Source organism: Sarcophilus harrisii, chromosome 4, assembly GCF_902635505.1.
Source record: "Sarcophilus harrisii chromosome 4, mSarHar1.11, whole genome shotgun sequence".
NCBI lineage: Eukaryota > Metazoa > Chordata > Mammalia > Dasyuromorphia > Dasyuridae > Sarcophilus > Sarcophilus harrisii.
In genome coordinates, this window is record NC_045429.1 from 61,122,789 (window position 1) to 61,699,504 (window position 576,716).

Below are 576,716 nucleotides of genomic sequence, written 5' to 3' on the forward strand. Positions count from 1 at the left end.
AGAGAAATACAAATTAAGACAACTCTGAGATACCACTACACACCTGTCAGATTGACTAAGATGACAGGAAAAAACAATGATGAATATTGGAAGGGATGTGGGAAAACTGGGACACTGATACATTGTTGGTGGAATTGTGAACAAATCCAACCATTCTGGAGAGCAATCTGGAATTATGCCCCAAAAGTTATCAAACTGTGCATACCCTTTGATCCAGCAGTGCTACTACTGGGCATATAGCCCAAAGAGATACTAAAGAAGGGAAAGGGACCTGTATATGCCAAAATGTTTGTAGAAGCCCTGTTTGTAGTGGCTAGCAACTGGAAAATGAATGGATGCCCATCAATTGGAGAATGGTTGGCTATATGTGGTATATGAATGTTATGGAATATTATTGTTCTGTAAGAAATGACCAGCAGGATGAATACAGAGAGGCTTAGAGAGAATTACATGAACTGATGCTAAGTGAAATGAGCAGAACCAAGAGATCATTATATACATCAACAACGATACTGTATGAAGATGTAATCTGATGGAAGTGGATTTCTTTGACAAAGAGACCTAACTCAGTTTCAATTGATCAATGATGGACAGAAGCAGCTACACCCAAAGAAAGAACACAGGGAAATGAATGTAAACTATTTGCATTTTTGTTTTTCTTCCCGGGTTATTTCTACCTTCTGAATCAAATTCTCCCTGTGCAACAAAAGAACTGTTCGGTTATGCACACATATATTATATCTAGGATATACCGTGACCTATTTAACATGTATAGAACTGCTTACCATCTAGGGGAGGGGGAGAAGGGAGGGAGGGGAAAAATAGAACAGAAGTGAGTGCAAGGGATAATGTTGTAAAAAATTACCCTGGCATGGGTATCTGGGCATCTGGGAATAAAAAGTTATTAATAAAAAAAAAAAAAAACAAAGAGAGAGAGAGAGAAAAGAAAAGAAAAAAAAAAGAAAAAGAAAACTCCTAGGAACATCATAGCCAAATTTCAAAGCTCACAGACCAAGGAGAAAAGAAACAATTCAAATAAAGTGGAGCTACAGTCAGGATTATATAACATTTGGCAGCTTTCACATTAAAGAACCAGAGGGTTTGAAATATGGTATACTGGAAGGGAGTTAAAATTACAACCAAGAAACACCTCATCCAGCAAAATTGAATATAATCTCTAAGAGGGTATATATATTATATATAGAGTTATATTTATAAGAGCTCTTCTTTTTGTGGTAGCTCAGAATTGGAAATCAAAGATATATTCATCAATTGGAGAATGACTAAGCAAGCTATGACATAGAATTTTAATGGAATATTATTGTGTTATAAAAAATGCCAAGCAGGATAATTTCCCAAAAAACTGAAAAAACTGACATAAACTGGTGCATAGTGAAGTGAACAGAATGAGAGGAATATTGATCACAGTAACAGCAATATTGTTCGAAGAAGAAAAATAATTTAGTTATTCTCAGATTACAATGATCCAAAATAATCCCAAAAGATTAGTGATGAAACATACGATCTGCCTCCACAGTAGGAACTGATATTGATTGAATACAGAATGAAACATGATATTTTTCATATTTTTTCTTTCTTTTATTTTAATCTTTTTGTACAAAATTACTAATATGAAAATGTTTTATATAACTGCATGTGTATAACTTTTATCTCATTGCTTGCTTCAGAGTTAGCCTATCCAAGTTCAATCAGATCTCATCCCTGACACCTGTCTGTTTGACATTGTCCACTTAATCTTTCTGAAACTATCCCAGTTTCTTTATCTATAAAACCAGGGTTTTTGATTTCATGATATTTATGTTCTATGTTCTAGAGGTTTCTGAGTTTCTAAGTTTCTTTTTTTTTTTTTTTTTTTTCAGCCTCCTTCCTTTTCTCTTCTGGGTACTCCACCTTATCAATGTCCTTTTTATAATGAAGTACAGGAGTGAAAAACAAAATAAAACATCTAAATGTGATTTGACTATAATAAAGCTGAGTAGAAAAAATATTCCCTAATTCTACATATTACTTTTCTTTTAATGAAACTAAATGAAAAGAAGGAAAAAGTAAAAAAAGGAAAGGAGAAGGAATTAATAAACTGACAGTTTAATGTTACATTGGTAGAAAAAAAATTCAAGGGAATCCAATAGTGAGTTGGGTTGATTTTCAATCTAAAATGGAAAGATATATTCAAGACTCTCACAGGAGAAGTCATGGAAAAACTGTGAACTTCACTGATGGAAAGAATACCTATGTCAATAAAATAACTATCATCAAAGTAGCAGAATAAGAAAAATAGTTAGTATTAATAGAGCACTATATAAAATTTATAAGGACTTTGATTTTTTTACTATTTGAACTTGGAAATAACACTGTGAAAGAAACAGGACACAAATTAAAACCTCTATTTTATAGAAAAGTAAAATAAGCCTCAGAAAGGTAAACAATATTCCAAATCTCACAACTAGTAAATATTAAAGCTTGGGGTCAAAGGAAAAGATAGAGCAATTCCTGGATCTGATCTTTTAGATATTCTAAAGATTAGCTTTCCCCTCCCCCTTTTTTATTCCATTTCTTTCCCTTCTTTCTTTTCCTTTTTTCTTCCATTTTTCCTCTATTGTGTTTCTTCTTTCCTTCCTATACTTTTTCTTCTTTCCTTCCTCCCTTTCCTTTCTTCCATGTATGGCAAGATGTAGAATTTAGAGTAATTCAAAAAGATATTGGACCAATATCTTTATTTTGAACACTAGGAAACTGGGGTCCAGTGAGATTAAATTACTTTTCCCTTTTTTTTTTTTTTTAAATAGCAACAAGAAAACTTTATTTAAAGGATTTAGGCAAACAGTAGCTCCTAAAGTTTGATGAAAAGTTAGGGACATTTTGCTTTCTTCTATACTTTCCTTTTTTTTTTTATTTAATAGCCTTTTATTTACAGGATATATACATGGGTAACTTTACAGTATTAACAATTGCCAAACCTCTTGTTCCAATTTTTCACCTCTTACTCCCCCCCACCCCCCCTAGATGGCAGGATGACCAGTAGATGTTAAATATATTAAAATATAACTTAGATACACAATAAGTATACATGACCAAAACATTATTTTGCTGTACAAAAGAATCAGACTCTGAATTATTGTACAATTAGCTTGTGAAGGAAATCAAAATGCATGTTGCATAAATATAGGGATTGGGAATTCAATGTAATGGTTTTAGTCATCTCCCAGAGTTCTTTTTCTGGGCATAGCTAGTTCAGTTCATTACTGCTCCATTAGAAATGATTTGGTTGATCTCGTTGCTGAGGATGGCCTGATCCATCAGAAGTGGTCATCATCTAGTATTGTTGTTGAAGTATATAATGATCTCCTGGTCCTCTGCATTTCACTCAGCATTAGTTCGTGTAAGTCTCTCCAGGCCTTTCTGAAATCATCCTGTTGGTCATTTCTTACAGAACAGTAATATTCCATAATTTTCATATACCACAATTTATTCAGCCATTCTCCAACTGATGGACATCCATTCAGTTTCCAGTTTCTAGCCACTACAAAAAGGGCTGCCACAAACATTCGTGCACATACAGGTCCCTTTCCTTCTTTATAATCTCTTTGGGATATAATCCCAGTAGTAACACTGCTGGATCAAAGGGTATGCACAGTTTGATAACTTTTGAGCATAGTTCCAAACTACTTTTCAAAATGGTTGGATTCGTTCCAACTCCACCAACAATGCATCAATGTCCCAGTTTTCCGCATCCCTCCAACAATCATCATTATTTTTCCTGTCATCTTAGCCAATCTGACAGGTGTGTAGTGGTATCTTAGAGTTGTCTTAATTTGCATTTCTCTGATTAATAATGACTTGGAGCATCTTTTCATATGACTAGAAATAGTTTCAATTTCTTCATCTGAGAATTGTCTGTTCATATCCTTTGACCATTTATCAATTGGTGAATGGCTTGATTTTTTATAAATTAGAGTTAATTTCTATATATTTTGGAAATGAGGCCTTTATCAGAACCTTTGACTGTAAAAATATTTTCCCAGTTTATTGCTTCCCTTCTAATCTTGTCTGCATTAGTTTTGTTTGTGCAAAAACTTTTCAGTTTGGTATAATCGAAATTTTCTATTTTGTGATCAGTAATGATCTCTAGTTCTGCTTTGGTCATAAAGACCTTCCCCTTCCACAGGTCTGAGAGGTAAACTATCCTATGTTCCTCTAATTTATTAATAATTTCATTCTTTATGCCTAGGTCATGAATCCATTTTGACCTTATCTTGGTGTCGGCGTTAAGTATGGATCAATGCCTAGTTTCTGCCATATTAGTTTCCAATTTTCCCAGCAATTTTTATCAAACAGTAAGTTCTTATCCCAAAAGCTGGGATCTTTGGGTTTGTCAAAGACTAGGTTGCTATATTTGTTGACTGTTTTATCCTTGAACCTAATCTATTCCACTGATCAACTAATCTATTCCTTAGATAATACTAAATAGTTTTGGTAACTGCTGCTCTATAATATAATTTTAGATCTGGTACAGCTAAGCCACCATCATTTGATTTTTTTTTCATTAATTCCTTGAAATTCTTGACCTTTGTTTTTCCATATGAACTTTGTTGTTATTTTTCTAGGTCATTAAAATAGTTTTTGGGAGTCTGATTGGTATAGCGCTAAATAAATAGATTAGTTTAGGTAATATTGTCATCTTTATTATATTTGCTCGCCCTGTCCAAGAGCATTTAATATTTTTTCAATTGGTTAGATCAGACTTAATTTGTGTGAAAAGTGGTCTGTAATTTTGCTCATAAAGTTTCTGATTTTCCCTTGGCAGATAGATTCCTAAATATTTTATATTATCAGTAGTTACTTTAAATGGAATTTCTTTGTAACTCTGACTGTTGGATTTTGTTAGTGATATATAAGAATGCTGATGACTTATGTGGGTTTATTTTATAACCAGCAACTTTGCTAAAGTTGTGGATTATTTCTAATAATTTTTTAGCAGAATCTCTGGGGTTCTCTAAGTATACCATCATGTCATCGGCAAAGAGTGATAATTTGGCTTCCTCATTGCCTATTCTTATTCCTTTAATCTCTTTCTCAGCTCTTATTGCTATAGCTAGCGATTCTAATACAATATTAAATAGTAACGGTGATAGTGGGCAACCTTGTTTCACTCCAGATCTTATTGGGAATGGTTGCAGTTTGTCTCCATTACATATGATGCTTACTGATGGTTTTAAATAGATGCTGCTGATTATTTTAAGGAAAAGTCCATTTATTCCTATACTCTCAAGTGTTTTTAATAGGAATGGATGTTGGATTTTATCAAATGCTTTTTCTGCATCTATTGAGATGATCATATGGTTTCAGGTATAGATATATGATCTTAGTAAAACTGTTATTTTATGGAGAAACTTTATAAAGAAAATTTTATGAGAAACTGGTTGTTTTGAGTGCATTACAGAGAGCTTTTTACCTGTAATGGCTGAAGAGTGGACAAAGGATTTCAGGGAAGTCAAAGGATAGGGAAATGAGGAAGGAATAGAATTTGGAACTCAAAATTTTAAGTAAAAATGTTTTAAAAGTTATTTATTTAATAACTTAAAGAAATTCCCTTTCCTCATAGTAATTATTCATATCTTTCTATATATTGAATTCTTTAATCTCCTAGAATTAAATAAATATTAAAGTTACTGAATATGCAATTTTCTAAATCAAAGGCAGAAATAATAATTTACAATATTTTAACTGTACAAAAGATCACAGGTAGAGTATCCTCAACCCTTTTCTATGAAAGCCGATAACTTCACTTTCGCAAACACAATTTCGACATTCAGTGCATTTAGGATATCAGTTAAAGTCTTTTTAAAATGTTCTTCATATTTCACCTTAAAAATAAGAGTTAAATTCAGTCTTCTAGGAAATAACTTTTAGGACAAATAAAAGTAGTGAGAAATTGCAGTTTATTGAGAGGGGAAGAGACATTTTTTGACCTTTACATTAGAAAAATCATTCTGACAGCTGTATGGAAAATAAATTGAGGATTGGAGAAATTAGAGAAAGGAAGTCCAATTAGGAATTTATTAAACTTGTCTAGATAGAAGGTGATTTGGGCCTAAAAAAGAGCAGTGGCAAAGTGAATAGAGAAAGGGAAAGATACAAAATATAAAGAAATAAAAAATTTTGCAAATGAATGGTTAGATGAGGTAAGAAAGTAAGGAGCCAAAGAAGACTTCAATCTTACAAATCTGTATGAATGAAAGATGTAGAATTAAGGAACTTGGAGGAAGATAAGTTTTCTTTTAAACATTTTTAGTTAGTGATACCTACAAACACAATTCAAAATATCTTTTGTAAAAAGCAGTTGGAAATGCATGATTAGAGAGAAGGAAAAAGTCTAGAACTGATTATATATAATTAGGTCTTCTTCATAGAGATAACTGAACCCATAGGAATTCATGGGGTAACCAAATGTGAGAGTGTAGAAAGAAGAAAAAAGGAAAACAGACAGATCCTTTGAACATTAAAGTCAGTAGTCATGATATCAAGGCATCAAAGGAGTGTTCAGGCATATAGAAAAAAATTCACAAGGATACAAGGTTATGGGGGAAAAAACAGAGAGAATATCAAGTGAAATGAGTGGTCAATAGAAATAAATACTACAACAACATAAAGAAGAACAAAGAATGAGACATCACAGAAATTGACAATTAAGTGCAACTTTGGTAACTTTGGAAAAAGCGGTTTCAGCTGAGTGATGAAATCAACAGCCAGGAAGCAAAAAAACTAAGAATCCAGTGGGAGATGATAAAATGAAGGCAATGAAAATGACCAGCTTTTTCTAGCCATTTAGCTATGAAAGGGAAGAAAAAGATAAAACAAGAGTTTGACAGGATTGTAGGTTCAAGTGGAGGTTGTTTAATTATAGGGAACTCAGTGTGTTTGTAAACAACAGGAAAGGAACTAGTCAATTGGGAGAAATGGAAGAGTGAGGATAATTATTAGAGTGACATGAGCTCAAAAAAAAGTTTATTTATATATACATATATAAACTTTGGCAATGGTAATGTCTCCCATCATAGAATGTGAAGGAAGGAAGGAAGGAAAGGAGGGAAGATATATGAAGGACTTTTAAGGAGGATGATGACAGTGTGGTCAGACCTGCGGTTTAGAGATAACATCACAATGATCGCTTTGTGGAGATGGAAGGAAACATCAAACTAGAGCTGTTATTGAGACAGCAGTCTTTGGGCCCCTTCCTAGATATTTAAGGATCTGAAATTCTCTCCATCTGGTGTCTTACTCTTCCTGTTAAAATGTTAGTTCCTTGCAAACAGATAGTTTCATTCATTGCATTTGTTTCTCTACCACAGAGCACAGGATCTGGAACAAAGTAGGCAATTAATAAATTCTGGTTCATCAATTGAATAACTGATTTGTAAGGAAAGAAGGAAGGTCTTCAGTAGACAATGTGGTACAATAGAAAGAACTCTTATTCTGGAGACAGAGGACTTATGCTTATTACCTCTGTGACCTTAGGCAAATTTTGAATATTCCCGGACTTCAGTTTCCTCATATGCAATAAAGACAGGATTATATTAGACAGTTTCAAAGGTCTCTTCCAATTCTAGAGCTAGGAGTATCTTACAGCTGTGCAGGTGGAAAGATACGTATTCTCTAGTTGTGCAGCAGGTCCATTGAAATAGCCATATTTTTAGTGTCCTGAGCATCATTTCTATTACATTCAGGAACTCCCTTAATTGGAGGCTTTGGAAGTAGAAGTCAATATGTAATTCTGGGCACAATCTAGGCAAATGGTAGCAGCAGTGCTGAAGGTAGAATTTCCTGTAAGGAAATTAGAGGACTGGAGTGGGAAAGGGCAATAGGGCTTAATTTTCCTTGATACCTATTTGGAAAGTTCACTCACACATGAAAAAGGTCAAGAAAATCATCATCATCCAAATTTGGAAGCCAGAGATAAATAAGCAACTGATTAGGAGTAGGAGGAAGAAGAGAAAAAAATGTCTATGGGAAGGCTCTGGCAGGGCCGCATAATTTGGCCTACTGACTTGTGCTTTGGGATCCATTCAGGAATTTCCCTGCTGCTGCAATCTCTGGTAAAAACCCTGTCCCTTCCATAACCCATGTTAAGGTAACAAAAAGTACATTTCAACTAAACTCATGCTCTTGAGGGAAAGGTGAAGGTATAAGAAAGCAAAAGCATTCTATGCCTATGGCAGTAACCTACTTCAGCAACAGAATTTATCTAAAGAACTTAAGAACATAGACTAGAGGAGCAAGGTTGATACCTTGCATTGTAGGACTATTCCACACCTGAAGGAAAGAGACTGCTCCCTATATTGGGAGCAAGTTCTTTTCCCCAACCAGTCATTAGAGAAAATAACTGAGACCTCTGAAAAGTGAATTCCTCAATGTGTACCACTTTGAAGTCCAGCCCTTCAGGCCCCATGAGAAGGGAAAGAATCAAAAAGTGATCAATAGGGAAATTTAAAGGGGAAAAAATATCAAAGAAATAAGGAAGAAAAAAAGTCCATTAATACCATGTACACAAATGGATAAATCAAAAGGAAGATATTAAAATAAGAGTGAATACAGTCTTTAGGGCATCTAACATACCACCGACCTCTAGCAGAATCACTGGAGATTTTGTGTGGAACTAAAATATAGAATGAAAGAATACAAAAAAGAGGAGACAAAAGATAGAACTTGGAGAGAAATGTGTGATGTACCCCAATCAATGATTATTGATGAAAGGAAAATAATTTTTTTACTTTAATAGGAAGAAGAAGATAATTGGTAAAGGAACGAAACAGAAATTTTAAAAATGGGGAAAACTTCAAGTCATTGGTGAGATTGTGTATGAGGGATAGGGACCTAAAAATATGTATAATCTACAGGGATTTAATGCTCAGAAGACTACTATCTCTGAAAGAGTTATAGTTCCATGGATAGTTTCTTACCTCAGGAGAAGAATATAAGCTCCTGGGGGCAAACAATAATTAGAAGCATGGGAGAACATGAGACTAGAGAGATGTCATAACAAATGGAAAAGACAATGATATGGAATGATTGTGATAAAGGAGTTAGAAATAGAATGCTTAAGTTAAGACAATTCTGAGGTACCACTACACAACTCTCAGATTGAGTAAGATGATAGAAAAAAAATAATGATAAATGTTGGAGGGAATGTGGGAAAACTGGGACACTAATACATTGTTGGTGGAGTTGTGAACTGATCCAACCATTTTGGAGAGCAATCTGAAATTATGCCCAAAAAAATATCAAACTGTTCATATCCTTTGATACAGTAGTGTCTGTATTGGACCTGTATCCCAAAGAGATCATAAAAAAGGGAAAAGTACCACATGTGCAAAAATGTTTGTAACAGCTCTTTTGTGGTGGCAAGGAACTGGAAACTGAGTGGATGCCCATCATCAGTTGGAGAATGGCTGAATAAGTTATGATATATGAATGTTCTGGAATATTATTGCTCTATAAGAAATGATCAGCAGAAGGATTTCAGAAAGACCTGGAGAGACTTATATGAACTGATATTAAGTGAAGTGAGCAGAATCAGGAGAACATTGTACACAGCAACAAAAAGACTATGATTATCAACTCTGATGGATGTGGCTGTTTTCAACAGTGAGATGATTCAGGTCAGTTCCGATAGCATTGTGATGGAGAGAACCATCTGCATCCAGAAACTGGACTATGGGGATTGAATGGGATCATAACATAACATTTTCACCATTTTTGTTGTTGTTTCCTTGCTTTTTTTTCTTTCTCTTTTTTTTCCTTTTTGCTTTGATTTTTCTTGTGCAGCATGATAATTGTGGATATATGTTTAGAAGAATTGCACATGTCTAACCTATCTTGAATCACTTGCTGTCTAACAGAGCAAACTGAAGGGAAGAGGAAGAAAAATTTGGAACTCAAGGTTTTGTGAAGGTGAATGAAAATAAAAAACCTCTGTCTGTCTCCTTTAGTAATTTACACTTCTAAAAATGAGACACAGCAAAAAAAAAAAAAAATGGGGGATGAGGAAGGATAGAAGATCTATAAAGCAATAACATAGATATTGTTTAGAAAAAGAAATTCAAAATAGGAAGTTTAGCAGTTTTAATTCCATGGGAAACAAGAACCTAGAGAAGAAACAAATAAGTACAAAGACCATGAATCCAAGAATAAAAGTTTAAAACAGAGAGAAAGGGAAGAGAATCAACAAAGAGAAATGGGGTAAAAGAATCATTTTGGTTAGGAGGAGGGGGAGCACAAAAGATGAAAAAATAAACCAAATTAAAAACACTAATTGAAAAATAAGTTATGGGGAAGAGAAGTCAGATTTTAAGTAACTCTCTCCTTTTTCTCTGTTTTAAAGTTTTATTATTACATTCTTTGGGAGGAAGATAACCAGAAAAAGGGAAGGGTCCAGAAGGTTCCTGTTCAAATCTAAGACCATCATCCCTGATTACATTTTTTGATGTCCTTATGGGTCTCAGCCTCCCGTTTCTTAGATTTCAATTTTCTAACTTAAATTTCTTTTCTCCAATTCAATTTTTCATAACTCTTTGGAAACTAAATCATCATCTAATTCTCACACTACTTACATGAAAGAAAAAAAGGGGGAATAATTACATATTGGATAAAAAGGAAGAAAGAAAAAAGAAATCATATATTAAACTAAAACTTCAAAAATAAAGAAAAAGATGACATAATGTAAGAAGGAGATTTGATGCTAGAAACAAAACCTCAGGAATAGAGTTAATTTAAAGTAGATTCTTTTTGTTGTTCCTGAGCCAATTGGGATTCAGTGACTTTTCCAGGGTCACCCAGGTAGTAAGTGTTAAGTGTTTAAGGGCAGATTTTAACTCAGGTCCAGTCAGATTTTAGGGCCAGTGCTCTATCTATTGTGCCATTTAGCTGCCCCTATTTAAATAGATTCATCAAAAGTAATTTAATAAACAAAGTGTTATCTTTTAAAAAGGACCAAAAAAAGCAGAACAAAGCAATATTAGAAATAAATGAAGGAAAATATAAACCTAGCTCTAATAACTCTAAATGTGAATTAGATTAAACAATCCAGCAAAATGAAAGAGGAACAGATTGGGTAAGAAAATAAAATCCCATAATCTGTTGCTAAAAGGAAATAAACCTAAAAAGCTCTAAAAAGTGAAACTTTACATTAAATAAAAATGAGAGACTTTACCAAACAAATTTTTCAGGTTCAGACATTTATTCCAATTAATTATTGAAAGACAAATCTACAGAATTAAAGAGTTCTTGTCTGTCTTTTGCCTTTCTTTGTAGCTATAACATTTACACAATGCCTGGAATTTTGTATTATGTTTTGACTACTAGTGAATAAAGAGTTGCTTTGACAAAGTGATAAGAATTCTACAACTTTTTGCATCGTTTTTAGTTTTGTGAAATAGAGTTTCTCCTATCAGCCTTGGCAAGGAAAAATTCCAAAATTAATCAATAGTTGAAAAAGAATTATGAGAAGCAATTTAATCAATGACACAATTTTTAAAGAACTTTGCAATGAAAAACAAGCTAAGTCATCACATTCACATTCTTTCATTCTAAATACAAAAACTATAAATTAACTATACCTGGTTATTTTCTTGTATGTTAAAATTTTGTTTTCATATTGTTATTAAAAATTGTAAAAAAAAAAAAAAAAGAATCTGTCTACTATCAGTTATGCTGATTTGTTCCTCTTTCTTTTTTGGCTAAAAAATTTACTATTTGTTTATGGGATAGTTCTCTAGAAAGGGGGGAAGGACAATGGAGAAAAACTACAATGATATTTTTTAAAAGAATATATAACAATAAAAATTGGAGTTTTCTATATGGATTAGATGTATCCTGGTATAAGATTCATTACCATTTCTTAAAACCAATGACATGACAGGACAAGGTACCTCAAGGTACAAACAGAGTAAGCATGATGGGTGAGGGGTACATTCAGTCATGAAAAAGAATGTCGTGAACAAATCACAGAGGACTGCTGCTATGTTATTGCTGATAGTAGCACTTGAAACCAGGCATTCTGAGACCAGGAGCAATCATGTAATTTTTGAAGGTCCACATGGTGGTGCTAAAGAGTTACATTATTTTTCCCAAGAAAAAAAATTAACAAAACAAACTAATTCATGGTGTTTGGACACCACCAAAAGGACATTAAGAGAAAAAAAAAAAAAAAAAAGCATGCTTATTATTCTAGGACATTAGGCCAATTCCAATAAAATAAAATTTAAAAGATAAATGTTAATTTTACCCTTAGTTTCAACATACAAATTTTTCAAATACAAAGTGGTATGGCCAAATAGCAGAAAATGATTAGCAGATTTTAATTTGAATAAAGAGGGCCTAAGTGTCAAGAAAACTTGGATCCAAGTCTTCACTCTGCAATATACTAGTAAATTATATAATCCCTCAGGTTCAGGTTTAAAAGGTCAATACGAGTAAACAGTAGGATTAGATAATCAAGTTTTATAGCAGTATTGAACTACATTAATAAATCAGTTATAATAAAAACAACTAGATTTATATACACTTTAAAGTTTACAAACATTTTGCAATTTTATCTCATTTGATACTTGTGACACCCTGGGAGGTAGCTATTTTTATGTTCTCTAAATGAGTTAAAATGAATAAAGACCTCTCATAAAGATGTGGCTTTGACCTATACCCTCAGTTTATGCTGTAATTGTAACCTGAGATTTTGCAATAACAGGTTGTGCTACAACTAAAAGCTTCAGGTATTCAATTTTCTTAGATAAACTCACATTCCTTTCCTGTCCACCTCCCCCACCATCACCTTTTCATTAGCATTTAAGTACCCGATAGGTAAAGAATGTGTTATTGACTAGTATTCTTTGTCTCAAGAATAGGTTTTCTCCTCAGAATGGATGTCTGGACTCCTAACCAATGGGAAGAAAAATCAGAAAAAGAGTGGGGGGGGGGGGGCCTTCTGAGTTAGGATCGACACAATCTTGTATTTTGCATTTTGTACTTTGCACTCCTTTACTGACAACACCTTGTCTATTGGGAGTTGCCCTTTCTTGCCAGATCAAAATAAATCTTTTTTGCTTTTCTATTTTGAAAGTCTCTAATTTTAATTTGGATAGGGGTCATAGCTGTCTCACACATCTCCATTTTATAGGCAGAATTTAAGTGGCTTAGGTTCACAGAGCTCCTTGAGTATCTAAGGCTACATTTGAACTCCATTTTTCAGATTCTATGGCCCTATCTAGATAGTGTTCTATCTACTGTGCTATCTACATAAAGTGTCCAAAATAAAGGAGATTATGATAGTGAGACTCTGGCACATTCCAGTCCCCTCAGCCTCTCCATGATGCATGTTATCTCTTTGGAAGATATTGAGATGACTTCCAGCAGAATCTTGATAATGTGCCTTGAAGAGACCATGGAACTTAGATAGACATTCTAAAACTGCTTCCCAGGAGCTAGCCATGGAATGAATGCTGTGTTCTTTGATTGACTTTACTTTTAGTTTAAATTTTTCATGGAGTCACCGGGCTGAAAACTGTCACATCCTTAATATAAATAATATGGCTATATTAGCTTGATTTTTACTTGAGTAAGAAGAGGATGATAAAGACTGATGAAAGTGTTGGACTTTACCACCAACAGGACAAGTGATCAATACCTGATCCAGCATGGTTATCAAGATAGGCCTTAATAGGGTCCTATGGTCTATATGAGTGATATTTAAAATACTTATCCTCCAATCAACAACCAGATCAGTTATGATCAATGGCATGCTGGAGCCAGCTCAAACTGACTCTTAAAAGGCAACTATTAAATTTTCAGTGCCTTATAAATTGGTAAATACTACAAATGAAAGCTTTATTTATTGTTTTATTGATAAAGAAACTGTTAATATTGCATATTAAACTTGAGAGTGTTGTGCAAATTTTTTGGAGAGACAATTGTTAAACATTTACCACAATTCTCTAGCTATGACTCACACTGTTCACTCTAATATTGAATAAATTATTTTCCCAGGTTGGTGGTCTTAGAAGGATCTTTGGTCCTGGTGATCAATATGAAAGAAGCAAAGATGATAAGATAAAAGTAAATGATCTACCCATTGACCCTTCCTGGTAGAATACTGGGTCAGTCTTATAGAGCTAATGACTAGGAGCATAAAGGTCCTCATTATCATGTCAGATGAGAATCAAGTAAAGAAAATAGAAGTGTTTATTCTTGAAAAGAAAAAAAAAAAAAGTTGAGAAAAATATCTGGCTTCAGGAATTTGAAATTATCATAAAGAAGCAGGATTAAGGAAGCCTATATAGTTGTCCAGTCATTTTTCAGTCATGTCCTACTCTTTGTAACCCCATTTGGGTTTTTCTTGGCAAAGATACTAGAGTGGTTTGCCATTTCCTTCTCTAGATCATTACACAAATGAGAAAACTGAGGCAAACAATGTTAAGTACCTTGTCCAAGGTCATATAACTCGTATCTGAGGCCAGATATGAATTCACGAAGACAAGTATTACTGACTCCAGACTCAGTGCTCTATCCACTGGACTATAAACTTCCCCATAAGCATATCATCACCATATCTCATGTTGTATTAAAAAAACCATAATCATCAAAACTAATACTAAATGACAAAAATAAAGTTGCAGTGTACTAAAAACAGACTAGATAAGCAAGAACCAAGAATTGAAAGCAACAGCCTGATTAGCCTAAAAACATAAAATACCCAGGAAAGGATTCATTATTTCAGAACTATTCAGAAAACTAGATATTTTATTTAGATCAACCTTTTATACCACATTTTACAATAAGTTCCAAGTAGATAAATAACATTTTTAAAAAGAAAGAACAAAAGGAGATGTTGTTCATACTTTTGACTAAGTGAGATAATTCTTAAGCAAATGAAGGATAAAGATAAATATAAAATGCAAAACACAATCTCAGTATTCCTTATATATCTCTCATATACCTCAAGGTCAAAGACAAGAAGGAAGGTCTAAATATATGACAAATTGTTCCTAGCAGCACTTGTTTTGTAGTACTGAAGAACTAGAAAAAAATCTGAGTGTATATTCACTAGGAAAAGATAAGTAAATGGTGATATGTGAATATAATAAACTATTTTACAGTAAGAAATAATAAACACAAATGATTTATAGAAACATGAGATGATGATCCTGTGACATATGAACTAAAATTGGGAGAATTAAGAACTTAACTTGAAATTTTCCAGCATATAAAACATTGGTCTGATACTTCTCAAAGTAGAAATTAGTTGTTGGCATGAAATGATGGGAATCTTGGAATTAGAGGTATAAGGCTGGAGGTCAACAGAGAGGTTAACAATGGATAAATAGATTTGAGAATCATCAGCATAGAGATGATAATTAGATGCATGAAATCTAATGAGATCTAGAAGTGAAGTTATATAGAAGAAGAGAAGACCCAGAATAGAACAGTGTGAAACATTCAGTTTATGGGTGTGGCCTTGGATGAAGATCCAGCAAGGGATTCTAAGAAGGAACTGTCAGGTCTGAACCGAACTATGAGAGAAGAGTGTCTCAAAAGAGAAAGAAGAAATTATCAAAGCAAAGAGAGTTTTAAAGACTGCATAGAGGTCCAGAAGGATGAGGATTAAGAAAAAATCATTGGATTTGCCAATTAAGAAATCATTGACTAGGTTGGAGAAAGCAATTTTGGTTGAATGATGGGGTTGGAAGCCAGATTATAGAGAGGTAAGAACAGAAAAAATGGAGAGGTGGAGGCATCTATTGTGTGTGGCTTTCTCAAAGACTTTAACCATAAAAGATAGAGAAGATATAGTATGATAGTGGGGATGGAAGGATCAAGTGAGGTTTTTTTTAGGATGACATTGACATACCCATGTTTGTAAGCAGTGGAGAAGCAATCAGTACACAGAGAAAGATTAAAGATTAAGTGAGAGAATGGGGATGATAGAAGGAATAATCTGCCAAAGAAGAAAAGATAAAATGGGATCACTTGTGCAGAGGTTTACCTTGGCAAGAATTAGGGGCACTTTTTTTGTAGTGTTAGGGCTACCTCTGCAACACATGAGGAATTTTGCATAGAAAAAAATTTCCCTAATAGGTTCCTGTAGCATAAAGGACATTCCAAATTTGAGGTCCAAAGTTGTTCCTTTTTAGGACAAGCATGTTATCCTAAAAAAAGAAGTTAACATCAGAAAAGCCTCAAAGAGTTCTGAAGCCCCCTAAATGAATTGAGCACTTGCACTGATTATCCAGAGTTTCTAGGACATTCAAAAAACCTTATCCTATAAAAATCCATAAGAATCTCAGACAGCAAAGTATCTAGGATAATGCCATAATAAGCTATATCAGCTCAAGAAAAATAAGTAAAAATAAATTATTATGAATGAGCACCCACTATGTGTTCTAGGTGAGTTTCTAAGTACATTGTTTTAAACATAAAGCCTTCACACTGTTCCTATTTACTTCCATACTTATAAAGGACATAATAATATGACATTAATTTTTAAATACTCAGTCAAATAATATTATTTCAAAGCAATGATATGACATATAAAGGAAACATACCAGAAATCGATTAATCGTTTTCTAAAACAAAACAAACACATTAGGTCCATGCAAAGTGCTTATGGTAAGCCAACTATGTCCTCAACAGATCCCCAAGTTGACTACCTCCTCTTGGACTAGTTATCCCATAACTCACATTAATGGAGTGATTCCCCCAGAAGATGAGTTCCCAAATTTCAAAATATCCTATAGGTCTATGCTTCTAAAACTAGAATCATGAGACCTTACCAAGACAGTCAACCACTCAAGCAATTACCTCAAACCAAAAGCACTTAATGAAATAGTATAGAATGAACAATAGTAGTAAAGCATTTCTGCCTTCCCTGCTCTATATATCTGGAACACATTCTCCCACAAATACACACAGTATCTGCGGGGAAAATGGACAATTACAATGAGAACACTAGTAGAGAGGTACAAACTTAAATAATACCTGTAACCCAGAAACCCAGATTTCCACTGCTTAAATTCTTATGTTGTTCTCATGCTGCTTAATGTTGGGTCTGACATCTTTCATGGACAGATGGCTTCACAGAGTTTCCCAAGATCTACTCTTCTCCAGGTCAATTCAACTCCAAAGCTAAACTCTCTGTCTGTGCTTCCTCTCAGTTGTATACAGTGCCTTCTGCTAGGCAAATTGCTCCCCTGAAAGACGCCATCATTTAAAAAAAAAAAGGACAGGAAAAGAAAAATTCTCTCTTTCTTCTTCTTCACCCCAGGACAGATGCAAGAGGAATTTCTCTCTCTCTCCAAAGTAGGTTCTTCCACAAGTAACTCTTTTTGACTGCCAAAGACAACTGGTCATTTCAACCAAAATGAAGAGGCTTACCCAGACAAGAAACAGAAAGCTACTGTGAAAGACTTACCAAAATTAAGTTTCCACAGAACAATTAAGTTTCAGACTCTCAGAAACCTTGAACAAACAAGAAATTGGGGAGTTAAGAAAGCACAGGTGGACTCAGCCAATCAAAAAGTCTTACAATTTTCAGAAAACCAAAAACTCAAAATAATGACCAATCTAGCACAGCCTGGTTGGGTCAATAACCAAATTCCACTAAATCACTATTGCACCTGCTTAATAGGGTAACTGAATATGAAACAACACACCCTATAGGAGGAGTTTTCCGCCATTTTTCAAACGTGGCATGTATGATAAGAGAGGAAGGACATGCTTATACCTATTTAGGAGGAAACATACAGTGCATGTATCAGAAGATTGTGACCCAGAAGGGAACAGACCGATCTGGTCCTTAAAGGTAGGGGACCGTGCCAAGCTAACAAATATAAAGTTCCTCTAGCTCCTATACTCAGTTCTCCCTCTTTCCAAAAAGGATTGGAGCCCACTTTGGCCAAAAACACTGAGATGATTCCTTTAGATTCTTCTTTAATAAATTTTCCTTGAGATCTGAATTTCAATGTCAAGCATGTTTCTAACTACTATATTTCTACTACGATATTTGCTAAAGTGTTTGGGGGAAAATAATATTTCTTGGAATATAGTTTCCCAAACAGAATTTACTCTGACCAAAGCAGAGACATTGTAAATAAGCTAGTTTAGGATATATTGGAGCAGCTAGGTAACTCAGTGGTTAGAGTACCAGGCCTGAAGGCAAGAACTCATCTTCATGAGTTCAATCCAGCCTCAGACACATACAAACTCTGTGATTCTGGTAAGTCATTTAACTCTGCCTCAGTTTCCTCATATGTAAAATGATCTGGAGAAAAAATGGATATTTATAACACCATTCATGGGCCATACAAAGTTATCAACTTAAAGAATTCAAGCAATGGGAGGTAGTGTTGCCTGCAGTTGCTTTGGCAAGGGCAGACAAATGATTTCTCTGTCCTTATAGGGCAGGACATTTCCTACCATTTATGTAAAGAGTACAAGTCATTGATTAGAGTCATTTGTACCTCTAAAGGATATGAGAATTTAGATAATTTGTTTGCATATTAAAGAGCCAAGAAAGTGATTGAGAAGCCAATAGAAATAATAAACTTTTGTTCTGGGCATAGATTAACTGAACCTGTTTCCTACTCATTCATTTATATAAAAGATGAGAGACTTTGAGCTTAAAAACTTTTTTTAAAGTTTTTTTTATTCTTAATCACTTCTTATATTAGCAATAGGTACACACTTTTAAATCATTATTTTACTCTAAGTAAACTGGATGTATGTATATATATACAGACTATATATATATAATCTACTTATTTCAAAAATGCATGATTTTCCTTTTTATTTTATCATATGCAATTGTAAAATAGACCTTGCAAGTACTTCTAATGTGAACCCTAAATTAACTTAATCTCATGAATTGTTAAAAAAAAAAAAAAAAAAAAAGGAATCCATGTTTGCTCCTTTGTCAAGTTTGCCAGACTGTTCTGTTTGCATAGAATAATGTGAAGCTAAAATCAATTGTTAATCCATCTATTCTGTCTCCAACCTTTAAGATAAACTTGATAGGAACTTAGTTTTTCCAGATAATCTCAACATTTCAATACATATCCTTGTCACTTCCTAAATCCAGCCCTTATTTCTTCATTGTCCCTCTGAGCTACCAGATTTATTCCTAGTTCCTCCCCTTACTCCCTAGATCCTGCCCTTCCATCTTCCATCTCCCCTGATCTATAAAAAGTTGTATCCCCCAAAGGTAAATTGCTCAAATCATCTATGACTCTGCTTTGTCTTGTTCTGGTTGGTTTAATCAGGGGTCCTCAAACTTTTTAAATAGGGGGCCAGTTCAGTGTCCCTCAGACTGTTAGAGGGCGGGACTATAGTAAAAACAAAAACTTTGTTTTGGGGGCCTTTAAAGAAACTTCATAACCCTGGGTGAGGGGGATAATCGTCCTCAGCTGCCGCATCTGGCCTGCGGGTCGTAGTTTGAGGACCCCTGGAACTTTTAACCCATGTGCTACTCATGTAATAAATAGCAAAATCTGTTACAGATTTTGGTGATGGATGCCTGTGACATAAATTCTTTGTATCAATTGAACTATTATGCTTTCCCAAATCTATTTCATATTTCTACTCCATATTGACAATTCTGGTACCTTTATATCACTTACTCCTTAAAATGGTTTTGTTCCTCCTTCTATAGAATGAAATTGTGATACAACAAACATTTCTGACTACTATTTGTCATTTTGATGACTATAGCAAATTATTTTTTGTAAGTTTAGTGCATCATTTGCTATTTAATTTTACTACCTTGTTCAAATAATTTTACATAGGATTATTTATGCAAAAGGAACTGTGAACACCAGAATTATTGGGTGATTATTCCTGGATACTATTTATCATTTTAATGAATAAAGCATAAAATTTATTTTGCATGTTCAATGCATCATTTGCTATTTAGTTGAATATTTTAATCTTTTTTCCAATAAACTTTATACAGAATTATTTATATTATTGAATGTGTGGTAAGAATCACTGCTCTCCCCCCTTCAATTAATCAATCAGGGACTTGTCTTAGGACAGGAAAAAAGGAATTTATTGCTTTTCTCATGAGAAAGGACACACCTAATGTTGACCAAAATGACATCAGCAAGCAAGTGTAAAGATGAGCAAGTTTTATAGGCCCTAAAATGGAGTCCCTACCTCACATGGAGTGCAGCCCTCACATGGGCGGCAATAAGAGAAAAGAAAAGGGAACAAAGATATACTATTCAAAACGAAAAAGGAGGAGGGGAGATCCAGAAAGGGAGCAGATCTGATCAAATAAGATCTTGTGGCACCTTACCCTCACACAAGGGGAGGTATGGTGCAAAAATGTGAATGTACTGAGAGAGCTACAACAGTAAAAAGCTAGGGGCAAAGAACAAAAGATTCTTTTCAAATCTCAGGTCAGCACCTATCACAAAACACAATCCTTGCCCTTAAGGAGCTTACATTCTTACATTCTTTTGGGGAAAATAACCTCCACTCTGACCACCCACCAATGTCCCTGTGGGTTTCAACCCTCCAGTTCAAGTCCCATTTTTCCAATTCAACCTTCATGACCATGGAAACCAAACAAGCACCCATCCATTTCTCACACTGAACAATATTGGACAAATATTCATAGCCTGGTCATCTACAGAGATGAACATTTGGGATACAGAATGATGATTCATATAAGTTAGAATCAGATCTCTTTCTGGTTTTTGTTTTTTTTTTTTTGTTGGTTGGTTGGTTGGTTTTTTGGCTGAGGCAATTGGGGTTCAGTGACTTGCCAGGATCACACAGTTAGGAAGTGTTAAGTGTCTGAGACCAGATTTGAACTCAGGTCCTCCTGAGTTCATTGTAATTCAGTTATTTGTATATGTGTCATTCCTCCTTCTTAAGACTAATAGGGTATGTGTTGTTTCTGTCTTTAAATTCACAGAACATAGTGCAGTGTATTGCATAAAGTTTAATAAGCTTTTGTCGAATTGAATTGATAAACACTGCATAGTAAATGCATTTGCTGAATCATTTTCTAATTTTGGAATGCCAGACCCTCAGCAACTTCTTTGTAATGAAAACGTGTAAGGTTTGGTGCTCTATCCACCACGCCACCTTGCTACCCCAGAATGAAAGCTCTCATCCAGAGAATTCAGTCCTTTTTCAGGGAGAATTGTCAAAAAAAAAAAAAAAATCTCATTGCATGTGTCTATAATTTTACAAAATAAACTTTACTGTGTAATCTCTTACCTAGTAGTTAATAGACCTCAGAGCTGAGATTTTGAATAAGCAGAACAGGGGAAGTTTCTGCCAACAATACCCAGCCAAGGACTATAACTGAGTAAAAAGTTGGAAGTAGGGCAGATTATAGTGCAGTCCAGCAAAGAACAAGCCCAAGAAGATGATCAGGGTAACCTACCTGGAAGAAACACCATTCTTTAAAAGAAGCAAATCCAAGAACATCATGAAAAGTAGAAAAAGTCCTATGTAGATGTGTGTTGTCCTACCCATATGTGTTGCCAAAGAGAATCCCATTCCACTAACATAGTATGTATAAGTGCCTACTCTTCCCACTGACATTGTGCATAATAATGTAATAGCATGTCCCAGATTTATGGGAGAGATTTGATGGTTCCTATACTTACTTTACCATTTTGGTAAATGTTTTGCTCAAAGATAATTATATCAAACGGCTATTAAACATAAATGTGTTGCTGGGGATCCCTGAGCCATAGTTTTAGAGGTATATTGAACTCCCAATAGTTTCAGCTTTAGAGATGATGGAATATAACTTTTAGGGGAGACAGCAATAATTTTAAGGTCCTCTGACCTTAGGATGCTTCTGTTTTAACAATCTGTCAGTGATTCTAAATCTTCTGGTTTTGGAATCTGTGATCCTGAGGCCCTTTGATCTAAGAATGCTATTTTTCTGTCAATGATTATAAAAGCCTTCTGACCTAGGAAAATAATAATAATTTAAATTTGGGGAAGATATATTAGTTATCCTGAGACTCTCTAACCTTAGGATACTATTGTTCTAATAATCTTATCTATCAATCATTCTAAAGTCTACATTCCTCAATTCTATATCTAGGCCATAAAATTAGCATATCAATAACATGAAGAACTACATAGATGCATCTCCTTGCTCCTGGTTCTTTGCTAAATTCTTCTGGACTTTCGCCCACTTCAATTGGTGTTACAATTACAATACACTTTACCCCTTGACTTGGATATGAGTTCAAGCCTGCAAATTCTTTCGAGACAGGTCCCTTCAGCTGCAGGAAATCCTAGAAAGTTATATTACAAAAGTTGCTTTAAAATCCTTACAAGTTTTCATTACAAAGAAGTTGCTGAGGGTCAGGCATTCCAAAATTGGAAAATGACTCAACAAATGCATTTACTGTGCTGTGTTTATCAATTCAATTCAACAAAAGCTTATTAAACTCTATGCAATACACTCCGCTATGTTCTGTGAATTTAAAGACAGAAAGAACACAAACCCTATTAGTCTTAAGAAGAGGGAATGACACATATACAAATAACTGAATTACATGAACCACTTGATATATGCAAAGAAAAGTGTTATGAAAAAGGTGGAACATTATGATAAAAGAATGAAAAGTATGAGATAAGAAAACAAGCCAGCAGAAATATAGACATGAAACCTAAATAAGCCAACTCATCACAAAAGCATTCATGAATGAAACCGGAAGGAGAACAAGAAACAGAATTGAAAATGAAGAGAATCGTTTGTATATCTATGACGAATTATTTTCATTACTGATAGCTTAAGCACACAGTCTAAAAATGTACTTCCATCTGCAGGGAACAAAGAACAATATGTTCCAGCCTTGCAAAGAAATTCAAACATTATGAGCCTTTTGTAACATGATTATAAACATAATTTGTAACCCATGTCTTCTGTATCTTCCTACTCAAATTTATTAATTTATTATAAAGTTTAGGGACTACATCTGTGACTTCTTCAATACAGAAAGAGAGAGAGAGATAATGGATAATTTGGTGGATGGATGGATGGATGGATGGATGGATAGTGATGGTTAGATAGATTAGGAAAACTGGAGGAATAACCAATTTAGTAAAAAGAAAAGCAGAAAAGTGGCTGTAATTGGAGTCCTTAATGCTTGGTACTTAGGAGAACCAAAGAGAAAGACATTGACTTGAGAAGGTTTTTGTAGAATTTAAGTGAGCCTTTGTTGAAATGAGCCTTACCTGTAGAATTCCCACAGATACTCCCTGCAGCAAGCAAGGAGGAGCACAGATAGGATTATCTTGTAAAAGAGGACCTAGGTAGGTCTTTATTACTATAGGCCTTTGTTGACCCCCACAGTTACTACATCAAATCAGAAGGTCAAGGTATGCTGTCAACCCCCAAGGTTATTTCTCTCCCATAAAAGAATTTACCTGTACCTCAGTCCCCCACTAACTCCTTTTAGGATGCTAAATCCTTTTAGGGTTAGCCTGCCAGTTAATGGATAATCCCAGATAAATCACTTTTGTATATCTATTAAGTATCACAATAGCTAACTCCTTTTAGGGTTATCCCTCTTTCTAAGCATCATAATGGCTAGTTCATTAGGAACTGTCCCATTTTACCCCTGGGTATGGCATCTTCCCCTTTGTTCATGATGAGTTCCACAAAGGAACTTAGTCCATATCTTTCCCTTGTTAAGGGCTAACACTTCCGCAGAACTTAAGCCCCACCAATCAATGACTAGTAAAAAAAAGTTTGCCTCTTGATTTGGAGGTGATCTAAGCCTACAAATTCTTTTGAGATACCTTGTAACGCTGATTCATGACCCCAATATGCTTTGGGGCTCCAAACCCCTTCTCCCCAATTTTTGGTGGACTGTACAGGAAGAAAGTGAAACCCCAATATATTTGGGGGTACGCATTTCTGTGACCTATCAGCTGGAAGGATAATTCAAATAGGATACTATTGCAAAGAGTCTGGGGGAGAAAAGGAGAAAGACTCTCAACTGACCCAATACTATCATCTCAGGTAGACAGATGAGATAGATAAATAAATAGATAAAATTAGATAGATATAAGTTTAAGATATTGATAAGATTGATAGACAGACAGACAATTAAGCTTTTACTATGTGCCAGGCACTATGCTAAGTTCTAGGGATACAAAATCAAGAAAACAAAATAGTTCTTCTCAAGGAGCTTAAATTAAATGAAAGCTGGGATACAGGAGAAGAAAGAGAAATTTTCTCTACCAATACAGGTTAGCATCTTTTCTGCAATTTAAATACTAAATTATCTTAGTACCTGAAGCACTAAGAGACGTGTCCAGAGCACTAACAGGTTGTCACTTGCCAGTATTTGTCAAGGGGCAGATTCATATCTATTTCTTCACCTTGCCCAACAGTTACAATAAGTCCTAATAAAGCACTCTCACTTGATCTTCACAATTCTGTGACTTATTAAAGTAATTATCCCCATTGTATAATAGAAGAAACTGAGAGTTAGACAAATTAGAGTTAAGTAGGATTCATTGAGGGTCACAGCTAGTACTCCATCACAGCTCTGCCAACTACAAATCTTATTTTTAAAAATATATGAGTTCAGCACTTTTTCAAAATGGCTCACTAGGTTTTCTTTAAGACAAAAGTTTTTGGCTAGACTGAATTAGGGGAAAATATAATAAAATAATATTTGAACAGATGAACAGTTTGTTCCCTACAAAGTTCCATCACTTGTTAGCTAAAGCAAAGCATAACCTGCCCAGGAGTTAGAAAAGATGATCTGCACCATCTCTTAAGATTTCTGGTTCACTCTGGCCCTTCTTAAAATGAAGTTTATAATCTCTTTGGGATATAATCCCAGTAGTAACACTGCTGGATCAAAGGGTATGCACAGTTTGATAACTTTTTGAGCATAGTTCCAAACTACTCTCCAAAATGGTTGGATTCGTTCACAACTCCACCAACAATGCATCAATGTCCCAGTTTTCCCGCATCCCCTCCAACAATCATCATTATTTTTTCCTGCCATCTTAGCCAATCTGACAGGTGTGTAGTGGTATCTTAGAGTTGTCTTAATTTGCATTTCTCTGATTAATAATGACTTGGAGCATCTTTTCATATGACTAGAAATAGTTTCAATTTCTTCATCTGAGAATTGTCTGTTCATATCCTTTGACCATTTTTCAATTGGAGAATGGCTTGATTTTTTATAAATTAGAGTTAATTCTCTATATATTTTGGAAATGAGGCCTTTATCAAAACCTTTGACTATAAAAATATTTTCCCAGTTTATTGCTTCCCTTCTAATCTTGTCTGCATTAGTTTTGTTTGTGGCAGCCCTTCTTGTAGTGGCTAAAAACTGGAAACTGAATAGATGTCCATCAGTTGGAGAATGGCTGAATAAATTGTGGTATATGAATATTATGGAATATTACTGTTCTGTAAGAAATAAAAAGGATAATTTCCAGAAAGGCCTGGAGACTTACAAAACTGATGCTGAGTGAAATGAAGCAGGACCAGGGAGATCATTATATACTTCAACAAAATACTATATAATAATTCTGATGGACCAGGCCATCCTCAGCAACGAGAATCAACCAAATCATTTAATGGGCAGAATGAACAACCAGTTAATTGAAAAAAAGAACTTGGAGATGACTAAAAAACCATTACATTGAATTCCCAATCCCATATTTATGCACACCTGCATTTTTGATTTCCTTCACAAGCTAATTGTACAATATTTCAGAGTCTGATTCTTTTTGTACAGCAAAATAAATTTTTTGGTCATGTATCCCATTGGGTATCAATTTATATTTTAATATATTTAAATCTACTGGTCATCCTTCCATCTAGGGAGGGGTGGGGGTAAGAAGGTGAAAAATTGGAACAAGAGGTTTGGCAATTGTTAATGCTGTAAAGTTACCCATGCATATATCCTGTAAATAAAAGGCTATTAAATAAAAAAAAAATTAAGCTTATAAAAGAAAAGCACAAAATTCTTGTATTCTGGGCTCTTCACTGGTTCCTGCCCTTTTCAGGCTTCTAGCCAAAAAAGAGAACAAACATTATATCTAATTCTGTCCTCACTTTTCATTATGTAACTGCCCCTGGGAAAAACTGGAGGGGTAAGTTAAAGCAAAAGTAGATAAATTGTTGAAAAGATACTTTATATTGCAATCTCAGCTGCCACACCAGAAGGAAAAAACCCCAATTGACCTAGTTTTATGTTGTTAGGATAAGCCGGGATGACAAGTCATGAAGAGCCAAGAAAACTGATATAAGATTTTTGCAGTGGCCAACCTTCTCATTGTAACACCTGAAAAAACTGAGTCTGAAGCCTTACAGCATCACCTAACTAATTAAAAGCAGAAGTTAGGCATAACCTTAGTTTCCTAAACCACAGGCCAGGGTTCTTCCAACTACACATACTGGGGATGGAGAGTAGTGGGGGGGAGTAGAGATCTTGCTAAGGTGGGGAGAAAGCAAACTATAGAACTTTTGGATGTTAAGTTATGGACCTGTCTGGTAGAAGAAAGGAAGAAAGGGCAACAACAGTAGGGTGCAATACAAAGAGCTCTAGACTTCTAATCAGAAGACCTGGATTCAAGCACTGCCTCTATAACACTTGCTTGCTGACTATAAGCAACTTGCTTAAATATTTCCTAATTACATATAAAAAAATTAACATTCATTTTGTTAAATTTTGAGCTCCAAATTCTCTCTCCTCTTCCTGCCCCACCCCCTCCTTGAAAAGGCAATTTGTTATCAATTATATATCTAAAGCCAGGTAAAACATATCCAATTAGACATACAACATTGCTTAATCTCTTTTGAGTCCCTGCTTCAACACTCAGTTAAAATGGGGAGATAATAAAACAAATAAATACATAAAATGGAGATGATCTCTATTTCACAAGGTGACAATTTGAGAATAACTATTTTGTATAGGTTCATCTTTGTTTATATATATAGTTTCATCTTGTTTGTATATATTGTTTCATCTTGTTTGTTGCTGTTGGTCCTTTATTTTAAAAGAGGATCAATGATATGACCAGTAATGTCTTGACTTCTATATGAATTGGGTTTTTATGTGAAGCAAAGTTGCACAAATTCATCATTCTCTCTTCCAGAATTGTCCAAATCCAGTGGAAAGAGAGAAATCAGGATAACTAGCTATGTCCCAGGAAGCAGTTGGATGACCTTGATGTCTCTGAAGTCTGACCAAGCTCTAAGGCTTCATAGGATCTGCTTCAGCAAACTGTGCATACCCTTTGATCCAGCAGTGTTACTACTGGGATTATATCCCAAAGAGATTATAAAGAAGGGAAAGGGACCTGTATGTGCACAGGATTTGTAGTGTAAAACTGGAAATGTGGATGTCCATAGTTGGAAAGCTGGAATAAATTGTGGTATGGAAGTATTATGGAATATTCATTTCTGTAAAAGCCAACAGGATGATTTCAGAAAGGCTGGAGATTCACGAACGATGCCGAGTGAAATGGAGGACCAGGAGACATTATACTTCAACAACAATATATGATGATCAGTTTGATGGACCATCTCCTCCAGATCAACCAAATCATTTCAAAGGTGCATAATAACCGAACCAGCTATGCCAGAAAAGAACTTGGGAGATGACTAAAACCATTAATTGATTAATCCTAATTATCACCCGCATTTTGATTTTTCACAGCTAATTTACTTTTCAGAGTCGATTCTTTTGACAGCAAATACATTTTGTCATGTATACTTATTGGTATCTAATTTATTTAATATATTTAACATCTACTGGTCATCCTGCCATCTGGGGAGATGAGAGGGGAAGGAAAAATTGGAACAAGAGGTTTGGCAATTGTTAACCTGAAAGTACCATGCATATAAACCTGTAAATAAAAGGCTATTAAAAAAAAAAAAAAAAAAAAAGAGATTAAGAGACACATCTGGCACACCCTGAACATACTCTTGAACTCAATAAAAATGAATTATTATTATTGATCCAAAAAAAAAAAAGGATCTGCTTCAGCCACCTTTATGGCCTTTGGAACAAATTATTCTAGTCTGCTCATTCCACCAAGGAAAGTCTTCACATGCTTAGATCTACTGGGTACCCTCGACCTGGTATATAGCCCACCTGCCCAGACAATGGCTGCTGTACATACTTGGAGTCACAGGTGAGAATTAGGTGAAGGAAAACACCAAATGTGAATGAACAGCCCTGAAAAAGGCTCACATGAGACCCTCACACCAGAGATACTAGTGCTCCTGGAACACCCTATATAAAATATACTCCTATATAAAAGATTCAGTTGGGTTGGTTTTTTTCTGTCCCATCCTCACCCAGCCATATTTTTTTCTTTTTTGGACAGATCTGTGATTTCATTTTTGAAAACTGAAACTCCTTCTACCAGGACAGATGACTATTTGCCCCTAAATGTAATAGAGAATTGCCTGGAGCACATAGTCATCGAGCTCTTTGCTCAGGTTCATACAGTCAGTCTGCAGCAGAGGCAGAATTTGAATTTAGAACAGACTGACTCTGAGGCAGGCTATCTCCTGTGCCATAGTTTGCTATGGATCTAACAATGGGCTTTTTTTTTTTTTTAAATTTAATAGCCTTTTATTTACAGGTTATATGCATGGATAACTTTACAGTGTTAACAATTGCCAAACCTCTTGTTCCAATTTTTCACCTCTTACCCCCCACCTCCTCCCCTAGGTGGCAGGATGACCAGTAGATGTTAAATACATTAAAATATAAATTAGATACACAATAAGTATACATGACCAAAACATTATTTTGCTGTACAAAAAGAATCAGACTCTGAAATATTGTACAATTAGCTTGTGAAGGAAATCAAAAATGCAGGTGTGCATAAATATAGGGATTGGGAATTCAATGTAATGGTTTTAGTCATCTCCCAGAGTTCTTTCTCTGAGCTGTAGCTGGTTCAGTTCATTACTGCTCCATTGAAATGATTTGGTTGATTCTCGTTGCTGAGGATGGCCTGGTCCATCAGAACTGGTCATCATATAGTATTGTTGTTGAAGTATAATGATCTCCTGGTCCTGCTCATTTCCCAGCATCAGTCTCGTAAGTCTCTCCGGCCTTTCTGAAATCATCCTGTTGGTCATTCTTACAGAACAGTAATATTCCATAATATTCATATACCACAATTTATTCAGCCATCTCCAATTGATGGACATCCATTCAGTTTCCAGTTTCTAGCCACTACAAAGAGGACTGCACAAACATTCTTGACATAAAGAGTCCCTTTCCTTCTTTATAATCTCTTTGGGATATAAGCCCAGTAGTAACACTGCTGGATCAAAGGTATGCACAGTTTGATAACTTTTGAGCATAGTTCCAAACTACTCTCCAAAATGGTTGGATTGTTCACAACTCCACCAACAATGCATCAATATCCCAGTTTTCCGCATCCCTCCAACAATCATCATTATTTTTTCCTGTCATCTTAGCCAATCTGACAGGTGTGTAGTGGTATCTTAGAGTTGTCTTAATTTGCATTTCTCTGATTAATAATGACTTGGAGCATCTTTTCAGATGACTAGAAATAGTTTCAATTTCTTCATCTGAGAATTGTCTGTTCATATCCTTTGACCATTTTTCAATTGGAGAATTTTTATAAATTAGAGTTAATTCTCTATATATTTTGGAAATGAGGCCTTTATCAGAACCTTTTGGAAAAATATTAAATGCTCTTGGATAGGGCGAGCAAATATAATAAAGATGACAATATTACCTAAACTAATCTATTTATTTAGCGCTATACCAATCAGACTCCCAAAAACTATTTTAATGACCTAGAAAAAATAACAACAAAATTCATATGGAAAAACAAAAGGTCAAGAATTTCAAGGGAATTAATGAAAAAAAAATCAAATGAAGGTGGCTTAGCTGTACCAGATCTAAAACTATATTATAGAGCAGCAGTTACCAAAACCATTTGGTATTGCTAAGGAATAGATTAGTTGATCAGTGGAATAGGTTAGGTTCAAGGGATAAAACAGTCAACAAATATAGCAACTTAGTCTTTGACAAACCCAAAGACCCCAGCTTTTGGGATAAGAACTTACTGTTTGATAAAAATTGCTGGGAAAATTGGAAACTAATATGGCAGAAACTAGGCATTGATCCACACTTAACACCATACACCAAGATAAGGTCAAAATGGGTTCATGACCTAGGCATAAAGAATAAAATTATTAATAAATTAGAGGAACACAGGATAGTTTACCTCTCAGACCTGTGGAAGGGGAAGGTCTTTATGACCAAAGCAGAACTAGAGATCATTACTGATCACAAAATAGAAAATTTCGATTATACCAAACTGAAAAGTTTTTGTACAAACAAAACTAATGCAGACAAGATTAGAAGGGAAGCAATAAACTGGGAAAATATTTTAACAATGGGCTTTGATTATGTTTTCTGCTAGTAGAGATGATGAATTCTTAGCCAGTGATCAATGGCAAAAGTCTAAGAGACTTCTACAATGTATTAACAGCCTCATCTGGGTTATTGGAGTATATTCAGGGAACTCCTGCAAAAAAGCTATGAGTATAGGGGAATTGTACATGTTTAGCATATATTGGATAACTTGCTAATTGAGGGAAGGGATGGGGGAAGAGAGGGAAAAAATTAAAACACAGGGTTTTGTAGGGGTGAAAGTCAAAAATTATCCATATACATATTTTGAAAATAAAAAGTTATAATGCGAAACACTACTAGGCAGTTTTTCCATGTGAAGGTCCTGGGAAAGGGGATAGAGATAAGCCAGGAGACTTAGCCCTTGCCAACACCTCCTTACAAAACAAGCAAAAGGAAGCACGTGGTCACTACAAGATCACCACAAGAAAGATTAGTAAAATAATGAAAAGCGAATAAAGAGATAGACAGAGACAGAGAGACAGAGACAGAGAGGTGAAAGGAGGGGGAGAGACAGAGAGACAGAGACAGAAACAAGAGTCAGAGATAGAGACAGAGCTACATTCCCCACATACACACCTCCTACTTGCAAAATATCCAGAAAAAGTAAGAGGCTCTTTATTTGCTTCAAAAGAATGTGGTCAGAGCAGGGGATGTTGCAAACTTGGCAAACTGAAAGATGCCACTTGCCAGGTTTCTGGGGAATGCAACATCTACTAGACAGGCATAGAAGAAGTGTTATGAAACCAATGTATTCTTTGCAAATGATTTGTTCTGCTCATGTAGAAAATAACAATATTCTGGATTTGTTTGGTGTAAATAATTTTCTTTACTTTGTATACTAAGAAAAGCCTCAATTTACAGAAGGAGTGTCACATGAAACTGGGAACATTTCCCCACAGGAGTAATCTGTGTATGCTAGTTAGGTTCTCAGTTCTACCAACAAAATCCTATTTAACCCTATAGTGAACTTCCAGGACTCCCCAGTTCCACATGCAAAGTAGGTGCTTGCTAAGTGTTTGCTGATGAATGAATGATTGAATGAATGAATGAAAATTGGATTCCAATATTTTACTACCTCTGTGACCTAGGACATTTAACTTTCCTGGATGTCAGTTTCCTAATTTGTAAAATGATGAGCTTGGACTACAACCCTACAATTTTTCTTCTACTTTCTATTTCACCCAAAAAGAAGCTTAATATCATAATGTATAGAGTGCCAGGCCTGAAGGGAGGAAGACCTGAGTTCAAATTTGACCTCAGATATTTACTAGCTATATGAATCTGGGTCAGTCACTTAATTTCTGTTTGCTTCAGTTTCCCCACGTTCTACCTCACAGGGTTGTTGTGAGAATTAAATGAGATAATAATTGTAAAAAGCATTTATACCACAGTGTCTGGCATATGATAAGCACTATATAAATTTGAGTTATTATTAGTTATGTCACTCTAGGTAAATCACTCAACCTCTGCTTGCCTCAGTTTCCTCAACTATGAAATGACAATAGTAATGTAGCCTACTTTCCATGGTCATGATGATCAAATGAGATACTTCTATAGCACAGTGTCTGGCACAAAGTAGGCACTAAATAAAAGTTTGTTTCCTTCACCTGCCCCCTTTCCATAAAACAACTATTCAACTGTAAAGTTTTCTAAAGATTTTTATTGGGAGAGTGAATTCCTTTAATCTCTCCCCATTTTGGCCATTTAGAAGATGCAAGCACTACTTTGATTTCAGAGAAAAGGAGGAAATGTCAGATAGATTCCTGACTACAGACCGAAGACAAATACTCACAAAGGGAAATGCTATCCCTAACCAGATAAAAAACTGATGGGCTCAGGATTTAGGTCGAAGCTTTTTTTCATTTACTTTATTTTTATTGGTGTTTTTTATCTGTTTCTTTTTTCACAATTATGATTAATATGGAAATATGTTTTACATGATAGCACATACATAAAGTAGATCAAACTGCCTACCTTCTTTAGAGGAGGAAAGAAAGAAGATGGAGGGAGGGGGGAAACGTTGGAATTCAAAATCTTGTAAAAATGAATGCTAAAAATTTTCTTGTCATGTGTCTGGGGTAAAAAAAATCAAATAGTATTACATTAAAAATTATTTGGGGGAACTCAAAATGCTTCATAGTCATCTCCATCATTCCTAGTAATTACTGGAGTCAGGCAACTGTCTGATTGTAGACAATCTTTTAATTACATATGGTTGGGTTTAAACAGAATAATAATTTCCCAAACAATGTAATAAATCATTTTTCTACAGATACATAGGTTAATATAGGTGTGTATTACTCAACACACAAACTAGATTTATATTTATATATATATATGTATATTATGTATGTGTGTATATATATATATATATATATATATATATATATGGAGAGAGAGAGAGAGAGAGAGCGCAAAGTTTCATATCATAGACTAGAAATACAAATCATAGATTTAGGACAAAGTCTCCCATATTGGGGCTATATACAAAGTACACATTCTGCTAATGGGCACTATCTGACTCCATGTGTAAATTCTTCACCCATTACTCTGGAAGTATCAAATATTAGCCTGGTCACAGACCAGATTGTTCTAGTACTCCATAACTTTATTATCTTCACACTCACCAGCACACTGTCCTAATCCAAGAATTTCCCTTTGAGCCTCTACAAATGTAGTAGGAGTCATAAAAGGGGGAAACTCTGCATTCAGCCCCTCCAAATTCTAATCACCAGCCAAGAGACCTTCACCATCACCCAAATGATTTCCTGTTTGTGTTTCCACATCTATCCTCAATCTTCCAAGATCCCAAATCACAGATCAATATTAAAGAAAAGGGAAGCTAAGAAGAGTGAGGTATGTGCCCTTATATTTGGAGTAAGAATATTTTAACGGTTTCCAAAAAAAAGATCTTAAAATCCTTATATTAAAATCTTTTTAAAAATCCAAGAAAGATGGGAAACTCTCAAATATGAAATTCCAAAGACACAAAAAGAAACATCACATCTTCTGATGAACAAGGAAAGGGGGAAAGTTGTCTAGAGGAACTTGTTGATAATATCATATTTTAAAAAGATACATATGGAAATAAAGACATGTATTGGAGGATAAACATAAATGCCAATAGTGTCAGAACAACTAAAGATAAAAATAAGTAGGGCCTGGCAAAAAAGTATAAAGGCAACCAAAAGGGATTTTTTTTAAAAAAAAAAAAAATCACTTGAAGGAAAAATAAGAAGCTGGAAGGAACTTCTGAAAACATCTAGTCACAGAATCTAGAATTTGTATATGAGAAGGGACCTCATCAGACATCTAGCCTATATCACACAAAAAAAGAATCCCAACTCTAATACCCTCATAAAGTAATTGTCATTTCTCTGCCTGAAAACTCAAAGAGGGGGAAACCCACCATTTATTGAAGCTCATTCCACTTTTAGATACATGTAATTGTTAGGAAATTTTTCCTGCTATCTAAGTAATGCTATCTTCTTTGTAGTTTCCATCCATTGGTCCTACTCTGAAATCAAACAGAATAAGCCTGATCCCCCTTTAACATACTTTCAAATACTTGAAGACAATTATCACATAATTTATCTGGAGGTACATAGGGAATAAGTGGCAGAGTCAGAATTTGAACTTAGTTGTCTGACCTTAAATTCAACCTATTTTCCACAGGACAATTAATCTGTAATCAAAGATCAATGAGCTTGACTTTTGTTCCTGACACAATTATAGAAATGTATAATCAAAAGGATGGTAAGAGAACATTTAAATAAAGAAAATGGTGATCATAAGAAACCACAACAGCTTAATGTCCCTTTTTAAAGGATTATTAGATATATAGGTAAAAGAAATATTAGAGTTACAGTTTGCCTAGATTTTATGAAAACATTTGACATTTTCTCATGCTATCCTTGTGAGAAAGGTAGAGAGATATGTATTAAACAGTATGGAATGGGTGGATTCAGGACTGGTTAAGAGATTCATTGTTGACTTGTAAACAGATCTCAAGTAGAAGACACCAGGGGTATGGTTGCCTCTATGCTATATGCTATATAACATTTTGATTAAGGGTTTTGATGCCTTTTACATCACAGTTACCATAGTTAGAAATGACACAAAGATGAGAAGGTTGAAATGGTCAGGATCCCAAAAAATCTCAATGCTTACCAAATTTAACAGAATGGTATTTTACCCCCTCACTTGGTGATAGGGAAGATTAAAAGATAAAAGAAGACAATGATTATCAAATCAATTATTTTAAAAAGCTTTAAAAAATGTGAATTAGATACTGGTCCAACAAGAAGTCCTGGAAGAACTCAAAAAAGATTTTAAAAATCAAATAAGGGGAGTAGAAGGGAAAATGGGAAAAGAAATGAAAGAAAGAAAATTATGAGAAATCATTTGTTAACATCCAATTCTTTATGATCTAATTTGGGGTTTTCTTGGTAAAAAAATAAAATAAAATAAAATAACAGAGTGGTTTGCCCTTTCCTTCTTCACTTTATTTTACAATTGAAAAAACTGGAATAAACAAGGTTAAGTGACTTACCCAGAGTCATATAGCTAAAAAGTGTCTGAGGCCAGATTTGAACTCGGGAAGATGAGTCTTCCCAACTGCAGACCTAACACTTCATTCACTGACTGAGAATGAAAAATATTGATAAAAGAGGTGCACACACACAAAGAAAGAAAGAAAGAGAGAGAGAGAGAGAGAGAGAGAGAGAAAGAAAATAATAGCTTAAAAAGCAAAATTGGCCAAATTTTTTTTAAAAAAGCAAAAAAATCCACTGAAGAGAACTCCTTAAAAGGTAGAATTGTCCAAATGGGAAAGAATGTATGAAAATAATTCCTTAAAAATTAAAACTGGTGTAGAAGGTCACCTTGGTAGCCCATTGCTCCAAGAGAAGAGGCAGCCATCAGCATGTCCTGCTTCTGGCCCATCCTGTCTTAACAGTTGAGTCATGTTTCTGCAGGGAGATGGATGGTGGCCTTGTCTTCTGGCAACATGATCTATTTTATATAGTTGTTCAGTCAACAAAGGAAATTAAGGTTGCAGAAGTAGTATTCCACATTCCCTGATTGAGAGGGAAAAAAAGATCCTCTAAGAAATAATACCGATGATTCAGTGTCGTGATTGAAAGATGAACAGTTTTATGGACTAAAAGGATCTAAAATTTGTTTATAAAAGACATGCTATTGTTGGTAGAATTGTGACCTGATCCAGCCATTCTGGAGAACAATTAGGAACTATGCCCAAAGGGCTATAAAAGTGTGCATAGTCTTTCACCCAGCAATGTCACTTCTGGGTCTGTTTCTCAAAGAGATCATAAAAGAAAAAAAAAAAAAAAGGACCCACATATGAAAAAATGTCTCTTTGTCATGGCAAGGAATTGGAAAATGAGTGGATGCCCATCAAATGGAGAATGGCTGAATAAGTTATGGTATATGGATACAATGGAATACTGTTGTTCTATAAGAAATTTTGTACAGGCTGATTTCAGAAAAGCCTGGAGAGACTTATGCAAACTAATTCTGAGTGAAGTGCAGAGTCAGGAACACACTGTACACAGTAATAATAAGATTATGTGATGATCACATATGACAGACTTCACTGTTCTCAGCAATACACTGACCCAACACCATATCTTAGAAAAAGAAATTCAACAAATCACAAATGAGCTCCCTAAGAAAAATTCCCCAGGATCAGAGACTGAATGTGGATCAAAGTATATTATTTTCACCCTTTTTTGTTTGCTTTTCCTTTCTTATGGTTTATCCTTCTTGTTCTGATGTTTTCTTTCACAAAATGACTAATATGGAAATGTATTTAAAATTATTGTACATGTATTATCTATTTGGTTCACTTGCTATCTTGGGGAGAGGGAAGGTAAGAGCAAGAGAAAGAAAAAAATTATGAAATTCAAAATCTTATAAAAATTAGTGTTGAAAACTATCTTGACGTAATTGGAAACACAAAATACTATTAAATTTTAAAAATAAAAATAAGAAGTCTGCTAGCTTATATTTTTGCTGTGCAATAGAAAGTTAGGAAAATGAACTTTTGATAATAGAGATTGCATGTCAATATGTGGAATTACTGGACAAGCATTTTGGACAAGTCTGTGAGCTGGATATTACATTTAATTTCAAGAAGACATATTTTATCCTCGATGAATTTATAATAGATTGAGAAATCCAGGAACTCTCAAATAATAAGGCTATAGAAGGCTCTAATGTATTAAAGGAGACAATGGAAGAATACATGAGCAAACATGCATTTCAAATGAAAAACCTACTTAACAATCCAATGATAATCTGCAATAATTCAGTTGGTTTAGGTTATTTGCTGATGTGCCAAAACCTGATTCCAAAAATAACTTAAATGAATTGTGTATGAAACTTCTTGAGTACTTTAGAAGACTATATTTAGCAAAGAGTTAAAACTTGTAACAATTGAATATCTATATTTTCCTCTGCACATGGGTTCTCTTGACTGTGGAACTTAACTATTATTCACTAGACTGCATATTTTGTTTGATTTTACCAGTAAAGCAACAATTTTAAAATATTTTTCAGAAAGGAGTTGTGCTATATTTTTGCTAGCATTCTCAACATATTGGCAACTATTTTATATAAAAAAAAATTGTGAATGTACTGCCTATCTTGAACTAAAATAATACTTTTTTCTAATTAAAAAAAATTATAGTTGTCCAACTAGAAGCTAATGACTTCATGAGATTTCAGAAAACAATAAAACAAAATTCAAAAAATGAAAACAAATAGAAGAAAATGTAAAATATCTCATTGGAAAAATAATTGACTTGAAAAATAGATTCAGGAAAGATGATTTTAAAATTATTGGACTACTTGAAAGCCATAATCAGAAAAAAAAAAAAAGAATCTACCCATCTTCTTTCATGAATTTATGAGGGAAAACTGCCCTGATATTCTAGAACCAGAGGGTCAATCAAAAATTGAAAAAAATCTATCAGTCACTTCCTGAAAGAGAACCCAAAATGAAGACTCCTCAGGAATAATATTTTAGTCAAATTTCAAAACTCCTAGGTCAAAGAGAAAATATTGCAAGCAATCAGAACAAAACAATTCAAATATCATAGAGCCTCTGGCAGGACCACACAAGATTTAGCAGCTTTCACTTCAAAAGAAAGGAGGGTTTGAAAAATGATATTCTGGATGGCAAAGAAACAAGGATTACAACCAAGATAATCTACTTAGTAAAATTAAGTATAATCCCTGGGGGGGGGGGGGGGGGAAATGGATATCCATTGAAACTGAGGACTTTCAAACATTCCTGAGAAAAATTTACTTTCAAATGAAAGACTCAAGAGAAGCATAAAACATTAAATATGAAAGAGAAATCATGAAGGATACAATGAGGTTAAACTGTTTACATTCCCATGTGGAAGATGATACTTGTAACTACTAAGAAATTTGTCATTATTAGGGCAATTAGATGGAGTATATATAGACATAGGACATAGGTGAAAGTTGAATTTGAAGGGATAACTTCAAAAAAATAAAATTAAGAAGTAAGAAAGAGGGATCCATTGGAAGAAGAGGGAAGAGAAAGGAATAAGAGGGGAAAATATCACAGAAAAAGGAACAAAAGCAAAAACAATGCAATAAAATTTGCATAATACAATGAAAATTACTTTCAGTTAAGGGTTATAGAAACAAATTAAAAATTAATTGGAAACTAAATAATCTTATTCTAAAGAATGAATGAATCACAGAATAAATGATGGAAACAGTCAACAATTTCATTAAAGAGAATGACAACAATGAGTTAAGAAACCAAAATTTATAGGATGCAGCAACAGCAGTACTTAGAGGAAATTTTATATCTCTAAAGGCTTGTATCAATAAAATAAAGGACAGGTTAATGAATTGGGCATGCAAATTTCAAAAGTAGAAAAAAATTTAAATCACCACTTAAACACCAAAGTAGAAATCATTAAAATCAAAAATTAAAAGTAAGAAAAACATCGCTCTAATAAATAAAATTCTGAGCTGATTTTGTTTTTAAAAATGATAAACCATTGGATAATTTGATTTTTTTAAGAGGAAGAAAACCAAATTTCCAGTATAAAAACTGAAAAAGATAAATTTGCCACCAATGAAAAAGAAATTAAAACTATTATTAGGAGCAATTTTATCCAATCAAATGCCAATAGATCTGACAATCTAAGTGAAATGGATGAATATTTACAACACTATGTATTGCCCAGATTAACAGAAGAAGAAATAGAGTTCTTACCCATATCTTAGAAAAAGAAATTGAACAAACCACAAATGAGCTCCCTAAGAAAAATTCCCCAGGATCAGAGATTTTTACAAGTGAACTATGCCATACATTTAAAGAACAATGAATTCCAATATTATATAAAGTAACTGGAAAATTAGACAAAAAAGGATTCTACCAAATTCCTTTTATGGTACAAATATGGTGTTGATACCTAAACCAAGGAGAAGAACAACAACAACAAAAAGAGAACTGCAGAGCAAAAATATTGATATAAAATTTTTTTAACAAAATACTAACAAGGAGATTACAGCAATATATCACAAAGATCATGCACTATGACTGGAGGGTAGGGTTGTACCAAGAATGCAAGGTTGATTGAATATTAGGAGAAATATCAGTATTATTGAGGATACCAATTAAAAAAAAAACAAAAATAATATGATTATCTCAAAAGGCTTTTGACAAATTACAACTCTCATTCTTTTAAGAATACTAGAAATCATGGGAACAAATGGAATTTTCCTTAAAACAGTAAGTTATCTGTCTAAAATCATCATCTAGCACTCCCTTTACCAGGGATAAGTTAGAAGTCTTCCTAGTAAGATAAGGGGTTAAACAAGGATACCCATTATATTATAATCACTTTTATTCAATATTGTACTAGAAAGACTAGCTCTATATAAGAGGAAAAAATGAAAGAAGGATTTAAAATAGGCAATGAGGAAACAAGCATACCACTCTTTGCAGATGATGTAATAGTATATTTAGAGAATTCTACATCATCAACTAAAAATCTAGTTAAAATAATTAACTTCAGCAAAATTACAGGACATAAAATAAACTCGCATAATTCATCAATATTTCTATAGAATATTACCAACAAAGTCCAGTAGAAAGAGAGAAGTTCCATTTAAAATAACAGGAGACAATATAAAATATTTGGGAGTCTACCTGTCAAGACAAACTCAGAAACTATGAACACATTTACAAAACACTTTTCACACAAATAAAATCATATTTAAACCCTTGGAGATGTACTAATTGCTCAATAACAAACCAAGTCAATATAATAAAAATAACAATTCTACCTAAACTAATTTATTTATTCAATGCAATTGCAAACTCAAAAAATTATTTCATGGAACTAGAAAAAAGAAAAAAACAAAATTTATCTGAAAGAACAACAGGAAAATCACAACTATCCACAGATATATGAAAAAATGCTTGAAATCCCTATTGGTTAGAGAAATACAAATTAAAACAATTCTGAGGTACCACTTCACACTTATCAGATTGGCTAATATGACAGAGAAAAGGAAAATGAAGGGGAGTGGGGAAAATTGGAACACTAATTCACTGTTGATGAAGTTATGGATTGATCCAACCATTTTGGAGAGCAATGTGAACTGTTCCCAAAGGATTATAAAACATTACATACTCTTTGACCCAGAAAATCCACTCCTAGCTCTGTGTCCCAAAGAGATCAAAAGAAAAAACCTCTATGTACAAAAATATTTTCATCAGCTTTTAGTAGTAACAAAGAATTTGAAATTGAGGGATGTCTATCAATTAAGGAAGAGCTTGACAAGATGATTTATAATTGTGATGGAATACTTTTGTGCTATAAGGAAGGATAATTTCATAAAAAACCTGGGAGACATATGTACTATTGCAAAGTGACCTGAACCAGAATAACATTGCACACAGTAAAAGCAATATCTTACAATTATTAAGTATGAATGATAGCTATTTTAATGCAGCACAATGAATGATCTAAGACACTTCTGAAGAACTCCAGAGGAAAAATGCTATTCAGCTCTAGAGTAATAACAAATGAACTCTAAATGCAGATTGAAGTATGCTTTATTTATTTTTCTTAGATTTTTTTCTTATCAGTGTTTTCTTTTACAACATGACTAATATGGAAATGCGTTTTGCATGACTTCACATATATAATCTACAATCAAATTACTAAATTCTCCAGGTGGGGTAGAGAAAGAAGACAGGGAAAGAATTTTGAACTCATTTTTTTAATAAATGAGAAAAATAAGTTTTTAAAAATTAACAAAAAAAGCTACTTACTGAGAGATTTTTTTATAGCAACATTACTTATAATAGGGGAAAAAAACAAACCAATTTCATGCACAATGGCTAAATAAATTTGGGCACAGTAAAGAAATGGAATATAATAGAATGTAATTGACTATAATGCTAATGAGACTGACACATATAAAGGATATACAAAAATCTGTAAAGACTTTTCTAAACAAATGCAAAATAAAGAAAGCAGAACCAAAAGAACAGAGTATCTTGACAATATAAAAGTAAGAATAGATAAGGCATGAATTCATAAAGAAAAATTGCTGATGGAGACATAAAGAGAGTGATTAAAGAACTGTCACTTCACTGATACATTGTTGATGGAATTATGAATACATCTAGTCATTCTGGAGAGCAATTTGGAACTATGCTCAGAAAGTTATCAAACTGTGCATACCCTTTGATCCACATTGTTACTGTTGGGCTTATATCCCAAAGAGATACTAAAGAAGGGAAAGGGACCTGTATGTGCAAGAATGTTTGTGGCAACCCTGTTTGTAGTGGCTAGAAAATGGAAATTGAGTGGATGCCCATCAGTTGGAGAATGGTTGAATAAATTGTGGTATATGAATGTTATGAACTATTATTGTTCAGTAAGAAATGACCAGCAGGAAGATTTCAGAAAGGCCTGGAGAGAATTACATGAACTGATGCTAAGTGAAATGAGCAGAACTAGGAGATCATTATATACTTCAACAACAGTACTATATGATGACCAATTCTGATGGACAGGGCTCTCTTCAACAGTGAGATGAATCAAATCAGTTTCATTTGTTCAATAATGAATGGAAGCAGCTATACCCACCAAAAGAACTCAGGGAAATGAGTGTGAACCACCTCATAGCGTTTCCAATCCCTCTAGTTTTGTCTGCTTGTATTTTTTATATCCTTCACAGGTTAATTGTACATTATTTCAAAGTCCAAATCTTCTTGTGCAGCAAAATAACTGTATGGATATGTATACATATATTATATTTAACATATACTTTAACATATTTAACATGTATTGGTCTACCTGCCATCTAGGGGAGGGGGGAGGAGGAAGGAGGTGAAAAATTGGAACAAAAGGTTTTGCAAGAATCAATGCTGAAAAATTACCCATGCGTATATCTTGTAAATAAAAAGCTATAATAAAAATAAATAAATAAATAAATAATTTTTTAAAAAGAATTGTTACTTGTATACATTCTAATCTAATTATTTAATCATAACTATTTCCAGCAAAGTTTAATTGTTCATTTGATTATCAATATTAAGCTTAGAAGCTTAGTTTCAGAATTTTTTCCTTGTTCTCATACATGATACAAGCTGATGTAAATCTCTACCTTTTCAATAACAACACTGAGTTAAGAAAAAGTAGTAAACATCACTTTGGACAAAATACTGAATTTGGTGCCCAACGATTCAAATCTTAGCCTTGGTACTTGATATCTGGTCTTAGGGAAATCACTTCACCTCTCCTGATCTCCATTTCCTTGTCTGAAAAATAAGGGTATTGTATTATGAACTCTCAGATCCTTTCCAGCTCTGAATGTATAAGATTTTTATTTGGTGTGTGGTACAACATGACTCTCAAATCCTTTTATTTTACACTGTGTTCTGCTTTTATCTTTGTGTTTATTGTATCTAGGTACTTTATTTTTTTTTGTTTGCCCATTAAATATGAGAAGCAACATGATTTGATTAAAAAAAAAAACTATTTGAACTTATATGCAGGAACACCTGGATTCCAGTCCCAAGTCTTACATCTAACTCTTGGGGTGATCAAGACACTTAATTTCTCTGAGCCTTAACTAGCTCTCACTAAAGCAATGCATAGTATATACGTTAAAATCTGCCTTGACAGAAACAACTTCCATGTTAACAAAATCATACATCATTGACATATTGACACAATAAATAGCATCTTTACTCAAGTGTTTCTCCAGTAATGCCTCATTATGTTGTAGAATTGACTCTGGGTCCTTAAAGGCTGTGTCAAGGGAATGTAAGATCTAGCACCAAGGTCTACCAAGCCACACAGGTTTGAAACACACTCTAGAGGTAGACTGTTAATCGAGGACCAATGTAAGTATAAGTTAAGTGCCAGAAGTTGGACATTGAATGATTCTCAACCAGGGAGAGCCTTAGAATTTGCTTTTGGGGGGAAATATCCAGAGTCAAAAAATTGTGGATCCTTGAAGTGTTGAATGAAAGTATTGAATTTGTATTATATTGCCTATACTGCCAGTTTTCCCTTTCTCAACTTGTAATAAACTTTTCTATATGTCGAGCTTCAGGAGTGTCATAATATTGCCTCTGAAAGAATTCAGGCTCCGACAGCCTCCAAATCAAGCAAAGGCATTTAATTAGGTTACACTCTCAGCAGGCCCTCCATAAGGGAAAAGCACCCCAACAGAGTGAGGCTAGGATTTCTTAGAGAAGAGAAAGTAAGAAACAGGAGAAATGGGGAAGACTGGCAAATTAGACAATCTCAAATAAGATATTTCACATATAGGCACTATATGGTAAAAATCCCTTTCCCATCTGTGATTGGACATATCTCAATAAAGATCTTGCATTCTTAGGTATTGTTTGGGGAAAAGAGTCCTTTTGTATCTGCAATCAGATATCTGTTGCCAGATATCCTGCTGCAGATAGCTATCTGCTTGTGATTGCTTAGCCCACTGGGGCCCACTGGATACTAGTATTATATGTTTATCATTCACAGTAAAAAGCTTCTGTTTATTTCATCATAATATCTGAAAAACAAAACAGTACAGAAAATATCATTTCCAAGATGATAATACCTAGGAATAAGATCTAACAATCAAAGAAGAAATAAGGTTTTGAGTCAGTAGTGTACTTGGGGCAAAAAGCTGGGGATGGGAGGGAGAACACCCTTTGTCATTTTTCCCCACAGTGGCTAACTTTAAATATACGATCCTATTAAGACCAAAGGCCCTCTCTCTGGAGAAAGGTCATCTCTTCCTCTCAAAGCAATTGCACTTTCTCTATATGTCTGTCTTCTGTGCCACTATTCTATAATATACACTTGTACACACATACATACATACATGCTTACATGTGAAATAATTGAATTTGTCCCAGATGAAGATTTGTCCCATAAATCTGCACATAATAATGAGTGAGGGGGGAGCGTTACAAGTTAAAAACTACTAAAGCATCTCAATAATTTCCTTAGAATACAAAGTCTTCATTCACCAAACAGCTTTCTTTTCATTATTAGGCTTTATCAGAGTCCCTGAAAAAATACCTTGAAAGCAGGTAGCTTCTCACTGATAGGCATTCTCACCTATGCCTATCGGAACAGAAAACTACCCCTAAGGAAGGAATGTTTTGAATTTTTCTGGTCTGTTAAAACTGACTTTTCTTTGATTTCTTTAGCTACTCTGGAGGATGAAATTATTTGACTGGCAAACACACATGCACACACACATATACACACACACACACTTTCGTGTGATAACAGTATTCTTGACAGCAGACCAAGAGAAATTTAGTCAAGTAAAATCTTAGCAAGCTAACAAGGATGAAATGTATAAGCCAAACATACTACTGTTTCTCTATTTTTGTCAGTTCCAAAAGTTTCTCTTCCCCTCCACTTATCTGAATGCTGTCCATCTTTCTACACACTAATTTTTAAGTCCCACTTCTTAAAACCTGCTTTGACCATCTTGGTCCAAGCCATCCTTTTCTCCTGTGAATCTCTGAAGCACTTAATGTCTGAACCACTCATGTGAGTACTAAACTTATACTACTTTGTATTCTGGGTTGGTATTTATATACATATACAAATATATGTGTTTTGTTCTGAGTGTTTTTTTAAGGTAGAGGGAATACAAAGTTGTTTTGTACCTGATAACTTTTGTACTTTGAGTTTCTTTTCTAGAAGATTAGCCTAGATTGATTTCTAGATTAATCCTCTTTGGGGAAGATTTTAAGCAAGAGCCTCACCTCAAGTTTTGTTTTAGAGATTTATCCCAGGGGTTGGAAGTCAAGAAAAACCTGTCATGTCTCTCTGGTTCAGGCTGATCTCAGAATGAATCTGGATTCCATGTATGTCTAGAGAAAAAAAAAAAAAACCTTTTTTTAAATTATTTTTATTTTTTACTTATAAATGTACATTTATTTTTACAGATTTCCATATGAGTCATGTTGAAAGAGAATAATCAGAACAAAGGGAGAAAACCATGAGAAAAAAAAATACAAGAAAAAAGGTGAAAATAGCATGCTTCAAACTGCATTCAGTATCCAAATTTCTCTCTCTAGATGTGGATGGCATTTTCCATCCAAAGTTTATTGGAATTGCCGTGGATCACTGAATTGCTGAGAAGAGCCAAGTCTGTCATAATTGAAGATCACAACAGAAATACACCTTTTTGAGAGGGAGATTCCCTGGGCCATGGATTCCTTTGTTTCTACAACATCTCTGAATCATAGAATAATTTGAACATTCAAAGGGACCTCATTTAGTTGAAGCCATATAAGAAAGAAATCCTCAACAGAGCATGTCAGGAAATTGGCTGTCCAATTTCTACTAGAAGACCTCTAAGGAGGAAAAAAAATTAAGCAATGTAAATTAAAGGTCCTAGTCAAGAGGAAAATTTTGACCTCATAAGTAGCACTCGACCTGGTATGAAACCCATGATTGAACTGTGCCTCTTTGTATACTTTATTCATGTATACTTTATTTTTATGTTTTATTCAAAATAAATAAGTTAAGCAAAAGTAGATTATGGGAAATTATGATTTAAAATGATATAGCCATGAGGAAATCCAAGAACCTAAATGGGAAAGTATAACAGAAAGTATTTATATAAAGATCAAAGGATGAAGAAACCAAAGTGACTTTTTTTTTTCATTGATGTAGTCTATTGTCCACCTTGACATAAATAGGAAACAAATGAGGACTTTTAAAAACAAATCACTAGCCCAGCACAGAGGTATTGATAGGATTCTGATTGTTGTTCCTAGCCCATAGCTCACAGAAATCCTCAATCACTAGCTGATAAGTACAGGTACAGATCTGTACAGCCAATAATTCTATCATTCATCAAATCTGGACAAACCATAGAAATCGGCCAATAAGAAAGTAGCATCAACAGGATGTAGACTAGGACATTAAACCACAAACTTTAATTCATCTTTCCCCTGACATGTGACCTGGGCACTATCCTCCTTTGGTGTAGGTAAAGTTATTACAAAGTCAGGCTAATTATATCATTGCCACACATAATATTAATATTAAACATTCACAGTGGACTTTTCTACATGCAGTTCTATCAAGTCTTTGGGACCTCCCCATGTTAGCAAACTGCTCCAGTAACCTCAAAATCTACATATCTTGTGATATAACAACCTACTGTGAGTGCATGATACTCAATTAATATTAATAAATGTCTTGATTTGGAGATGGCCTAGTCCTGAACTCTTTCAACGACATCACAAATTATCCGCTTGAACCCCAACAGTAGTGATAGGATGACTCCAATTATCTAAACTACATGTGTTTCAATTTTCTCTGTCTTTGTGTGTGTGTGTGTGTGTCTTTGATTCTGTCTCTTTCTCTGTCTCCTTTTTCCCACTCCTTTTCTCTTTGTTCTCTCTCTCTCTCTCTCTCTCTCTCTCTCTCTCTCTCTCTCTCTCTCTCTCTCTCTCCACCACGCTACCTAGCTGCCCTGGAGTCACAGAGCCTGGATTCAAATTCCAACTCAGTCGCTTACACCCAGGCAAATCACTCCTGCTACTTTATCATTCTTCATCTGGCTGCACTCTTCTGGAGTTCATCAATGCTCTCTAGAATCTCATCCTATTACAAAAGCACATCAGCTCTAAAACTCATACCTCACTATGCCCTGTCCCTCAGATCTCTCTCTCCCTCTGTTTGATGAAGGTGAAGGGGAGGCAATAAGGAACTCCTCCCAGCTCATCCATTTAAAAATAAGAAGAGTGCCCAGAACAATCAACTCTTTTTTTGCATCTGGTAAACTAAGAAGTTACATACTCTATATGAAGTAGTTTTTCTTGCCTCCTTTCTCTGATATCCCACCTACTTTTATCTAACTCCATCTTCTTCTCTTTGAGGAAGAATTATTATTATTATTTTCATAATTATCAAGATGACATATGTAATGATATACTAATAATTTAGATATTTCAGGGCTTCATTTTTTGACTTGGAAATCAGAGTCTTACAATGCAGTTTGAAATGATCAATCAATTCCTGACAGCACTCTCCTGTGTATGTTAAGTGAAATGAATCAAATGAATCAAAAATTGTAGAACCTGTTCCCAACCCAGAACTCTGATCTTGTGTCCCCACCAAGTAACAATCCCTGTGACTTGAAATAATCACTTACGAATTATTCGTAAGAACTGGAGAACATCCATGAGCTTGTCATGAGAAATAAAAGTCTTCTAAATTTATAAATAAATAAGAGAGTTAGGAAATAGAATGGGGTAGTATAGAAGGGTATGGAGATTAACTGAAATGGGATAAAGTATATAGATGAATGGGAATGGGGAAAAGATGGGTAGAGTGAGGGAAGAGGATAAGGGAGGGATCCTTGGAGAGGGGGTGAATTAAGGAATAGGACAGCAAGGTAGCAGTTAAAGTAAAGTAGAAGAGTCAGGAGGGATAGAAAATAAGAGACATACATAAACATAAAATAATGATCAGAAGTAGAATTTATTATATCAAAAAAGCAGGGGTAATCATTATGATCTCAGGTAAAGTTAAAGCTAAATATATTTAATCAAAAGAGGAAAACAGGGAAACAAGAATTATATAGAAGGAAAGAATATAGGATAGCAATCTTATTTAAATAGTCTTTATCTTTTCTAATTCATAGGGAGTTATGGAGCTGATTATAAATATTAGAATCCTTAAGACCAGGCACTATCCCCAGCACTTTGCCAAATGAAAAAAATTCATTCTTTTTTTTTTAATTTTCTGAACATGTTTCCTCAACTGAAAAAAGACAAAATTATATTAAGTAATCTTGAAGGTGTCTTCCACTTCTAAATCTATGGCCCTGTGATTACCCTGCATTATCTGCTCACTCTTCACCTTCACAAATGGGAACAGTTGAGTGTTGTCTGATGCAGGCTCCACAAGCCCCTTATTGTTATTCTTTTCCAAAGGATATTAAGAGAGACAAAGGGTACATTAGAAAGAGCATTGAATTAAGAATCCAATAATTCCATTAAGGAGACCCTTATTCTAGCCAGATTCTGCCACCTCTGTGATGTTGGATAGTTACTTTATTTCCCTAGGTTTTTAGATCAAAAAGTTTTCCCAGTCTTAAAATTAATAATAAAATAGCTAACATTTACAAAGCACCTACTATGTGCCAAAGTAGCAGGCTGAGTTCTTTACAATTATTATTATTTATATTATATTATAATTCAATTATGATCTCATTTGATGCTCACTATGACCCTGAAAGGTAGATACTATTATCATCTCCTTTTTACAGATGAAAAAACTGAGATAAAGAGGAGTTATAGGATTTGCTCAAGCTCACACTGAGGCCAAACTTGAACTCAGGCCTTCCTGATTCTAAACTCAACACTATCCACTGTACCACCTAATTGCCCCTAAGAATGTTCAGTCATGTCTGAGTCTTCATGATCCCATTTGGGGTTTTCTTGTCAAAGACAGTGGAGTAGTTCACCATTTCCTTTTCCAGCTCATTTTACAGTTAAGGAAACTGAGACAAACAGGATTAAAAGACTTGCTCAGTATCACACAACTGGTAAGTGGCTGAGACCACATTTGAACTCTGAACCTTCCCAACTACAGGTCCAGTACTCTAGGGTGCCATGAAACTGCTCCTAGGAGTAGGTGATCTCTAAGGTTTCTTCAGCGATAGAATTCAATGAATGTTTTAGAAACGCCTATACGTGTATATTTCTAAATATACACCAGAAATCTAGTGTGAGAAAGTGTCCATTTAAGTGTCCAGGTTAGATTAGAAGCATCACCTGCTAACAACTACTACAAAATACCTAGAGTATTTTCACAAATAGGCTCAGAAGCCTTGCCAACACAGTTTTTTCCCCAGGTGATAATTCATATCATGTGTTGAAGTCTTGGCTCATTCTTCTACTTCTCTTGAGACACACCTGGCAAACATTCCAACTCTCAAAGGCCTAGGGCACTTTAGCATTTGTCAGTGAAAGCTTCCTATAAAACATGAAAAGCATACCCCAGGGAAGGACAAGGTACAGCCTTTTCAACACAAAAAATTAACTGTGTCTCTAGAGATGTTAAGGATGTATGCATCTCAAAATCAATATCTTTAAAACAGAACTGTTATATTTCTCCTTCAAACCTTTTTCTCTTACTAATTCCTCTATTACCACCAACTTTCCAGGTTCATACCCTTAGTGTCATCCTCTCACTCCACATAACCGAATTCCTTGCTAAATATTGTTTCTATCTTTATAGTTTTTTATAGAGTTCCACTTCTACACACTCTCACAGATACCAATCCAAATACAAGTCTTCATGATCTCTCACTTGGATTATATATAATACTCTTCTAATCTTCCTTTGTCTTCAAATTTTGACTCATTCTAACACATCCAAACCAATACTGTAATTTGATGGCAAACAGATGATCTAAACCTAAAAGCCAAAGTGACTTTCCAAAAGTGGAAGTCTAACCATGCCACAAATACACACACACACACACACACACACACACACACACACACCACTCAATCAACTTCAATGGCTCCAATTGGGTCCAGAATCAAATACAAATTCTTCTGTTTGGCATTTAAAATCCTTCATAACCTGGTCTCTCCCCAAGTTTTCAGACTTCTTACATTTTAAAACACTTTATTACTACCCATTTACTTTCTGTTCTCTGAATTCTTATAGGTCTAAAATTGTCTGATAGAATATGCAGTTAAGCATTTATCTGATAGTTGTTTCATTTAGTTAGTCTCATTTATTACCAAAAAATGTACTCTCCTTAAGATTTGGGAACTATGACTGATGCATCTTTTTGTAATCCCAAATGTTCATAATTTGTAATAATAAATGTTCTCTAGCTTAAGAATGGATATGTTCCAAAAATGTAAGTCCGTTTTTGAAACTTAGAATTTTTTATGAGTATTGTTAGATAGTGTATAGTGGTTAGCTTTCCAAGCCAGTCTATAAAATCCTATTTTATCCCTCATCATGATAAGAAGCAGTGGATAGAATGGATAAAGAACCAGTTTTTGAGTCACATCTGTATCTAAATTCTTCCTTTGGCAAATCCAAGCTGTGTAACCCTAAAAAAAGTTATTTAAACTCTCAGTGTCCAGAGTAAATTTTCTAGCTTGCAGAATGATTGCTGATCATCACTAATAGAAAAACTGTCTTACCTGTAGAATTCCTTATACAAAAAAGAAATCATCAGTCATATTTATCTGATGTTTTAATATTCAGAAAGCACCTTCCCAGTTATAGTAACTAAAGAAAATAAATAGTGCCTAATATGTCTAAGATCCTAGATGCAAATTTCCCTTCATTTCTTTCTCATGCACAACCTATAGGTTTGAATGGTTCCAGTATGGCCTCTCACTATTCTCCTAAAGAACTGGGATGACACTCAGGAGCAGATTTAGGGAGATAACTGGAGCCAAATTTCTGATTAAAATGATGATACAAGTTCAGTGTTTTTCCAAAAAACTCCCCAGCATAGATCCAAATGGCAATCAGATGGTGCCCAATGATCAAAAAGACCAAAGAGATAATATCTCAGTAAGTACAACCAGTCCAGGACAACACAGTTAGACATCCAGAAACCTAAGGTACTAGGGATAGATGCACTTTGTGACGTGGAAGCTCTCATGAGCTCTGATAGATAAGATCTTAAGTGAGCAGGATTTCTTCCCTGGCCTGTTGGGATAGCAATAAGGTCACTACACAGGGAGACAGTCAGCATTGCATGCATGCTTCAGGACTCTCCAAGAGGCCCAAAGTTTCCTTGCTGGAGCCACAGGTGAAGATACAAGGCCAGATCCAGGATCATACCTAGACTGCCCTCCAGGGCCTCTCCAGAAAGTGTGAAACCAGTTAGAACTCTGACATCCAGTTGGGGCTTACCAAGGCCAGAGCTAGCAAAGGAACCAGTTCCCAGTTTGGGATTGTGCAGATCAGCTCAAAGTCTGCACTTGTGTTGAGACCTTAGGAAGCAGAATCAGAAGCCAGGATTGCTTCTGAGACCATTGCCTATTTCCAGATATTCTGTCTAGAACTATTATGGCAACAGTCAGTACCCAGACTATAAAAGAGAGAAATGAAACAAGGTCTATTCTTCATATCTAAGAGTATTGAGGAGAAAGACACCTCAATACAGTCCCCCTTGGTCAGTATAAGTTTGGCAAAAGAATTTACACACTCAGTCTTCAAGTTAAGGGGCAAAGATTTATTATGCTGTGTGAGAGGGGGCTAAAGTTCTAAGAGAATCTAGCAAAGAGACAAAATCAAGAAGATAAAAATTTGGGAAAGAAACAAAAATTAGGTTGATGTGCTATTTTTATGGTTTAAAAGGACAATTGAGGAGCTGTAGGGGTGGAGTAGTTCCCATCATTGAGTTCTATAGCTTACTGACCGGTAAAATCAGCATTGAGTTACACCTTTCCAAGGCCAGGTAATTTTAAGCTTTCTGAGACCTTGCCACTTTTCCACACCTCTTTATCCTCGCCTCAAGCAATCCAAACCCACATTCTTTTGGGGCAAAGAGACAGAGATCATTTTCTGGAGCTGTTTCAGGTTGAAAAGAGGTGTAGAACTGGCCTGCCCAGTTGAGTTCAGATTGAGAAGGTTAGAGACTTGCTGGTGGCAGCAGCATCCAGGGGCTGTTGAGTTTTAGGATCAGATACCTAGTGGTATTCAGGTTAGGAAATTCATGTCTGGAGTCTGGAAGATACAAAACTCACTAGTAGAAGGGAAGAAAACAATTATTTTAGAGAAAGTGGAGGATAATACCAGCAACAAAAAGAAAACAGATGAAGCAGATCTAATTGTTTGACCAGTGAAAATAGGTTTCACAAACCACCCAGAAGGAGAAAGGGTGTGTCTCCTTTCTTTAACAAAGGGAGAGTATGGGAGTTGGGAAGTTGGGCAAGGACAGACGGCCCTTGGCCTGAAGTAAATTCCCCTTTTGGTGTCCTTTACAAAACATAACAGAAACTTATCTAGGTCCATGGACAGCTTGCAGTAATTGTAGGATTTTCCCTGCATACTTAATGGGAGAATGTTTGGCTGTCAAAAATCCCTTTTTGATGTGGGAAAGATTCCAATCTTTGATTCCCAACCCCCCTAGCTAATGTAAATTACCCTTTGACTCACAAATCCTGGTCCCTTTGAATTCCAATAGAAGATCTGGACCTGTCCCAGCCCCACCCTGATCTGAGCCAACTTTGGGGCTACACCCCAAAACCCTTCGAGCTAAGTCTCCGACTTAAAAGGACCACACTGGGAACCCCTCTTTGCAGAGATTCCAAACATGGTTGCCATGTGAGGACCCTCTGTCCACTGGACCCTCTGTCCAGTGCCCTCCTTATCTCTACCTTCACCTATCTCCTACTTCTAAACTCAGTAATAAACCTCTTTTATTAATCTAGCTCTCTGGGCCAATAAATGCTTCTAGACCTCATTTACCCCCGTATCCTTGCTCCGAATACAAGGGGTTGCAGGGGAACTCTGTTTGACTCCCTGTACTCCAAACCTGCCACTAGACCTTAACTAAACCCTAATTTCATTTAGGTACCCCAAATGTAGACCTCAACATGTGGTCTACACCTCAACATTTGGTTCCTGACCTCAACACTTTCTTGTCATATAGCCCCATGAGCAAACATTGCAAAACATGAACGGCATATTTGGAGTCAGTATGGATGTTCACTCTCATTCCTTTCCCCAATTCTAAAGCTCTAGTGAGGGCAATGAGTTTGACCCTCTGAGCAGAGATCCCAGCAGAGAATGGCTTAATCTCCAAGGTACCATTGAGACTCACCTGCCTCCCTTTCCCTGTTTTCAAGAAAATTGGACCCATCAGTATGCCATTCATCATCTGGTTTACCAAGAGAAATGTTCCTCAAATCAGGTTGATTGAAATAGACAATCTAAAGTATCCTCACAATTGTGAATAATGTCCCCAAATGAATGCTGTCAGAGAGCAGGGCCAGTTAAGGAGAAATGTGTCAGGGCCTTGAATAGAATCATAAAAGGGCTTGGCAATAATCTCAAAGTTAGGTATCCAGAGTCTACAAGTCCAGCCATGCCCAAGAAAGTATGCAGCTGTTTCTTTGAGAGGTTCAGGGAGTAACAAGATCACCTGCTTCCTCTCCTCTGTAAGTGAACCCAGAGGTGAAAGTTAATTAATGGCCCAAATGCTTAGGAGAATGACAGGCTAGGTGGGCCTAATTTTATGGCCTCAGGAGCTTAGAAAGTCAAGGATTTTGATAGGAGCATCCAGAGAAGCCTCCTGGGTTTGGGCTACAGATCATGATATGGATGGCACTGCTATTAAACAGCTCCAGATCTCTTAAATCTTTAACCAATGCCTGTCCAAATATGTGGGGGCTGTCTTGGAAGCTCCAGGATAAAACTGTCCATGTTAATTGGTGGAGATTCATTTCCCCCAGTTTTGCCCATTCAAAGGCAAAAAGAAATTATGACTCTTTGTGGAGTGGTACACAAAAGAAAACATCTTTAAGATCTAAAGTACAAAATCATTGTATGTTCCCTGGGATCTGAGTCAGGATAGTATAGGGATTAGGCATAATGGGGTATATGAAAATAACTGTCTCATTAACAGCTCTGAGATCCTGTTTCATACAGAACTTTCCATTTGATTTCTTAATGGGAATGTTGGGAGTATTATAGAGATAATGACAATTCCTTCTGACAAGGAATTAAAACTTGTGCTTAAGAAATTTTTCAATCAGGGGTTGCAATCCCTCTCTGGCCTCTGGCTTTATTGGGTACTGGTACCTATGAGGAACAGAGGTATACTAAAACTGGGATTGCATGAATAGCCTGTCCAGGGATTCCTTCCAGACAGAGGAATCTACTTCTTCCCAGATTCCAGATGGGAGGGCTTTGAGAGAAGTGCAAAAAGTGCCTCCAGAGATCTGAAAAGAGAAAATTAGATCCTCAATTTCACCATTGTCATACCCCAACAAACGGGAAGGACAGGAGGAAATGATAAGAAAAGCGTATTTGAATAACAGGTCCCCAAAGTAACAAAGCAGAGGGAAGGTCCAAAACAAGTTTTCTTCAATTCCCATCACTCTGTAGGGGAGGGATGGGTAGAGCCAAAGTGCCAGGACAGGACAAAATAGGAAGCTGCCATGACAAAAAGAAATTTAGTGGCCAGAAGAGGTGAAATCTATTCCCTTTCAGCCTATGGATCCCTTACCTCCAGGCACAGTAAGCTTGATCATTTCAAGTCCTAAGAGTGCTTATAAAACAGTGTTTATTCATGCACTGACTTGGAAAACTAAGAAATATGTAGCTAATATCCCAGTCACTAATACAGACTGTGTATGTGATGTGTGTATGTGACTTATCAACCTGTATCAGGTTTACTGATACACACTCCTAATAGGCAATCTGGTGATATTTACCTAGATTTTGACTCCGACTGCAGCAGTTACAGCTGACTAACCTATGCTCACTATCTATGTAAATGGCATACCACTGGAAGGGTTGGTAGACATAGGTGCAGATTGTACAGTCATTAGAGGTGCCAGCTGACCCAGTTACTAGCCAAAAATTAAGACAGACACCTACATGTCTGGGGTTAGGAGAATCAATAGCAGCTGAAGCTAGTGGTACCTCTTTGAGATGGATATTTGAAGGTGAAACAGGAGTTTTTACTCCTTTTGTAGTAATACCCATTAATCTGTGAGGAAAAGACATTTTACAGCAGTTAGTATTACAATTGAGTACTTCGGCTTTTTAGGCAGGACTGTTGTTGAAGGCCTGCCTGCACTCTCACCTATTCCCATTCAATGAAAAACTGATACACCAGTGTGAGTAGAACAGTGGCCCTTAACAAGTGAAAAAATTCAGGCCTTATTAGATATAGTAGAAGAGCAACTTGATCAAGGACACTTACAACCTTCTCTAAGTCTTTGGAATTCCCCTGTATTTGTTGCAAAAAAAGAAATCTGGAAAATGGAGGATGTGGACTAACTTAAGAAAAGTAAATGAACAGGTAGAAATTATGGGAACTTTTCAGCCTGGGCTTCCATCTCCTATTCAGTTGCCTAGGGAATGGCTTCTTTGGGTTATAGACTTTAAGGATTGTTTCTATTCTATCCCTCAGGATAAGGAGGATATGAAAAGATTTGCCTTTTCAGTGCCCAGCGTTAACTTAGCTGAGCCTTATAAAAGATATGAATGGACAGTTTTGCCACAGGGAATGAAAAACAGCCCTACTATGTGTGTCAAATGTATGTTGTTGCTGCTCTTACTACAGTAAGAAAAGCATTTCCAAAAGTTATGTTGTTACATTATGTGGATAATATCTTGGGATGTGTACCTGAGGAGCAAATATTAGAAGCATGTCTACAAAAGATCATAGAAACACAAAGGAACTACAAATTACACATAGCTCCAGAAAAAAATTCAAAGACATGCTCCTTTTCAATATTTAGGATATGAAGTATATCCTAAGGTGCTTATAGTATCAAAACTTTCTTTAAGAATAGAAAAGTTGAACACCTTAAATGACTTTCAGAAATTGATAGTAGATATCCACTGGATGCATCCAGTGTTAGGCTTAACTATCTATCAATTACAACCATTATATGACATTTTAAGGGGAGACAGTGCTTTAAACTCACTATGCCAGCTTACAAAAGAATCTCAAGAGACTTTGAGAGAAGTTGAACTGGCTTTATCCAATGTGATTGAAAGAGTTACTCAAAAACTCTTGGAAATATCAGTTTTTGCTACAAAAAAGGCACCCACGGCAGTCCTTTATCAAGGAGACGATATGATAGAGTGAGTGAACCTCCTGGGACAACCAGAACAAAGCCTTACACAGTGCTTGTGGCTAGAATCTTATTAAAGTTCATTAAGAGAGTAGTACAATTATCTGGGATAAGACCCAATAAGATGATCAATGCACATATTAATGTATGCTGTGAAACCATCCCAGAGTGGCAAATTTTATTAGCCATGGCTCCAAATTTTACACACGGATCTCCGTTAAAGATAACCTGACTATTACATAATTGGCAATGAATTCTTGAAGAAAAGGTTTCTAAGGTTCCTAACATTGTGCTGTATACTCTCTTGACAACTATAAAGAGAGTAGTCAGAACTCCTTTTCAGTCCACTCAGCAGAATGAATTGTATGCAAATCATTTTAGCTCTTACTTATTATCCAGGAGATATAAATATAATATCTGATTCAACCTGTTCAATAGGTGTGGTACAAAGAATTGCCACAGCCCAAATAAAATTTGTAGTTTCTAATATATATCAGCTTTTCAAGGAACTTCAAGAGCAAGTGAGAAAGCATCCAGGTAAGATTTATATCTTGCATGTCCATTCTCATAGTAGACTTCTAGGTCCTATTTTTGATGGTAATTCAAAGGCAGATAGCCTTCTAACTATTGGCCAATCCTCCTTTATTTCAGGCAGCCCAAGAATCTCATTCTAAATATCATCAGGCTGCTCAAGGTTTATGTTTACAATTTGGATTAACAAGAGAGGAATCTAGGAGCATAGTAAAAGCCTGTACAGCTTGCCTTCCTTTCCACGCTCCTATGCTCCCTCCAGGGAAGAATCCTCATGGTTTGAGACCCAACGAAATTTGACAAATGAATGTGACCCATTATAAATCTATTGGTCATCTGTCTTTTTTCCATGTTGTAGTAGACACCTTTTCAGGATTTACTTTTGCAATACCAGCAGCAAAAGAGACAGCCCGAGTGGTTATTGAATTCCTTATACAACCATTTGCAATTATGGGTGTGCCACAAGCAATAAAAACAGATAATGGATGTGCATATACTTCTAAATATTGCACACTTTTGTGCACAGTATAAGATTTTACACACCACTGGCATACCCTTTAATCCTCAAGGACAGGCAATAGTAGAGAGGAGAAACAGAGACATTAAGAAGCTCCTCCAAAAAAGAAAAAGGTGGGGGGGAGCCACAGGTAACCCTAGAGAACTTTTAAATTTAGCTCTTTATGCTATTAAATTTTTGATTTTTGACAAAGATGCACTGGCTCCAGCAGCCAGGTTTTATAACCCACCGGAAGGGCAGTGTCCAGTGTGAGCAGCTCCACTATCTTTAGATAATTACCAGGTGATGTGGAGAGATCCAGAAAGTGCTGAATGGAAGGGACCAGATAGGTTACATTATGTGGATAATATCTTGGGGTATATACCTGAGGAGCAAATATTAGAAGCATGTCTACAAAAGATCATAGAAACACAAAGGAACTACAAATTACACATAGCTCCAGAAAAAAATTCAAAGACATGCTCCTTTTCAATATTTAGGATATGAAGTATATCCTAAGGTGCTTACAGTATCAAAACTGTATTTTGGGGGAGAGGGTTAGCTTGATGGAAGAGGCATCAGATGCATGCCCACGAGCCATATTCACCTTGTCCATCAGAGAGAGATGGAGCAGACCCTTGAAATGAAGGAGAAGACCCAAGAAACATCAGATGGTTTCATGTCTGACTACAAGTGCCACTGAAAAAGCATGGCTGTTAACCCAATGTATATTGCAATTGACTCAGGAACATTAAAAAAATTGTCAATGAGACTGCTGAAGGACTTTAAAACCAGCAGAAATCACTGGATTCCCTGAAACATAATGAGACTATTGCAGGACTTCAAAATCTGCAGGAATCATTGGATTCCCTGGCACATGACGAGATCATTGCAGGACTTCAAAACTTGTAGGAATAATTGGATTCCCTGACATGTGAAGAAATGGACAATAGATTGGTTTTGGACTATCTCTTGGCTGCCTAAGATGATGTATGTGTGATTGTTATTTATATACCCTCCTTCTAGGACTTATGTATAATTCCTCATGTTGATTTATATTGTTTGTTACATCACTACTAGCCTGTGTTATATTACTATGTCCTTGTGTGATACCTCCCATGCTAATAGATTTTTGTATACAAACAAAACCAAAGAGAACATTATCATGTGCCCAGAAAAACATCAAGGAGGATTCAAAATATATAACAAATACCAATTCAATAAAGTATATATATATATTAGTAGAAGAAATTATATTCATGAGTGCCCATCTTTACTTCTTTGTAAATTGTTCTTTTGTTCTCTACTATGCACTTTATTTACTTTATTCTTTTCTCCCCTTTCATCCCCCCAACACCATGAAGCAGGCTATAAAGTATATTTTATATACAAATATGTAGATATATACATACATATACATAAACATACACACACATAGACATCCATATATCTCTCTTTCATCCCCCCACCCCCAAACAGACTACAGTTAAGAAAAGATATATTTATGTATACATATGTAGATATATATACAAACATGCACATACTCACACAAACATACCCCACATACACATGTTTTCCTATCCCCCATGACTCATTAAATTCTGCTCCGTATCTTGGCTTACCATTATATAACTTCCCTCCACCCAGGCATCTCTCCTTTGTCTTTTTCCCCTCACCCTTTGCTTCCCCAGGCACCCATCCCCTCCCTTACTTCTTTATAGATTTTGGAGGGTATGATACCATTCATGGTATATTTGTAGTATTGCCTATTCTCAAAGATAGGGTTTTTCAGAACTAGGAACCCTCCTAGATCCTCTACTGCTTCTATGTCTATTCTTCCTCTGAAACCCATTTGTATAACATAATTACTATTTTTATCTTTACTTTGCCAATATTTTGAGCTTCCCCTAATGTTGATGTAAATATGACATAAAGTATACAACAATTTGTCCATGTTTAAACAGTTTGTCCATGTTGAGTTAAAAAAAAAAAAAAAAGCTTCTATCCCAAACAGTAATGTGAAATGATTCCCTGCCTAGAGAAAATTTATAGAACTCAAAAAAAATTCAAAAATCAAATGAAAGACACTGAGGAAAAACTAAAGAAAAATATTAAAACCATACAAGAAAAACAAGAAGACTATAAAAAAAAAAGTTAATCAATTAGAAAAGGAGGTATAAAATCTCAAAGATGAAAATAACTCTGAAAATTAGAATTGGGCAAGGGAAGCTTTTTTTTTTTAAACTACTAAAGTGTCTTCTTCTGAAGATGAACCCTGGTCTTCTCTCTTCCCATATGTTTCAATGGTTCTTTTTTCTTTATCAGTTCATTTTTTTAAAAGAGGTATTAACATAAGCACCTCTAATCGTGGGGTGGGGGGAAGGGAGGGATACCTCAATTTTCCTTTCAGCTCTCCACTCTGACCAGGAATTCCAAATCAAGAGCTCTCCCCTCCCACAAGTGCCCACAGCCAGCAATGATCCTGCCCTTCTGCTTCTGCATTCACACAATACTAGTTCCTTCTCACTCAGGGCCATGTCTCAACAGCATAGAGGGACCTGGTGGTCCCAATCAGCTTAGGTTCACTCAGTCTTCCCAGACTCAAACCCCTGAGGAGCTAGCCTAGAGTATTTGCATTTCAGACAAGTTAATCCCCAGCCCCAGGTATTTCTTCAGATCGTCTCAGATTGTATCTGGGGGACCCCTATTCTACCCCAAATCTTCTTGGTTTTTCATCAGTCTACGTTTGCCCTGAGTGCAAATTTTTTTTATTTGTGAGGGAAATCCAGGGAGCTTGAAATTTACTAAACTACTACATCATATTTCCAGAATCCTCTCCCCTTCTTTTTTTAAATATAAATTTTTATTTAGAATTAAAGCAAATACTTCAGTATTACAAACACAATATTAAACTTCAAGAAGTATACTGCTAATTTGGAGTAAGCATTTATTTGCACAATCACACCATCCACACAAATCCAGAAAAGATGATAAAATCTGAAATTTTCAGCATCCCACCACTACAGCAATTAGTCACAATGTTTTGTACAAAACACACCATTAAGTGCATAGTAATTGATGTTGACAAAATTTCCACAGACATCTCTACAGACAACAGAAAAGCTCTAAAGATGCAAAACCCTGCAATATAGTCTTCTTCCAAAGAGTCTCTTGTAGGCCATGAAACAAGCATCCGATCTGTTGGGGACAAAAGGATACTCTGATCTCACAGTCTCAAAGCCCAAAAAGCTGAAAGTACAGAGCAATGAAGCTCTATGATCTCTTTTTTTGTGGAAACAGATAAAAGAAATGATCAACATGAAGCTCTTCTTCTGCAAACTCAAGAACTGCAAAACTATCTTTGCATATATTATTAAAAACAATTCATCTCTATGCACTTGAAAGTCTCACTTTTCCTTTGCCCAGAAGCTAAAAATCCCTTTTAAGGATCTACAAATTCAAGAAGATCCAAGAAGCCCAACCCTACTAAATTCAGCTTAGCTTATTCCTTATATTTGAAAATCACTGCAAAGTTTGACTTTAAGTTTTTCTAATTTAAATATTTTCTCTAAAATATCTAATCAATTGCTATCCTATTAATTCTATCTCTACTAAATTTCTTACTGCTATTCTCTCCTTTCTACTTACATGACCACAACCCTTGCTTCAATTATTTTAAAAATCTCTAAATTCTCTGTGCCTTAAGTCTCTACTCTTCAACCCATTCTCTAGATGATTGACAAAGTGATTTTTCTAAAGCACAATCCCATAGTCAATAAACTCCAGTGCCTTCCTCCAAATTATCTTGTATTTATTTGCATAGATTCCGTGTGTGTGTCTGTGTGTGTGTCTGTGTGTGTGCTCATCTTTAAAATAAAACAAATTCCTTAAGACTGCTTCATTTTTGTCTTTCTAACCCTAGTGCCTAGGATAATGCTGGCACTTACCAGGAACTTAATAAATGCACATGCATTGATTAGGTTACAAAGTAGGTTAAAGAGATTTCATTTAAGACTTCTCAGATTCCCTGAAAATTGAGACCAAACAAAAAATTTTATTATATTATGCATATATAGGTATCACATACAAATATGTTAACATTTATGCATATATTATACATACATATTTATATATGATATATGTAAATACATTATATATAATTTATATTTCAAGAAATCATAAAAGAAAACTTCATGTGTCTCATATTCAAAGGGCAAAGTAAAAATTGAAAGAATTTATTTGTCATCTTCTGAAAAAAAACCCAAACTGAAACAACCAGGATGATCATAACCAAAATCCAGCACTTCTAGGTCAAAGAAAAAAATGTCATGGCCAGAAAGTTCAAGTTCAAGAAACCATAAATTCTATAAAGAAGAGGGAATCTTGGAATAAGATATCCCAAAGAGGTAAGAGAAAAAGGCTAACAGCTAAGAATAATTTACAAAATAATACAATAATTTACAAAAACAATGTAATCCAACAAAGAAATGGAGACTTGGCTTTCAAAAAGGCAGAATCTTTGAAATGCAAACACAGCTGACAATCGTTTGTCTTTTGAAGAGGGCCAATAACATGCCTCATAGGAGATATTTTGACTTGCCCCTGAAGTGTGAATTTAAGGCAGAGTTATACAAAGTCATCAGCCTCATTCTCTTCCTAAACTGTCAAAGTCCAGTGGCAAGCAAAAGTCAGGGCAAATGGCAATGGCCCAGGATGCCATGGATGACCTTGTTTTCTTTGATATCTGGCCAGGCTCTAAGTTCCACAGAGCTTGCTTCAGCCACCTTCATGACCACTGAAACAAATTACTCTCATTCATCCTTTCTGCCAAAGAAAATCATCATATACTTAGGCTAACCATCCCTCTTACTCAGAGGTCTCAAGCCTATTGTTTACGTCTACCCTGCTTTAAGCTTGTCTGCTGAGAGGTTTCACCAGGATATTGCTAGTGCATATGCTACAGCTTTTTGGAAAAGATCTTGGAAGCCTTAACACCAAAGGTACACGGTTGACAATAAAAACCTAGTAAAGTAAACGTATATAGATAGGCAATTGGAAATCACTATGTAGTCATAGTGATATTCTAATACAAAAAGAAGGGACAGTATCCCTTCAGAATTACACCATCATAATATACCAAGTGCCACAGAGAAAATAAAGAAAATCAAATATGGGCCCTCAGGGTAGATTTGTTTTGCTCTATTCTGTTGCATTTAAGAGATGGGATTTAATAAAGAAAAAAATCAATCATAAATGAAATGATGGAATAGAAACTTAGTATTTCTCATAATTAAGGTATTGCAGAATGTTGAAGTCCAGCTCCAGTAGGGATAAAGAGTGTGAAAACAGAGGACCAGGTTAAAGAATTCCTTATGAAATCTTTGAATTTATTGGTCAGAGAGACAAATATACATACATACATATATATGATTCCAATGCTTATAGAGCCAATACATAGTACACTCTTTGATATCCCAATCTACTGAGATGCAAATGGTTAAGCCTGGATTTTGGCCACTTCAATAGAAATATCAATAGTTGAGATACACATCAGAGAAAAATTATCATACCAATGTCTTCAAATACATTTCTCCCAAATGCCTTTGGTCTCCATTGTGGACTGCTTTTCCTGTTTTAGGTTCAAAGATGTGTCTTTGATCTATTATATAGCCAAGTTTGCATTTTGCTTTAGTCACAAGGATTTTTATCAATGTATTAAACAAATCTCTCTGCTATTGTTTATTGGAAAGGGAATTGGTAAGCCAAGTTACTGTAAGTTTCAAAACCTGAAATGGACTCTTACTTCCTGGCCCTCTACAACTCCCTCTTCTTGTTTAAAAGATGAAGTCTATGGACTTCAGTTCTCATATTTGAGAATGATTGCAGGACAAACTTGAAAGCACAAGGAGCTAAGCCAATGAGTAACAAAATAAAACATGCAAGAGGAACAAAATGCAAAAGCATAGAAGTCAGATTATTTACAGGATTTATCTTTTTTAATCACTCAGACATTTGGTTAGCTATACTGTCAGGATCAATTCCATGAATACTACTTTTTTCCATGTGTTCTCCTAAGACAGTTAACTGAGATATATCCCAAGTGAGTTGGACTCATATATAGCTCCATATATTCTGTTCCTAATTTGAAGCCATGTCACATTGGCAGTTTAATTGTCCCATCTATAGGGAGTTATGCATACATGAGTATATCTATAATATTCCCTAACCATATTAATGATTGTTCCATTAACTTTAGTTCTTGTTTTAACTCATTATCTATATTAATTTGTTTTTTAAAAGCTTGTGATATGTTTTGCTAATTTACCTGCAAAGTGAGCAGTCTGAACAAGTTCTGTTAGAGCTGTAACTGAAACAACAAGTGTTGTAATAAATTTTTTTTCCCCTGAAGCAATTGGGATTAAGTGACTTGCCCAGGGTCACACAGCTAGGAAGTATTAAGTGTCAGAGGTCAAATTTGAACTCAGGTCCTCCTGACTTCAGGGCTAATGCTCTATTTACTGTTCTACCTAGCTGCCCCAAGTGTTGTAATAATTGATATAGCTGCTAGTATTCCAATAGTGAGTAATGCAACAAATCTCTTTTTCCTATTGCTAATGTTTTCTAACCTTTTTTTTTATGTTATCCCAAGTTTGTTCCACTGCTGACCTTTACTTAATGGTACCATCATATAGGATGGATGTTTAATAACAACAACTATAGGTAGTGAATCAGCAGTAAGACATTGAGTTATAATACAATTATAACATTTTACAATAAACCCTCCTAGCATATTTCTGATTTAAATTCAGTGCCATTTTTTAAGATGGTATTTGTTGTTAGAAACATCTGTGGATATTCTAAACATGACTGTACAGCATGTTTCTGAATGATCTGAAACTCCACAGAATCCCAAATCTGAGATGTAAAAATATCTCCCATAGCTGCCATGATTCTTCATAAGTTTTCATAAGCTATCCCTTTCCTGGATGAAATGATCCACAAATCTTCCTATAAAAGCTTCTGTATCAGATCCTGACCAGGAAAACAGGTTATCAGAAGCCTTTTGTATGGTCATAAAGGATTTGTTCCAGGAAGGAAAAATTGTCCTTTGACATAAATTTCGATTAATTTTAGGACATGATAAACAAATAGATTTAGAAGTGTTCTCATCATTATCTAAGTAATTAATATACAATTTAAAAATATACCACCTCATATCATGTTTCTATAACTTTTTTTGTTTTAATATACCAGCTTTTAACAGAGAAAAAGGAGGTTATCATTACTTTCCACAAAATCATTCTGCTTTGATCTCACTATTCTATAAAAATATATAGGTTTCCTGCCTGTAACTGCCTGTGTAATATTAATAACAGTCTTTGGTTCTTGCACATAAAACTTCTGCATTCCTCCCAAGAGTCTTGAATTTGTCGTTGATACAGGTATTAGTTTATCTGCCCATGTGACTACTCAAAGTTTTGGAGGATATGCTACATAAGTCCAATGCCCGTATTCTTTTTGTCCACCAGACACTTGAATAGTCAACAAGGTGAACAAAGTAAGTAAGGCTTTTCTTCCTTTAGTTTTCCTGGGCCTTGGTCGATGATTCCATTTTCTCTTCTCTCCTTCTACCAGCTGTTGCATTTGACGTGTCAATAAATTCATAGGATCATACAAATCTCTCTGGTATCCAGATAGATTTTTCGGCATCCAGCTGGAAAAACATAAGCATAGCCTCATCCCCAAGTTAATGATTTATCTGGCCCATTCTTTTCCCAGTTTTGGCGTGCTTCCACCTTATTATTTCCACATTATTGCTCTTTTTGCCATGTCATGTTTTTGTTTTAAAATTTAAAATTGTTTTTCTGCTGGTGTAATACCATACATATCAGGTGTTAAGAAATTTAGAGTATATAATGCTATGGTTCGTCATCTATTAATGCTCCTTTCCCCGTTTTGTTTTTCTAAAAAAGTCTTTAGATCTCTATGCTTTTGTTCCACAATGGCCTAGCCAGTAGGATTGTAAGGTATTCTAGTTATATGCTGAATATGGAAGGAGAGACAAAATTTTTTTAAAACAATGCTAGTATAAGCAGGCCCATTATCTGTCTTTATTACATGTGGAACTCCCAAAATAGTAAATGATCAATAATCATAACTGTGGATTCCTCTGTGTGGCAGGTGTGAAAGAAGAGAAAGTATCTATAATGACATGAATATATTTAAGTCTCCCAAAAGAAGGATAATGGGTTATATCCACTTGCCATAAATCAAGAGGGGCCAACCTCTGGGATTTTTGGCAACAGGTTTTAGAGAAGGTAAATAAGGAATACAACGAGTGCAAGATCTAACTATTTATCTTGCTTGTTCTTTAGTGATATTGAATTGATGAAGTAGCATTTGTGCAGATTAATGAAATCCTGAATGAGAGTTTTTGGCCTCAAAAAGAGACATACTTAGTAAGGAGGGTTGTGTTAGAAAATTAGTAACAACATTCCCTGCTATTATATCTCTTAAAAGTTCAGTATATGAGGACATATGCATACAGAAAAAAGGTGCTTTCCTATTTCTTCTGACATATTGCAATTGCTCAAACAACTGATAAATTATTAAATTACTGGAAAACCTAATTTGGACTGTTTCTATATTATTTACTACATTAAACAGCATATTTGGCATCAGAAAAAATATTAAGGAGTTCTTGAACAATATGTAATGCAATAATAATTGCATATAACTCATTTTGCTGTGTTGATTCAAATGGAGTGTGGATATTATGTTTAGAATTGAGTGGTATATATAAAGAAGCTAATTTTTTATTAGTAGCATCTGTAAATACCATAACCACATCAGTGATTGGATTAATTCTAGTCAGTCATGGAAATATCCATTGATACTTAGTCATGATTTGTAAAATCAGTAGCTGAAAAATATTATTAATTGGATCTTGTTACATAGTTAATAGAACTTGATGATCATTATCAACCTGATCTTTAGGGTATGTCTGATGAATTATATGTGGGAGGTCTCCAGTTAATTGCAAAAGTCTGATTTAAGCTTTTTAAATCAATACTGCTACCATCCTGGGGGTAAGTAAAAAGCTTTTTGAGCCTGATTAGCTAAATATACCCATTCTAAAATATCTGTGTCTGTGTCTGATGTATTGCTGTGAAAGAAATATTGGGACTAGCCATCATTGATATCTATATTTTCACTTATAAATTTATTCTGTCCAAGTAACAAGAATTTATTGCTCTTTTTATTGCTTGCAACTGAGCCTCAGCCTCTTTTGTAAGGTTTCTTTTTGAATTTGCATTAGGATCTCCTCGTAAAATTTCAAATAATTTTATCAATTCATGGTTTCCTAGCTTATCCAATTAATATCTCCTAGTAGTTTTTGATAATCATTTAGAGTAACTAATTTATCCCTTCTAATTTCTATTTTTTGTGGCCTGATTAACATGTTTTCAATTATCTGCCCTAAATATGAATATGGTAGGGCTAATTGCACTTTCTTTGGGCTATCTTTAGTCCATATTTTTCTAAAGCATCAATACCTGTGCAATATCCTGATCATAATGGGCACATAAAAGATCATCCATATAATGTACACTATATGCTTCTTTATATTTAGCTCTGATAGGAGCTATAATTTCTGCCACATATTGTTGACACATGGTGGGACTATACTTCATGCCCTGTAGAAGGACTTTCCATTGAAATCTTAAGTAAGGTTCCTTCAGATTCATGGATGGTAATAAAAATGCAAAATAAGGACAGTCTTCAGCTCTTAAAGGAATAGAATAAAAACAATCTTTGATATCATTGATCCATATTTGCCATTCACAAGAAGGAATACTGGGTAAGGGAAGATGTGGTTGTAAGCTGACCATAGATTCCATTCAATTATTAGTATGCCTTAAATCAGTTAACATTCTCCACTTTCCTGATTTCTTTTTTAGGACAAATATGGGCAAATTCCATGGGCTATTTGATTTTTTCTATATAACCAGCTTGTTATTGCTCTTTAATAATTTTCCAAAAGGCCTCTAATTTTTCATTTGTTAGGAGCCACTGATCAACCCATATGGGTGGCCCTTCTTTCCATTTAATTTTAAACATCTGTACTTTCTGATCGGTGACTCCTATAAAAAATTTTGTGACTACATTCATTGCTTTTAACAAATCTCTCCACCAAAAATTAATAGTCTGAAGAACATAAGGTTTGAACTATCCTTCTTTATTCTCTTTTCTCCATAATAACCATTTAACCCTATGTTCTGGTATTTGTACATCACCTATGCCTTGTAAAGGTGTGTGTACCTGTATCTTAGGCCATGTCTGTGGCCAGAACCATTGTAATATCACTGATTTATCAGCTCCTGTGTCCACTAACCTTTCAAATATTTTCCTTTCCATTTTCAGTTTTAAAATTGGGCTAGAGTCAATTATAGGTTGCACCCAGAATGCCTCCTTTCCTGTGCTCCCAAAACCTTCACCACCCTGAATGTTTTTTATACTCTTTTCCTACTTTTTTTGTAAGGTATTATTTGCTATCCTCTCTCCCTTTTTTTATTGAAATATCCTGGTGAGGAGCAACATAGCAAAGAATACATATTTCCCCTAGAGACTCAGCATCCACTACTCCAGGCACAACCACAAGCCCTAGCAAAGATTGTAAACTATGTCCCACAATGAGCCCTAGTGTACCAAATGGAAGTGGACTTGCAATGCCCATAGGGAGAGACCATATTCCCATGTCATCAGTAATTTGGTGTGAAACTGAAGAAGATAAGCCCTTCCAGGGATTGTATGCGTTAAATCCTGCACTGTCAATAAGTCTGCTTTAAGGGGTTGTTCAAGGGTAGCATTTGAGTGAAAGTGTGGCTCCCATTGTTTGACAGGACCCAAGCTGGCCCCAGGAGCAGTTTCCCAAGAAGAAGCAACTTCCCTATTGTACTGTGAGTGGCACTCATGCCCAGTGTTTTCCTTTTTTGCATTTTGGACATAAAGTCAAAGGTTTATCTGCTAACTTGCAATGAGGTGTAACCTTTTGAACAGTGCAGTTTTTCTTTATGTGATCCAATTGTCCACAATTATAATATCTGTGAGAATTTGAAGATTTTTGAGATGGTGATTTTTCCTGATTTAATGCAGCAGCCATGACTGTTGCTTGAAAAGTCAAAGTTCCTACATTCTGGCATCTTTGAATCATTTCTACTAAAGTCATTTTAGGCTTTCCCCCAGCTAAACTTTTTTTGCAATCATCATTAGCATTTTCAAAAGCAAGTTGTCTCAATAAAATTTGAGTTGCTTTGCCATCATTAACAGAAAGCTGAATAGCCATTGTTAAGCCATTGTTTATAAAATTAGCAAAAGTCTCATTTGATCCCTGCATAATTTTTTATAAGATGTACCCCCCCATCAATTTTTCCCAGCATATTAACCATGCTGCTCTAGTTGCTTTCATTACCTGTTCATAAGCTACAAGTTCATAATTTATTTGATCCCATAATTGATTGAATGTTCCTGTTCCAGTAATCATTTCAAAAGTAATTCTGACTCTGTACAGTCATTGATCTTCACCTGCTTTTGAAACTCCTCAAAAAATTCTGTTTTCCATATAAAATAGTCTTCTCTTTCTAGAATGGTTTTTGCTAGTGAACACCAGTCTAGAGGTATCAGAGTAGTTTGGGAGACTGAGCTATGGACATATGGGCTATTGGAACCATAGTTAGATGCAGCCCGACGTAATTCCTTTAATAGCTTTAAATCTAGAGATAGATATTCTCTTATATTTAGAGTCAGATTATTTGGATCAAGAGCCTCAATAATGGAAGGCTAATTGCATTTCAATAGGGATATCTTCTTTTTCTTTAGAAGGCTCTATTAATAGCTTCCTCAACTAGCTAGGAGTTCAGAAAAATTTGGCTTCTCGTGAGGTCTGTGTGAGAGAGATCCAAACAACAGCCAGGGGGAGGGGAGAAGTGTTAAGGGACAGGTCAATTCTCTGAGAGGCTCCACAGCTGTAGATCATAACATCTGAAGGAGTTGCAGGGCAGCCTTTGCTGACACAGGTGTTGCAGACTGGTAATTAGGAGAGAGAGAGAGAGAGAGAGAGAGAGAGAGAGAGAGAGAGAGAGAGAGAGAGAGAGAGAGAGAGAGAGAGAGAGAGAGAGAGAGAGAGAGAGAGAGAGAGAGAGAGAGAGAGAGAGAGAGAGAGAGAGAGAGAGAGAGAGAGAGAGAGAGGATACAACCCAACAACCTCTCAGTCAGAGAACAGCAACTGCCTCTCAGTCTCCCAGTCTCCTTGTATCATCCTCTCACAAGAGGAGAAAGAGGAGATCCATTCTGGGTTGGATCTCCAGCAGACGCTGTCAGGTGGCTCCCATGTATTCCAACAGCTTTCCCGTGTATTCCAACAGAGGAGGTGCTAATTTTTCCTATTTTTTAGTATTTGTACATTCTATAGTTTTTTATTTCTTCTTCCTCCAGAGTATTGGTGGAAGAGTCTAAGGATATTTTTATGTAAGAGAACTGTCTCTGACAATTAAAGACATATTTTCAAAATATTCCAAATAGAAAATACAGATATTGGAAGAGCTCCCAGTCCCTTTTCTTTTAGATAATCTCCTATTTTTTTTCCCTAATATATCCCATTTTTCCAAATCAATAATTCCCTCTTGAGAAAACCAAGGACAGCATGTTCTACAGACTCCAAAAATTGTCACTAACCTATGTTGATTAACAATCCTTTTTAACTAATTTTCTAAATATTTTCAGATAGTATTCTCTGTCCCTGTTACCTAATTGATTTTGCCCCATTCTGATTCAATATGTGTACTGAATCAGCTGGACAAGAGTCAATCTTATACATTTTAATCTTATATATATATATATATGATATCTGATAACTTATATTCTATATTTATCTGATATTTGATATCCTTCCCTCGTGTCAGCCTAGTGATAAACTATTTCTAGTGATAAAGTACTTTTTGATGATTACCTTTTCCCCTACTTTATCCTTACTTTTTATTATCTATATCCCCTCTTACCTGAATATATGCGCACTTCTAAGAGGGTACCTTTTCTTGGAAGCTCCATTCACCTGTCCATCTGCTGTTTCAGCCACCACTTGTTGAAGTCCAGATCCAGTAATGATAAAAGGTGTGAAAACAGAGGTCCAGGATAAAGAATTCCGTATGAAATTTTTGAATTTATTAATCAGAGAGACAAATATACACACACATTATATATATATACATAATACATACATTATGTATATATATATATATACATACATAAGATTCTAATGCTTATAGAATCAATACATAGTACACTCTTTGATATCCTAACCTACTGAGATGCAAATGATTGGCCCACATTTGGCCACTTCAACAGAATTGTCAATAGTTGAGATACACATCAGAGCAAAATTATTATACCAATGTCTTCAAATACATTTCTCCCAAATGCCTTTGGTCTCCACTGTGGACTGCTTTTCCTGTTCTAAATTCAAAGGTGTGTCTTTAATCTATCATTTAGTCAAGTTTGCATTTTGCTTCAGTCACAAGGATCTTTATCAATGTATTAAACAAGACTGTCTTTGCTATTGTTTATTGTAAGGGGAATTGGCAAATCAAGTTACTATAAGTTTCAAAACCTGAAATGGACTCTTAGTTCCTGGCTCTCCATAGCAAAATAATATAAAAACATAGAAGAAATATGAAGGGAGTGAGCTTGTGCTGAGCTTAGTTGTTATCTGAAATTGGTAAAGAAGAGTTTGACATGTGCACACACAAAGAGTTTGGCCAGGAACACACATTAAATTCAACAGGGAAATAGATCAGGAAAAGGAATGAAACAAATGAAAAACCTAAAAGACAAAGCTCTGATTAATAATCAATTTGTTAGACTAGCAAATAATTAATATATCTGTTAGTAGTCTCTCTCATAAGTAAGAATCAACATGGAAGTAGTTGAATGTTTAAATATCTTTGTAAAAAGGGGTGTTTCTGAGGATGAAAATTCTGTTGAGGATATTTCTTGATAAAATCCAGCTGCTTCTTGCTATCTGTCCAAAAGGATCCATTTCCACAAACATTACTTAAGTAGTTGAACAGTAAACCAGATAGATTAATTATTCTCTACCCTTAAATCAGAAATAAGTATCTCAGTTGGGTGGGATCTTGCCCAAGATTTAGAAGAATGAACCATGGTCTTCCCTGTCCTTCACAAGGACTAGATTTTGAATGAGAAGGAAAAAAGATATAAATAACTGACCTACTAATAATTTGGTTATTAGTAATCAAAAAGAGGTTTTTGGATCTCATATATAAAATTGGTTATTAATATAATAACAAAATTATCATTTTTCTTAGGAGTTTAAGAAAGAGATTGGTATTAAAAAGGGCATAGTCATAAGCAAAATAATCTTTAACTTCAAAATACAAAGGGTAGGAAAATATGTATGGAAATGAATAGCTCCTTGGAAGAGTGGTTAATTTTCTTCCTTTCATTTTCACTATGTCCACTAATGAGCTTTTGGGGAACAAAGATTGTCTTTTTTTCTTTAAATGTCCAGAATTTAATAATGACTAACATATAATGGATATTTAATAAAGATTTGCTATTGGTGGCAGGTTATTTTCAGTGTGTCCAACTCTTCATGACCCCATTTAGGGTTTTTTTTGGCAAAGAACTGTAGATATTTGCCTTTTCCTTCTCCAGCTCATTTTATAGATGAGTAAACTGAAGCAAACAGGACTAAGCGACTTGTTCTGGAGCATACAATTAATTAGTGTCTAAGGCCAGATTTGAACTTAGATTTGAGTCCAAATACTTATTGACTGACCAAACTATATCACCACAGTAAACTGAGTAATTGAGATGTCTGAATGGGTTACAACCACAGAAAGAAAATTCCAGATGCAAAGTGGGAGCTCTAGAGATTTCATTGTTTAATATTTTGAACAATATTCCATTCTTTTCTCCTAACTAAACTCCCAACCTGGCAGCTGTTCAGTGGTAAACACCAGAAATCACACCATCTACAGTAGGTCAGCAGCATAGGCAGTTGTGAATTGTAGGTTTAGACAAGAGAGAGCACAAGCTGTATTTTTGGAATATTAGCATTATTACAGTCCTCCATGCTCACATGAGTCACAATAATTCTTCCCTCTAGGCTGGCACTTATTCAGTTGTGTTCAGTTTTTACTGGAGAAGCAACAGACTTGGAAACAGGAAATTTGGGTTCAAATCCCATTTCTGGCTGATTTCAGAAAAGCCTGTAAAGAGCAGAACCAAATGAACATTGTTCACATTAATAAGATTATCTGAAGATCAACTGTGATGGACTTGGCCCTTTTCAACAATGAGGTCATTTAAAGCAATTCCAATAGACTTGGGATGAAAGTGTCAATCATATCCAGAGAGAAAAGTAGGGTGACTGAATATGGAGCAAAGCATAGTATTTTCAACTTTTTGTTTGCTTGTTTGCTGTTTCCTTTTGGTCTGATTTTTCTTGCACAACATGATAAATATGGAAATGTTTAAAAGAATCGCACATATTTAACCTATATCAGATTGCTTGCTCTCTTGGAGAAGGGGACGGTAAGGGCAGGAGAGAGAAAACTTTAGAACAGTTTTACAGAAATGAATGTTAAAAACTATTCTTACATGTACTTGGAAAAATAAAGTACTATTGAAAACAACAACAAATCCGATCTCGGACAAGCCACTGAGCAAGCCATTTAAACTCTCTGAGTCTCAGTTTCTTCATCTGTAGAATGAAAATGAGACTGTTTTTACTATCTTCCTTACTAGGTGTTTATGAGGAAGCTTTATAAACCTTAAAGGGCTATGAAAATGGATATTAGTTATAGTTTAATCAGAATAGATTGTAAAAGCCTTAAGTCATACCGTAAAATATAAAGTATACTGGGTTTGGATTCAAAAGAGTTGAATTCAAACCCCTCCAGGGGTCCTCAAACTTTTTAAATAGGGGGCCAGTTCACTATCCCTCAGACTGTTGGAGGGCCCGACTATAGTAAAAACAAAAACTTTGTTTTGTGGGCCTTTAATTAAAGAAACTTCATAGCCCTGGGTGAGGGTGATAATCGTCCTCAGATGACGCATCTGGCCGGTGGGCTGTAGTTTGAGGACCTCTGCATCATGATCCATGTGAGCCTAGTAATCTCTTAGATGCTCTGGGCTCTTATTTGTAAAATGGGAAGCTTTGACTAGCTGACTCTTAGTCCATTTTCCATCATAAAGTCTGTGATCCTATGATCCTATGAATAGTAATGTTTTGTCTCAATATTCTAGTCTCAGGCTGGTTTTATTTCAACAAACAGCCAGTGTTTCTACCCTTGTTAACCAGCCCCTTAGGAACTATAATTTTACCCTGTATTTCAGTTTCTCAAAAACCTACGGGCTTCTTGTCCATGTGACCTTAATTCTGGGTGTTGAGAATTCCCATAATAATCAAGAAAAACATGGAGGTCATGAGTCTCCTTCCAGTTTACTCTATGGCCCTTAAGCCTCTTTCCAAGTAACCATTTTGTACCTTCTGCTAAAAGATACCCCCCCTCCAAAAAAGAGAAAAGGCCTCACATACTATAAGATTTGTGTGGGATGGCTGCTAGACCCCCTTCCCCAAATTAACTAATCAGAGACATCTTCATATACAAAGAGAAAATTTTTATTTAGTCACTTCAGGCAAAGTCCCAAGCCAGGGAGGAATCTCAGCTCCCAACATGTGCTTGATGCAGCAAGCTGGAAACAGTAAAGCTGGTTAAATAGCAAAAGACTTTTCATTGGATGGACTAAAAAGGAAGTAATCATTATTGACCAATGGTCATCAATGTTGTCTACTTTCTGTGGGTCAAGTTACTTCCTGAACTTACATCTAGATTTTGACTTTTCTTGCCCTAGAGATCTCTAGGCCTTGAGATCATGTGACTTCCTGCAACCTGAACATAAGACCAAACCTTCTGGGCCTGCAGACCTCTGGGAATAGGGATCACGTTTCTTAGACCTAAGGTCTGACCTACTCCATCTCATAGACTCTTTGAGAAAACTTCATGTGACCTCATTCAGTTTGAAATAAAAGTTAACTTTATTTCTTCAACATTTTTGCTTAAAATTTTTCTTTGACAGTTCCTCCCTCTCTGACTCTTCAGTGGAAGAGGCCACATTTTAAACTTTTCATCAGCTGGCATATTAATGAAAAATAAGCAGCGAAGTAACCAGTAGGAATGGAGTGATAGAAACCTAATATTCTTACTGAGGCAAAAGATACCCCAACAATGTTACGGTCCTCATGTCGGTGCCACAGGTATGGCAGAAGAATTCATAAGCTCAAGTTTGTCCCCAAGTTCAAGGACAAAGATTTATTTTGCTGCTAAATGTTTTCCCAGTTTATTGCTTCCCTTCTAATCTTGCCTGCATTAGTTTTATTTGTACAAAAACTTTTCAATTTGATATAATCAAAATATTCTATTTTGTAATCAGTAGTGATCTTTAGTTCTTTTTTGGTCATTAATTCCTTCCTCTTTCACAGGTCTGAGAAGTAAACTATCCTAAGCTCTTCCAATTTATTTATAATCTCATTCTTTATGCCTAGATCATGTAAGGTGTTAAGTGTGGGTCAATGGCTAGTTTCTGCCATACTCATTTCCCATTTTCCCAGCAGTTTTTGTCAAATAGCGAGTTCTTATCCCAAAAACTGACATAAGGTCCACAAGTAATTTAGCACAGAACCAGAGCAAGAAGATAATTTTATTGAAAAAAGAAAGATCAGGCGCTTTAAGTCACTGATATGCTAATTTTACAGCTGAGAGGAGGAGTTGCACCCCACGATAGAATTCCACGGCTTAGATTGTCTCAGCCTTGCACCCAGATTGCTATCTGACAGGCAGCATTATTCACGGCACTCCCAAGGCGGGGCAGCTTGAGGCTTCCTGCTACATCCTCCCCGGGAGCTACACCACGCACAGAAGTCTGCAATGACTGCCCGCCTTCCTTACGTCGGCAAATGGAAACCGAGCAAAGGAGCAACCTTTCATCCTATTGGATCTGGAATCGGAATCCTGAGTGATTTCCCGCCCTCCCCCGCCCCCACAGGATGGCAAAGTCCCAGGGATTGCAGCGCTTTTCAGTCTAACGAATGAGGCAAGCGCGAAGCGGCGCCTCACAGCCGCCTCCCGAGAAGTACAACATGACGCGGGTCTCGCCGACCTGAGGCAGGCCCGCCCTAAATGTGCAGCCTGGGGAGCGGGTCCTGGCCTTTCCCTTTCTGAAGCCTCTTCCGCCGTCCTTCTCAACGGGACTAGAGCTTTGCGGGGCCTCTGGCGCGGGCGGGGGCGCGGGGGCCAGCGCCGCAGAGAGCCTCGGATGCAAGGCAAAGGCGGACGGCCTAGCTTCGGGACCGAGTTAGCCGCCGCTAGGGAGACAACAATTATTCAGCAAAAAACAAGAATAACAAAAGTCTCAGCAGAATCGGGTCATTCACCAAACTGCCAGTTTCCGGCAGAATAAGAGTAAAAGGAGGATGAGGTGGGGGTAGGGCAGAGGCTTCAAAGCCAATTCCACCGCGGGGAGCGGGAGACTAATGCCCCGCCCCGCCCCGTCCCGCCCCTTCTTCCTGACTGGCTCCGGCAACGCCGTAGGCCCCGCCTACCCCCGCCCAGTCTCCCCGGCTCCGGCCCTTCTCCATCACTCTTTCCTGCCTTCGGCCCCGCCCCTCAGTCACGCCCCGCCCCCTTACCCGCCGCTTTTGCCGCGCGGTGTCAGCTCGAAAAGGCCCGGCCCCTTCTTTACGTCACGCCCCGCCCCGCCCCAGGCCCCGCCCTCGTTAGTTCCCCTTTTTCTGCAGCCCCGAGAGCGGCGGCCGGGCACGACGAGCGCCCACGTTGGCAGCGGCTCCTCCTTCTCCTCTCCTCCGGCCTCCTCCCGCTCCTCGCCGCCATGCCCGGAGGTCTGCTGCTCGGGGACGAGGTCCCCAACTTCGAGGCGGACACCACGGTCGGACGCATCCGTTTCCACGATTTTCTCGGAAACTCGTGAGTAAAGCTTTGCCCGGCGCGGTGGAGGGCACCCCCGGGGCCTGCTGCTCTGAGCTCACGGCATCGCGGGGACCCGGGAGTTACCCACGAGGACGGAGGGGTCATGGCCCGCTGCTGCGCTGATCCGCCCCCCTCACCTCCTGCCCGTGCTGTAGCCCCCCTAACCCTCAGTGTCCTCAACCACCTGCCTCCCTACCTCCTGCCCCAGCCCCGCTAACGCAGACCCCGCCTTATCTCCTCTCCCTGCTCCCCTCAGTGTCCCCCTCACCTCCTGCCCGTGCTGTAGCCCCCCTAACCCTCAATGTCCTTACCTCCTGCCCCAGCCCCTAACCGCAGACCCCGCCTTATCTCCTCTCCCTGCTCCCCTCAGTGTCCCCTCACCTCCTGCCCGTGCTGGCCCCCTAACCCTCAATGTCCTTACCTCCTGCCCCAGCCCCGCTAACGCAGACCCGCCTTATCTCCTCTCCTGCTCCCTCAGTGTCCCCCTCACCCTCCTGCCCGTGCTGAGCCCCCTAACCTCAATGTCCCTTACCTCCTGCCCCAGCCCCGCTAACCGCAGACCCCCTTATCTCCTCCCTGCTCCCCTCAGTGTCCCCCTCACCTCCTGCCCGTGCTGTAGCCCCCCTAACCCTCAATGTCCTTACCTCCTGCCCCAGCCCCGCTAACGCAGACCCCGCCTTATCTCCTCTCCCTGCTCCCCTCACTATCCCCTTAACTCCTGCCTTAACCTACCCCCCAGCTCTCTTGGCCCACCCCCTTTCCTTAGCACCATTACCTGCGCTCACCTATCTCCTACCCCCACCCATACTTACTTCCCTCCTGCTCCTTGGAGTTTGTTCCCTGCCTCAGCTTCCCATTCCCCCCCCTCCCCCCGCCCTTCTCTTAACTCAGTCCCACCTCTCCTACCGAGTTGTCTCCCATTCCTCTCCTCTCTCCTTAAAATCCCCGTCCCCTGTCTCTCTCTCCCCCCACCCCCGTCCCCTGCCCCTCCCCCGCCCACCCCCAGCTTCTGCCAGACCTGTGCATTCCTGGGTACCTGACGTTTGGGGGTAAATGGGGACTTATCCTCTCCTCCCGCCCACTTCTCCAAGACGCCTGAGGCCTTTTTGGCCGAGGAAGGGCATTGTTTTTTAAATACTTAAATTAGTGTATAGAAATTCCGGTGATGGTCGAGGGGGATGGGCTCCCTGACTTGCATTTTGAGTTCTGCTCCCCGCTCTCTGGAATTTGCTCTCTGTGGGGCGGTGAGCATTGCTGCCAGCCTTCCGGTATGTGATCCAATTCTGGGGTCATGTTATTGACCCTCCTGCTTAGTTTTCTTTCTTGAGTCTTTTCTCATCCAAATTAGGAAGGTTAGTACAAGGTGAAATCACCGCAGTCTAGTTTGTTGTTGCAAAATCTGGACACAATGTAAGTTTAAAAATCTTTAACTGACAAGAAGGCTGCGTAGGCCCTCTTTATCTAGATCTCCTCCATATCTGTCCCCTTGCACTGATTATAAAAAAATGCCTTTGTCCAGGATGTGGTTTGTTAGCAACTTCGAAACAGTTAAAGAATATATTTAGATTGTATCCTTTACCCTTAACTAAACACAAGAAGATGCTGTTCTTGCCTTGGTTACTTTCTAAGACTCTTCCATTTTTTTCCCTCAAGGGTAGGTGAGTTGTGTGGTCCTTAAAGCTTCTTGTCTAGAGCATCTAACTTAATCAACTTACATTTTCATAGAGGTAGCCAGTTGGTGCCATGGATACAGTTCTGTACTTGGAATCTAGAAGATCGGAATTTTCCTTTGGTATGCTCCCTCCATCTTGCATTCTAATTTAAGTAAGACCTGGTTCTCTCCTGATGGCACAGCCTCTCAGGCCACCCTTTCCAGCACCAGGTGTACTTTGCAACTAAAAAGGAAAAAGTTGGCTACTACTTGCTCCATATTTCAGCTTCCAGTTTCTTCCTCTATTACCATCACTCGATACTTTCTCTTTTTTTTTTTTTTTTTTTTTTGAGGTTCATTTAATCCTTATCTATCATCAAATCAGCTTCCAGGTTCTTCCTCTATTACCATCACTCAATACTTTTTTTTTTTTTTTGAGGTTCACTTAATCCTTATCTATCATCAAATCAAGAGTGTAGTAGTTCTTTATGGTCCAAGGATTTCCAGGATGCTTTTTTTCCTCAATGAACAGTCTTACTCCTCAACTTTTGCCATCTTCTATGGGAACTTCAACATATATATTATTTAGTTAAATAGCCTAACCTGCCAAGTCCTCTATTTCAAAACTTATTAAACTATGTGTGGGTCGCAACCCCACATGGAGTCACAAAATTAAGGTTTATTTTCAGTAAACTTTGATTTGCATGCCTATTTTATAGAACTATATGGCTAGGGTCATGTAAAAATTTGTCAGGTGAAAAGAAGTTGCAAGTGGATATATGTTCTACCGACTCAATTCTCCACCCCAGCACTAGTCACATCTTTGATCGTGCCTTCAACCTCAAATATTTCATATCTAGGAACATGATATATGAAATTGCATTATCTGTTACTCTTAGCTTTTCTCTGCATTGCAACTTCATACCTCCATCTTAACGATTACTTCTAAACATTCTCTGTTCAGTTCTTTTTCAAACCATCTGTACCCTAGCTACTTCACTTCCCTTCTTCTTTGACCCCTTGAGTCAATTCAACTGTGTACTCCTCTTAGTCCTTTATCCTTCTTATGTTTAATGATCTTGCCTTATCAAGTCTCAGCCTTGAAATGCCTTGAAATATACCCACCTTTGCAGGAGCAAAGATCATTTGAAAAAAAATATTGTAACGATGCTAAGTGGGTCTATTACATTTTGGGTACATGATCAAAACTGGGTTCTTACTATAACAAGATAAAAAAAATATCTTTTTTATACCTCTTACACTCATCCACAAACTATCTAAGCATAGAACCTTATCCAAGCTTTTACATCCTTTCTCAGACTTCCCACAGCTCATCCTCCCTAGAACTTTTCACAGAGCTTGGTCTTCTCCCCAAATTCTGTAGTGCTTTCTCTACTTAGTGGTATCTATCTCATCTGAAGAGCCCTTTGCTTTCTTTCACATGGACAAGTAATCCTGTTCCATCCCATCTTTCCCAGCAAATTACCCTCTACTCTCCACCTAAATAACCTTCAATCTTGACCCAAGTCTTGGCTGTTTCCCCACTACTACAAATATCCCCATATCTCTCCCACCCTTAGGAAATCCTCATTTCATTCAGTCATCCCCATTAATATCTCTCCTTTTTATGGCTTAACTTCTTGAGAAGCCATATATATTAGATGCATTTTCTTAAATTTTTCATTCTGGGTTCCAACCTCATTCAGTAAAAATACAGATTTACTGATGGTTATTTTAAATTGCCAGATCTAATGTCCTTTTAATCGTTTTGACCTTGTCAGTTACCCTCTTCTCCTTGGTATCCTTTTTTTCTTCTAGATTTTTGTGATTTATTTTCTACTGGTTCTCCTATCTGACTGTTCTCAGCCTCCTTTCCAGAAGCCTGGGGTATCCTCTAAGGGCCCCTGTTCTACATTATTTGACTTGATGATTTCAGTTTCCATGATTTCAATCTCTTTTATATAATTTATATTTATACATATTTATTATTGTCTAGCCCTAACCTTTTTGCTAACCTCCATCTCCAACTCATACACATTTTAAATTCAACATATCCAAGATTGAGCTCATTGTTTTCTCCCAAAACCCTTCTTTCTTGCTAACTTTGCCGTCAATTGTCCAGGATACCACCATCCTCCCCGCCATTCTAGACAATTGTGTGAACCTGCTGGTTTTTGTCTTTGTCCATTCTAATCACTTCCTCTGCTTAGCCTTCAAATTCTAAAAATACAAATCTATCATTTTTACACACATACACATTTTAACATGCCCCAGGATATTGATTCAGGATCAGCTATAAAACCCTCTGCTTGACTTTTAAATTCTTCTATAACCTGGGCTCTTCCATCTTTACAGTCCTACACCTTACCTCCCTCTACCCCCTCCAATCAGCTTACTCTGCAGTCCAGTGACAACCTGCTATTCCTCGAACAATATCCTTACCTCCCAACTCTAGGAGTTTTTGCTAAGTGCCCCTGTCCCTTGGTGGACCTCTGACCTCACTTTACCTTGGCTCCCTTCAAGTCTAGGCTAAAGCCTGGCATTGTACAAAAAGCGATTTCTACTCCTTAATCGTGGTGTCTTCCTTCTGCTACCATTCCCCATTTTATCCTGTAAATATCTTGTTTCTTTGTGGTTGTTGGCAGGTTTTCTCCCCCATTCAATTATGAGCTTGAGAGCTGGCATTGTTTTTTTGCTTTTTTATCCCCAACACATAGCACAATACTTGGCACATAGTGAGCACTTAATAGATGGTATTTGACTGAATCCAAATCCTGCCTCAGATACTTAGCTGTCTGATCCTGGCAGGATACTTTTGGTCCCATTTTCTTAATTGAAGATAACACCACCTACTTCATTCACAAGGTTGTGAAGATCAGAATGAGTTAAAATGTAAAGTACTATGTATGAGGGAAATTCTCTTTGAAGAGGCAGTGTAGCAGGTGGGATGGGACACCCAGCAGACCCTTTCCTCTGAGGAGGATCCTTTAACAGTTTATGTGATTAAGCAAGCCATTTCTTTTTTCCTCTTCATTCTTTTTAAAAATTTTTGAGTTCCTAAGTTTTCCCCAACTGAGAAGGCAGGCTTTCTTATGATGCCTGTTATCCATGTGAAGTCATGCAAAAATATATTTATTTTGTAGGTCAGTCACTTACTGTGGATCTTTTTTGCGCATCTGTAAAATGAGATGTTTGAATCAAATGACTTCTAGTACCTATCCCAGCTCTTAAGTCTAAGATGCTTGAGAAAGATTTCCTTCCACCACTTCATGAGTATTGTAGAGCCTACCTGCCGGTCAGGAAGTTGCTTGAACCTTAGTGTGGCCTGGAAATCTAAACCATTCCAAACCCAAGGGCTATCGTCCCACTTTGTAGAAGTGCCCCTTGTTCCAACATCCTCTTCCCATTCTCTTTAGCCACCACCATAGATTAACTCTTCTACACTTGTTGCCTGGTATGTGGGAATAGCCTTGTAATTTGTCTCCTGGCTTCCAGTCTAAACTTCTCCAGCTGCAAAATCTTTGTAGGGCCTAAATTCTCTGCCCCGTCCACTCTGCTGCTAAAAGGCTTCAGTGTTTGAAAATTCAGGAAAGGCTTTCCATGGGAGATGGCATCTGAGCTTTAAAGGATGATTAAGGTTTCTACAGACCCCAGTCAGGAGGGAGTACAGTCCAGGCATGGAGAGTTAGTGCCTTCTTTTCAGATTCCACGAATTGATCTCTTGTTTATTCCACCCATCCCCTCTCTATGTGCCTTACATTTAATGCTTTAATTGGATTTTAATTAGTCTGGTGCACACCTGAATGAATTCTTTTAGTCCAGTCTTTACAGGTGATGCTATATTGACCTTAATGATTAACTTCAATTGGTATTAATTTTATAGTGAAGCATAAATGTGGGCTGCCAGGGGATACTTATCAAGGTAATTAATACATATCATGGAAACAATGTGGCATGGTCCAAAAAGCACTGGACATGGAATTGGAAAGTCTAGATTGGAATTGTGACTATTTATTCCTTTTATGAACTTTAGATAAGTCTTCTCCTTTCTGGGCATCAGCTACAAAAGGAGGGAGTTATTAAATAAAATGATCCCAATTAAAATCCTTCCCAGCTATAATACTGTGAAATCACCTACCTGTGTCCATGTGTTTGAGGACACAGGGGAGTCTGTGGATGTAGGCAAATAAATAGCAGGATGATTTGGAAAACTCCCAAGACAGGCCGAGAACATTTATCCTTGCTCTGCTGTCCTCCCTTTATTTATTTGCCACACACCAGAGCTACTGATTGGGTTGAATCCAAGGAAGACTACAGTAAAAGGGGAGAAGGGAATGAATTTTGGTCCCACAAATGTCTTGTCTAAACTTTGCTAGACTTCTCTGGCTAATAGGTACCTTAATGAAGACAGGAAAACAGGTCACCCTATCCTCTGCTCACTATACAACACTTCATGAATGAATAAAAAGAAAAAAAACATTTGAAGTACTTGTTATGTGGGAAGCACTATAGGAGGCCACTGACCAGCCTTTTCTCCCCTTGATAACCAGGACTCCTTGCAAGAATTCTTGGTAACTAGGTATAGGATTAAGCACTAAAGTCCTGCATTTGAAATTAGGAAAAGCTAACTTTGAGTCATACCTTGTTCAGTCTTGTTCAGTCTCAATTTTCCTATCTGAAAATAGAGGTAATAGCCACATTATAGGATTATTGTAAAGATCAAATGAGACAATATGTAAGTTCAGTGAATAGAATGTTGGGCTTGGACTCTGGAAGATTTCCTGAGTTCAAAATATAGTATTGTCTGTCTGGGGCCAATCACTTAACACTCTTTTTGTCCCAGTTTCCTCATCTGAAAAGTGAGCTGGAGAAAGAAATATTTTTAAAAATAAAAAACAAAAACTCCAGTATCTCTGCCAAGAAAACCCTCAATGGGGTTACAAAGAAATAGATCTGATTGAAATGACTCGGCAGCGAAACAAAAGATGTGATAATATATATAAATTGATGTTGTAAAGAATTTTGCAAACTTAAAGCACACAATTTGTATGTATGTATTATTATTGTCTTCCGGGAAGCCTGTAGTGTTAGAACTAGGAACTGGTATGTTTTAAATGTAGATAAAATATTGCTGTACACAGGAGAAAAGTGATTATGGTTGAAATAATTTAATTCCCCTACTATAAGCTCTCATGCTTCAGCCTTTCACTTCTCCTCACTACAGTCTTTGTAAGCTTTAATCTTCCTTTAAAAGTCAGATGCCACCTCCCATGGAAAAGCTTTCCTAAATTTTCCTACAAGTTACTGCTTTCTCCCTCTTAATTCTATGTATTGATCTCTTGTTTGGTTTATTAATCTCGCTAGGTACCTTGCATTCAATACTTGGATTTTAATTAGCCTGGCACACCACTCTGATTCCTGTATTCTTGAATTCTTTCAGTCCAGTCTCTACAGATAAGATGTTCTTGATCTTAATGATTAACTTGGGTCAACATTCATTTTATAGTGAGCATAAATATGGGCTACCAGGGGATACTTATCAGAATAATACATATCATGGAGACAATGTAATGTCTACAGATCAGTGGGACCCTATGTCCCACTATCTGGATTGACAGATATTTCAAGACAGCTGATTAGGAATTTTTATTAATTGCATTAATGTTACCTAACCAAGTGCTAGTATATGGAGCCTTGATAATTGCCAGAGAGAGACTAATGGTAGGAGTTTCAGGCTCTATAGCTAATGAACTGGATACCTTATATGGGTATGTCTTGGGTCACATGTAGTTAGACATGCTACCCTACTTCTGAACACATCAGGTGTACAATCTTTGGCATTAAGGGGTGGAGGAGTTCCTTAAAGCTTACTGGATATTGGACTTTTGTGCTCAATCCCTTGGGTAAAATGCAAAGTAGATTTGATTTAAATAAATCACTAGTTAATATGTTGAATGAAAACCCGAGAGAGAGTTTGGGTGTAATTAGTAATTTATTAGGCTAGCTAATGATCAATATATTGTTGGTTAGTGATTTTTCTGAGACAAAACATGGAGAATCTGAATGTTTTAAATACCTTTGTAAAAGAGGATTCCCTGACAGGAAAAATCAACCTTGATTAGTATGCAATTAAAATGAGAGGGTGAGCTTAAAAGTCTTCAGTTCCTGATTATTCATAAGACTCAGCTACCTTCAGCAATAAGGAAATAAAAAAAAATCTGCATTTTATTTAATTATTAGTTATTAATATAATAGGAAAAATAATTTCTCTCACTAAGAAGACACCAATATTCTACAGGGTGTATTCTTGTTCTGTTGTTTGTCCCCATAACATTGGGGAGGCGATGCCATGACATGTAAGAGAATTGGATTTAAGTGAGGGAGAGCTATGCAAGGTCACCTGCCTCACTTTCCCCTCCGGAGCCAAACGGGCTCAATGGCCAGAGAGAACAGGATAACTGGAGATGGTCCTGTGGTGTAATTTTAGTATTTCACTGACTTGGAAATAAATAGTATTAAAACAAGAATTTTTTGTGGATTTTATTTTCAGCTGTACTTAAAAATAATTTTGTTTTATCAAGAGTCAGTTGTAATGATTTCCAAATGAAAAGTTCTATAGTTATTTGGAAAACACTCTCCTTTTATATCCAAATTAACTTTTTTGTTTCGAGTGTTGATTAAAATCTATTTCATGCATATTTTTGTTGTTTTAAATTTTACATGTTTTTTTTAATAAAATGCAAAATCTATGTAAAGTTAGGTTTCTTCAACATAGCTAATATTGCTCCTGTTGAATGCTTATGCAATATCATATACTCCAGTACCAGAGTTTTTAAAAAGAATTTAAATGACTACTTTAGCTAGAAAAGGTAGGAAACTTAAAATAATTAACAGTTATAAAATAAGCTCATGTTCCTGCTTCTTTGATTCCCAACTAATTTTCAAGTAGCGTAAATTAGTATAAACATTCTTGTGATATTCATAATAATATCTACCACATGAACAGAAGCCACTGCTATTCAAAAGAAAAACCTTTGGGAGCTCCATGACATTGGGCCTTATGATTGGGTGAAGAGACTGTTTATCCCTAAAAAATAGTTGTAGGAGCAGTGTGTATCATTCCAAATATATTGCTCCACATAATGCAGCATTTCCTCTATTTGAAAGGGCTTTTCCTCTCTTCTTACAATAGAATGCTGGGACACTGACTGGCCAGAATGTCTACATGGCTTCCCCTCCTTATCTCTGCCTCTGGATTTTTTCCCAGCTTCCTTCTTCTTCTACAAGCAGCCTTTCTTTTGCCCAACATTATCTGTAATAACAATGTAAACTGAATAAGCTATACTGTATATACTATAAAAAGTGGAAACACTAACTATTGGCATACTGTTTTTCCATTGGACTGAGAATTCCTGAAGAACCGGACTGCCTTTTACCTTTCTTTTTGTATACTCAGTGTCTGATGCAGGAACACATAGGCTCTCACTAAATTCCTATTGACTGACTGAAACTGCTGCTCCCCTTCTCTAATCCTTGGGGTTGATAGTAGAGAGGCTAGCATGGAATGTTTTCACGGGGTTACTGTGGAAAGTAATTTGAGCTTGTTTATTTTCTTCCCTTCTTTGTTATATCCAGTGATTTTAAAGTTACCCTTCTGCAGATGGTTTGTGTTTGCTTAAAACTTTTTTTTGGGTAAAAATACAGTCGAATTGGGTGTAATTCTGTTTGTAGAATTTTTTTTTTTTTTTACTTTATCCTATCATCCAAAGCATTTTTGTGGGAAATGTGATTCAGCATATCTTAACTTATTTTCTGTAATGCTGATTATTACTTGTGGTGATAGAGACAGTAGTTTTTCTGTTGCTGGTCTGGAATGGAAAGACTTTTTTTCCTTGTTCTTCCTTTAAAAAAAAAGTTCAGTTGCTTATTTGAAAAGAAGGAAGAAATGCTGGGGTTAATGGAGAAAATAGCTTCATTGTAAACTAGGTTAGAATGTCTTGGGGGAGGGGGAAAGGAGCCTGTCCACTAGGGTGGGTGGAAAAGAGCCAGTGACTGGGTGAAATTGTGTAACAGTTTACAAACAGTTCCTTAATGTGATTCAGCAAAATATTCTCCATTCTATCACCCAGTTTTAACAGCAGCCATTCTTCCTTCAATTCAGGGCAGGTTTAACTGAATTTAACTGAGCTTAGCAGGAGGCCTTACCTCTGAAGACTCCCAAGTTCTCTGGGACCTACTCCGAGTTTCTTTGTCCTTAGAAGGCGCCCAATCCTGGTCCTAACGGAGCACTTTTCCCCTTGTTCTCTTAATGAGTTGCTATGTTGAAAATGATTTTTTCTTTGCATTAAAAAAAAATTATCCTGATAATACCTTTTCTCCTTGATAACTTGGCAGTATTTGGATATGATCACTCTCTTAAGTTCTTCTTTCTTGGTTCTCCTTTTGTGTCTGGCTGCTGCTTTTTCCTTTGCTGGTTCCTCATTCAGGTCCTTTCTACCGTCTGCATTCCAGCTTGCACTGTATTCTCTCCCAGTAATTTCATCATCTCCTATAGGTTCAGTGATAACAACATCCTGCCTCTTCAACTCTAGTCCAACACCAACTGCTTATTGGACTTTTCCAAAGGCATGCCTCTTAGGAGTTTGAATAGGTTAAAAAAAAAAAATACTCCCTACATCTTCCCTTATCTTGCCTATTTCAGAAGGGTACCACCATCTTCCCAGTCACCTCTGTATAATCTCAAGAGTTATAGCAATATCTATTAGAACTAGAAGGGATTGTATAGGCCAGAAGTCCAAATCCCTAGTTTTACAGGTAAGAAAACCAAGACCCAGAGAAGTCCAGTGGCTTAAATCACAGTAGATCACTAGGAATAGGAAGAAATTGAAACCAGGCTAGCTTGAGTCCAGCTCCTGTGTTTCATAACTCCTTGTTCCATCTGCTGCCAAGGCTTTCTCAATTCTTTGTGGTGTATCTATCACTTCCATTTCTTTCTCTGAACTTGGGGCTGACAACCTACCTAGTTCACATCCTTCTTATTTAATTTCTGTTTACAAAGTAGTTTCCTTGACTCTAGTTTTTCCCTCTCTACCATCATCAATAAATCTAAGAGAGATAGTCCTAGCTGTATGACCCTGGGCAAGTCACTTAACCCTAAAAAAAAAAATCCCAAAAACTAAATGACTACAGTTCTTTTCTTTTTCTTAATATGATTTTATTTTTCCAAATACATGAAAAGATAGTTCTATATTTTTCCCTCTCTGCCCTCCTCCCCAAGACAGCAAGCAATCCAATATAGGTTAAATCTGTGTAATTCTTCCAAACATATTTCCATATTTGTCACGTTGCAAAAAAAAAAATCAGAATACAAATCTTTTCTTTAAATATTTTTACAAAGAGCTAAAAAGGAAATAAATTTATTAAAGTAATTGTAAAAGTCTTTTTTAAACAAATTCACAAACCCCTGCTGTATAATAAAATACCAACTCCACTGTTGAACATTTTAAGCTTTTGGCAGCCCTCACATCTGACAGTATCAAAGGCCTTGATCAGCTCTACAAAGGTTGTTTACAGACCTCTATTCTGCTCCTGGCATTTTTCCTGGAGTTGATGAGGAGTAAACACCATATCGACTATTCTTCAGCTCCTTCTGAAGTCACATTGGTTCTCAAGTAGATGACCTTTTTCCAGCTTATTAGGGTCAAGTCTACTAAGAAGGACTCTGGCAAGAATCTTGACAGCATTGACTAAAGAGAGAAGACCCCCTGTGATTGTCTCAGGACAATCTATTCCCTTCATCTTTATAAAGATGGACAATGGAGGCATCCTTAACCTCCTCTTGCCATATAATGTGGAAAATTTCAGTCACCTTTTGTATGAGCAATGGACTCCCTTATAAATCTCAGCTGGAATAGAATCAGTATCCAGTATAGGGACTGATTGATTTGAACTTGACGTCAATATCTTCAGCATTGATTGATGATGGTCTGTTGAGAACATCATGAAAGTTGTTCAGTCTGTCTCTCCAGGACCATGTTCTTAATCAGTGTGACAGCATCAACACTGAGTAGTTGAGATGAACACTGAGGTCCTTTCTAGAACTAAACTGCCCAGCATTCCAACTCTATTGCAGAGAGCAGAACTCTGTTAGGCTGGGCACATTGTTCAAATGACAAAAAGACCATTTTATGAGGGACTTTAATACTGTCAGTCATGAAGGCTTATGGAAAGTTATGTTAAAATTTGGTTCGAGATGTTCATCAACATAGTATGTCTATTTCATGATACCATGTTTGTCCGGGTTCTGGACAATGGACAGTGCTCTCTTGCTTTCTCAGTCACCAGTGGAGTGATAAACATGGAATCAAGGCCAGCTATCATAAAATGGTAAATTTCTCAGCCAAAACTAAAGTGGAGGGTGTGTTGGTACATTTTTTTTTTTGTTTGCAGATGATTGTGCATTCAATGCAGCCTTTGAAACTGAGTTGATTCTATATCACATGTAAAATCACATCACATCAAAATGAGTATTTTGGCCTAACAATTAACACCAAGAAAACTCTTTAAGTCTTCCCATCAGTCAATACCTCACCATCCATATATGGAACCATAAGTTATAGCAAATGGTGAAGTTTTGAATGCTGTGGATAAGTTCATTTACCTTGGCAGTACAGTATGCTTTCCAGTACATTGGTAAGAAGATTGACACATGCATTGTTGGGGAGGTTTCAAAGGAAAGTGTAGAAGAGAAAAAGTTATTAGGCTGACCAAACTGAAGGTCTGTAGAACTGTTGTGTTGACTTCATTGTAGAATGCCTGTGAATCCTGGACAGAGTACCTGCACCATGACAGAAAACTGAATCTTTCCTTTTGAATTGCCTCCTTTGTACCTTCAACTTTATATATAGTTTGCATTTAAATAGTTATTTACATATCATTTCCCCCATTAATACATGAATGTTTTAAGGACTGAGACTATTTTTGTTTTGTTTTGTTTTTTATACCAGCTTGGCTAGTGTTAAGTGCTTTTGAGAGGATTGTTGACTGACTCTGTGTATAGAAAATAAATAGGGTGCTTGAGAGTGGCTGGAAAAGAGGGTCTTTTACCCATCTGAGGGGATAAGGAAAGGCTTCTTGTATACTAAGAGGTGGCATAGAAACTGGCATTGGAAGGAAACAAAACTCTTAAAAGAGAGGTGGAAGTGAATTGGGAGTGTGGACCAGGCATATTCAAAAGTCCAGAGATGGGAGAATGTGGAATGAGGGCATTAAGAAGTTTATTTTATCTAGACTGTAGAATGTGTAAACAAGAGTAATATATAATGTTGGAAAGGTGGTTTGGTGGCAGGTTGGGAGAGGCTGTAAAAGCTAAACAAGGAGCTTATATTTGAACAAACACTAGAGAGAAGAGGGGAATAACAGTCAGACCTGCATTGAAATCATTTTGGCTACTGTGTGGACAAGTGTAACCAAGAGAATTGATTAAACTTATTATAGTAGGTAGTAAGAAGGCCAGAATGAGGAAGGTGGCCAAGTGAATAGAGACAAGGGGGAATGAATGTGAAAATACTGTGGAGGTAGAAATTACAGGGTTGGCAGCTGGCTGGTTATGTGGAATGAAGGAGAGGAAAGTTAGGAAGCTGTAAAAGGAGAGGAAGCATAATAGTACCTACCGAATTGGAGGTGTTTGGAAGCAGGATGAGTTGGGGTTAAAGTTTTAAACATAGTTTAATTTGCCTTTGGAACATATACATCAGGAGATGTGTAACTGTTACCCGAGAGAGGCACCAGATCTGTGATTCTTCTACATAAATAGATGGTAATTCAAACTATAGGAATTGGTAAAATCATTGCGTAAGAATGTAGAGGGGAAAAGGCTCTGGGCAGAACCTGGGGATAAACTGTTGTGGATGACTGGAAGGGGGAACCAGCAAAGTGGTGGGGATAAAGGAAAGATATGTAGAGTTGGGCTATAAGCCTTAGACATCTACTACTTGGGGCCTCCTTCCTGTTTTATCTTTCAAGATTATATAACTTTTTTTTCCATGTGTGCAATAGAACATTGTCACTAAGTAGGGCGTTAAGAATTGGGTCTTAAGAGTTTGCTTTTTAATTGGGTTTGTTTACTGCATTCCCAGGGAGGGAGAATAGCTAAACAAATATTGATGTTCTCCTTAATCTGAACAGCACTACTCAGGCAGTTAACCTAGCTATTGAAACCCTAAGCATTAATGAAAACAGATTTTTTTTTTTCTCTTTGTGTAATCCCTATCTGGTGAGAAAGAAAAGCAAGAAAATCCAAACTGAAACTACTGGTTTTCATGTCTCATGTCAAGAGGTAGTATTGCTATTGGGTTTTTGAATAAGATAAAGTGTGAGATTTATATAAGAAGCATTAAAAATTTGACGTTTCAGATGGACCATAATGCCAAAGTATCAGCATTGCTTTGTATATGAACAAACTTGTAGAAAACATCTGGTCTGTTTGTGACCAGCCATGTAGGAATTTGAATTAAGGCACATTGGGACATCTGACTTGTATCTGAATATCACCTTCTTCTGTGACAGTTTATGGTCTAAAAAGGTAAAAAACTATGAAAAGGAAGGATTGGAGCTGCATGCTCATATTTGGCAATGACTCTCTATGCTAACTTAGCATCTTGCTCAGAAAGCAGCTAGCTAAGATTACTCTGAAGGGAGAAACTTTCTTAAGCAAAGATCCTTGTACACATAATTCAGTCTTATTACTATAATTGTTATAAAGGACCCATTAAGGTTACCTAATCTTAGGATCTAGAGATAGACAGGACACTTTTAGAAATCATCTAATGATTCAGCTCCTGTGAAGCCAGTAAGTAGTTGCGATATCATTGTTGTTTCTTAGTTGTGTCCAATTCTGTGACCCCTTGTGGGATTTCCTTGGCAAAAATATTGGCATGATTTGCCATTTCCTTCTCCAGCTCATTTTACAGATGGCAAACCTGAGGCAAAAGGGTGAAGGGATTTGCCCAGGGTCACACAGCTAGAACGTATCTGAGGCTGGATAAGTTTTCCTGCCTTCAGGCCAAACATTATCCTCTGCTCAGTTGAATCTTCATTTTTTTGATGAGGAAATAGAGATTTAGGAAGTTTTAAATGATTTGTGTGTCAGAAGCAGGATTTGGACTCTTTTTCCTGTTGCATAACTGCTGCCTCCTGGATTTCCCCTCTTGGTCAAGATAAGTAGAAAAGCTTAAGCTTAATGTAATGGAAGAAAAGCTCTATGCCAAAATAGTGAAACTAGATGTTTCTTGATGAGCATCCAAATAGCATTAATCTCATACTTTGGATTAGGAAGTAAACATGTAAATCTTTGAAACCTGGACTTTTCATCCCATCTTGGATTCAGTTTCCTCAGATACTGTGTTTGTTTATTCCAGTTGGGGCATTCTCTTCTCCCACCCTCGAGATTTTACTCCGGTGTGCACAACAGAGCTGGGCCGTGCTGTAAAGCTTGCCCCAGAATTTGCCAAGAGAGATGTTAAGATGATCGCTCTTTCTATTGACTCTGTCCAAGACCATCTAGCCTGGAGTAAGGTACAGTACCATGAGTTTGGGCTTAAATATCACATTGATTGTATGTGTCTTATGGTTTCCTAATTTCAAAACTGATAAACCCATAAGGAAACCTCAAAGATTCTCATCTTTTGTACTATCTTTACAAGGTTTATAAGTGATAACCAGAGATAAATGAAGTAAGACTTCAGAGAATTTTAATACCTACTTAAGAGAATTTTAAAAGCAAATTGAACATTGATATGACATTTAAAATGTGATACTTATTTATTACAGTAGGCTTAAAGAGGAATTTGCTTAGAAATACTTTAGTCTCAAGTATATTCAATAAAGGTAAACTGAGGTACATACTCTGAACAAAATCAGTTGATTCATATTGACTTGTATAACTGTACACAGTAAGGCCAGTGAGACATGGGAGACTCTTTATTGACACATGAGACAAGGGGGTTCTTGGTAATTCTAGAACATTACAATTGGCTCTATTAAGAAAAGTAAGCTGGCATTTAGTTGAGGCTAATCACATCCCTCTCTGACAAGTAAGGAATTGATTGTTTTCGTGGGGAGCCATCTGTCTCTAAGAGCCTCTGAAGTATGTTGAGAGTGTGGTGGGATGGGGAAGAGGAATGATGGTCAGACTTTTAAGAAAGTCAACTTGACAGCTGAGTGAAGAGCCAAGATTTGTTATGGGTCCCTAAGGTAAGATGTGCTTTCTTTGCAACCACTGGTCAAATTGGTACCATTCTCAACTGAAATGACACAATAAGTAGCTTGCCCATCCATAGTTACAGTTTCTGAAGCCAGTGTATGGCCCACTTTTCCTGACTTAAAGCACAGAAATGGTTTTTTCTATGCTGTAGTATCTTGTGCAAAGTAAATAGGATTAGTGTGTAAGTAAGGTATAAAGTACTATGAGAATTCAGGAGAAGGGAAGGATCAGGGAATGATTTAAGGACTCCAGAGTCTCAAAGTCGAGATAAGGCCTGAAAACATTTCCATTCTAGAAAATAGGTCAGTTCACACTAAACGCTGAGTAGTAGGGCTGTGAATTGGGCCAACAATTCTGGAAAGCCATCTGTAAGCACCCATTATGTCCTAAGCACTGAGGATTACAAAGACAAAAGGAAGTCTCATGAACCCTCATGGTTCCAGCATAATTTTAAAGAAGATAGGAAGGCACTAACATCTTGGGGAATTAGTTATGCTTTTAAAAAAAGGCGAGGACTAACCTGTCCCTGCCCTTTGACCCACCACTAGATATATTCCCCAAGGTCAAAGATAAGGGAGATCCATAGAAAACAAGATATCCTTAGTACATTTTGTGGGGGCAGTCAGCAGGCACTTAGTAAGTTCCTACTATGTGCCATCAAAGGACTGGAAAATAAGTAGGTGATGAAACAGTGGATTTTATAAATGTAGTTTTACCATACCATACTATATCATAAGAAATGAAAAATATGAAGAGTTAAAATAAAAACCACAAAAAGACTTCTACGAACTAGTACAACATAAAGTAAACAGAACCAGAAGAATCATACATGTGCTAATCAGGGAATTGTAGGTGAGGTCCTACGTGCCATCAGAAGCAGTTTGTGCATCCATCAGTTTTTGATTTAACGTAATTCCTTGTCACAAAAGAAGGCTTATAGTTAGGAGTAAATGGTCTTTCTGGGAAAAATTTGGAAATGAAAGTGACGAGCAAAGTAGCAACAAACCAGAAAGAAAGATTAAGGTAGAAATTGGACCTGCTTAACTGGTGACCAGGGTTAGAGTTGTTCCTGTACCCACCCTTTAGGAGTCTTGATTCTTAATTCAAGGAAAAAAGTCGTTTTAACTTGTTAAAAAGGGTTTAACTCTTTAGATAATCCAAAGGACATGGCTGATTTACATTCTTGTTTTTCCTCCTTCAGGATATCAATGCTTACAACGGAGATGAACCCAAAGAGACCCTGCCTTTCCCCATCATTGACGATCACAAACGGGACCTCGCCATCATGCTGGGCATGTTAGACCCAGATGAACGGGATTCGCAGGGCATGCCTGTGACAGCTCGTGCGGTGAGCTTCCTGTCCCACCCTCGTGTTCACAAGCATTCCTCTATGGGGCTGTCTTCTTGCCTTCTTTCACTTTGATTTCAGGGTAATAGTATTTTTAGTAGCATCAAATAAAAACTTCAGAGGTTAGTTAGCTATCTTCTCTTTCAGCTTTTGTATTCCTATTAATCTGAATACTTGGGTGTCAGTGGGGAGGGCCTGTAGTAGGAATTCTCACTCAACAAACTTTTAATCCAGGAGTACAAAGACAAAAATGAAAAAGTTCCTTCCCTTGAGGAGCTAGTATTCCTGTGGAATAAAACATGTAAATTGGTCAGTCAATGTGTATTTATTAAGAGTGAGTAGATAAAGAAAAAGGCAACTGGTGTCGCAATAAATATAATGCCCAAGTCAGGAAGGATCCAAGTTTGAATCCCAGTCCCCTTTTCTGAATCTATCAAATGAGAGATGAGACTCAGTGGCTTCCAAAGTTCCTTTGAGCTCTAAATCTGTTTCTATCTATACATGATTTTCGGGAAAGTATGCTGCCACACAGTAAGAGAACTTATCTACAGCATTTAAAATTTCATTATTTGCTGTTAACTGATGATTCCATATGTGGATGGTGTGGTGCTAGATGTTGGAGCACCTGTGTTTTCTTGATGTTAATTGTTTGGATAAAATTATCACAAGCAGCAGAGAATCAATTCACACTTTGTTGCATCTCAGCTTCAGAGGGTGCATTGAGTGCACAATCATCTGCAAACAAAAACTCATGCTCCAACACTCCTTCCCCTTTAGTTCTGGCTTGTAACCTTTTCAAGCTGAAAAGGGAAGGAAATACCTAACCAACTAGGGAGAATCAGGAAGGATATTCCATCTACTCAAAATGAGATGACTTGTGGTCAGGGCAGGTCTATGCAGTTATATACTTTTTTTGCTGAGGCAGTTGGGGTTAAGTGACTTGCCCAGGGTCACACAGCTAGGAAGTGTTAAATGTCTGAGGTTGCATTTGAACTCCAGTCTTTCTGACTTCAGGGTTGGTGCTCTATCCACTGCACCACCTAACTGCCCCTATACACCTATATAATAATATATAAATTATATATCCTAAATAAAAGAAGTATACTTTACACTTTTCTGTGTTTTGCAGGTATTTTTTTTTGGCCCTGATAAGAAGTTAAAGCTGTCCATCCTCTACCCAGCAACTACTGGAAGGAACTTTGACGAGATTCTCCGGGTGATCGATTCCCTTCAATTGACAGCATACAAGAAGGTTGCTACTCCTGTGGACTGGAAAGTAAGGCTTATGAACTCTCCCTCAGTACCTGCCTATCCAAATGGAATAAGACCTAATGTAAATCAAAATGCCTGAAAGAGGAGAATCTAATGTGTAGTAGTAAATAGAGAGCAGGCTTTGGAGTCGATAAGACTGTGTTCAAGGCCCTCCTCTGACCCATATTAACTCTTATCCCCTGGACAAACCCTTTGAAAAGTCCAGTGGGCTTGAAAATCAGTTGATGGGAAATTTCTGCCTGGGAGTTCCCTACTCAGAAAAGAGGCAGGGAGAGAGAGGGAGATATCTATAGATAGTTATGTATGGCCATTTTATCTATGTTTTTTTATATTAATATAAATAGATACATCCCTTAATTCCTGATTCCAGACTCTTTATATCCAGGGTCAGTCTTTTCCAGAAACACATTTCTCATTGCTAAACATTCCCACCATGAACTTGGATATTTCAGAAACTTGATGAACACTGTATTTCCTAAGATTTTTTAAAAAGATAGGTAATTGACTATGATTATGTCTTTTACATAAGAAAAAAGTATGTATTTATACAAATACTGTTAAGCTGGGAAGGACCTCAAACACCACGTAGTCCAGCTACATCCCTTTACTGTTAAAGGAAATGGGACATACACACCCAAGAGACCAGGCAATTTATCCAAGATCCTGGGGGTCTAATCACCAGAGGCAGGATTGGGAACCTACTTAGCCTTGATCTGTGTAGTGAGTCCAAAAATTGGAAGATCTGATTCTTAATTTTTTCTATGTGTTCTTGGAAAATTTATTTTTACGATCTCAAATATGTTAAATTTTATTCTATGTGCTTTAGATTCTGTTCAGATAGGGGCACCATCCTTATAACAAAAGTTTCCCTTTGAAGAAAATCATAATTTACATCAACAAAGTAAGGATGATGAGACAAAACAGTTTTTCCTTTGACCCATTTTAAAGTGCTTAGGGAATGTTGGAGAGGTATTAAAGGCTCAATAGATCCTTATATACTGCCTCCGTGTGTGGTGTGCTGTGCTTCAGACTAGGGATACAAGAGCATGTAGTAATGCTTTGATTTTACATAAGGAGCTTACATTTTCTGTAGTCTTTCACTACAAAATTTAATAAATTACTGACGAATTTGACAGGGATCACCTAGGCATCACAGTATTAAAACTTATTTTTTTCCAGAATGGAGAAAGTGTCATGGTTATTCCAACTATTTCTGAAGATGAGGCTAAGGACCTGTTTCCAAAGGGTGTCTTCACCAAAGAGCTTCCTTCAGGCAAGAAGTACCTACGGTATACCCCTCAGCCATAGGTTACCTCCAGCAACCGGATGCTGGGGCTGGCTGGGGCTCCCTTGAAGATCTCCACCAGAAGGAATGCCAGCCTGCCAATCATGTCTTCCTACAGCAATTGATTTAAACATCTTGGGGTGATGAGAGTCAAGAGTCTTGGCACTGCTCTACTAATGGCTTGTTAAATGAAAATGGCACTAGTCACCCGTGATTCCTCCCCTTGTGCCTTTACCAGCATTTCATTTGGGTCATTGAACTCCTGTGGGGTTCTGCTGGCTATCTCTGGGACAGCACTGTTTGGGACTTAAATCCTTGTGAAATCTGTTGCAATCTCTGTCATCAGCCAACCAGTATTGTTGGCATTTGAGAAAGGGCTACTTGGAAGCATCCCCAGAGTAGCACTTCTTTAACTGGCCTAATAGACAAATCATTTCTTTTTCTAATTATTCACTTAAGGGAGGAGACAATTTAGAACATCTAGTTTTGAGCTTCACGAAACTCCCTAATTTTATGACCAACAACTTTAATAATAATAAAGGTGTTTCAAATTAGTGGGGTTTTTTTCCCCTCAGATGTTGAGTGTTCCAACTACAGTTAGGAAAAATGTGGAGATTTTAACTTTCCAGCAGATTATAGGGAATTAGATTACAACCTTAAAATATTTTATTAGATTAGGCAAAAGAAAGAGCTTTCTAATTATGTTTACAGGATGTAGTTGAGACTACAGAGAAGCTGTATGATGCCTGCTAGTGATGTGTAGAATGGTGAAGGGCCATAATTATCGGTGCCTTTTTAAACAAGTCATGTATCTGGACATGGAAAACTGCTCTTGAATGTTCATAATAAGATAAAAGCATGCATACTAGAGTGAAAGGAAGGGATGGAGATACTATTTCTTTTACTTCAAAATGTTTCTGCCGTGGAATAGTTTTCTGTTTAATGAATTTTGCCTTTAGGGGAGCCACAAATAAAAGCTTTTTGAAACTAGGTCATGTAAGTCTCTTCATTTGAACATGTATGTCACTTTTAGCATCTGATGTTAATCTTCACCTGGAATAGTTCCATTTATTACTGATACTGTATAAACTCAAATTTCTGGGGGGAAAAAGCTTTGTTGCCAATATTCTATGTGCATTTAAGTATTTAGATCAGTGATCAAAAATGATCATCTTCAGGGGCAGCTAGGTAGTGCAGCAGATAGAACACCAGCCCCGAAGTCAGGAGGACCTGAGTCCAAATCTGGCCTCAGACACTTACCCTTCCTAGCTGTGTGACCCTGGGCAAGTCACTTAACCCCTCAGCCACCCAAAAAAAAAAAATTGATCATTTTCAGTTCTGTGTCCTCTTGGATTTTAACAATGTGCAGGCTCTGAATCAAAAACAGACAGACAGTTAAGCAACCTCTAGTTGGGGATATTTGGGGTTAGAAAAAGTATGGTACAGCACGATTAATGCTTTGTTATAATTTTACTTGTTCTCTGCAACACACTTATGATGACACAAGTCAGCTATTTGCTATTGCCTTTGTAAAACCAAGGGGACTTGCCCCATGTCAGGACTTGACTGGGTCTTAGGACCACCCTACTGAATTTTAAATCATTTCTTAAATTGTAATCAGCCTTTTTTCTGACACTTCGGAAAAAAGTTTTAGAAAATTTGATAGATTTGGGCACATGAAAAACCCCTTTAATTGGCTATGTACGGGAATGGAAAATAACATTTCTTTAAAAATGAATTTAATAAAATTCATGTTAGTGGCATCATTTTTAAGTTTCATAAAAATCTTTGGATTTAAAAAAATACAAATTGGAATTCATTTTAAAGAGTAAAGATGCTGGTTCTCTCCAGTCCCACCCATATAAAAGTTAGTGCAAAATAAGAAATAAGAATAAAAATATATACAAGTATATCAGTCTTTTTTATTTAAAAAGAATATTAAAATGGAGTATATAGTTTGTTTTTGAAAAGCAAGGAAAAGTAAAAGGATAAAGTGATTGGTGGTTGCCTTCGAAGCATGAGAAAGCCCTGTTAGAGACATTATGTCTGAAGCTTACAACCAGGGAGAAACTTAATTCTTCATGATTTTCATACCTTGACAGCGCCTTTCAGGAAGCAGAGTATTCCTTTGAATAGAGCTATTTTGTGATAACATGAACTGTAAGTTCATGAATACGTCACCCAAGATTAGAAACCTAGAGAGCAAAGTTAAACCTGGAGATGATAAATGCACATGGGATGAACATAGCACACCAGAGTCCAGTTCCCCCATCACCAGGTTGGTAAACCTTAGGAGTCATCAGTAATTTTCTCCTCAGTTTTTGGACCTTAAAAGTAAATAAAGGTACTGGTTGCCATGTTTATATCTTATCTTCTTAGAAGGAACATTGATTCTTCAGTGTTCTTGGACCATTAGCCACTTACATAAATATGCTAAAATGGAAAAATCACTTGCTGCATTTGAGGTAGAAGACCTGTGTTCAAATCTAGTTAAGGTATTTCCTAGTTGTGTGACTTTGCACCTCAGTCTCAAATCGGGCATTTATAAAGCACCTTTACAAGGTATAAAACAAAAAAGCAAGCCAGTCCTTGCTTTCAAGGAGTTTTCCATATAATATGGGAGGTAACATGCAAGCAAAACATATGTCTCCTATAAGAAGCAACACATTTGCCTTATGATCGCATAGGTCCTTCCCAAGTCTAAATCTAGGATTTTATGCTCACTATTCTAGCTGAAAGTGATGTTTAAAAACAGCCACATAAGAATGATGTATTCCTTTTGCAATGTGTAGTAGTGATTTTTTTTTTTTTAAGCGCCATTTAGATTCATATGGGATTGTTGGAGTGCTATGGGTATATGTGACAGCTATTAATATCCCATTCGGAAGACAAGTGTTCAAGACGTGTGCAAATTCCAAGCTTGAACAAATTACTAGAACACAGAATGCACAAAGGATGGTCCTGAGGATTAGTTAGGAAAGCTCTGCACCCAAATGATGATAACTGGTAACTAGGTTGTGAATTTTGGCTACAACATTTTGTAATGTGGAGGAGTTCCAATCTTAAAAAGAAAATAGGGATCAGGAAAATATGAGTCAGGAGAAAATACATGAGGATCCATTTGCATGTACAGGCTATTTAGCTACATTCTTTTATTAATCTGTGTGTGTGTGTGTGTGTGTGTGATATGGACATACATAATCAGTCATGTATATACTTAGAATAAGTCAGGGACACAATGGCATAATCTAATTTGGGGAATAGTTAATGAGTGATCCTGTGAGAGATTATTTCCATGTGTCAGGTGACTTTATGGACCTGTCCCTATGATTCTTTGGACCATAAATGCATTCATTCCCAATTCAGTAAGGCTCAGGGTTTCGGGAAATCCTGATCCACGTAACCACATGGAAACGGTGACTTGTTTGTGGAAGTGTTCAGCATGTGTTCTGTATAACTCACCTTAACCATGTCATCCAAGTGTCCTCCTAAGCATGCAACTAGAAGCGCTGGAATATTGCCTAAACACTGGCAGCCACCAGCACAACTCATTCCTTGCCAGTGGCCACTTTCAACAGGTTTCTTTTAAAACTGGTTTGCATTTCCCTCAGAATTTGTCTAGGGTTCACTTTCAGAATTTAAAAGCAGAGACTGGACTAGAATTGCCTTCAATCAATTATAAATCGATTGCCTAAAATATCCCCCAGAAATAAGCCCCATTTACAAAAAAACAAAAACAAAAACCGAGCACCACTTCATGTTCCAAATGTTGGAACCCTCCAGAGTGAAAACTTTTAAAATGATTTTCACACAGAAGGACCATGAAGAGGTTCCTGGAACAGAAGGCAAAGAACTTGAAGAAGCCATGATGAAAGTTGCCCTTGGACATGTGAGATTGTATGAAGAAGATGGGCTGGTCTCATGGGGAGCTGTGCAGGAGGAAGATCTTTTGAGTGCATCCCTTGGGGTGGGTTTATGGGAGGATATGGATAAGCACCGCAGACAGTGGACAGGAAAGGGTGAGAGGGCTGTCTGGGTGAGTTGCAGGCTGCAGGCTTCAGATTCTCCCAACTTTGCCATAGGGAGTCGGCTGCCTTCTCATTTTGGAGACCCTCCACAGTATCAAGGCTGTCTCCTGATAGAAGATTGAGCTCCATGTCAGGCCTCTTCTCCCACTGGTGACCCCCTTCCTGGACTGGGAAGAAGAGCCAGACTGCTCATTTTTTATTCCCTTCTGGTTCTCTAGAAATTTCTCCACCATGCCCTTGGATACTTCCTCCCCCACCCTTACCCCTTCTCAACACTACTTAATTTTTCTGTGCTATCTTCCTCCATTAAAATGTAAGCTCTTTGTGAACAGGAACCTTTCTCTTTTTAGCTTTTATTTATGTCCCAAGTGCCTGGAACAGTGTGTTTAATAAATGATTATTGTTTGTCTGCCTATTAGGACCTCCAAGGCAGTGCTGAGTATTGTGTCCAACGGTCAATTTTGTCATTGATAAATAATCCTGACTCGTCTGTGGGACCTTCTCATTTTCCTGATGGCTTTCACCATGTTTCAGCTTTGAAATGTTTCCTCTTACAAGCATCATAGAGCCATGAAATGCAAATAATAAATAAGCAATCTAAACAAGTCTGTTTTTAAATTGGTTTTACTCAAGAAATTTTTTAAAGTTCCTGTTAAAAATATTAAAAAAAAAAAGAAAACCTGAATATGCAAACAATTTATCTCCTTAAAATTGCATTTAGAAGCTAATGCAATGTTAGAAAAAATTCCATTCTTCTACTTTTACTAAATTAAGAAAAAAACAAACAAGGAACTAATGCTAGAAAATGAAGATATTGACAACAGTGAGTCCAGCATTCAATGTCTTAGCCCCTTCTCATTACTAAATAATATTATTAACTAAATTTGATTATGACATTCTGCCACAGCTGTTATCTTTCTAGTAGGTACACCTCATTTGATAACACTCAAGTTTCATTTAATATAAATGCTGACTGGATTGCTAGAATTCGTTACCTTATAGAATTCTATTTATAGTTCATATTTGGTGCTGGATCTTTAAAGCACAACTCCTGAAGCAGTTCATGTTGCCTCCATCTTGACCAAACAGATACAACAGTGTTTGATTTCAGGCAAATTCTACGAAAACATCTTGAGAAACTTTTGAGCCTTTGAATGTGGTCCATGGTCTTTAGCCAGCCGCAATAAGCGATTATAAAGAAGGTTTCTTTGAAAAAGACTTCAAGCCCAGCTGCACAAAAGTGAAGAGAAAAATATATTCGTTTATGAATTTGCATCCAAGAAAAGTACAGGACTTAGAGGCAGGAAGACCCAAATTCAAATTCTGACTCAGATTGTTACTAGCAGGGTGTTGTTTAGCAATTCACTAACCTCTCTGATTTCTGCTCTGCAAAATGGGGATAATAATAACACAATATCAGAAGATTGTCATAAGGATAAAATGGAATGATATATGTAAAGTGCTTTGCAAATTTTAATGTGACATATGAATGCAAACTATTATTATTTGGAACTTCCCAAAAATGATCACAAAGGAAATAGGGGAAGGGGGAGAATAAAGGGCCATTTATAAGAGGCGGTACATGTGTTCCAGCACAGTAATTGTCATGAATTAGATTGACGTAGTCTTTAATTCTAAATTTCAAAGAACAATGCAAGGGGAGACATTTTAGGTGAATGATATTCCCATTTCTGTCACAGATTTTCATTTGACTTTATATTGTTTTCAACAATAGGGAATTTGAATTCATAAGAACAACAAAGTTGGAGGATTCTGGAAAGATGGCAAAGTAGGTCAGTAAATTTCAAGCTCTCCAGATTTCCCCACAAATAGAACAAATTTTCAGCTCAGGGCAAGAAATCAAGAAGACTTGGGACAAAAGGGGGTCCTCCTGAACAACCCCAGGAGATCCCGAGAAAGTCCCCAGGCCGTGTATTAGCCCATGTGAAGTGCAAACACTTCTCGACTAGCTCTGCAGAATATCCAGTGGGGAACCTTGGGGGTGAGCTGGATGTGGCCAGAGCCTCAACAGGAACCACAGAGACTTTTACCTCTAGACTGCATGAGGACTGGGGGGTCTGAGTCTGGGAAAACTGAAGGAATCTTGGCTGATTGGGAACACCAGGCTCAGCTGTACTGCTGAGTCCTGGCCCTGGGAAAAAAAAAGGCACACCACCAGGTGAGTTCAGAGGCAGTGGGGGCAAGGATGCTGCTGGCTGCAGGCACTTGCAGGAGGGGAGGGGGTTTGTTTGAGGTTCCAAGTCAAAGGGGAGAGCTGAAGTGAAGCCAGAGTCACTATTCCCCACACACATGATTAGAGGAGCTTATCCTAACACTTATCGTTTTTTTAAAAATAAAGTTACAACCAAGAAGAAAGACCCCAACCATAGAAACTTGCTATGGAAACAGGGAAGACCCCAGTTCATCTTCAGAGAAGGACACTGAAGTAAATAAAGTTTCTTCTACCCCAAAGGTAATATTAAATGGCTCTCTGCCCAGAGAGAATTTATAGAACTCAAAAAAAAATTTTAAGCAAATGAGAGAGACTGAGGAAAAAATAAAATAAAAATAAAAACCATCCAAGAAAAATAAAATTATGGGGAGAAAAAAGTTAACCAATTAGAAAAACAGCAGATTTAGACAACAAATCAAAAAGAGAAAATATAAGAATAATTGGATTGGCTGAAAGCTATGACCAAAAAAAAAAAAAAAAAACAAAAAACTTTGACACAATAATGCAAGAAATAATTCAAGAAAATTGTTCTTGGAGTGAAAGAACAGGAGGGGAAAGTGGGAAAAAAATCCACTGATCACCACCTAAAAGAGATCCTTTGTGAGGAATATTATTGCCAAATTTCAAACCCCTTAGACAAAGAGAAAATTCTGTAAGAAACAAGGAAAAAACCACCCAAATATGCTGGAGCTACAATAAGAGTTGTTCAGAATTTATCAACTGCCGCAATAAAAGACTGCAGGTCCTGAAATCATATATATTGGCAATCAAAAGAACTAAATCTGCAACCAAAAATATCACATCCCGTAAAATTATCCATAATATTGAATGAAAAAAATGGACATTCGATGAACTTGGAATTTTTCAAGACTTTCTTTCAACCAAACCCAATCTCAATAGGAAATTTAACATATAAGAACCAATATCAAAAATTAATTTCAAGGTATTTTACATAGACAGATTGTTTATGGTTTTTTACATGGAAATATATGCTATATATTTAAGATTAACATCAGCAATTTGATTGGGGCAGAGTTGAGTAGACTCTTAAAAAAAAAAAAACTCACCAAAAAAAAATAAAATAGTATTTGTTATACAAATGAGATTCAGAGGAAGAATAGACAAAGAGACATTAGAAGGGGAAGGAGAGCTCATAGTTTTGAAAATTTACTCACATTGGGAATGGGTTCAATAGACAACACTATATATACCAAGAAGGGAATAGCACCTTCCAAAATCTATAAAGAAATAAGGGCGGAGAAATGGACGGAAGCAAAGGGGGAGAGAAGATAAAGGATAAGGGATAGATCTATAAGATTCAATCAAGAGAAAATCTATATCAACCATACCAATGTTGTTTTAGATGCATGTTTACATATGGGTAAATGATATATATGTGTGTGTGTCTGAGTATATATAGATACATATTCATGTTGTGCTATGTATGTATATATAGAGAGAGATTTGTATATGTGAATAGGTCTGTGAGTGGGTATGAATGTATATGTATATGTGTGTGTGTTATACACATGTTATATGTATATAACATCTGTGCTTAATTATAGCCTGCTTAAAGGAGGTGCAGAGAGATGAAAGGAGAAAAAAAGAACAAAGTAAAAAAAAGTACACAGAAGAGAACAAGAGTAACCTACAAAGCAGAAAAGAAAAATTGGACATTCATGAAAAAATTTCTTCTACTATTATATGTCCTTTCTTGATCTGGTAATTTATTGTTATATATTTTGAATTTTCCCTGATGTTCTGCTGGGTACTTGACAATGTTCTGGTTTGTTCTGTTTTATTTTTCTCTTTTTCTTTTTTTTTTCTTTCTTTTTTTAATATTAAAAAAATGAAAAAATATATTAAAAATAGTTTTAAAAAAAGAACAACAAAAGTTGCCAAGAAGAGAGATGAGGTATACTCCAAATGTAATCCTTCTACACAGAACCATACTTTTTCTTTTTGTTTTTGCTGAGACAATTGGGAGTAAGTGACTTGCCCAAGGTCACACAAGTGGAAGTGTTAAGTGTCTGGGGTCAGATTTGAACTCAGGTTCTCCTGACTTCAGGGCTGGTGCTCTAACTACTGTGCCACCAAGCTGTCCCCAGAACCATACTTTTAGAATTCAAATATTTCTAAAATTTATACCAAGGATGAAGTAAAATTGCATTTCTTTTAAAATATTCCATAATTCACATTTTAAGATTGGTTTGATTTCTCTCTCCTCTCAATATCTCCAAATAGTTTAGATTTGATTTTGTAGTAATTTTCATAATGAACTGAAAAGAAATAAATGAAAACATTTGAACTCACCATTGTACTTTTTTTTAACAAAGGGCTCTGACTCGCCAAATTTCTGGTGACATTTGCTGCAGGAAAAAAAGACCAGCATAAACTAGACTTGTCAAAATGTGTAGATATAAATTGAAATAAACATTTCTTAATAAAATATTACACAGTAGTAGGTCAATGGGCATTTTTAGGCATGTTCTACATTCCCTTGGGACAACGCTATAACTGCTTCCTAAAACTCTGTTCCAAGGTGCTGAAATTTTGAAGGAGCTGAGTGACATATTTATAATAAAATACTTCAGCAGCATAGAACTAATTGTGCTAAGAATCTGATTAGTTAAAAAATATATCAGACAATATTCACTTTCTCCCTACTCTAGCCCCAATGGCTACAACCTAAATAAGTTCCAACTATTTACCACCTGGCTCCATCCCAGAATGGCTAAATCCTCTCTTTCCTTTTCCCCCAAGCCAGAATTATCTTTAAAAGTAGATCTGATGGTGGTGTTTTCTTTTTTCTTTCTTTCTTTTTTAAAATGTATTTTCTTTTTCCAATTAAAGATTTTGAATCACAATTTTTTTTCTCCCTCCTCCTACCTTTCACCTCTCCCCCTCTCCAAGGCAATAAGCAATCTGATATGGGTTATACATACACAATAATTTTAAACATATTTTTATATTTGTCATGTTGTAAAAGAAAAATCAAAACAAAGGGGAGAAAACATAAAAAAGAAAAAGCAAAGACAAAAAAAAAAAGGTGAAAATCATATGCTTTGATCTGCATTCACTTTCCATAGTTGTCCCTCTGGATGCAGATGGCATTTTCCTTAATGGTGTTTTTTCATGCCCTCATTTGGATTTTGTGACGTTTCACCCCAGAGATGAAACATTCTTATTAAACACTATAATGTCCATATGTGTGTCTAGAAGAATGCACAAATCTGAGATGAGTTCCAAACATCCACAGTAAGACCACCAAAGAGTTCTGGTAATTCTGAGCTGATGTGAACATCTTAACTTTATAATTTTATTGATGACTTTGAGATGATTTGGATATTTCCATAAATTGACATGAAGGTAGAAGAGATAAGAGTCTGTTCCCCAAGTCAGTTAAGTGGTGCAGTAGCACTTAGATTGCTGGGTCTGGAACCAGGCTGACTCATATTCCTGAGTTCAAATCCAGCCTCAGACACTTACTGTGTGATCCTGGGTAAGTATTTTACCCTTTTTGCCTCAGTTCCCTCATCTATAGAATCAATTGGAGAAAGAAGTGGCAAAACATTCTAATATCTTTGCCAAGAAAACCCAAACGAGGTCACAGAATTGGCCATGACTAAAATGACTGAACAATTGTCCTCCCCCCCCAAATTCTATGAAAAGGAGAATTCTAACTACTGCACCCCTCTTCTGCCCCCTCTTTTATTTTCATTGGGCCCATGCTGCTGAGTGCTCCCAACTGTCCTCTGTGCCTCATTACAGTGTGACGATAACCCCATTTCTCACCACTATTGTGGACTTTTCTGGCAAACATTCAAATAGATTTATCTGCTGTCATTTCATCATTTCATAAATTAATTATTAATTCATATAATTTTCACAGATCAGGCTTGACCAGACTTAATTCTGATACACACCAGCCCTTCCTTTTATCACAGAAACAGAAGTACTAGAAATGGAATTTTGGCTTCATGGGATTATAAGAGTTGAAAGTCTTCACACAGGTGGTATTCAGAATATATCCAAGATGGTGGAAGTGGAGAATTCCCTAAAACATGAATTCTTCCTTATTATTTACTAATATTACTTGGAAAATCTGGTCACAAGGGCCAAGAGAGCAACGCCACTCGAATACAGGTATCCCAAGCAGGAAGGGCCTGCTACAGATGTTGCTGTTTTCTAGATCTTTGCTACAAGTTCATTTTACTTGACCCATTTCTGTAGCAGACCACCCATTTCTCCTGGGTACTCTATCATACTTGGGGTTTCATGAAGTGGCTCTTTCCTGATTCTCCTCCAAATTGTCTAACCACTCCTCTGTCTCCTACATTCTGTCATCCTTCACATCATATCCCTTAACTGTGGGGAACTCCAAGGTTGGTTTTATGTTTTTTCTCTTTGTCTTTCTTTTTCTATCTGTCTCTCTCTCCATCTCTGTCTCCCCCTCCCCCTTTCACTTAGTGAACATATCAGTTCCCAAGAGTCTAAATATCATCTCTTTGCAAATGACTCCCAGATCAATATGCACAGTTCTGGTCTCTCTCCTGAGTTCCAATCTTGAATCACAAAGGAACTGAATATTTTAAACTGAATGTCCCATAGACTCTCAAAAATGTTCAAAATCAAACTGATTATCTTTTCCCCAAAACCTAGTCTTGTTACTAACTTCCCTCTCTCTGTCAAAACAATACTATCTCTCTGATTGTCCAGGTTTCCCATCTTGGTATTATTGTTCTAGTACTTAGACTTGTACCTGGTACATAGGAAGAACTTAATAAATGCTTACTGAACTGAATCCTTGATTCCTCACTCTCACTTGTTCCACATAACCAATCAGCTACCAAGACTTCTTTCTATCTCCAAAATGTCTCTCTTATCCATCTTGTATCTCTTACCTGCTCAAAGAGGCACCTTCATGGTTCAGAACTTTTATCACCTATTGCTTAGATCATTGAATTAACTTCTGAATTAGTTTCTAAATTCCAATCTGTCCTCTACACTATCACCAAAGTGATCTTTTGGAAGCTCAAACCTGACTTAGACTATTGATCTACTCAATAAACTCTAGTGGTTCTTTTAGTATTAAATATAAGCTCTCATTTGTCAATTAAGAACTCCACAAACTTGTTCCAACCATCCTTTTCAGTTTTATTTCATATGAGCTAAAATTAATGAATGATCCTTCTTCTTATTCCTTAAACATGATCCTCTATTTCCTATCTTTCTTTGCTTTTTTGCTTGCTGCCTTCCATGCCTGAAAGAAATTCCCTCTTTACCTAGCTTTCCTTCAAGACTCAGTTCTAACCCATCTTCTGCATCCTAGTATCCCCAAATGACCTTTATCTATTTGAAATGCATACACTGACTCCTCCACTAGAATGGAAGATCCTTGAGGGCAAATATCCCCTCATTTGTCTTTGTATTTCCAGACCCTAGAAAGACTTAATGAAATTCACCAAATTAATTTCTGTCGAAATATTGTTTTTGTAGGACCAGGCATTGAAAGGCTAAATTACCCAAGTTCAGAAAAGGTGGAACAGAAAGAGATCAGTGGGAACTTATTGATCGTTGCTTCAATGGCATAGTTTTATTCAGGAGAAATTGAATTGATTGCTAACCTTGCCAAAGGACAATTATGAAAGTTCCAGAAGTCAAGGATTAGAAAATTGGGAGAAAGAAAAAGGGATTTGTGTCACCAAAGCAAAACAAATCCAAGCTCAGAAGTATGCTTAGGATAGGGAAGGATAGGGCCCAGGATGTTAGAATAAGGATAATGCAAGTTAAATAATTACTGAAGCTATATCTGAAGTTGTAACCATATTTGGAAGGCCTTAAATTGACATCCCTTTTTTGTTAAGGGACGTTTATTTGTCCAGTTTCTGATATCAGCACTTTTCTCTCCATCATAACTCCTTAATCATGACATCCCAGAAGCCCCCATTTCTACCTTTATCCTACTACTAATAATCTCTGTTCCACTCTTTCCATGGCTCAAAATGTCAGGGCATTTAAGACTGTAAGATCCCCCAACTTGTTTCTATCATAGGTCTGTCAAAGTCACTCTCCTCACTCTTAGAATTGACCCACCCAAATGAGGGACAAAGAATGAATTACTTAAAAGTACCAGAGGAAGAAAGGGATTATGAAATCGTTCAAGCTTCACGGTGGTTGCAAAATGAGTAGCCTGCATGTATCCTTGCAAACAGGCCAAATGGGACTATGGTGTATTTAACATGAGGTAGAAAGCTTTAATGTGAAGCTATTCCTCCAACTAGGAGGATAAGCACCAGAGACCAAAAGGCAAATAGGCTTTTTCATCTTAAGACCAGCTTGATAATTATGATCCTCAAACCAGATTTGATAAATACAAAATTCTAAAATTCTCTTTTCTTTCCTTAGAATTAAAAGCAAATTATGTATGTGTATGTGTATGTATATATATATATATATATATATATATATATATATAATTATATGTATATTAAGGTAATTATCTCCTTACTGGGTTTCCTGGAATCAAAGCACTCCTTCTCTAAACATTCATTTTGCAAAGAATCATCTTCTTTTCGTACAATCAGCAATTTGTTTATATCGGATGTACCTTGAATCTGAAAGATGAGTTAAAATTAATCACAATACTAGTCAGCCATCTCTATATAATCTTTATTTCAGTAATATTATTGATGAGACCCTGAGTAACTAGGTGTGATTGGCAAAGGAAGACTGAGTATGGATGGAAGCAGATGGGGATCAATTTAGCCCGATAGTCCCACCCTCTGTGGAGGTAGGTGGTGGATAGCCCCACCTTGTGGTGCCCACTCAGAAATCCAAGTTTCCTCTATAAATCTGCCCATGACTCACAGTTTTGCTGAACTCTTTTGGGTTACACCCATCATGACACTCTGATTTCCCCCATACCACATGGTGTCTCTCCTCTCATCCCCCACTTTGCCTCTATTTTTTCTCCTTCTTAGAGCTAACTAACTCTTTTAGGGTGCTAAAATTCTTTTTTGGGATTTAGCCTGCCAATTAAGGACATAATCCTGATTAAGAGTTCCACTAAGAAATTCATCTTTTCCATCTTTAATTTCCTTTCCTTGCTAACTATATGCGTCCCCAACTCTATTTCATAGTTACCATTCTTGGTGTCTATTTTGTATCTCTTCATTTTGTCTGTACCTCTTCTCCTAAATAAACTTATCTTTTGCCAAAGAGAATGGCCATTATGAATTCTTCACAAAATTGTTCCTTAAAGTTTGGTGCCTACAATCTTATCATTTGGAACTAGGAATTACTCTCCTGAATCACATCAGTATTACAAGTTTTATTCCAAAAACTCTAGAGGCCATTTTTATAAATTAACTTGATTTTTCTCCATTTACTTTTTAACCAGGTTGCCAAAAGGCTAATCAATTTTATTAATAATTACAAAGAAATCATTTTTAGTTATATTTATCAGTTCTTTAGTCTTTTTGGGAAAGGAATAATCTGTACCTTTTCCAATTTCAAAAATTTCATCTTTTGCAATTATTTGGGATTTGTTGACTTTCTCATTTTGAATTTTGAATTCACCATTTTTTTCTGCTTTGAAGTATGTTTTTAGGAATATAATTTTCATCTGAAGATTGTTTTAGTTATATCTCAGAAATTTTGTATGTGATTTTTGATTTCCTTCACAGGCTAATTGTACACTATTTCAAAGTCTGATTCTTTTTGTACAGCAAAATAACTGTTTGGACATGTATACATATATTGTATTTAACATATACTTCAACATATTTAACATGTATTGGTCAATCTGCCATCTGGGGCAGGGGGTGGGGGAAAGGAGGGGAAAAGTTGGAACAAAAGGTTTTGCAATTGTCAATGCTGAAAAATTACCCATGCATATATCTTGTAAATGAAAAGCTATAATAAAAAAAATTTTTTAAATATAAATTTAAAAAAAGAAATTTTGCATGTGGTCTTATCAATTATTTTTCTTTACATAGCTATGATTTCTGTGTTTTGATCTTTGCCCCACTCATTTTTCAGGATGTCACCATTAAGTCTGCATTTAACATGGTATCTTTTGCTTGTACTCCCTAAATTAGTTAATATTTTTTTAGTATGATATGATCTTTAAAGGATTTGCTTAGTATTTGTTTTTTTTTTCCTAGTTTTTGTTTGTTTATTTGCTTTTTGGTGACGCTATCAAAATTAAGTCATTTGTCACACAACTAGTGTCAAGAAAGTAAGGTCACATTTGAAAGATTCTCCTGATGCCAGAGTTGGTGCCTTATTCATTGTGCCACCTAGTTGCCCTTATTTTTCTTTTGCGGTTGTTGTTGTTTTTAAATTTCTCTGTGTCTTAGCATGTGGTATTTTTTAAATTGGGATCAAGGAAGGCTAAGAAATCTGTTTCCATTTTAATGGCATTATGAGTCTTTTCAACTCTAAATTCTCTAACAATTTGTTTAGTTGTATTTTTTCCCCTTTGGTTTAACCAAATACGATACTAATTTATACTTTAAAACAAACCCTAAAAAAAATCTAGACAACCTTTATTAATATGGCAAAAAAAAAAAAAAATGTTAGCATTGTGATTGAGGAAGGGACATTAGAAGCTTTTCCAGTAAATACTGGATATCTCCTTTTCTCCTTTTATTTGATATAGTTCTAGAAATGTTAAGAGGGAAAAAATGAAGAATGAATATAGACAAAGAGAAGGCAAAACTATCCTTATTTGTTGATGATATGATAGAATATTTAGAAAAACCTGGAAAATTTGGAAATAAACTCATTGAGAAAATAATTGGCATCAAGAAAATAACATGATACAAAATAAATATGCAAAAATCAATACCATTTCTATATTGCAATAACAAAAACCAATGAAGAAATATTAAAAAAAAGATTTTTAAACAACAAAATGCATAACAATGTGGGAAACAATTCACCAGGATCTGTATAAATACAATTACAAAATACTCCTTATACTTCTAGTTGTATACCAACAAAATGAAGGATAAGATATCTTCTCCAAATCTCAGGAACTCTCAAAAACTAAGGATTGTGGACAGGAGGTAAAGTTACTACAGCTTTCTCCATAGGAAAAGATACCAAGAATTCTAATGAGATAGCATATCCCTTTTCTAGTTCAAGTCCCTTTTCACACTGATGTTGTTTGGGGGGGGAGGGGTTGGAAGGGCTCCATTTGGTAGAGAAGCTCAAGCCAGATAGTCTTTCTTCCCCTCCTAGATCTGTCTCTGACTTCTGGACTTTAAAACCAGACATCCACAACTATAACATCCTGCAATTTACCCCCAGGATTAGCTTGAATTATCCAGTCATTTCTTCATCTTCTTAGACTAGAATAGATGCAAACTTTGATCGACTGTACCTCCCTACAATGCATTGGACTTGGAATCAGGAAGACTCTTTTTTATGAATTCAGATCCAACTCTGACTATTTGTGTGACCCCGAGCAAGTAACTTAACCCTTCTTGTCTCAGTTTCCTCCTCTGTAAAACGAGCTGGGAAAGGAAATAGCAAATTACTCCTGTATCTCTACCAAGAAAACTCCAAACGGGTTCATGGACAGAGACTGAACAAATTATCAAATTATCACATATCAAATTCTTCCCAGAAACTAGACTCATTTTATTCCGCTTTGCATCTACCGCCCTTCTTTCAACTCCACAACAAAATGCCCTTCCTAAGACAAACTCATCACTTTAAACTCTCCACCTGGCTTCTAACTCATGATTGACTGCACCTTCCTCCACCTTCTCTCTCTGATTGGAGGGTAGAGGGCAAATATTCAAAATCCTCCCAATGTCTTCCTTTATATAGAAGGCAGAAAGTGGACGGGGTTCTCTCCACTATGCAGCCCTATCTGGTTTCACCTTCTGGGACAAATGCCTCCACACCAGATATCTCTGGTGCTCCGTTCTGTCCTCTGTCTCAGTTTTCATGGCCCCTTATATGTGTTGTCTTCCTCCTTTAGACTGTAAACTCAATGAAATCAGGGGTGATTTTATTCTTGTTAATTCTATCTCCAGTGCTTAGCACAGTACCTGCCGCAACTCATAAACACTTAATAAATGTTTATCAGATTAGATTGGTTTACAATATTATTCTATGAGGCCATCCCACTTCTCCCACTGCTTATTTCCTTTTGGAGTCTTCATTTTGTAAAGGGGGCAGACCAACCAGCCTTCATTCTTCTCCCAGCTCTGCTTTTGATTTGAATTCTTACTCCCCTTCAACCAGCTCCATGCTTTTCAGCTCACTTTTCTGTGTTACCTTTTGGGATAATCCTTTGGGACTATCTTTGTGCTTATATTTGTGTCCCCAACATTTAACACAGTGCTTAACATATAGTAAGAACTTAATAATGCTTTTTTTCCTTCCATCTAACTGAGTCCAAATATCTCCAAATGAACATTTCAAAGCAAAGGAAACTATAGTATAGGATCTTGTCAGTTCTTAAGAGAAAAAAAAAAAAAACACAGTAGGCAGGTTCAAGAGAAAAAGAAGAATTGTGAAAGAATTTATGATCTACCCAACAGAATAGGCAGAACAAAAAAAAAAAAATTGAATCCACAGTGCTCTCCAAAGATAAAGTTGATTAGCAATACAAATATAGACAAGTAAAGAAAAATCTGAGGTAAAAAAAAAAAAAGCAAAATATGCTTTGAAAAAAATAACTTTTTAAAAAATGGAGAAATCTTTAATGTTTAGGATTGGGATAGGCCAAAATGATAAAAGAGACAGATATTAGAGTTCAGCGTTAGGTACTTTAACAATCCAACTAACAAGGAGATATTCTGTAGAGCTAGACAAAATAAAAATGAAATTCATTTGGATAAAAGAAGTAGAATCTCAAGAGAAACAATAAAATGAAGGAATGAATAATCCTTTCTGACCTCAATTTATACTATAAACTAGAAGTCATCAAAACTATTTGATAGTGATTTTAAAAGACAAAATAGAAAAATAACTTGGTTGTAATGTATATCATACAATCAATTCTGAAGTGAAGACAGACTTTGAGAGTGTCCTTGTATTGCCTTTTCTGACCACCTTGTGAGGACTTGTCCTGTATGAATTCTCCTCCATAAAATAATCTATTTGGCAAGCATACATTTGGCCAGCCCAAAGGACTTGTGCTCTTTGCAGTAGAGTTGGAATGCTTGGCAGTTTAGTTCGAGAAAGGGCCTCAGTGTCTGATATCTTATCCTGACAGGTGATTTTCAGAATCTTCCTAAGACAATTCAAATGGTAGTGATTAGTGATTCCATGTGATTAGTGATTCCATGGCATAGAAAAGTTTTAGCAGGAACAAATCAATCAATTAGGATAAATAGAGAAAGTCAATTGGTTAAAAAATTATTTTTTGCATCAAATATCTCTGATAACCTCCTAATATCCATGTATGGGAATAGCATAAATATATTGACACCAAGAGCCATTCCCCAACAACGGTAAATGATTACCAGACAGGAATAATTTTTCTCAAAAGATAGCAACAATTCTCAAAAGAATGACACACTACTAATAATAATATGAAAAATTTCTTTAAATGACTACTAAGAAAAATATTAAAAACAACATTAGCTTTCTACCTCATACTCAGAAAATTGGCAAAAATAATGAAAGGTAGAAATGATCCATGCTGGAAAGGTCATGGAAGGTAAGCACACTGACAGATTATTGTTGGAGTTGAATTGGTCCAACCACTTTAAAAAGCAAAGGAGAATTATGCTAAGGGACTAAAATGTCCATACCCTTTGACCTATGGATCCCCTTTCTAGATATATAGAAAGATAGAAAGGTCCCATACACACCAAAATATCTGTAAAGGTACCTTTTTGTCATAGAAAAGAAATGGAAAAAAAGAATATGCTCAACAATTGAAGAATAAATAAAAAATAATTTTGGTACATGACTCCTAAGGGAATATTATTGCTCTCCAAAAAACTATGATTTTAAGAAATACAAAGCAGTATAAGAATACAAATGAAATAAGTGAAATGAGAGGAAACAGAAAAAAAAAAAATATATATATATATATATACAATGCCTTCAATAATGTATATGGAAAGAACAAAAAAAGAAATTAAATTTTATAATTATAATAAACAGGAAACTGAATCACTACCATTTGAATTGTCTTAGGAAGATTCTGAAAATCACCTGTCAGGATAAGATATCAGGCACTGAGGCCCTTTCTCGAACTAAACTGCCAAACATTCCAACTCTACTGCAAAGAGCACCAGTCCTTTGGGCTGGCCAAATGTACGCTTGCCAAATAGATTATTTATGGAGGAGAACTCATACAGGACAAGTCCTCACAAGGTGGTCAGAAAAGGCAATACAAGGACACTCTCAAAGTCTGTCTTCACTTCAGAATTGATTGTATGATATACATTACAACTGGCACAAGACCACCCAGCAAGGCATGCCCCCATCAGAGAAAGTGTTGTGATCTATGAGCAAAGCAGGAGTGAATTAACTCAGAAAAACTGCAAGATGCCCAAAGTTAGAGAATCCACCCCAGATGTTCAGAGGGACTATTTGTGTCTGACCTGTGGCAGAGCATTCCAAGCTCGTGTTGATCTGATCAATCAATCAGATATAATAACTTGACTCTTGACATAGTGAAGTCATTTTGGTCCTCTTTGAGAACAAAGAACAATAACCATAAAAACTAAGCTTGGCTCTGAGGAAGGGATGTGAATCTGTATCTGCCTCCTTTCCTTTGTATGCTGAGGGACTATCAGTGAAACTCACTGTTTATAAGCTCAAACTTGGTTGATAATTTTAGTTAGTTTTTCTAAACTGCTTTTTTCTTTATTTGTATTCTTCTATGTGGGGGAGAGAAGAGACACATATTTCAAAATGAGGAGGATATAAAAACAAAAGATACCATCCATTCCAAGATAAAGAGTTTTGTAGAGCAAACAAATGGTACCCTAATCAAGCTGATCACCATTTTCCCAGTCATTGACTTGGCCCTCCCCTCTTCCCACCGGTAAATACAGGTTTTAAATGTTTAAAATTATGATTATGATTTTATCATCAATGCCTAAGTCCATTTTAGTCATATAATTTTTTGTATTATTATTATATGACTATATGTAGCTCAATCAAAAATATGTTTTCCTTAATAACTAAGAATCAACAACAGCACAAAATCATTTGTGCTACATTTGTAAAGGGTTTCTCACTAAGAAATTCCCTTTACTGATGAAATCACAGGTCTAGTCCTGACGTAGTGGCTATAGGATCTATGCTTTTGAGGTGAAGCTATACTATTTTTTTAGTTCTGTAGATAGAACAATATCCTGACAAGATTTGTGGGAAAGATGCAAAGAATAATAAAGTACAAATTTAAAATGCCAGGAATTATTCTTCTTACCTGAAAACATGTTGGAGGTATTAAGCTGGGGGCAAAATATGGTTCCTCCGTAGCAACATTATTCACACTTCCAAATACAATGAGAACATATTGCATAGTATTATCGTAAATAGACAGTTCACTATAGATTGATAAATTTTCCATGTACACATTATTTTCTTCTAAATACTTCTGATATGTTAATTCCTAAAAATAAATTATATAAATAAGTGATCTGCCTTCTGGCTTCCCTTATACCTAGATCACTCTCCCTAATCACCTTTACCTCCTGACTTCCCTGGATCCCTGCCTCCAAGTTTGTAGCTTCTGCAAGAAGCCTTTGCCTATACTTGTGCCTCTACTCTGAAATTATCCCCAATTTAACCTGTATGTTAATTTGTTGGTAGACAGCTAGTTGCATTTTATCCCCCATTAGATTGTAAACTCCTTAAGAACAGGGAATGTTTCTTGTCCTTTTTGGTACACACAACACCTAGTACACATAGTAGTTGCTGTTTAATAACTGTTTATTGAGTTGACTTAAATAATAGAACTATCACACAATTTCATTGAGAGGAAATCATGCCTCAGTAATCTATGGGAATCTTTAAAAAAAAAATCATATGGACAATGGAGAACCAATGAACAATTAATAATATTTAGGCTTTCCAAAAGTCTTTAAAAAGATTACAATCCACATGTTGTTTTAAAAAGTCTCCCATTAGTTTAGGTAGAACTGGTTTTATTGGCTTAGTTCCCAGTATCATAGAATCAGAAATAAAAAAGACAAGGACCAAAAAATGTCATTTTCCACAGAACTGAGGGGCACATCATCATAGAATCATCTGAATGTGACCTTAAGAGGTGACCTAACATCATATCCTCACCTAGTATAGGAAACTCCTACACAAAATCATTCATAAAAAGTCATCCAGCTTTGGCTGTAAGATCCCCAGCAATAAGCTCATTAGCTCAACGGGAGAACCATTCCAATCTTGAACAACATTCATTAGAAGGTTCCTCCTAATGAACTGAAGGAAGTCCAGTCTTAAGTGCTCTAGCTTGATAAAATTTCCATATAAACATTATGATGTTCCAAAATCTTATGAGATGTTAATTTCTAAAAATAAATGACAAAGTTCCCACTGATCTTAATGCTATTGTGTAGGTTGGTACAAAAAACTCACTCTTAGTCCTTTCTTTGTGCTCCATGAGCAGAAAGTTGTATTACTACTCTATAGTAACCATTACTACTCTATAAATGGCAAGCTCTCTGAACAGAATTGGGCTGAAGAAGGAAACATTCACAATAAAAAGGTATAAAGTTTAGGAGTGCAGTTCCTCTCGAAATCCTTTTCCTTTGGGACTCAGGCCCCACATCCACAGTAAAGCCATCCCGTTCTTTCTGATGGTTATTGTCCTCTCCCTCCTAAATGTGACACACTGCATACTCATTTGTACATGCATAGTATTTTCTTTTAGAATGTAAGCTCTCTTAGAGGGGGAACTGTCTATTTTTTGTCTTTTTGTCTTCAACTAGAACACTACTTCATTGAGTACTAGACACCTCCCTTTCAGAAAAGAGACACTATTAAATGTCTGGGCTGTTCTAGTCTTCTGAGGGGAAAGGGAGTTATCAACATTCCTTCAGATTCCAGAACCTATCCTCTCACTTGAATGCTTAAGACTCTGGAAGACAGATTCTTATGGAAAATAAAAATCGACCTTAATTTCTTCCTCAATGACTAATAAACTTCCCCCTATTCATATTTTCCTCATCCCAGTGCTCTTAACCCCTGAGTCTCTCCATTCAAACATCCCTTGCCCCTAATCCCTCACAGCCAGATATATCCCTTCTTCCCATTCCCTTAAACCCATCTCCCCAGTGTCCCACCCTAAAAGTGTCTTCCCCTTTCACTGCGCTTTCTCAAATGCTTGCTTGCTCTGTGGGCAATACTTTCGTTTTCCTTTTGAATTTTATTTCTTTCCTACTTCTTCCATCTTCTGGTCTATGTTTGAGACTTGACTCTCATTTAATGTCACAGCTTCTCTGGTCTCCTTTTCCTGCACTGGCCACACTTTCACTCATTCCCTAATTCACACAGAAGTGGGGAAATTGGAATATGCCTCGTTCCCCAGTGCCATCAGGTTTCCCCAATACCACCTCTATTTAGTAATCTCAATTTCTTAGAGGTTCTTTCAATCTATATCTACCACTCACTCAACTAACTGTTAACTATTGTCTCCTCAGCTTCAGAACACTCCCCTTCTTTCCTCAATGCGTTAAGTTCCAGATTCACAGGTTTTTCTTCCCAACTTCTGCTTTTATACTAGAAGACTTCAACATGCACATTAATACTCCCTCAAATACTCTAGGGGCAACTGGGAAGTGTGGTGGATAGAGCACTGCTCCTGGAATCAGAAAAACCAGAATGAAACTGACCTCATTTACTAGCTATGTGAATCTGGACAAATCACTTAACCCATCCCTGCAAAAAACTGAAGAAGGAAATGGCAAGTCACTCCAGTATCTTTGCAAAGAAAACTCCATGGACATCTATGGAGTTTTGGAATTGCATGCAACTGAACGATTTTTTTTAACATGACACAAATACTAACATCATAGTTCCTTGATTTGCTCATTTCACGTTACTGATACTTCTACCTTACCATAGACATACACTAATTTGTCTTATCCTTGATCTTGCCATCACTGTGTCCATGTTCACAAATTCTGAAATTCCCATTATCTGGTTACATTCTATTGTCATTCTATATTTCTCTTTCCCTTGAAACTTGAAACCCTGTTCTTCAATCATGCGATGATCTATAATCCCTCAAGTATTTCCCAGACTATCACCCTATACTTACACTTTCCTCCCTTATCCATCTTGACCCCTTTCTGAACCAATTCATCCCTATATTGCCTTCTTCTCTCGAGTTCCTTGTGCCTTTATCCAATTCCCAATCTTGTCTTATCAACCCATACCCCATCCACTGCCTTTGCTCTTACACGTTTGCTGCTGAAGCTAGAGAAACTAATGAAACCATGATTACTGGATCCACTACAAATTTTTGTGATGTAATTTCAATGCAGCAAGGAAATGTTTTACACTTCAATAATTGACCTAATATCCCACTCATCTCAATAGCTTTTCCAAACCTTTTCCTTCCCTCAAACGCCTCATAATTCCCTCACCTCTCACCTTCCTCAGCTGAGAACTTCGCCTCATATTTCACTGAAAAAAACTGGGGCCATTCACCGAGTTACACTTTTTTGTTCCTCCTCATCTCACATCACTTGGGTTGGTTTCACTATCTCTTCTTCCATTCTTTTCTTGTGTGAAGAATTGGCCCTTCTTGCAAAAGAAGGGATTCCCTCTATTTGCACAAGTGATACCCATTTCATCCCATTTTCTTCAGCAAGTTGTTCCTTCTATCAACCCAATTCTCTTATTTACTGTCAACATTTTCTTGTCTACTAGAAGCTTCTTACTTCCTACAGATATGCTTACATCTCTCTTACATCTCAAAAAAACCCTCACTTGATCCAATCATTCCTCTTAGCTGTTGTCCAGTTTTTCTTGCCTTTCCTCTGTCTCCACTTAATTCTCTAATCATGTATCCAACTTCCTCGTTTAACTGAAACTACTCTCTACAAAGTTACTAATAATCTCTTATCAAATCTAATGGCTTTTTTCAGTTCTCATTCTTTTTGCCTTGTCTGTAACCTTTGATGTTGATCATCATCTTCTCCATACTATCTTCCTTTAGGTTTATCTGACACTACTCTCTCCTGTTTCTCCTCTGACCCCTAGCAGCTCCTTCTTTTGCTGGATCTTGATCCAGGCTTTGCCTGCTAACCATGGATGAACCACACAGTTCTCTCCTAGGCCCTCTTCTTCCGTTACACTATTTTTCTTAGTGATTTCACCAGCTACAATAGATTCAATCACCACTATGCTGATGATTCTCAAATGTAGCCCTAACCTTTCCACTGACCTCAGATCTGAAATCTTCAACTGTCTATTGGGTGACTTGACCTGGATTCATCTCTTGTACCCCTGAATTTTCAGTGGCTAGCCTCCTGGAATCCTATCCCTCCTCCTCTCTGCATTTTGGCTTCCTTGGTTTCTTTTCAAGTGCCAGCTAAAATCCCACCTCAATTCTAATGCCTTCCCTCCATTGATAAATTCCAATTTGTCCTGCATATAGCTGGTTTATATATATATATATATATATATATATATATATATATATATATATATATATATTTGTTTCCATGTTATTACCCCCCCATTAAACTGTCAACTTTTTGAGAACAAGCACTGTATTTTTTTTCTTTGTGTCCCCAATGGTTAGCACAGTAGCTGGTACAAAGTAGACACAACAAATATTTATTGATTGACTGAATAAGTTCCAATGAGCTGAGATTCAGCTGAATGTTCATTAAATTATTCCTATTAGCACTGTCCTTGCCTCTTGCGGTTTATTAAGTTAATATCTGTGGAATCTACCTTGATAGCATTATGATGAGTTAGTGACACTATATGCAGAGGTTTAAAAAGAAATATGCCTGAATCTCTAGTTCCTTCTATTTCAAAACCTACAAATTATATATTTTGTAAGTATCCTTTTGTTCTGTGAAATAACAGCCTAGATCTCATAGGTGAGATAGCATTATAAATGAGATTGAGAACTGGCCTTGAAGTCATAAGAATTAGATTCAGCGAACCACCAGGCAGTTCTTAAGATTCTGTTACATAAGAGATATTGATCTGAATTAGTAAAAGGAGTTTGATGGGAGTCCCATACATCACTAAAAATCAAACTAATAATTACATTATAAATCATATTATATATTATTTATTTATTGATATACTACATTTTCTATATAAATGAAATTATTTTTAAGAATCATAATAATTGAATCGCGTCTTACCTCACCCATTATGCCTGCTTTTATATATTGGTTTGCTATGTTGAGTGCAACGTTCAGCCACATTTTTTCTTCTAAGAATGACCAGAATACATCAAGACTTTCATATAAGTCTTCTAGGCTGATAAAACAGGCCTGAAAAAAAAACACAATAATAACAACATGGGAATGAACAATAATAATAAGATCATAAGAAAATCAGAACTCTATTCATGCCAAGAAATTGGCTATTTTTGTGTAGTATGATGAGGACATTTGTAAGGGTATGAATGTGAGGGAGGGGAGAGGGATATTCAATTCAGTAAACCACATCGCTCTATCCCAAATATCAAGATGGTAATCCTTGGTATAGTCATCAAGTGAGAATACAACTCAATTTCTCTAAGTATGAACAAGATGTGAACATCTCCTTGAATCAGTCAAAAATATTTTAATCAGGAGCAAGAAGAAGTCTTTTCTGACTGGATGAGGAACTTGGTCATGACCATAAGAGGAATACCAAGAAAGCCAATTTAGTTGGACCATATAAAGTGTTAAAAGACTTATGTGTAGTGTCAAACCCAGGTTGCAAGAAGTTTTAAAATGTCCAATAGGCTTATATTTAACCCAAAACTGAATAGGAATTTATTTAGTAAAAGAATGAAGTGATGAGGACTATGGCTTAGGAAAATTCCTTTGGTTGCTATGTATAAAATGAATCAGAGAGACTAGAGACCAGGTAGAGAGATCAATAGTCTAATTAAGGAGTGATGAGAGCTTGGATTATAGTGATAGCTGTGTAAATTGAGAGAATGAAATAGACATGAGACGTAGCCATAGAAATTACCACATTCGACAGCTGATTAGATATAAAGTAACCAAGGCTGATGTCAAGATTGCAAACAATATTGGGGTTTGAGGGATGAGATATCAACAAGAAATCTAGTTCAAAATTTCCGGTAGGCAGTTGCAAATATGGGGAACCTAGGATAGAGCTTATCTATTTTGTTATGCTCTATTTAATTTTTGCAAAAAATACTTTATATTTTTATATTAACATATTTATTTAAGACTTGATTCTAGGGTAAGCTCAAGTCAGTATACCATGACTTCTGAATGCAAAGAAAACATAAAAAGACAGAGAAGCCCAAGAGAAAAAGGAAATACTGAGGTGTTCACTAAAGGAATCAGATTTAAGCTCTTAATCAGCTCTGAAGATTCAGCAAAATCAGTACCCCAGCTTTCTTGTTATAGACTATTGTGTGAAGTCCACAGAGTCCTACTGTGACACATTATCATGGTATGGAGGATACCTGAGATTGTCATAGGTTAGGTCAGTGAAAAGAAAGCTTTATCATTATTGCTTCAGATTTGATTTCTAAGAATCTAAGTGGTTGGCTCTAAGAATGGAGTGGTTGGCTCATCAAAAAGATGAGACATTTGATAGACATTTCATAATGAATGCATTTGGCAAAAAAATACTTCTGTCATTGAAAGGACAGGGGTGAGAGGCAGAGAAATGTAGAGACACAGATTGATACAGAAACAGGGGGGAGGAGGGAATCAGGTAGAAGAAGCTAAGAACCAAAGGTCTCAGACTATCCAAAAATATTAATTTAAATGTTGATATTCTACATGTAAGATCCTAATCTAAATATCAAAGAGGGAAATCTAGGCATGATGACTGCCTACTAAATAGAGGTGTCTAAAAAGGCTATGGTTGCCTTGGATAGTAACAGGATTTGCCCTCTCTGGAGGTCTTCCAGCAGATCTGGGATCATGACTGGGGGTTACTTTAAAATGGGAATGCCTTAAGTTTCTTCTTGCTTTAAAATCCTGAGATTCCATTATTCTCTGATCTTTTGGGTGGTTTTCACAATAAAATATCAGAATTCTCAGAGGAAAATAATCAAACCATGGACTCTGGTTTACATGAAAGAAAACTTTAATGAGGGACAGACATATTGGTAAATGTTTAACAACTCCCTACGCTGCCCCCAAATATGCTGGACACAATTTAAAGTTTAATCTAAATTATTGTTTTTTCTATTACTTTCTTAAGACTAGACAATCAACAAAACAATAAATCAAGCCATGATTTGTAATGTTTACTGATTTCAAAGGTCCAGATTTTCACACTGAAAATGTTTCATTTGCTCTCCTTAGCTCAGGGTGACCCCAGCATGTAACATACAGTGAAAAAAGTAGTGATATCTGACCTGCAAAGTGGTTTCACAGGTGGCTGTATAACCCATTTCTCTTTTAAGCAGACAACTCAACTCTCCTATTATATCTCCACTCGTGATGTATTCAGTATATGTTTTGGATAAATTTGCTTTTTCTCTCAGCTTAGGATGAATTCCAAAGTGAAGAAGTGAGCCATTTAGCTGCAGAGAGAAACACACACATACACACACACAAATTTACACACACAGAATTAAAATAGAAATCAGAATTCATGCTGCCAAGAATAATAAAAATTTAGGTTTTTTTAGAGCCTCATGATTATAAGCATTTTATATACATTGTCTCATTTGATGCTTACAACTACCCTGTGATATGGGTACAGAAATTATCATTTTCATTTTATAGGTGAAGGAACTAAGGCTCAAAGAAAGAAAAATAATTTGTCTATAGTCATACATCGAGTCAGTGGAAGAGTTGAGATTCAACTCCAGACTTGTCTCTGAATATAGTACCCTTTTCATTATCTCATGTTCTATATCTCAGGAAATGAGTCCCCTCAAAATCTTTTATTACTCTACTCTAAAGGAAATGTGTTTTATGCTGTCTGACCAACTTGGAGAATGAGGGTTTTCAGGGAAATCACTGTCTTGTTTAGATTTTAAACTCAAAAATCCAGAAATCATTTTACCTTTCAGTTTTTCTATTAAGCTACTAAAGTAGAAACTTTAGTATCTTAGTGTTGATTTTTAGTCAACTTTCCCTTTGGGGTGATTGCCCATGATATTCTACCTTTTTTTCCTTTATACTCTTTGAAATCTCTTTAAGATACATGCCACACTATGCCCAGCCTTCTTTTCCTTCTCTATCATAAGCTATAACATAAAGAAATGTCAATTCCACAAAAGGGATCCCAAAGTTTCTTCCCCAAAAGTTAGTTCCTCTTTGTTGTTGAGAATCAGGTCCAGAATGGCAATTTCCTGAATTAATTTTTTTCATTTTGTCAATCAACTGATCATTCAATCAATAAATGTTGTTGTTCAGTTATTTTAAGTTGTGTCCAACTCTTCAAGACCCGATGGATCATAGCATGGCACCTAATCACTATCTCTCAAAGTCTGTCCAAGTTCATGTTCATTGTTTCCATGAGACTATCAATCTGATCCTCTACTGTTCTCTTCTCCTCTTATCTTCAATCTTTCCCAACATCAACATACTTTCCAATGAGTCCCCCATCTTCTCATTATGTGGCCAAAGTAGTCAAGCTTCAGCTTCAGTATTTGATCTTCCATTTAATAGCATGAATTAATTCCTTTAAGTCTTGGTTGATTGGATTTCCTTACTGTGTAAGAGATTCTGAAAAGTCTTTTCCAGATGCACAATTTGAAAATGTCAGTTTCTGTAGCACTCAGTTTTCTTCTTACAACCATGCATTACCACTGAAAAAAACTATAGCTTTGACTCCACAAACCTTTGTCAGCAAAGTGACATCTCTGCTTTTAGGTATGCTGATTAGATTTGCCACAGCTTTCCTTCCAATGACCAAGCATCTTTTAATTTCATTATTGCAACTGCAGTTATCTTTGAATCCAAGAATATCAAATCTGACATTGGTCCATTTCTTCCCCTCTGTTTGTCAGAAAATAATAAGACCCATTGCCAAGTTTTCTTATGTTAAGCTTTGAGTAAGTTTTTACACTCTTTTCTTTCACCTAATCAAGAAGATTCTTAATTCTTCTGCATCAAAATGATATCTGCATATCTGAGATTATTGATATTTCTTCTGGCAACCTCAATTCCAGTTTTTTATTCATCCCCACTGGCATTTCATGTCATACACTCTGCATGTAAATTAAATAAATAAGGTGACAACATACAGCTTTGTCATATTGAATTTTTTAAAAATATCTTTTAAACAAAAATTAACAAGGTAAGGAAACTAAGAATAAATACTGCAAAGTAGCACAGTCCTATAAGAATATGAAGAAATCTAAAATCAAGAATGAATTCCATTAAGGAAAGCAAAAAAGGAAGACAAGATGATAAGTAAGGGATAGAATCTTTGGAGAAAAAAGGAAGATGGTATAGAAAATGAACAGATAGAGTAGAACTACTTAACTCTTCTTTTGCTTCTAGGTTTTTGTTTTCAGTTTTGGTCTTGATTTTCCTGCCAAGAACAATATAAACTTCAACCTGAGAACATGTCTTAGCTTGTTAACTCATAATTAGATTTCTAATGTTGAAAAGCATGAACAAACCTTTATTTCAAAAGCAATAATTAAAAATTTAATGCATAAGTAAAAAATGCATAATAAAACTTATGCAATGTGATAATAAAAGTAGAAACATGTACCACATCTATATGGCAATAATAATAGTAGGCATTTATATAGCTGTAAGATTTTCAATTCACTTTATATTTCATTTGATCATCACAATAATTTTGTGGCATAAGCGCTATTATTATTTTTATTTAAAGAAGTTGAAGTGGAGAGAGATTAAATGATTTGTTCACAGTGACCCCCAAACATACCTGAGGCAGAAATGAAACTCAGAGTCTTCCTGATTCCAAGCTTAAATATTTTCTCTATTGGGCCATCCACTATCCTTATTAAGTGATGATGCTTTTCATGTGACATTGAAAAGCTATCAATGCAAGGAAAAACTAAATAGAGCAAAGACAAACTAGCAGAATAACAAGGATACCAACCATGTACGATGAAGAGGCCACAGATCTTTCAAAAGATTTTGAAAAGCTTGCATGGTTCTAAAAGGACAGACACCTCTCCCGACATTAGAAGGTCAACAACCTCTGGCATGGGAATCTGTAGGTTGGTCTTCATAGAAAAGTCTCCTGTAACTGCCTGGCTCCAGAGTGCTTCAGATCAGTTGAGTTTCAAGGTCTATTATTACAGTTAATATATCTCTACCTAGACAATTCACTGGTCAACTGAAATATGTCTGCCATCCATGCTTGAAACACATTTTCCCCTACCCTCTGTCACTAGAGCCTTCATTTTCTTCAAAACTCGAATTAAGCATCACCTTTTTTTAAATGAAGCCTTCCTGATCCCTGCAGTTTTTAGTGCTATCTCCCACCAATTATATTTATTTTATTTATACTTACTCCATATGGACACATCCCCAGATAAAATATAAGCTCCTTGAAAATAGAAAGTGATTCCTTTCTGTCTTTGTATTCCATAGTGCCTGCTGCATAGTAGGCCTTCAATACATATTTGTTGACTAATTATAATATATATCCTAGGCATAAATGATTACAGTCATTTGAAAGAGAAGTTTTATAAGAAATTTCAAAGTTCTTGGGGACCTTTTTTCCTTATGACTTTACATTTTTATAATTTAGAGTAAGCTGTTTCTTATGTAAAGAATTACATAGATTGTGACCTGACAAAATAGCTTCTTTACCTATTATAAGCGTAAGTTCTTATCCTTTCTGAAGACCATAACAGCAACCAACTAGTCTTTTCAAATGGAAAGATTCACCATTTGTTTAAAATAGGTTTGTGCCATGAATGTGGAATCCTTAGCAGAACAATACCAGCCATCAGTTAGCTGAGGAAATATCCGATGACAATCTCTGGATGAAGTTGGGAAGGAATAAGGGGTACAGAGAGAGCATGATGCCAGGGTATGATTGTAATGTTTGAATATTACAAGATCCTAGCATTTGCACAATATTTGGGGTAATCAATAGAGTAACACAGTCCATTTGGTTTATCTGTTCAATATTTGATAGAACAAAAACAAATAATAGGAAATTGAAATTCAAGACATATGAGAAGATGGGAAATGAATACTTAGTTACCCTCAATGAGGTTAAGCTATTAGGTCTAAATTGAAATTCTCAGGGTACTAAATGTATTTATAAATATTATTGCAGAACCATTATTATAAATCTTTGACAAATCATGAAGGATACTCTAGGGTGTGCAAAGTGGGAAGAGGATAAGTGATGTCTTGGTCCTCAATGAAGGTGATAAACCCTATTCTTCAAACTATAAGATGGTGAGCTTAATTTCAATTTCTAGCAAAATACTATGAATGATTTTTAAGTACTTAAAAAAGTGGTGATCAGCATGAATTAACAAGGAATCATTAGAAAGAAATCATGCTAAATTAACCTCATTTTCTTTTTTAAAATACCACTTCTAATCTTACCAAATTGAATTGAAGAAAGGGAAGACTGAAGGCTGTGTTGGATTTGAGAAATTTTTTATCACTTTCAAGGATTTCAAGATGCTTCCTGACCAAAATAAAGACTCCAAACACATATTTTTTAAGAGCAACATTTTCGCAGGTATATCAATGACTATAAATCATGAAACAACACTCTTTCTGGAAACCTAAAATTATGGGTGACTCAAAGGGCAATGGAAAGATTCACGGTAGCCCAATAAAACTGTAGCATATTGTTGGTGTTGTTTAAATGCAAGAGGCACCTCCCAACAACATTTTTATATTTATAGGTTTTATATTAATATTTTTATTTTTTATCATATTTTTACTTTTTAAGTTTGACACATTTTTAATGTGAAATTGATTACTGATTACTGATTAAGTTTTCACTCATCATTGAACCTAATATCTTTGGATGAGATTTGAATTTAATTGTATAAGTCTGAGTAGTAGAATTTGGAAGAGTTTAGGTACCCAAATCTTAATGGCTACAATCTTGAGGGAAGGAGGATGAGTAGTGGATCAATGAACTTGAGCAAAAGATGTTTCTCCCAACATTAGGTCTTGCTGGTACTGAATGGTATCTATTAAGGAACACAGTCTTACTCAATAGTGTATAGTTCCTGCTGCTATTGATTCTGGAGACCCCTCTTGTCATTTGATATAATGGGTAGCCTACCCTTCACCTTTCTTATAGATCAATCACAGTCTTAGGTTAGACATAAATGTTTAGTCATATAAAAAAAGAGGTTTTTTGAAACCTTTTAAATTTCCAAAATTTTTTCTTATTTTAAATTACATTTCTATAATTGATTTTAATATGGCTCTTACACTTGACATTCCTGAAATAATCAAGTAAATTCCTTGCGGCATATCACCCTCTTTACATATGACCTCTCCATAGTCAAAACATGCAAGTTGGGCTTTTTCCTAAAAGAAAAAAGAATAATTATCACAAATAATCTGACAACTCCATTTTCTAATTTAAATAATAAAGAGAAATATGGATCAGAGTACAAAGAGATTGAGATAGCAAGAGACAGAGAAAGAGAAAAAGGGAGAGAAGGAAGGAGGGAGGGAGAGAGAAAGAGAAAAAGAAAGGAGGGAAAGAGAAAGATGAATTACTTGAAACTAACAATAATATTACTATAGTTTTATTTTGTGATAGCAATGGTCAATGATGTGTATTTCTGCTCCATTAGGCTGACTCAAAACATCCGATCTTCACTCAGATGAAACTAGATTGAGCTGGTTTCTCCACTTTTAGTCAATGCAAGAAATGTAGATTAAGTTGCACCAATGGCTTGAGAATGCATTTGATTTAACTCCCCTTGAAAATCAATGAGATTTAATCACAGGATTTTGGAATTAGAACACAAAGGACCTCAGAGGTCATGAAGTCCAACTCCCTAATTTTACAGATGAAGATAGAGATGTTGAGTGACTTGTCCATAACTTGAGAGTCTGAGGAAGGATGTGAAGTGTCCTGACTCCAAGTCTACATTACCTTCCATTTCACTGCATCATATTGCCTTTCCAGGTTAGAAATGTTGTTTATAAAATAGGCTATTCAGAAAAGATTCTAAGGGCTGTGATGGAGTCAGCCCAAGATGGCTCTTGAGAGCTGATTGTTAACTTTCAACAAGAACATTTACACCTTGGAAATCAGCAAATGCTATAAATCAGAGCTTGATTTATTGTTTTGTTGATTGTCTAGACCATTAATATCAAATTCAAATGAAAGTGGATCCCCTTGAAACTCATATTGAGTCAGAAAATCACAAATTAAATCATCTATGTTATATTAGATTTTTAATTTTTTAAACATTTCCCAATTCTAGTTATGAAATATTATTGTTCTATAAAAAACAATCAGCAAAATGATTTCAGAGAAGTCTGAACTTATATGAACTAATGCTGACTGAAAAGAACAGAACCAGATCATTACTGTACATGGCAACAACAAGATTATATGATGATCAATTCTGTTGGACATGACTCTTTTCAACAATGAGATGATTCAGGGCAGTTCCAATGATCTTGTCATGAAGAGAGGCATCTACACCAGAAAGAGGACTGGGGGAATTGAATCTGGAGCCAACATAGCCTTTCACTCTTTTTGTTGTTGTTTGCTTGCATTTTGTTTTCTTTCTCATTTTTTTCTTTTTGATCTGATTTTTCTTGTTCAGCAAGATAATTGTATAACTATGTATACATATATTGGACTTAACATGTATTTTTTACCATGTTTAATATATATTGGCTTGCTTGCCATCTAGGGCAAGAGTGCGGGGGAGGGGAGAAAAATTGGAACACAAGGTTTTGCAAGAGTCAATGTTGAAAAAATTATCCATACATATGTTTTGAAAATAAAAAGCTCTAATAAAAAAACCAAACATTTCCCAATTCTATTTCCATCTGGTTCAGTCTAGACTCAAGTGATAGAGAAAATGTTAATAAAAGTAATTAAACTTAAAGAGTTCCATGTGTTCCTTCCTCTCCCCATCCCAGCTAGTTGGTAAACATTTACCCACATGCCCTTAAGGATGATCAATATCAAATGTGATGTGTGGTTTCATGATGAAGAATTAAATAATATGTGCCAATAAGATGACAGGAAAAAATAATGATTGTTGGAGGGGATGTGGGAAAACTGGGACACTGATACATTGTTGGTGGAGCTGTGAACGAATCCAACCATTCTGGAGAGCAATGTGGAATTATGCCCAAAAAGTTATCAAACTATGCATACCCTTTGATCCAGCAGTGTTTCTACTGGGCTTATACCCCAAGGAAATACTAAAGAAGGGAAAGGAACCTGTATGTGCCAAAATGTTTGTGGCAGCCCCGTTTGTAGTAGCTAGAAGCTGGAAACTGAGTGGATGCTCATAAACTGGAGAATGGTTGGGTAAATTGTGGTATATGAATGTTATGGAATATTATTGTTCTGTAAGAAATGACCAGCAAGATGAATACAGAGAAGCTTGGAGAGACTTACATGAACTGATGCTAAGTGAAATGAGCAGAACCAAGAGATCATTATATACGTCAACAACGATACTGAATGAAGATGTAATCTGATGGAAGTGGATTTCTTTGATAAAGAGACCTAAATCAGTTTCAACTGATCAATGATGGACAGCAGCAGCTACACCCAAAGAAAAAAACACTGGGAAATGAATGTAAACTGTTTGCATTTTTGTTTTTCTTCCCGGGTTATTTCTACCTTCTGAATCCAATTCTCCCTGTGTAACAAGAAAACTGTTTGGATCTGCACACATACATTGTATCTAGGATATAGTAGGACATATTCAATATATATAGGACTGCTTGCCATCTAGGGGAGGGGGTGGAGGGTGGGAGGGAAAAATCGGAACAGAAGTGAGTGCAAGGGATAATGTTGTAAAAAAAAAATTTCCCTGGCATGGATTCTGTCAATAAAAAGTTACTATAATAAAAAAAAAAGAAAGAAAAAAAATAATATGTGCCAAAATTTTCAGAACTGAATGCCAAAAAACATAAGACTGAAGCTAAAGGAGGGATTATTATATGTTGCATTTGTTAAAGATGTAAAAAGACATGGGATTTATTGTATGTTAACATATTTCCTTATTTTATTTCCTCCTAAATTAGTTTGTAGGCAGCTAGGAGGCACAGTGAATAGAGTGCCAGGCCTGAAATCAGTAAAACTCATCTTCCTGAATTCCAATCCACCCTCAGATACTTAGTAATTGTGTTACCCTGAGCAAGTCACTTAACCCTGTTTGCCTGAGCTTCTTCATTTGTAAAATGAGCTAGAGAAGGAAATGGCAAACAACTCCAGTTTCTCTGTCAAGAAAATCCCAAATGGGAGCACAAAGAGTCGAATGTGACTGAAGCAACTGAACAAATTCATTTACTTTGTATACAATATGGACATATGCACTGTCTCTTGTAGAGGGTCACAGTCAGTGGGGAAACTCTGGGTAAGGTATAAGACCCTTCAGCCCAGAGGGAAACTGTTAACAATGTCTGGTTCAACTATTCATCTCCCCTAAGGATTCTCGGCCTTTTGAGAAGACAAGGGCTGGTGACAACCTGCGATGAGATTGAAGCAGAGTGATACCAGGTGGAAAAGTGTTATCAGATGGCAAACTACATACAATAACAAATTGTGTATGTGTTCCTACGTGCTCAGAGTTGTTTTTGTTACCTTAGAAAAAAGGGAAAGCCCTTGAAATAAAAGGACTCCATTTTTCTACACTCCTCAGGAGTCCTTCCTCATCACTTCTCCACTAGGAAGGTATATTTAATCATCCCGCTGTGGGGGCTCTAGAAAGCAACAGTATGTTTTGTCACCCCAACTTGGGGGCTCTAGAAAGCAGGACACAACAGTCTCTCTCTCTCTCTCTTTCTCCCTCTCTCTCTCTTTCTCTCTCTGTATATATATATAATGTATATTTTATTGATTGATATTAGATAACTTGCCTGTATACTCTAACAATTTTCAAAAAAGGCAGAAGAATATAAAAGACTGGATAGAGAAAACCTTTGGCATGTTTACTTAAAGATGAAAATATAATTGAAATGTTGAAAATAATTTGTTCCGGAATAAAGATTTTAAGAGTTGAGTTTTTCCCTCCTTTTCATCAGCTATAACACTTTTGCCATCTTTTTAGTTCTCATCGCAAATTCTTCTTTAAAGTGCTCATTTCATGTATACCCTTTGACCCAGAAGTGCCACTACTGGGTTTGTATCCCAAGGAAATCATAAAGGAGGGGAAAGAACCCACATGTATAAAAATGTTTGTAACAGCTCTTTTTGTGATTGCAAAGAATTGAAAATGAGTAGATGCCCATCAATTAGGGAATGGCTGAACAAATTGTGATATATGAAGATAATGGAATATTATTGTTCTTTAAAAAAAATGAACAAACTGATTTTAGAAAGGCTTGGAAAGCTTTACATGAACAGATGCTGAAAAAACAAGTATAACCAGGAATGTATTGTCCACAACAGCAAGAATGTGAATTGATCAACTATGAAAGAATTGCTTTTTCTCAGTGGTTCAATGATCCAAAGTAATCCCAATAGATTTTGAATAGAAAATGCCATCTGCATCCAGAAAAAGAACTATGGAGATTAAATGTAAAGCAGTACATGCTGTGTTTACTTCTTTTTTTCTGTTTTTTTTTTCCTCCTATGGTTTTTCCCTTTTGTTCTGATTTTTCTCTCCCAACATGATTCATAAAGCAATGTATATATATATATATATATATATATATATATATATATATATACATATATTTAAATTTTAATAGCTTTTTATTTACAAGTTATATGCATGGGCAATTTTACAGCATTGACAATTGCCAAAGCTTTTGTTCCAATTTTTCCCCTCCTTCCCCCCACTCTCTTCCCTAGATGGCAGGATGACCAATACATGTTAAATATATTAGAGGATAAATTAAATACAAAATAAGTATACATGTCCAAACCATTATTTTTCTATACAAAAAAAATCAGGCTCCGAGATATTGTATAGTTAGCCTGTGAAGGAAATAAAAAATGCAGGCGGGCAAAAATATAAGGTTTGGGAATTCAATGTAATGTTTCTTACTCCTCTGCCAGAGTTTTTTTGCCGGGTGTAGCTGGTTCAGTTCATTACTGCACCATTAGAACTGATTTAGTTCATCTTATTGCTGAAGATGGCCAGGTCTATCAGAATTTATCATCATATAATATTGTTGTTGAAGTATATAATGATCTCTTGGCCCTGCTCATTTCACTCAGCATCAGTTCATGTAAGTCTCTCCAGGCCTTTCTGAAATCATCCTGTTGGTCGTTTCTTACAGAACAATAATATTCCATAATATTCATATACCACAATTTATTCAGCCATTCTCCAATTGATGGGCATCCACTCAGTTTCCAGTTTCTGGCCACTACAAAGAGGGCTGCCACAAAATTCTTACACATACAGGTACTTTTCCCTTTTTTAAGATCTCTTTGGGATTTAAGCCCAGTAGTAACACTGCTGGATCAAAGGGTATGCACAGTTTGATAACTTTTTAAACATAGCTCCAAATTGCTCTCCAAAATGGCTGGTTGTATTCACAATTCCACCAACAATGTATTATTGTCTCTGTTTTCCCACATGCCCTCCAACATTCTGCATTATCTTTTTCTGTCATTCTAGCCAGTCTGACAGGTATGTAGTAGTATCTCAGAGTTGTCTTAATTTGCATTTATCTGCTTAATAATGACTTGGAGCATCTTTTCATATGGCTAGAAATAGTTTCAATTTCTTCATCTGAGAATTGTCTGTTCATATCCTTTGATCATTTATCAATTGGAAAATGGCTTGACTTTTTATAAATTAGAGTCATTTCTCTACATATTTTGGATATGAGGCCTTTATCAGAATCTTTGACTGCAAAAATGTTTTCCCAGTTTTTTGCTTCCCTTCTAATTTTGTCTGCATTAGTTTTGTTTGTACAAAAACTTTTCAATTTGATATAATCAAAATTTTCTATTTTGTGATCAATAATAATCTCTATTCTTATTTGGTCACAAATTCCTTCCTCTTCCACAGGTCTGAGAGGTAAACTATCCTGCGTTCCTCTAATTTATTTGTAATCTCATTTTTTATGCCTAGGTCATGAACCCATTTTGACTTTACCTTGGTATATGGTATTAAGTATGCATCAATGCCTAGTTTCTGCCATACTAGTTTCCAATTTTCCCAGCAATTTTTGTCAAACAGTGAGTTCTTATCCCAAAAGCTGGGGTCTTTGGGTTTGTCAAACACTAGAGTATTAAGGTTATTGACTGTTTTGTCCTTTGAATCTAACCTATTCCACTGATCAACTAATCTGTTTCTTAGCCAATACCAAATGGTTTTGGTGACCATTGTTTTATAATATAATTTTAGATGTGGTACAGCCAGGCCACTTTCATTTAATTTTTTTTCATTAATTCCCTTGAAATTCATCACCTTTTGTTTTTCCATATGAACTTTGTTGCTATTTTTTCTAGGTCATTAAAATAGTTTTTTGGGAGTCTGATTGGAATAGTGCTAAACAAATAGATTAGTTTAGGTAGTATTGCCATCTTTATTATATTTACTCTCCCTATCCAAGAGCATTTAATATTTTTCCAATTGGTTAGATCAGACTTTATTTGTGTAGAAAGTGTTTTGTAATTTTGCTCATAAAGTTTCTGATTTTCTCTTGGCAGATAGATTCCTAAGTATTTTATATTATCAGTAGTTACTTTAAATGGAATTTCACTTTGTAACTCTGACTCTTGGATTTTGTTAGTGATAAATAAGAATGCTGATTACTTATGTGGGTTTATTTTGTATCCTGCAACTTTGCTAAAGGTGTGGATTATTTTTAATAACTTTTAAGTAGAATCTCTGGGGTTTTCTAAGTATACCATCATATCACCAGCAAAGAGTGGTTTTCTCATTGCTTACTCTAATTCCTTTAATCTCAACTCTTATTGCCAAAGCTAGCATTTCTAATACAATATTGAATAGTAACGATGATAGTGGGCAACCTTGTTTCACTCCTGATCTTATTGGGAATGGTTGTAGTTAGTCCCTATTACATATGATGCTTCTTGATGGTTTTATATAGATGCTACTGATTATTTTAAGGAAAAGTCCATTTATTCCTGTACTCTCAAGTGTTTTTTAATAGGAATGGATGTTGGATTTTATCAAATGCTTTTTCTGCATCTATTGAGATGATCATATGGTTTTTGTTAATTTGGTTATTAATATGGCCAATTATACTGCTTGTTTTCCTAATATTGAACCAGCTTTGCATTCCTGGTATAAATCCTACTTGATCATGCATGGTGTATTATTCTGGGGATGATTTTCTATAGTCTTTTTGCTAATAGCTTATTTAAGATTTTAGCATCAATATTCATTAGGAAGATTGGTCTATAATTTTCTTTCTCTATTTTCAGCCTACCTGGTTTAGGTATCACATCTGTGTCATAAAAGGAATTTGGTAGGACTCCTTCATTTCCTATTTTATCAAATAGTTTATATAGCATTGGGGCTAATTGTTCTTTAAATGTTTGGTAGAATTCACATGTAAATCCATCTGGTCCTGGGGATTTTTTCTTAGGGAGTTGATTAATAGCTTATTCTATTTCTTTTTCTGAAATGGGATTATTCAAGCAATTTACTTCCTCCTCTGTTAATCTGGGAGCCCTATATTTTTGGAGGTAGTCATTCATTTCACTTAGGTTATCAAATTTATTGGCATAAAGTTGGGCAAAGTAACTCCTTATTATCTCTCTAATTTCCTCTTCATTGATGGAAAGTTCTCCCTTTTCATTTTTAAGACTACTAATTTGATATTTCTCTCTCCTTTTTCTAATCAGATTTACCAAAGGCTTATCTATTTTATTGGTTTTTTCATAAAATCAACTCAGTTTTATTTATTAGTTCAATAGTTTTTTACTTTCAATATTATTAATTTCTCCTTTTAATTTTGGAATTTCAAATTTAGTATTTGATTGGGGATTTTTAATTTGATCTTTTTCTAGCTTTTTTAGTTGCAGGCCCAATTCATTGATCTTCTTTTTCTCTATTTTATTCAAGTATACAATATATAAAATTATATATAAATATAAAATTTCCTCTTATTATCGCTGTGGCTGCATCCCACAAATTTTGTTATGATGTCTCATTGTTTTCATTATCTTGAGTGAAATTATTGTGTCTATAATTTGCTGTTTCACCCAATCATTCTTTAAGATGAGATTATTTAGTTTCCAATTACTTTTTGATCTATTTACCCCTAACTTTTTGTTGAATGTAGTTTTTATTGCATCGTAATCTGAAAAGAAAGCATTTACTATTTCTGCCTTCCTGCATTTAATTTTGAGGTCTTTATGTCTTAATATGTAGTCAATTTTTGTATTGGGTCATGAACTGATGAGAAAAAAGTACATTCCTTTCTGTCTTCATTCAGTTTTCTCCAAAGATCTATCATACCTAATTTTTCTAATATTCTATTTACCTCTTTAATTTCTTTCTTATTTGTTTTGTGTTTTAATTTGTCTAATTCTGAGAGTGCAAGGTTGAGATCTCCCACTAGTACAGTTTTGCTGTCTAGTTCTTCTTGCAACTCTCTTAACTTCTCCTTTAGGAAGTTAGATGCTATACCACTTGGTGCATATATGTTTAGTATTGATATTACTTCATTGTCTATGCTACCCTTTAGCAAGATATAGTTTTCTTCCTTATCTCTTTTAATTAGATCAATTTTTGCTTTTGCTTGATCTGAGATAAGGATGGCTACCCCTGCTTTTTTTTTTTTTTTACTTCACTTGAAGCATAATAGATTCTGCTCTAGCCTTTTACCTTTACTCTGTACGTATCTCCCTGCTTTAAATGTGTTTCCTGTAAACAACATATTGTAGGGTTCTGACTTTTGATCCAGTCTGCTATCTACCTCTGCTTTATGGGAGAGTTCATCCCATTCACATTTACGGTTAAAATGACTAATTCTATATTTCCTGCCATCTTCTTATCCCCAGATTATGCTTTTCTTTTACTTGCCCCCCCAGCCTTCTTTCCCAGTTTTAAACTTATATGCCCCACTTGTATCACACTACTTACCCTCTTTAGGATCCCTCTCTCCCCTCTTTGAATCACTTCCCCTTTATTGTACCTTCCCTTATTACTCTTTTCCTTTTCCCCTTTCCTCTCCCCCTTTTAAATGAGGTGAGAGAAGATTTTCTGTAAAACAAGTATGTCAATTATTTTCTCTTTGAGCCAACTCTGATGAGAGTAAGATTCACACAATGTTCCTCCCCCTCTTTGAATTCCCTCAGATATGATAAGTTTCCTTTGCCTCTTCGTGGGATGTGGTTTCCCTCTTTTTATCTCCCCTTTCTCCCTTTTCTGACATTATCCCTTTTCCATAACTACTTCTCTTTTTTATGTTATATCAGTAAAATCAAATTATACATATAGTCTTTTTGTATATCCACAACAGAAATACAATTCTCAAGAGTTCCTTTTACCTTTTCTGTTTCTCTTGAGTTCTATGGTTGGAGATCAAATTTTTTGTTTAGTTCTGGTTTTTTCCTTAGAAACAAATGGAATTCATCTGTTTCATTAAATGTCCATCTTCTTCCCTGGAAGAAAATGCTCAGCTTAGCTGGGTAGTTTATTCTTGGCTGCATTCCAAGTTCTTTTGTCTTTTGGAATATCAGATTCCAGGCCCTTAGATCCTTTAATGTGGAGGCAGCCAGATCTTGGGTGATCCTTATTATGGCACCTCGATATTTTAATTGTTTTTTTCTGACTGCTTGTAATATTTTTTCCTTAATCTGATAGTTCTGGAATTTGGCCACAATATTCCTTGGACTTTTTATTTTAGGGTCTTTTTCAGAAGGTGTTCGATGAATTCTTTCAATGCCTATTTTATCTTCTGATTCTATTACCTCTAGACAATTCTCTTTGATGATTTCCTGTAGAATAGTATCCTAGGCTCTTTTTTTCATCATAATTTTTACAAAGTCCAATAATCCTCAGATTTTCTCTCCTAGATCTATTTTCCAGGTCTGTCATTTTTCCAAGTAGATATTTCATGTTTTTTTCCAATTTATCATTTTTTTTGGTTTTGCTTGACTGATTCTTGCTGTCTCAATGAATCATTGGTTTCTATTTGTTCAGTTCTGATTTTTAATGAGTTATTTTATTCATTAGCTTTTTTACTTCTTTTTTTTTGGTATATGTCCAGTTGAGTTTTTAAATAAGTTGTTTTGCTTTATGGAATTTTTTTCCATTTCACTAATTTTTTTTTAGTGAATTATTTTTTTTCCAATTCACAAATCCTACTTTCTTGTGAATTCTTTGTCTTTTCCAATTCATAAATCCTACTTTCTAGTGAATTCTTTATCTTTTCCAATTCACAATTCTTCCTTTCCTGAATTTTTTTACTTTTTCCAATTCACAAAAATTCTGTTTCCCTGTATTTCCTGGAAATTTTTTACCTTTTCCAATTCATATTTCAGCAAGTTGTTACTTTCTTGCAAAGCTTCTCTTTCCTTTCCCCATTTTTCTTCTAACTCTCTTTGAGACTTTTAATGGTCTCTTCTAGGAGAGTGTTATGTAAAAGGGGACAGGTAACATTCCCCTTTAGGGTACTGTCTGGAGACTATTTGCTATTAGTCTCCTCAGGGTTGCAAACCTGCTCTTTTTCTGTATAGAAGCTATCAATCCTCCTTTTGATTTTTTTTACTCATTTTTAAAAGCCTTTAGGGTCTGCCTTCAGGACAAGGGAGTTACCAGCTTCCTCTGCAAAGCAGGGAAATATGTAAGGCAGTGAGGTATGGGAGTGCTCTGGGCAAGAGTCCCACCCCCTCAACCAGAAGTGATTGAGCAGGGCTGAGCTAAGGAAGTGCCCAGTGGAGAACCCCACTGTGTGGTTTAGCAATTACCCTAAGGCTAGAGACTAAGCAGTGAAAGTGTCAATACCCCAGGCCAAAGCCCACCTCGAGGTTGTGGGTATTAGCAGCTGGCCAGCAAATAGCCCTGCTCAAACGGGAAGTATCTCTGCCCCAAAGCATATCGAGCTGCAAAAGTTCTATTGCCGCAGGCCAAGCCCCACACTGTGCAGATTAGAGGCGGCCCCAGCTGTGCCCCCCTGCCATGCAGGTTCGCAATGCCCCAAGGAAAAGCCCCATACTGTGGGTTGGGGCTGCAAGGTTGTGCTGTGATCTGTGCTGTCACTTCCGGTTGGTTTTGGGTGGGTAAAGCCAGATCCTATTAGGATCTGGTGATTTTTTTTTAGAGTGGCTTTGAATTCTCTGTTGATCTACTGTTTTGTAAACAGGGCAGAGAAATCAGTCTATGCCAGTGTCATCTCTGTAATTTTTCTAAACACAGAGACCACTCCCGCCCAGTCTGCACAATATGCTTGCCTCTAGTTCTCTCCCTGCTTGTGCTGATCTTCTCCCCGGCCCCTCAGGACAAACCTTTTCTGATGAAATTCCAAATTATCTTCAGCTGGTGAGTTGTTGTACTTCAAGTCTTCGTGGGTTTTGCCAGTTAATTGCTATTTTTGAGGCTGAATTAAATGTTGGTCGTGAGGGTATCAGAGAGCCTAGAAAGTCACGTGTGCCTTCTCCACCATCTTGGCTCCACCCCCAAAAGCAATGTATATTAAAAATAAATTAAAAAAAACAAAAAAGGGAAAAAAGAGGCTCATTTCAATCTTCTCTTGTCCCCAAAATAGCCATCCCTGAGAAGATTTATATAATATAAACAATTATTAACCAGGAAAATGGTGATCCTGGGTATCTTGGGGAAAACATGCTTCATTTCATAGGTGGAAAGGTCCCAAACTCAATTATTATGGTGATTAGAGGACAAAGCATCAAAGACTCAATTAATTCTAGGGTTCAATTAATTCTTTTCCAATCACTTCATTTGAAAAAGGCATACTGAAGATAAGCAAACTCCAGTTTGTAGGATGGAGATAATAGAATAAAAGCTAGGACCCCAAACCTGCAAAAAGAAATCTGAAGAGACTGAAGAGATGATAAATGTACTATATGTGTTTCTAAGCAGACAAGGTCACTACTGTATTCTTGGCATGGAGAAAAGTAGACCATTTCAATAAGCAATCCCTAGAAAGGACAGTTATTTAAGGAGCATCTTCATGAAATCTGTTAATAAAATACAAGTTTTACATGCTGAGAGAATCAGAAGGGGTTGCAGAAGGGTTACACACTTTCTTGTCTGGTCCTTGATCCAGGTATGCACCCCAAAGATTTCTGTATTTCAACATACATATTCCCTGTTTCATGTACTAGAAAACCTTGGGATATAGAATGCAGGGTTTTGAACAGACAAAGTGGTACAAAGGAATAAGACTTTAGTATGGGAACAGAACTTGGGTGCAGATATTTTTGTCCAGGAAGAAGAAATAATAGCACAGATGTGGGTCACATACGATAAGGATTATGATAGATATAAATCCATCAGCTTTAGTTTCTGAATGAAATCCTCTAAATCTGTTTGGAGCTGGTTTGCTACCAAGTTTAGCTGAAATATAAGACCAGTAGACTTGCCCAAAGTCACAGTTGGTAAACTGCATGGTAGGATTACCATTTAAGTCTTTTGAATGAATGCTAGGTTCAATGCTCCCTCCAGGTCTCATCTGACCCAACCAGTAACACAGAAAACAGATAAGCATGATTCTGGGGAAACAATTATTCTGAATAGCATCAACTCTGCCAATCTGATTAGAGAATAGAAATTGATTATCAGAAATTCTGAACCCCTAAGTAAAACAAGAATCTTTACCTTAAAGAATTCAATGAGAACATCTTTATTCTCCAGCCAAACAATATTGTGGAGAAACTTCTCAGGAGTAGGGGGAGGGATTGTCATTGGAAAGTTGTTCAGTGATTTTATTTTGGCAAGAAATAGCTAAATACAAATAAAACAATAGTTAGTCAGACAGCTGACATTTATCTTTACATACTTTCTTTAAAAAAATCTATTGTGCAGTTAGTTATATTCTCCTTTGCTTTTAACTCATTGAGTCGTTTGTTTTTATTTCAATGATCAATTGCTTATCCATCTATCTCCTCCTTCTTACTCTGACTTCGTTAGTTATTTTCGTGGACTTGGACCTTTTCCCTCCAAATGAAAACACTTTTCTTTACTACGTATTTACAATTGTACTTACTATATCTTTACCAGTCAGTTACTATACACTTTGCTCTTTTTATGCTCAAATAATTCATTTGGCATCTTCCTGCTGAATATTAAAGACTCAAACTTATAGGTAAAATAGAATTCATATTGTAGCTTAAAGAAGGTAAATGGATACTATCAGCATTCTATTCTCTGTTACCTATTTCCAATTTGCAGTGCCTCTATTTGGTCCAGAGTTCTTAAAGCTCTGTTACTGTCATTATTTCACTAATCAATTATTATCCTGCATTTATTAAATGTTTACTCTCTTCTAGACACCATACTGAATGCTGGGGATACAAAGAAAACAAAAATAGCCCCTGCCCTCAAGGATCTTTTACTCTAGTGGACAGAGAGAACATGTAAATAATTCAGTGGATAGAGGGTGCTATCAGGGGGCAAGCTACTAGCAATTAAGAAGGAATAGAAGGGGAAAAGCTCTAACTGGCAAGCAATGGAGCTATCCATTCCTCTCTCACCTCATTCACACTTCCCCCCAAACCAGCTGACATCCATCACCACCAAAACAAAAAAATAAAGTAAAACTTGAGCCCTTAGGGAAACAGATTGGTGGAAACAGAGGTTAAGAGTACTCACTCGCTTTAACAGGAATCATTTCATTACCTTGTTCATCTTGCTTCCTTCAGTTTTATCAATTATGCCCCTCGACCAAAGGAATCTGAGATTTTTCAGTGCCTTACCCAGCACATTTCTGATGGCTTGTTTGGTTTTTAAGGCAATGACAACTTCACGGCACTCATGTTCTAATAGGCCTAAAGTAAATAATTATAAGTAACAGTAGCTTATGTTTAAATAAAGTAGATTATACTTTAAAAGTATGGGATACTTTATATCCATTATCTCTTTTGGTCTTCACAACAAAATTGTCAAGTAGACACAGTAAGAATTACTAATCCCCAATTTATCAAGCAAGAAACTGAAGTTGGTGATGGACATGTAATTTGCCCAATATTCAAGGTCTTCTGATACTAACCTCTGTTTTTTCCATTCCATCCCGGTGAGTTTGTGGCATTCACAAAGAGCTGTGAGGGACCAACAGTGGGAGGAAGCATACACAACCTCCCTAAGCCCTCTCCCAAAAAGCTAACAATTTAGATAAGTAGGCAGTTACTCTGGGGAGATCTGGTTTAAGGGAAATTACTATATTGCCCCAAATATGTAGAAATACTCACTGATAATAGACATTTATATAGTACTTTGAAGATTTACAAAGTATAGAACCAGTGGTAGTTCCAGAGGAATCATGATGACACTTTTTGCCTCAGTTTCCTCATCTGCAAAATGAGCCAGAGAAGGAAATAGCAAAGTACTCCATTATCTTTGCCAGGAAAACCCCACTGGGGTCATGAAGAGTCAGACAGGACTGAAATGCCTGAACCACAACATGAGGAGACATGCTATCCACATCCAGATAGAGAGATTAGATCGACTCAAATGATGGATTAAAAATTGAAGCATATTTTCATTTTTTTTGATATGGCTAATGCAGGAATCACAGTGTTCTTTCTTCTATTCTTTTTTTCTAACCATACCCAATTTCTTCAGATCTAAATCTGAAATCAAATCCAGTATCCTTTTTTCCCTTCTCTTTGCTATTCCATCCCTAGGAACGTGCATTTGCTCAGTGATATTTCTCAATAGTGGACACGCCACCAGTATAGGATCTGGATCACAACACACTTGTCAGTTTTCTAGTTCTTATTTCTTAGTTTTCCAGATTGTCTGGTTTTCATTTTTTGTTTTGCCCAATAACAAATATGTACCATACCAGTTTGGATCCAAAGGGTTGCACCATCCTCTGGTTATTGAGGTGGGGAGGAGTCATTAAGCCAGATTTAGCACTGTAGAATTGAATTTACAAGTCCAAGTGTCTCAGAGGTAGCTTACTGCCAGAAGTGCAATTCAGTTAAACTATTATAGGGCAATGATAATTGGTGATGAGATCAGCATTTTCCCTGATGAAAATTCTATCTCCTCTTCCCAGTGGGAAGGCTTTACCCAAAAGAAGAGAGAGCTACTCCTTGGAGTCCAATTAGCTCCGGGTTCCCTGGTGTAGCTTCCTGGTCATAGAAAGTCCCAGCCACATAGTTTAAGCCTCTTGGACTTGTCCTAGAGTCCTATGACTCTATGCCACCTATGAGAGTCAGCATACCCTTCACTATTTCTTCCCCTGATCAGAAGTATTTCCATATGAATTCAAGGAAAACCAAGTCCAGAAAAGGTAAGTGTGATCATATCCCTGTTGCATACCCTTGCTATTTTAGAAAAAAAAATAAAGCTTTTTTTCTTAAACCTTTCAGTGACTGATGGGTCCCTCATTTTATCTCAACATGGAAACTGATCTAAGAGAGTGCTGATATTAGAACCACACTTCTAACAACAATAATAAAATAAGATAAATTTTCTATGGTGTGATCAAAAAAGAGACAAAATAGAAGAATTGCCCATGTTTAACATATATTGGATTATTTGCTGTCTGGGGAGGGAGTGAAGGGAAGGGAGAGAGAAAAAAAATTTGGAACACAAGGTTTTGCAAGGGTGAATGTTGTAAAACTATGCATTTGTTTTGAAAATAGGAGGTTTAAAAAAAAGAAAGTGACAAAAATGATAAAGATTGTGGCAATTCCAATTCAGACAGAATTCTTTCTTTCTATACCATGTGTCATCTCTTTATCTTGTCACAATCGCAATCCCAAATCCTCAATAACTCCTTTCTGTATTAATTGGCTTAATTGACAATGGACACTTGTCTCTTTCTGTCTCTGTCTCTCCCTCTGTCTCTGACTCTCTCTGTCTTGCTCTCTCCTTCTCTATTTTCTTTAACCCATCCTGCACAGATACCAATTTGATCTTCCTTTTGCACACTCCTGATTGTCATAACATTAAGAAAGATCTTCAATAACTTTTTATTGCCTCCAGAAAAAATTGGAGTTCATCAGTTTGATATTCAAGTCCTCCACAATATAGCCCCAATATTTACAACCTCATATTCCGAGTAGTAAGCATTCAATAAACACCTTTTAGTGATAAAGATAATGAAGAATTTCCCCAAAATAAGCTTTTCTAATTTAAATCCAATGTTCCCTTTCCACAAGGTAAATGAAGTTAGTATAAAATTGAGCCTGATTCTCCCAGAACTCTGATAAAGTCTTCTTATTCTCAATAGAAATATATTATTTTTTCATAACACATTTTAAAAATAAACTTCACTGATATTTATAACATATATTTTTTAAAATTTAAATATGATTTGATTTCCTCACTAAAGACCATCCTAAAAGAGTGAAGTTATAGTTTTATTTGGTTAATACTCTAGATGTTTGTCTCCAACAAAAATTCCTAACATTTGTGAATCTTCAAAAAATAAACTTCACTGGTTTTTAAAACATACATATTTTAAAATTTTAAATATGAATTGATTTCCTCACTAAAGACTATCCTAAAAGAGTGAAGTTATAGTTTTAGTTGGTTAATACTCTAGATGTTTGTCTCCAACAAAAATTCCTAACATTTGTGAATCTTCGAAGAATATAACAAAGGATATACTAATTAAAAACGCTTTTCATTTTACCCAATTCGATCATCCAGTGTTACCTAAGAAATCAATAAAGAACAAAATACTCTTCATTTATCTGCAACTCAATCCACCTTTTCCTCAGTTTTCCTGGGTTTCCAAAGATGGCTAAGATATGAAGCTGATGTTTAAAACTATGCCTCTAAATTTTCTTTTATAGAAGCCTTAGCCCCATCTGGTGGCAAAATGAGGTAACTGTGGGCTTTTTTTTGGGGGGGGGAGGATGTTTTGTTGGTCATTTTAGTCATTTTTGGTCATGCCCCACTCTTTGTGACCCCATTTGGGGTTTTTTTTTTGGCAAAGAGTAGTTTGTTATTTCCTTTTGTTCATTTTATAGGTTAAGAAAATGAGGCAAACAGGATTAAGTCACACAGCCAAGTGTCTGAGGCTCAGGAAAAAGTCTTTTTGACAGGGTAATAGAAAAGAGTGGAGAAGAGGGGCTAATCTATCTACAATATCACATAGTAGCCCGCAAATGGTTTTTACATTTAACCAAAAATTAGGAGCACCATTTCACCAATTTCGTTTTCCAACAGGGTTTCCAGAAATGTATCATGGCAAAAAGAAAAAAAAAAAAAACCTACACTAGTCTTTCTAGGAGCTTTAAACTCTAATAATTGACAGCATGAAATTTTTCCATGAAATATAAACTATAAATCATGACATCTTCCAGGTTGAAGAGACCTTAAAAGTTCATAGATCCTCCCCTCAGCTTCCATACAACAATATAAACTAATGTAAGGCTTAAATCTGGGGGGGAAGGGGCAAGGGACATTCAGAGTATCTCAAACCAATGGTTTCATATGTTTTTCTTTAGAGGTAAGAGAGAAATCATAGTTATTGGATTTAAAGCTGGAAGTTTTTGTTTTGTTTTGTTTTGTTTTGTTAAGATTATCTCCTTTTGTTTTTTGTTTTAACAAAAAAGCAAAGTAAGGACCAGTACAAAGTTATACAGGTAACAATCAACAGAGACAAAATAGATTTCCATGACCTGTGATCACAAATTCAGTGTCTTTCCTACTACAAAACAGATGAAAAATACATACTTCTTTGAAAGCACAAAAATTTTCAAAAATTATTTAGATTTACAATTAAATATCATGAAATCACTGATTATTAGTAGAGAAAATGGTCTTAGAAATTATTCAATCCAACTCCTTCATTTTGCAGATGAAGAAACTTAGGTCCAAAGCAGTTAAGTAATTTCCCTTTCGGTCCCTAGGAGTTAACTAATGAGTCTGAAAGAACAAAATGGGAATTTAGTATAGCTAATTAAAATGTCCCTTGGTTCTCCTTACCAAGCTCTTTGACAGCATCATTCATATTCATGTCCAAAATTTCATAAAGTTTCTGCAAGGAATTAAAGATATCATTAAATTTCTCTTATACAAAATAAAAAATATTTCAGGGTTTTTTTTTAAACCATTTGCCCAAAATAGGTAAGGTAAAGAAGTATTAATCATATTTATAACTTTTTGGAAATAGAAGGTTTAATTCTCCTCCCTATATCATGAAACTGATATTTCTCAAAAATCTCTCTGACTCAGTCAATAGCCTGAATATTCAATAGACACCATATTTCTCAACTTTACTATAAGTTTTCTGATACATCCATAAGCTCTTACAAACCATCCAGGCCTTCTCATTCTGTATAATTTTTTCCATGTCTTTCCAAAAATATTGAACACATTTACCCAATATGCTAAAGGCATATTAAACAATTTGCTATTTGTTTGTATGTTGTTGCTTTTTTCTTTTCCATGGATAGCAGAGTAGCATTTAGGCTGTTTATTTACTATCCTTCTCTTTTGGTTCCATGACTGGTCCCATCTCCTTCTCTAGTTTTAAACGTCTCTGATGATACTTTTTATTTTTCTTCCTTAAGATAAGATTGTCAATGCATTGCTGTCTACCTTAACATTGTCTTTTTGGTCATTTGCATTTATTAGTTTTTTTGATTCTCAGTCATGTAGTATTACCAAAGGGATATTGATATTGACAGACTTCTGCAACAGGAAATCATTTGGGAATCAATGAAAGAACTACACAATTTCTCACATATAAACCAGGTTTCTTCTCTTCAACTATGAGCCCAAACTATGAGTCCTATCTAGAACTATGATGCCTCAACATTAAACCTTTTAATATAGCAAAACTACTGATGTTCACTTGGCCCACACAGCTTCATGTCTATCGATCTTCTGTAACTCTTGTCCAAGTAATGCCCAAAATTTTATAAATTATTTGTATTCTCCTCACCTGAAATATGGATTCTCTAGTGGAAATCTGTTTAATTAAGAGTTTTGTATCCTCTTGACTTTGGATATATCCCTTTGTAATACAATACATCAAGCTAAGATGTTTTTTGATCTGTTCCTCAGTTAAATAAATCAGCAATGGTAGCATCATCTAAAATAGCATGTCAAAGAAATCTCAGATGTAAGATTACATATTAAGAATCAGTGAGTTACCTGGGAAACTTTGCTTGGGAAGATTTTCAAATGCAGTTCTGACAAATTGTTGTTCTTACAATGAATGTTTTCTCATTCCTGCATAGCTGGCATAAACTTTGTTCTGGCACCAAGGCAGCAAGTGATCCCATAGTGCACAGAGTACTGAACCTGGAGTCAGGAAAACCTGAGTTTAAAGCCAGCCTCAGATGCTTACTAGCTAAGTAAGCCTAGAGAAGTCACTTAACCTCCACGTGCCTCAGTTTCTTCATCTGTAAAATGAGAATGATGACAATAATCACACCTACCTCCCAAGGCATAAAATAATATAATATTTATAAAGTACTTTGCAAACCTTAACGTACTCTATAAGTACTATTATTATTGTTCTAAAAGGAATTAGGGAAGATAATGGTCATTGACATTTATAAAAGTGCCATAACATCAAGTTTCTATGGCAATTTGGAGAAGGGAAAAGTCATTTCTTTTAAGGGGAAGGATTAGAAAGAGAGGAGATTGCATTTGAGTTAGAAGAAGGTAGTCCTATGACTAAATACAGAAAGAAGTTGGGAGCCAAGGGGTTTCGGCAAGTTTTCATTGGAGAACAGTAGGTGTGGTTTTGCTAATGATGAACCAATTGCTTGTTTGAGGAATGCTAGAGGAAATAATAGAAAGTCAAAACAGGGAGAGGATCCAAAGTCCAAGGTACCAATGGGACTACAATCTGTTAAAAAAAAAAAAAAAAAAGCCAGTTTCTAAGCCTCAAACCACCAAAATCAGAAATCTTATTAGATTCAGTGGATAGAGCATTGGGTCAGAAAATCCAGCAGAACTAAGCAGGATAAAGGATTGTTAAAGAGAAAGTTAGGAATTTGAAATAGGACTGATAACCAAAAATTAGAAGGCAGGTGGCAAATATCTGTTGAATAACTAGGATAGTGTGAATGTCTTTTGAACTGCTAGTTCAGGGCTCTGTCACCTCCTCTACATCCCACTCCCAATTCCTACATGGTTTTAAAATTTTCACATACACTTAAAAAAGTAGCTTCAGAGCTTGATATGTGAGAAATAGACCAGGGTAGTTGTGGGAGAAGGGGTAGGAAGAGGAGACTAAATAGAGAGAGAAGTAGGGAACAAAGAAGAAAGGTATTCTGGGGAGAAGAAACACAGATAGAAAGCTCAATGACTAGAACAGAATTGTTCTAATTTGACTAGAGCAGAATGAATGAAGGGGAGAAGTAGATTAGGCTGGAAAGGTAAACTGAGTTAAGATTGCTTTGAATGTGAATTAAGGAAGCTTGAGCTAGACTTGAGTTAGATTAACAGAATAAACTAGATAAACAAGAAATAGAAGCAAATAAACACAGTAGTCCAGTTTTGGGGGTGGGGGCAGATTGTATGGTCTATAAAAATAGCTTTTTATTTTTCAAAATACATGCAAAGATAATTTTCAACATTCAGTTTTCATTTTAGTCAAAGCATCCCAATTTGACAAGAATTTCTGGAGACAATAGAAAGCAGTTTCATAAAAATTAAGTTTGAAATCCTGAGTAAAGGGAACAGAACTAGAACATTGTACACAGTAAAAGCAAGATTGTGTGATGATCATCTATGATAGATTTAGTTCTTCTCAGCAATGCAGTGGTCCAAGACAATTTTAATTCTAATAGACTTGGGATGGAAAATGCCATCCGTATCCAGAGACTGAATGTGGATCAAAGCATATTATTTTCACCTTTTGTTTATTTGTTTTTTCTTTCTCATAGTTTTTCCTTTTTATTATGAATTTCTTTCACAACACGACTGTTTGGAAATATGTTAAAAAAAACAAATGTATAATCTATATCAGATTGCTAGCTGTCTTGGGAAAGGGGAGGTAAGGGAAGGAATGACAAAAAATGGAACTCAATATCTTACAAAAATGAATGCTGAAAACTATGTTTACATGTAATTGGAAAAATAAAATATTATTAAGTTAAAAAAATTTAAGTCTGAACAATAGTGAAATTGTTTAGAGAAAACACTTCACTACCTACCAAAGCCAGATAAACAGATAGGCAGACCCAGTACTAAAAAACAAATCAACAAATATTGTTGACCTGCAGAGAGTAAAAGAGCTGTTATCAGAGAACCTAGGTTCAAAATTCTGCTCTACTGCTTGCCATCATGAGCTTGGGCAAGTTAATGAATACACAGTTTTACTTTCTTCCTCTGTTCAATAAATGAGAGTTGGAGTTGAACAGTGAATCATTTAGAAGTAGAAGGGACTTCTAAGAATCTCTGGGCCAATCATCTATCTCATTTCATAGATCTGAAGTTGAGGTCCTCAATGCCTTTTAATTCTAATACCTTCCCTCTGATAATTATTTCCTTTTTTTTCTATATATAGTTTGTACATATTTTTACACATTGTCTCCCCCATTAGATTGTAAACTCCTTGAGGACAGGGACTGTCTTTTGTCTCTTTTTGTATCCCCAAGAACTTGACAATTGGTAGAGGGAGCTCCCAGAGCAGGAACCTCTATCAATACACTTTTTCTGAAACTTAAGAGTCTTATGAAAGTTTCCTAGGGTGCTGGAAATGACTTGCTTAGTGTCACTCATCCAGTATATGTCAGGGGCAGGTTCCTTTATTTTATATTTCCCTCTGCTTTTTATGGTCCTATGATCCCAAAAGATTTAACCTATAATACAAGTAAGCATATTTGGGGCAGGGGGATGGGGGTGGGGGGGTGAAGAGAATACCCAAAGTAGATAACAATAACAGCCAGCCTATATAGAATCCTAAGGTTTGTGAAGTACTTTACAAATTATCCTCACAACAACCTGGGGGAAGATAAGTGCTCTTATTATTTCCATTTTACAAATGAGGAAATTGAGGTAGACAGCAATAAAATGACATTTACTTACCCAAGCTCATACAGTTTGTGTCTGAGACCAAACAAAGGATACTGGAAAGCTAGACTGCTCAATAACTTCTACAACACACATTCTAGCCCTTGGAGATGTATTAGGGTAAAGTAGCTCTTTTTCCCCCTCAAATATAGATATCCCCTAGAGGGTGCTGTCTATCAGTCATTGATGTTTAAGTGTAAATTATCTTAAACAGGTAATTTTAACTTATCCTTTAAGCACTCAGCCATGTTTTAGCACTGAGAAACGGAATTTTAATTAAAAGCGTGGAGGAGGAAGAGGATGTAATATTAAAGCATGGAGTAATTTTGAGGAGAAATAGATTTGAATGAATTGCTATAATAGGAGACTTTGTACACCAGAGGATAAAATGAGAGCATTAAGCCCTAAATGGGGTGGAGCAAGGCTCACTGCCTTTGGCATTATTCCAGATTATGATTACTCATTCTTGCCTCAAGGATATGTAACAAGAAAGATATTTTAAGACAGTGATAATTTTCTGTGCCTCTTGAAACACAATCAAGGGGATAATTTGTCAGGATTTCCCTAACTGATTTTGGATGTGTCCTTATCCTATATTTTAGCTGACAAGTGAAATGAGGGCATTTAGGCTGATTTTTTTAAATTATATAACCTCAAGTGTAGACTCTAACCCCTATGCTCATTTCTGGTCACTCTATTTGGCAGTAAGCTAAGATCTTCCTTAATGATTTCTGGGAGACACCACATTGTATCATAACACTATAAGGAAATGGAGAGCACTTAAATACAGAATTCTTACCTTAAAAATACGAAAAAATCTTATTATTCTTAAATATCCTAATATTACTGAACACTGAATAAGGACTATATCTCTTGGCTTCTGTCTGATTAAGTGTATGAAAATGATATCGATGAGTCCAAAAATGATAATGTAAAATTCCAGATGGTTCCAACTGTGATGAAAATATTTATTTTTCATAATTATTATCTATTAAGGAATCAAAGCAAAAAAAAAAAGGAAATTTATTATTTGGAGTACTTTACAATGATGTGGAAAAAAATTAAATGATCACAGAATACAAGGCAATCCTCAGCAAAAATCCAAAATTCCTTTGATGCCCTTTGTTTGAAATTCTGAATACAATGTTTCCATCGAAACAATAGTAATTACAATGATACTGAGCTGACCCAAAGGGACCTATTTTACCCAGATGTAATTAAGCAAAATAGAAAAACAATACAATTGAATGAGAAATCATCATATCTTGAATATAGTGAAAGTCTTGTAAAATCATAGGACTTTAATACTAGAAAGACCTCAGTGGCCAAGATTGACCATCCCTCTCATTTAGAGATGAAAAGATAGCCTAAGAAATAAAATAATTTGGCTTCATTCAAAGACAGCAAGTTGTCAAGAGTCAGATCTTCTAACTTAAAATTTACTGTTCTACCACACCTTGGTGACTCAAGAAGAAAACTTCACAATCTTCAATGTACTTAAATCCTAAATTTCTTAATCTGAAATCAGCAGATATAATTGAATGAATATGAGAAGGTTAATGGAGGTTAGTGGAGATGTGAAAGAGAACTTTTCAGCACTTATAAGTTTTTCTTCTTTCTTTAGATGCAATGAGTATTGCTAACATAATTTCCATGGTTTGTTTGTTTTTTTCTTAGCCTTGATTAATGTAAGTTTATATCTCAAAAACAATTAAAAAACAACAACAACAACAACAATTGAGGCAGGCACTTTAAGGGCTTTTACTCAGGGTCACATAGCTACTCTGTGTTTGAAGTCAGATTTTAACTCAGATATTCCTGACTTCACAGCACTAACTAGCTGCCTGGCTTCAGTGGAATACAATTAAATATTATCTCATTCATATAGTTTCTATTTTTGTATATTACTCTAGCTCTCAATCGCTCTTTCTCACAAGACATAGCTCCAAAGTATAAACATATTATTGTCTTTACTTCTCTTAGTCCAGACCTGGATTTCACCGATTCTTCACCTTTACAAATTAAAGTATTTGTATTTTACTCCTATTTAGTCAGATGACAGTGTCTCATTCCTTCCTTATTATATTCTTACTCAGGTAACTGGAATTTATCCATTTGTTGTGAATAGAAAACTCCAAACATGATAATAGCTAATAGTAGCTAGTATTTATATAATATTTTTTAAAGTTTTCAAAGTTCTATTATATATACAATCTGTGTCTGTGTATCTCTCTCTCCTCTCTTTGTCTCTCTATCTCTGTGAATGTGTCTGTCTCTCTTTTATTCACTCTGTGTGTGTGTCTTTGTGTGTCTGTCTCTTTCTAACTCTGTCTCTTTCTCTTACTATCACCCCCCCATCTCTCTCTGTCTCTCTCTGCTCTCTTTCTCTATCTCTATCTCTGTCTCTCTGTGTATCTCTGTTTCTGTCTCTGTCTCTGTCTCTCTCACTCTCTCCATCTCTCTCTGTCTCTGTCTTTCTGCCTCTGTCTCTGTCTCCCTGTCTTTCTCTGTCTCTGTCTCTCTCGATGTTTCTACATATGTCTGTATATGTGTACGTGTGTGTCTGCATGTGTGTAATCTTACTTGAGCCTCATAACAACTATAGGAGGTAGATGCTATTTTTATTCCTATTTTTACCAATACAGAATTTAAATAACTTGCCCAGGATGACACAACTAGAAAGTTCCTGAAATGGGGATTTGCTCTGGGAGTTTTCTGATTCCAGGTCAACTTGATGAGGGGAGCCTGAAACTGAAGAGAGGATCCCAAAACTCTGTCTGAAAACTCCTTCAAGGAGAAAGTCTCCTTGAATCCTGGCCTTGTAATGTTCTCTGGGAGCAGGTGTCTTGGGGGGCTTCTTTGAGCAGCCTTCATTTCACTTCAGTAATTACTACAAGTGCAGCCAGGGATTAAAGTCCAAATCCTTTATTGTCTCTTTCAAAGTCTCCTTCACTTGGGGCTAGGCTAGTTTTCTGGGGGCCTTCCGGAGTCTTGGTTTCAGTGGAGAAGTGAAGGAGGAGAGCCTGCCACCAACGTGGTATGAGATGGGATGAATCTGTCTGAGTCCAAGGGCTTGTGCTCCAGCCTCCAGCCTCCAGCCTCCAGCCTTCTGTCCGTTTGTTTCTGAATCTCCCTGACTTAGGTTTCTAGTTTATATGCTCCACACTGAGTATACACCAATCATTATATCACTAGGAAACCATTATTTGTTGTAGGATTAAATCAATGCTAAACTAGATTTAACCATTATCTTCTCAATTCCACTTAGTACCTTGTTTCAAGTTTTGGCCCATCACATCTCCTTGTAGGATTAAATCAATCATAGTGAACCAATTAGATAACCATTGTCTCTATCAATTCCACTGACTTATTAACACCTTGTAAGAATCCTTTGTTTCAAGTTCAGAGTTCTGGCCCATAACATGCCTCTGTAAAAAATCCTGAGAATCAGCCATCATTAATAACACTCACTACTGATTAAGCTTCCCATTAAATTAAAGATCAGCCTAGAGACAATCATTCATTTCTAAGATTCTCTATTTTAATTCCAGCTCAAGCTGCACCAGCCCCCATCAAGAGCAAATCCCAGCTTTAGCCAAGGCCTCAATTATAAAATGAGCCAACCTGGGGCTCAGTGCTTGCAGAGGACTTAACATGCCATGCAAGGAATCTCTCTCCCTGACATAGCAGCAAGCCTCTGCCTCTTTCAGCGTTACCCTCTCTTTATCTTTCTCACCTATTTCCCTAACAAGACTTTATACCTCTTTGTTGGGATTTCTCTGCTAGAAACTTTAAATCTCTGCCAGGACTCCTCCACTAGAAACGTTACTTCTCTGCCAGGACCCTGCCACCAAGGAATTCAGTTTTTCTATTCATGCATAGCCAAGGTTGACTTCCCAGTACCAATAATAAACTTCTTTTACCAGTCTAGCTTTTCAGGTTCGTAAATTCCTTTGCAAAGGACCTCTGCACTTCTAGAAGGGAGTTCCCCACAACTCCCTGCCTTGTGCCGTATCCTAGGGGAATCCAGGGGAGCCAAACCGCTTCATTTGGTTCCCTGAACTCCAAACCTGTCACTAACTTTATCATTTAGTTCCCTGACCACCGGGAACCCTAAACCTCATCAAACTCATGGCATTATCTTCCTGGTATCAGGTTCTCTTTGAAAATAAAGGACAAACAACAACAATCCCTATCATTTTATGCAATTTAGGTGGCATAGTGGGTAAGAACACTGGGCTCAGAGTCAGAAAAACTTCAGTTCATGTCCCAATTCATACATTTATTAGCTGTGTGACTCTGGTCAAATTACTTAATGTTTCTCAGCCTCGGTTTCTTCATCTATATTATGGGGATATTAATAACGGCTACATCATAGGATTTTTATGAGGATCAAATAAGAAAACAAATGTTAAGTGCTTCACTTAAATTTCAAGTGATATTATATTCTAGCTTTGATTATTTAGCCTATGCAGATCTTTTTAGATTCTGATTATCTGAGATCTGATTAGAATTCCTTTCAGATTGGTAATGCTGAAACCTAAGATGTAATTAACAGTTGGGAACAGTGAAAAACAATAAAAGAAGGAAGTATAATATATGGCCAAGTCCCCTGTCAAAGAAAAAAAAGAGGTGCTCTGAGAAAGACATTAGATTAGGCCATAATTTCTAAAAGCAAATTCTGTGAAACCATACGATATTAACAAAAGAAATTCAAGAGAATGTTTATGCTAGTGGCATTTCTCTTTCTAAAATATGAAGTATGAAATTTTATATATATATATATATATATATATATATATATATATATATGTGATATATGTGTGTGTGTGTCTATACATACATACCCACACATATAAACCAGGGAAACGTGGCATTTGAGGGATATGAAAATAGGCTGTTCCTAACCAGGAAGAATTATTTATCTATTTTGTTGCAAAAATCCTACAGTCCTTTGACCTCATCCCATATCTGAAAGTAGCATTTATAGATTTTCTCATCATGCCTCAGAAGTCTAAAACTGTTCCATGGCCTAATTAGTTAGGAAAAAATTGGGGGTTAAAATGGTTCTCCCTGCTGAGAAAATTTTCTAGAATAATAATGCTTTAGTATCCCAACTACTTAGGGAAGAATTCATTTGCCCCCAAAGAATCTGGCATTTGTTAATAATGGCTCCAAAGAATATAATATAACTCTTGAGAATTTCCCTTTATCTATGTGAAACCCAAATGAATACCTAGTAAATTCATAGGATTGATTCACTTTGTTGAATCTATCTTTAAGCAGAAGGGCTGATTGCACAAATAATCATTTCTGATCATCTGAGAAAATGTTCACATCACTTTTCAAGTATACACACACACACACACACACACACACACACACACACACACATACAGAGTTTGTTTCTCCAATGGAATCTAGTTTGAGATGAACTTATATAATCCCCTATTGGTTCCAAATCTATAATCAGTCATTTTCAAACAAGAAACAATAAAATGAAGCCCTGTATGATAGGACTGGATGATACTGATTTAATTGTAATCCATTATTTTATCTGCATTTATGATGTTTATCTTAGCTTAATGATAGGATCTCAGAGTTGAAAGAGACCTCAGAGACTAACTAATCCAATAGATACCTATAAAGGAATCTTTTCTACAAAATTCTCAATATTTATTCTTCTAGTCTTCTCTTGGAGATCTATAGTGAGTTCTTTCTTGATCTTCAAAGAAGAACAAATGATATAAAACAATCTAGAATCATCCCAAGTTTTATAGTAAATGGCATCTAACATCAAGTTAACTCAACTTTGAAGAGATTTTTAAGAAATCTGAATTTTTCTATACATGGAAAACATTAATATTATATACTATACCTTTAGTGTTGCTTCTATTATGCTCAATAAAATATAATAGTAGTTCACTATTATTAATCCAATCACATAGAAATCTCTTAGAGCTGGCCATAGATGTATTGTCATGGGATAGATGTATAATAATGTGACAATATATCCTGTATATTGAAACTCGTCTGAAAATACAATATCATATATAAAACACCTAAATTTAGACTTCCTGTAAAAGAATTAATATTAAATAGAATGTTAGTCATTCAAATCCATTATTAACTAATGCTTTAAAACAACTAAATTCAACATGTGTGTATTTTTAAAATTCTTCATCAATATAATAGTTAAAAGTTTAAAATGGAAAATAAAAAATTTGTGATCATTGCACTGTAGAAACATAGATAGAGAAAAAAGACTTTTAGAATTACAGAATAAGGCTGATGTTGGAAGGGACCCTAAAGATATCTTTTCCAATCCCTTCTCAAAGCATGAAATCTTCTTAGATACTCGAACAAATGATCAACCAGTCTTTGCCAGATTTCTAGTGGCATAGAACACACTACCCAATAAGACAATCTATTCTAATTTTGAACAACTTTAATTATTATATCGTTCTTCCGTGAAGTGAACCGGAATCTGCCTTCTTGTAATTTTTACTTAGTTAATAATAATATTATTTTTATAATATTGCTTTAAGGTTTGCAAAGTACTTCATACATTTGTATATGAGGTATATACATTATATATATGTGTGTATTTATAATGTACATATATTACTTCATTTGAATCTCACTCCAACCCTGTGAAATAGATTTCAATATTATCCTCATTTTTTGATGAGGAAACTGAGAAAAAGACAGATTAAGTGACTTGCCCAATGTCACACAGCAAGAATATTTCTGAGGTAAGATTCAAAGTTATGTTTTCCTGATTGCATCCATTGAAGTCCAGTATCCCCTGAAACTTAACTGCTTCTTAGTGCTGCCCTCTGGGGCAAAACAGAATATATATAATCCTTCTTCTATATAAGCAACTTCTTGTTGCCCTAAGTCAGAGATAAGGAATTTTTATTATATTTTTTTATTATAGCTTTTTATTTACAAAACAGCTGCATGGGTAATTTATCAACACTGACCCTTGCAAAACCTTCTGTTCCAAATTATCTCCTTCTTCCGCCCACCCCCTCCCCTAGATGTCAGGTATTCCAATACATGTTAAAATATATTTTAAATCCAATATATGCATACATATCCATACAGTTATCTTGCTGCCCAAGAAAAATCTAAAAAGAAAAAAAAAACACCTGAGAAGAAAAATAAAAATGCAAGCAAATAACAATAAAAAAGTGAAAATATTATGTTGTGGTCCACACTCAGTTCCCACAGTCCTCTCCCTGACTGTAGGTGGCTCTCTTCATTACTGAACAATTGAAATTGGTCTGAATCAATTCATTGTTGAAGAGGGCCATGACCATCAGAATTGATCCTCATATAGTCTTGTTGTTGAAGTGTACAATGATCTCCTGGTTCTGCTCATTTCACTTAGCATCAGTTCATGTAAGTATCTCCAAGCCTCTCTGAAATCATCCTGCTGGTCATTTCTTACAGAACAATAATATTCCATAACATTCATATACCACAATTTACCCAACCATTGTCCAATTGATGGGCATCCATTCATTTTCCACTTTCTGGCCACTACAAAAAGGGCTGCCACAAACATTTTTGCACATGGGGGTCCCTTTCCTTCCTTTAAGATCTCTTTGGGGTATAAGCCCAGTAATAACACTGCTGGTTCAAAGGGTATGCACAATTTAATGTGCATACCACAATTTGATAACTTTTGAGCATGAACTTTTATTATACTGAGGATATTTTCTAAAGAAAAATAAAAGCTAGGAGTCATATAAATATATGCATGACAGTTTGTTCTCAATTAGGCCCCTCCTTGCCTCCTCTCTAACTCCTCCCTAACTCCTTAGACCCCACTCCTACTTCCCTCCCCTCTCCCCTTTGACTTTAAAAATCCACTTCACTCAAAACACATAGTTTAATCATATTTGATTTAGCTGTGTCCCTTTCACATCAATGAAAGGCATGCTTAGTGATTGTGATAAATGTCTCATCAGTTCTTCACATTCTGAACTGCTCTCCAACACCCTTGATATCTGGGAATTTCATTTACCTGATACTTCTTCAGATATATGTATGTATATCTTTATCCATATTTATTATATATGTGTAAATAATTATATTGTTGTGCTACAGTTTCCTTTTATTGTCCTGCCTCAGTTTCCCTAAATTGTTCTGCCTCAATCCCCCTGGTTGCAACCCCACTTCCTAACCATTAGGACTGAGGAAATTAGGGCTGGGAGCCCTGACCATTAGCATTCTATAGTCAGATAAGTTACTAAGAGAAATGCTTACATGTCTTTAAGTTCCAGACTTTCATTCTCTAGTGACTACCCCTTCACTCCCAATTTATCAGAATTTATGGTCCTACCACCAATCTGTCAGAACCAAATTGTTGGTTCCTGCGTGGAAATTCCACACTCATCAGTGTTCCTACTCCACCCCTTGCCTTTGACTCCCCTGATCACTTAAAGCCATATATAAATCATCGGAATCTCACATTCAATGCTGGATTCTTTGAGATGAAAGTCCAATTAAGCCCTGGAGACAGAATGGATTCTGCTCTGCCTCCAGACTATCTCTCCTTCTCAGAAACCCAAATAAAATATTTTCTAAAGAAACTCTCTAATCTCTAATCCCTCAGTTTCTCTCGCATTACAATATGTAAATACATACACACACATATATATATAAATACAGACATATGTATTTATATGTGGGTATGTGCATTGTATAATACAAAGGATGTTCCAAAAGTCTTAGTGTTTAAAGTCTTAACTTTAACTTTAGCTGCACTAAAATGAGCAGGACCAGGAGATCATTATATACTTCAACAACAATACTATATGATGACCAGTTCTGATGGACCTGGCCATCCTCAGCAACGAGATCAACCAAATCATTTCCAAAGGAGCAGTAATGAACTGAACCAGCTACACCCAGAGAAAGAACTCTGGGAGATGACTAAAAACCGCTACATTTAATTCCCAATCCCTATATTTATGCCCACCTGCATTTTTTATTTCCTTCACAAGCTAATTGTACAATATGTCAGAGTCTGATTCTTTTTGTACAGCAAAATAACGGTTTGGTCATGTATACTTATTGTGTATCTAATTTATATTTTAATATATTTAACATCTACTGGTCATCCTGCCATCTGGGGGAGGGAGTGGGGGGTAAGAGGTGAAAAATTGGAGCAAGAGGTTTGGCAGTTGTTAATGCTGTAAAGTTACCCATGCATATAACCTGTAAATAAAAGGCTATTAAATTAAAAAAAAAAAACTTTAGCTGCACTAAGACTTTTGGGATGCCTTTTTTTTAATAGAAAACATTGCCTCTCATGACTCTTAATTGAAAAAAAAAGAATATAAAATTCTTTTCAGACAATTCTTTTTTGAAGGGAGAAATCTAGAGACAACTTCAACATTTATTTAATAAAAAATCCTGAACTGTAAAGATATGGCTCATTTCCTAGGATTATTTTGCTCTGACAATATATACCCCTTTAAACTTTTTTTAAAGGAAAATATTACCAAACTTCATGAACATTATTTTAATTCCTATTTTTAAATTTCTATCAAAGATATCCTTAAAACCCTTTTGTTTTCCTGTTTATAAATGCAAAAACATTCCTAATATTCTGTTATAGAAATATGTTTCACATTTTCTTTATTGAGTTGTAAATTTGCAGAATCTTAATTGTAAAGGTCAACAAACTATGTTGCATTTTCACGACCATAAACACCTTTTAAAATACTTGCCAATTCAATAAGCTTCTTGAGGGCAGGAATTATGTCTTGTGTAAACTTTATATCTCCCAACTTAGAACAGTTTTATGCCTACAGTAAGGTGCTCAATAAATGTTTAATTTTTATTATTATAATACTTGTTCTCTGAGTAAAATAAATTAATATGAAAAACTGGTGAGTCCATGGAGCTGGATCCCTATTCCAGATCATTGCGAAAGGGCACCTTTAGCAGCTCAGTGTGATGAAGTTCTATATAACATTTGGGAATCAAAGCTCAAAATAGCCAGATATGAATTTCATCTTTTTTCCCTTTTTCTACCTGCTTTCTGATGGTAATATTATTGATGACCAATGAAATGATCAAGGCTAAAAGATTTGAGGATAAGCCAAACCAAGATGGGAAGATGAGCAAGGGGCCTGTTTCCTCTCTCTCTCTCTCTCCCTCTCCCTCTCCCTCTCTCTCTCTCTCTCTCTCTCTCTCTCTCTCTCTCTCTATATATATATATATATATATATATATATATGTATATATTTATATTATCTCCCCATGAATAAACATTGGTCCAAAGGAAGATGATTTATTGGTTCAGATTTATCAGTTATTATCTACAATCTGTAAAGTAAGTTCTAATGGGGATACCATGATAAAGGGATATACAAAGTCAAACATAATCTGCCTTCAAGGAGCTTAGCTTAAAGATGGTCTGTATATAAATAAGTATAATATAAAATTTGATAGAGTATGAGTTTTTTCTAAACATCTAGAAAAGTTCACATATATCAAATATCTTCTCTGAAAAAAGCACAAAGTACTTACCCAGATGGGAGAAAATGTATCTTGTCTTTATTAAATGTCAAAAAAACTAACAATTTTTTAAGGTTCATAAGCCAGCTTCTAGTCTTTACGTAAGATGAGACATCATAAATACTCATGAATCTAACAGAAAAAAATAAGTATGTTATGATAAATAGTATGTATTTGAGTAAAGTAGGTTCTGATGGGGGTACCCATCAGGTAAAGATAAAAGGGGAGGAGTTATAACAGGAGGTTGAGCCCCAGGACTAAAAGGGTCTAACAAAAGCATAATAGAGACCTTCAGATGTCATTGTCATCAAAGATAGCAGATGCTTCTCTCTAGGCTATCTAAGGAATATCAATAACTGTAAGCTCTTATGGACATCATAAAAGAGAAAAAGAATGCAAAGCTCACAAACTAGAAATTCCAGAAGAGTCTTGGAGTGGAATCCAATTAAGCCATCTGGGGTTTTCTTTGGCCTTGGAGCTCTGGGGCATCACCTTTTGAATAGTAATTATTTCCTATAGGAAGGGGGGGGGGATTCTATGCACTAAAACTTTGTGAATCTACTCTCGAAAGCAAAGTTGGCATCTAACAGAGTATGTGATTGTAAGGAGAAGAAACAGAGTGATGTGAAAGTTGGCTGATCATAGATTTACTCCTCCAAACTAAGAATTTGCATTTAGCAAAAATGGGGTCCCAAGACAAAAATGACTGCCAGAAGACTTAATGTCAACAGAGTACAGCAGTTCTCTGAGTAAGAGCAGTTGTTGCTTATTTGGAAGGAAAGTTGAGGCAACACAAGTTTAGTAAGAGTGAAGCAGAAACGAAGTGGGAAGCTTTCAGAAATTTAGTGTAAACAGCATTTCATTTGTTCATCTAGGTCAGAACACTCACAAACATAAAGAATAATTTGATGAAAATGATGGTGAAATTCCAAAGTTACTCTTTGAAAAATGAAAACTCCACAAGGTTTACCAGCAGGGCAGTTTGTCCATCTCTAAGAAGAAAGCATTTAACTTCATTAAAAGTAAAATACAAATGAAGCTTGAAAAGATGCAGGATTATTATTGGCTCAGTAAGAATGCAGAAGAAATTCAGTTTTATGCTGATAGTAACAATCCAAAGTGTAAAGGGCTGAAACTCTTGAGTTGATGCACTGAGGTTGGACAACCGAGCACTTAGGGCTAACTACCTTTTGGACAATACTCTATAAGCATATGCTGGGGAAATGGCCCTTCCCACTATCCTGTGCTGGCTCAATGATTGGTGTATACAGAGGATTATAAGAGGGACAGGGGGTGGAGTAAAACTAGCCAGAGTCACTTCTGGGTGGGAGACAAAGAGGAGAGGTGTGGAGAGTCCTGTGTCCATTCCCTTTACTTCTATCCTTAAAGACAAAGAAGAAAGACCAAGGACTTTTGCTTATCCTGACTCTGGCTGATTCTAAGGAATCCAGGAGGCTAACTCAATCTTCACCCTAAAGCATTTTTATAATGCCCTGAAGGCTATTTGCGGACCAAAGATCTATGATGCATCTCAATTGGTGCTCATGGAGCCACATTGATTAGTGAGAAGCACATGATCCTAGAACTGGGCTGAACACTTCCATTGTGTTTTCAACAGACCATTATCAATCAATACTGAAGCTATTGACTGTTTACTGTTGAAGCCGATTCTTCTCTGGACATATTTCCAACTGAAAAAGAAGTTTTAAATGCCATCAAGACTCCTCTCCTGTGACAAAGCACCTGGTGCTGATTCTGTTTCCACTGTAAATGCTGACATTTACAAGGTGGGGATCTATTATTCATACAAAAACTTAATGAAATTTTCCTAGTTCTATATGTCAAGAGAAAGTCATCCCTGAGGATTTCAAGGATTCCTCCACTGTCCATCTCTATAGGGTAAATAGATTGTCTTGTGACAGTTACAAGGAGGTCTCTCTCTTAGTCACTGCTGACAAGATTCTTGCCAAAGTCCTCCTTAATAAGCTAATCCTTCACTGGAGGAGTGTCATCTACCTTAGAGCCAATGTGGCTTCAGAAGGAGTCAAAGAATCATCTATATGTTTACTGCCCAGGAGCAATTCCAGGAGAAATAAATACCAAAAGCAAAACAGAGATCTGTACACAATGTTTGCAGGCCTGACCAAGGCCTTTGATATTGTTGGTCCTGGAAGTTTATGTAAAAGTATGTTAAAATTTGAGTGCCCAAAGAAGTTTATCACAATTGTATGTCAGTTTCATGACAGCAAGCTTGCACGGACTCTCAATAATGGAGGATACTCTCCCAGTTTCCCAGTCATAATAGAGTGAAGCAATGATGTGTATTTGCTCCCAAGCTTTTTAGCATGATGTTTTCAGCCAGGTTGTCAAACATCTTTAGTGAAGATGAACATGGCATCAAGGTCAGGTGCTGATAAAATTTTCAACTTGTTCTGTTTCTGATCCAGATTGGTTTCTCCCTCTGCTGTATGTAGCGGAAGGCCTTCCTTTGTTAATTAGATTCATTCCTTTCATCTCCAGCATGATTTCCCCAAAATACAGTCAAGCATGAACTCTAGACAAAAACCTTCTCACAACTGTTGCATCCACCTTCATTCCAGTAAGTCTGAGGTTGAAATGCATTTGTAAAAGTTCTCTCCACAATGAATCCTCTGGTAGAAAGTAAGAGAAAATCTCTAACAACTTTCCCATACTGAGGCCATAGGGAACAATGCCTCAGAATGATTTCTGAAATCCATGTAAATGATTTGATTTACCTTATTCAATACACAAAGTATGTTCCTTACTAAAACCCAAGTCAATAATGTATTATTATATTCCATTTTATGGAGACATACAATTGATTAAGGATTAAAACATTACATATATGGAACACTTACTTTCCTTGGACAGTCCCAAAACTTTTGGATGCTCCAATTAATACACGGGCTGCAGATTCCGAGAGGCTTCCTTCTTTATACTGTGTTTCAAAACTACTCTAAACATCAATTTAAATAACACTAATTATTAACAAAACAAAGAGCATGAATTTTATATGCTTGCAGTCTTAACCTAATAAAAGAATGTTATGAGGTACTAAACCAAGAGGTATCCCTCATCATCTAAATAAAATGTAAGCCTTTTGTGATCAGAGATGGTTTTATTTTTATTTTTGTGTCTCTGGAATGTATCATAATGCCTAGCACATAACCGGCATACTATGAGCTAAACACATGGTTTTTTAATTGACTGAGAAATAAATCAAGGAACTAGAAATGTTGCATAGTTTTGTGAATCAGAGATGAATACTATATAAGGGAATAATCCAGGCATAAATAGGACAGCCCTTGCAGCTAAATCCCGGATTATGCTAAGCAAGTTTTTTTTTTCTTACTTATTATTTAATTTCTCTCTACCCTTCCTCCCTCCTCTTTCTCCCCCTCCCTCTCCTTCCCTCCTTTTCTCTCCCCTCTCTCCTTTTCTCTCCCCTCTCTCCCTTCTCCCCCCTCTCTCCCTACTCTCTCCTCCCTTCCTCCCTCCCTCCTTTCCTTCTTTCCTTCCTTCCTTCTTTCCCTCCCTCCCTTCCTCCCCTCCTCCCTCTCTTCCTTCCCTCCCTCTCTTCCTTTCTTCCTTCCTTCCTTCCTTCCTTCCTTCCTTCCTTCCTTACTTCCTTCCTTCCTTCCTTCCTTCCTTCTTCCTTTCTCCCTTCCTCTCTTCCTCCCTCCTTCCTTCCCTCCCTCCCTTTCTTCCTTCCTTCCTCCCTCCCTCCCTCTCTCTACACTCACTCTCTGTCTGTCTCTGTCTGTCTCTGTCTCTGTCTCTCTCTCTCTCTCTTCCCCTTTCACCCATCCCAATAGCTTCTAGGAGATATTGTTGCCCAAAAGATAGTTAGGGATATGATTGTCCCATTAGTTTAATTTAATACTTAGGATTTATTCTTTATGATTAATATGCAGATTTTAAATAAATAGATGGTCAGACAGAGAGATAAAAAAAGATTGATTAGCACCATTTCCAAAGTTCAATTTATCTCCATTCTTGATCTCAATCTAAACTCAAGGTTGTCCTCATCTTAGACCCCTGCCTCGCTAGTAGTAAAAGTTGCACACTCACCTGTTACTGATTAAATCCAGCTGTCCTCTTGGGTGAAGTCTGACTTCCTTACCTCTCAATCTACTTTTTAGGTCTAGCCTAGACTCCCTCTTTGCATTTCACTGTGGCTGTAATGTTGACATCTTGAGAATTCCTCATTCTTACTCCTATGTTCAGAGTAGATAAACTTTCTCTCTATTACAAATAGCTAGCTATCTACAATCCTAATCATACTTTTACAATCCCATCATACTTTTACAATTAAAAATACCTAAAGAATATGATGATAAAAATATTTCAATAAGACTTTCAATAAAGGCGAAACAAGACTGAGAGACTTGAGTTAGTATTACCCACTCCAGTCTAAGAATGAACCCTAATAATATTTTAAAATAACCTTGCTAGAGTCGGTGTTATTGTTATTACTTTAGGATTCTACAACTTCATTATTTCCCTTATCTTAAAAAATAAAAAGAACTAACCCAACAGAAATTACTAGACATCAACAGGAAGCCCTGAAAACCACAAAACCAAATTAGCAGGCACCAGGTTGGAGTTACTGTGAAGTAAAGTAAGGCATCAATATGTAAGCACAATAAAAACTGTCACCAGGATAATGGAGGAATTTATGCTCACTGCTTATGGCTTTGTGCAAAGCCACAATGAAGATATTCTAATAAATGTAAACAACAGAAATAGGACATCTAGGACAATGAGGAACATCTGGAGAGGACATGTCAGGAAGAAGGCCTATAAGGATCAAAAGAATGAGAAAAGAAAAGGATGTGCTTTACTAATAATGAAGAAGTTTCTGGGGAAATTTTTAGCTTTCTTTTTCATTACAAGTTAAAGTCTCATCACTTCTCTCTGGAGCTATTTAGGCCAATAAAATACTGAAATAAATTCAAGTTCTTTCTATAACACTCTCCATCCTGTTGTCATGACAAAGAGAAGGTTGAGGAACAAAAGTAACATCTACTTGCAGTAAATAAAAAATCCTCTCATCCTTTTAGTAGTCATGGTAGCCAGAGAAGAATTGTCTCCTTTTTGACTCTTTCAAGTCCTTAGAAGATGCAGGAAAAAAATCAATGTGAGATGATAACTCTAAGGCACATGCTTCTATTGGTCATGCTGCCATGGCATCTTGGGGAAAATACCCTCAAGATAACAAGTCAGACCTGTTTGACAAGCCCCTGGACCACAATCCCTGTAGCAAAAATGAGGATAGAAGAAAGAATCTAGAATATATTTTTATTTGTCTTGCAAAATTCAGTTAAGTCTGAATGTAATCAAGAAGCTCAGGGTGTTGAGACAGAGGTTTAGTGTTGAAGGTGCTAGTGCAGGTAGGGAGAAGCAGCAGCACTATATGGTAAAATGACCTGGATGCACTAGCTATCAGATGACTAGATGGAAAGTGGCATATTATTACTAAATTAGTGATGGATGAAAAATGCTTGTTACCTAGACCAGGATGTGGAATTGAATGGACATTCCATTTAATTAGTATCCTTTGTATTAGTACAGATATGTTAGACAGTCACTAGAAATGAACAAAGAACTAGACTCACACTTGAACAAAAGAGAAAAGATGGTCATAATAACAATGGTCAGGATTTATACAGTGCTTAAAATTTTTCAAAGATATAAATCTTATCTCATTGGTCCATAAAATATTCTGTGAGGTAGGTAATAAAGTACTATTATTACCCCTGCTTTACAGATAAAAAGACTGAGGCATACTGAGGTTAACTGACTTGCCCAAGGAGTAAAGTCTTCCTGTGCTGTATCACTATAGCACTTAGCTGACCTTTGAGAGTGAATTCCACTAGAAAACTGGTCACTTTTAACAATCCCAAACTACTCCATAAAATAATAAATTCATCACTTAAAACAAACACTGACTGTAAAAAATAATATTCATGTCATACAAATAAGAGGAAGAATAACACAGAGGCATTGTGGGGGGTGGGGCTTCTCTTAGTTCTGAGAACCTACTCACATCAGAAATGGGTTAAATAGGCAACACTACATATATATACCACGAAGGGTATAACACCCTTCAAAATCAATAAAGAAAGGAGGAGGGATAGGCGGATGGGGAAGCAAAGAGTAAGGGAAGAAGACAAGGTGTAATGCTGGAGAAATTGAGGCAAGATAGAGATTAGAGAGTTTTTAATATTTTGTTTGAGAGGGAGAAATTGTCTGGGGCCAAAACAGGATCCATGTTGACTCCAGCGGACTGAATAGGACTTGAGTCTCAAAGCATTAAGTAATGAGGAAAGAATTCCAGGGCTCCAGTGATCAGAAGAGACAAAGGTAGAGGGGTGAGGATATAGCACCGGTGAACAGACCATAAATTTGGTTCTGACAGGTTGGGGGTGAAGACCATAAATTCTTGATAATTTAGGAGGACATAAGAACCAGGATGTCTGAAATAGCTCTTCCCCTTATCTGATATTAAACATTTATAGTTTATGACCCTAGAATAGCCAGCCTTGGTTATATCAGTCCTAACGGTCAGGAAGGGGAGGAAGTTGCAACCAGGCAGATTGAGGCAGAACAATTCAGGGAAACTGAGGCAGAACAATCAAGGAAACTGAGGTAGAGAAATTTAGGAAACTGTGGCATAGCAAAGGGAGGCATCTTTGGGTGGGAGCAAGGCAAGTTAAAGAGCAGAATTGAAGCAGAGTCAGCAGGAATAGGAAAGATTGTGTGTATGTTACTATCACTATGTCTATTAAAAAAAACTGGCCTTATCAATAACCAAACTAACGAAAAATAGATGACTATCTCAATAGATGCAGAAAAAACATTTGCTACTATTCAACACTCATTCCTGTTTTAAAAAAAAGACAAGAAAAGAAAACCACTAGAGACTATAGGGAGAAATGGATTTTTCCTTAAAATGATCAGTATTATCTCTTTAAAACCATCAGTAAGCATCATATCTAATGGGGACAAACGGAACCATTCCCCATAAAAATCAGGAGTAAAACAAGGTTGCCCACTATCACCTTTACTATTCAGTCCTGTATTAGAAATGATAGCTTTGTGTGTGTGTGTGTGTATATAATACGTGTGTGTGTGTATATCTACACAGTATGCATAAATATATCTTTTCTTAATTATAGCTTGCTTGAAGATAGTGGAGGAAATGAAACAGGGAAAAAGAGAATAAAGTAAATAAAGTATGCAGCAGAGAACCAAAGAACAATTTACAAGGAAGTTAAGAAAAAATCGACATTCATGAATATAATTTCTTCTACTTGATCTGGCAATTTGTTGTTTTATATTTTGAATCCTTCGTGACATTCTACTGGGCACATGACAATGTTCTCTTTTGTTTTGCTTTATTTTGTTTTGTATTCCTTTTCTTTTTTTCTAATAAATTTTTTTAAAATCACCTGGTTTAGGAAAAAAATAAAACTAGGTAAAAAATTTTTTTAAACTAACCAATTTGATCTGGTTCATTTTTATAATGGAATCAAGGTGTGATTTTATTCTGGGACAATATGATGATTCTCCATGTAGAAGAGCATTGAAATCTATGAATTATAAAATAGAAATGATTAACAAAATCCAACAGAAAAAGAATGGTTAATTTCATTTATTATAATTATAGTATAAAGTACTTGGATGGAAGAAGTGAAGAAGAATTAAGAAGTTTCATGACAAGGGTGAAAGAGGGAAAGTATAAAAGCTAGTTTGAAGTTTAACATAAGAAAAACTGAGATGTTGGTAACTGGTTCCATTACTTTCTGACTAATAGAAGGAAAAGCAATGGAGCCAATATCAGATTTTACATTTTGGGGGTCAAGGATCATTGCAGATGGTGACTATATCCATCAAACTAAAAGATGCTTACTCCTAGAAAGAAAGCTATGGCAAATCTGGACAGCATGCTAAAAAAATACAGACATTTCATAGATCCATATAACCAGAGCTGATTTTTCCTGTAGCAAAGGCAGACTGCAAAAGTTGAACTATAAGGAAAACTGAGTGCCACAGAATTGATGCTTGCAAATTATGGTAGTGAAGAAGACTTTTCAGAGTCCTTTGGACAACAAAGAGGTCAAATCAGTCAATACTTAAAGAAATTAATCCAAGCTATTCATTGGAAAGTCAGCTATTGAAATTGAAAATTAAATGCTTTGGCCACATAAAGAGAGGTTAAACTACCAAAGGTTGACTTTATAAAAGTAGAAAAAATGATAAAAAAAAATCAAAAACATCAAGGAAATAAATGGAGGGAAAAGTGGGAAAGAATGAGGCTTAGCATTACACTACAAAACTATAATTGTCAAAACAATTTGGTGCTAAGGAAGAAATAGAGAAGTTGGTTTACTGGAATACGTTAAGTATACAACAGACAGCAGCAAATGAGCACCATAACTTTGTATTTGATAAACTTAAAGATCCCAGATATTGGGATAAGAACGTTTTATTCAAGAAAACCTATTGGAACAACTGGAAAATAGTCTGGTAGAAACTAGGTATAAACAAGTATCTCACACCATATATCAAAAAAACTCCAAACAAGAAGATGACACACAAAAAAGACATCCTAAGTAAATTAATGAAGCATATAAGAAATTACCTGTCAGATCTATGACTAGGGAAAGAATTCATGACCAAATAACAAGATAGAGAGGTTTATATAAGGTAAAATGAACAATATTGATTACATGAAATTTTTAAAAAAGTTTTACAGAATTAAAACAATGCAACTAAAATTTTTAGAAAACAAGCAGGAAAAGGGAGGGGAAATCTTTTTTTAAGCAAATTTCTCTGATAAAGCTCTCATTTCCAAGATATATAGGGAACAGAGTCAAATTTGTCAGAATAAGAACCATTTGATAATTGATCAGACAATATGATAATTGATCAGATGATATAAGGCAGTTAAGTGGCACAGTGGATTGAGTGCTGGAACTAGAGTCAAAAGGCTACATCTTCCCAAGCTCAAATCTAGCCTCAGACACTAGCTGTGTGATCGTGGGCAAAACTCTGTTTTCCTTAATTCCTCATCTGTAAAATGAGCTAAAGGAGAAAATGACTAATCACTCCACTCTTTCTGTCAAGAGATTCCAAATGGGGTCACAAAGTGTCAGACATGATCTAACAGCAATAATCTCAACAGCAGCAGCAGCAGCAACAACAACAAAAGATATGAAGGAAAGGATATGAAAAAAGGAAATAGCCAAACCAGGCCAGCTTCTTTTACAAGAAAATCCCAAATGGGACCATGAAAAGTCAAATATGACTTAAATTATTGAACAAAAATAACAAAAGATATGAATTCATAGTTTTCAGAGAAAGAAATCAAGCTGTAAATAACTACATGAAAAAAACTTTTTAAAAAACCGTCAGCTTGGCTAAATTGGCAAAAAGGGAAAGTGACAAATACTGGATTGGCTGTGAAAAAATAGGTACTTTACTTAATGAGCTATCAGTGAAGCTGTTAATTGATGCAGCCATTCTGGAAAACAATTTGGAACTAAACCCAAAATGGTAATAAATTCTGCATACCCTTTGACCTTTGATAACATATCTAAGTCTATACCTCAAATATATCAAAGCTATGAGGAAAAGATCCATGTATACAAAAATATTTATAGCAGCATTTTTGTGGTGGCAGTGCATTGGTAACTGATGGGATGCCCATTAACTAAGGAATGGCTGAGCAATTATGATATGTGAATTTAATGTAATACTATTATGCTTTAAGAAATGATGAAGGGAATGGTTTCAGAAAAACCTGAAAAGACTTGTATGAATTGATGCAAAATGGAGAAGACAATTTCTATAATTACAAAATTAAAAAGGCAATCATCTTTGAAAGGCTTAGGCATAATAACCAGCCCAATTCCAAAAAGAATCTAATTGAAATATGCTATCTATCTCAAGACAGAGACCTGATGGACTTAACAGTAGTTAATTCTTTTCTTTTTTCTTTCTTTCAGTATGGTTTATATGATTTGCATAACTATACATGTTTGTATTTAGCTTTGTTTGTCTTACCTTCTCAATGGATGGGGAAAGACAAGAGAAGAGCAAGAAAATTTAAAACTGAAAATAAAATAAAATTGAACTTTAAAATATACTTAGAATTTTTAATAAGCCTTACAATCTATAGCTATTATAGGCTTAAAATTAATTCTGAAAGCAAAACCAAATATTTGGTGTTCAAAGACATCTTGAATCACTTGAAAATACTAAGTAACAAAAAACTTTTAAAGAAAGAAAATCACATCAATCTGGTTATTATGGGCAATCCTTACCATCTGTATTATAGTTACATGCAATCTGGCCTCTTCCATTAAAACTTCATCTGTTGGAGGTAGGTCAAGATTTTCTAAAGGAAAATCACCTAACATCTAAGTTTAAAAACAAACATACTTCGATGTAAAGACAAAAGATACCCATAAAGACATGTATGCACAAATCTAAAATATGCTATTTAAAAATTATGAGAAAATTGGCAAATCATTGTGCTCAACAAAAAGCAAAAGATACAAAGTGTTGAAATTGAACATTCACTTCAAATGCAAAGTATTACCCAGAACAGGAAATCTTCTTTTCAGTGATTGTAATGAAGAAGATACTCTCCAAGGAGGCATGTGGAAAATCAGAGACTCCCCAGATATTTCTACAAATGACTATCTTTTCTTTCCTCTCCACAGAAAACTGTAATTGTCTCTTGGAACCTCAATGAAACTAATACATTATAACCATAACAACTAAAATTTACATAGAATTTTAAGTTTTGCTTACTTTGTTATATACATTATATTGTGAAATAGTTGTATATTATTAACCCCATATTAAAAATGAAGAAGCTAGTAAGAATGTGAGGCAAAATTTAAATACAGATTTTCATGATTCCAGGTCTAGCACACACCATTTTTTCTTGGACATTAAATACTACCATTCACCAAATTTGGACTTTTCCCTAAAACACTCTCTTGCCACTGAAGATTTGGCCTATTGATACTTCGTCAGGCAAGCCTCTTTCCTCAAAGACCAATTTCACTAAATCCATTTTGCTCAAATAGCAAAATTACTCATTAAATTTTTCAGTGTGCCGCCATCAGAACTAACTCATTACTCCATAGTAAACAGGGAAGGTCAGACTAAGGAAAAGAAAAGAGAAGCATTATTTCTGAAAAATAACATGACTCACAACAGTAGGGCATTCAATTTTGGTTTTGTCTTCTACTGTGGACCAAATAATATTTGTCAAAATGTTTTCTGTTTTAGATAATATAATTGCATTATCCAACACCTCTTGTATATGTAGAATAGCATTTTGCATTGACATTTGTCTTGGGAGAGAAATAGCACAAAGATCTGTAAAAAGAAGAAAAATATCTCTAAAGCAGTATCCATAGTGCCAAGGAAAAGTGAAAGGTTATACAATTTAGTTGTGGATATTGAAGAACACACAAACACATACACACAAAATCTTAGTGGTCAAATTGTGAATGAAGACATATACATATATACACAAAATCTTTGAACTCACAGGAATCTCAGAGGCTAACTAATCCAATTTTTTAATTTTACAGAGATTGCTCAAAATAACAAGGCAAGTTAGACAATCAGGACTGGAATGTCTACCTGTGTCCAAACTTCCTGCCTAAGTATATATATATAGAGAGAGAGAGAGAGAGAAAGAGAGAGAGAGAGAGAGAGAGAGAGAGAGAGAGAGAGAGAGAGAGTCAAGTCCATCTAACTTACATTTAAACACACACACACACACACACACACACACACATATATATATATATATATATATACATGTGCAGATGTATATTGTATATATGTATTCCTTAACTGTCAATACCCTTATTCTAAATTCCTTTCGCTTTACTTTAAATAATACATCCATCTTTATAATTTCAATCATCTCCTCTTTTAAGTAGAAAGTCTTCTCAAGTACATAGGATCATGGATCTAGAACACACCTCAGAGTCCACCTAATCCCATAATCTTTTCATTTTATAATTGAGGATGGTAGATTAAGAAACTTGTTTAAAGTAATGTCTCAAAGTTTTTCTTAAACTTACTCAAGTTTCAGTTGCAAATCTCTTACTTCTACCTCTTGAAATTAACTCATATTTAACACTGACTAAAAGCAAATTCATCATCTTCCCTCCTTCCCACATCCCTCCCTCTCACAAAAAGCGGCCTTCCATCCCAGACTTCCCTATTCCTGTCAGTGCTCCCACCAACCTTTTTGGTACCCAAGTCCTTAAAGCCATTTTTTTATTCTTTTCTCTCCTTCACTCTCAATATCCAGTGAGTTTCTAAAATATGTTATTTCTCCCTTCACAATATCTCTTTAATACAGAGCTATCTCTGGAGCAAGGTAAAAATAAAAATAAAAAAATTTGCCCCAATTCCCAAACTTAGAGAGACCGTGTGCCATTGTTACAAGTAGTAGTTTGTACTGGATTTATCACTCAGCTCTAGGGAATGAACTCCTGAGCTGCTAGGGAGTACTTGCTCTGGTCCCTGATCGAAATTAGGCTCCTCTCTACTAGATCTGGAACTTCTTGTCAGAGCAGTAGCACAGTCTTGTTTTATTCATTCACTAGTGCCCACAGTAATATCCTGTCTCAAGTATCTGCACACCTCTCTGTTGTCTCCTTATGCTGACTTGAGCTAGAAAAATTACTTACAGTGATTTTTTTTCCTCAAATTTCCCCAACCAAGCCTTAGTCTGGTGCATTAAACTATGAGAGCAAGAGCTTAAAAAAGATGTTTCATGTATCGTAAAAGAACAGTAAACATGGAAGACTATTACTTTAAATCTTTGACTGTACACTTAAATTTAAAAAGTGCTAGCAGTGCAATTGCATTGGAATACCAACATCCAAAAGGAAACAGGAGCAAGACTTATCCCCACAGACAAACTGTAATACTTGGGGGGGAGGGAAGGGAGAAGGGAAATCCTCCCAGGTAAGGCTACAATTGAGTAATGAAGCTCAATTATGGACTGGGAAAATTATTGTGTATGGGGGAAGGGTTTTTTTTTTTTATAATTACTGTAGGGGAAAAAATATAAGAATAGATCTTGTAGAATCACTTTGTTTATAATTACAATGATCTGCATAGACTTATCAGCCTGGGAAAAAGTTTATTAAGGTTGTGAAATTCCTAAACAATGAATTGATTTACTAGGATAATGGGATTTCTTCACGCACTCTTTAAAAAAGAGGGGATAATTTACAAATTTGTTTATAATCTAGCAGTGACTTATGTGATGATTTGTAGTTAATATATTCACTGTTCAGTGGAATTCCGAAATGCAACTGCTGAATTTTACACCAGAATGACTTTAAATTTGTGGAAAAGGAAAAAAAAGAACAAGAGAAAGATATTAAATGAAATCATTTTGTGTTTGTTTGAAGTCTGGCAAATTTTTATTGGCAAATGCAATAACATGAGAGTAATGATAATTGTATCTAGTTCTCACTATGATTGGCAAAAGTTACTATTTAAGGTAAAATCTCATGAGTTTATAAATGATATTGTTCTGAGTTTTGAATTTAGGTGTGATTGTTTTTTCCTGAAGTCACCAATCCAATTGGAATAAGGTGGAAGAAAATTGTAAAAGCTAATTTTCCTGTTGGTTATGTTATTTTCCTGATTGTGCTTCTTTTGATGTTGTGGATTGTGTCTCTAGTGTAGCTAAATAATGTGTTCTTTTGCTTTCACTGTGATAATGGAATCACTGATCTAACTCTCATGGATCTTTGGCAGAAGATACTATCAGAAAGAATATATGAGCAAGTCACAAGGAGTGGAGTACACAGTGGGAGCAAGAGTCTAAATTGTGACTTTGGGTATCATGGTTATCATAAACAGCAAAACAGCTTCATTCTATAGAGAAACTTTCTTTTTTTTTTTTTTTAAAGTTAATTTTCAACATTTATTTTTGTAAGATCTTGAGTTCCAAATTTTTCTTTTTTTTTTTTTTTAATTTTTTTTTATTTAATAGCCTTTTATTTACAGGATATATACATAGGTAACTTTACAGCATTAACAATTGCCAAACCTCTTGTTCCAATTTTTCACCTCTTACCCCCCCCACCCCCTCCCCTAAATGTCAGGATGACCAGTAGATGTTAAAATATATTAAAATATAACTTAGATACACAATAAGTATACATGACCAAAACATTATTTTGCTGTACAAAAAGAATCAGACTCTGAATTATTGTACAATTAGCTTGTGAAGGAAATCAAAAATGCAGGTGTGCATAACTATAGGGATTGGGAATTCAATGTAATGGTTTTTAGTCATCTTATGGAGAAACTTTCATGTGACCCTAGACCATTTCTTAGCTCTATGCCTTCTTTGATCTGTTTCTATATAGTAAGCCTGGTCCAGGATTGGTAGAGATCTACTACTGCTCCACCATTGCCCAGGACCAACTTTGAAAGTTCCCCCAATAAAACTTATTTATTATCATGCTGGTGTGGACTGCCCCTCTCAAGAGATAGAACGGTACCTTTGGATAGTATACCACCTGACACTCTCCCAATTAGAACACAAGTTCCTTAAGAACAGAAACTATTTTATTTCAACTGTATATATTACAATGCTTAGAATAGTACTAATCTGTGCTTGACATAGTAAGTGTTTGATGAATATTTGTTGAATAACAGTATTATCATTGATAAACATTGGGAAATTGTAAGCATTTATTTTCTCCATCTCCTTTCCTACCCTTTCTGATTCTGCAAAAGTAACCTTATCAATAATGTTTTTGTAATAAGTAATTATGATGACAGATTTGTGTGCGTGAAAATTTTTTTTTCATATTTACTGTTAAAAGTCTGTATTTTTGCAAATACTTATAGTCAGCTATATAAAATTAATGGAATATTTTGTCTTTATACCATGGATTTCCTCTGCAAGTATAAGTTTGCAAATTTAAACAGATATTAACAGAGCTCTTACAGGAAAATTATTTTCCCACACTGTTGAGTGGATAGGTCCCTTTTCCTCCTTCAATATTCTCTTACTCCCAGATTTTTCTGGCTCCTACTCCCTTATACCAGAGCAACAGCCCACTAGTCAGGTAATTTAGAGTTTATGGACTCCTCCTTTAATCTCACATATGATTAATTCTATGATTTATTCCAACAATCACCCTACATAATAGAATATTATTATTATTATTATTTGAATAATGATAATTAAACAAAGATGTATTATACTAAAGTGATTTATTAATGGCATTACTTTTTCCAAGATAATTGTTGTAAAAGTACTATACTTTACCTAATGTCATCGATGTATGAATCATCATGTATGAATTTATTATCATACTCAGTATAGATACAGCTAGTACAAAGATTGGATACTAAAAAATAAACAAATAAGAAAAAGTCATTAACATTTTTCCAAGGTTTATAATTATTCAATCATAGAACAATTAGGCTCTGATCCTATTTGGATTTTTTTTTTAAATTCTCTTCCAGTCAATAATATGTTTTTTTTCCCCCTCTGAGTAGAAATAATGTGACAGAATAGATAAAGAACCAGTTATGAAGGTCTGGGTTCAAATCCTATCTCTGATAACTATTATCTGAATGATCCTGGGCAAGTCTTTTAGAATGCAGCTGAGATTCCAACAGCTAGCTTGCTTTCTCCCATAGTACCTTGTATTCAACCACTTTAAAATATATATTTATGTCATGTATGTTAACTTTATATTTATTCTGTTATCTATATTTCATATATGCTTATTTCCCATATTGGCATATAAACTCATTACAGGTAGGGATCATTTCATATCCTGTAATTGTATTCCCAACAACCTAGCTAATATAGAATGCGGCTTTCAGTAGATGCCTAATAAATACTTGCTGATAGACCTATTGATTAAAGTCATTTAACATCTCATGCTTTATATAACTCTCTAAGACTATAAATTACAGAGTATTAAACTATACCAAGAGAGGAAGATTCTTCACCTGGGAGTTCCACTCTACCAATGAAATTCCAGGATCCATTCCTATCCTTTCCCTCTTTGAATATAATAGTTGAGATACATAAGTTATTTACTACCTCACAGATATAACATTTTCTCTGTAAAGGTGATGATGAAGAAACTCTCCTTAGTTACTATTTCCTATAAAGATCCTCAAAGAGCACTGCAGGCTGGAGGCAGTCAAACTGTCAGGGTGAGGCAGGTGCCCCCAGCTTGCCTTGCAAGGTCCCCACGTAGCTGCCAGCAGTACAAATCCCCAAGGGGAGAAGAGAGGTGGTTCCTGAGCAATAATTGCTATTGCTCTAGTCACACAGGTTTTAGAAGCAAGTCGTGGTAGAAGCATAATGATTCTCACTATGACATTATACTACACCAAATGAGGCTGAGCCTGCTTTTTATTCCAGGACTGAGGCATATTAGTATGCCAGTTCCAGTGGGAACCTCCAAAAGAGTGCAGGAGTGTCAGCATGGAATAATCATCCTTGGGTATATTCTCCCAAATTGAGGTTGTGCAAAGGAGCAGAAAGAGTTCTTGACTTGGAATGAGGGTGATTTAGCAAATTTTAGGTGCTCAATAAATTCTTATTAACTGACTTATTGAAGATGATAAAAGTTTCCCAAATCCAGCACAGGCAAATGAAGTTGTCAGTCAATCAACAATTTCATGGACCAACATCTCTACTCAGGATATATAGTGCCATACTTAGATAGCTAATGAATTTATTTTGTTGCCCTGCCTTTTTCTTCCTCTTCTTTGTTATAAAGATTGACTATTTGAGAAGAAAGAAAAGAAGAATATGTCTAGAAATAAAAATGATGTAAAAATAAAAGAGATCAATAAAAATTATTCCCTCCTGCTACAATTCCTTATTATTCTATTCCTTAATTCATTTTCTTTTTGTTTTGTTTTGGGGTTTTTTGGTCATATTATGTTTACTTCTAGTTATTTTTTTTAAATGTAATCAATGGTTATTTTTTATGCAAAGTCAATGTGAATGTAAGCTAAAGGACAGGTCCTTTCATATTATCAACTTTTCCAAGTTTCTTTGTAGTTACTTTTTTCTTAATGGAGAAAAATTAATAGATTGAATAATCTTGTTAATCAAAATTATTCACAGAGCACTTTATAAATATTATCTCACAACAACCTTTGGGAGGTAAGTGCTATTATCCCCATTTTATAAATGAAGAAACTGAATCAGAGGTCGAGATTTGCCTGGGATCATCTAGCTAGTGTCTGAGGTGATATTCTAACTAAATCTTTCTGACTCCAGGCCCTGAGAGATGTATCTACTATAATATCTAGCTACTTCAATTCAAAAAAAAAAAAATTAAGTACACTGAATAGTATATCACATAAACAGCTAATGCAAAAATAATAGGGGGAAGGGAAAAGAAAAGTAAAGCTTTTGATTAATTACCATTTGTGGTAATGGTACTTTTTCTTCATGCAAATTAGGGATATCTGGAGACAGGATTAAATTGAAAGATCCCTTAATGCTGGACCAGAGCATAACAATTCCCCACTTCCAACTGAATTCACAACAAGAATGTAGTAGCATAGGGCTTACTAGCAGAATAGTTATTATCCTGTACAAAGAAAAACATTGAAAATTAAGATTAAGATCAGAGAATCTTAGGGTTAGAAAGGACCTAATAGATCACCTATTTCAACCTCCTACCCCATATGGGAATCCCTTAATAAGAAACCATCATGTATTCTGGCTGTAAATTCAGGAACTATTACTCCCCAAACCCCTTTTTAAAAATTTAAAATATTTTGGTTTTTTCTCTAATTATACATAAAAACAGTTTTTAGTATTTTTTAACTTTTAAGTTCTGAATTCTATTATTCTCTCTGTCTCCTCTCCCTCCCTGAGAGAGTAAATAATATGATAGCGATTACACATGAGCAGTCATTTTACGAATTTCCATAATAGCTATTTTGTGCAAGAATACCAAGAAAGAGAAAGAAGAAAAGACAGAGAGAGAGAGAGAGAAAGAAAGAGAGGGAGGGAGAGAGAAAGAAAAAAGAAAGAAAGAAAGAAGAAAGAAAGAAAGAAAGAAAGAAAGAAAGAAAGAAAGAAAGAAAGAAAGAAAGAAAGAAAGAAAGAAGGAAGGAAGGAAGGAAGGAAGGAAGGAAGGAAGGAAGGAAGAAGGAAGGAAGGAAGGAAAGAAGGAAGGAAGGAAGAAAGAAAAGAAAGGAGGAAAGAGAGAAGGAGGGGGAGGGAGGGAGGGAGGGGGGAAAGGAGAAAGAGGAAACAAAAGGAAAGGAAAAGAAAAATAGTATGTTTCTGTCTGTATTCAAGTAATATCAGTTCTTTTTCTGAAGATGGATGTATTTATCATCATTATTCCTTTGGGAATCTCTTAGATCATTATAGTGCTGCAAATGGCTAAATCATTCATAGTTCTTTATCTTGCAATATTGCTATTTCTGTGTATAGTGTTCTCCTGGCTCTGCTCACCTCATTTTGTATCATTTGTCTTTCCAGTTTTTTTGTGAAATCATCTTGTCATTTCTTATAGCATAATAATATTCCCTTATAATCACATTCCACAACTTGTTTAGCCATTTCCCAATTGATAGACATCGCTTCAATTTCCAATTCTCAGCCACCACAAAAAGAACTGTTATCAATATTTTTGTACAAATAGATTCTCCCCCCCCCCTTTTTTTTAAATCTCTTTGGGATAGAGACCTAAGTAGTGGTATTGCTGAATCCAAAGGTATGCACAGTTTTAAAGCTCTTTGAACAGTTTCAAATTGCTCTCCAGAATGGTTGGACCAGTTCACAACTCCTACAATTCATTTTCCCACACTCCCTCCAATATTTATCATTTTCTCTTTTTTTTTGTCATATTAGCCAATCTTGTGGATAAACAGCAGTACCTCAGAATTGTTTTAATTTGCTTTTCTCTAATCAATAGTGGTTTAGAGTATTTTTAATCATAGCTTTGATTTCATCTGAAAACTGCATATCTGACAATTCCCAGTTAAAAGAATGACTCATATTCTTATAAATTTGATTCAGTTTTCCATATATTTGAGAATTGAGACATGTATGAGAGATATTTGAGTAAAAAAATTCCTAGTTTTCTGATTTCCTTTTTAGTTTTGTTGGTTTTGTTTGTGCAAAAACACTTTAATTTTATGTAATCAGAATTCTCCAGTTTATATTTCTTAACATTCTATATCTTGTTTGATTCTAAATTCTTTCTGTGTCCATATATCTGATAAACTATTCCATGCTCTCCCAATTTGCTTATGTTATCACCCTTTATGTCTAAAGCATGTACCCCTTTTAACTTTGTCTTGCCATATGTTGTGAGATGGTGGTCTATACTTAGTTTGTGCCGTACAACTTTCCAATTCCCTACACTCTTTGTTGAATGCATTTTCGTTTCAAAAGCTTGGATCTTTGGGTTTATCAAACACTAAATTACTATGGTCATTTGTTAAAATATATTATATACCTAATCTATTCCATTGATCCACCACTCTCCTTTTTTAGCCTATAACAGATTGTTTTGATAATTACCACTTTATAATACAATTTGAGATCTGGTACATCTGTGCCACCTTCCTTCACATTTTTGCTTTCCCTTTTAAAGAGAAAGTGATAGATTCATCTACTAATTGTGTATATTTGTATGTGTGTGTGTATATGGAATATGTGTCTATTTTGGGGTACATGCTACAATGAAATATAGGGAAAAAAGTAGTGAGTAAACATAAGATGTAGCAAAATTCACAAATAATAATTACAACTTTGAATGTGAATGGGTGTGAAATACCAATGACAAACCAGCTCAACTGACTTTCACAGAAACCATGAAAACAAGAAAAGATAGAAAACCAACATATATGGTCAAGACAAGTATCTATGCTCTCCATATTTAAGCCCTAAAGCCACAAAATTACTAATGAAACATAAAGCAGATAAACCAATCACTGCATGAAAGAGCAATGTTTTGTTCACTGGTAGAAACTATGTATTCTCTATAGAACAGCTTCACCCCCTTGCTATTCTAAATAATGAAACGTGTCCAACACACCCATTCCTAATTCTTCTCGGTCTTTGCAGGTCTGCTGACTGACATTTAGGAGGGCTTAAGGGGGATTCAAGCCAGGTCAAGGTGACCTTGAATCCTTCAGCTAAGCAGGTGTTGCTAGGCAGATGTTGCCTGGAGAGCCACAAATGGGATGTTTATAGTAGCTCTCTTTGTGTTAGCAAAGAACTAAATTACAAGTATCCCCATCAGTTGGGGAATGGCTATACAAGTTGTGTGTATGGTTGTAACAGAATATTGCTGTGCTATAAGAAACGATGAGTTCAGGGATCTTAGAAAGGCAAAGAAAGATTTAGATAAAATGAGCAAAGTGAGCAGAACCAAGAGAACATTATAAACAATAAAACAGTGTTGTTGTAAGAAAGACCTAGCAACTAAGTCATTTTGACTATTATGAATATACAAATTAAAAATAAAGGACACATGAAAAAGAATGCTATCTGTATTCAAAGAATTAATTGATAGAAGTATGTATAGAATAATTTTACATACATGTATATGTGTGTATCTAATGATAGCCATCTCTGGAAGGGAAGGGAGAAGAAAAAAAAGGAAAAAAGATATTTACAGGATAATTTTATTATATGTTTAAAAGGAATAGACAGTTGTATATAATAGATTTGCAGATTCATGTGCAATTATCTTTTTTATTATTATACATGGTATGGAAATGTTTAATGTATTCCATGAATATAAAATAAAGTGATTTTTTAAAAAAAGAAATATATCTTAACAAGTTTCAACAGAATTAATGCTTACCTTGTAACATTCACTGTTATAAATAATAGTATGGTGAAAATGAAGCTGTGAAAATCCAATTGCCTAATATCTTCACATCCAATCACAATGCCAATAAAAGTAAATATGAAAGATTGGCATGAAAATGACAGCATGACTAAGAACCTAAGTTGGAAGGAAGTAATATTTTCACATATTCATCTTAACGATTCATTTCACTTTTCTCATAGGCTTAGGAATCTGACTTTCTCAACCCACCACAAGCAAAAGTTGTTGCATCAAGTTTTGTTTGAAAGAACAACAACAAAATTTGGTTGCAACTCATTGTCCAGTCCCATGATTCTCCTAACTTTCATCACCCCATACCAAAAACTTTTATTCCCCAACTCACTTCTATCTTTCAGAATAATAATATCATTTAAACATAAAAACAAAGGGCCCAGTTTGTATTTGGTTAAAGGAATACCAGTGACCCTCCATTACAATCAAGCCCACATCAGAGACAGCATAAGTTACTTATTTTAAAGTTTAAATGACTATGTTTAACATATGTTGAATTACTTGCTATCTAGGGGAAGGGGGAGGGGGAGGGGAAATTTGGAACACAAGATTTTGCAAGGGTCAATGTTGAAAAATTATCCATGCATGTTTTAAAAATAAAAAAGTTTAAATAAATGCCTATAATTAGAATCCAAGTTACCAAAATATATAAAACATAGAATAAAGCATAGCAAAAAAAAACATAAAATAGTAATAATCTTACTTAGAAATTGTGACATCAATCCCTGGCCTAAAGCTTAAGGAATCTAAAAGGATCCCGAGAACAATGACAGCAACAATGCCTGAAAGTCCCAGATATTCACCTGGAGAGAAAGAAAGAAAAATGAATGAAATTAAATGCATGAAAATCTATGTACTCTATTTTGTTATCCAACATATAATCAAAAATGGTTTTTCAGGACCTGGGTTCAAATTGTAGCTCTCTGGATAAGTCCTTTAACTGCTCTAAACCCCAATTGCCTCCTCCCTCTAGCAGAATTTACACTACCTATTTCCTAGGGATGTGGTATGAATCCAGTGATATCAAGTATATAAATCACACATCTATTGCCACTACAGTTAGCTTGATAAATTGGCTATACCGACTTAAATTAAATTCAGACATGAGGAATAAATAAATTCTGTATGCAGTAACAACTACTAAGGTCTTCTTTCCCAATCTCCTAATTTCAATGACATTTTGCAAGGGTCTCAAAATCCCATAAGACAGAATTCACAGAAACACCACTTTCTATATTAGGGGTGTGCTGGAACCAGCTTGAACCTGCTCTAGAGTTGATTGTTCAATTTTTAGAGTGTGCATTTTATACTTTAAAAATTAAATTTAAAACTGCATAAGGGAGAAAGGGACAAGAAAGAGGAAGTTTTTCCAGATACTGCTTTTGAACTTTAGTGAGCTTATTGGTGATTCGGTCAATAAGTATTTAAATGTGTGCTATATTCTTGGAATAGCGTTAAGTGGTTGGGATTCAAAGAAAGGCAAAAGCATGGTCCCTGCCTTTAAGGTATTTAATGGAGACAACAGGCAAATAAGTATGTACTTACAGTAGGAAGTATGTGGAAGGTAATTTCTGAGACAAGGCACTGGCAGTGAATGGCTGAGGTAAAATGGGGCATTAGCATCAGAGAAGTGGGAATGATTAGGAAAGACCTCTTGTAGAAAGTGGAATTTAAAATGAGTCTTAAGAGAAGCTAGAAGGTGGTTACCAAAATCATTTGGTATTGGCTAAGAAATAGACTACTTGATCAGTGGAATAGGTTAGGTTCAAAGGACAAAACAGTCAATAACCCTAATACTCTAGTGTTTGACAAACCCAAAGACCCCAGCTTTTGGCATAAGAACTCACTGTCTGACAAGAATTGCTGGGAAAATTGGAAACTAGTATGGCAGAAACTAGGCATGGACCCACACTTTACACCGTACACCAAGATAAGGTCAAAATGAGTTCATACACATAAAGAATGAGATTACAAATAAATTAGAGGAACACAAGATAGTTTATGTCTCAGACCTGTGGAAGAGGAAGGAATGTATGACCAAAGAAGAACTAGAGATCATTACTGATCACAAAATAGAAAATTTTGATTATATCAAATTGAAAAGTTTTTGTACAAACAAAACAAATGCAGACAAGATTAGAAGGGAAGCAATAAATTGGGAAAACATTTTTACAGTCAAAGGTTCTGATAAAGGCCTCATTTTCAAAATATATAGAGAATTGACTCTATACCAAATCAAGCCATTCTCCAGTTGATAAATGGTCAAAGGATATGAACAGACAATTCTCAGACAAAGAAATTGAAACTATTTCTAGCCATATGAAAAGATGCTCCAAGTCATTATTAATCAGAGAAATGCAAATTAAGACAACTCTGAGATACCACTACACACCTGTCAGACTGGCTAGAATAACAGGGAAAGATAATGCAGAATGTTGGAGGGGATGGGGGAAAACAGGGGCACTAATACATTGTTGGTGGAATTGTGAATACATCCAGCCATTCTGGAGAGTGATTTGGAACTAAGCTCAAAAAGTTATCAAACTGTGCATACCCTTTGATCCAGCAGTGTTACTACTGGGCTTATCCCAAAGAGATCATAAAGAAGGGAAAGGGACCTGTATTGCACAAATGTCTGTGGCAGCTCTGTTTATAGTGGCCAGAAACTGGAAACTGAGTGGATGCCCATCAACTGGAGAATGGCTGAATAAATTGTGGTACATGGATATTATGGAATATTATTGTTCTGTAAGAAATGACCAACAGGATGATTTCAGAAAGACCTGGAGAGACTTACACGAACTGATGCTGAGTGAGATGATCAGGACCAGGAGATCATTATATACTTCAACAACAATACTATATGATGATCAATTCTGATGGACATGGCCCTCTTCAACAATGAGATGAACCAAATCAGTTCCAATAGAGCAGTAATGAACTGAACCATCTATACTCAGAGAAAGAACTCTAGGAGACCAGTACATAGAATTCCCAATCCCTCTATTTTTGTCCACCTGCATTTCTGATTTCCTTCATAGGCTAATAGTACATTATTTCAAAGATCGATTCTTTTTGTACAGCAAAATAACGGTTTGGACATGTATACTTGTATTTAATTTATACTTTAACATATTTAACATGTATTGGTCAATCTGCCATCTGGGGGAGGGGATTGGGGGAAGGAGGGGAAAAATTGGAACAAAAGGTTTGGCAATTGTCAATACTGAAAAATTACCCATGCATATAACTTGTAAATAAAAAGCTATAATAATAAAAAAAAAATTTTTTAAAAAGAAGCTTGGACGTAGACGTGAAGATTCACTTTAAATCCCACTTTCTACAAGAGGTCTTTCAGAAAATTCAGAAGAGATATATTCAGTCAATGGGTCAATAAGCACGTTTGCCAGCAAACAACAAGTCAGGGAAAAAAGGCTGAGTGTGAGGAATGAGTGGGCTGGTACAATTCCTGGAAAGAAGGATAAAAAGATGGTAATCATTGGAAGGAGTCAGGTGGTGGAGGGCTTTAAATGCCAAACTGAAGGTTTTCTATTTGATCCTCAAGTAAGCACTTTGCAAAAAAAAAAAAAAGGGGGGGGGTGGCTTGGGGAAGTGATACATATGTGAACTTTAGGCAAAACTGTTTAGGCAAGTGAGATGAGGATGGACTGGAGTGGGAAGAGATTTGAGGCAGAGTGACCCTTTCAGAAGGCAATTGCAATTATCCAGATGGGAGGTCAAGAAAATCTATTACAAAAGTGGTGGCTGTTGAGGTGAAGGAGACAAATTAGGAAGGCAGAAACACTTCCTTCTGTCCAATATAGGTATTAATAGAGTAACCAAGCTGTTTCCCATCTTCCCCACCATTTGGATGCTTTCCTTTTCCTGAGGATCTTTCTCATCCTAGTATTGAAATTCCTATACACCCTCAGTGCCAGGACGATCAGTCCCCACGAGGATCTTGGCTCCTCATCACTCTGTCTAGCCCCTTCCAGGCTTGGACTTTGTGCCTATCCTCGACCCCAAAATCCCACCTCCCTGATACCAACGTAAAGATCAAGGAAAATTAATATTATTTAATAATCGATGTTTCTATGGGATCCATTCTGCAGGGAATGACTCTTGTATTCTTGTTTTTATCCTTCACTAAAGTTTGCAGTGACTTATAGGGAAATCAGGACAATAAAAACATAGTTGAGTCAAGATTGCTGGAGGGAGCTGTCTATCATGGAGCAACTTGCATTCCTTGAGGGTCAAAGACAATTGAAACACCGAGGATCAATACATTTACCAATCAGGGTTGGCTTATATTTGCTAGGGGAGGTCCCAAAGAAGTATTATCAGGTCAATCAGAAGGAAATCCACACCTGGATTTTAAGGGCCTGTGATCCCCAAGAAATTGAGGTCTTTAATCTCGCTTACCAAAGACCCAGGTCTGTTTGGACTACTGTCTCTTGGAATTTCAGTCTCAACAAATTTAAACAAAACTTCTTACTTACTTCATTTAATTTATCTTTGAGTTTCTGGAGGTGGAAAGGAATTCTAAAGCTAAGGTTTAGTTGGAGAGGGTGGGTGTTCATTCTTTAGATAAGTCTTTAGGTGACTTCTGTGATCACTTCCAATGCTGGGATTCTTTGATAACTTATAGGGATGGGGAATCAGAGAAGTGATAGGAAAAGTTAAAGAGAAGGAGATGAAAGGGAAATATGTTAAGTAGCTGGGGTAGCAAAAGGATGATATGAGGAGTTAAACAAAGTGTATGATGGCAGAAGTATCATAAGAAAAAAAGTAAAGAAAAATATAACAGAACTAGAAAATTATAGGAGAAAAAAGAATAAATAATTCATTTCTATGTATAACACATGTCTTTTTTTCCCCTTTTCTTACCAGCATAGAAAGTCAAGTAAACCATTGAGAAGCAAAGAATGACATTAGTTACTGTATCACCAAATATATCTGTCAGCATGTATTGGGAGATTTTGGCACTCAAGTATCCCAATATAATACTTCCCAAAATGTCTATACACATAATTCCTACTGTGTATAACTCTGTTTAAAAAAGAAAGAAAGAAAATCATGGTTGAAATGTAATTTTTCCATATTTCATAAGAGGTATCTATGACATCACCATATTTTTGACTCTCTGTATGCTACTGTTTGACCATATTTGAAAAGGACTGGATTGAGTTAGGGGACTTGGATCTAATCCTGTCTCAGTCATTAATTAACTGTAAGTGATTTAATCTTTTGGAAGTCTTGGTTTTCTTAACTGAGAAGCTAGGAGAGAGGTAACCTTACAGAATAGCACACTGGATTTAGATGTAGGAAGATCTGGATTCAAACACTTGCTCAGATACTTACTGTGTTACCTTGATGAAAGTCACATTATCTCTTTGAGAATCAGTTTCCTCACTGGCAAAATCAGGTAGATGGACTAAGGTGCCTTTTGGTTCTAAAGTCTATGATTCATGACTAAATGAACTCAGTGGTCCCTTCTGTATCTGAAATACTAAAAATCTGTAAGTTTCTGTTTCCCCACAGGTATGCTCCTTTTCAGTAATCAAAGGGACAGAGAGATCAAGACAGACATTTTGTCAGAGGTGTCATTCCCCATCATCAAATCATAGAGAAAGGACCTGAAAAAAGGAACTGTTCAATTAAATATCTGTTGAGTGCTCATCATTTAATTCAAATATTTCTGAGTATGTGGATAATCTAATATGGTCCTCTTCCTATCTCTCTCAATGAATCATTGGACAATTTTCACAGCTGACTTTTTTCCATGCAAAATATATTTTCATATTAGACATGTTGCAAAAAAAAAGAAAAAGAAAAAAACAAAACCAAAAAATTAACAACAAAAGTATGCTTTCATCGGTGCCTCTCTGGAGGTAGTTACCATTTTTCATCATAAGTCCTTTGGAAGTGAATTGGATGACTTTTTTTGCAGCTGATTATCTTACAGTATTACCATTTCTATGCATAGTGTTCTGTTTCTGCTCCTGCATATGTTCACTTTGTATCAGTTCATTTAAGTTTTCTCAAGTTTTTCTATACTCATCCTATTCATCATTTCGTATAGCACAATAGTATTCCATCACAATTATTTACAATTTGTTCAGCCATTCATTAATTGATGGGCATCCCCTCAATTTCCAATTCATTGCTACCACAAAAATTTACTATAAATATTTTGTACATATAAGATCTTTTACTTTATCTCTTGGGGTATAGACCCAGTAGTGGTATTGCTGTGTCAAAGGGTATGCATAGTTTTAAAGCCCTTTAAATATAGTTCCAAATTGTCTTCTAGAACATTGAGTCGGTCCACAATTCCACCAACAATGTATTAAAATGCCAGTGTTTCAATATTCCTTCCAGCATTTATCATTTTTCTTTTCTGTTTTATTAGCCACTCTGGTACATGTGAAGTACCTCAGAGTTACATTAATTTGCAATTCTCTAATCAATAGTGATTAGAAATAAGATAAAACAAAATACAATCTTCATGTGACTATTAATAGCTTTTACTTTTTCTTATAAAAACCTCATGTTTATATCCTTTGATCATTTATTAGTTGGGCAATGGTTCTTATTTTTATAAATTTGTCTCTTTTCTCTATATAGTTGAGAAATGAGTTTTTTTTGTCAGAGAAACTTGCTGTAAAATCTTTTCCTACTTTCTTTCTAATTTTGTCTCCATTCTTTTTTATTGTGCAAACCCTTTTTAATTTCAGGTGATCAAAATTTTCTGTTTTACTTCCTTTGATTCTATCTCTTGGTCATAAACTCTTTCCCAGTCCATGAATATGTTATGATTGAAAAGGCACAGAGTTCTAAGCATCTTCAATTTATTGATAAAAAGTTTCATTAGCTCCTAAGTAAGCAAAAAGATCCCAAACAAGGGCAGACACAAGGAGCAATATCCTAAAGTGAAAAGGCAGCGTCATAGATAGTGAAAAAAATATGATTGATTACATAGTATGAAGCATCACAAGGCATGAGAAACAATGTGATTAGTTGGAAATTAGAAATGAAGAGCTAATAGCCCTTTCTTCATCTTGTTGCTATAGAAAACTCATTTGATGGTTTCTATCTGCATGGCTAGTTAGTGTCACAGCAATAGCAGACCAGGCTTTCTTCAAAGACAGCCAGTGTTGCAAAGATAACTGACCAGACTCCCTCGCATCTACCTGTATCCTTCAAGAAGAAAAGATTTCCTTGATACAAAAATTGAACAGGGATTATCAGGAAAACTGAACTTCCAAACTTAAATAAATTATTTATTTGAGAGGGGAAAGTTAAATTTTTGAACTTGACTCAGACAAAGAAATGTGATTTAGATGTCATATAAAACAGAAAATTGCAAAAATGGTGACTTATCAATTCTATTTTCTCATGTGTGACAGGCAATTTTCCCTGTGCTTCTCTGATTTACATATGACATCACCTATATCTAGATCATTTATTCATTTTGACTTTATTGCGTGAGATGTTGGTCTATGCCTATTTTCTGTTAAACTCCTTAACAGTTTTCCAAGAAATTTTGTCAAATAGTGAGCTCTTGCCCCCCACTGCTTGGATCTTTGGATTTATCAAACGCTTGATTATTATGGTCATTTACTACTTTGTCTTGGGTACCTAATCTATTTCACTGATCCATTACTCTTTGTTAGCGAATTGTTTTCATGATTAAGGCTTTGTAATATATATTTTTTAATCTTTTGCTCCTCCAAATGAATTTTCTTACATCTATTCTAGCTTTATAAAATAATTACTAGGTAATTTGATTGGTATTGCACTGAATAAGTAGATTAATTTAAATAGAATTATCATTTTTATTATATCATCTCACAGTCAACTTTAAAAATGCAATGTAGATACATTATAGAAAAGAATTATAATGCCATAAAGCAAATCTCTACCCCAGATATCTCCCCTAGCTACAAAACTTGATAAGTTGCCCAATAAACCAGATCACTCCAGAGTAAGACTGATAAAATTGGTCTGTGTGAATCTTTCCCTTTACTTCTCTTATCTCGTCTTATTCTCTTATCATACCTAGAGACTAATGTAGACTTACCTCCAGGACCCCTTGGGCATTGGTTCCAGCAATCTAGCAAGTCCCACTTCTTAGGTCCCAATTGGCACCTTTCCAGGTCTTGATCAGACCCTTTGATTTGCCTTCATCTAAAAATCAATCACTCTGACCTCAATTTTAAAACTGTCTACCCTAATCAATGACAAATTAGATACATTTGAGTATATTAGTACTATCTAGATCCCTTCTCTTGTATCCTAGATATGTACTGATCCAGCCTGATCCAGCTTCTAATTCCATCAAAAAATGACTCTTGGATAACCATTCTTGACCTCCCCTTTTGTACTTCTGGATTTCAACATTCATGAAGAAAAGGGTATGCTCACAAGATCCTACAATGAATGTGGGAGGTACAGAGGAAGTCACCTACCCTTTTTGCACCCAGAAAAATACACAGATAACCTTTTGGATCTAAGGGTAGTACAGTATATAGACATGAAATTATGAAGAATAAAATTCAAATAATGCTTCAGACACTTATTACTTATGTAAATCTGAGCAAGACAATTATCCATTATCACTCTCAGTTTCAACAGATGAAGGAGTTAAGACTAGATAGCTTTCACAATGCCTTCCAACTCTAATTCTGCATTTTAACCTAGTATGTCATTTTTTATTTGCCAAAAATCAAGCATAGAAAAGTCAATGACATTAAAGCACCGTGAATTGCATTTAATTCTAGAATATCCTGGATTATACCAGGTGAACACAATCAGAAACAAAAATCCCTACCTTTAAGAGGTAAATTCCATTTTCCAAAATTTCTAAAAGACCCTAAAATTACAATACTGAAACCACAGCTGATCAATGATTCTCCTCTAATAATATCAATTAATATTTTGGAAACACCTGAAAAAAAAAGAAATCATGAGAAAGTGTATTATTTACAAGTAAATGTGGCAAAAAACAAAAGTGGTAATGTGCAAATGAACAGATAGTCAAATAGGAAAATATGTTAGGGAAAGAAAGAAAAAATAAAATAGGAGTTAGAATTTTAAACACACTAAAATCAACAAAATGATTGTTGCAAAGGGTTTTAAAAAATCATCTCATTTGAGCCTCAATTCAATTGAAAAAGCATTTATAAAATTCCTTCAGTGAAATCAAATATCAGGGATAAAAAGACCAAAAAAAAATCCCTTCCTTCAAGAAGCTTATATTCTCTCTCACAACAAGGAGGAAGGAGCCAGCATTAACTAATTACTATAAATATGGGCATTTAATGGAATAATGTCCACTAAATATGACTCCAGTCCCAGCTATAGAGCCCACATACTCAATTGTAAGGGTTTATCTCTATCAAAAATAGCTCAACTATGTAGAGATAATTAGGAGCTAACTGGATATCATTCTAAAAGTGAGGGCAAATTAATATAATTTTTTTAATGTTATTGACTTTTTAGTATATTAATAATATATATTGATAGTGTGTATAATGAATTAATATGAATAAATATCACTTGTGATATAGTGACTAGAAAATTGGTCTCAAGACCTGGGTTTGAGACCACACACATACACACACACACACACACACACACACACACAATGTTTGCACACACACATACTCACACCCTCACACACATATATACACACACTGGCTATGTGAGCCTAAGCAAGTTAACCGCTTGGTGCTTCAGGCAATTCTCTAAAATGATAAATCGCATCTCACTACCACTGTTGGATAGTTTCCTTACTAAGAAATTCCCTAATCAATGAATTTAAAGGTTCAATCTCTATCCCTAATAAAAAATTCAACTTGAAAGGGTAGGATTTGCAATTCTTGTTCAGTTGTGTCCAGCTCTTCATGACCCCATTTGGGGTTTTCTTGGCAGAGGTACTATAGTGGTTTGCCATTTCCCTTCTTCAGCTCATGTTACAGACGAGAAAATTGAGGCAAATAGGGTTAAATACTTGTCCAGGGTGACACAGCAGGGTCATAAAGCCAATAAGGCATAATTTTTAAACAGTCCTCTTGGCTTAAGATCCCACACTGTACCCACTGCATCACCTACTTGCCCATAGGCTTCCCTAGCTTCCTGTACTCTTCTTGTTGTTCATCCTTCATTTTCAAAAAGGACCAATGACATCAGGAAAGTGATGCCTTAACTTTCAAGTAAATTGCACTTAAGTGAGGCAGGACTACAAAAAATCATCAGCCTCATTATAGAGCCATCAGAGTCCAGTGGCAAGACAGGTCAGGACAACTGGTGACGGTCCTATATACAGTAGGAGACTTTTAAGCTTAGGTGTTTTCCAGGTCTCTATCTGAGGCAATGCCCATTCAGTACTTAAAGCTTAGATAAGAACTGAGGCAAAAGATCACTTAGTTTGCCTTCATAATGAATCAATATGGGAGGAAAAGAGAGTCAAAGTTTTTGACCAGAACAGAAACAATTGCTATTTACACTCCTACACTCAGCTCAAATCCCACCTTTAGTAGACTTTTCCCAATATATCTACCCCTCTATCATCCAGGGCCTTTCCTCTGAAATTATCTCCCACTTAATTGTATATAGTATTTGCATGTATAATTTTTCACATGTTGTCTCCCTCCCCTATAAGAATTTGAACTCTTTGAGAGCAAGGGACTCTTTTTAACTTTCTTCCTATCCATAGCAATGTTTAACACACAATGCTTGTTGACTGACACTTTACAAAATGATCATAATAATGTAAATGAAAAATATGGTATGAACAAGGAAGCTAAATTCAGAATAGACTCAGTAAAAAAAAAAAACCAACAATGAAGAATCCAGTGAACAAATATACTTTCTGGCCAAAAAAAAAAAGATTACTAGAACAAAAAAATTATAATCATTATCAAATATAGTAACTATTTCTAGACTTGGAGACAGGATATCTTGGATTCACATCAGAAACTTACTAGTTTGTGTACAGCTAAACCAGTCCCTTAACCTGTCTCAGCCTACAAAAATAGGGTTAATAAAAGCACCTACTTCCCAAGACTGTTGTAAGAATCAAAGAAAATTGTGTTGGTAAAGTGCTTTGCAAGCTTCAAAGCATTGCATAAATCCTAGCTATTATTTTTAATTTTCTTTCTTTGTCAGAGGGGAGATTCATTTTGAAAAGGGGTTGACTGATGTAGAGGCAAAAGGAATTAGTAAAACACATCTTTAAAGATTATCCTATATATACTTGTCTACTTGTGTGTTGTGTTCTTCCATCTCTTTCCCCCAAGAAGATTATAAATTTAAGGCAGGGATCATTTTTGCCTTTGTCTTTGTATCTCCAGCATCTAGCATACGGTAGATATTTAATAACCACTTGTTAGAGAACAACAGGACTGATCATACATAAGGGACAAAGGAAATAAAAGAGCTCATAAAACACCAAAAATCTCTTGCATAATCTTCTTAGAAACTAGTATAAATATTCTCAGTTAGCACAGGAAGTGGGTATTTGACAGTTTTGATCTTAAAACAAAATAATCCTAATCTTATCTAATTGAAGAAAACCTCTATTAAAAAATTGGATTAAATACCTATGGAGATAAAATTTATATGCATGAAAATATAAAAATAAACTCTTTTCCTTTGTAGGCAGCTGCATGTCGAAAATGGAACTGCTAGGTGGTGTCATATTGTACATAGTACTGGGTTTAGAATCAACAAGACTCATCTTCTTGAATTCAAATTTGACCTCTGAGCTTTCCTACACAATTTCCTCATCTGTAAAATGAGCTGGAGAAAGAAATGGAAAACATTCCAGTATCTTTGCCCAAAAAACCTCCAAAATAGGGTCATGAAGAATCAGAAATTATTGACTGACAATAAAGGTGATACAATGGATAAAGCCATCAGTCGTGGATTCAGAAAGTTCAAATTCAACCTTGGATATTAGTTGTATGACTTTGGATGAGTCGTTTTTCCTGTTTACTTATTTGTCAAATTAGGAAAATCATAGCACTTATCTCTCAGAGTGATTTTTAGGCTCAAATGAGATAATAATTGTAAGGTGTTTAACAGCACCTGGCACATATAAATGCTAGTTATTATAAAATATAAAATGCTGATTATTTTCTGGTAATTCAGAAGATTTTCAAGTGACTTGCTCAAGAAATTGGAGTAATAATTTTTTAATATAGCTTACCCGTATTTTTCAAGGGATTCACGGACTGAAGAGGATCTGCGATGCCAAGAGTAATACTAAAGAGTAGGGAAGATTGAATATCCCATTTGTACTGATTGAATTTTATAACAATGTATCCAATTAAAAAGAAAGCTACAACAATGCTTATAGCTCCAGTTATTAAGATCTGTAAAATCAAGTTATAATATATAATTAAACTTATTTTTTTAATAGTCAAACCTTAATTGTTCATTTATATAATCACAGACGCTGTAGATATTTTTCAAAATTGCACTCTTGTCCAATTGTTTGCCTCTAGACAGAAAACACATATTTTTAAAATGAAATTATAACTTATTTCTAAGACTTCAAGAGATTTTTAAAAATTACAACCTTGGTAGTATAGTTTAACCATCTCCAATATCAATGTCAAAAATTGCCAAAATGGCAAATGTCATTGTCAATGTCAAAAAAGATCTTAAAATGACATCTAAATTCCAAATGCTACAGGCTAAAAATTAATTTCCTCTTATGTTCCATGCTAATGACTGAAAAAAATCCTTACTCTAGCCAGTTGTTCTTGTTGTTATTCAGTCGTTTCAGTCATATCCAACTCTTTATAATCCCATTTGGGGTTTTCTTGGCAAAGGTACTGGAATAGTTTGCCATTTTCTTCTCCAGTACATTTTACAATAGAAAACTGAAGCAAATTAGTTTAAATGACTTGCTCAGGTCACATAGCTAGTAAATGTCTTGAACTCAGGAAGATAAGTCTTCCTGACTCTAGGTCTGGCTGCCCCTCTCTTTACCCTTCATTAATTGCAAAATGAACAGATTTTTCAATGGATAGAAGGCATATTAACAATGATAGAATTTCATGGAACTCCTCCAAAACACTGGAGCTGATGAATAGTATTTAGCTTTATATATCAAATTCTAGCATCAAAGTTAAAGTTAAAAATATTTGCTATGGAGCTATATTTATATAACAGTCAAATAAATGTGGGTTTGCCAATCAAGGTACAATCAATGAAGCTCACTGGGTAGAAATATGTAGGCAATGTTAAGCTGAGAAACTAGTGCATTTGCTTTCATTTTTTACTGCTATAGATCATTTGCCACATGTTATACGATTCAATGTTTTATCTCTATTTTTCAGCATAAAAAATCAGCTTCTCTGCCACCATACTGAGTCACCACTGTTTCTCTTGTGGAGTAACTAATGTAGCATGTAGAGAAGGCCAAGTGGTTGAAGGAAGAAGGTCAAGTGCATGGTCAAAGGCTGAAAGGAGACCATTAAGAAACAGACAAATAATCTACTGCCAATCACCCTTCACTTTTGGCACCATTCTTGGTTATGTCCTTCTGAAAGGAGACAAAGAACTTGAAATCTTGACCTTAGTCAAAGTCCTATATTCATCCCGCCAATTGTGGTTTGTTTGTTTTTGTTGTTTAATTCTAAAAACTCTTTTCCCTGAGTGCCCCTACTTAATTTTTATTCCTACATTTCTGTTTTCAGCACAGAAGTATATAATCATTTAGAAAGGTCCAAATATTCCCAGAAAATGACAGCTGAGCCATTTACTGATGGAATCCAACTTTTTAAAAATCCAGTTTTGTGTCCTTTGTTTTCCTCTGAGAATCTACTGTTTTCACAACTTTACAAATCTTCTGAATGTTGTCCCAAAGCAATATAGTGGACTCCTCCCAGTTTGCTTCCATCCTCTCCTACTCCCCTCCTCCTCTCTAAAAAAAAAAAACACATTTTCTCAGCCTCCACTTAGCCCATTTCAGACCAATGTGACCTCATCCTCTTCAAAATTCCTCTCCACTTTCACTTGAAAGCATTGCCCTGAAATATCTTTTATATTAAGTTCGGCATTGTTATTTAACTCTTTATCTGTCTATATTTGTATCTCATGAACTAAATTGTAAACTCATCAGCAGAAATCTTGTTTATCATTTCTTTATACCTTTTACAATGCTGAATACTTATTTAAACATATTAAATATTAATTGATCAATCCAGACAGTAGATGAAAATTATCTTGCCTTCAGGATTTCCTACTTTCATGATTCACTATAGAATAATTTTCCCATAGATCCTTTCAAAATGTTATTAATTGAGTCTTGTTGTATCTATATAGCACCTAGATAATCTGTAGAAGTATAAGGTATATTGCATTGAAATGAGACAAATCATTTCCTTGATTTTCTGAAGTTAAATGAGACTGAACAAAGATTAATGAAGCAAATTGCAAGCTCAGTCTTCATAGATTTTTAATATCATTGATTTCACATGAAAGAATTCTAACCACAAAATACAATTTTCAAAGAGAAAAGTATACAGGGAAATATATGAGATCATTACTGGAGTTAATATTAATCCAAATAATAAAATATTTCATTAAATTGAAATATCTTCCTCTAGAGGTCTTGGTTTGTTTTTTTGTTTTACTGAATCTGTGATTCCATTGGTGAACAGAACTTCTGGTCCTAAAGCTTCTTCTACCAATGAAGATGAGCTCAACAATATAATCTTAGGGAATGGCTGAGGCACTGAGAGCTTCAGTGATCTGCCCAGGCCAGTAATGTGACAAAGGAAGAAACTGAAGTCAGGGCTTCCTGACTCTAAGGCTAGCTCTATATCATCCTTCTCTCTACTCCAAAGGCAACCAGTCTAATTAGAAAAACATGAATAGACAAATGGCTTCCTCCAAAAAAAAGTTCAATAAAGTTATTCAGAAAGTAACGGCTTTTTGTTGTTGTTTTAAAGACAATTGAAGTTAAGTGACTTGTCTAGGATTACACAGCTAATATGTGTTGGAAGCCAGATTTAAACTCTGATTCTCCCAAAACCAGAACCAATTTATCCTCAGTGCCACTTAATTATTCCTAGTTGATTATTTATTTAAGTAAAATTTCTTCCCTTTCTTTTCCCATATTTGTATTACTTGGTTACTCATTAGCACCTTCATAAGAGAAGGGGATAGAAATGGGAAAAGGAATGAGAACCAAATCAGTCCATCTGACTATGCATAAATAGTTATAACCACAGTGTGCTCACATCAAAGAAGGTGCTGTACTTTATAAGTGAAGCAGAATTGCAGTAGTTCAAAAGAAATGTGAGATTTGTTCATATAAACCATTTGTGCCCGACCAATGGTAGAACATTCTAAGTTCAACATTGGTCCAATTAGGAATACATTCTACTTTGACTCCCAACACAGTGATATCATTTTGGTCCTCTTCAAGAGCAAAAGACAACAACCAATCAAGTAGTTAATGGAGAGAAAGTAGATTGAAATAAATGTTGTTTGTAGACCATATATCACTAAGTTTCTTATATCATCCATGTCCTCCATTAACACATATAATCAAGGGGTAACAAGTTTATTTTGAAAATAGTTCTTACCTGCCAAAACATGTGCTTGAGTATATAAAAATCCATTTCTAAAGCAGCCATAAAGATCATTATCGGTATGAAAGTATTTAAGAATATATAATTATTTGTTGTTATGAGAGGGTGTATAAGTAGTTGCATCTGATGAAACAAAAAATGAAAGAAAAAATTCACATATTGCTAGTTGGGAGCGTTAAAATACTACTTTATACACTTTAGCCAATAGAGATTTTAGAGCGTTTTTCCCAACAACTGGGTGGAGTCAAGGTAGTAAGGACTCCTCCAATTGCACAAATACAATTAAATTATGACTTAGTAGATCAGACCCAGGGGTTGCTTGAGGCGCTCCAAATTTAAGAGACTTGCTAAGATTCATACAAGTAGAAAGGTTTAGAGAGAGATTGGAGTTCAGCAATCTATCCATTATCCCAAGTTGCCTCTAATTAGTAAATGACATCACAAAGCAAAAATCACGATAGCTAATGTGTATATAGCAATTTAAGCCAAGGATTTTACAAACATTATCTCATTTTACTCTCCCACCAACCCTAGAAGTTAAGTGCTATGATAATCCTGATTTTACAGGTGACAAATCTGAGATGGATAGAGGTTAAGTGGCTTGTCCAAGGTCATACAGCTAATAAGTGTTCAAAACCTAATTTGAACTCATGAAAATTTTGAAAGATGAAAAAAACTAGTGAATAGGTTCAGATTGTATCTGCAGCAGGCATCTTGATCAATTGCAAAATTAAATGGAAAATTGGGCAATTAATTTGTGAATTCAGGACCACGGCTCTAACCAGTCTAGCTGATTCATAATGGCTAGTTTTATTTTTCCAAAGTAGTTGAAGAATGATCTTCATTTGCCATTTAGTTCTAATCTTGTCATTAGCTAGTTCTATGCTGCTTTTAGTAAAAGATAACTATAATCAAAACCTCTTTCTGAAACTTACCTATTGAATATTGATCTATTGAATCTATCGAATAGTTACTATTGCCAATTGACAATCACAACTTCATGAAATTTATGTGAAAACTAGGATTATCACAAGAGAAATGAACATGCATATGGAATTCAAATAGTTACAATCCATATACAATCCATCAGTTTGTGATGCAAACATCACAGGTTGGTATTGGGGAGAGGCTTTATCCTCCTGCATTCTCTGGTGCAATGTTTTTGGAAAATATGACAACTCAAAAAGACTAGTTCAGGGAAACCCATAACATTTCTTAATACTACTTATCAAAGCTTCCTGTGCCTAAGTATTCTTACTCAAAAAAATGAGGATGATAATGTTTGCATTACCTATCTCAAAGAATTGTAGCAAAGAAAGCACTTTGCAAATCATCTTGTATAGGGGTTCTTAATCTTAGGTAAAAGGTCTCCCAAGAGGTGTAACATATTCTTTTATGCATAATGTTTGCTATATATCATAATATTAGGTAACTGAGCTACCATTAGTTGTAATAATTATTATTATGGGACATACTCAATAATATTAGCTTCACATAAGATATATTATAAATGGACTTTAGGCAACACTTGAAAAAATTGTTTCTCTTTTTAAAATGTAAGTTAAAATAAAATAACCAAAACCCAAAAGATCTCCAAAAGCAGTCTTTCAGAATTTGCACAGAAATGTACTGCCTTAAAAATAACTGGCTCATTTTAGTGTAGGCCAACTATCATTATCAGAAAATTTAGTTTCAAATTCTCTTATTCTATTACTTTATTAATATATTTGTCTTTTGTTTATTGTGTTCACATCTAAAGAATTGTAGCCATCTTACCCCTTGTCTGAAGAGAGAAGGAAGAGCAGGATAACTCATACATTCTTAAAGAGCTTAGATATGTCTTGGGATAGAATTTAGCCCCTTCTTCTATTAGCTGAGAGAGGAAGTTCAGTTATGGTGTAATGATTTTTACCCCTTGAGAATATGAGAATATAAGGAGGTCAAAAGAGAGACTCCTTTTTCCTCTTCACTCAAAGAACATAATGATGAAGATGATGTTAGTTTATAATGATATAGTACTCACAAGGGCTCTGCATATTATTTCATTTTCATCTATCCTTATAGTGTATATAAAAACACCTTTTCACAAGAATGTTTACTTGACAGTTTCCACTTAATATACATCTGGGTCACATATAACAACAACGTTGAAAATAGAAAGTTGATAACTTATCCATTTGCACATAGAGAAAAATTAAATCCCTTATTCCAACACTTACTATGTCTGGGATATATTAGGACTCTAATAAATGCTTACTGATTGACTGCTTCAATCAAATCATAAAATATTTCTTAAGCACAATCATTAGATTATAAACTCCTTGAGAAAGGAGAATTTTTGCCTTTTTTGTATTCCCAGAGAGGACATGGACTTGAACCTCACAGGATGGGTGGGGATGAATGGATTCTGTGGTGGGAACATCTGTCCCAGTGAGATCATAGAATGTTTTGGATTCCTGGAGTATTCTTTCATGGGTGCTATGTGGCTGTGAATCATAATACAACAATTTCCATAGGATTAATTTGCAGGTTACTAGGAAGGCGATGGAGAGATATATATTGGAAGTAAATAAGCTGCCACATTTTAGACACACAAACACACACACACAAAAACAAAAAAAGAATCAATGAAGGTTTTAGAACAACACAGAATACACACACACACACACACCCCAAAACACAGACAAGATAGTCTAAAATATTGTCCAATATTCATTCTGTGTGTCAACTTTCTCCCCAGTATGGATTATTTTATGTATATCACATTTATAAGTTTTATTATTCAATATGAATTCTCTCAGTAGAATGAGCTACTCAAAGTCTTTCCTACTTTAATGACTTTTCTGTGAGTCCTATGATGTCACTTAATATATGATCTGCACCTGAAGCCTTTCCCATGCTCATTCCACTCAAAATATTTCTCTTCAGGAAGAATGAGTTTATGAATTTGAAGGAGAACAATCATGGCGAAAGCTTTCCCATCCTCATTATATATATAAGATTTCTTTCTAGTATGAATTTCCTGATGTTTAAGATAGTCATTCTTTTGAAGGCTTTCTCACACTCATGACATTCAAAGGGTTTCTCACCTTTATGAATATATTACATGAAATTATATATTTCAAAGAATTCCTTCTGTCTGAAGACTCTCCTACATTCTCATTACATGTATAAGATTTTCAGGATTCATTTTCCAGTATCACCTAAAGGATGATCTCTGCCTGAAGACATTCATTAAATTTGTGAGGTTTCTCTCCAGTATGAATTCTTTGATGTTCACATAGGTGTTACTCATTGCTAAAGGATTGCCCACATTCATTACATTTATCAAGAGGATGTCTCTCCAATATGAATGTTTGTTGTACAACAAGATATGTGATGATATCAAAAGCTTTTCCTTATTTATATTTAAAGTGTATATTCCTTGAGCACATGGTCTATAGTAATGAATGGTAAGTAAAGGGCTTCTTAGAATTATTATATTTACAAACTTTATTTCCCAAGGTGATTGGATTATATTTAATTAGATCCAAAGATTACTAAGTAATAAGTTTTTCCAAATATAGCATATTTATAGAAACAGTTGTTTGTAGAAATTCCCTGCTGTAGAATGAATATAGATCTCAGACAAATGTTTCTTCCAATGTTTAATCTATTAATAATTATTCTGTGAATAACTGTCAATTTTCTGTGTTGTCTTCCTTTTCTGTTTCTTTGACTTGAGACAACAACCCCAACCTTCTCCTAATTCAGAATCCTAGGGACAATCCTTTGTGATTCTCTCCTTAGGAAATATTTTCCTAGAGATAACCAGCTTTGGCCCCTAATCCTTGGTTTCACAATTGGTCTGAAAAAAAAATAGAATTTTGTTACTTGTTTCCTGAGGCCTGATGCTTTTCTTGTTTCCAAATGGTTTGGAAATGGGAAAGCCTGTAGGCACAAAGTTCTCATACTGATCCTTCTGAGGAGGTTCCAACAATCACTGTTCCTTGAAGGTTCAGTATTTCTCTGATCTGGCTGTCAGGAGCTCAAAAGTCATTCTCTCCTCTTTCTCCTCCTCGATTCTCAGCCCCTTGGATCCTCAGATACCTTATTCACACTCACCCAACACACACCTACACTCATCCACACCCACTTATCCCCTCTAATGCTGACACAAAGACCCAATTTGGCAAGAATGGCAGCCCGACTCCAACTGGCACAGAAGTTCAACAATAAGAGGGAGCAGCCACCAGTCTTTTAAAAGCAAACATCAATCCTAGGTCACTCCATCACAGTCCTGGAATGGGGAAGAGTTGGTAAGAAAAGTGATTCCTGGAACTATATGCTAATGATAGAGTAGGGATTGGATCGAGGACCTAGGAGGAGGGATTTGAATTCAGGTTCTCTTAATTCCAAATTCAACACTCCAACCATTATCCCAGCTAGCTATTTTTATTGATCTTATACTTTTGACCAAAGCAACAAGATTGTTGCTGGCCAGAAGATCTTCTCATAGGGGCGTCTGGGAGTTACAAGACTAAGCACGCAAGAAAGCTGCTAAACCTAAGTTCCCCTTGAAGGAATTTTGGGGAAATTATTTTCCAGGCATGTAGAAAATAAAGTAACAGTCAACCAGAAAGTCTTTTCAACAGGATTTCTAGGAGCAATAGGCCAAATGAAAAAGGATTTTGTCAAGGAAGTTCAAAGCAGAATAAAGCTGTTTAGGAATAATATTGCATGCCAACAAAAGGATTGAATAATTGAGGAATAGAATGGTTGGTTACTGTTCTTTATTCTCAAAGATGACCAAATATAATAACATCACTATGTTCAGAATCGAGTTGCAGTGTGTCCAACTGTGGCTGAGCAGTGGAATATGAACTCGGAATGTTCTGCCACAGGTCAGAGACAAATAGTCCTTATGGACATTTGGGGTGGATTCTTTAAAAGTGAACATGTTTTAAGGAATAACATGGTCTAACAGACTCCAGGAAAACCATCTGGGGAGCTGCATGAAGGATAGGACATATGGGCGGTGCATATGATGTTTTGCACTTCTCTCATAGGATATGAATCTGTTTTTATGGACTAAGTGGCCCTGATTTCCATTGGATGGCATATTATATAGTGTAAAAGAAGGGGAACCAGATGACAATAAGTCCCTCACATTTAAAGTTTGGCAGTCAGAAAATGTAAAAAAAAAAAAAAAGGAGGGGGGGTGCAGAACAAAAAACAAGAGGAGCTTTTTTTAAGTGATAAGTCTGCATATATTTACAAACAAAGGAAAATGAACCAGTGTAGGAAGAGAAGAGATAAATGATATATAGTAGAGAAGCCAAGGAACCCAAAACAGAAGCAAATTGCCTAAATACCAGGCCCTAATCCTCTCTAGTCCATATTTTCCCCTTATTTACAAAATGTTTTCCCACTTTTAAAAATGTTTTAAATATGAGATACAAATTTTCTTTTTTTTAAGTGAAAATACTATGTTGTGATCCACACTCAGTCCCCCCAGTCTCTCTCTGGGTGCAGATGGTTGTCTCATCACAAGACCACTGGAACTGGCCTGAATCACCTCATTGTTGAAAAGAGCCATGTCCATCAGAATTGATCATCATATAGTCTTGTTGTTACCATGTATAATGATCTCCTGGTTCTGCCACTTAGCATCAGTTCATGTAGGTCTCTCCAGGCCTCTCTAAAATCATCCTGCTGGTCGTTTCTTACAGAACAATTATATTCACCACCTATTCATATACCATAACTTATTCAGCCATTCTCCAACTGATGGGCATCTATTCAGTTTCCAGAGTCTTGTCACTACAAAAAGGGCTGCCACAAACATTTTTGCACTTGTGGGTCCTTTTCCTTCCTTTAAGATCTCTTTGGGAGAGAAGCCCAGAAGAAACACTGTGGGGTCAAAGGGTATGCACAGTTTAATAGCCCTTTCAGCATGGTTCTAAATTGCTCTCCAGAATGGTTGGATTAGTTCAGAACTCCACTAACAAAGTATTAGTGTCCCAGTTTTCCCACATATCCTCCAATATTCACCACCATCTTTTTCTGTAATTTTAACCAACATAAATTTTAGCCTGACATAAACACTGTATCATATATTCAAGACAGAAAAAAACCTGTTTTTGTTGAAAAAGAACCTGGTTTTGCTTTTTTTAAAAAGCCATTTTAATTTATAAAAAATATCATTTGGGTTTAGTTTATCCCTTTTAACTTATTTTCACCTCATTCTCTAACTTATTATAATCTCTGATACCTGTTTAAATTCACGGCCCAGGAGTCCTATGCCAAGTCCCAAAAGAGAAAGAATTGTCAGGATAGCTGGTTCATAATTCTTTAATATAACCCTCAACATTCCTAAAGAAAACAAATAAAATATATACATTACAAAGAAGCAACCTAATTCAAAATAGTTAACCAAAATTATATTGTCTCTCACTGGTTCTCTCATTTGAAATCTCATTACTGCTATCAATAACACATGTTACTGGTCTAAATCTTAAAAGGGCAGACTCTCAAGACCAACAAAAACAAGCTACTTCATACTCAAAAAAATGGATATTATGCATTTCTATGTGTATGGATCTGATTGCAAAAAAAAAGTAAATGGGAATCTATGCTTCTTTTCTGTGATTATGTCTCATTCCAAATATTGATTTCTTCTCTATATTTATGTAGACTTTGTTGATATTCTTTTCTTTACCCACTGTTTTTCAGTCCTTTTTCAGTTATGTCCAACTTTTTGTGATCCCAATGGAGGTTTTATTGGCAAAGACACTGGAGTGATTTGCCATTTTCTGCTCCAACTCATTTTACAAATGAGGAAACTGAGGCAAAAAGGATTAAGTGATTTGCCCAGCATTATATAGCTAGTAAGAGACTGAGGTCAGATTTAAACTTAGGTGTTCTTGACTTCAGGCCTAGTACTGTGTCTAGTTCACCACCTAGCTTGCCTCCATTCTATCTTCAGTTAATACTTAACTGAGTCATAGTTACATATATGCTATGGTTCTACTTAAATCAAGCAAAATCTCAAGCAAAGGAACTTTTAAAAAAAACACAAGAGGAAAAAAAAGGTGGGCTGAGAAATTTTTGTCCGTAATAAAGTTAGTAGAGGTAGACTTTGGATGTTTACATGTATCTTCTTAATTAAAAAGCTCAGACTAAACTGCATTTGTAGAATTCATTCTTATAAGAATGCAAATGGCATAATTTTATTAATTTCTGTCTCAGTTCACAATCTTAAGAATACATGAAACCCCTATTACTTATAGAGAGTGCCATGAAGAAACAGCATGACTGTAGAAATGATTGAATTTGGCAATGGATGACCTGGGTTCAAATGTTAGCTGTGCTATTTAATCTGTGATCCTGAGCAAATCATTTCCCTTCTCAAGGGCTCATTTCCTCTCCTGTAAAATGATGAGATTGGACTAGATAATCTTTGTATTTCTTTCTGATTCTCAAACCTCCATAGTCATCATCATAATGGTATGTCTACTTTTGTTTCTGTCCAGTACACATGGGGAATTAAAACAAGTCAAAAAAGATTTATTGATTACCAGCAAAGTTCAAGCCAAAGGATTTTTTGTCTGTTGCCTTTTCCCTACAGGAGTATGGAAATTGTGGCCTCAGTAGAATATTATGGGGATGAGAGAGACAATATTCAGGGAACAATGAAAACTCTCTCTGAAACAAGTACCAAATGTGAGAAAGAACTCATTTGGACTCTTATACCCTTTCAATCAGTATTAATCAGTTTGATACTTTATATAAAGCATATGGGGATAGATAGATTCTCACAGTGGGCTTTTAACTTTAATGTTGTATTCCCTACTTATTTACCAAGTTATGAGTCCCATTTGCACAACCATGAAAATGCTGACAAAGATATATCTATCCCGGGTTGCTCAAACTTCATGTTCAAACCCAGCATGGGTGGGATCCCTTGATGTTTTGCAAAGTCCCCTAATTTGTTTTTGTACCTTCAGACCATTCTCCCTTGTCCATCATAATCAGATGACCATTTTATGACCCTCTTATGACTATTTAATCAGTGAAGAGGACATCTAATTTTATTGAACCTCTACTATGCACAAGGTAAGAGGTAGTATAGTGATTAACGCCTACATGCCTTATAGATATACTGTGATTTAATTGCTTTGGGTACAGAGGGAAAGATTTGGGGTCTTGAAAAGGGAGTGAGTTAAAGAACGAAGTGACCTACCTGACACAAAAATGATGCAAAATATCAGCAGCATAAAATGTGGATAGTATGAGGACTCTCTATCTGGTCTCCCACAGAGTAAATCGGGACTCGGAAAACTCTTGAAGGATTTATTCATTTCTCTCCCGATTTTTCCAGTCCCAATTCGAAATCTGATACAACCAGTCACTGTAACTCTACTCCCTGCATATAGCAGAAAAATGAAAATTAGAATTTCCAGGGCCTGACTCAAGTTTTCCTTCTCATACTCACACCATCTGAACTCTTCTTACAAATCACACATGTATGGAGATGAATACCCTTCTTCTATCTTCTATTTCATTTCCACCTTCAAGAACTCTTGAAAAACACCCAAATTAATGTTTGAACGAAGCGGGACTTCCTTTGGCATCTTTAATTACCCTCTCCTTCTTATGAATATACAAATTCCTCAAGAGTTAAATCTTTCCTGTCCCTCCCTCATTCCCAACCTTTTCTTCTCTTCCTTATTTCCTTCCCTTTTCCTTCTAAGTGGCTCTTGAGGAACAGTCAAGAAGGTGGAAGGAGTCATGATCAGGATTGAAAAAATGGGGAGAATTAAAGGTAAGGAAAAAAATCACTTTATTTTTCTTGATATCAAGCTATGATCTAAAAAGACCAATAACATCCTAAAGTATTGTCAAAAAAAAAAAAAAAACCAACAACAACAACAACTTTTAAAAGGCATTGGATTGAGTAGCCAAGGTTTTCTAATTGTTTAGTCACAAGCCACAGAAGCTACAAGACAAAACAGACCCTAGCATTTGACATTAACAACATTTAGTCATGTCAGCTCTTCTTCAAGTGACACTTAAGATTCCAACCATCCTCAGTCCCTCATTTCTTCCCACCTTCACTCACCAGAATTTTCTTCTATCCCTGCCCCTCACTACCTTTCTCTGATTGATCTACCAAGATCACCAATATTTCCTTCTGATTCCAAAGTAACTCGGGTTTGAAACAAAGTGAAGACCGGTCAACAGCACAAGAAGAGAGGCTCAGCTCCACAAGGTCAGTTAACCACAGCCTGGTGGCCAACTGACCAGCGTGGAGGTGGTCATCCCCTTGCCTCTCATTGGTTGCTCACCTACCACTCTCCACTCTCATTGGCTCCATGTGCTGTCCCTAACACCAGTCCATAAGAACTTTGGGAGTCAAACTCCAGAGAAGTCTACATTTGTATTCATTTCTCTTGTCGAGCACGCTTGACCCATCTCAAACCTGAATTCACAAATCGTAGTTTCTTAGATATGAAACTGGGGGGATTGTCGAGATCTTTCAGTCTGGTCCTGCCATTTTAAAATGAGATAAAGAGATGAATTAATTTCCTCAAATTTACAGAGCTAATAAGTTGCCATGTCAGGATTCAAACCTATATCCTCAGTCTCTAAACCCAGTCCTTTGGGTTTACAATAAGTATAACTGAAGATAATTATAAACCTCTGTAAATCTGGTTACTGTTCTCCTTCTTCAGTCCTTTCCCCAAACATCCTTCCAGTCTATAGAAGCTCATTTTCACCCTAAAATACCTCCAATTATGGTCATCTTCTAATCTACTTTCATCTCTTTCCCATTGTTATGGATGGATGGATGATGTGTAACTGATACACAATGTATATACCTGTTTATGTTCACATAAAAATTTTTGTCTTGTATATAGATACATGCATGAAGATATGTGTGTGTGTGTATATATATATATATATATATATATATATATATATATGTATATATATACATGTATATATAAAATGTATTGGGTATGCATACATGGGCATATATATACAGATACATATTGTACATACAAATAAAAATGTGTCTACATATGTGTATGGATGCACATCTTGAATACATCTGTGTACACATCTTGGAAAATGAATATATACACATCCAATATGCACATCAAAGACATGTATATATGTTTGTTGTATATGTGTATATATATAATATATATATATAATGTATTGGGTATGCATATGTGAGCGTACATGTATACATACAGCTATACATATACATATAGGTATAGATATTATATTGTACATACAAGTATAAATGTATGTACATATGTGTATATATGCACATCTTGGATATATTTGTGTATATATCCTGGATAATGAATATCCAATATGCATGTTGAAGACATGTATATGTATACATATATGTATGTATTTGTTGTATGTATATATATATATATATATATATATATATATATATATATATGTTCAGCCCCTAAGTAATAGTGATTTCAGCTCACTAAGATTCATGTGAGATAATATAATCAATTGAATCGATTTACCATTTAAATTATAATGGAATTTAATGCTAAGTCCTTCACTTTTTTCCACTGTCACTCTGACTTTATTAATGCAGATAAATTTTTTATTTGTATTGCACGATTACATTGATATGTATCAATTAAGAAAAGTTAGAGGGAGAAATAATTGGAAGGATAATATTTGATAAAAAAAACTAATTTCTAAGAATTAATTTTGTTAATATCATTAAAGGGAAGAGTATGCTTCCAAAATGTGAGCAATGAATGAAAAATACATGCATACACACACACAGAGCCACAGAAGCTATGAAATGAGAGATTATCATTCATTAAGAGCCAGAGAAAAAAGAGAATACTACTGATAATTGTTGATTGTATGTTCAAGGGTTCTGGAGTAGCTCTGTTAATCTGGTGAATTATTGTCTTCAGTTAATTTTTTTTTAATCTCCTTTTCCATTTGGCCAATTGTACTTTTAAAGCTGTTGTTTTGTTTGGTAGACTTTTTTCCATTTCACCAATTATATTTTTAAGGAGTTTTCTTTAATATATTCCATTTAGCCAAATTTATTTTTTTAGGAGTTGTTTTCTTCAGTCAATTTCTGTGCTTCCTTTTAAGGCTGTTGACTTTTTTCCCAAAAATTTCATGATTCTCCTATGTAGCACTCATTTCTTTCCCCCATTTTTCTTTTATTTCTCTTTTAAGAGCCTTTCTAAACTTGAGACCAGTTCATATCTCCCTTTGGGGGTTCACCTCTAGGCATTTTGCCATTGCTACTGTTCTCTTCGAGGTCTGTGTCCTGATTTTCCCTGTCTCCATAGTAACTTTCTATGGTCAGAATTCTTTTGGTTTTTGCTCATTTTGAAAGCTGAGGTTTACTTCTAGAGCTTGTCCCCAAGCTCCTTTTGCAGGGGTACAGGGGCTTCTCACTAACTACACTGGGGCAACCAAATGAAACATATTGTTATATGGTCAACATCTCTTGACCTTTTCCACAGGGATAACTTGACTTCTTGCTGAAATTAACTTTGTGAAAAAATAAAATTAATCAAATATGGCTACTTAATAAAAATACGCTAGGTCACAATGTTCATCTCCTCCCTAAGTACTCAAAATGCTCATGTAATAATGTATCCTAAAATTAGAATAGAAATTGTTATCAAGATCACCAGACTAAGTTTAGAGAATCCATATTCTTCCCCTTTTTAAAAATCAGGACATTCACCAAACTCAGTTCTTGTGGCACTTCTTCCATTAGCCATGATTTCTCAAATGACTACAAATAGTCAGTAAATATTTGCTGAAATATTTATTCAAGCTTTTAGCACTCAGAGATGCCGTTCATAAAGGCCAAGTGAGAAACTCATTGAATGTTACTAGATATTTTTCTACCATCTAGTTATTTAACTAGGGTTCCAATTTCTTGTTTAACATAAGTTTGTGTTTACCTGTCTGAAAATAAATGTCCTTGGTAGGAAGAAAACAAGCATTTTTAAGGCACTTTACTATGTGCCAGACACCATACTAAGTGCTTTGCAATATTATTTCATTTGATCCTCACAAAAACCCTGGGAGGTAGGTACTATTGTGATCCCCAAACTGAAACAAGGAAACAACAATCATTTCCCTCTCCATCTCCTGATCTTTTCAAAGTTTACTTGCCCCACCTCTTTCATTTAAATTTCATAAGCAAGGATTAACTGTCCTCTAATTTCTCAATATCCTTCCTAAAATGTATCATCCAAAATGATCACTCCAAATAATCAGATCCAGAAAGCATGCACCATGATGGTCACCTCATGTAGCCTAAATTCAATTAGCTTTCTGGTTGCCAGGTAATCTTGTTTACTCTTAAACCCTCAGACCTTTTAAAGAAGTGCTGTTGCCTATTCATCATTGCCCCCAAATTATTCAATCATTTCAGTATTGTCTGACTCTCCGTGACCTCATTTGGGTTTTTCTTGGCAAAGATACTAGAGTGGATAGCCATTTTCTTCTCTGGTTCATTTTACAGATGAGGAAATCAGGTTGAAGAGATTTGTCCAGGTCATGAAACTAGTAAGTATCTAAAGCAGGATTTGAACTCAAGTCTTCCTGATTTCTCATCCTGCATTCTATTCACAATGCCATCTAATTGCTTTATTTAGTTCATATACTACTGAGTACTTTATTCTGTAAAGTTTATAGTACTTTACAATAATACTGTAAGTTGTACAGTTTTACATCTTAATTTTTGTTACTACTATAGAGGATACTCATATTTGAGAAAGGGGGGATTATTTTGTATCCTATTTCTTTTTTTACTTTCTTATTTTTTTCTTAATTTAAAAAAATTTTCTTATTGATCTTTTGAACTATTTGGAGTTTGATATTTCTTCCATAATTTCTAGTGGGTCCCACCAAATTTTTCATTTTTTTTTTATTTCAAAGATCTTTTGTTGTTCTTTTAAAATTCTGAACCTTAAAAATACTTCTAAAACATAAGCATTCCCATATACAAAATAGGACATAAAGAGGATTTTACAAGAAAAAACTATGAATCTCTATTCTGCATAACCATATAACCAAAAAAACCATATAATACAATCAATCCTCAGCTTTTCTGGGGTAATATTCCTCCCAAATACAAAAGTAAAAAAACACAAATGTTGAAACATTGAGTTTATGGGAAATATGGAGTTAGGTTCCCTCAAACGCCAAAAACTGGAATCTTTTACAGTTGCAGACATTCTGGCATGAAACTTAACTAATAACCTCAAAGCTAGTATAAATCATTTACATTTTAAGTCTAATCTGGGAAGTCAATGATGCAGTTTAATGAGAAAATAAATGTTATTAGATAAACTTCATGCCAGAATGGGGGTATAATTGCAACTCAAAACTTGAGTTTTAAATGCAAACAATGAAAATATGCAATAAATATTACATTACATTAACAGATTGTAATGTGTTCAGCCATCTCAATCGAAGGACACTCCTTTAATTTATAATTCTTTCCTTTTTTCCCCTATTAATCTAATCTTCAAGATCCATCCTATCCTCCCTCTTAACCATTCTTCATTCTATCCCTTCCTATTTCCCTCTTGAATTTGATTCATTTCTACATCAAATTGTGTATGAGCAACAACTATTTTTTAATCTGCTTTTGATAAGAGATGTGTTTAATGTCTCCTTTCTCCCATTTTCTCCATTGTTACATATTCTTCTTATACTCCCCTTATAAGAAATAGTAAAATAAGAAATAGAAATTTCTTTCTCCTTTCTACACTAGAATATTCCATTTAATATCCTCTTCTTTGCTTTCTGAAGATCCTCAGAACAGAGTCAACCTACCTCCAGTCACAGTTGGAATCAAACCAGTTTAAGATAAAATGATTTTTCTGAATGGACACTTTTTTTCTCCTCATCAGAATGTTAGCACTTCATGCTAATGTAATATCTCTGTAGTTGCTCAGATAAATTTACCTTTCTAAGTTTCTCTTGACTCTTGTATTTATTTTCAAAGTACATTATCATTTGATCTTTTCAACAGAAAACTTCAAAACGCTCTACTCAATAAGTAATCCATTTTCCCCTGTAGGATTAAACTCACTTTTTAAAATCCATGTTCTTTGCAGGATGTTATTCTTCATTGTAAGCCTTGTCTTCTATCTTTTGGAATACTGCATTCCAAGATCTCTCATTTTTAACAAAAGTTCCTAGGTCTTATGTGATTTGGATTGTTTGACTCTTTCTATGCCCACTTTTATTAGTACTTTCTGTAGAAGCAGATAGTCTTTCTTCATATGTTCTTTATTTTTAATTTATGTATTTATAATAATCAAAATGACATAGTTATTCAAAACCATTCTAAAAACAATCTCTGCTGGCACTGGCTTTTCTGGTGGACCCCTTTTTCTATTGCTCAGCTTGTGACTCAACATTTTGCAGTTCTGGAAAGGATGAAGTTACTATAATTTTTCATTGTATTTCTTGTACATTATTTGGTGGGGTGCTATATTTAGAGGCATGCTCTTCATGCATAGATTCAAGTAGCTATCATAGATGAAAGTCTTGAGGAATTTCAGGTTAGTTTCAAATATAGCATGATTTGGGTTGGGGGGAGGTGTTTTGTAATTTTTTCTGATTTTCTTATTCATTTCTTCTTTCTTCACAAGTATTCTTTCTATTTTTTCTATTTGGCAGCTTGGCTCCTTCCCAACTTTTTCTCAGACATTTTGCCAACTGTCCCATAGTTTCTCATTAGATATTATATTAAAGGAAAATACTATTTAGTCCCTCCCCCAGTCGGCTGTTCTTCAACATTTTCTCTCCATCCTTCCCACTAGAGCTAGGTGATTTCAAAGTTTACCTTGCACTGGCAGGGGATGACAACATCTGATTTAGGACCCTTCTCTTGCTACAAGATTATCTCTGCACTACTAGATTTCTCCCCACACACAAAGTTGTTTCTTTTACTTATTGGAGTAGTTAAGAATAATGCCCTGCCTTTCAATAAGAAATAGGTATGTGGCAGGGCAGGGGGATCTCATACTGCACTATGAGAAAAAAATTATAGAAGCCACCAAAGTCTAATCTTCAAATGGAGTTCTAAGTGGTCAGAGTTAAGGGAGCAGGTTCTTCCTTCATTGCTTCACTATTGTTTCAGTGGGCAGTACATTGTAAAGTATGGGCTAGCTCCCTGGAGGACCTCAAAATCAGCCAGAGCCAGGATAAATCAAAGTCCTTGGGGGAGAAGAGAGGAATGCAAGCTGCTACACAGCTTGCCAAAGATGTATCCTGGATTCTGGAGTCCAGAGTCTCCAGCCTCTTTCCTCCTCATTCTGCTGCCAAATGACTCTGACTTCTCTCCCTCCATCCTTCAATCCTTGCCTATGATTATCTTACTACCAAACATTTAACAACCACCAATGGTAAGGAGAGCATCATCCAAATATATGCTAATAGAGCCATTGTCTCACATGGAATAGGTAGCCTTAAGTGATCTCTTGTCTGATTCAGAGTTTCAGCCCTCTACATCTCCTGCTTTCTTTTGTTTTAGAACATAGGTGGTCATGCCCTCCCTGACTTCTCAGTGAAGTGAGAACCTCAAAAAGGAGACGATCACGCCCCCCCCCCGACTTCTCAGGAAGAGAGATGAAAAACACCAAAGGGAAGTGAGGAGTCAAGCCTGATATTGTTAGCGGATTTCTGGGCTGAAGGGTCTTACTAGAAACAGGTATGCACAAACCCATCAACATGGGCATTATTACAGAAGCACATAGCAATAATGTACAGGCTAGCATGATGACTCTCCCCACAGCCAGTGCAGGCTCAATGTGGTGTAACAAACATGAATTATACATGCAAATAGTGATATAACAAACAATATAAATCAACAGGGTGTTGTAAAAGATTTCCAGAAGTCCTAGAAGGAGGGTATGTAAACAACAGTCACACATACGTCTCCTTCAGCAACCAAGAGATAGTCCAAAACCAATCTGTTGTCCATTATTTCATGTGTCAGGGAATCCAATCATCCCTGAAAGTTTTTTAAATCCTGCAACAGTCTTATTATATGTCAGGGAATGCAATGATTCCTGAGGGTTTTCAAGTCCAACAACAGTCTCATCATCTGCCAGGGAATCCAATGATTTCTGCAGATTTTGAAGTCCTGCAACAATCTTTTCATGTCTCAGGGATTCAATGATTCCTGAGGGTTGAAGTTCTGCATGTCTCATTAACAATTTTTGATGTCCATGAGTCAATCGCCATAATTGCCACACTCTTTCAGTGGTGGGCACAGTCAGTGATGGAACCTGATGTTTCTTTGTCTTCTCCTTTGTTTCAAGAGTCTGCTTTGTCTCTCTCCAATGGACAAGGCGAATACAACTCGTTGGCTTCCACCTGATTCCTTCTCCATCTGTAGAGATACAAGCAAACCCTCTCCCCTAAGCATTTAACCTATCTGGTCCCTTCCATTCACCACTTTCTGAGTCTCTCCACATCACCTGGTGATTATCTAAAGAGAGTGGAGCTACTCACAGTGGACACTGCCTTTTTGGTGGGTTATAAAAACCTGTCTGCTGAAGCCAGTGCTTTATCAAAAATCAAGATGTTAATTGTATAAAGAGCTAAATTTAGAAGTTTTCTAGGGTTACCTGTGGCTCCCCCTTTTTTTTGTTTTTGGAGGAGTGTCTTGATGTCTCTATTTCTCCTCTACTATTGCCTATCCTTGAGGATTAAAAAGTATGCCAGTGATGTGTAAAATCTTATACTGTGCACAAAAGTGTGCAAAATGTTTAGAAGTATATGCAGGTCCATTATCTGTTTTTATTGCTTGTGGCACACCCATAATTGCAAATGCTTGTATAAGGAATTCAGTGACCACTCGGGCTGTCTCTTTTGTTGCTGGTACTGCAAAAGTGAATCCTGAAAAGGTGTCTACCACAACATGGATAAAAGACAGACGACCAAAAGATTTATAATGGGTCACATCCATTTGCCAGATTTTATTGGGTCTCAAACCATGAAGATTCTTCCCTGGAGAGAGCGTAGGAGCATGGAAAGGAAGGCAAGCTGTATAGACTTTTACTATGCTCCTAGCTTCCTCTCTTGTTATTCCAAATTGTAAATGTAAAGCTCAAGCAGCCTGATGGTATTTAGAATGATTCTTAGGCTGCCTGAAATAAAGGAGTATTGGCCAACATGATTAGAAGGCTATCTGTCTTTGAATTACCATCAAAAATAGGACCTGGAAGTCCACTGTGAGAGTGGACGTGCAAGATATAAATCTTACCTGGATGTTTTCTCACTTGCTCTTGCCAATTGTACAGTATGGGCTAGCTTCCTGCAGGGCTTCAGAGTCAGCCAGAGTCCCTGGCTCTCCCTCCACCAGGAAGGTGAAATTGATGGGGAAGGTTGAAGAGCCTGCTCTGGTGTAAGTGGAGTTGAAGCCGGGGCTGTGAGAGTGAGAATCATCATGCAACTTAACTCCCCATGCCTTTCGGCAATATTTTCATTAACCTCTTTCTTCTCTTCCTCTTTCTCCTCACACTTCCTTATCTGACTGTTCTTAGAGCTTTTCTTTTCTTCTAGAACTTCGAGATTCTTTAAGGCCAATTGTATTATGTTATATATATATAATGTTTCCTTAGACATTGAATCAGGACCTTTATCATTGTAATATTCACATAGTTGATCTCCTAGTTATCTTCCTCTATTTCTTCTTCCTTGAAGAACCAAGGGGACATGCATCCTAATGTTTCCAAGAGTCCACCAATCTGCTCCCAAGTTATAAGCAAACTTTGCCTCTTTATTAGTCTAAGTATACTTTCTATAGAGCTCCCTCGGGGTGGGAGTGGACATGGGAGTGGGGGAGAAAATATCTGCCCCATTTCAGCTAGAAAAGGAAAGTTACTTGTTTAGTCCTTAACAAAATTAATTCCCTGTTTGTCTATTTCAATACTCACCCTATTTCCTGGTCACAGGGACTTCTTCACTGAAATTAGGGTCCTTGGTCCACACTGGGTGCCAAATGTAAAGTATGGGCTAGCTCCTTGGAGGGCCTCAGGGTCAGCCAGTCAGGATAAATCAAAATCCTTGGTCTTTAGGGAGAGAAGTGAAGAAGGCAGGCAAGCTGTCACATGGCTTGCCAAAGATGCATCCTGGATTCTGGAGTCCAGAGTCTCCAGCCTCTCTCCTTCTCATCCTGCCACCAAGTGACTCTGACTTCTCTCCTTGCCTACAATTATCTTACTACCAAACATTCAGCAAGCACCAATGGTGAGGAGAGCCATCATCCAAATATATGCTAAAAGAGCCATTGTTTCACATCAAATAGGTAGCCTTAAGTACTCTCTTGTCTGATTCAGAGTTTCAGCCCTCTACAGTAGATTGTATGGAGATATTTCCCATCTTCTTAGACAAGCTTAATTAGTATGTATCAAACATATTCTCACTTCTCTATACTGGGTTTCAGCTCCCTAATAGTCATTTCTGTTGTGTTTATTACAGAGAAAATAGAGAAAAATTCTTGTTTCTGATTTCTAACTAAAAGATATCAGAAGAAGAAAAAAGAAGAGGAAGAGGAGGAGGAAAAGTCTTTTCCTGTTCTTAGCATTCTTTATAATTGCTTCCTATGTTAACCTTGTTTATTACCCATACTTTATATTTGTATAAAGAAAGTAGGAGTTTTATTTCAATTCTTGAATTTTTTGTCTCCTATGAATTAGTGATCACACTTAGAAAAGAAATCGTGCTATAGAAGAGAAATGGCTAGCTAGCCTTGTAGCTTCGTTCAAATATATAGTATATCCATGAGCAAGTTATTTACCAAGCTATATACTCACTACCCTCTTTATACCCCAGCTAATTCTTTTAAGAGTTTTTAAACTTTCAGTTTTATTGATGTTTTTGTTTTATATTACATGAGTTTACAGATTAATCCCACTTTATGAGGTCTTGTTAAAAGTTAAATAAAACTACTAATATAATGACCTCATTTAAAAATTCATGCAACATTTCACTTCTGTAGTAACTTCCAATCTATTTTTAAAAATTTAACAAAAATGAAATTTCTCATCTTCCCATACTCCACACCATTTTAAAAAAGTTTATTGCAACAAATATGCATGCTGAAGTAAAAACAAATTCCTTTAAAGGATGTACATACAAAAGAAGTCTTATTCTGCATCCCGAAGCCATCAGTTCTCTGAATGGATAGTATTTTCATCATTAGTCTTCTGCAGTCATTAATGGGCACTGAATTGATGGTAGTTATTATAGCTTTCAAAGTTTTTTTTTAATGTAATCATTGTACAAATTGGTCTTCTAAGTTTACTCATTTCATTCATAATCAGATTATAAAAGTCCTGAAATTTTTTTTACAATATTTTAGGACATTCAGCCTATCATATGAAGTTTTCCATCATTTGTTCTAAGGTGCAAATTTTCCTTATTCTTTCTTCCCTAACTTTTTCATTTTATATCTCTTATTTCATTTCTTTCTGATACTTCAATTCTTGTGATTGGAATATTTTTTTTCTCCAAGACTTATAAGGTTGCTACCCTCTCAGGGTTTTTTCCTAAATGCCTCTCTGAACACCACAGTGTTTGGAGTTTTTCTTAGCTTGTTAAGCATGGTTTGGCATGTGCTTGAGTCATATTTCACACATGGTATAGTCAGGAGCTGTCTGGTTCTGAATACAATGGGTTACACTAAAGCCCTTCTCAGAGGCTGTTGTGCTGGGCTCTGTCCAGGGGCTCCCTTTAGTCACATGGTTCTGGGACATCTCCCTGATGCTGGTTCCTCCTGAGATTCTCCCCCCTTGCTGCAGGGTTCAGGGACTGCTCCCAAGTTGGGCTGTATTCCGCTAAAGCCTTTCTCCTGAAACTTGGCTCAAGCAACTCTTGTGGAACAACAGGAGGCTGGTGGTCTACTGTCCTCTCAGCATTAATAGACCTAGCTCTATTATGTCAGGAGAGTTGATTATCACTAGCAAGTCCTGCAAGGCTACTTTCCTTGAGCTGGGCTCAAGCAGTCAACTATGGACCTTGGGAAAAACTTCCCCGAGAGAGTGCTGGAACTTCCCAGAAATCTGAACCTGGGAGTTGACCTTTTGATATGACCTAATTTCTCAATTCTGGGATCTCTATAGGACTGAGGATCTCTCTGAGGATTCCTGAGTTGGGTGAGGTAGTATAGAAGGGATTTTATCTCTAAACCACAACTGGGAGTTTGCAGGGCATGTAGAACCTTCTCTGTCCTAGCAAACAACCATCTTCCCACAAATCCAAACTAACTCTCCTACTAATGTCTAGGCTACATATTAAATTAAGCCCTCTTTAACTCTCCCAAAGTTTCATATGGTCTCTGAAATCAAAAACTGTTCCATTTCTTTCTCTGGATTCCCAGAACCAAGCATAGTGCCTGGCACATGGTAAGCACTTAACAAATGCCTGTTAATTGATCATTCCTAGCTCTAAAATTTCCTCAATCCACCCCTAAAGTTTTGGGTATTTTGTGTTGTATAAATAAAATATTTGAGTGATTTCTAAACTTTACACCTAATGTAATGTAGACATAGTCATAAAGATTCCATACTGCTGGTTCCCTTCCTCTACAACCACATGATGGTTGTATCCATTACCAGAAAAAAATTAGTAATGGCAAAATGGTGATGCATGTATTGGCAGTCCCTCACATCCACCTCCAAGCTGTGGTTTACTGAACACATTAGGAACCACTAATGGATAGACTGCCAGATAATGTATATATAATATATATACAGATTTGATATACAATGTACCAAAGAATGTACTGAACTCATATCTTTGTTGGCATCCACTGTAAAACTAAGCATGGTGTAAGTGTCATCAGCAAATCATGCAAAAACATGGTTAGTTTAGGAAATGGCACTGGCAGTTTACATTGGTAGATCAGTAATCAATTATTTAAAAATGGGCTCTGATGATGATAATCCACTGACATTACTAATCAACCAATACTATTCTTCAAGACTTTGTATATATAGGAGTTGTCTTTATAGACCCTGGTGTTGTCCTTAGGTAAAAATGTTCTGTGGTTCCTTTATTATATTATAATATTATATATTATCCCCCCCAGGGAATTGAAGATAAGTGACTTGCCCAGGTCACACAGCTAGAAAGTGTTACATATCTGAAGCCAGATTTGAGCTCAGGTCCTCCTGACTCCAGGCCAGTGCTCTATCCGCTGCTCCATCTGTACTGCCTCTGTGGTTTCCTTATTCTTGCCTGGAATGGATAGTTGAAGTGAAAAATTTTTGTTTTTCCATTACTTTATTTCTAGGAACAAAACACAATCTGCCTTGTCTGTCTGGCATCATGGATTCAAACAACTGGGCAAGCAGACTAAAAATGACCAAAAATCTCAGATTTAACTGCCTGCTATATGTTTAACACTTCCAACCAAACCTGCCCCCTCTTTGAGGCCATGGTTACTCTAATGGCCTTGGAAACATTTCAATGCACCTACCTATTCCACTTACAACAGTTCTGATATAGGAGAATCAAAAATTTGACATTAATTCATTTATTTAATATAGATATTAACACAAGAAGTCTGTGCTACGCACATTACCAAGGTATAATAAAAGTTAAATTTTTATTTTGTATTTTAGAAATAACATTATCTTCTTTTTTAAGTTAATTTTTTTTATTTTTCAAAATACATGCAAAGATAATTTTCGACATTTACCCTTGCAAATCGTTGTGTTCCAAAATTTTCTCCCTCCTTCCCCATCTCCCCCCCTCCTCTAGACAACAAGTAATCCAATATAGGTTGGATCCAATAGGTTCTATTTTTCTAAACATATTTCCACATTTGTCATGCTGTGCAAGAAAAATCAGATCAAAGGGGAGAAAATAAGAAAATAACAAGAAAACAAAACAACAAAAAAAGTGGAAAATATTATGATGTGATGCATATTTGGTCTCACTGGATGTGGAGGAGTCTTTCCATCACAAGTCTATTGGAATTTCCTCATTGTTGAAAAGTCAAGTCCATCACAACTCATCATCACATAATCTTGTTATTGCTGAATAACACTATTTTCTTAATTTCTATTAGTACTTAAAGGCTTTTCTCTTGAAATGTTAAAAGAAAATGTTTCTTTAAAAAATGTTCATATGAATATAGACATATCTTAAAGGAGCATTTTCATGAGAAAGTAGAATTATTTGGCACTTTTCACTGGATCAGGAAGCAGATTTAACAAAATTTAATTCATTTTCAATGTTAAATTAGCTGTCAGTTCAAAAAATAATATCTAAAGAAAAAGTTTAAGTTACATATCCTAACCATAGTCAGATATTATTTGACTACAAAGATTGTAACTATATATGTATCATTTTTTTAAAGTTCCCTTTTTTATCTTAAACTTTGAGATCACATTTACATTTTGTTGCTCTTATGTATTTGGACTCTAACCACCAACTTTATGGATCTAAGTACAATTTTGAGAAGATTTAACAAAATCTCTCTGGCCCATTACCTCATTACTCCTGTTAATGAGAATCAGATCTAGAATAGAATTTTTCTTTGTTGGTTTCTACAATTTTAAATTATTAATCATTAAAGAAAATTTAAAAAATTATTAGTTACTGTGTTTCGAGGAGAGAGAGCTCAACCTGATATCTAAATAATTAAAGTCCTCCTCACTATTTTATCATACTTTTGTGTTAGGCTCATGACCTCTTTCCTAAACTCCTCATCTAATTTACTCTATCTAGAGTATACTTCACTAACAAAATCTCTTACTACAACTAAAAATGTGTACCTTTACCTTATTGTCAAGTTCTATCAAATTTCTCATTTTCAAATTCAGGATCTGGCCTTTTTCACAAGTCCAAACTCCTCAAAAACACTTTTGAATTTTATTTTTCCTTATTCATCCTTGTCTCCTTACCTAATTTTCTTGTTGCCTTATGTCATAGGAAACAGAAGTAGAATCTAGACTTAGAAATTATCTATTTATCCTCAATTTTCCCCAAATTTCTCCTACCAAAATTTAGTTTCCAGACTTTACAAGTTCAAATTGTCCTAAATCACCTTCATAATATCCTTATCCTCACCTTTTATTTCTCTGCCACTCTTCCAATTGATTCTTCAGGTAGTTGTTAGAAAATTTCTTTCCTGTATTCTATCAATGAATGTATAAATTACCTGTTTCTCACTCTGGATCAAGTCATGGTGAAATTGAGTGAGCTTGAGGTTAGCTCACAATTAAGTATCCACTTTTTAAAATAATAATATTTTATTTGTTTCTCAATATATGTAAAAAAAACAATTTTTACACTCTTTTTTAAATAAAAGTTTTTTAGTACAAAATTCTATTCCTCCCTCCTTTCCCTACCCCACCCTTCCTGAGATGACATTTTGTGGGGGAAGGAAGATAGGAAGGAAGGAAGGAAGGAAGGAAGGAAGGAAGGAAGGAAGGAAGGAAGGAAGGAAGGAAGGAAGGAAGGAAGGAGGGAGGGAGGAAGGAAGGAAGGGAAAGGAGGAGGGAGGGAAGGAGGAAGGAAGAGAGGAAGGTTGGAAGGAAGGAAGGAAGGAAGGAAGGAAGGAAGGAAGGAAGGAAGGAAGAAGGAAAAGAGGGAAGAAGGGAGGGAAGGAAGGAGGGAAGAAAGGAGGGAGAGAGGAAGGTTGAAAGGAAGGAAGGAAAAGAAAGAGGGAGGGAGGGAGGGAGGGAGGGAGGGAGAAAGGAAGACAGTATGCTTCTATTTGTATTTATACATCATCAGTTCTTTTCTGGAGATGGATAACATTTTTCATCACCAGTCCTTTGGACCTGTCTTGGATCATTGTAATGCTGATAACAGCTAAGTCTTCACAATTTTCATTGTCCGGTATTGCTCTTACTGTGTGCAATGTTCTCCTTATCCTCTCACTTCACTTGGCATCAGTTCCTGTAAGTCTTTCCAGGTTTTTCTGAGAATCTTCTGCTTGTTATTTCTTATAGCAAAATAAATATTTCATTACAATCATATTCCACAGCTTGTTCAACCATTTCCCAATTGATAGGCATCCCCCCTCAATTTCCAATTCTTAGCCACTACAAAAAGAGCTGTGTTTGTACAAATGTTTTTGTATAAATGTTTTTGTACAAATGGGTCTTTCCCCAGCCCCCCCCCTTTTTAAATCTCTTTGGGATACAGATCTAGTAGTGGTATTGCTGAATCAAAGGATATGCAGTTTGATAGCCCTTTTGGGCAAAGTTCCAAATTGTTCTCCAGAATGGCTGGATCAGTTCACAACTCCATCAACAATGCATTAGTATCCATTCCAACTTTTCCACATCCCCTCTAACAATTATCATTTTTCTTTTAGTCATATTAGCCAATTTGATAAGTGTGAAATGGTATTTCAAGAGTTGTTTTAATTTGCATTTCTCTAGTCAAAAATGATTTAGAGCATTTTTTCCATGACTATAAATGGTTTTAATTTCTTTATTTAAAAACTATTTGTTCATATCCTTTGACCATTTATCAGTTGGAAAATGACTTGTATTCTTATAAATTAGATTCAGTTCTATATATATTTGAGGAGGCCTCTTTTGGAGATATTGTCATAATTTCTCCCAGTTTTCTGCTTTTCTTCTAATTTTGTTTATACAAAAACAGTAATTTTAAATAATCAAAATTATTCACTTAATATTTCTTAATATTCTATTTCTTATTTGGTCCTAAATTCTTTCCTTATCCATAAATCTTAAAAATAAATTATTCCATGCTCTTATGGTATCACCCTTTGTGTTTAAATCACGTACTCATTTTGACCTCGCTTGATATATGTTGTGAGATGTTTTCTATATCTATTTTCTCGCAAACTGTCCCTAGTTTTCCCAGCAGTTTTTAGCAAATAGTGAGTTTCTGCTCAAAAATTTGGATCTTTGGGTTTACCCAACACTAAATTACTGTGATCACTGACTACAATGTACTGTGTACCTAATCTATTCATTTAATTCCTATCTTCCTCAGAACATGGATGGTCTTGCTTTCCACTCTTATCACTTCCACCAACTCAGTCTTTTGAGATTTGAAGAAGCATACCTAACTGGCTTTATATTTCCTTCCTCCCAAACAATCTCCTATTTTCCTCCAGCCCCTTTAGGTCAGGCTGTGTAAATGAACCTGAGTTGCTTCTTCAAAGATCTCCAAAAGTGGATAGGAGCCCAAAAAACTATTTTTTAAAAAAAATATATATCAAATTAGAATCCTAGCACTTTAGAATTAATAGGACATTATAGATCATTTAATACTGTGTCTTCCCTTTACTTTTGAAAACACAAAGGCTCAAAAAAGGCTAAATGACTTGTCCAAAATTATATAGCAAGTTAGTTCAAGTTCCTAGATTGGAATACAGTTTTTCTGACTCCTTCCCAATGATAATTCTACCTTAATACATTATATAATATATACATATATATGTTACATGATTGTATTATGTGTGTGTACGTATGTATATATGCATATAAAACATTCTCAACTGACTGACTTATTCTAATATTTTCTAGGTCATTGAGTTGTGTAAATGGCAAAAAAAAAAAAAAATTAGCATTTGACATCCAATAAGAAATTATGCCAGTGGGATGACATTAAAAGCAAGCATCTAAAAGCTTAAGTAAGCTGATACCATTTATAATAGAAAATCACAACTAATCTTAAACTAATGGATCAACTAATAATGATAAGATCAGGGAACATTTATGACAACAAATGGTAGAAAAAAATATTGAAAAACTAGGACTTCTTAAAAATATTTTCCCTTTAATTTTTATCCTTTCTGGCATTTTCCCACTGGACAGCTCCACTATTCAATACTCACGTGCAGAGGCCATTTTCAAAAGAACAGGATTCACTACATTTTCCAGTTGCTGCTTTTGTTCCATAACTTCTTCTATAGTTGCATCTGGATGCAGCTCAATCCACTCTGTTTTGATCCGGCAGACATTGGTAAGCAAGATCTAAAGAGGGAATGGGCACTTTTAATTCCACTTGCCAAAAGATCTACAACTACAATCCCAGGAAACCTGCAAATAGTGTTGTCAGGGGTGGTAGTGACCTATGCCAACTTAAGTGACCATGATAACAACAGTTAACATTTATATAGTGCTTTAAGGTTTGCAAAATTCTTTGATTCCCCACAACAATCCTGTGATATAAGTCCTATTATTCCATTTGATAGATGAGGAAAATGGTTTATAGGAAGGAGAAAATTGTAGAAATGAGAAGTTGAGTGACATGCCCATGGTCATTTATATAAGGATAGAGGATGGAATTTGTGTCCAGGTCTCTCCCTGGGATATAGATGTATTTGCATAGGTGGGAAAGTCTAGATTAAGATTAGTTCTATAAAGAGCACAGTAGAAAAACTAAACCATATCTAAAAAGCAATATTTTCTTTTTTAAAAAACTTTTTTGCTGAGGCAATTGGGGTTGTGACTTGCTCAGGGTTGCACAGCTAGGAAGTATTAAGTATCTGAGGCTGGATTTGAACTCAGGTCCTCCTGACTTCAGGGCCAGCACTCTATCCACTGTGCCATCCAGCTGCTCCTAAAAAGCAATATTTTGAGGATTCCACCAAAAGACTTTCAGGACCTGAATTATTCCTTTGATATTTATTGCTATCCAAATTTGAACACACGTTCTCCTGGACTCTATATATCTGTGGAAGAGGAAAATGTATCATAAGCTTTTGGAGGGATGTTTTATGCAAACTTTTCTTACTACTTCATCTCATTAAATACTCTTTCCCAAAAGTCTGTTTGACAAATAGATAATCAGAACAGCCAAGCAGTGGGAGCTTGCCACCTATAAAGGAGTGGGAAAAAGGCATTCTTCAGTGCCTTAGGGGTACTCTTTGCCGTCCCTGGACATGTTAAAATTCAAGTCAACAAATATTATAAAAACAACTCATTTCCAGTTTGCAGGAATCAGAAAAGGAAGAGATCAGATATATATACCAGAGCTTTCTATAATAAAATTACATGTGAGCAGATGCACTATTCTGTGTCAACACAGGAGGAGAAATTTTAAAGGCACATATAGATAAATTCACTTTTATTTCAAAAATGCCCTTTTCTGTTCCACAATTCTCAATACTTGGAGGTTGGGAGGAAAAGGAAGTTGTGACTTTAAGAAGTGATTTTATTATGAGAGTTTGATGTTTGAGATGAAGAGAGATAAGGATACACAACAAATTATTGTTGCTTGCTAATTGGGGGGGAGAGAACAGTACAGAACATAATTTTACCTTAGTTTCCTATCTTCCCCTTGTATAATGCAAATGATTCAAAATGTGTCATGAGAAAGCTTGGTCTAATATATAGAAAAGTCAAATAAAGTGTTACTTTTATTTATTGTAAAGAATCTGCTGGAACCAGACCTACAAAACAATCTTTTATCTATATATGACAAGCTATGAAGAAACCTCATTATATATTGTAATCATTTCTAGACTTTTTCACTTGCTCAGGCTTAATACATGCCATTTGAAGAGGGAGATAGCAGTCTGTTTCAGGGTAGAAGGTTCCCTTAGTATAAAATCCCTAAGGGAAGACTCAAAGTGTTATGCAGAGAAATTCATGAGTTAAAGAACTAAATATAAACACTTTCTTGGCAATCAAAAAAATGTGCCTCGCAAATATTAAAAGCTGTTGTTCCATAAAGGATCCTTTTAGTTAATTCTTGATACTCTGACACATTTCCAAGTCATGCAATAATTATCTATTTTGACAGTGAGCCTCTACCTCCTCAGAGGTTGGCATATAATAATAAGAGTAATAGCAGTTGAGGTTCAGAACCCATCTGCAAAATGCAAAGATGGAGATAAGGGTGGTGGTGAGGTCAAAAACACAGTGCGTTTGAATTTAGGAGGCCTTAATCAAAATTCCTGCTCCCTTACTTAATAATTATTCTATTAAACGTTTAAAATTAATCAATAAAACAAAAATAATTAATTAAAGGACAAGGCCTGGTACATAGGATGTGCTTAATAAATGTTTATTTTTTGAATGATTATGTGAACTAACTACTATTAAGTCTATTAGTTTTCCTCTTCTTTTAAATGGGCATAATGATAAACAATTTGTACTACCTATCCCACAAAACAAATCCCATGGATTAAATGAGATAAAAAATGATATCAATCTATCAGTGTAAAGGATATTTAGAAAAAGACATAACAATCCGCTTTGCTGCTCTACCCATGGGACCCTTCTAGCTGACTTTTGACTGAAATTTTCCAATTACATTGTCTCCCCATTAGAATGTGAACTTCTTGAAAGCAGGGTTTGTCTTAGTGCTTAATTTGTACCCCACCATGCTTAGCACAAAACTTTGCTTAATAAATGCTTTATTCATTCATTTGTTCATTCATAAAATAATTCATAAAAACCATAATAGTCCATATATATATATATATATATATATATATATATATATATATAGTTATCATAAAGATGTAGGAACATAAGAGTTCTCAGAATAAAAGCCAAGCAAAATACCTTGTCCTCCTTACTCATCTTTCCTGGTGCCTTCTCTGGATCTACAATGATTGTCTGTATCTTTGTAATGGACCTTTTCAGAGACAGGCGAGCAACTGAAAAAATACAAATTAAAATTAGGAGAAAAATATCCTGTCAAAGATCTACCCAACTTATTTTGGGCAGAGTACCTGCAGGTAAGGGTATGATAAGCTATGAAAAAAGAAAAGAAAAAAAGAAAGGAAAATAAAAGAAGAAGGAAAAAAGGAAGGAAGGAAGGAAGGAAGGAAGGAAGGAAGGAAGGAAGGAAGCAAGCAAGCAAGGAAGCAAGGAAGGAAGGAAGAAAGGAAGGAAGGAAGGAAGGAAAGAAGCAAGCAAGGAAGGAAGGAAACATACTTTGGTCTATATTCAGATGCCTTCTTTCTCTGGAGGTGGACCTCAACCTTTTCTTAAAGACCTCCAATGAAGGAGAACTCACTAATTCTTGAGAAAACTCATTTCACTTTTGGATAGCACCAATTATTAGGAAAGTTTTCCTGACATTGTGCTTAATTTTGCCTCTTTGCAACTTTTACCCACTGTTCCTAATTCTGTTCTTGGGCTAATTTGAGCAAGTCTAGTCCTTCTTCCATATAGCAGCCCTCTTAGATATTTTGAAAACTTCCCCCGATTCTTCTCTAAACTATACATATTCAGTTTCTTCAACCAATCATAATCTGCCATTGGCTCAAGGCCTTGCAACATCCTGGTTACTCTTCTTGGGACAATCTCAGGATTATCAAATGTCCAACCTAAACTGTAGTGTACAGAATGAACACTACAGATGAGTCCTGGAGGACAGAATACAGTGGTATTATCATCTTTCTGTTCCTAAAAGTTATGGCCCTATGAATGAAACCCAGAATCACAATGGGTTGTTTTTTGTTTTTGTTTTTGTTTTTGTTTTGCTTACTACATCATATTATATTACTGCTCATATTGGTTTTGCAATCCACTGAAATTTTGGATCTTTTTCAGAATAATTACTGTCTAATTATGACTCTAGGTTCATATATATATATACATATATATATGAAATAATTTTTTATTTACAAAACATATATATGGGTAGTTTTTAAACATTGACCCTTGCAAAACCTTCTGTTCCAACTTTTCCCCTCCTTTCCCCCACCCCCTCCCCTAGATGGCAGATAGTCCAATACATGTTAAATATGTTAAAGTATATGTTAAATACAATATCTATATACATATTTATACAGTTATCTTGCTGCTCAAGAAAGAACAGATCTAGAAAGAAGGTAAAAAACCTGAGAAGGAAAACAAAGATGAAAGCAAACAATAACAGAAAGAGTAGAAATGCTATATTGTGGTCCACACTCATTTCCCATAGTTCTCTCTCTGGCTGTAGCTGATTCCCTTCATTACTGAACAATTGGAACTGGTTTGGATCATCTCATTGTTGAAGAGAGCCACGTCCAACAGAATTCTGCTTATTTCACTCAGCATCAGTTCATTTAAGTCTCTCCAGACCTCTCTGAAATCATCTTGCTGGTCATTTCTTACAGAATAATAATAATCCATAACCTTCATATACCACAATTTATTCAGCCATTCTCCAATTGATGGGCATCCATCCAATTTTCTTGGAGCATATATTTATGAAGTTCTTGGGTTTTTGAGGGGTTTTTTATATATATCCAAGGGCAACACTTTACATTTATCCCTAGTGGAATATATTTTATTAAGATTCAGACCAATCAAGGTCCTTTGAAATGACTTGTCAAGATCCCTTGAAATATTATGTTATTCATCATGCTAACACTGTATCACCCCTCCCAACTTTGTGTCAGTGACAAAGTTCTGAACATACATGTCTGCCTTTACCCAGATAATTAATTGATAAAATATGTTGACTAGCACAGGACCAAACACAATTCCTTTAGGTCATACACCTAAGAGAGTTTAAAGGGATGTCTCTCTACATGTGTATGAGATAATGGATAAAAAACCATATTCTCCTCCAATCAGCTTTAAAATAATGTCCCCAATTCTGAAGTAGCAGAACCAACAAAACATTGAGGCAAAATTACAGCTAAGATAGACTTAATCAAAAGAGAAAAACGGGGAAATATGTCAGCCATATTAATATTATTTTAGACTATTTAAAGTAACTAGACAGTATAAGGTTGGAATATCACTGCTTTAGGAAATGACAAGTTGGTGGATTTAGAAAAATATGCAAAGGTTTGGACATATGAAGGATGATGTTAGTTACCTTCAGAGAAATAGAGGGCAAGCAAGCATAATATAGTTTTACATAGATGTATATGAATGTATGTGATTATGGATACCAGATATGTGTGTGTGTATATATATATATGTACATATATATATATATACATATATATATATGTGAGGGCATGAGTACGTATGTGTATATGTGTATGTTTTTATATAATATATATGTACATATGCACACACATATATCTGAACTTAACTGAAGCCTTTGGGAGAGTGGGGGGGTGAGGAAAGGGGAAAAAAAGAAAAAAGTAAAAATGCATAACAGAAAAAAAACCTACAAAGAAGCAAAGATGGACAGCTCTAAATACAATGTGTTAATATGCTATTTTTCTTTTTCTATTTTGTATTTGTTTTAAATGTTAAAAAAAAAGAAAAGAAAAAAGGTAATCTATATGTGGATACAGTTTCTATAAGGCTTGGTATAAAGCTAAATAGAAAGATGAATTCCATAAATAGGGAAAGAGATGTAACTAGATTGTCTGGAGAACTGAGAGAAAGAGTGGGGAGGTGAAATAATATTACCTGAAAAAGGATGCCACAAGCTGTTTAAAAAAGCAATGATATAAAAAGAAGGCAAGAGGGATAATTCTGAAATCACACTCATCTCGGCTATATGAGGAAGAGTAATTTCTCAAAAGATGTTATAGTAAAAATAGAATCCTGACATTTATCTTTGATGTGGGCAGAAGGGGGTATAATTAAGATTGGATTATTACTAAGATAAATTTTATCTCTTTTCTATGGACAGGAAAAGAGCAGCCATGATTGAGAGCAGGGAATAAAATGTGCTGTTAAAAGCAAAACAAGCATTATACTACTCTGTACTAATAAAAATTTAAAAACCTAATGGAGAAAAATTTATTTCAAATGCAATATTAGGAAAACGATTAGCATACTAAATCATATTCATAATCAGAATGTGAAAAGGCTTTTGCTGGTTATATGTGTCTAATAAAGACAGCAGAATGTGACCCAGGAGGGTGGACAATAATTTTGCCAACTTTATTTAGCTTTGTTCTTGCCTTATCTTCATTTAAACAGTTTTATTGTGAGATTATTGAGTAATAGTCAGAGTGAGACATAGGCTTTATACTTTTTTGAGAGACAATCTCTAAAATTGTGGAGGAATATAGATTGGTAATAGAAATTGGTTAGACTTCAAAGAATAATGGAATAGGAGATTTAGATGTGGAAGGAAGTGTATTTACAATTTAGGAAATTGAAGCATAGAGCAGATAAGAGATTTCTCCCAGTCACACATCTAATATCTACAATGGGATTCAAATCCAGACCTTTCTGACTCCAAGACCCATAACTTCTGTCCTACACCTGCTATCTCTAAAAGAGACATTCTAACTTTAAGTCAAATAGAAGACTCGGGCAAGGATTAGGGCCCTTTTAATAAAGAGTTCAGTATACAGTATAAATGTATTTGGGCTCTTTAGTTGTTCCATATCCCAAAATAGTCTGGATTCTGGAAACTGAGAAATCACTCTCTTTATGAAGAAAAAGAACATGGGTTTTCTTTCCTAGTCTTTTAAGGTCTAAGTTAAAAAAGTGATGTTAGAAAACACTCTTCCTCAGTGGAAAGTAAGGATAAAATGATATAAATCAGTGCTACAACAGCAGGCCTATGATATCAAACACATAAGCTGCCTTCTATATATGCATCCTAAGTATATGGGCCCCCACAGGGGTACTCTGGGTGCCTATGTGCCCAACTATTCCATACATGTGTATTCCTCACACATGATCATGTTTTCATTGATGGTTTATGTATCCAAAAGGATGAAAAAGTTCATTAGCAAAAGGGATAAGCATTTATATAGCACCTATTAAGTGCCAAACACTATGGCAAGCACTTTACAAATATGATATCATTTGATTTTCATAACAACTCTGTGAGGGTTGTGCTATGATTATCCCCATTTTTCAGTTCAGGAAACTCAGGCAAACAAAGGTTAGTTTACTTGCCCAAGGTCACACAGCTAGTAAGTGTTTAAGAATGAATTTGCATTCAGATCTTTCTGACTGTTGACCAGCACTCTATCCAATGAGCCATCTTGTTGCATTAGCCATGAATCTGAATAGCTGAAGAGTCACAGAATACCTTGATCCTGGTGCTGCTTTATTAGGGAGACCATGTGAAAGTAGGAGCACTTCCAGAAAAATCTTTCATTAAAATACAGCATTCACTTATACTGAACACTAAAAAGCATAGGAATTTAAGTATAGAAATGAAATATTTTTTCCTTAATATATTCAGAAGAATTTCTACAAAACAAGTGGTAGCATCCATTTATACTGAACACTAAAAAGCATAGGTGAGAAGACTGAGTTAGCACCCTGGATACCTTAGAATCATTGGGAGTCAGGATAAGAAAAGTTCTTAGTATTTATTCTTGGTCTTTAGAGGTAGGATTGAATTGGATGGAAGCAGAATCTCTGCAACCTCCTTCTCCCTCACCGCCAAAGTGAACCTGGCTCATCTTACTCCACCCCTTAGTCCCTCCTACAATTCTCTGTATACACCTATTATCGAGCCAGCACAGAACAGTGGGAAGGGCCATTTTCCAAATATATGCTTATAGAGTATTGTCCAATCAGTAATTAGCCTTAAGTGCTCGGTTGTCCGGACCTCAGTGCATGAACTCAGGAGTTTCAGCCTTCTAAAATATAGGAACTTTTTAAAGTATAGAAATGAAAATAATCTTTCCTTAATACATTCAGAAGAATTTCTACAAAAACAAATGATAGCATTATCAGTGATGGAGAAATATTGAAAACATTCCCAATGGACCTGAAGTAAAACAAGAATGATCACTCTATCCATTGCTTATTAATATGATACTAGAAATGTTAGCTCTGACAATAAATAGGATGAGAGAAAGAAACTATTGAATAAGGACTGGTAAAAAAAAAAAAGTGAGGGGATCCAAAGTATCTCTATTTCTGGATGATATTATGGTTTATTTAGAAAATCCTGAAGAGACAACAAAAATTATTCATACTATTTATATTGCTAAGAAAAAAACAGGAAGAAAAGATAAATAATGTTTAAAATAACAATAATATATATTAAATAACTGGACGTTAAACCAAAAATATAATATATAAGGGGAAAAAATTAAAACTATTCAATTAGAATAGCTATTGACAAATATATAGCAATTTAATGAAAAATAGTCTTAGCTTAGCACTTTATCCTAAATTATATTTAACATACATAAAATATAATCAATTCAATATGGATAAGTAAAATAAATAGAAAAAACTGTATCATTAAGAAGTTTGGAGAATAGAAAGTTCTAACTCACAATCATGACTAATGGGTAAATTCATTGGCTTGTGATATGAAGAGTATTTTTTAAAAAATAAAATAGGGAACTTTATATTAAAAAAATCTTTTGAAAAAATAAAATAAATGCAGTTATACTAAAGAGGAAAAAAAAGAGAGACCACGAAAAAACTTTACACAAAATATGTCAGATTTTTCTGTGTCTGACATTCAAAATCTATAGAAAATTAACAAAAATCTAAAAGATTAAAACTATTTCCCCAAAGGTTTTGAAAGGATAATACTAGACCACAAAGACAAGAAATTAAAATTATCAGCAATCATTTTTAAAGCATCAGAAATGAATCATAATCAGGGAAATGTAAATTAAAATATCAATGGTATCATTTCACACACATAAAAATGTCAAAGCTAGTACAGGTGTGGGAAAAAAACAAACATTAATTTGCTATTGGTAAAAGTGTGAATTTCTACAATTTTTTGGAAAATAATTTGAAATTTTGTAAGGAAAGTTTAAAAATTACTCAGAATCATTGTTCCAACAATCTCATTATTGGGTTTATACTCAGAGGAAGTTATTGATATCAGTAAAAGCCCAATCTGTACCAAAATATTCATAGCAGCACTATTGTAATAGCAAAAAAGGTGAAAATAAACAGCATACCCAACAATTGGGAACTGGTTGAGAAAAAATTGTGTACGTGAGTAGAATATGGGATTATAGTAGAATATTAATGTGCTAGAAGGAGTGAAGAATTTTTAAAATGGGAAAACCTGAAATGACCTGTACTTTCCTTTTAACAAACAGCAATCTACTGAAATGTAAAAGTACAAGTACTATTGGTCACTATCACCCTATTAGGAAGTTTATACTTGAAAAGAATATATATATATATATATATATATGTGTGTGTGTGTGTGTGTGTGTGTATGTATGTATATATATATCAAGATTTTGCATATAGTTATTATTGTTCAGTCATTTCAGTAGTATCTATGACCCCATTTGACGTTTTCTTAACAAAGATACTGGAGTAGTTTGCCAGGATCCCTTTTTGTGTCATTTTACAGATGAAGAAATTGAGGCAAATAAATTTAGATTACTTGCTCACAGTCACATAGCTAGTAAGTGTCTGAGGTCAGGTCTTCCTGACTCCAAGTCTAGTACTCTACCCACTGGACCACCTGACTGCTTTTTAAAACAAAATATATCAACTTCAAAAACCATAAAAATTTATTTTCCATCCCTTTGTTCTTTCAAAAGCAGCCTCATGTGGGAGAATTAATTTTGCCCCAATTCTTCTTCCTTCTGCCTGTTTCCAATGTCTCTATATTTACTTATTATAATCTCTATACTATACTTACTACCCACCTTTATTACCTATAAGGTAAATACTTACTTATACCACCTATCTTTATTACTTAAATATTTGGCATAGATTTATAAGTTCATAAATTGTGGGAAATGTGCCCTAATTTCTTTGAATAAAAGATATAAAAATCAAAAAAATAAGATCAAATAAATACACACACACATAGTAAAAGAATCCACAGCACTGGGAAGTTATGTTACATCTTCTAGTTCTAACACTGCCAACTTCTGAAGTTCTTTATGACTTCATAGAACTATCCTTGAATCAATCCATTTGATGATGTCACACTGACCTCTAAGTTACTGCTTCCCTGGCTCAGAAAATTATAGCTCTTATCTGAAATCCTGTGGCTGAAATATCATGCTGTTTAAAATGGACCTGAACTATTTCACTATGAATTTTAAAGACTTTTTTCTGCTCAATCTTTAACATGGCTTCTGGCACAAACAAGGTCAACTCACCATAGATTTTTTTTCCCAGCTGGAAAAGAAACATGTTCATTCAAGGCCTGTCTCTGGTCATTCCTCTCTGGTCTGTCTGCTTTATCAAAGAGAGCTTCTGTATCTGTGCTAGAACTACCTGGGCAAAGGTTGGATGGGAGATTTTTCCAGGGGAAGTGGACTTGATGCAGCTTACGCCTCCACCTTCCCACTTACCCTATGGTCTGGACCAGCTGGGCTACAACTTTTGGAGTTGTACCCAGCTCTCTTATATTTTAGTGGAAACTCTCTTTGTAATCCTGACTGCTTTATCTGGACATTATCTTTGGACCCAATGGAAGAAACACACAAGGAAGGTGAAGTAGTGATGGAAATTTGTAATGAAAATATTATATAATGTATGTATACATATCCACAAACATCTCAAGTACACAAATGAATGTAGCGTGTTGTTCTAAAAATAAGTTATCCTGACTATAAGTCAACCTCATGTTGGGGAAATTCCTCAACATTATTTAGGGGAAGTAACTCTTAAGTTGATTGTTAATAATTTGTGGAGAGAGCCCCTGGACAAATCATCTGATTTTACATGTGCTATTCCAGGATTCTCTTGTAGTGTGACTGGAGATTTTTCAACAAAGGGTGACATTTTACAAACACTGACACATACACACATACATACATACACACACAGATACCTCATTAAAATGGGCAATAGAGAATTTTGTCTCTTAGGACTGTAAAACTCAGATAAAATATTTCTTGCATCTGTCAATGGATTATTTGCAAAATATTATTGTCATTCATCTACCTCAAAAGAATAATACTGATTAAGTATTCTGTGCTTTTTCAACCAAAAAAAAAGTTCACATAAGAACTACAGTACAATTTTATAACAACTCACATTGATTACATAATACTTTGTTTTTACAAACAACAACCCAATGAACTCAAAAGTAAAAATATATATTTCTGCATTATACAGAGGAGGTAGCTAAGGCTCAGAGAATTTGAATTACTGATTATAGAACAATGTAGTAAGAATTCAAGTTTCCTAACTGCCAGTCCACAGCCATTTCCACTTTAGAAATGGGTTCTGAACTTTTTTTTGTGCATCGTAGACCCCTTTTGGCAATCTGGTAAAGCCTCAGAATAAAGCTTTAAATGCATAAAATTTGAAATTAAATATTTAGGATGAATATAAAAGAAATTAAAACATAGAACTATGTTAAAATATAGTTCTAAAAATATATGTAACAAATATCACATGGATTCCATGTTAAGAACTTCTGCTCAGAGATAAGATAGAATGGCTTAATAGATAGACAAGTGGCCCAGAGCCCAGTCTCTCATACATACTGGAGTATGATCAAGATGCAAGTCACTTCATTTCACTGTCTTCTGGCAAGTCTCTAATATTGTAGATTGCAAAGTTCTTAATGATCAAGGATTGAAATCACTAGTCTTAACTTTAATCCACCAAAAAAAGATATTGAACAAGATGATAAATTGAAACTTGAATTGATTCTCACTAACTTAAAAAACTTCTTTCTCTAAGAAAATAAAAATTCAAGCTGTCACCTAATGTCAATGTTAGCATATTTAGTTTTCTTTGGGGGGGATGAACTTGTGATTTCACTGGTATAAGGCAGAAATGTCAAACAGCAGGCCTATACTCTCAAGTGCAGCCTGAGCCAGATTAAAATATAATTAGAAAACATTTTTAAATTAATAAAAATAAAATAGAACATAAATAATTGTGTTTTTCTAAATCAATATGTGGCTACAGGCAGTCTTATTTATGGTTTAGTGGACCCTTATTTCTATTTGAATTTAATATGACTAGTATAAGGAATTCCCAATGAAGAAATCCTTATCAATGTTGGTCACACTGATGGAATGCATTTTGAGGTCTTCATGAGTGTCCTGATGCACTGAGAGATCACATTGTCAGGCTTTAGGATTCTGAAGCTATTTCATATACCCTTCTAGAAGTGTATAAATATGCCTAAAATATAAAATACTTAATTTATAAATTATCTAAATTAATGTGGCTGGCAGGAATAATGCCAATTTTTTTTTTAGCCAGAATACACACACACACATATACACACAGCCAAAGGTTCTTATTTTGCAAAACCTATTAACTCAAAAAATTGATTCTTCCTTTTCTTCCACCTTCATTCAATGACTTTTTCCTCCTAACTTACCCTCTCTCCCTCTATACTATCTCACCAACCTCATTATTCCAGCTCTCTGAGCCTTGGGGAGACACCAAACTTGAAAATGGAATGACAGAAGTACATGGAAAGGAATTCAAAAAATTTTACCACTGCATTAGGACATGCTTATCTTGTCTAAACTTCTCATTTTACTTTGAGGAAACTAAGACAATGATGAATTCTCTAAAGTCACATAGATGATATATGCTATATCCAGGTCCAAAAGCACTAGGGATAGAAAAAGTGGTTGACTTACAACACCTAGGGCTTGTAATTGCAGTGGAAGGATCGCCTTTTGAACATTACTTTGTTAAATGTACATGATTTTAATGCCAAAAATTCCACTGAAAATATTTACTTTTGAATAAGTCAAGTTCAATGGATTGCAGTAAAGTCTCAAAAACTGCAGTAAACATTATGGCAACAGAATTTTTAAACACAGTGGCAGGGAAGACTCAGTTTCCAAACTTTGTCTTCCAAATGTCTCATCCATTTCCTTATGTCCAATGCCCTTTCCTTTCCATTATACCATGTTGTGTGTCTATATTTTTTTAAATGCAGAATGTCTCAATCTTTCACCAAATTGTGGATTATTTCAATAATCCAAAAAGGGTCTGAAGGGTGGAGGAAAATTTCTCATCTACTTATATCCAGATTCTTCCCTTGCTAGATTAGTCCTCCTTCACTTTCATTTCTTCAAATTCTGTAGGTTTTTTCAGGCTAATCTGGCCAACATGCTTCAAGGCTCTATGCCTTAATAAACTCTGTTTGTTGATCTTTGTCATTTTCTCTGCTTCAATTCTGAGTTATAATGAGGGAAATTATTTCCCCACTGTGGGTGGGAGAACATGTTTGCTAACACAATGCAATTCTTTAATTCTGTGATTGGCAGCAACTGGAACTTTGATACTGGAAGCAGAAATTTAGATGGCACTGAGAATATGTATCTTCCTCTTCATCTTTCCTTCTCCCTAGGTGATACTAGGCAAGACTTGACTTAAGGAAAAACCTGGGGTCAGATCCCACATCTGGCACTATTTCCATGGCTACCTGCTAATAACCTCAGTTTCATTTAGGAAAAAAATGAAGTTAAACTATGAAATCCCCTTACAGCTCTATATCCTATAATCATAGACAAGCACCACTAATTATTTCACTAGTATAATAGCAGTCATAATAGCTAACATATATGGTACTTTAAGGTTTGCAAAGTTCTTGACAAATATCTCATTTTATTCTCACAATAACCCTGGGAGGTAAGTGTTTTTATTGACAGATAAAGAAACTGGAACAGATACAGGTAAGGTGACTCATTTCTCAACTCACTGTTTCCTGATTTCAGGCCTAGCGCACTACTCAGTTCCTGTTTAAGTTCTCATTGATTTTTCCAATTTATTAGGCACTTACTACATTCAACATATTGTACTGTGTACATAATTAACACATGGTCTTTTGATTTTATCAATTTTTAGTCTTTCAAGAAGTCACAGATACATAAATATTAAATACTTGTAAAAGTCATAATATAGACTATGATATAAAATAATAAGTGCAATACAAGGATAGAAAGATTATTTCTGACTGGTACAATCAACAAAGGCTTCAAGAGGTTGAATTTAAACTGAGCCTTAAAAAATAGATACCATTTCATAGCATAGAGATAGAGACTAAATTATAATCATGAGCCAAGGCATGGACATAGAAAAACTTTGGATGCTTATAAGAGATAGCAAGTTATCCAGTTTACAGGGTTTCAGTACCTGTGAAGTCAGTTGAGCTCTAGAATAATAGCCTTCAAGAGATGACCATAAGAGTGGCCAAGCTCAGAAGAAGGAATTGAATGAGTAATCCTGGTTAATGAGTTGAATGAGCAATTTCCTGGTAAGTTGAAGTAGTTGGGAGCATAGCTCCCTACTACTGATTAGGAAATTGATAATTATCTTTTGAAGATGGCAATCAAGTTGATCTCCTTTGGGATAAAAGGGGACTGGAGAATACAAATAGAAACATGCTTTCACTTCTATATCTCCTTCTGAATGAAATTGGCTAGAAAACTGAAAATCATGAGGGAAGATATTAAGTTTGAGTTTATATATTCACAAACAGGTTAGTGTTCAGAAAGAAAAATGTTTTATGCTATTGGTTGTTTCTTCCTTTTAGCCAGAAGATAATTTTTCCATAAATGGTGATCAACAAAATCAGTCCATTTATGACATTGACCAAATCATCTGCAGGCTGATGTCAACCACATCAATGCTAACAAGATATGTAAAGCAAGTATCCCACCATTCCCCCAAAAAATTGAAACACAGGAGAAAATTAAGGAAAAAAATTAAGGATGGAGACACACTCGACTGGAACTTCCAAATGTGTTCACACATTAATTCAAATTTCTCTGGTATAGACCTTTTAGAAGATAACTATTGAAAGAGAAGACTCTTTTTTTGGATGAAAATTTTTGTGGCCTTTGTCATTTTCTTGCCACATTTGTGAGATCTACATTCATGAACTCTGCATAGAGAAGTCATTTCTACTCAGCCAAAAATAAGTGTTATATGAAGTATTTTACTAACATGGACAAAAAAAAATCTAATACTATCATTGCTATGAATTTCTGCTCTTCTTTAAATGATGAATTATTAGGAATTAAATAAATAATTTCTATAGAACAGCATCTTAGCTTGGTGTTCTAGTAAAGCTCTAAATTATTAATTGCGGACTTTTTTTTAAGCTTTCCTAAGCAAGTTTCATGACCAAGTGTTGTCACAGGAAAAGCACTGGCGCATAAAGCGAATTGCAAACCCCCTACACTGGCTTCTCTACCTGCCAGCTCCACAGCAGTTCATATTATTCACTCAAACACAGCCAGGTTAAAAAAAACAGATCGATTTGCTAATTGGTATATCTTGTACATACACCCAGATCCAGCTCAACAATCAGTTAAAAGGACCATATAGTAAGAAAACGGGAAACAGTCCCTGAATACTTCCATATGCTCCGAAGTTGGTAGGTTGGGGGCAGCAGGGAGGGAGGGGGGAATGAGTAGGTAAAGCATGCTGTACATACTCCTATGTTCTAGGGTCTTACTGGTCTGTTCCCTATTACACTTAAAAGGACATTGCCCTTGTTGCTGGGTGTTATGCTCTGGTCCTGTGGATATGATCATGTGTGCTAGCTCAAAGTTTTAAAAAATGGGAGACTGTCAAATATGACTTAACTGATTCAGGGAGAGTCAGTAACTCAATAAGTTGCAAAAGGGGAGAACAAAAGCCCCTCTTCTCCCAACTTCCTTCCCATTCTCTTTTATCAAAGTATCTCTTCTCTTTTCTCTTCTCCCTCCCTCTTTTCTCTCCTTTTCTGTATCTCTCTCTCTCTCTCTCTCTCTCTCTCTCTCTCTCTCTCTCTCTCTCTCTCTCTCTCTCTCTCCTATGCCAGTTCTCTCCCTTGTACTTCAGTAAGAGGAGGAAGAAATAGCCAGTGCTATTTTTCTGATGCTGTCATGAGAATTAATATACAAGATATATTAATATCCCATTATAATAGGATACATGTAGTATTGATCAACTCAAAATTTTCAGGAGGCTCTTATGAGTGAAAAGAAAATAATTTGCCATTATCACTCATAAAGATTTTATTCACAAAAGGAAATAAAGTGGATTTGATAGTCAAATTGAAATTCTAATCATAAATAAGTTATATTAAATTTTTTTTAAACTTGCATCTCTTTACTGTTTCTATTCTACCACCAAGATCTGTCATAAGGAGCAAATGAAATCATATACATAAAGCACTTAGTACAATGCCTGGCACATGGTAGGCCTTTGATAAATGCTTTTTCCTCTAAATTCCCCCTTCCTTTCTAGTCAAATTATATATAGGTTGTTATTCAGTCACATCCAAGCCACGCTTGATCCTTTTATCCTCCACTAATCTCCTAAAGTCTGTCCAAGCTCATGTTTGTTGTTTCCATGACATACCTATCTTTTTCATCCTCTGCCATGCCCTTTGCCTTTTGCCTTCAATATTTCCTTATATCAGGATGTACTCATTATGTGGCCAAAGTATTTAAACTTCAACTTCAGTATTTGTCCTTCCAATGAATAATATGAATTAATTTTTCATTGGTTTGATCTCCTTACTGTCCAAGAGATTTTCAAAAATCTTGTCCAGCACAATTCAAAAGCTTTAATTCTGCTGTACCAGGTTTTTCTCAAAGTCCAAACTATAACTTCTGACTATCTAGATCTTAGTCAGCAAGGTGATGGCTCTATTTAATATTTTTCTTCCAAGGAGCAAGTATCTTTTAATTTCATCATTTTCTGCAGTGATGTTTGAGCCCAAGAATATAAAATCTAATTATGGTTCTATTTCTTCTTCCTCTAATTGCCACGAAGTGATGGAACCAGTTGTCAGGATCTTGAGTTTTTTGTTGTTAAAGATTTTGTTAATCTTCAAGCCAGCTGTCATACTCTTCTCCTTCACTCATCAAGAAGCTTCTCAATTCTTTATTTTCTACCTTCAGAATGGTATCATCTCCATATCTGAGATTGTTGATATTTCACCCAGAAGCCTTCATTTTGGCTTTTGATTCATCCATCCTGGCATATCACATTATGTACTTTACATATAAGTTAAATATGGTGGCAATATGCAGTATTATCATACTTTTTTCCCAATCTTAAACCAGTTATTCCATGTTCAGTTCTGTTGCTTCTTGGTCCATATACAAGTTCCTCAGGAGACTAGATTATGTGGTATTCCCATATCTTTGTTTGCCATATTGTGTTGCAATCCACACAAAGACTTTTTTGTAGTCAGTGAAGAAGTAGATGTTTTTCTGGAACTCCCTTTGCTTTCTCCATAATTCAGTAATTGCTAGCCATTTGGTCTCTAAATATTCCATCTCTTTGAAAACCAGCCCGTTTTTTGTGTTAATTTTCAGTTCACATATTGCTGAAGCCTAGCTTCCAGCAGAAAAACAAAATCTTGGTGTGTAAAATGAATGTAATTTTTGGTAATTTGAACATTCTTTGGCATTTCCTTTCTTTAGAACTGAAATATAAAAAGAAATTTAGCCATCATGCACAGATTTTCTTTTCCTTTTTCCTATCATTTACAAAGGAAGTTTAATAAAAGTAAGTCAGTTGCTAGAGCAAGGAGATCAAGAGTTAAGAAACTAAATCAGCAAATATACCAACTATTTACAAACTATAGTTTGTTATAATAGTATTTATAGATCTTTTGATTATACTCTCATTTAAATTCTGTTTTCCTTCTTCTCTTTGTATTATGGGACAATACTAGTTTATCTTCTCTACAATATTTCACAAACAAGTTTATTTTCTAAACAAATATTTCTTTTGATATTCATAGATCTCTAGCTGGCAAGCAATAAAATATTTATTGAATGAAGTTATTTGGGAGCTTTTTAGATCTCCTTGTTATGAAAATTGACTTATATAAATGAAGTTTCCAAATAAAGTTGTCATAATTAGTTTTGGCATTTTTCCTCCATTTCCCAATTTAGATTGTCAATAATTTCTTTTAAAATGTCAGATGCAGTTGTTTTAACTGCATGCTACATCTTTTTCTCAGTTTTACTGTTATTATGATTTAGCTACATATAGATACCTAATTCAAGAATGACTAACACATAAATTTCAAACAGTTTTCTATCTGCTAAAATGGAAGGAAATATACATTTAATGATCATAACTGTGACTGGAAACAGGATGACTTCACCCACCAAATGAAAGACAATAGTGGAAAAAATAAGAAAGAAGAATTCAACAACAGGTTTTTTATTAACAACATTTTAGAAACAAAGTTCACTTCAGCAAAACTAAAGAAAAAAAAAAGCAAGAGTAGTCATGATGATCAGAAAAAAGGCAACAGCAAAAAATTGGCTTAATTAAAATATAAATGGGGAAATTTTGTTACTTTTAAAGGCACTGTTGTGCTGGTTTCCTTTTATTGTTCTGTCTCAATTTCCCTAAATTATCCTGCTTCAGTTTCCCTAAATTGTCTTGCCTCAGTTTCTCCAAATTGTTCTGCCTCAATCTCCCTGGTTGCAACCCCCTTCCTGATCACTAGGACTGTGATAATTAGGGCTGGGAGTCCTGACCATTAGCATTCCATAAGAGCCATAAAAATACAGCTGGATCATTTCAGATCTGGGAAATATCTTCCTGTCTCTAATTTGACTACCCCCTTCACTCCCAATGTATCAGAATCATGATCCTCACCCCCCAAACCTGTCAGAATCAGATTTATGGTCCATTCCTGGAAATTCCCACTCACCAGTGCTCACTGTCCCCTCTCCCTTCTACCTTTGTGTCCCCTGATCACTAGAGCCCTATAAAAATCCTTGGAATCTCACATTCAATGCTGAATGCTTTAAGACTTCAGCCCCAGACAATCTCTCACTCTCAGAAATTCAAATAAAATATTAAAAACTCTCTAATCTTTATCTTACTTCAGTTTCTCTGACATTACATTTCTATAGAAAATTAATATAAAAACATAATATGTAACTAATGGCATAGCATCTACATATTGAAAGAAATAGAAAATAAATCTAAAATTGCTAAGGATCCCAACTATCCTTCACAGACCAACATTAAAAAAAAAAAACACATAAGCAGCTAAGAACCTGAAAAGAATTTTAGAAAAATTAGTTGTATGAAATGTCCAATGATTATTGAATATAAAATAGAAAAATAGAAAGGCATATATATATATATATATATATATATATATATATATATATATGTTTCTCAGTATTGTATGGCACTTCTACAAAAAAAAAAAAGACAGAAAAGCAGAAGTATTAAGCTAATCCTTAACTGGTCAGAATGCAGTGAATATTCAATAAAGAGTTTTGGAGTCTGAGGTAAGAATTAAACATTAACTGGAGGCTAAAAACTTAGTCCTTAAGAATTAGTGGGTTAAAAAAATAAATTATGGAAACAAAAGATAATTTTACCAAAAAAAAATGATAATGAGACAATAACCTTAGGTGAAATTCTCTAAAACAGGCATTCTTAGCCTGGAGTCTGAAGAACCTTTTAAAATATTTTTTATAAGTATTTCAAAATAATTGACTTCTTTTGCAATTGTATGTATTTTATAATATGCATTTTAAAATATTATTCCTAGAAGAGTTACATAGATTTCACCAAACTTACAAAGGGATAATAATACATAAAATGATTAAGAAGCTTTGCGTTCCTTAACAGCAAAAATAATGAAAGAAAACAGATAAGAATAAATTATAAATAAGAATGTGAATTTAAAAAAATAGAAAACTAATAAACTTTAAAACCCCTAATAAACATCAAAATAGAAACTCTAAAAAAACAAAGGACAGATTAACAAAATAAAATAGAAGCCTTTAGATTAAAAATAATAAAATAAACATTAGCTAATTTAATTTTAAAATCAAGACAAAAACATAATTACCAATATCAAAAATGATAAAGAATTCACACAAGTGAAGTAGAAATAAATTATCCAAAACTATTTTGACCAACTACATATCAATATAGCCAATAACTTAAATTATTGACATTTATTCAATTTTAAGATTAGCATAACAAACAGTAAGGTATAAATAGCTTAATTCCAGAAAAAAAGAAACTATAAATGAACCCTAAAAGAGAAAACCCAAACAAACCTGGAAGCAGATAGATTTACAAGTGAATTCTATAAAACATTTAATGAAAACATAATATATAACATGTTTGTGAAAATAGCAAAAAGAAGAATCCTGCTATATCTTTTTATGATATAAATATGGTCTTAATACTTCAACTAAGGAAACAAAATAGAAAAAGAAAACTATACACTAGTATCCCTAGAGAATATCATACCAATAGTTGACTGACTCAGTTTTGCAGTAGTTATTACTGGTTGTTAAGGCTTTCTCTTTTGTCTTTTAAAATCCTGAATTCTAACATCTCTTAATTTTTAGCAGTAGCTGTCAGGTCTTATATGGTCCTGGCTACTGCATTTTCTTACTTGAACTACTTCTTTCAGAATGTCTATAGCATTTTTTCTTTTGACATGGGAGCACTGGAGTATGCCTATTGCATTCCTGGAATTCTGCTTTTTTGGAAAATTTTTTAGAATGTGATCAATTCTTTTTCTTTTTAATTTGTATTCTGTTTCAACATATCTGTCCAGTTTTCTCAATTATTTCTTAAATGTAATTTCAAAGGTTTTCTTTATCATGGTTTCCAGAGAATCAAATGATTTTTAAATGATGTCTCCTTGACCATTTTTTCCCAAGTCAGTTTATTTGGTATCAGCTATCTTCTATTTTCTTCTATTTTTTCTAATCTTTTCATTTTTTTATAAGATGCATTGTTGTGTCATAGGTTTCTTGATGTTTGGTCTATTCTAATTTTTAAGGATTCCATTTCTTGGGTAAGGTTCACTTTCTCTTCTAAGATATGTAAACTTCTGATTTTTTTTCCTCGAGTTTTTGTTTTACTTTCTGATTCTTGTTTCATTTCTTCTTGATATTCTCTGTTATCCTTGTGAAAAATCCATCTATTTCTTCAAATCACTGCTTGAAGTTGTTACAGAGTTACTCATTCCTTTTTTTAAAATATATTTTTTATTTATTATTTCCCAGTTGTATGTAAAAAATTTTTTTTTCAATTTTGAGTTTCAAGTTCTCTTCCCTCCTCATGCCTCTCTTCCCACCACTTGAGAAAGCAAGCAATATATCTATTATACATACGTATTCCTTCTTTGGATCATTAGATCTATAATAATTTTTATGTTTATTCTCTTTGATTTAATCATTTCTCCAGCTTTAGTTTTTGAATAAGGCTTTATGCCAGGGATCAACTTCCATCTTTTATACAACCTAATTTCCCCTGGATCTTTAAGGTTCAAAGTGTTGGATTTTTAGAGGTATCTCAGGACTTAAGTGTTAGGAATTTCAGAGCACTGAGGTGAGTGTGGAGGTGGGGGTGGGGAAGTAGTCCTGAACTAATCGGTAACATGATGGTCACAGACACTGCTCTCCAGCATTTCCAAGGTCCCACATTAAGACCTATTTTGATATAGGTGCAATTCTTCTAAACATATTTTCATTTGCTTCATGCTATGCAAGAAAAATGAGATCAAAAGGGGAAAAAACTAAGTAAACAACAGAAAAAAGGTGAAAATACTATGCTTTGATCTACATTTAGTCTCCATAGTTCTCTCTCTAGATGCAGATGGTTCTTTCCATCACAAGTGTATTGGAATTGCCTTGAATCATCTCATTGTTGAAAAAAGCCACGTCCATCACAGTTGATAATCATATAATCTTGTTACTATTTATAGCATTCCCTTGGTTCTGCTCACTTCACTCAGCATCCGGTCATATAAATCTTCCAAGGCTTTTCTGAAATCAACTTGCTCACCATTTCTTACAGAATAATAATATTCCACTATATTCATATATCATAACTTATTCAGCCATTCTAACTGGACATCCTCTCAATTTCCAGATGAACTCAATGTTCTCACCAGATTAGAAAAACTCTTGTTTCCTGAATGTGCATGGACGTTCTTGTCTTAGAAACTCGCTCATGCTGCTCTCTCTATCCACATGACCTTTCTGACCATTCCTATCTGTCAAGGGCCAGTTCAACTACTTACCCTACCCTGTGATGACCACACTAACACCTAGGATACCTTAAAATCAGCCAGAGTCAGGATAAGCAAAAGTCCTTATTCTTTATTCTTGGTCTTTAGGGGTAGAAGTGAAAGGGATGGAAGTAGGATCTCTGTAACCACCTTCTTCCTCGTCCACTGCAAAAAGTGACTCTGGCTAGTCTTACTCCACCCCCTAGTCCCTCCTACAATCAATGAGCCAGCACGGGATAGTGGGAAGGGCCATTTTCCAAGCATGTGCCTATAGAGTATTGTCCAATTGGTAGTTAGCCTCAAGTGCTCAGCTGTCCTAATCTCAGTGCATCGAGTCAAGAGTTTCAGCCCTCTACACTACCCCATGATGATTTCCATGATCTCCCCAACTAGCACTAACTTCTCCCTCCTCTATGCTTTCAATATTTTGTATTGCACTACAATTATCCAAGTACATATCTTACTTAACTCGTAAAATATACTGTTAGTTCCTGAAGGTAAAGATCAGGTTCTTCTTAGCAAAGATCTTTAAAAAAATATATATCCTCCATAATATGGTTTTTATATACATAGTGGGTAAAAAGTGAATGTCCACGAAGGGGAATTAGATAAATAACTCTCAAATAATTGACTCTACAGAAAATTGGAAAGAATACCAAACTAGCACCATGAATTTTTTTAAGCCTATATTTAGCTTGGTACTTGGCCATAATTCACATGCAAATAACAGAGGCATATTTTTTCCTGAATCCCTTTAGCTCTTACTTTGTAAAGCTTTTTGAGATGATGAAAGCAAGGTATGAGTTTTCAAAAATACTTTAACAAAAGTAATTGAAAATTTAAAATTATTCCTGTAGTATTCCTTCAGGGAGCCTACCTTCTCTGATGCTACTCCCCACTTATACTAGAAGGTTGGGTTTTTTGAGGGATGATTACTCCAAATTCAAGGTACTTTGTGAATCTATCTTCCTAAAACAACAGCTCATGGGGTCCCCACTAGTGCATTTACCTTTTTAAAATAATGATAAATTTTTACTTTTCAAAATACATGCAAAGATAGTTTTCAATATTCACCCTTGCAAAATCTTGTGCTCCAAATTTTTCTCCCTTCTTCCCCTCTTCCCTTCTCCTCTAGACAGTAATTCATAGGTTAAACATGTGCAATTCTTCCAAACATATTTCCATATTTGTCATGCTGCACCAGAAAAATCAGATCAAAAGGGGAAAAAACATGAAAAAGAAAAAAAATCAAGCAAATAGCAACAACAACAAAAAAATGAAAATGCTATACTATGATCCATATTCAGTTTCCAGAGTCTTCTCTCTGGATGTGGTTGGCTCTTTCTACTTCAAGTCCACTGGAATTACCTTGAATCATGTAATAGTTTTTGAGGGTTTTTTATTTTTGGTTTTTGCTAAGCATTTGGGGTTAGGTGACTTGCCCAGGGTCACACAACTAGGAAATGTTAAGTGTCTGAGGCCAAATTTGAACTCAGGTCCTCCTGACTTCAGAGCTGGTATTCTATCCACTACACCAACAAGCTGCCCCAAATCATCTCATTGTTAAAAAAAAAAAAAGAGCCAAATCCATTACAGTTGATCATCACTTAATATTTTTGATGCTGTGTACAATGTTTCCTTAGTTCTTCTCACCTCACTCAACATCAGTTCATATACGTCTCTCCAGGCTTTTTAGAAATCAGTCTGCTCATCATTTCTTATTCCATTACTGTCATATATCATAAGTTATTCTGCCATTCCCCAGCTGATGGGCATCCACTCAATTTCCAGTAAGGAGTTTACATTCTTTTTTTTTTTCTTTCTCATTTTTTTTCCTTTTTTTGATCTGATTTTTCTTGTTCAGTTATCTTTAACAGTCAGGGAACACAATTAAGACAAAACAAACGCATTCACTAGGGATGGTATTATAAGAAAAGTAGCAGATGACAGAATTCATGCCCTGAAAGTAAGGACATTGTAAGTATATTTAATGTGAATGTAAAAAGAAAAATACAATATAGACAATTTTAAAAGTTTACAAATAGCTTTTCCTACATTATCTCATTTGATTTTTGAAACAACCCCTTAACATAAACAAGAATGGTTATCCTCAGGTGGTTTACCAGGATAACATATTTTGTGTTAAGAGTTGGATTCTGAACCCATATTGCTCCTGAATCCAAATTCTGAACCTTTCCTCTACAGTATAGTGCCTACCTCACAACGTACTGTCCATCTGATTGACTTAACGACATAACCTTTGAATGAATGAGTTTCCAAAAAAAAGAAAAATGTTTATAACTCAGGTCATGGATACCTGCAAAGTCCAGATAACCAACACACTCTGTCTGAGAGTACCGAATAGCCACATCTCTGGCTGTTTCATTATGAAAGTTTACCACATCAATATCGACTTCCAGCTCCACCAGTGCTTTCAAAGTTTCCAATCGGCCCCAGGCTGCAGCACAGTGTAAAAGTGTATAACCTGGCAAAAATAGTGAACAAAGAAAATCAGATCAAATACATTTGGATATTTCAGAATACTTTTTATGGTGGAAGAGATTAGTCTCTAAAATGTAGTGGGCTGGATCCTTTGGAGAGATACTTAGAGCTGGAAGGGACCACAAACACCTAAAACATAAAAATGAAGAAACTCAAATTCAGAAATTTTATGAATGCAGAGAGTAAGTGACAGAGCTAGGATTTTAGCACCCAAAATAAGCTTCATAAAATAATCCCATATCAAGGAACATGAAATAAATAGACTCTTAATCTAATTTTTAAGGACAAGCTCAAGGGAAGATGGGACTGTAGTAGAGAAATGGAAATTCTGAGACAAGAGTCACTGCTGGGGAGTTACAAGATGGGAGAAGAAAGAAAAGCAAGACTGTGGCAACTGGGAAAGAACTAAGTCGAGAAGAAATTTTTGTCAGTGCCCTCCAAATTTCAGTTTCCTGTAGGAAAATTCTATTCAATTTACCCTAGCTATAGCTCTGAGCTACAAACTCAAGAATTATCATAAAATTCTATGTCCAAACACTATTGCTATAGTCATGGAAATTAATACTTTTCCAAAGAAATTAGACAAGAAAGTATTTAAAATGCAAGGAGTTTGTTATATTCCCCCCCTTAGTTTTGTTTTTAAAAAATCAGAGAAAAAATGATTTGAGTAAATATTTCATGGTTATAATTAAAAAATGACAAAATATTACTGTGACTAGACAGTACTATAAACACTGAATTGGGAGGGGAAAAAACATACTCCAGTAAAAAGGTTCTGTTTCAGAACAAAATATTTCTTAAAATGCTTACAAGTCCACCAGAAGATGAGGATATGATAGGTAAAAAAGGCTTTTCTGGGGCAATGAATGAATAAGGAACATTTTTAGAAAATTTTGCTTAAAGGCTCTGAAATAAAGCCACCACCTCTATTCTGTTCATGAGAAAACCGATGTCTAAGTGGGCTATGCTAATTGCCTAGGCAAAATTTGAATCCAGATCCTTTGACTCCAGTGACAGTGTTCTTTCCATCAAACCAAGCTATCTCTAAAGATTCAATACACAATTATGGAATTATTTTGTGACTTTGGACAAATCATTCTGTCTACTTGTTTTCCTATTTGAAAAGCTGTCTAAACACCCTCTACTTCCACAAGAATTCAGGATTCATGCTCTAAAAACAACAATGGCAGTAGCGATTGTGACTATCTACTCTACAAAAAGGTGTTTGAGAATCAACTGCATAATACCTCATTAAAAAAAAAAGTCATTATTTAGGTAAAATGAGCAGGATCAGAAGATCATATACTTCAACAACAATACTATATGATGATCAGTTCTGATGGATGTGGCCATTTTCAGTAATGAGATGAACTAAATCAGTTCCAATGGAGCAATAATGAACTGAACCAGCTACACCCAGCGAAAGAACTCTGGGAGATGACTATGAACCATTACATAGAATTCCCAATCCCTCTATTTTTGTCCGCCTGCATTTTTTGTTTCCTTCACAGGCTAATAGTACATACACTATTTCAAATTCCAATTCTTTTTGTACAGCAAAATAACTGTTAGGACACATATGCTTTAACATACCTAACATGTATTGGTCAACCTGCCGTCGGGGGGAGAGGATGGAGGGAAGGAGGGGAAAAATTGAAACAAAAGGTTTGGCAATTGTCAATACTGAAAAATGACCTATGCATATAACTTGTAAATAAAAAGCTATAATAAAAAAATTTTTTAATGTCATTATTTAGGTTTTTAGTATTAAAAATAACAAGTAGACTCACTTCTGAATCCCAAAAACATTTACCAGGGGCACTGAGAAGGCTCAAAGTAAATCAAAAAATATACCACCCATTAGATGTCAGAAAACTATTAGCAAGACAAGGATAGAAGAGAGAGTGCAAATGGACATTGTAATGTATAATAACCCTAAAATAGTAGGTTGAAGCGAGATTATGAAAGTCTTTAAATGTCAGATGAAGGAGCTTTTTGTTTACCCTTTTTAACCCTGGCAGTAATAGAAAGCCACTGGAAGCAAGACAGCAATATGATCATACCAATACTTCAGGAAAATCATTTTGGCAGCTCTTGGGGGAAAAAAATGGATTGGTGTTAGGATAGAGTTGAAACAAGGAAAGGATAAAGTCTGAGAGGAAGAGGGACAGCTTGAGGGGAAAGACAGAGTTTGATTTTTAATATGCTGGATTTAAGATTCCTGTGGGACAGCCGATTCAAAATATTCAATAGGCAGTCTGCGGTGTGCGATTAGAATTCAATGGTTTAGATAAATAAATTTGAGAGTATCTCTTTGCACAGAAAAGACGGTTTCACTCATGACTGCCATGGCTTTATTTTAGGACAGGGGTTCTTAACCTGAGGTCTATAAATTTATTTTTAAAACTTTGGTAATTATATTACAGCATAATAGGTTTTCTTTATGATCCCACATATTTTATTTTATGCATTTAAAAAAATACACTGAGCAGTAGTCCCTTGCTTTCACCAAGACTGCCAAATAGATATGACAAAAAAAGCTAAAAACCCATGTTCTGAGGAGATAAAAGACTTCTTCGGAAAGCTCTGATCTGGGCTCTCAGAGCATTAGAACACTGCCTTCTCTGGCCAGAGGGAAGAAAAAATTGAAAGAAATCATCTCTCTATGGGAGAGGGAATTTCCCTGCCTTCACACAACACAGCGGTCACTTAAGTTGCCTTACTCCTAGCAACACTTTTTTTCTATGTACAAATGAAAAGAAAATATAAAAGCAGCTGTCAAATTCAATCAATTTTAAATTAAAGATATTAAAGTGCTTTGTTAGTTGGTCGCTTTCATTCCTAAGAAATAACACCAAAGAAAAAGAACAGTATACCTCTACTTGTTTTCGCATTCAGGTTCACTCCGTATTTTGCCAATGCTTTAATCACTTCGCTTTGCCCAGCCATGCATGCTGTATACAACAAGTTCCTACCAAGAACATCTTCTTTCATGAGTAGCTTCATGGCATCCAAGTGAAGGGGCTCTTTTGGGTCTTCAAAAATCTTCTGCAGACGAGGTACATTTCCTGTAACAATGTGTCGGAGAAGAGGATTTAAGCCAGGAATTTCCTCAGCCTCTTCTTGTTCTAAGATTTCTTGTTCTGAGACTTCTAGTTCTTTGACAATTTCTGGCTCTGGCTTTGTATCCTTTGCCTTGTGTGACACCTGAGAAGAAAAAAAGAATGATGTTTAAAAAAAAAAAAAAAGCACATATTTTGGGCCTAGCTCCATGCTAAGTAACTTACAAAGTAAAGGGAAGATTTTCTCTTCCTAAAACAAATTAGGCTTTAAAAAGGTTTGTTGAACTGATGGGCTTAGCTCTTTTCAACGAGGAGATGATTCAGGCCAATTCTAATAGACTTGTGTTGGAGAGAGCCATCTGTCAGAGAGAGAACTATGGCGCTGAGTGTGGGATCACAACATGGTATTTTTCACTTTTTTGTTGTTGTTTGCTTGCTTTTTTGTTTTCTTTCTCATTCTATTTTCTTTTTGATCTGATTTTTCTTGTGCAAATATGGAAATATGTTTAGAAGAATTGCACATTTAACCTTTATTGGATTACTTGCTGCCTAGGGGAGGGGTTAGGGAAAAAGGAGAGAGAAAAACTTGGAACACAAGGTTTTGCAAGGGTGAAAGTTGAAAACTATCTTTACATGTATTTTTATTGTTGAGTCAATTGGGGTTAAATGACCTGACCAGGGTCACACAGTCAGGAAATGTTAAGTGTCTGAGACTAGAATTGAACGTCAGGGCTGGTGCTCAATCCATTGCACCACCTAACTGCCTCTCTTTATATGTATTTTGAAAATAAAAAGCTATTTTTAAAAAAATGTTTGTTGAATTGAACAGAGTTATTGTTGTTTATTCTTCAAAGAGGACCAATGACATGAAGGTGAGGTCTTGACTTAATCATGAACTGGATTAAGTGAGGCAGAACTGCACAATATCCTTAGTCTTCTTTCCTCCAGAGTTATCAAAGTCCAGTGGCAAGATGAAAGTCAAAAGTTGCAATGACCCAGAATGTAGTGTAGTGGGTGACGCTGGTCTTTCTAAATAAAAGTCTTTTCCCAAGACTCAAAAAGATGGTCTAATTTACCATCAGTAAAAAAAAAAAAAAAAAAAAAAAAAAATCAATCTGAAAAATAAATGAATGAATGAAAGAATGGAATGAATTGATTGATAAAGACATCAATCTGGGAGGGAAAGATCCTTAAAATTTCTGGCCAGAACAAAAAGCAATTGCTATATGTACTCATTCTAAGTCATCAGAACTTAAATAATGAGCCACTAAGGCGTGGGCTGGGGTTATTTTTGGCTATTCAGTGAAACCCAGAGTGGTTTGGATTTAAAGGGTAGTCAGGTAGCTCCATTTGAAAGACAATGAATTGGTTCAGAGAATCCCTGGACTCTTTTAAAAATCATTTTTTTAAAAGTCTGTTTTTTTCAAAGCTATATTTCAAGAAGTAATCAATTAAAATTGCACAAGACAAAAAGCAAATTGTCTCAGCTTTGAGAAAGACATCTAGCCCCTAATTCCTAAATATAAACAACCAAAAATTATATTCCTCTGTATAGAATACCCACATGTATGACTATGGTGCCCCAAGTAAAGAGAGAGGGACCCCATATGGTAAGGGGACACAATTATAAGTGGCTTTAAGGGAGGCAAACATACATCTCTAACTCCATCTCCCCCTACCCTTCTCCAAGACTTTCATTCCTTCCAGGTGCTTTTAAAAGAGTTGGTTTTGGGGGTTCTGTAAGCCCTTGGTTTTTCCAAGGTAGCATAATCCAAGGAAAGGTGTGACCACTACTCTCCCAGCTTTGAGGGATCACAAACCCTATCTCTACTCCTAACCCAAAATTGTCACCAGGGTACTCCATCCATGAAATGTGGATAATAAGAGCAGCCACCTTCCAGGGTGAACTAATTCAGTTGACTTCGATGTAGAAAGAACTTTATATGATCTCCTAGGATTCAAGCACTGGAATCGAATCACAGGGTCTGAATTCAAATCTTGCCTTCCCCTATTACCATCTGTGTACCATCTATATGTCCTTAGAAAAGTTCAAATCTAGCCTCAGACATTTACTCCACAACTCATCTAACCTCTCTTTGCCTTAGTTTGCTCATCTGTAAAGTAGGAATACCAATAGCACTTAGCTCCAAGGTTATTGTGAGAATGAAATGAGATAATGCTTTTTAAATTCCTACCTCATATTGAGGTACTGACCCATATTGAGAGAAATTATTTTTTCTCTTGTATTAATATGTTATATATAAACCTATAATTATATTGTACATATATAATTATATCATAATTTATATGTAAATAATATATATTATGCATATTACATATGTATTATAATAATAGAATTATTATATTGAGACCAAGGTTTTTCCCCTTTTCTACTTTCTTATCTGGAAATCAATCAGTGTGGAAAATCTCTTTCAAGTATGTATCACTTTCCTCCCTAGCCATTGCCTTACATAACTGCAAAATCTACTTCTCCATATTTTAAAATTCTGAAATCAATAAACAAAAAAAGCAATATTGCCATTGCTATTAGAAAGGATGTGCAGTTCAATCCCTTCAATTAGTTTACCTCTCGACTTCACCTACTTATTTGTATCTTGTTTCTCCCATTAGAATCAGTTCCTTGCAATGAGTGCATTTTTGCCTTTCTTAGCAAACACTAAATAGTGAGTGATCTATAACTCTTGAATATCCCTGTAATTTTCCAAATCTAAGTATCATTGCTCCCCCTCCCCCTAATATGTTCTGTCTTCTACTAGAATTTAGGATCCTTAAAGATAAGGACTTCTATTTGTTCAGCTCTAGCCCTTAGCACATACTTGACTGGCAGACAGTTTAACAAATATTTATTTAATAAGTATTCATTAATTCAAGTACTTGCTCAAAGGAGCCTAAAAGTCGTGGAGCAAATTTTAAGCTTTAATAGCTTAAAACTGCACCAAGAGTTTTTGAACATCATGTATAGTATAGTATTGCTTTCTCTGATTTCTGTACCACACCAAGATTATTTCCAGAAAAAACTTCAAGAAGGGAATATGACTAGAGCTGGTCCTTAAAAGACACATAGGATTAGGTTCCTCAAAAAAGTAGCAAGTAATAAAATCCATGTCCTTAGATATTTATACATAAATATACAACATATGGTCAAGAAGGGAGATAAACTAGAAAACCTTTACATACATACATAGACACACACACACACATACACACACCATCTTGATAAACTAGACTATTGGCTAAAATTACTAAAATGAAACTTAATAGAGTTAATGTAAAGAAATCTTAAATTGAAATTTTAAGTCAGTTTTTAAAAATAGCTAACATTTATATAGTACTTACTATGTACTTTATTGTAGTTACTGTCCTAAGTGCTTTATAATTATTATCTCATTTGATCCTTACAACAGTCCTGGGAGATAAAAGATATAATTATCTCCATTTTACAGATGAGGACATTGGGGCAGAGGTTGAATGGCTGGCTCAGTGTCATACAGATAAAAGCATCTTAGGCCACATTTGAATTCAAGTCGCACTGACTCCAGGCCTACTATTCTACCTACCACAGCATGATTAGATGATTTTTAGTCCCCCCAAAAAAATCATTGGGCTTTTAGTGGTCTTCAATATAAGTCAACAATGTGACATGGCAATTAAAACAATTAGTGTAATCTTGGGCTGTGGTCAAAGGATTATAGAATACAGAACAAAAGAAGAAATCTTGCTTTGTACTCTGACCTGGTCACAGCATATTTAGAACATTTTGCTTAATTCTGATTATCACATTTTAGGAAAGAGCCTGATAAACTGGAAAACATCCTGAAGATATTGGCAAGGAAGGTGGAAGATAATCACTTAATTAAAGCAGAGCTCTAAATCAACACTAAATTAAAAGAAAGGAAAAATATTAAAAAACATTACATATAATTATAACAACTCTAACCTGACCCATAACAAGCTGTTAGCTTGATAATTGGAATTGGATAAAAGTGACAATACTAAATGTGCTAATTATCATTTCCTAAAGGAGTTTAACTAATATAAAATGTTCCTCACAATAACATTAAAGAATCCAGAAATCGTCAGCCAACAGTTTATCTCCTTGCCAAGCAAAGATATTTGCTAAACATTACCAAGCATTATCACCTTGCAAAATAATAAAAGGCAACAAAAGGGGAAAACAATGCTAGCCCAATTAACCCAGATCATCCCCAAAACATATATAGAGAAGAAAAAAACTGCAAAGAGGACAACATATAGAAACAAGTAGATCTGCCATATTCCTATAGCAACTTATTCTCATTGATAACAATAAAACCAGTCATTAGAACTCTAAAAATTCAATATGTAATTGCTAAATGAATAAGTGAAATGGCATGTAAGAAGAAAAATTTTGGAAAAGCTGCTAGACAAGACCAAAGACAGAAGAACACAGAGAATTTTAAAAGATAAACAAGGACAGATTTTTAAGACATCGTGAGAGTGAGATTCTAAAATAATGGGAGGAAATCACAGATAGTAGTACTGTTACCAAAAAAAGGTAACTGAAAAGCTATTAACACCTACCAACTTATATGCCTACTTTTTTATCTTTATAAAATCTGAGAATAGTACACACCTGTATTGAAGTTATCCTTGCTTATAATGTAAAAGGTGGAATTTCCTACATGATATTCTACAGCTGAGCAAAGTATGTTTTCACAGCAAAGTATGTTAACTGCCAGAAAGACACAAAGGATGAAAGATCTTACTGTGTTAGTTTCTTAATTACAAAACTAATAAAAATTAACTCAGGGGACAGCTAGTTGGCCCAATGGATAGAGCACTAGCCCTGAAGTCAAGAGGACCTGAGTTCAAATTTGACCTCAGATATTTAATGCTTCCTAGCTGTGTCCTGTGTCCTCAGCAAAAAATAAATAATGGAAATTAACTCAGTAGAGTAAAATGCAGCCTTAAAGGTTCTACCTCAATCAGGTGTCTCCTTTCCATATAAATGGAATTTGGGAATGGAAATTACATAAGATTCCTTGATAGATGTTACCAAAGAGATAACTTTACCTGATGATTCATTAATTATCAATATGATTAAAGCACAAAACAGGGAGACCAATTTTTTCGACGAATGTCATGGAGAATGTGCTGCATAGAGTTCAAATGGAAGAAATATATTTCCAGTCTTGAGAAATATCTGCCCTTTCTCATTTAAATAATTAAGGAAAATAAAGTTTCAGTCCTCCATAGGCTATATATGGTAAGGACTGAAGCTTGTAAAGAAAAAGGGGCAAAATAGTAGCAAGCACATTCTCTTCAATTTATAGGCATATTAACATTGCCAAGAGCATCAAGTGACTTGTCCAGACTCATAGAGTCAGCATTTGTCTATTTATAAAGAATAAATAGAACATAAATGCGTCAGAGAGGGAGAGTGTTTGGCAGTTGAGTGGGAGAAGGAAAAGCTTCCAGCAGAAAGATGTGTCTGAGCTACATTTTAAAGAAATATAATCACATAAGGAAACTAAGATGAAACCATAGTATATTGCAGATATTAGAGAGAGTGCAAAGTCACCAAGGTGGGAGTGTGTTGTGGGAAGAACAGAGAGAAAGTCAGTGCAGCTGGAAGAGGAGTAATATATAAAGAAGCTATGAGATAAATGTGGAAGTAAGTATAGAATAACTATACATGCTTAACCTATAGTGAATTACTTGCTCTCTAGGGGAGGAAGTGGGGGAAAGGAGGAAGAAAAATTTGGAACACAGGGTTTTGCAAGGGTTAATGTTAAAAATTTAAATAGTTATTATTTTTTAAAAGTATATATAGAATATATATATGAAGGGGGGCGGCTATTGGAAAGATAGGTCAGGGTCAAGAGATTTGTAGTTTTGCTGAGTTGTTTCAAAAGTGTCAGTCTCTTTGTGATCCCATTTGGGTTTTGTTTTTTTGTTTTTTTGTTTTTTTTTTAGTAAAGATAGAAGAGTAGTTTGCCATTTCCTTCTCCAGCTCATTTTACAGATGAGGAAACTGAGGTAAACAAGATTAAGTGACTTGTCCCAGGTCACAGAGCTAGTCAGTGTCTGAGGCCAGGGATGTGAACTCCAATTCCATACCCAACACTCTCTGCATTATAGAGCCAGCTCACTGTCCTCAGGCTGACTGGTAAAGGGCTTGAAAAGACAAATGAAGGGTGTTTGGTCTAGAGACAACATGGTGCATGGGGAATTTATTGAGTCATATGTTTAGATCTGCATTTATGGAAAATCACTGTGACAGATATAGGATAGATTATGGTGAGGAAAGATGAGGCAGAGATACAATTTAGAAGACACTCTCAGTAGTCTAAATCTGAGATAATGAGATGCTGCTGGCTTTCTGAACCAAGAGAACAGATGTGATATGAAGGCTGTCATGGAGAGAGGGAAAAGTGCAAGGTCTGGCAATCACTTAGAAATGTAGTGAGACTACACACCTGTCAGATTGGCTAAGATGACAGGAAAAGATAATAATGAATGTTGGAGGGGATGTGGGAAAACAGGGACACTGATACATTGTTAGTGGAGTTGTGAATAGATCCAACCATTGTGGAGAACAATTTGGAACTATGCTCAAAAAGTTATCAATATCTGTGCATACCCTTTGACCCAGCAGTGTTACTACTGGGCTTAGACCCCAAAGAGATCTTAAAGAAGGGAAAGGGACCTGTATGTGCCAAAATATTTGTGGCAGCCCTGTTTGTAGTGGCTAGAAACTGGAAAATGAATGGATGCCCATAAACTGGAGAATGGTTGGGTAAATTGTGGTATATGAATGTTATGGAATATTATTGTTCTCTAAGAAATGAACAGCAGGATGAATACAGATAGGTTTGGAGAGACTTACATGAACTGATGCTAAGTGAAATGAGCAGAACCAGGAGATCATTATTCACTTCAGCAACGATACTGTATGAGGATGTGTTCTGATGGAAGTGGATTTCCTCAAGAAAGAGAAGATCTAACTCAGTTTCAATTGATCAGTGATGGACAAAATCAGCTACACCCAGAGAAAGAACACTGGGAAATGAGTGTGGACTACTTGCATTTTTGTTTTACTTCCCAGGTTATTTTTATCTTTCTAAATCCAATTTTTCTTGTACAACAAGAGAACTGTATGAATGTGTACATATATATTGTATTTAAGATATACTTTTAACATGTTTATGTATGAGACTGCCTGCCATCTCGGGGAGGGGGTGGAGGGAGGGAAGGGAAAAGTTGGAACAGAAGTGATTGCAAGGGACAGTGTTGAAAAATTACCCATGCATATGTTCTGTCAATAAAAAGTTATAATAAAAATTTTTTTTAAAAAGAAATGTAGAGTGAGAAAAATGAAGAATAAAAAATAAGGTTATAAATTTGGGATGCTAGAAGAATGCTGGCAGTCTAAACAGAAATAGGGAAATTATTTCAATAGAGCTGAGAATTTGGGAAGAAAGATGATGAGTTATGGTTTGGACATGGTGAATTTGAGATGTTTCAGGGACTTTCAGTTCAAAATGACCAAAAGTGATAGAGGACTAGGTTGTGTGATATAAATTGTGGTTCTCTATTGGGATCTGTATGTATTATGCATAGAGAAAATAATTAAGGCCATGGGATCTGATGACTACAGAGCTTTGATGTACATTTAAAGTTAGAGGATGGTTATGGATGAGCAAGCAAAAAGGACTGAGGAGGACTGGTCAGACTAGTGAAAGGGGAACCAAAGCAAAGGCAGAATAAAAGATAATTAATGGACAATCCAAATGCTGCACAAATGTCCATGAAATCTGTCACATCAGCATGACAGTGGAAAAAAGTGCCTGGTTTGGTGTTGAGAAGAAAGGTTAATGTCTTGAGTCTGTTACTTTCTATTACTTATATGATCTTAGTCAAACTAAGGCCAAACCTATCTAGGCCTAGAGTCAATTGACTATAGATTTCCCTTTTATGATCCTATGAAGGTTTGCAGCCCTACCCCCAGCTCATTAGATAGCTCTTCTATCTAATTAAATAAGATTTATGGGAGAATATTGTCAGATGGGTTGAGCTATAGATGGGTTGTGACATGAAAAGATATTAGGAATATCCATGTTGTTGAAATTAAGAGCCCATTAATTTATAAAAAAAAAAAAAACAGTTATTTGCAAGGAACCTAGGGAAAAAATTATCAAAAACAAGAACATTTCCCTAGCATTGTTTAGAAGGATGCCCTGATCAGTCAAAATGAATATCTGTGTCTGCCTTGAAGAGAGAGATGAACAGTCAGGAATACAGCTTAAAGATGATATCTAGATTAGTCAAGTTCCTTTCATAGTTTTTCATAGTTTGTCTCTGTCTCTCTGTCTCTCTGATTCTGTCTGTCTCTCTCTCTCCCTTTTTTATTTTTTATCACTCAGTTATATAACAATCACCAACAACTCAGGGTAAAAGACCTACCTGAAGATACTATGTAGTGACAAGATAGTAATGGGTTATAAATGTGAGGAAAATTGTGATTTTTAATAAGTCTCATGTTCTAGTCTCACTCAGCTCTTGTCACTAATTAATTGTGACCATGAATAAACCATTTAACTTTTCTCTTAGTCCTGCCCACTTTTGTGGGTTGTAGGCAATTTACTAATATATATATATGATATTTTGGAACATATATTTTATAAATGTCAGGGATATGATTGTCATTATTATTCTAATGCTAATCTTTTTCAACGGGGTTCAGATAGAAATGGTCCTGGGACTAAATTCTACTATTAGTTCTTTTATATTTACTGTTGTATAGACTATTACACATATAAATTGGATTGGGACCGCCACCTTATCTACTACACTGGAGACGTCTTCAATCCAAAAGTAGTGGCAGACAGCAAAAGGGGGATTTGTTATTGTTATTGTTGTAGTTATGATGCTGATGATTACTGCCTCCAAAAGAGAAGTCTTCTACCATCTGTCACCCCAGAGAGCTTCAGGGAAATCCCTGAGAATGCTTCCCAAGACTTCATCCATTCTTTTGCATACCTACGCGCTCTCCGCAGAAAGCAACCGGACGCAGGAGGTATTGTCTGCCAAGATCACAAACACCGGAGGAAGAGAGGGGCACTGAGAAGTGGATTCTGGGAGCCTTTCCTGAGACAGAAGCCATCACCCTGTGTCATTGCGGGAAGGGCAGGGAAAGGAAAAATCCTGGGATGTCCCTGATTGTAACACACGCACACCAATCAAGTGCAAGGAAGAGAATCAGAATGGCTGCCCTTTACAGAGACTGGCGTTAGGGACACCTGGGAACTGGCCAATGTTCTGTCTTGCAGCTCCCCCCCCCCCCGCCTCCATCACCCCCCTCACCCTCACTCCACCCCCCACCATCTTGCCTCTCCATTGTCCCAGCCAAACTGGACGCAGCCCCAAAGCAGGTTTACTTGCCCCACCCCTCTTCTCTTACTGAGCTCGGGCTGTAGGCTTCCTCCGTTACCATGGTGATTGATGCCTCGGCCTCCGCAGGGCCGCTGTGGATACAGAGCATAACTGGTAGGAAAGGGGGAGGCGGAGGCATCTTGCAACCCATCCCTTGCATCCCCTGCAGCCCGAGCAACGCCGGCACACGGCGGCCGCAGCCAGGCTCCCTCCCTCCCGCTTGTCCTCAGACCCGATATTAGCCCGCACTTCCCAGAAGGCCAGGATCTTAACGTAAAACACAAAGCAGTGTTGGGTTCCAGCCTTTCCCAGGTTGTGCTTTTACTTTTTTTAAGTGAAAGCATTTCTGATGATTTGTAAAAACCCGAACTAAACTTGATCCTTTTGCTCTATGAAAATTCTGCCTTGCTGTACCACGTCACCACCGAGAAGCCATTTATTAAAGCTCATCTTGTCCAGGACTTGGGCACTCTGTGAAACAAATTCTAAGATACGATGCCTGACTTTGAGAGATTTAAAATCCCAAGGTGGACAACGTAAATGAAAATACTGAGAAGCCTGTAAGAGTCAATGAAGTGCCAAACTCACAAATAAATAAATCTTTCTAATTTATTCAGAGCTAGGATTTTGCTGTACATGACGGTGGAATAAAATGATGCCTTCACTACCATTCCATCAAGATAAGGCTTTTAGGAAGTAGAATTTTAGAATCCTGAATTTAGAGATGAAAGGAACCCCAGATAATCAAGTTTTCAATTTTGCAAATGAAGATGTCTCAAATTGAAGGAAATAAGATACCCTAAATCAACTAGTATCTAATGGAACTGAGATTAAAAATCTAGATCTTCTGACTTCAGACTCTTTTCCTGTACTGTTCTCTTTCAACCTCAGAAGAAAGGGAGAGGGGAGAATTTGGCAAAGCTATTCCAGGAAGGAGGAGCTATTCCAAAAAATAGTAAGAGAGTAGCAAGAATAAGGATTAGAATCAAAAGGAAGAAAAACAGTATATCCAACAGGTTTATCAGTTAACAACTGAGAAGTTATCAGTTAATTCCCAAACGCTTTTGTTTATATATGAATGACATGAAATATAATATATGTATAATTAATTATATGTTAATTTTTCTATAATATATAATATTAATATAATACAAAAACATTAAATATATTATTATATATTATTTGTGTATGTATGTGTTTACATACTAGAAACTGCAGCAAAGATGAGAGACTAAGGGCTAGTCATTTCCAAATGCAACCTTGTGCCTGATTAGTGGCAATTTGTCCTGTCTACTATATGACAGGCATTGTGAAAAGTGCTGGAGATACCAAGAAAGGGAAAAGAGCATCCCTATTTTCAAGGGACCCTGGCTGATAGGGGAGAAAACATGCAAACAACTATGAGCCAACAAGATGTAGACAGGACAAACATACAGAGTTACATTCTGAAGTACATTCTCCAGAAGAAAATGTAAATGGGAAATATTTGATGAAATAAATAATAAAATAATACATAGAAATTATTTTAAAAGAACCCTTAAGGATAGAAGCCCCCAGTACATCCCTATCTCAACTATTCAAATGTTTATGAGTCTGAGTTGCCCATTACCTAGGAAAAAAACACCCCTTTCCTTCCCATCCACCCCAGCCTTATCCCTCCTAAGACTCCATCCTCTTCTGCTCTTGCCCTTCCTTGTGCTTTCTGGAAATTCCTTCCCTTTGTCTTTACATCTCTTCCCACCAAATGAGAATAACTCATCTCTAATACCCTCATTAGGAGTAGGTGCACCTTCTCTCATGTCCCCTCAACAGAGTACACCAGGAGGAGAACACATATCCCTTACTCCTCTACCACTAATTTCCATTCTCCCTTTGCAGCCATAATTCAGCAACCCTCTTTGAGGTTCCTTCCAATTTTCTATATCATCCTCTACAGCTTCTGGTTGCCAGCTTCCTTTCTTAAGGAGTTGGATAGCTGGCCAACCATCTTCCTCTCTGCCCCAATTCCTTCCCTCATAATTGAGGGCTTTGCCGATGTTCCCTCATAATTGAGGACTTCTGCTTATGTGTTGATGTTCCCTCCAATGTCCTGGGCCCCCAATTTATCATCCTTCTCAAGATTTATGATCCAGAACCTTACTCCCCCTCAGGCAAGCAGAGGACAGGCATTATCTTGATCTTATCCATAATCCTTTGACCTTCATGATCCCAAACTCTGAAATTCTCTCTCATCACCACTTCCTACCTTTCCATCTCTCCCTCTGTTTTACTCATACCTAAGCTCCATCCTAACTGTGCTCTCCAATATCTCCACCCTCCCTTTTCTTCCTGTCTATTATTCTATTCTCACCTCATTTTTAAAATAGTCTTTACTCTGTGGTCCTTGAATCCTTTGCCTCTTCACCTCATGACTAATCATGCCTTTCCAAACCCTGATTAATCCCTGGACAATCTTTTCTGAGGTAGCTAAAGGTACAGTGGATAAAGCACTGAGCCTAGAATCAGAAAGACAAATTCAAATCCAGCCTCATACACTTACTGGCTAACTCTAAATGAGTCAGCCTTAGTTTCCTTATCTTTAAGAAAAAAAGGATAAAATAGTACCTATCCTCCAGGATTGTTGTAAGAATAGAATAAGATATTTGTAAGCCCACTATGCAAATCTTAAAGTATTATATAAATGCTAGGTATTATTATGATTCTCTACTCCAACTTTCATGTTGCCAAATGCTGCTGGTGCAAAGCAACTGCATTAAATTCACTACAACTGTGTCAAATCCATTACCAGTCTGTCACCTGATCTTAGCAAAGTTTTCACTGCTACAGACAGCTCCTTTATTCCTTTCAAAGTGACTTTCTATTATACAACTACACCTCCCCAGTGATTGTCCCAAAACTTCAAGCCTCTTGAAATGTCCCATCCTAGTCTCTTTCAGCAGAGAACCCTGCCTCATGTTTCCCTAAGAATAGGCCATCCAAAGTGAGCTCCCTCTTTTCTGATATTTGACATCATTTCCCATTCTCTCCTTTTTTGCTCCAGCCTTTGAGGGACAGGTTGTTGTTATCCTTTCTGAGACCAATTCTTCTACTTCTATCCTTAATTCTATTTCTTCCAATCCCCTGCTATCTCTCTAATGTTCAGGCTCTCTTTACATTCTGGTCCCTTTCCTGATGCTTAAAAAATGCCTAGATCTCTTCCACCATTAGAAGGTAACTTCTTACTTTTCTATCTTTTATCTCTCTTCCCTTTCATAGTCAATTTTCTGGAATAAAGATGTCAACAGTCACTGTATTCACTTGTTTACCTCTTGTGCACTTCTCAATCCCTTTGTAAAAATATGATTTCTGACTCTACCACCCAAATGAAGTTGCCCTTTCTGAGGCTGCCAAGGATTTTTAAAATGCTAAATCTTATGTCCTTTTTTTCAGCCTTTATCCTCTCTCAACAATTCAACATTGGGCATTTTTGACCACTTCTTACCATCTTATTGCTTTCCTTCTTCCACTTTCAGGACACCGTTGGCCCTCCTTCTGCATCTTAATTCAGGCCACATCTTCTGCACATATCCCAAGGTTCTTTTTTGGTCTCTCATCTCCTTGTTCAATTTCCCTGGGTGATCTCAAAAGAGATCACCTTCCGGATATCTCCATCTGAATGCTCTATGGCAGGGGTCCTCAAACTTTTTAAATAGGAGGCCAGTTCACTGTCCTTCAGACTGTTGGAGGGCCGGACTATAGTAAAAACAAAAACTTTGAACAAATTCCTATGCACAGTGCATATATCTTATTTTGAAGTGAAGAAACAAAACGGGAACAAATACAATATTTAAAATGAGGTAAAGTTAATCAACAAACTTCCCAGTATTTCAATGGGAACTATGGGCCTACTTTTGGCTAATGAGATGGTCAATGTCTGGTTCCATATTTGTCACTGTTAGTCGTAACAAGTGATGCAAGTGTGCATCCGTTAGTCTTGATCTGGTTGGAGATTTCAAATGTTTCATTCTAGAAAAAGTCTGTTCACAGACATAAGTGCTGCCAAAGGTGGATGCCATTTTGAGTGCATGGTTCCTGAGATGAGGATATGTCTCAGAGGGGAGAGATGCATAGAAATTATGAAGGCTGTTTGACTTGAATGCGTCTTTCAGAGAGCCACAATTCTGCAGTTCTGCCAGTTCCATTTGGTAAATCGTATCCACATTTTCAATGTCAATAGAAAATGGGTTACGGAAAAGCTGTATGTCCTGTTCATGGAGATGAAGCTCTTTAAATCTAAATTGGAACTCCTTTTGCAATTTTTCCAGTGAATCCACACATGTTTTGTTTGGGAATGCAATCAGTGGTTTTTTCCACTAACAGATTTTGAGTTGTGGGGAGATGGCAGAGGTTTTCCTCCTTCACTTGTTTGATGAGGAGGTATAATTTTACTTCAAATGCTTTGACATGTGATTGCATATCACAGCTAAGCTTCCTCTTTCCTTGAAGTTGCATATTGAAATTGTTGAGTAGCTCTGTTACATCTGTCAGAAAGGCAAGGTGCCATTTCCATTCTGCATCATTGAGCTCTGGTACTTCTTTGTTTTTTGAAAGCAGAAAAGTTGTAATCTGTGGAAGTAAGTCAGAGAAACGTTTCAAAACTCTCCCTCAACTCAGCCAATGGAATTCTGTGTGATATAGAACATCTTCATACTCAACATTTAGCTCAGACAGAAATTCCTGAAATTGTCTGTGATTTAGTGCATCAGCTCTAATGAAGTTAACACAAGATACCACAGTTTTCATAACAGAGTCCCACTTCAGTGATTTACTACACAGTGCTTGTTGGTGGCTGAGGCAGTATATGGCTATTGGATGAGAATGGTTATGTTTGTCCATCTCTTGGTTAATGCGAGCAATTACTCTTTTCTTAGACCCCACCTTGCTAGGAGCACCATCAGTTGTCACACTGGCTAGTTTAGCCCAGTCCAACTCCAAACCATTCATAGTTTGGTAAACCTTTTCATAGATATCCTCTCCTGTAGTTGTTCCTTTGATGCTTTGCAGTGCAGCAAGCTCTTCACTATGATTTCAAAACAATCATTCATCCCACAAATAAAAATTAGAAGTTGTGCAGAATCATGAACATCATTGCTTTCGTTGAGTGCCAAGGAAAAATATGAATTTTTTTTATGGAGTTTTGCAAATGCTGATGCAGATTGTCTCCCATTTCTTCAATCCTCCGTGTAATTGTAGGTCCTGAAAAACTCATTGTACTAAATAAATCGGCCTTCTCTGGACACATCTCTTTGGCAACAGAAAGAAGGCATTCTTTAACAAATTTTCCCTCCACAAATGGTCTGCAGCTCACCTCACCTCAGTATCGCCTCACACTCTGTCTCCGCCAACTCAGCCCAGTGCCAGAAGTGTGTGTTGCTAACGCAAGTTTAGGTTGAATGTCACTTCCGGTCTGATTTCACCATAACCCGGCGGGCCGCATAAATGTCCTCAGTGGGCTGCATCTGGCCCACGGGCCGTAGTTTGAGGACCCCTGCTCTATGGGAATGTCACACTTAATACATCTAAAACATAATTCATTATCTTCTCCCTCCATGCAAACTCATCCCTCCTCTAATCTTCCCCAATTTTTGTATGAGCCATCAACTTCATATCCTCATAATCCTGCTCAATTCTTCTCTCACTTTTTAATTTCCACATCCAATCTATTGTTAAATCTTGACAGTTCAGCATCTTTACTAAATTCTTCTCCTCTTTTCCAATCATACAATGGTATCATCTGGACTATTATCTAGACAACAGTCTAGAGCATTGTAATAATCTCCAAAACAATCTCCCTGTTTCCAGGCTCTCCCATCTCCAATATATCTTCTACTGCTATCAAAAGGATTATTTTAAAACCATAAGTCTGACCATGTCACTTCTAGATTTAAGAAATTCCAATACTTTTTGGTGGAGTTGTGAACTGCTCCAACCATTCTGGAGAGCAATTTGAAACTATGCCCAAAGGGCTACCCTTTGATCCAGCAGGGTCTTTATTACATCTATATCCCAAAGAGATCTTAAAGAAGGGAAAAGGATCCAAATGTGCAAAAATGTTTGCGGCAGCCCTCTTTGTAGTGGCCAGAAACTGCAATTGAGTGGATGTCCATCAGTTGGGGAATGGCTGAATAAGTTGTGGTATATGAATATTATGGAATATTATTGTTCTGTAAGAAACAATCTGATTTCAGAGAGGCTTGAAGAGATTTAGATGAAATGATGCTAAGTGAAGTGAGGAGACCCAAGAGAACATTGTACATAACAACAACAAGGTTAAGCGATGAGCAACTGTGATGGGTTAGGCTCTTTTCAACAATGAAGTGATTCAGGACAATTCCGATAGACTTTTGAGGGAGAGAGCCAGCCACATTCAGAGAGAGGACTATGGGGGACTGAATGTGAATCAAAACAGTATTTTCACCATTTTTGCTTGTTTTTTCTTTCTCATTTCTTTTTCACTTTTGATGTGATTTTTCTAGCGCAGCTTGATAAATATGGAAATATGTTTGCAAGAATTGCACATGGTTCACCTAGATTGCTTGCTGTCTTGGAGAAGGAGCAGGGGGGGAGAGAGAAAAAAATTTGGAACACGAGGTTTTGCAAAGGTGAATGTTGAAAACGATCTTTACATGTATTTGGAAAAATAAAATACTATTTAAAAAATCCTTTATTACCTCACTAAGGGTACTAGGAACTGTGATTCATACTTCTCATTTTGGCACCTAAAGTCTTTCCTAATCAGTCTCAGATTCAAGTACACATGCAAAGGGGAGGACAGGGAAGATAGCATTATACACAGTTGCTTGCACTGTCTCTGCCTTTAGATTGTAAGCTCCTGGAGGGCAGGGGATGTCTTGGACCTTTCCTTGTATCCTCAGGGCTTAGCTTAATAAACGCCTCTCCGAACGAGCGCCCTCTGCAGGTAGCCCTGCAGTGTACTCTCTCAGGGAGCAGATTGAGAAGCCTCTTACTTTTCCCCGCCCCCACTACGCCTCCCGGAACCCTACTCCGCAGCACCAGTTTCCTGCCAACCTTCTGTTAGCACCGGACTACTTCCGGCCGCTGGACAGAGACGAGCAGGAAGTGGTTCTGAGGGGCTTGGAGCTAGCTGCTGAGGAGGCGGTGACGGCTGCGGCAGGGCGGGTGTGTGGCTGGGTGAGTGCGGGAGCCCGCGGGAGGGAGCTGGAGTCCGGGGAGGGAACCCGTCCGTGGGCAGCGCCCGGAGGGTGGGTCTGGCGCTGGGTTGTGGGCGGGCGGGGGCACCCTCGCCCTCCTGCTGTCACTGCTCTGCGCCCGTCCCCTCCCCCTCCCGGGCGGTCTGCGGGGTCTCCTCCTCGGGGGCCGGGGCGCTGACAGGCCGCGGGGGGGGAGGGGGGGGGGAGGGGCAGACCTCGCACCTGCCGGCTCAGGGTTGACCTTGGGCAAGTCACTTCTCCTTCCTTTGAGCACAAAATTAAAGCTTTGGCTTCGGGAGAACCTCCCGGCGCTAGATCGAGGAGCCCGAGGTCTGTTCGGGCGCTGGGGGCCCGCGGGGGTCCGAGAACTGGCTTCCAGCCCCGCTTCTGCTGCCCGTGTGACCTTGGGCCAGTCCCCTCACCCTCCCCCGCCAAGCGAGGGGTACGGGCTCGAAGGCCTCGGGGGACCCTTTACCCCGGCCCAACCCACCTTCCGGACTTTCTCCTCCATGGTCCCCCCGCTCTCCCGCTCCTCGGGGCCAGTTGCTCTTCCCACCGAGGAGGACGTTACGCTTCCTCCCTTCCCGTCTTGGCGCGAGCCGGGTGCGGGTGGAACGCACCCCACCTCCTTCCGCCTCCCCCCCCCTCCCCCCCAGCTTGCCTTGGCTGGAAGCTCGTCTCCCGCCCACCCGCTCCTCTTTCCAGAAATTTATCCAGCATCTGTTTTGTGTCTGTGTATCGTGCAGGTGTCCCAATAGGTCCCCGAGACGCGTTCGTACATGAGCGCGGGGGGGGTTCCTGACCCTTACGCGCGCAGAGTGGGCTAAGGACCCCAGGGGACGCAGTGCCAGGGCTGCAGTCAGCGAGCCCCGAGTTCCAATGTGACAAACGGGGCGAGTTTGTCTCGGTCCTCTCGGCTGTCTGAGGAGAGTAGTAACTCCTCCTAGGGCTGTTGTGAGAATCCAAGGAGACCATAGTTGTAAAGCTCTTAGTCCGGTGTTATAGATGTTAGCTACTATCAAGTCTTTTTGGATGCACAGATAGCACGGATTTTAGTTGAGAGAAAGACAGCTGAGCATAATGGATAGAGAACAGGCGTCATAAATCTGGGCTCAGATAACACCTCAGATTTTGATTAAGTCACTTAACCCTGAATTCAGGGTTCTGGGCAACTCTTTAAGTCGAAAAGTTAAGGGAGAGCACTAGCCTGGATTGGTAGAGGAGGTTCTTCACTATACTATGTAACCCAAAAAATTCGCAGATCCGGGCCCCATCCTTATTCTTTTTGGAATAACATGTTGTATAACCCCATAGAATATTATGTTTCCCAAGGCCAGAGACAAATTAATTCATTTTTGGTTTTGTATCCTTATCAACTAGCATGTAGTGCTAGTTCTTAATAAATGCTTTTTCATATATTCATTGTTGAAAGCTGATATATAAGAAAAAGTTTTTAAAATGTCATGTTTTGCTTGTCCATCAGACAGGGATTTGGATTTCAAGAGCAGAAAGAAGTGTGTGTGTGTGTGTGTGTGCGGGTGTGTGTTAAGTGTAAGAGAAAGAGAAGAGAAAAATATTTAAAGTCAAATTTTTCTTTGGATTCTATTCACAATAATGAATATTAAGAGCCTTCAAATAAGCAGGACCTTTTCTGTATAACCTCTCCTTGTAAGACTTAAGTTCCAGGCAGTGCCACATCCTCTATAGATGCTTAGAAAAATTAAGTGATAGGGATGTTAAAGATCACCTTATTTCCATTTAAGATAATGAAATAATATTGTCCATGTTTCCCAGGATTCTAGTTGGTATTAAAATCAGTTATTTCTAGCCTACAGAAATTTGAGTATTAAATTTTTGAATGATAGAATACTGCCATTTTTAAAATTCATATTCCACAAACGTAGAAAAAGAATGAATTTATTCTTTAGAATTGATGTAAGTATAAATAAGACAACTTTAGTGCTTTTTTTGTTTTTTTTTTAGATTCAGCTTTAAAATTTGGAGAGAAGATTCTCTTCATGGTGCATGGACGGAAAGCCAATGCGCAGGTAGGCATTTAAGAAGACATATTTTGATGGTTAAATTCCAGCAACTGATGATCTAAGATTTTCTAGATGATTTAGACAATCAAAATATTCTTAAACAGGATTAATTTATGCAAAAAATGAATTTGCTTTTTCGAAGATGAACTAATAAGATTATTATAAATTAATACTAGAAAGTCAGATGTTTGTAGAATAAAGTCATAATAATATATTTTTTGGTCCATATCTGTGATGTTGTCTGCATAGGAAACTCTTGATGTGGAAACTACTACCATTACAGATTACCAAATTGTTTTTAACTTATGGTCTGAGAATATTGTTTGATAGTAGTAACACATAGCTATTTTTAATTCTTATATAGTCCTGAACTGTATTTTGAATGTAACATTTAACTACTTATTTTAATTTTGCATAGCAATTATTTCTTTTTGTATACAAGTTGTGTTGGAACATTTTTATGGTATATAATCAATAAACATATTACATTGTTGTATAGGGTTAGAAAAGACTTAAATTCCCAAAAGAAAGGGTGATTTTTTTTTGTTGTTTCCTAGGTGATGACTATCATTCATTCTTTGTTATGGAATGTACTTCTAGCCTGATTCTGGTTTTGTTAGTTCCTAATTTTTTTGGAATGTTATGATGCTAATAAGTTAAACAAGTTATTAAGAAGATCTGCAATACAGCTCAAAGTATTCTAGGTCTAAGAAAAATATTATAACTTGAAAAATAAAATATTCTGAAGAAAAAAATTGAAAGCTTGAAACCTTTTAGAATCTAGTACAATTTTCTCCCTTTACCGAATTATCTCCTCAAATGATATTGGAATCCTTATTGAAACTAAGTCAACAGTAGTAAATGATCATAGTAATGTAGTGTTTACTCAACCCCCAAATCCCAGCTTTTGGGACAAGAGCTCTGACAAAAAACTGATGAGAAAACTGGAAAACAGTATGACAGAAAATGTGCCTTTGTACCAATATCTTACATCAAGATCAAAATGGGTATGCGATTTAAACATACAGGATGATATCATAAGCAATTTTTACAGGCAGTATCTCTGACAAAAGCTTTGTTTCTCAAATATATAGAGAGCTGAGTCAGTTTTGTAAAAATACAGGTCATTCTCCAATTATTGAATGGTCAAAGGATATGAATAGGTAGTTTTTAGGTGAAAAAATCTGTAATATTCTCTCCAAAATATAATGTTCTCTGTTGAGGTTTTCTTGGGGTCTCTGGAGGCAACCTTTATTTCAGTTCAGTAATCATCACAAATGCAGCCAGGGATTAAAGACCAAATTCTTTATTGTCTCCTTCAAAGTCTTGTCTCCTTTCCTGGGGCCCAGTTAACTTTATTTGAGGCCTATCTCTCTCCTTGGTTCCGAGAGCTTGAGCTCCTGCCTCCTTTTCTGGCTTCTGAATCTCCCCGAATTCCAAGGGTTTGTGCTTCAGCTTCCAGCCACAACAAAAGTGAAAGATGGAATGAATCTGTCTTAACCTCCAAGAGCTTCTAGTGCACTTGTCCTTTCTGGCCCTGAGAGCTTCTAGCTTATATGCCCTACACTGAGTATACACCAATCATTATATTACTAGGAAATCATTATTTGTTGTAGGATTAAATCAGTGCTAAACTAGATTTAATCATTATCTCCTCAATTCCGCTTAATACCTTGTTTCAAGTTCTGGTGCATAACAGAAATCAAAGCTATATATAGTTATGGGAAAATGCTCTAAATCACTATTAATTAGAGAAATGCAAATTAAAACAGCTCTGAGGTATCACCTCACATCTATCAAATTGGCTAAAAATGTTGGCAAGAATGTGGGAAAATTGAGACACTAATGCACTGTTGGTAGAGTTATGAACTGATTCTGGAGAGCAATTTGGAACTATGCCCAAAGGGCTGTAAAATTATGCATATCTGCAATGCCACTTCTAGGTCTGTATTCCAAAAAAGATTGAATAAAGCGGGTAAGGGGAGAGAAAAGACCTATTTGAACAAAAAATATTTATAGCAGCTCTTTTTTAATGGCAAAAAAAAATTGGAAATTGAAAGGATGCCCATCAATTGGGGAATGCCTGGACAAGTTGTGATATATGATTATAATAGATTATTACTATAATGGCTGGGCTAGCTTTCTGGAGGGCCTTGGGACAAGCTTTGGTCTCACCAGAATAATCGCCACGAGAATAGTCAGGAATAAAGTCCAAAGTCTTTATTGTCTCCTTCATTCTCCCAGTCTGAACTAGTCCGTGATTTATCACCCAGGAGAAGTAGTAGCATCACGTTTACTAATACATACTCCTAACAGGCAATCTGGTGATATTTTCCCAAATTTTGACTCCCAACAACAGAATCCAGGAATATTCTGGACTGCAGCTATTACAGCTGACCACCCTCTACATATTACTGTTATAAGAAATGACATGCAGGCTCATTTGACAAAAAACAGGAAAGACTTATATAAACTGATGGAAAGAGAGGTGAGCAGAACAGGAGAACATTATACACAGTTACAGCAATAATGTATGATAACCAATTGTGAATGACTAAGCTGTTCTCAGCAATACAAAGAAACAAAACAATTCCAAGGGACTTGTGATAGGAAATGCTATCTACCTCCTGAGAAAGAACTGTTGGAATCAATCTAGAGCAAAGCATACTATGCACTTTCTGTATTTTTTCCCCCTTTGGATCTGTCTTCTTTTATTATTATAAGTATGGCTAATATGGGTAAAAAGAAAAAAACTGAATCAATACACTGGTTATTTTTCATAGAGAAGAAACCTAAATAAAACATCTTAATTTCTAAATTATCTTCTTTCTTCATATTTTATATAACTATGTTGTTGATCTTTGTTAACTTCAAATCATAAATCATATAATTCTTTCAAGCCATTTTAAGAGAAGAAACATTTTGTAGTTTGGTTATGATTTATGCCTAGTTCCAGGAAAGAGAACCAGAAAGCACAAGTTGTTTTCATTTGTAGTATTAATTTATTGGGTAATCCAAGATTGCTTCACCTCTGCCTCAGTTTATCCCCACTAGTTAGGCTCACTAGGGTGTTAGAATTTAATGAATCCTTTTGAAATATATTGATGAAAAGATGCTATAGATGTGACAAACGCCGTTACCTTATTTTTATCTTGTCCTATAATAGAAATGATGTTTGTGACATCAGAGTACATGGAGAAATAAACAACACAATTATAAAATGCTTCATCACGTCAGCTTTTAACTTTGCTTCATCACTTCAGCTTTTAACTTGATTGCTACTCATCCTTTGCTGCCAGAAATTCTCTCTTATGTAACTCATAAAATAAAGGTTTATTTCACATAGAAGGAGATATGAATTGTCAAGTTCCTTAATCATTTCTGAATGAAATATGTCCTCATTAACCTCTCATTCCAACTTCCTCATTAATTTTTTTGCTATATTGAATATCAAAGTCATAGGCCAATTAGCCACAATAATGAAGGTATTTTAGGGTAAGTAACAATTATTAGCTCTTTCCTTGTTACTACTACTTAGCCAGAGACACTCTTGTATGCTGCTCTCCATTTTGACCATTAATTTGTAGCTTAATGTTATATATAAAAGATAGTGGTCTTTCTCTATACTTAGAATTAGGTTCCTGGTTAACTAAATTATAAACAAAGTTTTTACTGCTCCAATTGAAATTTCAACAGAAGGATATTGTGGGAAAAGTATAAGGTTGGAGTTATATTCCTGAATTCAAACATTAGTTTTATTACTTACTGTTTGTGTGATCTTACACAAGTCTATTTCTTGAGGCCTCAATTTCTTCATCTATAAAATGAGGGAGTTACATTATATAAGGTCTCCTCCAAGTCTAAAAACAATTCTTGATCCTTTGATGGATTGATTGAACATTAGATTATCCTCTGTTCTGTAATCCTTTGTCCTTTTTTTTTAATCTTGCCTTGTCAAACTCTACCCTTAAATTATTCCCACCACCTACTTCCTTCCTACTCACATGCTGCTGGGTCAGAACTGGAAAAAATTATAAAGCTGCTGACTGGATTCACTACAAATTTATGCTGACTAATCTCAACTGAACCTTCACCGCAGTAATACAGTTCTACTATTCCTTAACTGATTCTCTATCCCATTAATTCCAATAGCTGTTCTATACCTTTTCTTCTCTCTTCAAACTTCCCTTGCCACCCATTCTCCCTACTTTCTTGCCTATTCACCCCCCCCAAAAAAAAAAATAGAAGCCATTTGCCAAGATAAGGTTATTAGCTGAGAGAGCTCCCTTTTTCCCTTCCTCCTTATGCCATCTCTCTGACATCCCATTCTGTTGTTTCCTCCTCCTAATCTGATGATTTGGTAGGCTTTCTGCTTACCAGGTTTGATCCCATATTCTCTTCTCCAGCCATCATCCACATTCTTTTTAATCTTTGATCTCTCCCAATCTATTGGTTGCTTCCCTTTTTATAAACATATCCAAGTCTTCCCCTTAACTATCTTTATTCTTACTTCTGACTTCATCATTTAGTTTAAACTGCTATCTCTAAAGTTACTAACAATCTTCTCACTGTTCAATCGAATGGCCTTTTTACAATCCTCATCCTTTTTGACCTCTCTGCTGCATTTGACACTGTTGACAAGACTCTCTGTCCTTGCTTTTTGTGGAACTTAATTCTCTTGATTCCCTCCTGTTTATCTGCTTGTTCCTTCTCATTCACATACCTTATTTGTCACATGCCTAAATGGAGTGTCCCCCAAGACACTATCCTCAGTCTTCTTCTTTTTCTTCTCTGTCGGCTCTCTCTTAATATTATTAACTCCTCCAGGTTCAGTGATCGCTTCCATACAGATGACTCTCAAATCTGTATGTCCAGCTGTAGTCTCTCTCCTTAATTCTGTCAGCTTCCCATTGGATATTTAAGACTAAAGGTACCATTGTTCTACTGGTTACTAAGTTCACAGTCTTAGAGCCATCCTCTACTGACTCTTAATCACGCCTAATCCACATGTCCAATCAGTTGCTCATCTCCACAGCACTATATATATATATATATATATATATATTTATTTATTTATGAAGCCTTATATATTCATTGATAATTTTGTTATTTTGAAGTTTGAGAAACATGGGAAAATTAGCCTTTTATGAATTCCCTGTGCAGAATCAACTGTAAGTAAAAGAAACCAAATTAATTGTATAGAATTTAATTTTCACCCAGTTTGATTTTTTAAAATCTGTTTTAGTGACTGAACTCAAAGTAAGGACTTAATGCCTAGCTTTGAGTTTGATAACTGTGATATAGTGAAAGGGTAGAGTGCTATATTTGGAATAAAAGGACTTGGCTTCAAATCCTATGTGACTAGGAGCAAAATCTTTTAAACTCTCTAAGCCTCAGTTTCCTCTCTTGTAAAATAAGGTATTGTTAAGTCTCTTCCAGTTCTGAATCTATTTTCTTGCATTCTACAATGCCTAACTATAATTCATTTCACACACAGCAATTTTGAATATAAATTATAGTTCTGATTCTATATACAGTTTCTCTTAATTTGCTTTGCAAGATTTTCAAGTCCATTTTCCCTTTGTTACTTAATTTACAATTCTCTGTGTTTCAGTAAATGTTTGTCTGCATTTGATCCTTTATGGTTGCATTTTGAATCATTATTTTCCTTTTGCTTCTGTGTCCCCTTTAGTTTTAAAATCTGTCAATTTTTTAAAGCCAGCAACTAAAAGCCTATAGCTCTACAATGTTTTAGGAAACTAAAATTGAGTACCAGGAGAACTGTGCTTTCCTGCTGTAGGTTATTTGATATAAAGGAGGGGACTTTTTAAATTTAATGTACTCACTTTAAGCCACTGTTTTTCCTTTAAAGCCAAACATAAAAATAACCCTAAATTCTTTACATTGCTAGTATGGTGAGTCAGTACTTAAGGCTAATTTAAGTATATAATTTCAGCATGCTGGGGTTTTTTTCTCGGAAACAGAAAAAAAAAAAATGTTGCCATCTTTATAGTGCAAAAATTGTGCAGAGTATATTTGACCTACTAATGGGATTATATATTAGTGCTGCTATTATTCTAGGTTCTACTAGTTCAGAAATATTTCTAATGATGGTAGTGACCTTTCCGTGTCTATAAAGTACTTCATTTTTCATTAGTTAGTCTTCACTTTCATGAAAGTAGTGTTCCTAGAAAATGACAAAAAATTAAAAATTGCAAATATTGATATAATGAAGCTATGGGAAATAGAGGATTATATTTCTGCAGCCATCAAAAGATACAGTTATCCCTTATACATTGTGACTTTCCTCATCACAGTTTCAGTATATTATAGCTTGACATAAGAAATTAAATGGGAATTTAATTTTTCAATTAAAGTTTTTCTGAAGGCCAGCAGACTACACAGAAATGATTTAGAAACTCAGAAATACATAACATATATGTATAGTATTTTTACTTAATATTGACTTACATACAGTCTATGACCAAATCCTTAACCCAAATTTTAAAATAAGGTACTGTAAATACCTCATAAAAGAAAAAGAAAAAATTTAGATTTTTTTCTGTGGTATGAAGGGAAGGTCAAAAAAATGTACATAGATGGAACAGAAGGTTTTGCAAGGGGGTCAGTGCTGAAAAATTACCCATGCATATATCTTGTAAATAAAAAACTATAATAAAAAATTAAAAAATAAAACAAATATGGCAAAAAATGTACACAGATTTTAAGGGCACCATACCCCTAATCTCAGTGATGTAGAAGGAAGAATTTTATAATCTTTTGCTAGAGGTTGCTGAAAATATACTTTTCTGTACATAGTTCTTTATAACAAATATTAATACTGATAATATGCAATTTTCCTAAAACAGTAACTATGATTTAGCTCATAAAATGCAGGAGGGAGGAGTAGCAATGTCAGAAAAACCCCAAGGTTAAAAAAGGGAAAGGGGAAATCTGCCATCTCCAATCTCCTTACCAGCTCTTTTATGAGTCTGAGGCCCCTCCAAACTCAAAATTCTCCCAGGGATCACTTGACTTGGCCTGGCCCAGTAGCTTGGCCAACCAGGGGAGGCAGATATTTTTTTCCATTTTTTCAGTTCCCTTATCCTCACTTGAGAGATTACTGTAGCACTTTCTGGAGTGGATTCACAAACACTTTTGTGAAAAATTTTTTCCTTTTTACAAGTATCAGGCCTCTCTTTTTTTTTTTTTAACTACTGCACATAGTTGGGAATGTACATGGTTGCCATCTCAAAATTGAAAATGAGATTATTAATGAAATCAATATTTTAAGTCTCCAAAGTTGTGTACAAATGTTGTACATTATAATACTGTTGTCAAACCCTTGACATTTGTATGGTTAATACTTTTGAGTTGCCTAGTTTGCCAAAGATTAATTACACATATGTTTCAGAAAGTACAAAAAAAAAATATAAAGGAATCAAGAATCAGAGCAAGGAAAATAGCTCCCTGCTACTGCACATGAGTTACAAAGATGCAAGCACACGGGATTTTAATAAAATCACAAAATGTTAGAGCTAGAATATACCTTAGAGATTATCTAGTCCAGTCCCCTCATTTTCAGGATGAGGAAACAGGGATCCAGGAAGATAAATAATTTGCCCTAAGTCACAAACTACTTGGAGTGAAGACTAATGTACATGTCTCTTGCATCCCAAGTTCATTGTTAATTTTATAATACTATCCTGTTTAGCCAAGTCTAAAATCTACTCCAGATAATGAGATGTTGTTGGAAAGTTGGATTATTTTAAATGATTAAAAAGTGTTTTTCATTAATTATCACATTTACAATTTTACTTACACTATTGGTCTGTATTTTATAATGAATTAGTAAACTTCAGTTTATCACAAAATCTGAAACTTTGGGATCAGAAATTTAACACACACTAAGTATCTATGTTTGAGGCATTGAGTTATGAGTTTGTATTTTATTATAGTAAAAGTTTCCCAAAACAGATGTTTTCCTTAAATTTCACAAACCAAATGTTTTCTTGTATTTTACAAAAACTCTGCTTTTATTTTGCTGGTAAATTTTTACTTTAATTCCTTTTTAACTAATTTAAATTAATTTGCCAATTTTTACCAATTTCAGATAGAAAATGTACTCTACCCAATCGATACTTCCTTATTAGGAAGGACTTCTTCCTTCCTAGGACTTCCTAGGACTTCCTTAACACTGTAGAATATAAAACTGAACCAGGAAAATGATAGAATCTAAATTTTTAGGGAGATTATTGTGATTGCAAAGTGCAGGATGGACTGAAGACAGAATTGATTGAAGAAGGCTGACAAAAGAATCTCAGAATTGGAAGAGAAATCAGAGGCTCATCTGATTCATCCAAATCTGAAGTAGACAATACATTACATCATTTCTGACAAGTGATCATGTAGGGGTGCTTGAAGACCTTCAACCAGTACCTCTTCAAATAGTCCTTTTCCCTTTTGGATGATACAGTAGTTAGGAAGTTTTATCTAATATTGTATAAATATGCTTTTTTTTTTTTGCAATGTCTATTCATTGGTCCTTATCCTATCCCCTCTGGGACCAATTAATAATAATAATAGTAAAAAATATTGGTGTTTTTATAGGTTTAAGGTTTGTAAATCATTTAATCAGTATCTCATTTTATCCTCACTTTATATCTCACCCTGGAAGTTAGATGCTGTTATTAACTCCATTTTATATAAAGTTATGGATGAAGAAATTGAAACAGATTAAGTGACTTTACCAGGGTCACAATGAGTAAGTAGCTGAGGTCAGATTTGAACTCAGGTCTTTCTGACCATAGGCCCAGCTATCACACCATTTAACTGCCAGTAATAATACTAGTTCATATTTACATAGTGCTTTAGTATCTATAAAGTGCTTTTCTCATAAAAGTGCTAAATGAGAAAGACAGAACAGGTATTATTATCTCCATTTGACCATCAGGGTTTTGTTTTGTTTTTTCTAAACATATTTCCACATTTAATGTGCTGTACAAGAAAAATCAGATCAAAAGAGGGAAAAAGAGAAAGAAAAAAAAAAGCAAACATACAGCAACAAAAAATGTGAAAAAAGTATATGTATCTGTGTATCGGTAAATAGATAGAGAGAGAGATAGATATGGGGACATTCAGTCCCCATGGGCCTCTCTGGATACAGATGGCTCTCTTCATGAAAAGTCTATTAGAATTGCCCTGAATCACTTCATTGTTGAAAAGAGTCAAGTCCATCACAATTGATCATCACATAATCTTGTTCTTGTTGTATACAATGTTCTTCTGGTTCTACTCACTTCACATAGCCTGTAAGTCTCTGTAGGCTTCTCTGAAATCATTCTGCTGATCATTTCTTATAGAACATTAATATTCTATGACATTCATATATCATAACTTATTAAACCATTCCCCAGCTGATGAGCATGCAGTTTCCAGTTCCCTGCCACTATAAAAAGGGCTGTTACAAATATTTTTGCACATGTGGGTCCTTTTCCCTGTTTTATGATCTCTTTGGGGTATAGGCCCAGGAGAGAAACTGCTGGATCAAAGAGTAGCCCTTTGGGCATAGTTCCAAATTGCTATCCAGAATGGTTAGATCAGTTCACAACTTTACCAACAATGTGTAAATATCCTAGTTTCCCCACATTTCCCTCCAATATTTTACCATTACCTTTTCCTGTCATCTTAGTCAGTCTAAGAGTTGTGAAGTGATATAGAAAGACTGGATGTAAAATTTTCTCAGTTTTCTGCTTCCCTTCTAATCTTGGCTGCAATGGTTTTGTTTGTACAAAACCTTTTTAACTTAGTATAATCAAAATTACCCATTTTGCATTTTGTAATGTATTCTAGTTCTTTGGCCATAAATTCCTTCCTTCTGCACATTTCTGACAGATAGACTATCCCTTGTTCTCCTAATTTGCTTATAATATCACCCTGACCATCAGTTTTCATGGAGAAACTGATTCCCAGAAAAGTTGAATAAATTGTTTATGATAATAAGGCCAATAGCAGTTTATTGACAAGTCCAGCATTCTCCATGCTGCGTTAAAAAGCAAACAAATGATAATAATCATCCTAGTATTTATATAGTACTTCAGGGTTTACAAGGTAATTTTCATTAACTCATTTGATTGTTAGACTTGCCTATTAAGCAAAACAAGTGTGATTCCCTTTCCACATGTTAAGGTTTCACATACTTGAACATAGATATTATATTCTCTGTAAGTTTTCTCTTCTATATTCTCAGTTCCTTCAAATAATCCAGATATTGCATAAATGCAAAAGTTGTCACTGTCATGGTTGCCTTTTTCTCAATGTTTTCCAACATAACTGATTCCTAAAATGTAACTCTCAAAACTGAACATAATACTCTAGTTATTTCTCACCAGGGCATAATATAGCAAAATTTTCATCTCATTCCCAAAAGCTATTCTTCTCAAGATAGCCTAAGATTATTTTTGCTCTTTTTGACTGCTATGCCATACTATTGAGTTTTATTATTAATGTCATTGGAGTTCCTCAAATCTTACAAAATAGTTTATCTTTAACATGTTATTTTTCTCTTGGATAAGCTGTTTCCTTAGTTCTGTTAACTTGACACTCTGCACTAATTCATAAAAGTCTTTCCTAGCTTCCTCTAAAACTGTGTCATCATTTCTTATAGTCCAGTGACATTCTATTACATTCATACACGACAATTTGTTTAGATATTCCCTAATAAATGAGTACACCTTGGTTTCTGGTTGTGATTGAGAAACTGATTGGCATTTTCTAGAACAAATGTGAATGAATACATTCATTCATTGAAATATGCTATATTTGATAGTAAGAAAACATTTTGAGACTGCACATAGCAGTATTTGTGGAGCTATCAAGGAATATCATGATTACAGATGTCAGACACCAGCATGGCAGAATCAACTTTAGAGAACAATTGAAGACTTTAGAGAATTACTTTAATATGTGCAGTTGAAAATTTTGACACATCCTTGCTCAATTAAAGGTAACAACAACAACCAAAAAACATGTAAAACAGAATCCAGAAAATAAAAGTATATCAGAAATTCTAGATTTTCTTAATCACCAAGGAGAACAGTACTTTTTCTGCAACTTTTAGTCTTAGAAAAATTGCTTAGAGGACTGAGAGGTGCTCTGTTTCACTGTAACAAGCAAACAAAAAAAAAAAATGTATAATGATCACAAGATCTTTAAGGCAGCCAAGGGGGAAAAAACAATCTAAGAAACACTTTTGGAGTTAATAATAAAAGTTGATAACAAGTACATATCATTGAAGTTGTTAAATGTAATTAGAAATAGTTTACCCCTGGACAAAACCTATAAAAACAATTAAGTGCCAAAAGTAAAATCAAAAGTTCCTCCATGTACTTCATGAATTCAGCCTATAACACATTGACAGGAAATATCATGTCATAATTTCAAGCATCTGCTCTTTGCTAAGTAAAGTAAGTAAACTGTACTAAACATCAAGGATGCAAACAAAGGCAAGCGGAAGTAAATTTTTCTATTAGATTGGCTGTGGAAAATGAGAGAACTATGTGGGATGATAACCTGAGGAGGGATGTGGGAATTAAATGAACCACTCTAACTCCATCTAGTGACTAAGTTCTGGATCTAACTCGGCTCCCTTTCTATTCAATTATGGGTCTAGGCCAATTTCTGTCTTGGGAATAAACTATTCCTTTATGTGAACTGGGAGAAATCTTTATTGCATTATTTGAACCTAGCCCTATGTGTAGTTAGAAAGCTAGACCACTTCTACATGTTGGTTAAAGATCCTTAACTAAGCATCTACCTAGGTATGCTAACCAGAATCAGTCAGATCCAAAGATTTTTTCACACTTAACCATCTCAAGCAACTTATATGTCTTATCTAAAAACTGGCTGCATATTGGTCAATCAATGGCTGATTGAATACAGACACTTGGGAAGAGTGGGACACCTCATTTTCTGATTTCAGGGAATTTCATCTGCTCACTCTTCCCCTCCCAATTTAAGAAGTTCATAATCTTTCTTCCAATTAGAAATTAGGTTACTTACTCTTGTATCCTGGTTTTCTTTTAATAGATAAGAATCTGTTGTTATCTTTTGTTCCCCCACACCACCCCATCTTCAGGGTCAAGTGCTAAACTGATGTCCTGGTTCCAATTTATATGCAGTAGCTTAATAAATTATACCCAGAAATGTAATGGCTAAAAAATAACAAAAGTGTTAAAGGATAATTTTGCTCACCCACATAAAATAAGCAAATGATTTTTTAATCACATTGCTATCAGGGCTGCAGTTACGCTTCCTTTACAACTTAAAAGTAAAGAAAAACAATTTCAACACATTCCAAGTTAAATTTTAATTTACATCTAATTTACAAATGTAAAAGATTTAGTGCCATTTCTGGGTATTAGCAAATATTATTCTTGCCAGGTCACTAGAATGCTATGTAGTAAACTCCACTGTTTAGCTTTAAATATAAAAGTATATGTGTTCAAAATGATTAAAAAAGATCCAGTGTGGACATTTGTAACATTAAAATCACTTTAAGGTAGAAATTACACCTCCACTATGTGCCCTAGTTTTTTATTGATCTATTTAAATTGACCAATAATATATCTGTTGCTGTACATAATTCTGCTGGACTTGGAGCCAAGATACCCCTGGGTTCAAATATTGGTTCAAATTCTTAATTATCTTGTAACCATGACAGGTTAGTCAACCTCTCTAAGAATCAGTTTTTTTATTTATAAAATAAAGATAATACATTAGTGATGGTGGATATAAGATCATTTGAGCCTTATGATATCCTTTTGAAACAGGTGAAATAAAAAAAAATCCCCATTTTGCAGATCATGAAATTGAGTCTCAAAGAGCTTACATAACTTAACCTTGGTCACATAGTTTAAGTAACATGTTCAAATTAGAATTGCTAATTCTAAGTCCAATCCTCCACCATGCATTATTCCTTTTCCTACCTGTTTCATAGATCACTTCTAAGACTTTTTTGTTTTAGATTTTATCTAGTACATGCATTTATTATATCCTCTCCCATAAACAGTAAAAATAAAACCCTCATATAAAATAAACATACTTAAGCCAAAGATTCTTATATTGGCCCTGTTCAAAAATGTCTCATTTTACATTTCAAGAATATGCAACTTTGTGAACTGGAAGTACTATATAATTTTCAATTATTATCATTATTGTTGTCTTTTATTATCTCAAAGTGCCAGTGTAGCACTTGGACTGCCCTTCAGTTACTTTTTCTTCAGGATTAACCCATTTCTCCTCCCAGCCATACATAAAATCACAAGTCATAAATTTTGAGCTAACAGGACCTTAAGTGTTGTCCAGGAAAGGTCATCTCCTCATTTCACATTGGAAAAACACAAAGGCAAAAAGTTACCTTAGGTCATACACTTAGTAACTGCTTTACCACACAACTGAAATTTGAATCAGATCCTCTTACTTGTAAATTCAAAGTTCACTTTGTGGCACCATACTGCCTTCTATGGCCTTAATAATGACCTTTATGCTACTTCTTGTACACACACATTATTGGTGAATGCTTCCTGAAAGCCATTATGCATCTTTCTGTTTTCCTGTGGACCATTTGTAATTTTAATTCTTCTTAGATTATGGTCTTCCCATGACTTGAAGTCACATATCGTCATTGGGAAAGCATGGGCTTTTATTTTACATCACAAATTCAAAACACCAACTAGTTTACTAAATGCTATCCAATTATTCCATGCCCAACTTATTGTCTGTTTATAAAATATAAATGTTCTGTATAGCTACTGACTGACTCAATGGACTGCTTGTCCAACTATATGTCAAAATCCACTTTTTTTCCTACCATGTGGGTGATTAATTTAATCTTTACTAATTTTTATGGATTTCCCTAACTGTTTTGCAGTGTTCAGGGACTTGATGCAATGAATGTAATACCATATGCAAAACACATTTAGATATAGGAATCCTTTCTTATTTGAACATGTCTCTGAGACATAGTTTGAGGAAAGCTTTAAAAACTGCTTTTGTTCTACTGAGTCAAATGTTTTTCAGTAATCATCAATGTTAGTCAGAAGGAATAGATATTCTTATGCCTCTCAAGCTTTTTGATAAAAATATTCTGCCATAGAAAAATAATTTTTTTTTTCAATTTAAGCATTCTTTAAGCACTATGACTGAGTCCTTGGCATTAGAAAGCATCAGAGAGGGCATCAGGCTTTAAAAATATCTTATCTGAGCTTACAGTCTTTCTTTTGGGCGTTTTTAGATAGTCTAGAAAAAGAATAACTATGGTGATACAGTAGTTCTGGTATCAGAAGACCTACCTGTGTGGCCTTGGATAAATAATTTAACCTTCCTGGGCCTCAGTTTCCTCATCTATAAAATGAGGCTTGGACTAGATGGACTCTGAGGTCCTTTTAGCACTGTATCTACAATCTTGTGATTCTGAAGTTAAAATGTGTCATATGAAGATACTTCAGTTCTAGAAAGCCATATAAATCCTAAAGCAATTAAGAGTATTTTATCAGTCTGTGATAGCTGTTGAACACAACTCCTTAAAAGCATTCATCTACCTTCATTCTAATTCTATTCCTGCTAAGCAACTTTCAGATTATTTTATAATCTGAGGGAATTTACTACTACCCTCCTCTTTACCCCATCAAAGAATTTTTATCAGTTATCTCAAGGTAATATCATTGAGGATAAGTACATGTTCTATAGAGAAATATCTTTAAGACTAAACAAAAGCTTCATCTTTTAGCCTTACTGGTTGCCCAAGCTTTTTTAGGATATACCCCTTCTATTTTCTTGCCGGACATTTTTCCTATTATAAACTAGTAAATTAACATTTTGATTTGTAAGTTAATCTCTTGATTTTGTTACACAGGAATCAATGTTTATTCTTCAGATATTTTTGCACCTCATTTTTATATTGAAGAAATGTTTTCTTTTTATTATGCCATATCTCACTTGAATAGTTTTTCTTTCTAATCTGGTCATATTTTATTAGGTATATTCTGCAGATCTTAAACTATGCCCTAGAGAAATTTCAAATATCTGAATAATCTATTAAGTTTTTAGAAAAACATTGAATATTAGTGTTTTAGATGAGGTAGATCATAAAGTCCATAGGCCAGCAGTCTATAGAGAAAAATAATCATTTACCACATTTCTTTTACAAAGTGATATGAATAGACTGCAATTGGTGTGATATATCTTCCTCCTATCCCAAACCCTGGAACTTAATGGTTTGGCCTGTCTCGTCAATCAAAATATTTTGATAAAATTGTTACTACAATATCTTATTTCTTATTTTAAGGCATTGGATAGCAAAAATTTTTGCTCTGTTCAAAACTAATAGTTGTGAATACTAAGCAGGGTTCCCCAGGTTTCTCAGAATATTTTTAGACGTGAGAATTCTCAGAAAAGATGCTTCTCTGAATATATTTCTGACCAGTCCTTTTTGTTCCAGCACAACACTACTTCAGAGTTATCAGGCAATAGATGAATCAGTAATATATTTATTCTTATGTCTTTTCCCACCTTATTCCTTTAGGTGTACCAGCACTCGACCAGGAGAGACTGGAATGGATGTAACAAGCCGCTGTACCCTTGGAGACCCCAACAAGCTTCCAGAAGGGGTTCCCCAGCCTGCTCGCATGCCCTATATCTCCGACAAGCATCCTCGGCAAACCTTAGAAGTAATCAACCTTTTACGGAAGCACCGAGAACTGTGTGATGTGGTCCTAGTTGTGGGTGCTAAGAAGATTTATGCCCATCGAGTCATTTTGTCAGCCTGTAGTCCCTATTTTCGAGCCATGTTTACAGGAGAACTAGCAGAAAGCCGTCAGACTGAGGTAGTGATCAGAGATATTGATGAAAGGGCCATGGAGCTGCTGATTGACTTTGCATACACCTCCCAGATCACAGTGGAAGAGGGCAATGTTCAGACCCTTCTACCAGCTGCTTGCCTCCTTCAGCTGGCAGAAATCCAGGAAGCCTGCTGTGAATTCTTAAAGAGACAGCTAGACCCATCCAACTGCCTAGGCATTAGAGCTTTTGCAGACACTCATTCATGCCGTGAGCTTTTGAGGATTGCAGACAAGTTCACCCAACATAACTTTCAAGAGGTAAGTTATTTCATAAAAGCTAGAAGTATCTATCATGTGGGATTATGTTTACAAACTATCAAGGGCCATCAATGGCCTATTCACAATGTCAATTATTATTTCTACTGCTACCCTTTAGTCTTTATAGGCTTACCAGTGTTATTTGGAGAAAACTATTCATATATTTGCAAAGATCTTGTTTCTGATAATTTAGCAAGTGGGATTCAATAAATTATATGAATAGTTTAGATTTTGAGAGGCGGCATAATGTAGTAGAGATCTTATCTTTTAGTCAGGAAAACTACTTGCTTTTTACCACATAGTAGCTCTGTGACCCTAGCTAATCACAAGACTTAGAGCTCCAAACAACTTACTAAAACTAAATTTTTATAATAAATAAATTGTAGCGCAGCTGCCAGTTTTCCTTAGTAAAGAAAATTTTCTTCCTAAAAATTCACAGTACCAATGAAATCATAAATCGGGTGGGGGGAATCTTTATTTTAGGTCTCATGTTTGTTAATATGTAACATCATATATCCCTAGACAGAGCAGAAGTACTTTAATTTTTCAAGACTGTTCATTTCAATGAAGGCACTTTTGTGGAGGTAATACCCTTGTCTAGGATCTAGTATTCAACTTAGCAGGTTCTGAAACTTTATTAGTTCACCCATATGTGATCAGGCAGTGGAGGAATACTCATGTCCAGTTCCACAGGAAATTGTCTTATCAGCTAGTCAGTATAATTATTAACAAAGCAAGGTTACCTGACCAGAGAACTGATAGTGATTATTTTCATAGACTGATACACTCAGTATACAGAGGAGGAAACAGACTCAGAGTTTACTTACCCAGATACAGTGCTTTTTCTCTTCTGTGACACTATCCCTCAGATACTTCCTCTGTGGTAACTTTCCTAAGGAGACTGATTAATAAATTACAAAGTTATGTAGTCAATCAGTAAGCATAAGTGCTTTTGTACCAAGCATCATTCTGCTAATTACTAAAAAAAGGGGGGAAAAAAAGGCAAAAGACAGTAAACATAGTGAACAAAGAAAGAACCAGAGAAAGGAAGGAAATTGGATATTCCAAAAGAATATTCATAGCAAATTAATGTAGGCTAGTGTTTTATTTTTCTTCTCTCTGGAGATATTTCTGCCTAGGTTACCAGTACAGTTTTTAAAGACAAAACATTGTCTTCCTAGGTCATTGCTGGAAAAACAGAACAATCCTAACAATCCATCTTTGTTTAACAAATAGTTATAAATTGTATCTTGTGAAGTTATAGTTTCTAAGATTATAACTTATGTAACAATATTTTTCATGATCAATTAGTGTCTTCTAGATAAGAAGTAGTAACCATCTTGATCACATAATATCAATCAAGAATTAGAAGGGACCATCAATTAAAAGTTGTTACCTAGTAGACATCTAAAACTGATCTCCAAAAGAGAATCTATTATTTTTCCCCTCAAACTCTTCCCAGGTCTAACTTTTCTCTTTCTGTTCATGACATCAACCTCCTTCTAGGCACCAAGATTTATATACTTATAAATCATCCTTGAATCGTCCTTAGTTCCCATGTACTGCCAAGTTTTATTCATGAAACCTCCATAAAATCTTTTGGGTTCCTCCCTTTTTCCTCTGCCCTAGCTCAGGCCCTCACCACCTGACATAGACTGTTTTAGTAACTTTTTGATTGGTTTCTCTGCTCAAGCTACATCCCTCTCGACTTTCCTCTACAGAACTACACTACTACTAGAACAGAGAATTGATCATGTCTTCTTTCACTTAGACTCATTTGTCTCACATAGTTGGCCATTTCTCCTAAAATAAAGCACAAAAACCTCTGTTGATTTTAGAGCTCTCTACATCTGGCTTTCATGTACTTTTCCAATCACATTTCATGTTATTCCTCTTCTCATACCCTCCATCAAATCAGGCAGGCCTGCTTGCTATGCCCCATATATGACATTGCAACTCTTCCCTTTGTATGCCTTTGTACAAGTGAGCTGTGCTGTCAGGAATGTCCTCCCTATATACCTTCACTTCATAAAATCCCTAACTTCTCTCAGTTCACTGTTCAAGTGTTGCTTTCTTACTCAAGGCCTTTCCTGATTCCCCTATTATCATCACTTTCTCCTTCTCAAAATTATTTTATTATATACATTTTATTTATACTGTATACATGTTGTATTTTCTACTCTCAATAGACTCTTCGTTTTTCAAGGGCAAGGACTATTAATTTTTTATTTCTGTGTTTCCAAAGCCTGTTACAGCCTTTTATTACCTAGATGATGTTTATATTTGCTGAATTGGTGAGCATTGACTTATTGCATGACTTATCCAGCATGACCCTAATTTTTATTTAAGGTCGAGATTTTTCAAATTTGCCCTCCAATTCAGGAGATAACCAATTTGGAGACCAAAAGCCCCTTTTCTGTTGATTGTGGTTTTGTTTTTAAATAGTTTTCTGTTGATGTTTTCTGTTTCTTACAGAATCATAGTATCCTATGTATCCTTCCCCCACTCTTTCCTCCCTGAGAACCATCCCCTATGACAAAGTGGGGGAAGAGGAGGAATTCAACACAATTGATTGATTTAACTCCTATGCACCTTCTACATCCATGAAAGTTGGGGCTATATTCTCGTATGTCTTCATTCAAATCCCATTTGATTTTTCTAATTTTGTTACATATACTTTTGATTTTTTGATGTGTTATTCTTTTCATTTACATTGTTGTAGTTACTGTATATATTGTGGTTCTGCTTACTTCATTCTGCATCAGTTCATATTAATATTTTCATGCTTCTAAATATTCATCACGCATTTCTTACAACACCATAGCATATCATTACATTCATGTGCCATAATTTGTTTAGCCATTTCCCATTCAACAAGCATCTACAATCATAAAAAGTGTTGCTCTAAATATTTTGTACTGTTTGGTGGTTTTTTTTTTCTTATCAGAAAATTCTTTGGGGTTTAAACCCAATAATAAAGTCCCTAATTCAAAGGCTATGGATATTTTAGTCTCTTTATTTACATAATTCAAAATTGCTTTCCAAAATGGTCATACCATTTTACAACTTCTCCCAAAATGTATTCATGTACCTATTTTCCTACAATTCCACCCCATACTTACCCCCAGTATTAACTGTTGCCATTTTTTGTCATAGAGTGTAAGAGTTTTTTAATTTTTTGTTTCTCTTATTAATGATTTGGGGGATTTTTCATGTGACTGTGAATACTTGACAATTCTTTTTAGAACTGTTCATATTTTTTGAACATTGATCAAATGAAGATGAGCTATTTGTGTGTGTCTGTGTGCATATATGTGTTTAGAAATTTGATGCAAGGATTTTTTCCTCATTTGATCACTTCCCTTATCCTATATATGTTAATGTTGTTTGTGAGAAGCTTTTCAGTTTCAAGTAATCAAAGTTATCTATTTTATTTTTTTATAATTTCTTTTTTATTTGAATAAGAATACTATGTATTCTATAGTTGCAAGAAATATGATCTATTTCTCTTTTTAATTTTTTTATGATATTAAGATAATATATTCATTTAGAGTGTATTATAGAGTGTGGTATAAGGTGTTGATCTAAGCCTAATATTTATCAGACTGCTTTCTCATTTTTCCAGTAGTTTTTTATTAAATAGGGAGCTTTTTCTCAGGTAACATGTTTTCCATTTTATGAAACATTGAATTATTGATTTGTATTGTTTCTGAATCTCCCTTATATAGTCCCATTCCATTGAAATATTTTTAAAGCAGTACTAGATGTTTTTGACGATTGCTGGGTTACAATATAATCTGAGGTCTGGAAATGCTATTCTCCTTTCCTCCTTACTTCTTTTCATTGTTTATCTTGATATTCTAGAACTTTTATTTTTCCAAAAGAATTTTGTTATTATTTACTAAATGTAAAGTATCCTCTTGGTAATTTAATGGGTGTGGCATTAAGATTGCAAATTAATTTTGGTAGTATTATCATTTTATTACATTGGCATGGCATAGGCATGAATATTGAATATTCTTGCAAGTATTTGTTTTTAATTTTTTAAGGAATACTTTATAATTGAATCTATACAAGTCTTTTGTATGCTTTTGGAAGTTGATTCCAAGATAGTTCATGAATTTTGTAGTTATCAGGACTGTGATTTCTCTATTATTGCTTCTTTTATTTTGTAATTAATTTAGAGAAATCATTTTTGAGCATTTATTTTGTAGCCTGCAGCTTTGCTGGGGTTCTTAATCATCTCAACTGGAATCTTTGCTTATTCCCTGGAGTTTTCCTTGTTAGCCATCATATCATCAGCCAACAGGGATAATTCTCTCTATTCTTTAACTATTTTATTTGCATTTCTAGAACTATGAAATAATAGTGAGAATAGTCATCTTTGCTTTACTCTTGGATTTATTGGAAAGGGTTCTATTGTATCCCCATTGCATATGTTGCTTGATTTGGGTTGTAGATAGATAATATTTTTGGAAAAGATCTTTCTATGCCTATATTCTGTAGTGTTTATAGCATAAAAAAGTATTGTGCTTTGTCAAAGGCATTTTCTGCATTTGTTGAGAGTATTGTGTGGTGTTGGAATCTTTACAAACTGTTAAGTCATTAGAGTTGATAGAGACAATAATTATCTAATTTAGCATGGTTCAGTATGATTAATCTGATCCTATGAGGAGATGTTATGGACCAGAACTTGAAACAAGGTACTAAGTAAAACTGATAGACAATAATGCTTGTGTTCACACCTTTAGAGAGTTCTTATAAGCAAGAAGTATTTAAGTACTCATTGGATTTCATACATTTGGGATATTTCAGGATTTAGTATGAGATATCTGAATTCACATCTCCCTTGAAGCTCTTAGGGCCAGAGAGCACTCTGGGAGAAACCCATAATCCCATTCTCTCAGAGGAGTTAACCTTTGGGAGATCATATACATAGAGGAAGCTCTTAGAGCTTCAAGGAAGTTACTTCTGAACATTGACTGAGGTTGGAGAGGAGCACTTTGGGGGGAACCACAAGCCCTCTCTTCGAAGAGAGATTCATTATATCTTCCACCTTGGTGCTGGCTGGAGGCTGAAGAAAGCAGAGGCAGAAGCAAAGGACAAAGTTCCAAGAGCTCTTAGAACCAAGCAGAAAGATAGGCCTCTAAGAAAAACTAACCGGGCTATATTGGAAGAAGCAATAAAAGACTGTACTTTTAATCCCTGGCTGCATTTGGGGTGATTATTACAGTAAGGCTGCCTCCAGAAAACCTCCCCAAGAAACCTGCTTTCTCCCAGAGAACTATCTTATTATTTAAAAAAAAAAAAAAAAAAAAAAAAAAAAAAGAACACCACAGTGTGGGTTTAGATGTTTTGGTTTTTAATATGATTAGTTTTACTGATTGTTTTCCTAAAGTTTAACCATCTTTCTGTCTCTAGTATAAATCCTATTTAATTATAATGAATGATTTCTTGGATGAATCACTATAATCTGATAGGATTTTGTTTAAAAAATTTAAGTCAATATTCAGCATAGATAATGGCATATAATTTTCTTTCCATGTTTCATCTTTCCCTGACTTAGGTATTAGGACTACTTTTATCTTATAAAAGGATTTTGGTATAGTTCTTTCCCAGTTTTTGAGAATAAATTGTGAATTATGGGTGCAAATTGTTCTTTAAAAGTTTAATAGAATTCTCCTCTGAATCCATCAGAACCAGTGATTTTTCCTTTGGAATTTCCTTTATAGCTAGAGCTATTTCCTTTCCTAAGATCAAGTTATTTGAGCTCGCTATTGGGTCTTCTGATAGTTTGGGTATTTTACATTTTTGAAGGTATTATCAATTGTCTTTTCAAAAAGCAAGCTTTTAATATCATTCCTGTCGAATTTTTTGTTTCAGATTTGTCGATTCCCCCTCAAATTTTCAGTATTTCCTCTTTTGTGTTTATTTTAGGTTTATTTGTTGATTCATTAATTTTTTAAATGCATGTTCATATTCATCTTCTCATTTTCTATTTTTTTTTTTTTTTAATATATGGTTTTTTCCCTAAGGACTGCTTTAGCTGTATCCCATAAATTTTGGTATATTATTTCATCACTGTCTTGTCTTTTTTAACATAACAGGTTATCAATTATTTCTATGATTTGTTCTGTGACCTTTTTGTTATTTAAGGCTTCATTATTAGGTCTTTATCTAGTCCTGTATCTTTTGTTTTTGAGTTCTAAAGCAATTTCAACTTTTACTGCTTTATGAGTTGTAAAGAATGTATTGACTATTTCTGCTTTTTTATATTTATTTGCAATAATCTCTTTTCATTATCCATTTTCTCTTCCTTTTTACTCTATAGACTCTCATTCTCTGATTCATTACCTCAGCATTAGGATTTCTTTCTATTCTTCATTCAAGCATATCTTCCAAAGTATCCATTCTAGGTTTTGCCCTTTAAGCTTTTGCTGTCACTTCCTTGTAGGATTTACCCCACTGGTCTCACTCTCAGAACAATGCTCAGAACAATCAAACAGATGTTTAAGAGTTCATTGTCTTATGGCATAGGATCTCCTTCTCTCTTCTACTGATCTATATCCTCTCTTGTCAACATTTTAGATATCTTCCTGGATCCATGTTTCTACTCCTAGGTGCCGGTTACCCTCCGAGGGTCTACCTTCTTCACCCTCCATTCTATCCCACCCCAGCCACAGAACAGGTACTTTTAAGACACCAAATCTCCCAGTCCTCATTCAGTGTAAGGGCATTTCATTTCACCTTTAGGAGTATGCATTTGATGAGGTTAGTGGCAATGCAGAGTCAAGGTGTAGGTATCCCCTTCTGGTTGGTGCAGATCCTTCATGAACCCAAAAAGTTTGAATGGCAAAAGGGAAGTTTTATTGGCACTGCAGAAGTCAACTTTACTAGGAGACTGACTTCCTCAGTGGCAGAAAGATAACAAAAGGTTTTTCACTGAGAAGAGGGTCTCTTCACAGTGGGCAGGAAGCCTGACAGACAGCTATGCCAAGGAGAGATTCCTTGACAAGACATAGTCTTTCTTTGGACATTCTGCAAAGAAATTAGTTTAAAATTGCCCTTTTCTGAGGCTCAGGTTTCAAATTGAAAAGAAATCCAAAGAACCCAGGCCTAGATGCTTATCAGTATGAGACCCAGATCTCCAATTGAATGGAAATCACTTTGAAGGCTTCCTTAATGAAGATCCAGCTACCAATTAGGGAGGAGGGGTGATTTAGAAAAGGCCCAGTCAAATAACACCACTTAACTTATCTGGGAGATATGCTTAGGAGGGCCTAAGACTTGAATCTCCCTTCTTTTCAAATCAAAGGGTTCACAATTTCAGAGTGTTAATTTTACAGATCAAAAGGGGATACAGTTTTTTACAGAGTTCACCCACATCACATTCATAAATGGAACCTTCTTCCACCTCCAGAGTAAGAGTTCTTTACTTTCTCCTTTTCATCCTTTTCTCCCAATTTCACTTCCCTATAGGCTCTTCTTTTTCTGACACCAGAGAGATCTCCTTCTTACTACAAGCCCTTGATTTGACCCTAGCACCTCACTCTTCTCTATCCCTCTGCTCCCCTCCCTCCCCTTTCATGTACCTTCCCATGTTGTAATGCAGTCTCTTAAAAGAACCATTCACTTAGAGGCAGATGTCTACAGGTTCTGTCCATAATGCCACTTCTCTGCCTTTTCATCAGATTTCTGTTTTTACCTCTGTCTCCTTGGACATTTAGAAAGAAATATGTTACTGTTCTTGAAGAAGGGACCCCAAAACTCTAAAACTCCTTGAAAGAGAAAAATTGCCTTCAACTCTGCCTCAGTAAGGGACCCCGCCCGAGGGACAAACAGTTTCATTCTGTTATCTAGGTGGGATAGGTTCAATCCTGAAAGTCATTGAATTCCTTTCAAATTCCAGCCCAAGTTGAAACCCAGCTTGTAGAACTTCACCCACTAGCCCTCTTCAGCTTGTAGCCAAAGCTCCTATTATAAAAGAACCAATCTAAAATCCTCTTTTTGCAGAGGTTCCAAACATGCCATGCTATGCCATGCTAGGCTATGCCATGCTATGCCAAGGAGCCTCTGCCCACTGGATAATATTCTTTTCCAGTGCCACCCTCTCTTTATCCTCACCTATTTCCCTAACCAGACTTTATGCCTCTCTGTCAGGATTTCTAACGTTCTTAATTCCTATAATAAACCTCTTTTATCAATCTAGGTTTTCGGGTTTGTAAATTCCTTTACAGATAATCTCTGCACCACCAGAAGGGAGTTCTCCAAAACTCCCTACCCTCCCTTGCACCAAATCCCAAAGGGGTGCAAGGGAGCCAAACCTCTCCATTTGGTTCCCTGAACCCCACTAGACCTTATCATTTAACTCTCTGACAACCAGAAACCCTAATCTCATTTTGGTTCCCTAAATCTAGACCTTTTCATTTGGTTCCCTACTAAAGGGAACCCCAAAACCTAAATCTCATCATTCTCTCTGTTGTCAAGTCTATTGATATTTCTGTCTTTGTTTTTGTTTATTCACTACTACATTTTTGTTGTTTGAGATGTTCAAGAGACAAAAAAATTCCTTCAATTACGGCTTTTTGGTTTTTCTAAAAGCATTTCAATCTTTATTTTTGAATGTCCTTTGTCCTTTATGATTAGATTGATAGGTTTCCCTGGACTGTATCCTGAACTCCTTTTCCTGATAGCTTGCAGAAGTTGTTTCTGAATTGAATTGTTAAATTTAACCACTATATAATTTGGAATTTGCAGCCTTGGGTTTTTTTTTTTTTTTTCTGGAAGTGATATGTGAATGCTTTTGATTAGAATTTTATTTTCAGTGTTCAGAAGTTGTGAGTATTTCTCCTTTATTATTTCCTTCATTATGTTGTTAAGGATTTTTGGTTCTATCATGTTCTGGGAGATTTATAATCTTTAGGTTTTCTCCATGTATCTACAAAGTTCTTGTGTTTTGCTTGTATAGTGGGCATATTTTTTTTAATATTCTCATTGTTTTTTACTTCTCTTTTATTAAGTTGTCTTTTACTTCTGTGTATTTGGATTTGCAATCTATTATTCTCTTTTGTATTTCTTTGGTGAGGCTTGCCATTGAAAATTCAAGTTTTTCTAGTCTGCTTATTTTTACTGTGCAAAACATAAATTCTACTCTAACAATTCTCATTTCTCTTTTAGACTACTCAGCTACAGCAGGTTATGGTTTTTTCCAGTATTCATAAATGCCTGAACTCATTTTTCTTTTATTATAATTACTTTTCCTATTGATTTATGTTTATGTTTATGTTCAAAGTCTTTGAGAATTCTTCATCCTGTAATCTTTGGTACTTTTGTTTTCTTCTCCCTTTATTTTCCCTATCATTCACTTGTGAATGCTTTTTTTAAAAATATGGTTTCCTTAGTGTCTTGATCTCCAAACATCTCACTTAGCCTCCTCCCACTCTGGACAATTTGCAGTTCACCAGTCTAGATTTCTACCATAGATAAATAAGTCTTTATTTATGTGCTTTCCCCTCAGGTTTAATGGAAGTACCACGTGGCTCTTCCTGTCCTGTCTTAGTGACCTGTCCCACTCTCTTTGTTCCAATTCTCTCGCTCAGTCCTGGCAGGTCAGAGTCTGCTTTTCCCAGAACCAGCAGTGCAGAACAACTCTCAGTTCAGAACTTTACAGCATTCATGATTCCAGGTAGTAGATCTGGGAGGCATTTACTTCTGAAGGGCTGCATTCAAGATGACTATCAAGGCCTGACAAAACTTCCACAGCCCAGAGCCAGAGTCTCTACAGCACTGAAAAGAGGGAGAGAGGATAAGTGTAGAGGTAGGTTCTGATGTAAGCCTCAGTTATGCCTTTGAATCTGCTATGGAGCCCTACTTTTTCATAAGGTGAGAGGTAGCACATAATTTCTGTTTGAAGGAAATTTGAGAGGTTTTGATGGATCGGACAAAATGTCATCTTGTTCACATAACTCAAGTCCCCTCTATTGATCACTGATTATATGTCCCATTAGTTTTAAATGAGTCCAGTAGACTAAGACAGAAATGAACTCAAGTGCATCAAACTATAGCTGCTCTAGAAAATGATTATCAAGAAAAAATCGTTTTTTTAACAAACATATGAAAAAAATATATTTAATTGTATATTAATTCCTTCAAAATAATACATTTACATAATACCTGAAAGATTATACATCCATCCCAGTAGTACTGCTATTCATCAAAAGACTTTTGAAATTACCTGCAAAAAATGACTTGACAATCAAACCTAAATTTTGATTGACAAGGATTATGTCACTTGCCTACACCACTTGGTTCTTTTTATAACTTCTGTTTCTTTCCAGAAATCATAAACTTTGAGTAAGTTGCATATCCTTTCTGAGCCTCAGTATCTTCTTCAGCAAAATAAAAATTTGACTTTAGTTCTCTTCTAGCTCTAATCTATGATCTTTTGAATTATGAATTTGTCATCTAATTTCTTCTTAAAGACAACCAATAATGGGAAATGCATTTCCTCTTGAAATAAACCATTCCACTATTATACAGCTTTGTTAGAAAATTATTCCTTACATTGGGTCAAAATCTGCTTCTAGAAGCCATCATTCTGTCTTGCTAGTCAGCAGTGTGTATATTCAGGTTCTATTACCTAAGTCCAAGCAAAACTAGGCAAATTTTTCTTCCATGTTACAGACTTGAAATTACTTAAAGGCAGCTCAGTATTCTGTAAATAAACATCTGCAGTTTCTTCATTGAATGGCATAATTTCCCACCCTCTCATCAATATGGCAGTGATCATCTGGACTTGCTGCAGTTTATCAGTGTCCTTCCTAAAATATAGAACCTTAAACTATGTGCACTTCTCCAAATGAGGCCTAACCAGGACTATAACCCCCCCCCCCCCTTGTATTGAACACTATATTATAATAGTTTATGATTCTATTAGTTCATTTTTACCAGAATGAAGTAGAGTTCATTTTGAGCTTAGAAGTTTCCTAAAGACCACAGACTTTTTGTTTTTTGCATAGATTATTATCTAGATTTATCTTCCCAATCTGTACTTAGAAAATAGTTTTATTTTTTAACCAAAGAATTGGTCTGTAAATTTCATGTTTAGATTGGGCCCATCATCCTAACCTCTTTAGATTTAAAATTTTTATATTTAATTATTCATTCATTCGTTTGTGATTTCATTCATTAATGAAGAAGTTCTTGTACCATAGCAATAGTTCGCATTTATATACTACTTACATGACAGGAACCATACTAAATCAGCAGCTATTATACATCTTAGAGTTTTAGAGAATTTCATGGGTCACCCAAGTTGTGATTTGCCTAAGGTCCTACTGTATCATAGATGAGACTTGAACCTCGATCTTCTCTTCCTGATTCTAAAGTCAGCTCTATCCACTACAGTGCTTCTTAAACTTTTTCCATTTATGACCCCTTTTTGCCCATCAAATTTTTATGTGACCCTAAGTATATAGGTGTATACAATTATGATTATTGGTAAATCTTCAAAGATTTACTAATCATAATTTCATGAAACCCTCATATGGGGTCACAAACCACAGTTTAAGTTGGGCACTATACTATCCTGCCTTTCTTAATACTGGCTACTAACATGTTATCTGTGCTCCCTAGTTTCTTATTATCTATAAATTTTTGATTAGCATGTTATATCTATGCATTCAATCAAATCATTAATTAAAGACTGCTAGAACCAAGATGTGTCTTGACATAATCCTCTAATAACTTCCTTTAGAGTTGACATTAATCCAGTGGTGACTACTCTTTTGGTTAACTCATTCAGTCTGGAACTCAGTCTAACTCTAATAGATCTCTCCATCTTTTTCACAAGTGAATAAGAGAGATTTTTTTTCTCTTAGATGCTTCATTCAGGTAAAGATATTCTATATACTTCAATAATACTGTCAGAAAGGGAAATTGTTAATCTAATATAGCTCATTCTATATTCTCATTCTACAGTATACTACCTCTTAATGATCACTGTTTCCCTCTTTTAAATGTTTTCAAAGAATTCTTTTTATAACTCTACTTTTTTTTTTTTCAAATATTGAGTAAATATTTTTTCTTTATTGTCTACTTTTGAAATGAAAATAACTAGCCAACAGTTGAGTAAGTACATATGCTGGTTTTTATATATACTAAAAGCAGACCTGGTTCCCTTAACTCATTTTGAATACAAAGCTCTTTTACTTTTTCTGCTCTTACTTTGGATTCCAACCTTCTGTTCACAGGATTCTCTTCAATCCTTCTCAAATTGATTATCTCCTTGGCAGAGAAAATTAATGCAAAATAAGAAATGAGTAATTCTGCTTATTATTGTCATCTGTTATCCTATTGTTTACATTAGCAACTGTCTCCAGTCTCTTTAATTTTCTTCTTGTTCTCAATCTTCTTAAATTTAATTTTTTAAAAATAATGTTCAAAATCCCCTTGTTTACTGGTTTCTTTTCTAAGGCTTTCACACATGCCTAGGGCTTCCTCATCCTTTAAAAACTATCCCACCAGGTCCTACTATCCCTTCAAGGTATCATGCTAACACTTTCTTCCCTTTCTCAACCAGATTCTTAGAAAAAGTTCTCTACAGCTGATGTTTGTACTTCCCTTTTATCTTTTTCTAAACCTTTTGTTGTTTAGCTTCCATTATCATCATTCAGCTAAAAATGTTCTCAAAATTGCCAGTGATCTTTTAATTGATAAATGGGGTGGTCTTTTCTTAGCCCTCACCCTTCTTGACCTTTTCTGCTATATTTGAATTTTCTGATCACCCTTTCTTCCTGTGTATTGCAGATTAAGTCTCAGAGACTTCAAAACCATGCTATGGAGAAAAATTTGAAGAAACTGGGCTTTTCTTTTCTTTTTCTTTTTCTTTTTCTTTTTTTTTTTTTTTTTTTTTTTTTTTTTTTTTTTTTTTTTTTTTTTTTTTTTTTTTTTTTTTTTTTGACTAAAGAAGAGAAGACTTAGAGTATAATAATGATAGTCTTCAGGTATTTAAAGGATTGGCAGTGAAAGGACTAGACTTAGTGTAGTCTTGGAAGGAAACATTCCAACCAAAGAATCAAAATTAGAGGAATTTTAGCTGATTTGGCTGCATTAGACTCAGAACTTAATCATTTGAGTTGTTCAAATGAGATAATATACTTTTGCATTTGGCTAATTTAAAATGTGGTAGCTACATTCTTATTAAATAAAAAGTTTCTAATATTTGGAGGCATTCAAATAGTGGGACATGGTGAGGATTTTCAAGTATCACAGAAGTAAATCACTTAACTTTTCAATGTTCTATTCTACTCTTTAAGATTAGAGGGATTTTTACATTTTTAGAGGGAGTTTTCTCACCCAGAAATGCCCTTCATTGAAATCAAAGTTCTGATCTCTAGCCCTTCTTTGTTTAAGACATGTTAATTAAGATTCCATAATTCTAATTTTGGCCTTTCTTATATATCACTGTCTGATGTTGATTCAAACTAGAACAAGTTAATAATTTTTACACTAAAATGCTGATCTCATCACAGTAATCTCTGACTGCAAATGTTTTCATTTTATCTTTGCCAACTTTTAAAAAGGTGATGGAAAGTGAGGAGTTTATGCTGCTTCCAGCCAACCAACTCATTGATATTATATCCAGTGATGAACTAAATGTTCGAAGTGAAGAACAGGTTTTCAATGCTGTGATGGCCTGGGTTAAATACAGTATTCAAGAAAGACGGCCCCAACTTCCACAGGTAATAATAGAAATGTTCATGTAAGGATCTCCTTTACATTAGAGGAAGAAATTTAATTTTAAATCTGAACCATGAAAGAGTTTTGGTTTTTGCTTTTTGTTTTGGCAAAGCAGTTGAGTCTGAGTGACCTGCCCAGGGTCACACAGCTAATAAATGTTAAGTTTTGAGTCTGGATTTGAACTCAGGTCCTTCTGACTTTAGGTTCAGTGCTTTATTTAACATGAAAAAAAATCTTAGTTAATAATAGCACTGACTGGGCCAAAGAATATTTAAAATGATTTATGCTTCTCTTAAGTATTTCAGCCTATTACTTACTTGAAAATCTCTATTCTGTTTGGTGATAGTTACAGATTTGGAAGATTATGTAAGTTATGACCTATGAAGTCTGAAATTGTTATATAAGGATAAATATAAATTTCATAGTTTTTTTCCCCCAACAACTCGTAAATCCTGATATTCTTTAGAATTAGAGGGTGGGAAAGGAGGAAGAGAAAATAAAGGGCTAGTATGGAACCTGGGTAGCTTCAGGTTGAAAACATTTGAAAACCACTTTTATTAATTTGTATAGTCTCTAGTGAGTTAACCAAATTTTATCCAAGGCTGTAAATTTTGTTTAGGTTCATATAAGTTCAAGAGAATTGTATATGCTGTATCTCAAAATAACATAAAATACTTGAAACAAAGAAGTAGAATTGATTATATTACATTTGCATCACTTTGTTAGCTATTTGAAAAAAATTGTTTTAGTATATTTCTGGGTTTCAGCAGTATGACTAGTCACTTCTCAGATTATAACCCCTTTAGATTTTCTCAACTTTTGTGATTCTTATCCATGCCTTTATAAATCTTTACCTTAGAGATGTTATCTCCTTTTCTTTTTCTATTTCTTCATTTCCAATTAGATCACAGTATAATTGAAAGCAAAATTGAAGAACATAGTTATCCTGAGTCATGCAGTCAAATTGTAGACTGGTACCTTTAGTAATATTTATCTTATAGGTGCTGCAGCATGTTCGTCTACCTTTGCTTAGTCCCAAGTTCCTGGTGGGTACAGTAGGCTCTGACCCCCTCATTAAAAGTGATGAAGAATGCAGGTAAGAATATTCATTGCCGGGAAGAAACTGAGCAATAAAACATTGATATTTTCTTCTCTTGTATTTATTTCTATTTCTTCCTGTATATTATATTTCTTGATGCTAAAACCAGGTCATTGTTTATAGGTTTTTTTCTTCTAGGATATCATCAAGAAGAGAAGGTTTAGAAAGGGAGGACTGGACTTAGATTACTCTATTCTTTTAGTTTTTGTATTATGACACTTACTGATATAAAAGTAGCAATGAAGTCAAAAGGTATATTTTTAACAATTTTAATAATAAATGCTTATTGAGCAAATTGAAGATTTTAAGGCAATTTTGGATTTGGAGAGACAATTCTTTGCTAAAATCTGATAAATATAATTTTCTTAGGATGAAGTAAGCAGCTTTTGCACTAGTGAGCAATTTTTGTTCATTTAAACATTTATGAAGCTATGTAGTTGATGCTGTACTTGAATTGAGTCTAGTCTTCAGATATTCACTCCCAGTCATCATTTGCATCAACAATCTTATAACCATAAGAAATTCTGAACATCAAGGAAACCATTGATAGTAGAGGTTCTGTCCCAGAGAAAATTCATATCCATTAGAGATCTCAGATTTCAAGCTGCCAGAAAGAGACTTACATCTATTAGAGATCCAAAGCATTAAAGTTCCAAAATTATTGGAGAGTCAATGCTTACTTATAAGGACTCAAGGATAGGAAACTGATTACTTGTTCCACAGCTAGAATGTCGTCTATATAATCCTTCTCTCTTGTTATCTTAGAATATTGTTTTGGAATTAGAGATGCCCTAAAGGAGTCAAAGTTCCATCATAAAATCTGAATCTAGTGGGGTAGCTAGATACACCAACCCAGAAGTCAGGAGGACCTGAATTCAAATCCAGCCTCAGCCAGTTAATACTCAGTAGCTGTGTGAACCCTGGGCAAGTCACTTAACCCCATTTACCTCACAAAAAGAATAAAAGAAAGCCTGAGCCTCATGCAATAATACATACTAGAAGGTCTAGTAAAAGAATCAGAGATGGGAGAGGTAGTGGGAGGGGGTGGGGAGGGGGGGCTAAGTGTTTATTCTATATACTGGGTATTTTCTGTGTCTCCATAATCTTAGAATGAGGGTATGATGATGACTCTGAGAGTATCATCAATCCAGTCTCAAGGAGCCAATACCAATTATTCATTGACTCTTAGATAGAACTCCCTGCCATATCTAACTTCTACCTTTATGCCCAGCTGCTGGGTATTTAGAATGACCAATTATGAAAGTTGGAGCCATTTCCTCCACGCTCACTAATCTGTGATTACAGGATCCTGGAGAGCAGAAGCTACAGCTATAATCTTTTCCCATACTCCAGCAAGCACACTTTCTGTTTCTGTCCCCCTTTTGCCTATGATTCTGTCATTGTCATTAACACAAAAATCCTTTCCACCAGACATGTATTCTTATACTCTTATCCCTCAGCTTTCTTCTTGTACAATTCATATCCTATTCCATTATGCCTTGTAAAATTCTTGTTCTTAAGGGAAGTTAACAAATTCTCCATCTTTATTTCCTTTTCCTCACACATTTTTCCATTTTCTATTGATTATGGAAATCTGAATCCCTATCCTGTATTGACTATTCTTTCTCTCAGAACTCCTGACATACTAGAAAAGAAACTATTGACACTTCAGATCATTGATTTGCCACCTTTTGAAGTTCTCATCCGCTTCTCTGAGATTCAGTACAAATATATCATGTCTTCAGATCATTCTCCCTCCTTTGTCAAGGAGTTCTGAATTTGATTCACAATCTTCCACTCAACCCCAACCCCTATCTTTAGCCCCTGAAAACTTAAATATATAAATTAATATCCTCTTGAACACAATGACTTCCCAATTCAAGTTAATTTAGCATGATAAAAAGAGCTGTATATGAAAGCTGAAAACCTAGGTTCAAATTCTGACTTCTAGAAAAAAGCCATCTTCATTATCTCCCAACCATTTGTATCATTTCAGACTTTATTACTCAATTGAAATTCTGTTCTCTAAGATTACCAATGTTCTCTTACATATTAAATGTGATTTTTACATATATTTTCATAAACATAATATAAATATATATCTTATATATTTATATTATATAACATTTGCTTATTTTTTGCTTCACTTCTCTTTTTGATCTTTGACACTATTAGTTACCCCCTTCCTCAGGATTTATTTTGCTTCCATGATGTTGCTCTCTCCTACTTCCTACATGTTTGACTCTTCCTCCGTCTTTTCATTTTTTTTGTTTTCATTTTTTTTTTTTTTTTTTTGAGACTTGTCTTGCTTCCTTCTTTTCTTCCTTTCTCTCTCCCTCCTCCCCTCCCTTCAACACTCTCACTACCCAACAACTCTTCTTCCCTGCATGGAAATCCCTCTTTGTGACAACTAATTATAGTCAGGCAAAAGAAATTAACTTATTGTCTGTCAGAAAATGTGTCTCATTCTTCACCTCTAGTTCATCTCCTTTCTCTGCCAAGAAGTAGAAAATCAGCTCTTCTTAAGTCATGATTAATCACCATAGCTGCTGCTTCATCTATTTCCTACTGTGTAAGCCTGTGTTTTTCACTTTCTTGATGTCTTATTCTCATGCATTCTACCATCCTCTCTACACAAGACTCCTTCTATATATCAGCTATCATTTTTCCTAAAGCCCAACTCTACATTACCAGTTACTGCTTAGATAACTCCAGCTGCCTGACCCACAGGCATTTTCAACTCATTGTGTCCAAAACAGAATTAATTTCTTTATATATATATATATATATATATATATATATATATATATATATATATATGCACGTGTGTGTGTGTGTGTAAACAAATGTAGAAAAATAGAAGCCAATTGACTTCATGAAGCAAAAAGAAATACTAAAAGTCAAAGGACATAAACTATTATAGCAAAAACAAATCAAAGAGAAAAGGTTTCTTTAAGAATAATTGGAGAACTTGAACTTGACAAAGAACTGAGATATATTTCAAGAAATCTTAATAAAAACTGCCCAGATCTCTTAAAAACAAAGAGCAAAGTGGATATGGAATCTACAATCACCATCTGAAAGAAAGAGTTCAAAATGAAAACACCCAGAAACATAGCCAAAATCCAAAACTTCCAGATCAAATTAAAAATACTGTAACCAGGTAAAGAGAAAAAAATTCAAGTACTAAAACCACAATTGGAGTCATACATGTTTTATTTAGCAGCTACCATTATGAAGAAACAGAGAGCTTGAAATATGATATTCCAGAAAGCAAAGGATATAGGCTTGCTGGCAAATATAAAATTACTGGAGCACGGGCCATAATGGGACAGGAATTTCAAGCATTCCTGATGAAGACCAGAAAAATTCTGAAGGTCAAAAATAGGAAGTGAGCAATCATAAATAACTAAACAAGGACCCAACTTTCTGAAGATGACATCCCCTACTATTATTAATAGTAATAGAGGGAATCTACTTAGAGAAAAGACCTAAGAGTGCTTCTATTATGTCTTGATAATCTTAAAAGAATTATGAAAAGAGAAGCAAAGAGGAATATGCTACGGTAAAGGAAGATTGGGAAAAATTATTTCACATAAATTGAGCTGCACAAATAGAAATCTGCACGAAAAAGGAAGACCTGACCATGTAAACCTCATTCTCATCTAAAGTGGTCAGAGGAGGGAAGAATACATATACAACATACATACCACTCAAAAAGAAAATATGGGAGAAGGGGAAATTGGGAGGAATTTTGTTCTAACCAAAACAACCTCTATCTAAAAAAATACAGACATTTATAGTTCTTTTTGAGGTATCAAAAAATGGGAATTTGAGTGATTGTCAATCACTTGTTTTTGTATATATTTATTACATTAATATATACTTTTTTTTTTTTTTTTGCTTGACTATACATGCAATAGGGCTTTTTTCTTTTGTTTTCAGTTTGTGGGGAGAAGGGGAGGGAAAGCAGATTTTTGTTGATTGAAAAAAGTAAGGTGTAATTTTTAAGAAACATGATGTTCTCATACCTAACAAGGCTAATATAACAGAAAAGGAAAATTGGAAGGAGTGTGGAAAAATTGGGACACTAATGCATTGTTGGTGAAGTTTTGAGCTGGTGCAACCATTCTGGAGAGTAATTTAGAACTATGCCAAAGGGCTATAGCACTATGAGTCCCCATTGACCCAGCAAAACCATTACTAAGTCTGTGTCTTAAAGAGATTATAGGAAAAGTAAAAGTACCTATATGCACAAAAATATTTATAGCAGCTCTTTTTGTGGTGGCAAAGAATTGGAAATTGAGGGGATGCCCATCAATTGGGGAATAGCTAAACAAATTGTGATGGGATACTATTGTGCTATAAGAAATGACAAGTGGGACACTCATACATTGTTAGTGGAGTTGTGAACTGATCTAACCATTCTGGAGAAAAATTTGGAACTATGCCCAAAGGACAATAAAATTGTGCATATCCTTTGATCCAGCAGTGTCTATTTTGGATCTGTATCCTAAAGAGATCATAAAAAAAGGAAAAAGACCCATATGTGTAAAAATGTTTTTAGCAGCCCTTTTTGTGGTGGCAAGGAATTGGAAACTGAGTGGATGCCCATCAGTTGGAGGATGGCTGGATAAGTTATGGTATGTGAAGGTTATGGAATATTATTGTTCTGTAAGAAATGATGAACAGACCGATTTCAGAAAAACCTGAAAAGACTTACATGAACTGATCCTAAGTGAAATAAGCAGAACTAAGAGAACATTATACACAGCAACAACAAAATTATTGATGATCAACTGTGATGACTTGGCTCTTTTCAACAATCATGTGATTCAAGGCAATTCCAATAGACTTCTGATGGAGAGAGCCATCTGCATCCAGAGAGAGAACAATGGAAACTGAATGTAGATCAAAGCATAGTATTTTCACCTTTTTTGTTGTTTGTTTGCTTGTGGTTTTTTTTCCCATTCTCATGTTTTTTGGATTTTTTTTTTTTCCTTTTTGATCTGATTTTTTTTTTTTTTTTTTTTTTTTGCTCAGCATGATGAATATAGAAATGCATTTAGAAGAATTGCATGTGTTTAATCTATATTGAATTGCTTGCTGTCTTGGGGAGGAGAGATTGAAGGAGGGAGGGAGAAAAATTTGGAACACAATGTTTTACAAAGAGAAATGCTGAAAAATATGCATGTATTTGGAAAAATTAAAAAGCCATTATAAAAAAAAATAAGAAATCACAAGCAGGATGGTTTCAGAAAAATTTGGCAAGTTACATTAACTGATGCAAAGTAAAGTGAGCAGAACCAGGAGGACATTTTACACAATAATAACTCTCATGTTATATGAAGATAAACTGGGTAATTTAGCTTTTCTGAGCAATCCAGTGATTCAAGACTATTTACCAGGACTTATGATGAAATATACTCTTTAACTCCAGAGAAAAAACTAATGGAGCCTGAATGTAAATCAAAACACACTTTTTAAAACTTTGTTTTTGTTTGTTTTCTTTTGCAGCATGACTATATGTGGAAATATATTTTGCATGACTTCACCTGTATAATCTATATCAAATTTCTTGCCTTCTCAAGGAGGGCAGAAAAGGAAGGGAGAGAATTTAGAACTCAATTTCTTTAATGGATGTTACAAAAAAAAATTTTTTTACATATAATTGAGAAAAAGAAAAACCAAGAAAAGTAACAGTACTTCACAATTTAGCTCCCACTAGCCTGTCCACACTTAATTTATATCACTCTCCTTGGTGTGCACTTATTTCCCAATTAGTTTAGCCTATGCTAGCAGTTTCCCAAACCTGACATTTCTCATATTATTTTTATGCAATCCTATCTATCTCCTTCCCACTCTCCATTACTAGAGCTCACTTTGATCTCTTACATTCCTTAGCTTCCTTCAAGATGCAGCTCAGATGCTGTGTCCTATAAGAAGCCTTTCCTAACTACCTCTCCCTGTTCCCAAGGTGTAAGCACTCTTTCTGCCCTTAAATTAACTTGAGTTTTAGAAAAATAGCAGGAAATTTGGGAACCTTTGCATCAAGGTCTGATTTTGAAGATACATATACAGATTGTGTGTGTGTTTAGAACTGCTTTACATTTACAAGAAAATCTAATTCTCAGTTGATAAATGATCAAAGGATATGAACCAGTAGTTTTCAGAGGAAAAAATCCAAATTAAATAGCCATACATAAATTTCTCTAGATCACAAATAGAGAAATTCACATTCAAATAACTCTGGGGTAGTACCTCACACACATCAGTTTTGGGTCTTAGTTTCAAAGAACTGAAAACAGTATTAATAGAGGGAAGAAGCATTATCAAGTATGGAGACCTTGTGTTGTGTTTAAAAAAAAAAAAAGTTTAATCCTGCCATCTAGAGGAGGGGGTGAGAGGAAGGAGGGGAAGAATTGGAACAAAAGGTTTGGCAATTGTCAATGCTGTAAAATTACCCATGCATATAACTTGTAAATAAAAAGCTATTAAAATAATTTTTTAAGTTTAAAATATTTTAATAAATAAAATGATAGTGCTGGGGGTGGGGAAAAGGGAAAATAAATAAGAAACAAAAATTGGAAAGGGAATTAAGCTTGGCACAAGAGGTACAAAATCTTGCCCAACTAGCAAACTCCCTGAATATTAGAATGTACCACCAAATAGAAGCTGATGACAATGAGGAAACAAGAAATACTGGAATAAAGTCAAAAGGTTGGGGGAGGGGGGGTGCGGAATAGAAGAAAATACAAAGTTATATCAAAAACAACTGACCTGAAAAATATATCAAGGAGAACAAAATTTAAGAATCATCAGACTATCTGAATGTCATGACCAAAAAAAAAGCCAACCAAATTTAAACATCCTATTTCAAGAAATCTTAAAACTATCCAGATAACCTAAAACTGAAAGTCACCCCGTTGAGGGGAAAAACATGAAAATTCCCAGGTACATCATAGCCAAAATCCAGAACTTCTAGGTCAAAGAATACTTCAAGCAGCCAAAAAGAAAGATTTCAAATGCCAAAGAACCATAATCAGGATCTCACAGCATTTAATAGCCACCAGTACTATGGAGGAGCAAGGAGTTTGGGATGGGATATTCCAGAAGAACAAAAGATATGGATTTGTAGCCCAAGAATAATTTATCAAGCAAAGCTTAAGTGTAATAGTACCGGGAGGGGGAGGGGGGCGGTAGGGGGGAAAGGAATGGATCTTTAATGAAATAGAGGAATTCCAAGCATTGCAGACACACATAGTTGAATACAGAAATACATTTCATTCTTCAAGAAAATATAAGAAAGAAAAGGGAGAAGAGGGTAGGAACAATTAGAAGGTAGCTTAAGAAAATGAGTTAATCTTAGAACAGAGGATTTGCAAAAAATATTTATAGCTCTTTCATGTGGCAAAGAATGGGAATTTGAAGGGGTATCTATAAATTAGGAAGTAGATGAATGTTATATTATGTGATGGATTACTATTGTACTGAATTCTTATTAGCTTAACAACCAACCAAGATTCCAAAAGACCAGTGAAATGTGCATCTGATAGAAATGAAGGAATCAGAATGCAAATGAATCAGATTTCTTTTGCCTAAGGCCAATGTGAAAATATCTTTCAATTGACTACATATTTGCAATGGGTTTTGTTTTTCTTGTGATCTCATTATTGGTCAAGAAGTGGTTAGGATGAGAAGGGAGATCTTGACTGATTAAAACAAAGTATATTTTTAAAAAAGAATAATCATATAGACGTGGCAAGTAGTGTTGCACACAGCACAAGCATGTTTAGTTTCTTGTTGAGGCATTTTTTGTCCCAAACTAAACCTTTTGTAACTTATTTTGATATGTGTCTTTGTTGCTTTTCATCAAATGTCATTCCTAAACATATTAAAGATTGATAGTGTTACTCATTCCTCTTAAATAAAGTTAACTTTTTTCTCCAGAGATCTGGTGGATGAAGCTAAAAATTACCTTTTATTGCCACAAGAACGACCACTGATGCAAGGACCAAGGACACGTCCACGAAAGCCTATTAGGTGTGGAGAGGTACTATTTGCAGGTTTGTGTTCAGTCTTCTTGGCTGTGTGATCAGCTTTGAAATATTAGTTGTATGTGTATTTGCATGTCTGCCTATGATACCCATTTTTATAAAAAGTATGATTTCAAAGTAATGTTAGACAAAAAGACAAAAAAACTAGGTATTCAAGCAAGGGCAAGATCTTGGATGGGATTTTCATCTTAATAAGCTGGGCTTCATCTTGGAATGTCAGAAATGTAGGGTTGATCACATTTTGTGTAATGAATTGACACTATCCAAATTCAAAAGAAACTATTCATGAACTAGAATACCTTTTATATCCATAGAAGGCATTTGTGGGAGCTTTACCTAGCCTTATAAATAGTATTGATTTTTCACCTGATGGGTAAGTTTACTTAAGAAAACAAAAACCAAAAGGTTGTTGGGTGAGTAGAATTGAATCAAGAGATATGAATATTCTTAAGGGATGTTTTTATTAAGTTGAGTAATTTAATGAGTTGCCTTTCTCTGTTATAGGGATATTTCTGCCTCAACAAAGAAATTAGAGCACTTTCTATTTTAGATGCAAAATAAACACCAATACATACTTATTTGTTAGCTATTTTTTCTCAAATACATGCCATCTCTTCTGTTATGATACATGTATTGCACAGCATATATCTCAACAAGATTTTCCTTTACATTATCTCTACTGACAAGAAGCCATTTTGCCTCTGCTTCAGGACCTCTGGGGAATTTCCTACTCTTAAAGAAATCCATTAATTATGAGGAAACTTTTCTTAATCTTGAAACAGTCTATCCCTACAACTTCTGTATTTGTGGCACATTGGAAGGAAGACTAGTTGGGAGTTGAAAGATCTGAGTTTGAATCTCAGCTCTGCCATTTTATACTGTGAGCAATCACTTACTTTCTCTAGGCTTCAATTCCTTCATCTATAAAATGAGAAAGTTGTGTTAAGTAATTTCTAAGTTACCTTCTAGCTGTGAATCTCTTATGTATTCTTTCATTCCTCTTCAAAGTACAATAATCTATCATCTTTATTTTTTCCATCACCTGTAGGCATTCTACTACCATGTTGAAAAACTGACAAATGAATTGTGCATATGCACAAGTCAGGCCATACACTTCCTTGCTCAATAACAAATGGCTCCCATATCTATCACTAGGAAAAATATAAACTTTTTTACTCATCCATAGCATTCTGTCTCCTTGACTTCACATTGGCTATCTTCCATCCACTTCCTCCTCTCCTGCACCTTAATAAAATCCTTTACTTTCTTCAAGGTGTAACTGAAGTACTACCTTCTCTATGATGTCTGTCTTTATCCTTCCAGACTGCTATGCCATTGCTTCCTAATTACTTTATATTTAGCTACCTTACATTAACTTACTATTTAAACTCCCTTTGGATTCTGCATATAAATATATGCATGTACATATTACATATGTGTATTATTACATGTATATTAAGTATATTACATGTACATATTGTCTTAATACAATACAATGTAAACCTTTGAGCAGGGATAATTTTTTCCCCCTTTTTGTCTGAATACTAAGTCCTAAGATAGTGCCCTGCCAATAGGAGGCATTTAATGCCTCCAAATGTTTGTTGGTTGATTGATAAAGAAGTGGATGTATTAAGGATAGACTATTTTTTTATAAAAATTAAGCAGTAAAAAGTAGAATTTCTACATAGTAACAGAGTCAAGGAAAAAGTTCTTGCTTTTTAACATGAAACCTTTAAATATATTTGTAAATTGAGGGGAAAGGGTCAAAAGACAAAAATACTAACGATATGGATAATCAAAGGAATAAGATAACTGAAGAGCTGCGACAGATGGGAAGCTCTGGCTTCAGAATTAGTCCATAAAGGAAAAAGGCCTCATTCCCTTGAGATTAAAAGGAACCAAATGAAAATGAATGAGGATATAGGTTAATATTATACTCAAATGGACCCATGGCATATTATCCACCAAGGCAGGTCATAATCAGTATGACTCTTGTCTATGGAAATTGCCATAGAAACCCCAACCAACATCCTAGGGCCCCTCTCCTCATTTTCTTTAATATTATGAGAATACCATTGGAGAAAAGGAACTAGCCATTAGTTAGTCTCCCTCTTGACACATTATCATCCCATTGTTCTTTCTTATTCGTTTCTTTGATGTCTATCACCCTGCTTCTCTGAAACTCCTGGTTTATGTGTTAATCTATTCATTCCCACCTTTCCTAAAGAAAGAACAGAGTAACCCATGTCTCTTAACCACATAGCAACAATTGACATTTACATCACTTGCAAAACACTTGATTACATTATCTCATCTTATTCACATAGTAACAATATGAGGTACTCAGTATTATTAGCATTTTATAGATGAGAAATTAAATACTTTATTTAAATTCTTCCAGTTTTGCTAAGAATTTGAGACAAAAATTTTAGTTGGGTCTTACTAATTCCAAATCCAGTGTTTTAAATACTGGATCATGCTCCAGCACAAAGCATAACAAAATATGATTAAAAATATATTATAAAGATTGTGCATTTAATAAATGCTTGTTAAATTGATTAATTAAACAAAACCTCACTTCCATAATTTTTCTAATTCTGTCCAGATGATCTCCTATGATTATACTTTTTTTTTGGGGGGGGGGGATTGGGAGGGAAATGGGAAGCAAGGCAGGCAGGGTTAAGTAGCTTGCCCTACTACGTATCAAATGTCTGTGGCCAGGTTTGAACTCAGTTCCTCCTGACTCCAGGACTAGCACTCTATCCACTTTGCCACCTATCTGCCCCATAGGCTTATCTCCTATAAACCAAAGACTCTCTCTCTCTCTCTCTCTTTTTTTTTTTTTTTTGGCTACACTTCAAGACCCCCTAGCAGCATCACCTTCATTCCATTTTCTGATTCACACCACTCTCATCCCATCTCTAGCATTTTGTCCCCATTACTCTTCTTTCTCCAATCTTCAGTTAGAGATTATCTCTGGTCTAGTGATGATTACATCATTAACTAAAAACAAATTTCTCTATCATAAAAACCCTCAAAAAGCCTTTCCATCCCCACTACATATCCAGCCCTAGTCTCTCCTGAGTTTTCCAGTCTTTTTTAATGTACTGTGTTTTGGTCATTTTTGAATTGAATGTTCCATGAACATATAACATGCCCAAAACAATAGTCATTCCCCTTCAAATCCACCTTTTTAAAATTCCTGGATTCCTTCATACCTAAATCCAAATAACCCTTTCTACCTAATGCATACCTTTTCAGCTTTCCCCCTTTCACTGCTAGTGCCGCTCTCACAAAACTATCTTATTTTCATTTTGTATTTCCTTATCTGCGTCTATATTATTTCTCCTATTATAGAATGTAAGCAGTCTGAGAGGGCTGATTTGACTCACTTTTTTATCTTCATTGCCCAGAACAGTATCTGACACAGAAAAAGATGAAGCATCTTAGCTTGGTATAAAAAGCTCAGATTTAGATCCAGAACCTGAGTGTGAATCCCAGTTCTTTCCCTTACTGGTTCAATGTTCCCGAGCCAAGTTCCTTTTCTTCTCTGGGTCTCTAAGGAAACTTCCTGTCCTAAAGTCCATTATCATTTAATTTGGGGAATTGTATAGTCCAAAGCTACATTTGAAGTAATTTTTTCATAAAATAGCATCATACATTTTTGAAACTCTCCTACCACCTTATCTGATATATTTTCCCATAATTTCATTCCATATAAACTTAAATTATGAGCACCAAGGACAATGACTTTGGATGTACTTTGCTATGCTGAGTATGCTATATCATCACCTACTACTTTGGATATCACAGTACTTATAACATCACTACATAGCATTGGAAGTGCTCAACATTTTCTGTTTTGTTTTCTTTGGCCATAGGAAAGCAATCTCTTTTTTTAAAACTTTCTATTTCTAAATTAGTATTTAGAAATATAGTTCTTATGCAACAGTATTAATTTGATTCTGAACCATTTCTTCCTATTGAAATCAGTTTTTAATAGTTATCTTAATATTTACCAAATTTATCTTTTGAAGCTTTGACTGGTGAGCAAAAAGAATTCCACTATTGCTACTAATCATGATGTTAGTAACTAAATTAGTTTAAGATTTTGGATGGCTTCCTTTTTTCTAGGAACTTCCTACATAATTCTCAAAATAGCATTTCAAACATTAATATTTATCATCCTACCCAAAAATTTTCTTTGTCTGTTTAGTGTATGTGATTTCCTGATTTAGTTTTTGAAAATAAAATAATGATATTAACAATACTTTATTTTCATGCTTTATATTTACAAAATATTTTACCTACCCTATCTCAATTTATTGCCAACCTCTTGCCAGTTGATTAGCCCAAGGTCACATAGCTTATATTCTTCTGGTGACAATAACTTATATTCATATAAGAAAGTACAAAATAATTTCAAAAAAGGCTTTATGTAGGGAGGTAGCATCTTAACTGATGTTTGAAAGAAACATGAATTTATTTATTTATTTATTTGCTGAGGCAATTGGGGTAGAGACTTGCCCAGGGTCACACAGCTAGGAAGTGTTAAGTGTCTGAGGTCAAATTTGAACTCAGGTCCTCCTGACTTCCAGGATGGTGCTCTATCTACTGTGCCACCTACCTGTCCTTAGAAAATGTGAAATTCTTAAGAGTGAAAGTGAGGAAGGAGAACACATTAGACATGATGGACAGAGATGAGATGACATGTTGAGAGGAGACAAGATATTGAATACAAGAAAGATTAAAAAGCTAAAACAAAAAAATCCGATATATTTATTAACCCATTTATAGAAATGAAGAAAAAACAAGTTTTTGGTCTCTACTCCTGTTTCTACATCAATCTCTTTTTAAATATGTAAAATACTTGGGAGTGAGAAAGTCCAATAAGATAAGCTTTGTTTAATTTGATATTTCTTAAATAGTGAAAAATCTTTTTTAAAAGATAATTCTTATTTAAACTTAGCATGGGGCCAAGATTTAAAGACTTCTTTGTTATTAAGATATGTTCTGTGTTTTTGATCCACCTTTTCTTTTGTTTCTCTCAGTGGGTGGCTGGTGTAGTGGGGACGCCATCTCTAGTGTGGAGCGATATGATCCACAGACCAATGAGTGGAGAATGGTAGCATCAATGAGCAAACGCCGCTGTGGAGTGGGAGTCAGTGTTCTTGATGACCTTTTGTATGCAGTAGGAGGCCATGATGGATCCTCTTATCTGAACAGTGTTGAAAGGTAAGTGGAAGCAATTTCCCCCTCTATTAATAATAATAATAATAATAATAATAACTAACATTTATATAGCACTTACTCTGTGCCAGGCCTTGTGCAAAGCATTTTTCATTTATTTCATTTAAGCCCCATTGCAACCCTGAGAGGTCTATTTTATGGTTGAGGAAACTGAGACCAGAAGTGAAGTCATTTGCCCAGGATCATACAGCTCATAAATGTCTCAGGCCAGATGTGAACTCCAGTGTTCCTGATTCTATGCCTAGTACTTTATTCACTGCACCATTGTGCTGATAATATCACATATTTCATCTGAAGGCTTTTCGTCTTTACATGAATTTAGGTAAAAGATGTAACAGTATTACTCAAGCATTATTCCTGTCATTTTAAAATCACTAAGTTTTTGTGAACAACCATTAATTGGATCTCTAAAATCGTGAATTCTGAAATTCCCCTTTGTGACCACAACTTTCTGTATACATGCTGTCACAGTCCCTCATTTTTCTTAAACCTATTGTTTGCTCTCATTGCATCTTCTAGACCTTTATCTCTTTATCTTATTCATCAAGTTCTATTAACTCTTTTCTGGTTTCACTTGCCCTGATGTCTCATTTCAACAATGCTTTTGTTAATCATTTTTGAATCTTTTGCCTCTTCACTTTATACCAGTTGCCAACCCTCAGTCCATCTGAATTATCATTGCCACTTCAACTAACACTATTAAGTCTTTACAGAGTATACAGGACACTTATGTGCTAGGCACCAGAGATGGAGAAGTAAAAAATGAAATAGTGCCTTCCCTCCCTCTCTTTAGTCCCTACAATGAATATGTTACAATTTTCTACTCTACTCAAACCCCAAATCATGCTAATAGTATTTATTAGATATAGAAAATGTCAAAGCCATCTCATTTAATTCTTTGCCCTTTCTATTCTTCTTCCATCCTATCTCAAAGTAGTAAACCATTCTACTTAACAAAGACAACTCTTTCACTTTTTCTCATGATCAATTTAATATTCTTCTTTTTTATTTATTTATTTATTTAATAGCCTTTTATTTACAGGTTATATCTATGGGTAACTTTACAGCATTAACAATTGCCAAATCTCTTGTTCCAATTTTTCACCTCTTACCCCCCCACCCTCTCCCCCAGATGGCAGGATGACCAGTGGATGTTAAATATTTAATATTCTTCTTTTGCACATTCTTTCTTACCATCTTTTCTTTTACTTCCCTTTCTTTTTTATTTCCTTTCCCTCCACCTACAAACAAGCATTTGTTCTCAAAAAGTACTTCACTATGCAAAATCACAATAAAAACTGAAGGACTTATTGGAAAAATGAAATTGGAGTACTACACTCAAAAATTTTGTCAGTGCTTCACAGAAAAGATAGAAATTCAATAAAAATAGTAGCATGGTTACATACATTTTAAATGCTTAAGAAATAAATAAATACTAGTAGCATCCACAGCTTCAGGCTCCTGTTTGGCCTGTTCCCTGGTTTCCACAGGATGCAGGCTGATAGAAGTCTTGCACAAGTTAGGTAGACCACAACTACAGACCACTGAAAGGAGGAGGAGGTTTAAACCAGCCCTTCTAATCCTTCTGCATCAGAAGATACACAATAAATATGGATAGCACTTTACCTTGACAAAGCCCTGAAATTGTGGAAGTGAGTACCAGAAAAATGGTTAGTGGTTTTTATCTTACTGTGAAGTGGCATAGTTTCCTCTGGAAAAAATGAAGAAGAAATTGTATAGAAGCAAACTTGAAATTCACATTGTGCCCAAAAATGTTCCCTAATATATCAGTCTCATCGCAGCAAATTTGCATTTTAAGATTTGACTTTGAGAACTGACTCTATACAATATTTAAATGCATCCATTATTTCAGGGAAGAGCTTGGGGAATATTGAAAAGATTCTCCAGTATCCCAAAGGCAGTTCAGCCTGTTCTGTTCCTATTCAGTGCTAAGCCCGATTCATTTGTATTATACAGGATCTCTATTAGTGGTAGACAAGCTGTATAGATTCTACCACAACATTTTATGGTCTGAACAATAGGCTTTTTTCATCCAGTTGGTTTTCCTAATATGGCTAATTAGGAAAACACTTTAGGGTATAAATACTCTTTTTTTAGGAAGCTATGTGATACCATGTCTGGATGCTGTCAACATGTCATCTACAAAAGCAGAGGACCCCTAGATGATACAGACATGAGTACTGAAGTCAGAAGGACCTGAGTTCAAATCTAGCTTCAGACACTTAACACTTACTGGCTATATGACCCTGGATAAGTTATTTAATCCCTATTGCTTTATTATTTATGAAGAATCTCTTTGATTATAATTCTATACCAAATATATTCCATCTGTCTTTCTTGGTGGCTTTTCCTCTTTTTTCATCTTCTTATTGTAGATATTACTTAAAAGTTCTAGTCTCAATCTTATCCATTCAACTTTTTGTGAATAAGTTGCATATCTTATATCTATAATTCCTACTTCTGTCAAATGTCATACTCACATTTGCAGCTATTTTCTAAAGATTTCTATTTATATCTAAATTCATTGTATCTAAAATTAAACTAATTACTTTCCCCTAAAATCTACTCCTTTTCTTGCCTTTCTTGCTTCTGTTAACTACATCACCACTTTGCTAGTTCGTCATGCTTAAAACCTCAGAATAATTTTTGACTTTTTTTTCTCCCTTAAGGCCTTTCCGAATGATAACTAGTATTTGTGTAACATTTTCAGACTTGCATTATCTCATTTTTATTAATTTATTTGATCCTCACAACAACCCTGTGAGGTAAGTGCTTTTATTATCTCCATTTTACAAATGTGGAAACTGAGGCTAATAAAATAAATAATTTCCCCATGATCACATAATTAGTAAGTGAGCAAGAGAGAATTTGAACCCAGGTGTTACTGACTCAAAGTCTAACAGCCTATGCCCTACACCACTCAGTCCTCTCCTACATTATAACGTAGAATAATCCAGTATACCTAGTGAGATAAAAGCATCTGCCAAACTTAAAATACTATATAAATGTTATCTGTTATTACTCATATTTAGAAATGTAGACTCTGAATTGTTCTAAGTTTCCTGAAATAATTAATAAAACTGGATTTCCCAGTGAACATTGTTTTAGACATAAGCCGTAAGACATAAGATAGGGAAAAATACATGACATATGTATCCCCTTTGACAAAAATGTATAAATTAATCTGAGATTTCCTGTATATGCAGGGTAAACTAAACTCAACTATTGATTTATTCTTGACAGATATGACCCAAAAACAAATCAGTGGAGCAGTGATGTGGCTCCTACCAGCACCTGCAGGACTAGCGTTGGAGTAGCAGTTCTTGGAGGGTATCTGTATGCTGTGGGTGGACAAGATGGCGTCTCTTGTCTCAATATTGTTGAGAGGTGATTTTTTTTTTTTTAATTAATCCTTTATTAAATGCTTACTGTGTGCCAGGCTTGGGCCTTTTAATACAAAGAAAAAGCAAAATTGTCTCTACTCACATTATAAAATAAAATAAGTTTCTGAGTGGAAAAAACTATAGAAATCTTTTAAAAGAAGCTAATAGGTATTGATTTGGAATTCTAAAACTCTACTATTATTTAATCCAATTCTAGTAGAGCCTATTAACTGTCCATTATTTATCCTTCATTCTTGCCATCTGATAAGCCCATCTTTCTTTTCATTCACACATTTCTCTTCTGGCGTTGTTTGTGCCACTTCTTTGTCATTCTTGTTTTTAATATGTTATCCCCTGCTGATACCCATCATTTGCCCCTTCCATTTTATTTAGAAAAATTCTTAATTTCATTTGTTCAGAGACTATAGTATTCCATGATTCACAATCATATAACAATAGCAAAAGAATGGTGGGGTTTTAAAAATGGATCTTTATTTCAGAGAGAAACTTGGGGATCATTAAAAGAATTCTGTTAAACATCATTCTCTTCCCCCAGTTAACCAGTCTTGTCATTCACTCTGCACTCTTCCTGTGTGTGTGTGTATGTGTATGTGTAGTATTTCTATGTTAGCTAGCACTTACTTATATATTCTCTTTTTAAGAGATCTTTATATGGATATTTTTTTAATATATTTATGTATGGTATGTCTTTTCTTCAGGATCTGAGGCTAAATCTGCTATTCCCATTTGTAACTCACTCTCCTGCCTTATAAACAATTGTGTTTTGTATTCGTGTCTCTGTGTGTGTCCATTCATTTCAGTCATATTTGATTCTTCATGACCCCATTTGGGGTTTTCTTGGCAAAAATACTTGGCAAATAGTTTACCATTTTCTTCTCCAGATTATTTTACAGAGAAGAAAATAGAGGTAAACAGGGTGAAGTGACTTGCCCAGGGTCACATAGCTAGTAAGTATCTGGGGTCACATTTAAACTCAACTCTCCAGGCCTCATGTTATATCTACAGTACCATTTAGCTGCCTTAGAATCTGAATTTTCAACATTTTCTACTTATATTTCATTCTGACTGTGACATAAATCCACAGGATTTTTCCACTACAGTTAATTAAAATGTTGACAGTTTCACTGTATTTGTCAATAAGCAAAATTATATCTTCAAGGATCTTTGGTGTAATATAGGTCCTGCAAAAAAAGTTGCCTCCTAAGTAGAACATGTACCCAGGCTTTATATTTTCTTACTACAGATATGACCCAAAGGAGAATAAGTGGACTCGAGTAGCTTCCATGAGCACCAGGAGGCTCGGAGTGGCAGTGGCTGTGTTAGGAGGATTTTTATATGCTGTAGGTGGTTCCGATGGGACATCTCCACTCAATACAGGTTAGTCCTTTCTAAGATTTTGACTGCCTCCCAAAAACATGAAAAAGGTCTCAATATGTCAAACCACTAATTATGTTAACAGTAGCCAACAGCACTTACTGTGTGCCAGGTACTGTGTTAAGTACTTTACACTTGCCTCATTTCATCCTCCCAACAATTCCAAGGAGGCAAGTGCTATTATTATTCCCATCTTACACATCTGAGACAAACAGATGTTAAATGACTTAATCTTCCTGTCTCCAGGCCCACTATACCACCTGACTGTCTCAGGCAGAGCTGTACAAAAAAATTACTGTAACTCTCTCCTCTTATTCTAAAATAAAAAAGAGTAAAGGTTATCATTTAGACACTGAATAAGGTCTAGATAGATTGGCGTAGTCTAACCTTTGCCTTTTCCCTAAATTGTTCTACAGTTTTTAGCCTTCTAAGATATACCAAAATTGTTCCTTCTTTTCTTTCCAAGCTATTAAGACAACTATGGAAAACAAGAATAGGACAGTTTTTCTAACATGGTCACATTTCCAAAGAAATGCCTTGTATTAATCTGTTCTTCATATCACTGTTCAAGTAAACATATTCCCCACTGTTAATGGGAATAGTGATTTTTAAATCATTACCAGTTCTAGACAAAGTGAACATTTTGCCTGAGCCTATTATTATTTTCTGTCTTTCTTAGTATGGAGAGTAAAACTGATAGTAAGTGATTGGCTATATTTAAAATTGTGACATGGAAGGAAGCTAATATCCAGGCTGCCTATTAAGAATTTGCCTTATTTAAAACTATGAGGCATTGAAGTCACAGTGACCCAGGCTTACAAAGTTCCACTAACAATATTTAATGAAACTATGGAAATGCTTTGAGAATCCCTTAATGATTTTATTTCCCCTGCAGTGGAGCGCTACAACCCCCAGGAAAATCGCTGGCACACAATAGCCCCTATGGGGACCCGTCGGAAACACCTTGGCTGTGCAGTGTATCAGGACATGATCTATGCTGTAGGAGGCAGAGATGACACCACCGAGCTCAGCAGTGCTGAGAGATACAACCCTAGAACCAACCAGTGGTCTCCAGTGGTGGCCATGACATCCCGCCGAAGTGGAGTAAGTACCAGAGTTCAAAGAGACCTGAATGGCTTCTTTTTATTGAGAGCTTGTTAAAGGGAATTATTAGGGAAACATTCATTTTGTTGGGAAAATGGGGTCTTTAAAGTACATTGTAGTAGAATGAAAGCTATGGACTGCTGTTAATTATTTAATTTACTGCAGATTTTGTCTAAGTCTACCTCTTGTGGACAGAGAATAGTTTTTTTCAATGTGTCAGTTCTTAAAATGAAACTTTTGTGTACTTTTGTTACCAGTTAAAACTTCTATTATTGAGTCATATCACAGTTAAAAAATTGAGTTTATTTTTTAATATTTTGTGTCTTTTCCCACTCTGTAACAATCTTCAATTACTTCTTTCTCCCACCCCAATTCTGTCTGTAACCATTATAGCAAAATATATCTCTATAACTAAGTCAACAAAAGGTAAATACAAGACACCACCCATCTCCCGGAGTCAATTTTATTCCATTCTATTATCAGGACATAGGTACAGATTAGGTTGGCTTGGGAGATTTACTGAGCAAGACATAGCCTGGACAGAGGTGACTTCTAGTGTATTTTCAGTACATTTTTTAGTATCATACTTCAAAGAGGATGGGAAGGGACTAAGTATTTGTTATATTCCTACTATGTGCTAAACACTATACTTAGGACTTTATGAATATTATCTCATTGAATCCTCCTAACAACCTTCTGAGGTCAGTGCTATATTAGCCTCATTTTACAGTTGAGAAAACTGAAGAAGACAGCAGTAAAGTAATTTACCCAGAGTCACAGAACTAAGTAACTGAGATCATATTGGACCTCCAGGTCCAGCATAGCATCCACTGCACTTCTGATGTGGTAGAATAGTATGTATAAAAAATGCATCTGAAATAGCTGTGCAAATCCAGATATTATGAAGGCAGAAATTAGTGTCTTCCCACTACCATAAATGCTCCTAGTTAATCAAAAAGTATTTATTAAGTACCTACTATGTCCCGTGCCTTGATTAGAGCTCATATTCTTCTGGGACACACTATATATTTGGGTGAGTAGGTGTGCTTCTATGCACAGATCATATTCAAAACAAATACAAAATAGTTTGAGGAAGAGGGGCACTACTTGTGTGTGAGGGTGAAGATCAGGAAAGACTTCACATAGAAGGTCGAGCTCGAGCTGAATCTTGAAGGAACAAAGTATTCTAAGAGATGTAGGTGAAGAGGAAGTGAATTCTAAGTATGAGAAACGGTAATACAAAGCCAAAGAGGTGGGAGAGAGGGGTATCCTGTGAGGGATAGCAAGATGGCCAATTTAGTTAAACCATAAACTGTGGAAAAGGAAGTAATATATAATAAAGGTATTACAGATTTGGACCAGATTATGAGGGAATTTAAATGCCAGATAGAGGATCCTATAAGCAAGAGAGAGCCACTAAATTTGACTGAGAAGAGAAGTGCCATGGTCAGACCTGCCCTTTAGAAAAATCACATTGATAGATATATGGAGGATGAGTTGGATAGGAAAGAGAATGAGGCAAGGAGACCGGTGAGGAGACTGCTGCAGTAATTCATGTCAGGATGATAGCCTGAACTAGAGATGTGGCCATAGCAAGTGAGAATGCTTCGGGTATAGCACAAGATTTAGCATCTTAGACTAAAAAGCAACATGTACAGTGAAGAAGAGGAGTTGATGAAGATGCCAACTAATTGCAAACCTGGGAGACAAAGTGTAGTGTTCTCTTCTCTAAATTAGAATCGTTTCTTGGGGAGCTTCTGACGGCAGCCTTAGTTTCTGTTCAAAGTAATAATCACCTCAAATGCAGTCAGCTGTTAAAAGTTCAGATCCTTTATTGTCTCCTTCAAAATAGCCCAGTTAACTTTCTTAGAGGCCTATTTCTCTCCTTGGTTCCAAGAGCTCTTGTTGCTAGTCTTTTAGCTCTTCCAGCTTCTGCCTCTAGCTCTCTCTGAATCCTTCATTCTGCCCAACTGAATCCTAGCTTCTCAATCTCCCAAAAGTCTCTAGTTGGCTTGTGGAAGCGCCTTATATATGATCTCTTAAAGGTGTGAACTCTAAAGTTGACTCCTCTGAGAGTGGGCTTGTTCTTCCTGACTTGTGAATCTCCTGGACTTGTGAATCTCCTGGAGTGCCTATCAATTCCAATGACTTAGCACCTTGTAAGAATCATAACAACAAAGAATGATGGTGCCTTCAAAAGATATGGGGAAATTTGGAAGAGAAGTAGTTTTTGGAGAAAAGATAGTGAATTCTGTCTTGAACATGTTGAGTTTCAAATGTATCTGGAATATCCATTTCAAAGTGTCTAGTAGGCAGTTGGTGATGCAAACCCAGAAGAGGAAAATATCTAAGGGAATAACACATAAAAAGAACTTAGATGCAGGTAGATGAAAAGACCTAAATCAGGGTATCTTTCCTGCAGGATGAGTAACACTCCACAAATAGAGGAAAGTAGGCCTAAAAGTCAAGACAGCACAGGAAATTCTGGTTTCCCTCAAGAAGAGTAGGAACAGGGAATCATTGTCCAGTCATAAGGGGACATTAGCCAGGAAAGGTTGCTTCAGAATGGCCAGGGCAGAGAAGAAGGAAGACAACAGAAAGAAAGAAAAAAGTTGTTTTAAGTGATAATGAACAAATACTAGTTTGCATTAATAATAAATTAAAATATTCACATGGCCAAAACATAATAGAGTGGAAATATTAGCTATCAATTCATATTACCAATAACTAATGAACAGTCTTTTAACTTCAATTCAGAGAATTTCAGAACTGAAAATATTCTCAGCAGTTATTTAATGTAAATCATGCTCCCCAAAAATATTTTCCTACAGCATAAATAAAAAGTGGTCATTCAGCCTCAGCTTACAGCATTCCAGTGATGAAGGACCTCCCTATCCATCTTGGAGAGCTGAATCTTTATTCAAATCTAAATTTGCCTCATTGTAACTTTCAGAACAAATCAAACCTTTCTATATGTCATCCCATCAAATACTTAAAGATAACTGTTAATCCCCTACTCCAGTCTTCTCTGCTTCAGAATAAATAACTCCAGTTTGTTCAGCCAGTCCTTAGATGGCTTGTACTCAAGGTCCTTTACCATCCTAGTTGCCATTCTCTAGATGCTCTGCAGCTTTTCTCCTCCTTTTGATGTCATTACTATACTCAGTTGAATGAGATTCCTAAATATTCTTATATTAAATTATTTTATTCCATTTAAATATTAATAAATGTTTTGGGAGTTGACTTTTTCTGACTTTTAAATAAGTATAATTTTGTAGATTTGGTCATTTACCAAGTTATGGACTTCTATTTCCTTTTCTGTTTATATATAATATAACTGAAAATGTCTGTATGAGGGTGTAGAGATTCAAATGAATTTGAACAGTACTTTTTAGTCCAAGCCTGTGATTTCATCAGTGCAGGGCACTTCAGATAAAGAAAGTCCCCATGCCAATACTACTGCAACACATTTATACTCTTTGAATGTTGCATGATGCTGAGGTTAAATTTAACAATGATCATATAGAGTGTACAGAGCAGAAGAAAGACTTGAATTCACATCTTTCTGATTTAAAGGTCAGCCTACTTTTCAGTGCTGCCTCTTATTGAACATGAATTAATAAAAAGCATAATAATTGACATTTATGTAACTCAGGCTTTCAAATTACTTTTTTATACATTATATCATTTTATCAATAGAATTTAAGGAGTATTTTTTTTTAATTAATGAGACCAATCTAATTAGGGAGATCTAAAATTTGCTATAGTTTTCTGTCTCCTTAATAATTTTTATGTTTTTGCCTTATAGGTCGGCCTTGCAGTAGTAAATGGACAACTTATGGCAGTAGGAGGTTTTGATGGTACAACATATTTGAAGACAATTGAAGTTTTTGACCCTGATGCTAACACATGGAGGTAATCTTTAAGCTGTACTGAGAAAACATCTTTTTCATTCACAAACTTGGGCCATTATATGTATATAAGATGACATGATCTGAAATAATCTAAAATAATTGAGTCAAGAACTTGTTCTCTTTGCAGTTCATTGGAAAGAAATTATTAACATAGCATTTAATTTGATTTGGCCTGAATGCCTATTGAAATGAAATGGTTTAATCTAGCTTTAATCTTTGGCACTTAATTCAACTTTAAAATTTCTTATATTTTTATATCGTTTGGGGCAGCCATTTCTTAACCTTACCAGTTAGAAAAATTTTTGATAGTTTAATTCCTGACATTTGTTCTTCAGCTATTTGCTTCTCTGCAGTGGTAACTCTAGTCACAGAAAGACATCCAAAATTGTTCATTGCAGTAGTAATACTGCCTTGAATCTAAATTGATGCCATTTTGCCAAAGCATTCAGATAACTGTCACATATACTCATATCAGCTTATAACTTGCCATGACATCACAAGTGAGGTACTAAAATACATACACATACACACACACACACACACACACACAGAATTACAATTTTAGAGCTATGAGATCCTCTAATTCAATTTGCTTGTTGTATAAATGAAAAAACTGAGATGCAAAAAAATTAAATGACTTGTAGTAAAATTAAATTATTTGAAAATAGAAACCAGATCTCCTAACTCCCCAGTATAGTACTGTTTTTACAGATGGGGAAATAAAGACACAAGCTTAAATAATCTGCTTTTTCTTCCTTTAAAGTATTTCTTTTCATTATGAGTTTTAATTCTAGAAGGAAATAGTAGATAAGGACTATTTGGGAAGTTAATCAAGTTTTCGCATTTATTTTACGATTTAATTTTATGCTCCTATGCAGAACATGTATTTTTAAAAAAGAGAACCCTTTCTAAAGCACTTTCTACCTATGAGGTCAGTACAAGTATCACCATAGCACTTTATAGATGAGAAAACTGATGCTTGGGTAAAATGACTTGCTTCTATGATATGCCTAATAAATGTCACAATCAGTATTTGAATCCACATTCTGTTGATTTCAAGTGTAGTGCTTTTTCTGCTATATCAAGCTGCCCTTCACATTCCCAAGTTAAATTTGTGAAATGCTTAGGATCATCTGAAAAATTTTGATTTTTTTTTTTTTGCATAAATTTTTATTTGCACAAATAATTTCTAAAGAGTTCTGTCTTCTGTTCTATGGAAATGCTTCTTCTTACAGATGATTGATTAAACCTGTTTAAGACATTTTTTTTACTAGCAAGATTAAACTTCAGTGAGTCATAGAATATAATGTTTGAAGGAAACTTGCAAGTTATTGCACTGTTCTGCCTCTTTCAACTGAAGCAGCTTTAGATTGGTTGTTTATATATTATTTGGCAGATAGTTTTAAAACAATCTCTCCTTGTGGGAGATTTATTTTGTTAGAAATCTATTGGATCAAATAGAAAGAAAATAGTGTCATCTGCATTGGACTGGCAAGAATTTTTATAATTGCCATTTGTTTTTGAGAGTTCACCCATATTGACTACTTCCTCCCATTATTTGAACCCCATAATAAACTGTTTTGAGAAGGGCTTTGGTTTAGGGATTTGGTTTAATTTATCCTGCTTATTTAACTGTAACATGCAAAAAATTGCTAAAACTAGTAACCAAGTATTACCAAATGCTGTAATCCCTACAAGAAAAAATAGTCAACATACCATAGTGATACACTGCTGATTTAGACATTATTTCCCCCTCATAGTTTCCTTTGGGTTTCAGCAAGAGCAGGAATCCTTTTAAGGACTTAATCATAGTATTTAAAGAGGCATGAATTCATTCACTCGTTTATTCAGCAATGTGCCAGGCACTACGTGGGCCACAGAGTTATACAATATTTGGTTGAATAAAATGGAAGAGTACTGAACAATCTATTACTAAATATTTTGCTACTACATTAACTGCTCTAACTAATCTTTAGAGACCCTTCCTGGGACAGTGATAAGTTTCTGGCTACTGTTCCTAGGTTCAGCCTTTCTACACTATCCCTCAAGAGAATTTTACCTCAGAGTTCTTAGAGTTCTCTTTCTTCCATAGTCTCTCCATCACTTTCATTTTATTATCAGTACAAATTTCTTTTACTCTCCCCCAAAAAAGAGGAAAATTATAATTAGTTTAGAAGATGGAAAAGAACTGAGAAGCCAGGTTTCTTTCCAGTGTTAAATGTAGCAACATCCATTTTAATATTTCAGATTAAGAAATGAAAAAAAAATAATAATCTGCTTGGAATTTGGCAAATTTGGAATCTTGAGCTTTTTTAACTTTTAATCCCAAAGCCCTTAGTCCTCTCCTCTTTGTTAAAAAACTGGATGGCCAGCAAACTGAAATAGGTAATGGTGATTTAGTCTGTCACAGAAACTTAGAGTTAGAGAGGATTTCAGAGGCCATCAAGCCCAAATGCATTTGTACCTGTGTGAGATCCTTGCCATAGCATCTTCTCGGGAACAGTCAAGTCATCCAGCTTTTCCTTGATGTTCTCTAGTGAAGCAGCTCCTTGAACAGTTCTCAGTTTTGCCTCCCAGCATTTTCCATCCTTTGATCCTATTTCTGAATACGTTTTTAATAACCTCTTCTATTCAACTTGCTGTCATGTTCCCTAGAGTCTTCTCTCCTCCATGCTGAATAGCTTCCATTTCTTTTGGTCTTTGCCCTCTTCCCTGGTCTCCCTCTATTGGTTTCCTTTTCGGCACAGTGTTCTCAGCACCACAAGTTCCTCGGGACTTGTGACCTCAACAAATGCATCACTATCCCATCTGGTATTCTGGACATGCCTCTTTCAGGACAACCTGTGACACATTAGTTGTTTGATTATCATGTCCTATCACAGGACTCAAATTCTGTTATAAACTCCAAAAGACTTTGTCGTATTGATTGTACATGAATACTTCCAGCAATGAGTGATGTTTTTACTTTGGGCTTGGATTTTGGAGGGATTTTTTTGTTTTTTCCCCTTTTGCCTTGCAGAGTTTCTAGCATATGATAGACAATTGATAAAGGCATAATGACAGGGTAATGGACTGATTTTAAAATGAAATTTGAGTAGAGAAAGCCCCAAAGTTACACCTTGCCATATTTTGTTTTTCATTTTTAACTATAAGATACACCATACCAGAGAGAAACTTTTATGCTCAATAAACATTTTTGGTTGATTTGTTATCATCTTGTGCTGGTTTTACTTGGATAGTTTATGAACAGAAATTAAACTACTAGAAAATCTGACTCTATTTCTTTTTTTGCAGGTTATATGGTGGTATGAATTATCGTCGGCTAGGGGGTGGTGTAGGTGTGATTAAAATGACACATTGTGAGTCTCACATATGGTAAGCGTCTGTGAGGAAGCCCCATGGTTCTCATTCACATATATGCCTGTGTGTCTAGTGGAAAAGACTCGTTGACTTTGGAGCTGTGTGAGGTTTTGAAAACAGATCAAATTTTATTCTTTGCCGGTGCCTCAATGTGGAAATATAAATCCAGTGACTTTTCTGAAAGAGCAGCTATTGGAAACTGCATTGGCTGGACTCTTCTCAACACGTTGAAGCTTCGCTTGTATTTTAATTTTTTAAATACCAATATGCTTTTTGAGCAAAAAACCTTCAGAGCACTCCAGCATAAGCAAGACCCCAGAACTAAGAGATGTGTTGGGAGTCTGGCAAAGGGAACAAGTTGCCTCTTCCAAGATGAAATGAAACGGTTTCCCACATAGTGGAAACTGTAGTGTGGAGTGGGCAAAAGTGGAAAATGATACTGAAAACATTACTTTTGCCTTATTTACAGAAAGCTTCAGAAAAAAGTACTTGACCTACAAGATGCCACCTTTGCACAAAAGTTTTTGACAATGTGCAGAAGAATATTTATTTTTTGTTTTCATCTCTTAAATGTCTTTACATGTTTTCATCTGTTACATATCTGTTTTTCTTTGTACTCATCACCAAAAGAAGAAAAAAAAAGTAAACAACAAAACCCTAATTGTTATTTTAAAGTAATTGACTTTGAAAAATGCTCATTTTGGGGGTAAGACTATACATATAACCTATTTTCTTCAGGGTATTCCAATTCCAAAACTATTTTTGATGGATCAGCTCCTAAGGATCAGCAATTACAAAAAAAATTAGTTATCCAAAATATGTTAGTCAGCCTTCTTACTAAAGTACCGCATGACTTGAAAGTCATTAAAAAACAAACAACTCTTAGCTCACTTTTAAACATGAAGTCAAAAAGGAATGTCAAGTCAATAAAAAGAAGTCTAGACTCTCAAATGCTGCAGTTTTCTTCAGTGACAACTTGATTCTTGTTTTCCTATATGAATTTGTTCATTGACTGATTTTATTACAGTCTTTTTAAAACAATGTTCCTCTTGGGTTTTTCTGCTAGAACTAGAGCTCTGCTCAGTGCCTCTAAAAAGCCAGTAGGGTACCCTCCCATACTGCCTGGAGAACCCTGCAGATTCATCTGCAACTCTGCAAGAGTTCTTGCTCAAAAGCATTGCAGACCGAAGCAACTTTGCTTTCTATTTCCTTATTGCTACTTTGGACCAGCAAGGAGAGGTGATATCTTCCCCTCAGTGGACACTGTTATGCAAGTCCTTGCACTTAAGTGTGTAGGCCTGGAGAGCCTGAGGCCTGCTGCAACAAGATGGGATTCTACAATTCGTGTAACAAGAGTCCATGTTAGTGAGCCGAAACCAATTGAGGCGTCTAACGATATTTTGTTTGTTGTGTAAAACTATACTCCGTTGCCTTCATCCTCGCTGGTGAAGAGCTAAGCATGTAAGGTTACTGAAAAGGAAAAGCAATGTTAAAAAAAAAAAAACCCTCATTTCTTCTGGGGTTTTTTCCTTGTTTCCTTATTCATGTGCTTGATATGAAAGTCTTGGAATAAGACTTTTGTGATGACAACAAAAGTGAATGACCATCCCTTTTTTCCCCCCAACAGAAATGGTTGGCAATTCTTGTGTTTACATTCAAAAATCATTTGCACCTTTACAAGAAAAAAAGAAGTATTTGGTAAACAGTTGTTTACATGTATCATTTATGCTTTTTCTAGCATGAGTAACTTGTTTAAAAAATAGTGTTTACCTTAATAAATTTCTTTAATGCTATTTAGTGCTTGTTCCTTTTTGTTTAGGTAACTGTCCAGCTGCCACTTACTGATTTTACAGAACAGAATACCTAATGGAAGCAATGCCTTAGTAGGTTGTTTTTACAGTTCAGATGTGAGTAATTTATATTTTTAAAAATTACTATCAAAATTTGTAAGCTTAATTATATAGTTTAACAGAGATTGAGAGATCATTAATACTTAATGGTGGTAGTAGGGAAGAATAGCAACCTTTTAAAAGTGAGTTTAAATAAGCAAATAAAAGAGAACGGAAGAAAAAAATGAGACAAAAGGAAATTAAAAAAAAAAAAAAAGATAGACGTAGAAGAGAGAGAGTTGAAAATTAAGGTGTTAGAAGAAAAGCTGGAGCAACTCCCACCACTCTGTTTTGTTCATAGCTTGTGAGACCTGGATTCTATGTCAATAACTGCAAGGCTTCTGTGCTAAAACGGGTTGGATAGTGCATGGTTCCAGAAAATTAAAATTGTTGCAGAACTATATATTCATAATGGTTTAGGGATCTTAACATTATTCAGCAGTCTAGCTTCCAAATCTTGAAGTTAGGAATTCAGACTTAAATGAAGAGGAAATGGGTATTACTGTGCCAAGCTTAATTAAGCATTGCCGGAAGACAACAGGGATGGTGCAGGAGCTTGGGCTCGAGACTTAATCAGGAAGATTTGAATCTTGACTGCTGCCTCAGACCCTAGTTATGTGACCCTGGGCAAGTTGCTTAATCTCTTAATAGTAGTACCTGCCTCATAAGAGAGTTATTGTGAGGATCAGATAAGTTAACATGTAAAGTGCTTTTCAGACCTCAAAGTGCTATATAAACCACTAGCTGATATTTAAAAAATCTGTGGCATACTGCTAAATTCTAGGCCTTTTTGTTCCCATTCTGTTTTTTAAATCACTTTGCATTTTGAAAAATATTCAGTTCCCATTTTCTTACAGAAATGAGTTGGACAGCATTTAAAACAGGGATTTTTAATCTGGGGTTCATGGATCCTCCAAGAATCTACTTATAGGTTTCAGGGGGTCCTTGAATTTGAATCAGAAAAAATGTTTTCCTTAGTAATAATTGTGTATCTACTTTTTTCACTTCAAAACATTATGAGAGCAGGTCTATCCATTGGCTTGGTTTCATCAGACTTGCAAAGAGATCCATGTCAAACAAAAACTTAAGAATTCCTAATTTAAACAAAATAGGTATTCTAGATCAGTGAAATATTTTGAGCCTTAGACATCCATGATAACTTTATACATAAAGTGTGAATTTAGAGCATAGGTACTTCAGTGTAATGTCTGTAAATCTCAACCCAGCCCTTTAAAAGGCTTTAGCCATTTAAAGAAGTTTAGGTATCTAAGAAAACAAGTTATATTTAAGCTTCAGTTTTGCGAACACAATATAAGTCATTACATCTGAGGATTTTCTCATCTTTAGATTTAGAAGTAGAAAAGACCTCAAAGAGCATCACCTAGCCTAATTACCTCATTTTATAGATGAGCAAACTGGGGTAAGAGGTTAGGTGACTTGTCTGAGGTCATACAGCTAAGTAACAGAACAGGTAGTTTAACCCCAGTCTTCTATCGCCACCCTGCCAAATTTACAAGTGCCTACACATTGATGTGTAGTACTTTGATGAATACATGTCATGATATGTAGTTCACAAACCCTCCATTCCATAGCTTTTCATTCTATGCACGTCATATATTCCCTTAAACTCCCCCTACGGGACCCAGGGGAGATGCTGTATAATATGGCCCAGTACAAACACCCCTGGCCCTAAGTCCTAACAAACATACCCTGCTGTATGACCCTGCCTGACTCCACTAGGTGTTCCCCCAATTAATACCCCATCTCTCCATTCCTCTTACAAACTCCCCTCAACTGCAAATGAACTGGAAGTGGCAATGGCAAATACTATAATCTCTTTGCCAAGAAAACCCCCAATGGGGTCACAAAGAATCAGACAGGACTGAAACAAGTGATCAATATCTATACCTACATTCCCACAACATAAGTGCCACTTCTTAACTCCTCTACTACCCTGTCCAAATAGTGTTTGTCTCTTCCTCCCTAAATATACATAAACCACCAATTTAAACTCATTTAAAAAAAGGACTATTTTCATTACACACAGCAGGCATTTAGTAACTATTTGTTGAAGTGAATTAAATAGACTGAATAAGATTTCTTTGATGTCAGCCTTGTCCTTTAACAATGAAATGAAACTCTTGACCAGGTCCAAAAACTTCCAAGCAATAAAGGGGCAGTTTAAAGTTTTCCAGTAGAATTAAATCATGGCCATTTAATTTATTCCAATTCAGCACTTAATACATTACTGTAATTGTATCATCCAGCAACATTAAGTGGATCTTCTTGTTTATATTTTCCTCTCCCAGAAGCCCCCATGTTTCTTCATGTTTAGTATTTTATTCAATAAAGAAAAATACATTGTCTCCTATGAATTATGAGACCTTGAAGTAAGTTCTAGGTATTCCAGTTTTTATAATTTTGCCTGTGCAAAATTTTTACTTTCTTTGCTGACTCTAGAATCTAACCTGTGCAGACATGTAGGAGAACCAAAAGAAGAAAAAAAAACTAGACTCAAATAAGTATCAAGAAGTGGTAGTGTCAAGACTACAGAGAAATTAAGGATGGATGGATAAAGACTAAGAAATGGCCATTAGATGTAACTCAGAAATCTCGGATCACTCTGGAGAGAGTGATTTCAATTTAAATAATGAGGATGGAAGCCAAACTACAGAGAATTAAGAGTGAAAGGAAGTGAAAACACAGATTGAGGCTTTGAATTGAATCAGATAATTATATTTGGAAGGTGAACCTTCTCTAATGTAAAAAGTTAAATTACAACTAGGGAAATAGGAGCACCCAGGTGGTTACAATACATATTAGACCAGCAACTGTTACCAAGACTAATACATAACTTGTTTTTATATATAAGCTTATATAGCCTAAATGTTGCTATTCAAAAATAATTTTTAGCAAAACCACATTCAGATTTTTAACTGTTTTAATTGTAAATGTGAAATGTTTATAAAACAAACGGGCAGCAAGGTGGTGCAGTGGATAGAGCATCAGCCTTGGAGTCAGGAGGATCTGAGTCCTGCTCTCAGACACTTGCTAGCTGGATGACCTTGGGTAAGTTACTTAGCCCCAGTTGTCTCCCTTTCCCCACATCCCCACCCTCCCCCCAAAAATAAAGGCTTACAGCAAAGTTCAATTTAAAATACTGAGTAAAAACACAAACTCAGTCTTCATCATGTGTAGACAGTCATCACCTGTGAACAGGAAAGTTTTCCTAATCTCTCAGGTGCTGATTTCTCAGTTTAGATTGTTTTCTTCCTCTAAAAGAATTCATTTCTTCTTTACTGAAGAAATTTCAGCATTTCAATGAATGTGTGCTTTTAGCAATTTCTTCAATGGTAAAGATAGCAACCCATTCATATCTTGTTTTCTTGTGTCATTCTTGTTTATATTTTCCCATAAATTCCCTAGAGCATTTCCCCAACTTGCTGAATAGCTTTATCTAGGTTTTTCTTATATTGTTTAAGATTTTGCAGGAAATGGTGATATTCAAATTCATTAATTTTGCCTTTTTTCTATTTTGTCTTTTTTTTTTTTTTTTTGAGAACATCTGCTTGTTTGATTCAGTTTGGTGTAAACTTCTAATCTGATGTTGAACTTGATCTTTGCTTCCACTAGTCAATAAGTGAGTCTAATAGAACTCTCATCAATAACCAGTTTCCTGTACAAGCTAATTTTTTAAAACCTCGTCATTCCTTCTTCAATAAAATATTCATGGTATATAGGTTTAAGGCTCCTGAATAGTCTGCAAGTCTTTGGCTTCTTTCATCTTTAAACTTGAGTTATGTTCCAAAATGCTTTTCATTTTCCCCTGTGCCTATAGTTGTACTGAAGTCATTAAGTATATCAAAATATGCTTACTTAATTTGAAGCATTTTGTAAAGTTATAAAACAGAATTTCTCTGCCTCTTCATCCTCTCCAGTAGATTTTGGTACCTAAAATGCAATCCATCTCAATGACTGTCTTTTTTCTTATGCAAACTATGAGCACTGCAAAGTAAGCTGACCTACTATCTCAAAAATTGTCTTTTATTACCTTTGGGCGCCCAATAAACCAGTTATGCCAACTTCTTTGTCTTCCCAAAAAGTCACCTTTTCCTTCATCTGCAACCTCTTTGTGCCTTTCAGTTTTATTTTTTTTTTAAATAATAAGCATTAGTGTGGCAATAAACAAATAAGTTCTAAGTGCTAGACGTATAAAAAAAGAGCAAAAATACAACAATCCTTGCCCTCAAAAAGCTTAAATCCAGTAATATATTAATTCATTGATCATTGATTGGGTTTAGTATCTGCCAAGTAGGTACTTAATTTTGCTTAAGTAAATTAATTGGAGTACAAGTTAAGCAGCCAATTTTGCCTTCAAATAGAATTTTTTAAACTGAGAAGTCGTTGGGTAAGAGAAAATAAAACTGTTTCTCTATATACAGAGATGAAAATCAAAACCTTAAAAATTATAATTTTAAAATCAAACACTTTGTCATTAAAATCTGCATATTTAATTCAATAGTGCAAAATAAGTAATGTCATTACAAAAAAAAAAAAAAAAAAAAAGCAGATTAGCAGCCAAAGTTTTGCACATTAATCTATTCCCTCTTGCTTTTTCTCTGCAAATGCTTTTGTTTTACTCCAGAAAAAAATGAATTAGAATATCTTGGGAAAGTTTTTTAATGGATAAAACTAACTAGATGAGTATAGGATGCTAATTGGGCTTAAGCTTTCAAATGTAGTTTTTAAAAAATTGTTTTGGTGCCCCACGCCTATTTCAAAGAGGAGTTCCAATGAAATAAAAATGGTGATGTACAGTGAAAATCAGCAATTTCCAACAGTGCTGGGAGCTGCCATTGAAGGTCATCTTGTATGACGAATCAGCCACTGCTGCTTTCTCCATTCTTATGGCTCCTTGTTAGACTTCCCTACTGAGACACTTCAGGCACCATGATGGATGTGAAAACCTATGGCCACTTCAGGCAGTAGCAATGATCACATATCAGGCCCATTTCAGCCAAACAGCTTACTGGTAAAAACAGTATATAAGCAATTCACAAGGCATAGTCCCCATAAAGTCACTCAATTTGAAAAACTGCCAGTTCTGTCAGAAATGTCAACACTCCAATCAGATATTTGCTACAAAGAATCTGCAAAAGAAAGAAATATTTGAGGTTAAACTATAGCAAAAGAAATATGTTGAAAAGCAGTTTATTTGAATTACAATACCATTTTTACATCATACTGATAGAATATTATCATTATTAAACAAAATAGAGCTAAACACTGCATTTAATACTTGATTTCTGCTGTCAGGCATGGCATTTTATGAATAACCATGGAAAATCCTTTTTCCTCTATGAAATATGAGTGTGGGTGTGTGTGCTTGTGTAATGCTATCCTATAAGAAAAATAAGGATAAAGATAAATGGGAGGAGCAGTTAATGATTCAATGTCAACATGGCAGAGCTCTCCAGTGCAAAAGCCCAAGGAGCTGTAGCTTTGTGTAGTTCCAAATTTTTGTCAATAACTTGGATAAAAACATAAATAGCATGTTCATCAAATCTGCAGATGACCCAAAACAAGACATAGTAGATAACACTGAATGACAGATTCAGGATACAAACATTTCAGCTGGCTAGAGCCCTCAATCTAATTAAACTAACAAAAATAAATGTACATTCTGATATTTGTACCAAAAAAAATCAGCTTCAGAAGAATAAGACAACAAGATAACAATTTGTATAAAAAAGATCTAGTGATCTTAGTAGTGTGCAACATTTCTGATATAGGAACCAGATATGCTAAATCAGTCCTGGTAACTGAGAGGCACAGGTTAAAGAAATTCTTCCTACACAAGAAAAATTAGTGGAAGCAGGAAGGTGTAGTTAGAAGCAGAGATCTCCCTCCTCAGGAAAAAGGACTATCTTTAGTAAAAGGGAATTAGAGGGGAAAAAAACATTTTGGAAATAGCAACTCTTTGCTTCAGCTTTTGAATATTCATATTTTCTTGACTTGATTCTTACCCATCCATTTGTCAAATGGAGACAGCATTATGGAAGTAGGATCAATCAGATTTTGAAGAAGAAAAAAATAGGCACTGTCTAGCAAATGAGAGGAATTCATTGTACAGCTTACATCTTTGAAAGACTTACAGAAGAAGATGAAAAAGCAGTTGAGAAAAAAATGTAGAAAAGGAGTGTCAGAAGCCACATATAGCTCAGCTCCAAATGATTGAGGCTAGTGATGAACACAATAGGAAATATAAAGAGGTTTATTTAAAAAAGATTTCGGAGAAAGAGAAAAATCTTTAGCAGGACAAAGAACATTTCTCATTAGAGATGGTTTGATATTAATGGATACTGGAGAGAACTACTTACTCAGTTCTTACTTTGCTCCTTTTTTTCTACCATACATTTAGATAGGGAAAGATAAAACAGAAATGGTGAGAAGATGGAAGAATCTAAATAACCAATCCCTATCTTACAGGTCTAATTTTGAATCCTAACTCTCCTCTCTGAAAAGCAGTGATGGGCTATAAATACAGATCAAAGGAGATGCTGTTGCATGGTCAGTGTGATGGTCTGTTTTGCTTAACTGAATTCCTTTTTTACCAGAAGATTTATAAGATCAAGAGGGATGTAAGGCATTATAAATAACAAAACTGTCTAACCTCAACAAATTCAAACCAACAGGCCCAGAAAGTCAGAGGATCACAGATTTATAACTGAGAGAAACCTTAGAAATCATCTGGTCCAAAGCCCTCATTTAATAGATGAGAAAACTGACAAAAGGATTCAAATGCAGATCCTCTGACAACAGAGCCAGGGTGATTTCTATTGAATCACATTGCCGAAGGAAAATACCTGCACATTTGGTTAGAGGTACTACGTGATATAAATGGAAAGAGCACAGAAGCCCCACCTCTCTCTAGTGCATTACTAGTAGTATCACAAACAAGTCACTTGACAGTCTGAGAATTAGTTTGTTCATCTGTAAAATGGAGAGAATACCTGAAAGTATTGCTCTTTCACAGGACTATAGAATCCCTTCAAGATCTAAACTGTGATCATACATTATCCTGTGACGATTGAATATAAGATGTCCCAAAAGTCTTAGTACAGATTAAACTTAAAAAAAAAAGCAAAACTACATTAATTCTTTAAGGACAGCATGCGCCCGTAAAAGGCTGCAAACCTTTATTATTGTTACTATTATTGTATAATGGAACAAGTGCCCTATTTACGATAAGAAGACCTCACTTTGAATCTTGGCTCTACTTGGCTCTGCCACTTACTAGCTGTATGATCTCAGACAAGTGCTTTAATATATTTTGAGCTTCCCTTCCCTCATCAAAATAAAGGAGTTGGATAGATGACCTCTAAGGTTCCTCAGCTCTTGCCTAGTTATGGGATTATCAAACCACTGCAACTTTATTAAAACAAAAATCTCACAAGACTGGAGAAGAGTGAATATCCCAACTGCAAAACGAGTAAAAAGCAGGTGTCTACAAAGAATGGACCAGCAAGTTTGGTTTAATTCCTGGGAAAATGCTGCAATGCTTTTGCATGCTTTTTGTTTTTCTAGTACTTAACACACAGTGGGCACCTAAAAATAGTTTAATATTAAACATTTGTTGGCTAAAACCAATACCTTCTGTTGCCTGATTACCCATGAAATCATTTATGTCACTAAGAGGCAGCAGTTCAACAGTACACTATTTCAAAGTCCGATTCTTTTTGTACAGCAAAATAACTATTAGGACACGTATGCTTATATTGTATTTAATTTATACTTTAACATATTTAACATGTATTGGTCAACCTGCCATCTGGGGGAAGGAATGGGGGGAAGGAAGGGAAAAATTAGAACAAAAGGTTTGGCAATTGTCAATGTTGTAAAATTACCCATGCATATAAAATTACCCATGCATGTAAATAAAAAGCTATAATAATAATTAAAAAAAAAAAAGGCAGCAAACAGTTCATTAAAAACCAAGAGGTCTCCCCAAACCTCATTTTCTGACAGAAAAGCTGTCCTGGTAGCAGCAGTAATAATAGCTAACATTTTAAAAAGTTATTAAGGTTATTATCACCATTTTACATATGAGAAACCTGAGTATGGGAAGAGTTAAATGGTTTGCCCAGGATTACAGACTTAGCTAGTATCCAAACTCGGATATTGCTGTCACCAAATCCAATACTCTTATGTACCATGGCACCTTGCTGCCTCATTAGGAGAATGCTATAGATATAACAGTCTCTCATGCTTTCCTTGTGTACCAAATGAGGGCTAGATTAGAGGTCATGAAACAAATCCCTGCTGAATTCTGGGGAGCTCCACAAATCACAAATGAGCACCCTTCCTTCTTCATTGTCCACAAACTGCCAAAAAAAAGTCCTGGAAATACAGATTTTTCAATGTCATTCCCTGAATGAGAATCTTCAGTGGCTGCCTATTGATTCTAGGATAAAACACAAAATTTTCAGCCTGCCACTTAAAACCCTTCACAATTGAGCTCCAGTTCAATTTCTAGACTCATTTCCTATTATTTCCCCTTTACACATTTGACATTCAAACTAACAGTTGGCCAACTTTGTTCCCTGAACTTAGTCTTTCATTTCCTGCTGCCATAATGCTTCCACTCCTGAACCTGTTGGAGTATTCTTCAGATCAAGGCTCATCTCAAATACAAACTTCTACAAAGAAGTCTTTCTTGGTACTTCTAATTGTCAGTGCTTTACCATTCCTTAAATCTTTCTTCTTAATTTTCATGTTGTATCACCCAGAAAGATGTAAGCTACTTGAGGTAGAGATGATTTTTCATTGTTTAACCTCTCATTTTCCTCATCAGTAAAATGGAAATAAAAATAATAGCATCTACCTCACAGGACTGTTGTGAAGATAAAAGGATATATGAAAAGCATTTTTCAAACCTTAAAATTATATAAATGCTATTGTATGAGTTTGCTGATGATTGTCTTTGCTTTCCTACTCTGTAAAAAGGAGGCACAAAATAAATGATTGTTGAACTAGATACCTTCAGCAAACTCAATGTTTCATATACAAATACATTACTAATTTTCAAATGAAGGTAGGTACAATTATCAATAAATAAAAAGCATTACTTAACTCAGTATTTTCTTAATGGATAATACAGCTGCTGTCATATGACATTTAAATAAGATGAAACTCAAAAAGGCTTATATATGACTCTGGGCAAGTCACTTAATCCCAATTGCCCCAGCCAAAAAAAAAAAAAAAAAAAAAATCTAAATGAGCTGCAAGACTATATACCAAATAAGAGTCATTAATAGGGAATTTTCAACTTGGAAGGAGGGAATGAATGGGGAATGCCACTTTTTCTATGGCCTTGTGCTACATGTGGCATTTTTATCAATGATTTAACAAAATCCTTAATAAATCTGCACTTAACAAGAAATTAAGAATAAAAGCTAAAATGTTGGAAGACAAAGGATCTAAAAAGAATAAAAAAATGAGCCAAATAAGAGAAGATGAAATGTAACAGGATTAAATAAGTTCAAAAAAATCATCTTCATAAGTATGGAATAGCAAAGACATGACTAGACATCAATTCTGAAAAAAGAGTTCAAGATTTTATGAAGAGTAAACAGCATGATTTAGCAATCAAAAATGCTAATGAGATACTAGGTTATATTTCTAGAGAAAAGCATATTGTCTACAAAAGGAAGATGATAATCCTGATGAACTCCACTATGCACAGGCCTCCCTCTGGAATACTGTCTTCATTTTGGGGAACTCCATTTTAGAAGACAATGATAAATTGGAATGTGTCCAAAATATGGTAACCACAATGGTGAGACAACTATCAAGTCTACACTACATGAGGATAAAAGAAACTGAAAAAGGTTTAATTTGGCAGAGGGGAAAGGAGAAACAGGATTGAAACATTTTCAAGAAAAAGAGTTTATCATGCCCAACTCTGCCCATTGGCAAGACAAAATGAGTATAAATTGTAAATGGACAGATTTTAGTACAATATAAAGATTTCCTAACAATTAAAACTGTCTCAAAGTGAAATAAACTCTTTTGGGACACAGTAGATTCCCTTCCACTAGAGAATTGTGGAAAGAATTCTGCTTCAATTTAGACTACATGGTCACTGAGGGTTGCTTTGGCTACCTGAGATTCTGTGATACTTAAAGGCTAATTTTTGGAGATGTAATTTTGTTATAATCATTTCATACATTCGTAGGTCATTTATCTGGCAACTTCAGCTATCAAGAACTCTAGGGTCAGATGGGGCAATAAATGCTAAAGTATAACTAACACTAATGATATGTCCATACACAACCCAACATTAATATGGTGAGCCCCAGGAGCAAAGGGTAGCTAAATGGTACAGTAGAGAGAGTAGATAGAGCTTGGGGGTCTGGAGCCAGAAAAGCCAAATTTCGAACCCAACCTCAGACACTTACTAGCTATATGATTCTTAAGAGGGCAAGTCACTTCACCTCTGTTGGCCTCAGTTCTGTAAAATAGTATCTGTAAAATAGGGAAAGTAACACCACCTATCTCAAAGAGTTGTTGGGATGAAGGTCAAATGAGAAAATATAAAGTGCTTAACAAAAGGCTTAGCACTCAGTAGACAGTAAATAAAATGTTAGCTATTATTTTTACTATTTTTTTATTTACAGAAGGGTACAATGGCATAGACTGGACATACAAAGCTTCTGAACCAGTCAACATTAGGATCTGTCCCAGAATGGCCCCTGAACTTCCAGCCTGTGGGAGACAGGGAAACTCAGTCTCCCCAACCTACTTCCCTCATCCCCCTTAAAAAAACACTTCTTAGAAACAAAAACAAAACAAAAAAAAAAGACAAAAAGTGTGAGCCTTTAGCTGCTAAAATTGCTGTCACATAATAAAAACTCAAGCTCATTTCAGTTCTATGATGATTTATATTTTATATTGTTTAAACTTAAACTCACAATTAAAGTGCTTACACAGTTTTTAAGCCTTAGTAACTTACCTTGTTGGTTGATGTAGCTAGATGACTCAGTGGACAGAGTGCTGAACTTGGAGTCAGGAGGACCTGAGTTCAAATCTGGCCTCAGAAACTTACTAGATGTGGGACCCTGGGCAAGTCAATTAAACCTCTGTCTGCCTCAGTTTCCTCATCTGTAAAATGGGGATCATAATAGCATATCCCTCACAATCTCTAAAATGAAGTATTTGTAAAGCACTTGCAAACCTTAAAGCACTATATAAAAGCTAGCTATTACTATAATAGAAACAATCTACAAAAGACATTTGAATAGACAAATCTTCTCACAGATGATATGGATTTAAATTTATAGGACATGGTTTACCTTTTTTACCTGTAGTAAGTCTTTCTTTCATATAGGCTCAAAGGAACATAAACTCATGGGACTGATCACTAGCAAGGACCTTTTGGATTATCTTTATTTGAAGCATGTGAACTTGTGCTTTTCTTCTATTTTGTTAACTATTTCAAGAGAACTGGATTTTTTGGAAATCTTATGCATTTTATTTTAAGCATTTACAAATTGTATTTTGAGGATCCCACAGGCTTTATCAAAGCACCAAAGGAATCCAAACCACAAAAAAAGAGTAAGAACCCTTAAGTCCAACCCCTTCATTTTACAGAAGGCAAAGTCAAGGCCCAGAGATGTAAAATGACTTGCCCAAAGCCAGATAGCATCAGAGTCAGAACTTCTGGCTCCCTGTCCGTGTCCTGTTTTATAGTAAAGGAAACAGGATTATTCAGGTCAAATAATTTGTCCATAGACAGCTGGATGGCACCATGAATAGAGTAAATTCAAAGGCAGCTTCAGACATTCACTAGCTATGTGACTCTGGGCAAGTAATATAACCTCTCTTGGTCTCAGTTTCCTCATCTGTAAAATGAGGATAATAATAGCACCTATTAATACAGCAGCTAGATGGTGCAGTGGGTAGAGCACCTGCCCTGAATTCAGGAGAACCTGAGTTCAAATCTGGCCTCAGACATTTAATACTTCCTAGCTGTGGGACCCTGGGCAAGTCACTTAACCCCAACTGCCTCAGCAAAAATAAATAAATGAAAACATCTATTCCATAAAGTTGTTGTAAGAATCCTCAAATGAGATATTATATATATATACACATATTTACATATATGTGTGTATGTATGTGTGTATATATATATATATATATATATATATATATATATGTAAACACTTTACAAATCTTAAAGCAGCATAAAAATTAAGTGGGAAAGTTAGAACTCAAGCAGAAATTTATCAATGAAATAAAAATACATTATGTACAATGGTATAATAAAGTTGTCCTCTTTGTAAATAAATCTACCTATAAATAAATTGTACAGATCTCATACTCACACAAATGATTTTTTTTCACTTTCCTTATTGTTAATTTAAAAAATCTAATTGCTCTTTGTTTTATAAGGTATGTCATAAAGCAAAACTCATTAATTATAATTCAACTGCTCAACTAACCTTTATTTTCCCATCAGTATGTGCAGAAGCTACAGATGTTGACACACAGACCAATCTTGTAGCTGATAAATTGATTTTGAAATGTCTGTGAAAATGTGAACAAAGGCAGTCTATGAATAGGTCCACTTCCTCCTGTGTTATTTCCTCGGGTGTTTGGTGGACACTGTCCCACAAAGCTTTTGCATCTTCAGGATTTATTGCATAAGAAATGTCCAAACTCTGAGGGCTACAGGGTACAGACCAAAGCAATTCTGTAGCAGCCCTATAATGTTCCAGATTGCATGAAGTCCACATAGCAGCCATCCAGGAAAGATTGAATGCACTAATTGTTAATCGAGTAAAGCGACAATCAAAGGTTTTCTGAAACCAAGTTCCAATTAAGGCTGTATTAGACTCTGCTCCATTTGCAAGGAACAAAGGTAGACAGGTAAAATCATCTGGCACATTCTCTAGAAGACTGTCTCCATGTACACAGCAAAACCAACCTGTCCATATCACTTTATCTTCTGAATTATTTGATGATAGTTGGGATTTGGATACAACCTGTGAGAAAAAAAAAATACATTAAAAGATTCAAATTCAACCACCCACTGAACAAATTCCTATTTCTCCTAATTTGTTTTTATTTTAACAACCAACATACTCTATCAGAAATGAAAAAATAAATGTCTTTTCAATGAACAGTTTTTTAAACTTCTTATTGATTTTTAAAATAGATTTTACTGATATCTTTTGTTTTTACATCACTCAAAATATCTCCAGGTATTCTTTTCCTCTCCCTTTCCATAGAACAAATGTGACACAAAGATTTTTTCCAATTAAGGTTTAAAAAAATCAGGTCTTCTTCCCACTTTCATGATCATACATTTATCACTGTAAAACCATTAAAAGCCAAGAGTACTGGAGCATGGTGCACACATTTAACCTGTTTAACATAGTGTATCAATATCCAGAGACACAAGACCAGAGAACTAGAACTTAGAGTAACCTCAGCAGTCTTCTGAACCAACACTTTCCACATGAAGCAGCATACAAAAGAACATTTAAGTAATTAGCCCAGTGAGGAAGTAGACCACGAAGAATTTGAACTCAGGTCTTCCCACTTTAAAGCTAGTCCTTTCTCCAGCATGATGGTCTGGGAAGGATATAGTACAGTAAGACTTCTACAGAACCTCTATCCAGAAGACCCTAAGAAGTCTGTAAATAGATTTCAAGGGGTCTGTAAACTTGGAGGGAAATTACATCTTTATTTTCCTTTTTCATACTGTCTTATTTTAGACATTTAAACATATTATTCTGATTAGGGATCCACAAGCTTCACCAGACTGCCCAAGGGGTCTATCATGTACCAAGCACTGTTTCAAGCATTCAGGAAACAAAGGATGGTTCCTCTTCTCAAGGAACTCACATTCTATCAGGAAAACTACATGCAAAGTACCAGCCACTAGAATTAAGGAGGACCAGAAAAGACTTGCAGAAGGTGGAATCTAGGTTAAGATTTTAAGGAAGTCAGGAGAAACAAACAAGGAGGGAGAACATTCCAGATGCGGGACAACAAGCAAAAATGCCCAGAATCTGGAGATGAAATGTTTTGTTTAAAGAATAACAAAGAGATCATACGTTACTAGATTAGAGTACACAAGTGTATGGGAAGGAGAGGGTAGTAAGGCTTAAGAAGGAAAGGGAAAGGACCAGGAAAAATAGGAAATAGGAAGGATCAGGTCATAAAGTTTTTAATGCCAGAAGATTTTATCTTTGATCCTGAAGGTCAAGTAGGAAGTGAGCAGGTCATAAAGTTTGGAATGCCAGAGGATTTTATCTTTGATCCTGAAGGTCAAGTAGGAAGGGACCAGATCATAAAGCTTTGAATACAAGAGGATTTTTAATCTTTAATCCTGAAGGTCAAAGGAAGTCTAATAAAAGAATCTGTTGAATAGAAGGCATGATATGGTCAAATCTTTGCTTTAGAAAGATTACTTGTCTGACAGTTGAGTGAAGGGGAGAATAAAGTGAGGAGAGATTTGAGAACTTCAACAATCCTAATGTGCAACTGAAAATCTTTGGAGAAAGTCATGCAATCAGATCAATTACAAATTTGTTAACTCATCTCAACTGGACTCTCAATTTTATATAGCATTTTATATTCCTCCTGATTAATACACTACCCACAACAGTTACCTCAAATCTCTTCCTTGTTCAAATCCCTTATTTGCTATCTCCTCTCACAGACATGTTAACAAAAGCTTTCATCTCCTACTTTACTGAGGAAATTGAAGCTATTTTCTGTGAGCTCCTTCTTTTCCCCTACTTCTTATCTCAAGAAGCTTCACATCATCCCCCCATTCTCTCCAATGCTCTAGTCTCTGAAGAAAAGATGGCCAGCCAATCTTCTTGTCCAAGTCCCAGTGCTCATGTTTCTGATCTCTACCATTCTGCGTCCTGACAGCTTACTCTTTCTCTCATCAGCTATCTCCACACATTAGTTCCTTCCCAGCTTCCTATCACTATGATGAGATTTTCACTAGTCACATAATTATTCATTTGATGCTACCATCCCCTTTAAGCTATAATCCTTTCTCTCTTTTCTCTTTCATAACCAAACCCCCATTTTAAAAAAATTGCCTAGTGTTTCTACTGGGCTTACATCCCAAAAAGATCATAAAGGAGGGAAAGGGACCCACATGTGCAAAAATGTTTGTGGCAGCCCACGTTTTGTAGGGGCAAGAAACTGGAAACTGAGTAGATGCCCATCAATTGGAGAATGGCTGAATAAGTTATGGTATATGAATGTTATGGAATATTATTTTTCTCTAAGAATTGAACAGCAGGGACAATTTCAGAGAGGCCTGAAGAGACTTACATGAACTGATGCTAAGTGAAATGAGCAGAACCAGCATACAGTACACAGCAACAGCAAGATTATACGATGATGTGGCTCTTCTCAACAATGAGATGATTCAAGCCAATTCCAATGACTGTGATGATGAGAGCCATCTACACTCAGAAAGAGGACTGTAGGAACTGATGTGGATCATAACAGAGCATTTGCATTTCTTTTGTTGTTTTTTGCTTGAATTTTATTTTCTTTCTCATTTTTCTTTTTTTGATCAGATTTTTCTTGTGCAGCAAGATAACTGTATAAATATATATGCTTATATTCAATTTACATATATTTTTACCATGTTTAACACATATATTGGATTACTTGCCATCTAGAGGAAGAGGTAAGGGGAAAGAGATGAAACTGGAACACAAGGTTTTCCAAAGGTCAATGTTGAAAAATTATCTTTTCTATGTTTCGGAAATAAAAAGCTTCCATTTTTTTCTTTTTAAGATTGCCTATATTTGTTGTCTCCAGTTTCTCACAACACACTAGTTCCTCAAAGCCTTGCAAAAAGGCTTCTGACTACACCATTCAATTGAAACTATTCTCTCCAAAATTTCCAATTTTTTTTTTTACTGCTAAATCCAATAACCTTTTATTTGACTACTCTGCTTTTGAGGTATCCCTTCTCCTGAATATTTCTGGCTCCCTTGGCTTCTATGACACCACCTATTCCTGGTTTTCTTCCCATCTCATTGCTCTTTCTTACTTTCCTTTGCCAGATCATTATCCATATCCATTTCCCTTTGGGTGGGTGTCACCCAAAACTCTGCTCTGGGCCTTTTCCTCTTCTCTGAATGAGTTCCTGTGAATTCACTTATCTCCACACAAATGACTCCTAAATCTGTATCACCAACCTTAAATCTCCCTTCTAATTTACAATCAGAAGTTGTCCTTTGCCTGCTAGTTATCACCACCTGCATGTTCCCAAGGCACCTCAAACTTCATATGTCAAAACCAGAACATACTGTCCTCCCACCTACACTGATCCCTCTTCTATTTTGATGAAGGTATCACTATATATTTCAGGTTCTCTATCTTCCAGCCCCAAAGTCATCCTTGGCTCTTTTTTCCCCTCAGGTCCCTAATTCCAACCAGTTGCCAAATCTTGTCAATTCTCTCAAATCTATTTCCTTCTGTCTACTCACAAGGCTACCATTCAGACTCTTATCACCTCCTAGACTATTCCAATGAATGTTCTAAACTCCTATTTGCTTTCCCTGCTTTCTCAAGTTCTCTCCTCTGTGCAATTCATCTGCTCAGTTACCAAAGTAACATTCTAAAGATATAAATATAATAATATTACTCACTTTGCTCAAAAATGCTTCTTTCTCTAGAGGATTCTGAAAGATGGCAAAGTAAGTCAGAAAACGTTCAGCTCTCCACATTTTCTCCACAAAAAAAGACAGACCATCACCTCAGAACAGCCAAACTAAACACAGAGTAAAATAGTTGTTCTCCAAAGACAATTTGAGAAAATCCCAGGAAAGAACAGATCTGCAGGGATGAAGGTTCAGCCTGAGTGAAGTACAAATACCCCCAGGTCAACTCTAAAGAATCAACAAACAAGAGGGAGCTAGGTGGCACAGTGGATAGAGCAACAACCCTGAAGTCAGGAGGACCCGAGTTCAAATGTGGCCTCAGACACTTAATACTTCTTAGCTGTATGACCCTGAGCAACTCACTTAACCCCAATAGCCTTAGGGGGAAAAAAAAATCAACAAACAAGAAGCCTTGGGGGCACCTAAATTGATGGGCAGCCTCTAGCCTCAAGAAATTTTTATTTTGCAGACAATGTGTGTGTGCTGGGGAGTGAGGGAGGTCTGCCAGCTGAATAGGGAAAGATTGAGGACTTTCCTTTGTCAAGGGACACCAAGAACATTTCTGCTAACCAGATGCATCCCAGGTTATGACTACAAGAAGGAGCTAGCACATACCTGGTGAAAACAATATTGAGGGTTAGTGTCCCTACTGACTGTGGACAGTTGCAGGAGAACAGAATCCCTGGTTTTAGTTTCAAGGAAAAGAGGACAGCTGTAGTTTGCAGCCACTGGAGGGATGGCAGTGAACAAAATTATTTATGGGACAGTCTTATTAGGGGTCCTAGCTGAGGCTTAGAGAAGGAGAGCCCAAGGTTGGCCCCCAAGACAGATCTCAGAAAATAACAGTAAAGAGGGCCTGAGATTTGGGGCACCATTTCCCATACCTCAGAACTACAATTTGATTACATTAACAGCTGCTAAAAACAAAATAAATAAATAAAATGAGTAATCAAAGGAAAGATTCCAACCATGGATCATTACTATGGTGACAGAGAAAATCTAGGTTCATACTGAAAGGAAGATAATGGAGTTAAAAAAAAAAAAAAAAGTCATTCTTTTTCAATGAGAAATGTCACATGATCTCAAGCACAAGTACAAGTACCATGGGTCTTGGAATATTATATTTCATGGAGCAAAAGAGCTGGATTACCCTCAAGGTTAATTTACTGAACAAAGTTAAATATAATCCTGGAATGAAAAAAAAATATGGATATTTTAATGAACTGAAAGACTTTCAGGCTTTTGTGACAATCCCTCCAGAATTTAAGGGAAAATTCAACATATAACATTCAGGAGAAATATAAAGTAAACATTAAAGACCAATTATAGGGAACCAATAAAATCAAATTATTTATTTTATATACATGAAAATATTGGCAATACTGTTATGATTGTTATCATTATTTGGGTAGTTTGAAAGAAATGGTTGGGTTGAATTGAGTATAATGAGGTGATTCTTTAAAAAAATAAAATTTATGTAGAGAAAGACAAAAAGTTTTATATGTTTTAGACTTAGTGAATCTGAGATATTCTAAAGGACATCCCAATTTGAAATATTCAGTAGGTAATTGGTGACAGGAATGTAATTCAAGAGAAAGACTATGGCCAGAACTCATTATCCTTCCCCCAAAAAGCCACTCCTCTTTTGAGCTTCCTTATTACTGTTGAGAATGTGACTATCCTCCAAGTGAACAAGGCTCAACACTGCAACATTAACCTTGACTTCTTTTTCTTCCTAATCTCAAATTCAAGCAATTGCCAAATTTTATCATTTATACCTCCAAAACATTTTCTACATTCATTCCCTTCTCTATTCACATAACTACCATTCTGTTCTAGGTAATTCTCAGCCCTCATCTGGACCACTGCAATAGTTTTCTAATTGTTTCCACTAACTCAAGCCTCCCCTTTATCCAGTCCATCATCCACATACCTACCAAAATGATTTTTCCTGAAGGGCAGGTCTAATCACATTATCCCCTAACTCAATAAGCCCCTATTTCATTTAGGATCAAATCTAAACTGTTGATATTAAAAGCTCTTCATTGGAACCCCTATTTTTCCAGCTTTCTTACATGTGACTCCTTTCCATACACTTTACAGTCCAGCAGTAGCAGACTTATTCACATAGGATATACTACTCCTTGTCTCTCTCTGTGGCTGTTCCTCCAATTCCCAGAAATTTTCCTTCTTCACTTCCCCTGAGAAGGTCTTTGTTTCCCTCAAGACTCAGTTCAAATGTATTTGATAGGAGGTGTTTCCTAGTTCCTCTGGTTGCAAGTGCCTTTCTCCCTAACTTCCATCTACTCTGTATCTACCTTGTAGATACTTTGTTTGCATACATGCTGTGAACCACATTAAAATATAAACTCCTAAAGAGCAAAGATTATTTTCCTTTCCTTTTGTATCCCTAACACTTAACAGTGTCTATAAATGCCTATTGACTAACATGAGACTTATCTAAAAATATTTGAACAGATATTACGTGGAAAAGATATTAGACTTATTCTGCTTGGCCACAGAGGGTAGAATTTGGAAGTTACAGAAAAGGCCTACTTCAGGTCAATATAAGGAAAAATTTCTTTATTCCAATAAACAATTGCAGTTTATTGCTAATTATTTCATTAAAATTATGGCTTCCACAAAATGGAATGGATTTCTTTGGGTGATAACAGATTCTTTTGCCCTAAAGTTTTCACTCAAAGATTCTGATCCAAGTATGATTTAGATTAGATGGCCTCTAAAGTCCCCTCCATCTCTCAGATTCTGCAAATGCTATAAATTGATTTGTTTTGGATTCTATCCTGATAGTCATAGGTGCAGTTGCTGACTCATAGCCAAACTTAATAAAAGTCAATCACAAAGACATATATTATGGAATCTCTAATTCTCAGTTTTATTAACCATAAAATTTCTAAAATTTGTATTACAATAAGTATACTGCAAATAACTTCCAAATCATAAATGGTGAGAATTCCCCGTGCCCCAAATCTTATGTTCAATGACAGTGGTTCTGAATTTAATTCAAATATTATATATATATATATATATATATATATATATATTATTGTGGAGAATATTAAAATGTGCAAATGAAGCAATAATCTATATTAAATCAAAAGTTTCAGATTTTTCCTTAGATCAGTTCTTTTAATCCACCAGTTGTGAATCCACTCATCATAGGATTAATATGGGCTGATTTTAATCTTTTTCTGTTCATTTGATGAAGAAGCTTAAGAAACCAATATTAAGCATCAGAGAAGAAGGTATAAGTGGGCAGCAGAAATGAAATTGAAGAAAGCACAAAAGAGGTACATAAAGATAAAAGTTGATTTAATTTGTCAAAATAAAAATATAAAATTTTTATAAATTAACAGATTAATAAATAACAGGAAATGGGTTCTAAAATCATATCTAGAGCTAGAAGGCACACAACTAAAAATTTCTAGGTTCAGTAGAAAATTAAAATCACTCAGCTATCTACACATTCCATTCAGTCTTAATCATATAAACATGAAAAAAAGCATGGGCAATTATATCTCATACCTGAACAAGAAATGCTGCAGGGTCCCGATGTGTTCCTTTCATTCCTGAGAGAATGGAGAAAATCACTTTGAATTTAAAATCCTCTCCCATGTCCACAGCCAGTCCTTTCTGCTTTTCAGCAGCAACGAAAGCCTTTAGAAGTGTAGAATACTTTTTAAGATTAGTGTAGGAGAACTTATACATGGGAGTCAGCGAATATAAGGTCCACTGTTTATTCAGAAGAAAGGCAATCTTTTGTGGGTCAACATTTTCCTAAAATCAAGAGAAACATTAAGGTTTTAAGGATAAAAGTGGAAATTTGTTCTTAGTGATTAAGACTTTATATATGCTAATCCAAGGGTAATTAGCCTATAATTTCTGAAAAGTATTGATGGCATTTTACCACTCTCTATCACAGATAAGCTCTTTAATTATTTCTCACTTTGCTTTTTTTTTTTTTTTTTTGGCCTTTCCCACCCTTCTCTGTTTTCCCTACTAGTACACAGTAGATGCTCAACACAGAACGATATTCTTCTGTTTATACCCTAACTCTAACATTATACTCATAAGTTCAACATCATTTACAACGCTAACTCATAACTATATTTATAGAAGATTAATCAAAAAGATGTATATGACTAAATTACTGGTTCTCAACTATGTCACATGTAAAATTTTATATATTAATATAGTGAGAGATAAACTGAAAAATAACTTTAAATTAATATTTAGTACTGGAGTGTTTATATGGGCAAACAATACAGATAACAGACTATATGTATTTATATGTTATGTTTTAAAAGTGAAGATTTCAAAAGCTCTTTAGACATTTTGTCATTATAAATCTTGAAGAAAAACAGCAATACAATTACAAAATGTATCCTACTATTTGATCACTGCTTTTTGAGCAAAGTATGTTGAGCAAAGTGCTTTGTAAACTTTAAGGAAAATATGAGTTATGTCTTGCTCCATTTATGCAGCAGCAATGCCTTTTGTATCTTATAGGTAATTCAGTAAAGAATTAATAGGATTGGCAGCTGGTTTGTGTGGTAACTGAACAAAAAGAGACCATATAAATGATGCTGTAAATCATTGCACTTCAGAGAAGGGAATTGGCTTCCTGATAGCTTCAGTCTTTCAGAATAAGAATTAAAATTTAAATGTGTTCATTCATATCTAATTTCGCTTTACCTAGAAATTAAACACAAGAACTGAGGATCTCAAGCTTTATATTTCCACATCTGTATGAACAATTACATGCTCATCTCACTGAGACTGTATTGGCCAAGCTATACATTTAAGTACTTAGATGATCTTGTGCACAGAAAACTAAAGACTTAAGAGTAACATGACAGCATTCTTCAAGCACATGAGGGGCTGGGGCAGCTCAGTGGTCCAGTGGATAGAGCACCAGCCCTGAAATCAGGAGGACCTGAGTTCAAATCTGGTCTCAGACACTTAATACTTCATAGCTGTGAGGCCCTGGGCAAGTCATTTAACCCCAAGTGCCTCAGCAAAAAAAAAAAAAAAAAAACAAGAGGGGAAGAACTAGACTTGCTCTGCTTTGTTCCTAGATTACAAATGCTAGAATATAGACAGAAACTTTAGAGAATCAAGTTTAGATCCTATGTAAGGAAAAGTTTCCTAAGAACTAAAGCTTCAATAAACTGGGAAAATATTTTTACAGTCAAAGTTTCTGATAAAGGCCTCATTTCCAAAATATATAGAGAATTGACTCTAATTTATAAAAAATCAAGCCATTCTCCAATTGAAAAATGGTCAAAGGATATGAACAGACAATTCTCAGATGAAGAAATTGAAACTATTTCTAGTCATATGAAAAGATGCTCCAAGTCATTATTAATCAGAGAAATGCAAATTAAGACAACTCTAAGATACCACTACACACCTGTCAGATTGCCCACTATTTAATATCTCACTTCTACTCATATACAGCTGAACAGAGACAGAAAAATTCATACTAACACGTTGCCAGGTTTTAATGTTATTTTTTTTTTTTTGGCTGAGGCAATTGGGGTTAAGTGACTTGCCCAGGGTCACACAGTCAAGAAGTGTTAAGTGTCTGAAGACAAATTTGAATTCAGGTCCTCCTGACTTCAGGGCTGGTGCTTTATCCACTGTACCACCTAGCTGCCCCTATATTATTTAATTTCAACTGTATTCTCAATGACTCTTCACCATCTACCTACAAATATCACCAAGTCTCTTCCACTCTTTAAAGAAAACAAAACTTTACACCCATCCTTCCCCTTCCTCCCCATATCATCATCCTAAAATTCTCCTTACTTTCTCAGGTGAACTCCTAGAAAAAATCTGTCAACATTAAATTAGGTGGAAACCTAATCTTCTCTCACTCATTTCTCAACCCTTTACCATTTGGCTTCCAAATACATTGTTCAAATGAAATTGCCCTCTCCAAAGTCACTTGTGATGTTCTAATTGCCTGATTTGATAGTTTTTCCTCAATCTTTATCTTCCTTATCTCTCTGCAGCATAAGACATAATTGACTATCCTCTCTTCCTGTATACTCTCTTGTCTCTAGATTTTCATGATATTGGTCTTTTTTGCTCCTCTTTCCTGATGTTCCTTATTGCTAGTATCCTCCCCACAAAATCACATCATGGGCATGTAGTATATAGCCACTTCCTGAGGACAGGAAATGTTTTCACTTTTGTTGTTGGATCTCCAGAAGTTGGCATAGTGACTGGTACATAATAAGTGCTTAATAAACATCTGTGGGCTCATTGATGTTTCCAGTCTCTTATGTACAAATTCCAGAAAAGAAACAGGCTGGGCCCGATTACCAGGCAGAAGAGGGGTAGGGCCTAGAGAAGGAAAAAAAAAAAAAAAAAAAAAAACACTAGGTCCCCAAAAAATCATTGTAGTAAACGTTAAAGCATTATATAAATGTAAGCCTATACTGATAACCACAAAGCTAGCCAGCACCCTATTTTTGTCCACAGGAAGAGATGAAATCATCTATTAAAGATCTGAAGAAGTCACACTGTACAATGGTTTAAAAAAATAAATAAATAAATAAAAACAAAATCTAGCTGATATGTTAACTATGGATCCCCTGAAGTAAGATAAAAAGATTACATAAAGCTTACTTGCAATGGTGAGCACTGAGGAATTTTCCTTCGAGATGGTGTCTGACCAAACTGAGTCTGCTTTCTGACTGATGCTAGTTGTTTTTGAAAAGGGCTGGCACCAGTAAAGTAATCTTTCAGCCTTGGAGGGACCCCATGTTTTGGAGTGAATTCTGGCACATTCAATGAGTCCATAACTATACAAAAAGAAAAATATAAGATTTTAGACACTAAAACAGTAATACAATTTTATAGATATACTACAGTATATACAGATATGCTTATTATATGTATATATACATACATATTATATGTACATATATTCAGACATATACAAACACATACACATAACTACATTCATTCCCCAATTGATGGACATCCATTCAATTTCCAGTTCCTTGCCACCACAAAGAGAGCTGCTACATATAAACATTTTTGTACATGTAGGTCCTTTTCCCTTTTTTATAATTTCTTTGGGTACAGACCTAGTAGTGATATTATAGCTGGATCAAAGGATATACAGTTTTAAAGCCCTTTGAGCATAGTTCCAAATTGCTTTCTAGAATGATTGGATCATTTCACAACTCCAAAAGCAATGCATTAGGGTCCCAATTTTGTCATGTATGAGTGGATATTTTCAGAAATTAAGTTGAACACACATTCACAGTTACATCAAACTCAGAAGTACATCACAGGTGGATGTTGGAAGGACAGATTTTAACACAGAGGATAATACCAGGGAGGGAATTTGTTGTTCATTGTTTTTCAGTCATGTCTGACTCTTCATGACCCCATTTGGGTTTTGGTTTTTTTTTTGTTTTGTTTTTTTTTGGCAAAGCTACTGGAATGGTTTCTCATTTCCTTCTCCAGGTCATTTTATAAATGATGAATAAAGGCAAACAGGGTTAACTGATTTGTGCAAAATAACACAGCTAATAAATATCTGAGGCTGGATTTGAATTCATGAAAATGAGTCTGATTCCAAGCCTAATGTTCTATCTACTGTGCCAACAAGCTGCCCAGAGTGGGAACAGATGCAAGTAAAACAAATTTCCTGATTCTGAAAGGGGAGAAGAAAAAACTAAAGGGAGAGGGGAAGGGAGGAAAAACAATCAAAATCTAAGAAAATGCTTTACATTACTACATTAGTTAATTAAATTAACTAAACAAATTGCAGTTTGTAAATATAATTGATTATTATATTGTAATGTAATACAAAGAGACCCCAAAAAGGTTTGGGATTCTAGACCAGCATCACGAAGTATCTCAAAAGAATTTGCAGGTTTGATCCCATCTTTAAGTGAAGGAGCAAAATTTATTATAATTGTAATGCCAATTAAAATGGGCTAAGTTCCAAAAAATGCTAGCAAAAACTAGGGGCAAGAAGATAAATTTATAAGGAAAAAAAAATAGGTGCGTCATGTCATTGACATAGTAATTTTATGGCTTAGAAGTGGAGTTAAGGAATAGTCTGGTTCTGATTTTGTATGCAAATGCAATATCCATAATTCTCTGGGGAGAGCTCATGGGGGTAATCTTCCGGAGGTGTGTTTTTAGTCCTAAAACAGCATTAGGTCAAGTGGCTAACACCCCATTTTATTCTATACCTATGTCAACTTTAAGCACCTCATTATTGTTGCTCATCAGTCTCAGACACTGTGTTATCACTAACCAACAGGTTATTATCCTTTAAAAGTGAGAAAGCCATGGGTTTTAATCATGGCGTAAAGAATTATCTGACAGCCAGTAATGTCCGTAGCCATAGCATCCTGATCATATGAAGTAAACTGGGACAAGATAACATAGAGGAAATAAATATTTCATTTCTGCTTACATTACTTCCAAGGCCAGGTAGCTTCAGGGCCATTGATACATGTTCCCTAGGAACTGCACCACATAAGTAAAAAAAAGAAGAAGAGATACTTGCAGAATTGATACCAATCAAAATTGGCCAAAAAATAAAGATGCCCATTGAAATATTAAAATGTGCAGAAGAAAATAGAAGAATATTCAAAAGGAACTACAGATAAGCAAAAGTTTTGAAAGTGTGGAATTCATTATGCACTTTTTTAAAAAATCAAATAGAATGAAATAAAGAATTGTTTCATGTGGAATCTTTTTTTTTCTATTGTACTTATGAGAAAGTTCTTGTTTTAGTGCTTAATAAATTCAAAGCAAATTTTTTTTTTAATGAGGAACTTTAAATATATTGGACTTAAACTCAAAATCTCAAAAACCGAATTTATCTCCTTTCATTTACCAATCTAACTCCCTTTATCAACTGCCCACCATCGGTAGCATCATTACTCTCTGTGAGAATGTAAGAGTTTGACAGATTTAATCATCACTCATCCCTCTCTCTTATTCCTTAAATACAATAACTATATTTTTTGATTAAGGGCAAAGAATATTTTGTCTTTCTCAGTGCCTAGAATAAGCACGCAGGAACTCCTAGGAATTCAATTTTTCCTTTAAAATGTCTATTAACCCTTCTTTGCTATTGCCACTATCACTAAATTAGCCCAGGCCCACATCACTTCAAACCTAGATACTACAATAATCTAACTACTACTCTCTTTGAATTCATTCTCTTCCCTACTCCAAACATTCTTCATAACGCTATCTAACTAATTTTCTGCTATTTTTTTTCAAATCTATAACAGATCTTAAGCAATGTCAATATAAAACCTAAATTCCAATGCCAGTATTTAACTTTCCTTTTAATTTGGTCACCTTCTTACCTAACAAGGCTCACTCAGCAGGCACTACTACACCAAAATAAATGTTTTGCTCTAGACCTAGTCTTCTAACCAAGCCTCCCACAAACACCCCAGTAAAGTTCTAAAAATATAATACAAGGAACAATGAAAAAGAAAACTAAAGATATTCAGTCTAGTTCAGGACTACACAAATCCAGTAGAAACCTTAAATAGAGCCAGACTCTGAACACTACAGAAGATGATGAATGCTGGAGAAAGCATCCAGGAAGCATGTGTTAGATCTTATATCTACTAGGCTCCATGCTCAACTAGCATCCAAAAGTCCATCATACTCCAACACCCACGCAATCTGGATAGGCAAGCAAGAGACAAGATAAGCTACTTCTATAGAAGGTGGAAACTAGTTTTAGTCAACACATTCAAATTATGCAGGACTATTCATACCATTTGACCCAAGGAAAAAAATGCTTCAATCAAAATGAAAATGTTTAAGTACTAAAGAGTATTATGATCAAACAAACCGAGGCACCTTCCATTTAAAAAGAGAAGAGAGGTTGGAATACAGGAGACTAAGTAGGGTATAACACACAGAGAGAATTATATCAAACTCAATAGTGAAACAAACAGGTAGGTGTTGCAAGAAGGATATTATACAGAGAATAATACAAGGAGAGAATTTGTTAAGATTGTTTTTCAGTCATATCTGATTCTTCATAATCCCTTTTTGGTCATTCATACACACTATATTTCTTATGATCATTAACTACTCTGGAAGGTCTCACATTAGACCATTCCCTCTTCTATAGGTATAATCCTATAGCAATGTCCCCGCATTTTTTTTTATTCTGGAAGACTCATAAGTTTTTGCTTCTTTGTTCTGCTAGTTTCCCTCTGAGGACGATCTTAACAGGAAGTCTTTCCATTTTCCTCTCTCCTGTTCTCTTTGAGGTGTTGCAGGGGAGTTATGATTCAGTAAGCTATATTGACTAAATTCCCACCCATTTGTATTTTAATTTTCTTTTTTCAATAAATATTTTTATTTTTCTTTGTTTTATACTACCCCAAAATTTTGAGAAAAGAAAAAAATGCTTATGACACACAATCAAATAAAACAAAATCTTGGATTCTGCATCACCTTTCTGTCAGAAAGTAGATTAACATACTTCATCATCAATTCTCTGGAATCATGTTCGTTATATTTATTAGTTCTTAAAATCTTAAAAGGTGGCCAGCTTTACAATGTTGTTACTGTAGTGATTATTCTCCAGATTTTGCTCATTTATACAAATCTTCCCAGAACCTTCCAAAACTGTCCCTTTCACCACTTTTTATGCCCAATAATATTTCATTACATTAATGTGTCACAATTTGCTAAACTACTCTCCAATTAATTTTAGTCTTCATCTGATTTCAGAGAAGCCTGGAGAGACTTACATGAACTGATGCTAAGTGAAATGAGCAGAACCAAGAGATCATTCTACACAACAACAAGACTATATCCCGATCAATTCTGATGCACGTGGTTCTCTTCAACAATGAGATGATTCAAACCAGTTCTACTTGCTCAGTGATGAAGAGAGCCATCTACACCCACAGAGAAGACAGTGGGAACTGAGTGTGGATCACAACATAGCATTTTCACTCTCTCTTGTTGTTTGCTTGCATTTTGTTTTCTTTCTCAGTTTTTTTCTTCTTTCTTCTTGATCTGATTTTTCCTGTGCATCAAGATAACTGCATAAATATATGTGTGTGTGTGTGTGTGTAGGATTTAACATATATTTTAACATATTTAATGTATTGGACTACCTGCCATCTGGGGAGGGAGTCGGGGAAAGGAGGGGAAATTTTGGAACAGAAGGTTTTGCAAAGGCCAGTGTTGAAAAATTACCCATGCATATGTTCTGTAAATAAAAAGCTTTAATAGAAAAAAAAAAAAGAAAAAAAGAAAAATTTAGTCTTCATCTTTTACTAATTCAAAAAGAGCTTCTAACAAATTTCTCTAATAAATATCTTATTTCCAAGATACATGAGGAACAGATTCAAATTTATAAGAATAAGAACCATTCTCCTATTGACAAGTACTCAAAAGATAAGGACAAACATCAGAAAATAAATAAATGCTTACTATTAGTCTACCTGCCAAGACAAACTCAAGGACTATATGAACACAATTACAAAACACATTATTTTCACATAAATGAAGACAGACCTATACAACTGGAGAAATATTGTTTATGATGAGACTGGGCCAATAAAAATGACAATTTCACAGAAATTAATTTATTTTTTCAGTGCTATACCAATTAAATTACCAAAAAATCATTTTCCTGAGCTAGAAAAATAAAAATTCATGTAGAAGAACAAAAGGTCAAAAATATTAAGGAAATCAATGAAATAAAAATGCAAATGAAGAGAACTTATCAAATTTCAAACTATATTAGAAAGTAGTAATCATCAAAAATCTGATACTAACAAATGAAGTAGTGGTTCAGTGGAATAGATTAGTTTCACATAATCAATAGTAAATGACCATAGAAATCTACTGTTTGATAAACCCAAAGATCGAACCTTTAGGGCAAGAAATTCAACAAAAATTGCTCAGGAAATTGGAAAGCAGTTCAACAGAAAGTAGATATAAACCAACATCTCACAGACTGTATACCAAAATAAAGTCAAAATGGGCAAATAGCTTAGACATAAAGGTGATAATTAAAGGAGCATGAAATTTTACTTGTCAGATCTATGAATAAGGGAAGAGTTTATGACCAAAAAAGAGACAGAGAAGATCAGGGAAGTTCACAGAATAATCTTGATTACATGAAATTAAAAATGTTTTTCACAAACAAAACCAATGTAGCCAAAATCAGAGGAGAAGCAGGAAATGAAGGAGAGGGAGGGAGTTTTATACTAAGTTTCTTTGACAAAGGCCTTATTTCTCAAATAAGAAGGGAACTGAGCCAAATTTATAAATATAAGAGCCTTTCTCCAAATGATAGATCTTCAAGGGATATGAAAGGAAGTTTTTAAAAGAAATCAAAACTACCAATCACATGAAAAAAATGCCCTATATCATTACTGATTAAATACAAATTAAAACTATTCTGAGGTACCATTTGACATCTATCAGGTTGACTAACATAACAGAAAAGAAAAATGACATATGCTAGAAGGAATGTAGAAAATTGGGACACTAAAATAACATTGGTGGAATTGTGAACTAGTTCAACCATTCTGAAAAACAATTTGGACCTACGCCCAAAGGGTTGACACAGTATTATCACTAGTAGATCTGTATCTCAAAGAGAGCAAAGAAAAGAAAAAAAAAAAGGGAGGGGGGGGGAGAACCCATTTTAGAAGAAAAAAACCTTCATAGCACCTCTTTTTGTGGTAACAAAAAATTGGAAATTGAGGGATGCTCATCAATTGGAACATGGCTGAACAAGTTATGGTATATGATTGTGACAAAATTATTATTGTGTTATGAGAAATGACTGGGGATTGGGTCAAAAAAACCTGAGATGACTTATGTGAAATGATACAAAATGAAATGAGAAGAATCATGAGAACATTATACACAGTTACAGCAATATGGTAACAATGATCGTCTGTGAAAGATTTAGCTATTCCAATCAAGAAAAAGATCCAAGATCATTTCAAGGCTATTATTTGTCCTTTGTTCTCAAATGGGACCATGACATCAGGAAGGTGATGTCATGACTTGCAAGTGAATTGGATTTAACTGAGGGAGGGCTGTGCAGAGTCTCCAATCTCACTTTCTCCACTAGAGCCATCTGGGTTTAGTGGCACAATATAGATCAGGATGACTGGAGATAGCCCCAAAATTCCAAAGTATACACGCTGGGGGGAAGGAGGAAGCTATTTCCTTCCAAGGAAAGAACAGCTAAGACACTGGCTTCAGACTAAAACATTTTAATTTCACTTTTTTTTTCTTGCTTCTCATTTTTGTTTTTTTGGTTTGTTTTTTTGTTTTGTTTTTTGTTTTTGCATAATTTAACCTTTATAATTAATACTATATTGCTTACCTTCTTAATGGGTGAGGAAGGGGTGAGAGAGAATTTAGAACTTAATTTAAAAAAAAAAAAAAGATTGTTAAAAGGAGGGAGGAAGGGAAGAAGAGGGGGAAAAAATGTTTGGCTTAGTGAATCTTTGTATCCCTAGCCTAATACTGTCCCTTGCACATAATAAACATTTCACAAATGCTCCTGGGACCTAAAACTATATTGTAAAATAGCAGTCATTAAAATCTTTTGGTACTGGCTAGAAGGATCAGTATAGATGGATCAATGGAATAGGTTGGTTTACATGACACTAGTCAATGACTATAATAATCTAGTGTTTGATAAATGCAAAGACCCCAGCTCCTAGAATATGAACTCACTCTTTGACAAAAAATTACTGGAAAAACTAAAAATAGTATGGCAGAAACTAAGCATTAATCAGCATCTAATATCCTAAACCAAAATAAGGTCAAAATGGATTCATGTTTTAGACATAAAGGATGATACTATAAACAGGGGAACAAGAGATAATCCACCTCTCAAATCTGTGGAGAAGGGAGGAATTTATGACCAAAGAAGAACTAGAGAACATCATGAAATGCAAAATGGATAATTTTGATTAAATTAAAAAGATTTCACAAAAGCAAAAACCACTGCAGCCATGATTAGAAGGGAAGTAGAAAGCTGGGAAAAAATTTCAGTCAGGGTTTCTGATAAAGATCTCATTTCTAAAATACAGAGAAACTGACTCAAATTTGTGAGACTAGAAGCCATTCCCCAATTAATAAATGGTCAAAAAATATGAACAATTTTCAGGTGAAGAAATTAAAGCCATCTACGGTCACATGAAAAAATGCTCTAAATATCACTATTGAAGACTAGTTGATCAATGGAATAGGTTAGGTTCAAAGGACAAAAGAGCCAATAACTTTAATTATCTAGTGTTTGACAAACCCAAAGACCCCAGTTTTGGGGATAAGAATGCATTATTTGACAAAAATTGCTGGGAAAATTGGAAATTAGTATGTCAGAAACTAGGCATTGACCCACACTTAACACCGTACACCAAGATAAAGTCAAAATGGGTTCATAATCTAGGCATAAAGAATGAGATCATAAATAAATTGGAAGAGCACAGGATAGTTTACCTCTCAGACCTGTGGAAGAGGAAGGAATTTATGACCAAAGAAGAACTAGAGATCACTATTGACTACAAAATTGAAAATTTTGATTATATCAAATTGAAAAGTTTTTGTACAAACAAAACTAATGCAGGCAAGATTAGAATGGAAACAATAAACTGGGAAAACATTTTTACAGTCTGCATTTCCAAAATATATAGAGAATTGACTCTAATTTATAAGAAATCAAGCCATTCTCCAATTGATAAATGGTCAAAGGATATGAACATACAATTTTCAGATGATGAAATTAAAACTATTACTACTCATATGAAAGAGTGTTTCAAATCACTATTGATCAGAGAAATGCAAATTAAGACAACTCTGAGATACCACTATACACCTGTCAGATTGGCCAGAATGACAGGGAAAGATAATGCAGAATGTTGGCTGGGATGTGAGAAAACTGGGACACTGATACATTGTTGGTGGAATTGTGAACACATCCAGCCATTCTGGAGAGCAATCTGGAATTATGCCCAAAAAGTTATCAAACTGTGCATACCCTTTGATCCAGCAGTGTTTCTACTGGGCTTATACCCCAAAGAGATACTAAAAAAGGGAAAGGGACCTGTATGTGCCAAAATGTTTGTGGCAGCCCTATTTGTAGTGGCCAGAAGCTGGAAAATGAATGGATGCTGATCAATTGGAGAATGGTTGAGTAAATTGTGGTATATGAATGTTATGGAATATTATTGTTCTGTAAGAAATGACCAGCAGGACGAATACAGAGAGGATTGGCGAGACTTACATGAACTGATGCTGAGCGAAATGAGCAGAACCAGGAAATCATTATATACGTCAACAACGATACTGTATGAGGATGTATTCTGATGGAAGTGGATTTCTTCAACAAAGACAAGATCTAACTTAGTTTCAATTGATCAAGGATGGACAGAAGCAGCTACACCCAAAGAAAGAACACTAGGAAATGAATGTAAACTGCTTGCATTTTTGTTCTTCTTCCCAGGTTATTTATACCTTCTAAATCCAATTCTCCCTGAGCAACAAGAAAACTGTTCGGTTCTGCACACATATATTGTATCCAAGATTTACTGTAATCTATTTAACATGTATAGGACTGCTTGCCATCTGGGGGAGAGGGTGGAGGGAGGGAGGGGAAAAATCGGAACAGAAGTGAATGCAAGGGCTAATGTTGTAAAAAATTACCCCGGCATGGGTTCTGTCAATGAAAAGTTATTTAAATAAATAAATAAATATCACTATTGATAACAGAAATGCAAATTAAGACAATTCTGAGGTACCACTACACATCTCTTAAGATTGGCTAAGATGACAGGAAAAGAGGATAAATGTAGGAGAGGGCATGGGCAAACTGGGACACTAATGCATTATTGGTGGAATTGTGAAGTGATTTTGGAGAGCAATTTGAAATCATGCCCAAAGGACTATACCTTTGTATACCTCTATACCTCTGCATACTCTTTTGTATACCTATGCATATCCTTTGAAATCCAGTAGTGCCTCTGTTGCATTTGTATCCCAAAAAGATCATAAAAAAAAAATGAAAAGGACCCATATGTGCAGAAATGTTGGTAGCAGCTCTTTTAGTAGTGGAAAAGAACCGGAAATTGAGTGGATGCCCTACAATTGGGGAAGATAGATATGTGTTTATTTCTGTATATATAATATGTACATATATATATATATATATATATATATATATATATATATATAAGTATAATCGTTGAATATGTAAAAAATGCATTACTGTTTTAGTGTCCCCATTTGGGGAACAACTAAATAAGTTATGGTATGAATATAATGGATTATTGTTCTATAAGAAATGATAAGCAGGCTTATTTCAGAAAAGCCTGCAAAGATTTACATGAACTGATGTTGAGTGACGTTTGTAGAACCAAGAGAACATTGGACACATTAACAAGATTATGTGATGAAAACCTATGATAGATTTGGCTCTTCTCAATAATGAGATGATTCAAGGCAACTCTAATAGACTCGTGATGGAAAGTGCCATCCACACCCAGAGAAAGAACTACGGAGACTAGATGTGGATCAAAGCATAGTAATTTCACCATTTTTTTGTTATTGTTCTTGTTTGTTTTTTTTCCCTTTCCAGTGTTTTTCCCTTTTGATTTGATATTTCTTGTGCATGACAAATATAGAAATATAATTAAAAGAACTGCACATTTAACCTATATTGTATTACTTGCTGTCTTGGGTTGGGGAGGACAAGGAGAAAAATTTGGAACACAAGGTTTTGCAAAGGTGAATGTTGAAACCTATCTATGCATGTATTTGGAAAAATAAAATATATTTTTTAAAAGGTCCTGGAATCAAATTAAATATTCACATCATATTTTGTCCATAGGCAATGTATAAATTTGTTTTCCTTGACTATGCAACACTATTACAAGGGAAAGCTTTTTTAAATTTCCCTTTTGTGAATAGGAGAAAATAGAGAAGGGAATAATGGTAACAATGTGAAAAGAAAGGGAAAAAAATAAAGCATTTTTTAAATGCACAGAAGTGAACAGGAGGAAGTTTAGAGGGCTACTGATAAGTAAGACAGCACTGAATTTAGTATACACTTTAAAAAATAAAAACAAGAAATGGAGATATACAATTTTATATACATTATTCTTTCTGTTCTTTGTGTATTAAAATATTTATGTTGGTTGGTGTTCATCAAGTTACAATAAAAAATTTTAAATATACATGTACATTAAAGAAATAAATAGTGCTATGTAAAATCCAAGGAAAGCAGGAAAAGCTATTAATGTCTGGAGGAATTCAGAGAAGATAAAATTTGAATTGGGCTTTAAAGGATGGCTAAAAATTTAATGAATGTATATGGGGGAAAGAATGACATTCCATGTTATCACCAATGGAGATACAGCCTGGGACTTGTGACTGTAGTTATTGCTATTTAAGATCTAGTAAATAAAGTTATTGCCACCAAAATCTTTGGCACAAGAAAATAAATTTAAAATGAAAAATTGTTATGATTTTATCAAAAGAAATTGCATTAATGCTGCATTAACATCTGCTTTGCAAGGAAAGGCTCTTGTAGGAGGTAGTGGTAATACCTAGCTTTAGAGGAAGATAGTGATTCTAAGAGGCAGGAGTGAGCAGAGGGTACATTAGGAGGAGGAGGGACTGCCTGGGCAAAGGTGTGGAGATTGGAGATGGCTTATAACCTGTTAAAGATGACAAGAGTTCTATGATCTAACTTAAACCTATTTATCTATTACAATAAAGGAGATCATATTGATAACAATTGTTGAAAGGGTGGATCAGGAACTTTTCATGAAGGTCAGAGAAAGAGGAGGAAAGGAAGGAAAGGAAAAAGGAGGAGTAGGAGAAGTAAGAGTAGGATGGTAGTAGTGGAGGGATATGACTTAGAGCTGGTCATTCTCCCTGTTAGAATTTGAGTTCTTGAGAGCAGGAAGTGTCTATCTCCAGTTCTTAGCACAATGCTATGTGCATAGCAAGTACTTAATAAATGCTTTATTGCTCAAAGGAAATGAAGGGACACACACACACACACACACACACACACAAGCTAGTAGGGAGGAGAGCCATGCATGACTGGGAAAGTAGACCTGCTTTAGGCTGACAGTCTTTTAAAGCCAAACACTGTCCTTGGTGCTAGGGATACAAAGACAAAAATTTAATATGAGACCCATTTAAAGGACCATACATTGTCAAAAGGAGAAAGCAGGTAAATGTGAAGTCTGTGCAAAAAATATGCAACTACAAGGCCATAGGAGTTAATCAAAGAACTAGCAGCGGGGTGTGGGGCAGGACAGGAAGGGTCTCCTATGGTGCCTAGGTGAGAGATACCTCCTCACAGACAGGCGTGGAAAAGAGACCAAGTGAGACGGTGAGAAGAACTGTATTGGGGGAGTGGACTGAACTTTCAGTCGGGTTCAGGTTGGGAAAAACGGTGTGGGGAATGAGAAAGACAGACTAGAGTGAGAAGAGAGGGGAGAAGCACCGAGGAAGGAGAAGTGGGAAAAGGAGGAGAAGTGGGAAAAGAAGAAGTGGGAAAAGGAGGAGGAGGAGAAGTGGGAAAAGGAGAAGTGGGAGGAGGAGGAGAAGTGGGAAAAGGAGGAGGAGGAGAAGTGGGAAAAGAAGAAGTGGGAAAAGGAGGAGGAGAAGTGGGAAAAGAAGAAGTGGGAAAAGGAGAAGAAGTGGGAAAAGGAGGAGGAGGAGAAGTGGGAAAAGAAGAAGTGGGAAAAGGAGGAGGAGAAGTGGGAAAAGGAGGAGAAGTGGGAAAAGGAGGAGGAGAAGTGGGAAAAGGAGGAGAGGGAGGAGGGGGCGGGGCCGGGCAAGAAAGAGGCTCTCACTGCAGCCCTAGCGGATGATCACCCACAGCTGTGACGTGGGCAATCAGGGCTGGGGTGCCCAGGGCTACCCGGATAGCCTCGGAGACAAAGGGAGGGAGCTGGGAAAGAGTCCTTGGCCAGAACTAACGAAGAACCTGCAAGGTTCCAGGCCCTAGTTAGGTGCGGAAAAGAAAGCTAGGAGGAGGGAAGGAGGGAGGGAGGAAAGCCACAAATCAGAAGCGAGGGCGGGACCCAGAACCACTTTCTGCCAGCTGTCATCCCCCTCAGGCGGCTGTCAGGGAGCGGAAATCCCGACGAAAAGGGTAACGACAGGCTCTCGGCCGCAGCCGCACGCGGCTCCCCACCGCAGGTGCCCGTCACCCCGGGAGAGGAGCGGTCCCTCCGACACCCGGCCCCCGCCCCCGAGAGCTCGGGCAGCAGAAAGGCCGGGGAGAGCCACGGGCCGCAGCCCCCGCCCCCGCCGCCGCCGCCCCCGCCCCCGCCGCCGCCGCCCGCGCCGCCGGGGCAGTCTCACCTTCCACTCCCCGGAGGCAGGGCGACCCCGGCGCCGGTTCGCCCCGCGAAGCGCAACGCCTCAGGTCCGGCGGGTCAGCGGCATTTTCCCAGCGAGGCCCCGCCCCAGTTTAAAATTGTTTCCCGACGGGCTGCGCGGCCGGCCTACAGGCTCCGCCTCCGCGGTAACCACCGACTTTCCCCCCTTAGCCTTCGGGGAGCCAGCTCCGCCTCCATCTTTCCCACTTGCCAAGGCGAACGACGTAACCAGTTTTGACGCAGGCTACTCCTCCTACCCCAATTTAGAGCCGGCCTGCTCTCCGGGATAACCTCCAGCGGTCTAGAGACCGTTGGCTTTGCCCGGGAAGCCGTGCGCTCCGCCCGCTTCTCGCGGCCTCCGCCCACAGACAACATGGCGGCTGTGACGGCTCGCGGCGCTCGGGAAATGACGTAATACGCCGGCACGGCGCACGCGCCACGCGCACGATGGCTCTGCGGCTCAAGGCGGGGAGAGTCTCGGGGAGCGGTAGCCGGCGGCAGGGAAGCGGGGGAGGCTTTGTCTGGGTGACGGGGTCGCTTCCTTCCAGATTCTCCCTCCAGAAGGAAGCCGAAGGTGTGGGTTCTAGTTTCCTTGCTACGAATGCTCTGTATGTGACCTTGGACAAGCCGTTTGCCTTCTCCAGACCCCTCTTCAGTACAATGAGCCGGGGCACCCGGTGGTCTCCGCGCTCTCTTCCCGCTCAGTGAACCTCGTCTGGCCTCGGAACGTAAGCTCCTCCGGGCCCAGAGCCGCGCATGCAGGCGGCGCTCAATAAAGGCGTTTCTTATCTCTGGCGGAAGGAGGGGAGCCTCGAACCCAGCGCCTGAGCTCCCCCTGAGCCTGGTGCAGGCCCGAACGGACGCAGGGCACGTTTTTAGGCAAACGTCGTAGGTTTGTGCTTTGTGGCCTCCGGGGGACTGATTCCGCCCCACCTCCCTGCACACTGTGTGCACGGGCGCCCCACCTTCCCACGTATCTGCTCACCAGTCTGCCCGCGCGTGCAGGACTTCCGACAGCTGTTATTCTCCGGACCCAGGGGCGCCCAAAGGGGATCCGTAAGAATGGGTTGTGTTTTTCCTAAATGTTCCACTTTGTTTCTCCAAGCCTGACCCCAGAAGGCCTTCCCGGCAGCCACCTCTGCCTGCAACTCCAGCATGCCTTTCCCCTGGGGACTCTGCCTGATGCACCGGAGCTGGGCAAGACCTCTCCGAGGGACAGCCCCTCTTCTGGGCTCCCCGGCCCGCCGCCTGACACTGAGCGCGCCAAGGAGAATCTCAGGTGAAGCTGGGCTGGCTCGGCTTACCTGCGGGGGGTCTGCCTGGGGTCACGCGCCCCGCCGAGGCTTCATCAGGGGGCTACATCAGTCTGGTGGCCGTCTGTTTGATACGGGATCTCCAGCGTCTTAGTGCCCTTTTAAGCTTCTGTTAAAGGCTTGAAAAGCTTCTTTCAAGCTTAAAACAGCGCCGAGATGTGAGGTGCACAGCGTTAGCCTTTGAAAAACTGCGCTGAGGTTTAGGGTGCCCGTATAGAAACTTAGATATATGAGCGTATATGTGTATATACATGTATATCCTTTTCACTGAATTGTTTCTTGCTCCTGAAAAGTTTTGTCAGGCAGGATGTCAAAAGACCAGCTAAAAGTCATCAAAGGCAACAATCTATTCCTCTTCTAGGAAGAGGCTTGGGACACAGGATTTCTGAGGGTCCTTTCCTGGATCCATAGGCTTGGCCAAAAAAAATGTGTGTGTATATATATATACACATATGTATATACATACATATATATATACATACATACACACACATATATATAATTATATATTATATTATATATGATTAATATTATATATGTTATATAATATTAATAATATATAATATATCCTGGATCCTATATAGATATATATATATCCTATATACACACACACATATATATATAATTATATATTATATTATATATTATTAATATTATATATGTTATATAATATTAATAATATATAATATATCCTGGATCCTATATAGATATATATATATCCTATATACACACACACATATATATATAATTATATATTATATTATATATTATTAATATTATATATGTTATATAATATTAATAATATATAATATATCCTGGATCCTATATAGATATATATATATCCTATATACACACACACATATATATATAATTATATATTATATTATATATTATTAATATTATATATGTTATATAATATTAATAATATATAATATATCCTGGATCCTATATAGATATATATATATCCTATATACACACACACATATATATATAATTATATATTATATTTTATATTATTAATATTATATATGTTATATAATATTAATAATATATAATATATCCTGGATCCTATATAGATATATATATATCCTATATACACACGCACATATATATATTATTATATAATATATAATATATCCTGGATCCTATATAGATATATATATCCTATACACACACACACACACATATATATAATTATATATTATTAATATTATATATGTTATATAATATTAATGATATATAATATATCCTGGATCCTATAGAGATATATATATATCCTATATACACACGCACATATATATATAATTATATATTATATAATATATCCTGGATCCTATATAGATATATATATCCTACACACACACATATATATATAATTATATATTATTAATATTATATATGTTATATAATATAATTATCCTGATCCTATAAGATATATATATATCCTATATAACAAATATAATATAATTATATATTATATAATATATCCTGGATCCTATATAGATATATATATCCTACACACACACATATATATATAATTATATATTATTAATATTATATATGTTATATAATATTAATAATATATCCTGGATCCTATATAGATATATAGATATAGTGTGAAAACTAGTCAGATTCAGAGGGGCTCACTAATAGATTGATCACAAGATGCTGACCTTCCATATAAGGTCTCAAAGATTGTCTACTAAATCACATAAGGGTTGCATCCTTTGATGAGACTGAGATTGATGAAATAGGTGTTTTAAAAGTTTATATGTAGAACAGAATATCTTGGTATTGGTTTGTGATCCTTTGTTTAAAGCATTTGAATATAAATACAAACTCATTTAAGAAGGAAGCTCACATTTTTTAGATTGATATGTAATTCCATTAACTTTTTCATTTAATAGATTTCAATAGTTTTGTTGTTCGGACTAATACTTGTGGAGAATTGCGTTCCTCTCACTTGGGCCAAGATGTCACCTTGTGTGGATGGATTCAATACAGAAGGTAAAGTGAATTAAGGTGTTTGAGTGTGGTGAAGTGGCAAGTGCACTCAATTTGTAGACATGGGCCCTACATTCAAGTCTTAGCCCCTCTGACCAAAACTGCATAGGATCTCAAGGAATTCTTTGATCCTCAGTTACAACTAAGAAAGAAAATGAAAGGGCCAGATTAGATAAATCATTAGGCTCCTCATCTCAGTCTGAGGACTCCATGGACCTTCAGGGCAGCTGGAAGAGTGAAAAGAGTTGGTGACTTCCTGCAGTTTACTCAGAGTGAAAATGTCCCCAGAGTGTTTTTAGTATTTGTGTCTTAAGATCTAAAGAGGTCTTTCTTAACAGCCTTTACCTGATAGTGGCTTTTAGTTTAAAGTAAAGATTATAATAGGAATTTTTTTTTTTTAATGTTATTTCTGCTTGATTGTAGTCTACTTTAGTCACATCTGTAAGGAATAGCTACGTAATAAGTCAAGATACTTTTTTTTTCTTTTTTTGGTTTTTATTTAATAGCCTTTTATTTACAGGATATATGCATGGGTAACTTTACAGCATTAACAATTGCCAAACCTCTTGTTCCAATTTTTTACCTCTTACCCCCCCACCCCCTCCCCTAGATAATAAGCCAAGATACTAATAGCATCTGTTTAAGTGCCCAGGACTAAATCTTTTTTAACCTTCTAGTCATGACACTAATTGGAAAAACACTGAGATTTATCATTGGGTCAAACTTTACCCTTCTGGCCACCATGACCAAAATTCAGGTACCGAGAGGTATTTAAAAGGAGTTTGTCTTACTCTAAATTTAGTTTGAAAGTCTGATCTTAACACAAGAATGTCATTCACTAAAGCCAGGTTGAAAGCTATGAAAATATTTAAAACTGATCTGAAAAAAAAAAAACAAATGTTACCTATGCAGCAGTAATACTAATGTTAAGAGTCCTTGTAACATTGATTTACACAAATACCCCATGTTAACATTTTTTAAAGACCAAGCCATTTATCCCAAATACTTTATTTGTGCAGTTCTAAGAATTATCCTAACACTGATGACATAATTCACACTAAAAAAACATAAAATATAGCATGATAAAAGGAAAGACTCATATAAAGTCAGAGGACTCATATTCTGCCTTGGCTGTTCCTGATGGGACTTTGAATTATATGCTTATGTTCTCTTGGCCCTAGTCTTCTCATCGATCTGATGAGGGAATTAAACTAGAAGGCTAGAGCCATTATCTGATAAAGAAAATAACTCAAAAAGAGGGCAATATCCATCCTGAGAAAATAGTGCTTTGAAGGTTATTTTTTGGCATAGGAAAAACATCTGTGTAACTGTTCCAAATATTAATAATTGCATTTCTTCCCAATAAATTTAAAAAAATGAAATTTTTTTTTTTTTTTAAATTTTAGTAGATTCTGTAGAGAGCTGATCTTGAAGCCTAAAAACCCTGGACTCAAAGTCCTACCTTAGATACGTATTGGTTGTATGATCCTGAGCAATACATTTAATATAAGTATCCTCTAAGCCACCTTCTTTAAGTTATAAAAAAGGTGCCAAACTGCATTGGGAACAAAAGTTCTCTCACCTAGGAGTTCACTATATTAATGAGTCATGGATCCAGTACCTATCTCTATATTTAACACTGCAGTTAAATATATTGGCATAGCTAGTGAAAAGTGCACAATTTTTATGAAAAACATATTTGAGAATCCTCTCTGCTTTCATTTTTATCTAAGCTCTACCCTCAAAAGTTCATTTTTTTTTTTTAAAGCATTTATTCTTTATGAAATAGGCAAAGCCTTTTCCTGATCCTGAGAGACTTCCATGGACTCATTCAAGTCGTCATTCCCCAAGATGAGGTAATAGACAAAGGTCTTTTTATTTGGGGGGTTGGGGGGGAGTCAGAAGGGGGAGACTCAGTGCCAGGAAGGAAAGTTAGTCAAGTGTGGCTACAGCTTTGATCTCAGCTTGTATGGATTAATTTAAAGTATTGACATTTTGTCACCAAGTCAGCAGGATGGCATTGGTTTCTACTTTGCCTACTAGCTCTTAAGTGTTATACTCCTGAGGGAAAAATAGCATTTGTTTACATCTTCTAAGGGATCCAGGATGAGCTTAGTGACATTAGATTGTCTTCCATCAGCCATATTAAATTCCTATTATTGCTGTTGGATTGAATTCCCCTAACACTAATAATCATGGAAGCATTTTCATACAAAATACATGGACTCTGGTTTCAAAAGGCTAATCTACTGCTTTTCACTTCCTTTCCTAAAAGGAAAATTTAAGAAACTCTTGACTGAGATTTTTACTTCCCTTGTTATAAGAAACTTTAATGATAAAAAAAGCTTTTTAATATTTAGTATGAGCCTTAAAGTTAAAGACAATAACATTATTTGAGATTCTTGACACCTGATTTATAAAACACCCAAACTTTTCTAAGAATTACATTGATGACCTTGAAAATGCCTTTCTGGTAACTATTTTTTTTCTTCCTGTAGTCAGCTACCTCTGTGAAGAAAGTATTATGTGAAGCTCCCATAGAATCTGTTGTTCAGGTTACTGGAACTGTTATCTCGCGGCCTCCAGGGCAGGAAAATCCAGTTAGTATTTCAAAAATTGTCTATGTAAATTTCATATAAGTGGGATTAGAAATATGTTTCACGTTGTTTTTTATATGTGCATGTCTATATGTATATGCTATACACATGTATATGTGTATTTGTATATGTGTACATGTGAGCTCATGTAGTTGTGGTTATTGATTCTACTATAACAGCACTAAAATTGGAAAGTTTTATCATGCCTAATCTCAATGAGAAGTAGTTTGACATAGGGGATGATAGGGTTTGACTTTGGAGTCAGAAAGATTAGGTCAAGTACCAACTTGGCTTTACGATGCTAAGCAAATCACTTAATGAGAGTTCTTGATTGGCAGTTCCCAGGATTGATTAAGTTGCAAGACTAGGTTAAAAATAATCCCTTTCTGCATGTTTGTTTATGTGGTTTCTCATAATTATGTAGCACCAGCATGCATTTATTAAGCACTTGTTTTGTGTAATACACTGTGCTGAGTTCTAGAGATACAAAGTCAAAATTTAAAATAGTCCCTTCCCTCAAGAAGCTCACATTCTAGGGAAATATAGCACATAAACAGATAACCATTGGCAAATTTTTTTAAAGAAGTCTACATAAAATATTACAACGTGCTTTGTATATATTTATTTACATCATGTTTCGTTTATTAAATTGTAAGCTTCTTGAGGGCAGAAACAGTCTTTTGCCTCTTCTTGTATCCCTGGCACAGTGCTGGCACATAGTAGTCACTTAAATGCTTATCCAATTGAATTTAATACATACATTTGTCCTTTAGTACATGATAATTATTTTCAAATTTCATGTACATAATAAATGCCTGTGCACACAAACACGTGCTTTTGTGTGGATGAAAATGAAAGTAGAACATGTATTTATCTGGAAATTAAATCTATTAAACTTAAATTTAAATTAAATCTGGAAAAGCAACAAAAGCTGGAATCATTTTTCACTAAACATAGGTGAGAGCAAAAAAGTATATCTTAAATTGCTGGATTCAATTTGCCTAATAGAATTTGAACAGAAAATGTCATCTGCATCCAGAAAAAGACCTAAGGAGACTGAATGTAAATTAACACATGCTATGTCCACTTCTTTTTTCTACTTTTTTTTTTCTCTCCCATGGAGTTTTCCCTTTTGCTCTGATTTTTCTCTCCAAACATGATTCATAAAGCAATATGTGTTGAAAATAAAGAAAAAAAAGAAAGAAAAAAATTTTAAATTAAAAAAAAAGTCAATTTTCCTTTTAACAATGAGCAGATACTCTAGAGCAGGGGTCCTCAAACTTTTTAAATAGGGGGCCAGTTCACTGTCCCTCAGACTGTTGGAGGATGGATTATAGTAAAAACAAAAACTTTGTTTTGTGGGCCTTTAAATAAAGAAACTTCATAGCCCTGGGTGAGGGGGATAATTGTCCTCAGCTGCCTTATCTGGCTCACGGGCCATAGTTTGAGGACCCCTGCTCTAGAGTATATTCTAATAAGGAGCTATTAAAATCCCCTCAGATTTTCTTTGAGAGATTTAAAGTCCTATGCCTTAATGTGTGGTTTTAAAAATAGATATTTCTTCTCTTTTTTAGAAAATGCCAACAGGTGAAATTGAAATCAAAGTGAAAACAGCTGAACTTTTGAATCCTTGCAAGAAGTTGCCCTTTGAAATTAAGGACTTTATAAAGGTTACTACTCTTTTTTTTTTTTTTTTTTTTCATATAGTTTCTAGGTAATGTTGATATTATCAAAGAATGGTAGAACATCAATAGGAACTATTAAAGAATAGATTGATTTCCAGACAGTGAAATCAAAACATTTTATGGATAAAGACAGCTTAAATTTCCTTTGTTTATATCTTCTCTATAAACTATCCTCAAATAGCTGTAAGCATACTTTTTATGCTGTAAGGTAGATTAATATTTCACTATCATACATTCTAAATATCTGCTTTGAGGGATGGTTTGTTACTTTTGATAGTCTGTCACTGTCAGTCTATGCCATCTTCCTGTGATTGTTTTTAATCTCGGGAGCAAATTTGCGTCTGGCATGAAAGCAGTGGTTACAGTCTTTTAGAGCACATATGGCACTTCGTGCTCATTTGACTTTAGAACACTTGAAGATCAGGCATGACCACCATAATTTAGGATGCTTTCTGCTGAAGGAAAAATAAACTGTACCTCCAAAAATCACTATGTTAGCAGGTAGGAAGCATTGCCCTGTTACACATCTATCTACCTGAGGTGTCTACCAGAGTATCCCACACCTCGAAACTCCCATATATTTTCACTCATTCTTTTGTCTTTGGATCCAGTCTCTCTGAAAGAGATGACCTCATCTGACCGAGACATCCTTTCTGCTACCGTTATTCCACACGGTGCTATCTCCTCCAGGAGCTTGCTTCCTCAGTCATTCGCCTTCCTTTCATCTTGAGGATCTTTTTATCTTCTAGTTCCTACTTCACCATCAACAGGAACACCCAGGTTTCTCTGTCTTTTTAGACTATTTCACTTGATTCTTCCATCCTTTCAAGCTAAAGTCATTTATATATGTGTGTGTATGGGTTGATATATAGATATGTGTGTCTGTACAAGTGTGTGTATGCACCCAGAAACATGTATATGAGACAATCTTATATATATGTATAAAATCTTCTCCATTTCACAGCCAAATCCCTTAGAAAAAGTTGTTTTTCCTGTGGCCTCTTTTACTTCCTTTATGAGTCTTACTATCTAAAACTGCTTTTTCCAAGATTACCTGCAGTTTCCTAATTATTCAGTCTGATGGCTTTATCTCAGTTGTTCTGCTTAACTTTGATCATTCCCTTGGCTTCTGTAGCATCCTTTAAGGTTTCCTCCTATTTGATCATACTTTGGTTTCCTTTGCTGAGTCATCTTCCTATTAAATATGAGTATCCCTGAAATCCTGCCCTCCCCTCTCTTCTCTGTGTATACTCTTGCTATTCTATTAGTTCCTGTGGGTGCAGTCATTAGCATTATAGAGATGACTTCAGATATGTGTATAAAACTCTAATCTCATGTATGGAATTACTAACTACTTGAGAATGCTATACCATCCTCTTCTTCAAAATGGAACTCATTATATTCCATATATATGGAAAGCCTATATATTAGGCTTTTGTATTTCTGATGAGAATACTGTCATTCTTTCAGTCTTCCAGTTTTGCAACTTTGAAGTCTCACCTGATCCTTAGTTTTTCTCTTTCCTACATATTTAATCATTATTTAGTCTTCTTAGTTCTCTTACCAATTCTCTTTTATCTGTCCCATTGCTTCCACTCACATAGCCACTATCCTAGTTCAGGCCCTCATCACTTCTTTTCTAGATATACAGCAACCTCCCAATTGGCCTCCTTGCTCCCAGACCAGCAGTGGTATAGTATAAAGATTTGACATTTCCCTAACTATTTGATCAGTAAATTTTACTGCTAGTATTTGCATATTAGCTCTTCCCTCTCTATTTTCTTTGCCCCACAATTTATCCTTTTCAGAGAATCCTGTGCTTAGGAATAAATTTTTAGTTGATGTGTTTGTGGATTAAGTTCAAAATTGAGCTAAAGATTAGAAGCGACATGTTTAGTGACATTTATCAAAGCAGACTAATTTCATTCAAGGGTGAAGAACCTAAAGTTTAAATCAGAAACTGATCTATGGAAATGTTTAGAACTAAGATTGTGCCTTCTCCCTTTTGATGAATATGAAAAGGTTAACAATCACACTGCACCCTTTCTGTATTAAGAACTAGAGTGACAACATATTAGGACTAGATATATAAATGCCAATGAATTGTATGATAAAAATTAAAGATAGTGCTAAATTTTTAGAAAAAAATTGCATCTGAAAAATTATATCTTTTAATATTTGTTTAAAAATATTTTGTAGAGAGAAATTTTTTTAAGACTATATAATCATTTTTTTAAAACTTGTTTAGAAAACAGAAGCTCTTCGTATGAAGTATCGCTACTTAGACTTACGTAGTTCCCAAATGCAGTATAACCTAAGACTGAGATCTCAGATCGTCATGAAAATGCGGGAATACCTCTGTAATCTACATGGTGAGAACAATGCCCAAATGTTCCTTTAAGTGCTTCAGCATCTTTTGTTTAGTGAAATGTGCTCATCTGCTTAGTACCTATGAGTCAGTGTTTACGCTATAAGTAAAATAATGGTTATTTTCAGAGTATTTTTACCAAAAAAATGAATCTAGAAGTCTAGTTAGCGATTCAAACATGTCTCCTTTATGATTGGTGGTTAATTAATATCAAATTGAAATGACAAAAACAACAGGTATGCTTATCAAATCTTCAGCTTAAACAAACTTGGGAAAATAAATAATTATAGCTCATGATTATATTGCTCATTAAGGCTTATGTCATAATCTTATAAGGTAATTATAACTCATGTTCTGCTTATTAAGGCTTATGTCACAGTTTTATAAGATAATTATTACTCCTATTTTGTAGCTAAGCTAACTGAGGCTACGAGACTTAAAGTATGACAAAAAGGGAAATGGCATAATAGAGTAAAAATGGAATAGGCTGTGGTATCAGAGCGTCTGGAATTGAATGTTACTTTAGGCAAGTGAAGTAGTGCTGCTTAGCCTTCCCATTCCATATGGTCCGTTTTCTTTAACCATCTTGTAGTTACAATAACTATTTGGTAGCTGCCTAGGAGAATTCTTCTAATTTTCATTTATATATTTTGTGATCTTTAGTATTCTTATAACATTCAGAAAACTGAACAGCAACAGGAGATAAGGAATTATAAATAGCTTATAAATTGTTTTATGTTAAAGTTGAAGGTATTAGAGAAAGATAAGATTTACCAAATCCCTAAAACCTACTTCTTAGTATTTGTGGAAACTGAGATTAATAAACTAGATGGTATCCATCAGCCATAATGGGTTTCTAGGGATTCTAGGAATAGCCTCAGAGATGATGTATTTTATTCTGAGCTTCTTAGTTGACTAAAGAAAAAATTGATGTTCTTCTTTTAGGATTTGTGGATATTGAAACACCAACATTATTCAAGAAAACTCCAGGGGTATGTATATTCCTTACTCTGTTTTCTGATAGTTTCTCTTTAATATCTGTTTCCGGAAATTTTTGCCATTTTGTTTTTCTCCTGACTTCAATTTGACTCAACAAGTATTAACTCCTGTCCCTTGCCAGGAGCTGTTCCAGGCCCTAGAGTTGGAAAAACAGAAATAAAACAGTTCTTTCCCTTAAGGAATTTACCTTCTACTGGGGTGGTACCACACATACACAGATAAATTCATACCAAAAGTTCATAAGTTACCATACTAGGTAAATCAGAAAGATAATGAACACCAGCAGCCTAGAGCCTGAAGAACAGCTTCACCTCCAAAGGTCATGTGAGCTGAGCCTTAAAGGACAAAAGCCTTCTAAGGAGAAGAGTGTATTCTAAGCATTAGAGACAGGCAGGAGGTGGTAGATCAAGTTTCAGGTGAAGAAGAGTGAAACAAATCAAGAAAAATGAGTTAGGAACAAGAATATAGAGTTCAACTCTGAAATTATATTTGTGCCCAGAAAAAAATGATTTTTTGAGTTTGGGAGTGATACTATCAGAATTGTGCCTTCAGAAGATGATTTTGACAACTTTGTGGGGAATGGATTGGAGAAGTGAAAGACTGGAAGCAAGGAGTATGAATTAGGCAGCTATTATAATAGTGCAGGTGGAAATTGAAAAGGAGGTGAACCAGGATAAAGAGGGAGCAAAGGCACAAGGTGGTATGGTGCTAGAATCAATAAAGTTCAACAAGCAAAACTCTCAAGAGAAGAGAAAGAGGGAAGACTGATTGATGGCAAGATTATCAGCCCATGTGACTATAAATAGGGCTCTCCCCTAAGCAGAGATAGGGATGTTTGGAAGAGGAAAGAATTTGAGGAGAAAAATTTGAGAATGCCGAGTTTGAAGCACCTAGAAAAAATTGGTGGCAATGTAGCAGGCAACTGGATATGTAACTAAGGTACAAGAAAAATTCAGGCTATATGTGCATGGGGTATGTGTGTATGTAATGCTAAGATAATAATTGAACTCATGGGAGCAGATGAGATCACCAAATTGGGTCCAACTTTTTTGTTTTATTTTCATGTTTCTTAGTTCTGAACTGATGTTAATCAGTAAGGAATTGAGAAAGATTTGAGATAACTCTTCATACTCTTACAGTTAGTTATCTTTCATCTGAAGAGTCCAAGAAGGATACTGTGGTACCAAACTCGAGTATGTTCGCACAAAAATTTATTAATTGACTTAGTAACTACACTTTAGGCAATAATTCAACAAATTAATTGAATGTCTATTGTTTATAAGAAAGGAAGTGCAGTAGAGAAGGCATGAAAATAAATAAGAACAGTTTCTATTTTTAATAAATTTAACATTTCAATGAGTTTACATTTAATTGTAGGACATAAGTTATATTTACTTGAGTAGAAAATAATTGCTCAAAATAATCTTGATTGTTTTTTGCTGGACCAGAACTTGTTTAACTTCAACTTACTTGATCTTATTAATATATAACTGTAATTTCCACCAATTATTTATACTCTGCTTTTAATTTTCATCAATGTTCTCATTCTTTTACTTGCTTGATATCAGGGTGCAAAAGAATTTGTGGTACCATCAAGGGAACCCGGAAAGTTTTATTCACTTCCTCAGAGTCCTCAACAGTTCAAGCAGCTTTTGATGGTTGGAGGTTTTGACAGGTAAGATTTCTTTAATAAAGGTATTACCAAAAACAGAAATATTTAGGAACTCAGACTTCTGAGAAGGATGAGATATTTGCAAGTGCTTCTTAAGTAATGGGCGGAAGAAAAAATTAGATTTAATAAATCATTACTATACTTGAAGTAGCCAAAAAGAAACAATTCAGATATTACAGAGCCACAATTCAGGATCCCTTAAGATTTAGCAGATTATTTATTAAAGGATTAGAGAGCTTGGAATATGATATTCCAGAGGGCAAAGGAGCCAGAATGCAACCAAAAATCACCTACTCAGCAAAACTGAATATAATTCTTCAAGGGAAAAAATGGATTTCTAATGAAATAGAGAATTTTCAAGCATTCAAGTGAAAAGACCAGAACCGATTGGAAAATTTGACTTTCAAATATAAGACGAGAAGCATAAAAAGGTGAACAAGAACAAGAAGGGATTCAATAGGGTTAAAACGTGCTATGAGAAATGGCTAGCAGGATGTTTTCAGAAAAACCTGAACTTATGTTAACTGATTAATGCAAAGTGAAGTGAGCAGAACTAGGAGAACAGTGTGCACAGGAACAACAATATTGTAGAATGATCAACTAAGTGAATAACTTAGCTGTTTTCAGCAATACAGTGGTAGAAGACAATTTTGAAGGATTTAATATTTTTTAAATGCTGTCCAAATTCAATGAAAGAATTGATGGAGTTTGAATAAAGATTAAACCCACTCTTTTTTTAAAACTTTATTTTTCTTGGGTTGGGCATGTGTGAATGTGTGTTTCACAACATGACTAATGATGAAAATATTTTTCACACAGCTGTACACACCTGTATCAGATTGCTTGTCTTCTTAATGGAGAGAAGGAACGAGGAGAGAAAATTTGGAGCTCAGCATTTTAAAAAAACAAATGTTTTTATATCTAATTAAAGAGAGATTTTTTTTTTTTAATTTAAAGAATAAGACAGCTATAGTAATTAGAGGATGGTCAAAGGAGACTGAAAAGGAGTAATGACACAGGAGGCAAACTAGGAGAAAATAGTATCACAAAAACCTAAAAAGAAAAGAATATACAGAAAAAGGGTGACCAGAGGTATCACATGCAGAAGACAAGTTGAGAAGGATTAGGACTAAGAATAGACTCTTTGCATATACCAATTATGAGATCACTGGTAACTTTTAGGAGACTATTTTAAGTTGTGATGTGAAATGGATGGAAATGCAATTGTAGAGGATTGAAGTAGAAGTGAAAGGGGAAAAAAATGGAAGCAACAAAGGTGAACAGCTTTTCCAAAGAGTTTGGCCAAGAATAGTTTATACTAATTGCAATATCTAGAGACTTACTTATGTTTGAAGATAGTATGGGAAGATCCACTTGATAAAGAGAGGTCTGAATTCTCCAAGATCTAGCTAGCTAGATCTAAAAGATCAGACAGATTGAAAAATTAGATTGGAACATTAGCAAGAATAATAGAATCTTAAATCTTAGATCTTAAATTATGTTTTTATAATTGCAGATACTTCCAAATTGCCCGTTGTTATCGAGATGAAGGTTCTAAGCCAGAAAGGCAACCTGAATTTACCCAGGTATCATGAGTTCATTCATATGAATTTTATAGATTCAAGCTAATCTGATATTGTATTTGTGTTAAACACTCTAAACATAAGTTGTAGAACATTATTATTTGTTGTATGTATGAAAAATATTTCACAGACCACAATAGTCATTCTGCTTTATTTTATTTCTCTTTTGATTTTAGTCATATGTCTAACATAACTTCATTGCAGTTATAGTTTCACTTGTCTCACCTTTAATCCATCCTGTTTGTGGATTATATTCTTATTGTTCCAAGTTACCAATAGAATGTCAGCATGTTCTGTAAACCTGTTGATGATGTCCATAATTTACTGACAAAATTCTTTGAAAAGTCTCACCTATTGTCAACTTAATATAGCTGTCAAAATGTGAATTAAAAAACAATGTCTGTACAACAGCATGTCTGTATAAAATCCTTTAGTTTCTTAAAAGAAAAAAAATTTAGTTGTAAATATTAGTAATTGCTATTGAAGCTGATAGCTATGTGTTATCTTGATTTCAGGTTGACATAGAGATGTCTTTTGTAGACCAGGCTGGAATCCAGAAATTAATTGAGGGCTTGCTTCAGTATTCGTGGCCTACGGATAAAACCCCTCTTACTATTCCTTTCCCTTCTATGACTTACACTGAGGCTTTGAACTTATATGGGACTGATAAACCAGATACTCGCTTTGGAATGAAGGTAATTCTTTTTTGAAGAATTTTGAGGTATTCTAGCAGTCTTCATCTTATACTAGAAGTGGCAGTCACTTGTGTGCTGTGTCACTGCCTGATTTTAAAAATGAGGCAATTTTCCATTCAACCAGAATAAAAACAGTGTTTGGGAAAGAGGTGTCAAACTCAAATATAAAGAAATCCGGTGGGCCACATATTTTCTTTTTAAAAATACACACAAATTAGTATTATTTATGTTTTATTTAGAGCCCTGTGATACTATTATGGTCCTTCTGTTCACTCTAAAACCACATTTTAGGGGCAGTGACTTGAGAATCAAATTCTAGGCAGCTTAGAGACAGCTTGGTAATACAGTGGATAAAGCACTAAGTCAGGAATTCTTGGTTCAAATCTGACCTCAGATATTTGCTAGCTATTTAGATCATGGGTAAATCGCTTTCCCTCTAGTTTTGCCATAGTTTCAGCAGCTATAAAATTGGGGTAATAATAGCAGCTACCTCCTAGGGTTGTTGTGAGGATCAAGAGAGATAATATTTATAAAACTCTTAGCACAGTGCCTGACTCATAAAAGATACTATATAAGTGCTTGATCCTTTTCTCTTTACCTCTGAATTTTGTATTTTATGTGTCTGCATTTATGTGTATATACATACTTTTATATATATGATGGTTTTAACAGCAAAATTGATGATAGGAGAATAGAAAGTAACAAATATTAGCAAAGGGTGGCCTCTGATAATTTGGGAAATAGCAAGGTGATTCAACTTTATAAATATATATAAATCTTATCTCAACATGCTGAGGGTATTTCAGTAGTATAATGGAAGAAGGAAAAAAGGTCCAGGAGATAACCCTGTCACTTCCCTAAAGTTAGAGGGCATTGTCTAAATGAAGTTTCAGGAAAGGAGACTGAGAAAGAGCTGTCACATAGGTAGGAAGAGAACCAGGAGAGAGGGATGTACTCAAAACCTAGAAAGAATTTTGGTAGAATGATATGGTCAGGAGCTGAATTTTAAGGAGTTGAGTAAAAAAGAAAGAAAATGGAGATCCCTATTGTAGGTGGGCCTTTCGAGGAATTTAGCCACAAAGGATCAAAAAGATAAAGGAAGAGACTGAGTAGGGACAGAAGAATCAAGGAACACATTCCTGATGGGGAGCCAGGAACATAATTGTGAGCAGTAGGGAATGAGATAGGAAAAGATGGAAAAATAAGCGATAGCGTAGAAATACCAAAAGAGACAATCTTTGGGATGTGTTGGAATAGAATGAGATCAGTTAAGCAAGTAAAGGGGTTAACCTTGATAAGAGTAAGTTCCCTTATTATACAAGTTAGGACCAAAGAAAGAGATAGTTTCAGAAGGCATCTGCATGTTTAAAGGTGAGGAAAAAGGAAGAAGTGGGAGCTCATAGTGAACAGCTTCAATTTTTTTCTGTGAAATATGAGGCAAGAGAAATTCCTGTCTTAAATTAAATATGTCTGATATTCTCTCTGAGCCAAATATAAGGAGATTAAGGTTTATGCAATGCTCATCCTCTTCCCTTCTTTCCCTCAACTATAATAGGTCTTTTTTGCCTCGTCATGTGATGTAATTTGCCCCATTTTACCTCCCCTTTCCTTTTCCAGTCAATCCCTTTCTTGTTGGAATATACAGGAGTCCTCTGACAGTGGCTGCTGGAGATCCAACCCAGAATGGATCTCCTCTTGTGAGAGGATGGTACAAGGAGACTGAAAGGCAGTTGCTGTTCTCTGACTGAATGGCCGTTGCCTTGTCTGACCTCTCTCCTCTTCCTTCTGCCTCCAATTTATCTCATTCCCAGTCCACAATACCTGTGTCAGCAAAGGCTGCCCTGCAACTCCTTCAGATGTTATGATCCACAGCTGTGGAGACTCTTGGAGAATTGACCTGTCCCTTAACACTTTTCTACCCCAGTCTCTTTTTATATCATCACAGTAAAGTCAAATTACACCTATACCCTCTAAGTATATCCCTAACAAAGATACAGTTGTCAGAAGTTAAATATATCATCTTCCCATTTTACTGGGGATACATTTTAACTTTTAAAAAACAGTGGGGGGGTTTTTTCCCTGTCTCTTTTTACCTTTTTATGCTGCTCTTGATTTCTGTATTTGAAGATAAGATTTTCTCTTCAACTCTGGTCTTTTCATCAAAAATAAATGAAAATATACTATTTTATTAAATGTCCATCTTTTCCCCTGAAAAGATAATGCTTAATTGTACTGAATAGTTGATTCTTGGATGCAATCTAAGTTCCTTTGCCCCCTGGAATATCATATTCCAGCCCTTTTAATCCTTTAAAGTGGAAGTTACTACATTCTGAGTATTCCTGATTGTAACTTCTCAGTATTTGGATTGTTTCTTTCTGACTACTTGCAGTATTTTCTCCTTAATATAATTCTGAAATTTAGCAACAATATTCTTTGGAGTTTTCATTTTGGGGTCTCTTTCAGGAGGTGATCAGTGAATTCTTTCAATGGCTGTTTTACCCTCTAGTTCTAGGACATTAGGGCAGTTTTCCTTGATGATGTCTTGAAAGATGTTGTCTAGGCTCTTTTTTTTTTTTTTTCAACATAGTTTTCAGGTAGTCCAATAATTCTTATATTGTCTCTCCTAGATCTGTTTTCCAGGCCAATTGTTTTCCAATGAGGTGTTTTACATTTTCTTCTATTTTTTTCAATTTTGGAGCCAGGAGCTCCAATTTTCAATTTTGATTCTTGATGTCTTGTTGAATCATTTACTTGCATTTGTTCAGTTCTAATTTTTAGTGAATGATTTTCTTCAGTTAGCTTTTTTTAATCTCCTTTTGCATTTTGGCCAGTTGAACTTTTAAATGAGTTATTTTGCTCATTGGATTTTTTTTTTTTCATTTCATAAATTCTGTTTTTTAAGGAATTGTTTTCTTTTTCCATTTCACCAAAACTATTTTTTAAGGAGGATTTTCTTCAGATAATTTCTGTGTTTCCTTTTCAGAGCTCTCATTCTTTTTCCATTTTTCTTCTAACTCTTTTTTAAAATCCTTTTTGAATTCTTTCAAGAGAGTCTTGTGAGATAGAGATTATTTCATATCACCCTTTGAGCCTTCATCTGGAGATGTTTTGCCTTTAGTGGCCTCAGGATTTGAGGTCTGTTCTTCTCTGTCTCCACAAAATCTATCTACAGTCAGACCTCTTTCTGCTTTTTTGCTCATTTTTAAAGGTTGAGGTCTGATCTTAGGGGAAAGAGGAGATTGTCCCAAGCTTCTACATGCCACAGCGGCTCATGCTGCCCATGCAGGCCAGAGCTGCTAACTTTCTTTCCTTGCTGGAGGTGAGTGTGGCTAAATCCTACTTGTTATACTGAGGTTCAGGACCTCACTATTTGCCTTCTGCATTTGGAGGTCTCACAGGTAGTCTGCTCATCCACTTGACTTCTGAACCAGGATAGATTAGCAAACACTGCTGTATTTTGGCTAAGAACCTCCCACTAGATTTCTTCCAGGGACTCTCCTGGGTCCCTGTGCTACACTTAGGCTGGACTGCAACCACCCCCTACCTAATTGAGACAGACTTTTTCTGAAGTTCTTCCAGCATATCTTCTACTAGAAATTTTTTACACTCCAAACATTTGTGGGTTCTGTCACTCCAAAACCCTTTCAAGAAGCTTCATCTGGTGTTGATTTGAGAGAAGTCAGGAAGAGCTCAAAGTCCTATCTACTCTGCCATCTTGGCTCCCTCACTCCCCACCCCCAAAGGAAAACTCCTTAAAATTTAAGCTCTACTAAAAACCTTCCAAATTAAATAGAATACAAATCTAAAAAGGTAATATATAGAAGTTGGAAGTCAAGATACCCAAGTCTTTTCACTTAGGTATTTACTTGCAAGTAGCTCACAACTGCTGTCTCTTATTTCATCTAGATTAGATAATAACTAATCATAGAAAATTTCTATATTGAGCAAAAATTTGAATATGTAAATACAAATGAAATTACATTAGCAAAATTATTAAACCACAAAATAAAAACTTTTCTGTGACTCTTGTTTTATTTCATTGCTCGTTTTTGTTATTCATCTATCAGATTGTTGATGTCAGTGACGTATTTCGGAATGCAGAGATTGAATTTCTTCAAGATGTACTTAAGGAACCCCAAGGCACCATCAAAGCCATATGTATTCCTGGAGGAGCAGTAAGTGATATTTTGCTACTAGTAAAGCAATCTAGTCAGGAAGTAGAAATGTGCCATATTAGAGATGTTTATATTGTAACTTAAATAATATCCCTAAAAGTCATGGCTTCAGTAATCATTTATAAACTCTTCTTATGGCAATAAGATTGTTAAGAACTTCAAATTCTTTTAACCACTCAAACAGCTTAAAGACTTAAGATCTGTGCTGTTATTTATCTAACATCAGGGTTGGTACCTCAGGGCTGACAAGAGGTTGTAGTATTTTTAGCTTATTTCATTATCAGTTCTTTTCAAAATGGCATTGTTTTTAAGTCTCACAGGAGTAATTGAAGATGATTTATTCTTTTATTTTCAAGATTAATTATTGGGAAATTTTTAATATGCTAAATCTCCCTCAGGAACAATTAACTCATTTTAGATATGATTAATGTGTTATTCATTGATGGTTAGTGTACATTTGCTCTACATTAGCATCAGAGCTGCTTTACCAAAATCCTTTGTGCAAAGAAGTTAGTTTCTTGGTATAATTAACATCAACAAAAGTTTCTTATTGATCAGAATGCCTGACTATTGCCCCTATTTGCATTATGTATGGATGGATGGATGGATGGATGGATGGATGGCTGTATCTTAGAAAAGGAAGGCAGATTGGGATAGGTAAAAGACAAAAAAAAAAAACACTTGAGGATTGATAGAGTGAAATAAGAGAAAGAGTGGATAAAAGGGGAAAATAGGATGGAGGAAAATATATAGTATTCATAATTGTGAAAAAAAATTTTACAGCAAATTTCTTGAAAAGAACTTGTCAATTATATACAGATTGGCTAATATGACAGAAAAGACAAATTATATGTTAGAGAGAATGTGGAAAAGTAGGGATACTAATGCAGTGTTAGTGAAATTTGCTCAAAGAGCTTTAAAGCTGTGTACGCTCTTTGACTCAGAAATATCACTTAGGGGGTCTATATTTCTAAGAGATAAAAGGAAAAGGATCCATATATACAAAAATATTTACAGCAATTCTTTTTATGATGGCAAGGAATCAGAAATTAAGAAAATGCACATCAATTGGTAAATGGCTGACCAAGTTGTGGTATGTGATTGTGATGGAATTCTATTGTGCTATAAGAAATGAACAACAGCCAGCTTTCAGAAAAACCTGGGGAGACTTACATGAACTGATGCAAAGTGAAGTGAGAAGAATCAGAACAGTGTACATATTAACAGCAATATTGATGATCAACTGCAAATGACTTAGCCACTCTCTAGAGCCATGTCTTAAACCCAAATCTTTCTGACTCTTATTGATTGGCCAACAGTAGGCCCTAAAACAAGCCCCATTTGATCATTGTGTGGGCTGATGATTGACTCAAAGCGTATATATAAATAGTAGTTATTTCTGTTTTGCCCAGAAACTCTGAGGGTCTTTCCCTTTCCAGATTTTTCTTTTATTGACTTGTAAAATAGACCGTTGTCTGCCTCATTTTTTACCTGACTTAATAACTGAATGGGTGTTGCCTCAGTCTGAGAACTATTAAACCCCTTAGCTTAAAAAGGCCAAGGTCTCCCACTGCATCCAGGGCCAGCTATACTTGTCCTGATCTATAGCTTGCCACTGGATCCAGATGGCTCCAGAGGAGAGGATGAAACTGGTGACTTTGCACAGCTCATCCTCACTTAAGTCCAGCTCATTTGCATGTCATGGCATCACCTCTCTGATGTCATGGTCCTCTTTGAGAACAAAGAACAAACAATAATATTCTCAGCAATATAATGATCTAAGACATTTCTGAAGAATTTATTTAAAAAAAAAAAAAAGCAGTCCACCTTCAAAAAGAGAACTGACAGTCTGAGTGCAGATAGAAATAATTTTATACTTTACATTTCTTAATTTCTTTTTTTTTTTTTTCAAATGTGGCAATTAAGGAAATTTTTTGTGATTTTATATGTATAATTGATACCACAGCTCCTCCTCATTGAGTTGGGAGATGGACAGAAACCAGGGAAAGAATTTGGAAATTAAAATTTTTAAATGAATGTTCCCAAAATAAATAAATAATAAATTGAAGGGGTTGGGAGTGTACCATATGCACTAATCCCTTTTTCCCCCCACCCCAAAAGAACCTGGTTGTTAAACCTTCAAGCAGCCTATCACTACCTGGAAGTTACTTCTTAAAACTGGAAAATAGGTGTGCTTATATAGTTCAGACCTGCCTCAGATTATACTCATCTGAAAAGTTAATAAAACTTATCATTTAATTCTTATGCTGTCTTCCCAGCTCCCACAGAACCTCCTCGGAGAGTGCGTCTGGAGGGAATGGAGAGGTATCTCTAGGACTTAGAAAAAGAGGCACTGAATAAATGTTTAATGATGATGATTAAGTTAATCAGATGAATATAGCGTCAAAAACTGAAGATTTGAGATTTTTTTTAAAGTCTTAATCATCAAATTATGAATATTCTATTATTTAGGAAGTATTACTTATTTTTCAGAGTATGGTAGTGGTAACAAAAACTGAAAAATATTGTCTTTCCCACTGAGTCCCATATCCTCGAGAAAAGATCAATAAAGGTGAGATATGGAGCTCTGAAATAGGTACAACATAAAATTCTGAGTGATTGTCATGCAGCAGCAGAAACTAGTTTTATTGAATTCTCAGTGTTGTAGATACCTATCTTAATTCATCTTATACAATAGCCTTAATTTATGAAACTATGTGTCATATTGAGAACTCTGGCTCTTTGTTTTGTTTTTCAGAAATATTTGAGAAGTAAAGACTTTGAGACCATTAAGCAATTTGCTGTTGACCATTTTAATCAGGTAAGAAGGGAATGAGTCTGTTGCATCAGGAGCTTTTTACTTCCTATTCATGATATAGAACTTTTAATGAGGGTCACCTTGCTGTCATGGGGAAAGCACTGATCTTAGACCCAGAAGAGCTGGGTTCAGCTTCTAGCTCTGCCACTTATAAGCTGCAAGTCATTGAGTCTTTTCAAACCTCATTGTCTCCAAAGTGAGAATAATCATCTTTGGAACAATTGCCTCAGAGTTATTGGGAGGAGAGTATTTTGTAAAGTGTAAGGCCTATGTGGGGGCAGTTAAGCGACTATAGATAGAGTGCCAAGCCTGAAGTTAGTAAGACTAGTCTGACTTAAATCACTGCCTAACTGTGTGACCCTGGGAAAGTCAATAACTATGTTTACCTCAGTTTCCTTCTCAAATGAGCAGGAAAAGGAAATGGCAACTCTCTAGTATCTTTGCCAAGAAAACCCATAGATGGGGTCCAAAGACTAGGATGGAACTGAAAACCAACTGTCCAACAAAAAGAACTACATAATGAGTCAATTCACTTGAGCCAGCCATTAAGCTATAGCCAGTACAGATTTATTCAGTACAATTTTCTTTTCTTTCACCTTGCCACATAGTGGTATTGATGTCTTTTTGCATCACTCTTAGGTTTTAATGGGTTTTAAAGGTTTTAAATCAAACTTTAAGTTCTTTAGACTCAGGACTTGAGTTGAAATCCTGCCTCAAGCACTTATTAAGTGACCCTAAATAAGTCACTTAGCCTCTGTTAATTTCAATTTCTTCATAAGTAAAAAAGAGGATAATAATAATGCCTTCCTCCTAGAGTTGTCAAATGAGATAAAGCATTTTGCCAACCTTAAAGTGTTACATACTGTTGTTATTTGACTTAACAATTTGGCTTCCTATATGGCTACTCTGAATACATTTTCTCATAGAAAACCAACTTTTATGCCCATTTTTCTTTCCTCTGTTAGACTGTACATGCATTAAGAGTACCTAATGAAAATATGAATAGGGAACAGGCATTTTTCAAAAATAATTTTCTCTAACAGACCACATTTTCACAGTCATGTAGTTGACTGAAAGATATACACTACCATCCAGCTGTGTTTAGTTTGTTTTTTTTCAGAGCTTTTGACTCAGGAAAGCCAAATACATACTTGACCCCAGCACCTCTCCAAGAAGTGTCTCCAGTAACTTGATTTATAAAATGACCAAAAAAAAGAAAAAAACATAAAAAGAAAATAATTTTTTGCACAACAGCCCTTGGCAAAATTTCTGGGTGGTATTTACAAGACTCTTTCTTCACCATAGGAGGTTTCACCCGTATTTCTGAAGACCAGTGGAAGTGGGAAGTCTCCACTTACTAAACTCTTAAAGGAAGAGGAGAAATCAACCCTAATCAGACTAATGAGAGTCCAAGAAGAAGATATGCTTCTGTTAGCTGCTGGAGAACATAAAAAAGTGGTAAGGAAGATTGCACACATGTCCCAATTCCCAACTCCCAGTAAAGGCCTTTCTTAAAGAGGAAATCATAGGATGTCTGAGCTATATTTGACCTCAGTAGCCCATGACAGGGGCTGTGTAGCACACATTGGAAATTGGGTAGTAATTCCATAAAATGTGTTTGAAAATATTTTGTTAATGCCAAGATCTCTGGAAATCTATGTTCTCTCTGTTTAAATGAATTTCATAATGTACCTGAAGAAAACCTTATTTGAATTCTCTTTGTGAGTAAAAGATAATCTTTAGCCTTTAGGAGGGATAGTTTCTCAAAGATATCACATATGAGTGTAAAATCACAGAATCTTGTATTTAAGAAGACTTCAGAGATCCTCTAGTTCAACCTATATTTATATAGGAGTTTTTTCCTATTGATTGATAGGTGTCAGCAAACTACAAATAGCGGACAGAGCTTACCCACCAACTTAAGTGATGTCTGAGCTAAGAGTGGTTTGTCCTTTTTTTTTTTAAAGTTACTGTATTTAAATAATTCTATATAGTATTTAAAAATGTAAAATCATTCTTAGCTCACTGGTCTGGTCCTACAAAATCAGACAGAGCACTAATTTGGCCCACAAACTGTAGTTTGTTAATCCCTGCTCTACATGATCTGTGATGAGTGCAGCCTCTGCCTGAAGGCCTCAGCTGAAGGAGACTGTACTCTCTCCTCAGACAGACTTGTTTCCTTTTTCATAGCTTTAATTGCTAGGAGTGTTTTCCTTAGCTCACACCTGAGTCCATCCCTCAACACCTTCTATCTGTTGTTCTTAACTCTCACATTGAAGGCCAACTATAAGAACTAACTGGATCTGATCTAATCCAACAGGTGGATTAGACACCAGTTCTTTACATACTTGAAAACAACCATCCTATCCTCCCATGTTTTGGAAATTAATCATCCGAGTGCTGCAATGGATTGTTTCTATGTTGTCATTTGTTCATGGCTGGGGAGAAAGGGGATTGGTTTTTTTGTTGCGTCTTTTTTTGCTTGCACATTCTATTACTTATAACCAGTTCTCAAGGATAACAGATTCTAGATTTTTTTGAAAATAAGAGAGTCCCAGGAGCAGCTAGATAGTGCAGTGGATAGAGCACCAGCCCTGAAGTCAGGAGAACCCAAGTTCAAATCCGACCTCAGACACTCAACACTTCCTAGCTGTATGACCTTGGGTGAGCTACTTAACCCCAATTGCCTCAGCAAAAAAGAAAAAAATAAATAAAGAATCCCACTCCTGTGGTCATGGACTTTGGATATTTTCTTCTCGGCTTCTTCACTTTTCGCCTTGTCAGATCCAGAGAGAATCCATGTTATTTTTATCTTTGCTATCTGTACCCCCATTTACTGTGGCATCTTTCCCATCACCGGAACCCCCCTTTCCCAAAAACCTTTTCTCCTGGCCTACTTGCTTTTTACTTTTTATAAAGCTTAATATGGTTCATCAACAGAGAGTGCTTCAGACACCATCGTGTCAAGCTATTGTGGTGCATATCCCTCAGTAGCTTTCATTTGCCAACAAGTCCTGTGGGGCTTATCACCCATTGGTGCTTTGAGATCTCTGAAGTAGTAGGTGTGTTTAGAATAAGGTGGTGGCAGCAACATCAAAACGCACTCATTGAGGGAAGAGGGATACACCAGTCACTTGCAGAAAATAAAAAGTATCTAATACCCTTAATTTCCTCCATTAGGAAATGTAGTTTTGTGGCAGCTAGATGGCTCAGTGGGAAGAACACCAGCCCTGGAATCAGGAGAACCTGAGTTCAAATCTGACCTCAGACATTTAACACTTCCTAGCCGTGTAACCCTGGGCAAGTCACTTAACCCCAACTGCCTTGCAAAAAAAAAAAACAAAGAAATGTGATTGGTTGGTTGGTTTTTCCACTTGATTAGAGTATTACTGCCTCTTCCTACATCGTTTTCATCTAGGAAAACACTTGTTAACTGATAGCTCGTAATTTGTTAGACAATTTATAAATTCAGAAGATGCCTACATGCTGAGCCTCTACATTCAGTCTGAGTGCCAGTTAACGGGTTTCCCTCTACCTATTCTTTTTCTGTTATTCACAGTGTTCTGTATTAGGAAAATTACGCCTGGAATGTGCTGACCTTCTGGAGGCCAGAGGAGTAGAGCTTCGTGATCCAGCTCTGTTCCACTTCCTCTGGGTGGTAGAATTTCCACTCTTCCTTCCTAAAGAGGAGGATCCCACAGAACTAGAATCAGCCCATCATCCATTTACCGCTCCTCACCCCAACGATGGCCACCTTCTCTACACTGAGCCAGAAAAGGTACTGTTTTCTATACTTTCAAATTAAAAAAGAGATGCATCAAGGCAGAAAACTTGTAGTTCTGCATTAAGGTCTTAAATTTTGACTTTTGCTGTCATCAAAAAATGCACATAAAAAAAATAAAATAAAACTGCTCCACACATTGCTTATTTTGAATCAGTAATTAGCAATCTGCTACTTATTCAAAATTTACAATAATTTCTTCTTGCAGAACTGCATCAAGACAGGGCAATATCTTTTTATTATTGAAAATCCCACTTCTTTTCTAGGTTCGAAGCCAACATTATGATTTAGTGCTGAATGGCAGTGAGATAGGAGGTGGTTCTATTCGAATTCATAATGCAGAGCAGCAACAGTATGTCCTGGAAACAGTGTTAAAGGTAACCTACCCCTACGAGTTCCAGGCGGCATCCTGGCATTTAATAAAGTGTATTTTAATTGAATATATTTTTAATCAAAACAAGCCATTGTCGTTTTACATTCCAAAGATAGCTTTAGTCTGCTATTATAATTTATATAGTCCTGTGTTGAGCTTGAGACATTGCTCACAAGTACAAAGTATTTAGAATGTGTACCTGAAATGATAGTGAAAAGATTTAAAAAGGGAAAAAAAACTAAAAGGGCTTTAATATCACTCATTTATATAGCATTAATTTGAATTTGAAATTTGGCAAATCTTGGTGACAGGATAATTATCCATTTTCTAGGATTTAAAGCATGGAAATTAGGAAATGGTATCTGTGATATAAGCCAAAACTCTAGAGATTAGGGGTTATTAGAAGATATGTAGAGTAATAAGTTTAAGGAAGAAAGGTTTGAGGAGACCTAGAATTATATCTTGCAAAGAGGGAGATTTTATTGGCAGTTGAGGTAGATGCAAATATAAGATGAATGGAATTAACTTACTTATGTGTACAACTTTAAAACCATTGTTTTTTTGGAATTACAGGAAGATGTTAAAATGCTCTCTCACCTACTTCAGGCTTTAGATTTTGGGGCACCACCCCATGGAGGAATTGCTTTAGGTAAGTGCATACAAATCATTCTTTTCACCTAAAAATAATATGTTGGCTGCCTGCTGTTTGCAAGAACTACTTGTCCCAGTTACCTTATCAAGCAAGAAAAGGTACACTTGTTAGCCAGACCACACAGACTGTAAATACCCCCAACAAGAAGTCTTATCCACCTAGTGATATATCATTGCCCTGATCACAGTGGACCATCAGTAAATTCTTAGCAAAAATTTGTTATTCATTATAATAGCATTTGGAAATTGATCCTGAATACTGCTCTAAAATGAAAGCCTAGAAAAGAAAACATTCTCAAAAAGAAAAAAGTGTTTCTACAAGTTGGATCCATGAGCCAACTAAAACCCCCAAAATATTCAGTTAACTATATCTGACTCCTTCAAGACTTCACATAAAAAATGATCTAGAATTTGGATAGAAAGCTACTAACCACAAGTTACATGCCTTTTTTGAAGTAACACGACGTTTCTCTTATAGGGCTAGACAGATTAGTGTGCCTTATCACTGGAGCACCAAGCATAAGAGATGTCATTGCCTTTCCAAAGTCCTTCCGGGGACATGACCTGATGAGCAATGCCCCAGATTACATGTCTCCTGAAGAGATAGAGCCCTACCATATCCAGGTCAAGAGCCCAGAAGTCACAGACAGAAAAGATGTCAAGTCTGTCATCTCTGAAACTGAGTCTTCACAAGAGTTGGTGTTCCCGAGCCTTGCCAAAGCTGAGAATCCCTAGGCCAGACTCCTGAACATTAGGAAAGAAGGAAGTCTGGCCCATGACCAGAGGGCCAGTGAAGAAGGTGTGCAACACATGGAAGGTGTCTCCTCTCTCAGTCATAGAATCCAGCATTGTCACAGACAGAGATGCTGGGCCCACTGGGTGGCTAGGATGGCTGCTTTGTGCCCACTCATCATGGTTCTCCAGGGCGTTCTTTGTTCTGGCCAAAAATGGCCAGAATTGTGTCCGGTAGAAAATGCTGCAATCATGGGATTTGGTGATTCAAGCCAACACAAGGTCTTATCCCACAGTGGAACTATCTAAATTGTGATGTTTCACTTGCAGTGTGGAAAAGGAAACTGGGCACCAGGCAAGAAATCAGTCAGGAGGCCCAGCTCTAGGGTCAGGGGCCCCAAGATTATCTCACACTCAGCCAGGATCTTTATCTGCAACCTAATCATGATACCATTGGCCTATCTCACAAGGTAGTTATGAGGATTAAAGGGAAAATTAAAGTGTTCTGCATCTATTAAGTGCTATTATTAACTACCAAAAATACATATAGAGGCAGCTAATCAGTTGTATAACTAAAGCCCAAACAAAAATGAATAACAGATTTGTAAATCAACTGTTTTATGTTGTTTAAAAAATACTAATTTAATTACTAAATGTAAACCTCTGGATTAGAAGCATCAGGAAATGAGGTACTAATTGAGATTTGATGACATAGAAAGAACATGTTCTGACTACCACACTAGTGGTAATCTTGTGTACCTCGGGGCTTACTTAACTGATACTCACCTACCATTCCTAAGTTACCAAACCCAGAAGAGTTTGTTGTGAGAAAAACATTTCATGGCCTATAAAACACAGCTCTGTAAAAGTGACCTTAATGGTACTAATGAAAAGAAGAAAGTTGGTTCAATTAATTAATGATTAGAGTTGACACTAGAAATATAAACAGGACTGTGATTAATTATACTTCCCCGACTTAGCTTAAATTGGATTATATGCATTTGGTCCAAAATTTTACCTTCCTTTTTTTCATTATATTACAGCAGTTGAGAGATATAAATCTTGGGCTTATGATCTAATCGGCTAAAAAAATATATTTTTCTGGTGAATAGAATTTGTCTTTGATTCTATTTTGAAATGTACATAACATAGATGGAGTTAAACTACAGAAAAGTTGGCTAACCAGTAGGTGGTGCTTTTCCCTCAAGTTTGTCTTAAAAACATCTCGCCTAACTTTGGTGGGCACTTGGTGAACAGAAAATTTTTAATGGATTTCAATAGTGACATCAAAGTTAATTGTGTTTTTCCTTCTTAGTATCAACTAAAGGTTTTTCTGAAATGAACTGAAAACCTTCATTAGACAATAAAGTCCTATTTTTTCCCATTACCTCTTTAATCAACATCTAATCACCCAATTTCTAACATTAAATATTTTCAGCACTGCTACTCACTAACAAAAAACTCAAACCTGACAAAGAATTCTTCTTGGCATCATAGAAAAATCACTATTCTGGGGCAGCAAGGTGGCGCAGTGGATAGAGCATCAGCTCTGAAGTCGGGAGGACCCGAGTTCAAATCTGGCCCCAGACACTTAACACTCCCTAGCTGTGTAACCCTGTGCAAGTCACTTAATCCCAATTGCCTGAGAAAAAACAAAAAGAAACATCATTATGCTGCCAGTATCTCCAAAACTCAAAAAATCAACATTAGATTTCAGAGAATCTGTTAATGCCATTGCTTAAGTCCTTTTCATGCCTAGCAAAATTCTAAAATTCTACCACTTGTCTTGGGAAGTTTGGGTTTTTTAACCAGAACTATAATTCTGCAAATATAAAAGGTTTCCCATCTCTCTTAACACCCCCATCCCTCCTCCCGCCCCCCCCCCCCCACTCTACCCCCCCACTGCCCCAAATTGACCAACTGCTACAAAACTTAGTCTAGAAGACAAGTTACCTGGAGACAGTGAGAAGGTAGTTAAGTTGTCCAGGGTCACCAGGACTTGATCACAGCAAGTCTTTCTATCTTCCTACCTACTAGATCTCTAGTTATTAATTTAATGCTTATTATATAATAATAATAATAATATATTTATACCCCCTGATAGTTTTAAATTATCCTAAGAATTTGAGGAATAGCTCAATTTGGGAATTCTGTCTTTTTAATTCAATTGTATTTGTAAGTTTTAGATTTTCCCTCTTCCTTACCCATTGAGAAGGAAAGAAAAATAAAATCCATTATAAATATGTTGTTAGTTATACAAAACAAATTCCATCAGTAGCTAAAATATATTTCCATTGGTATTCTTGCTCCATTAGTCTATCTGGAAGTGGATAAATTTCCTCATGAGTCTTTGTAGTTATAGTTTCCTCATGAGAAATTGTAGTTGGTCCTTGTTGAACAGTTACTAGATCTTTAAAAAGTTGATTACTCTTCTAATATTATTATTTTATGAATTGCTCTCCTGATTCTGCTCACTTTACTTTGCATCAATTCACATGCCTTTTCAGGTTTTTCTGGAACTCTCTTCATTTGTTATTGCACAGTAGTATTCCAGCATATTCACACATCATAACTTTATTCAACCATACCCCAGTGGATTGGCTTCTTCTCAGTTTCCAATTCTTGGCCACCACAAAAAGAACTGTTGTAAATATCTTTTATATATGTCCTTTTCTGCTTTGATCTTTTTAAGGTACAAACCTAGTAAGTAGAAGTATCATTTGATCAAGGGTATGTACATCTGAATAGTTTCAGGGGTTCTTTCCATTCAATTTAGGAATTTGTAAGCTTAATTTCAAACAAGACAAATTTTTCACTTCCAGTCAAAATCCTGAGAAATAACTGTAAGATACATGCTTTTAAATGGGGGGGTAAGAAGGGTGGAGAGGGGCTGGCCATTTCTTGGGGAGAACAGTGGTAGCCATTGTCCAGCAGTGATGCTTGTCCTGTGAACAATTTCTCCTTGTTGTCATCTGATACTTCTATTCCCATGTCTGTTGGATTCGTTTTATGCCCTTCTGCTTTAGAAACAATAGTCCTATGCAACTGGTTTGTTTACTCCAAGAATTCCCCTTTCCTTCTTTTTAAAAGTTTAGGTCTTTTTATTAATTAATAACAAAAACCCTTTTTATCAGCCTTTTTGAAGTATGGGTCTTTCTAAAGTTGCTGGCTCCATACCCTTTTCTGACTTCCAAAGAAATAGATTAGCAGATAACATTCAAGGTAAACCACTCAGTACTTAAACATTTTTCTGCGGACACGGATCTTCATCTGTAACAAAAAGTTGTACTCAGTAATCTGTAGGGCTTTTTCTGATAAAAGATTTTGTCAGGCATGTCTGTTAAAATGACATTACCCATTTAAATACTCCCATATCCTCTTACTGTTTTCTGTCTTCTCTAATTTGAACAATGGCTGAAAGTCTATCTCCCCCATGAAGATTTATGGAGATAATAAGACAACTCATCGCTTTCTTTAGTTAAAGGCTTTTTGGCCTAGAGCTAATAATGCCCAGACTCATAATGTTTATCACTGATATTTGTATGGCACTTTAAATTTCACTTAATTTGAGCTTCACAACAACCCTCTGAAGTGAAGATACCAAAGTTGTCAGTAACCATGTTTTACAATTAGGAAACGGTCTTAAAGAAGTTATTGCTCACATGGCTGGTGGCAGAAGCTCCTGCATTTCCCATTGCTTCCCATACTGCGTTGGAAAAGAACTCCTATTCTCAGATCCAAATGCCATGAATTTTCTTAGAGGCAGGACTCAAATTATCCCACTGCAACCAGCAAATTATCCCTCTCTCACTCATGCCAGTGCTACCCCTTAGAATTTTCCTCTTAATTTTTTATTATAAATTTAACAAACAGTTCAGTATAAGAATAAAAAAATATTACATGTGAAACAGCTTCTTGTTATAAAGTGAATATAAAATTTTGCAATAGTAATAAAATTCCTCTTTCCAATGTCTCCTTCTGAACTTCCTTTTCCCCTCTTCTAACATCTTTTCAATATTTTTTTTTTTTTTGAAATCTTTATCACAATTCCCCCAAATAGCTCTCTCCCTTCACAAATACAGGTATAAAAGCCAAACAGTTCCCACACTGGCTATGTCTGTTACCACTATATGGGATGTTCAGAAGGACTAACACTGGTGGGAGGGTTTACAGAGCCCTTTTGGGGGCTGTTCATTCACCTTTGGTGTCTGTTTCTACCCAATCCCCCTTGTGGCTCCAAGAAATTAAGAGCATAAGCAGAGGCTACACCCTGCTAACAGAGAGGTGGGCTCGCAAGGTTGAGAGTAGCCAACAGGCCTTACACTGTTGCAGAGTTAGGGGAACATATGCTCCATGCATGGGAAGACTTGCCTGAAGAATAAACAGATGAGGACAGTTTGTCTCAATGATGGTGAAGGGAGCTGAAGCAGGCGCCATGGAGCACGTAGAGGTTGGCCAGACATCATACACCCAAGTCACCCGCTGTGTCCCAAGCTGCTGCCAGAGCTCGACTTCTGTCTTCTGGACTTGAATGACTGGAAGAGCATGAGAGGGACAACTTTGTGCAGAGCTGCCTCACTTAAATATGATTCATGTGCAAGTCAAGAATGCCACTGATCCTCTTGAAAATCAAAGTGTGACAGTCATCACCTCCCTGCCAAGAGCTGAGAAACCTGCTGCATCATTAGTCTCACCTCGTTGTTAGTCACTCTGGGGGTCAGTTCTGAAGGTGTTTTCTTAGTAATTGAGTATAGGTCATTCTACAGTTGGTTAGGATAGAGCAGTGGGCTTGGAGTCAGGTGGTCCCGAGTTCAGGTTCAGTCTCACACTAGCCGTGTGACCCTAGGCCAGTCATTTTAACCTGTCTGCTTCCATTTCCTTAACTATAAAATGGGGACTATAAGAGCATCTGCCTTGTAAAGTTTTTTTGAAGATTAAAAGAGAAATATTTGCAAAAAGTATTTAATGTGGCCCTGGAGTCCGGCCAGTTCAAATCCAACCTTATGACCCTGGAAAAGTCCCTTAACCCTAATTGCTCCCCTCTCTCCCCACTCTCCCCCGCCATTCCCTAAAAAATCACTTCACATAGAGCCTGGCACATAATAGAGTCTATATCAGTGGTCCTCAAAGTATAATCCAAAGAATTGTTGGGGTCTCTGAAACCCTTTTAGAGGTCAACAAATTCAAAATTATTTTTTTATTTCTAATATAGTAAATAACTATAAATATAACCCATGTGAACAAAAACTCTTTGAACAGATCCTCGTTAAGTTTTTTTAACAAAATGAAGATACTGAGAACAAAAGTTTGAGAACCACTGGTCTATATAAATGCTTCTTATTCTTCCCTTTTTAGAGTAAAGTAGCTCCCATAGAGCCAGTCAAACTGAAAAACTTTTGGTCCAGATTCCTGTCTTTTTTTATTTTTCGGAGCAATCTAGTTTAAACTCTTGTTCATCCAGACCCTCTCATTTCATTGGTCCAGGTAACACATCAAGAGGCAACTCCACCAAGTGCACTGCAGTTTAGCCTTAGAAAATTGTCAGGAGCACTGTGAAAAAATGAAAACCTTGGAGTTGATCCTTTGAAAGGCAGTGGCATCTATATCCTAATGGGCAAACATTACTTAGAGATGAACAGAAGCAATCTATTATTTCTGAATCTTTATGCTTGAATATAACACAAAAACACTCTTTGTGCTCCTCTTAATGTCCATGGCAATAGGCTTTGTTTCAGGCTCCACTAATTAAACAGATGGCATCCCAACTCAGAGTGGCCATATGTGGGTGCTGGTGCTTCAAATACTTTGGCTCTTATAACAGTTTGCACCAATAGAAAAATGGAAGGAGTGTCCTAGTCTTGCAACAGTGACCCAAGTGTTCTCATCCATACTCGAATACGTACATCTGGATATGTACTTGCACTTTGGAAAACGGACCAGGGAACTTGAAGCATTTTCAGATGTAAGTATTTACAATTCTTTAATCTCTTTCCAATTCTAGGAATTAGGATAGGTGTGGGAGGGAGAGGAAAAAAGGGAAAGGAAGATAAAGGCAGTCACGGGACATTACAAGACCTTTGGGGTTTTTTGAAAGCTTTGAAACTGGAAATTGTTTGAAGGCTGTTACAAAAGTATGGTTAATAAGCCAAATACATAAAACTGCCCAACTAAATTAGACTGATCAGCTTCCCTGATGGCTGAATTGAAATTTTAGCATTGAGACTATCATTATGGCCTCTTCAACTATCTTTCTAATTATGCACGATTCTGAGAAACAATATATTCATTTCTTGCTTTATGTAAAAATAATAATTGCAGCAAGACAACTAAATGAAACCTGTAGGTCTAGGCTCATGGTTTTTATATGAACTTGAGCAAAGCAACTCTATCTCTTCAGGCCTATTTCATTTGTAATTGGGCGAGATAATGCACCTTTAAGGGGCCTTTTTCCACCCCTAGATTTTTAATCTTAATGAATTTTCATATACTCTTGTTAGACATCTTTTGATTCTCACAAGAGAGAAAGCTGGAAAGAAATGGTGGTACAGATCCTATTAAGACTTTGTCGTACACCATCTTCTCTCAAACGCTAGTGCTTCCTTTGTCCCTTCTCCTTTAAATTGGCAGTAAACTTGGCTGGCAAGGTAGTTTTTCCTGACGAAGCTCTGCCTATCTGTTGTCCCTCAGCTGACAATGCAGCCTTTCAGAATTCTCCTGTCCATTGGAAGAGAATTCATAAACTAACACTGGCCACCAAGCAAGAATTGACTATTTCCACATTCATTTTATAACATGGAGGTGCGTATGGAAGACTAGGGAGAGAAGAACACATTGCATATGCAGCGTTATTACAAGCTAGGGGTTTGGTTTGTTCCTAAGTGATCAATGTTCCTTTCTACAAGAGCTGCATCATACTGCTATCTTGTGGTCAATTAACATATAATCAGTATCTCCAAAGTCCTTTCTCCGATGAGCTTTTTTTTTTCACTTTTACATCATTTCTGGATATAAACTGTCATATATGTACACATTCATCTATTAATTGAACTTTCCCTTATGATCCAAAAAAAATTGATCCAAACCACCAGGGTTAGAACTCCATCCAATATTATATGCCACATTCCTTCCTCAAAGTCCCCATGTCTTTTTCAAATGAAATCAAGCTTTCTCCTTGTCCTGTTATTTGTGCCATTTGGAAAGCAGCCTCAATACAATGCAGAATCTGACGTTTTATAGATTTTACTAAAAGTCCTAATGTAATAAGCTATTAGTTGCAGTCCACAGTCACAATAAGTTGAAATTGTGCTCCCAAAAATCTCTCTGAACTTGGGAATAACTGCAAATTTGTGTTATTCTAGTTGAGTCACTTGACCTCTGCCTGTCATTTTTTTCACAAATATAATAGGGATAACACCTACACTTTAGGGTTGTGGTGAAGATCAAGATATTTGCAAAGTACTTTTCAGATCTTAAAGTGCTATATAAATGGTGGTTGTGATAGATAATGTTAGTGAGGGAGGGGGGGGAGTAGTGGTAGTGGTGATGGTAGTAGTACATGACTGTCAAATCATTTTTCTGCCTGTTGGGAGGTAGGTGGCATTATTCTCATTTTACAGATGGGTTAATTTAGAGGTTTTAAGAGACTCGTCTCAAAGGCATTTACAACTTTGGGGCTAGGACTCCATCTGCTGAGCCTGAAACCGGTAAACTATTCACCTATATTATCCTCCAAATGATGCCCTATTTAGCAATGTAGACATGTTGGGGGATGACAAAACATTCTGGCTGCCAGCAGACACCTATTTTCTATGTGCTCACAAATCATCTGTTTAATAATCCACCCGACTACTTTTAATAAACTAGTTTGCAGAAGCCACCTTTTCAAAACCATGTTAAAAAAAAATTCTGACTTTCATCCATCTCCTCAACCCTTAAGACCTTGGCTAATGCTTTCTCAAAGATCACCAAGTTTACCCATAATCACAACTATTCCTTTCAGTGCTCTGGACTGTCAGGCATTTCTTTTGATATACTGCTCTGTTCAGTTGCATATCAAAGAATTCTACAAGAGCCCTTTCTCCAGTTCCATAGATGTCAGACCTTTCTCTGTGCTTGTTCTTTCAGCTGACTCCCCTTAAGACTCTGGTGTGGCCATGATCAGATCCCTAAAAAAGACGTTGCTGTCCCAGAACCGGGAGTCACCTCAGTGGAGCCCAGCAGAAGTTGCGGTAAATACTGCCGGTTTTGGGGGTAATTGTGTGGGAAGTGAAATGTGTTACATTCAGACTTGAAGAGATGGAACAAATGCAAGGATCCTGGGCTTGCAGTTTAGCACCCATAACTAAATCTTAGCATCAAGATTTAGCAGGGATGATGCTGGCCAAAATCCTGATGGCCGAGGGATGGATGTTGAAGATTTGACTAGACAGAATCTAACTATGGCTAAGGCAGTCAAGATTTTAACTATTTTTGAACCTTTGTCCCTTGGCTTTTTTTTCTCTACCACAAGACCTCACTTGTATCCATTCTTGAAGTAGTTCAGTCACATACAAACTAGTTAACCAATTTGGTATTGGGCAGTTAGCTGCAAGGTTTGGTTTGTTCATGGGTCTCTATATATACCAAATAAGCTGAAGCTTCAGCTATCAAAGCCTGCTTATCTGGTAGGGAACCTGGTATGTCAAGGCCACTTCGGACCATAAATTCAAATTAACGGTTGTCCACCAGAGCACATCCTGAAAGATGGTTGTATTCCCAGGTGCCCGGATGTGAACTCCGGCATTATGAGGCTGGCTTATGGGCCAGCACTGTGATCAAAGGTGAGAGCCAGAAGGAGGCCCTTCGTCAAGGGTTCAGCAAACTCTTCCACTACATCCAGGGAGAGAATGAGACAGGTATCCAGCTCTTCAACCCCCAAAACTGTACCCAGAATGACCTTACCATTGTAGCTGGTATTGCTACATCAAGTTAGGCTCCACAGACAAGACCAATTATACCAAAGGCCAACACAGGCCATTGATTTAGCCTCTACAACTAATTCCCTTTCGTGGTTTTAGCAGGATCCATGTAGGTCACTATTGAGTTTTTTCTTACCAGAGACTCAGATTGAGATGACAGTGCCAGTGACCTGCCGGGTGCAGCCTGGCACCACTGAATACAAGGTTTCCTTCTTTGTACCAACTAAGCATCAGAATTCTCCACCAGAGCCCACAGACCCGGATGTGTTCATTGAGGAGAGGAAAGGAGCAGCCATTTTTGTCAGGTAGTATTTGTTTCCACTTCAGTGAGGTAGAAGCCCCCTTGACATGCAAATACAATGGGTCATCAGGACATCACCCTACATTGTACAATTGACACCAGTTCCCCCAAAGAATGTTAATTTAAGGTGCTATGCTAGAGTTAAAAGATCTGTTCATCTTATTGCAGATCATTTGGAGGATTTGCTTCTGCAGAAAAATTCAGCAAAGAAGCCAAAGCTCTAGCAGATACTCTGCAGAAAGAGGGTCAATCTTTTCATTCCGATTTCTACTATACTGCTGGCTATAACAGTCCTTTTAGACTCTTCAACAGACATAATGAAGTTTGGTATTTCAAGAAAGAAGAAATAGAAGGGTTATGGGTAAGGGTTAAATATTTGTACCGACTTAAAATCACATGCCTTGTGCCATTTGAGGGGGTGGAATGGGGGAGAACACCAGGGAAGCCATCAATGGGATTATTTCCAATTCCTAAAGCTGCAGGTCATAGTTATAGGAAACGGGTAGGAAGTGAAGCAAAGCACAGAAATCATTTTGTGGGAAATTTTTTGAGTTACAGATGGCAAAGAACTTCCTTGGAAAAATTGGCAAACTCCTAGTCTAATGGACAGTTAAAGGAAACCTGGGCACTGACCTCAACTGCCACTGATTCACACCGTGGGAATATCTGCATGGATCTGCCATTCCCTTTTAGTTATTTTCCTGCCAAATAAGGTAATAGGTAGTTTCTACAAACTTAAACTCTTATCTTTCTTGCTAAGAAAAATTGGTTTTAATTAAAATGACTAAGCTCAGTGGGGCTCATGAATACACTCTAATGTTCTTTCCTTCCAAATATACCTCATAATCTAGTGTGGATGCCATAGTAATGGTGCTAAGTGCTTTTATCTGGAAATTTATCTGTATAAAGATTATGACAGTAAATAATTTATTTTACCACTTTATTAAAGTTATGTTGAGTACAATTCAACACAGCATACTGCCGTTTTGTTCTGCTCAGGTCCTCTCAAAGTTCCTAACCTGTAATACAAAAAGACACTCTTAGTTTAAAAAAAAATTTAGGAGAATGATATTCCAGATTTTGTTAATTATCAGACCTTAGTTTCTCATCACTTAATCAGTGAGAGAGTTCAAGTAAAGGATGATGTCATCATATTCTAGTGAAAAACTATCGATTTTGCTCCCCCCTCCTTAACTTACTTGAGCTTAAGCCAGCAGTCCAGTCTCATTTTCTGATATAATGAACCATCAAGTATTCCCTATGTAGGAGGCAAAGAAATGTAAAATGAGCCGAAGATTTTGAATGCCTGTAAAACCATTTATTTTTCATGATAACCTCAGAATAAAAGTGGAACGGTTTATGGTGAAATCATTGCCATTTCATTTGGCAGAATCATTAACATCATTGGTTACAATTTCCACACCTAAAACTGCAAAATCTAAGTAAAAATTTCTTACCTTTTTATAACTTCCATAGCAATCGGGTTCCAGATTCTTGCCAAATCTATAAAAGGATGACAAAACCAAGGTTACAACTTGGATATTTGGCCTCTTACTATGCAGAGAAATTTTTGTCATCTCTTATCCTACTTTCCCATACTCTTGCAGTGACTAGAAATGCTAGAAATATAGGCCATTATAACTACATAAAATTCTTAGTAATTTGTTAAGATGCCACTGCATTCCAGTTTCCAAATGTAACCTCAGTTTTAAAAAAATGGAACGGTTTATGATTAAAATCATTATCCTGTCATTTGGCAGAATCTTTTGCATCACTGGTTACACACACTCAAAAATGTCAAACTGGACAGAATAAAATGATTTCACTTACCAGCATTTTGTCCAATCCCTCAAAACATTTTATGCTGAAAAAAAAAAAGCCACATTGTTTATTGTATTTAGGGGATGATGCCAAAATTATCCAAAGAAAACCACAATGTTTCAAAATTCCATTCTAATTCCATTCTATTTAATATGGGCAGCAAAAAAAAATGTGCCACCTCTTTACAACTTTCAAAGGAAAAGACCATTTGGTAGTCAGTGATTTTACAGGTAATTTTGTTGTCTTCAATAGCAGATACATCAGATAGGAGCGAAAGACAAAACCAGTATTCATCACCATACATCTGCTGAACTATGTTATCATCATTGTATCCTGCTTTGAGACACCCACTTTTAACATACATAACCTAGCTGAAATTTCTCAAATCTTAAAACGAAAATATATAATCACCTTTTCAGCATCTTTACTTTTGACTTGGGACAAGACCATTACTGATACTGACAATTCATTTTTCATCTGCAAAAAATAACAGGAAATTAAAATCTTGCCAAAATGTCTCATCTATATAATGTTTTCAAAATCTGTACTGTTTCAGAAAAAGAAAATCCTCATTCTCTTTCAGAGAGATTCCCATTGTTTTAATATACAAATCATCACTAACAGTACACATCATGAATCAACTCAACAATGGCATAACCTTTATGGGCTGACCATCTTAGAATCAAGTCATCTGAGGTAACTTTTGTTAACTGCTTTTTAAAAAATCACTTCCTACCCCAGAACTTTACACATGCAAAACCTTTTCTATGTAAGGCATAGAAAATGGCACTTTTTAAAATGTCAACAAACCAGTTTGCACACTACTGTAAGCCTAACCAATTACTAAACTTTCACTCCTTCCCTATGCATTAAGGAAAATATTTAAGTTTATTCTTTAAATTAGTAAATAAGTACTTGAAAACAGCTGGATGTTTAATCAATTATCCCAAAGTTATCCAGTTAACAAAATTTTATCCTTACCCATTTTCAAGTGAATCACAGCATCTGAACAAGGCAAACCTAAACCAAAAGTTTAATTAATTAAATGTAAATTTTATAGAGAAATAAAGTTTGTGCTCAATTTATTACAGGGCACTTCAGTGCTATATTTGTCTACATGCTGACTTCAGGTCAGACATTTGAAGACATCATTATAAACCCTGTTAAGTGATTTTTAAAATGGTTGTTTCATTTCCCAAAATCCAAATGGAATATATTACTATGAATTAAAAATGCTTTTTGAAATCTTAGGGTAGGTAATACCAAAGTCATTATTCCCATTTTACAAATAAAAACAACTCTCTCAAAAACTATCAAGTTAAATCTAAAACCAACTCTTCCCACACCAGCAGACTTTTATTAGCTCAAATGGATAATTCTTAAAATATTCACTCACAAAATAATCCAACTGGAAAATCTTCTAGATTCAGATTCAGGTGGCATCTAAAAGAGACCAATCTTAGTTAAATAAAAAATCAAATAAATCTCAGTATTGAATGTTTAAAACAACGCCTGAAATCAGTTAGAGCTAATTAGACCTTCATGTTAAAGTCAGTCTATTGGCTTATCATCATACAGGCTTTGAGACCACTGAAAAACTAACTTACAGCATTTTAAAATTTTTACAAAAATTGCACAAAACCTGACAAAGGTGTACAATCAATCTGTTTCTATTTTTATCCCAAGACCTCTTGAGAAGCAAGCTGCAGTGCATCTTATCCAAGATCAAAAATCAAAACTCCAAGATCAAAATATAATAATTCGCAATTTACAAGTAGGACCTCAATTTCTGAGTTTAATAGCTTTAGGCCTTACCATTTATTTCCAGTTGACAAGTCCCTAGAGGCAAAAGGAAAAAAATCCCAGGTTATTTCTTTAATTGTGGAATTTTTAGCAAAATGTTTTTTCTAGGACAGACACATCAGACGTTATGGTATATATTCTTCACTATTCTATCTGCTGAACTATGCAACCATCATAGTATCTGCTTTGTTATTTGTCAATTTTCAGTGAATATTTAAAAGACAAGCAATTACCTGTTTGCCTGTGACTGTAATACTCTGGAGCCTAGGGAGAGAAATAAACAACAGTGAATAACAATTTTCTTGTGTATACATCTTCAAATTGTAGTTTGAGTGCTTCAGTGTAAGAGAAAGGTGGTAATAACTCTCATCATATTCGTGATCAAGAGTAGCAAATAAAAACTCATCATTAAGGCACAGTTATCCAATACTTTTAAACAACTTTGAGGTTGGGCCAAATGCAAAATGGCAAGACGCTTCTCAAAGCTGCATCATTTTCAATTAAATTCAACACTTACGGCAGTAACAGCATCTTCATCCATGACACATAACTGTAATGTAAAAGGAAAAAAAGGATTAAATACTCCAAAGAGCAAAATTGAAGGCAATTACTGTCCCTCAATAGTAAAGCCTCAGCATGATGTTTGTCAGAAATGATTTCTGTCCACTACTCTGAAACCATCATAGGCTTAGCAACTTTGGGCACACGGAAACCTTCCTGACACTACAGGCCTTTAAGACTACTTGGATCAGTGGTTCTCCAAGGATGGCTCGCAGGGGCCCTCAGACTGTTGGAGGGCCGGATTAGAGTAAAAACTGTTTTGGGCCTTTAAATAAAGAAACTTCATAGCCCTGGGTGAGGGGGATAATCGTCCTCAGCTGCCGCATCTGGCCCGCGGGCCCTAGTTTGAGGACCCCCCCTGCCACCCTTTTATAGGGCCTACAATTCAAAACTTCATTTCCAATATGGTAAATGTCTATAAACATAACCCAGATAAACAAAGACGCTTTGGAGAGACCCTCACATCATTTTTAATAGGATAAAGATACGGAAAACAGAAGTTTGAGAGCCAGCGACTTGGATCCTAATTAGCATGAGGTTTATCGGAACTCTCTGCGCAATAACTGCAGCAGACGGCGCCCTCCCGAGCCCCATCCTGGGCAGGCCGCTTACCTTTAAGGGAACCAAGGGCAATGCTTCCGTTCTCCCGAACTCCATGCCTTAAAAACAAAAAAAAAAGTTTCGTGGAAACCAATCCATGCAAACGACTCAAAAAATTGCATTTCAAACCTCACCGGCAACGAACGTCTTAAATTCACTGACCAGGGTAATGATCGATATGCAGCAAGAAATGCTAAAGACTCATTTTAGCCGGCAAAAAACGCCGCGCGCCACTCCCAGGTTCCTTTCTCTCCTTACAATCCAAGGCCCAAGTTACGTCACGGAGAGAGCCCCGCTCCACTCCCTGAGCCCCGCTCCACTCCCTACCCCAGGGGAACGCGAGGCCAGGCTCCAGCCCAGGCGCGACTACGCGCACGTGGTGCCCGCGCCGCCTCGGATCCCCGCGTGCACGCGGCGCAGGCCCCGCGTCAGAGACGTTGGCCTTCATCAGCGGTCTCAGATGTCCCTACCAACGCTGCTTTCATCACACAGCAAGGCCTGCAAGCCAGACGCGCCACCCCCCTTTCCCCCAACGCCGCGGCGGCCTCAGACGCCAGCTCGGCCGTCCCGTAGTCCCGAGCCCACTCCGGAATCGCCCAACGTCTGCCCAGCGCCGCCCCCCCCCCCCGGGGGGGGGGGGGGGGGGCTGGGTGCAGGCCGACACCGAGGCGTGAGGCCGCAAAGGCCGGGCCACGCCAACCGCAGTAACACTTACCTAACGCGCACACACGTCGTCGCCGTGGAAAGAAGGAAAAGCGGCCGCGAGGCCCCTTATATAAAGGTGGTGTGACGTCATGACGCCCCCGTCGGCTTCGGCCCCGCCCCCCAGCCAAAGAGCGGGAACTGAAGGCTGGGACGTCACTTGGCCTCTCCTCTCGCCTCATCCACCTGCTCCTCCTCCCCGCCTCCCGACTCGACTGGTCCGAGCGTTCGTGGCCCCGCCTCCAGCCTGCAGCGGAGGGCGGGACTCCCGGGGGACACGTGACTCAGGGCTGTGGCCTGGGAAGCGGAGCGGCGGAGAACGGAGGAAGGGGGAGGGGGGAAGGAGTGGAATGGGGGAGGGGGCAAGTGAGGAGGAGGAGGAGGAGGAGGAGGATGGGGGGCGGTGTAAGGGTGAGTGATTTCCTTCCGGCACGTCGCCCGCTCGGGGGGAGGGGGCGGGGGGTTTCACTTCCGGGACGGTGTTCCGGCCCATTCCGGCCCATTTCCACCCCCGGAGGTAGGTACTGCTCCTCGGCGGGGTCCGGGCCCCGACTCTCCGTCCTGGCCTCCCCCCTCCCACCCTCGGCCCGCTCGGATCCGCCCCGCCCCGTTCCCCCCCTCAGCCCAGCCCAGGAGGGCCCCGACCCCGCAGCTAGGGGCGACCTTTCTCGCCCCACCCCACCCCCTCCTCAGCCCCGTCTGGACCCGCTCCGGGGGAACGCCCCCTTCCCCTCTAGACCCCCGAGACTGGCACCCACCGCGGCTGCCGGCGGGCACCGCTCCCTTGCAGCCACACCCCACCGCCCCCGCTGGACCCGCTCCGGGGGAACGCCCCCTTCCCCTCCCTGGCAGGCCCGCCCCCCGTGCCCACCGTCCCAGTGCCCCCCTCTCCCAGTGCCCCCGGCCCACTCCGAGCATCTGCACACCGAGCACAAGTGCGTGGCCCGCGGGACCCCCGCCGCGATCGGGAGAGACCGACTTTCTCTCGGGGCTCCCTCCGCCCCCTCGGGAGCTGCTGGAACGAGGAAACGAGCCCGGCTCACCCAAAGGCGCCGGCGCGGGCTCCAAAATAAACTCTCTGAATCACACGTCTCAAACAAACACCACCGGGCTGGGGGGTGCAGTGGGCCCCGAGGGGTCGGCCACATGCGGAGCTCTGAGAAGGCAGAGCCCGCGGGGAGGGCACACGCAGGGCGGGCGGGCACACGCAGGGCGGGCGGGCACACACAGGGCTGCCACCCACCTGCGAAACTCCGTCCTCACTGTGCACTGCAGTCCCCCGCGGCACTTCTCCCGAAACAAGAGGCCTCTCGCCCCGTGTCCCGAGCCAGCTTTTCCGGGAGCTGCCTGGTCTCCTCGGGAAACTGGCATCGCCTGCCTGCAACAGGTCATTAGTCACACCACCATACAGTTAGTAGGGCCAGGAGTGTGATCAGACGTTCCCGCTTCATGTGATGACCTTAGCTAATTAGAATTGACTCCAGTTTGGGGGATATCCTTGGTTTTTTTGGGGAGCCCAAATCCCCCTCCCCCCAAAAAACAACCATTTCTCCATTTTTTATCTCTCTTGAAAAATTAAAATCTATATATTTGAAAAGTCAAACATTTAAATGTTTTATTCTTTCTCTCCTGAATTCTTGATTCAAAGCCGGAGATACATAAACTTAATAAATAAAAGTAGTGCCATCATAACCTAGAGATAGTCTAATATAAGTCCAAAGTTCCTTCTCAAGTTTCACAGTGACTCACCACAAACCCTGGAGAAGTGGATTTTACCTCCTGATAATGCTATTTTCCTATTTAGAGCTAGGAAAAGTAACTTTATTCTTGTGAGAAGTATTTTGAAGTAAGATTTTCAAATATTGTGGTATAAAGCTCACTGGGAATGAAATTACGATTGGTAGTCATTATTCCTATTTCCTCTTTCAGCAGGGCTGAAAGCCTGTTCCATCAGGCACAACATGGAGAAAAGTGGGAACATACAATTGGAGATCCCTGACTTTAGCAACTCAGTCCTGAGCCACCTCAACCAGCTGCGCATGCAGGGGCGTCTCTGTGATATTGTGGTCAATGTGCAAGGACAGGCTTTTCGGGCTCATAAAGTTGTGTTGGCTGCCAGCTCGCCCTATTTCCGGGACCATATGTCCTTGAATGAGATGAGCACTGTGTCTATATCGGTCATCAAGAATCCAACTGTTTTTGAGCAGCTCCTTTCGTTCTGTTACACTGGGAGGATCTGTCTACAATTGGCAGATATCATCAGCTACCTTACGGCTGCCAGTTTCCTACAGATGCAGCACATCATAGACAAATGCACACAGATCCTGGAGGGCATACATTTCAAAATTAATGTAGCAGAAGTTGAGGCAGAATTAGGACAAACAAGGACAAAGCATCAGGAGAGACCCCCAGAATCTCACAGAGTCACTCCCAATCTAAACCGCCCCCTCAGCCCACGTCACAATACACCAAAGGGGAGCCGAAGAGGCCAAGTTAGCACGGTGCTGGACATCAGGGAGCTAAGTCCCCCCGAAGAATCAACCAGCCCCCAGATAATTGAGCAGAGTTCTGACGTGGAAAGCCGGGAGCCCATTCTTCGGATTAACCGAGCAGGACAGTGGTACGTGGAGACGGGGGTAGCCGACCGGGGGGGTCGGGGCGATGACGAGGTGAGAGTTCTGGGAGGAGTTCGGATCAAAACTGAGAATCTGGAAGAGTGGCTTGGGACAGAGAATCAGCCCTCCGGAGAAGATGGAAGTAGTGCCGAGGAGGTTGCCGCCATGGTGATTGACACCACAGGCCACGGGTCTGGAGCACAAGAGGGTTATGGCTTGGGGTCTTCGGCACCCAAGGCCACTCGGCCAACCAGCAGTGAAATGGACAGGTAAGGTTCCTTTTGCACCTTTGCAGACTGTCATTCAGGTACCACTGATCCAGGCCATCTCTCTGGTTTAGAGAGCATCTTCCCTCCCTGTTGCTTAGATGAAATAAGAATTGACTCTGTTGGGGAAATTGGAGGTGTGCCAAAAGACTTGCATTCTTATTTTTTTAAAGCAGGAAGCTCCTAGTCCTGAAGTATTCACAGTGTTGTGAGAACTATGGTAAAGTTAGACACTTCCATGAATCAGAATAGCATCTGCAGCCACACTAGCATCAGTAATTGCCAGGGCTTCCTCGGATTCGAGGCAGGGAGCTGACCGTCAGCTGGGGACCAGGCGGCCTTTCCCTTCCTGGGTATGTTATTGCACAGGTAGGTGGCTTGGGGGAGTTTCCCTTTCCTTTGTAGTCCTGCTTTGCTTTCCTTTAGCCACCGCCTCCAGAGGAGGCTTTGCTGTGGTCCTGGCAATTCTTTGGCTCTCTATGGCAATAGTGTGAAGCCAAGGAGATTCTTGTGGGATTGTTTTTCCATTTCTTTCTCAGCTTGCCATTTGAATAATTTTTCTGGCTGGCCTTGATCAGTGGCCACTGCTGCCAAGGGCCTAACCATTTCATTATTTTTTCTCTTTGTTTCCCCACTTTTCTCTTTTTAATACGCTTCTAAATGAGTAGCTAAAGACATGTCTTTAAGGGGAAAGGAGTACAGGTGTTAATAATGGAATTGAGTTGAAAGTATATTAAAAGCATCCTTCTCCAAAATTTAGATTGGTTACATGCAATCCAAAGAAAATATTCCGCTGTTTTCTCTACTGTCAATAAATGAATTTTGACTGCATAAACAACAGATCTACAACATATTACTGGCCTGTTAAGACCTTGTTGCAGAGATCAATAAGTGTCATAGAGATGCAGATGACCCATGATCTCTCATGTCTTCATTTAGTAACATTTTAAATATTTTCTCTCATTTGTTCCTTTACTCATGGAGAGTATATAGATATGTAAATAGCACTTTTAATTGACCATTCTGATTTTTATGCCCCAAGATTTGGCCAGTGATAAAAATTACTGGGGTTTTAATCCAAATGACCTAGAATTTTATTTAGCTTCTATCACTCATTTTTTAAAATATAAGTTGGTGGTATTTGATCCCTTACTAATTTAAAATGTAATGGGACGCACAGACCAATAATAGGCTCAGAATTATAGACCTAGCTTTAATTTTAGTTCATTGAATCATATTACAGATTTCTTAGTTTTTTTCTAGGACTGTTGTTGTGACAAAAGGATTTTACTTACATTTTGTGCCTCAGTGCCATTAGGTCATTATGTACCATTGATGTCTTATTCTGAAAAATGGTTTTTCTTTGATTTATGAGACCAAATGTGATTTTTTAACTTCGTCAAAATGGACCCAGTGTGAGCGTTTCTTAATTACTATGCTGAAAATCATCATACTGTTCCATATGTCTTCCCCTTCATTATCCATAAGCTAAGGAAATGACCTCATCACTTGAAAGTTTTTTAACCATACTTTTCTGTTACCCCATTTATGCTCCTTTGTCGACAGATTTAGCCCTTCTGGCAGTGTTGTCACCCTGACTGAGCGACACCGAGCCCGCAGTGAATCTCCTGGGAGAATGGATGAGCCTAAGCAACCCAATTCCCAGGTATGTAGTGACAGATCTGAAGGACTTTGTTGAAATTCAAGGGTGCATTTCAGCAAGTACAGTGTTATCTTTTTTAGTTGTATTTCTTTTAATCACCTTGGGAAATCTTTGGTTAACATTGTTTTTAAATTACTGGAAAAATAAAGGTTGAAAGGAAAGGGAATCTTAAATGTTATATTTAATGTTCTCTCCTTATTGCCAAACACTTGTTTTGCAACACTCAAAAAAATGTTCTTTTGGTGAAGGTTGAAGTTTGGAAACAAGAAGCAGGAATACAATGTAGCATTTCTTGTGGAATACAGGGACAGCTTGTATTCTAGGAAAAAGTAAACCAACTTCTGACAAAGTACAACCAAGGAGAGCAGGATTTAGTGCCTTTTCTAATTGGTTGTGCGTTTAAATGAATGAATGAATGAAAAGATCTTTATTAAGTATTTGCAATTCATGTTTTTGTATACTCTCATTTGTATTAGACTTATCTACTTGAATAAATCATAAAGTTCTAGAGAACAGGAACCATGTCTTCTGTTTTCTTTATATTTAGCCACAGAACATCATTCTGTTTTTGACCAGTGAGCATTGTACAAATGTTGAACTCATTGCTTATATCTGAAATGGTATCTCATATGGTAGGCCAACTGAGGACTAGAAGAAGCATGTGCCAAGTGAAAACATAGAATGAATTTTGAGCTGTTCTGTCATTCTTCTCTGGCTAGTTACTTAGAGAAGCAATGGAGTTTTTTTTCTTGTTGTTTGTTTTAATAATTTCATTTAAGACACTGTGAGAAATGAGAACTACAAATGAGAGGCAGTGAATAGAGTCCTGGACTTGCAATCAAAGAGACTAGGTTTTCTATTGTACTTCAGCATGTAGTAGCTGTGTGATCCTAAGCAAGCCATTTCCTGTTTATGAGCTTCAGCTTCTTTAGATGTATGTTGATTCTGCTAGCCTACCTTAAAAAAATGTGAGGGAAATGCTTCATAAACCTTAATGTTCCAAATAAATGTGCATTACTATCAATTCTAGCACACAGTTAATATTTTGTTCAATTTGTAGTTATTAATTTAACCTCATTTCTTTTACTACATCTGTGTTTTGTTATGGGGAACTCACAGTGAGGAAACTACATCTACCAGTGCAGATTGGCACCTGGCCTTCAAGCTTCAGTCTTAAACAGTTAACTAGAGTGCTGAGGGGGCCTGCCTGTTATTTGAATACTTGCATTCATACTGTGTTTATGGTATCATAAAAAAAAATTGCCATTATTACCATGGAAAATTTTTTCTTCTGATATTAGGAGAAAAAACCCAGCAGCAAATTAGAGCTGTAAAATAAAAGCTTTGTTCAAGTGATAGTCACTTTTGGGGATATGTTTTTTTTTTTTCTCAAGCCTCTAAAGAGGGATGTAATTTCTGTATAAAGGTAACTATTGTGCAAATAAATGTGTTAATAAGCAAATAAAATAAACATCTCATAGGAAGATAAGATCATTAACAATTACTAATTCACCAGACCATTTAAGTTGGACCAGAGACTCAGTCACACACTAGTATATACAGTCATATGGTAAAGTGCATACTGTTAGGCCTGGAATCAGGAAGACTCATCGTCTAGTTTAGATCTAGCTCAGATACGTATCAGCGGTATGACCCTGGGCAAATCCCTTAACCCTGTTTGCCTTATTTTCCTCATTTGTAAAATCAGCTAGAGAAGGAAATAACAGACCAACCTAGTATCTTTGCCAAAAAAAAGGGGGGGAAAGGGGAATCACAAAGAAACCAATAGAGACAAATGAATAATAACATGCACACAGTCACAATATTGGGGAAAGATAGGGTGAATTCATCTGCTTAAGAAAGACTTCTTAGAATAGTTTCAACCACATTTTAAAAGAAAGGGGTAGGCAAAATGTGCTAGCGCCAGGCATAAGGCCTAACATGAAATGTTGATATGAGAAAAAGAAATACATTAAGAAGCCTCATGACTGGATGCAACTGGGGATGAAGGCTGGAAAGAAACAAGCAATAAATGACATTGTCTAGAAATAAGATTAAGGATTTAAGTCATGGGACCACAAGATTTAAAACTACAAAGGAACTCTTGAAATTATCTAGCCCTGCTTATGATAATCTGTATAGATAGAATGTCCCAAAAGACTTAGTTTTTAAGTATCAAAAGAGCATATATGTATATGAAGAATTGTTCTCCATTTCTTAATAAAACTAAATAAGGAAATGAAATTTGTAGTAAAACAGAGTTTAGTAAACATCACCATGGACCATGCTGTACATAGGATTTTCTTGGCAAAGATACTGGAGAGGTTGGCCATTTCTTTCTCCAATGGATTAACATCATCAGAAGTGAAGTGACTTCATATCTAGAACATGTCTGAGGTCACATCTGAAATTGGGTCCTCCTGACTCCAGGCCTAACACTCTCTGCACTATGGTGGCAGAATCAGCTGCTTCTAAATATTTTATCTAGGTTTAGAGGAAATTGGTTGATCCTAAGAGTGATGGAATACTGAAACAAACTATACTTAGATCACTATGCTGACTCAGAAACTTTAAACAGCTCCCCATTTTCTCCTAAAACATTTAAATTCCTCTGTTTGGCTTTAGGATGCTCTGTAAATTGGCTCTACCTCCTTTTTTACTTTTTTATCCATTTCAGAGAGGTGAATCATCTTTTCAGTCTCTGAGAAACAGTGCTTGTTCCTAATCACTACTTTTATTTGTTTCTCCCTTCTAAAATATTCTCTCTTGTCCTCCTCTATGTGTCCCTATTTTTTAATGCCCAGCTCAAAGCACACTTCCTCCATTATTTCTTCCCTAAAAGTAGAGATTGGATGATAGAGTGTAAAAAGCAGTGAACTCCACGGTAAGACTTGGCTTTGATTGCTGGTGATTAAGAATTCTTACGCAAAGGCAGTGAAGAAGAGGCCTTGTAAAACTTAAGTTTTATATAATGTAGATACAAACATATATGGGGTGTGTGTATGTGTATATATATATATATATATATATATATATATATATATATATATAAACTTATAAATCAAGCCATTCCTAAGCCCCACTTTTCTCTGAACACCTATTCTAATTCTGTGACATTTAGTACTTCTGTGTTGTATTATTTGCTGTTACTTTATGTGTTTTACTCCCATCTCTCCAATAATGATCACAATTGTAGACCTCAAAGAGATCTAAGAGGAACTTGTCCAAAAGAAAGGAAAGCACAAATAAGATAAAAGTGACTGTTCCAGAGTTAAACTAGTAGTTTGTGTCAAGCAAGAGTAGGGATCCAGGCCAATTTGTTCCCCATCCAGCACTCTTTTCGCTTTACCACCTTGCCCTCTTGACATGTCTGTGTCTTCCATGGTACTGAGGCTATGGTAGCACTCAATAAATACTTTTTGGTTTATGATGAAATTCTCAACCATACAAGTCTTTCAATTTAACTAACAAACTAGGACCAGATGACTTTTAATCTATGATTTATCCTGCTAAAATAAGGGAGAGAAAGGCTTTCAAGACCATATTTAGAGTGTTAGATTGCTATATCATATTGGGAAAATGGTACATATGAACCAACTAAGTTGTTTAGTTGTTCAGACTTGATATAAAACAAAATAGTAATGCTCTAAAACTTTAGTCATTCTTCAGCTCTTCATTTATAATGTTTTTCTTCTCTTAATTCTTTGAATTTTTGTGAAATAATACTGTACATTATGAGAAATTATTAATAATCAATAATCTAGAGGTCTGTTCAGAGCTCTTCTCTTCTGAAACTAAAACTAAAAGTTAAGTCTAAAGGACATTACTGAGAGAGTAACTCTTCATGATTTTGGTCAGACCCCACCCAACCTAGCCTGGGGAATCCTATTATAGTCTAGAATCTTCCTTAATAGACTGTTTCTACACCTGGAAAAAGGTCACCTACCTCAGAGCCAGCATGGGTTCAGAAAGGGCTCAGGAACAGCCAATACAGTGTTTATGCTCCAACAATTCCAGGAGAAATGCCAGGAACAGAACAGAAGTCTGTATATAGCGTTTGAAGATATGACCAAGGCATTTAATACTGTTAGTCACTAGAGTTTATGGAACATTGTGTCAAAAGTTGGTTGCCCAGAGACATCAACATAGGACGTCAATTTTGTGACAGCATGCTTACCTGGGTGCTGGGAAACGTGCAATGCTCTCGAGCTTTCCCAGTCATCAGTGAAGTGAAACAAGGCTGTGCGCTTTTGCTCCCGTACTTTTTAGCATGATACTTTCAGTCATGTTAAATGCCTTCAAGGAGGACAAACCTGGAATCAAAGTCAGCTACTGCACTGCCAGTAAATTCTTGAACTTGAAAAGGCTATAAGCCAAAACCAAAGTGGAGAGAATATTGGTGCATGATTTTTTTTTTTTTATTTGCAAATGATTATGTACACTCTGAAATTGATTACAAAGTATGGATCAATTCTCTGCTGCTGGTGCTAATTTTGGCCTAACACCACAAGAAAACACAGGTGCTCCATTAGCCAGCATCACACCATCCATATATGGAGCCGTCAGTTATAGCAAATGGTGTGAAGTTTTGAATGCTGTAGAAAAGTTCACTTAGCTCGGCAGCATACTTTCCAGGGATGTCCACGTTGATAATGAGGTTGACACATAGATTACCAGAGCTAGCTCGGTGCTTGGGAGGCTCCAAAAGAAAGTGAGGGAGAGAAAAGGAATTAGACTGACCACCAAACTGAAGGTCAACAGACCCTTTGTGCTGACCTCATTGTTGTATGCCTGTGAGACCTGGACGGTATAGCAGCACCATCCTAGGAAACTGAATCTCTTCCATTTGAATTGTCTTAGGAAGATTCTGAAGATTACCCAGCAGGATAAGGTACCAAACACTGAGCTTCTTTCTTGAACCAAACCGCCAAGCATTCCAGCCCTACTGCAGAGAGCATGACTCCATTGATTTGGCCAAATTGTTTGAATGCCAAATATACACTTGCCAAAAAAATTATTTTATGAAGATGGGGCAAACACTCAAAAAGTGTTCAGAAAAAGCAATACAAGGCCACTCTCAAGATCTCTTATAAATGATCATATAACAGACACTGGCCCAGGACTACCCAGCATGGCACGCCCTCATCAGAGAGAATTGTGCTCTATGAACAAAGCAGAATTGAATTTGCTCAGAAGAACTGAGAGATGCACAAAGTTAGAGAATCCACCTCAAATGTTCAGAGTCCAACCTGTGGCAGAGCATTGTGAGTTCCCGTTAGTCTTATCAGCCATAGTCCAACACACTAACTCACCTTTAACTTGACAATGTCATTTTGGTCCTCTGAGAAGAAAGGACAAAAACCAACTACCCAACTCCAGAGGAGAGGGGAGAAAGGCCTTCAGCACAGGATGGGACTAGAACTGAACCTTAAAGGTAACCAGGGAAGCTGAACAGCAGAGGTGATGGAGCAGAATATTCTGGAATGAGACCGACCTCACATGTGAGGGAGGAACAGCAAGGAAGTTCATGAGACTGAGATCTCTTGATAGTGTGGGGGCGGGAGAGAAGAGGGGGGAAGGAGAAATAAAGTATATGAAGACCAGGAAGGTAGGAAGGGGCCAAATTGGGAAAGGCTTTAAATGACAAACTAGACTTTATGAGAACATTTCAAAAGGCTTAGTGCTATATTAAACTATAATAGCTTAAATAGCTTTTAACACGTTTCATCATAAAACTGCACTAAGACTTTAAATTCCTCATCTATATCTGAGGAGTGAAATGTTGGACTGGCTGTTGGAAAGTCAGATCATCCTCTTATTAATAATGTGTTGATTTTGTTAATTGATTAAATTATCAAGAAATTGTCTCTCTCAAAACTTTAAATGTCACAGTATCCATTTCTCCTGCCCTCTGTTGAAACCACTAGACACTTGTCTCATTAGACAACATTTTTTTTTTTTTTTTTTTTTTGCTGAGGCAATTAGGGTTAAGTGACTTGCCCAGGGTCACACAGCAAGGAAGTGTTAAGTGTCTGAGGCCAGATTTGAACTCAGGTTCTGACTTCTGGGCTGGTGCTCTATCCACTGTGCCACCTAGCTGCCCCTTAGACAACACTTTTTTGAAGAAATAAGAGAAAAGGACTTAGGATTAATAAATTAAATAGTCCTCCAGATATCTGTAATTAACTTTGGCTTTCTCCTCCCTTTCTACAGAACCCCCACCCTACCCCTGCCAATTTCCACTGGTCTCTGCTTAACATAGTTACTTTCTGCACATTTAGAAAACGAAGTATTTTTCTGTTTCTGATGTCTACAAAAATCAACATGGTTGAGAAATTTAGTAAAAACCTGAATGATGAAATTTTAATGCAACACTTTGGGAAAAAAAGCATTCTATAAATCCATGATATTATTATTATTATTGTATTATAGTTTCCAAAATAAATAATCAATCTTCATCTTATAGTTTCTTTGGGTTGAGAAGAACTGATGTGTGTATCTATGTGTATCTAGATGACTTCATTATTCAGTTCTAGATGTTCAAAGTAGATTAAAATAGTTGTTAGTATTTGACCTTCACAAAGAGATAAAAATCAAATTCCATGCCATTAAAATCTGCTTTTAATTGCCTTAATTCAACCTTCTTCTGAAACTAACCTTAATTTTTCATCATCTACATATTACCTTCTTACATAAGTAGCAAAAAGAAAAAGAAATTTCTTTTATAATAACTCCAAGAGTTCATTGTCTAATTAGAAGGAAAAGAATTTAAATGCTACTTACATCGTAATTCCTTCTCAAATTTTCTTATATTAAATTTAGTACCTCTCTGTAATAAAATAAATTTAATTATCCCAAAGAAAATGTTACTCTAGAATCTGTGGGAAATGGGAAAAATATTAATCATGTCATATAACTTGGACATTACTTTCAGCTGCTTGAATTAATTTAAAGCTTCTGTATATGACATATACAAATTATATGATGAAAATAGTTGTCTCCACACAGTATTCCATAAGACCAGTTGTCTTGGGGTAGGCAATATGAAGAGATAATTGACAACATCAATTAAAAATATGCATCTCTTCAGTTTTTAGGTATTGTTTTCTAAGCATTTCAAGAGCAGGAACCATGTCTTAAAATAGTTAAATGTTTTTTGGGGTTTATTTTTTCCGGTCCAGACCTATTATGACTTCATTAGTATAGGGAACCTATAGTATGTTGATAGTTGCTAGACTAAATCTCCAAATTTCCTTTGCCAATGCAGTCAGAACCTGTTTTGCAGCATAGTGTTAGGGTATTTGAGGCACCAAGAGGTTAAGGGAATTGCCCAGGCATGTAGCCAGCATGTGCAGGCTGACTTTTCAGCTTATGCCACATTATTCCTCAGTGAATTATAATACTTTATGTTATAATATCTTTATGTTATGTTAGAAAACATTCTCACATGCCTTATCTTATTTGCTCTTCCACCAACTATTAGAGATATGTTTGTGGTTTTGTTTCTTTTTACAGATAACATTCAGGCCCAGAAAGATTGACTGATCTGGAGTCATACCCATATTCAAAGTCAGAGCTAAGACTTAGGAACCCAAAGCCAGTAGTCCTTCCATTACATGCTGCCAATAACTGTCCTGTCCAATTGAATTGTGAGAATTCAATAAGTATTATGTATTGATTACTTTCAATGAACTTTTCATAATGTAAGTGTATAGGATGTTAGATTCATAATTCAATCTAGGTTCTCTTTTTAATTGTTTTTTTTTTTTTTTGACTAGTTTGCTCCGAGGTGTTGGGTCAATGGCTTGTCTATGAGATTAGTATAAAATGTTGGTAATATATTGAAAAATCACTAATAATGTTTCAAAGAAAAAGTTATTGCCTGCAACTTATGCTTTTACAGAAACTTCAAGTTGAAAAACAATTATCTAATGTACCTTAACTTAAATTGAGTTGAAATATGCTTCATTTTAATTTCTTCTTAGTGGCACTAGTTTTGACTTCTGAGGAGCCCCATGAGAGTAGATAGGACACTGGACTTGGAATCAAGAAGACCCATGTTTGTTTTGCCAAATATATTTTTTAAGGAATTGTTTTCTTTAGTCAATTTCTGTGCTTTCTTTTCCAAGCTGTTGGCTTTCCCAAAAAACTTTCATAATTGTCCTATATAACTCTTATTTCCTTTCTTCATTTTTCTTCTGTCTCTCTTTTAAGATCCTTTTTGAACTCTTCCAAAAGAGCCTTTTGAGCTGGAAACTAGTTTATATCCTCCTTTTCAGGTTTCACCTGAAGGCATATTGCCTTTAGTGTCCTCTAATGGGTTTGTGTTCTGATCTTCCCTATCTTCATAGTAGTTTTCTATAGCCAAAATTCTTTTTGCTTTTTTGCTCATTTTTAAAAGTTGAGCTGTGCTCTTAAGGCACAGAGGAGATTGCTTGCAGGGGGACAGGGACTTCTCACTGATTACACCAAGGCTGGCAATGCTACAGGCTTTCCCATTGCATTGGACCTGCCTGATGTCCTTCCCAGATATCTAAAGCTAAAGAATCATTACATTCTGAATGTTTGTCGGTTTTGTCGCTTCAAAATCCATTCAGAAGTTTGACCTAGCATTGATTCTGAGGGAAGCTGGGGAGAGCTCAAATAGTGTCCTGTCTACTCTTCACTTTCTTGGTTCTGCCCCCCTAAGACTTAAGTTTAAATAATAATTTAGACACTTCATGTATGATTGTGGCAATTCACTTAAAGTCTGTGAGCCTCAGTTTCCTCACCTGGAATATAATAGTATTAAACTCTCTGGCCACAAAGGTCCCTTCCTGCTTTAAATCTTTAATTGTATGAACTACACAGAATAAATTAATTCTTTTTGTGTCCTCAATATTAATCTTGTTTTCTGTCTTTTTGTTTTTAAATAGCTAAGTAGTATATGTTCCCACAGTTTGTTATTTTGGTATTTGATTTATGTAGATGGATCAGAAAGACCCATCAATTCAACATTGCTTATAGGCCTGGTGAAAAAGAAATTGTTTTAGTTGGTCTTCCTGTTGTTTCACTATTGTAAAGTAGTCTATCCAACAGGTGCTTTGGAAGCATCCAGTTAGTCTATCGACAAGAAAATAACCTTTAATTTTCTTGCTTTTATTTGATAATGGAGCAAAATAAAATACTTCAAAGAAAGATGAGCAGCCCTGAAAAGGACTCATCGAGCCCTCCCACCAGAGTGCTGGTCCTTGAATATTCGTGTCCCCCATCTTGGCAGATGGACTAAACCAAGCTGAGGGGAACTGGCAGATCCCAAACCCAACAGGTTAAGAGACTGTCTACTCCAAGCCTATGAAGCCTATTTCTTCAGTCCTGTGTTTCCCACCTCATCCTGGTGGAATGGGCAGGTGAAAACAATTTTTTCCAATGACCATGAAAATGACCCTGTGGAACACATAGAGCTTGGTTAGACATGGAAGACACTATGGTCATTCACTGCATTCCTGGCTATTGCTATTCATCTTGACTTTTGTCTTGCCACTGGACTCCAATGATTCTGAAAGAGAGAGGGAGACTAAGAGATCTCTATGCAAGTCTCCCTCGTTTAAATCCAATTCACATGTAATTCAATTCATCATCCATGATATCATTGGTCCTCTTTGAAAATGAAGAACGGAACTACTCAAATGTTTGATGTAGAGTCTGTCAGAGATTTAAGAACTCCTAACCATAATAAGTTAATGAAAATAGGACTTTAAGAAACAGAATCTTGCCAATGTTTTTTTTTTTTTTTTTTTTTTTTTCATTTTATTTCTGTGCTTAAAAAATGCAGGTGTTTATTTTTTTTTTTTAATTTCCTTATAGCTAGTAATTCCATCAGTCTTTGGTTCTTAACCTCATTCCTCACCCCAGATATTTCATTTGATTTTTCAGCAAATCCCTTAGGTAGAATACAAGTATTGGGTAGTATAGGTAATATACTAGTGTTACACATGATAAAATTGAGTCCCAAAGAGGTTAAATTGCCTGAGATTACATAGACATGTAATAGTTTTGTTTTGTTTTTTTTTTTTTTGAAATAACATATTTGGATTTACTTGTATCTAATATTTCATGTGTATTTGTATTTTCCATTCTTGGTGCAGGTTGAAGAGTCAGCAATGATTGGAGTAAGTGGCTATGTGGAATATCTTCGTGAACAAGAAGTGTCTGAGAGGTGGTTCCGATACAATCCCCGTCTCACCTGTATCTACTGCGCCAAATCCTTCAACCAGAAAGGTAGCCTGGACCGCCATATGCGCCTCCACATGGGAATCACACCTTTTGTCTGCCGAATGTGTGGCAAGAAGTACACCCGCAAAGATCAGCTGGAGTATCACATCCGCAAGCACACGGGCAACAAACCCTTCCACTGTCATGTCTGTGGCAAAAGCTTCCCCTTCCAGGCCATCCTGAACCAGCACTTTCGCAAGAACCACCCAGGCTGCATGCCCCTCGAGGGACCTCACAGCATCTCCCCTGAAACAACAGTCACATCCCGGGGACAGGCTGAGGAAGAGTCACCCCCACAGGAAGAGACAGTTGCCACTGGGGAGACTGCACAGGGTTCTGTATCCACCACTGGGCCTGATTGAAAGATAGCAGAGGAGGGGGGAGGTCCTCTGCCCCCTTCTGGGCCATAAGCAGCCAGCATCTGGGCCAAGGGCCAGTTCTTGGATTTACAAAATGCCACATCACTAGACAGGAAGAAGCTCCCAAGATGTTGCCAAACTAGAGGATTAACAAAGTACAGGAAAACACTCAAGGCTCTTCCCTTCCCTTCCCCCACTTCACACCTCAGAAAATAATTAAGCAAAACAGCTTTCTGATTCAGGGATCAACAGCTTTGGTTTGTTAAGTTTTTTAAGAAAAGTTTTTTAAGAAAATCCAGGATAAACTGTCATTTAGTTACCAACCATGGTTTCAACTCTGTGAATTGGTCCAGGTGACTAACCTTGGTGGCTGTAATGTCCCAGCTCCAATAAGCACAGCATTCAGACCTCTGTCATCTGGATCAGCTGCAGGAGAGGAGGAGGAGGTGGTAAGAACAGGCCCTTGCTCCTCTACCTCCCCTGCCAATCAATACTGTTTCCACAGTCAAAGAAAAAGAATAGTTCTGGTGGTCCTTATTACTCTCAAGTTTCTTTTCACAGAATGTGATTGGGGGCTTTCTGTTTGCCCCAGTTAGGCAACTGGCTTCTTGCCTGATTGTGTCATGTAGGCAACCTCTTGCAGCAGTATCCTAATAGGCAATACAACTGTAAGCACCATAAGATACCAAAAGTTAAGCTAGTAACTATGAGGTTTGCATTATTCAATACTTCATTGGGGGATTAGGTGTGTGGTGAGGGAGACAGGGAGGAGCGGGAAACTGTGGGTGTCTGCACATGTGGACTGGCACAGGACCACATTGCAGCTTCTTGATGGGGAGGCCACATCTCTAAGCATTTAGGCAGTGGTTCTGGCCCAGATGGATTAATGAGCTGAAGGCTGACCACCAAAGTCTTGTCAAGCCTCTTTGGCTCCTGGTCTTATATAACAGCAATATTGTACATCAGAAATGTCACTTCCCGGTGGAAATGATTCTGGGTCGTGTTTTTTAAATCCATTTATCTTCATGTTTGATAAATTTTATATGAAGTTTTAAAAGAATTTTTTGTTACAACAACATTGTGGTTCAGGAAATATAAAGCTATTATTCCTATTGCAACCGTAATTCACCTCCCTCCTACAAATATAATGGCTTATATTTCCTGCTCATTTGAAGAACCTCACTAATTCCTATGTCTTCAGTCTGCCAATTCACAAAAACCCTCAGCAAATTAGTGTTCATTTGAGAATATTGCTTTTTAAATAGTACACAACGGGACACTTACCACAGAGCATCATCATGAGCACCCAGAATGAACTCCCATTTGTTGAAACAAATGAACAGAGGATCAGTTTGGATCATCTTTGTTCTCTTGGTCGTTTTCAAGATTTAGCAATATTCACAGGGTCTCTGGCACTTTTAGGTATTAATGAGGTTCTCTCAAGTTGAAAATCATGGAGAGGAGTAACTAGACCTGCATATACCCTGCCCTGAAGGGGGAAAGGGAAGAATGGGGCTTGTGCTTATAGTAGGATTTTTTTTTGAATACTAAGGTATGCAGGTAAGTAGTAGGAAACTGCTTTCAGACACAAGTGCAAATAGAAAAATCTCTGTCCTCCCTCATTGTTGAAATGATTACTGGCTTTTTGTTGAGTTTTACTTTGAAGTATTTAAAATCTGCAGTGGCTTTAGAGATTGCTTTGGTGCAGAGGTATGTGAAAGTGAAAAAATAACTTACTGGGTGTTAGTCATACTAGTGATGGTGAACTTATTGTGAGCACACTGGTCAGGTCCTCCTCCCCCTCCAAGAATATTTTGTGATCTATGGAAAAGTGGGCAAAGAAGGATATTTTTCTGAAAACAAGAAGTTGGAGTGCAAGGGTGGCTATTAAAAAGCAAATTAAGTTTGTTATTGAATTATTAGTGCCCTATTGTATTCCTTCTCCCAAAAGAGGTCTTTGAATTTTTTGGAGGGGCTCAGGAAGACACAGTTTCTTTAAGTGGTGTGATGCTTTTGTGTAATGAGAGCCTACCTATAAAAGGGAGAACTTGCTTCATAGATTGCTCATGAGCAGGTTGTTCCTTTTCAGGAGCTACATTTTGTTTTTAGAACCATCTCACTGGGGCAGCAACATAATATGATGAGACTTGTCTTGAGTGGCTTTCTGAGGACTATCAGTGTTCCATGGCCAGGAGTTCAGGTTAGACCAGGACCTTTAGAGAAGTATTTAATTAGTTACTGAAATTAAGAGGTGTTTAGACAAATTTTGCCATATTTGAATGGGAAGAAAAAGGGGGAGAAGTCCAGAAGATGCTGCTTTAGACATAGCTTTTAAAATTACCAAAAAGAAGGAAGAAGAAAATGCAAGTCTACTCTGCTCATAAGAGAAAGTATGCCGGGAAATTCTTTGTTGCTTTGTTAGTTACTTAGATATGAGAAAGTATAACTTTTATAGCCCTACCAAACTGTAATGATGAAGTTAAATGCTATAAAAGAAAAAATTCTCCTAGTCAAGGTCATTAATTCCAACTAGATATAGCAACAAAGGACTCCAATGAAGTCTGGACACCATTATTCATATACAAGGACCATGAGTGTGTAGTGAAGGTTAGTCTTTTTTTTCCCTTTATTTAATTTTTCATAGGTTTTTGCTGTATTAATACTGTGAATAGAAGAAATCCCAATTATCCAGGTTCTATCAGCACAATTCTCTGTGCTGTTCTTTCCTTTTAATTGGCCTATCCAGAATCACAACACTCATAAAATCCTTGCTTAACCTAGTTTAATATAAACTAAGGCTTGGGAAAGCAGTTTTTTCACCTTTCCTTAGAAAAGATTGACTCTATAACTGCCCAAAATTCTTATTCAGGTCTCACTGTGACATTGCCCTAGTTTATTGTTAAAATCTCTGTAATAGAGATTAGTAATATTCTTTCTACATTTGCCGAATGTGGCTAGGTGGGTGTGGGGTATAGGGATAGACACTGCCTCTTAACTATGTTCAAAAATGAACTTTTTATGTGACTTAATTTGAACTGAACCATCAACAGCCAAATTTTAACTTTCAAATATATTCCCTAGGAAAATAAAACTGGGTTAGCACTAAGGGCTAAATATTTACTTAAAGAACATGTAGCTGATATTAATGTAACTATGTTAGTTTGTATAAAATGAAGGGCACTAGTAGGATCTCATTTCGTGTTCAGTAAGTGGTACTTAGCAAGGAAGCTGCCTCTGTTCTCAGCAAGAAAACAAAGACGGCAACTGGCATCTTTTTATATTCTGAAATGGAACTTTCATTCTACCAAACTCTTACCCATCACCTGAATGAAAGTATAAATTTATTATCTACATGTATAATTATATTATAATTGGGCACAGACTAATGCTTTATTCTTTCTCTACTCAAAAGATTCTTTCTAATGTTTTGTTTTCTCTTTACTCAGAACCATATTTACCTCTGACCTCAGTTGAATTTATCATGTCTTGAGTTTCATTTCGTGTACATCATAAACCTTCCAAGACCAACTCATCAAAGGGGTGAGTTATGTCTCTTCATCTTCTAGGAGAAGCTAATAGAACAAGATTGGAGAGAAAGAAAGATAGGAGATGTAGGAAGGCTTTTTTGTTTCCTTTTTAATTTTGTTTTGACTATTAGTATCTTTCCTGCTTTTGTGAAATGAGATTTTCCAAAGATGATATTGGCAGCAAAAATATAAGTATTTTCTTATTATGGCAGTAGTTGAAAACTAGGATGCACTGGTTGATAGTGCTCTGATAGGAGGGAGATGGATGTGGTAATGAAATTGTTTCAGAAAGTTTCAGTCTAGCTATAGCAACCTTGGTTGCTGTATTCTGTCCATGAATTCTGTAACTTTCTCATCGTGGTAGAAAGGCCACATTTTGATTAGATAAGAAGTTGGAAATGTTATTTAAGATATGCTTGGGTGGAGAAAGAAGACTTGACTTGAAAAGAATTTAACAGATTGTGAGGTATGGAAGATAAATAGCTAAATATATTAACATGCAGTAGCCATCATATCACCCTCAGTGGAACCTAATTACCAAATCCCCCTTTCACTGAGTTGAATCTGTTTACAGTTATAAAATACAGTTAATTTATTTGTGCGCCGAATTGTATCAAGACTAACCTCTGCCACTTCAAAGATTGGAAGAGAATGGAAAATGCCAAAGGATGTATTTTCCAGGGCAATCTGAAGTTCAGAAAACAGATATATTTTAGTCAGTGATTGAGTTGGGGAAGTGATAAAGGCAAAACTATTAGCAAATTACTTCCCCTGGAACTATGATCTGGTTTGAAAAAATTCTCCAAGATTTATCATTGCTGCTATTTTATCTCTGTTAAAATATAAGTTGGGAAGTTTGAGCTCCATAGCAATAAATCACCAGTTCCTTTCAGAGTTTGGGTTAGGGGGATGTCTCTCTTATAGGCTTCTTTCTCTCTTTACCTCTTTTGTACTGCTTCCCTAGATACTGAGGGCTTTAGGGAAAGGGAAAGGGAAGCCCTCAGAATCGAACTTTTGCCTCTCGAATTATGGTAATTCATTGATTAGTAACAGACATGATAACATGGCTCTTTTAAAGTAATTTCCAGATAGTATAAAGGTAAGCCTTAAGACCTTTTAAAAATAACTGCGCGCGCGCGCACGCACACACACACACACACACACACACAGCCTCTCTTACTGCTAGGTACCTGAAGTTCTTGTGAATTTACTGGAAGCAGATAGCAGATTCAGTCCTGCTAGAGAAAATATGTTTGGATTCTAGTACTAATTACTTTTTTTCAGAGGCCACCATCCCTTTTATCTGATTTTAGCATTTTCCTCAAATAAGAATTATCTGTTTCAGAAGAAATAAGTGACAATTAAACCAGGTTTCTTCAGAATTCTGTGTGAGAATATATATATATGTTTAAATACTTATTGTTAAGGATTGTTGAATTTTAAGTTTCTCTTAGAATCACCTTCCTTCCAACTGTGAACAAGTTACTGTCTTGTAATTTATTTCTTTTCTGAATGTATGTTTGTCCATCATCTGTTTCACTGTGAATGGTGGTTCTCATTGTTCTAGTGGCTTCTGTGCATTAGGAGTGGCTGCACTTAGACATGAAGAGATATTGGAAATATTTAGAAGATTATGAGAAATATAAATCCTTGGTGGGGAAAACTTTCTTGTCCATCCTTCAAGGTTATATGTAGTGTTTTGAATTAAAGGAATGTATATGAGCAAGATTCTCTGAGCTATCCTCATATACTGTTATGTATTTGTTACTCACATTGTAAATCTAGCAGGTTTAGCTCAAAATATAGCAGAGACTCCTAGTTTTGTACAGTGCATATTTTTATCTAGCATTTTTCTTGAGTATTCCTTCTTCTGGGATAGAGATTTGTAGGCCTATCCTATATATCTGGTGAACACTCTTCTTAATCCTCTCCTGTAGACTAGAAATTTGTCTACAAGATTCCAGAATATTTGTTCATTGACTCCTTTATTAGAGCAAATTATATTTACATAGGAAGGGAGCTTGTGCAATGTGACATTTCAGGGTTACCTAAGTTTTTGTCCTTCTAATCAAAATTATTTAAACAAAACCAATTGGTAGCCAAAATCTGACCTTCTTTGGAGGCTTCCCATTCAAAAGAAAACGAGTTTCATGAATGATAACTTTCTTTAATCAAGAATTTTTAACTTTTAAGATTTAAAAGCTCCATTTTAATTTCAATTATATGTCTGGTTTGTTTTTTTTTTTTTTTCTTTACTTTCTCTCTCAAGTCATCATTTTTTCCTTCCATTTGCTTTCTCATTTTCTCCCTTAACTTTCTGGTTATCTGATCTTTTGGCCTTTTATATAATTTCATGAGTAGTCTGAATTCACTCATTTAGGATGGATCAGTAGACATTTATCCCTAGCAACCTCCCACATACACTTAGGAACATCTGCATGGGTACCACTCCAGAGAGGTGGAATTTACCCACTGAGACAGATGAGAGGAATCTTGGAAAATGTTATTAAGCAGCATAGTCAACTTTGTTCTCAAGCTGTAAGGTCAGTTTTTAAGTTGTTATTATTAGTATATCTTCTAATCACCAAACTAAGATAATCCTGGTAGTAGCATTTAGGAAAGATTGCAGAACCCCCTTCATATGTCTAGGAGCACTGCTCTCCCTACAATCACAAAGGCACCCGATTAGACTATAGCAGCTGTAGTCTTAAAAAGAGCCCAGAACCCAGCCATGCTGAGTGTGATCCATTGGTACATATAATTTGAATTAGTAGCATGTTTGGGTAAAGACAAGCTTGAAAAACCAAGCTGCCTTGTAGCTCTCATATAGGAAAGCCAATGGTTACTAAATTGGTTTTTTGTTTCTTTCATTAAAATTGAGGAATTTAAGCATATACCAAGCTATTGCCTTCAGAACTCTAGTTTGAAGTATTCCAAAGCATATATACATTTTTTTGGTGTGCAAAAATTAGAATACCATCTGGATTTATGAGCCTCTTTTGTCAGGCAAGTCATTCTATTGAAATTGAAGTAACAATAAGCCTTTTCAAGATTATAAATTGATCTACTCTATGAGCAGCAATGGGATAATAGGTGGTAAATGTAGTTACCTGTAGCACAAAGTTGTTCATCTTGAAAGAAGGGAAATAAAACGTGGAACTACTTTTGATGCTAGTGTTGATTTGATGCAACTCTTCAACACTAACCTCACTAATGGAGTCATAGATAATGTGACCTTTGAAGAAGTCAGGTCACCTGAACTCAAGGTAAAGAACAGGCTCTTTTTGGAAAGAACGTCTGACTCCATCCATTTCCAAAACCATTTTCTGAAATACCAGTGACTAGAAGGGTTTCCAGGCATCCCCTGCATCAGCCTGCTCAGAGGTCCAGGGTGAACCTGATCACAAACCGCTGGCTCAGATGGCCACTTTTCCCGTCTCTCAAAGAGAGATCCTCGGAAAGCTGTCACATGATGGGGTGAGATGGAATCGTTCAGTATCACAGTGATCAATTTCAGTAGCATTTCAAATCTTGGCACCTACATTAAGATCTAATTTAAGGGCATATATAAAACATCCTCTTTTTTTTTTTTTTTTTTTTTTTTTTTTGAGTCCAGGTCTTTCCTGTCAAAGAAACAGAGTTCATTTAGTATGACTGTCTTAGAAGAATCTGGGGGCCCAAGCTGCTAAACTTGTCACAGTGAGATTAAGGAACACAGAAATTTTCTCAGTTTTTAGCTTTCTGTACATTGGCTTCAGAATCCATTTCAGTGAGCCAACGCTGATTGTTAAAATAAAAGGAGGGATGTTTATTGCTGGCAGCATGCTTATGTACGAAACTATTTATTGTACAATGGATTCATGGGGAATTAGATAGCATCTTGGGATTTGCATAGATGTCAGTAGTTGAAAGTATGTTAGTGACTATAATTGGGAACCTATTAAAGGGAACTGTGGTCCAGATGCTATCCTAATCACTCATCCTAAGGGATCAGCATTACAGAAAAACCTGTTCCATTACAAACCCTTTTGGATTGACAGTCTCACCTTACTCTACTTTTATATCTATGCACTTTAAATGAAATTAAAGAAAATTTTATTCAAATAGCCGTGGAGGTTTCCTTAAAAAATACTTATACTCTAGGAAACCTCCGACCATCTTCTGTACAGAGCAGAGATTATAAAATCCTAGACCCAAAGCAGAAGCAGAATTACATTCAGACAAGTTGTCATTTGAAACCCTTCAAGAATGGGAACCTACTACCTCCCAAAATAGCCCATCCTACTTATAGGAAATTCTGATTGTTAGGAAATTTTTCTTTACACCAAGCCCAAATATGCTTTTCTACAATTTTCACCCACTGGTCCTTGTTCTGCACCCCGGGGCAATGCAGAATAGGTTTTCTGATTTCCACCCAATTGGCCCTTTAAGTACTTGAAAACAACTATTACATCCTCCTTGAGTCTTCCTTCTTTTCTCCAGAGTAAACATTCCCAGTTCCTTCAGTTGACATGGCTAGGATCCACTTCTAGATGTTCACCTACTTGCCAGTATTCTTCCAAAAATTCAGTGTCCAGAACTGAACATATTTCTCTGACAGGGCAAAGTATAGTGGAGCTGGGATCTCTTATTGGGCACATTCTCCCTTCATTTATGCAGTCTAGTGGCAGTAGCTGCTAAGGTGTATACTGGTGTGCTCTAGTGGGCCACAGTTCCATTGGCGTCGCTATTTACTGCACCACGGCAGATTGCTGCCCATATTTAGCCATGTGATTTTTTTTTTGTCCTTACCTCCCCAAAGATCTTCCACAAAGGCTGTATGTATTTAATGGTCTCAGAGCCCATTTCTGGCTCTCAATGTTTTGTGGTTCCCAGCTTAACACTTTATCCATATTCTATAGCTTGCTCTTGCTAAATGGTATCATAGATTTAGAGTTAGAGAGGAAATTACAGACTATCAAAGTCCAACCCCTTCAGCTCTTCAAAGAGGAAAGTGAGACAGATCACAAGCTGTAAGTGTCTGAGGGATTTAAACTCTGATCTTTGGGACTTCCAAATCCGGCACACTGTCAACTTTTCTTCATTGCCTCATGATGAATCCACCTCTTTAATCCTCTGCACATCCTTAAAAATGTATTTTTGCCACTTTTTGCGTGCTCATAGTTGGTAATGTGCTATTGCCTACTGAAGCCTCACACTGCTGATCTATATTAAGCATTCAGTATCCCAGATTCTGAGATCCTTTTTATGTGAACTGTTATCTCACTGTCTGCTTAAGCAGTTGGTTGGAATCCAAAATTCTTCTTACAGATAGTAAACATATAGTTAATCCATTCCCTTTTCTATTGACAGTTCAAGCACACTTGGTCTATCCTGGACATCTGCATTTCTCTTTCAAGTCTTCTGATTGCAGGACTTGTTAAAAGCTTAATCAACTGTTCTCTATTCTCATGTCACCTTCTTGCCATCTGCCAGGCTGTGTGTGAAGTGGAGTACATTATCATGATGTTAATGAGTACAGAAGTGTCTAGAGGAATCTTTGGACTGGGGAAACAAGTTTTCTCTAAGGAAAAGTTGGTTCTCAGTAGCATTAGATTAGATGTTGTTGCCACAGATTCAAGTAACCCATTTTCTTAGTCTTACTCTGAATGAATGATGTGCTCCCAAGTAAGCTCTGGCAAAAGTGAGGGCTTTTGAATTGTAATATCATGGCTTTTTTGTTTCATCACTTAACATTGAAAAACCTAATAGATATTGGACATAGTAGTGTCAGTTGATAACTATTTTAGATCAGGAAAGAGCTAAAAGGAAAGAATGGGACCAATTTCAGAAGCCAAGATTAATATACCTCAGGCTGATTTGGCACTGGGATCATGATTCATTTATTTTGAGATGTTCCAACCTTAGAACATCACCCCACAAATCACATCTAGCTTTTGCTATGCAAAGTGAGCCAAAGTTACTACAGAGGAGTGAAAAATGTGGTATGTCAGCACATACTAATTTGAGACTTCAGCTATATTTGTAGTTTTCAAGCAGGTGATAGTAAATGCTTATATGGCTTCTCTCTCTGAGCTGTAGGTTCCTTAACAGAAGCATGTTTTATAATAACTCCGTTTGGAATGTGAGCTCCATTTTACCATATCTGACTTAGAACCTTTTTCTTTTCTCAAATGTTTATGCTACGAGATGAAGAGGTTCCTCTGAATTTCACATTTTTCACATGGGAAATCTATAGTACAGTTTTACATGAATTTTAATCCTTCAGCATTAGCGTGCAATGTGAAGCCCATTTTAGACCAAAATAAGATTACTGAAATTTAGGATTCTTATATAGATCTTTCAGATTGAAAACATAATTCCAAGGCACCAGATAGTAATAGTCAGACAATCACTCTAATAGGAAAGGTACTTTAAAGAAAACTGGGACTCTAGTCTAGCAAGTTGACCACCCTAATTCACTGATCTTTCTCATCAAAGAAAGATTTTGAGACAGCCATTTCCTGTGCCTTATATAAATAACTTCTCCAGTATTTATAGTCAAATGAGAGAATTGCTTCTTGTCAAATCCTGGATGAATGCATACACAGAAAAGGAAAAGGGAATTGTTGAAAATCCAAGGCCTTAATCGTGATTCACCAACACGTTAGTGATAGGGAAAAGGAGGTTCTGGAGTTTATGATTTGAGAAACTAGGTGAAAAGATAATTAAAATAATTTAAGCTTCATATCTAATTGAATTTTTAAATAGGGGGAAATGCAAAGCCTTTGTCTACTATAATATGAGCCACTTATCTCAGAGTCTGCCCTTTGTGACAGAGAAAACCCCTAAAAATCACCTAGAGGAATAATTTTTTGTGAGAACTAGTTCTTTTGCCTGCTCTTCTTCCCCCTAGATGGAGCCATTGTGTGATTCACTCTACAGAGGTTCCCATTTAAAATAGCAGTAAATTTTGTGGTTTGGTACTGTGAATGAAAAAATAAAATAAAAAGAAAAGGGATCCAGAAAAGACCCCCAGACATTATTCTTCCTCACTTGGTTCTTCTTAGAAGTAAAAGTCTAAAAGTTCAAGGCCAATTAGAAATAGATTCAGTAAGATTAGGGTTCTTTCATCTTCAATCTGGAGAAAATTTTTATGAATTCATTAACCAGGTTTTTAATAGACATAACAGTTATAAAGCAGGTAATCAAAGCCAAAAGAGCCACTGTGAAAATGAAGTTACAGAGAGGGAGAAATATTTTAAATAAGTGGCCCTTTAATGCCAGTGATGCCAAATTGAGAGAATCACTGAGAGAAATGTGACTGACATCACTCTATAGAATAGACAAGGCAGTCACATAGCAAAAAGATCTAGAATTTATATGGTATTCGTAATTTCATTTTTATAAAAGTAATCTTAACTCAAGTAACTTGTATTAAAAAAAAAAAAAATGAGCCTTTTTTCTTTCTGGGAAGGGGAGGGAAACTGGCCAAACTTAAAATAACACTAATATAATTCAGTATAATTCAATTGTTTGTGCACATTTGTTTGAATACAGATTGGTATATTAAAGATAGCTCCTGCAAAGGAATAATGGTAAGTTTGATTATTTTCTTATTATCTATCTTTTTTCCTAAGTATATGTTTATAAATATATTTACTCATCTACTGTGATCTTGGTAACAGAATAATTTCATTTAATTGTGTCAAAGATTCTAAAATTCTAATTCCAGACAAAGAGAGCTTTTTATTGCTTTGGTTGTATTTCGGCCAAGAAAATGTTTCTTTGCACTTTCTATTTATAAAAAAGCTATATAGCACAGTGTAGCCACTTAATACAGTTAGTTGTTCCCTTGACATAAGATATAGGTGTTAAAGTAAGGTGCATGTTAAAAATGAGGGGAAGTAGGAAAAGGACTTTAGTTGAATGTGGCCTGAATCTACCTGGGAGGGGATCGGGAGTAATACAAAAGTTAGGCTATGAAAAACTCTAGGGATTGCTCTAATAGGGCTGTGAGATAGCCAGCCAACCCTGTAGGATGTGTGGGTATGGGTGCTTTAGTGTGTCTGTGTAAGAGAGGTGTTTGTCTGAGGCAGAGAAGTAACTGCAGATTCTTCTACCTCCCATTCAAAACTAAGCATGTGTCCAGTTGTCCAGTCACCCCAGGGAGGGGAGGCTGGATGTGTTAGCCACAGCTTTAGCCCGTCTACCTCCAAGCACTAACCGAAGGGAATGTGCTGATCCAGGAGCTAAGAAGAACCAGGCCCACCTTGGACAGGCTGAAAGGTCTGACATTTTTTTTACCAGGCTTATGTATTTAAAGTCTTTTATTAATCTTCTGAATTAAATCCACTTCAAAACACTTGAAAAACTGATTTAATATTTTATCTATAGGCTTTTATTTGGCAAGAGTAGCCAGTAGAATCACTTTTTTAAAGAGGAATAGAATAGGATAATCCCAAAAGTCTATTCAGATCCAAAATTCTTGCTTTAACTACTGTTTGTGAAGCGTTAGGAGGGTAGCACCCTCTTGAATTGTTAGTATGGATGCTTCCATCTGTATGGGGAGTTAGGAGTGAATGTGGATGCTTCCATCTCTGTGGGGAGTTAGGAGCGAGTGTGGATGCTTCTATCTATATGGGGAGTTAGGGAGTGATTGTGGATGCTTCCATCTCTGTGGGGAGTTAGGAGCAAGTGTGGGTATTTCTATCTATATGAGGAGTTAGGGAGTGAGTGTGGATGCTTCCATCTCTGTGGGGAGTTAGGAGCGAGTGTGGATGCTTCTATCTATATGAGGAGTTAGGGAGTGAGTGTGGATGCTTCCATCTCTGTGGGGAGTTAGGAGCGAGTGTGGATGCTTCTATCTATATGGGGAGTTAGAGAGTGAGTGTGGATGCTTACATAAAATGATTTTAAGGACTTCCTTTTCAGATCTTCTGTATTTTGTTGTTGTTTTCATTTCTGAGACTCCTCTTGGTCTACAGTCCATTAACATCTGATTAGACAAGGTCAAAAGTCAGACATTAATCATTTGGATTTAGGACATGTGTTTCTCAGATACTCCTTCATGCCTTCCCTTGCTGTTAGGGCTATCAGAGTCTGTGTATGTCTTGGGGAAAATATTTGTGAACATAAAAAACTGAATTTCAGCGTTGAAATATCATGGTAAATTTGACCTGGTCTAATTAGTAGCAAGCTGAAACCAGGACCCAGATTTCCTGCCTGTAGTCAGTGTTTTTTCCACTATTAACACATTACCTGTTCATCCCCAGATAGACGGCAATAGTGTCATACAAAGATAATTTCTTACTTGGCACAGAGGTTCACTTCAGTATCTCCTAGGGTACAGTTACACACAAACCAGCTAAAACCCTGGTATCTTTATTAGGACTCATTGACACATCAAAACTGTTCACCCAGCAAAATGGGATCTTCATAATTTAGTGATGATACATGAGCCTGAACATCCAGGTTTCGTAGAGCTATCTTCTTTAAAATTTTGCTTTACTTGATTAACATTGTTGGGGATGATTTAGCTGCTGTTAGCAAGAAAAGGGACTTAATGGCAGCACAGAACCCTCAAAATTTTCTAGTTTGAAAGAACTTTACCTCAGGGTTAATGAGATTTCCAGAATTCAAGGGTTAAATTTGAAACTGATACATACATTTTTTTAAATTAATGATTTAGATTAGTTAAGTTAAATCTAGATATGGTAATAAAATATTAGTTTTCCCTAAGTGTCATTATTTAGGACCCAGTCTTTGTTTGAGCTGTTTTGTTTATATAGTATAAAATATTTTATTGGCCATTCATAACTAAAACAACCTTCAAACAGAAACACAAATTTATCCAAGATTTGTTTTCTCTCTTAATTTTGTTTTCAAAATACCAAAAGTGCTAAAATCTGCATGTTTATTTTTTAATCTAGATGAACAAACAAACAAAAAAAACCTCAAATAGTCTTTGAATCTCAGTTGTTAAGGGTACTGAGTAGTTGTCTTTCTTTGAGTAATTTCTTTTTTCTTTTTCTTTTTATTTTGTTAATGAAATTGGGGTTAAGTGACTTGCCCAGGGTCACACAGCTAGGACGTTTTAAATGTCTGAGACTAGATTTGAATTCAGGTCCTCCTGACTTCAGGGTCGGTGCTCTATCCACTGTGCTATCTAGCTGTCCCTTTGAATAATTTATAATCATAAATTTAATCAAAACAAGGCATCACTCTGCCTTCAAAGTACTTATTAGAGCTGATGAAGTTGACGGCTACTTATTTTTAATACTTTCTACCTTTTAATGATAAAGCTTTGGCCAGCCTTCTGTTATTAAGGCATTACAGACTGCAACTAAACAACAACTGTCTAAAAGTGGGGAAGAGAATGAACTAGTTTTATAGGAGTCTGTTCTATATAATTATTGGCAAGTCAAATCAAGTAGTATTATTGAGCATGTAATGGTCAAAATAATGACAAACACAAGTTTCTGACTGAATACATTATGAATATTTTAGGAAGGCAAGGGTGAGTGAAATCATGGGAATTCATTTACCATGACAGCTCATCTTTTTTGTCTCTTTAGAGTAGTTTTCCATCTTTAAGCCATGGTAATATCCTAGACTCTGGAATAAACTCCTGTTTAGGAAAATCCTTTCATTTGACTTCTTCATTGATCAAAGAAAAATTCTCTTTTGTTCTGGTACTGCCAACATAACAAGGCTGGATTTTATCTTAAGTCAATAATTTTTTTCCTCTATATATAGCCAAAATGATCAATGCCCAAATAATTCTAGTAAAGTATATTTAAACCCATGGAGTGGGAGAGAGAACACAGATATCATCCTCTCTTCTATATCTCTCTTTCACATGTCTTGGATTAACACTGGTTTTAGAGGTTTTTAAAAAATTATTATTATGGAGCCCACCTAGACAACATTTTTTCATAATTTAGAGATAGGGAGTCTTCTCTCTTTTTCTTTTTCTTTTTTTAAATTTGATTGGTCTAAGGCTATCTTGATACATGGCCATTGATTGTCAAAGTAAAGCTTATCTGATGCGTAGCCATTGATTAGCAGATGATGAAATGGGCAATCTGTGAATAAATGTATCAAAAGTAATTCTGGAAAGAGATGAAATCATTGTGTCTACTTTTACATGTCTATACCTATCATTATTTCTCATTTGTCTTATCCCTCCTCCCTAAAAATTGTATAAGATTCCCAAACTGTCTCCTATAATAATTTTCAATTTCCAGGTTCCAATCTTCTGAAGTACATCTTGATCAGTAGTATGGACCTGCTCTTGTGATAAAAGCCAAAGTACCTAGGTGTCATGTGTGCAGCTAGGCAGATAATCACTTACCGGAGGCAATTTTTGGCTGATAGAAAAGGCTCATATAGATTTCTCAGTTATTTTAGGTTTCTTCCCTCTTTGGTGTTTTTGTAGTGAGAGAGAAGAATGGTGGATAGACAACCAGAAAAAGAAAGAAAGTGACTTATATAAATTGAAGTGTCTAAGCCAAGCTGAACAGGGAGGGTAGATACAGGTAACTTTTGACTATTGTCTCTCAGCTTGGCTTTTAAGTGAAATTGTAGTTAAAATGAGGCTTTCATTGTTCACTGGAGTTATTGAATGAAATGCGGTAGCTAAGGCCTGGATGTTTTTAAGTGTTCAACAAGGAATCTGAAATAGCTGTCTAGAATATAAAAGAACCCATTAGTTCCATTAGCTTTTTGAGGAGCTCTGGTAGCCCTGTATTATATCTTCAATTACCTGAAAACCTTGTTTTTGTTTTGTCCATCATCATTCCTGATTCCAGAGTATTTAAAAGGTATACTCCTGTCTCCTACCCAAATAAAAAAGAGAGACTGAGAATGAGATATGTAATCAACCAAAAAAGGAAGAAAATATCCATGAACCATTGACCTAAAATAGTGGCCCCCCCATTATTCTTCCCATTTTGCCATTCCTGATTCCAATCTAAATGTTCTTGCCTTAGAGAACACATTCAACTCACTGCATTTGCCCCAACTAATAACTTGAATTTTAGTGGGTAAAGGGTGGGAAACAATGATAGCTGGTTTTGGTGGGTGGGGAGCAGTCTGACACAGAAGCCAACTCAGTATCAGGTTAGGGCTGTTTGATAACGGCAATTTCTGCCTGTCTGCTGAGTTGATAAATGTTGTAGTCTCATGGTCCCATTTATAGAAAAGGCCTCCTTCCTCTTGGGGTGATGGGCTGTGACCATTTGGCATTTACTGCTGTCGTGGGGCTTCACATTCACCATGGTGAGGCTGAGGCTTTAGGGCCACCAGCCGGGCCAAGAGCCAGGAGAAGTCATCTAACCCCTTCATTTCATAAATAAAGAAGCCGAGGCCCAGAGAGGTGAAGCGATTTTTATAGGGCCCCATCCATAAGCAGTGGCAGGGCCTGGACTCTAGCCAGTGGGCTTAGACACACAACCCACCATTCTTCCCACTGGACCCTGTGCCTCCCTCCGGCAGGGTCTTCACACTGAAGAGCTGGATCTATGGCTTACTGTGAAACTTTACTCCATTTGTATGCTACTCTTAGCCGCACTGGATTAATGTGTTTTATTTTGGGAGACAGGAGCATAAGGGGATGAAAAAAGAACAATTTTTATCTTGCACTTGCAGCAAGAGATGAATCAGATTTCATCTTGGCAAATAACCATAAACCTTGGACAGACTCCCCTGGCCTCCTGGGCTTGAGAACTCTTTCTCCTTGATTCTCTAGAAGACCCTTCTCGCGATAGCATTTTGTGAGATACTATCGATGGAAATTATTTCTTATCCTAATCCATTGACTCTTCCACTGGCTAAGGGTTTTTGCAGGGTGCTATTAACCAGTCCTTTTCACCCCATTACTCTCCATCTGAGCCTCTACATATGACAGCAAGAATTGTAAATCGGGGAGCTTGGATCTGGGATATTTCTAGCCTTCAGAGAATGTCAGGAAAGTTTTTCTCTTCCCTTGCTAATACACACAATTAGGACTTTAAGTTTGGGAATTTCAGCTGAATTCTATACAGGGGAAGAATTGATTAGAATAGCCCTTATACTAGCTTCCTCAGAATTTAGTGGGAAGTCTATCCATGCTGGTGGGAAGGCTTTGAGGGTAAGATGAGGGAAAAACTAATGTAGCAAATATTGAATTTCTTTCAGGTCATTACAGGCTGAAAGAAATCTATCCAAACTGTTCTCTATGGTGCTTTTTCTTATGTGGTGGGTGTTGTCCCATCTCTCCCTCATCATCCCTGGGCACTGTGCCTTCCCACTGGCTTCTATGAAAAGCAAATAATACCGCACTCAGCTGCCAGCCTTCCAAGACACATTTTCCTTCATGATCTCAGGCTTCTTACTTCTGCACAAAGCTGGAGATGTAGCATTTTCCTTCCATTTGGAAAGCGCTTTGGTTTTCCTGAGAAGTGGAGTATCAGATTGAAAATGGCCAGATTCTATTTCTGGTGGTAACTAAAGGAATCGGGGGAAAAAGAAATCCCCATTTTCCAGTTTTACAATACTGCCCTGATCTCTCCCTGTGAGTTTGTAGGTTATCCTAACATTCCTAAGCAGCATACAGGCTTAGCTAATATTGCAAGTGGTTTTTCCTCATAAATTAACCAAGAAGGATTCACACTGAAACAGACAATCAGTTTCTAAAATATCCCCTAAAAGGGAGAACATGATAGTCTATATTTATCAATTAGAATGTTTACCAATCTCTTTTTCCCTTTTGAAAAATTAACATTTGAGGTTATGTCCTTCTCCTGGAGCAATTACTCCATTTACAAAGATGCATCAGGAAAACAAATGGCCCAGGACTGCTTCTCCTCCTCTCTGTTACTGCTGAAGCTGAGGGACTGGGCTTTTGCATCTTAGGTTGAAAAGTAGTTGCTCAAAAAGTATGTTTTACTGTAACCTTAAACATATCTACCTAGAGATATGAATACTGTAGGGTTATTTTTTCCCCCACCTTTTAACCATTATCACTTCAATGTAAACCACCCCTCCCTTACTGAAAAAAAATGCACTTTAAATCTTATTATGTGTGGCTGTTGCTGGCTTTGCAGCCAGATCATTTGGGTAGGAGTTAAGGAGGGAGAGCTGTTGCCAGATTTTTTGCTGCTGCCATCACCTGGCAAATGAGTGCAGCTCTGCCTCCTGCCTCAGCAACCCCTCCCCAAGAAAAGTAGATCAGATGGGTTTGTGGAATGCACGAATTCAGAAATGTCCGTTTTTAAATGAGCCCTACCCCCAAAGAAAGAAAAAACAACCCCAGATGGGAAGAGGTCTCCAAATGTTAGCTCCCGCCCCCCCCCCCCCCCCCCCAACACTTTAAATTACTGAAGCCCCCCCCCATTCAAAAGTTTGAAGTTAATTCCCTACCTTAGGGATTTTTTTTCACAGTTAGGAAAGTTCCTATTTACTTCTACTTAATATGGGGGGGGTGATTCTTGAGGTCCTTTTGATTTGATGAGTCAGTGTTCACACCGAAGAACCAAGTGGTCCAGGTGTGGTCCTACTCTGTTACTTCTAGATATCAGAATTATTCCCTTAGATTATAAGTTTTCTCAACACTCTCTTCCCTTAGACTCTTCTCTTCCCCCAATCACAGGATAATAGTTCTTGGTGGGGCTGCATGTCTCCTGGCAAATAGCCCTGGGAGCAGTGTTGTGGGGGGGGAGGGCACAAGGGTGGGCAGAAGACTGGGTTTGGGGCAAGGGGAAACAAAGAAAAGGTGAAGATACAGAACTATATTAATGTATTTAAAGCAGTTTAGCAAAAGCTTTCTCGTTGAACAGCTTTAAGAACAATGTGAATGAAAATTTAGCAACTTGGTTAGGAATCTTTGAAAATTCTATAAATGTATACTTGAAATTCTGTTTGTATAAAGAAAATGCATTTTCCTCTTTATTTTAACACTGTGTAAAAGAATATTATGCATGTGAGTGGTTTGAGAATTAAATGATTTAATACTCTTATCCTGACCCCTCTTTTCTTATACGTAGAAACAATTTATTTTAAATAATTTTAGATTTTGATATGTGATGGAAATACTGTGACTTCATGGATCCCCTGTTCTTTGTACGTGTCTCAGCAAGATCTTTGCTGCTGCACTTTCTCAACTCCAGATGGTTTTGCAGGAACCCTACCAGTAGTAGGCAATTTCTCCCTCCCCTTCTCAATGGTTTTTGAAGATGAAACGTTCACACGTAACCCAAAACAGGAATAGTCAACATTTTATTTACTGGTATCTACAAACCACACTAGGGAGAGGTACGGATGAGCAGGAGTACCTCAGTTCATACAAGGGTTGGATATTCTGCCCATGAAAATAATAGTATTGAGGGCAACTTCCCTGATCAGAACCAGGAAAGGCCTGTTGGCGTTGAAGGTCACCCTGTTGAAGTTGAGCGAACGCCCAGAAATCACCACCGAAGTGCTGGCGGCAGCTTCGCTGCCTTCCTCGTTTACCTGTCATCAGATGGGGGAAAGATCACGTTAGCTGGCGCAAACATCAGCAGCCCTTCCCGCTGGCCATTTAGGCTCTTTAAAATGCTACTGAGTTACTTGCCATCGGGAAGTGCATTGAGTCCTGGCGAGTGAAACTGGAGGAATGGAGCATAACTGCATTACAGAAGCACATCCACCCTTCTAGGGCAGAAAACTAGGGTTGCCTGAAATCACACCTTTTTGTCCGTTCTTCAAGCACTCCCTCCAGGCAAGACTGCAAGGTGGGCCAAGCATCCCCAGAAATCCCAGCCTTGCCTCCCACTGCCATCCCTCAGGCCTGCAGCCCTGGCAGCGGTTCCGGTCCAACCACCCCGGGCTCTTGGGCTTTACCCTGGAGGAATCTAAAAGCACACTCTCTCTTAGCTTCTCACAGGTTCCCCCCTCTTCCCCCCAAGAAGAGGAGTGAAGAGTGAGGGGATTTCTGGAGGTGACACCGCAGAGAGTGGATTTCTCCAGAAATGTTTGGCCAGGACCCCAAGAGTCTATTCATTCTACTTGAACAAGCTCTTTATGTCCCCCTCCATATGAAATTCCCTGTGCTCTTTGCTATATACAGTTAGATACTACCATAGATTTCCACGCAGCTCAGTCAACTCACGCTTCTTCACTGTGGCTTTTGCAACAAGTTCTTATGAAAATAAATTGCAACAGAGTATTTCACATCCTCAATGATGGACACAGAGCTAAATAGAAAAACTAGAACAATGCTTAACTAGCAGATTTCTCAAGGGCAGCACACAGAATGAGGATCCACGAATTACTTCCCCAGAGATTAAGTTCTTATTAGCTGTGGCCCTTAGGTTTCTAAACTGTTCCCAGACCATGGCAGCTTCGTGGGGCCTCATAGGGGATCACTTCTTGAACCTAGAGAACAGATATTAGGGTTTAATGGCCCCAAGTAGTCTAGAGTAAATTAGTGTGTTGGTTTCTTCCAATGATATTCCAATGCCTCTAAACAGTTCAGAAGAATCTGTCTGGAGTTCTAGGAATAGAATTACCAGCATCAATTCAGATCATCTTCAGCGTCTGCTGATAGGAACAAATTTCCCCAAGGAGAACCCAAATCAGCTCAATAATGAGACAAATGTAAAGGATTTGGCCGGGAAAGGGGCCAGACTATAAAGCTTCCCGAGCACAGACACTTTGCGTTTATATTTTCTGATATCTTCAGCTTCCTTAATGTCTGGTTCACTTGTGAGTACACTTAGCTGAGCCTTTTAGAGTCATTCAAAATCAAAGTCAACACACTTGGAAATAGGGCTTACAATTTTACGCATATTGCATCATCCCTGATTTGACCTGAGAACAATGAACCAATTGGAAGGCATTGGGAAGACATTTGGCTTTGAAAGACCAGAGAACCAGTTCCAATTTGGATAGTGGTTTAGTCCCACTTACGCCAAACAATATGGTTCTAATGTCTTTCAGCATCAATTAATCCCGAGCAATTATTAATCTCCGAGTATTATACTCTTCTAGGTGATGGAAATGCAAAGATGTCCCTTGCCTTCAAGGAGTTTACATTCTATTGGGGAGAGGACTACATGAGCACATAACTATATACAAAATGTCTAAATCAGGGAAACGAGGAAGCCTCCTTTCTTCCAACTCACAAAAAAGGAATCCTCTCGAGTTTCAAGTTTCTCTTCAGTATAAAAATGCAACATTGTGCCTTGCAGACTTAATGCATCAGTTAAGGCAAACAGCCATCCCTCAGCAATCGCACCATTAGCTTGTGTTAGTCATCACGTGCCTATCATGTGAGAAACACTTAAACGCTTGCTAATTGATATATAAAATAAATATGAATTTTTTGGTGGGGAGGGAGAAAGGATAGAAAGAAACAGTATCAGCAAATGGTTTTTTGACCTTGATCAAGATCTATCAGGTAGGTTACAACACTGCTATACACCATGGATCTTTAGCGGAAAGCTGCCAGAACCGAGATGTCATTTTATTTTTCATGGGGTTGAAGGTTAAAGACCTCTCACTTCCTCCCACTTTCTGTATTCAGAACTTGGCCTTTGTTGGCAGCTTACAAATACTGATAATAAGGATTCCCTGCTTTTAGTTAAATTTTTGTAGGGAAAAAACATTGTAATTTGATTTTTGCTGAATCCCCAATAGTTAAAAGCCATTATTTTAAGAGTTACCTCTCTGGGAAGCTGGTATTCTGCTTTTGATTGATTATTTGGGTCAGTCCACTATACAGGGAATAGGTAGTTGCTTCCATATTATCATCTGAGCAGCACTTAACCCCACAACTCCAAGAAAAAGCTACCCTACCCCACACTCTCTAAAATGTGCACATTATTCACCTATTTGGCCCTTGAAGTTCCCTATTAAGATCTGAGTAAATTGTTCAAGAAGGCCAAAATACTAAATTGTAGTTATCCTATCAACACACCAAAAACTAGCTGACTACATTTTCTCTGAAAAAAACTGTAAAGGACACTTTAAACTAAGAGATGGTGGAGGATGAAGAAGGAGAGGATTCATTGCATTAGATACTGTCACAAGAGCAGTTAGTGCAATAGCACTTAGCCCCGAAGGGAAGGAGGAGCTGGTGGCTTGGGACCAGAGAGCTCTTGTAAACATGCCTTGCACAGGTGACACCCTTTGCCATCTGCCTACACGCATAGTCACCCTTGCATCAAGGCTGCAGCGTAGCCAGGGAAAAGGAGGAAAGGGACAGAGATTTACTGACCTCCAGAAACGCTTTGTGGAATGCATCCGAAACAAACAAGTCTCCCTGGCCTTCTGCAATGATCCCTGGGGAAAAAAGCAACAAAAGCATCATATCCTGAGACAGAGGAGCTAGTTACTCCCAGGAGAGAATCCCCTCAACTTAAAAGAGGTCAGGAGTTTCTAACAAAGGCTTTGCCCATTGTAGGTACTTAAAAGCCTTAGTATATTAAGTTGAATTAAATGAGCCCAGCCTTCCCACTCAACATTATTACTAACTTATTTATCACACATTGAAAGATACTTAGGCTCATTCTAACTGGCTCATAGGAACTCAAATTTGTGCTCACAAATACGGAATGGCATAAAAGCTATATTTCTGGGAAAATATATAAAAAACACCCTCTATGAGGTTTGAATATTCTATTTCTCTTTATAAATGGAGGGGACAGCAAATATAATAAATGCCAAATATTATAAAAGTCATATCCAGAGAAATTCCTGCATTAAAAATGTCCCATCTCCTGACATTTTAAAGAATACCATAGTTGGGCAAATCCCAAAGAAGAAAATGAAAAAGCACATAATTGTGAAAGTCATTTAGCCAATGACTCCTGGATCTGTGTCATAATCTGTAACACTCTGTGTTTGGTTTAAGTAATTTTATATATTTTAGAAATTTTATAAAACTTGATTCGGTTCATCTTTTTATTTCTTTATTGTACTGTTTCGATGCTTTTATTTTCAAAATCAATTTTTTTAATTAACCAAAACTTCCCTTTTCTACTTTCAATCTTCTCTCTCTCACACACACACACATATTGGAGGAAAATAAAGAAAAAAAAGTCTGTGACAAATGTAATAGTAGAGTAAGTCAAAAATACATTCCCTTGTTGGCCATGTCTAAAAAATAGATATAAATTGAGATCTGATCTCAGACATTAGATGTGTTACCCTGAGCAAGTCATTAACCCTGTTTGCCTTAGTTTCCTGTTCTATAAATGAGCTAGAGAAGTAAATGGCCAACCACTTAGCCAGGAAAACCCTTGTGGTGTCACAGAGATGATAAGGACATATCAGTCTGAACTCCTTGTTGGGAAACTGTAAGCCATCAATTTAGAAACCATTGATTTTTAAGAGCAAATTCAATCATTCAGTGAGTTAGCTAGGTGACCCAGTGGATAGAGCTGAACCTGAAATTGAGATTTTTGACTTCAGGGTGGCCTTAGATACTTACTAGCTAGTCACATCACTTTTGTCTGCCTTAGTTCCCTCATCTGTTAAATGGGCATAAGAATAGCACCTTTCTCTCAGGGATGTTGTGAGGGCTCAAAGGAGATAATGGCAAAACATTTAACAACACCTGGCACATAGTAAGTCCTAATAAGTCCTGTTTCCTTCCTTCTAAAAAGATAGTAGGGGTAAAATTTTATAAAACTAGAATCAGTTATAGAACATGACAATTTTTCAAATTGATTCAATAGCCATTGCCTTAGTAAATATTAACATTTTAAATATTAAAATGTAAATGTTGAAAATTTAATAAAAATTAAGTAAATAGTAACCTTAGTACACTTTTCCATTTCTCTTTCTGTCATTTGTGACTGTAGCATGCTGGGGGATGTCAGAGGAAGAGGAAGAGCATTCAGAATCAGGGACCTATCTGTCAGTGTGTCTCCAGCCCCGGGAGACAGGAGAAGTCCAAAAATGCTCCCACTCACCTGGCAGCTCGGCCCGTTCCGGGTGGAAAAGATCCTTCAGGCCCATCTCTTGAAGGTTCTCCTTCACACTGAAGTTGTCCTCAATCCGGAATCGGGGCACATGGACTGCCAGCAAGGTTTCCTGTAGGCTCTCCAGCCACTCCCGGAGTATGTCAGGGGTCAGGTCCCTCTCCACCTTGTCTAGGGGCTTGTCGGGCTTGGGCAGGATCAGCACCATGGTGATGTCGTCGCCTTTGTAGGGCAGCTCGAGCACCTCCACCTGACTGCTGCCCTTCACGTGACTGTAGCGGAACTTGTTCTCCTGGTACATCATGAGGGCCGAGCACTGCTCCCCATCAGCCTTGTAAAAGGGCTCCTCCTTGGTGTTCTCCTGGCTGAACTTGGACTTCCACCAGCCCTGGGAGGGAGAGGGCTGCTCAGCCATTTACATTCTTAGTTTGGGGCTGGAGACCCGACTCCTGCCCTTAGAAAGGTGCCCCCCACCCCCAGGAAGCAGCGCCATTCTCAAGGAGACGACAACAGGGCCTCCGGTTAGACCCCTGCCATCCCCCGCCATCAAGGGGCTGGATAATCAATCCTTCCATACCTGCAGTCCCAGGAATCACCTGGTCGGAAATCTTGGGGAAGAGAGAAGTTGGAAATGCTATGAGTTTGTCAGGGACGGTGTCACATTCTGGAGAGAAGGCTCATAAAATAACAGGCATAAGAATAGCTAACATTTATATAGTACTTCCTGTGTGCCGGGCATTGTATTAAGGGCTTTACAATCATTCTCTCCCGAAGACCCTGGGAGAGTTCAGCAGAGATGGTGCGACCCTCTGGAAAGAGCACTAATAACAAGCAATAACAGCCAATACGTAGCGAGTGCTTGCTGTGTGCCCATTGTACTAAGTACTTGACAATTATTTTCTCTCCCGATGCCCCAGGGAGGAAGGTGCTATCACCATCCTCCTTTTGGGAAAGCTGAGGCAGATGGAGGTTAAGTGAGACTGGATCTGAATGCAGGTCTCCCTTACTCCAGGCCGGGTGCACAGCCTGCCTGACGCTAGCTCTGGAGTCTCAGGGCCTGCGTGAGTTTTTGCTTTTCTTGTCCAGAACTGGGGGCCCCGGTTCCAAGCCAGCCTTCCCTGCCTCCCTTTCCTCACTCTCCCCCTTTAAGTCTTCTCCTTCCTCTGTTAGGATAGAAGTGGGGTGGGAGGACATAGGAAGTGCTTAATAAATGCCCGACCTCTCTGCCTGCTTTTGTCTCTGTCATTGTCTCTCTCTCTCTCTATGGCTTTAACTTCGATCTTAATACCTGTGTGACCTTGCCTAGTGGTGCCTGACATCAGCTTCCTTAACGCGAAGGGGCTGGAAGATAAAGTCAAAATGGATGAGTGATTTAGACATAAGGGTGATATAAGTGAATAGGGAAGTGTGGGGAAAGTTCCCTCTCAGAGGTATGGATAAGGGAAGAGTTTATGACCAAACCAAAGATAGAGAGGATCATGGGAAGTGATAGTAACCATTTTGATTACATGGTGTTGGAATCCTTACAAAGTGTTAACTCATTAGAGTTGTTAGGAGACAATAATTATCTAATTTAGCATGGCTCAGTATGATTGATCTGATCCTACAAGGAGATGTTATGGGCCAGAACTTGAAACAAGGTACTAAGTGGAATTGAGGAGACAATGGTTAAAGCTAGTTTAGAACTGATTTAATCCTACAACAAATAATGGTTTCCCAGTGATATAATGATTGGTGTGTACTCAGTGTACAGCATATAAGCAAGAAGCTCTCGGGGCCAGAGAGCAGGAGTGAGTGGAGACATCAATTGAGAAGATTCAGAGGGAGCTGGAGGCAGAAGCTGGCAGACAAGCTGCAAGAGCTCTTGGAACCAAGGAGGGAGAGAGGCCTCTAAGAAAGCTACCCGGGCCCAAGGAAAGAGATGAGACTTGGAAGGAGAAAATAAACGTTTGGATTTTTATCAGCTGGCTGCGTTTGGGGTGATTATTACTCTGAACTGAAACTAAGGCGGCCTCCAGAAAACCTCCCCAAGAAACCTGCTCCCACAGAGAACCATCATATATTATAAAAAAGAAAAAGAGCACTACAACATGGTTTTAAAACAGTCAATAGTCACATGAAAAAATGCTTTAAATCACTCCTGATTAAGTTCAAATTAAAGCAGCTTTGAGATACCACCTCACATCTATCAGATTAACATGACAGAAAAAGAAAATGACACGCTGGAGAAAGTATGGAAAAATTGAGGCACTATTGCACTGTTCGTGAAGTTGTGAACTGATCTAGAGAACAATTTGAAACTATACCCAATGGATTGTAAAACTGTGCATCCTTTTTGACCCAGAAGTATCACAATTAGGTCTATATATCAAAGAAAAAGGAAAAGGATCCATACTTATAGCATCCTTTTTGTGGTGGCAAAGAATTGGAAACTGAGGGTGATGCCCAAGAAGTGGGAAATGGCCACACAAGTTGTGCTATATGACTTTGGTGGAATACCCCTATGCTATGAGAAATGATGAACAGGGTGTTTTCAGAAAAACCTGGGAGGATTTATATGAACTGGTGCAAAGTGTAGTGAGCAGAACAACGTTGTACACAGTCACAGCAATATTGCAAGGGTGATCAACTATGAAAAATTGAACTACTCTGACAGTGATCCAAGCCAATAGGATGAAAGATGCTATCCTTTTCTACATAGAGAACTAATGAACTCTTGAACCAAATTGAAGGATACTTTTTAAAAACTTAATTTTTCTTGGTTTTTTGGTTTTTTGTTTTTTTTTTTTTTTTTGGTCTGTGTTTTCTTTTTGCAACATGACTAATATGGAAATATGTTTTGCATGACTTCACATGTATTTTGTTGTTCACTTGTTTTGCAGGCATGTCTTAGCTCCATGACCATATTTGGGGGTTTGGGGGTAAGGACAGTAAAGTGATTTGCCATGTCCTTCTCCAGCTCATTTTACAGAACAGGAAACTGAGGCAAACAGGGTTAAGTGCCTTGCCAAGGATCATACAAGGTTCTGAGGCTGGATTTGAAAGATCCTCCTGATTCTAGATGTGGCATTCTATCCACTATGCCACCAAGAATGAAGGAGCAGGGGGATGAGAGGGAATTTGGAACTCAAAATTTTAAAAAAATGTTTGTTAAAAATTTTTTACATGTAATTGGAAATATTTCGTGAAATGAATAAAAATATTTATTCTTTAAATGAGAGAGTTGGACCAGAAGACTAACTAGGTCCTTAAAGGATTTTATGCTTCTTTAAAGAAAAAAGTCCAGATTATTTTTATAGCTTATAATAAACTGAGTCTGAATGATTCTTGATATCCAGATTGCAGAACTTCCATCTCTCCAAGCAACTGTTACCTTTGAGTGGCTGAGTTTCTACATTTATCAGGGACTCAGCGATGCTAAGGGTTGATGCTGCATTTAATTATTTTGTGAATTACAAAGCTATTCATTACTTTAAAATCATCTTAATTTATTTGCTTATTTGGGACCATATTTGTGATTTCCTTAGTTTGAAGAATCTTCCTCTACTAATGCAAGAAGTTAACAAACATTTGTTAAGCATTTATTATATACCTGAGGAGGCAACTATTCAGCAATTTATAATTTTAGAGAGTTGCCTGGATCCAGGTTAAATGACTTGCCCATGATCATAGATAGCCTTTATGTCGGAGGTGGCTCTTGAACCCAGGTTCTGCTGACTAAAACAGCTTTCTACCCAATATGCCATGTTGCGTTTCTGTTTTTGTCCCTTTTCCCCCATAAATGGCCAGCTGAAGGAATAGGGAAAGGGACGAAAGTTATTCTTTTTGGCTAGATAGGTTCATGTCTTCATCCCAACTGGCTTCTGGCCTTGGTGACTGGCCTTGGCCCATCAGAGAGCAGCCACAGAGAGATCTTCCGCCCATTTGTTATGACAAATACAAGATATGCCGGATGCTGCTAGGAGGGGCCTGAGTGTCCCTGGCCCTTTGTTCCCACCTGCCACAGTGTCCTGTCCATCCCCCTCTTCCCAGTCAGCCTTGGATCAGCCCTCTGGAACAACGGTCCCTATCCTTAAAGATTACTGGATTCACGGGTCTGCCAATGACACTGAAGGAGGTACGGACATATGTGACCGACATGGAGTTCTTGAAGCAGCTCCCAGAGATAGAGAGGACTTCGATCTTTGTTCATTAATATGTGAACCTGATAACCTGAAAAACTTAAGATGTCCTTAGTGGGGAATTCACCCTCCAACAGCAGAAACACAGTCACATTTCAAGAATTACTAAGAAATGACTTTGGGCAACCTTCTGGTGATGGACCTCACTGGGGAGGCTGGTTCTGAAATGAAAGTCCCATTGCCCGTCGGTGGGCCTAGAGCTCAAGCCCTCCCAAATTTCCTGTCAGAACTCGAACTCTGTTCACCTAATCAGGACATAACCAAAAGCCTGGCTGTTAGTTAATGATGTTCTTTAGTCAGTCGGGATGGGATCCAGGGAGAAAGCATCCCACTTAATTCTGTAATAAAGAGACTAAAGAGTATACAACAGAGGCCTTGAATTAGCCAGACAGAACCAGATTAAAATGGATCTAGGAAATGCTTAGCAAAATAAAAATGCAATACAACACAGATCCCATTGACTTGTGCTTTACTAAATACGCTGCCCACAGGGATCCGTTTCTATTTGAATCTGACACAGGTGGTGTGCACAGATGTACAAGTTGGTATGTCTACATACAAGCCTAAGTGAACATGTGTATACACACATGATTGATATTACAATCACTGTGCTAATTTTGTTGAGATATATATATATATATATATATATATTCATGCAACTCTTCTATTTATTTGTCTGATGACTGTTCTCCCCTCCTAGTCCCCAGGAACTATTATCTGATTCATCCCCCATAGGTCCTAGAACAGTGCTTTGAACACGAAATCAGGAAATATATTGAAATTCAATAGTGGTGTGTTCAAGAATAAAGATCATCCCAAATCTCTGGGTGAACCCTCTTTCTCACCTCGAAACCTTCCCCATGGGAGAATGGGGAGAGAATTAGACCTTTGAGCTTTTAAATACCTTGAAGTAAATAGTGTTGACCAGCACCAAGACCGTCAAGTCAGTGATGGCACCCTTAGGAATGACATCGGTGATGAGCCCTTCGGTCTTGTTTGAAACCCAGTCATTAATGGTCACTCTTGACAGCTCTGGGTCTTCCTAAAGAAACAGAACAAAAATGATGTGTACATGCTTCCCCAAGTTGTGTCCATTTGTTTCTGTATATAGTATATATAAGCAGAGGGCAGATTAGCCTCCATTTGTACCTTCTCAGCAGACAGACCAAGCCACTTGGAGGGTAACCGACAGACTTCGGATCCCTCAGTGAGTTGGGGGAATGTCTGCCCAAACTCGTGGAAGCTTCTTCAGACATCTTCCAATAATTGCAGGACGGAAAATAACTAAAAACACGGGGATGAGCCTTCTCCTCCATCTATTTCAGGTTCATCTTGTTTAAAGAAAGAACGCTACATTTTCAAGGGAAAAATCCCGAGGGCACTTGCTTCTGACGAGACCCCCCCCTTGCTTTGGGGAGATTACTGAGGGAAGGAATTGGCGCCCGTCCAACTCACCTTGAAGTTCAGGGGCTTCAGCTTGGCTCCGTACACCACCTCACTGATGTCCTGGTAGGTCTCGTTGAAGATGAGAGACTTTTCTCCAAAGAGGCGATTGGCCGCCACCAGTTCAGAGGATTTATTGGCTTTTCGATAAAGCCGGCAGTTCAGCTTGGCGAAGAAGAAATGAACCTGGTCTGATGTTTTCTCCGAAATCGTATCAAATTTGAACACCTGAGAAACCAAGCACAGGAACCACAGAGGAGTTCACAGGAACGTAGAACCAGAACCTTATTGCTCATCTAATCCAGGGGTTCTTAACTGTATTTGTATTATCTCAGCAGTTTGGTAAAGCCGACAGATAATGCATAAAATAAAATAAAATGCATAGGATTACAAAGGAAGCCGCCAACCACAGTGAAATCTATGTTAAATCATATAATAAATGAAACAATATTTACATAATTAAATGATATTTAAGTAAACTCTTATTTTAAGAGAAGATTATAGACTTCAGGTTAGTCCAATCCCTTTATTTACAGATGAGTAACTCAAGACCCAGACAGATGAAATAACCTGCCAAAGGTCGTTCAGGTATCAAATGGAAAAACCAAGGCTCAAACTCGGTCTGATTCAGCGCTCCCTGATCAGCAGTAAGACGTTCCACCAGCATCTTGTTGCTTCTCCTACACTTGAGACTTTGTGTTCGAGTTCTTTCTCTTCTTAAAAAAAAACAAATGGAGGTGCTGGGTCAAAATAGTGAAATTAAGGAGCTGCTAAGTGGTGCAGTGGATGCAGGTTAGTCCTAGAGTGAGGAGGACCTGAATTTAAAATATGACCTCCTGGTCAAGTCACCTAACTGCAATTGTTTCCCCTATAAAATAAAATTTAAAAAAAAAATAGTGGAATTATAGCCATGACCATTAATGATTCAAGCTTACCTTTTTTTTTTTTTTTTTAAAAACTTAATTTTTCTTGAGGTTTTTTTTTTGGGGGGGGAATCTGTTTTCTTTCATAACATGACTTAACGTGCTTTCTCAATGGGATGGGAGTGGGGAGAGAATCTGGAAGTCAAAGTTTTAAAAACTAGTTAAAGCTTTTTAAAAATGAAACTAGGGGAAACTGAGTCAAGCTTCATATGCTCACATATCAACTTTCCTTCCTTAAGGAGTCTATCCAGCCATCCTAAATAAAACCATGTGCTCTACTTCTAAAGTGGGGGAGCACAGCCAACTTTCTAGCTTTTATTATTCTAGATTGTGATAGGAAACAAGAGGCAACTCTCCTTATACTGATGTAAGCTGACCACCTGCCCCCCAGCTTTGAGGGGTAGCCAGTCTAGAGAGTAGGGAGGAAGAAAAAGCCTTTTTCTGGCTACTTGGGACTAAGAAGACATGAGATTCATGTATAGATATCCAACTCCTATTGAAATAGACTGATCCTCAACTCCATGTTGCTAAGATTTTCCCCTTCATCCTTCAGACAACTTGTGGCTTCTGTCAGGACTTTGTTTTAACCTGATTTCTGTGTGTTTTTGCTTTGTGCCCCTCCTGGTGGGCCCACCCAAAGCTGTGGGAACTATAAAGGCGTCTTTCTCTGATATTCTACCAAAGCCCTTCTGCAAACCGTGGCTGGCTACACAGCTCACAGGGAGGCATGCTGACCCCAGGCCATCCCCTGCAGAAGGAAGGAGGGCTTCTCAGCCTCCTTTCCCAGGAAGATCATATCTGTGATCTTGCTGAGCAGAGACACTGGGCTTCCTTAAAGGCGGGGATGTTTTAAACTCCAATCATAATTCAAATGCTTTTTTATAGATAGACATGGAAAAGGAAAGTGGCCCCCAGTATTCTCCAAGAACTCTTCTGAAGTAAAGAGTTAAGTTAGTTATTCCCAGAGGGCTTAAGTCCTTTCCCTGTGCAGGTTCCCAACTTTGGCAAAAATCTCTGTACTAGACCTTGTTTCCATTCAGGGGGAAAAATATATATATAGAAACTTCTGCTAAAAGTTAGAATTTTTTATTTCAGAAATGATATGTTCAGAAAAATATGAAGACATTTTTGCAAGAGAAAATCTTCCTCATTACTCAAATATATAGGGAAACCAAGCCAAATTTATAAAAATACAAGCCATTTCCCAATTGATAAATAGTCAAAAGATATGAACAGGCAGTTTTCAGAAAATGAAATGAAAGTTAACAATAGTCATATAAATCACTATTGATTAGAGAAGTGCAAATGAACTACTTCATAACTGTCAGATTAGCAAACGAGAGAAAAGGAAAGTGACAAATACTAGAAATTTGTGGATATGGGAAAAAATCTGGAAAACTAATACATTATTGGTGGAATTGTGAACTGACACATTCCCTCTGGAAGACAATTTGAAACTCTGCATAACCCTTTGATCCAGTAATACCACTACTAGGTCTGCCTCCCAAAGAGATCAAATAAAAAGGAAAAGTAGTTATTTGTACAAAACCACTCACGTCGGCTCTTTTTGTGGTGGCAGAGAATTAGACATTGTGGGAAAAGCCATGAACTGCGGAATGGTTGGATAAATTGAGGTTTCAGAAAACCTGGGGAGACTTACATGAACTGATGCAAAGTGAAGTGAGCAGAATCAGGAGAACAGCGAACAAAGTAACAGCAATATCGGATGATGAACTATGAAAGACTTAGCTATTCTCAGCAATACAATGATCTACAACAACTCTGAAGCATTATGATGAAAAATGCTGCTCTTGCCCTAAGAAAGAACTGATGAACTCTGAGTGCAGCCTGAAGCTGACTTTTTTCACTTTCTTTCTTTTTCTTCCTCCCTCCCTCCCTCCCTTCCTTCCTTCCCTTCTTTCCTTCCCTCCTTCCCTCCTTCCTTCCTTCCTTCCCTCCTTCCTTCCTTCCTTTCCTCCTTCCTCCCTTCCTTTCCTCCTTCCTTCCTTCTTCCTCCTTCCTTCCTTCCTCCCTTCCTTCCTTCCCTCCCTCCTTTCTTCTTTCCTTTCTTCCTCACCCGCAGCTGGCCCTCTGAGCCCCAAGACAGAAGAGGGGATAAAGGAACACTCCCATTTTAAGAAACAAAATGATAAATCAGAATGATCGTTCTCATGACAAAAGAATTTCTTTTCTTTTTTTGAGGCAATTGTTTAAGTGACTTGCCCACGGTCACACAGCTAGGAAGTGTTAAGTGTCTGAAGTCACATTTGCACTCAGGTCCTCCTGACTTCAGGGCTGGGGCTCTATCCACTGCTATCTAGCTGCCCCCCTGCAAAATTAATTTTTTTTTACAAAAAGATTTAGCACTTTGTTCCTCTGAGTAGTTCCTGCTTCCCTAGAACTGTTCAGGCTCATAAAGGGAAGACTTAAAGGGGATCACCGGCTGCTGGTGGAAGCCTGGCACTGGAGGGGAGCTGAGGCCAACAGTCACCCTTTGGTTACCTCCATGAGTTGCTTGAGTGTGTTGTTACAAGCACCCAGCTTGGTCATGGCGAAAGCCGTGGAGATGCTGAGAGGTGACATGAAGATGTTCTCATTGTGGTCCTTGGAAGCTGCCAGCTGCTTGTACAACTCCGTGGCAAAGCGGGAATTGGCTTCGGACAGCTCCCACACGCGGGGGTTGGTCAACTCTGGGGCTTTCTTCTGCTCCGAGCCCCCCTCTTCCGAAAGTTTCTTCTCAGGGTGGCGGTAAATGCACATGGGATTCACTGGAATGTCTCGGGGCTTGGCGGTGCAGATGTCCCCCACGGGGTTCCAGTGAGAGCTCACGCAGCCCCAAAAGCCAGCGAGCAGCAAGGAAAGAAGGCACAGCTTTCTAAAAAGAGCCACACAACAAGAAGATTATATGAAGACCTGATGCACAGGAAGATTCAAACCAGTTCCACTTGCTCAGTGATGAAGAGAGCCATCTACACCCAGAGAAAGAACCGTGGGAACAGAGTGTGGATCACAACATAGCATTTTCATTCTTTTGTTGTTGTTGTTGGTTGTTTGCATTTTATTTTCTTTCTCATTTTTTTCCTTTTTGATCTAATTTTTCTTGTGCAGCATAATAATTGCAGAAATAAGTATGCATATATTGGATTTAACCTATTTTTATCATGTTAAACATATATTGGATTACTTGCCAATGGGGGGAAGGAGGGGAAATTGGAACACAAAGTTTTGTAAGGGTCAATGTTGAAAAATATCTACCAATATGTTTTGAAAATAAAAAACTTTAATAAAAAAAAAGATGAATGTTGAGAACCATTTTTGTATGTATTTGGAAAAATAAAACACTATTAAAAAAATAAAAGGAGCCATAAAAGAAATTGACTCTCATCCTACTCCCCTTTATTCTAACCTATAGAACTTTTATTCTAATCTTTTTCTTTTTTATAAATAATACCTGTTTTGTTTTTCAAAATTCACACAAAGATCATTTTCAACATTCACCCTTGCAAAATCTTGTATTGTATTCCAAATTGTTCTCCCTCCTTCCCCATCTTCCCCCTCCTCTAGATGGCAAGTAATCCAATATAGATTAAACAAGGGCAATTCTTCTATACATATTTCCACATTTATCATGTTGCACAAGAAAAATCAGATTAAAAAGGGAAAAAAAGGAAAAGAAAAAAAAGCAAACAAATAACAAAAGGTGAAAATGCTATGTTGTGATCCATATTCAGTCCCCATCGTCCTCTCTGTGGATACAGATGACTTTCTCCATCACAAGTCTATTGAAATTGGCTTGAATCATGAAATCCTAAAAATTCAGAGAAGTGAGAGAAGGTAATTTCTGTCAAGAAGATGAGGATAGACTTTCACTAAAAGATGAGGATAGGATGTTTTGTGTATTTGTTAGTTTGTTTTGTTTTTGGCTGAAGCAATTGGGGTTAAGTGATTTACCCAGGGTCATACAGCCAGGAAGTGTTAAGTGTCTGAGACCAGATTGAACTCAGGTCCTCATGACTGCAGGGCTGGTGCTCTATCCACTAGATAAGCTAGCTAGTTTAAGCTGCCCCTAGGATAAGTTTTGAAAGAAGTTTGGGATACAAATAATAATGTCACATTTCAATAAGAAGCATTTATGGTTTGCAAAAAGACTTTACTTAATGTTATCTCCTTTTGTGGTGCCACAATTCCCTTTTGATGTCCTGACCCAGTTTCCCCATTGTCCTATTTACTCTGCCTCAGGTTATAATCTTTCCCTCTTAATGTTTGATGAGATAAAGGTCTACCTCAGTGGCTCTGCCTCCAAACCCCAGGCTATAATCATTCCCTCTTAAATGGTTGATAAAGGTTTTATATCTTTCCGCTATAATCATTCCTTCTTAATGTTTGATAGGATAAAGGTTTATCCATTTTAGACATCATTAGAATATCAGTAACCTCCCTCCATTGTGTCATCCTAGGTGCTCCCCCCATTAAGTTATCCCCATCCAGGTACCTCCCCCATTATGTCACTGTTCTTGTTATCCTATAAAAAATCTTGCTGTCCCAGTACTCGGGGTTGGATTCTTTGAGATGATAGTCTCGTCCAGCCCTGGGACCAACATCCATTTGGTCCCAGTATCTCTCTCCATTTAATAAACTATTGGAATTGGTCTCTAACCTCTGTCTTGCTCAGTTTCTCCGGCATTACAGCTTGATCTCCAAGGCTATTATTATTTCCAATTTACAGATGAAAAAAACCAAATCTTGAATCAGGTTAAATTCCTTGCCCAAAGTCACATGGCTAATAAGTGTCTGATTTCCTTCTGCAGCTCATTTTACAGATGAGGAAACTGAGGCAAACAGGATTAAGGTCACATACCTAGTAAGTGTCTGGGGTCAGATTTGGACTCAGGAGGTTGAGTCTTCCTGACTCCAGGCCTGGAGCTCTGTGCACTGTGCCACCTTGCACTATATAAATGCTAAGTATTAGCATTTACAGAGACAGAGTCAAGTCTTATTCTTTGCATCCCCGAGCTGTTGAGAGTTTGAAATGTGCTACATTCCACATTCCAGACCTCAACCCCATAGAGAGCTACACAGGTTTAAATTTCACATTTAGTAAAAACAGTTTGATCAAGCATTCTATATCAGCCAAAATCTACGTGAATTATCTGTCATTTCTATATGAACAGTACCATGATGACAGTCCTAATGTCTGCTGCAGGTTCCTGAGGTGCCTTCCAAATAGTCGAGCACAAAAGCAGAATTACAGAATCTCAGGTTTAGCAAGGGCATCCTACATTCTAATTCAAAGCCCTGACCATTAACCCTTTCTGCAACATCCTAAGGAAGAAGAACCCAGCTTTTTTGCTTAATGACTCGTGCCGATGGGGAGCCCGTTGCCTCATGAGAAAATCATTCCATTGTAATGATATATCACCAGAAATCTGTCTCTCTGACCCTTCCTCTGGGAAAAAAAAGCTAAACACAGAATCATAGATTGAGACAAGAACATCTTTTGGATCCTTAAATATGGCTCTAATGCCTCCCCTACCCCAGATCAAACAACTCCATTCCTAGAATAACAAAAAAATTCATAGTGAATGCAACCAATTGATGGTTGGACAGTGTTTTTCTTTGCAAAGGAGAACATATCCACTGATATGCACAGAACATCTTATAGAAATCTCAGAATTTCAAAATTGAAAGGAAACTTAATTCTTTAAGATTTTGCTCAATTGTAAAATCAGAGGGTTTCGCTAGTTAATCTCTTGGATTCCTTCCAGCTCTGGGTCCTATGACCCACCATACTAGAGCAGGAATCTTCTCTACAATGATACCAACAACTGATCATCTAGCCTTCCCTCAAAGACTCTCCAAATGATGGCAAACTCACTGGTCCTGCTTTTTATCACCTATCAAGTCATCCCCAGGTCCCCAAATGGTCCCTGGTTCCCCAGCCATCTTGGCCATCCTCTATTAGATGCTCTCCAGGCTGTCAATACTTTGATATTCATCTAGATGAACACTTTTTCCAACATTTCTCTTGAGTGACTCTTGTGTCCTCATAAGACAATCACCAGCTCCCTGATACTTTCCTTTGTCCTTTTTTTTTTACATTTTTAATAAAATAAAGCTTTATTTAAATAAAATAAAACTTGAACAGCGTAAAAGCATCCTTACAATGCTTTCCTTTTTAACTGTTAATATTGTGTGCATATCAGTGGAGCTATTTTACTAGCTTATTCCTCATTCTCATTACATGGCCAACATGTCTCCTTTTCTAGTCCTATCTCTGCAATAAAAAATGGCCTTTATATTGCTCCTCCTGTAAAATTCATTGAGTTAACCTGTTATGGCCTAACCATGTCCCAGGCGTTCTTTAATTTTTCATAAATGCTACTACCCTCTGACTTTGGGAATCACTGGAAAAATATTGATGTTAAAAAAAATGAATCTCTGTTTCTGGCAGAGTTTGGGGGTTATCAAAGCACCACAAAATTCCCTAAAGTCAAAATGACAGCGTTCATCTTCCTGTGTGATTATGGTTTCAGTACCATCTTCCTCCATGAACAGCAATTATCCAAGATAATTGGATAGGGGAAATTGCAAGGTTTTGTACCAAATTTTTCGTGCCAAAAATTCAGAGCTTTGTTGTTAACCAATTAGCATAATAAAAACAAGAATGTAGGCCAAGTGGATGGGAGAGAATGACTTGGCTTTTTTCACCCAGCTTTTTGGGTTTTACTCAACTTCTTTCCCATTCCATTTGGAGTAATATAGATTTGGTTTTGGATTTTTTGCCCAATATTATATATATTTCCAATTTCATATAATTTTCAACATTCATCTTTGTAAGAGTTTGAGCTCCAAAATTTTCTCCCTCCCTTCCTTTCCCCCTCTGCAAAACAGCAAGCAATCTGATCCAAACTATATACATTTATACATATGATACACGCATATATGTCATTTGAGGGTAGCTACATATGGGTAGGTTCCCACTTAGCGGTTCCCGTTTCTATTTCTGTTAAATACCATGGTTGTACATCTTTCAAACAATTGTGGGATTGTAAAGATGGGATCGAAAATCTTTTGCAAAAGTCTGCTTGTTTTCTTCTCTTATCTTCAAGCAAGTTCTCGAGTATGTCTGGATTACTGCAATAAAGATAGAGGTATATGGGTCTGTAAATAGCCATATCTACTTAATTGCTTTTGAAATCAGACAACCAGATTTTTCCCCTCTAAACAGCTTTATTTCCACTCCCCCCACCCCAGCAGACCCAGCAGCCCATGAGGCAGATAAGCTGCATCCCAGGGGAGCCCCATAAGAAAAAGAGAAACGGCATTTAGGTCCTCAATATGGGAATTTGGGGACTGGCAGTTCTCAAAAGATGGAACAGGAGACAGGAAAGAACTGAAAGCCTTCCATTAATTCTCTCTTTTCTCACACAGGACAGGAACAGTGACTCCAACCATGAAATGCTAAAAATTTTCAGACAGCAAGTCAGCAAACGTTTGTTAAGGGGTCCCTATGTGCCCGGCATACATTGGGCATCCAGAGAAAAGTAAAATACGGTCTCTGCCCTCGAGGAGCTTCCAGTTTCATAGGGGAGACAACACACAAATGATTCTACACAGGCTAGACCAGAGATAATCTTGGGGAGAAAGCACTCTCATTTTGGGAAATAGGAGATAGCTTTTTATAGATGCTGGAATTTCAAGGGAAACTGAAGGAAGCCAGCAAGATTTCTGGAGAGGGTGAGAACAGCAAAATTGTCTTGCAGAAGGTGCAAGTTAGGAAAAGAAGGAGGAGGAAGAGAAGAAACATTTATTTAGCACATTAAGGTTTACAAAGCTCAAAATGAAAGAGGATAGGGCCATAAAAATTTATGGAAAAATCTTCACTTTATGTTTATAAGATTTAATTGTGACACAATCAGGAGCCATTTGACTCCAAGGGGTAGCTGGTTGGTTCTCCATTGGATGGAATCACACATTGATTCTCTATTAATATTGTAGATGGAATTATACAAAGGAAGAGTAGTAAAGTTATAAGGGAGTTCCTTCAGTATTTCAGGAAATAGAAGAGAGAAAAGCTGTCTCCATGTCTTTATATAAAAGATCTGGTAGAATTGAGTTTTGGGGATATTTTGTTAAGTAATAATTTAGTGACAGTGAAATATACTATAGCTTCATTCTAGGAAATCACATGGAAAGGCAGTTATACTTAGACTTTTTTAAATGTTTGAAACTTGAATTTATAAATGCCCATAGGCAAGAATAATCAGTGACAAAATCAGGAAACAGTTGTTGCTTGCTGGTTATATTCATTTCACACACAGTCCTGCTCTGTGCAATCCATAATTTGCTCTCTGTTTTTTTTTTTTTGAATATTAGCAAATCAGTATAATGTATCAAATACTTCTCTGAGGTTCTGGTGTGTTGTGTCTTAAATAATAAAAAAAAAAGTTAAATTTTTTTAAAAAAGTTCACAAAGCTCTTTACATGTTATCACATTTGTTTCCTCACAAAAACCCTGAAAAATAGGTGCTGTTATGCCCCCCATTTCACAGATAAGGAAGCTGAGGCAGCCAGAAGTTAAGCAATACTTGTACAGGATTCCACAGCTAGTGTCTGAATGGTCTGACCCCGTTCCAAGTCTGCTGTGTGAAGTTGTTGCCTCTGATTTAGACTTAGTGTGAGGAAAAACATCCCTAAAATTGGTTATTTAAAAATAGAATAAAGGGAGCTAGATGGAGGCTCAGGAAGTAGAGCACTGAGCTCAAATCTGATCCCAAACACCAACTGTGGGATTCTGGGTAAATCATTTAACTTATTAGCTTTAATCTACTGAGGAAGGAAATGGCAATCCACTCCAGTGTCTTTGCTAAGAAAACTTCACAAGCATGATTAGCACGCTGGGAGGCACAGGGCTGCAAAAAATGGACACGACTGAGTAACAACAAAAAACGGGGCTCACCCAGGAGGCAGTGGGGTCCCCCTCACTCAAGTTCCTCAAGCAAGTACCAGGTGGTAACACATCAGGAATATTGATAAAGGGAATTCTTGCCAAGGGTAGACTGGACTAAATGACTATGAAGGTCCCTCTCAAAGAAGGAGATTCTTTGATTCTGTTATAATCAATGATCCTCAAAATTTTGGATCTTAAGAATCCTTTACATTCTTAAAGATTTCTGAGGATTCCCAAAGATATTTTGTTTCTAGGGGCTTTATACCAATATTTATCATATTAGACAATAAAACATCTTAGTATCATTATAAAAATAATTTTGGTCTCAAACATCAACTGAAAGGTTCCTAGAGACTGTGAGAATCTAAATATTATACTTGGAAAACCTCTTCTATTAGAGCATCCCTATCAAAAGAGCAATATTTTATTGTGTGCTGGGCAGGCCATGTCTGGAATATTACTTTGAGGGCTAGTAATAAACCATAGTAGCTAACATTTCTATAGAACCCTTTTTTGTAATGTACCATACACAGATTATCTCTGATTTTCACAACAATCCTATAAGGTAGATACTCTTATTATTACTTCACAGATGAAGAAACTGGGACAGGCAAAGTAAGTGACTGTGCAAGCATCCGAGACAGAGATTTGAGCTGAGATTTCCCAGACTCCAGTTCTCCATCTATCACATCCCTTAATTGGTTCAAGTCCAGAAGCACATTTTTCAACAATTCATAACATATGTGTGTCTCTCTGTGTGTGTACATACAGATATATGTGTATCTGTATCAGGGTGACAAGGATATTAAAGGGCCTGTGAATCATATTAAATAAAACTACAAAATTAAGGGTGTTTAGTCTAGAAATAGTGATATTATAACTGTCTTCAAGAGGGAGGAAAGTTGTTTTATGTCACTCAAGGAAGACAGCAGAACTAGAAATTACAAAGAGAAATGTCTCAGTTTAAGGCAAGGAACAATTAGAAGTCTTTATCAATAATCTGCCTCAGTGGAGTATTGATTTCTTCTCCTGTCACTAGAATTGTTTAAGCAGAAAATGGACCTTATATTAATGCTGCTTTTAGAGAACCTGGCTGCAGCAGGAAATTTGATAAGATGATCTCTCCAAATTCTGAGATTTTATAATTCTGTGTTTTAAGGAAGATTACCCCGGGAGAGATGTATAGAATAAATCTGAGTGGATAGAGAATAGAAACTAGAGGATATTATATTCACTAAATCTCCATTCTGTCTACAGGAAGATCCCCAGATTCCCAGGATAGACTAATCATTCACTTCATGCCGGGGAAGCAGAGGTCAGAAGGTAAACCACTAATAAAACACATTCTAAAGGACATCGGCTGATCAAAGGGTACGCTCCCTGAGAAGCCTCCTGCCTCCCCTGTTCAATCAATCAAATAAGTAATAATTTATTAAGTATCTGTGTGCTCAGGCAGAGGCAGCGAGGTGGCTCAATGGATAGAGTGAGGAATTCTACTTCAGATTCTAACCCAGACATTGGTCAGCAAATCACTTAACCTCGGTTTGCCTTAATCTACTGGAGAAAGAAATGGGAAAGTATCCAGAATCTGCCAAGAAAATGCCACGGACAGTACAGACCACGATGCCCCAAAGAGTCAGACAAAATATGCTCGGGCCTTGGGGCTACAAATAAAAATGAGTCGGTCTTTTGCCTTAAGGAGTTCACATTTTACCATCACTTGGATCATATAAAATATTCACAGACTAACAAGTACGAGATTTATACAAAATAAAACAGCAGATGGGGGCAAGAGAGAAGGGAAAGGCTCCCAGATACTTCTATTTTGTATTTGGGACAAGGGCGATAAATCTGCTCTGGTTTCAGCCATGGAGAATTTGCTGCCAGAACGGTCTAGTCCTAGAGTCAGGAATGAGCTTTTAGAAGTATCACTGGGAAGAACCAAAGTCATTTTACCCCAAGAAGAGTTTTCCTGGATGGAAAAGGCACTTTCTAATTCACAAAGCATCTGGGGCGTTTCTGGCACGATCCCATGGCTTCCCGAGGCTCTCTGGAGTCCAAGTCTTTGGAGAGGAAAGTGTCTTTTGGGAACATTCATTCTGTACTGCAAGGAACATCCTACCTTTTCTGTTCCGATCTTCACCCAACAGGGTAGGGGGAAAAACATCTGATTTGACATCTACTCAAAGAACTAAGAGATCTCAGCAAGCTGAGAGGCTCCCTTAAGATGTACTTTTTTTGAAATGAATTGCGCATTGACTGACTTTGTTCCTCTGCAACAAGGGGCAGCCAGGTGGTGCAGTGGAGAGAGGTCCAGGTATGGCTTCCTCATCTGAAAAACCAACTGGGGAAGGAAATGGCCCACCACTCCTATATCTTTGCCAAGCGGGATCATAAAAATTAGGAAACAAAAAGAGTTAGGAAAAAAAGTCAGAAAACATGACTTAAAAAGACTTTGAGGGAAGAATGGGGTAAAGAGAGAAGATTCAATGGATTCCAAATAAATATACAAGGGATATTCCGAGGCAGCAAATGTAACCACAGCTAGAAGCAAAGGAGCACAGAAGGAGCAAGCACAATGAGTGCCCCCCCTTCCTACTTCATCCACTCCCCATCCCCCAAAGCATTCCCTAGTTTTAGATTCTAGAAAAGACATTTGACTCAATGAGACTGTATGCTCCTTAGGGTCAGGGACTGTTTTGCACATAGTAGGACTTAATAAGTATTGATTGATATATGGGAAATCTGCAGAAATGAAAATTCTCATGCTACCGATGTTTCAGTTGTAGTCTGGAAGTATAGCTGCCAAGGAGCCTGATCAATAAGGAAACAGATGTGGTTTCCCAGAAACTCCACAGGAAGTTTGTCTCTTAAGAACAGCCACAAAACAGCCCTTTTTGTAGTGGCTAGAAACTGGAAACTGAATGGATGTCCATCAGTTGGAGAATGGCTGAATAAATTGTGGTATATGAAAATTATGGGAATATTACTGTTCTGTAAGAAATGACCAACAGGATGATTTCAGAAAGGCCTGGAGAGACTTACACGAACTGATGCTGAGTGAAATGAGCAGGACCAGGAGATCATTATATACTTCAACAACAATACTAGATGATGACCAGTTTTGATGGATCAGGCCATCCTCAGCAACGAGATCAACCAAATCATTTCTAATGGAGCAGTAATGAACTGAACTAGCTATACCCAGAAAAAGAACTCTGGGAGATGACTAAGAACCATTACATTGAATTCCCAATCCCTATATTTATGCCCACCTGCATTTTTGATTTCCTTCACAAGCTAATTGTACAATAATTCAAAGTCTGATTCTTTTTGTACAGAAAAATAACGTTTTGGTCATGTATACTTATTGTGTATCTAAGTTATATTTTAATATATTTAACATCTACTGGTCATCCTGCCATCTAGGGGAGGGGGTGGGGGGGTAAGAGGTGAAAAATTGGAACAAGAGGTTTGGCAATTGTTAATGCTGTAAAGTTACCCATGTATATATCCTGTAAATAAAAGGCTATTAAATAAAAAAAAAAAAAAAAAAAAAAAAAAAAGAACAGCCACAAAAGATTAAAGCAGACTGAAGAATGGCACGGCTAAAGTGGCGAGATATTTTGAGGAATGAGAATAATGCTGAAACTTAAAAAACTTATATCCAGGCAAGGAAACAAATTTATAATTCTGTAGAATTGTTTTTTAAAATTATATTAAAAGACTAAGGACAGGATGGAGCTTCCAGTTGTGTCTGACTTCCAACTATTTATGACCCTATTTGAGGTTTTCTTGGCAAAGATATTGGAGTGGTTTGCCATTTCCTTCCCCGGCTGATTTTTTCAGAGATTTTTCAGAGGTCTTCCTGAGTCCTCTCTCCACTGTATCACTTAGCTGTCCTTTACTGCAGAGGAACAAATCTAGGGCCTTGATAGCCCTCAGAACGGAGCAGACAAGAGCAAACTTCAATGCGTGAGACAAGGACATGGGGATTGACTAAAAGCTCAGGAAAAGTCAAGTGGGGTCCCTTACTATTAAGAGGGTGACATCTCAAACTGCATAAAGTGGATCTAGAATCTGCTCTCCAGAATCCCAGCTCCTTCCCCCACTTTTTGTGTTATCTTCCCCCATTAGAAAGTAAGCTTTTTGAAGGAAAGGCCTGGCTTTTCTCCTTCTTAATTGTAGCTTAATACAGCCCCCAGCACCCAATAGTTGGAATAGTTAGACTCCAGGAAGACCTGTTGTTAGTCTTTGGGAATCTCCTAACTTCACGGTGCCCCGGGCAACTCTTTGGGACTACAAATTATAAGACTATTTTGGATCCGCGTTGGTAAAGGGAATTTGTTTGTCAGTAGTTCCTTATATTAAGGAAATCACAGATGGAGTGGGCAGTATCTAAATCAGCCGTTTTGGGTGGTGCTCCCAGATCTCTTGCAAACTAAGCTTCAAAGAGCTCTTGGGCTGAATGAGTTAGTTATTTGTTTGTTTGTTGGTCTCACCATTCTCAAGCATTTATTAAATTCCTGTCCTCTGCCAAACACTGAGCCACACGTTGGGCCCTCAAGGCATTTAGGTCAATAAACTGGAAAACGTTCCATTCAGGGCGCCATATTTTAGATGGGACATTAACAGATGTTAATGGTGAGGAATCTAGAAGCCTTGCCGTATGGAGTTAGAAACATTAAAAAAAATTGGGATATTAGCTTGAGAAGGCCTAAGAGAGGAAGGAGAGGATGTGATCCCATTTTCAGTTATCTGAAAGATGTTCATGTGAAATGTTCATGCCCCAGAGGACAAGACCAGGGGCAAAGGGTAGAAATGAAAATGTGGCATTTTTTGGCTCAATTAGAGCCGAATCTCCACAAATCAGAATCATGTATCTTGGGAGTCAATAAACTCATCAGAGAAGCATCCAGGCAGAGGTTGCATGGAAAAAATGTCAGGGACTCTCTAAGGTGGAAAAAAGGCTGTTCAAGGTGATCTCTAAGGTATCTCATAAGTCTTAATCTTGTGTCTTTCTCCTTTCCATTTGCTCCTGATCGCAGACCAGAAGCACAGAGTGGGAAAAGTAGAAAGGGAGAAATGCAAAGCCATTTAGGACACCCAAAATGAATCTAAGTCAGGCTTCCCCCCCAATCCGGGGGCTCTGTTGGCCTCCAGCTTCCTTTCCCCGATCAGTCTCCACAGCTTTATCCCTGTGGCTTAACCTGCAGCCAGCAGCATCTTCCATTTCTATTGATGGCCTTGGGCCCCAAGATCCACCCCATTCAGAGGATAGAAAACTCATTGACTTGTTCAATCATAGGACTGACAAGGCTTCTTAGACTAGTTTGAGTATTTGTGATCAGGCCCTTGGGTTCTGATTCATCATCATTACCTAAGATTTACAATTTACACAGTGCTTTAAGCTTTACAAAACACTTTACTCGCATTATTTCATTTAATAATGTGCCAACCAACCCCTTTTTGGGCCACTCAAACTCTGAAACTTGAGTCATGTCCCCCCAACATCTATTATATCTAATATATATATATATATATATATATATATATATATATATATATTTCCTATATATAGGAAAGCTCATTTTCCAGGGTCCCAGAAAAAGCCATACAGAGGTATCCAGCAGCAGGTAGGGCAGAATGCTGATGATTATATCGCCAAAAGTTTCTGCAAGTTGAAGAAGAAAGCACAGAAAATTGAGAGGGAAAGGAAAATGGCCTTCCTTGGTGACATCAGAGATTGGCAAGAGGTTGGGACCACAGGGCACTCTGAGCCTGAATGATCAATACTAGTATTGTAACTAACTGACTTGTTAAATGACTCTTGGGGCAAGACATTCAGTGTCACCTATAATACTGATAACTTCCCATTTCTTGCTTCTTATGGGACACACTGCTGTGGAATCTGTTTTTGTAGATCAATATAATCCAAGAGGCACTTTCTTAGCATTGGTAACAAATATGTGAACATGCACTGAGGTCTACAGAGAGAAGGTTCTTCTGAAATTCTGACCCATCCTACTCCCAAACTGCCACAGCCTTCCCTACCTTGGAACACTTCCATGGTAGACAGAGTCTGGTGGGGTCTTTCAGATCTCATGCAAAATATCCAATCTTTTAGAAGTAGGGGACAAAAAATACTATAAAGAAAAATATTATCATTTGCCTTTTCTGAGACCCCCATTTCTATATCTTCATGAAAATATGCTACCCCCCAGCTGGAGAATGAAGGGCCTCTCTAGCTCACCACATATATTTAGGAAGTCCATGAAAAAGCTTTATCTCCCCCCCCCTCCAGGTAAAGTTCTTCAGGATCCCACCTTCCAAAAAGGTGAATCCATCTCCTGGACCTGGCAGACCAGGTAAGGACATCTCTCCCAACACAGCTGTCATTTAGAAACCAGAAATCCCACTGAGGAAATGCTACAGGGAGATTCCTCTTACCTTCCTGCACCTTCTCCAGGTCCTTCCCCATGAAAAAGCATGGCGCCTAACATCCTCTTCAGACCTGAGAAAATGGAGACTGGTGTATTCCTGGGCACTGATTCATTCCCTTCACATAGGCTGAAATTCCCGGAGCTTGGGGGTGGCCCATAGAGCCAGGAAGGGGAGTACTGAGATCAAAGGTTGATGACCGGCCCCTAAGGGTTAAGCAAAGATTGAAGCCAAGCAGTTGATTAATCAGTACAGAAGTTTTAAAGTTCATTTGGTCCAGGAGAAAGTTTGAACCATATCACAAATATACTTTGTCATTTTTTTTTACAGAAAATAAAAAGAAAAGCAGTTTAGGAATTTTTTAAAAATTAAAGTTAATTTAAAAGTTAAATTAAATTAAAGTTTTTTAAATTAAAATTAATTTAAAATTAAATTTAAAAAATAAATTTTTATTTTCAAAATATAAACATGGATAATTTTTAACATTCATTCTTTTTTTTTTTTTTTTTTTTTTAAATTTAATAACCTTTTATTTACAGGATATATACATGGGTAACTTTACAGCATTAACAATTGCCAAACCTCTTGTTCCAATTTTTTTAACATTCATTCTTACAAAATCTTGTATTCTAATTTTTTCCTCCCTTGCCCCTATTCCCTCCCCTAAATGGCAAATGATCCAATATATGTTAAAGATGTGTAATTTTTCTATACATACTTTGGAATTTTTTTTAAACTGCATGAAAAACTCCTTTTTTGAGTAGATCTCGTTTTGGAAGCTTTGTTTTTCCTTGATTAAATAATCCATAAATTGGGGGGGGAATAAAAGGCTGTAAATAACTGGCCAGATTGCATCACTACGAATGTCCCTCCCTCTCATCCATCACTTCTCACTCGTTTCAACTTTCATTGCCTTGAGGATGGGGGATGGGAGGGAGAAAGTCCACAAAGGGTAGTTAGTAGGCACGAGGTACATGGAGAAGTTTCTGAGATGGGAGCTTCAAGCTAAGCTGATCCCGGATCTCTCTGGGAGCCAAGAGTGGTGCAAAAACACGGGCCGGTGAGGTGGGAGTGTACCCTCCGCTCAAACCCTGGGACTTAGTGGTTCAAGAATTAAGGGAACTTCTCCCTACCCTCCAGAGTGTATGGAAAGTGTTTCTGGAAGCAGGAATAGAGAGGAAACTTTGCAAGATTCTACCTAGTATAAAAATATAAAAAACCTAGTATAAAACATAGGTTCCCCCCCCCCCCCCGAAAAACAAAACAAAAATTCATTTATAAACTTTAACATCATTGTTAGTTGTAATACAAAGCAGGGTAAAAATGAATGGAAAGAACATCCTTTCAAAAGTCTACTTGTTTCATATCTATCTGAGAGAAAGAGATGAGTGAGACAGAGACAGACAGAGAGAGAGACAGAGAGAGAGAGAGACAGAGAGAGAGATGGAGGAGAAGGGAAGGAAGGGAGAGATTTTTTTATTAATGCTTTTTGTCTTTGCATTACACTCACTCCAGAGAGTGATCCTCTCTCTTGTGACAATGGAAAAACACCCAGTACAGAAACTTTGTCTGATGTTAATTTTGTCCTAGTATCCTCTCACCTCCTTCCTGTGATGAGATGGTAAATTTCATCATCTCTTGTCGAGGACCTTTCCCGATTTTTCAATAGAGTTGTTTCTTTTCTGTGATCTTTGGAGTTAATGAGTAACTAACAGATAAACGTTTCGATACTATTTTGGCAAAACATGCAGGACTCAAAAGAACAATCCTAGATAGAAATTTCCCATTTCCCACCTAAATTCTATTCAAATTTAACTCCTACGTCAGGAGCTTTTGAGGCAGAAAGATTCCTTTTGGAGGGACAGATCTTACTTGCCACTATTTAGTATCTTGGGGAAAAGCTAGGAAGGCTGCAAATAATTCCACAATTGTATCTGATCACCGGTTCTCCCAAAGCACCTCCCTTTCTATCAATTCTCCTCCCCCCCCCCCCACTTCTCTATAAGGTAAAATAAGGTAAGAGATTTCTATCCCCAAGTGAGTGTGTTATTCCTTTTTTGAGCCAATTCTGATGAGAATAAGGTTCAAGCATTGCCTCACACCTCCCCCCAGACATTTTCCCTTCCACTGCACTGTCTCTTCAGCCTTTTATGTGAGGTGATTTATCCCATTCTACCCTTCCCTTCCTCCTCCTCCCAGGGCATCCCTCTTTCTTACCCCTAAAATTTTTATATCATTCTGTCATATTCCATTCATATTTGCCTCTTTTGTCTATTCTAACTGCCCTAATAGTGATAAAATTCTTATGAGTTACAAGTATCCTTTTCCCATGTAAGAATATAAACAGTTTAACCTTTTTGAATCCTTTGTTTTTTTCTTTCTTGTTTACCTTTTTTTCCTCCTTCTCTTGACTCTTGTATCTGAAAATCAAATTTTCTGCTCAGCTCTAGTCGAAGATTTTCATCGGGAATGTGTAAAAATCTGCCTTTGCTCCTAGTTTTGTCCCCTGAGACCAAATAGAACAGCTCACTGGCTCTTCCATGTGCTACCCTTTCAACTAAAGGTTGTCTCTCCCCCTTGGGTCATCTCCAGAATAAACCTCCGCAGTTCCTTCAACTGAGTGTCAGAGAAGCCCCCCATTGTGGCTGCCTTACTTTCAAGGTCCCCTCATTTGTCAGCTTCTTCCCTAAATGTGAAACCCGGAATCCTGATGTGTTCTAATCTAAGTAGCACAGCCATTGTTCTGGCCAATAGGGTCCATCAAGTATTGTTGAACTAACAAGGTCAGTGATTTTTCCTTTGCGGGGCTCACCTGCCCCCTCACTCTTATCCCCAGCAGGGGCTGCCTAGAACTCATCCAGGCTCCTTTCCCTGTTCCCTTGGCTTAAATGAGATGGGGAGTCATCCACTCTTTTCCTCCAGATAAGATGGAAGATCTCCATATCTTGTCACCCCACAAGACTGAGGAGTAATTTAAGAGTAACATCACAAACTGATGCAAAAACACAATCTTGTAGGGATCGGGGGATGGGGTGGTATACCTCTTCAAATATCTGCAGAAACTATCAATCACATTTGTAATTTATCTGTGTTACCTCTTTTTTATATATTAAAGTTTTTTATTTTCAAAACAAATGCATGGATAATTCTTTTTTATATATATTTTCACTTTTATTTCATTATAAAACTAAGAAGTGGGTTTGGGTTTTTGTTTTTGTTTTTTTAGTTGTTGTTGAGTATTCTTTTTTATTATTATTATTAAAGCTTTTTTAATTTTCAAAACATATGCGTGGATAATTTTTCAACATTAACTTTTGCAAAACTTTGTGTTCCAAAAAGGTCCCCCCACTTCCCAGCACCTTCCCTAGATGGCAAGTTAAACATGTGCAATTCTTCTATACATATTTTCACAAAAATCATCCTGCAAAAGAAAAATCAGATCAAAAAGGAAAAAAATGAGAAAGAGAACAAAATGCAAGCAAACAACAATAGGGAGAGTGAAAATGCTATGTTGTGATTCACACTCAGTTCCCACAGGCCTCTCTCTGAGTGTATATGGCTCTTTCCATTATTGAATAATTGGAATTGGTTTGAATTATCTCATTGTTGAAGATGGCCACGTCCGCCAGAATTGATCATGATACAGTATCGTTGTTGAAGTATATAATGATCTCCTGGTCCTGCTCATTTCGCTCAGGATCAGTTCATGTAAGTCTCTCCAAGCCTCTCTGTATTCATCCTGCTGGTCATGTCTCACAGAACAATAATATTCCATAACATTCATATACCACAATTTATTCAGGCATTCTCCAACTGATGGACAGCCACTCAGTTTCCAGTTTCTGGTCACTACAAACAGGGCTGTCACAGACATTTGGCACATACAGGTCCCTTTCCCTTCTTTAGTATCTCCTTGGGGTATAAGCCCAGTAGTAACACTGCTGGATCAAAGGATATGCACAGTTTGATAACTTTTTGAGCATAGATCCAAATCGCTCTTCAGAATTATTGGATCAGTTCACAACTCCAGCAACAACGTACTTGTTGGAATCTTTACAAAGTGTTAAGCCATTGGAGTTGATTTGATCTTAGAAAAAGATATTTTGGGCCAGAACTTGAAACAAGGTACTAAGTGGAACTGATAGAAACAATGCTTGTGTTCACACCTTTAGAGAGCTCATAAGTATCTAAGTACTCAATGGAATTCACATGTTTGGGAGAGTTCAGGGTTTAGAAAGAAACACTGAATTCACACCTCCCTTAGGGAACAGAGAGCACTCTGGGAGATAACCCAGAATCCCTCTCCCTCTAGAAGACGATTTAACCTTTGGGAGATCATATATATAGAGGGAGCTCTTGGAGCTTGGGGACTTACTTGAGTTAGTTACTTGAGGAGTTACTTGAAAGACTTTTTCTTGGGAGCTCGAGAGTTTTACTTGGAGTCAGAGAGAGCTCTTGGAACCCACAAGCCTTATTTTCGAGGCAAGAGATTCATTGCATTTTCCAACTTGGTGCTGGCTGGAGGCTGAAGAAAGCAGAGGCAGAAGCCAAGGACAAAGCTGCAAGATCTCTTGGAACCAAGCAGTTAACCCATCTGGTCCCTTCCATTCACCACTTTCTGGATCTCTCCACGTCACCTGGCGATTATCTAGAGATAGTGGAGCTGCTCGCACTGGACACTGCTCTTCTGGTGGGTTATAAAACCTGTCTGCTAGAGCCAGTGCATCTTTATCAAAAATTCAAAAATTAATGGTATAGAGAACTAAATTTAGAAGTTCTCTAGGGTTACCCCTCGCACGTACTAGTATCCCAGTTTTCCCACATGCCCTCCAACATTCCGCGTTATCTTTTTCTGTCATTTTAGCCAATCTGAGAGGTAGTGGTACCTTAGAGTTGTCTTAATTTGCATTTCTCTGATCAGTAGTGATTTAGAACACCTTTTCCTGACTACAAATGGTTTTATTTCTTCATCTGAAACATTGTTCATATCCTTTGGTCATTTATCAATTGGAAAATGGCTTGAATTCTTATGAATTTGAGTCATTCTCTATATATTTTAGAATAAGGCCTTTATCAGAACCCTTGAATATAATTTTTCCCCCAGTTTGATTCCTTTCTAATCTTATCTGCATTAGCTTTGTTTGTACAAAAATGTTCTAACTTAATAAAATCAAAATTATCCATTTTGCATTTTATAATGTATTCCAATTCTTCTTTGGCCACAGATTCCTTCCTCCTCCACAGATCTGAGAGGTTAAATTATCCTATGTTCTTCTAATTTCCTTAAAATATCACTCTTTATGTCTAGATCATGAACTCATTTTGACCTTATCTTGGTATACCACTGCCTAGTTTCTACCATACAAATTTCCAATTTTCCCAACAGTTTTTGTCAAATAGTGAGTTCTTCTCCCAAAAGCTGGGGCCTTTGGGTTTGTCAAACACTAGATTACTATTGTCATTGACTACTCTGTCCTGTGTAATTTCTCTTATTGATCCCTTCATCTGCCAAGGTGGAGAAATCGGTAAAAGGCCAATCTGGACCTGGTTCCCACAAACAAGGAGGGGGTACATAACCACTCCCCTCACTTAATTCACAATAGTAACGGAAATGCTGGCCTTGCATAGGCTGATACATTGGATTCTGGAAGAGCGAGTGGCCGACCCAGGGCGGGGGTGCCTGTGAACACTGCACGCCAGCCACGGACCTTGTGCCTGCTGAAGCCCGAGCTGACGGGAAGTTGGTTCTATTAGTTCTTTTCACGTGTTACTTAGAGTGTAAACTCTCAACAGGCCCTGTTTTACACATATAGAGAGAGATGGAATAATTAAAATACAGGATAGATAAGATAGAAGAATTAGGGTAGACAGGATGGCTAAGATGGATAGCAGGACCCAATAAGGGTCACCAGAGTTCCCTGAGGAATGATGGTGACAGATCTAAGGGAACCACTTTGGTAGCTGTGCAGAGGATCGATTAGTATAGGCAGAAACTAATTAACAGGTTACTGCAAGACTCCAAGTAAAGAATGATAAGGGCTTTAAGTAGGGAACCGTCTGAATGAACAAAGAGAAGGGAACAGTTAAGATCCTTGGGAAGTAGAAACTGTAAGATCTGGCAACTGACTGGGTGGGAAGAAATAGTCTCTGTATTTAGTTCTGCTCAGACCTGCATTGGACCTAATGTCCCCGGCGGTCCTTTACAATTCTAAAGTTCTGAGTTTTCAAGGCTTCCCTGGGTCTTTGACCTTTGGGATCCTCTATGCTATGTGTAATTCAGGTATTCTGGATCCTCTAGGACTCAAATTTCCCAGTCCTAAGGACGACTGTACCCCACTGAGCCTTGGGGTCTGTGCTTCTGGCTACCTTAGCTGAGGGAGAAGGGTGAGTGCAAGCAGAGGAGGGGTGCTTCTTTGCCCTGAAGAGACCTTCCTGAAGAGTCCTTTTTTTTAATTATTTTAAATTATTTATGGGCTTCTAGATGACTCTGCAGTCCTGGTACAGAAAAAAATTACACATTATCTTTTCTCATGCAATTTTTTTGGTCAATCAGGGTGGTGAAAATTTCAGCGTTTTGCTGGAATATGGTATAAGGGAACAGGATCGTCTTCACTGAAATTCCCACCACTGCTCTTCCTGAAGTTTGTGATGGACAGAAAATGGCAAATTGAGTAGTTTGACATGCACCTTACTGTAAAGGGATGAGAGGGGAAAAGGCAGGCTCCCATGAATTATGCTATAAGAAAAGGCAGCATCTTGAAATGCTCAAGAAAGAAAATAAAAAGGGAAATCATTTCAAAAAGAAGCATGGGGTTTATCTGAAAACTGATGTGGATGTAGTGAATTTATAAATCAATTTAGATTTTGAAAATATACAAAAAAGGCTACATAAAAAATAAAAAGCATGTTCTTAGAAAAAAATATTCTTGGAATTTCACAATTCATAAAAAACGTTGATGTTGGCAAGATTCTTAGGTTTCACTGAGAAAAAAAAAGTGGATCAAGGCAGGCCTAAATTTGGACATATTTAATCTGCTGAGAAGTCTTAAGTGGAGATATGATAGCTGATTGATGACATTTAAAAGGCTATTTATTATAAAAAAAAAAAAGACTTAGACTTGTTCTATTTAGACTCAGAACCAGGAATAATGGTGAGGAAAATGTTAAAAAAACAATCAAAAGGGGTTGTCTTGAGGTTTTCTAAATAACCAAGCAAGATAAGGATTTCCTTGTGTTGGGGTTGGACCTACAACTCCCAACTTCTCAAATAAAACACTTTCCTCCATTAATTTCTCTCCCTTGGTGGTCTCCTCTGCTCCTCCTACTTCTCTGCAATTAGCCCCAACCTCTCTTCTGAACTTAGCCTGTGTCTCAACCTGTTCATCATTGGCATCAAAGTTAACCTGTTCAGAACTCCCATTTTCACTTTCCAACTTCCATTTCCTATACCTATCCCACAATTCTTCCTCTCCTTCAAGTATGAAATCTTGGTCTCTTGACTTCTCCTTTGAATTCCAATTAGCTGCTAAGCACTGTTCCACTGTATCTTTTCTTCTTTCTACTCGATCTCCACTTAAGTTCAGGTCCTTATCACTTCTCACCTGCTCAGTTTCTAGTCTATCCGTTCCTTAGGAGCCAAAGTATCTCTCCACAACTGGAGGTCTACTCTAGAACTCCATACCCTCTATGCTCAGCAATCTTTATAGATTCCCCAGGGCCTCCAGCATATAATTCCTCAGTCATCTAAGATGTAAAGACCTCCACCCTCAGGGCCCAACTTCCCTTCTTTTTAAAACTTCCAATTACACATATTCTCAACATTCATTTTTGTCAGATTGAGTTCCAAGCTTTTTCCCTTCCTCCTTCCCCTCTCCCTTCGAGAGCAATCCGTTATATGTGTACTATCACTTTAAACATTTCTGCATTAGTCATGTTGTGAAAGAAAAATCAAAATAAGGAAAAACCATGAAAAAAGTGAAGTGAAAAATGTGAAAATAGGATGCTTCAATCCAGTCTCCAGATGAAGATGGGATTTTCAATCCCGAGACTATTAAAATAGTCTCGGATCAATGTACTGCTGAGAAAAGCCAAGCCAAGTCTATCGTGGTTGACCACCACATAACTTTGGCGTCACAGTGTATAACGTTCTCCTGGTTCTGTTCACTTCATGTCTTTCCAGGGTTTTCTGGTAACAGCCTGTGATCGTTTCTTATAGAATAGTATTCCATTCAATTCATATTCCCAACTGAAGGCATCTACCCAGTTTCTGATTCATTACCACAAGAGCCCATGTGGATCTTCTGACCTCCCTCCTCCTCCTCGTACCCACTCCCTTTCATTTTAGCCAGACTGTTTCCACACTTGTCCCCACTTATCTTCCCTCCTCACCTCCCAATCCTTTCAGGGATCCAGCTACCTTGTTAGAAGTCATTGATCACGACCCCAGCCAGGGGCTAGTGTACAGCAGCATCTCGGGGGGAGCGGGGGAGGGACCCAGGGCCCAGCAGAGTGATCACGACCTGTCACAAGATGTGGAAGAAATCCTTTTAGGCGGGCAGATACCTGTGAGCTTCCTTCACAGGCCCGACGTCTCGCATCCCAATCTCACAACTGACCATCAGGGAGACCTTCAGCAAATTGTCTTTTTTTCAGCCTCGATTCCTCCTTGTGTCAATCCTGTGACTCTATACTGTTCCAGGATATTCTCCTTAGCCTCCCCAAACCCCAACTTTTTCTCCCGACGTCCTCCATGTCCTCTTGCACTTAGAACCGCACACACTGTTAATACGCTGCTTTCGGACCCGCCATACACTGGGCCATTTTGGGTGCACTTCAGGCCAGTGCACCTCCACAAACTAAGCTACCCTTTTTCCCCCTGAGCCCTGAAAATGTTGGTTGGTGACATGTAAACCCCGTGTCAGCAGCTTGCTGAACCTCTCTGTGGTTGCCCGTTTGTGATCTTACAGTAAAGAGCTCCCATCTGTAATGCTGCTGTGCTCTTTAAAAACTGGGGCCAAGCTGCATATTAAGTAGATAGGCAAAGATTTCCCATGGACAGAATAAAATGCTTTAGGCACCTCAGTTTATTGCATTTGGCAGATAACTGCATTTTTTTACACAAATTTAAGGTTTGTGGTAATCCTGCATCAAACAAGTTTTATCAGTGCCATTTTTGCAACATGTACTCACATTGTGTCTCTGTGTCACATTTTGGTGTCCTTCTCCCTTTTCTCCCCCCCAAAAAAGAGACTACACATTTCTTCATTAATTTATCATTTAATATAAATGCTGACAGAAAGCAGATAAGATCTTGAAGACACTTTCATATATTTACAAACTAAAAGGTGAATCACCTCCCTTCTATTCTTAAAATAGATTCTCTTATCTGCAACTCATATAGGAGCCTTAAACACTAGAAGCAACATGAGGCTGAGTCAGTTTCAAAGGTAATGGAGAGAAGGAAGAAGAGTGGCATTTTCTTTATGAACAACATGCACACTATTTCCCCCTCACATAAACTTGGAAAAAAAATTGGCTCTATACCTTTGAAAAAACTTCTAACAAATGAAATATGGTACTTTTTGAGATCTATAGTTAGTTGCTGCTTGCTGTCATAACTACTGTTTCTTCCTTCTAAAATGTTTAGAAGGCTTTTTCAAAAAGTAGACATAAATGGAATAGAGGAAAGAGAAAAAAAAAAAATCCATTTTAAATAGTACTTTTCTTTGTCCTATTCCAAAAGGAGAGTCATAACATTCACTTTCACATTTCACAGTTTTCCCACATTTTAATGGATTTAAAGAAAGGTTCACAGATTACAAATTTCACTCACAAATTCCAGTTACACTAATTTGGGGGAGGGAGGGAGAAGGGGTTTTGAAACATGAGAAGAAATATAATCAAAATTTTAAAAATTTAGCAATTTTTCAATCAGTTGCTGCTATAAGGCATAATCAAACTTTTTTTCTTTTTCAAAGAGATATTTTAGGAAAAGAATTAGGAACTGAGGCATAGGAATAAGGAGCAAGGAGAAATTGTGTTACAACAAAAATTAACAAATGATATTTTAACATTGATTTAGAACAGCAGATATGAATGTTCACTTATCCAAAATTGCTAAGTGATTAGATAGAATCGAAGTCATTTATAACCTGACTCAAATCTCATGGTCTCCTTTATGAACCTAGACTATTTATTTTTGCTTTGTTAAATATACCTCTGCAGGGCACAATCACATACAATCAATACGATTGGTAAATTACACGAGCTCTAACCCAAGCATATATGCACCAATGTTAAAAAGTTACTTTTTTTTTTTTTTTTAAACCATAACATAAAAAATAAAATAAATTCCACCCAAAAAGGTGATAATGACTGCAGAATGTCTCGGGAGACTGGTATGAGCCTAAAAACCAAATAACCATAGACAGATAAAGGGAAAAGGAGGAAAGAAACCATACATACTATGAAGGAACCTCACAGCTGCAAAGTTGCTTAGGGAATTCAGAAAATTTCTCCCATGACATCTTAAAGAGAGATCTTTCTTCTCTTTTTATCTTCAAAAAAAACCAAATCAAACCAAAAGAAAAAAACACAAAACTATCCAAAAGCAAAACTTGGACCAATGAATAACAAAAAGAAAAAAAAATTTTGAATATTTTAAGTTCCAGTTACCAGAATGGGAAAAAACAGCTTAAAAATGTTGGCAATGTTTTTGGGAAAAGAATAGTCTTTTCCTGGGAGGTTCCTTAGTAGCATAAAGAAAAATATATGGCATGCACAAACTAAAATGAAAATTCAAAACCACTTAAATCAGAAAACAAAGGAATTTTAAAGGAGCTGTTCCGGATAATATTTGAATTACAGTCAAATCAAAGCAGAGGGATCAAGCCAATCTATGGTACTACTGATAGCTACAGGTACCAACTCATGCCTCACTATAGGTTTTTTTAGAATACAAAATTAGGAAGGGCCACAAGACAGCTTCCAGTTGTAAGATGACCGAGTTGATACTGTTTGGATGCCAAAGACTTATAAGCTTTGCCTGCTGAGAAGGGGATTCCCTCTCCTGCCCTCCAACCGGACTGAGACCTCAATATAAGAATTCAGTCATCAAATTTTCTAATAAACATCAAATATCCCACAGGTTTATCTTTTTCATTTGATGCATTCATTTCTGTACATCTGATATTTTTGGTAAAATATAGCCTCTCCCTCTAGCCCAAAGAAAATGTTAGTACTCTTAAGTATTTTCTTCCTTTCTTTTTTTTTTTTTTTTTTTTTGGCTGGGGGCATGGAAGGACCACAGGGGGGCCAGAAAAGGGGAGAAGTTGAGGAAGGAAGGGAAGGGTATATCAGGCTTTTGGTTTGGAAGAAATTCATTATTTGGATGAAAATCCAAGGGCAGATAATAATGTGCTAAAATTCAAATAACTGTTCAAGAAAAATTTAGTTTAATAATATAATACATATTACATATACATATCCCTTGTCTCTTTTCAAAACAGAATTTCAAAGGGCTGCTATTCACTTTGCTTAGTATAGTACACAAAAATCCTCTTAATGGGAAAATAGTTCTTACTCCTGGTATTTTAAGTGATATTTTCCTTACTCTTTATCACTAAAACAAGAACATAACAGTCTAAATGTAGCATTTAGCATTCATTACTAGTGACAGCCAACTATGGATCCTAATAATCCAATACAAATTTCTTTGCTTTTGAGTGATCACATAAAATTTAAGATGAAGTATTCAAAGTTAACTGTTATTTCTTTTTTAAAAATGCAAATTTCCCATTAAAAATGTTTTTGAAGTAACTAAAAGGCTGTTTTAAGAATACTTTGTTAAATCCAATATAGCTAAAAATACAAACTTAAAAGTCTTTTCAGCAGAATGTACTCAACCAACCAAAGCTGGAATTAAAAAAACAAAAACAAAAACAAAACCAAAAGCTGCTCTATTTTTAAATACAAGATTATCTGGGGACACAAAAATGATCATACTGAAATTTAATTTAGGTAATGTCAGAGGAGCAGGAAGGAATAAATGAATGAAGGCAAATTAAGGATGGATATCATAGCAAAGTAATGCTATAATAAGAGGCACCGTTTTATACCCCTGGTATTCTGCTTACACTGTTCTTCAGTCTGACAGTTCTGCACCAATAAACCCTTGTGGATGTGGATTAAGGACAGAAGTTTGGGGGAAGAGGAAAAGTGGGCCACATGTACTGCTGCCACTTGGATTCTTCTTTCAATGGGAAAAAACAGTCTGAGACAACAGCTCACTACAAAAACCTTAGGGACAGACTGGGCAATTATTGTCTAACACATAAAGAGGTTGGAGGATTTAAGTTGGGGAATGTTTAAATTACTGATGCAGTGCTCTCACTTTCAACAACAAAAAAAAATTTTCAGTGGAGCTTTAAAAGATTTTCTATGTGGATTCCCTTAAAAAAAAAAAAAAAAAAGAAAAGAAAAGAGGAGAGGTGACAAATAGTATTAACTTCCTTAGAATATATTTTCAAAAATTACATGATCCTTCCTTCTCTAGTAGGGGATCAGTAACGTTAACTGTATCCTCTTTGGTAAAAAGGACCTATGTGCATATTAACAACTCCACTTGTTCTTGTAAAAAACTCTCCCAAATGGAACACAAATATACCTTGCTTACTAGGCTGGATGTCTCTTAACACCATTTCTAATCAGTGATTTGTTCAATAATTAATTTGTCGAGTCCCATGACTTGATTACAATGATATTAGCCTCTTTTCCCTTTATATACAAAGTTAAAAGAGGCTGAGAGAGTACAAAGAAATGTATGACAGGTATATGAAAGCAATAATGAGTTTCTTAAAACACACTATTGTAAAAGCTAAGAGACTAATCAGTTTAAAGAAATGACTTTTCACTATCTTTACACTTTATAAGGCTTTAGCAGTTAACTTTAGACACATCTGTCCGCACAGTATTATGAACTCATAAACAATCTAAATGGTTTCACAATCAGAAAAGGCTACTAATTCCCCCAAACCAAAACAGAGTAAAGCACAAGTCTTTGGCTCTCCTTTAAAGAAAATAGCAGGCTACCATTCTTAATCAGACCTTTGTTTGCCTACCAGTAGGGCAATACCACATTTGTGCATCACTGAGTAATAACACCATTAGAAAAGGCAACTTCACAGAAGTTATTGGCTAAGCGAATTCATTTGAATGCTCTGTTTTGAGGCAGCAAGCTGTCACTGTTGCACGATTGGGGAGGGTGGTGGGTAGCCAAGGGTATAAGCAGAATGGAAAATTGACAAAAAGAAACCAGGTAGCTAAGGAATTATTTTGGGGGTTATTAAGCACAGTGCTGCAAAATTTGAGATGTTTTTAGAATTCCTATTCTGTAATGTGATGGGCTTTAAATAAATAATAAAGTGGCAAGTGAGAATCATATATAATTCCTTTCTTCTGGGAAATAAATGAAATGAGGAAGTGTGGGAAAATACCAAGTAAGGAATAGAGGATGGATAAAGTGAGGAAGAAGAATCACCCCCACAATACTCGGTCAAATATATTTCTGCTTCCCTATTCTCCAGCTTCTCATCTGGTGCTGGCCTCAGAGACAGGGTTGTGTCTCTGTCAAACATTTCTCTAAGTGCAGGCTTTGGACAAGCTCTCCCTTTAACCAGGAAGTCACAAGGAATGAACTCAGACATTTCATCATTTCATTTTCTTTAAAGGCACATAAGGAAGGAAATCTACAGACTGACTGTTCATAAGTGATGGATTGACTCTAAAAATGTTAAAGTAAATTGCTTATTTAAGAAGGGCAATCAGATCTAAAAATCACCTTCCAAAAAACTGTGAAAAATTCTGAAGGAACATTCTTAGTTTAACATCCCCTACCACAAATTATCCTAGTGCAATGCTTTTAAAATCTTGCCTTTAAACCACTCACCTATAATTGCATCTCTCTAGCTTTTTCTAAAACTGTTGGGGCAAAAAAGCCATGCTTTAGGTTTTATGCCATAAATTTTACTTTACTGGTACATGAGTAAGCCAACTTCTCATTAACCTGACTGCATAAACAGAAAAAGGAAATGAATGTTTTTGATAGCTCAAAGAAATAATAATTCAGAAAAAAAAAATCATTTTTCTAAGGAACTATGGTGTCAATCAACAGTTCTTACAGTGGAGGTATGATCGTATTTACAGAGTTTGTCAACTTCCCAGGAAGCTTAATCACGGGAAGAGATTATAAAGTAGTATTCAGAAGAATTTAAATTTTCTAAAAAAGTGTAAATTTTGTAAACTCTATTTCTAACCTGACTGGTTTCACTTGCAAACTTTCTCCAAGGAAATATGGAAACGACAACCAGAAATTTAAAACTAATCCAAGTAAGTAATGGCGAAAAAAATCAATGCCTTTTGCAGATATTAACAAAAACTAGTTTGAGAACCAAGTAGATTATGTCCAAAGAGGACATTCACCTGACCAAGTTACTTGCAACAAGGACAATGTACAAAGTGCAGCATGAATACAATGGGGGGGTGGGGGGGTTGGGAGGGCAATAGAACCACCATATACAATATTTTGGATACTGTTTTGCTGCTGTACACAGAGAAAAAAGTAGATAGATTTGGAGTGAACAAGTTATAAGCATCGTTTTAATGACCATCTACCTACCTAAAGTTTTCTCTGAAATATGAAAATAGGGAATCAGAAGCAGTAAATACATGTAATAACTCTTGAGATTATTTTTTCAAAATTACATATTTAAAAATAAAAACAAGGTGGCTACAAAATTCAAACAATTTTTTTTTGGTTTATCCATATAGATGTATAGTGTAAATTCAATCTAGTTGGAAAATGCTTTTCTATTCTTAAAAAATTTGTTTTAAAATTTTAAAGAATGTCTCGAAGGAAAAAAGATAAAAATAAGCTAGTGAGGGCTGCACTAGCAGTAGACCTCACTATTTTTTCCCCTCAAAGAAACCTCCATATGGATCTTTGCCTTTGTTCTGTGCTGCTACACAATCAAGGTCCCTAAAACTTCTACAGAGCTGCTTCTACCATAGGAATGCACCATAACTTATAAAATTAATCATCTTGCCTCTCGAATGAAAGAATTGTCTAACATATCCAAATGAAAAAAGGGATTTGTCCAAATCATTCTCTGATGAAAGATCTACACATTGCCTTTTGGATGTATGGAAAAATGAAGTGTTGAAAACTTGAGAATCCATCAGGGATACAGAAGCTTTTTCTTCTCCCCATGGAAAATAGGTATTAAAAGAAGAATAATTTAGGGGCTTAATTACTCTAAAGTCAAAGTTCAAAAGGTCAGAAAATGAGAATTTTTAAGTGAGTAAAAAGAAAAATGTGGCTATTAAGTGGAAAAAAAAAAAAGGTCTAGTTTTTGTTCAAGTTCAGTGCTTCTACCTCCCAATCGGACATTTGATCGCAACAGCTGCGCTCATGCGAAAAAATCCTTAAAACATACTTAATATATATACAGATATAACTATGTATATGTGTATATATATATAATATATATAAATTTTTATTTAAATAAAAAAGAAAGCTCGAATCCCAAGCCAATATGTGTATATCAAATCCTTGACCAGCCAGGTCTGTAGGGCATAATCAAATTCAATGTGAAATAGTATATAAATGCGGTGCCTTGACTGGGCAAATTAAATAATTGCTACTCAAAAGAGTGTTCTGTTTGGACTCTCCTACTGGTAGGCAATGGCAGGACTGTATCACCTTCCCCTCCCACCCCCCCCTTAATTAACAGTATGATGGACAAAAAGCTTAGCCCAAGGTTGCTATGACCTTTAGCAGGAGTTAAGGGTTAAGAAAAATAAAATAAACAAGAAAAATATTAACTCTTGCTTTTACCCAACCAAAGCAATGCAGTAACTTATTACATAACCAGTGCTTTCTGATTTAGTAGTCTAATACAGAAAAGGAAACAAATCAGGCCAAGAGAGGGCAATAGGCAGGAAGAAAAGGTGACTTCCATCAATTTATCCCCACCAAACATCAGATTTAGAGGCTTTCGGCTCAGGGTAGACATAAAATATCAGAATATGTGCAGCATTAATTAAATTTTGGCAAGAAAAATTCTTCATTCCTTTCAATGGCTTTGTAAAGTATAATTTAAAAAAATTGTGGTCAGTGAAGAGTCACTAACCCTGATTTTCAAGTATTAATAACTACCTATTTTTGATAACTGTCCTGGGGAGAAGGGGGGGGGGAGGGGGGAAGAGAAGAACAGATGCTTAAACCATTCAGAATGTCATCAAATGCCAGACAGTTTGTTTTCTTTAGTCCTTGAAAATAAGAGCTTTCAATGTCTCAGGTAGTACTATGTTCTCAGGACATAAGACACCTAAAAGGGAAGTAGTTACTGAATTATTTCAGTTAAGATTGGAAGTTATACATTCTATCACATAAGATGTGTGGCTCCTGAATATACTATGATTTCCACTGGAATTTAGAAGCCAACAAGAGCTTCAAATATTTAGCCACTATTTTAGCATTCGCAACAAGAATCTTTAACCTAGTTAACTGAAAAAGCATATTCTGTGCTTTCAGTGCTAAACTATAAATGGCTTTTATCATAACCTGGCTTAGTGTTTTAGAAGGCAAATCAGTATTCTAATTATATTATGGAGTAAGTTGGTATTGGTGATTAACAATGATGGAGCTGTTTAATTTGTTAATGATAGATCCCTTCTAAGGGTTTAAAAAAAAAAAACATAAGACTTGCTTACATGAATGGCTTTAAATACAGATTAAAAAAAAAAAAAAAGTATTACTAACCACCATTAAAACAAACATTTGTTTTGTTTAAAAAAAAAAGTTTACTGCACATTTTCTGACATTACAGTCAGTAACTGATTTTTTTACTTCTGAAGCACCTTAAAAATTCACACAGGAAATCCAGGTGCATTTTTGTTTGGGGGAAGTAGGTGGAGTAGAGGGTGAAGGGGGAGGAAAGGGAAGACAGAGGGGCAAGTTAGAGAAGGATATGGGTAAGAAGTATACACTGGGTATGTAATAATACCAAAATAAAAGAAAAACCTACTTCATTAAGATCATACAATTAATCAAACAGAGTATATATATAATATCTTCTTCTTCTTTTTTTTTTTTTTAAAGCCCTGGATCCAAGGCGTCCAAAGTTATTAAAATAAAGTTCATTCACAGAACAAAAACAAATTTAATCTGAATTGCTTGCAGATACTGCTTATTTTCATTTTTTTTAATTAAAAAACGCATTAATGTGAACTATGTGCAGGTTTTGTTTTCAGTAGTGGTGTTTGTGCACATTGTCTTCGAGCCTGCTGCTGTTCCTGGGTTTCTCTCATCACCCTTGGAGCAGAAGATCTAGAAGTTATGAACACCACTCCTGCCCTTCTCTTCTCCACAAACTGAACGTGGGAAGAAAGGGGCTCTTCTCTCTTGTTAGGGAGCAGAGCTGGGCGTGACTCCCGTCCTCGGAGAGTCATTGTTATCTCCTCCTCCCTCAGGATCCTCAGCCAGGGTCAAAGAGGATGTCTTGTTTGACAGGAGGCTGATGTTCTCTTGTGATAAGGATGATCCATTCGGCACCTCACTGCTAAGATCAGAAAGATGGAATGGATAATGTAACAAAATGAGGAGAGAACAAGAAAAATGGTTATTTAACTACAAAAAGAACAAAATTATCAAGAGGTGACATGCATAAAGCTTTTCCCCCTCCACTGAAAACAGAAAAAAAAAGAACCTATACTTAAGTGTTGTGAAATTGCATTCTTGACAGTCATTATGCATTTGTTTTAGACGTTATATCAAATTCTATGATGAAATTATTTCTTCTACCAACTAAAGAACTCCCAATATTATTTGATGACATGAAGTGTTAAAGCTAAATCTTATTTTCAAATACAGAGACGGTCAAAATTATGGCATTTAAAAACTAACACTGTGAATAGCTGGGTATGGTGGAAACTTGACAACAGACATAGTGGAATTTCCTTAATTAGCACAATTCATTTTAAAATCAGGAAGGATCAGGAGTGAACAAAACTTATAGCAGCTCTGAAAGAGAAGTTCTGGAAAAAAAAAAAAACCTAAAGTTTATCTTTTTTCATCTGAAGTACAGATTCAAAATTATTAAAATTCAAGCTGACAAGATCTTAAAATAGCTCTTAAATTTTAGCATAATCCAAAATAATTAATCTTCCTCCAGGTACTACATAGAAGAACAGAGAAATGCTCATTTCTTTACCTGAATGTCAAGGCAAGGTCCTCAGTTGGTACCTTGTTTTGTGGTTCTGCCTGTCCATTTTCTGCTTGCTTACTGGAACCCAATTTATTTTTCATGTCCAGAGAAGATTGATTCTCCTTTTAAAGAAGAAGAAATAAACAATGATCTCTCAATTATCGAAGGTAATGTACAAGTGATAGAATAGATAATACAGAACCATAGATATTCCAATTATTATTCTTTAGTTTAGAAATACAGACTCAAAAACAAAGTTAGATTAACTGTAATCCAAGTCCAGTTCTTACCCATTCCCAGTGAACCAATCTAAATCCTGAGACCATCTGGGTAATAAATGGCAGTAGCCTTCGAGGCAAAATGGCTAATTTTACTTATAAAATAGGAGGTAACTATTAACAACAAAATGTCCTTTTCACATATGAAAATAAATTCTACTAACTTGAAGAGCTCAAGAAAACTAATCTATCAATTAAGATTACAAATTTCTTTAAAAGGGAGAAAAGAACCACAATACAAAACCCAAGAATATCAATACTAGCTATAAAACCCCACAAACTGGTATTCTTTGGAACAAATGAGTAAAGAACAGAGCACATTCAAGGAAAAACAACATTGAAAAGTTGCAGGATTATAGCTTTGATTAATTATACTATTTCTATAGTGATTCACTGAAACGTATGTCTCCCAATTTGGCTCTCAATTTAAAAAGGGTCCTCAGTAGTTTTCCTTAAGGCAGTATATGAAGAACATACAAAGAGAAAGCTAATTTTTTATGAACTCAATGTGATCCTCCTTCTATGACTCAATAGATCTCTGATTACAGCAATTATTCAACTCACTTACCAGGCTCAGCTCCCGAGTTCTTTTCCCAATTTCCCTCTCCACCTGGTGTAGCTCCAAGCTCAACTGCTCACTTGACACCATTCCGGGCCACTTGGGGGGTGGTGGTGGAGGCTGAGGAGGGGGCTGGCCTGCCAGAGTGTTGGTTTCCCTCTGCAACAGCAGCCTGTTACTAACAGCCTAAATGCACAAAGCCAAGCAAACGTACAATTGAGTACTCATGCCATGCACAAAAAGTGAACAGGAAATAAGGGAGATTACTGCTTTAAGAGAATAATGACCTAAATATTTTTCTAACAAAAATGATGCCATTAAAAAGCACTGTATGAATTATTATAGTATGGAAGTATTGAATATTTTGTTTTCTTTCCCCAAAACTTATTAAGAAAAAAGGACTTAGGTCATCCATATTTGAGTTGATTGATTTACCACTTCCAACCCATTTTGAATTTTGGAATCCAAAAATTTTTTGCTGGGATTCTAAGCTCATAATCTTTTCAATGGAAATTAATTACTTAATGTAATGGTAAAGAGGTTTAGGTAAAATGATCGAGGTGACTATCATTCAGCAAAATCATAAAGGTCCTGAATATCAGACAAAAAACTGACAAGCTATTGCTATATATACAAATATATCCCAGATGCCATGAAGTCTAAATGCCAGCCCAATAGTAAAAAGGAAGACATGAAATTATAAACAAACAAAACTCTAATAATTCTTCCTAATAATAAAAATAAGGGCCACTATTAGTCATTATTGTCTCCAAAGAAAACAATCATTTTTCCTGAAGGAAAATAACATTTTAGTATTCACATTTAATGTTCTAATGATTTTCTCAAAAGGACGCAATTATATCTAAAGGATGATAACAAATTTTAACACAATAAGATTTAATTAATCTTCATCTATGCTCCCACAAGAATGTAATCAATATTGTTACATTTGATATTCAAAATTGCAACCAAAATTATAAAATAAATCAAGTTGTCTTTTGAAAATTATTTTATTCCAAAATCTCTCTCTCTCTCATACACACACACATACACACACACACACCCCTCCCTATATGTGGAAGTGGATATTTCTTAAATTTTGATTTCTTTAAAAAATCCAATTCAACAAATTATCAAGTACCTACTATGGGAAAGGCATTATACTAGGTCTGGGTATAAAAACATAAAAGTCCCTGCTTTCAAAGGAGTTTACATTTACACAGATAAAGGAATATATATTGGGTAAAGCACAGGGGCAGGTGGAGTACAGAGTTCAGGAAATGAAAAGCAGGCCTTTTTAGCTAAAATATAGAATATTCAAAGAAGATGAATGTGAGCACAGGTACTTTTTCAGTTTCCATTTTTCAAAGAACATTATTTATGGAATTAATTACAAATGATGCTAAGTTCAGAAAAAAAGAATTCAAATCAACACGTAAAAAGAGTACTTTATACATAATAGACACTTAAATGTTGGTGAATGACATTAATGAATAAAATTAAGCTAAGAGCATTTGTTTATAATTACAGAATTATAATTATAATTCTGAAAGATTGTTAACAGGTACATAGAGCACCTACTGCTTAATATTAACAAAAATGTCTTCTAGATATGGAATTTAGTTATATATGGAGTTTTCAGAAAGATACATTTAAAATATTCATATAAAATTAGTTCATTCTTGGTAGCAGCCATTTTTCTTGTGGCAAGGAACTAGAAACTGAATGGATGCCCATCAGTTGGAGAATGGCTGAATAAACTGTAGTATATGAATGTTATGGAACATTATTTTTCTGTAAGAAACAACCAGCAGGATGATTTCAGAGAGGCCTAGAGAGACTTATGTGAACTGATGCTGAGTAAACTGAGTAGAACCAGGGGATCATTGTAGAGAACAAGATTATGTGATGATGAATTCTGATGGAACTTGACCTTTTCAATGGTGAGGTGATTCAGGCCAATTCCAATAGTCTTCTAATTGAGAGAGCCACCTGTACTCAGAGAGAGGACTAGGGGGACTGAATGTGAATCACAACATAATATTTTCATGTTTTTTGTTCTTTCTCTCTTGTGTAGCATGATAAACGTGGAAATATGTTAGAATTGCACACATTTAACCTATATTGCTGTCTAGGGAAGGGGAGAGAAGTGGAGGGAGGGAGAAAAATTTGGAACACAAGATCTTGCAAAGGTGAATGTTGAAACTACCTTTGCTATTATTATAAAAAAAAAAAAAAATGCTTAACAACCCTGCCCAAATTTAAACAGAAAATTTTATAACTAAAATACGGCACATAAAAATTAGTTTCTGTAGTGTTATCAAGTTTTTCTCAAATCTCTTGTAGGTACTTCAAACTCAACCGCCAAAAAAGCAAATCCATGCTTAGTCTGGTACCTCAAGTCCTCGAAGCTGGGTGTGCTGGTTAATCTGGTGGTTCAGCTGCTGCAACTCTAGTCTCAGCTGTTCTCTCTCAGCAGAGGGTAAGGGCTTCCCATGGCTGGCCACTTCTGACATGGACAATCTCTCCCTTTGATGGAAAAGCAATATAAGGGACTGAAGTGCAACTACTGTAGCCACAATAACTGGATGGCAAGAGAAAACCCAAGAATCCATAGCAACCTTTGTGCATACTTTTTGACCCAGCAATATCTAGGTCTGCATCCCCAAAAGAGCAAAGAAAAAGGACTCATAAGTACAAACATATTTATAGTAGTTATTTTTGTGGAGGCAAAGAATGAGAAATCAAGGGGATGTTCATCAACCGGGGAGTGGCTGAACAAGCAGTGGTATTTGATTGTGATGGATAACAGTTTGTTGTGCTATAAGAAATTACAAAGGAGATGATTTCAGAAAAAAACATAGTAAAACCTGTATAAACTGATGCAAAGTGAGAAGTACCAGGAAGTTATTGTGCTGAGGAACAGCAATATTGTAATGATCAACTGTGAAAGAATTGACAACTATGATCAGTTAAAGGATCTGAGGTAATTCCAAATGATTCACAAAGAAAAAATGCTATCCATCTCCAGAGATAATTGATATACTCTTGAGTGTATAGTGAAGTATGATTTTTGTACTATTTTACATTTCTAAAAATGACTAATATGGAAATACATTTTGCATGACTGCATATATATATAGTGTTACATTGTTTGCCTTCTCAATGGATGGGGGAGGGAGAGAATTTGGAACTCAAAATTTTAAAAGGAAAAAATAGTAAAAATAATCATCATGAAGAAAAGGAAAAACAATCCATGCCTCATCCACTCCCTCCACAAAGACAGACAGACAGACATACCTTTCAGTGAAGTGTCCCTGAGAAGGCATAGTTTGGTGAGGGGAATATGGAGAACCTCCCCAGCCACCATGAGCTCCATATGGACTGTAATCTTTAAGAGAAAGAGGGATTTAGGGAATATCCAATTCACACTGGCTTGTTTTCCTTAAACTAGAAGTTATTAGTTCCTAGACAACCTCAAAAGTATAGTAACACTTTTCTAAAACTCTGATACATTAAACATTGACAGACTAAGAATACTTCAGTACTAAATGAAAAAGCCAAAAATTATTTCATCTCACTCTTGGTAAATTTGGAAACACTCACCAGAAATGCTGATTGATTTAGTGGAAGCCCCCTGAGCTGCCAGAGCCTGCATTGGGCCAGAACCCTGATACATGGTTTTGGAAGTTCGAGATATGGCACCAAACCGAGACACTGTGGGTCGATCACCAAATGGGATGAGGTCATCATCACTGGTTTCTGCTACCCTTCGCTGAAGCTCCAGCCTCTGGTCTCTGACACTTTTACTATCCACATTCTGATAGAGACAAGTGAAAAAGAAAAAGCTCAGTCCCATCTTAATTTTTTTCTACTATAATGCTTCTTACCTCTAAAGACTAAAAAAATACTATGATAAAATTAAAAAAGATAAGAGTATAAGGATTCTGAAGTGTTCTAATTCAACACAGCATTACTGAATGGTAGAGTAGAAAGGTCCTTCTGGATCCTCTAGTCAAAATTTTTTTTTAAGTGTGTGGTCCATGAGTTTGCTTGTCTTATATTTTGATTAATTATATTTCAAAATAGCTGGTTTTGTTATATTTTGTGCATTTAAAAACATTATGAGAAGGTATCTATGACACAAAAAGGGCCAACAACCTCTGCTTGCAGTCCATAGCCTAGGATGTTTTCCAAGACTTAATGATTAAAAAGTCCATGAGCTAAATCCTGAAGAATACATTTCTTGCCTAGAAGAGCTTCAAGGATAGAGTAGGGTGGTAAATGCTTGTATGGCCAGTTTAAAGATAAGAGGGAGACATATTTCCATGAACATAATTACATTATTATCACCTTCTTCTCCCTCTCTTTCTCATTAGGAACTAGCACAAAATCTGCATAAATGATTGTAGACTTAATGACAAGATCTTTCCAAAAATCAGCTCCTTCACTTTTCATTACATACAAACTCAAGTAGATTAATTCTCTACTTCCCACTTTTGATCATATGCTAGCATTGAAAAAAACAAAACACAAAGTTGGAAAAGAACTTACCAGTTCAATCCTCTATCCTCAGAGATGTTAAAATGTAATTGGGAAATATTTAACAAAATAAATGATCCAACACAGATAATATTAATTTGTGATTTTCTAGGTCAATAAGATCTGTTGGGATTAAGATCTTATTTGAGTGTGACATACCACTGTCCAAATGATACGATGCATTCCACTACCATATGCCGAACAGTGGATGTATAGCTTCTTCTTCAATATACCTCATAACAGGGAACTCTTCCCGCTCAAATTATGAAAAAAGTTATCCCCCACTGGTCCTAGTTTCTTTCTCCAAATATAAAAATAAACCTAATTTCTCTTTTCACATAACAAGCCTTCAAAGCAGAACAAAAAATTAGTATTCAGACTTCAGGCAGAAATTGCTCTAAACACTGTGGGACAACTAATGGATTACCACTGCTCCTAACTATTAATTATACCAGCAATATTATTTGTACTTAAAAACTATTTTTAAATTTAAGAGTATAATATATAATAAATATGGTTTTTGATCAAAGACATCACAGCGAGCTGTGGTTGAGGCAGAGGTTGACATCGAACAGCAGGAGAGCAGAAACAAAGTGGGGCAATCAGGGTTCTAGGTGGCAAATTCTAAAGTTAGGTCCATTTTGAATTTACCTTTAAAAACTCAGGCTCTCCCCAAATGAAAAGATGCCTGGCAGGGGCAGAGGCCAGAGCCTACTGAAAGGACAGGATTGTACCTACCGTCATGTCCACACCACCAGGGACAACAGCATCTTTGGGTTTTGCATCTTTGGTCCCAATGTAGGAGCCGATGGTGTCGCATGACCAAGGGGAATATTGGCTGTAATCATTCCCTTTGTATTTTCCAGCAACTTTCAGGTCATCATCCAAATACTGTAAATGGACAGGACAAAACTGAGTGATCAGGACAAAGATGAAACAAGAACATTTTCAAATAATATTTTGTTGTATGTAGTTATCTATATTTATCAGAATAAAAATGACAGTTTCTTGGTTTTTGTACCCCCAGTCTTACCACAGTGCTTGGCACATAGAAAGCCCTTAAAAATCCATGTTCATTTTGTAACCAATCTAGAAAGATTAGATAAAGAGAATGGATTGGAAAGGGGACAGTATAAAATGACAACAAGAATATGACGTAAGAGATAGCCAAGTGAGAGAGAAAGGAAGAAACATGTCAGAGAGATGATCAGAAAGAAGGAAGATAAGAGTAGAGTCAGAGATGATTCTGATTGAAACAATGACATTGTTCTTAAGAATGTGAGAGCAAAAAAAATAAAAAAAAAATAAAAAAAATGTGAGAGCAAGGGTGGAGATCACAACTAAAGGGGAAAAAACCCAGCGAATTCCATTTTGAACATGTTGAATATGAAATATCTGGGACCTTCAGATGGAGCTATCAGGGAATGGAACTCAGAGAAGAGATGAAGATGGGCTACACAGAAATGACAGCCAATTGTACAAAATCAGAACTAGGAGAACTGATGAGGTCACCAAGAGAGAGTGCACAGAGTCAAGAGTCCTGGGGATAGAATCTGTTTGGAGTACTTAAAGCACAGAGGGTAAAGCCCCTTTCCTCTCCTTCTCCCTCTTGATCCCATCTCAGAAGCCTCAGCCTCCTTCATGTCTGGGATTCTTCACCCCCACCTTTCCTTTCCTTGCTTCCATCTGCCGTCCCTTGTTCCTGAGGCTGATGCTCCCAAACGTACTCTAACATACTGGTTTGCACCTCGTCTCCTCCACTAGACGGAGAGGTCTTTAAGAGCAGAGTTCTTTAAGTACAGAGGCATGGAAGAACTGCTTTCTGACTTAACCAGGAGACCTCCCAGGAGGAGGAAAGTGTTAGGAAAAAGGAGAGGTCAGTTTAGTGGAAGTCAACAAGGGCAAGGACTAAAAATGAACCACAGAATGGAATAATTAAGACAGTATCAATGACCTTGAAGAAAGCTGTTTAGCAAATAGTGTAATTAGAAGCAAAATATTACAAGTGAAAGATATGCAAAATAGGTGAGAGATTTCATTTCCTTCTAAACCTTTTTCTTAGCTAAAGTCAAGATAGATCACCCAAAGAGTTGTGTGGGGTAGTGAAAAAAGCCCTGGGTTCTAGTCCAACTCTGCCTGTAACTCCTTGTCCTACTTGGGACAAATTACTCAGATACGTTATTCTTTTGGGTCGCAATGTCTTCATCTATAAAATGATGGAGCTATAGTAAATAAAATTGTTCTTCTTTTAATAGTAACTTTCAAGGACCATAAATGACAGCTTGGTCATTGGTCTTAAGATTTACAGGGAGTGAATATCAAACAAAATGTCTATAGGACAGCTCCGAGTAAGGCCTCTGTGTAAGTGTCTAGAGTCAGGTCACTAAAGCAAAGTTTGAGTTGGAAAATGTATTTCTCAGCAGAAAGAGGTTAGCAGCTAAGACATTAACCTCCTCAACTATTTAAAAAAAACAAACAAACCAAAAAACAAAGTTTTTAGTGCCAAGGTATATAGTACTGCTAAATGGTGTGAAGGAGGGGGTTTTCATCAATGAAAGGTATTTCTGTTTCTCTGTCAGTACACTGCAATCTAAGGAGCCCTGGATATTTCCAATTGCTACTGAAAGCTCCAAGAGATGTTGTTGCCTCCCTCCTTCAGCTCTTCTCTGGGGATCCCTCATGCAGCAGTGTGTAGATAGTATACACAGATGGCCTCTGCTGCCCCTGGCTTACACTGCTCCTCCTGTGTCTCATCTTCCTTTTTCTTCCATTTTCTATTTTCTTCTCATATCATCAGAGGATGAACCAATCCTGATGCACCTCACCATCATTCTGAAGTCCTTTCCTCTTTTTGCTTTAAAGTTTCTAGAGACTGAGGGATATTGGAGCTGGGCTTTACTCTTTGCACACAAGTGCTGATTTATTTTTAAAATTGTTTTAAGGATGTCCTGGAGGTAAGATGCTGACTTCTAAATGACTAATATAATCTTGAACTGCAATTATAATTGCTAAACTGTAAACGAATATGTCAATCTCATAATCAGTAAGTAGAAGAGCTGATTCCCAGGCAACAGAGCCCTAAGATGGAGTACTCCTCCCTTAGTAACCCACTTCTAGGAGGAAATCAAGAACAGAACATCAGCCTTCATTTAAAAAATGAATTTTGTAGAATATAGCAGTATTCCAGCATGCTTTCCATTGCTGCTGTTATTAAGGAGAGAAAAAAAACTATTATCGTGTGGATTTACAGAAGAAAATATAAACTATTTTAACTTTACTAATTTGTTTAATCTGTACATTTGGAAAACTATAGTTAAGTCATTCCTCATTAATCCAAACAGAGAGCTAGATATATTTACTTTTCTTGTCTTGAGTAGGCCAACTCTCCGCTTCATCTTATTCATTACTGGTAATTTATCTAAGTAATCTTATTTAATTTTAACACAAGACAAATCAAAATATCACTCATTTTTAAATGCAACTGAAAAACTGCTAAATGAATAGTCACAATTTGCTTTTAAATAGACACTGAAAATTCAAGATCACAATGCTTGCTTACTTCCTCTGGATGGAATGAATGGGGCAAGGTTGGTGAAGGTGCAAAAGGAGGTGGGGAGATAACTTTCCTCTCTTCTAGTTGGGCCATGATTTCCTTCCGCCTCCGATGTAGCTCATCTAGACTAGGGTGAGCCTGGAGAGGAGGTGGTAGTCTGCTGTAAGGCTCCTAAAAATGAAATGAAACATTTAGAAATGATGTTAAAAACTCACTGAATAATTTAATGTGTATTTAAATAGTTAATACGTTTGGCACATTCACGTTATAATATGTTTTAAATGATTCTTCCTTTCCAGCTCCAAATATGTAATCTAAAGACATTTGATGTCCAAAATTTAAAGCCAACCAAAAAATCTGTCCAAACCCTCAAGAGTAGCAGGATACCTGAAAACCAGGTAGCATCACTCTTCAATTAGGTTGAAAATTTTTTTACAATTGAAAATTTAAGAAAATAGGATGTGGCCAAAAGACAAAGAAAGAAAAAGAAAAAAGAAAACATGGCTTCATCTTTAATAGCAAATTAAATTATTAAAATATGAAATGAAAAACAAAATCTAGAAATAAAGCCTTTGCACATATTTCAAAAGCTAGATGAGGTAGCTAAGTGGCAGTGCTAGGTACCTATTCAAAAGGTTAAAGAGCCATTTTAATAGACCAATTCATGAAAATAGCAATTTTTAAAAACTGGCATACTCTGATATACGGAGGTCTTATCTGACTTGGATGTGGACCCACTGGATAATAACCCTCTATTTGCTGGTATCTCTCTCTGGACTCTGGTACATAAGGTGAAACAGTTGCAGGTGGAATCTCAATGGGTACTGGGCTTTCTTGGAAAATCTCCTCTCGTGGATAAGACGGAGTAGAGTATACACGACGACCATCATAATGTGGTGGGTACATGGGTGAGTACTGTTGGGGTTGAGTCCCATACTGGGAGTTTACTACACGATCCTGGAGGTAGGGTGGGTAATGATCCAAATATGGAGGGCCAGGTTCAGGAGCAGATGGTGGAGGCCGGACAAAGCGGGAGACACATTGTGGGGTTGGAGTATAGTACATCCCTGTAAAGATAAAACAATCACCAAAACCAATACTTGTCAGCAATTTTTAACCAATCATGATTATTAATTTACTCTTTGCATTATAAAAACAAACTGACAGTAAGATCAATTCATTAAGATGAGGGAAGAAAATAATGACCTTGAAAGCAACAGCAAAACTTTTGAGCATTCTCCCATTTACCACTGCTCTTTCCCCTAAGCCACTTCAGGGTGGGCTGTACCAGACAAAACTGGTGTGCTCCTCCCCAAGAAGATAATACCAAATGTTCCTCCCTTTCCTACTCCTGCCCCAAATTTTAGTCTAGGCAAAAAGGTTTATAATGTAACAAAATAAAAATTCATTTAAAGGTTATTTCATATTTATCTTATTCTTTTAATTTTATATTTTGTATATGTAATGGAAATAACATACCATTACAGAGCATATGTACAATAGTTTATAAATAACATACATGGGGTTTATTCATATACAAAAATTTTATTGGCGGTGGTCAAACAAATTTGGAAATGACTTCAAGGACAGAGACTCATTGTATGACATTACTAAACTATGATCTTAGTGCCAAGGAATGAGGACTGACAATTTCTGGAGACCTATCTCTTGGTTCACAAACCTATAATCCAAAGGGCACAGTGATGGAGAAGCCTCAACAATGACAGAGTTCTAAGCTCCAAATTGGGTAGCTTAACAATAATCAGATGAGTTCTTTGCACAGTCAAAAAGGTATACATCAAAATAAAAAGAGTTGGAAAAGTATCAAAAACTATTATTATTATTATTTTTTAAATTATAGGTTTTTATTTACAAGATATATGCATAGGTAATTTTTCAGCATTGACAATTGCAAAATCTTATATTCCAATTTTTCCCCTCTTTCCCCTTACTCCCTCCCCCAGATGGCAGGTAGACCAATACATGTTAATATGAAAAACTATTATTTTAAAAGCAGAGAAAAGGGAAGGATGTAGTCAGTACTGGTAACAATAGCCTGTAAAAAACACCCGCAGGCTATTCTAATTCAAGAATAGTCCATTTTTATTGCTCTTCAGGTATCATTTTATATTTAAAGGCATTAAGCTTTAGACTCCTCTCTCTGTAATATCCTCAAACCCTGTTAGTCAAACGTCTGAGATTTTTCTGAGAAGATATTCTCCCCCTCCCACCCTAAATCCACCATTTTGCTTCCTTACAATTCTTACTCAATACCTACCTATTCTTAACAGCATCCCTCTTCTACAAGTCACCCAGGCTTAAAATCTTATCTGTATTCCTGGCCTCCTCCCTTTGCCATAACATTCAATAAATTACAAAGTCTAATAGATTTTATCTGAGAACAATGTCACTCTGATGTGTGTACATGTTTGTATGTGCACACACACCTACACATACTGGGGAACCAGGGCTGTGAATTCAGCAAGACAAGAGAATTCTCAGCTCCCTTTATCAAGACAGATTTGCACTTGGGAGTCATAACTTTCTCTGGGGGACCAAGGTGTTAAATGTCACAGCCATCCTGGGTCAGAGAGAGAATTAAAGTGCTTCTGACACCACAACAGACTCTATCCATCCACTACATCACACCCATTTTTGTTTAGTGTATTGTCTTTGGTCACACAGCTATTAAGTGTCTGAAGAGAGATTAAAACCCAATTTGTTTGCTCCAGGCCCCAGCAATGACAACTATGCCAATTAAAACAGAGGACACACATACATACTGCAAGTTTGCAAAGCAATACATGTTGTCATTTGATTCCAATCAGACATAAAGCTGTAGAAAGTGTTTTTGAATTTGGGACTTTCCAAGTTAAATTTAGCATCCTATTCACTAAACCAGTCTCTTCCCCATCTCTTGTGAATTTTAGTCTCTGCCTTGACAGTATGAAAAGGTGGGATGATTAGTTTAGTGACAGAATGAAGAATAAAGTCAGAAATTAAAAAGACCTTGATTGTCTAGAACAGTGAGCTCAATCTATTCAGAAGTGCCTTATTTAATGGAAAATTCCAATATTTAACCTATATTGGATTATTTGCAGTCTTGGGAAAGGGGGAGAAGAGGAGAGGGAGAAAAATTTGGAACACAAGGCTTTGCAAAGGTGAATGTTCAGATCAGGGAGGAATGGATGGCTGTTCATCGTTTCTTCCAATCCTCTGCAACACCAATGTTTCCCTTTAATTTAGCTCTATAAATTACTATTTCTAAAAAAGAGCTTTGAATATGTTCTTCCTTGCTCAAATACCTTTAATGGGTCCTCACTGACTGGGTGAATTAAGCTCAAACTCGTTAGCCGACCAATTGTTGTTCCTCAATAAAGTTACAACTGCACTTTTTAGCATAACTCCTTAATCATCCTAAATACATCCTATACTTAAGAACTAAAACAACTCTCTAAAAATGACCTACAATTTCCTCCACCTATACTTTTGCTTATCATTCCTTCATTCTGAAATCATAGGATCCCAGACCTGGAAATGGAACTGACTTCAAAGATCATGTAAATCCAATTCCTAATTTTTGTAACTAAAGAAATGGTTCCAGAGAAGCCAACTGACCTGCCCAGTGTTATAAAACTAGTAATGAAGAGGACTGGAGTCTGGACCAGGGAACAAAGCTGTCAAAATGGCACAGCTCCTCATTCCTGTATTCAGGGGCTAAAACTAGAACAAATGAAATAACCCTTTTGACATGTAAAACACTCCCACTCCCACTCTAAGAGCTAAATGGGAATGTACTCCTCTCCCCAAACTCCTAGCCAACCTGGAATTCTCCTGCTGCACATTAGCCCCTGAGAATCTGGAGGAGACCCTGTAAGGGTACAATTAATGCATGGGGTGCGAAGGGGCCATGCATTCCAGATGGTGACTACTGAACCTTTATAAAGCCCATCCTTTGCTCTCTTATTCGTCTCTCAAAAATAACCTACTTGATTGCTTTAAATGGATGATTTCTGGTTCTTTGTATAGCCTTAAGACAATTTATTTAGCCTCAGGACAACTAAGAGTCTTCTAAGATGACCTCTGTGTCTGTCTGATCTAGACTGATGATTCTATGATCCCTGAAATGCATTGCCTGTGTGAACTTAAGAATACTTGTTTGACCCAACAGTGTATAGTTTATTATAGCAGGGTATAGTCTGCTAATTTCCCAAGTTTCAAAAGCAAGCAAGGTTTCCAATGAAACTCTACGCTGTGTTAACAGGCATACAACAAGATTTGAAGTAATTCCCAATGAGTATATATTAACTCATATGTACATGAGCATATGCTATACATGCCCAGCACATTGTCCGATATATATATAGGCTAAAAGACTGTGTTCAAGATATAACTAGCAAACCTCCGTTACCTGCTGAACGGACTTTCATTTCCCTTCTGTTTTGATTTGTCATTTCTATGACTACATGAACACTCTAGATAATAAATAACAGCACAATATTGCTTAGAAGACTGCCGTAGGTTTTTCCAGCTTTGTCACTGGCAGAACTTAACATAGCTCACTGCATCCTTGTTTGTTATTGTTAATGTCATCTACCTACCTCATGAAAAATGCAGCAAAAATGAACAAAGTGCTACTTAACTACTACGCTAAGAGAAAATGAGTTATACAGATGAAGGGGGTGTTACTACCTGGTGGATATGGTGCTGGCTCAAAAGGAGGAGCAGCCCCTCGAGGATCCTGATAAAATACGTCTGCTTGCTGTGCTGAGTATAGCTGGGAACCTCGTGGTACCATAGGAAGAGGTTTGGTAACTGGCATGGAAGGCAGGTCTGTCGGTCCCCTGGGGGGTACAGAGTGGGGAGTCACAGGTAAGGCAGAAATGTTCTTAGGTCCAGGTTCCAGTCTAAAAGCAAAAGGAAAAATGTTTTCATGAACATTTAAGTTGTCTAAAAAAGATCCCTCTGAATCATTATGCTATGTATAACAAATTAATTTGGCAGATTCTAGAAAGTAGCTTTTACTAATTTTTGTCATCCCTCTAATAAAAAATAAAGTGGCTTATTTCTCCGATGCTGCTTTCTTTTTTAATCATTAGCTTACAGAAATACAGCCATAAGAAAAAATGGGAACTAAAGAAGGAGTTTGAGATCAGAAAATATCTACTGTTTCTTAACCATGTTTATACAGAGGAAACCCCAATCAATAGTCAGGAAGCTCATACAGGTCAGGAGGGGATCCAGGAGCACTGCTGCTCAGGTGGTCAATCTTCCCTGGCTTCAGGCCAGAATCGTAGCTGGAGTCAGTCCCTCGGGGGATCAGCTGGGTCACTGCATTCCCTGCTGACACAATTCCATTCGGCAGGGCAGTAGGTTTTCTGCTGGGCAGGTCCACTGCCCCTTCTTCTGAAAGGATAGCTGCTGAAGGTAGGCCCACCTCATTGAGCTGGCCTAAGGAGGCACTCAGGGGTCTTCTGGGAACCAGACGTTTGTTCATTTTACGAAATCTTCAGAAAAACAGAATCACACACAAAAACAATAAAAAAATTAAAATTAAATTAAAAAAATTAAACCACCAACTAAAAGGAACAGTTTCTCACAAGCATAATAGGGAAAACTTCACATTCTTGTCATATAAACTTTCCAGGAATCAGATTTCTTAAAATAAATACCTGATCAGATCCTCCTTTTTGAACTAACAGTAAAGCATTGTAACAGAAAATATCTTTTATCTACAAGAATGTGCATGTAGGAAAATAAACAAAAAAAATCATGTATATATCTCATTCTGCCTTGTACATTTATTTATTCAACAAATTAAACATTTGTTGATTGAATGAAACATTCATTATGAATATTCTGATTAAAGTCAGAAGCATTTTGAATATGTGTATATTCACTGTATTCTACTACTCTTTTATCATAAGTAGTCCACTGAATCACTCAAATCATTCTCTTAATAACAAAGCATTTTGTTGAACCTCCTACAGAGTACATTAGAGGAACAGAAGGAAAAAAAAACCTAGATTCTGAAATCGTTTGCTCTATTGTGTTCAATGATTTCAAAGAAGCCACTTTTATTAAATTCTCAGAGGAAAACTATCATAAAGGCACATAAAATACTACCAACCAATTTAATGGACAAGTTCAACTAATTGGAAGCGGCAAAATTTAACTGTTATTGTAATGAGAATTATGACACCTATTTAAAGAGTAAGTTTCTTAAAATTATTCTTAAATAAACAATACCCTAAAGGTAAGAAGGAAATACAACTGGGTAATTTACAGAGACATATGAAATGAGAAATAAGCAAAGGGGAAAAAGAAGGAAATTTCTTTTTCTTATAGCTTGCCAGAAAAAGCCAAAGTAGACATGAGATTATAATAAAGTCTAAACTTTACTGTAGTTAAAAATTTAACAGAATCCCTTTTCAACTATGAAGGGAAGTTTGTTCTAAAATAGTGATTCTTTTGGTACACATTTAAATTTAGAAATCATAAATAACATGTAATTATCTCAAATCTCAAATTATCTCTAAGCATACTATGAGGGAGGAAAGCCTTCACTTTTCAGATGTAACACAATAATTTCCCAAAATACTGTCACTCCTTCAGGAGATATATAAATACAAAAATGTTGCTTTCTCAGTTTTCCCTAACACACCCTCCACCAATTTGGTTGCTATTTTACTGCTCTTCATTTTTGGCAAAATTCTTTTAAGTTATTATATCAACATTAAAAAATTGCATTGGTATAACTTCTGCTAACTTTCTGAGTTTCAAAGCCAAGCAAGGTTTCCAATAAAACTCTATATTGTGCCAACAGGCACACACAAGATCTGATGTAATTCCCACAAGATGGACACCTACTTTTCCAATTCATCCTGTGAGTGTGCAAATGTGCAGCTGGCCCCCCGGGGGCACCCTCCTCTCTGTTTCATGTCTCGGCACATGTAAGTTTTATACTTGCTGTGCTGAGGAGGCTAAGAAGCAAAAATAAATAAATTAATCAGTGAAAAATTTAAATTGTACATAGTTTAAAGAGTTTTAAGAAGCATTTGTCTTGAAGTTTCAGAATAAAGAACAGAGTAATGTAATGCTTTCTGCATATTTTAGTATTAAAACACAGCAATACATTTTTCAATGCACAACCACAATCTTAGTAATCCACTATTTTCCTCCTAATTTTTTTTTTTAATGGCAGTGAAATCATTATAGTTTAGGATTATAAGCATGGCTTTTATTAGTTTATAAAATCAGTGCATCCAGAACAATGCAGAATCTTAAAAAAAGAAAAAAATACTTATTTAACGATAACCACATCATGCTTTATTTAATATACATTTTAAAGCCTTCGATATCAATTAAAACAATAAAATTTTTATTAAATGACACTTCATCAAATCACCAATCTGCAAAATGCCAGGCAAGTTTATTACCATGTTTTGGGATTCTACTCTGTAAGTGAAGAAAGCTTTAAGATTTTCTTTCCTTCTTAAGGGGAATGAAATAAAGCACTTAGGTGTGAAAGTCCTTATCTTTATATTACTCTATATGGCAGACCTTTACTACAAGGTTAAATCTTTACTTCAATATTTCTAGATGACCATAAGAACCACCCAGTTTACAAGGATAATTATGAAAAAACTGAAATTTAACTTTTTGCTGGCATCTCGCTGATGCTCTTTCAAAAGTATTGCTGATTCAATTTTGCAAAGTATTACCCAACTTTTCTTTTTTATGTCTGAGCCTTTAGTGACTTAATGTTATTATTTCTATATTACCTGCTGCTGGTCTGTTCCTTTCTTGCTGTGATTCTGAATATAATCAACCAGTCCATGTACCACTGTGCGCACAGCAACCAACCCATTTTCTAGCTGTTCCCAGGTTGGAGGAGGGGCATCTATGGAAAATACAAGGAAGAAAAAAGCAAGAGCATTATATAAAGCTGTAAAAAATATCAATTAAATTCAATTATGAAAAAGAGCAAACAATTTTTAACTATGCAAAAGATGATGCTTGGGCATCCAAGAAAAATAAAGGTCTTTCTCTACAATATGTCCTTTTAACTTTCCATCCAAAGTAGGAATTAACATAGAAACAGGGGTTGGCATAAGCTTTTTTCCCTTCTATTTTCAGTAAAACCATTAGCTTAAAAAAAAAAATGCAGAGGTTTTAGGTAAAACAAGCAGTCTGGTACCTCACCTCCTTGCTATTGTTAAAGTATTTCTTAGATCACTGATTTTAAACATTACAAGAGATGCTTAAAAAAAAAAAAAAAAAAAAAATTAAAACAATCACCAAAAAAAAAATCCCCCCCAAAGAGATGCTATTTAAAGGAACTCTAAAGTAAACTGTCTATACTTGTAAAATGAAAATGAACAATTCATTTCTTTGCCTGGATAACCATATATAGAAAAGACTTTTGTCATTTACCAGGAAAATAAATATAATTAATGATAATTTTTAAAAATTTCATGTAAATAAGGTAAAAATTTCATTTTATAGAATTATAGATTTTATAAAATTCCAGAGTTCACACTTGATGACATTTCCATTTTCAAGGTAGGTCAACTGAACTTGTGAAGTTTTAGCTGTTGCAAAACTTACCATGAATTAAGCTGAAAGTTGTCCCTTAAATATATGCCAAATGCTTCTTATTGTGCTTATAAGGAGGACAAGTCCAAACTCTCCTTCCAAAAATCAGTCCTTTACACATGAGAAGAGCTCCTAAGTTTTCTCTTTTCTACTCAACCTCAATTCCTTTAAATGATTCTCATTTGGTATGGATGGGGAATGGACAAGCATTTAAATTCCTACTATGTGCCAGTCCCTGTACTAATAAATCCTTTACAAATTTTATCTTATTTGACCCTCATAACAACTTTTGAGAGATAGGTGATTCTAGGCCCAGCACTCTATCTCTACTGTACTTATTCAGCTGCTTCCAGGTATGATGTGTATCTCTACACAGAAAAATTAGACCACACATTGGCCTACTTTAGTTAGGTCAGAATGAGCAGTTTAGAAAGGTCACTGATATATACAAAATTTTGAAAATAAAATGCAAGCTTAGATTAAGGAGCCATTGATGCAACATGGAGAAAGTAAATAAAATTTTAAAAAAACAAATTAAAAGTCAGCATAAGTTTCTGATATTTTCCAGAATAAAGACCCACTTTTGAAAAGAAAAAAATTATAGACGCTCCCCCACCAAGATAATAGACATATCAAATACTCAAAATTCACTTGTAGTTTATCAATCCCAACAGCATAGACATCATTTGATAAAAACATCACACATAATAGGCTTCACACAGCAAGTTTATTTATTAGAATATCAATAAATATATGATTGGTGCTATGTGGCAAAGTGAGTTCATAGACCCAGGATAATGAAAATCTCTATGAACTTTTGGCAAATAAGGTGGCAACTATTTCCCTGGAGGAATCAATCTCCTTTTTGATGCTCATTTCCCAAGATCTTCAAAGGCTTTTCCCTTCTAATTACTTCAAGTGTGGAAAAGAGCTCATTTTTCTCTTCAGACTAATTCTACTTAGCTAAAATAACAATGAAGGTCTGTGGAATAATGGATAGAGCAATGCATTTATTAAACACTTCTTAGGTGCTAGGCCCTGGGTTAAGAACAGCAAAGACAACAGGCATTCTGTCTAAGACTCAGAATCTCAAAAGGCTGACCAGTTATATAGTAGAGAGAGTTCCCAATGATAAGATTACATATCTACCCTCTATTCTTAAAACAAAGGCAGCTTATCTTGTTCTTCAACCAAGTGTACTGCTACTGTAACACAGTCCAATATTAACAAAAAGATGCTATTAAAAAAAAAAACTTGTAAAATTATAAAAAATATGTAAAAATTTTAATACTGATTAACATACCCCAGTTTTTTTTTTCTATTGTTTTTATGAGCCATATATGACTCAATAAGCATTTATTACTTTCTGTGGGCCAGGCAAGGTATTTTAAAGATAAAAAGCAAAATAGTTTCCCCCAGCAACATATTTAAAATAAATCCAAAACAAATCCAAGGAGATATGGTTCTATTACACGAAGAGGAGTCATGTGTAAGAAGACTGGAAAAGAAGGTTGGATCTTATGGAAATGTCTTACTTCTGAGGGCAGTTAATTCAAATGAAAAATATATGATACGATCTTAAAGATATTAAGGATTATTAAGGATTTATTCAGTACAAGAGTAACATGATCTGACAAATATAAGAGATGTTGTAATGGTACAAGTATCCTTTGGTGCAAAGAAAAATGAGAAATCAAAGTTAATTGCCAAAATTGTGAATCCAAGTAACGTGAAGGGTAAGAGAAGTGATTTTGGGGACAAAGATAATAAATAAGTTTAAACACACTAAGTTTGAAATAACAGTGGAACATCTAGTTTGAAAGATTCACAAGGCAGTTAAAGATGCAAGAATGGAGAGCTCAGGAGAAAGAGACATATATATATATATCTGAAAGTCATCCACATAAAGATGATAATTAAACCATGAAAGATGATGAAGTCACCAAAATAGAGTGGAGGGGAAAAAAAAAAAAAAACAGAAATGGCTAAAGATAGAATCTTGATGGTGCACCCATAGTTGGGAGAATAGAGAGGAATTGTTGTTTACAAATGAATTTAACTAGCAGTCCCTTCCAATTGTGAAGGTCTACAAATGTTATAACACCAACTGTGAGCTTCTTGAGGGCAAAGACTTTCTTCCTGTGTCCTCAAGAGTTTAGAAGAGAGACCCGAAAATACTAGGTGTTTAATAATTGTTTTTTGACTGAAAGATTCTTCCATTGGAAAGGCCTCCCCTCACCTTCACACCTAAGAATTTCTCATTTCTCTCAATACTTGGCTCAAAGCTCCCTGTCAGGCACTGGAGCACTGGGGTAGGCCCCCCTGCCCAAGGTGGAGCCACAAAGTCAGTAACTGGAGGGCTGGAATGAAAGAAGCCTGAGTGACTGACCTGCTCTGAGGAGTCACAGAACCCTCCCCTAACTTAAAGTGCCCTCAGGCATGATTTGTGTTCAGCCTAACAGGGCTCTCACAATTGCTTCCTGCTGGCCAGTTTCTCCAAGTTGTCATGTGGTCGCTTCACTTAAGAAGTGTCACCTACATGGCTGAAACTTGCATAGTAACCATGTGACTCATCTCTCCCTTGTGAACTTTGTAAAAGCATGTATAGAATTGAAAGAACCTAAGAAATGACAAGTGGCTTGCATGACCCCAAGGCCCCAAAAGAGAAGGCCAGGGTCGCTGGCCCAGCAGAGCCCATGCTGGGAAGAAGGGCACAAGGAGATTGGAACATGAGGATGGGGCCAAATGATAATGAGTCAAATGAGGGCAAACCTGATAGAGCTGAGGGAGCATATACCTAAGGAGAGCCTCCAAGGGAGAAGAGACTGGAGGCACCTGTGGCAATGTCCCAATGTGAGGCAATGAGAGCCTGAACTCAAAGGAGAGGAGGCAACATACTGGAAAGGTGCAGTCAGGGCTTCAGCGAAGACCAGGACATGGCTGGGAGAATAGGAGGAGGTCACCCACAGTGTAGACCTGGGGACCTGGAGGACAGGGTTGCCCTCTCCAGTGACAGGAAACGGAGGAGGTGGGAAGAGTTGGGAGAGAAAGACGTCTACTGGATGTCCAGTATGGAGACAGAAGGCAGTCTAAAGAAGGATGGGCAGTCTGAGAAGCATACACCCAGAGAAGCACTACAATACATAAATGTTAGCTACCTGGACTTGGGTCAATATTTGCTAATAGCTCCAGATGGGGTCGCAGGCGATTCAGGTTTGCAGGATCACCAGTCCTCTGAAGAGCAATTGTTAGTTCCTGAACACTCTGTGCAAATGAGGCTGGGGTCTGCAACTTAAAAAAAGATAAATATTAACTTTCCCAGAGGTTAGACAACCTTTTTCATTTCCAAAGGAAAATCTTTTTTTTAATCACTCATTTTTGTGGCTTACTGCATTTCATTTTTTACCTGGGGGAAAGATTCAATTTGTCACAATTTTGATCCATCAAATTCCTTCTAATCACAAAAGTTAATCTGAATATATAGATCACCATTCCCCAAATAATCAAAAGCTACAAATAGGTGAATCAGAAAAATTAATTATCAATAACTACCTGAAAATTTATTTAAACTCAAAATTAGAGAAATGTTCATTAAAAATAACTTCTGAGACATATTACAATACCTAATTCACCACTGGTGGAGCTGTGAAGAAATAGGCACATTATACTACAAGTGGAGTGGTGAAGTGATAGCAATCTTTCTGGGAAAACAATACAGCATTATGTTGTAAGAAACACAGAAATTTATGAATCACCTATTTATATGTTGGGTACTCTGGAATATCTACAACATGAAATGCAAACTAATTTAGGAGAACCTAGCAGCTTTTGTGAGGGCAGTATTTGAATTATCCTTTAAAAGACACTAAAGGAGGCAGCTTGAGTTTAAAGGAGGCACTTGAGTTTATTGAGCAGTCATGTATGCTTAAGAAGTTTTGATCCAACAGATACTCTAAAGGATTTTTTTTAAAAGAAAAAAAAAACTTTAATAGAAAATCACTGGAAGACTGTTCACATAGAGAAATTGTGACATGAATGCAAAGAAATATTATTGCACTTCAAGAAGTAAAGTGAAAAATATGAAAAAATTTTTAAAAATTAAAAACATTTTTTAAAGTGACATGAAAACACATAATAAGACTTACATACATGGAGTAGTTCAGAATCAAAGAAAATTTACACACAGAAAAAACTGATAGAAAAAATGACAGAAATGATATAGGGAAAAATGATACAATTCAGAAAAAATACACTTAAGAAAAGTTAATTCTAAGAGGGCACACATGATTGCATGATCTTAATAAAGTTAATATACAATATTTTTCAAAACTGTAATACAAGTTTATAATTGTGCACAATTTACAATCTGTATTTGAATGTTTTTTGCTCTTAGTCATCCAATCATCTCTATCCACACACAAGCAAGAGACTAAAGAGACATGCTAATTTCTTCAAGGTGGTGACATACACACTATTATTACTGCAGAAAAGATTTATCTTGACAAAGTGACAGGATCTATTTCTTTAGTAGCAGTGCTAATTCATAATCCTTTTATTCATGAAAGATTATCAATGAAGAAAGTGATAAAACAAATTATAACCCTCAAAGCCTCAGAGCATATGTAAGAATAACCACTTTACTCACTAATCCAAAACATGACCTTTTCCTTCTGCAATTAATGTGGAAAAAGTCTCTCTGCCTAAAATTGAAGAGATAATATGTCAGAGACAAATCCATATCTGATAGGTTGGCCTACTTCCCAGATATCACAAGTTCCACAGATTCCTTAAGAGTTTACTTGAGGAACTCCAGAACTGGGACACGTGTGTCAGAGTTGTTAGGGATCCCTGGAAGAATATTCTGATAAAAGTGGCCATGTCCATATAACAATAAGAAGCTCCTTCAAATTAGGTTTTTACCAAATGTCTAGGGTTAGTAATTGTACTTATGAATATAGTCTATTGTACTTAATATATTTGGAGAACTGAATAACAAAACTCAAAAAAGAGAAGAGAGATTAAAACAACGTGAACTCAAGAACACACAATGACCCTAAGGAACAAACACTGACATCAATCTGTCTATTCATAAAAAGTAAATGTCAACCTTAGAGAACCATTAGAAAATAAAACTTAGCTGTACAAAATATGAGCTGTTTGCTTTCCAAGTAATGAAAATTTAAAGATAAGTCAGATATAATAAGGAACAAAAAGAGACTTTACCTTGTCAATAATAGACTGCATGTGAGATTTATGTGACTGGTCTCCATAAAGAAGAGAAGACCATTGGTCTGGGGCAATGCGCAAGCCTGCCTCCATGGCAATCTGAACTATCTGGGAGTCATGTTCCCGACGAAGCGCTTCATATGTCCTAAACTCCTCCTTCAATTGCATTAAAGAGGAATCTTCATCACGTTTTGTCACCTGAGGAATACAACAATACACACACACACACCACACGAGAAAAATCCAGGCCAAATTATGATTATAATGCAAATGTACAAACATAACCAAAATTCTGCTTTCTGACTCCCACACTAGAAAATAAATTCATCCTTCTGCCCTCAGGGAAAGTTGTATTTTCAAATTGTATGGTTTCATAAAAGACTGCAATAGGAAGAATGAATAAATATAGCCAAAGGAATTTATCAATGCCAAAAAAAGACTATTTCACAAGAGGGATTAGTGATAGGAGACCTGTTATTTTATATTTGTTACAAAAATTTTGCTTTTCATCTTTTGAGCAGAAGGGCAGGATAAAACAATATTAAATGAAAAAGCAAGAATTTTTGATATTTGCAAAGTACTACATCATTTTAATCTTGTTTTAAAAGAAAATTCGTCTTGGCATTTTTATTTAACAAATTTTTAATAACCTGATTAATCCACCTCAAATCATAAAACTCTTAACATTCTTTTTAACAACTGAACTAAGCTTGTCAAAGCCTAACAACTCAGAAGACAATTCCCAAATTCTAGCACCACTTAAAATTCAACAAACCTTTATTTTACAATTTGATATTCAAAGAACATTTTTAATAGTTACTTTTCATAGTTGATGATATAAAATAATAGTTTCTTTTCTATCAGGATAAATCTTATTTTAACAAATATCACCAAGATAGTAATTTTTATATAGCAAAAACTTTCTAAGGTCCAGATTGTTCAACTTTCGAACAACATTTAATATACTGTCTTTATAATCTAGTGAAGACTTTCAAAGAACATTCAGGCAGTTTTGATTCATTTAACATTTTTATGTGAAGGACGAGACTATTTCTTAAAACCTGGCACCCAATTTATGCCAGTTTTGTACCTTGAAACAGGAGGCTCTGTACAATAGCTGAACAACATGTCCAATGCTGGTTTTTGAGGCCTGAGGAAATCGTGGCTCCAATCTTTGCACCACAAATAAAACTAAGACTTTTCGAGACAAAGCAGATCCATCTTCTAAGGCCAACAGGACCAGTTTCAGGGCTTCCTCCTGCATTGCTGGAATAGTCAGGTAAGAATCAAATTTTATTCTGAGTTGTCACAGGAAAATTCTTGTAGGTTCTCAGGTTTGATAGTATCACATTCCCTCCCAGTCTGGACAAAGTGCTCCATCTTAACATCTTAAGATCAGAAAAGGACATTAGACATGAACTAACATAACTCCTTACCAGAAAAATTCAATTCCTCTGTCTATGTATAACATACCTAACTCTTCATGGCCTGTGGCCCATCTGTCCTCCACTATCTCACCAAGTCCGTCCCAAATTCACACTCACTACTTCCATAACACTTACTCTCTGCTGTACTTTTTACTTTCAATCTTTCCCAGCATTAGTCTTTTCCAATCGAGTCTTGTCATAATATGGTCAAAGTATTTAGACTTCAGCTTCAATTGCTCCTTCCAATTAGTTAATTTCTTTAAAATTTTATGTCCTTGCTCAACTCTCCTCCAGGATGACAATTCAAAAGCTGTACACTACTATAAAAACGCCGCTTTGACTCTATGGGCCATTGTGGGCAAGGGCTTTTTAGCATATTCTCCAGAAAGGCCACAGCTTTCCTTCTAACAAATTTTAACTTCATAGCTACAGTGATCTTTGAGCCCATGACTATCCAAACTGACACCACTTCCATTTCTTCTCCCAACTGCTAGGAGTGAGCAGAGACGATGCCACGACCTTAGGGTTTGTTTTTTTTTTCATGTTAGGCTTCAAGTCAGCCTTTTCATTCCCTTCTTTCATCCCCAAAAGGCTTTTTAATTTTCCATTTTCTGCCATCAGACTGGTATCATCTGTACATTTGAGACTGATGATATTTCTCCTGGCGTTCTTCACTACAGCTTTTAAATGACCCTCCCCATATATAAGAATTAGCTTTTAAAAGTTTGAACAATTAAATACAACTACTAAATAAACTAGAAGAAAGCTGTTGTTGCTGCCATTCTGAGTTACAGCATCTCTCAGAAAAACTAGAGCATTTTGTTTCTAAAGAGGAAGAGACACCTACTGGAGACAATACTAAGACAAATGTATAATTTGAAAAGAGAGCAGAGAAGAAAAGTGAGAAGTGACAGGTGATGTCACTGAGAAGAACAATGTCTACAGCAATATGGAGTCCACTTACAAAGACAAACAGCTTGAGATACTTTAGTACCGTCAGGTTTTATTACCCAGTACAATCAATGTTAATGAGTAAATGAAGAGATTAAATCATGGCACAAAATCCATCCAAATTGAGTAAAAATTTTGAGAAAAGTTTTAGTATTAATAGCATTAAACTTCAGATTTTTGCACAATTCAAAAGAGTGGAGATAACTCCCTCACCAAAATAATAAAACAAGAACCTCTGGAAATTCAAATGTCTTCAGCAATCCTAGACAAGATTTAAGAACAACTAGTAAAGATAGATGATACACATACAATATCATTAATAAAAATATCTTTTACCTGGTCCAAGGAACTGGCAGCCTCTGGCCCTGACTGCTGCCCAAAGATTCGAAGAAAGTTGTTGAGGATTCTGGTGCTGGAGGATTAGTTCTGTGACAGTCCGTTCCCCTAAAGATCGAGCTGCCCTCATGGCACGAATTCGACCTTCTTCTTCCACTAGTTGGCAGTGGACTAACGTCACCAATTTCCTCTGCATTGGGCGGCTCAGAACACTCTGAGTGGTGCTGTTCAGGCCTACTCCTTTAAAAGACAATATAAAAATTAATCTAAACTCTAAGATGGAGGTTAAGCTAGCAATCACAAAATGTAACCTAATTTTAATTCGTGATAGCACAGGTGGGAATTAAGTCAAAAGCCACTGAACTATCTACCTGAAGATTTTTCACCACAAAGAGATCAAAAAGGCAAAGAAACAATACATACAAAAAAATATTTACAGCAGTTTTAATTTTTTTTCAGCAGAGGAAAAGAATCAGGGCCATAGGACTGATAATGAACCACCAAAAGAAAGATGATGGACTCAAAATGTGAAATAAATAAAATTCTGTAACTTCTTTTACCTAAATTGTTCTGAATTTTATTTTAAAAGGTTCTTTGTGAGTTTTATTTTTCCTGGTTTTCCCGAACAGGTGTAGGGAGGGAGAAATAAGAAATGATAGAAGAGAAAGAGAATCCCTGGAACATCTTTTTAAAAATGCATAAGAGAATACAAGGCTACAATATTTCACAGATAAGTAGACTGGATTTGAAATTGAATTACATTAACTGGAATATATTATGCAGAGAGCATGTATGTAATATTATTTACATACTACTTAACTTCATGTATATACATGAAAATGCCCATTTTATTGGTGGATAAATTCAAAATAAAAAAAATTAAAAAAAAAAAAACCCACCTGTTTCTTAAGGATGTCATAGAAAGGGTGACTTAATTATGTAAAAATTTTCTTGACACTCTTGCAAAAGATCTTTATTGCTATACAGTGTTAAAAACAACTAAAAAACACAATATATGCCACTGACTAGGGGATGGCTAAACAAATTATACTACATGAATAATACAATGTTGTAGGTACTATGGAAATTATTACTGAGCCTTAACGAAAACAGGAAGAAATTAAAGAAACACTCAAAGATGTACATGAACTGACAGAGTGTGATATTCATTACTATCCCATTACTACAATGGAAAAAAACCAAAAAACAAATGTGAATTTCAACCCCCGTGCAATTATTATCAAGACTGGTTCCTCTCTATCCTTGCAGAGATGGAAGATTATGAGATATTGTCTGTACTATGAGTTCTTAAGAATTTTCTCATTTATTAATTTTTTCTTGAGGCTCAATTTAATCATTCTCCAATCATTTTACAAAGACAAAAAAACTAAGATAACCCCAAATTCATGGATTTGGGAATGGCTGTGATCTTGTATTGATCATTTCAGGGCTCTAGACAACCAATAAATTACAAAAATAAATATACGAATTAGCCAAAAGAATATAGGGACCATTTTTGGCCTCACAATACAAAATAAAGAAAAATGGACAGAACTCATCAAAAATTATAAAAATGTATAGAAAACAGCAACAAGATCAGATATAAAAGATGACTCTAAGAATGAGTATAAACTATGATGACAATGACAATAATTCTAATGAGCTGCTAAAGTTGAGAATGATGAGGCTGACAAGAAATGCTAAGGACAAGAGTAGAGGTTCTTTTCAAGTCATAGGAAAAAAGTAGAAACAGTTTGTGTGTGTGTGTGTGTGTGTATTATATGAATTTCAGGGACTACCCTATGCCAATTGCAGAGACAGATATTTGGTGATCAGTGTATTCCATAGGGGCAGGCATATTCCTAAAGGCAGAATCTTTCTTCTACTGTTTTGCTTTCTTCATAAAGGAGAACCAATGTGTCAACAAGAAAAGTGAGAACAAAAAGGGCTAGGAAAGTAAAACACAAAACGAGTAACTCATTGCCCTTGACAAATTTATATCTCTAGGACTAAAAGAAACTTGAAAAACCAGGAAAATCTAACTAGTGAACCAGTTAGGCTTTTTTGGAGAATTAGAAAACAACAGATGACAATGAAATCTAACCAACAACAACAACAACAACAAAAAAAGATTAGCGAGGTCGTGAAAAACTTTTTAAAACACATTAAAGGGATGATTACTATAAAAGCATATTGATAAAAGTAAATCTGGAAAATCCACCTAGAAAACATGTTAAACCAGACCAAACCACACTTCTTTTCTTTTTTCGAACAGGGAATGTCTGCAGCATGGGACAGTGACTATGAAATCAGATGACCAAAGTGTCTCTTGGGAGAGCCACTTAATCTCCCTGGTTCACAGCTCCCTTGTCTAGGTTTCTATATCCTTTTACAGCAGGAGATCTGCAGTAACAACACTTGACAAAATCTAACACCTTATTCTTAGAAACAAGATGGGAAAGACAGCCTGAATGCAAAAGTAGTCTTTAATTGCTTGTTATCAATTTGGACCAGGTTCTTTGGTACCTTTAAGAGCACAAACTTAAAATCTAGAGATGACACAAAGGTAATATCTAGCTGACACATTAGATGACTGAATTGCAATCAAAACAAAGATCTCTACAGACTAGATCAATGAGCCTAATTCAATAACATGAAATTGAAAGGAATAAGTTTAGGATTTTATAGTTTAAAGCTACACAGCAGCTAATCTGAAATAAATAAATGGAGGGATCAATAGATAAATAAATAAATGAGAGCACCTGCCTCCCTTGGATTTTAGTTAGGGTACTATACAAGGTGAAACAAAACAAAACAAAAACCCAGGTATTATATGAAGGATAACAAGGAGGATTCAAAAGGGATTCAAAGTGATCAAGGTAAGGGGCATTAAATCTTATTTTACTCTTGTCTATGTTTAGTTCTGGGTGATACATCACAAGAAGGAATTAGGGTTAGTGACAAAAGGAAAAGTGACAAAAAAGGAAAGTGACAAAAGGAAAAAACCCAGCAAATGATATGAGAATCAGATGACAAACTGGGATGCTCAGCTTAGAATAGAAAAAAAACTTAAAAGGGCAACATAAAAGCTATCTTCAAGGGAAAGAAACATTTATTAACAACTTATTGTGTACCAGGGACTGAGCTAGGGCCTTTAACAAATATCATCTCACTTGATCTTCACAAATATGCCATTATTATCCCCATTTTATAGCTGAAGAAGCTGAGGCAAACACAGATTAAGTGTCCAGTGCCATACTGCTTATAAATTCAGGATTTTCTGACTCCAGACCCATCATTCTGTCATGGTGTCACCTATCTCCCTCAGTTGCCTAGATGAGAGGGATATAACATGGCAAGGATAATTTTAATCCTGTTTGCCCTCACAATACAAAATAAAGAAAAATGGACAAAAGCTTAAGAGATAGTCTTCATTCAGTATGATAGCAAGAAAGACTTCTAAATAATGAGACTTATCCAAAAGTGTAATAGACTGCCTCATACAAAGAGGGTTGGCTCAACATATTGGTCAGAATCCAAAATAAAGTCTCTACAATCTTGCATGTTAAAGTCACTGTTTTCTAAAAATTGTGTTGCACAATGGGCTTGGGTTTATAAAAATAAATAGGTCAATAGCAGATTGTCATCTTTAAGACTTCTACTAAAATCATTTGGATAATGAAAATAGGTACCATTCTTTCTATTATTGCTCTCAAGAGGAATTAGACTAAGTGTAGAAGACTTACCTCTTGCACTGCTGAGTGGTTTCAAATATAATGCCAATTCCTCCACACATTTCTTCGCTTCCTCATAATGTTTTGTATCTTCTACCCCACTACACAAAGTAATGGGCTGCTGCTCAGGGACCTGTACACCAAATAGGACAGATTACCTAATTACCTAGTCCTTATACCACCCACCTATCAGGCTTATTATTTCAGATGCATATCATTGATCTTCTTAAAAGTGGGTGTATAGGTATATACTACCAGTAGCTCTGAAATGAATTTATCACATCAACAGGCCCATTGTAATACTCACCAACCCTATGCCTTGCTGAATAAAAGCACCATTCTCTGGACACCACCTGTCTATACATTAAAATCTATATAATTTTAAGAGAAAGAACTGTCTCATTTTTCTAGTTCTATTCCCTCACACTATGTAGTGTTCAATGTGTAGTGAGTAGCTAAAAAAGGATCTAAAAGCTAGAAAAATTGACGAAGAAGGTATAAAGGTTTTTGAAAGTTTTTAAACTTAAAAACCTTTATACCTTCTTCGTTACTTTTTAAGACATTGTCTATAGAAATTGGAAATCCCATTCACACATCTAAAAATCACTTCAATGTACATTGTATCCACATAGAAATAACGTGATATGGCAATTAAAACTTTTACAAAATAGATTTTTTTTAATATAGCACTATTTTTTCTTGATATTTTCCTATTCCAGAGCAGCTAAGTTGGTGTAGTGGTTAGAGCACCAGCCTTGAAGTCAGGAGGAGCTGAGTTCAAATCTGAACTCAAGACACTTAACACTTCCTAGTTGTGTGACCCTAGGTAAGTCACTTAACCCCAATTGCTTCAGCAAAATAAATAAATGAATGAATGAAGGATGTTTTGCTCTTTCTTATTAAACCATCATTCAAATAAATGGCTTTCCACCATTAATGAATTAAATTATAAAAGTTATGAAAAAATCCATCGTTCTCTACTGGCTCCTATTTGTTTGGAGAGGATGGATGTTGAACAAGAGAGCTCTTCTTAGACTTTCAGTTTAAGGAGGGGGCTCCGGAAATCATCATTTCTCACCTGGACTTCATCCCTGTTGCAGAAATCAATTTTCCTGCCCAATTAAATTCAGTCTGAAACACATGCTTCTGCAGTACTCCTTACCCCCTGGGACTTCTTCCTCTAATTGGAGAAGGTAAAGGATTAACATCAGAGAGCTCCTTCCAGATCCTCAATTTAAGGGAGGGTATTTGAACATTTCTCACATATCTTCAGGACTTCATCATGTTCCCCACATTGGGGTGCTCTATCTATTTCACCATCTCCTTTCCAGCTTCTTTTTACATACATTCCTGTACAGATTGTTAACTCCTTGAGGGCAGGGACGGCTTTTTTGTTTTTAAGTCACCTTCTTGAATTCATCTTATATATCTTGGCTTCCTCTCCAGGGCTAACTTCTCCTTGAAACTCCAGATTCATAGAGCCTGAAGAAAGAGCAGGCCTATTCCTTCCTGAGGCAACTAGAGAGTGTAGAGGAGAGAACACTGGGTCTAGAGGCAGCTCCTTTTCAACCAAGACACTTATTAACAGAGTAACCTTGGGCAAGTTACTTTCACCTGTTTGCCTCAGTTTCCTCAACTACAAAATGATAATAATATTTAGCTCTAACTTGAAGGGTTGGTGTGAAAATCAAATGAGACAGATAATATTTTTAAAGTCTTCATCACAATGTGTGGAACACAGCAGGCACTTAATTTTCAAAAAATGTACATTTATTTTTAGTTTAGTAACTATTGCTTAACTGTTTAATAATGGAACTGGAAATTGAAATGGATGCCCATCAGTTGGAGAATGGCTGAATAAGTTATGGTGTATGAATGTTATGAACTATTATTGTTCTGTAAGAAATGATCAGCAGGATGATTTCAGAAAAGCCTAGAAAGACTTGTATTAACTGATGCCAAGTGAAATGAGCAGAACCAAGGGACATTGTACAGAGTAACAAGATGATTATATTGGACTGTGATGGATTTGTCTCTTCCCAACAATGCGGTAATTCAAGGCAATTCCAATAAACTTAAGATGGAAAAGGCCATTTACACCGAGAGAGAGAAAAAGAATGAATGTGGATCACAACATAGTATTTCACCTTTTTTATGCTGTTGTTTGTTTTTCCTTTTAGATCTGATTTTTTATTTTTGTGCAGCATGACAAATGTAAAAATATGCATAGCAGAATTGCACATGTTTAATATATATTGTATTACTTGCTGTCTAGGGATGAGGATGTAAAGGGAGGGAAAAAATTTGGAACACAAGATTTTGCAATGTTCAATGTTGAAAACTCTGCATACAATTTGAAAATAAAAAGCTATTATTTAAAAAGACAGCCCATTCCAATACTGCTCTTAAAAGAAAAAGTGAATGTTGAAAACTATCTTTACATGTATTTAATTTCTTCATGACTCTTCCAAACTAAACAGAACCACTTTATATAATAAGAATCCATGGATTTTTATTACTAATGTTCATGTTTACATTATTATAGTAATTTAAAAGAAAATTTTCCTGGTTCTGTTTCATTCTGTCAGTTTATTCAAATCTCCCCATGCTTCTCTGAATTTCACAAACTGACCATTGGAAATCTACTAATTTGCTACTCTATGGCACAATTTATCTACTTCTATATGGCAAATTTATGGACCAAGTCCCCTGAAGGCATCTACTTTGTTCACAACTGTTGTTTTGTCAATATAGAATTATGCTGTGGATATTTTTGTTTTACAGGAACTTTCATTCTGTTTTGGAATTCTCTGGGGGTACATTCCAACTCATGGTTTTGCTGGGCTAAAAGGTATACGTACAGTACTTGGTTTTCTTTTTTCTCTATGAAATCCACCTACAACAACTGGGCTAAAGAGCTTTACCTGCCCTCCCATGGTCCATCCAACATTAACTCAGACTCAGACACACACACACTCACATATTCATTCTCTCTCATGGTCTGTGCTGCTCTACAGGGTTGTTTATCCAACTGCAAATTATTTGGAAAGCAGGTATTTTTCATCCACTTGCTTTTTTCTTATGTAAGTAGTCTATCCTTCTTAAAGTGACTATGGATGCCACTTAGGAGGCTCAAGTCCCATCTTCTTCTTAACATTTCTATTGATTTAAAGGGTCTGAGATAAAATCTCAGTTATATAAATTAGAACCTTTTTATTATATATCATATGGAACATTAATATTCTTGAGTTTGCATTTCATCTTTTGAATCTCTAAAATATAACTAATATTTATATAGTGCTCAACAAGCACTTTACAATTATGGTTTTTTATCCTCAAACTGGGAGGTAGGTGCTTTTATAATCTCCATTTTACATAGGAAGAAACTGAGGCAGATAAGGTTAGATGCCTTGCTCAGTGCCTGAAGCTCAATTCAAACTCAGGACTTCCTGATTCCAAATCCAGCATTCAATCCATCCTGCTACCTAGTTGCCTGTTTATTTATTACATTATGTTTATCAATTCTTTTAAACATGGATCAGCATATGCTTATATATATATATACTTTCCCCTTCAATTAAACTGTATGCTTCTTGAAAATAGGAACATTTTATTATTTTTATGTGTATGATTCATTCATATGAAATATATAAATTCAATGTGGTGAGCACCAAGGTCTGAATGATTTTTAGCTACCATAGTGACTGATGCATGGTAGTCACTTAATATAAATACATGGACTGTTATCCCTTTTGCACAAGCAGATCCCATCTTTTTTTTTTCCTGACCATACATTTTTTTCATATTCTTTATCCCACTTCTGATGTGTAATTCTTCATTGACTTGTGATGCAAAATAACTTGTTCACTCACATCCAATCATATCCCACCTCCCGTTGCTTTTTGAGTGACCTTAAATTTCTTTTTTTCTTTTTTTTTAAATAAAGCTTTTTACTTTCAAAACATATGCACAGATAATTTGACAACATTCATTCACCCTTACATAGTCTTGTTTCAGATTTTCTCCTTCTCCCCACCCCACCCCTAGATGGCAAGCAATTCAATATATTAAGCATGTTACAAATATGTTAAATCCAATATGTATAAACATATTTATACAATTCTCTTGTTCACAAGAGAATTCAGATTAAAAAAAAAAAGAAAGCGAGTAAAAAAACAATGCAAGCAAACAACAACAAAGAGTGAGAATTAGGTTGTGATCCACATTCAGTTTCCAGTATTCTCTCTGGGTGTAGGTGGCTCTCTTCATCACAAGATCATTGGAACTGGCATCAATTACCACTGTTGGAAAGAGTCATGTTCATCAGAATTGATAGTTGTATAGTCTTGTTGCCTTGTACAATGATCTCCTGGTCCTGCTCATTTCACTCAGCATCAGTTCATATAAATCTCTCCAGGCCTTTCTGAAATCATCCTATTGAGCATTTTTTACAGAACAATAATATTCCATAACATTCATATACCACATGAAAAAATGTAAAAAATGATCAATAGGATGATTTCAGAAAGGCCTGGAGAGATTTATATGAACTGATGCTGAGTGAAATGAGCAGGACCAGGAGATCACTATATACTTCAACAACAATACTAGATGATGATCAATTCTGATGGACATGGCCCTCTTCAACAATGAGATGAATCAAATCAGTTCCAATAAAGCAGTAATGAACTGAACCCAGGGAAAGAACTCTGAGAGATGACTATGAACCATTACATAGAATTCCCAATCCCTCTATTTTTGTCCACCTGAATTTTTGATTTCCTTCACAGGCTAATTGTACACTATTTCAAAGTCAGATTCTTTTTGTACAGCAAAATAACTGTTTGGACATGTATACTTATATTGTATTTAATTTATACTTTAACATATTTAACATGTATTAGTCAACTTGCCATCTGGGGGAAGGGGCGGGAGGAAGGAGGGGAAAAATTGGAACAAAAAAGTTTGGCAATTGTCAATGCTGTAAAATTATCCATGCATATATCTTGTAAATAAAAAGCTATTTAAAAAAATTCATATACCACAACGTATTCAGCCATTCTCCAGTTGATGGGCATCCACTCAGTTTCCAGTTTCTTGTCACTACTAAAAGGGCTGCCACATTTATGCACATGTGGGTCCCTTTCCTTCCTTTAAGATTTCTTTGAGCTATAAGCCTAATAAAAACAAATGCACAGTTTGATAACTTTTTGAGTATAGTTCCAGATTGCTCTCCCAAATGATTGGATCTGTTCACAGTTCCACCAACAATGTATCAGTGTCCCAGTTTTCCCACATCCCTTCTAACATTTATCATTATCTTTTCCTGTCATCCTAGCCAATCTGAGAAGTGTGTAGTGGTATTTTAAGAGTTGTCTTAATTTGCATTTCTCTGATCAACAGTGATTTAGAGCACCTTTTCATATGACTAGAGATGGTTTCAATTTCTTCACCTGAAAATTATTTGACCATTTATCAACTGGAAAATGGCTTGGATTCTTATACATTTGAGTCAAGGGCAGCTAGGTGGCACAGTGGATAGAGAACCATCCCTGAAGTCAGGAGGATCTGAGTTCAAATCTGATCTGACACACTTAACCCTTTCTAGCTATGTGATCCTGGATGAGTCACTTAACCCCAATTGCCCCAGCAAAAATAAATACATTTGGATCAGTTCTCTTATTTTAGAAATGAGTCCTTTATCAGGACTCTTAAGTGTAAAAATGATTTCCCAATTTATTTCTTCCCTTCTGATCTTGTCTGCACTAGTTTTTTGTTTGGTACAAAAACCTTTTAACTTAATACAATCAAAATTATCTATCTGGTGTTCAATTATGAGTTTCAGTTCTTCTTTGAACACAATTCCTTCCTTCTCCATAGATCGAAGAGGTAAACTATCCTATGTTCCTTTAATGTGCTTACAATATTATTTTTTTGTCTAAATCATGAACCCATTTAGCTCTTATCTTGGTATGTGGTGTTAGGTGTAGGTCAAGCCCTAATTTCTTCCATACTAGTTTCCAATTTTCCCAGCAGTTTTTGTCAAATAGTGTGTTCTTATCCCAAAAGCTGGGCTCTTTGGATTTGTCTAATACTAGATTGCTATAGTTATTGCTTATTTCATTCTGTGAGCCTAACCTATTCCACTGATCAACTTCTTTATTTCTTAGCCAGTACCAAATGGTTTTGATGATCACTGTTTTATAATATAGTTTTAGTTCTGGCACAGCTAGGCTACCTTCATTAGCATTTTTTTTTCATTAATTCCCTTGAAATTCTTGACCTTTTGCTCTTCCAGATGAACTTTCTTTGTTACTACTTTTTCTAGATCTGTAAAATAATTTCTTAGGAATTCTGATTGATATGGCCCTAAATAATTTAGGTAGTATGTCATTTTTATTATATTTGCTCAGCTTACCCATGAGCACTTGATATTTTTCCAACTGATTAGCTGTGACCTCAAATTTCAATTAATAATAAATTGACAGCCAATGAGCATTTTTAAAGCACCTGAAGATCTGCTGTGACTTTCACTTTATATTATTTGAAGCTCATACTAAGGTAAGCTCTGGTAACTCGATTTTTCAGATCAGGACACTGAGGCTGAGAGGAAAAAAGAGACAACAGCTCCTAAGTGTCTGAGGCCAGATATGAATACAAGCATTCTTGACTAGAAGGGAGACCCAATGGCCTCTGAGATTTCCTGTTCCCTGTAAGTAAGATCCCTGGGGGACCTTTTCCCCCCAACATCCCAGTTGTTGCTGCTGATACTTTATTATACTACAGAGATTTTAAAATACTAGGATTCTTCAACCAATATTAATCCTTCAACTGAATGCATATGCACATTATATAATACTTGTGCCTATTCACATATATTTTTTCCCATTAGTTTTTCCTTAAAACACACAGAATAAAGGAATGCACAACATAGGAAGTACATGGCCCATCCTACCTGAGCACCCACTAACTGCAGCAAGGCCGAGTTCACAGGCAGGAGCTCTATGTCGGTGTTGATAGTGGTCTGGTCAAAGGGGCACGCCTTGCGGTGAAGCTTGTTCAGGCACATCTTGCAGACAGTGTGGCCACAGCCGAGGCTGATGGGCTTTCGGATCGTTTCGTCGAATGTCTGAGTGCAAATTGGGCAGGAGAGGAAATCCGTCCATTGCGGAGCTTGTACAGGCATTGCTTAAGTAATTACAATTCACAACACAAAAATCTAAAGCACAGATTCCACTGGAATCAAATTCTTTCAAAAAAAAAAAAGTTTGTTTGCTTTTTAAATATCTTCTGTAAATACAGTCAGCACATAGTGTGAAATATAACCTGGAAAAGAAAGAAAAAAAGATTGTTTTAAGAGAATTTTTCAGCTTTGTATTTTAAAATACCAACAACAAATCCCATTCTCCCTTAAAATCTGGATCTATATATTTTATACCATATTTACATTTTATAGCATGTTTATATGTCAAAGATGGTATATTTGTAACTTCATAAAATCAAAGAATATTAAAGAAACATTAACAGATCATTCTTTTTTAACCACTCCATTTAAGGAAACAGACTCAATAACACTTAGTAAAATGGCTAGTAAATAGCAAAGTTTGGACCAGAACAAAATCTCCTAGTCTATGATGTTACCCAAATAGTTAAGGTTTTTTATTTTATGAAATGAATCATAAACCCAGAGATCAAAAGTTTAAAAAAAAAGTGAACTTTTTAGTTTTATTTTTCAGAGCTCTACATTTTTCCTGCTATATACACTGAAAAAGTACTATGAACTGACATTCATCTAAGTCATGAAGAACACTTGCAGATAAAAACTATTTGGAGTTTTTGAATGACAAAGTGATGATCCATAAAGGACCTAAGAGCCCAACCCAGGAAAGAAATTGGGGTGAGGAATCAACAGAGCAGGGAAATATGATACCATGGTGATGCTTTATAAAGAAGGTACAGAGTTAGAAGGTATTAATAATTTAAAACTACCATGAAGTTATTGATCACCAAAACTATGTTAGTAATTAAAAAAACATACAACTAGAAAAGGACTGGGTTTAGAAATTCTTAATTTGACAAAAACTGCTGTAAAAAGTACAAAACTAGTTGAGAAATTAGATTTCTTCCCCTGTTCCCTCTCTCTCACACACGCACATCAGCAAATAGGTATGTGACTTAAAAAAATAAAAGGTCATATCTTCACATATTTGAGAAAGAAGCTTTAAGTTATTACCTTGGCACATGTAGCACTTAAGAAATGGAGATGATCATAGAACATAAAATGGATTTTAAACTTTATAAAGGAAAAATACTTTTATAGATGAAAATTTAAAGATGGTTACAAACAAGGAAAAAGAAAAGAAAAAGACTTGTAACAACTATTGAAATAAGCTCTTTTCACCATTAAGGAGAATAAAGACACCACATTTGGACCCTAACTGACATGAATCTGAGGTGCTTTCAAAAGAATTACAAGAGGATAAAGACCGAAACTAAAACCAAAACCCCCAGTTAGATTAGATCAAACACATAAAGAAGAGATTTCTGCTGGAGGTGCTTTAACAGTGAGAGGCATCAATTTATGAGGCAAATTGATCAAAATGTTATCAAGAATGGAAATACTGAACTTTTTAAACAGAAAAAGGGGGGAGGGGTAAACAAGAAAACATCAAGAATTATCAATCCATAAATCTAACTCTCCCATCTATTCAAGTCACTGCGAAACATCTGTTCAGCATTTACTATATAGCTAAGCACTGTGACTAAAAGTATATGCAGATAAAGTTTAGATCTGATGGTGGAAGATGATGTGTAAAAGGGAGCTGAAGGGGGGGAGGGGAAGAGAGAAGACCTGTTCCAGAGGGACGGCACAGAATACAGACAGACATGAGTGTATCTGTAGAATAATGAAGATATGATGGCCTTCCTTAAAATGTAGTTCTGAGAGGAACCAGCGAAGTAGAGAAGCTGCAAGGGAACTTTCAAAAGTGAGAAGTTGAGTACTGAATGAACTTCTTAGAATTAGTTAGTTTCTTTGAGTTCAGCTTTTTTTTTCCCCCCCCCCCCCAGTTGAGTCCATGACCCCAGTTGGGCTTTCCTTAGCAGAAAGATTGCAGTGGTTTGCCATCCCCTCTCCAGCACATTTTACATCTGAGGTAACTGAGGCAGACAGGACTATTGCGCACTGTGGAGCCCCAAGCTGTCCTGGACAAGTCCCTGGGGCATGGTAGATTAGGGAGGGCTAATGGCCTGGGAAGGAAGAACTTCATACAGGTCATTTTGGGGTGAGGCAATCAGATCTGGTGACTTGCCCCAGTTCACACAAACGAGTAAGAGCCAAGTGTCTGGAGCCAGCACTCTGTCCACAGTATTGTCTCACTGCCTTTACATGAAATGAGCGCATCCTTAAGGAGGGTGAGCTCACGTCAAGATGGATGGTATCTTCACCATCTCACTGGGGTGGCCCCCATCCTCTCCATGGGCACATGGCTCAGGAGCAGGCAATGCTCACTCACTAGTAACAATCCACTGAGGCAGCATGCCTCCTGGGATAGACAGCTGGGGGGGAGAGGAGGGAAGAGAAGGTGTGCAGTCAGAAGGACTGATTCAGATTCCAACTCCAACAACTCCTGGCTAGGAGATCCCAGAAGAGTCGATTAACGTTTGCCTCCATTTTCTCAATTACAAATTGAGTATAGAAAGGAGCAGCCACTTTTCAGGGTTGATGTGAAGGTTAAGAAAGGTGCCTGTAAAGTGCTTAGTATGCCATCCAGCTACCTGTGCACATATAGACACACACACAGAATAAGAGAAGTTTTCAGACACAGCAGCAATGAGGTAGTGATTTGAGGGATGACTTTTAACAAGGGAAAATTTGGAGGAGGAAATCCATGAAGAAAAAGATGGGTAGTAATAACATTTTAAAAAAAGGACAACACTGATGAAATATTTTAAAATACACAAAGTCCAGAAAATGAAGCAAATAAGCATGATGATTATTACCATCACGTCAAATTTAATACATGTTTTGTTAAAATGAAACAAAACTAATGTCTAGTTCCAATCCTCATTTCTGCCCTTATTTGAAATGGGAAAACAGAATTGCCCCAAAATTTTTAAACAAAGAGTTCAGGGAAATGCATTCCGAACCTGGCGAAAAAGATAAGCCAAAATATAGAGGTATTCAAGACATATTTGGGAATGAAGTAGCAGTTAGGGCAGTTTAGCTAAAGGGGAGAGTAGCATAGAGGCAAAAAGTATTTGAAAAGGCTAGGAAAATGAGAAAGCAACAGACAGTACAGGACTTTGCATGTCAGGAACTTTTATTTGGTAAGCAACTAGAAACTCCTAAAGGCTTCTAATCAGGAGTAACCAGACAGACACATACAGAAGTAGAATAGGGGAAGGAGGACCCAACAACGTAAGTCCTCTTGGGAGGCTATTTTTAACAATTAAATGATTGAGGCCTATTCCAATGATCTTGTGAAGAAGAGAACAATCTACGCCCAGAAAGAGGTCGACTATGGAAACCGAGGGTGGATTACAACATAGTATTTTCACTCTTTTTGTTGTTGTTTGCTTGCATTTTGTTTTCTCATTTTTTTTCCTTTTTGATCTGATTTTTCTTGTGCAGCAGATAATTGTATAAATATGTATATATTTATTGGATTTAACATTTTTTACCATGTTTAAACATATACTGGACTACTTGCCAACTAAGGAGGGGGTGGGGGAAGAGGAAGAAAAATTTGGAACAAGGTTTTGCAAGGGTCAATGTTGAAAAACTATGCATGCATATGTTTTGAAAATAAGGCTTTGATAAAAAAAAAAAAGCTTATTTTTCAAAATACATGCAAAGACAGTTCTCAAGATTCACCCTTGTAATACCTAGTGTTTCACATTTTTCTTCCTCTTTTCTCCCAACCCCGCTCCTAGACAATAAGCAACCCAATATAGGTTAAACATGTGCAATTCTTCTAAACATATTTCCACATTTATCATGCTGCACAAAAATAAATAAATAAATAAATAAATAAATCAGATCAGAAAGGGGGAAAATGAGATAAAAAAACAAGCAAGGAAACAGCACCAAGAACAAAAAAAGGTGAAAATATTATGCTGTGCTCCACATTCAATCACATATTCTTATAACAGCAGCCATTTCTTCCAGCTTCAGGCCTTCACCTGATGCAGCATCATGCTCTTTTAGGGAAAAGTAACCTAGCCTCTAGGATAGAGTTGGCAAAAACCTCTGCAACCCTGCGCTTTGATGGGCCCTGCTCCCTTTCTGGGCTAGACTATTCTTAGCAGCCAATCCACTTTTCTCTATTTCTTCTTATTCTTCCCAGCAGTAGGTGGCAATAGAGAGCAGTCCAGCTTTTCTACCCAATAAGTGACAGCAGAGATATAGTTACCCTTTGCCACAGTTCTGAAAGCTATTTTTTTCCCCTGCTTTCTCTCCTGTCTTCTTCCAAACTTTTCTTGATTCAACAACAGGGGTCTCACTGAAACCTGACCTTAGATTATGGTTCACGATCAAATTTTTCATCCTTCTGTATTCAGATGAATTTCACTAGACCCATAATGACAGAATCAGAATGAATACAGATAGTTTGCTTCAGTAATTTATATTTAAATATTTGTAAGACTGTTAGAATAGTTAATCCCTCAGTTATTAACCTAACAGTTTTGCAAATATTTAAATTCAAATTACTGAAGCAAACTCTATCTCCATTCACTCTAACATTCTACAGCTTATGTACTAATAACTGACTGGTTTCAGAGCAGAACTTTGAGGTTAAACCTTTTATGAGCATATGCACTGACTGAAACTATGGCTATTTCCACAGAGAGCTATGTAGAAAAATTAAAAATTATTGTTGTTGTTCATTTGTTTCTGACTCTCCATTATGCCATTTGGAATGTTCCTGGCAAAAATACTAGACTGGTTTGCCATTTTACAGAAGAGGAAACTGAGATAAATAGTGTTAAATAATCTGCCCAAGGACCCATATGTGCAAAAGTGTGTATGGCAGCCCCTTTTGTAATGGCAAGAAACTGGAAACTGAGTGGATGCCCATCAATTGGAGAATGGCTGAATAAGCTATGGTATATTATTGTTTTGTAAGAAATAATCAGAAGGATGATTTCAGAAAAGCCTGAAGAGACTCATGCTAAGTGTACTGATGCTAAGTGAAGTGAGCAGAACCAGATCATTATACATGATTATATGATGATCAATTCTGATGCACGTGGCTCTTTCCAACAGTGAGATGATTCAGGCAGTCTCCAGTGATCTTGTGAAGAGAACTACCAGAGAGAGGACTGTGGGAACTCAGTGTGGATCTCACACACATAGCATTTTCACCATTTTTGTTGCTGTTTGCCTGCATTTCATTTTCTCTCATTTTTTTCCCCTTTGATCTGATTTTTCTTTTGCAGCAAGATAATTCTATAAATACGTATGAATATATTGCTTTTAACATATTTTTACCATATTTAACATATATTGTATTACTTGCGATCTAGTAGAGGAGGTGGGGTAAGGAGGGGAAGAAATGGAACACAAAGTTTTGCAAGGGTTAATGTTGAAAAATTATACATGCGTATCTTTTGAAAATTAAAAACCTTTAATAAAAGAAAAAAGAGAAAAAATTCAGATCTCCCTTATTCTAGGTTCTATCCACTTCACCATCTATCTGCTTCTGAGATCCCTTCCAATTCTAGACTGGGAATATTTAAGATTTGTACTAATTTAACTGACAAGGTTATTGTGACTGACTGTATACATGCTGGTGTGCAACTGAGTCTGAACCTACTTAAGTATTCACTTCGCCATCTAGGAGGAGGACCCGAGTTCAAATTTGACCTCAGACACAACACTTCCTAGCTGTATGACCCTGGGCAAGTCACTTGACCCCAATAGACTCAGGGGAAAAAAATGCTATGCTCTGTAGTTAATAAAAAAGTAAATCACAATGCTTTCATATATCTATCTAAGAGCACTCTTTGAAAGATTTATTAGTCGATCTTATTCATGGTATATTGGTTTAGAAACAGACAATTAAGCAAATGTTATTTTCCCCACCATGACAGAATTGGGATTTTGAAGAGTACTTAGAGCCTAATTTTTAGTTGTCTTAATTGTCATATTTGCTTAGTGGGATTTTTGGCTTTAATTAATTAGAGAAACAAGGCAGTAACATTCCTATACATGTATGTATGTATGTGTATATATATATATTATTGCTTAAGAAAATAGACGTGTTCAAGGGACTACATTACAGACACTGGAAATAGAAAGCTCAAACTTAAACAGGTCTTTGGTAGTTTGAGGAGATGGAGGAAGAAAGTGAGAAAATAAAGCAATTTGAAGAGGGAGAATGGAGTAACAATTGGAAGGAATCAAACAGTAGGTAGGGAAAGCTAGGTGACTCAGTGGACAGAGGCCAGATTTGGGCTTGGGAAAACTAGAGTTTAAATCTGCCCTCAGACACTAACTATGTGACCCTGGAGAAGCCACTTCACCCTGCTTGCCTCAGTTCCTCACCTGTGAAATGAACTGGAGATGAAAATGGCAAACCACTCTACTATATCTTTGCCAAGAAAACCCCAAATGAGATCACAGAACATTGGACACAATTGAAACAACTGAACAACAACATTCACTTTTGAATTTTCAATTTTAGTTTCAAGCATCAAAGCTCTCTGGAAATAGCCATAATTCAGTCAATACAAGTGTGATAAATAAGACTTTGGATCTGAGATAATGACTCAATTGAGAAGCTCACACAGAACCTGTATTTTTTTTTTTTTTTTTTTTTATTTATTTAATAGCCTTTAATTTACAGGATATATACATGGGTAACTTTACAGCATTAAAATTGCCAAACCTCTTGTTCCAATTTTTCACCTCTTACCTCCCACCCCTCCCCTAAATGGCAGGATGACCAGTAGATGTTAAATACATTAAAATATAACTTAGATACACAATAAGTATACATGACCAAAACATTATTTTGCTGTACAAAAAGAATCAGACTCTGAACTATTGTACAATTAGCTTGTGAAGGAAATCAAAGATGCAGGTGTGCATAAATATAGGGATTGGGAATTCAATGTAATGGTTTTTAGTCATCTCCCAGAGTTCTTTTTCTGGGTATAGCTAGTTCAGTTCATTACTGCTCCATTAGAAATGATTTGGTTGATCTCGTTGCTGAGGATGGCCTGATCCATCAGGACTGGTCATCATCTAGTATTGTTGTTGAAGTATATAATGATCTCCTGGTCCTGCTCATTTCACTCAGCATCAGTTCGTGTAAGTCTCTCCAGGCCTTTCTGAAATCATCCTGTTGGTCATTTCTTACAGAACAGTAATATTCCATAATTTTCATATACCACAATTTATTCAGCCATTCTCCAACTGATGGACATCCATTCAGTTTCCAGTTTCTAGCCACTACAAAAGGGCTGCCACAAACATTCGTGCACATACAGGTCCCTTTCCTTCTTTATAATCTCTTTGGGATATAATCCCAGTAGTAACACTGCTGGATCAAAGGGTATGCACAGTTTGATAACTTTTTGAGCATAGTTCCAAACTACTTCCAAAATGGTTGGATTGTTCACAACTCCACCAACAATGAATCAATGTCCCAGTTTTCCCACATCCCTCCAACAATCATCATTATTTTTTCCTGTCATCTTAGCCAATCTGACAGGTGTGTAGTGGTATCTTAGAGTTGTCTTAATTTGCATTTCTCTGATTAATAATGACTTGGAGCATCTTTTCATATGACTAGAAATAGTTTCAATTTCTTCATCTGAGAATTGTCTGTTCATATCCTTTGACCATTTTTCAATTGAGAATGGCTTGATTTTTATAAATTAGAGTTAATTCTCTATATATTTTGGAAATGAGGCCTTTATCAGAACCTTTGACTGTAAAAATATTTTCCCAGTTTATTGCTTCCCTTCTAATCTTGTCTGCATTAGTTTTGTTTGTACAAAAACTTTTCAGTTTGGTATAATCGAAATTTTCTATTTTGTGATCAGTAATGATCTCTAGTTCTGCTTTGGTCATAAAAACCTTCCCCTTCCACAGGTCTGAGAGGTAAACTATCCTATGTTCCTCTAATTTATTAATAATTTCATTCTTTATGCCTAGGTCATGAACCCATTTTGACCTTATCTTGGTGTACGGCGTTAAGTATGGATCAATGCCTAGTTTCTGCCATATTAGTTTCCAATTTTCCCAGCAATTTTTATCAAACAGTAAGTTCTTATCCCAAAAGCTGGGGTCTTTGGGTTTGTCAAAGACTAGGTTGCTATATTTGTTGACTGTTTTATCCCTTGAACCTAATCTATTCCACTGATCAACTAATCTATTCCTTAGCCAATACCAACAGAACCTGTATTTTCTCTAATTTAAGCATGTACTATTTTTATGGTGCTGTAGACCCTAATAGCTGTAGTTACTTTTTTAAAATATATTTTAGTATTCATTAAAAATATATATATTTTTGAATCCCAATTCTCTCTTCCAGTCGTTCCCCCATTGAGAAGCCAGCAATAAACCATTATGTGAAGTCATACAAAATATGTTTGATAAGTCATGGTGCCCCCACCAAAATAAGGAAGAAAAGTGAAAAAAGTATGCTTCAATCTGCACTCAGTTCCTCAGTTCTCTCTCTGAATATAGAAAACATGAGGCGTTTAGAATTGTCTTGGATTAGTATACTGATTAGAGTAGCTAAGTCTATAACAATAAAGTATGTATTGTATATATAACATTATAATTATAACTAATTATAGTCATAGACTAACATTGGGAATTTGCAAAAAATTCCAATTTCCTAATTTAATATAGATTACTGTACATTTTCCTATGTTCTGATAAGTTTTAATGAATCAAAAACGCTTAAGAAAACCAGGATTCCCATTTACCTCAAGGTTGTTTCATCAAATGAAATTAATATTTTATGTGATTCCACCAATGTTTCAAAAGTATTAGTCTCACATGACTTGGAGCTGGAAAGGACCTTAGATAAGGTGTCGATCAACCCTACACTCTACTAACTCTATTTTAACTATATAAAATAGAAAAGTTTTTGCTGAAACAAAACCAATGCAGGTAGAATAAGAAGAAAAAGTGTTAATTTGGGACAAAAAAATCTTCTAACAACTGATAAAGGTCTGATATTTAAGGAACACAAATATGTAAAAAAAAAAGAGCTAGTTCTCCAAAAGATAAATGGTGAAAAATCCAAAGGAAGAGTGTAGTGTTATGGGCCAGAACTCTATTTAAAACAAGGATTCTTACAAAGTGCTAACTCAGTAGAATTAATAAAACAATGGTTATCTAGTTTAGCATGGTGATTAATAGTTCTCTAGTTCAGTACATGTACTTAAGTATTGAATATAGTTCTACAAGATTCACACCTATGATAATGTAATTATAATAGAGCATATAAGCTGGGATAAACTTAGCCAGACAGATTCATTCCATCTTAAACCACCAAGATGGCTGGCTGTCCTGCATTTCCTCCACTGAAACCAAGCTAGCCGGGGCCCCAGGCAAGGAGACAAGAATTTGGGCTTTATCTCTGGCTATTCTTGTGGTAATTAAACTTGTGCTGAAACTAGGGCTGGTCCAAAGACCTCCAGCAAACGAACCAGAACACTACAGAATAGCTTTCAAAATAAAAAGCAATAATAAATAATAAAAAAATAAAAAGTAATAATCGAATAAAAAAATATTATAAATCATTAACAAGTGACTGACAACAACAAAAATGTAAATAAAAGAATTCTGAAGTTTCACTTCATCCCGGGGCAGGTAAAAATGACAAAAGATAAAAATGTTAAATCATGGCTGAGCTATAGGAAAAAGTCACATTAATACACTGTTAAGAGCTACAAATTAGTCCTGCTATTCAAGAAAATAATTTGGAATGATACTAAACAACAACAAAAACAAAACCTATTATTAGTATTACCAGCCAAGAAAGTTGCATGAATAGAGGCGAACTCTCCTAAATCTACTTCAGTAAAAACTTGAAATTCCTACCAGTCAGACTGTTGTTCTGTTTTGCCCAACTCTTTGTGACCCCACAGACTATAACACATCAGACAGAATAATGAACAAGAAATCCAACACAAACAACAGTTACATTAAGTGAAATAGAAAAGGAAGCCACAAGCAAATCCAGCACAAGAACAGGCAAATTTAATTTCCCCCCCAAAACTCATCATCATCTGAAATTGGCCCTAAATGTACCCAACAAAGAGTGAAGAGGACCAATATACAAACCAAGATTAATTTAGGTGTCCAGGAGCTCTCAAGTCCCAGATACTGGTATTCCAGTAGAGGAGTCCTGAAGATCCTGTTCTCTTAAGAGTTTGTCAGCATAGCAAAAGTTGAGACTAAGCAGGGATCCTTCCCACAAAACCTAGTCCCTGGCATAAAACCCAAAACAAGGAACTAAATTTGAGAGATCTGTAAATCAAAGAAAACAGCAACCAGTATCAAAAATACTGTCAACCCAGAGATTCCCAAAAGAAGCAAGTAACTCTAATAACTGTAAATAGAGACTCAAAAGGGGGTGGGGAGTAGGATTATCATATACTTTGATCAAGCAATCACTTCTAGACAAAATGTATATTTATTTGTCTCCCACAACAAGCATGTACACATACAAACACAGAATATACTTTTTGATTCTGAAGAGATGAATGAAAGAGGAAAAAGGTCTCATATAAACAAAAATTTTATAGCAATACTTTTTTTTAATTAGAAAAGTGATCAGATTAAAATGGGAGAAAAGTGACTGTCAAATGACTGAGTAATGACCAAAAATATTGTGGTATACATACTTCTCTACAATGCTCAGGACACAGATGTGTTCTGCTCTTTTTGGAATCTTGTGTGAAAATAGTTCAATAGTAAGTAACTCAGCCCTTCCAGAAACCTCCTAAAGGGTTCATGATCAAAAGCAATAAGCTCAGAGCTCAGACAACTGTCTGTGAGATGGGTCACCTCACCGGATTTAAAAGATCTCTTTATTTTCAATTTTAATCTGATTATCCAATAATTAATAATTTAAAAAATTTTTATATTTAAATTATCTCAGAATTCCAAGGCAAAATTTAACATCGCAGGTATTCTCTAGAACATGTGTTTAATATCATGAAATGCAAGTCTTCTGAAGAATAAGGTTATATAAACATAATTCTTGTGCAACCTATCTCACAAGGAGAAAAGTATTTTGTAAATGTTAAAATGCTACAGAATTATTTACTACATATAGAAATTACAGCTCTGAAATAAGAGAACCTGAAGCTGAACTAACACCACTTTCAGCGACTTAAATCCCTCGGGCCTCTATTTGTTCATCTATAAAAATGAGTTGGCTAGATGAACAACCAAATCTTTTTCAGCTCTAATTTTATGACGCTAAGCCACAAAACCCAACATTTATACATTTTTTTCTTAGTAATACTATATGATTGTGAATCTTGGAATACCACAAAGCTGCAGATGACTCAAAGGAGATAATGGACTAAAGTAGGCTGAAGAACAAATTTCCCATAATTATCTATGTACAAGGAGAAGCATAATGGATTATCATTCAAAAGCGGTGTTGTAATCAAAGTGGATTAGTCATACATAAAGAAAATACATGTTGTTCAGTATGTGCTCTATTTCTATCACATTCTTATCTCTTCTGCGCCTTTTAAACTTCTTTAAGTCATTTATCTATTATCAGATTACTTTCTCTCCTTCTACTCTTCCTAAATCTTCAACTGGCCTTCTGACCTCACAAATCCAAGTATTAAATTTTTGAAGAGTATTTTTTCCCAAGTTAACAGGAAATTTCTCTGAAAACAACATCCCTGGTGTAGTTATATAGCTTATAGCTAAGAGTTATAAACATCACAATAATACCTTCACCAAATTCATGTGGATGTTCTAGAACAAGGACAAGGTTTGGACCTGTAATTTCACTGACATAGTGAAATTCCAGGTGAAGAAAATCCCTTTGACCAATGCTGGTCAGCATCTTACCTACAACTTGTAAGTTTCAGAGAATGGCCAAGAGCAGTGCTATCAACGTAAAATCAAAATGAGGTCTACTTATCTAAATATGAGGAACTCTACAGGCCAGATAGTGACTTATAATGATCTAATGTAATATTATCTGTATTTTATTGTATTTTTATTTATTTTGTTATGTATTTTAGGCTGCAATCTGGGAGTGTTGTGGATCCCTCATGGGTTGTTATGCTTGACATTTCTGGCCTAAAGGATTTGACAATTTGTCCAAGAACACAATATGTCTGAGGTGGGACCTGAACCTCATATTAAGTCTTCTTTGGTTTTGGGGTCAGCACTCTCTCCACCATGCCATATTTACTTTATATAAAAAGAAATTAGGACCCATAATACTCTCTTTTAAAGAGAAATCTAAGCATCCAAATGTCTTGAAAGGACTTGGGGAGGTGAGGGGGGAAAGACACCTCTATATTTCAAATTCAGTTAACATGAGCAAAACAATTATACTACAGGCTTGCTTTATGTGATAATTTATTTGGAATTGAAGACAAAAGTTTATACAATAACCTGAATAAAATCAAAATATAAATTGGTAAACAATGAAGCAAAAAGACAAAAGAAAACCACATCGGAGTATCACATTGCACTTTGGGGAGAAATATTTATCAAGTGTTTAAATTTTTGTTTGTTTTTGGTAATTAATTTAGCAAAACTTTATAAAATAACTACAATGTTCAAACTATGCTAGGCACTGGAAACAAAGATCAAACTGAAAAAAGACCTTTGCTAAATTAAGGAGAAAAGTGAGAGAATAACATGTAGGCAGTGAACATACACCAATTTAAAAAGGGAGAGTACAGTTAACAACTAGGGAGGAATCATGCAAAAGGAAGAGAGCTAGGTGGCTCAGTGGACAAGAGCATTGGACAAGAGCATCAGGCCAGGGATCAGAAAAACCTGAATTCAAAGCTGTCTTCAGACACTTACTAGCTACCTTGTGTGCCTCAGTACCTCTGCCAAAAAAAAAAAACAAAACAAAAAAAAAAACCCCATGGGGTCCTGAAAAGCAGAGCATAACTACTAAGCCTGAACAACAATATACAAGAGGCAACTCCTAGGTTGAACCTTGGAAAAAAGGAGGGATAAGAAGGCAAGCACTGGAGCGCTAAGGAATGGCTTGGGCGTACATACAGGAGTGCTTGCAGCTGGTTCAGACACCAAAGAACCAAGGTCACCCTCCCCATTCACGAACCAGTCACTTGTGGCTTGAACTTAGATGACTAAGAGAAGTGAAATGGATGATTCTGGGCAACACTGAGGTCAGTGGTCCTCACCAAAAAAAAAGGACAAACATGTTCCTTTTAGCCTGCATGCAGCAGCCTCCTTTACTAAGGTTTCTCCCACTAGATTATAAGGTCCTTGAGGGCAGGGACAGTCTGTTCTTTTTGTACACCCTGACCTTAAGCACAGTACACAGCACACAGTACATCCTTAATCAGAGTTTACTACTAATTCATTCTTTGTTACCATAAAAGGGCATAAAAAATTTATATTTTCTCCAATCAAACAGGATTAAAGATACTAACAGTCCTCATTACAACTCTGTAAAGTATGTGCTTTTATTACCTACTTATAAATGAGGAAATTGTTGGACTTAGCTTTTAACCTTAACAGTTGTGTACTGATAGGACATCATATCCAGATGACAAAGAAGTTTTATTAATTGCTATGTTTATTTTCTGGGGGAAATTTTGTTACAGTCATGGGCATATAGAAAGCATATGCACCTTAAGGAGTCACATTTTTGAGGAATTGGGTGTTTTCTTAGCTGAGCTATATGGGTTGATGAGTACAAAAGATTAGACTTCCAAAAGAAAACCACTGTTAATGAGGTGGGACAAAAAAGATCAAGTGAAAGATAAGTGATGGCAAAAAGCAAACTATCTAGAACACTCAAAGAACAAGTACGGCTAACTTTTGACTTTTTTTCCCCCTAAAGTTGAATATAGTAGTATCAACTTTAAGTAGAAATCTTTCTAAAATGAATCAACATAGTCCCCTTCCTGAAATAAGAGACTGAACTCATTTCTTCACAACAAAGACCTTTCAAATATTAGTTATTTTTTCTGTAATGGGGATAAATTAGAAGCCTTCTCAAAAGATCAGGGGTGAAAGCAAGGATGCTCATTATCACTACTATTATTCAATATTGTACAAGAAAGGTTAGCTACACCAACAGTAGAAAAAGAAACTGACAATTAAAAAAGGCAATAAGGGAACAAAATTATCACTCTTTGCAGATGATATGATGGCACATATAAAGAATGTCCTAATAAACTACCTGAAATCATTAATAACTTTAGCAAAGTTTCAGGATACAAAATAAGCTCACATAAATCATCAGCATTTTTATATTTTACCAAAAAAAGCCCAATAGCAAGAAATAGAGAAATTCTATTTAAATGACCATAAATATTTGCAAGTCTACTTTAAGACAAACCTAGGAACTATATGAACACAAATACTTTTCACACAAATAAAGTCGAGTCTAAACAGCTGGAAAAAATACCAATTGCTCATGAATAGATAAAGCCAATATGACAATTCTACCTAAATTATTCTATTTATTCAGTACCATTCCAATACTAAAAAATTAAAAAAAAATTACTTTATACAGCTAAAAAAAAAAAATTCATCTGGAAGAGCAAGAATACTAAGGGAATCAATTTTAAAATGTGAAGGAAGGTGGCATAGTGGATAAAGCATCAACCCTGAAGTCAGGAGGACCTGAGTTCAAATCTGATCTCAGACACTTAACACTTCCTAGCTGTGTGACCCTGAGCAAGTCACTTAAACCCAATTGCTTTAGCCAAAGGGGAAAAAAAAGTGAAGGAATGTGGTCTAGCAAAACCAGATCTCAACCTGTATTACAAAGCAGTTAATTTACCAAAACTATCTGATACTGGTTAAGAAATAAGAGTGGTGGACCAGTGGAATGAATTAGGCACACATTACAGAATAATAACCCTAGTAATCTATTATTTAACAAACCCAAAGATGCAAGCTTTTGGAACAAAAACTCATTATCTGACACCTCCACGCACCACCCCCCAAAATTGCTGGAAAAATGATAGTATGGCAGAAAATAGGTGTACAGATCTAAAATTATATTATAGAGCAGCAGTTACCAAAACCATTTGGTATTGGCTAAGGAATAGATTAGTTGATCAGTGGAATAGGTTAGGTTCAAGGGATAAAACAGTCAACAAATATAGGCAACCTAGTCTTTGACAAACCCAAAGACCCCAGCTTTTGGGATAAGAACTTACTGTTTGATAAAAATTGCTGGGAAAATTGGAAACTAATATGGCAGAAACTAGGCATTGATCCATACTTAACGCCGTACACCAAGATAAGGTCAAAATGGGTTCATGACCTAGGCATAAAGAATGAAATTATTAATAAATTAGAGGAACATAGGATAGTTTACCTCTCAGACCTGTGGAAGGGGAAGGTCTTTATGACCAAAGCAGAACTAGAGATCATTACTGATCACAAAATAGAAAATTTCGATTATACCAAACTGAAAAGTTTTTGTACAAACAAAACTAATGCAGACAAGATTAGAAGGGAAGCAATAAACTGGGAAAATATTTTTACAGTCAAAGGTTCTGATAAAGGCCTCATTTCCAAAATATATAGAGAATTAACTCTAATTTATAAAAAATCAAGCCATTCTCCAATTGAAAAATGGTCAAAGGATATGAACAGACAATTCTCAGATGAAGAAATTGAAACTATTTCTAGTCATATGAAAAGATGCTCCAAGTCATTATTAATCAGAGAAATGCAAATTAAGACAACTCTAAGATACCACTACACACCTGTCAGATTGGCTAAGATGACAGGAAAAAATAATGATGATTGTTGGAGGGGATGTGGGAAAACTGGGACATTGATGCATTGTTGGTGGAGTTGTGAACGAATCCAACCATTTTGGAGAGTAGTTTGGAACTATGCTCAAAAAGTTATCAAACTGTGCATACCCTTTGATCCAGCAGTGTTACTACTGGGATTATATCCCAAAGAGATTATAAAGAAGGGAAAGGGACCTGTATGTGCACGAATGTTTGTGGCAGCCCTTTTTGTAGTGGCTAGAAACTGGAAACTGAATGGATGTCCATCAGTTGGAGAATGGCTGAATAAATTGTGGTATATGAAAATTATGGAATATTACTGTTCTGTAAGAAATGACCCAACAGGATGATTTCAGAAAGGCCTGGAGAGACTTACACGAACTGATGCTGAGTGAAATGAGCAGGACCAGGAGATCATTATATACTTCAACAACAATACTATATGATGACCAGTTCTGATGGACCTGGCCATCCTCAGCAACGAGATCAACCAAATCATTTCTAATGGAGCAGTAATGAACTGAACTAGCTATACCCAGAAAAAGAACTCTGGGAGATGACTAAAAACCATTACATTGAATTCCCAATCCCTATATTTATGCACACCTGCATTTTTGATTTCCTTCACAAGCTAATTGTACAATATTTCAGAGTCTGATTCTTTTTGTACAGCAAAATAACGTTTTGGTCATGTATACTTATTGTGTATCTAATTTATATTTTAATATATTTAACATCTACTGGTCATCCTGCTCTAGGGGAGGGGGGGGGGGGGGGGGGGTAAGAGGTGAAAAATTGGAACAAGAGGTTTGGCAATTGTTAATGCTGTAAAGTTACCCATGCATATATCCTGTAAATAAAAGGCTATTAAATAAAAAAAAAAAAAAAAAAAAAAAAGAAAATAGGTGTAGAACATTTCATACCACTATGTACCTAGATAAGGTCAAAAATGGATATATGATTTACACATAAAGGATGACACTATAAGAAATTAGGAGAGATGCAATAGTATATTTGTCAGATCTATGGATAAAAGAATTTAGAACCAAAGAAAAAAGAGACAGCATTATACGATATAAAACACAGTATTTTGATTATATAAAATTAAATTTTTGCAAAAATAAAACCAAAGCAACAAAAATTAAAAGGAAAGCAGAAAGCTGGGGGAGAAATTATGTAACAGGAAAAATACAAGTCATTCCCAATTGATAAATATTCAAAAGATATAAACAAGCAGTTTTCAGATAAAGAAATGCAAATCATCTATAGTCATATGAAGAAATGCTCTAAATCACCATCAATTAGAAAAATGCAAATTAAAACAATTCTGACATACCATCTCACACCTATCAGATTGACTGATAAAAAGGAAAATGATAAATGTGGAAGGGATGTGGGAAAAGTAGGACATTAATTCACTGTTGATTGAGTCATGAACTTATCTAAACATTCTAGAGAACAATTTGGAAATATATCCAAGGGCTATAAAATTGTGCATACATATCATCCTTAGACCTATATCTCAAAGACATCCAAAAAGGGAAGGGAGGGAGATCAGAGGAAAGACCTATTTGTACAAAAATATTTATAGTGGCTTTTTGTAGTGTAGAATAGAAAGGCTTTTCTTGCATTCAAAATTCATCAATTCTTTCTCTGGAAGCAGAAAAGCATTTTTCATCATGAGTCCTTTGGAATTTTCTTCAATGTACTGATCAGAATAGCTAAGTTGGTTACATTAAAATATTGCTATTAGTACTTTTTTGGGTGGCTAAAAATTGAAAATCCAGAGGAAGCCTATCAATTAGGGAATAGCTGAATCAGCTGTGGTATATGATCATGATGAAACAAACATGAGTGGGATATAAGAAATGACAAGATGATTTCAGAAAAATCTGGAACTTACATGAACTGATGCAAAGTGAGCAGAACCAAGAGTATATTGTACACAGCAACAGAAGTACCATGTGATAAAGAATTGTGAATAACTAAGCAATTATCATTAATACAATGATCTAAGGCAATCTCAAAAGATTCATGATGAAACATCAGTCTCCAGAAAAAGAACTGATGTTGTCTGAATATAAACTGAAGCACACTATTTTTCACTTTCTTTTTTGTTGTTGTTGTGCTCAAATCTTCTTGTACAAAATGATTAATAAGGAAATGTTTTACATGATTGCAGATGTATAACCTATATCAGACTGTTTACCATCAAGGAAGGACAAAATTTGGAACTCAAGCAAAAAAAAAAAAAAAGGTTAAAAAACTTAACATATAATTGGGGGAAAAAAATAAAATGTTGCATAAAAAAAAAAAAAAAGAATCCCGATATAATCATAGTATTTGAATTTGTACTGTATGTCCACTGAGCTAGAATAGATGATCATATTTTATGTAATTTTAACTTCAAATACAAGTGACCACTTTAAGTATTCAATGTTTCACATTAGGACTCGGCTGTATTAGCTAGCATTTATATACCACTTGAAAGTTTGCTAAATGCTTCATAAATATTATCTCATTTTATCCTCACAACAACAATTAATTATGATCTACAAGCACAGCTATTATACAATGATGTCCCAAAAGTACTTGGATCCAGAATTGGATACTGCCTCTGTCACCAATCTAACTCTAACTATGGGAAAATCATGAACTAGAAGTCACTTTGTATTGTAAAATAAGTATAGACATACACTACCAATTTCAGTCGTACAGTGAAAGTCAAGATAAAATGTCAAAGTGTTTTGTAACTATTAAGCACTCACTACACAAATAAACTAGCACCATATACAGTCCTGGCTTCTAAACTCTTATGGGATAGGGAAGCAGATAAAGACTTGATAACATTGCCACAGAGCTATGAATAAGTTCCGAGTTAAAACTTGCGAGGCTCTCCTATGAATTTTAACATGAGCTTAAATTCAAGGATTTTAATGACAATCAATTTTCTCTATCCAAAGGCCTTCTTATTATTTCCTGGTTTAAGATTATATTCTAGAAAAATTTAAGATTATTGTAAATTATAATTGAAAACCTAAACATCCTGTTTTAAATCCTAAACCTTATTAATCTGGTATATTAGTTTTCCAATAAGTTGTCATTTATAAAGTAATATCCCATGATATAAAAACCAAATTAGAGGGAAAACAAAAGACATGACTAGTTTTCACAAGTGCTCTGATCCATTCTCTAAAGCACAGGTCTGAATATGGCTTTGCCTTGTTCCAAAAAGCTCTATTGTCTCTAAGATAAAATACAAGCCTTTCCCATTCCAGTACTAAACTATTTTTCCAGATTTATTTTATTCTGCTACACCTAATTCTATACATACCCTTCTTCCAAGCCACTTTCCCCATACACCTTTGTTCCCTTCTCCCCTTCCCTCCCCCTTCCCTTTCTCCTTATTTCCTCACCTCCCTTTGCCTACTTCTTAGCAATCCAAGCTTCCTCCTTCAAGGCTCAGCTCACTGTCTTCGTCCCTAACCTCTTACCTGCCAGTTAGTGCTCTTCCTTTCCCAATGCCAGAAATTCCTATGTATGCGCTTTGACTTTATACCAAATAGTTCATACCATTGCTTTCTTGTAAAATGGAAGTTCCTTGAGAGCAGATGCTTTCATTTTTGCCTTATCTTCCTAGAGCCCACTTTCCAAGGAGAATGCTTCCTGAACGGAAGTCCTTTAAATGACTCATTCTTTAATTACTACAATGCTTCAATAATTTGATAAGATCACAGATCTATAGATTCAGATTTCCTCTATCTCTGTACAGGATCCTAACCCAGTCTCCAAATTCTGAGTCAAAGAACAAATTTAAAAAAAAAAAAGTACACACACATACACAAATGAAAAAACAAAATTTTTATCAGTGCCAAAAATTTTAAATTTTCTTTCATATAATTTTACAAACACGCTTGGGATGACCCGAGTCAGGGAGCAATAGATTCAAGTGCTAGCTCTGACACATACTGGCTGAGTAATTCTGGACAGGTCACTTCGGGGATGCAATGTTGCAGGCAACTCTCTCAAATTGTAAATTGCAAAATCTGCTATAGAAATGGTTTCCTTATTGGAAGTTTCCTACACCAATGAAATCACAGGACTAGAAATAAACCAATTACTATTTTTGGGTATACTTAACAAGTAAATACAAATCTAACACAATTCAATTCAAACATTCGTCAAGCTAGTGTAAGCACTACAGTAGAAATGGTAATACAATCGAAAAAAAGGTAAGCATTTGATTGATAGGGGAAAAGAGACATTCAAACAAAATACACTTAGTACAGGAGAAAGAGCAAATAACCAAACTGTAAAGCACAATAGAATACCAAGGCAAAGACTTTGTAGTCTACCCTATCTATTGATAAGAGCTGACATTTTATAAAGCTTTTTGGACATTTGGAAAGTGATAAACCATGTGCACCATTTCACTCATTTATCAACATGACCTTTCAAAAGCACAGGTTTGACCATTCTTCTGTTCTATAAAGGCTAGAGGGCAGCTAGGTGGTACAGTGGAGAGAATATGGCTCTGGAGTCAGGAGGAATCTGAGTTCAAATCCTAACGCACACTTAAACTGCTTCCTAGCTTCATGACCCTAGCCAAGTCATTTAACCCCAGCTTCAGGGGTGGGGATCCCCCCCCCCACCGCCCCACACACCTGTGCTCACACAAAACAAGCTTATCTAGTGCAAACTCCCCACAGTGGCCATGCTTTAGTCTAAACAAATTACTTAAAACAAAGATCTAATCCTATCACTCTCATGTTCTAAAGCAGTCTGTGAATTCTTTTTCTTCTTTTATGACTTAAAGGGATAAAATACCACTTTTCTGTAGAATATCCAGCCACCTTTGCATCCAACCTACTGCCATTTCCTTACTCTTCCTTCTTCCCCCAATTTCACCAGCTTTCTTTTTTCAGTAATAGAAGCAGCCGCTACAGCATTACTAGACTGCCACCTCTCCTTCCAGGGCCCAGTTAACTCAGGGGCTGCTCCTTGGAAAAGCCTTTCCTGACTCATAAGTCAACTGAGCCCATTTTTCAATTTTGTGTTCTCGGTGCCTACCACTGTACGTAAGAGGTACCTGATTTTAAAATTTTCCAACTTTTTCTTTGAATTGGAGTATAGTAACAAGACTCAGGTTCAACTTGATGAATTCAGTCATGAAAATGATGAAAAAATGCTATCTAATCTTCAGAGAGACACTGATGAACTCTGCAGTGAACATTTTTTTCCACTTTATTTTTCTTACCTTTTTTTTTTTTTTGGCAATATGACTACTAAAAAAATTTTTTTTGCATACTTTAAAGGTATAATGAATGGATATCATCCTGCCTGCCTTCTCTGGAGAGAAAATTTTGAATTCAGAATAAAAAAAAAATAATTATACTACCATCTATTCTGATGGACATGGTTCTCTTCAACAATGAGGCGATTCAAACCAGTTCCAATTGTTCAGTGATCAAGAGAGCCATCTACACCCAAAGAAAGGACTGTGGGAACTTGAGTGTGGTTCACACAACATAGCATTCTCACTCTTTCTGTTATTCTTTGCTTGAATTTTCTTTCCCAATTTTTTTCCCCTTCTTAATCCGATTTTTCTTGTGTAGCAAGATAACTGTATAAATATGTATACATATAATGGATTTAACGTATTTTAACACATTTAACATATATTTTTACATATTTAACATGTATTGGACTACCTGCCATCTAGGATAGAGGGGAAGGGGAAGGAGGGGAACAGAAGGTTTTGCAAGGTTCAGTGCTGAAAATTAGCCATGCATGTTTTGTAAATAAAAAGCTTTAATTAATTAAATTAAATTTTAATTAAAATAAAATTAATTCATTCATTTAAAATAAATAAAAGTAATAAGTAAATGAATAAATTTTAGATCGCTCTTTAAACAGGTCTCTCCTAATCAAGAAACCCTATGGTATAAATACACTGGTTAAAAAAAAAATCTGTTTAGTATTCAAATAAGTAGTATATTTCTTTGATGTACAACAGATGAAGCACTGACTTGGACTTAGACCAGAGTTCAAATCCTGCATCAGATATTTGTACTCACTACTTCCAGGGAGCAAAATTATTTAACTTCTCTCCCAAGGCTGTTATAGGAATCCCATGAGAGGGGGCAGTAGCTAGGCGGTACAGTCAGTGAATATTGGATCTAATATCAGAAAGACCCAAGTTCAAATCCAGCCCCAGACACTGGTTGGGCAGATCACTTAATCCCGATTTCCTCAAAAACAAACAAAAAGAACCAAATGACAAATGGTAAGTGCTTTTAAAACTTCAGTGTTACTGAAATTGTAGCTATTATTACTAACAATCTATGACACAATTACAGAAGACTAAACTTCGGTGATAGCTTAAAGCTTATTTGTAAAAGATATCTTTTATAAAAACAAAGTTCACCCTGGTTTTCATTACATGATATAAATAACTCTAGGTAGTGTGTTGGGCTTGTGGTCAGAAAGGCCAGAATTCAAATACTACTTCAGACACTCCTTAACTGTGTAAGCCAAGGCAAATAATTTAAACTGTTTTATCAGTAAAATGGGGATAATAACAGCACCTACTACACAAGATGTTTGTGAGGATTAAATGAGAATATATTTGTAAAGTGATTTGGAAATTTAAAATTACTATAAAAATGCTTCCTACTACTATTAGAGAATATGTAAGGGACCTTAGAAATCATGTCCAAATCCTTTATAGTTGAAAGATGAGGCTTTGAAATTAGGCAATTTGTTCTCCTGCATTTCATGGATAACAAATAAGTTTCAAATCAAGACCGACTTGATGTTTATTCCTTAAGTGTCGTGCTAGTATATTTTATAACTCTTATTAGGTCTTTATACCACTAAACACTACTTCCTTTAAAAATGACAAAACAACAACTGTATCTGTTCAAGTTACCAAATTTGAAGAAAATTCTTCAAGGAGAGAGAGGTAAGAAGAAATTAAAAATTTTTACCCACTGCCTACAACATGTTTCTATAAGATAATTGAAAAAAAAAAAAAGTGTCCAAAAAGAATTAAGACTGCAGTAGAGTAACCAGAAAGGGGCCTAGATTATTCTAAAGTGATGTTTGAGATGCTTGATATAATTATATCCCATAAAGCAGCACTTTTTTTCTTCAGTTTTAATTATAGTGTTTCAGGCTCTATTCTAATTTCATAATGATGGCACCTAGAGATTTTAAAATGGCTGCTTCATAAGTTATTGTCTCAAAGATGCTCATTGCACTACTATAGAGAAATATATTTGGTTAGCACTTTGAGATATTTAGATAAAAGAAAGCCAAAGAAGTTCAAATTATTATTGTATTTATATTTAAAATCTCTCAAGCAAAACTGATCAAACTGATATATTGCTAAGAACAAACATCAAAAGAATGGTACTATGCTTAATTGCTTTATAACATTTTAAGTAATCTTTCAAAAATTATTAAGAGCATAAAACAATTATTTTAACATGACAAAAATGACCCTTTTAATTCAAACAATGAAAATCTGATCCAATCCTTTATTTGAGTCTAATGGCTATCATTTATTAATTCTTTAAAGAAAAGTACAAATGGGTAAAAAGTCACTGTCAACATCAAATTTAAATTGAGTTGAGTGAAGGGGCACCTAGAACATCAACGCTAGGTCCAGGGTTTCAATACACTATAATATCCAAATCTACATGCTAGAATTGGAGATGAGAAATTGAACAAACTATAAATCTATTTTTAACAAGCAATTACCCTTACAAATCCTACAATAAGGAAAATTCTTATTGGTGAGTCAATTCCTGCGCAGTTGGCAAGAATAAGAAACGACTAAATCCAAGCTTCCCACAAACTGATTCAGTTTGGGCTAATCTAAAGATTCAAGTCCAACTCACAGACAAGAAGCAGTATAATACATTGTGAAGTAGTCCTAAAACAGAAGTGGCAAATATGGGTTCAAATCCCACCTCAGTAACTTAACTATGGCTGGGGGGGGGGGGGGGGGGGGGGGGGGGCAAATCACTTACCTAACCCTTTAGTTTCTACACCTGTAAAATAGGAATAACAATACTTGTAGCATAACTAGCTCCATGAATTATTTTGAAGCAAGGTGTTTTGCAAAACAAAACAGAGTACCAGGTTAACCAAGAGGTACCAGGTCCCAAGAGCAATCATTTGTCAAAGTAACATTTTGTCAGACTCCATTATTTGCTTGCAAGAGACTGAGAAACAGGCATAATTGTTTAAACAGTAGCTAAACCTCATGGATCTCATAAAGAATGAGATGCACTACAGAATAATCCATTAGCTTAAGGAAAAAGCATATTTTGAGTTCTTACAGTTTAGCAGGTCCCAAAAAAGCAAACTTTGATACTATGAAAAACTTTCATTTTTATATTACATTTTTAAAATTCTGTGGACATAGTGAAATACTTTCAAGCAATACAAGTGATTGCATAATAAATGCAAATAAAAGATTTTGTAATAAATCATACAAACATGTATAATGTGAGTTTACAAAACTCCCACTTCCTGTAAGACTTAAACCTCTATGTGTTCTCATTCTATATACATAAACACATATAAATAAACTTTATCAAATAAAAATTTCTTAATAATGTACTTGCTAAGCAATAAAATAGACATTTAGAACAGCCATGGGCAAACTCAACAATCTTATCAAATCATACAAAATTCTTCATTTATTTATTTAATCATTTGGTTATTTTGCTAGGGCAATTGGGGTTAAGTGACTTGCCAAGGGTCACACAACCAGGAAGTGTTAAATGTACAAAACCAGATTTGAACTCAAATCCTCCTGATTTCAGGGCTGGTACTCTATCCACTGTGCCACCTGACTGCCCCTCAAAATTCATTTTCAATAAGGAACATGTCCCTAAATGTAAACTTATCTTAAGATAACCTATTCCTGTTCTTTCACATACATATGTCTGTTACCTGATATATTACCATGAAAAAAGAAAATTTGAATCAAGTTATGGAAAAAATTTATTAGGTGATAAGAAAATACCAGAGTTGGGAAAATGCTAAATGAAATAGTAAAAAAACAGCTTTGATATCAGTTACTTATTAAGATTACATGTATCAATTTTGTGAATACCAAAAAAGTATTTTCATGATGTGTCCACAAAATCAGCCAAGTTAGAAAAGGACCCAGAAGCAGAGAACTGTGGAAAAAAGAATTTATGATAAAACATAGTAAGAAGAATCCTTTTATGATGCTTGATCATTAGTCAGAACATCTGTTTTACAGTTAACAAATTGCATGGATAGAGTTGGGAAAATACTATCACCTTCCACTGCCTCAGTTTTCTCCTCTTTAAAATGAGAGACTACAAGGTCCTGAGGTCCCTTCCAGCCATATTCTAACTAATTTAAGATATAATGCTTTGAAAAGGTAAATCCGAACTCAAACTTATCATCATCTCCCCAAATAATATTGACTTGTGGAATAGGGGAGGACAAAAAGCACTGAAATTGATGTAAACCCTAAGGCATAATAGATCTAAACTGATTTAGTTTTTTCTAACTTTAGATTTTTTCTAATCATGATTCTGTATTCTATATACACTCAATATGGCAGCAATACCAATCTAAATCATAATTACTTTGCTTATTTAAGTGCAAATATAAAATTTTTACACAATTGGCTAGAGTTGTTCGTTACTTATTCAGTATCCTACAGTTCCTCACAATTAAATTCTGATGTGCTGCCTACCAAGAGCCAGAGTGGATAGTTGATAAAAAAAACTGTCTTAAATGAAAAGATACCTGGTTTCAAGTTCTGCCTGACACAGACTAGCTGTTATCAGGAGGGTTAATAATAACTTCTCATTGTCCCAAGAAACTAAGGCCTGAAGGAGCTGTAATCTTCATTGGTAGATAGAATTAGTAGTTTGATCAAAAAGTTAAAAAAAAAAAAAAAAAAATGACAATAAGATATGGATAGCAATATGCACTACTAGGACCTAGAATGAGTTGAAATACATTATGTGAAGGATTTGAGGGGAATTTATCACTTCTTTCAAATTTCACTCAACTGGCCTGAACAACAATTTCTAAAAATGAAAATAAAAAATACTCACTTGAAAAAAAAGATGTAGTTGTTTTGCAAAATCTTATTTACAACAGCAGGAACTAAATAAAAGTGTTCAATGAAAAAGTGAAAAAAAGAGTAAAAAAACTTTACCTTTGAAGATACAGAATGAAATATTTAGGCCACTCTCCAAAGGGCAATGAGCTATACTTTAAATTTCCCAAGACCATAGTTAGGTAGCTCAGTTTCAAAGCCAATACTCAATTGCTTATTCCCTAAACTGAATTCTTGTAAATGTTAATTATGGACACGCTGGGTAACAAATGCTGATTTAACTTTAAAAAACGAAAACCACTCTTTAGACATCAACTTTCAATGACAACAGGCCCCCATCCAATTCCGGTTGTTAGAATCCAGTAAGTGAAAGGTGTTAAGAATATAAATCTTGCTTTTAGGACAAAAATAAGCACTATTTGGGGTGAAAGACGCTAGAGCAATGTTTTCTTTTGATGTATTCAAGCTTTTTTTTTTTTTTTTAAACATTAGTGCCCACATCTGCAAACTCCAAACACAAAGTATCACAAGGATTGTTTTCTTTACCCCATAGATGGAATAAAATGGCTGAGCCACTAAGAAAAATCAAACATGGTGGAAACGGCAGGTAGAAGTGGGAATTTTTAGGAAGATGGCACTACAGGATAGTGCAAAAACTGTCACACTGCCATCTCAGTTTGCAAAATTCCTACTCAAAAAAAAAAAAAAAAAAAAAAAAAGACCTCATCGATCCAGAAACAGAAGAAACGAAGCACCCAAACTTCGAACCAACTCCCTAAGAAAAAAGCTGGCACCGAAAGACTCTGGGCCAAGTCCTGAAAAGCAAAACTACAACCCGGCGTCGGGAGCCAGGAGGGCACCAGTTGTATTCCTGGATCTGACCACATGTGCTTGGAGAAAGACTCCGTGCAGTCGCGTCTGGGGCTTCTCCTCGGGCAGATTTAAGGGCGATTCTTTGCCACAGGTCTCGGTACAAAGCCGCGTGGGACTGGGGTTCGGTCCTTTTTGTTGTGCACACGTGACCGTACGCTTCCAGTTGTCATTTTGGGACAGAAACAAGGTGGAGGTGGGCGCTCCAGGGGGTGCTCCCCAAGTTCACGGTCACACACGCAGTGGGAGGCTAAGGCAGAGACGCCTCCCCCCTTCCCCACCGCTCGGGGTCGGGCTAACTAAAACGCCGCCCCCCGCCCCCGGGATCTCGGGGCCCAGACCCAGGTCCCAGCAGGGAGCCCCAGAGGGAGGGGGGGGTAGCGATCGGGGCCCCCCGGGGAAGGGGCAGCCGTGAGGCGGCGGCTCCTCTCCGCGGCTGCGGGGCGGGGCATTGGCCGCGGGTCCGAGCAGCCCCCAGTCCTAATCAATCAATCACTCCGCCAAGGAGCGGTCGCTCCCCGCCGCCGCCGCCGCCGCCGCCGCCGCCGGGCGGGTCCGCAGACGCCCGCCCGAGGGCAGGGCGGAGCCCGGCCCAGCCTCCCCCCACCCCTACCCGGGCGGCGGAGCCACTCGAGGCCGGCGGAGGCCTGAGGCCTAGCGGCGGAGGCCCAGGCCGAGAGCGGAGCCTCCCCGCGCTTCCCGGCCGCGGCCCCCATTGTTCCCCTCGCCCGCGGCGGCCTCCTCCTCACTCACCGCGCCGGTCCGAGCGGCAGCGCCTCTCAGCTCCGGACCCCCGCGGCCCGCCGCCGCCGCCGCCGCCGTCACGGTCCCCGCCGCCGCCGCCCCCGCTGCCGCCGCCGCCGCCGCCTCGGACCCGGGCCGCCGGGCCACGGCCCCCGCCGCCGCCAGCGCCGCCTCCCAGCTCCCACCTGCTGCTGCCGAGGCCGCTCCGGCAGCAGGGGCCATCTTGTTAACCAGCCTCTTCCTCCCCCGCCTGCGCCGCCTGCGCCGCCGCCGCCGCCGCCGCCTCCCCGCCGCTCGGGGTCCTGGGCGCCTTCCTCTTCCTCCTCCTCCTCCTCTTCCTCCGGCTGCAGACGCCGCCGCTGCCCCTGCCCGCCGCGGCGGCTCTGGGCCGAGACCCCGCCGCGGCTCCTCCCCTTCCGAAGGGGAGGGAGGAGGAGGGAAGGGGAGGGCAGAGAGAAGGGAGGGGGAGGGGTGGCAAGGAGAGAGGAGGGAGGGGAGGGGCAGGAGAGCCGAGAGGAGAAGCGGGAGGAGGAGAGGAATAGGGGAAGGGGAAAAGAGGAGAGGAAGGAAAGAGGGGATGGGGAGGGCAGGAGAGAGGAACTAGAGAGGAGGGATGGAGGGGAGAAGGAAGGAAGGAAGAGGGAGAGAAGGGGAACAGGAAGAGTAGGGGAGGGGGAGGGAGGGAGGGAAGGAAAGAGAGAAGGGGAAAGGAGGAGGGGAGAGAGAAATAAAAGAAGCCCTGAGTCACCTGAGATCCCGGCCGCCCGCGCCTCGTCACCCTCAAACCCCCCGGGGCCAGGGAGCCGCCCCACCCCGAAGGTCCACCTTGACCTAAGGGTCCGGAGCGAAGTGGAAAATTGGGACGCGTGCGCTGACGTTTGTAAAGCTCGCCCCGGTTCTTCAACCAGCTGTCCGCCCCTCCTCCCCGGCTGCGCCCTCCGCCCCTCACCGGCTCTGGGCCCTGCGGACCCCCGACAGCCCCCCGCGTGCGCACCCGCACGGACCCCCCCGGCGCCGGCCCCCCTCCAAGCCCTGCTCCCGCCGGGCAGCCGCAGCGGAGGCCGGGCCGCCCGCGTCCCGGCGCCCGAGCCCTCGCCCCCTGCCCCGAGGCACATTACCGAGGCGGCCGGAGCGGTGGGGGATGGGCGCAGGGGAGGGCCGAGGGTGAGCGGGACGTCTCCGGGAAGACTGAGGCTGATATGTTGGAGCGCAAAGTTTAAAAAAACTCCTCGGCAAGAACTGAAGTAGGCGGCAGAATTCCTTGCCGGGACGCGGCGTGTTCCGGGCCCCGGAACCCTCGGGAAGCGCGCCCGGGCCCTGCCGGCCGGCGACGCCAGCCCTCCGACCGGGCACTTCAACCGCTGTCCCTCGGTCTGTGCCGCGGCGGGAGCGAGCTGCCGAGGCCGAGGGAGCAAAGCCCCGCCGGAAAGGCGCAGTCCTGCGGAGGGGGAACCCAGGGCCCGGACAGACGCAAACGCCCCGCTCCTCCACCGGCCGGTCCCGGGGACCTTTCGGCGCCCCTCGCCCCAGGGGCCGCACCTTTCTCGGGGGCGAGCGGGGGCTCCCCACCGGCCGCAGCGCCCGCGGGGCCTCCGCCCCCGGCCAGGGACAACATCAATCCCTCGCTCCCGGGGAACCTTCCATAACCGAAGGCTTCCGCCGCGGTTGCTAGGCCAACAGGCCGACTCTCCCGAGCTAGGGAAAGCGAGTCTTTCGCCCAGCTTCTCTTGAAAACCGCGCAGGGGATCAAAAGAAATTAAACCAGCTAACAAAGTCGGGCCCACCCCACAGACTTTTTAAACTTAAATTTTAAATGTAAAATAAACACTTAAAAAATTAAACTTAAATGTGTTTTCCAGTTGCTCTCCTTTGAAACGTGCCATTAAAATTCGCTCCGTTTAATCGTGGAGGGGTTTCCCCGAATTCCCCAAATTTTCACGATGCGCGCAGCCTTTTGTAACGCGCTCCTGTTAAATCCGACGCCTTGCAGGATTGCAAATATTACATCCATGGCGAGTGCTGTTCAGTCTTGACCCAAAATCGGCAAGAGTCAAAGTTTCTAAGTGAAAAATTACTTTTTTTTTATTTTTATTTAAAACTGGGCTAGATTAGAAATGACAAAGCCTAATCTGGTGGAATTATTTTTCACTGAGCACATTGCATTTTTTTTTTTTTGCATCCTGAATTAACTAATTTTTTTTTAAAGTGTACTATTAAGTACAAAATGTTGTACTATTAAGAATATCAAGCTGACAGTTGAAACTGGTCTTTCTGCAAGGTTGATTATTGCAATTTTGCTCTCTGTGCTTTAACCTCTCCTTCAGGCAGGTTTGGCAGGATGGATACAAGAGCAGCTTGGGAGGAAATGATGGCAGTATTTATAACAAAAAATAATCCTGCAATGTCTAGTTCCATACGCTGGCTCTCTGAGAAAGCCAGGGTTATGAGATTCATGGGAGAATTCGTCCCAAATGATTTAGTTTATTAAGAAGGAAAAAAAATATGGCCGAGACATAGATTATACAGGGTTTTATTCCCAGATTTATTACTCAATCTAAGAAATATGGCTTGTACATGCATTTCTCTTTTCCAGATTTGTCCTTTTATATTTATTATATTTCTCAAGGGATTAAGCATTTCAATATTATCTGAGTGAAAAATGATACAACGAATATAAATTTCAATAAGAATATGTATAAGAAATGGAGAAATCTTAGGATTCCAATCTTTTTATCACAACTTATTAAAATTAGGCCACTTTTCCTTTTAGACATTTGTAAGTAATGAAATGTGGTGGGAAGTCAGACTATGCCCTCCCATTTTTATCTAGAATGTACAGACAGAGAAATAATACCAATCAATTAGCCAATCAATAAACATGCATTAAGACACCTTTCTGCTAGGCACAAAGGATGGAAATACAAAAAGTCCTGCCCTCAAGGAGCTTACTTTCTACCGGGGCAAGAGGACAGATTTCCTGATTAAAAACCAGGATTGGGAGTGAGAGATACTAACACCTGAGAGAATATTTTCAGAAGGTCTTCTTGAGTTTGTCCCCAAAAGGCACAGGGGGTTCCACTAGACAGATATGAGGGATAATATTGCAACCCCAAGGGACAACAACAAGTTTGCCTAAAAGTCAGTAGTACTCTGTAATGTGGCCAGAAAGGTAGGCTTCCAAAGCCAACAAAAAGAGTTTTCATGTTATCTTCAAGGCGATGGGTAACTATCAATGCTTTTTGAAAAGTAAAGTGACATAGTCAGATCTGCTTTAGGAATAGCAGTTTGGCAACTATATAAAGAATGGGTTAAAGAAGGAAGAACATAGATGCAGGAGGACTAATTAGGAGACGACTGAAATGTCCAGGTAAGAGGTGATAATTTGAAATCAGGTGGCTGTGGGCATGAATGGAAAAGAATTTGAGAGATACTCAGAAGGTGTAATTAATAAGACTTGGCAACTAATTGGATATAGGAGTAGAAAGCTACAGATTTGTGATCATTGAATTCATAGAAAATGATGAGATCCTTGAGAGAAGAGGACCGAGAGTCTATATATACCCTGGATTACACCGATAAGGGGAGATTGTCTCAACCCTCTCATGAACTTTCTTTAAGCCAGCTTCAGTTGGTTTATATAGCTTTGATGAGGGTCGCTGTATCTGGAGAAAACTCTGAGACTCAAGATCTGGGCCCGAACGTGGGATTGTACCAGGCAAGCACAGGCTGGGACGAAGAGAGGAGTCGGGCAGCAGGAAAAGCAGGCTTATATGAAGGAAGAGGAAGCAATGGGCATTTGGAAGAAATCCAGTGCAGTCATATAAAGCAGTGATTAGAGACTAGCCGGCACAAATTTGGAGGAAAGCCAAGGGGAACTGGGTAGATTATATGGTGTGGCCTGGATCGCCAGCGAAAGGGAAGCTGGCCCCAGCACATAATCTTGGCTCTAGACTGGTACCCCAAAACTAAAGCAAGAGGAAGATGGCATCGGACCTTGAGCTTCATCACTTAATACTGTCTGAGTCCCACCAAGATGGCAGAGAAGCAGAGAAATTAAAGCTGATGATGTGAACTAGAACAGACCAGGCCTCTAACCTGTGGGTGGCTGGAGCTGCACAAAGCAGGCTAGGGACACAAATAGAAGTGTCACTTCAGAGTGATGAAAAGGCTATTTGCAAGTGGAAGCCCTTCCTCCTAAGAAGGAGGACTTCTTAACATGCTGGACCAAAAAGGCAGGTCTTCCACACTACAAGTGATCCAGGAGAATGACATAATCATTTTTAGATCCTGAAATTACCTGGGGGAATAGTATTGTCTCAAGTCTAAAGGGTCATGCCCATCCTGCAGGGCACAGAACCAAAGTTCTGTGATGACAGGGATTATGAATATGTGATAGATGGCCCTGGGAAAAAGGGCAAGCAAAATCCTTCAGTGAACACCCAGTGTTGGTCCAAGCAAAACGCTTTGCCAGAGAGTGATGTCATTCCTGAGCGCAAAGGATTATTGGTATGCCAAGTTCAGGACACAGCTAACTAGGCCTTTACTCTGGGAAACAGGGTCTCTTCAAAATATTTTTGACAATCATCACCTGCAGGAGACATGGTCTACATTTGCCATGAGAAAATATTTATCTCCCTGTTATTTACCTTCCTATTCTGTCTTAATTAAATGACCATCAATTTTGGAAGCGTGCATTTTTTAATATTATTTCCCATTGAGGTTGTATTGATGAAGATTTAGGCTCTAGTGTGGAAGAGTGAGTCATCTAGGACCCAACTGGGAATCAAGGTTACAGATTAACCTTCCTAAGCCTCAGTTTTCTATGAAATGAAGAGGTTGGGTTAGAAGGCCCAGAAGGTCTCTGTTAGTGCTAAATCTGTGATCCTGTGTTTTTATAAGTGATCAAATATTGCCCAACTATATGTCACCAAATATGATAACCTAAGTGAAATGGAGGAATACCTACAAAAATATAGATTGCCCAGATTAACAGAAGAGGAAATAAATTACTTAAATTATCCCACTTTAGAAAAAAGAAATAGAACAAGCTATTAATCAACTCCCTAAGAAAAAATCTCCAGGGTCAGGTGGATTTACATGTGAGTTCTACCAAATATTTAAAGAACAATTAATTCCAATACTTTGCAAACTATTTGAAAAAATAGGGAAAGAAAGACAACTACCAAATTCCTTTTATGACACAGATATGGTCCTACTACCTAAACCAGGTAGGGTAAAAATAGAGAAGAAAATTATAGCCCAATTTCTCAAATGAATACTGATGTAAAAATCTTAAATAAAATATTAACAAAGAGATTACAGAAAGTCATCCCCAGGATAATACACAATGACCAGGCAGGATTTATATCAGGAATGCAAAGTTGGTTCAATACTAGGAAAACTATTAGATAATTGGCTATATCAATAACTAAACTAACAAAATCATGCGATTATCTCAATAGATACAGAAAAAGCATTTGATAAAATCCAACACCCATTCCTATTAAACAAAAAAAAAAAACCACTAGAGAGTATAGGAATAAATGGACTTTTCCTTAAAATGATCAATAGCATCTATTTAAAACCATCAGCAAACATCATATGTAATGGGGACAAACTAAAACCATTCCCAGTAAATTCAGGGGTGAAACAAGGCTGCCCACTGTCACCATTACTATTCAATATTGTATTAGAAATGTTAGCTTTGGCAATAAAAGAAAATAAAGACATTAAAGGAATTAGAGTAGGTAATGAGGAAACCAAATTTTCACTCTACAGATAAAATAACAGTATACCTAGAGAACTCTAGAAAATCAACTAAAAAACTATTAGAAACAATCCATAACTTTAGTAAAGTTGCAGGATACAAAATAAACCCACAGAAATCATCAGTATTTTTATATATTGCGAACAAAGTACAACAGCAAAAGATACAAAGAGAAATTCCATTTAAAATAACTGTTGATAATATAAAGTATTTGGGAATCTATCTGCCAAGGCAAAATCAGGAACTATATGAACACAATTACAAAACACCTTCTACACAAATAAAGGCAGATCTAATCAATTGTAAAAATATCAAGTGCTCATGGATAGGCCGAGCTAATATAATAATAAAAATGACAATACTGCCCAAATTGATCTACTTATTCAATGCCATACTAATCAAATTCCCAAGAAATTACTTTACAGATCTAGAAAAAAATAATAACAAAGTACATCTGGAAGAACAAAATAATTTCAAGGGAATTAATGCAAAGAAAAATGAAAATGAAGGTGGCCTAGCTGTGCCAGATCTAAAACTATATTATAAAGCAGCGGTCATCAAAATTATTTGGTATTGGCTAAGAAATAGAGTAATCAATTGGTGGAATAGCTTAGGTTCATAGAACAAAATAGTCAATGACTATAGTCATCAATTGTTTGACAAACCCCCAAACTACAGCTTTTGGGATTTAAAAACTCACTATTTGACAAAAACTACTGGGAAAATTGCAAACTAGTGTGGCAGAAATTATTATTATTATTTTTTTTCATGCTCATAATTTATTTTTTTTTGAAATTAAATGGCTTTATTGTTCTCTAATGCTGCTTTTTTTATTTTTTTTTATTTTTTTATTTTTATTTTTTTTTATTTAATAGCCTTTTATTTACAGGATATAGTGTGGCAGAAATTAGACATTGATCCACATCTAACACATTATACCAAGATAAGGTCGAAATGAGTTCATGATTTAGACAATAAAGAGTGATATTATAAATAAATTAGAGGAATATAGGATAGTTTACCTCTCAGATCTGTGGAGAAGGAAGGAATTTGTGTCCAAAGGAGAACTGGAACTCGTAACTGAACACCAGATAGATAATTTTGGTTACATTAAGCTAAAAAGTTTTTGTACTAACAAAACTAATGCAGACAAGATCAGAAGGGAAGCAATAAATTGAGAAATCATTTTTACATTCAAGGGTTCTGATGTAAACCTCATTTCTAAAATGTATAGAGAATTGACTCAAATTTATAAGAATTCAAGCCATTCTCTAATTGATAAGTGGTCAAAGGATATGAACAGACAATTTTCAGATGAAGAAATTAAAACCATTTCTAGTCATATGAAAAGATGCTCTAAATCACTATTGATCAGAGAAGTGAATTAAGACAACTCTGAGGAACCATTACATACCTCTCAAATTGGCTAACATGACAGGAAAAGATAATGATAAATGTTGGAGGGGATATCTGAAAACTGGGACATTGTTGGTGGAACTATGAGCAGATCCAACCACTGGGAGAGCAATTTGGAACTGTGCTCAAAAAGTTATCAAACTGTGCATACCCTTTGACCCAGCAGTGTTTCTATTGGAATTATATCCCAAAGAGATCTTAAAGGAGGGAAACATGTGCAAAAATGTTTGTAGCAGCCCTTTTTGTAGTGGCAAGAAACTGAAACCTGAATGGATGCCCATCAGCTGGAGAATGGCTGAGTAAATTATGGTATATGAATGTCATGGAATATTATTGTTCTGTAAGAAATGACCAACAAGATGATTTTAAAGAGGCCTGGAGAGAATTACATGAACTGACGCTGAGTGAAATGAGCAGAACCAGGATATCACTGTACATGGCAACAACAAGACTATACAATGATCAATTCTGATAGACGTGACTCTCTTCAACAATGAGATGATTCAAATCAGTTCCACTTGTTTAATGATGAAAAGAGCCATCTACAGCCAGAGAAAGGATTGTGGGAGCTGATTATGGACCACAACATAGCATTCTCCCTCTTTCTGTTGTTGTTTGCTTGAATTTTTGTTTTCCTTCTCAGGTTTTTTTTTTTCTTTCTAGATTTGATTTTTCTTGTGCAGCAAGATAACTATATAAGTATGTATACATATATATTAGATTTAACATATATTTTGACATTTTTAATTGGACTACCTGCCATCTAAGGGAGATGGTGGGGGAAAGGAGGGGATAATTTCAAACAAAAGGCTTTGCAAGGGTAAATATTGAAAAATTACCCATGTATATGTTTTGTAAATAAAAAGCTTTAATTTTAAAAAATTAATTAAAAAAAGAAGGAAAAAAATAAAAATGAAAAGTGATCAAATATAAAGCCATCCATATTATCATGGCTTATTTACATTGGCTTATTTAATTTGAAAATAATTTTTTCTTTTTTTACATCTCTTATCTCTGTCTCGTATCCTCTCACACATGTTTTATGGATTTTTAAATGAAAAGAGTGGACAGTCATAAAAAGTCTTTGAGTATGTGAAACAGAGATATTTTAAAAGACAAACTCCCAGAGATCATTTTTAGTTCTGTTATATTTTCATTATTTCATTCAGATGAAGGATATCATAGAAAAATCAACTGATTATTAATCCTTTATTATTAATATTTTGTGATTCTGCTTTCAAACCCCCAAAATTAGCTTCTTCCTTAATCAAAATAATTTTTCCCTTGAAGATGGATGAGTTGAGGGAGGCTCCCCCTGCAATTTAATTAGGCAAAAGTAGTGAATGGAGTGCTAAACTTGCTATTAGGAACCTTGGGTTCACATTCTGCCACAAACACTTAACTAATTGAGTTATCTAAGCCATTCACTCTATCTCTCAGAGCTTCATTTCTGCAAAGGGAATATAATACTCATATGACTAACTCCACAGGCTAGTTGTAAGGAAAGCATTTTACAAACCATAAGGTGCTATGTAAATATGAGATATTATTAGTAATATTATTTTTAAGTTGGATATGAACTCAGATAAAAGTATCTATTGCTAATTTATCTCACCCACAATTTTCTTACTGGCAGTACTCTGTATTTTTATCTTCCTATTTTTATTTTATTTAATAAAAGTTTTTGTGTTAAGCAAAACTTTTGTGTGTTTTTTCAAATCCATAGAATACTGCAAAAATAAAAATGCAACCCTTACCCCAGGGCTTCAAGGTTACACAAACTGCATCTAATCTTGGGGACAGTTGCCCTTCTATACCCTGTCCTCCCAGTCCTATCACTTTAGGTCATTTTTGTCCCTACCCAGAGTTTCTTCTAGGAACTTCAGAATAGAGGTCAAACTTCATTTGTTTACCCACACATGTGGGTAAAAGAGCATTAGGTCTGAATGAGTGAACAAATGGGAAGGCAGGGGGAATCCAACATTATGCTTTAAACACATGCTGTTGGCCAAGAATTCTGCTAAGTACTGGAGGCAGCTGGGTGTTTCAATGGACAGAGCACTGAACCTCGAGTCAGACTTGAGTAGAAATCCAGCCCTAGATATTTACTAGTTGTGAGATCTGAGCAAGTCGCTTCCCCCTGTATGTCTCAGTTTTCTCATCTATAAACGATCAGGAGAAGGAAATGGCTAATTATTCCAATATCTTTGCCAAGAAAATCCCAAATGGGGCCAAAAAGAGTCAGACATGATTGAAATGACTCACCAACAATGAAGGAAGGCCCCTGATTAGTCAGCCATCTCCCTGCCATTCATCTTGCAAGAGCATTATTTACCTACTCCCTCTTCTTGTCCCTTTCTATATTTTTATAGAAAATAATCAATAATCAATAAATGATTAATAATCAATAAAAGGTTAATCAATCAGTCACCCAACTTTGCTAAATGCTGATTATGTTTACATTCTAATGGGGGAAGAGAACATATAGCATGGCTATAGACATATAGAAGCCAGATGAATGGGGGACTGATGGAAGGGAAGGCAGCAGTAGGGCCTGGGAAATGCCTCGTAGAAGCTGGAGATTATAAGATTGGTATTGAGGAGGGTATACATTCAATAACTAGTCCAGACATGGAAGAAAGCCAATGCAAAGCCCATGCTGTATTGAGAGCTCCATTTATGGCCAATGTACTACTGTGGCCACTATGACTAAATTGCAGAGAGTAATGAATTTTAAAACTAAAAAGACTGGGATAGTTTGCCCGCAAATATCTTTAAATGCAGAACAGAGGAGGTTAGAGAAAAAGTTACTGGAGTTTATTGATTAGGACTTAGAGGGTAGGACAATTGTTTAGAGCAGGAACAAGACAATGTTTTACACTTAGTCTAAGTTCTTTTGATTTGATATCTAATTAAAGTGTCTAAACCAAAATGAGGTAGGGTTGTTTCATTCCACCCTCACACATATAATTCAACACTTATGGTACTAACTCAAAGGACAGGACATCTCTAAGAAGTCAAAACAAAACAAAACATGGGCTTGCTAGAAAGATAACTGACTTCAAACCAAACTTTCACCATCAGAATTATTCATGATATTAGAGGAGGACAAAATCCTTCTATCCTTTCTGTGAAATCTTGGACAGATCACTTAATCTCTTAGTGTCCTTGGCCACTATCTTAGACTGAAAGTTATAGAGAGTTGCTGATCTGCTTTAATGAAAGAGTTTCCATGGCAGGAGTTTTTTGGGCCAGTGAAATCATAGGAGATCAAGACCAAATATAAACAAAAACAAAATCTCCCAGCTCAATCCCTTGTTGATCCTCCAATGGCAGAGCCATTTGCCCAATCTTCTCTGAAGAGACTGGTATGGTTGCTCAAAAGGGTTCCTGACCTTTCAAACTTGGGGTTCCTAAAGAGGTTGACCCCTATGTCCATCAATTAGGGAATGGCGGAAGAAGTCATGGTATATGAATGTAATAGAATACTATTGTGCTATAAGAAATGATGAGCTGGTGGATTTCAGAAAGACCTGAAACACTTAATATAAATTGATTCTGAATAAAGTAACCAAAACCAGGAGAAGATAGTACATAGCAACACTGTGCAATAATCAGTTTATGATTGACTTAGCTCTTCTCAGCAATGCAATGATCCAAGACAACTCCAAGGGACTCGTGATGGAAAATGCTATTCATATCTAGAGAAAGAACTAAGGAAGTCTGAAGGCAATTCAAAGCATATTATTTTCACTTTTGGGGGGGATTTTTCTTTCTCATAGTTTTTTTCCCTTTTGTTCTGAGTCTTCTTATACAACATGACTAAAGTAGAAATATGTTTAATGTGATTGTACATGTATAACCTATTTAAGATTGCTTATTGTCTTGGAGAGAGAAGAGGGAAGGGATGGAAGGAGAAAAATTTGGAGCTCAAAATCTTACATATTGAGAAATATCTTATATACAATTGGGAAAAAAATACTATTAAGTCCAAAAAAAAAAAAAAAAAAAGGTATGGCTTTTCCAGGAACCACTCCAAACTTTCTCTTCAGAAGTTTGAGGACTTCTCCAATGATCCCAAGAAGGTTGAGGTTCCAGAACTACTAACTCTTAGCACCATGGTTCTTTTTATAATTGTCATCTCTCAAACTAAGAGATGATACTATTGTACTTTATGGTGTGGTCAGAAACTTGAGGGCCAGTAATTCTCTTGGCTGAAGGGATAATGTATTATTCCTTCTAAAGCTCTAAGACAATGGAATGGCTCTGGCCCACAGAAAAAAAAATCAAGCTAACTAACTCATTCTCAATGGACTGGGGGTGCAAAGTCTCAAATACATTTAGCAAGAGTGGTTCAGTTACTATTTACTCTACCTTTTCCCAACATAATACTGACTCTTTACCTAAATGGGTTTCCAAATAAAACATCCTTTCTTTGCTCTGGGAAGTTGTAACAAAGAAATCTATAATTTTCTATCTTTTCAATTCCAAGAGACAATGCTCTAGAAACTCCTCAATTTTTAAGACTCAAGATCAAACTGACATCCTTTTGAATTATTCAACTTTCTTTTAAGGATCACTGGGACCCAACTGATCTCATTAAGTTGATCAACTCCATATATAAAAATATATTAAAATCTCAGATTAAAGCAACTATTTTCTGGCTTTATAAAATAAAAAGTTTTGTAGCTGAAAGAAACTTTAAGACCAGCTAAACTAACTGTTTCATTTCAAGGATGAGGAAATGAGGGTTCATCAAATGAAGTGACTTATGAGAGGTCACATAGCTGGCTGGTGGCTAGTTCTCCTGATTTCAGGACAATGAGCTTTCCACCCCCACATATTGTTTTATAGTATCTTCTGGAATTGTTAAAGTATTTGTTTTTGAGAAGAGAATTTTTTTTTATTTCTTTCTCAGATTGTAGGCAATGGTCATTAATTAAATAAGGCAGGAAAATATTGAATATTTACTATACAAAAGGATCACAAGAAACAAAGATTAAGCAATATTCTCTAACATCAAGGAATTTGCAGTCTAGGAGAAAATAAAAGAAATCATTATAGTGTAAGGATTATAAGCTATATAGCACAAAATGCTATAGAATAATGCTGACAATATGCATAAATCATTGGTTATATTAAAAATTATATTAATTAAAGCAGCAAAATCTTACCTCAGACACTTAGTTCCTTTACAAATAATCTTCTCTCAGATTCAGTTTTCTGAGCTGCAGCTTCAAAGGTTGTTGTGAAGATCAAATATGTAAAATGTTTACAAACTTAAAAGGCTATATATTACCTATTAATTGATAATATATACATATGAAAAAGAAACTGAGGAGAAAACAGAAATGAATAGAGTATTACGATTCTTTTGGGGGCTAAAATATATATACACAGTTAAACAACAAGTTGTAAGTTCTTGAGAATTTATAGTTTTATGTATTATTTTGCTTTTTTGTTCACCTCAAGGTTTCTGTTTATGAATACTAAACCTAAAGTTTCCTTTTAAAAATTAATTTTTAAAAAGATTTGCATAAAACAATGAAAATTATTGAGGGCAGAGAGATGGGAGAAAGGGCATAAATTTGTTTTTTAAGTAAGTTGTTTTTTTTTTTTAAAGAATTGCACAAAATAAAATAATATCTATGGAGGCAATTAGATGGCACAGTGAATAGAACAGCCTTGGAATTAAGAGGATCTAAACTCAAATTTTATTTCAGAGACTTGACATTTAATAATTGTGTGACTCTAGAAACCCACATGGAGAGGGTCTATAATGGAAAGTATACTTGAATGAAAGAACTATTTAAGAACAAAAGGCTTTCTTGGGGGTTGTGGTGATTCCCTCAGAGCTTCTTCCCTATTTGTTTCAAGGAATATTATAATCCTATCAGTGCTTCAGACTTTCTCTGCTAACATCCACCTAGCTACCCAGGACTTCCTAACACACTTTAGGATTTTCTTTTGGCATTGCATGTCTTATTGGCCAGATGCCTAATGATCCATTAATACAATATTAAAGAAGGGAAGAGGAAGGAGAAGGGAATAAGCATTTATATAAAACATATTCTATGCCAGATACTGCGCTAAGTGCTTTAACAATTATTTTCTCATTTGATCCTCAGCACAACTCTGTGAGGTAGACATTGTTATATTTTATAATTGAGGAACTGAGACAAACAGAGAACAAGGAATTTGCCAAGAGTCATGCAGTGTCTGGGACTGGATTGAAACTCATGTTTTCTTTTCTTTTCTTTTTTTAAAAAAAATCATTATTTATTATTGTACCATGTAAATATAATTAAAGTGAAGTATTATTAAGTTAATTCATATTTTATTGACATATCAATTAAATATCAGGGTCTTAATTTGTAGAAGAATGTATTTTTTAAAAGTAGACAGAAAGAAGGGTAGGCATATTAAGACTTGAAACTCAACCAGCAAGCGGTAATCATGAAAATAAGATGGTATTGATTAAAGATTAGAAAACTTAGAATAATAATCAAATATAACTCAATGTTTGAAAAATCCAGTGCATAGCCTGTTGTGGGGAGAAATCTTTATTTGAAAAGGCCATGGGGAAATTTTAAGCAGTTTCATGGAAATTAGGTTTATGCAGACAATTTATAATATCTACCACAATATTCTCCAATAGATATTGATCCTCCAAATTTGAACTTAGACTAAAAGGTCAAAGTATTGAAAAATAGAAAACGCAAGGATGCATATTTCATAACCATTTCCAAAAAAATGAATTCTTAAATAAACAAGGAATATGCATGATTATAGAAAATAAAATGGATATGACTATGTAAAATGAGAAAATCAATGTGAAACTCATGTTTTTTTTTTTAACTCCAAGCCCATAACACTATTCACTGCTCCATGAGCTGGGACTGAGATGGATAGATACTCATAGTCAGTTGCAGAGCACCTGGACTATGCAGAGTCCCTATTTTGGACTGAGCTTTTTAAAAATTAAGAGAAAACCAGAAAGATTCAAAAAGGAGCTAGAGATTCAGATTCATAAAGATTCAGACTGGATTCCCTGGAGAGGAAGTCTGCATTTATGTGCCTCCTTCAGGGAATTTCATGGACTCAGAGAAGGAAAGTCAAGTGAGGAATGTCTGAACAAGGCATTCTGAGTACAAAGCAAAGCAGAGAATTAATGAGACAAAGTCTCAAAGTCAACAAACAATTATTAAGGGCTTAATATGTCCCAGGCATTGAGGTGCATTTAGGAATATAAATATAAACAAAAAGAAACAGTCCCTGCCCTCAATAAGTTTACTTTCTTTCCTTCTTTTCCTTTTTTTTTTTTTTAAATAATAGCTTCTTATTTTTCCAAATACATGCAAAAATAATTTTCAATATTCATCTTTGAAAAGCCTTGTGCTCCAAATTTTTCTCCCCATCCTCCTAGACAGCAAATAATCCAATATAGGTTAAATATGTGCAATTCTTCTAAATATATTTCCATATTGATCATACTACACAAGAAAAATCTGATCAAAAGAGGAAAATAAAAGCAACAAGAAGAGGAGAAAAAGCAAGCAAACAAACATCACCACCACCAAAAAAAGAAAAATACTGTTATCCACTAATACTGTCTACATTCAGTTACTATGTTGTGACTTTGGATGTGGCTGGAAAAGCTTATTTTTTCATGGCAGAAAAAAAGAATTAAAAGAAAGAGGGTGAGAGGAAGTTGGTGAAGAAATTCAGAGAACTAGGAAAAAAGTTGGGAGAGATGTAAAGGAATAAGAAGAGCTGTCTTGTGTACTTCCTCAAAAAAGGGTTCTGGAAGGAATTCAACAAAAAAAGGAAGATGCAAGAGTGGCTGGATCTTCCAGGTTGAGAAGCCTTCAGAAGATACACAAGTTTGAAGAGTTAGAAATGAAGGCAGAAGCACTAGTTTGTGTGGATTCTGCAGGTCCTCAAGAAGAGGGTTTACTCTCTATTGACCCCATGTTTTCTCCTTTTGGGGAGGGAGGCCCAACCCTGGTACTATCATTAAGAATGTATGGAAAAGAAAAAGGCCCAGGGAGATTAGAATTGTTTTTTCTCCCTTTTTTATCTTTCCTGTAAGAACTATATACAAACTATGTTCTAATATCTGCTGGGAAAATTCTGAATAGGAACATAAACTGGAGAATGATTTATGAGAGGACCTAATAAAAAGCCTGTCTAATATAAACTCAGAGCTTCAGAAGTAGGTCACAAGTTACTATAATATGGAATTAAAGAACAACAAATATAGAGGAATTTTAAAAATATAGCAAGACATAAAAAGCACTGATACAATGTGAAAAAGCAGATCCAAAAGAATAATATCCAAATTATCTGAAATTTCATTGGACAAAAGGTATATTTTCGGTCACATCTAAAAAGAGCAAATTTTATAATATTTTCATGTTGATTTCAAATATGGCTTCAGATTTTTAAAAATTACACACTGCTTTCACAAACATTTTATTTTTCAAAAATATTTCTCTTATTAAACAAAACTGTGTTCTTTTAACTCTCCTAAAATGGAACTGCTTGTGATTTTGTTATATTTTGCCTGTAAGTCATTCTTTCTCCACATCAACCACTAGTCAATCGGCTTGCTTAGACACCATGCCCTAATATGACTTTTTCTTGATGGAAGTGTTCTCAATGCATTTTACTAATAGCATTTAGATTTTCTGGGAAGATGTCCAAATATGAATCGAAGAAATGATCTTGAGTGATATTGCATCTCATAAATTTATAATCCTTGAAAAGATGGTTGACAATGTCTTGGTAATTTTGTGCTTTGTAGGAATAAAGATGGGTTTAGTGATGGAATTTGTGATTTTACTGATAAAGAGAATCTCAGATGAGGAATTTCTGTTTACTAATACAGGTTGGCACCATGTATGAAATTTTCACTTAGAGAGTTTCCTAATCACTGGGAGACTATGCACTTTGTCCAGAATCACATGCTGCCTTGTAATTTTCCCAAAAGTTGCTGTCCACTTTTAAAAATTATTTCCATGCAGCATATTCAACTTCATTTAACTATTTCTCAAAATGTTCAGCTTTCCCCATTTCCCTTATTTGAAGACCCACAAATATTTTCTCTTTTATTTTAGCCTCTCCAATTCTGGGAAATAATTCAAATAAATAACCTACACTATTTTGATACATTGCTTTGACAAATTTTTCATTCAGGACCAAATCGTAGTGGGTTTACCAGATTTTTCTTTCACAGAATTTGTACTTTTTAAAAATATTTTTTTCTATCTCTATTTTTCCATTGACAAATAAAATTGCAATGAATAGTACATATAAATTACATACTCATTACACAATGAGTATATAATTATAATCATTATATAATGCAGAAAAATAGGAAAAACAAAATAAATAATGTAATAGCCCCTTGAAAAAATGATTGTAGATAGGAGGACAAAGGCCAGAAGTCTCAGACTCTGTCTTTGGAAGGAGCAAGCAAGTACTGGATCAAAACAATCAAGTTCATATGGTAGGTACCAAAGTTTTACAGTCACAGTGGATCTTGATTGAAAGAGGTACTTGCCTACAAGAACAATACTGGGAACATCAGGGCTACAGCAAGCATGATGATTTTTCCAGCAGAGATACTGATCCACACACAATAGTTTTTAAACTGGACAGGTGCAGGGAGATGAAATTTAAATTAGGAAGGTGAGTTTGAAACCTAGGAAATAGAGGCTGGAATGGGGAACAAGGAAACAAGACTAATAGAAGTAAAATGTATTCAAAGGTGGGGGATTCAGACATGAAAAAAAGGGAGAGTGTACTCAAGGGTGAGGATTTAAAAAAAGAAAAACACATTGAAACATATTGTAAAATGTGCTCAGAGGTGGGGATTTAGAATAAGAAACAGTAAAACATAATTAGAGGTGATTTGTCAGGAAGGTATGGTGATGTGGTCATAGGAGGAGACTTAGAAGCCGGTGGGGGAATTAAACTCTTCAGATAGAGCATAACCTTTGCAGTTACTCAGACCATAGAGTATCAGGGGAAGGACTATATTTCCTCCAAATAAGGTGAATGGCAAGGAAAGGTGTAGTGATGTAATTGGGGTGGAGATTGGCATTTATGAGGAGGGATTAAGCGTTCTGGATAGGATGTAACCTTTGTGGTACTTAGTCAATGAGGAATGGGGGAGGAACTTGTGTTTTGGTATTTAAAAAAAAATCCTAAATGTTCCTATTTTGTAGGATGCCCACTTTAACAGGTGTGGAATTAAAGACTTTTAACTTTACCCCTCCCTAGTCCAGTGCAAATATTTCTCACCTTACATAAAGAAGCAAAGTCCTTTCTCTGGAATCTAAAAATTAGCTTGCTGTATATGTAACAAAAATTATTTGGATGATTAATACATTTAGAATGAACACTGAGAATTTAAGCAAGGCACGCCAATACCCACAAAGTACAAATTCATTGAGAAAACAAGATTTTAAATCAGAGATTAACAACAAATGTTTATGAAACTCCTGTTCCGTACCAGACTGTCCACTTGCCATCAATTTTTGACACATTATCCTAACCATCTTTTTTTCTGCCAGAAGGTTTCTTGATGACATTTGTTCTTGTTACAGGGTTGTTCATTGACTTTATGTTACAACCTGCTCACCCCTCCTCACTCTGACATGTGCCTTTCTAGTGCCTTCTGTGTGATAATCACTTTTAGGTCTTTGAAGATAGTTGTATTTTCATTGTCATATGACAACATCAATAGAATGTTGATATTAAAAAAAAAAAGATAATGCTTCATTGCTCATCTTGCAATCTTGGGAGAAATTAAGGAAGGCCTCCAGCATGTTTAGGTGGCAAATCCTTATGAAAGGATTGAGATAAATGATTATTAATAATTAATGATTTGGGAAGATTCAGATTTTCTCCTTTTCTTAATTCTCATTTCAGAGACCTCAGTTTTTGAGGGTAGAGCTAATCCTTTTCTTTATCCAAACCCCATCCAAGAGGGGCAGTCATTATGTCATTATTCTTTGAATAATTCTTTAACTGAATAAATTTTTTGAATAGATTGTCCTAGACTGGAAAACTTAGTAAGTTCAGATCCAGTCCCTCATTGTAATATTCATTTTCTCACTCATAATTAACCAAATAGTTGATTTCCATCCTTTCGAACATTCTTCTTCCAAAAGAACGTATAAGTCTAAACCTGCCACCATGATTGTCTTTGACTTAAGAAGTCAAATGACCATCTTTTTAATAAAATTCTGGCATTGTTAATAAAATGATTCAATTACTCAGAAATTACATCTCAAATCTTTTTAAATTTCATAGGATGTAGATAAGAGATGTGTTATAAGCAGACATGAATGGACTGTGCTCTCCCATCATTGGAGAAAACTCCCAAATCAATAAGGTCACAGATCCATTTGAATATATGAGTATGGATATATGAGACACTGAGCTATGTGCTAGGGATGCAAAAAAAAAAAAATAAATAAAATGACTCCTGCCCTCAGCAAGCTTATATTCTATCAGGAGACACTATACATGTTCTGGACTGAGCCTTCCTCACTCAGGTCAATCACTTGGTAATTTATGTCTGTTGTTAGAACAAATATGATATTTGTAGGGCTTTCCATAGTTAACACAAGCAAATATATTTAGCAATATCATTTTATCATTAAACTTTCTTTTTATTAATAATATCTGCAACATGTAGCAGAGTGTCTGGTTCATAGTGCATGCTTAATAAATGTTGATTGGATTGGATTGGATTAACTCAGGAAAAAAATATTTAACAAAGATATGCAACAGGGACAAATTAGTTGAGCCAAACAAATCTCCCTTGCCTTAGATTTCCATTTCAGTATACCAATCAAACAGTAGACAATAACTAAGGCTCTCTGTGACTTTTTTGTAACTTAGATGATCAATAAGTAATGCCAATAGTTTAATCAAATAGCTAATCAAATGATGAGAGTGTTTTCAATATCTTTTAAGGAAAAACATGCTTAATTTGCATAAAAGTGGAGGTTATTGTTCCCACTATTCTCCACCCCTTGGTGGTAAAACTCTTATAGTTTTCTACTTACTCTTCCTCCACTCAAATGAATTTAGAGAATTTAGAGATGTTAGTGGTCAACAGTGACCTAAAGGATACAAAAAGTCTGACATAAGAAGTGCTGAAAAAAGATAAGGAACATAAATCAGAAAGACAGGAAAACAAACAAACAAAAAATGTAACAGCCCCTTGAAAAAATGACTGAAAGTGGGAGAACAAAGACCAAAAATCTCAGAATTCACCCTTCTCTGCCTTTGGAAAACCAAGTACAGGATCCAAACAATCAGGTTCATGTGGTAGGTGCTGAATTTTCACAGTCACACAAATTTTACAAGTCTTGATCGAAAGAGATACTTGCTTGCAGGAATAATATTAGGAACACCAGGGCTACAACAAACATGATAATACTTCCAGCAGAGATACTGATTCATGTACAGTAAGTGGAAAAAGGAGAATTTCCCTGTGCCATAATCTACTTAGTGTTCCCTGACTCTCTAGGGTCAACAAAGGGTATATACCAAATCTTTAAGTCATTAGAAGACTCTAAGGGATTATTTCCATTATTCTGTGGGAACTAACTACATACTTTTTACCTATCTCTTATTTCCAGAAAGCAAAATGCCTCAAAGCATTCCATTCTTGATCTTCCAAACCCTCCCTGGGGAAGAATTATCCAATGGCCACTAGATATTGTAATGGCTGTAATGTGGAGGGGCCAGTCAAGGCTAGATTATAGCAAGCATTATGCTGCAGTGGACCTAATTTTGCCATGGTAGTGACAGACATATTTTGCTGCTCCCTGGCCATTGCAACTGGGACTTGTGCTACTGATTGAGGTCCATAAGTTATCAGCAAGTGCTCTAAGTCTGGCCCCTTACAGAAGAATTGACTGGTCAGTAGAATATTAGTCCTACTAGAACATGCATACAAAATTTATATAAAATGTAATTTATATTTAACAGCTAACATCCAGCACATAAATCAACTAATGACTTTTCACTAATTCCCCTTCTTTTCTCTATTCTCAACTAAATCACATTCTATTATATCTTATTATTGAAAATTTATATCAAAATTCATGCTCCTTCATGATGGTGGGAAGGAGATTCTATTTGCATATTTGAATTCAGCATCAAAAAATACATAGACAACAAATAAAGCCCATGTGAGGAAATATATGTTGAACAGGATTATATAAGTGAAGATGACAGTAAGTGGCAACAAAACACAGGTTAAAGACAGCCTTTGAGTCAGCCTTTAAGCTTTTAAAAATTAAAGCATACTGTCCTTTCTTTTCTTGAATGGTAAATTGCAAGAGGTCATGGGGACATGGACAAGCAATTAGCATCACTTTTGATTGTTGATTTATTCTATTGCTTTGGAGGATCGTGTCATGTTTCTGTGAGTTTGTTTCTTAAAAATAACATTTATTAATTTAAAAAGTGCTGTGAGAATTCAGAGAAAGAATACATTCTAGAAATGAATCTTTATTCTACTACCACAGAATTTTTTTTTTCCTGGTATGACCTTTAAGGTTAACCTAGTAGAAATGAACTAGAGAGGGGAGGAAGATGTTCCAGCTTACTGCACCCAGGAAATCTCACAAGTGATGAATGGTCTCCCACCCAACTTTGAACCAGATTTCATTTCTAATCCAGGCCAGTCAAGTATAAACCTGAGTACAGAGTGTGCCAGATATGCCAGATAAAAATAATTTGGCATTTTGTCTCATTTCACAAGTTTTTAAAAAAATAAAGTTTAATCTTTTTTTTTTTAATGTTTGATTTTTTAATCTGGTCTGATGAATAAAAAGTGTCTTTTATGATTTTAAGATGATTTTTAACTTTTTTAACATTCTTTTTTTTGAGTTCCAAATTCTCTCTTTCCTTCCATGACCTCCCCCACCCATTGAGAAGGCATCCTGTGAAGTCATGTAAACCATACTTCCATATTAGCTGTGTCACAAAAACAAAAACAAATGAAAAATAAAGCAAGTGAAAAAAAGTTTTAATCTGTACTCAGAGGTCATCAGTTCTTTTTCTGGTATAGACAGCATTTTACTTTTTTAAAAAATTGGTTTAATATATTTTTATTTATTTTGATATTTCCCAATTACATGTAAAAATACTTTAACATTCATTTAAAAAAATATTTGTTTTTAAATTCTTTTCCTCCTTCTCTCCTCTTCACCCATTGAGAAGGCAAACAATATATCAATCATACATATGAAGTCATGCCAAATATATTTCCATATTAGTCATGTTGCAAAAGAAAACATACAAAGGAACAAGAAAAATAAAGTAACAAAAAAAGGTATACTTCAATCTGCACTCAGAATTCATCAGTTTTAACTGGAGGTGGATAACATTGTTCATCATGGGTCTTTTGGAACTGTCTTGATCAAAGTAGCTAGATCTTCCACAGAAAAACACTTATCTCATCTTTTCCTTTTCTATCCTCACACTTTCCTCCATGCTAAATAACTGTAGTTTCTTCCACAGACTTCCATAAGGCATTTTTTTTTGCTTTCTGAGGAAGGCAAAAGTTAATTGACTTGCCCAGATTGCACAGCTAGTATCTAAGTCTGAATTTGAACTCAAATCTTTCTTGTTCCAGGCCTGGATACCCACTGAGTGACCTAACTATAACTAGAGATTATGAGATTATGTCTTAATTTAAGTGATCTGCTTAAGGCTTGATCCAGAGCAGATTAGAAATGTCAGGCTGCCTCTGTAAAATTATCTTCCAGAGCAGGCCTTCAGGAGTCAGATTCTATCTCCCAATTTTTCTAGCACTGTTATCAGAATAGACAGCTTTATTCTCTCCCTGTCGGAACTGATAGTTCAAGAAAAACTTGGAGATTATTTAACTATTATCATTATTCACAGCTAAATGCTCTGTGTGTATGTGTGTGTGTGTGTGTGTGTGTGTGTGTATAATTCATGATATTATAAATTTTAAATCTGAAACTTTTTTTCTCATCTACTTAATAAACTCTCTCACCATAAAATGTGGACACTTTAATAAGATTTATTAGTAGCAACATATTACAAAGAGATTTGGGTAATTGTTATTGTTTGTAGTGGATTTATAATTTAATCTATGCAGGAAATTCTCACTATAGAAGCTCCCTTTACTAATGTAGATCAGTTGTTCATCTATAAGTTATAGTGGGGTTTTTGTTATTGTTCTTTTCTTCTTCTTCTTTTGTTAAAACTTTTTATTTTCAAAACATATGCATGGATAATTTTTCAACATTAATCCTTGCCAAAATTTGTGTTCCAGTTTTTCCCACCCTTCCCTCCATTGGGATACCTAGTAATCCAATATATGTTAAACATGATAAAATTATATGTTAAATCCAATATATGCATACATATTTTTACATATCTTGCTGCATGAGCTTTTTTCTTTTAAATAATAATTTTTTATTTTCAAAATATATGCAAAGATAGTTTTCAACATTCACCCTTGCAAAACTTTGTGTTCTAAATTTTTCTCCTTTACTTCTCCCCACCTCCTCCCCTAGACAGAAAATAATCCAATATATTTTATTAAACATGTACAATTCTTCTATACATAGTTCCACATTTATCATCCTGCACAAGAAAAATTAGATCAAAAAGGGGGGAAATGTGAAAGAAAAAAAAAGCAAGCAAACAACAAGAAAAAGTGAAAATACTATGTTGTGATCCATACTCAGTCCTCTCTCTGGGTCCAGATGGCTCTCTTCATCACAGAACCATTGAAACTGGCTGAATCACCTCATTTTTGAAAGTGATAAGTTAACATATATCCTGCTCCTATATGTTAGAGGCAGGACCTGTACACATGAATTTTGTCAGACTGGCCCTTTCCGTATAATCCGGACAATCAGGTGCCTCTTCTGAAGGAAATATAATCTAAACACTCAGAGCCATCTGCAGTCTCACCCATTCCAAAGATCCTTCCGATGATTTAGACGGAAAGCACCCATGTCTGCCCATCCTGTGCCAATCTTGTCTTTCCATAAAAAGCCTTGGCAGAAAGCACTGTTTCCATTTGGTACAGGAATGATCGTGGTGATGGATACCAAATTGGAGCAGGCTGAAGACCAACACAAAGCTTCCTCAATTCAGGCCAAATTGAACAAACATTTGTTAAGTGTAGAAGCAAAAGGTTCAATGAGCACTTTTCATTTTAAACCATTTAAACATACACATATTAAACACACGTACAACTTAGTGTACTTGTTGGTTCTCAAAGTGTGGTTTAGAGAATCCTGGGAGGGGGGGTCTCTGAAACCCTTTCCAAGGGTCTGCAAATTCAAAATTATTTTTAATTTCTAATGTGGTAAATATCTATAAATATAACCCACATAAACAAAAGCTCTTTGGTCAGATCCTCAGTAATTTTTAATACTATAAAGATACTGAGAACCAGTAATAAAATGAATCAAGATTATTCTGAAAGACTTAAATGATAATGAAAAATCCTATCCATATTGATTTTGTCTGAATACAGATTGAAGCATACTCTTTTTTTTTTTTTAACTTTATTTTTCTTGAGTTTTTTTGGGGGGAAGAGGGAAGGCTGGGGAGAGATCTATGTTTTCTTTCACAATGTGACTTTTGTGAAAATGCTTTGCATAATTTCACACGCATTTTCTTAATGGGGATAAAAATGAGGATAAGAGAGAGAATCTGGAACTCAAAAACTTTAAAAACAAATGTTAAAAATTGTTTTAAATGTAACTGGGGAAAAATAAAAATATTAAACAAATTCATAAAACAATGCTAAAAAGAAAAAGATATTGAGAATAAAAGTTTGAGAATTACTGGTAGAGAGGACAAAGTGCTGGAGTTGGTAACAGGAAAACCTGGGCTTGAATTCTGCCTCAGATACGGATGATTTGTATGAATTTGAGATGTCACTTAATATCTTCATCTTAGTTTTCTCTTATGTAAAATGATGTTTCTGCGCTCTAAATCTTTGATGCTATGATCTACCAAAGCCCAATGTTAACTACTGGGAATGTAAAAGTAAAAAAAAAAAACAAAAAAAACCAGCCTGTATTTTATAATTAGCCTATCTGGAGCTCCAAGTTTGCATAAAAATAAACATAATTTTAAGTTAATTGGAACTCATTGGCTATCAATTATGTGCAAAAGGGAAATATGTTAATTCAATTAACATAAAATCATTAAACACTGGGAGCTATCTCTGGTACTGTGCAATTTAAGCATATAAAACATGAGGAGATATTTGGTTTTCCCCTGAATCAAAAGTCAGATACTCATGATATCATCCCTGTTAAAGGGAGAAGCATGGCCATCACCAATGGGTAATACCGAGCATCATTTTGAAAAGTATGTGACAGAAAATTGATGTTGTACAAAGATAATAGAATTGGCTACTGCCTTTTTGTTATCTAAAATAAACAATATAAAATGAGATAATGGTTTTTTTTTCAGGAATTTCTCATAAGGAGATATCTGATAGATGTCTCTACATAAGATTAGGGTTAGATAGGTTGCTTTGAATTAGAATCTAGAATTAGATCAAGAGGGAGCAAGGGAAGTCTTTTGGGACCAAATATGGAAGAGAAAAGGAGATTTAGAACCTAGAAGGGAGGAAGAGAGGAAGGGAGGGAGGGAGGAAGAAAAAGGTTGGAACAGCACTTAACTTTTTCTGTATCATGGATCCCTTTTGGTAGTCTGTTGAAATCTATTGACCATTTTTCAAAACAATGTTTTTAGATGTATAATATAAACTAAAGAGGAATAAAAAAAAGAGATTAATTATATTAACATAGTTATTAAAATATTAAAAAAAAACTCATGTTCACAAACTGAAAGTTAAGAATCCTTAGGCTAGAAAAAAGACATACATCCACAAAGATTCCCAGTTAGATTGTAAGTATCCCTGAAACTTAAAAATAATTTCACCATTAAATTGTAACAGTACTCAGAAATTACAAGATTTATCCTCTTAGATCAGAAAAAGCTATTATGGGAAAGTTTACTGTTACTGACCACCTTATTTAACCTCTAGGGAAGATTTTTGGTGAAACCTCTATGAAAAGTTGTCAGATGCAAAGAAAAATCAATAGACCAATTTTTAGAATCCAGCAAAAAGTAATTTACTACCTAGGATTGAAAGCAATGAAGTAATATGAACTGCTAGATTGATCTAGTGAGTTATGAAAGGAAAACATAAATGACTTTCTTTGTCTCTCTTCAAGATGTTGCTATTGTTTGCCCTTCATTGTCCAAGGGGACCATGACTTTGGGGAGGGGATGCTGTGACACGGAAGTGAGCTGAATTTATGTGAGGGAGAGCTGTGCAATGTTACCAGTCTCACTTTTTCCTCTAGAGCCATCTGGGTCCAATAGCAAGATACAGACCAGGACGATTGGAGATGGTTCTGGATGCACAAATGGGACAAACCAATACATGATAGAATTGGACTATCATCTTGCTAGGAATTTGCTGAGTTAAACTCTTTTTCCAGTTGTTCAATATAAGATTCTTTAGGTTTTAATTTTCTCCAGGCCCTAAATGTATGATGATCCAATCTATATGCCAAAATCACTGAACATCAGAGCTATAATGGACATGAAATAGATAAGCTCTGGACCAGAATGAGAAATTTAAGGGGTGACATTAAAATAGGATTTTAAAAATAAAGTTTAAAAAAAAAAAGAGTATGCTTCAATCTGTATTCAGACAAAATCAATATGGATAGGATTTTTCATTATCATTTAAGTCTTTCAGAATAATCTTGATTCATTTTATTGCTGGTTCTCAGTATCTTTATAGTATTAAAAATTACTGAGGATCTGACCAAAGAGCTTTTGTTTATGTGGGTTATATTTATAGATATTTACCACATTAGAATATTAAAAATAATTTTGAATTAAATCACCTGGCATCAACTCTCCTAAGGGATGGCATTTCCCCTTTTTAGCAGAGAACAGAGAATGCTTTCCTTACCTTCAGCAATGAAAAAACCTCTGATAAATTGGGTCATGCTTTTTCTTTAATACATTGCCTTTTGGTCCAGGTGTAAAACTTGTTAGTTATGGTTTTGCTAAAATATACAGATATTGTATATTTGCATACGTTTTCAGCCTCAAATCATTAAGCTGTAACTTTGAGTTAAATTGTCATGAATCTTGCACATTCCTTTCTATACTTTTGGCTCATTGATGATTCTGAAATTATAAGCACTATACTCTGGTTTCCAGTTTTGCATTTCTATAGTCATCTGCCAAGCAAATTTAGTGTCTACATAAAAAAATTAATTCTTCACAAGTACTCTCCAGAGGAAAGACATTACATAAATTTTAACAATAAATGGAAAATTATGACAAATGCAACATGCATTTGAATTTATTTCTTGAACTCTGTTTAGGAACATGAACTTTCTTAATTACACACTTCATTTGGGGCAAATCAAATCCTTCCTTGCCAAAATTATATGAAATAGGATTTTTAAAGCATTGCAAAAATGGTCACCTGCCAAAGGTGGATTTGTGTTAACATCAGACTCTCTCTTGAGTGATTTCCAGATACATATCTGGAGCACTCTGTGTGTTTCCAATTATCTCAAGAGGTGTTGGGAAATTTGTGAGAAAGAATAAATTCTAATTTAACTTTATTTTAATTTATTTTAATTTAATTTTTTGAAAATGTGCCATGGAGTATGTCTAGGAGGATTTGTTTGTGCTATCATTATGTGGAAATCACATAATGATAGTGTTGCCACTTCAAAAAGGCCTAATTAAAAAGTTAAGGAGCTGGCATTTGTCATTTGTACCTACCTATTTCCCTTTATACTGCTTCCTTCAAAGTGTCTCCTGGCTGTGCAGCCTTGCCATAGATTTTGGTACCCCACTTAGGTCTTCCTTTTCTTGGCATCAATCCAAAGTTTTACTTGTCTCTTTAAGTTGTACTCTTTGCTAATAAACTAATCCATGATAATGTGATAATGGAAATTATTGATATATAGGATATCCAGTCTTTGAGAATCAATGGCTTTGGGAATCAATATCTTAAAATAAAGGGCTAACTCTATTGCTAGGAATTTCCAGATAATAAGGAGATATTTCTTTATTCAGGGTCAGACATCTTTCACATTACAATGTGTAATTATCTGCCTACTTTTCTTCCTTATAGGTTCAACTTTAGTTAGGAATCACAATATTGTATTTCATTCCCTCCACTCCCATCATTAGACTAATATAAATAAAATATAATATATATGTAAATAATATATATTATAAATCTAAACAAATAAATATAAATGAGTAAATAAGATAAAATATAATGAATAATGTAAATCTATAATAAATAAATAAAATTGACATCAAGCATTTTATCTCATAATGGAATTCATGTATCCATTTTTTTTTTTAGATTTTTAAATTAGACTGTATTAAATCGAAAACCATTTTGAAAGAAAATCTCTGGAAGAGTGATTTTATATTTTAAATGGCTCACTTGTCCAAAGAGAGTTCATCATAAAGAAATGTAC

The 576,716-nt window shown here is 36.2% G+C and overlaps 11 protein-coding genes, 1 long non-coding RNA gene, 10 other non-coding genes and 1 pseudogene across 38 annotated transcripts; 7 read left to right on the top strand and 16 right to left on the bottom strand.

The window, feature by feature from the left end:
* Positions 1 to 35,493: 35,493 nt before the first annotated feature.
* On the top strand, positions 35,494 to 36,870 carry LOC100925802 (annotated as a pseudogene).
* Positions 36,871 to 75,755: 38,885 nt separating this feature from the next.
* On the top strand, positions 75,756 to 96,773 carry PRDX6 (peroxiredoxin 6). The gene is made up of 5 exons (XM_031936912.1): positions 75,756 to 75,960; positions 91,033 to 91,189; positions 93,079 to 93,225; positions 94,355 to 94,501; positions 95,677 to 96,773. Exons 1-5 carry the CDS (start codon positions 75,866 to 75,868, stop codon positions 95,803 to 95,805), a joined length of 675 nt encoding a protein of 224 aa, XP_031792772.1. The 5' UTR covers positions 75,756 to 75,865; the 3' UTR covers positions 95,806 to 96,773.
* A 3,632-nt stretch (positions 96,774 to 100,405) lies between these two features.
* Positions 100,406 to 205,778, bottom strand: SLC9C2 (solute carrier family 9 member C2 (putative)). 4 transcript variants are annotated; one of them, XM_031936908.1, is made up of 28 exons: positions 205,639 to 205,778; positions 204,728 to 204,910; positions 202,757 to 202,857; positions 196,498 to 196,626; positions 193,104 to 193,269; positions 189,723 to 189,839; positions 185,777 to 185,938; positions 181,593 to 181,692; positions 180,851 to 180,994; positions 177,439 to 177,607; positions 175,306 to 175,387; positions 171,193 to 171,359; positions 170,291 to 170,386; positions 162,818 to 162,915; positions 159,951 to 160,070; positions 155,278 to 155,476; positions 150,199 to 150,387; positions 146,314 to 146,463; positions 145,353 to 145,404; positions 141,084 to 141,232; positions 140,064 to 140,189; positions 127,570 to 127,668; positions 122,574 to 122,741; positions 120,379 to 120,510; positions 115,458 to 115,643; positions 108,555 to 108,660; positions 104,357 to 104,412; positions 100,408 to 101,040 (listed from the first exon to the last, which is right to left on the bottom strand). In XM_031936908.1, the coding sequence occupies exons 2-28, from the start codon at positions 204,843 to 204,845 to the stop codon at positions 101,002 to 101,004; spliced, it is 3,420 nt and encodes a 1,139-aa protein (XP_031792768.1). In that variant the 5' UTR covers positions 204,846 to 204,910; positions 205,639 to 205,778; the 3' UTR covers positions 100,408 to 101,001. The 4 variants fall into 4 exon arrangements, with proteins under 4 accessions (XP_031792771.1, XP_031792769.1, XP_031792768.1 ...); XM_031936911.1 differs by lacking the exon at positions 115,458 to 115,643 and having other exon boundaries at positions 100,406 to 101,040; XM_031936909.1 differs by lacking the exon at positions 127,570 to 127,668 and having other exon boundaries at positions 100,407 to 101,040.
* Positions 205,779 to 220,270: 14,492 nt separating this feature from the next.
* Positions 220,271 to 267,145, bottom strand: ANKRD45 (ankyrin repeat domain 45). Of its 2 annotated transcripts, none has more exons than XM_031936915.1 (6): positions 267,003 to 267,145; positions 249,681 to 250,011; positions 246,620 to 246,787; positions 225,045 to 225,139; positions 222,365 to 222,503; positions 220,271 to 220,492 (listed from the first exon to the last, which is right to left on the bottom strand). In XM_031936915.1, the coding sequence occupies exons 1-6, from the start codon at positions 267,021 to 267,023 to the stop codon at positions 220,440 to 220,442; spliced, it is 807 nt and encodes a 268-aa protein (XP_031792775.1). In that variant the 5' UTR covers positions 267,024 to 267,145; the 3' UTR covers positions 220,271 to 220,439. The 2 variants fall into 2 exon arrangements, with proteins under 2 accessions (XP_031792775.1, XP_031792776.1); XM_031936916.1 differs by lacking the exon at positions 267,003 to 267,145 and adding an exon at positions 262,783 to 262,982.
* On the top strand, positions 232,273 to 237,114 carry TEX50 (testis expressed 50). Its single transcript, XM_031936917.1, has 2 exons — positions 232,273 to 232,791; positions 236,818 to 237,114. Exons 1-2 carry the CDS (start codon positions 232,489 to 232,491, stop codon positions 237,082 to 237,084), a joined length of 570 nt encoding a protein of 189 aa, XP_031792777.1. The 5' UTR covers positions 232,273 to 232,488; the 3' UTR covers positions 237,085 to 237,114.
* Positions 266,390 to 327,827, top strand: KLHL20 (kelch like family member 20). The gene is made up of 12 exons (XM_003767447.4): positions 266,390 to 266,492; positions 268,496 to 268,560; positions 284,138 to 284,711; positions 298,295 to 298,453; positions 299,453 to 299,547; positions 307,501 to 307,616; positions 312,659 to 312,842; positions 316,122 to 316,265; positions 317,526 to 317,659; positions 318,552 to 318,760; positions 322,569 to 322,675; positions 325,969 to 327,827. Exons 2-12 carry the CDS (start codon positions 268,538 to 268,540, stop codon positions 326,051 to 326,053), a joined length of 1,830 nt encoding a protein of 609 aa, XP_003767495.1. The 5' UTR covers positions 266,390 to 266,492; positions 268,496 to 268,537; the 3' UTR covers positions 326,054 to 327,827.
* A 3,636-nt stretch (positions 327,828 to 331,463) lies between these two features.
* CENPL (centromere protein L) lies at positions 331,464 to 364,119 on the bottom strand. Of its 2 annotated transcripts, none has more exons than XM_031936913.1 (5): positions 364,037 to 364,119; positions 351,290 to 351,465; positions 348,179 to 348,430; positions 340,427 to 340,969; positions 331,464 to 333,073 (listed from the first exon to the last, which is right to left on the bottom strand). In XM_031936913.1, exons 2-5 carry the CDS (start codon positions 351,461 to 351,463, stop codon positions 333,002 to 333,004), a joined length of 1,041 nt encoding a protein of 346 aa, XP_031792773.1. In that variant the 5' UTR covers positions 351,464 to 351,465; positions 364,037 to 364,119; the 3' UTR covers positions 331,464 to 333,001. The 2 variants fall into 2 exon arrangements, with proteins under 2 accessions (XP_031792773.1, XP_031792774.1); XM_031936914.1 differs by lacking the exon at positions 364,037 to 364,119 and adding an exon at positions 363,017 to 363,210.
* Positions 364,120 to 364,499: 380 nt separating this feature from the next.
* On the top strand, positions 364,500 to 392,886 carry DARS2 (aspartyl-tRNA synthetase 2, mitochondrial). Of its 4 annotated transcripts, none has more exons than XM_023501789.2 (18): positions 364,500 to 364,945; positions 365,159 to 365,332; positions 367,274 to 367,373; positions 369,160 to 369,226; positions 369,869 to 369,970; positions 371,542 to 371,637; positions 373,901 to 374,024; positions 374,966 to 375,012; positions 376,588 to 376,694; positions 378,208 to 378,277; positions 378,790 to 378,969; positions 383,037 to 383,144; positions 385,903 to 385,965; positions 387,268 to 387,420; positions 389,522 to 389,740; positions 390,010 to 390,120; positions 390,690 to 390,765; positions 391,246 to 391,502. In XM_023501789.2, the coding sequence occupies exons 2-18, from the start codon at positions 365,209 to 365,211 to the stop codon at positions 391,500 to 391,502; spliced, it is 2,004 nt and encodes a 667-aa protein (XP_023357557.1). In that variant the 5' UTR covers positions 364,500 to 364,945; positions 365,159 to 365,208. The 4 variants fall into 4 exon arrangements, with proteins under 4 accessions (XP_023357557.1, XP_023357559.1, XP_023357560.1 ...); XM_023501791.2 differs by having other exon boundaries at positions 364,500 to 364,781; XM_023501792.2 differs by having other exon boundaries at positions 364,500 to 364,627.
* Positions 392,887 to 396,820: 3,934 nt separating this feature from the next.
* Positions 396,821 to 401,455, top strand: LOC100928815 (heme-binding protein 2). The gene is made up of 6 exons (XM_031936923.1): positions 396,821 to 397,461; positions 399,624 to 399,727; positions 400,258 to 400,393; positions 400,596 to 400,761; positions 400,926 to 401,118; positions 401,316 to 401,455. The coding sequence occupies exons 2-6, from the start codon at positions 399,653 to 399,655 to the stop codon at positions 401,358 to 401,360; spliced, it is 615 nt and encodes a 204-aa protein (XP_031792783.1). The 5' UTR covers positions 396,821 to 397,461; positions 399,624 to 399,652; the 3' UTR covers positions 401,361 to 401,455.
* Positions 401,456 to 401,680: 225 nt separating this feature from the next.
* Positions 401,681 to 406,486, bottom strand: LOC111720392. Its single transcript, XR_004229293.1, has 12 exons — positions 406,258 to 406,486; positions 405,555 to 405,601; positions 404,899 to 404,931; positions 404,615 to 404,645; positions 404,394 to 404,417; positions 403,975 to 404,021; positions 403,560 to 403,598; positions 402,990 to 403,055; positions 402,588 to 402,621; positions 402,215 to 402,260; positions 401,957 to 402,015; positions 401,681 to 401,776 (listed from the first exon to the last, which is right to left on the bottom strand). It is a non-coding gene; the product is annotated as an uncharacterized LOC111720392 (long non-coding RNA).
* Positions 401,841 to 401,916, bottom strand: LOC111720393. Its single transcript, XR_002770083.1, has one exon. It is a non-coding gene; the product is annotated as a small nucleolar RNA SNORD81 (small nucleolar RNA).
* Positions 402,090 to 402,167, bottom strand: LOC111720401. Its single transcript, XR_002770091.1, has one exon. It is a non-coding gene; the product is annotated as a small nucleolar RNA SNORD47 (small nucleolar RNA).
* Positions 402,456 to 402,537, bottom strand: LOC111720402. Its single transcript, XR_002770092.1, has one exon. It is a non-coding gene; the product is annotated as a small nucleolar RNA SNORD47 (small nucleolar RNA).
* On the bottom strand, positions 402,831 to 402,913 carry LOC111720395. The gene has a single exon (XR_002770085.1). It is a non-coding gene; the product is annotated as a small nucleolar RNA snR60/Z15/Z230/Z193/J17 (small nucleolar RNA).
* On the bottom strand, positions 403,124 to 403,204 carry LOC111720400. The gene has a single exon (XR_002770090.1). It is a non-coding gene; the product is annotated as a small nucleolar RNA SNORD79 (small nucleolar RNA).
* LOC111720398 lies at positions 403,672 to 403,735 on the bottom strand. Its single transcript, XR_002770088.1, has one exon. It is a non-coding gene; the product is annotated as a small nucleolar RNA SNORD78 (small nucleolar RNA).
* On the bottom strand, positions 404,095 to 404,157 carry LOC111720394. The gene has a single exon (XR_002770084.1). It is a non-coding gene; the product is annotated as a small nucleolar RNA SNORD44 (small nucleolar RNA).
* Positions 404,493 to 404,562, bottom strand: LOC111720397. The gene has a single exon (XR_002770087.1). It is a non-coding gene; the product is annotated as a small nucleolar RNA SNORD77 (small nucleolar RNA).
* LOC111720399 lies at positions 405,009 to 405,070 on the bottom strand. The gene has a single exon (XR_002770089.1). It is a non-coding gene; the product is annotated as a small nucleolar RNA SNORD75 (small nucleolar RNA).
* Positions 405,962 to 406,041, bottom strand: LOC111720403. Its single transcript, XR_002770093.1, has one exon. It is a non-coding gene; the product is annotated as a small nucleolar RNA SNORD74 (small nucleolar RNA).
* A 125-nt stretch (positions 406,487 to 406,611) lies between the features above and the next one.
* ZBTB37 (zinc finger and BTB domain containing 37) lies at positions 406,612 to 445,051 on the top strand. Of its 6 annotated transcripts, none has more exons than XR_004229289.1 (6): positions 406,638 to 406,761; positions 408,174 to 409,128; positions 410,692 to 410,791; positions 420,916 to 424,941; positions 432,468 to 432,505; positions 444,734 to 445,051. XR_004229289.1 is itself a non-coding variant. In XM_031936922.1 (4 exons), exons 1-4 carry the CDS (start codon positions 406,638 to 406,640, stop codon positions 421,402 to 421,404), a joined length of 1,668 nt encoding a protein of 555 aa, XP_031792782.1. In that variant the 3' UTR covers positions 421,405 to 427,152. The 6 variants fall into 6 exon arrangements, 1 of the variants encoding a protein (XP_031792782.1); XR_004229288.1 differs by lacking the exon at positions 444,734 to 445,051 and adding an exon at positions 433,049 to 434,984; XR_004229291.1 differs by lacking the exon at positions 444,734 to 445,051 and having other exon boundaries at positions 420,916 to 421,850; positions 424,848 to 424,941; positions 432,468 to 434,984.
* Positions 440,146 to 466,936, bottom strand: SERPINC1 (serpin family C member 1). Its single transcript, XM_023501786.2, has 7 exons — positions 466,801 to 466,936; positions 453,903 to 454,275; positions 450,490 to 450,705; positions 449,939 to 450,076; positions 444,845 to 445,241; positions 443,146 to 443,210; positions 440,146 to 440,399 (listed from the first exon to the last, which is right to left on the bottom strand). The coding sequence occupies exons 1-7, from the start codon at positions 466,851 to 466,853 to the stop codon at positions 440,223 to 440,225; spliced, it is 1,419 nt and encodes a 472-aa protein (XP_023357554.2). The 5' UTR covers positions 466,854 to 466,936; the 3' UTR covers positions 440,146 to 440,222.
* Positions 466,937 to 478,033: 11,097 nt separating this feature from the next.
* Positions 478,034 to 549,216, bottom strand: RC3H1 (ring finger and CCCH-type domains 1). 4 transcript variants are annotated; one of them, XM_031936919.1, is made up of 20 exons: positions 549,149 to 549,216; positions 521,214 to 521,584; positions 514,271 to 514,391; positions 510,525 to 510,764; positions 508,901 to 509,076; positions 507,808 to 508,008; positions 505,743 to 505,875; positions 501,771 to 501,889; positions 500,857 to 500,969; positions 499,212 to 499,493; positions 498,679 to 498,893; positions 494,683 to 495,053; positions 493,993 to 494,157; positions 491,172 to 491,324; positions 489,498 to 489,711; positions 489,192 to 489,282; positions 488,288 to 488,420; positions 485,901 to 486,077; positions 485,061 to 485,176; positions 478,034 to 484,409 (listed from the first exon to the last, which is right to left on the bottom strand). In XM_031936919.1, the coding sequence occupies exons 2-20, from the start codon at positions 521,442 to 521,444 to the stop codon at positions 484,256 to 484,258; spliced, it is 3,405 nt and encodes a 1,134-aa protein (XP_031792779.1). In that variant the 5' UTR covers positions 521,445 to 521,584; positions 549,149 to 549,216; the 3' UTR covers positions 478,034 to 484,255. The 4 variants fall into 4 exon arrangements, with proteins under 4 accessions (XP_031792779.1, XP_031792781.1, XP_031792780.1 ...); XM_031936921.1 differs by lacking the exon at positions 549,149 to 549,216 and adding an exon at positions 548,973 to 549,058 and having other exon boundaries at positions 505,743 to 505,869; XM_031936920.1 differs by lacking the exon at positions 549,149 to 549,216 and adding an exon at positions 548,973 to 549,058 and having other exon boundaries at positions 478,034 to 484,406.
* Between the last annotated feature and the right edge of the window lie 27,500 nt (positions 549,217 to 576,716).

Coding starts and splice junctions, on each gene's coding strand:
- SLC9C2 (XM_031936908.1), bottom strand. CDS start 204,845: ATGAATAAATCCTTCAAGAGTTTTCCGAGTCCCGATTTACTCTGTGGG. Junction 141,233..145,352: donor TGATGCTGTCAAAGAGCTTG/GTAAGGAGAACC, acceptor TATTTACTTTAG/GCCTATTAGAACATGAGTGC. Junction 104,413..108,554: donor CTTTGATTCCAGGAAACCCA/GTAAGGAGATAA, acceptor TTTTTCCTGCAG/CAAATGTCACCAGAAATTTG.
- ZBTB37 (XM_031936922.1), top strand. CDS start 406,638: ATGGGGGGCGGTGTAAGGGTGAGTGATTTCCTTCCGGCACGTCGCCCG. Junction 409,129..410,691: donor ACCAGCAGTGAAATGGACAG/GTAAGGTTCCTT, acceptor CTTTGTCGACAG/ATTTAGCCCTTCTGGCAGTG. Junction 410,792..420,915: donor CTAAGCAACCCAATTCCCAG/GTATGTAGTGAC, acceptor TTCTTGGTGCAG/GTTGAAGAGTCAGCAATGAT.
- SERPINC1 (XM_023501786.2), bottom strand. CDS start 466,853: ATGTTAGGCGCCATGCTTTTTCATGGGGAAGGACCTGGAGAAGGTGCA. Junction 454,276..466,800: donor CCTGGAGAAGGTGCAGGAAG/GTAAGAGGAATC, acceptor GGCTCTTTTTAG/AAAGCTGTGCCTTCTTTCCT. Junction 443,211..444,844: donor GGAACGGGCCGAGCTGCCAG/GTGAGTGGGAGC, acceptor TTTTTTCCCCAG/GGATCATTGCAGAAGGCCAG.
- LOC100928815 (XM_031936923.1), top strand. CDS start 399,653: ATGATCAGATCCCTAAAAAAGACGTTGCTGTCCCAGAACCGGGAGTCA. Junction 400,394..400,595: donor CCAGGGAGAGAATGAGACAG/GTATCCAGCTCT, acceptor TTTTCTTACCAG/AGACTCAGATTGAGATGACA. Junction 401,119..401,315: donor AAGAAATAGAAGGGTTATGG/GTAAGGGTTAAA, acceptor TTTGAGTTACAG/ATGGCAAAGAACTTCCTTGG.
- PRDX6 (XM_031936912.1), top strand. CDS start 75,866: ATGCCCGGAGGTCTGCTGCTCGGGGACGAGGTCCCCAACTTCGAGGCG. Junction 75,961..91,032: donor CACGATTTTCTCGGAAACTC/GTGAGTAAAGCT, acceptor TGTTTATTCCAG/TTGGGGCATTCTCTTCTCCC. Junction 93,226..94,354: donor TGCCTGTGACAGCTCGTGCG/GTGAGCTTCCTG, acceptor TGTGTTTTGCAG/GTATTTTTTTTTGGCCCTGA.
- ANKRD45 (XM_031936915.1), bottom strand. CDS start 267,023: ATGGAGGAGAAAGTCCGGAAG. Junction 250,012..267,002: donor TGGAGGAGAAAGTCCGGAAG/GTGGGTTGGGCC, acceptor TTTTCTTCTCAG/GTGTCACACAAGGCAAAGGA. Junction 222,504..225,044: donor AGATGAGTAAGGAGGACAAG/GTATTTTGCTTG, acceptor TTCCCTCTTTAG/ATCTTGCTTACCAATGTCTG.
- CENPL (XM_031936913.1), bottom strand. CDS start 351,463: ATGGACTCATTGAATGTGCCAGAATTCACTCCAAAACATGGGGTCCCT. Junction 340,970..348,178: donor CTGCAGCATTTCTTGTTCAG/GTATGAGATATA, acceptor TTTTTCTCACAG/GTTGTATCCAAATCCCAACT. Junction 333,074..340,426: donor ATACTGATGGGAAAATAAAG/GTTAGTTGAGCA, acceptor TTTCTTTTGCAG/ATTCTTTGTAGCAAATATCT.
- RC3H1 (XM_031936919.1), bottom strand. CDS start 521,444: ATGCCTGTACAAGCTCCGCAATGGACGGATTTCCTCTCCTGCCCAATT. Junction 501,890..505,742: donor AAATATTGACCCAAGTCCAG/GTAGCTAACATT, acceptor TATTTTCCATAG/ATGCCCCTCCTCCAACCTGG. Junction 484,410..485,060: donor GACCTTGCCTTGACATTCAG/GTAAAGAAATGA, acceptor TTCTGATCTTAG/CAGTGAGGTGCCGAATGGAT.
- DARS2 (XM_003767449.4), top strand. CDS start 365,209: ATGCCTTTCCCCTGGGGACTCTGCCTGATGCACCGGAGCTGGGCAAGA. Junction 378,278..378,789: donor GGCAACCTGAATTTACCCAG/GTATCATGAGTT, acceptor TCTTGATTTCAG/GTTGACATAGAGATGTCTTT. Junction 385,966..387,267: donor CTGTTGACCATTTTAATCAG/GTAAGAAGGGAA, acceptor TCTTCACCATAG/GAGGTTTCACCCGTATTTCT.
- TEX50 (XM_031936917.1), top strand. CDS start 232,489: ATGTTCATTCAAGGCCTGTCTCTGGTCATTCCTCTCTGGTCTGTCTGC. Junction 232,792..236,817: donor GGAAGAAACACACAAGGAAG/GTGAAGTAGTGA, acceptor TCTTCCTTTTAG/CCAGAAGATAATTTTTCCAT.
- KLHL20 (XM_003767447.4), top strand. CDS start 268,538: ATGGACGGAAAGCCAATGCGCAG. Junction 317,660..318,551: donor GACATCTCCACTCAATACAG/GTTAGTCCTTTC, acceptor TTTCCCCTGCAG/TGGAGCGCTACAACCCCCAG. Junction 322,676..325,968: donor CCTGATGCTAACACATGGAG/GTAATCTTTAAG, acceptor CTTTTTTTGCAG/GTTATATGGTGGTATGAATT.